Raw genomic sequence first — 569,155 nt, 5'->3', positions numbered from 1 at the left:
AGATACCACTGTATTTTTTACTCTCGGAACATCCCAAAAGGCATGTCAACAGTGAGTACTGCATAAGAATCGAGATGATGAGAGACGTTACCTGGTTTTCCATGCAGGTAAGTACAGTGGGACGCGGGTGGCGCTGTGGGTTAAAGCCTCAGCGCCTAGGGCTTGCCAATCGAAAGGTCGGCGGTTCGAATCCCTGCGGCGGGGTGCGCTCCCGTCGTTCAGTCCCAGCGCCTGCCAACCTAGCAGTTCGAAAGCACTCTCGGGTGCAAGTAGATAAATAGGAACCGCTTACTAGCGGGAAGGTAAACGGCGTTTCCGTGTGCGGCTCTGGCTCGCCAGGGCAGCGATGTCACGCTGGCCACGTGACCCGGAAGTGTCTCCGGACAGCGCTGGCCCTTGGCCTCTTTGAGTGAGATGGGCGCACAACCCTAGAGTCTGGCAAGACTGGCCCGTACGGGCAGGGGTACCTTTACCTTTACTTTTTAAGTACAGTGGACGCTCAGGTTGCGAACGTGATCCGTGCGGGGTGTACGTTCGCAACCCGCATCTGCGCATGCGCGGGTTGCAATTTGGCACTTCTGCGCATGCGCGACCGACGAAACCCGGAAGTAACCCAATCCGGTACTTCGGGGTTTGGCAGTCCATTACCCGAAAAAACAAAACCTGAAGCATCTGTAACCCGAGGTATGACTGTAAAAGGAATAATAACAATAACAATATCAATTTATTTATACCCCGGGAAGAAGAGCGAGATAAATCAATCAATAAATAAACAAACACCCCCCCTTTTAGGAGTGCACCAATATCTTCTTTCTTAAAGTTACTTGGGTTGCACTTTCCATGACGTTCCGTGGCACGCCAGAGAACTTGCTCACCGCTCCCTTCAAAGTGAAATGCCTGGAGTATTCAGTTTTCTTTTGGAGCATCAAGTGGGTAAAAGAAAAAAGAAGAAGCTCTCCATTCATACTAATGGGTCAACTCGGAGGCTGGAGACCTTGCAGGGACCCTGTTTGAGACCCCAGACCACTACGCCCTTGGTAGTAGAAAACTCTAAACGGTCTGAAGGAAATCTAAGCAGCGTACAAGCATACAGTCTACGTTGCGTCACCTGCTTGTGGGGGTCTGTGTGGAAGTTTTGGCCTCCCCAGCTGATCAAATGAATGACCCTCAGCTGATGGGCTTCCTGGTAAAAGGTCCCAGATAATACCGTATTTTCCGCTCCATAAGGCACACTTTTTTCTTCCTAAAAAGTAAGGGGAAATGTCTGTGTGTCTTATGGACTGAACGCGTGGGCCCTGGAGCTGAATCGCCCAGGGGCAAAAAGCAGATCGTGCTTTTTTTGTTTAGAAAGAGGGAAGGGGGTGTTGAAAGGAAGCCGCTGAGCAGCTGATCTGCAAGCGATCAGGAGGGAGATAAGGGACTCTAGAGATAAAGGAGGCTGCCTGGGAGTGGGGAGGAAAAAGCCCATGGATCCTCAGGATTTTTGCATTGGGTCACCCCAAATTCACCGTCAGATCACATGGCATGTCCATGGCTACAGCCTGCACCAAAAAAACCACGCATCCGCTGTTGCGTGGGGCCACAATGGTGCAAAAATGTGGTTACAAAGCACAGATCCACATGGATCCTCAGGATTTTTGCATTGGGTCACCCCAAATTCACCATCAGCTCACATGTCTGTGGCCACAGCATGAACCACAAAAATCATACATCCACTGTTTCGTTCAGAATATTTTCCCCCCTTGTTTTCCTCCTCTAAAAACTAGGTGCGTCTTATGGTCAGGTGCGTCTTATGGAGCGAAAAATACGGTAGTAATAATTTATAATAATAATTTTATTATTTATACCCGCCCCCCCCCATCTGGCTGGGTTTCCCCAGCCGCTCTGGGCAGCTCCCAAAAGGAGGGGAGGGCTCTGTTTTGCCAGGACGAATTAGAATCATAGAATCATAGAGTGGGAAGAGACCCCAAGGGCCATCGAGTCCAACCCCCTGCCAAGCAGGAAACACCATCAGAGCACTCCTGACATATGGTTGTCAAGCCTCTGCTTAAAGACCTCCAAAGAAGGAGACTCCACCACACGCCTTGGCAGCAAATTCCACTGTTGAACAGCTCTTACTGTCAGGAAGTTCTTCCTAATGTTTAGGTGGAATCTTCTTTCTTGTAGTTTGGATCCATTGCTCTGTGTCAGCTTCTCTGGAGCAGCAGAAAACAACCTTTCTCCCTCCTCTATGTGACATCCTTTTATATATTTGAACATGGCTATCATATCCCCCCTTAACCTCCTCTTCTCCAGGCTAAACATGCCCAGCTCCCTTAGCCGTTCCTCATAAGGCATCGTTTCCAGGCCTTTGACCATTTTGGTTGCCCTCCTCCTCCACTTCTCTATTTCACCCCCCCTCCTAACCCCACCCCCCACCTCTCCTTCCCTCTCAGGATCCGTGACCCAGTCAAGGCAACCTGTCGTCACCCTGATAAGCCTCTAAGCCGCCTGCTGGCTTCCCGCTGCTCATTAGGAGACAGGCCTGTCAAAGGAAGCAGGTTAAGCTGAACAACACACACACACACACACACACGGCCCCCATCTCTTATGCAACCAGGAATTAGGGCAATTAGGTGGGTGGGGGACAGGGAACGCAAAACTGCAGCACAAAGTTGAACTGTGGAACTCACTTCCGCTCTTGCGTTCGAATCCTGCTTGTTGGGTCTAGTTGGACCTTGCAAAAGCAGGATGCTGGACTTAGGTGGGCCAATGGATTGATCCAGAAATAATAATAATAATTTATTATTTATACCCCGCCCATCTGGCTGAGTTTCTGCAGCCACTCTGGGCGGCTCCCAATCAAGTATTAGAAACAATACAGAGTTGAATATTAAAAACTTCCCTGAACAGGGCTGCCTTCAGATGTATTTTAAAAATAGGATAGCTGCTTATTTCCTTCACATCTGAAGGGAGGGTGTTCTACAGGGCGGGTGCCACTACCGAGAAGGCCCTCTGCCTGATTCCCTGTAACATGGCTGCTCGCAGTGAGGGAACCACCAGAAGACCCTCGGAGCTGGATCTCAGTGTCCGGGCTGAACAATGGGGGTGGAGATGCTTTTTCAGGGATACAGGACCGAGGCCGTTTAGGGCTTTCAAGGTCAGCACCAACACTGAATTGTGCTCGGAAATGTACTGGGAGCCAATGCAGGTCTTTCAGGACTGGTGTTATGTGGTTTCGGCGGCCGCTCCCAGTCACCAGTCTAGCTGCTGCATTCTGGATTAATTGCAGTTTCTGGGTCACCTTCAAATGTAGCCACACGTAGAGCACATTGCAGTAGTCCAAGCAGGAGATAACTAGAGCATGCACCACTCTGGCAAGACAGTCTGCGGGCAGGGAGGGTCTCATCCTGCGTACCAGATGGAGCGGGTAGACAGCTGCCCTGGACACAGAATTGACCTGCGCCTCCATGGACAGCTGTTAGTCCAGAATGACTCCCGGTCTGCACACCTGGTCCTTCAGGGGCACAGATACCCCATTCAGGACCAGGGAATCCTCCACACCTGCCCGCCTCCTGTCCCCCCAAAACAGTACTTCTGTCTTGTCAGGATTCAACCTCAATCTGTTAGCCACCATCCATCCTTCAACCTCCATCCATCCTCCAGAAAGGTTTGTTCTTCTGCTCTCAAGACGTGCATCTTTCCCCTCACTGAGTTCTGCCACCATTATCTCAGCATTGCTAAAGAAATGAGGATTCGTAGTGAAAGAAGAAACCATCGCCTCTGTCTGGATCTGAAGGGTTAGAACCAAAAGGAAGTCTTTCCTTTGGAGGTCAGGAGAAAAAGTCCTTGAGGAGACGGATGTCCCTGAGTTGTCCCACTTCTGTAACTGTGATAGTGAATCAAGGCCAGATTTAGGTTTGATGATGCCCTAAGCTACTGAAGGTCATGGGGCCCTTGATATGTCCAGCTGTCCTTTGTCAACAACAAATGGTCACTTTTTTGTGTGTTGAATATGTGCAATGTGGTAATTTATGGACCTAATGGATATCTAAAGCTATTTGCACATAAAATACTTTATCAAAGTAATATCTATTTTATCTTATATTTTGGAAATGTACATCCAGTTTTTTCCCTTTAATTTTTTTGCCCCAGCTCCAAGAGAGTGGGGCCCTAAGCTATAGCTTGTTTTAGCTTACACGTAAATCCAGCACTGTAGTGAATAATACAGACCACAAACATTCTTGAACACACTTTGTTTTATTTTCACTTGCAATGGGAGCCTTTCTGTGTGTGTGTGTGTGTGTGTGTGTGTGTGTGTGTGTGTGTGTAGAGGGGAACCCATATCAGTGAAAGTCAAGGCCCGAGATGCAAAGCCGTGGGGCCAGAGACTAGCTATGCTGTGCTGTGCCGTACATTGGGACTCTTATACAGTGGTACCTCAGGTTAAGAACTTAATTCGTTCTGGAGGTCTGTTCTTAACCTGAAACTGTTCTTAACCTGAAGCAGCACTTTTTAGCTAATGGAGCCTCCTGCTGCCGCTGCACCGCCGGAGCAAGATTTCTGTTCTCATCCTGAAGCAAAGTTCTTAACCCGAGGTACTATTTCTGGGTTAGCGGAGTCTGTAACCTGGAGTGTCTGTAACCTGAAGCATCTGTAACCCGAGGTACCACTGTATTTCCTATATTCCGTCTGTGCAAAACTGAAGAAGAAGAAGAAGAGGAGGAGGAGGAGGAGGAGGAGTTTGGATTTGATATCCTGCTTTATCACTACCCGAAGGAGTCTCAAGGCAGCTCACATTCTCCTTTCCCTTCCTCCCCCACAACAAACACTCTGTGAGGTGAGTGGGGCTGAGAGACTTCAGAGAAGTGTGACTGGCCCAAGGTCACCCAGCAGCTGCATGTGGAGGAGCGGAGACGCGAACCCGGTTCCCCAGATTACGAGTCCACCGCTCTTAACCACTACACCACGCTGAGGTTTGCATCTCTCCATCCTCCAAGCACAAAAGCAAGACTCGTGATTATCACAGTTCAAAGACACAATGACAGCAGCTATAAAATGTAAACACTATTTCTTGATGCAGCCAACGATAAGCATTCTGGTGTTTGTTCACACTAGAAAACAAACGTTTTCCTTTTTGGTTTTTTGATGAACGGAAACACACATTTTACCTGACATCTGGGCACAGGTGGAGCGTGGGCACCATCTATTGGCTGACTGGAAGACTGCCCGCCCCTTGGAGGGCACAGGAGCCTTCGAGGGATGCCCAAGGGACCCACGTTGTCCAGGGTTGGGAACCTGAGGCCTGGCAGCCCAACCCAGGCTTCTAAGCCTTTCCATGCAGACTTTGGTATCCTCCTTAGGTTCTGCCAGCCTGGAAACCCCCTCCCCAGGCCCATAGCTGTCAAGCGTCCCTTATTTGGCGGGAAACTCCCTTATCCCAGCACCGTGTCCCGCTGCTGTCCCTTACTGATGATGTCCCTTAAATTTCCCGGGTTTCATGCTCGCCCGGCTCGGGAGGGAAGCAGCGGCTCGGGGTCCTCCGCCGCGTGAGAGAGCGCGCACTGGCACCGTCGTCCTGGCGCGAGGAGTTCCATCGGCCCTTCCCCGCCCGAGAGGGGTGGGGAGGTAGAGAGACTCTCGCCCACGCCGCCCGTGAGCCCGGAGGCGGCAGCGGTGGTGGCAGCTGAGGAGGCGGCCTGAGGGACGAGGAAGAGGAAGGGATGGGGAGGGATGCAGAAGGGTGGCGCTTCAGTGGCGCCACAACCGCCTCATGCCGGATTGACAGCATCTGTCAATCCTACCAATGCATGTACAATATTTTGGCTGCTGATCCCTTATTTTCGAGGCTGCTAGTACCTTATTTTCAAATCTGTAAGTTGACAGCTATGCCCAGGCTGCGGGCAATAACCAGCCAGGCCACAGTCTCTCCAAGGCCCAACCCACCCACATTGTGCACCAGGCTCTGTTTGCCAGACTTCAGGGTTCTTGGTTGGATTTTTTTAATGCACTCCTGCAAGCTTTAAATCTCCATCTTCCAGACGTTGACAACCTAATTGGTCAGCTGGCAGCGAAGACTGCTGTGGTGAGAGAGAGGCACCTTGTGGTGGTGAGAAGCAATTGCTTCCAAGGATCTGCACGCCCCAAGAAATCAGTATAAGGCAGAAACACAGGAAAGCTGCCTTATACAGTCAGACCATTGGTCCATCTAGCCCAGGACTGCCTACACTGACTGGCAGCAGCTCTCCAGGGGTCCAGGTAGGATCCCCTGACCTGGAGATGCCAGAAATTGAATGGGATGTTCTTTTAAAAAAAAAAAAAAAAAAAATTATTCCAGTTTTCACAAATACAAAAAAAATGTGAAAAAGACAAAATACAGTAGATTAAGAAGAGAGAGAGAAAAAAAACAAAAATAAAAATCTAAAAATACATAAAAACACCACCCCTCCACCCCACAAACCAAAAAAAGGAAACAAAAAACAAAAACGTTTAAAAAGAAAACACTTCCATTTTTCAAATTTCATGGAATTGAATGGGAAGTTCTACTTGCAAGGCAGACACTCTTGTCACTGAGTTACGGCAGTCCTTTACTGTATACTCTTTTCAACAGCTGTGGGTGGTGCTGTGGGTTAAACCACAGCACCTAGGACTTGCCAATCAGAAGGTTGGTGGTTCGAATCCCCACGATGGGGTGAGCTCCCGTTGCTCGGTCCCTGCTCCTGCCAACCTAGCCGTTCGAAAGCACGTCAAAGTGCAAGTAGATCAATAGGTACCTCTCCGGCAGGAAGGTAAACGGCGTTTCCATGCGCTGCTCTGGTTCGCCAGAAGTGGCTTAGTCATGCTGGCCACATGACCCGGAAGCTGTACGCCGGCTCCCTTGGCCAATAAAGCGAGATGAGCGCCACAACCCCAGAGTCAGCCACGACTGGACCTAATGGTCAGGGGCCCCTTTACCTTTTCAACAGCTGCTAAAAACATCTTTGCTTGGACAAACCTTCCCAGACATTGAGAACACTGATGTGTGCTTTAATCTGTTTTCAGTTTATTGCTGATTGGAATTTTTAGAATGCTTTAGCCCTTTTTGCTGATAAATTGTTCTCTTCCTTTTGCAAACTGCTTTGGGGGTTTCCACGCAGTGTATAAATTTGACAAAAGGAGGAAATAAAATGAAAATGAGGTGCAACCCCCCGCATTTAGGAGTTTCACCTCCCCCTGGGGGGCTCACCTGGTGCCCACGCCAATGTTGTTACAGCACCAGGCAAAAGTCTTTAATCCCCCCCCCCCCCCCGCCGAGCTGGTCTGTTTATTGCTGCGTTTCAGTCTGCTGTTTTGATAGTTTCTGCTTGAAGATTTGGCAGCAAACCCCCCTCATTTGTGCCTGCTCCAGGTTAGGGATTTAAGACACTTGTGCTTCTTACATGGATAAAAGGTAAAGGGACCCCTGGCCATTAGGTCCAGTCGTGGCCGACTCTGGGGTTGCGCGCTTATTTCGCTTTATTGGCCGAGGGAGCCGGCGTACAGCTTCCGGGTCATGTGGCCAGCATGTCTAAGCCGCTTCTGGCGAACCAGAGCAGCGCACGGAAACGCCGTTTACCTTCCCGCCGGCGGGTACCTATTTATCTACTTGCACTTTGACGTGCTTTTGAACTGCTAGGTTGGCAGGAGCAGGGACCGAGCAACGGGAGCTCACCCCGTCGTGGGGATTTGAACCGCCGACCTTCTGATTGGCAAGCCCTTGGCTCTGTGGTTTAACCCACAGCACCGCCCGCATCTCTGCCTTCCGCTGTAAATGTATTTCCACCTTGCTTGGTCAAGCAAGTTCAAAGACTGGTAACACAGCTGCCCTGTAAAGTCCAACAACTCCATCCTGTAACATGCTGGACTTCTTCCTCCCAATTGGGTGACTCTCCCTGACCCCAGTGACGGATTTACGTATAAGCGAAACAAGCTATAGCTTAGGGCCCCACTCTCTTGGGGGCCCTCAAAAAGTTTAAAGGAACAAAAACTGGATGTACATTTCCAAAATATAAGATAACAACAAATAAAATAAAACCTACATACAGCAACCGTGTTTTGTTTTGTGTAGGCTCCTATGATGTACATCATGGGCCCCGCCTGCTAGCCTGCTCCCTAAAATATCACTGCTTTGCTCATTTCTATATATAGGGTGCCTACATAAAATATGTATTTTATGATAAAATACATATTTTGTTATGTGCAAATGGCTTTAGATACCTATTAGGTCCATAAATCACCATATTGTTGGCAAAGGAGCTGGACATATAAAGGGCCCCATTACCTTCAGTAGCTGAGGGCTCATCAAACCGAAATCCGGCCCTGCCTCACCCTGACACCTTTTAAGATCCTGACCTGTAAGGGTGACTCATCTGTTGCCTTCCAGAGTTGAGGGTCCCATCAGCCCCAGGTAGCATGGTGAATTATTATGGGAGTTGTGACTCTCCTGATGTAGAGGGACTACAATTCAGCCATCTCAGGGCTCTGCTAATGCCAAATGGCAAGATTTAGAAGACTTGTCTTTAATAATAACAATAATAACAATAATAATAATAATAATAATAATAATAATAATAATAATAATAATAATAATTTTATTTATATCCCGCCCATCTGGCTGGGTTTCCCCAGCCACTCTGGGCAGCTTCCAACAAAATATTAAAAATACAATAAAACATCAGACACTAAAAGCTTCCCTAAACAGGGCCGCCTTCAGATGTCTTCTAAAAGTCAGATAGTTGTTTATTTCCTTGACTTCTGACAAAGGGTGTTCCACAGGGCAGGCGCCACCACCGAGAAGGCCCTCGGAGCTGGACCTCAGTGTCCCGGCTGAACAAAGGGGGTGGAGACGCTCTTTCAGGTATACTGGACCGAGGCCGTTTAGGGCTTTAAAGGTCAGCACCAACACTCTGTATTGTGCTCGGAAACATATTGGGAGCCAATGTAGGTATTTCAGGACTGGTGTTATGTGGTCTCGGCGGCCGCTCCCAGTCACCAGTCTAGCTGCCACATTCTGGATTAGTTGCAGTTTCCGAGTCACCTTCAAAGGTAGCCCCACATAGAGCGCATTGCAGTACTCCAAGCGGGAGATAACCAGAGCATGCACCACTCTGGTGAGACAGTCTGCGGGAAGATAGGGTCTCAGCCTGTGTACCAGATGGAGCTGGTAAACAGCTGCCCTGGACACAGAACTGACCTGCGCCTCCATGGACAGCTATGAGTCCAAAATGACTCCCAGGCTGCGCCCCTGGTCCTTCAGGGGCACAGTTGCCCCATTCAGGACACCCAGAAGACCCCACTTAGCAACCCTTCACCTTCAGCACAAGTTCTCAGGCAGCTGGCAATGGCAGAGACTTCTTTCTTCCCGAGGCCCAGGACAGCTGCTGCCAGACAACATGAGGCTGGATGGGACAAGCAGCCTGATCACATGTAAGTCATCTTCCTGTGCTCCTTCCTGGGGTCGTGCCTCTTCAGGCAGGTGGCGCAAGATCTAAGAACATGCGCAGAGCCAAAAACAACAGAGAAGTCCAGCGCTCTGCTCTTCCAGGAGGAAGGAAAGTTCTCTGCAGAAAACACAGCTGCTCTTGAAAGAAGGTACATGTCTCCTGCGATCGAAGCCTAAGGAGTGTGAAGGCAGGAGGACTGAGTATTTGAAAAAGCAAACCAACCAGAAGGGACGGCAGGTGTGGCTTCAAATGGTCATTCAAACCTAATGCCATCCAGATTATTTTAGATTGCAACCAATCCGGGTCTTGCTGTACTAGCTGCCAGTGAGTTTCCAGCCCCAGTTCAAAATGCTGGTTTGGATCTCTAAAGTCCTGTGTGGGTCAGGATCCCCGTACCCCAGGGATTGCCTCTCCACACAGGAACCAACCCAGATCCTGCCATTGTCATCAGAGGCCTCTAGGAGGTGACTTGGCAAGAACAGACCTTCTCGGTGGTGGCTCCGAGCTTATGGAATGCCTTCCCCCAAGGGAGACTGGGATGGTTCCATCAATGCACATCTTAGGCACAAGGCAAACACTATATTCATCAGGCCTTTTGGCTTTTAACTGAGGCTTTTTTGCACGGGCAGGATGTTTTTTACGCATTTTTAAAATTTGCCTTTTAGATATTTTTTATGGTGGTTTAATGTGTGTATGAGGGACGCGGGTGGCGCTGTGGGTAAAAGCCTCAGTGCCTAGGGCTTGCCGATCGAAAGGTCGGTGGTTCGAATCCCCGCGGCGGGGTGCGCTCCCGTTGCTCGGTCCCAGCGCCTGCCAACCTAGCAGTTCGAAAGCACCCTTAAGTGCAAGTAGATAAATAGGGACCGCTTACTAGCGGGAAGGTAAACGGCGTTTCCGTGTGCGGCTCTGGCTCACCAGAGCAGCGATGTCACGCTGGCCACGTGACCCGGAAGTGTCTGCGGACAGCGCTGGCCCCTGGCCTCTTAAGTGAGATGGGCGCACAACCCTAGAGTCTGTCAAGACTGGCCCGTATGGGTAGGGGTACCTTTACCTTTAATGTGTGTATGTAAGTTGCTTTGAGTTACCATGACAAAAAACAATTTTTTTTTGTTAATCAACAATGACAACAACCCACATCAGCCCAGGCCAGCAAAGCGGATGTTGAACTGCTGTTCATATGATTTTGAGTTATCGTTTTGTTGAGCACTGGGCTAGCTCAACTCTTAAGATCACATTCACCCAGTGCTATACCAGCTGCACTGGCTCCCGGTGGGGTACAGGATCAGGTTTAAGGTGCTGGTTTTAACCTTTAAAGCCCTATGCGGCCTAGGACCCTCGCACCTACAGGACAGCCTTTCCTGGTAAGTCCCACAGAGGAACTTACGGTCTTCAAACAAAAACATCTTGGAGGTCCCAGGCCACAGGGAGGTTAGGCTGGCCTCAACCAGAGCCAGGGCCTTTTCGGCCGTGGCCCCGATCTGGTGGAACGCTCTGTCACAAGAGACCAGGGCCCTGCGGGACTTGACATCTTTTCGCAGGGCCTGCAAGACAGAGCTGTTCCACCAGGCCTTTGGTCAGGGCACAGCCTGACTCCTTCCTTTGGCAATCTTCACAGAACTTTAGCCTAATGGTTGCCATCAATTTGAGTTGAATTAATTTTAATGAAATGATTTTAGAATGTTGTATAATTTTATTGTTGTTAGCCGCCCTGAGCCCGGCTTCGGCTGGGGAGGGCGGGATATAAATAAAATTCATTATTATTATTATTAAGAATTCCAGCATTGCAATTTTCCCACATCATCCCCTGAGCTTGCGCCCTGCCAGTTCCCATCTGTGACCGTAACAAGTAACAATTTGTTGTTGCTTTTTAAGTGGTCACTTACATATTGGGCTGGGATAGTTCTGTCTGTAAAGCATGAGACTCTTATCTCAGGGACATCGGTTCAAACCCCACGTTGGGCAAAAGATTCCTGCGAACCTTGTTGGCCTCTTTCAACTCTGCAGTTCTAGGATTCTACATTCTTCAAAAGAAAAAAACCCCAAAAAACAGTGGGGGGCAATGAAAGTTCTGTGCTGGCAACTTGGGAATCGATATACAAAAATCCATTCATTGTCTTCACCATCCCATTTCCCCAAACCGTTTCCTCCACATTCCCTCCTGCCTCCTTTTGTAAGGTCACAGACAGAGCCGGCGCAAATGTGGATTTGTCACAAAAAGTACACCCAACCCACCGATTGGGACCTCATTTTAGGGGATGCGTATATCAGTACAGTGGTGCCCCGCAAGACGAATGCCTCGCAAGACGGAAAACCCACTAGATGAAAGGGTTTTCCGTTTTTCAATGCGCTTCGCAGGACGAATTTCTCTATGGGCTTGCTTCGCAAGACGAAAATGTCTTGCAATTCTTGCGATTTTTTCCGCTCCCCACCCCCTTTTTCTAAGCCGCTAAACCGCTAATAGCCTTTTAGCAGCTAATCCGCTAATCCCTTAAGCCTTTAATAGCCGCTAATAGCCGCTAAACCGCTAATAGAGCTAATCCGCTAATAGGGTTGCTTCGCAAGACGAAAAAACCGCTAGACGAAGAGACTCGCAGAACGGATTCTTTTCGTCTTGCGAGGCACCACTGTACTGTATATCGAGTTAGGAGATAATAGATGCTACAGAATCAGAAAGTGGTTTTGGGGGGGGGGGGAGAGGGAGAGATGCAATTTATTCCAAATTTTTAAAAGCCCTACGAAGCGTCGGCAGCAGCAGCAGTGACCCACACCCCCAGTATATATATATATATCTCTCTCTCCTGGGGCAATTACCAGTCGAGGGGCCAAGGTATATACATATTTTATTTTTTAAAAAAGTTTACAGTTTCTTTAATTATACACAACTATTTTGAGAGGTTATAATTCTTAGAAGAGGCAATTGCCGTGGCGCCAGGCATGCCCACTAACATCATCACAATGCAAAGAGGATGGGGGGGGCAGGGGGTATAAGAGAGGAAGCGGAAACGAAAACGGGGGGGGGGGGAGGGGGGAAACAAACCAGCCAAAAAAAAAAAAAAACCCCGAAGGAAAAAAAAAGCAAGGACTCGAATGGAAGGGGCCGGAGGCCCAGCTTTACCTCTTCAAGTATTCACACAATATGTACCAAACACAGTCAGTAAAAGAAAAAGGAGGGAAGGGAGATGGCCATTTCTCATGCGGCAAGAGACTTCTGGCTCCAAGGTGCCACAGCAACTCAGACGAGCAAAAGGAAGCGAGCGAGCAAATATTATATATATATTTATATAAAACCAGCGCACGCTCAGATCACAGGAGTCGCCTTCGGACACTCCACATGTTTAACTACTTTATCTGTTCCAGATCTAGCTAGCATGGACCCTTCCCCAAGAGGATAAAAGCTTTACCCCCTCCCCTAATAACCCCCTTTTCTTTGTGGGAGTTCCCACCCGCTGCCCCAAATGTAGGAAAATACCAACCGACCACACAAGCCGGGGAGCTTTGGGGTTTTGCTACAAGCTGACCTAGCCAACGAAAAGCTCCAGGGCCATTTGCTTTCTCCACCAGCCGTCACCTGGGTAAAACCCTGCGCCACTCTGATCCATGCTGCTCTCTGCCCCTGTTTCCCAGGTCCCCTCTCTCTTATATCAAGCACAAGATGGTGTAGCAAGAACAACTAACCAAAGGTCGACAGGTGGAATTGGGAGACTGGCACGGCGGGCAGAGTGGGACAAAAACTGTGCTTCGGCAGTACGTCTCCGTGGGTGATTTAAGAGGCGTTTTGAGGAAGGGGAGCAGATCAAACGCCAAGGTCGATGTGGGAGGTTTCGTCTACCGGTGCCGAAACACTCAAAAAGCACAACGGACTTTTACGGGTGGGGAGGGAGAAGGGCGCAAGCACTTCGAGATCCCATCAGAGTGTGTTCACGTTAACAAGGCAACTCACAACACACACACACAGCTTTGCAGCTTCCCAGGGGCGGCTGCGTTGGGAGTCGGGTCTGAAGCCTGAAAGGTGGTTTTCAAAAGGAACGCGGGCACTTCGGAAGGGATGGCAAGGGGGCTGGCGGCTGGAAGTGGCCTTTCGGTCTGGTCTGGCTGACAGCGGAGAAGCTCTGCGAGCAAAGGGGATCTGGGCAGGCTGACAAAAGAGAGAGGGGGACAAGAAGGAACTGCGCTTAGATCAGTGGTACCAGAGGGGAAGGGAGCCCGGTCTAGTTAACTCATAAGGTCGGTCCTCACAAACTCATCTTTCCAGGTGGATCCCATTCCACTAAGGGCGTTTTGCCAGCCTTCCCTGACGCCCGGAAAGTAAATGCAGAAGAAGAGATCTTTGCAACTGCAACGCACAAACAAGGGGCCCGATCAAACAGGAATTGCGAAAATGGGTCTTTTGCACCCCAGGGGCAAAGTGCGTGGATGTTGGGAGTGGGTAGAGAGGAGAGTCGGTGCTGCCTTTTCTTGGGGGGTGGGTGGGATTCCATTGAACACGGACCATGTCTGCATTTGGAACCGCTTCCGTGCGTTTAATTTAAAAGCCAGGACTGTTGAAATCAAGAACGGGTGTTTGCTTAGGAGAAAAGAGCTGTGTACGTCAGAGCTGTTCAAAACTGCGCACCAGGATTGAGATTCTTTTTCCCCCCCCCCCAAGGAAAAAGTGACCTGCGTAAAGTAAAGGGAATTAGAACACTAATATTTGTATATACAATATTGAAAAAATACAATTTATTTTGTTTAAATTGGTACCACCATCACCACTGCCACCTCAGCACTCAAAATCTAGACCTAAATAGCACCTAAGAGGCCACCACACAAGCAGAGGGCATCTCTAAGGCCAGCTTCGCCAACTTTGTGCCCTCCGCAGGTTGCTGGGCCTACAACTCCCATGAGCCTCAGCCAACACGCTGGCGGGGGCTGATGGGAATTGTAGTCCATCGACCTCTGGAAGGCACGAGGTTGGTGAAGGCTGGTCTCAGGAGCCCTGCAGCAGTAACAGAGCTCTCCCCACGCTCCTCCAGAGTCAAGGAAATGGCACAGAGTTACATGTTCCATATTAATACTAACCTGCCCCCCCCCCAACAAGCCATACTTGCTTAAAGGAGAGAACTTCAGCTCAGCTACTATAACCACATTACTGTTTTGTTTTTTTAATTTAGAGAGAAAGAAAGAAAATAAAAGGTTCTTGGTTGTTGTTGGTTTTTTTTTCTTCATGCCCGTAATTCAACTTCTTGGTATGCTTTTGCTTTATTAAAGGAAAATGATCATGCCAAAGTTAAATTCTACTTTACATAAGATCTTTTCAAAAGGGGTGGGGGGAAAGCAAACTGATTAGGCTTTAAGATTGTACTCTCTCGGCGCATTTTCCCCTCGCACCCCAGAACAATCCGCAAAATTCTGACGGCGTTTCGGGGGAATCTGGGGAGGAAATACAACGGACTGGGCTTGGCTTGATATTCAGAATTCTGCTCACGTCACCCGAGTTCAAATTCCGTTTACTGCCCCCCCACCCCACCCACAGACATTGCACCAAAACTGCCCTCCCCACATCCTATCCAAAAAGAAAAAGGAAAAAAAAAACTCTTTACAAATACATCAGAGGTAATGTCCAGATTGCAAAATCCACATCTTGCCGGGCGTTTTTCCTTGCCGTTATCCATGTTCAAGTAACATCAGCATCCCAGGTAGGCATTCAATGTATGGGGGGGGGGTTCTCTTACCATTCCATTTTTTTGGGAGGGGGGACGTGGTGGGGGGGAAGAGAGAAGGAACATTTGTGTGTTCAAAAAACGCCCAAGAAATGAAAAGGGAGGAAGAATCTAATTCGGAAAAAAAAAAATCTCTGAAACCAGCACTCTTATTATCAATTCCTCTTCCAAAACAACAAAAAACCACTTCCCAAGCCCATTATACTGGATTTTCCTAGATTGTCTGGCCTGCTTTATAGAAGGGCCACAAGTAAGCAAAAGGAAGGAACTAGCAAACTTGGGAGACCACTGATGGAGTCGTGATCAGCGGCAACTCAGGTGGGGTAGGGGGCAACGAAACTGTCCATGGGCTTGCAGCGCTCTTGACAAATCCGACCTGTAAGAAGACCTCTGCGCAGGAGGTCGTGGGCACAGTGCTTGAAGAGACATCAATGAGTGGAAGAATTACAACTGCCAGTGGTTTTAACAGCGGGGCCAAAATGGGTGTGACGCGCTCCAGGAAAGCTAAGCCAAAGTTGGACTCCGCTTGCTTTCTGTCCCTTAAGAGTAGTAACAGCGACAGAGGCAGACGGACGCCGGGGATCCAGACCAGTAAAGTTGACTTTGGACTGTCCAGTCGCAGGTTTTCAAAAGGTCCCCCGAGCAAACCGGACCAATCGCCAGTCTCTAGCGGCAGGGCAGGAAATCCGCGCAAAATGTTCTTTAAGCCAAAGAAAGGCGCCTTTGTCAGAACCACTTCGAAGAAGTCGGCGTATTCTGGCGACGGTGTTTCGTTTCTTAAAAATGCAACTCCGTTTAAAGTGTAAAGCGGCCGAGCTGAATCGAAAGAGGACCTTTCCGACTTCACTGCCTCTTGCGTTTATCCCCCGATATTTCTCTCCGACGGTCTGCAAGCGCTGCTCGGCTTTTGCATCTGAGGGTGTCCTGCCATCTTTGGAACCATTAATAATAATAATAATAAAAGTGGGGGGCAGGGAGGAAAAAAAGGGAACATCCAGACCCTCTCCCTAGCAAAGCAGCTGGGGTTTTTTGTGTGTTTTGTTTTTTAGGTTGACAGTTCAGTAGCCCACAAGTTGCCCTTGCTCAAATGGAATTATAAACGGAGGCCTCGCATGCATCTGGGCTGCATATTGCTACCAAGTGGAATGTGGGAAATGCGCTACGATGCACTTTTGGGCTCTGAGAAATGACCAAAAGAAATCAAGATCTAAAGGGTGATATATATATATGTATATATATCTCAATGCTATTATTCATAAAAACCTTGTTTAGTAATAAAAAATTGCTTTGTTTAAATATGAATATTATAGTCTGCTTCTCAGCGCGGGGTTAGGAAGTCAGTCTCTCTGAAAAGCAGGGTGCTGCTTCTACTACAACTCCATATCCTGGGCCTCGTCCTCTGAAAAGTCAGACATGGAGCTCTCCGAAGAGCTGTCCCCAGTGCCTTCTTCCTGCTCTTTTAGCGCTTCCTCTGTTGCATATTTCTGAATGTATTCTGGATGGGGTGAAAGAGAAAGGTGGGGGGTGGGGCAGGGGAAGAAAAAGAGGGACGATCAACATACACGCTAAAGGAACACCCTGAGGTCCCTCAAAACAAACATAGCTAAGCAGACCACAAACTGCTTCTCGACACCCTAATGTGCTTTTTCGACGTCCCTGCAACATGCCCGCCCACCAAAATGACCCCCAGATTTCAGCAAGGACAACCCCTTGCTCAAACATTAGTACCTTTCTGAAAAATCTTAAAAAGCAAGATTTAATAATAATAATAATAATAAACAGTCAACATTTGCACCTGTGATAATCTTGCCCATTTTTCTGTGCTTTTGTGCCTTCCAGTGTATTTATTTATTTACTGCAGTTATAACCCCACCTTCCTCTCCAAAGAGATCCTGTAACCGGCTCTCCCCCTCCTTATTTGACCCCCAACCACAATCCTATGAGGTAGGGTTAGGGCCCAGCGGTTCTCAACCTGTGGGTCCTCAGATGTTGTTGGACTACAACTCCCATCATCCCTGAGCTCTGGCCTTGCTAGCTAGAGATGATGGGAATTGTAGTTCAACAGCATCCGGGGACCCACAGGTTGAGAAAGGCTGGGTTAGGCTTAAGGGCAGTGCCTGGCCCCTGCAAGGTCACCGAGCGAGCTTTGGGGCAGAGTGGGGATGTCAACCCTGGTCTCTCAGGTCCTGGTCCGATGCCCTAACCAGTACAACACCACTGGCGTGAGACAGCTGGGACTCGCATGATGTGCTCGGCTTGGGAACGCATCTCTGTGCAAAACACAGAAAAGTCCTGAAACTGAAGAGGGTGGGGAGAGCGAGGAAGGGCTCAGCAGCAGTGGCGTAGCGTGGGGGGTGCAGGGGGGGCCGGGCGCACCGGGCGCAACATCTGGGGGGGGGCGCTTGCACTCACAGCTCTCTGCCCCTACCTGGCTCACTCACTCTTTCTCACTGCAGTGCTGGCTGTGCGAATCCGATCGGAGCCGCCGGGTCGCCGCCCACTGTGGAGGGGAGGGTGCCAGGCGTGCGGTGCGGTGCGGAGCGGAGAGAGAGCGAGGGACTATCTGGGGGAGGGACAGTGCAGCGGGGGGGGGGGCAAATTACTTGCCTTGCCCCGGGTTAGGGGGCGCAAATTACTTGCCTTGCCCCGGGTGCTGACAACCCACGCTACGCCACTGCTCAGCAGAGCACACCGTAAATGAATAGAGAGGGTAGAAACCTTCAAAACTGTAGGGAGGTGCAGAAACACGTTTCTGAATTATTTCTAAACGTGTTCTGGGTGCTGGACATCCAACAGGACAGAAGGCAGAGATTGCAAGGCTGAGGGGAGGGGCCTAAGACAGACCAAGAGACACAAGGACTGGGGAGAGGAGGGGGGCAGAAGAGATAGTGGAATGAGACCAGTTAGCGGGAAAACGACAGAGTCAAGACGTGAGTTTTTAAAGCCTGGTGTCTAACTATAAAAATGGGAGGATATATTCCAGGACGTAAGGAAAACCAACGGTGGGGGAGCAGCAGGACAGGTGGGGGGCAGTCAGGGGAGCTGGCAGAATATCAGTATTCTGTGTTTTGTTTTACATAGGAGAGCATTCAGAAAAGTGGCACGCACCCTCCTCCTGAGCTCTGAAGTGGTACAGTCTACTGGTTCCCTTTGTGTCAATGTAATCTAGCAAGGCTCTCTGCATGTTCTCAATGCGCTGGGTGATGCTCAGAACTAGCCACTGGGTGCAAATCTCCTAGGACAGCTCCATTCATCGCCTCAGACTCTCAAATATGCATTTTGGTGTGTGTCAGAACAACCCACAGCCCGTATCCTTTCTTAAAAAAAGCCATTCAGCAAGAAAGGGCTTCCAGTTTCAGGAAGGTGAACCAATTACTATATAGCCCAGGAAGGATGTGTGTTACGAAGCTACATGTTAAGAAAAGATGCTCAGCAGCCTGTGGATGTCATATCTACGCAAATGAGGCCTAAATCTCACAGCCTGCCTCTCAGGGCCGGTGGGACAAGAGCTCATTCTGCGCCCGAGAGAGATCTGGGAGGAGGAACGGCTACAAAAGATTGCTGCTTGCTTCTCCACAATGTGGCCCAGCTGTCTCAGAGTCCTTCTGAGCAGGCCTAAGTACAAGGGCCACACTCTAGAGAACTGGAGAAGGCAATCGTCACAGAAGTACCGTATTTTTCGCTCTATAACACGCACCCGACCATAACACGCACCTAGTTTTTAGAGGAGGAAAACAAGGAAAAAAAATATTCTAAACGAAACAGTGGATGTATGATTTTTGTGGTTCATGCTGTGGCCACAGACATGGGATCTGACGGTGAGTTTGGGGTAGCCCAATGCAAAAATCCTGAGGATCCATGTGGATCCATGCTTTGTAACCACGTTTTAGCACCACTGCAGCCCCAGGCAACAGTGGGTGCGTGATTTTTTTGGTGCAAGCTGTAGCCATGGACATGCTATGTGATCTGATGGTGAATTTGGGGTGACCCAGTGCAAAAATCCTGAGGATCCATGTGGATCCGTGCTTTGTAACCACGTTTTAAGTGGGGAGGGAAGGAAAAGCACTCAAGGGACAAGGAGCACGCGTGGGGTGTGTGGAGAAGGATGCTGCTAATAATGCAGAAGAGGGGTTTAAGGGAAGAAGAAGCATGCGTGGGGTGTGTGGAGATGGATGCTGCTAATAATGAAGAGGAGGGGTATAAGGGGAGAAGGCTCCTCTCCTCTCCCGCTTTGCTCCTTTAAAGCAAGCAGGCTCTCTGTCCCTCTCTCCTCCCCACTCAGCGGCTCTTCTCCCGCTTTGCTGTTTCAAAGCGAGCCACGGAGGAGGGAAGGAAGGGGAGCCATGGATCCTCTGCTCACGACTGCAGCAGATCCCCCCGCCATCCATAGGCATTCGCTCCATAACACGCACAGACATTTTCCCTTACTTTCTAGGAGGAAAAAAGTGAGTGTTATGGTGCAAAAAATATGGTACTTGCCGCTGGCCATCTACTGCTGCGACCAGTTAAGAGGCCGGTTTCCTGAATTCTAGCTCCAACACATTGTGGGCTGATTCCTCTTAAGGCAACGGGGCCTTGCAGTCCCTCCCCCCAGGGTTACTTTTACGGCTCCATCAGTTAAAAAGGGAAGACGAGATAAATTATGCATTTACAGAACCTTGTCTCCCAGCGCAGAGGAGCTGCTGCAACTCAAGGCACCGGCAGGGAGGCTATTTTTAAGCGCCGCTGTCGCCAGAAAGCTCTTTGCATCATCTCAGTGCCTGAGCAACTCCCAACGTGTAGCTGCCTGCCTGTCACGCAACTGGGGTGTGTGGGGAGAGGTGTGGCAGGGCATCCCAGGTCTACCAGCCAATGTCATGCATAGCAAAGCTAAAACAAGGGATATTTTCATAGTCCCAGATTGATTTTGATGTTGCATACTCAGTGGTGTAGCAGGGAAAAGGACACAGCTGTCCATTAGTTCCTTCTCTCACCAGTCTTACACACATCTTGGGCTGGGGGCAAATCTTCTCTCTCCCCTAGCTAGTGTAGTGGAAGTTATAGCACCTGCTTTTGATAGCCTACAACCTGTAAAAGGTAAACGGAAAGGACCCCTGACCATTAGGTCCAGTCGTGGCCGACTCTGGGGTTGCGGCGCTCATCTTGCTTTACTGGCCGAGGGAGCCGGTGTACAGCTTCCGAGTCATGTGGCCAGCAGGACTAAGCCGCTTCTTGCGAAACCAGAGCAGCGTACGGAAACGCTGTTTACCTTCCCGCCAGAGCAGTACCTATTTATCTACTTGTACTTTTGAACTGCTAGGTTGGCAGGAGCAGGGACTGAGCAACGGGAGCTCACCCCGTTGCAGGGATTCAAACCGCCGACCTTCTGATCGGCAAGCCCAAGGCTCAGTGGTTTACACCACAGTGCCACCCGCGTCCCACAACCCACAACCTGTAAAAACCATCAAAGGGAGTGTGAAAAGATATCCTTGGAAAAATCTGCTTGTTCATGTTCTATTACGAATGTGTCAAGAAGGTTTGTGCGGGGAAACCCCAGCCTTGAGCTAGCTTGAGATAAAGCAGGCTCCCTGTTATTCGCACTGAGCTGAGCATTCAGCTCAATCCAGGCCTACTCTGCCTCTGAGATTGTGACCTACCGTATTTTTCGCTCTATAAGACGCACTTTCCCCCTCCTAAAAAGTAAGGGGAAATGTGTGTGCATCTTATGGAGCGAATGCAGGTGGGAGGCTCTGCTCAGCGCTCCGTTTAAAGAGCCGTGTGGAGTGTGTGTGCGGCTCTTGGGGGCTTTTCCCTGAGGAGGGAGAAGGGCAGTTCTCCTCCCTCATCGGGGAAAAGCCCCCAAGGGCTGCACACATGCTCTGCGCACTCTTTAAAGGGAGTGCGGCTCTTGGGGGAGCCTTAGCCTCACGCAGCCTCTCCTGGGTAGGGGATGAAGGCCCCCCTTGCCCAGGAGAGGCTGCGCGCGGCTATCCCACAAGCCAGGACATCCAGCGGGATCGCTGCGCAGTGATCCCGCTTGCTGTCCTGACTTCTGGTATTCAGAATTCTCCCCCCGCCTCCGGTTTTCCTCTTCCAAAAACTAGGTGCGTCTTATGGTTTGGTGCGTCTTATAGAGCGAAATTTACGGTAGTTCCTACACACGTGCAAAGCTAAGGTTCTATAAGCCCATGCAATTTATAGGCCTGTTGTTGGCATCTGTCTGTCTCGAGAGACAAAGGAGTGCGCCTCTGGGGATGAAGTCAAACCGCTGCATCAGCAGCACTGAAGTGACCTCTCCCGGGAGCAAGCCTGGGCAGCGTGTGCGGAGGTCTTGGGCTGCCCAGACGACAAGGCCAGCCCCCCACCCTCACTGATGTGATCCAAAGGAAAGCAGAGCAGGACATTTGGCACCAGCTGGGCTAAAGGATTTGCTGGAAGGAGGTGTGCTGGGATCTCTGCTTTTGTGGGTTCTCCAGCGGCCACTGCTATTTATTTATTGAATTTAATTTATTTATTTGCTACGAGCAAATAAAGTTGCTTTAAACATCACTGTGGTGTGGTTACACAAGAAATCCACCACGCTAGACACTGGTTCACCAGTTCTGGGCACCACAGTTCAAGAAGGACACTGACAAACTGGAACGTGTCCAGAGGAGGGCAACCAAAATGGTCAAAGGCCTGGAAACGATGCCTTATGAGGAACGGCTAAGGGAGCTGGGCATGCTTAGCCTGGAGAAGAGGAGGTTAAGGGGTGATATGATAGCCATGTTCAAATATATAAAAGAATGTCACATAGAGGAGAGAGAAAGGTTGTTTTCTGCTGCTCCAGAGAAGCGGACACGGAGCAATGGATCCAAACTACAAGAAAGAAGATTCCACCTAAACATTAGGAAGAACTTCCTGACAGTAAGAGCTGTTCGACAGTGGAATTTGCTGCCAAGGAGTGTGGTGGAGTCTCCTTCTTTGGAGGTCTTTAAGCAGAGGCTTGACAACCATATATCAGGAGTGCTCTGGTGGTGTTTCCTGCTTGGCAGGGGGTTGGACTCGATGGCCCCGGTGGTCTCTTCCAACTCTATGATTCTATGAAACCGAAGCTTGTTGCCCTGTTTTGCTTGTTTCATAACCGAGCAAGCCTCCTTTCCCCAAAATAAGGCCTGGTGATTCCCCCCTTTCAAGGCTAGCTGGCCTCTCCCAAGTGAGATGGACACCTCAGTTAGACGTTGCTTCCCTTCACCTGCGAGGTTAGCAACTGGCTTGCCAAAGCGGCAGCATAAGCAAGATGATGGTGAGTTCTTCAGACCCAAATGCTCTCCGCGACCAAGTTCCAAGACAGGCTGCTAATGGTTTCTCGCGCTTCCAAAGCCCTTACCTTTAATTTTCTGTTTGTATTCTTCTGGTCGGTGAAGGTACATGGCCGCCGCGTCACCATTAAGGGGATCTATGGGGTTGGGATACGCCAGCAACTGGGGCAGGAACGACTCAAATATATTGGTAAGATCTGAAAATCATCAACACAAAAAGAATTTGACATGTAACGCCCGAAGCTGGCCTTCGAGATAGCCATTTGCCATGATCTCTACTACCACTACAACATCTATTTGGCGAAAGTGGCTGTGCCCCCTCCTCACAGGACTTACCATTCCAGTAAGATGGAACCAGTAAGATGGCACTGCTCACTCGGACGCCCGGCTAGCTAATCTTATCCATCAATCAATCTATTATATCCTGCCTTCCTTTCAAGGAGCTCAGTGCGGTGTACATGTGTCTCCATATTATCCTCACACAACAACCCTGTGAGGTAGGTTAGGCTGAGAGTTAGTGACCGGCCACCCAAAGTACCGTATTTTTCGCCCTATAGGACGCACTTTTTCCCCTCCAAAAATGAAGGGGAAATGTGTGTGCGTCCTATGGGGCGAATGCAGGCTTCGCGGCCCTCTCCGCAAGCAGCGGGAGCGCTCCCGCTGCTGGCGGAGAGTTGCCTGCATGCTGAAGCCTGCGCACGCTGAGCTCAGCGCGTCCAGGCTTCGCGGACCTCTCCGTAAGCAGCGGGAGCGCTCCCGCTGCTGGCGGAGAGTTGCCTGCATGCTGAAGCCTGCGCGCGCTGAGCTCAGCGCGTCCAGGCTTCGCGGACCTCTCCGCAAGCAGCGGGAGCGCTCCCGCTGCTGGCGGAGAGTTGCCTGCATGCTGAAGCCTGCGCGCGCTGAGCTCAGCGTGTCCACGCTTCGCGGACCTCTCCGCAAGCAGCGGGAGCGCTCCCGCTGCTGGCGGAGAGTTGCCTGCATGCTGAAGCCTGCGCGCGCTGAGCTCAGCGCGTCCACGCTTCGCGGACCTCTCCGCCAGCAGCGGGAGTGCTCCCGCTGCTGGCGGAGAGTTGCCTGCATGCTGAAGCCTGCGCGCGCTGAGCTCAGCGCGTCCACGCTTCGCGGACCTCTCAGCAAGCAGCGGGAGCCAGCACTGGGCTCCCACGGCTTGCAGAGAGCTGCCTGTTTGGGGGCTGGGGTCGGGGGAAGCTCGGGCTTCCCCAAACCCGTGCCTGGGGGGGAAATAATTTTTTTCCTTTATTTCCCCCCAAAAAAACTAGGTGCGCCTTATGGGACGGTGCGTCCTATAGGGCGAAAAATACGGTAACTGAGTGGGGATTTGCTAACTTTTTAAAAACTATCCTGTTGCTAGAGTCCTGCTTGTGAAGGTCTGCATGTCAGCTGAATTTGTTTAACACAATTTTAATGAATATGCTAGCTCCCTTTTGTTTTTGTTTTTTTAAATTTCAACATATTACAAAAATAAGAAAAAGAATAAAAAGAAAAAGAAAATACAAAGTAAAAACAGTTAAAAACAGATCAGTCTTTCCATATCTTATCTTTCATTTGCTTGTTTCCCTGACCTCCTCACACCTCCCTTTCTTGTATTCCAGTTCAATTGGTTAGTTCAGCAAATCCTTTCCCTCTTTGATTTTATCTTAATCTTTTATCTTAATATATTATAGCTTTAGATTATCACCTGTTAACAATCCATTTTTACATATTCCTTTATAACATTGCTGCTAAAAACCACTTAACTTCAATCCAACATCATTCTAACATTCCTTAATTTTGCAGTATTTCTGTAAATAGTCTTTAAATTTCTTCCAATCTTCTTCCACCGACTCTTCTCCCTGGTCTCGGATTCTGCCGGTCATTTCCGCCAATTCCATATATATGCTAGCTCCCTTTTACTACTACAGAAGTAACTGAAGTAATCTTTGTTGTCCTTGAGAGCATTAACCCCTGGGATGCCAAATTCTAGAGTGTCCTATGTTCAAGGTGAAAGAGTTCCCAAAATGGGTGCCAGCGTTGCAAGGGGGAGACTCTTGCAATCTGCACACTTCAAAGCACATGTGAAGACTGTGCAAGGCTGTGCTCTCAGACAGCAAGCTAAAATATGTGCGTCTACACCTTGCGTAGTACAAAACCACCGATGCCATACATTTCTTAACTCACCATAGAGAGCTGTCCAAGTCTGATTAATTACATCTAGACATACAGTTCCTGACCTGAAAGAGAGAAACAAGGGTTGACTTCCATTTGCAGTTAGGCAGTGCTAGTCTGGTACAGTAGCTACACGAGTTCAGATCTTCCCTTCCCTAATAACACCCAATACGTTTCACGAAAGCGGGCAAAAAAGGCAGACTGGAAAATACAGGAAGACCTTTGGGAGACTGGAAAGGTTTATGGCACCCAATGGTTTACCTAGTTCCCTTCCCCTTAAATTAAGTTGCTGAAACACAGAAAGGTGTGTGTGTGTGTGAGAGAGAGAGAGAGAGAGAGAGGGACAGAGACAGACAGACAGACAAGAAGAAAAGAAAAAAGAAAGATGCAGGACTTGAAATATGAGCAACAGCGTTAATTATTAAGATAAATATCGTATTTTTCGCTCTATAAGACGCACTTTCCCCCTCCTAAAAAGTAAGGGGAAATATGTGTGCGTCTTATGGAGAGAGTGCAGGCGGGAGGTTCTGCTCAGCGCTCCCTTTAAAGAGGCTCCCCTTGCCCGAGAGAGGCTGCGTGTGGCGATCCCATAAGCCAGGACAGCAAGCGGGATCGCTGCGCAGAGATCCCGCTTGCTGTCCTGGCTTATGGGATTCAGAATTTTTCTTCTTCTTGTTTTCCTCTTCCAAAAACTAGGTGCGTCTTATGGTCTGGTGTGTCTTATAGAGCAAAAATACGGTAGGTTAAAATGGATGTATTGAATAGTTTACGTGAAATTACGCAGCCTTCAAGGGTCAATATGGGAACCATGTAAGGGGAGGATGGGAAGACAATGGATAAAGTAATTTATGGTCTATGTTAAAATCTGTAAAGGGGTTTTTTTTGGGGGGGGGGTGAAAAATCAAGTAAGAGGAAGGAAGGGAGGGAGGAAGGAAGGAATGAAGGAAGGAAGATTCAGGAGCAGATTTTTTGTGTAAAAAGACAGCTCACTTCTGGTACTGAAAAAAGTCCCAGGACTGAGCATGTGCTGTTATTGCCTGTGGCTCCAGTTGGTAGACTTTGATCCTGCAAGCTGGAAGTCTGCCCACAGATAGGCTAGAGCATTTGACCTAGTCTTAACCAAGAGGGCCCCAAAGCCACAGTTTACATGGGTTACATATAAATGCCTATCCACACAGACTGATAAATCCGGACAATATGAACTTGGGTTACCATTTTGAGCCATAGCGCTTAATCTTCCACTTAGCCCTGCAGGGCACAGGGTTAATAATAATAATAATAATAATAATAATAATTTATTATTTATACCCCGCCCATCTGGCTGGGTTTCCCCAGCCACTCTGGGCGGCTTCAAACAAAACACTAAAATACAATAACCTATTAAAGATTAAAAGCTTCCCTAAACAGGGCTGCCTTCAGATGTCTTCTAAAAGTCTGGTAGTAGTTGTTCTCTTTGACATCTGGTGGGAGGGCGTTCCACAGGGCGGGCGCCACCACCGAGAAGGCCCTCTGCCTGGTTCCCTGCAACTTGGCTTTTCGCAGCAAGGGAACCGCCAGAAGGCCCTCAGTGCTGGACCTCAGTGTCCGGGCTGAACGATGGGGGTGGAGATGCTCTTATCCAAAGCTGTGCCCGGACTGAGCAACCTGCCTGATGCTGGAACCCTAAACTGAGTCTTAAGAATCTTCTAAAACATTAAGGAGCTCCCCAGTAGAGAACAGAAAATGGAAAGGGTTCTCTAAGGGCAGGGTGTTTGAAAACTTGCGTAAGCCCCTGACTTCTTGCCTTGTGCTCAACAGAGAGGGTGAATAAATTGGTCTTCACAATCTTTCCACCTTTTTTAAAAAAAAAATCTTAACTCATCACATATCCATTCTCTTCCTCTTCCTGAATTAGAAAAGAAGCTACGCACAGAGGTTAAGAGACAACCCTCCCCCTAAACAATTTTTAGTACAAAACAACTTCAATCACTTACGCTTCGTCAATATTGGGATGGAAAATTTTATTCATGAATCCTGCAATGGAGACAAACAAAGGAGATGTTAGCCACCTTTATCACCGTTACCTTTTATTTACTTAAGAAAACTTATATATGATTGTAGTGAAGCCTCTAAGTGGTTTACAAGAAATATTAAAATGATCAATAAAAAAAGTTGAAAACACTGAGAAGTAATTAAAATTAACTGTAAAAAAAAAAAGAGATCAAAACAAATCAACATCTACATTTCCGGAGAGGCTTGCCTAAATGAAAGTATTTTAAGGAATGTTCTTGCGCTGAACAACTAAAAAAAATGGCATGCGTGTCCCTAGTTTTGTTCTGGTGAAAGCCACGGGTCCCTAAAGCACAATGTGTTGCTCCGCTCCTGAATTCTGTCATTAGCGCATGGAAAGGGAGGGTGGGGGATCCAAAACTACAGTTTCCCATTTGAAGATGAGCAAAACCTATTGTCAGCCAAGCACCACCAAAGCAGATGGGGGCTGGCTCTGGAGACATCGCCGCTGCCGCAGAATAGAGGCGCTCAAGAACTCAGAAATCACCGCGTTATGTTCACTGCATCTCATGAAGCCCATCTTAACACATTTCCCGAGATGTAAATGGTTGGGAGTTCCCAAGGCTTATTAAGAGAGACACAATTCACTGATTTGCGCTTCCCAGAACCTTAGTAGCTGCCCCTGTCTGAAGCCCAAAAATGGCTGCAGGCGTACAGAAGCCCAAAAATGGCTGAAGGAGCCGGCGTACAGCTTCCAGGTCATGTGGCCAGCATGACTAAGCCACTTCTGGCAAACCAGAGCAGCCCACGGAAACGCCGTTTACCTTCCCACCGGAGCGGTACCTATTTATCTACTTGCACTTTGATGTGCTTTCGAACTGCTAGGTTGGCAGGAGCAGGGACCAAGCAACGGGAGCTCACCCCGTCGCGGGGATTCGAACCGCCGACCTTCTGATCGGCAAGTCCTAGGCTCTGTGGTTTAACCCACAGCACCACCTGCGTCCCTTGAAAACCATTAGCCAGTGACTGAATACAGGTGGGCCTGCTCTATGAACTTAACTCTCCTGGGCTGCATATTTACTATGGCTATGTGCTAATCTGATGCTGATTTAACGAGAAGCCGACAGGCAGGGTCAAAACATGCAAGACTCAACACTTGTGCCACTGAAAGGTGCATTTGTTGCTCTGTTTTTGGAAAACTCAACCCTAAGTGTCGCTTCCAAATCACGGGAGCTGCCGCCGCCAAACTCTAGAATTCCTGGCTCACAAACACAGGAAAGCACCCGGGGTTTCAGAATTCTTGTCCACCTTGAACCCATGGCCTGAGGGTTATCAGACAGGGGCCATTGCCAAATCGACCACATTCCAGGCCATTTGGCAGGTGCAGAGCTTTACGTAGCAACAGAAAGCAAAAGAGCAGGATGCAGGCATCACAGGCTAGTAACCTCCCTTTAGATGGGAGGAGGAGACTCCAGTAGCATTGTAAGAGATGTAAACCTTCAAGAGCAGAGGACTTGACTGCCACATCTTCGTTCCAGTCCTCCATCGTCTTTTAGGTAAAGGTAAAGGGACCCCTGACCATTAGCTCCAGTCGTGGCCGACTCTGGGGTTGCGGCGCTGATCTCGCTTTACTGGCCGAGGGAGCCGGTGTACAGCTTCCGGGTCATGTGGCCGGCATGACTAAGCCGCTTCTGGCGAACCAGAGCAGCGCACGGAAATGCCGTTTACCTTCCCGCAGGAGCGGTACCTATTTATCTACTTGCGCTTTGTGCTTTCGAACTGCTAGGTGGGCAGGAGCAGGGACCGAGCAACGGGAGCTCACCCCATCACGGGGATTCGAACCACTGACCTTCTGATCAGCAAGCCCTAGGCTCTGTGGTTTAACCCACAGCGCCACACGCATCCTCTTTTACCAACTCCCAATTAAGGTCGGCCTGCGACTGGCTTGCCCCTTGGGCTCTGTCCAACTCGAGTCACTATTTAGGTGAGATGTGCACACCAGCTCCCAGAATCTTTGCTTGGTCACCTAGGACCCAGGGCCAAGAGGATACTGCTTGAAGGCCTTGCAATTGGGACTTCCTGGCCTGACCTGCAACTGCCATGGGACGAGTGGGGGGGGGGGGCAAGTGTCCAGCTGACTGGGTGAGCCAGAGGCAGCTGCTATACACCTCTTGGGAGCTGAAGGTCAAGTTCTTCCCTGCACTGGGTTTTTTGTTTTGGTTTGACGTCCCCTCAATCCCCATCCAGAACAGAATTCGCGAGCAATGGAACAGGGTGGAGGACATACGTCCTCGCGTGGAATTGTGTCGGCATTTTGCCTTGTGCTTTTGACAAGCAGGAAGACACTTTTCGGGAGTGCTGGACACGTTCTCGCCAGCCCATTCCAAAAGCACAGCAAGCACGGCCGTTAATGTTCCAACAGCCTCATCAGATGATCAGGAGTACTGGCTGGCTGCCCTGTGACCTGCTATGAGCATCCAAGCAGCTCTGCTTGCACATATTATACTCTATCTTCTCCTCCCTCCACCCCAGACAGTGTTTCTGTCTCCCCACCCTACCCCCACAGATGTTGAGAGATTCTCACAGGTAGAAGACTACCCGGGCCAAAATCTAGCATGCCCCTTCCACAGCAAGGCACATCCAATTTCCAATTCACCAGCTTCCAGCTGCAAGGCAAGATCCTGCCTCTAGTTAAAGGAAGCTAACAGCCTTGCAAGGGACACAGGTGGCGCTGTGGTCTAAACCACAGAGCCTAGGGCGTGCCGATCAGAAGGTCAGTGGTTCGAATCCCCGCAACGGGATGAGCTCCCGTTGCTCGGTCCCTGATCCTGCCCACCTAGCAGTTCGAAAGCACATCAAGTGCAAGTAGATAAATAGGTACCACTCCAGCGGGAAGGTAAACAGTGTTTCCGTGTGCTGCTCTGGTTCGCCAGAAGCAGCTTAGTCATGCTGGCCACATGACCTGGAAGCTGTCTGCGGACAAACGCCGGCTCCCTCGGCCAATAAAGCGAGATGAGCGCCGCAACCCCAGAGTCGGCCACGACTGGACCTAATGAACAGGGGTCCCTTTACCTTTACCTTTACCTTTACCAGCCTTGCAAAACTCAACCCATCCACCGAAAGCTTCTCATATTCCAAACTTGGATCAAGAAGATGAGACAGCCTTAGCAGGAACACTGTAGAAGCAAATTCGGTGGAAAGGTAGCCATTTTTTTATTTTAATTTTTTTTAGCGCATGAAAAGAGTGACTGAAACTCTTGAACTGGCACAACAGGGCACAATTGCCAGGTTGGAGGTGAGGGTGTGCTCAGGGCTTCAGGATCAGGCCCGTCTCCTTCCAGCCCTGAACTGGGTTCTTTTACTTCCTGCCTTACAAGCAAGAAGGGCTGACATCCAGCCCTATGGGGAAAGGCTCTACAGCACTACAGAGGTCAACCTTCCCACTGCCACTGTTGGCAGTCCCCTCCAATTCAGATGCACCAGATGGAGAGAGCAGTTATTATTGCAGTATTATTATTATTCTTGCAGGCCCTATACGGCCTAGGACCCTCATACCCATGGGACCGCCTCTCCTGGTATGCCCCACAGAGGAACTTATGGTCTTCAAATAAAAACATCTTGAAGGTCCCAGGCCACAGGGAGGTTAGGCTGGCCTCAACCAGAGCCAGGGCTTTTTCAGCTGTGGCTCCGATCTGGTGGAACGCTCTGTCACAAGAGACCAGGGCCCTGCGGGACTTGACATCTTTCCGCAGGGCCTGCAAGACGGAGCTGTTCCACCAGGCCTTTGGCCAGGGCACAGCCTGACTCCCTCCTTGGCAATCTTCACAGAACTCTGGCCCAATGGTTGCCATCAATTTGATTTGAATTAATTTTATAATGAAATGTTTTTGGAATGTTGTACTATCTTATTGTTGTTAGCTGCCCTGAGCCCGGCTTCGGCTGGGGAGGGTGGGATATAAATAAAAATTATTATTATTATTATTATTATTATGGAACTCGCTTCTAGCTGAGGTCACAGTGAGGGCTCCCTCCCTGTTGAACTTCCGCCATTTATTCAAGACTTAAAAAATAAATAAAAAAATAAGAAGGCTTTTAAAACTGATTTTTGTAGAATGCTCACCCCAGGTAGACTTGCCTGGTGCCTTCGTTACAAATCATTAGGTGCCAGGCAAAAACAACTGGCCTTTTCAACTGGGAGGAGGTTACTGCTTGTGAACATGATGTGTATTTTTGTGTTTTTATATTGCAAATTGCCACGTGATCATGGGATGAAGGGCGACAGAGAAATTTAGTAAGCAAAAACAACAAGTATTCATTTTCAGTCTTGGTGCCTCAGGTCTCCTGCACACCCCTTAGAGAAGACGGATTAAGTGGTATACAAATTGTTGAAATAAACAAATAATAAACAGAATTGCTAGCCAGCCACCAGCTGGCAGAAAAACAGCCTGGAGGCAGGGCACATTTTTCTCGTCTTCTCATTGAAAATAATAATCATGAGGAACAACAGACCACCCACATCTTGTGGACATATTAGCCAGCCTTCTGACGTCAGTATTATAACCATTATCACCACCAATTGCCAACCACAAACAATAAAAAGAAGCTGGGTTTTGTGGCGAAGCCTGGTGGGATTATACAATTATAACTAAGTGAATATTAGAATTAAATATTTCTATTTTCACTCGCTGCTGCTGGCTGACAGGGTACCCAGCAAACAGACTTCGGCACCTGCCTTCTGCAATACGCTATGAGCATCGTTAACTAAGGTTTATAATCCAAGTACAAACCTTGGCGGAGAAGCAATCTTTAACCACGGCCCATGAACAATGGTTAAGTTGCTGGGCTCCATTCGCACATAACACCGAGCCATGGTTTAGCACATCATCCACAGTTTACACAACATACTCCTATTCTTTTCTATACGGGGTAATTCACAGAGTGTCCTCCTATTACAAACCTATTACAAAAAAATAAAATGTAAAAAGCAGCAGAAAGGCACTCTTTATAATTAATGTTTATATCAAGCATCCGGACATGTGAATCTGGTTCTGTAAGCCACACTGAGAGCTTTTAAAGTCCAAAGGTGGGGTATAAATCCCTTGATTTATAGGCATATATATTTATATGCATTTATACGCATTTATATCCCTTGGTTGACACTGGTGGCGCTGTGGGGTAAACCACAGAGCGTAGGACTTGCCGATCAGGAGGTCGGCGGTTCGAATCCCCGTGATGGGGTGAGCTCCCGTTGCTCGGTCCCTGCTCCTGCCAACCTAGCAGTTCGAAAGCACGTCAAAGTGCAAGTAGATAAATAGGCACCGCTCCGGCGGGAAGGTAAATGGCGTTTCCGTGCGCTGCTCTGGTTCGCCAGAAGCGGCTTCGTCATGCTGGCCACATGACCCGGAAGCTGTCTGCGAACAAACGCCGTCTCCCTCTGCCAATAAAGCGAGATGAGCGCCGCAAGCCCAGAGTCGGCCACGACTGGACCTAATGGTCAGGGGTCCCTTTACCTTTATATCCCTTGGTTACGCAGAGTGACCAAGGAGAAAAAGGTTCAGTCTTCAAGGGCTGGGATCAATCAGGGAAGGTAGCCCCCCATCCCAGGAATTCCATGGGGTGGCTGCCAAGGGGACTGCTTCCCTTGGGGGGGCGCTGTTGTGCCAAGGTCAAAACCAGCCCTCCAGTACCAACTAGATGCTGGATCTGTGCCCACACAGAACCTGTGAAGTGTGTATGGGGTGGGAGAATGTGCATTTCTGCAGAGGTGCACTGCACTGCCAAAGCTCTCAATGGACACCTCCGCTTGACAAGATGCCCATCACAATGACAGGCATTTGCAGCGCAAACAGTAATTAGCAGCAGCAATGCCTGGGAAGCAATTAGCATCTCGTCACCACGGAGACCTGCCACCTTTTTCTGCCCGATTACCTTGGGTTCCCTCGCTGAAAAGCTGGTGGCGCCTCTCTTAATGAGGTACTGAGCAGCGCGGGCTGGTTCAGGGAGTCTAGACAGAGCCTCACGCCGCCGCCGTCCCTCTTCCCGGCCACCAGCCTCCCAACCTCCTCCGTTATCAGAGCTCTTTTGAAAAATAAATAAAAGGATCTTTTTATAGAATCCGTATGGAGGGAGAGAGAGGCTCTGGGAGGCAGGCAGGCGACTCTGCCGAGTCTCTGAGAGGTGCAAGCAGAGGCACAAAGCCAAACTTGCAGAAGGGCAAGCCGTCCTGGCAGCGAGGCTGGAGCCAGAGGCAGTCCTGCATGGAGGCCAGTTAAGAGGCAATGGCTTCAGGCAACGAATGTGTCACACTATTGAAGGCGGTGAAGATAAGAGGGGGAGACACCTGAGCTGTGGGGGCCACAATTCCCCAAGAAAGTTCTTCTACGTCACAAGGCCCCTCCGTCACCACCTGCCTTTCTGCAAAGAAGGGTGGCAACCCTGCCGCTTATATCAAAATTTCTCAAACTTGGGTATCTGACTGTTTTTTCAGACTACAGTTCCCATCATCCCTGACCACTGGTTTTGCTCATTAGGGATGATGGGAGTTGTAGTCCAAAAAACCCAGCCGGAAACCCAAGTTTGGCTTGACTACCCTACGTTCTCCTACAAATGGACCTTGAGCTTGTTTTGGAAGTTCTAGCAGGGGAGCACAGCTATCGTATACCCTTGACCGAAGGACGGTACACTCCTTCTGTCTGGGATGGTCGTCCTCTTCCACCGAGCGAGCAGCTTCGGGAGGGATGGACATGGAGTGGTGAGGGAGGAAGGGGACACCCGCCTAGCCAGCCCGATCAGCCAAATCAACCCTGGAGATCAATGGGGTGACAGATGTCGCAGCCAGATCGCCCTCACATCCAAAAACATTCCAAATTTAAGGATGTCCAGGATAATTCACCACACCTGTAAGAAGCGGTGGCAGAAACTTTTTAATCTATTATCATCTCCTGCCACAACTGGAACAAATAAAGCCAACTCACGAGGAGTTAAAGAGACATGCTAAGCAGTGGCGTAGCGTGGGTTGTCAGCACCCGGGGCAAGGCAAGTAATTTGCGCCCCCTAACCCAGGGCAAGGCAAGCAATTTGCGCCCCCCCCCGCTGCACTGTCCCTCCCCCAGATAGTCCCTCACTCTCTCTCCGCACCACACCGCACGCCTGGCACCCTCCCCTCCACAGTGGGTGGCGACCTGGTGGCTCGGATCGGATTCGCACAGCCAGCACTGCAGTGAGAGAGAGTGAGTGAGCCAGGTAGGGGCAGAGAGCTGCGAGTGCGAGCGCCCCCCCCCCCAGATGTTGCGCCCGGTGCGGCCGGCCCCCCCTGCACCCCCACGCTACGCCACTGCATCTAAGACAAAATCTAAGCGTCTATCTGAGAAAACAACTCCAAGGGTGATCAAAGAAACTATGCCATCCACGGCCGTACCCCATCAGAGCCCTTCCAGGGCATCTCCAAAAACCGCAGATAGAAGCGAGTCGGTGACCCTAAATACTGATTTGAATTCACCGCAGGATCGGCTAGCTTTGTGTCCAAAAAAAGGATGGAACTTGGTTCTAATTCCTCAAAAGCTCATTTTGGCCAATTATCCGAAATCGTTGGGCCCATGTGCTGGGATGGATCGCATGAAGCACCTTCTGTCCATTTTAAATGGTATTTTATCAGGGGTGGTAAAAACATCTGACACAGTTGCCACAGGGTACCTATATCAAGACAGTCACTCGGTACGAGCTCTGATCACGTTTCTAGATCATAACCTGGCAAATTTTATTTTTAGAGCAAGAAATCTATTCAAACACAAAAGGATAGAGCTACTAAGAATTTTTGAAAACAGAGCACCAACAGCTCCCCTCGTGACTCCCAGGGGTGATAGAGGAGGGCAACCAAAATGGTCAAAGGCCTGGAAACGATGCCTTATGAGGAACGGCTAAGGGAGCTGGGCATGTTTAGCCTGGAGAAGAGGAGGTTAAGGGGTGATATGATAGCCATGTTCAAATATATAAAAGGATGTCACATAGAGGAGAGAGAAAGGTTGTTTTCTGCTGCTCCAGAGAAGCGGACACGGAGCAATGGATCCAAACTACAAGAAAGAAGATTCCACCTAAACATTAGGAAGAACTTCCTGACAGTAAGAGCTGTTCAACAGTGGAATTTGCTGCCAAGGAGTGTGGTGGAGTCTCCTTCTTTGGAGGTCTTTAAGCAGAGGCTTGACAACCATATGTCAGGAGTGCTCTGATGGTGTTTCCTGCTTGGCAGGGGGTTGGACTCGATGGCCCTTGTGGTCTCTTCCAACTCTAGGATTCTATGATTCTATGATCTATTCAAACACGAAAGGATAGAGCTACTAAGAATTTTTGAAAACAGTACCAACAGCTCCCCTCGTGACTCCCAGGGGTGATAGGATGCTCGGAACAGAGGATCAAAAAGAAAAAACCCAATTTGGGAAACGCTGGTTTATAGGCATCAACCAGGGCTGGGGACTCTGCAGCCCCACTCGATGTTAGGACTCCAAAGCCCATCAGCCACAGCAGCAAGCATGGCCGAGGATGATGGGAGTTGTAGTCACCCGTAGCTTTTGCCCTCTCCTCCTCAGGCACTGAATCTTGCCTGCAGCCATCGCTGCTCGGCGTCCCTCCCTTCTCTTATGAAACCCTCCAACAGGAATCCTGCACCCTTGCTCCGCATTGCCACCTCTTCCTCCTCTTGGCTGCAACACATCTGGGACCACTTCCCTGGCCTTGCCACTCTGGAGGTTCTTGGCTCTTCTCTCTCGTCCCTAACATCTACGAGCCACAATCTCTATGTTCTACCATCACTTAGGGTGGCAAGAAGCCTCTGGACGCCAGCTGCTGGGCATCACAAATAGAAGGGGTGCAGATGTGCTCAACTTCTGCTTGTGTTGTTTGGGCTATGAGAATAGGATGCTGTACTAGATGAGTCACTGGCCTTAACCCAGCAAGGCTGTTCTTACTACAGTGGTGCCTCGCAAGACGAATGCCTCGCAAGACGGAAAACCTGCAAGACGAAAGGGTTTTCCGTTTGCAGAGGCGCTTCGCAGGACGAATTTCCCTATGGGCTTGCTTCGCAAGATGAAAATTGACGAAAAAAATTGAATTTTTTTTTTGCTCCAACACCCCTTATTCTGAATCGCTAAGCTGCTAAAAGCATTTTAGCAGCAAAACCGCTAATCCCCCCCCTTAAAAAGCCGTTTTTAGCCCTTTTTTAGCCAATAGCGCTAATAGCGCTAATCCGCTAATGGGCTTGCTTTGCAAGACAAAAAAAAACGCAAGACGAAAAGACTCCCGGAACGGATTCTTTTCGTCTTGCGAGGCACCACTGTATCTTATTCTCTGGCCTAGCTGAACCCTCTGGCAGCTTCTCTTAACACAGGCTTTCGGCGCCAGCTGTTGCTCTGTCGCTACTTCTCAGTGCTTCCACACAGGCTTTGCTGCTTCACACAGAGCTGCTCTCACATTAATTTTTTTTTTTTTTTAATGTATCGTATAGTATTTATTTTTTTGCACAACATGGATAGATCTTTTCAAAATGAGAGCAGGAGCATCAAGTGATACTGAGGACAATCCTAGTTGAGATCTTCTACTTGTTGTTTTTTAGGTAAAAGGGACCCCTGACCATTAGGTCCAGTCGTGGCCGACTCTGGGATTGCGGCGCTCATCTCGCTTTATTGGCCGAGGGAGCCAGCATACAGCTTCTGGGTCATGTGGCCAGAATGACTAAGCCGCTACTTCTACAGGTATGTTTTTGGAAAGCAAGAAAAGCCAAGACTACAGGTTCTTTAAAAAGCCAGACCTAACCCTAACCACGAATGCTCTCCCTTGGGCAATTTCTGTACTTAAACCCTGGGTAGGCAAACTAAGGCCCGGGGGCAGGATCCAGCCCAATCGCCGTCTAAATCCAGTCCGTCGAAGGTCCGGGAATCAGCATGTTTTTACATGAGTAGAATGTGTGCTTTTATTTAAAATGCATCTCTGGGTTATTTGTGGGGTCTGCCTGGTGTTTTTACATGAGTAGAATGTGTGCTTTTATTTAAAATGCACCTCTGGGTTATTTGTGGGGTCTGCCTGGTGTTTTTACATGAGTAGAATGTGTCCTTTTATTTAAAATGCGTCTCTGGGTTATTTGTGGGGTCTGCCTGGTGTTTTTACATGAGTAGAATGTGTGCTTTTATTTAAAATGCATCTCTGGGTTATTTGTGGGGCCTGCCTGGTGTTTTTACATGAGTAGAATGTGTGCTTTGATTTAAAATGCATCTCTGGGTTATTTGTGGGGTCTGCCTGGTGTTTTTACATGAGTAGAATGTGTGCTTTGATTTAAAATGCATCTCTGGGTTATTTGTGGGGTCTGCCTGGTGTTTTTACATGAGTAGAATGTGTGCTTTGATTTAAAATGCATCTCTGGGTTATTTGTGGGGCCTGCCTGGTGTTTTTACATGAGTAGAATGTGTGCTTTGATTTAAAATGCATCTCTGGGTTATTTGTGGGGCCTGCCTGGTGTTTTTACATGAGTAGAATGTGTGCTTTGATTTAAAATGCATCTCTGGGTTATTTGTGGGGTCTGCCTGGTGTTTTTACATGAGTAGAATGTGTGCTTTGATTTAAAATGCATCTCTGGGTTATTTGTGGGGTCTGCCTGGTGTTTTTACATGAGTAGAATGTGTGCTTTGATTTAAAATGCATCTCTGGGTTATTTGTGGGGTCTGCCTGGTGTTTTTACATGAGTAGAATGTGTGCTTTGATTTAAAATGCATCTCTGGGTTATTTGTGGGGCCTGCCTGGTGTTTTTACATGAGTAGAATGTGTGCTTTGATTTAAAATGCATCTCTGGGTTATTTGTGGGGCCTGCCTGGTGTTTTTACATGAGTAGAATGTGTGCTTTGATTTAAAATGCATCTCTGGGTTATTTGTGGGGCCTGCCTGGTGTTTTTACATGAGTAGAATGTGTGCTTTGATTTAAAATGCATCTCTGGGTTATTTGTGGGGCCTGCCTGGTGTTTTTACATGAGTAGAATGTGTGCTTTTATTTAAAATGCATCTCTGAGTTATTTGTGGGGTCTGCCTGGTGTTTTTACATGAGCAGAATGTGTGCTTTGATTTAAAATGCTCCTCTGGGTTATTTGTGGGGTCTGCCTGGTGTTTTTACATGAGCAGAATGTGTGCTTTGATTTAAAATGCACCTCTGGGTTATTTGTGGGGCATAGGAATTTGTTCTCCCCCCCCCTCAAAATATAGTCTTATTTCAAGATAAGGTCTGAGGGACAGTGAACCGACCCCCTGCTGAAAAAGTTTGCTGACCCCTGAAAACCCACCTAAAAAGAGCAAACTGACAGTTACACACATCAATTGGTTCCCTAGCCTGCGTTTGCTAAAGTTGGTAGGGAAGCAATCCCAAAGACAATGGAATTCCAAAAGAGGGTAACTGTGCGGGCTGCCCTTACTACAGAGCGATGTGAATCACCTCTCCATTTAGGTTGTCGAACTACCATTTGTGTTTGTTGAGAAGAACGTGGCAAGAATACTGAGATGCAGGTTCTGTCAGCAGCTAAAGGCTTGGGGACATCCTTTAGTCTCCTGCAGATGTGCGAGACATACTGAGCGGTAGGTGCCAACAACTCAGAAACTGGATGCGAGATGGGGACAGCTGAGTGGAAAATTCCCAAGATTCTGCAGAGTCACCCCTGTAAAGTGCCTGCTTCACGTGTACAAAACGGCAAACATTTGAGGGAAAAGAAGAAGTTGCCCTCACTCTTGTCCAAATATTTCAAGGCTCGGATGCCCAGCTTGTTTCTAAGTGAAGTCTAGCGTCCAGATCAAGGGAAATAATAAAAGGTAAAGGGACCCCTGACCATTAGGTCCAGTCGTGACCAAGTCTGAGGTTGCGGCACTCATCTTGTTTTATTGGCTGAGGGAGCCGGCGTATAGCTTCCGGGTCATGTGGCCAGCATGACTAAGCCGCTTCTGGCGAACCAGAGCAGCGCACAGAAACGCCGTTTACCTTCCCGCCGGAGCGGTACCTACTTATCTACTTGCACTTTGACGTGCTTTCAAACTGCTAGGTTGGCAGGAGCAGGGACCGAGCAACGGGAGCTCACCCCATCACGGGGATTTGAACCGCCAACCTTCTGATCGGCAAGCCTTAGGCTCAGTGGTTTAACCCACAGCGCCACCCTTAAGGGAAGTAATAGACCCACTCTATTTTGCCTTGGTCAGACCACACCTGGAATACTGTGTCCAATTCTGGGCACCACAGTTTATGAAGGATGTTGAGAAGCTGGATGATCAGGGGTCTGGAAACCAAGCCTAACGAGAAACAGCTGAGGGAGCTGGGGATATTTAGCCTGGAAAAGAGAAGGCTGAGAGGAGCTATGGAAGCTATCTTCAAATATCCAAAGGGTTGCCACATGGAGGATGGAGCAAGCTTGTTTTCTCCTGCTTCAGAGAGCAGGACTCGAATCAATGGCCTCAAGTTACAAGAACGGAGATTCTAACTCAACATCAGGAGGACCTTTCTGACAGTAAGAGCTGTTTGACAGTGGAACGGACTCCCTTGGGATGTGGTGGAATCTCCTTCCTTGGAGGTTTTTAAGCAGAGTTTGGATGGCCATCTGTCATGGACGCTTTAGCTGAGATTCCTGCATTGCGGAGGGTTGGACTAGATGTTCCTGGGGTCCCTTCCAACTCTACAATTCTATGATTCTATCTACTTGAGAGGTTAGTTCCGAGTGCTACTAAAAATCTGGCATCTGTACACATTTCCTTTCAACAAATGCAGCGCTGGGTTTCTTAACAGGCAGATGTAGGGCCAGCTTTCCTGTAGCTGCACAAACTCAGCTCCACCCTAGGTGGGTTTTTCTCCCAAGTGGCGACACTTGAGTTGGCTGAGGACGCAAGCCTGGGCCCGCCCTAGAGAACGCTGTGTGTTAAGTGGGCTGACAGTAGTTGAAAAGCAAATTAGGGAAGAAGCAAAGCACCCTGAAAATAGAATGCAGATACACTATGCAAAGGTCTATTTTAAGTCATGAAAACAGCCACGGCCTGCTGACTCAAAGCAGGATGTTAGGCTGTAAGAGGAGGCCGCCTGTCTCGTCCAAGCATCTTGAAGAGACGCATGACGTCTCCACACCGCTTCTCCCTCAAGCTTCTCCTGTTCCCTAGATGGAAGAGTCCTCATAAGCACCTCTGTGGCTTGACATATAAACCTGCCCTTAAGTGGAAATGCACAGTCACTGCTGAGTTAGCAACCTCCCTTTTCAAAACTCCAGGAAAAGCATGCCGAGACTTGCCGCAATTCACTGCGGCCCCCAAGTTCATGCTTTAAAACTGTTTAGCAACAAAAACCACTGCTTGGAAACTGTAAACATGGGTTTGTCCCATACTCAAAGTTGCATCTGCTAAGAAAACAATGAAAGCAAGTCCCAGTGCTCTGCCATGCTCTGATGCAGGCATCCCCAACCTTCGGCCCTCCAGATGTTTTGGACTACAATTCCCATCATCCCTGACCACTGGCCCTGTTAGCTAGGGATCATGGGAGTTGTAGGCCGAAACATCTGGAGGGCCACAGGTTGGGGGTGCCTGCTCTAATGGGACCGACCAAGTCACAGAACCCAGGGTGAGAATTCGTAGATGCTCAGGTGCTGTGTCACTGTGGACTGAGAGAAGATTTAAACTGTGCCCCCCTTGTGTCCTTAGATGAACTCCTTTACTTTCAATACGGCGAGGAGGGTGAGCCTTCTCACTGGCTGATCACCCCGGCTTCCAATCTGTTGTGCCCTCCTGTCCTGTAGGTGGCACCCACATATCATCATATTGCCTTCTCCCACTCAAGTACGCAAGAGCTGATGACTCATACAGGAGGTCTGGCAGTGGGGGGCACCAAGGAGGGTGGAGGAAAGCTCTCTCCCAAGTGATGGGGGGTGGGCGGAGAGAAACAACCACACTGTGCCCTGCCCTGAATTCTACGGGCTCTCCTTTTGGTCACAAGGAGGAGAATTTTGTAAGGAAGAATAAACACCCTTTGGGGAGAGTGAGACAAACACCATACACTTTTAACACCTGTATCATTTACCGCAAGGAAGCAACCCCATCCTCAGCAGGCATAGAGCCACTGAGCTTTCAACTTTGGCAATACTTAAGAGAGCCTGGTTGGGATCTGGGTGGCGCTGTGGGTTAAACCACAGAGCCTAGGACTTGCCAATCAGAAGGTCGGCGGTTCGAATCCCCGCAACGGGGTGAGCTCCCGTTGCTCGGTCCCAGCTCCTGCCAACCTAGCAATTCGAAAACACGTCAAAGTGCAAGTAGACAAGTAGGTACCACTCTGGTGGGAAGGTAAACGGCGTTTCCGTGCGCTGCTCTGGTTTGCCAGAAGCGGCTTAGTCCTGCTGGCCACATGACCCGGAAGCTGTACACCGGCTCCCTCGGCCAATAAAGCGAGATGAGCGCCGCAATCCCAGAGTTGCTCGCGACTGGACCTAACGGTCAGGGGTTCCTTTACCTTTAAGAGAGCCTGGTTAGTCAGGGAGACAGTATCTTCTGCATCCATTTGGAGAAAAAGGCATGGTTCCTAGAAATACAAGCTTCTAGATCTCAGGCCTACAGAAGAGCTTTCCCCTCTCACTGGACAATGCCATGTTCACTGCAGAAAGCCAGCTGTGCAGACTGCACATGGACTGACTGTGCTGCTCAGATGCATGGACCAGTCAACACACCTGTGCCCAGTTCTGATGGGTGTGTGGGTGTGTGTTGCGGGGACTAGTAGTGCTAAATACCACTTCCAATTTCTTAGTCCAGAGCTTCCTGGTGCTGCTCTAATGCAGAGAGGCAGGGGTGAGTAGAAGGAGTGTAGAGAGAAGATCAAAGATCAGGGCACATCAGCTACATATATGAAGCTTGTAGTCTAGAGACCCGAGGTTCAATCTCTCAGCTCCTGGGTGGGTCCAAGCTCTGGAACATCTGACCATTGTTCAGACATTGTTATCTCACCTCTTTACTTAAACAACAACAACCTTGGCAGAGTGTTATGGATAATTTGTGAGTTTCCTCTAGGAGTTAAACAAGCAAGAAAAATGGTAAACATTTGAATCCGTTACCTATAGATGGGGATTTGAAGGGGTATTTGTCAGGAAGGTCCACTCTGACTTTCCACACGCCACCCTCGTACGGTGCTGCAATCAGGGAAGGAAAACGGTGTTAGCTGCACAAACGCAAACCGAACAAATATCTTCAAGCATGGTTTGCATTCTTAACCATAAAGGCACATAAAGGACTGAATGATAACCCATTTGCTTCCAATGGGGCTTTTGCAGGAGACCTTCCCAATGGCATTGTGCCTTCAGCTTTTTGGACTACCCTATATTTAATGGCCACACACACAAATACTTGGCTTTTCCAAGGGGCCTGGGTAAAAACCTAATCCAGAGCCTTGTGAATTTCTGTATTTACACAGGGTCCTCCCAAAACTCACCATCAAATGAAAGCTTACAGTGATGGACTACACAACAAAGAGCAGTTCTGGTGCTTGCTAGCGTCATAAAAATATTCACCCACAGCATGGATTCTCATGATTTTGACAAAGGATTGTGAAAGCCCAACCACCAGATCACAGAACACAACCGTGTATGCACAGGTGACCTACGATTTGATGGTGCTTTTGAGGGAATCACTTATGATAATCCATAAGGATCGGTGCCCCAGATCCATGATTCTTACGGTTTGGTCAGTAGAGATAGAGGTGACCTGTGATGTGATGGGAGGTGGCAGCAGGGAACCTCTAGGGGAAAACAGTATGCCATTTTAAGAGGATCCATTCTACTTGGTCCAAAGTGTGTGCATTTGCCCCTTCTCGCTTTCATCCAATTTTCTCTCCCTTCCTCAACTGTTTCCCTTTCCTCTTCCACCTAAAGTCCCAGTTTCCTTCCCTTCCCAGCATCTGCCCGGACGCTGAGGTCCAGCTCCGAGGGCCTTCTGGCAGTTCCCTCATTGAGAGAAGCAAAGCTACAGGGAACCAGGCAGAGGGCCTTCTCGGTGGTGGCACCCGCCCTGTGGAACGCCCTCCCAGCAGATGTCAAAGAGATAAACAACTACCTGACATTCAGAAGACATCTTAAGGCAGCCCTGTTCAGGGAAGTTTTTAATGTATGACATATTAGTGTATTTTTGGTCTTTGTGGAAGCTGCCCAGAGTGGCTGGGGAAACCCAGCCAGATGGGCAGGGTACAAATAAATTATTATTATTATTATTATTATTATTATTATTATTATTCCCTGCCATCTTCTTGGTCACTCTGCCTTCCATCCAACAGCTCTAGTGCTGACCTGAGCTTTGAAAAGTGGGGAAAAGGGGTAACTCTTTCAGCTTCCTCTTCCGGTTCTGTGTACAGTGGTGCCTCGCAAGACGAAATTAATTCGTTCCACGAGTTTTTTCGTAGAGCGAGTTTTTTCGTCTTGCAAAGCACCACGGCGGGGAGGGGTGGGGAGATGCAGGGCAGCTGCCGCAGCCGGTCCTTGGACTCACCCGCGCCTTGTGGACACCGCGCGACGCGGCTGCTGGAGGGCGGCGGGGCTCAGGAGCGCGACTCCGGCTGCAACGCTGGCTGCTGGCGGCAACGGCTCCTGAGGGGAGCGCGCGAGGGCGGTGGGCAGCGGCGCAAGGCAGCCGGAAGGTCGGCCGGAAGGTGGGAGGGAGCCGGAGGAGCAGGGAAGCGAGCGTGCGTGCGTGCAGTGACCGTCGCCATGACACGAGAGGCAGGGCTGTTTTGTCTAGTGAAGCAATCCCTTAGAAAAATCCGTCTTGCGAAGCACCTCAGAAAACGAAAAACCCTTTTGTCTAGCGAGTTTTTCGTCTTCCGAGGCATTCGTCTTGCGGGGTACCACTGTACTTTTCTAAGGTGGTTGGGGAGTAAACCATCCTTGCCACCTCATGGTGACCAGGGGAGTGAGCAGGAGGCATGGGAACCTGGAGGCTTTTGTAGGTGCCAGGCAAAGTCTGGAAGGGCACCACTGCACTCGCAGGTGCCAAAGTGTTAGCCCCAGCCTCACAGTAAGACAGGACATGTTTCATGAGAGGCACAGGGGATGGGCATTTTTGTAAAAAAAAGGAACAGGGAAAAACCCCCAAAACCCACCCAAACCCCTTCCTTTCTTCTCAGTGGATTTCCTGGCAAATCAACAAATTACGTAGTAAGTGCTTAAAAAAACCAACAGCTTAAGTATCACAAATGGTGGGGAATATTTGCATACTTACTTCCTTGTGGTCCATAGAACTTCACTACAAATTCGTTGAGTCCTCCTAGGATGGTGACTTCATGTTTACTTTCAATACTAAATGCACGCAAGTCAAGGAAACGTCTGTCATGTGCGTGAGGCTTATCAAACTCTTGAGAACCCTAGCACCCCAGGAACAGCGGATTGTTAGAATTCCTTCACTGGCAAATCTGAAATAATCCTCTCATAAAGGAAGCCCGTTCAAAATACGTCTGAGGCCGTTTGCCGTGGTTTAAGCAGACCCAAAGTACCTGGCCAGACAACACAGGTGAAACAGAGTTCAGGACAGAAAGGCTTGAAACCTGTAAATGACTTCAGGTTACAGATTCTAGCATTGGCTTCATTTCTGTATTGAGAGCTTTAAGATCGGAGTCGTCTGCCGGATCAGGCCAGTGGCCCGTCTAGTCCAGAATCCTGTCCTCATAGTGGCCAACCAGACGCCTGTGGGAAACTCGCAAGTAGGACCCCAGGCACAAGAGAAACTCTCCCCTCCTGTCATTTCCAACAACTGGTCTGAAGATCTGCTGCCTCAAATCGTGGAGGCCAACAGAGCCATCACGGCTAGCAGCCGTCATTAGCCCTCTCCATGAATCCGTCCAATCCTCTTTTCAAGCCATCCCAAGTTGCTGGCCATCACTGTCACCCACATGAGCAAATCCCAGAGTTTTAACTATGCGCTGTGTGAACCAGCACTTTATTTTTTATATGTCCTGAATCTTCCAACATTCAACTTCTCTGGGTGGCCACGAGTTCCCGGTGCTACGAAAGAGCGGGGGAGAAGCTTTTCTCTACAGTGGTATCTCAGGTTACAGACGCTTCAGGTTACAGACTCCACTAACCCAGAAATAGTACCTCGGGTTAAGAACTTTGCTTCAGGATGAGAACAGAAATCGTGCTCTGGCGGTGAGGCGGCAGCAGGAGGCCCCATTAACTAAAGTGGTGCTTCAGGTTAAGAACACTTTCGGGTTAAGATCGGACCTCCAGAACGAATTAAGTTATTAAGCCGAGATACCACTGTATTCAGGGATGCAGGTGGCGCTGTGGGTTAAACCACAGTGCCTAGGACTTGCTGATCAGAAGGTTGGTGGTTCGAATCCCCACGACGGGGTGAGCTCCCGTTGCTCGGTCCCTGCTCCTGCCAACCTAGCAGTTCGAAAGCACCTCAAAGTGCAAGTAGATAAATAGGTACCGCTCTGGCGGGAAGGTAAATGGTGTTTCCGTGTGCTGCTCTGGTTCGCCAGAAGCGGCTTAGTCATGCTGGCCACATGACCCGGAAGCTGTACGCCAGCTCCCTTGGCCAGTAAAGCGAGATGAGCGCCACAACCCCAGAGTCGGCCACGACTGGACCTAATGGTCAGGGGTCCCTTTACCTTTTTACCACTGTATTCACTTTCTCCATGCTGTGAATATTTTTACAAGATTCTATCGTGTCACCTCTTACTCATATTTTCTCTAAAGAATCTCCTATGCTGCAAGCTTTCTTTGCGGAGGAGTCATTTGGTTGTCTCTTTTCCGAACCTTTTTCAAGAAGCTGACCAGAACTGCACACAGTATTCCAAATGGGATTTGTATTCCAACAGATCTGTGTAATGGCATTACAGTACCTGTAGGTATCCTTCCTGATGATCCCCATTATGGAATTTCCCCTTTTGACAGCTGCCACACACTGGGCCTACAACTTCATCAAACTCTCCACTATGATCCCTGGTCAATCACCACCAGTGAAATAAAGATTCATTCATTTATTTATTGCCCCAGCATGCATCGCCTTACTCCTGTTCACAATAAATTATATTTGCCATTTTACTGCCCATTCATTCATGGGAAAGGCGGGTGGAATTTGAAGGAAGAGACCACATTATGCTATCTCTCTTGATGTGCAGGTGTATCTGAGCTTTCTGCAGAAAGGCAATAAAAGGAAATGCTTTAAATGCAAATACCAAAAGTCACCTTTGGCAACACACTGTTTAGCCAAGAAATCCTGAACACCCAAAACACGCCATACAACTTTCAGCGCACTGAAAGAAAACCAACTATCCAGTCATCCTTTGCATCTGATGCTTGTACACGTTACTTAAAAAAATTAATATTGTGCTTTAATGATTAGAATAATAATAGTAATAAAATGCCTACTGCCCTGAGTCTTGAGAAACAACTGGCTACAGCATAAGCAAGCCTTAAACAAATAATCAAAGCTGGTAGGCCACAACAATTCTCACCAGCCTGCCTGCCCATACCTAAGTTATTAATTGATATTCTTTACTTTCTTGGGCTCCATGATCACTGCAGATGGTGACAGCAGCCACGAAATTAAGAGACGCCTGCTTCTTGGGAGAAAAGCAATGACCAACCTAGACAGCATCTTAAAAAGTAGAGACATCACCTTGCCAACAAAGGTCCGTATAGTAAAAGCTATGGTTTTCCCAGTAGTGATGTATGGAAGTGAGAGCTGGACCATAAAGAAGACTGATCGCCGAAGAATGGATGCTTTTGAATTCTGGCGCTGGAGGAGACTCTTGAGAGTCCCATGGACTGCAAGAAGATCAAACCTCCCCATTCTGAAGGAAATCAGCCCTGAGTGCTCACTGGAAGGACAGATCCTGAAGCTGAGGCTCCAAGACTTTGGCCACCTCATGAGAAGAGAAGACTCCCTGGAAAAGACCCTGATGTTGGGAATGATGGAGGGCACAAGGAGAAGGGGACGACAGAGGATGAGATGGTGGGATAGTGTTCTCGAAGAGACCAGCATGAGTTTGACCCAACTGCGGGAGGCAGTGGAAGACAGGAGTGCCTGGCGTGCTCTGGTCCAGGGGGTCACGAAGAGGCGGACACGACTAAACGACTAAACAACAACAACCTGAGGGATCGCTTGAACCTTTATATCCTAGCTCATTCATTGAGATCATCTGCAGAAGCGTCTCCCCACAGACCTGCCTCTCTTGCTTTTCCGCCCAGCTATCTCTAGGCCCCTTTGGTAAATCAGCTTGCTTGTCCATCTGAATCCAGTAGCCAAATCTGAACGGAAGGGAGTCAGCCCTGAGATAGGCTGTAGGGCAAAGACTCCATTCCCCTGCCAGTCAGATGGAGGGGAGGGGATGAGTAAGGGCATTCTGCCCTCCCCCCCATATCCTATTTATCTCCTAAGATCTTAACATGGTTGTATAGGGAGGTGAGCCATGCGTCTGGCCCAGATTTCCCTGAGTGCTCACTGGAAGGACAGATCCTGAAGCTGAGGCTCCAAGACTTTGGCCACCTCATGAGAAGAGAAGACTCCCTGGAAAAGACCCTGATGTTGGGAAAGATGGAGGGTGCAAGGAGAAGGGGATGACAGAGGACGAGATGGTGGGACAGTGTTCTCGAAGAGACCAGCATGAGTTTCACCAAACTGCGGGAGGCAGTGGAAGACAGGAGTGCCTGGCGTGCTCTGGTCCAGGGGGTCACGAAGAGGCGGACACAACTAAACGACTAAACAACAACAACAATTCTTAAAAGGGGGAGGAGGGGAAGATAGTCAAATGTTGCACAGCTTCTCTGTGTGATCTCTTACTTGCTGCAGGAGCTTGAAATAAAACCACAAGCTGGTTCTGGGCCAGGTTGGGGGGAGCGACTTCAGTTCTGCCCCAACTCCTCCTAAAAGGTGTCCCATTTGCCAGAAAGGGAACTGGATGTGCAACTTTCAAGAACAAAGTTGTGTATCCTGGCCCCCCCACCCTTCCCCCCCACCCATTTGGTCCGCTTAAGAAAGCAATACTCAAATCTGGAGAAAGTGGAAATTCAGACACAAGTCAAATGTCCCAAGAAAAACCAACAGACTGATCAGAGTGCAGATTTACTCCAATCTCAGAGCTTTAGAGAATAATAATAATAATTTATTTATTTGCTGCCCACCTGACTAGGTTGCTTCAGCCACTTGGGGGAAAAGTGCTCGTACGAGAAGGAGAAGAAGAAGAAGAGGAGTTTGGATTTGATATCCCGCCTTTCACTCCCTTTAAGGAGTCTCAAAGCGGCTAACATTCTCCTTTCCCTTCCTCCCCCACAACAAACACTCTGTGAGGTGAGTGGGGCTGAGAGACTTCAAGAAGCGTGACTGGCCCAAGGTCACCCAGCAGCTGCATGTGGAGGAGCGGGGAAGCGAACCCGGTTCACCAGATTACGAGTCCACCGCTCTTAACCACTACACCACACTGGCTCAAGGTGTGCAGCCTTGGTGCACACACCTCTGTGGCGTTGCTCGACTCTCCCACCCAAACCTGTTCTAGCTCTCCACACCACCTCTGCCAAACATCATTCCAAGAAATGTGTCTGCACAACGTAACAGAGCCAGGATTCTGATGCCGTCGGAAGGATGCAGAAAAGCCTGTGTAAATATTTGCCGGCAGGAGAAGATCTACGTACGGCTCTTGGAATGAGAAGCAAAGAAGAGACGCCAGATGAATTCTGACTAGGTTGTAAGCCAATCTTGACCTTGGGAAACGCTTTGCTCTGCTGTGGACGAGGGGCAAGAGATACCAGGCCCAGCACAACTGCAAGCCGGATGTCATAACTATGGCTCAAAACATGCTTGTGCGAGTAGAAGCTAAACTTATGCATGGATGTGTGTGTTCATGCATGTGTGTGTGAAACTCTGATATTCCCCTATTGCAGCTGCAGTCCTCTGTGCCACATGGAATGTTGTTCCAATGAACCCTTTTTCTTTTTCTTTTTGAGATGAGGGTTAGATGAGGGACTGCCAGTGAGAAGCAAACCCCAACCCCCCCCCCCCAATGAGAAGCATTTTACACTTTTGATCAAAGTCCGTATTTACAATGCACTGCAGGAACATAAACACCCAAGAACATTATCCCTTGCAAAATATCTAATATACAGTCATACCTGTGTTACGTTTGCTTCATGTTACGTTCTTTCAGGTTACGTCCCGCGGTGACCCGGAAGTACCGGAAAGGGTTACTTCCGGGTTTCGCTGCTCGCGCATGCACAGAAGAGCAAAATGACGTCACATGCATGTGCAGAAGCGGCGAATCACAGCCCGCGCATGTGCAGATGCACCGCTGCAGGCTGCGCTCTATTCATGTTGCAAACGGGCCTCCGGAACAGATCCCGTTCACAACCAGAGATACCACCGTATTACATTTCTATCATTGCCGGAGTCACCATTCAAACGACAGTCCTTTCCTTTTATCCTGACCCAGGTCAACCCCGTTTGCCTTTGGCTCCCAGTACGCTTCCGAGCACAATTCAAAGTGTTGGTGCTGACCTTTAAAGCCCTAAACGGCCTCGGACCAGGATATCTGAAGGAGCGTCTCCACCCCCATCGTCCAGCCCGGACACTGAGGTCCAGCGCCGAGGGCCTTCTGGCAGTTCCCTCCCTGCAAGAAGCGAGGTTACAGGGAACCAGGCAGAGGGCCTTCTCAGTGGTGGCACCCGCCTTGTGGAACGCCCTCCTATCAGATGTCAAAGAGAACAACAACTACCAGACTTTTAGAAGACATCTGAAGGCAGCCCTGTTCAGGGAAGCTTTTAATGTTTGATGCATTACTGTATTTCAATATTGTGTTGGAAACCGCCCAGAGTGGCTGGGGAAGCCCAGCCAGAGGGGTGGGGTATAAATACATCATCATCATCATCATCATCATTCAGCTGCAGCCTCTCCCCAGCCAGTTCCAGGAGCAGCAGGTTTGCTGAGTTTCCCAGGGGGTCCAAAGGATGGAAAACCCCCCTGCTCGACTCACATCTCTTTCTTCTCCTACTCCTTCAGCTCCACCCTGGGGGGTTTTGTCACCTCGCATCAACAGGGAACTTCTATACGTGGACTGGCTACTGGCTGGCCTTGTTTACACATAATGCTAAGCCAAACTGAGGCTTAGCACAAATAGCAAGCACAGTAAGAAAACTGTGGCCGCTTTGTTTAAGAGAGTCTGTAAAATAAAACCTATAAGCTTTGCTCCTCTCGCCCACTCCTGCAGCGCTACCAGAAGATAAGCCACAGTATGGCTTAGCAGGGGGACGCGGGTGGCGCTGTGGGTAAAAGCCTCAGCGCCTAGGGCTTGCCGATCGAAAGGTCGGCGGTTCGAATCCCCGCGGCGGGGTGCGCTCCTGTTGCTCGGTCCCAGCGCCTGCCAACCTAGCAGTTCAAAAGCACTCTCGGGTGCAAGTAGATAAATAGGGACCGCTTACTAGTGGGAAGGTAAACGGCGTTTCCGTGTGTGGCTCTGGCTCGCCAGAGCAGCGATGTCACGCTGGCCACATGACCCGGAAGTGTCTTCGGACAGCGCTGGCCCCCGGCCTCTTTGAGTGAGATGGGCGCACAACCCTAGAGTCTGTCAAGACTGGCCCGTACGGGCAGGGGTACCTTTACCTTTACCTTTATGGCTTAGCAGCAGGGGCTCAGCAAACTTTTTCTGCAGGGGGCCGGTCCACTGTCCCTCAGACCTTGTTGGGGGCCGGACTATATATTTTTTTGGGGGGGGGGAATGAACGAATTCCTATGCCCCACAAATAACCCAGAGATGCACTTTAAATAAAAGCACACATTCTACTCATGTAAAAACACCAGGCAGGCCCCACAAATAACCCAGAGATCCATTTTAAATAAAAGGACACATTTTACTCATGTAAAAACATGCTGATTCCCGGACCGTCCGTGGGCCGGATTTAGAAGGAGATCGGGCCAGATCCGGCCCCCAGGCCTTAGTTTGCCTACCCATGCTTAGCAGTACAGTGGTACCTTGGGTTAAGAACTTAATTCGTTTCGGAGGTCCATTCTTAACCTGAAACTGTTTTCAACCTGAAGCACCACGTCAGCTAATGGGGCCTCCCGCTGCCGCCAGAGCACGATTTCTGTTCTCATCCTGAAGCAAAGTTCTTAACCCGAGGTACTCTTTCTGGGTTAGCGGAGTCTGTAACCTGAAGCGTATGTAACCCGAGGTACAGTGGTACCTCGCAAGACAAATGCCTCGCAAGACGAAAGAGTTTTTTGTTTTCTGAGTTGCTTCGCAAGACGAATTTCCCTATGGTCTTGCGCCTTTATCTTAAAACCGTCAATGCATTCCTACGGGAAACCGTGCTTCGCAAGACGAAAAATTCACAAGACGAAAAAACTCGCAGAACGAATTAATTTCGTCTTGCGAGGAACCACTGTAACACTGTATAAGTGAACCCAGGCTCAGGGCTTTTCTTCCTAACAAACAATGCATGGCAAGGCAAACCACGGTTACAGCTTGCAATGCGCATGGGGCGAGACAAACCACAAGCCCAACAAACCACAAGATGCAACCAAGTTCTACAATCTGGGCTCCATGCTCCACACGGCTCCTCGACCATTTGCAGATGCAACTCAGATAGGATTTTCACCCACAAAGCCTTGCAAGGACCCATGAAGAAAATATGCTTTGCTCTTTTCCCAGGCTGGGAAGACGCACTGCATGGCTGCCCCCCACTGCATTCCCAAGCGGCTAGAGGAGGGAGCAGGAAAAGGGCCTGTGTCATCCTTCCTCCGATCTAGAAAGAAGAGGGCCAAGGAGGAAGGTGCTCAAAGCGAGGAAAGCACGATGAGGCTGCTGTGTACATTGTTCCCTCTTCGGATTGCAAGACATGACTTCTACATTACGTTAAGCAAATGCACTTCATCCGCCTGCTGAGATTTCTACCAGAGACCTATCAAAATCCCCAGAGACGCCCCCCCCCCCGGCAACCTGAGCCCTTAACACGCAAAGAAAAAAATGAGAAGTACACAGCTCCCCTCACCCCACGCGTACAGGGTCTGCAGGAGAAAGCAACAGTTAAGCTAGGAAGAATTAAGCTTGCAAGTCTAAGAAATTCCTTTGCCCTCAAATAACCTGTTGAAAGAGACTTTTCCGAAAGTACAGATCATGCCAAATCTGAAGCAATCCATGAGACAATAGGCGTCTTATTTTCAGAGAAGGCAGCTGCTGATTTCAGTTTCTTTGAGATGATCCCCCCCCCTTTTTTTATATTGTGGGGGGGTGGGGTGGAGAGAGAATGCAAAAGTGCATTTCGCAGAAGTGCTGTAAGACTTGACACAGGCTGGCTTCCAGTAGCTGAAGCAAAGGCAACTAAGGAGGAAGCCCAGAGCTCTGTATTTTTGTGCATTCCCAAGTGGGGGGGGAGGCTGCGGGTGGCGCTGTGGGTTAAACCACAGAGCCTAGGACTTGCCGATCAGAAGGTTGCCGGTTCGAATCCTCACGACGGGTCCCATTGCTCAGTCCCTGCTCCTGCCAACCTAGCAGTTCGAAAGCACATCAAAGTGCAAGTAGATAAATAGGTACCACTCTGGCGGGAAGGTAAACCGCGTTTCCATGCACTACTCTGGTTCGCCAGAAGCGGCTTAGTCCTGCTGGCCACATGACCCGGAAGCTGCATGCTGGCTCCCTCGGCCGATAAAGCGAGATGAGCGCCGCAACCCCAGAGTCGGTCATGCCTGGACCTAATGGTCAGGGGCCCCTTTATCTTTTTAAGGGGGGGAGAGCCCTGTGCCCTGCTCTATGTTCCTGGAGCTAGCGCCCTCAAAAGCCCAGCACATGTACTTAGCGCCCAAAGGACCCCTGTACCCCAACATATTTTGAACAGAACCCCATGAAACTGACGCGTAACTTAAAATGAAACCACAAGCCTCCTCGCCCTAGTTCTCACAACACCCTATTATACCCTATTATACTAAGCACTCAGCTCCTATGTCACAGAGCCTTACTTAGGGTCGCTGACCCTACCCTCGTACTTAGGGTCGCTGACCCAAGCTTGCATCTATGGAGCCGTGGGTTCAAATCCCATTTTCATCATGCTGGAGCCAGCACAAGACTCAACCTTAGGGGAGGAGCCACAGTTCAGTGGGAGTGCATAACCTATGCATATGTGAAAAAGGTAAAGGACCTGACCATTAGGTCCAGTCGTGGCCGACTCTGGGGTTGCGGCGCTCATATCGCTTTACTGGCCAAGGGAGTTGGCGTACAGCTTCCGGGTCATGTGGCCAGCATGACTAAGGCGCTTCTGGCAAACCAGAGCAGCGCATGGAAACGCCGTTTACCTTCCCGCCGGAGCGGGACCTATTTATCTACTTTGACGTGCTTTCACACTGCTAGCTGGGCAGGAGCAGGGACCGAGCAACGGGAGCTCACCCTATCGTGCGGATTCGAACCACTGATCTTCTGATCGGCAAGTCCTCGGCATCCCGTATGCATCTGTGGTACCTGCAGTTTTAAAGTTCTCAGGTAGCAGAGTTGAGAATTTTATTTTTATTTTTTTGCTGAAGGCCATAGAGTGCCACTGCATGTCAGAGAAGTGGGCTAGATGGCTCAATAGTCCAATTCGATACAAGGCGTGTTCATACTGGCTCCAGACTGCCCAACTCCCAAAAGCTCAGAAACTGAAACTAAGTTGGGTTTGCTGGATCAGATCATGGGATCATCAAGCCCTGCAGCCGGGGAAGCAGGGAAAAAAGAATAAATGACACAAAAACGTCCGAGCACCGGGCGAGGGTGTGGAGACAGACAGGCAGTGGCAAATTGCAGAGCGCTGGGCACTGAAGCCAGGGCACCCGTCTTACCAGCAGCAATAAGGTGGCTCCCCCAAGTGGTCGCTGGGCCACATACAAACTGTGGGTGTGATGGCAGCCCTAAAGAAGGGGTCAGGGAGGGAAGCTAAGGATTGAGTCTGTGCAGCCATAAAGGTTTCCCACCCACGATCTATGTGGAATTATATTAATGGTCATACCAGCAGTCTTCCCTAGCCCTGCTCACAAATCTCTTTCAATTTGTCTGAGATTCCTGGATTCTCAGCATGCAAAGTACCGTATTTTTCGCTCTATAAGACGCACCAGACCACAAGACGCACCTAGTTTTTGGAGGAGGACAACAAGAAAAAAAATATTCTGAATCTCAGAAGCCAGAACAGCAAGAGGGATCGCTGCGCAGTGAAAGCAGTGATCCCTCTTGCTGTTCTGGCTTCTGGGATAGCTGTGCAGCCTGCATTCGCTCCATAAGACGCACACACATTTCTCCTTACTTTTTGGGAGGGGAAAAGTGAGTCTTATAGAGCAAAAAATACGGTAAGTGAAGTGTCAATGAGCTATGGCCACTTCCCCACTGAAGGGAGTAGCTTTCACTGACAAGAGGTTTGACACAGCAAATAATTTATACTGCCATGGCAGATCCCACCCAAGTCCTTGCTACGAGCAGACGTCCTAGGGGTGTGGGCCTCTGAATGACTCTCTCTCTCTGACCGACACACACCAAAAACTTACAGCAAACTGCATTTTACTCTCTTCCACCACACTGTACCAGCGAGGGCAGTACAAAGCTCTCCTTCTCTATTTATAAACTGTCTTTCCATAAGGGCCCGTCACGGCAGTCCACAGGCAACCATGGTAATAACACAACATACAAAAAATGGCAAATCTGATTGCGCACAGCACTATCTGACTGAGCCAACGTGATTCTGTTCCCTTCGCTACCCGAACTCACGAGGAAAGTCGAAACCAGCGTGCCAAAAACCAGCAGTTCAAACATTCTAAGGCTTAAATTCATCCAAGTGAGAGTCCTAAGTGCAGGTTTGAAGGCATAAAACCAGAACTGGAAAAATCCCAGATACCTAGCTGCTAAGAAATGTAATGGATTCTGAAATATTTGTTCAGCTCTGTCAAGTGCTGGAAGATTAGGAGTCGATTCATTCTGCCAGCCTTGGTTAAAAATAATAAAAAAACCAGCATTAAAGACATTTCATGCCACTGTATCTTAAGCGCTAAACAGGAGATTTGTACAATTAAGACTAGGTTTCCTGCAAGCTTTTAGGAGACTGTTTTCCATTCTGAATTTAGACCTGGACGTTGTCCTAATCCTGGAGAACTGGTGCCTTTCTGGTCCTGAGCAACAGCTCCAGGGGAGTTGGTTCAGCCTTGTAATATGCCACTTGCTTGCTCATCCAGAGAACAGTGCCAATGGCCTCAGGGCAACTGTATACATCCCACTTCCAACACTTTCTTGGACAAGGGACAGCTTCAGTGGGAGCAGCAGGATATTCTGGGCATTTTTCCCTTTTGCAAAAACTGACCAACTCAGAGGCATTTCCTCATTCTTAGCAGGTAGGAGAATCCCAATAGTGAAAGAACTGGCACAACCGCATGCATGCACAAATAGTTTTTTAAGGAAACATCAGGGAGAAAAGCGTGTGTGTGTGTTTGTGTGTGTGATCCCAGGGGAGCTGAACTTCTGCAGGCTCGAAACAAAAGTACATTTTGTCCAAGGTAGGAGATATCACAAAAAGACCGAATCTGCATACTGAATTCCCCAGTAACATTCTTTTGCTCCATTAGCTGTTGCCGTTTGCCGAGGAAAGAGATCGCTGAAATTCTTAGCAATATGCAATGCAATACCAGGAGAGTCACTGTCCTCAAATTCCTCTGTTTACAACAGCCTCCCCCAACTTGGTGCCTGCCGTCCAGATGTTTTGGATGAAACTTCCATTATTATTATTATTATTGGTTGCTCTGGCTGAGGCTGATGTAGCCCCAAAACATCTGGGGGACAACTGCAAGTTGGAAAAGGCTGGCAGAGGCAGTCCCAGTTCAACCACGTAGGAAGCTACACCGCACCCCCACAAGAAATGTCTCCTGATAAAATCCAGAACCTCTCAAGTGTTCCACAACGTCCACCACATACGGGAGTGTTTCCCAAACCTGGGTCTCCAGCTGTTGTTGGACTACAACTCCCATCACCCATGACCACCGGTCCCGTTAGCTAGGGACGATGGGAGTTGTAGTCCAACAACAACTGGAAACCTAGGTTTGAGAAAACCAGTCTAGCCACTATGTTAAGAAAACCTTAAAAGGTAAAGGGACCCCTGACCATTAGGTCCAGTCGTGACCGACTCTGGGGTTGCGGCGCTCATCTCGCTTTATTGGCCGAGGGAGCCAGTGTACAGCTTCCGGTTCATGTGGCCAGCATGACTAAGCCGCTTCTGGCGAACCAGAGCAGCGCACGGAAACGCCATTTTACTTTCCCGCCAGAGCGGTATGTATTTATCTACTTGCACTTTGAAGTGCTTTCGAACTGCTAGGTTGGCCGGAGCTGGGACGAGCAATGGGAGCTCACCCCGTCGCGGGGATTTGAACCACCGACCTTCTGATCGGCAAGCCCTAGGCTCTGTGGTTTAACCCACAGCGCCACCCGCGTCCTTAAGAAAACCTTAGGTGCTGCTTAGGTGTCCTCATTTCCCAGGGACAACCTTCACTTTACACCCCCCCCCCTTCCCGCCTGGTTCTTGCTCTCATTGATTTGCCTCCCAACTCTGCCCGATGGCGGCTGGATAACATTCTGGCGGCTGTTGTGAAATGTCTGCGGACACCTCGAGTTAACCAGCTGGTGCGTCTTATAGCAGAATATTGTGCTGCGTATTCTGAGCAGAATGTTTTCGATCTAACATGTTTGCAGATGTTCTTAAACAGTTTCGAATGCCGCGAGTACGTTTTCGTTTCTAATTGCACTGTTTTCGCTGCTTTGTTTTTTTGCCGCCCTGGGCTCCTTTGGGAGGAAGGAGGGAGGGATGCGAAACTTAATAAACGGTAATAACACAAATACCCCTCCATGGAGACCTGCGGGAAATGTCCACAGATTCTAGCTGAGCAGGGGAGCAGCTGCTTCTTAGCAGCCTGTGAGGCGAGGCTTTCTCATTTCCTGCGCTCCAGAGCAGAAGTACAGTTGAAGGACGGCATGCAGTCGCCCTATATCTTTAAAATCTGAAATGCAGCTTGGGGGTGGTGGGACTGCAAATTTGATCAGGGTAGTAGAGAATGGTGGGGAGGGAGCCTTTCCTAATGGGGCATTTTCTCTCTCTAATTAAAACTGCCCTTCCCATGCTGCTTCCCCATCTATGGAGGGTGGGGTGAAATGCACCCAGCTTCATTTTGATCTACAGAAAACTGGCCAGATGGGAAGAATTAAACTGCCCCACCTCCCGTCACTGCTCTGACGACACCTGAAGCTGCCCACGGTTATGATTTCAGTATCAAATGGTAAAGGCTCAGGAGATCGCCCCCATCTCGTGCCCAGTTTGACCCTGGTACCCACCACCCAGTGACAAGGGTTCACATAGGATGTGGGGTTTTGTAGCAGCAGAGTCTCTTCGCCCCACCCACGGGGGACACTGGTGCTGAATCCAAGCTGACAGCATTTGGAACAAGGTCACTCTGCGCCTCTGTTCTCCCAGCTTTTCAAGATTTCTTAAATCCTGCCAGCCAGTGTCTCAGAGCCTTTCCCCCTACTAAAAGGTAAAGGGACCCCTGAGCATTGGGTCCAGTCGTGGTCGACTCTGGGGTTGCGGCGCTCATCTCACTTTATTGGTCGAGGGAGCCGGCGTACGGCATACATGTGGCCAGCATGACTAAGCCGCTTCTGGCGAACCAGAGCAGCGCATGGAAATGCCGTTTACCTTCCCGCCGGAGCGGTGCCTATTTATCTACTTGCACTTTGACGTCCTTTCGAACTGCTAGGTTGGCAGGAGCAGGGACCGAGCAACGGGAGCTCACCCCGTTGCGGGGATTCGAACCGCCGACCTTCTGATCGGCAAGTCCTAGGCTCTGTGGTTTAACCCACAGCGCCACCCGTGTCCCTTTCCCCCTACTAGTCAGGATTAAATGTGCAGTTTCAGCTCTCTACTGTATCTGTAGAGCCCACCTCCAGATAAAGATGGCAGCCCTGGTGAACACCCGGTTCTTTCATGGAAACCCAACAGGTGCTCATGCAAGAATGATGCATTCTTCCCGAAAGCTATCATGGGAAGCAAATGATTTGTTTCCCCAAAGAGTTATTTGGAGGTAGTGTTTTTCAGACACTGTTTTCCATGGTGTGCACACTCATCGCTTTTGTCTCTGGTCAAACAGGTCTTACAAGCTTTCAAATCCCTATTGGGGAAGAGCTTGCAAAACCTGCTTAGCCTACGACAACAATGGGACAGGAAAAATATCTGCACACGAGATATGGCTCTAGCAAACCAACTCCAAATATATCACCTGCCTCCATATTTAATAGAAACTCCAAAATGAAGGATCTGAGGGGAGGAGATCAAAGTAGTTTGCTTCCAGTTGCTCCTCGTTTTAAGGTCCAATAAATTAATGGCTGCCTTCTCATTCCCCCTTTGGTCCACAAGGAGTGGAGTGCCTTTCAGACCGCAGAGCTTTTTGAGCAGTAGATGCGATCTCCCGTAAAATGGGCCAGCCTGGGAAACCTGAAGAGCAGCTCTGATAAACATATTAATGCCTGAAGTGGCCCTGAATAACCCTCTGGTCACGGAAAAAGGCAGATTGAAGAGAATTAAGGCGGCATTATCTCAGGACAACTATGTAAACAGGCGCAGAAGTGAGGCTAGAACGAAGCAGAGAGAGACAAGCAGAAGGAGAGAGCCCCTGGGTCCCACAGTGGCCAGTTTGGTGCTTCTGGGAAGCTCACAAGCAGAGGCCTAATCCCACCACACATTTTTGCCCCTTACGCAACTGGGATTCAGGGGTATACATCTCCTGCAGATGGAGGCTCCACTGAGTTACCATGCTGATAGTTGATGATCGGCCTATTCTCTATGGACAGATATAATCCCCTTTTGCCCAAGACCTCTGTGGAGCTGTTCCACTGAAGAAGAAGAAGAAGAAGAGTTTGGATTTGATATCCCGCCTTTCACTCCCTTTAAGGAGTCTCAAAGCGGCTAACATTCTCCTTTCCCTTCCTCCCCCACAACAAACACTCTGTGAGGTGAGTGGGGCTGAGAGACTTCAGAGAAGTGTGACTGGCCCAAGGTCACCCAGCAGCTGCAGGTGGAGGAGCGGAGACGCGAACCCGGTTCCCCAGATTACGAATCTACCGCTCTTAACCACTACACCACACTGGCTCTCCAGTGCCATTTTCCACTGGAAAATGTAGGCTTCCCCCCAGATTGTATGGACTTTCAGGGCACCTGCCAAGCAGACTGAACTCACTGTTTGGAGGCAGGAAGTTGGCACAACATGAGAAAAACACACATAGAGACACATTCTTCTCCTGACCAGCATCCTAAAAAGAATAGCTATTGAACTTCCAAGGTCAGAGTGAACTCTGGCATCACATCGCCTCCCTTCCTTCCTCTTTGGAAGAGCTGTTGACAAGAAAAGGAATGTTTTTCAATATGCTACTGATCCTTTTTTTAAAAAAACACAAGACCCAGTAAGCTCAAGAGGAGAGGTGTGTAGGCATTTATGGCTCAGGCCAAGCAGTTGCAAGATGGCCTTCAAGCATTTGCTCTAATAGCTGGGCAGCAAACGCCCAATGTAGGCTGATCACCAACATTATTCATTCCCAAACAGTGGGGCAACAGAGGACATGCTTTGTCTCCCTGCCCTCCTCCATACAGTGGTGCCCCGCAAGACGAATGCCTCGCAAGACGGAAAACCCGCAAGACAAAAGGGTTTTCCGTTTGCAGAGGCGCTTCGCAAGACGAATTTCCCTATGGGCTTGCTTCGCAAGACGAAAATTGACGAAAATTTTCGGGGGGGGGGTTCTGCTCCAAAACCCCTTTTTCTGAAGCGCTAAGCTGCTAAAAGCATTTTAGCAGCAAAACCGCTAATCCCTTAAGCCTTAAAAAGCCGTTTTTAGCCCGTAAACTGCCAATAGCGCTAATAGCGCTACTCCGCTAATGGGCTTGCTTCACAAGACGAAAAAACCGCAAGACGAAAAGACTCGCGGAACGGATTCTTTTCGTCTTGCGAGGCACCACTGTATATACCCTGGACAGGCCTGCCAATAAGACACACGAGTTTATTTTTATTTATTGCATGAATACCCCACCTTGGCATGAGGGTGGTGCTGTGGGTTAAACCACAGAGCCTTGGGCTTGCCGATCAGAAGGTCGGCGATTCGAATCCCCGCGACGGGGTGAGCTCCCATTGCTCGGTCCCTGCTCCTGCCAACCTAGCAGTTCGAAAGCATGCCAGTGCAAGTAGATAAATAGGTACCGCTCCGGCGGGAAGGTAAACGGCGTTTCCGTGCGCTGCTCTGGTTCGCCAGAAGCGGCTTAGTCGTGCTGGCCACATGACCCGGAAGCTGTACGCTGGCTCCCTCGGCCAGTAAAGGGAGATGAGCGCCGCAACCCCAGAGTTGGTCACAACTGGACCTAATGGTCAGGGGTCCCTTTACCTTTACCCCACCTTACCTCCAAAGAGCTCAAGGTGGCACACAGGTCCCCTCCCTCCCCATTTTATCTTCACAGCAATCCTGCGAGGGAGTTCAGGCTGAGAGACTGCAACGGGCGCAAGGTCACCTCATAGAATCATAGAGTTGGAAGAGACCACAAGGGCCATCGAGTCCAACCCCCTGCCAAGCAGGAAACACCATCAGAACACTCCTGACATATGGTTGTCAAGCCTCTGCTTAAAGACCTCCAAAGAAGGAGACTCCACCACACTCCTTGGCAGCAAATTCCACTGTCGAACAGCTCTTACTGTCAGGAAGTTCTTCCTAATGTTTAGGTGGAATCTTCTTTCTTGTAGTTTGGATCCATTGCTCTGTGTCCGCTTCTCTGGAGCAGCAGAAAACAACCTTTCTCCCTCCTCTAGGTGACATCCTTTTATATATTTGAACATGGCTATCATATCACCCCTTAACCTCCTCTTCTCCAGGCTAAACATGCCCAGCTCCCTTAGCCGTTCCTCATAAGGAACCTAATGAGCTACATAGCCAAGTGGAGGTTTGAACCCTCCCAGGTCCTAGTCCACCATTCTACACCACACCTGCATAAGCCCAGTAGATGTGACCAGCTTACACAAGCACCGCTCAAGAAAAACTGTGTGAATGGCGGGCAAGGAGCCCCCATGGCGAGGCGACAGTTCTGTCAAAATCAGACTTGCCTCCGAGTGCTGCTCAGCACACTCCGGAAGCATTAGTAGGGAGGCTGCCGAGCCAAGCCAAATAAAACGCAGCATATAGTTGCAAGACACGGGATTCCACAGGAGGGTCTGCGCCACACCTGCCCACAACAATCTGGCCCGGGAGGGTACTTTGCAATGAGCCTTGTAGCTGTGCTGGGAACTGGAAAATACACAACGCCTTCAGACAGCACAGGGTTTGACAGGACTTTCCAGAGATTGGGAATTGCAACAGGACCCCCAAGCATGAGCTCTAGGAACATGCTATTTTTAAAAACGAAAGCCGAGAGCCTTCCGCCCTAGCCAGTTCCATACCGAGCGCCAGAAGGGGTGTGGGGCAAGTACAGCTTTTTCTATAAGGATTTCGGCTCTTGCTGTCAGATACACAGTTGTGCTCTTGCTTGTTCTTTATACTTCCCTGCCCCCCCACCCTTTGCCAGTACACAGCGTGTGATTTGCCAAATCTAAAGCTGATGAATAGTTTTGGAAACACACACCCCACCCCACACGCTTCCAGGTGGGAAATGTTAAGGTTACAGCAATCAAAGCCAAAATACTGTACTATTGAATTCCAGCTCAGCTCAAAAACAAGTATGGCTCCTTTTCAATTCATCCCCATGGGGGGGAGAAACCCATTTACCTTTCTAGCAGCAAGGAACCCTGGTATTGTAGCTTGGTATCCATTGGCAAGGGTCCTTGGGCTGGGTACCAGTCATGCTTTAGGACCTGATGAAGGTTTAAGGAGCAGTCACTGCGGCCCTTCCCAACCGCTGCTACAAGAAGATATGTTTTACGGAAGTGGAAGAAGGCCTGCAAAAACGGGGGTGGGGGGGCACACACAAATGGCCACAGACCTGGTAATTTGGAAAATGACACCCCTGGGAACACAGCAAGGTCTGGAGTTCAGAATGGGGCAAGCTTTAAAATGAGCCGATTCGGCCCCAACCTGAATTAAGCTCAAGGTATCTTGTTCTTAAAAGGGACGCAGGTGGTGCTGTGGGTTAAACCACAGAGCCCAGGACTTGCCGATCAGAAGGTCGGCGGTTCGAATCCCCGCGACGGGGTGAGCTCCCATTGCTCGGTCCCTGCTCCTGCCAACCTAGCAGTTCGAAAGCACGTCAAAGTGCAAGTAGATAAATAGGTACCACTCCGGCGGGAAGGTAAACAGTGTTTCCGTGCACTGCTCTGGTTCACCAGAAGCGGCTTAGTCATGCTAGCCACGTGACCCGGAAGCTGTACGCCGGCTCCCTCATCCAATAAAGCGAGATGAGCGCCGCGACCCCAGAGTCGGTCACGACTGGACCTAATGGTCAGGGGTCCCTTCTCCCTTCTTGGGAGAACTCATCCCAAACTGAGACAAGGCAAACTCACTGCTAAGTTTATCCCAAACATTGGTATGACTTTTATAGCGCAATCCATTACAAATACTTGCAGCTAAACTTCCTTACATGACAACAGAGGGAAATTCAGTGTTCTCAAGGGACCACATAGCAGGGACAGGAGAGGCCGCTCTGGCTGAGAGCAGCACCGACCATTCTTGGTCAGAACTGCTCTGACAAAGTAAGTGCTCTTTTGTTCACCAGGCCTAGGTGCTTAATGCTGTGATTTGCAGAACAGGAACCACCACTGCTGTTTTGCTGTTTAACTCTGTGTATATCTCTGGAACTATAACTCCTTATAATAGCAAACTCTGCCGGGTGAGTACCCCCAGGATTGCCGCCAAGGACAGGGCTGTCAAGAAACAAGAGGGAGGCGTCGGCACGCTTGGAGGAAGTATAAAAAACATGGAATATACCTGAGGGGGAGCTAAAAACCAAACAAAGCTACAAACAACGCAATGAGGACCAATCATGCCCACCAGGCCATGTGACAAATGGAAAAGGAAAAACAGACCCGGGGGTGCTTGCTGGAATACTGAACAGGAGCTCTCTTTTCAGGATGGAGGACAAACTGCAACACTTTGTTGCAGGCCCCACTTGTGTAATACATGTCTAGCTTTGTAATTTGTTAGGTTTTCAGCTGCACACCATTTTGCAAGCTGATTTGTAGAAGGCAGTCTATAAAATTTAAGGGCTGCAGAACATTGCAGCTTTAGTTAGGTAAGAGGAAGACAAGACAGCTTCCAGGTTTTGCAGAAGATAAACCATTAAAGAAGTGCCAATCTGCAATATAAGAACAAACACACCTATTTCTAAGGCTACTGTTAGAAACTTCTACAAGGGCTACTACATTAACGGCCATTCCTCGTTACAGAAAGGCCAAGTTGGCTTTGCCACTGAGAGTACATTTAAGAGGTTGGGAAGTTTTTTTTGGCCACCGCTTCAGGTTTGCAGCTGACGTCCGACTACCATTACTTCCAAGGGGGTCTTCACAGAGTTAACACTAAGCTGGTGCTTGTCAAATGCCTTGCCTTTCAAGGAGCCTGAGAAAGTGGCACAAGACGACCCTGAGCCGAGTTCAGGTCTGTGCATTCTTGAACAAGAGGCAGTTCCATGCCTGGTTCAACTGGATATATATATATATATATATATATATATATGCAGGTTTTGGTGTCCTCGGGTGTCTTCCCGTGTAAAAGTTGGGGTGTCTAGGCGACGTTTCGACGAGGTCTCACTCGTCATCTTCAGGCTGGTGCTTTCGGCTTCTTGTTACTGGAACAGAGCAGGATCTCAGTGTTTGAGTTCCTATAAATACTGTTGAGGAGGTGTGGTGTATAGCCTCCAATGTTCTGGGCAGAGAGGAGGTTCCCAGGCTAGTGTGCCTTTTCTTCTTTTGTTCCTTAATTACTTGAGGGATATCTTGAGTGATTTCTTGAGTGATTTCCTGAATCCCACTTAGGTGGGTCATTAGGTGTGGATTAGTTGCTAAAGCCTTCGTGTCTTGAACTCTTGAACTTTGTGAAGAGTTTTTCTGAGAAGATGGCTGTACTGCACTTGGTTGTGCTCTGGCTTGGCTTCGTGTATAGGGGCGAGCTGTGGTTTTGTGGCCTGTGCCAGCCAGATCTGTGTAGGGATTGCAGGGGGGTGCAGCATCCGGAGGTGCCACCCTGGTTTGGCTACTGGATGGTGTCTGTAATTTATCTGTGGAGAGGGTCTGGGTTTGGGTCCAAACCCAGACCCTCTCCACAGATAAATTACAGACACCATCCAGTAGCCAAACCAGGGTGGCACCTCCGGATGCTGCACCCCCCTGCAATCCCTACACAGATCTGGCTGGCACAGGCCACAAAACCACAGCTCGCCCCTATACACGAAGCCAAGCCAGAGCACAACCAAGTGCAGTACAGCCATCTTCTCAGAAAAACTCTTCACAAAGTTCAAGAGTTCAAGACACGAAGGCTTTAGCAACTAATCCACACCTAATGACCCACCTAAGTGGGATTCAGGAAATCACTCAAGAAATCACTCAAGATATCCCTCAAGTAATTAAGGAACAAAAGAAGAAAAGGCACACTAGCCTGGGAACCTCCTCTCTGCCCAGAACATTGGAGGCTATACACCACACCTCCTCAACAGTATTTATAGGAACTCAAACACTGAGATCCTGCTCTGTTCCAGTAACAAGAAGCCGAAAGCACCAGCCTGAAGATGACGAGTGAGACCTCGTCGAAACGTCGCCTAGACACCCCAACTTTTACACGGGAAGACACCCGAGGACACCAAAACCTGCATTCCTGTACCCGTGAAAATCTACGAAAGCAAATATATATATATATATATATATATAGTCCAGTAGCACCTTAGAGACCAGTTAAATTTGTTCTTGGTATGAGCTTTCATGTGCATGCACACTTCTTCAGATACCAAGAACAAGATACTAAGAACAAACTTAGCTGGCCTCTAAGGTGCTACTGTGGGGACGCAGGTGGGGACGCGGGTGACGCTGTGGGTAAAACCTCAGTGCCTAGGACTTGCTGATCGCAAGGTCGGCGGTTCAAATCCCCGCGGCGGGGTGAGCTCCCGTCGTTCGGTCCCTGCGCCTGCCCACCTAGCAGTTCAAAAGCACCCTTAAGTGCAAGTAGATAAATAGGTACCGCTTTATAGCGGGAAGGTAAACGGCGTTTTCGTGTGCCGTGCTGGTGCTGGCTCGCCAGAGCAGCTTCGTCACGCTGGCCACATGACCCGGAAGTGTCTCCGGACAGTGCTGGCCCCCCGGCCTCTTGAGCGAGATGAGCGCGCAACCCTAGAGTCGGACACGACTGGCCCGTATGAGCAGGGATACCTTTACCTTTTTAAGGTGCTACTGGACAAATTTTTAAAGCTGTATTTCTACTGCATCAGACCAACACGGCTACCTACCTGAATCTGGTTCAACTGGGGCAGCCTTCTTCAGACACAAATTCACCAGGCTGGCTTTTCACAACGTCCCACAGATGAAGGTCACAAGCAGCAATGCCTGAAGGCGAATGGCCACCAGGTCCCAGAGACTCTTAAACAAGGCTTCCACAACCTGGTGCCTTCCAGATGTTTTGGAGCACATCTGGAGAAAACCAGGTCGGAGAAGGTTGCACTCAAAGGGCAGCTCATCCCAAACATGGAATCTGGCATCAGTACCTGGAGACAGTTAGGTCGTGCATCCGCAGCAGTGGCCATAGAATCATAGAGTTGGAAGAGACCACAAGGGCCATCGAGTCCAACCCCCTGCCAAGCAGGAAACACCATCAGAGCACTCCTGACATACGGTTGTCAAGCCTCTGCTTAAAGACTTCCAAAGAAAGAGACTCCACCACACTCCTTGGCAGCAAATTCCACTGTCGAACAGCTCTTACTGTCAGGAAGTTCTTCCTAATGTTTAGGTGGAATCTTCTTTCTTGTAGTTTGGATCCAGAAGAGGAATGGCCGCTGGGAGGAATACACAGAGAAGAAACGCCATGGTGCATCCGCATTAGCACAACTGGACACCTTCAAGTGCCCTAGCTGCAAAAAAACATGTCTCCTCCGTATTGGTCTGTACAGACACAACAGATGCTGCAACTCTCCAGTCATCTGACTTCACCCCCCAAAGGCTTCACCTCCACTGTTTCTCGAGACAGATGGATGCCGGGCTAAGCTATTAGTCTGCAATAGTTACAGAGGAAGACAGCACAGCAGCACTTTAATAAGCCTTGTAAACATCCAAAGAAATTGCTCCCATTTCAGTTCAGGGATATCCAGATGATTTTGTCCTGGATTCAAAGGGGGGGGGGGGAGAGAATTAGGTGCCGCACACATACCAGACAGAACGGGATTAAGTAAATAATTAGAGTGGAATGGCAAGCCCCTCTGCAGTCTAAAGGTTCTTGGTCGTATGTTAGCAAACATTATCTTTTCGATGCAGATTATCTCCTGAAGCGGCAACACAACTGTGTGTGTGTGTGTGTGTGTGTGTGTGTGTGTGTCAGGAGCCCGTGAGGTTCAGGCACCTAATTTCATACTCCCCGGGCCACTGTTCCGTTGCACTGCGGTCAGTTCAAGCCAGGACACCATGAATCATGTGATCCAAGGAAGGCAGACCACCTGCTGTCGAGCTGCTAGATTCGCCACTATGCCAGCATACAACAAAGAGTGCTGCAAATGTCCCCTAGAGAAGGGGAGGCCCTGCCCTGCTGTGAACAATGCAGCTCAATTCTGACAAATATTTCCAGGAAATGTGGGGGAAAGGGCTTTTGGGTCAAGACTATCAATGTAATCTAATGGTGTGTTCCCTGCTCCAGTAGTTTGGGTGCTGCAGATGTACTTGCACGTTAAAAACATGGAGCATTTATAGGGCGTGTTTTCAAGTATCCGAATGTCAAAATAAATCAAGACGGTAAGGCAAATGTTGTCCAGATATTATAATAATAATTTATACCCCGCCCATCTGGCTGGGCTTCCCCAGCCACTCTGGGCGGCTTCCAACAAAATATTAAAATACAGTAATGCATCAAACATTAAAAGCTTCCCTAAACACAGCTGCCTTCAGATGTCTTCTAAAAGTCTGGTAGTTGTTTTTCTCTTTGACATCTGGTGGGAGGGCGTTCCACAGGGCGGGTGCCACTACCAAGAAGGCCCTCTGCCTGGTTCCCTGTAACTTGGCTTCTCGCAGCGAGGGAACCGCCAGAATTCACAAATTATTTTTTTTAAATTGGGGGGGGGGGGGGGATTGGAAAGTTTGACATTTGGCTGAATTGATTCTGCAGTTCAATCAAGATTTGAACTCTGAAGCTACCATAGTTGGTACCCTTCATTTTCCTTGGAAATGAGACAAGCTAAAGCGGCGTCATCTCTCGTTTCATTTAGCTTCTCATAGCTACATGAGCTGCCCCTAGTCACACAGGTTGTCCTACGCCACTTGCTCCCTGCTGCTACACCACCCACAGATAACCTTTCATGCAAATATAGAAGCAAACCCAGAGGCGCCTATTCCGAGAGCGCCTCTGATCTGGACAGATCCTTAGCCCAAGACATTAGCTAAGCAAAGAGGCTGCCAAGACATTGTATGGCTTAATCCTCTCCTTGCCGCTTCATGTAATCAATACCTGGCAGGTGTAATCTTTGGCATGGCCAGGTTTGAAGGTTTTCGGAAAGGTCAGCAAGACTGCATTCCCGCCCCCCACAGATCCACACCTTCCCCAAGCATGGGTTTAAAAAGGAGACCGGTTAAGCGGTGAAAGTCATGAACGAAATACAAGAGAGATGAGAGCCAAAATCCGGAGCTCACAAACACCTGATTGGAAGGTGTTTGTGGAAGAGTCGTGGTTTTAGCTGTAAGAATCCCAACAGCCAAAAATGGAAAGGAGGAAGGGGGGAAGGCCAAACCAGGTTCTAATCTCACGTCAGCAGTGAATTTGCTGGTAATTATGGAACCACTGGGTCCCTAACGTCATAGAATCGTAGAGTTCAAAGGGACCCCACGGGTCATCTAGTCCAACCCCCTGCAATGCAGAAATCTTAATTAGAGCATCCATGACAGATGGCCATCCATCTCTCATTAGCTCCAAAATTCATGGGTAACCCATAGCATGCACACAAGCCTCCGTCACCAGAGTTTAATTGTTTCTTGCATTTATACTCCACTCTTCTTCCAAGCATATATGGGCTTTATTCTGTTCTATTTAATTTATATGCCGCTTTTCAGGCAGACCTCACAAAGTAGCCTACATGAGATTGCTGCAATGATAAGCGCTGCCTAAGAAAAAGAAGAAGTTACAATAAAATGGGTAAGACAACTTGTTTAGAAAAGGCCGTTCCCAAGCTGTCACTCACACTGGAAATAAGATAGGCCGAATGAGCGTTCTTTGAGACTCAAGTCTGCAAATATGTCACCTGCATTCCTGGCCCGGCATAAACAGAGTGGGATGTGCTCATGCAGCTAGATGGTGAGTTTGCATACTTCTCTTTTCCAATTTATCGAAGGATAAACTTCCCCAGAATATTGGAGATGTGCACCTGCTGCATATGGCCTCCTTTTGTGGCCCTGGACTAGGCACTCTTCGTGCCTCAGTGCACCGCCTGTATAATGGGAGTACTGACGTACTTCACATAGTCATTGCAAAGGACCACAAAATAAAGACTGCGAAGCAAATCTGCACAGCAGAAGTCCTGCAATTAATGATGACTAGTAAAAGGGACCCCTGACCATTAGGTCCAGTCGTGACCGACTCTGGGGTTGCGGCACTCATCTCGCTTTACTGGCCGATGGAGCCGGCGTACAGCTTCTGGGTCATGTGGCCAGCATGACTAAGCCGCTTCTGGCGAACCAGAGCAGCACACAGAAACGCCGTTTACCTTCCCGCCGGAGCGGTACCTATTTATCTACTTGCACTTTGAGGTGCTTTCGAACTGCTAGGTTGGCAGGAGCAGGGACCGAGCAACGGGAGCTCACCCCGTCACGGGGATTCGAACCGCCAACCATTGGCAAGCCCTAGGCTCTGTGGTTTAACCCACAGCGCCACCCACGTCCCTAATGATGACTAGTAGCATCTCACAATTCTTCCTACTTCCACCTCAGCTTAGAGCATTTCCAATTAAATTTCCCCTTGTTTGCAAAGCAAATGAAAGAGCCACGCTGACCTGAGCACAGCTTAGTACTACAGTACTGCTGAAGCTAAGCAGGTGTTGACCTGATCAAGGCTTGGATGGGAGACGACTGCTGGACACCTGTCATACAAGCACAGATCCGAAGCAATAATTAAGCAAGTCAATGTCCGTATCATAATAGCTCCTTGGTGCTCCAATGATTTTCAGGTCATGCAACCCTTTCTAACTAGTAGCATTTAAAAGCAGACGAAATTATTAAAATTAATTAAACAACTTCTTCTGGAACAAGGCCAGGCTCAATGAAGCTGTTTGTCTGATTTCCGATGCTACCTGAATCTTTACGAGACTCAGAAAGAGGGCATTTTCTTACAACCTCTGCACCTACTTCATTAAAACATTCCAGCAGCATTTTGAAGTAGCTAAAAGCCAAACTCACAAGTGTTTATGCACTTACTCCCAACTCATGACAGTTCTGCAATTTAAACTGATTCTACAAGCAGAAGTCACAAGAAAATGGGGGCTTATTTTCCTTTGCAAATAGGCTGCTAGAGGCTTCGGGGAAGCTGCTCTGAGCTTCACAGAGAAGGAACGGAATATAAATACAATGCAAGCATACCTTTGACTTTAAAAAAAATGAACCTTTTTCGCATTTATCTAGAGAACTGGATGTCTTGCTGGAATTCTGAATTCCACACCTGGAAAACTACCTATATCAAGGAATCAAAGAATTGTAGAGCCTTGTACAACTCCCTGCAATGCATGAATCTCAACTAAAGCATCCATGGACCAACCAAAATGTCACAAACCCAGCTTTCGGGTTCTCCAGCACTCTGCATCAGGCAGTGCCAGTTACAAAAAGCAGGGGGTTGATGAGGAAAAACAGAACAAGTGCAGAAATTATGACGGGTGCTGTAGCCATGAGCTCAGGCTGCAGATTCAGTTCCAAGATGGAGATTGTAGCATAACATGTCCCTCTCAGGTGCTGCACCAAGGATTCTGGGGCAAAGAAGCTTTTGACAGCACAACTTGCTAGTAACCTGGATCTGTTCCAAACTATAAATGAGAAACACAGGTTCCTGGGTAGACACAGTGGTGAAGAAGACAAACACAGCAAAACCAGGAATGAATTTGGTTGTGTAGCAGTAGGCTGAGGCAAAGATGTTACACAATGCAGGAAATGAGTGGACATGGAAAATTTTTAGAAAGTACAAAATGTTAAGCTGCGTGTTGTAGCCATGAGGTTATCTTGCCTGTTATCTTGAGCTCTAAAGAACTCAAAAGCTTGCCACAGCATTGTGAAATTTTGCTTTGTCTTAAAAAGATATCGTCTGGTGGTGGGTTTTGGATTTTTATCTGATGGACCAAGATGGCTGCCTTTGATAATTTTTACTGGAAGGTTGCGTTAGATACCTTGCTGCAAGGGGTAGGAGTGGACTGGGTGATCCTTCTAGAATTGCAGTTCTGTGATCCACTCAAGAGATCCTAGACCTATTGCTCTATCCAGAATGTATAGACTAAAAAAAGTGCAAGTTGCACAGAAGGCACGCTGGGACTCAGCACCTCAGCCAAGACACAAGTGACTGGTGACATCAATAGCGCATCAGACACAAATTAATCTGAATTTGATCTTGAAGTTCAGCAACAATGAGGACCCAAGTTATCCTTGCTGAAATGCACAGGAGCCCTACAAATCGGAATATTTACATTTAGAGCAATATTTACAATTAGAGCAAATGGCTTGCTCTATGACAAGGTCTGGGGTAAATAAATCAAACAGTCTCGGCTAGACGGAAAATCGGTGGCGTGACAGCACTGAAGAATTTCAGGTATCAGAGCCAAGAAAAAAACTGGCAGAAGTTGTGGCTGCACCATCTCGGGCACATCCTATGAAACAGCAGCATCTATTCGGCTGTGGGACAGGTTCTCAGAGGCACACGGAAGACGACCGTCACCCTGAGCATTTTCTGATTTCAAGTACTCTGCTAGGATCGGTCAAACAACCTAACAGAAGCAGTAAAAAGGAAAGAATTAGTTGCGCACGCGAGAGACACCCGAGTGAGTGCTTTGTGTCCTTGTTGTATACCGAGAGTCCACAAGAAAACAAGAGACAATAGCAGCAGGGGGGTTGCACACAGACAATAAAGGTATACAATGTCCTGGTAAAACACACACACACACACACACACACACACACTATACAGCCATATCCAGTCTTCACAAGCAATTCAGTAAACAGTGCCTTTTCATCTTTCTTGCCAAGACAATGGGCAGAAGTCCAGGAAATTAAGAGAGAAAACAGCCTACTCGGCTCTAAACAGTTTCTCCTCTTCTCACCCCATATTCTCAGATACACCTCTGGACCCCCAAGAAAGGGAAAACCCACTGGGTAGGTTCAAAAGGGCTTCACTGTTTGCCCTGTGTACAAGTTGCAAACACGGGACGCCTTTTGTTTAAGCCCCCTTTAATTATGACGTGTGGTCAAGCGCGATTTCAGGAGAGCACAAAGATTAACAGGTGCAAAGAATGCAGTTACTTAGCAACAGGCGGCCACTGCCCCACGGCCAGCCCAGAGCCTCCCGTTTCGATATCAGGAGGGCCCCTCCTCCAATTGCCAGTTTCCATTGTTTTTGCAAAGTTGAATGAAAATGAAGCCGGGTCTGGAAAAGAAATCAGCTGGAGGGCTTCCGAGTCGTTCAGCCAGTCTAGTCGGGTGGATACAGAGCCAGATTTGAACCTGCGAGACCTGGGCTTTCAAGTTCGGATTTAAAAAAAAATATTAATTAAATCAAAGCATGGCTATGATCAATATACTCCCGGTGGTAGCTATAAATGTAGCATCCATATGTAGGGTATGTGCCCCTTCCATTTTCCCCTACAATGTTTGGAAAGAACAAGAAGTGGTTGTGAACTTCCCGGGAGCAACTGGCTAGTAGGATGCTGAACTAAGTGGACTTTCATCTGGTCCAGTCCAGGAAGATTAACTACCATATTTTTCGCACCAAAGGATGCACCTTGTTTTAGAGGGGGGAGAACAAGGAAAAAAAATTCTCCCCCTCTCTGCCCAGCACCCCTTCAGCGAAGCGGCAGGAGGCGCTGCGCAGAGAGAGGGAGAATTTTCCTCCTCTTGTTTCCCCCCTCTAAAACAGGGTGCCGTTTAAGGTGCGTTCAGTCGCCTTCAGGCGGCTGCCTTGGAAGCCTGGAGAGCAAGAGGGGTCGGTGCGCACTGACCCCTCTCGCTCTCCAGGCTTCAAGTTCCTTTCGACCTGCTCTTTGGGGCTGGCGGGGGGAAGCCCACCACCAGCCCCAAAGAGCAGGTCAGGGAGCAGCGCAAAGGCGCAGCGGAGAGGCTCCTGCCATAGCCACGCGTCACCTCTCCAGCTGGGAGAGGGTCGCGGGGCTATGGCATCTTTGCTCCATAGGACGCACACACATTTCCCCTTCATTTTTGAAGGGCGAAAAATGCGTCCTATAGAGCGACCACATTCTGCCACCACATTCCCTGTCTATCAGATGAGAACATGGGCTGCCTCACAGAGCACAGCTGGCAAGTGTCCCTTATTTGGCGGGACAGTCCCTTTATCCCAGCGCCATGTCCCGCTGCTGTCCCTTATTGATGAGGTTTCATTTGGCTGCTGGCTGGGCTTTCTGCCTTTGGCTCAGAGGGGCTCAGAAGTTGAACATACCTGTGCGCCAGAAAGTCCCTTATTTTGGCTACTGATCCCTTATTTTCGAGCCTGCTGGTCCCTTATTTTCAAATCTGTAAGTTGACAGCTACGTCACAGAGTTATTGAGAAGGTGCAATAAAAGACTACAGATTGCAAATGTTGGGGTTGGGGAGGAGTTATTGGGTTTGGAGAGGGATGGTTCTTGTTTTTATTATGAGTTTTGTATTTTTATACTGTAAACTGTCCTGAGATATATGGATGAAGGGCGGCATAAAACTAAAATATAAAATAAAATAAGTAAATAGAAGGCAGCAGTAATAATTGTCTTGTTCAGTAGCCAATAAGGGCCACAGAGCAACAATTTTCAGAAGTGTGCGTCACACTGGTTCAAGGTTAATCTGGTTCCTTCTGTACAGAGCCTTTTCAGCCACAGCCTTCAGTATTCTTCCATCACAGAAGCTTTGCAGGAAGAAATGAAGAATTCACCCTGAGCACCTGAGAAAGTACCGTATTTTTTGCACCACAACACTTTTTTCATCCTAGAAAGTAAGGGGAAATGTCTGTGCGTGTTATGGAGCGAATGACTGCGGGTGGCGGGGATCTGCTGCAGTCGTGAGCAGAGGATCCATGGTTCCCCTTCCTTCCCTCCGTGGTTACAAAGCACGGATCCACATGGATCCTCAGGATTTTTGCATTGGGCTACTCCAAACTCACTGTCAGATCACATGTCTGTGGCCACAGCATGAACCACAAAAATCATATATCCACTATTTCGTTTGGAATATTTTTTTTCTTCTTTTCCTCCTCTAAAAACTATGTGCGTGTTATGGTCTGGTGAGTGTTATAGAGCGAAAAATACGGTAATCTAAACATACACCCCCAAGCAAAGGCTACAGGAAGCACAAAACCTGAGTCCTCAGCTTTGATTTTCTAGCAACGTGGGGAAACCTTGTGGGAATTTTGCTACAGATAGGCGCTCTTGAGACTTCGCTTGGCAGCAAGTCCACAGAGCTCTTCAGAGGAAATGGGTCGACTTGCTTCCGAGATGATGCAACGTGAGTGGGGGCTGCCTGCCCAAGTCACCCCATCACACAGAGACACCCTGGAACCTTGGTCTTCCCCCCACCCAATGCTGTTTCGGAGGAGAAATGAGTACCGTAACCCAGCTTTCTGACTCAAGTTATTATCGCTACTCGCAAGCAGTACCTGGGGTTTTAAGGGTTGCAACACTCCCCGTTTCTTTATCGTGAACTTGCACAAAGCTTAATAATCTGTCATCATTTATTCTGTATTTAAGCAAGGGCAATTGACGACCCAAAATCTCCAGCTCTTGAGGCTACTGGGCGTTTTTACAAGCCAAACCATTTGCATTCGGTTCACTACCTTAGATTATCAAATACCGTACTGGCCCGAATATAAGACGTACCCGCAAATAAGCCGCATCTTTAAAATTCAAGGCTTATTTGGGGGTGCGGCCCATCTCCCGGCTCTACCGCCCTGACGGGGGGCCGGCACTGGCTTCCGAGTGTGCTGCACAATCGCCTTCTAACACTACCGCCTGCCAGCACTCCCTCCACAAGCCGGTGTCGGGGGAGGCTTGAGAGCGGCCGGCGGACTGCCGCCATCACCCCACACTCTGGGCTGTTTCCTTTTGGGGGGGGGGAGACATGCCGCCTTCCCGGCAGCGTAAGATTGCAAATATAAGCCGCACTTTAACTTTTCACTGTCAGAATTGGGGGGGGGGGAGTGCGGCTTATATTCGGGCCAATATGGTATATTAGTATCTCTAGCTACATGGGGGGTGGGGTGGCGCTTTGGGTTACACCACAGAGCCTAGGACTTGCCGATCAGAAGGTTGGCGGTTCAAATCCCCGCAACGGGGTGAGCTCCCGTTGTTCGGTCCCAGCGCCTGCCAACCTAGCAGTTCGAAAGCACGTCAAGGTGCAAGTAGATAAATAGGTACCACTCTGGCAGGAAGGTAAACGGCGTTTCCGTGTGCTGCTCTGGTTCGCGGCTTAGTCATGCTGGCCACAAGACCCGGAAGTTGTACGCCGGTTCCCGCAGCCCAATAAAGCGAGATGAGCACTGCAACCCCAGAGTCGGCCACGACTGGACCTAATGGTCAGGGGTCCCTTTACCTTTACCTACATGGGAAGTACATTTTAATTAAGCAGTCACCATCTTTCAATCTCGCCTGATGAACAAAATATGTATATAGCTTGAAAACCTGCACACTCCCGAAAAAGGACCATTTAAAAACAACACACACATACAAATGCAATTTCATTTCACCTTGTTACTGCTCCCTTGTTCTCTAGATCAACTGTGACAATATCACATTAAGATCTGCTGTGGGCACAGCCCTGCCTAGAATCCTCCCACCCCCACCCCATAATTAATGAGAGCCAAGGGCACACAGCACTTGAAAAAAGTGCAGTTTTGGCACCCAGGCCTTCAGATTAATGATCAACTTGGGGCCCCCCAATTACCACTGGTAGAACAATGGTTCAGCTTATAAGCTCTGGCAGACGCAGCCCTATCTTATTGGGTACCCACAATGACGGGAGTCTAAACTACTCTTTTCTAGAAATCTCTCCCCCCTAAAAACCCTCTAGTGCTTCAAAAACCTTACCATATTGTTGACCAAAGGTCACCACACTGTGACCGTGCCCCGACTATTGGCGCTGGGGCTGGCAAAGCCGTTTGACATCCGCAGCCTGAGAGCAAGAGAGCGTCTTAGCAAAACCACTCCAGCGTCATTATGCGAGGCATGGGAAAAGCCGCCATAATAGCAACAGGGCAAGGACACAGAAAACTTCAAGGCCTCACTTTCATGAATAGGCCTTTCAGGAGTCTCTCTTTAGTGAGCTCAGCTATTCCCCCCTCTCTTGTCTCACCCGCCCCCCATTTCCCCCCACCTTAACACAGCTACATTAGCAATAACAGAAGCCAAGCCGCTGAGCTTTGCAATCAGGTTCCGGGACTTAAAGATGGTACCTCTGAAGTTTCACAGGCAATGAAACGCAATCCAGAGACCCTAAGGAAATGCAAGACAAATACTTCCATGGAGTGGGTCATTCCAACCAGTATTAAACTGTTTTTTAAATAATTCCCACCACTGCTCCAGAACAACTCGTGTTTATACACAGGCAAGGTAGTGAGTGGGACGCGGGTGGCGCTGTGGGTTAAACCATAGAGCCTAGGACTTGCTGATCAGAAGGTCGGCGGTTCGAATCCCTGCGACGGGGTGAGCTCCTGTTGCTCGGTCCCTGCTCCTGCCAACCTAGAGGTTCGAAAGCATGAAGTGCAAGTAGATAAATAGGTACCGCTCCGGCGGGAAGGTAAACGGCGTTTCCGTGCACTGCTCTGGTTGGCCAGAAGCAGCTTAGTCATGTTGGCCACATGACCCGGAAGCTGTACGCCGGCTCCCTTGGCCAATAAAGCGAGATGAGCGCCCCAACTCCAGAGTCTGTCACAACTGGACCTAATGGTCAGGGGTCCCTTTACCTTTAAGGTAGTGAGTGCCCTCTTAAGGAGCAGCGGCTCCCCAAATCACTAGGTCCATCAGGAGAGGGCAGTTTGATTGAGCTGCAAAGTCATCGACACAGCCAACTTCAAATGCTTTACAAAAGGCATGTCCAAAGTCCGTTTTGGGGGCCTGATCCGGCCCGCTGGTCAATTTAATCGTGTGGCAGTATATGTCCTGGGGTGAAATCCTTAAAAAAGCCCCACAACTTTGGTTGGCCCTCACGCATGTTCACTTCATCAAATGTGGCCCTCGTTGGAAAAAGTTTGGGCATCCCTGCTTTATAAGCTTAGAGGCAGATTTCGCATCGTAACCAGAGCCTAACTGGTATAAGGGCTCTGAGCAGCACAAACGCCTACGCTTTTTAAAAAATGTGTAATTGATTGATTGATTTTTTTAATGGTAAGGCAACAGTGCACTTGATCTGTTTAATCAATGAGACTTGGGCTTAACTGTCTCCATTCCAAGCTATTTAATTCCAGTTCGGTCTTTCCTAGTTTTCAGGAGCCATACAGGTAATACCAGAACAAAACAAATCTCCACTTCACCCACTGCTCTCAGGCTAAGCCACGAGTCCAAACTTTTCTGCTTGTTCTTATCAGCACTACTCGCTTCTCTGTGGCATCCATGTTTGTGAGCTCTGCAGAATGGAACAACTCCCTTCCCCCAGGGATTCACCCTCGTCCTCAGTTTGATAAAGGAATGGCTACACCACGGAATAATCCAAATTCTAGCTCACCGGCAATAGGCCACTGCATGGACAACAAGTCTCTCTTTCGGAGAAGTTTCCTGACTTAAGTGACCTCGCTAACACAACCCAACAAGCTTCCAAATTGTTCCTTGGAAGACGCCTGACCACCACTTGCTTAGAGAAGAAAACATCAAGGGATGGATCTACAGACAGCTTCTGGCCCCAGTAAATGCAAACAGAAAATGGCAGGCATTCTTCACATCTCTGCTTACCAAGAGACAGGAGTCTGATGTTGCCACCACATCTTGCATGTGAGCCTCTCAAAGTCATCATCTGCCAACAAGCCAGTGAGTGGTTAGACCCTGCATGTTAATTCTTAATGCATAAGAATAAGACAACAGGGTAAAAATACTGTGTGGTCAAGCCAGCTTTCAACCCATCCACTAGAAAGAATATTAGGATATTAGCGGTCATGTATTTTGAGTCCAATCTGCAATTACTTGTTATTATGATGATTATTATTGTTATTAATTAAATTTGTATACTGCCTTTCATCTGTAGATTTCAGGCTGGTTCACAGCAAACATCGTTCAACTTGAGCTGTGCAACTCTTTTGGTGAGTAACGGCTTAGCTAGGGAGCCTTCAATTCCAACTGGTTTACAAAACCCCCACAAAAAAACCAACAGATTTCATATCTCTGAAATCTGCTTAATGCATTAATTGCACCAACTCAATTCTTGCTTTCAGCTCTACTGGTTAATTAAGTTGAATCCACACAAACAAGCCCTTATTATAAGACAGACCAGAATGAAAAGCTTGCTAAGGCCTTGTATTGCAAGCTGTTCTAAGCCAATTCATATTAGGCAGCTCCAGCACCACATAACCATTTTAATGATATTATAAGTAGATGCAGCACTCTTTCAAGTCTGAGTTACAAGACTAAGCTTCAATGGGCTATGCAATCAAACTGACAAAGCAACAATGAGACAGTGAATTTAAAATCAAAGCCCTGTGCCTTCCACACAAGCAAGGAACTCAGCACAGCCTAGTAAGTTTATTTCTGAAAGCAACAAGGTAAGATCTTGGAAAGCTATCGTTTATGCACAGCGGATATCACATAAGCAATTAATCAACATGCTCAGGCAACTCATTAATTGCAGATTAAAAATATGAATTTTTAATCACAGCTGTCCCTCTGTGAAATGGTGTTCAATGCTTATGATATTGTTGTAAACAACGACTCAGATAATACAGTTAAGATTTGCCACGTTATATGTGATTCGCCTGTGTCTGGCCAAGAAAAAATGGATTTAAATGACTTAAATTAAAACCACCAAAACAAATCCTTACTTGGGCTGTTCCATGAAACAAACTATAAGCTTTTAAAATTGCCTGGTATATATAACCTATGCAAATTGCAGTTCATTTAAACATCGGTATTTTCAAAATGAGATATGGAGGCTCCAGTGTTTATGGAAGGTATTCATAACCAGCATTCTGAATACTTTGGGGTTTTCTGCAGCTACAGAGTGACATGGTTATTTTCCTGGATAAAATAAAAATAAAGACCGGATTGCAAAGTGTGACTCACTCAAAACTGTGAGTTAAGAGGGGTATCTTGTGTCACCACAATCAACTATAGCACCACACAAGGGTGGGAGGTGGGGGGAATCTGAACATTAATTCTGAACACCTCAACTGTGACGAAGCCTTCAAAGGATGTTTCACACATATGACTCCCCCCCCCAATCTTTCCCTTCCCCAGCTTTGCATATGTTCATAAAAGGAGACCCAACACAACAAAACAAGCATTCCACCAAGTTTCTAACTTTGCATTCTGAATCAGGAGATTTCCAGAGCTGACTACCCTATAACAACCAGGATAAGTTATTTTTTCAGTAAACTGCTTCCTGTTCCATGGCTTCTTTGTTCATCCGAAAACTTCAGCATAACACCGCCTTTGAAGCCAGACAGTTTGTTTGCTTTAAATGCCATGGATGTACCCTGAGAGCTTTGAAAGCCAAAACGAATCGAAGTCTGTACATACCGAAGACCTTGTTGTCTGGGCAGGAATTTAACAGCTGTTAAATGCAGGGGCTACGCAGGTATGGGGTTATTTTTTTGGGGGGTGTATTTTATATTCATCCTATATATAATCCAGCATGGGTTAAAAATTAATACGCAAAAAAAGATTTCACTTCATTTAATATGGGTCCCAATTTTAGTGTCATAGACTGGGACCAGCGAGATCTGGCATGGGTTGGTCACCATCTTTCAGCTTAACCTAGGATAAGATGGGCATGTTTAGCCTGGAGAAGAGGAGGTTAAGGGGTGATATGATAGCCATGTTCAAATATATAAAAGGATGTCACATAGAGGAGGGAGAAAGGTTGTTTTCTGCTGCTCCAGAGAAGCGGACACGCAGCAATGGATCCAAACTACAAGAAAGAAGATTCCACCTAAACATTAGGAAGAACTTCCTGACAGTAAGAGCTGTTCGACAGTGGAATTTGCTGCCAAGGAGTGTGGTGGAGTCTCCTTCTTTGGAGGTCTTTAAGCAGAGGCTTGACAACCATATGTCAGGAGTGCTCTGGTGGTGTTTCCTGCTTGGCAGGGGGTTGGACTCGATGGCCCTTGTGGTCTCTTCCAACTCTATGATTCTAAGATTAGGAAGATCTTGTATGCAACTTGGAGGAAAGGGAAGAGATGAGTATAACAAACCTGGGCAATGCAGCAGCAACCATGCTACAGCCTAGTCTAGGTTCTCACCAGGGCAATAAACGTGTGCCTGGGTTGCATTTCGTACCATTTCAGATGGGGACTCACATGACTGAACCACTCTCTGTTCAAGAGATTCCCTTCACAAAGAAACGACCATATCAGGTAGAAGAATTGTAGTCTACCTTCTCCCCGCAACCAGTAGTTTTCTATGTGAAGGGGTTTTTGTTTGTACTGAGCAGCCTCAAACCATTTCTGGTCTGAAATATACCACTCAGACACATATTTAGCATCTCACAGAGAACGAGGCCTCGCTGTTTTAGAGAACTGTGAAGTTCAGATATGACAGAGCCATCCACCCCACCCAAAATATTTCACACACGCTTCCTTAGAAATCTAAGTCCCCTGAAGGGGGAAGGGGGCTTCCTCTGCTGCTAACTGATTGAGATACTTCCAAGCAGAGAAGCGAAGGATTAGGCTGCACAACCACAAACCGTGTTTTAAGTATATATTATAGCTAATCCAACACGCTGACCTGCCGCAAGTGTCTAAATGCCAAGTGAAATTAGCACCAGCGTTTTAGATTACAGGAAAAGGCAGCTAAGAGACTTGCCCAAGGTTATCAAGCAAGTCTGTGGCAAACACACAGTCTGAATTCAGGTTTCTCTAGTCCACCCAAGCTCAACACAAGCACACAATTTATGGAGTGTCGTGTTTCCTGGGTTCTCTTTTCAAGGCTGTAGGTATTTTTTCTGGACCATTTGTACAGCCTTTCGGATTCACTGCTTGTAATTTATTCAATCCTTTAGATTCCCAGAGCACATTTCAACCTTGCAAAAACTGTGTGTTCGCTCTCACCCGTTTTACAGAGGGGGTTACCAAGACCAAGAAACTGTGTCTTGTCCAAAACTACCCCAGAGCTGAGACATGAGCCTCCAGCTCCCATAATCCACATCCAATCTCTCTATTCATAGGCTTTGACATGGCCACTCTTCTGGAATTTGGTTCTCTATAGCCAACACAGCATAATTCTGCAAGCAGCGATACATTCCCAGCTGCCAATGTGAGCTCCCCTCCCCATTTCCATACCCAAGGCCAGTTCAAGAGTGTGGAGTTACTTCCACACCTCTCCATTTCATCGCATGTGGCGCGGCTTCTTTGCCACAGAAGCGCTAGCCCTATTCCGAGGCAGGCTAGGTGCCCCATTTTCAAGCTCGCAAAAACAAATCCAGTACTTTGCACCAACTTTCCATTTGTTGTGGAACTCTCTGACCGTTTTGATTCCTCTGCAAGTGACCAAGTCAATGAGGCCCAATATATATACAGTGGTACCTCGGGTTACAGACGCTTCAGGTTACAGACTCCGCTAACCCAGAAATAGTACCTCAGGTTAAGAACTTTGCTTCAGGATGAGAACAAAAATCGTGCTCTGCGGCGCGGCAGCAGTGGGAGGCCCCATTAGCTAAAGTGCTGCTTCAGGTTAAGAACAGTTTCAGGTTAAGAACGGACCTCCGGAACGAATTAAGTTCTTAAACCGAGGTACCACTGTACAGTATATATTTAAAGACCAGCCTGAGCCACCAGGAGGGCAAAAACAAACTAAATAAACCGTGTCTTGGTGCTGGTTCAGCCTGGGGAAGTTAAAGGCACACTACTGCTGTGATCCAGAGGTATTTTAGATTGTTCAGAGTAAACTGCTGAACTGTCATTCAGTCCAAACTTTAGACTGCCTCAAAAACCATTGCAGACCTGGGGGCGGTGGAGAAACCAAACCCTGTCCCACCCCTGGCAGCCAGTCATGTCCCTCGGATTAACATGAGTTTGGATTAACAGCGACCTCCTTTTGCTTGCAGGGCACTTTTCTTCCTTTCCTGCGCCAAGCAACCCCTTGACCCGGCACAGATTGTCCCGCTCTCTCTCTCCTCTCCAACGCCTTCCAGCCCAGGCCTCCCCCTTCCCAGCCCCCACGCTCCTGAATATAAACACACTCTTGTCACACACTCCATCAGCTGTTTGGGTTGCTCCGCCCAAGCCTCAGTTTCCGGGTAGTAACAGAACAGCCAATCGGCTGACTCGCAGGCTCTGTCCGGAGGCCTTTTGCCTGCAAACACTTTTCCAAAACAAGCAGTCCCCGGGTTCTTCCGGAGCAAGAAGGGAAGCTAAGAACCATAAAAAAATAAAAATAAGGGGGGTGCTAGAAAGAGTAGAGAGGTATCCCTCCAGATTTGGAACTTTAAAAGATCACACACTAAGGTCACTGATGCCAGTTCTTGGAGATTTAGGAAAGGCACCCTAGCCAGGACTAGAAAGGTGTTGAGAGTTGTCGTTTTTTATATAAAAAAACCCAACACATTCTATTAGTAACTCTGCAAGGCAAGAGAGGAACTCAACAACAAGTCAGCAAAGACAAAAAAAAAAGTCCAGAGCTGCGATTCCCCGCACAAGGTTGAAATGCAACACACACAAGCTTCTCATTTCTTTCAAAGGTTTGCACAATGTTTAGAGAAGCGTCCAAAAAAGCAACCGAGTGACTCAGAGTTTCAGATCACCGTCATGCAATTACCAAGAGGAGGTTCGTTTCTTTTTAGCTAGGCATGCTAACAACTCACCCATGTAATACAGGACATTGGCCAACCAACCTCTCCCTCTCTGGGTTGCACAGATGTGAGTACACAAGGCCAAAACAGGGGTGGGGGAATGACAGCAGCACCACCACCCCACCAAACCTGTCAGAGCAGTTAAGTCGACAGCTCCAGACACTTTCTGTGGGGCCATGCCTTCGCTCCCCACCCTATATCCCCAAGTTAGTCAGAGGCTGCAAATCAAGATGAGAGGCAAAGAGGTACTTTGAAGGCAGAAGAGGCAGTCCTACAAGCAGCGGCAGAATACAAGGGACACAAGTTGAGGAAAGAGGCATCTCCTCTACTGGAAGCCACCAGACGGTGCGCTGGGCTCCCCTATGCCTCTAGATTCCAGTGAGCAAACTTCATACATAAATTAAGGCTGCTCTCCTAAGCACAAAATGACTTGGGAGTAACCCCCCCAATGAAAGCAACACGACTTCCAAGTAAACAGCGAGGACTAGGCTGGGTCACAGTTGCTGTGGCCTGCATACCCAAAACACTGACTGTACAGATGCCGAAGGAAAGCCACAGGAAACAAAAAGACCTATTTGTTCATCACACTCACAGGACACAGCGAGTCCACATCACTTAAAATACTAGGAATGATAATAAGAACTCTGGTCTGAGGTCTTTTTTTAGCTGTTTAGTTTGTTTCTTTTGTCAAACAGAAGGATCGGCAGCTAACCATGAACCGGAGAGGAATGCCAGGCTATTTGCTTTTCTCCTATCCACCATCAAATTAAACAGCAACCACAGTACCAATAAGCCAAATGAAGTCATTTTTTTAGAAAAAAGAGAGAAAAACAACCCCTGCTCTTTGTCTCCTAAAATGCTATGATCTTTCAACATGCCAGCTACCAAGTGAACAGAAAGTGGGGGTGGGGGCAGCGAAAAAGGATACACTACCAGGAGGTCATAGTGGGCCTCATCGCTCCATAATCCGGCTGCCTTTTCAAAATTTATATATAATGAGAATCTCTTCTCTTTTTTTTTGTCACTGAACAGCTGGAGTTCTATCTAGCCTCCCCTCAAACCAGTAAAAATTAACCATCGAATGAAGTTTGTATCCGAGGAAGGATATGTCATGCATATGCAACTAAAGCAGAGGATAAAAATAGCTTTGATTCCACAGCAATCACAAGCCACTTCCTATTTATTAAAAACAACCTTTTTAAAGGGGGAATCTATAGACAGTTATCAAACACAGGCTTTGTGCTTTTAAAAATGTACAGACAGACAGTTGAGCAAGAGACTGGGAAAGTCGCTGTGCAGCGTCAACAATTGACTATAATAATTTCACCCCAGCAGGCCTAATCTAAACAAGTTTGTTTATCTCTGGAAACTAAATGCTATTTGTAACCCTCTCACCCTTCTACATAGTTAATTCCTTCCCGATTAAATTCTCCTGGGGGAGGTTAACACATTCAATAAACATATCTGAATGCATTTCAGTCGGCTATGTCAACGCCAGCCCATCTTCCCTTCCCTCCCCACCACCTGATAAACAGAACTATTAATAAACCTATTCTATACGCAAATTCACTGCACTATTTCAGAAGCTTCACAATCTTCAAATATGCACACAGGGACAAGGTAACATTCTACTGAGAGGCAAGAACAAAACATAATTTGGAAAACAAAAACAGATCCTTTACGAAGGGATAAAAGGAAATCTTCACCGAACTGAAGTGTTACATAAACAAAACCAGCAGCACAAAAAAGGAAAAATGGGTGATGGATTTCTACGGCATTTCGATTCTTTTTCTCCACTATTACTACTTCAGTGTTGTTCTCCAGGTGCTCCCACCCGCATTAACTGCCCCCCCCCCCAGCTGCCACCAGAAGCTTCCCGAACAGCAGACTAAAACTGGATTGAGTAAATAGTAACACACCACCAGAAGCTGATCACTGGATTGCTAACTGTCAACAACTACCCTCCCTCCTCTCCCCAGCTAAATCTGGCCCATTGCCCCCCACCCCACAAAGCATGTATTAATTCTGGTTGGGGAGGGGGAAAGAGAGCACATCTGAATCAGTGTGTGTAGAGGGAGTTGTATTATTATTCAAGCATTGTCACAATACCTGAAAGGGGGGAGCACTGACTCTGGTCACAATCATTAGTGAGGCAGACAGAGAATAAGTGCTCCCCCCCACACACTGCCTATATTGTTTCCCTACGAAAATATTTTGGGATTCCTCTCCCAAGACAAAGGGGATTTATTTATGGAAGGCAACAAGGGGTCCTGATCACCCCAAGAGAGTCTGGCTTTAGACACAGGCCTCTACAAACCAGAGAGCAGCCCCCCCCCCATCCGCCAAAAGAACCAGTTTCTTTGGGGAGAGAGAAGAAAGAACGGATTTGAAGAGGTCTGTATTTGGGGGGCAAGGAAGAGGGGGGTAGGGAATGAGTTCCTGAACCCCCCCATAAAAAAATACTAGAATGAACAGTCCTCAACTGTGTTCTCATTTCTCAAAGGGGGGTGTCTGAAGGCCTCATTTTACCTAAAAATGAGATATCCCTTCAATGGTATGATGGCATTGTTGGGGTTTTTGGGGGGAGGGAAGAAAAGGTTTTGCTCTGTCTATACCTGGGGTGCCTCATCTCTCCCCCCCCCCCATTCCCTAGAGTCCAACTAGAACAAAAAAAAATCACCTGGAGCTGCTAGAATTTACTACTCTCCAGGAGTTGCAAGTCTCTTCCCCTCCCCTAAGATTATTGGGGTGCCCTCACTCTCCAACCCTATTCTAAACATTTTACTCTGGAGAAGGCTGCTTTCTTCTAATGGTGGTGGTGAGAATAATTGTATTCTCCTGCTGGCGAAAAGGAGAGGGAAGGGCTTTTCCTCCCGAACCCCCATATTCCAGGAAAGCCTTTGTACACTCCTCAGTTCTAAGGGGGCCGTGATTCTGCACCCCTCACCTGGAACTGGAGGCAGAGAAAGGGAGAGAAGCAAAGCAGAACAGAAACAATAACCGTTCATCTATTCTCTGCAATGGAATAGGCATTCATCTTCAGCAAGTGGAGGGCACTGCCCCCCACCCACCCCCAAAAAGTACCTGCTTTCTCCCCATCATTCCTTGGCCTTGTGGAGGAAGGAAACCTATTCTCGAGACCCCCACCCACCAATATGAAGTTCTATTTAAGACACCCAGTCCTGTTTTTTTGAGGGGGGCCCCCTGTCTCTTCCTGCCCCCCCCCAACCATTCCAACAAAGTCTTCATTTATCTCCTTATTCCTGCCTCTCACTAACTGCCCCTCAAGTGTGTGGTGGGGGGGATGTCTGTATCTTGCTCCCCAATCCATTCCAGAATGGGGGGCTGCCCCCCATTTTACCTGCCTTTGCCGCCCCCCCCTCACAACGCCCCCCCCCCCACTCTCCAGGTAAGGATACAGCTTGACCACGTCGGTGTCCATCCGCCTCTTGCCCGGGCTGGGGGAGGACATGGTGGCCCCCCGGCCGGCGGCCCCTCCCGGGCGGAGTCTGGAGCTGCCTCTCTTGTCCTGTCAGGACCCCTTTTCCGCTGGGGGAGGTGGGGGGGCGCTTCAGGAGGTGGGGGTCCGAGCCCCGCTCTGCGCCTGCGCGGAGGCCTCTCTCTCTCTCCCCCCCCCCCCGAGCCCTTCTCGCCTCCGCGGCCCCTCCCTTCACGAGCCGGCTCTTCCTGCCCCGCGGGCTTCCCCCCTCCTCCGCGTCTCTCCTCAGCCTCAGCTTCCTGACCCCCCTCACAGCTTCCTGCGCCCTCCCGCTCCCGGATTGCTGCTCCTGCTCCGGCCGCTGCCTCGGCTCTGCCGAAGCCTCTCTCTGGACCCCTGACGTCACCCACAGTGACCTCACCGAACAGCCCGCTCCGGATTGGGCCAGGCCCCGCGTGACGCGGAGAGACGCGCCGGGCCCCGCCCCGCTCGCCCGCCTCCTTCGCCGCTCGGCATGCCGGGAGGTGTAGTCCGCCGGGCCTGAGGCGAAGTCGGGCAGCTGAGGCGAAGGAGAAGCTGCCCGACGCGTTGTTAGGCCCGCCGACTGGTTCGGCCGGTCGAGGGTTCGAGCCCCCGCTTCCCACCCCAAGGCCTGGCTTTTTAAATTAGGCCCACATAACCATTTCTCCCGGCGGAGGTTCATGTCTGAATACCGTTCTCTGGGCACCAAGGCTCGGCCCTGAATGTGAGGGCATCTGAGCATGTGCAGAGCGCTTTGCAGGGTGGCACTCCACAAATGGCAGGCTTGAGGCCCGGAGCCTGTTTTCATTAAATGAGAGCCAGTGGTGGTTGGAGTGAGCGACCAGGACCTGGGAGAGAATCATAGAGTTGGAAGAGACCACAAGGGCCATGGAGTCCAACCCCCTGCCAAGCAGGAAACACCATCAGAGCACTCCTGACATATGGTTGCCAAGCCTCTGCTTAAAGACCTCCAAAGAAGGAGACTCCACCACACTCCTTGGCAGCAAATTCCACTGTCAAACAGCTCTTACTGTCAGGAAGTTCTTCCTAATGCTTAGGTGGAATCTTCTTTCTTGTAGTTTGGATCCATTGCTCCGTGTCCGCTTCTCTGGAGCAGCAGAAAACAACCTTTCTCCCTCCTCCATATGACATCCTTTTATATATTTGAACATGGCTATCATATCACCCCTTAACCTCCTCTTCTCCAGGCTAAACATGCCCAGCTCCCTTAGCCGTTCCTCATAAGGCATCGTTTCCAGGCCTTTGACCATTTTGGTTGCCCTCCTCTGGACACGTTCCAGTTTGTCAGTGTCCTTCTTGAACTGTGGTGCCCAGAACTGGACACAGTACTCCAGGTGAGGTCTGACCAGAGCAGAATACAGTGGCACTATTACTTCCCTTGATCTAGATGCTATACTCCTATTGATGCAGCCCAGAATTGCATTGGCTTTTTTAGCTGCCGGGAGAGGTCTGCGTTCGAATCCCCACCACTAGGCCGTGAAGCTGATGGATGGTCACAGCCTGTCAGCCTGATCTATCGCACAGGGTTGTCGTGCTCTACCAACTGAGCCAGGCAGAGGCAAATCCCATGATCCCTAGCTAACAGGACCAGTGGTCAGGGATGATGGGAGGCGCAGGTCAATTCTGTGTCCAGGGCGGCTGTCTACCAGCTCCATCTGGTACGCAGGATGAGACCCTCCCTGCCCGTGGACTGTCTGGCCAGAGTGGTGCATGCTCTGGTTATCTCCCACTTGGACTGCTGCAATGTGCTCTACGTGGGGTTACCTTTGAAGGTGACCCGGAAACTACAACTAATCCAGAATGCGGCAGCTAGACTGGTGACTGGGAGCGGCCGCCGAGACCACATAATACCAGTCCTGAAAAACCTACATTGGCTCCCAGTATGTTTCCGAGCACAATTCAAAGTGTTGGTGCTGACCTTTAAAGCCCTAAACGGCCTTGGCCCAGTAGACCTGAAGGAGCGGTGAAGGTCCTGTGTGAGCATCTGGAGGCGGTTGGAGGATGGATGGCAGCTAACAGATTGAGGTTGAATCCTGACAAGACAGAAGTACTGTTCTTGGGGGACGGGGTGGGCTGGTGTGGAGGACTCCCTGGTCCTGAATGGGGTAACTGTGCCCCTGAAGGACCAGGTATACAGCCTGGGAGTCATGCCGGACTCACAGCTGTCCATGGCGGTGCAGGTCAATTCTGTGTCCAGGGCAGCCATCTACCAGCTCCATCTGGTACGCAGGATGAGACCCTCCCTGCCCACAGACCGTCTGGCCAGAGTGGTGCATGCTCTTGTTATCTCCTGCTTGGACTACTGCAATGCGCTATATACGGGGCTACCTTTGAAGGTGACCCGGAAACTACAACTAATCCAGAATGCAGCAGCTAGACTGGTGATTGGGAGCGGCCGCCAAGACCACATAACACCCGTCTTGAAAGACCTACACTGGCTCCCAGGACGTTTCCAAGCACAATTCAAAGTGTTGGTGCTGACCTTGAAAGCCCTAAAAGGCCATGGCCCAGTATACCTGAAGGAGCATCTCCACCCCCATCGTCCAGCCTGGACGCTGTGGTCCAGCTCCGAGGGCCTTCTGGCGGTTCCCTCCCTGCAAGAAGCCAAGTTACAAGGAACCAGGCAGAGGGCCTTCTCAGTGGTGGCACCCGCCCTGTGGAACACCCTCCCACCAGATGTCAAAGAGAAGAACTACCACCAGATTTTTAGAAGACATCTGAAGGCAGCCCTCTTTAGGGAAGCTTTTAATGTTTGATAGACTACTGTATTTTAATATTCTGTTGGAAGCCGCCCAGAGTGGCTGGGGAAACCCAGCCAGATGGGCAGGATATAAATAATAAATTCTATTCTAAGGGAATTGTAGGCCCAAAACATCTGGAGGGCCGAGTGTGCCTATGCCTGAACTAAGTCCTCACAAGACTCTTTTAATATCTCATGGTTGTGGGTTCGAGCTCCATGCTGGGAAAAAGTTTCCTGCATGGCAGGGGGTTGGACTAGATGACCCTCAGGACCCTTTTCAACTATGATTCTAGGAGAGAGGGAGAACGATGAACCCCACCTTGAGTTCCTTGGAGAAAAAGGCAGTGATATAAATGCAGTAAATAAATAAATAGCAGAGTGATCTAATTCCTCCCTACGTCTCCTGATTGATTGGCAAAAAGAGGGTCACTGAGCACATGTCGTCTGTCCCTGAACCTGGGTCTAGGATAAGAAAGTAGAGTTTCCTTCTTTTTCTGAAGGTCTCGTTTTGGAAAACTAGGCCTCTTGCAAGTGTGCTTCAAAATTCATTGGAGGCGAGTCAGTGAAATAAAGTATTACTCTTATTTATTAAATGTGTATACCACTCTTCATCCAAAGATCCGAGTGGCTCATAACAGAAAAATGCAAAATGATAATACAAAATACAGTGGTACCTCGGGTTAAGTACTTAATTCGTTCCGGAGGTCCATACTTAACCTGAAACTGTTCTTAACCTGAAGCACCACTTTAGCTAATGGAGCCTCCTGCTGCTCTATTCTCATCTTCAAGCAAAGTTCTTAACCCGAGGTACAATTTCTGGGTTAGTGGAGTCTGTAACCTGAAGCGTCTGTATCCTGAAGCGTATGTAACCCGAGGTACCACTGTACATAATGTAAAAGCAAATCAATAACACACACACACACACACACACGGCCTCCTACAAACACATTTTAAAAGCATAAAATAAAATACTATATCAGTTTGGGAAGAACTGCTACTGACTCGGAGCAGAAAGCAAAGTCTTAAATGCATTGTTTTAAAGTCGCGATTTTAAGAGACCCTTTTGATGAGTTACAGCCTGGCCATTTGAGGTCCAGGCCAGCTGCCCAACCTAAATGCTGGTAAAAGTAAGCTACTGCCATCATAACACTGATCAGCTGTTGGGCAGGAGCGGGGATGGAATCATAGAATTGTAAAGTGAGAAGGGATCCGCAAAGGTCATCTAGTCCAACCCCCGTGCGACACAGGAATCAGCAGCTGGAGAATCCATGACTGATGACTATCCAACCTCTGCTCAGAAACCTCCAACAAAGTACAGTCCACCACCTTCCGAGGGACCCAGTCCTGCTGTCAAGCAGCTCTTACCATCAGGAAGGTCAGTCTGAATTTCCTTGTAATTTGAATCCATTGGGTCGAGTTCTCCCTTCTGGAACAGCAGAAAACAAGGCCACTCCACGTGGAAATGTGGCAGCCCTTCTGGTGGGAATAACTCTCGGGAACTGAGTTTGGGACCCCTCCCCTTTATCCCTAACATTTGTTTGTTTGTTTCCCCCCCAAAAAAAATTGGTTTTCTCTTATAACACATAGACATAAACACAAAAGAAAAACATTACACTTAACGCAACATAAAAACACAACAATAAAAACAAAAAAACAAAAGAAGAATTATTTCTTCTTGTTTCCTGGTATATTTACATGGCTAAAAGACTTCCTCAACACCCTCCAATCTGAATTTCATCATATTACATATTTAGCAGTTCCCAATTTCATATTTATAACACCAATATCTTTTTTTCAAATACAAATTTCTTATCTTCCTGTTGTAATCCATAATATTCACTATTATTAATCTTTTTCTATCCCTCAGCCTAATCTGTTACTTCTAGGAATTTCTTAATTTCTTATATATAATAATATAATCTTATATATATATAATATAAGATATTAATATATTATATTAAATTTCTTCCAATCTTCTTGTGTTTCCTCCTCTTTCTGATCGCGGATTCTTCCAGTCAGGTCAGCCAGCTCCAAAATGTTTATCCCTAACATTTGACTAAGCTATAACTCGGGAGACCGCTTCCCCTTCTAGAACCCCACATTTTCTTTTACTGTGAGGATCGATAAGGGCGTTAAGAACAGGGCCTTCTCGGTGGTTGCCCCATAGCCAGGGAACTGGAAGAAGTTTGGTGATGTTTCTCTTCATTAGCCTTCTGAAGGCAATAAGGCTCTCCTTTTGAAACCCAGCTTCAGGCGCTAAGGATAACTTGCCGGCCTCTTTTTTTGTGTGTTTAGGGAGGTATTCCTGGCTTGTTGAAACTGGAGGCACCCAGAGCCGAAGGCAGTGTACACACACATTTCTGTTTTGCCACTCTTGCCTCTGATAAGCAAGTTTTGCAGGGTTTTTTAAGCACCAAAACCCCCTACAAAACCTGTTTTCCAGACATGCCATGGAGGTTAAATACATGCACCCTGATCTGGCTGTCTTGTCTGTCTCTCTGGCAGTGGCGTAGCGTGGGTTGTCAGCACCCGGGGCAAGGCAAGTAATTTGCGCCCCCTAACCCAGGGCAAGGCAAGTAATTTGCGCCCCCCCCCCCGCTGCACTGTCCCTCCCCCAGATAGTCCCCCGCTCTCTCTACGCACCGCACCACACGCCTGGCACCCTCCCATCCACAGTGGGCGGCGACCCGGCGGCTCGGATCAGATTCGCACAGCCAGCACTGCAGTGAGAGAGAGTGAGTGAGCCAGGTAGGGGCAGAGAGCTGCGAGTGCGAGCGCGCCCCCCCCCAGATGTTGCGCCTGGTGCGGCCGGGCCCCCCTGCACCCCCCACGCTACGCCACTGCTCTCTGGGCCAAGCTAAGAGATGCCAGATGGGGCACCTGCGATCACATCTCCTGCTGTGTTTGTCTTACAGGAAATGCAGTGGTGGAAAGGCCCTGATTCGGAAGAGGAGCAATTTCTTTCCCTTGTATGATTTCATGTTTTAACTTATCCCCCCCCCCCCCAGCTGCTATTAGCAGCATAGGACAGGGGGAAAACAGGTACAATACAGGTGTGTGTCTGTCTCCCCTCTTTCACAGCTACAGTGGACTATTTAAGGTGGCAAAATGGGGGACGAGGTCCTGATCCAAGTCTTTCTCTCACACTCTCACACACCACAACAGCTTTTAGGGGGAAAATAAAAATGAAGATGTCGAGACAGAGAGGTATCAATTTATTTTCAAGTTTTCCACCTCGCCATTCATTGTAAAAACAAGATCTAACTCTCTGAAACATAAAGCAGCCGATACCATTACTCTTCCTGTTTTCCGTTTTATTCACACCACAACCGTGTGAGGTAGGTTAAGCTGATTGCCTCAAAATCACTCAGGAACATATATATTAGGAAGACGGGTGGCTTTTGAAAGCTTTTATGGTTGCCTGTTTGCTATTTAGAACTTATTTAACAAGAAAGATATACCATGTTTTAATCATCTTGCTTTATGCTTCTGTAGATTTCTTTTATTAGCAGAGTGCTTTTAAGGAAAGCAAATTTAAAGGAATGTAATAATAACTAAATATGTAGATAACAGTCATTATTATGGGTCTGTAAGAGACACCACCTTGCCAACAAAGGTCCGTATAGTTAAAGCTATGGTTTTCCCAGTAGTGATGTATGGAAGTGAGAGCTGGACCATAAAGAAAGTTGATCGCCGAAGAATTAATGCTTTTGAGTTCTGGTGCTGGAGGAGACTCTTGAGAGTCCCATGGACTGCAAGAAGATCCAACCTCTCCATTCTGAAGGAAATCAGCCCTGAGTGCTCACTGGAAGGACAGATCCTGAAGCTGAGGCTCCAAGACTTCGGCCACCCATGAGAAGAGAAGACTCCCTGGAAAAGACCCTGATGTTGGGAAAGATGGAGGGCACAAGGAGAAGGGGACGATAGAGGACGAGATGGTTGGATAGTGTTCTCGAAGCTACCAGCATGAGTTTGACTAAACTGCGGGAGGCAGTGGAAGACAGAAGTGCCTGGCGTGCTCTGGTCCATGGAGTCACGAAGAGTCAGACACGACTAAACGACTAAACAACAATGTCTGTCTGGCCAGTTGAATGAATGGAGATCTTCCAGTGGTCTGTGTTTTGGGGGAGCCCAAACACGACACATCACTGGCCTTGCCACCTCTGCCACCTAGTCCAATAATAATGTTAATTTATACCCCGCCCATCTGGCTGGGTTTCCTCAGCCACTCTGGGCGGCTCCCAACAGAAAATTAAAAACATGACAAAACATCAAACAATCAAAACTTCCCTAAACAGGGTTGCCTTTAGATGTCTTCTAAAAGTCGGATAGTTGTTTATTTCCTTGACATCTGATGGGAGGGCATTCCACAGGGAGGGCGCCACCACCGAGAAGGCCCTCATCCTAGAGATGAGTGTAGCTGTCAGTCATCATGGCTGCCACTCCTGAAGTGATGCAAGTGAGTGGAGCCTGTTCCGTAGCTTGCCACTTCCAATTCCTTTCTAAGTACTTCCTGCAACGTATTAAGTCGCGTGGCTCCTAGATGAGTCTCCCTCCTGCCCTCCTCTCTGCCTGCTCCTCTGCCACATAAAGATGGCACTTCCCCACATCCATCAACAGCCGGGCGTTTGTGACACACTTGCATCGCGTCAGGCTGGCACCAGCTGCTCAAATTCCATTGGCAGCTGGGCCTGCAGTGATGTGTCAAATGTGGGTCACATCCACACCATGCATTTAAAGGACTTTTACGCTGCTTTATGAGTCATGATGCCTCCACACCCAAATAATCATGGAAACTGTAGTTTAAAGGGTGCCGACCTCACACAGCTACAGTTCTCTGCACCCTTAACAAACTAAAGTTCTCAGAGTTCTCAGTGACTGTTAAAAGTGGTATAACAGGAATCTAAATGTATGGTGTACTAAAACTGGGGTGTGGTTTTGGCTAGATGAAATATACTCAGAGTCGCAAAGTGATTTCATGCTCTTTATTCAGCTCATAGTGGTGAGGAGGAATGAATGAAAGTCCCCTCAAAGTATCTGCTTTATATACATTATTTACACAATGGGCTGCACATGATTGGCTAATTCCGTAATTCTACTGTAAGCCAATCAGGTTGTGGATTCACTTCTATCTGGAGCATGATTGGGTGGTTCCTGCCAACCAATCATACTGCTGCATTGGTCTAGGACCAATCAGACTGCTGCATTCTGAATCCTATTGTTCTAGGACCAATCAGACTGCTGCAGTTTGGATCCTATTCAACTCAGTACATAACACTAGATGTACTAGGAGTTTGTTCTTCAGCTCAGAGTCCAGAACATCAGCAGTTTTTGCTGGAGTCTAGAATACAGTGGTACCTCGGGTTATATACACTTCAGGTTACATACGCTTCAGGTTACAGACTCTGCTAACCCAGAAATATTGCTTCAGGTTAAGAACTTTGCTTCAGGATGAGAACAGAAATTGTGCTCCGGCAGCACGGCAGCAGCAGGAGGCCCCATTAGCTAAAGTGGTGCTTCAGGTTAAGAACAGTTTCAGGTTAAGTACGGACCTCTGGAACGAATTAAGTACTTAACCTGAGGTACCACTGTACAGCAAGTGGGAAGTGACTGTTCCCCTTGACCAGACAACAACAGATGATCTGCTTGCAGAAATCATGCTAGGTATAAGCCTTTGTTTCACCTTCCAATTGCAATGGATGATGTTGCATTTCCCAATTCTCCTCTGCTTCTGAAAAACAGCCTTATCACACGTAGTTTTCAGTAGCTCACCAGTCTACCTCACCTCCTTCAGACCTGAAGAATCTCAGTCTGAGTCCCCGAGACATGAACTGTAAATAACTTTTTTGTGTGTTCTTGGGCTCCCCGCCTCTCTGACTTACATCCTGGGAATGTGCAGGCCGTTGTGGCCAAGAAGAATGCTTTCAATTAACTCTAGATATATGTTTTTGGCATGTCAAAACAAACAACTCTTTTTTCCTTTTTAGAAAAAGCATTCGTGGCAGTGCTATGACCTCAGAAATATTTTCTTGGAAGCACAACACAAACAGACAGCAGGTGAGCGCTGTCCTGTAGAACAGGTAAGCGCTGAGAGTCCCTGTGTGCAGAGGAAACAGGTGTACAGCCTCGGGTGACCTTTGAGAGTTGCATTCTGGGAAACGGTACTTCTCAGCTTTGCTTTCAAAGAAGTTGTTATGTCCAGAGCACATTGCCACCTGCCCAGTTTTAAACCCACCTGGGCGCCCTTCCTCCCTTAATAGCCTTGATTAACTCACAGTACTCCCAAAGGCTCTGGAGGCTTGCTGTAGCGTAGTTCACCTTGAGTCCCCTGTTTTGAGGACCAGCCAAACAAATGTCCATTTTACAGGCTTTGTCTGGTTCGCCAACTACAACCATTCCTGGATAGAGATAGCCTGACCACTGTATCCCATGCTTTGGTAACCTCAAGGCTGGATTACTGTAATGCACTCTATGTGGGGCTGCCCTTGGCGCTGCTTCAGAAGCTACAGCTGGTGCAGAATGCTGCAGCCAAATTGCTGACAGGAGCTTCCAGTTGAGAACATGTGACACCGTGGTTGAAGCATGTGCATTTGCTGCCCATCTACTACCAAGCCAGGTTCAAGGTTCTTGTATTAATTTACAAGGCTCTGAACAACTTAGGTCTAGGCTACCTTAGGGATCCATCACCTCCTGGCGAATAGAAGGGGAAGAAATGGAGGCAGTGAGAGATTTTACTTCCTTGGGCTCCAGGATCACTGCAGATGGTGACAGCAGTCCCGAAATTAAAAAAACGCCTGCTTCTTGAGAGAAAAGCAATGACAAACCTAGACAGCATCTTAAAAAGCAGAGACATCACCTTGCCAACAAAGGTCCGTAGAGTTAAAGCTATGGTTTTCCCAGTAGTGATGTATGGAAGTGAGAGCTGGACCATAAAGAAGGCTGATCGCCGAAGAATTGATGCTTTTGAATTGTGGTGCTGGAGGAGACTCTTGAGAGTCCCATGGACTGCAAGAAGATCAAACCTCTCCATTCTGAAGGAAATCAGCCCTGAGTGCTCACTGGAAGGACAGATCCTGAAGCGGAGGCTCCAAGACTTTGGCCACCTCATGAGAAGAGAAGACTCCCTGGAAAAGACCCTGATGTTGGGAAAGATGGAGGGCACAAGGAGAAGGGGACGACAGAGGATGAGATGGTTGGACAGTGTTCTCGAAGCTACCGGCATGAGTTTGACCCAACTGCGGGAGGCGGTGGAAGACAGGAAGGCCTGGCGTGCTCTGGTCCAGGGGTCACGAAGAGTCGGACACAACTAAACGACTAAACAACAAAAACCTTAGGGATCGCTTGAACCTTTATATCGTAGCTCATTCATTGAGATCATCTGCAGAAGCATCTCCCCACAGACCTGCCTCTCTTGCTTTTCCGCCCAGCTGAGAGACAGCTATCTCTAGGCCCCTTTCGTAAATCAGCTTGCTTGTCCATCTGAATCCAGTAGCCAAATCTGAACGGAAGGGAGTCAGCCCTGAGATGGGCTGTAGGGCAAAGACTCCATTCCCCTGCCAGTCATATGGAGGGGAGGGGATGAGTAAGGGCATTCTGCCCTCCCCCCACATCCTATTTATCTCCTAAGATCTTAACATGGTTGTATAGGGAGGTGAGCCACGTGTATGGCCCAGATTTCCCTTTGTGCTGAGCGAGGCTGGAGGTGGAGGAGGCTGCCCAGGCTTTCCCTAACATGAGAGGGAACAAGCAACCAGGGGGTCTCTCTAGGCCACTCCAGGCTCCCTTAATGAGAAGGAGGGCTTCATTAAGCACTGTTTATACAGATGAGCCTCGGAGAGGAGTTTGCTGCTGCTGGTGGTGTGTTTTTTCCAGATTGACTTCCTTTTCATCTTGTGAGCTCACAGCCATCTTCCTTTCCTCTTCCGTCTCAACGAGCTCCTTCTTTCTCTCTGTCTTTCTCTCTCACACACACATGACCATAAGAAGAGCCAGCAGGATCAGGCCCATGGCCCATCTTGCCCAGCAGCCTGTTCTTCTCACAGCGGCCGACTGTGGGAAACCAGAAGCAGGAATCGAGCGCAAGAGCAACTCTCCCTTCCTGTCGTTTCCAGCAACCGGTACAGTGGTACCTTGGTTCTCAAACTTAATCCGTTCTGGGTGTCCGTTCTGAAACCAAAGCGTTCCAAAACCAAGGCACACTTTCCCACGGAAAGTAAGGCAAAACGAAATAATCCGTTCCAGACTTTTAAAAACAACCCCTAAAACAGCAGTTTAAGATGAATTTTACTTTCTAACGAGACCATTGATCCATAAAATAAAAGCAATAATCAATGTAAAGGTAAAGGGACCCCTGACCGTTAGGTCCAGTCGTGGCCGACTCTGGGGTTGCTGCGCTCATCTCGCTATATTGGCCAAGGGAGCCGGCGTACAGCTTCCGGGTCATGTGGCCAGCATGACTAAGCTGCTTCTGGCGAGCCAGAGCAGCGCACGGAAACGCCGTTTACCTTCCCTCCGGAGCGATACCTATTTATCTACTTGCACTTTGACGTGCTTTCGAACTGCTAGGTTGGCAGGAGCAGGGACCGAGGAACGGGAGCTCACCCCGTCGCGGGGATGCGAACTGCCGACCTTCTGATCTGCAAGCCCTAGGCTCTGTGGTTTAACCCACAGTGCCACCCGCGTCCCTACTTCTGAGTAGATACGTCTAAAACTGCACTGTAAACCTCACCTCTGCCGCAAAATCACTAGCCAAGCCACTCTATCTCTCACACATGCGCCTTGCCACAAAGGATTAACAAAGGTGGGTGTGGTCAGCTGCACAAGTAAAGAACAGAATATATATTTGATTACGCGGGCCTGCAGTTCTGAAATCTAGGACGGTATACTTTTTTTAATGTACCGTCTGTGACACTGGTTTGCTGCCTTGTGTACTTGCTTTGAATAGCAGGCTAAAAAGGCTGCAAGGAGATACACAAACAAACTTCTGTGACTTCTGTGGCGAGGCTGCCTTAAGAAGGCTGCCCACATTGCCCAGGGAACAGGGAGCCACACTGGATTTCATGATGATAAAAGAGCCACACATCCCAAAGCGTCCTGGATTAGGGATGTTGCTCAGAGGCACGGTGGTGAGTCACAAGAAAAAAACAAAGCAAGGACACCCATTCCCTTGAAGAGGAGGGCGATGGAGAAAAGAGGCACATGCTCCACCGGAAAGGCCACCAAAACAACCTCTTTGTAGCCGCATCCTGCTGTTGTTGCGCTGGAGGGCATTTTCCATGTCATCACTGGTTGCCACACTTCCTTGCGGCTGACTCAAGCAGATTCCAGGTCACGCAAGACATTTCTCTTCAATGCCGGCGAAAAACACCTGCTTCCATTCCTTTAGGACTCCTGGAAGCTGTCCAGGCAGTGGCGTAGCATGGGGGGTGCAGGGGGGGGCAGACACACACCTGTATTGTACCTGTTTTTCCCCTATCCTATGCTGCTAATAGCAGCTTGGGGGGGGGGATAAGTTAAAACATGAATTCGTACAAGGGAAAGAAATTGCTCCTCTTCCGAATCAGGGCCTTTCCACCCAGTGGCGTAGCGTGGGGGGTGCAGGGGGGGCCGGCCGCACCGGGCGCAACATCTGGGGGGGGGCGCTCGCACTCGCAGCTCTCTGCCCCTACCTGGCTCACTCACTCTCTCTAACTGCAGTGCTGGCTGTGCAAATCCGATCCGAGCCGCCGGGTCGCTGCCCACTGTGTGTGTGTGGGGGGGTGCCAGGCATGCGGTGCAGTGCGGAGAGAGAGCCGAGGGACTATCTGGGGGAGGGACAGTGCAGCGGGGGGCGCAAATTACTTGCCTTGCCCCGGGTGCTGACAACCCACGCTACACCACTGTGTCCAGGCACTGACTGTGTACAGACTAGTCAATAAATCACATGACTTCCCCCAAAGAGGCCGGGAACCATAGTTGGCGTGGGCGCTGGGAACCATAGTTCTGTAAGGGGTAAATTACAATTACTAGGATCCTTTCGGGGGGGGGGAGCCCTGTGCTTTGAATGCATTCTGGGCACGCAGCCTAATGTTGCAAAAAACAGCAACACCCCACAACAATTAAGGTGCAAGGTTATGGCTAGGATTAGGAGTTCAGGTGCAACACAGAGGAAGGAGATCTCTGTCATAATTGACGGGTGCTTAACAATGCCCCGAGGGAGGGAGCGTACACACACCTGCTTGGCACACCGCTGTGATGAGTTTGCAAAGGAAGAGGCGAGAGTTTGGACAGGAGGAATCGGTGGCCTGAGCCGCCCAGGAAGCAGTGTGGGCGAGGCATATCCTGGCCAGTGTTAGAAACCGAGATAGCAAAGCTAGGAGCCTAAAGGGCGCCTTAAACCTAGGTTAGGGGCGCAACAACGGAATGTCTAGGCAGGCTTTTTTTATAAGAAGAATACAAAGCTGAAAATGAATGAACTGCAGCTAAAATATTATGTTCCTTTTTCACATGGTCTAGTCCAGGGGTCAGCAACCCGTGGCTCCGGAGCCGCATGTGGCTCTTTTACACCTTTGCTCCGGGGCGGATACTAGCAAGGAGAGGAGGCGCATTGTGCGCCCCGACACTCCCCACTGTGGTGGGCGCTGTACTGGCTGTGACGTCGCATGGGGGTGGTGCGTGCGTTAGTCACGCACCGTCCCGACATCACCTTCCCGCCCGCTGTCAGATCGCGGCTCCGGAGATATATTTGTTTTAAATGTCGCAATGGTTTTGCGGCTCCCAGTTTTTTTTCCTTCAGAAACGGGTCCAAGTGGCTCTTTTTGTCTTAAAGGTTGCAGACCTCTGGTCTAGTCCTTCCCCTGTTCACGCCCCCGCCCCCATATTCTTAAGAGGGTCTCTTCTCCAGTCTTCAGAGAGTACAGTGGTGCCCCGCAAGACGAAATTAATTCGTTCTGCGAGTTTTTTCGTTCTACAAGTTTTTTAGTCTTGCGAAGCACCAATGTGTATTGACGGTTTCCCATAGGAATGCATTGGCAGTTTTAAAAAAAAAGGCGCAAGACGTTTTCATCTTGCAAAGCAAGCCCATAGGGAAATTCGTCTTGCGAAGCAACCCAGAAAACGGAAAACCCTTTCGTCTAGCGAGTTTTTCGTCTTGCGAGGCATTCGTCTTGCGGGGTACCACTGTAGCTGGAAGTGAGCAGGTAGGGGAAAAAGGCCCTCCTTTCCTTCCACTCTGCAGTTTCAGTCTGAAATCTTAGGCGCAGTACTGCACCCAGAGCTCAGAAACTGCTTGCGTTAATGAAATCCCATCACAAAATTCGCCTGGAACAATGGGAGTTTTGAACGCTGGTCCTGCCTACCTGGCCTGGAGAAGAGAGGCAGAGATTGTGTCCATGAAAAATCCCTCCCTTAATTTATTTGTCGTATTTATAAGATTTATTTTTTAATTCACATATACGCTCATGGAGTCTGAACTGTTGGCATCAGACCAGAAATGAGAGCTTGGGGTCATATTGCTGACCTAGTGTGTGACGCCGTAAAAAAAAGGCAAATTCTGTACTAGAGATCAGTAGGAACAGATCTGGAAATATATGATCGAAGGCACACAATGGCTCCTCTATGAAGAAAGGGTTGCAAAGTCTGGGACTATTTAGTTCAGAGAGTAAGTAAGACGCGGGTGGCGCTGTGGGTAAAAGCCTCAGTGCCTAGGGCTTGCCGATCGAAAGGTCAGCGGTTCGAATCCCCGTGGCGGGGTGCGGTCCCAGCGCCTGCCAACCTAGCAGTTCGAAAGCACCCCCGGGGGCAAGTAGATAAATAGGGACCGCTTACAGCAGGAAGGTAAACGGCGTTCTGTGTGCGGTTCTGGCTCGCCAGAGCAGTGATGTCACGCTGGCCACGTGACCCGGAAGTGTCTCCGGACAGCGCTGGCTCCTGGCCTATAGAGTGAGATGAGCACACAACCCTAGAGTCTGTCAAGACTGGCCCGTATGGGCAGGGGTACCTTTACCTTTACTTTAAGACGCATGGCAAGGAGAAAGTGGATAGGAAAAAAGGGACGCAGGTGGCGCTGTGGTCTAAACCACAGAGCTTAGGACTTGCCAATCAGAAGGTTGGCGGTTCGAATCCCCGCGACGGGGTGAGCTGTATGCCGGCTCCCTCCCTCCCTTCTGTGAACCTCAAGAGCGCTTTTTCTGTGAACTGCCCTGAGACCTCCGGGCATAGGGTGGTATATAAACTCAATTAATAATAACAATAATAGCCGACCGTCAGCTGATTGTGCCACAGACAAGCACTAACGATTAACTATTAGTGTACTGCTTGGATCAGTTTGTCTACAAGATCTCCTAAAATGCCCGCTCAACTGCTTTGAACAGTGGAATTGGCACCGTCACAAGTGTCTCATTGTAACCATTCTGCATTTGTAAGATCTCAATGTTTTAGCATGGCAGTACCTGTGGCGCTGTGGGTTAAACCACAGAGCCTAGGACTTGCCGATCAGAAGGTCGGTGGTTCAAATCCCCACGACGGGGTGAGCTCCCGTTGCTCAGTCCCTGCTCCTGCCAACCTAGCAATTCGAAAGCACACGAGCGCAAGTAGATAAGTAGGTGCCGCTCCGGCGGGAAGGTTTCCGTGCGCTGCTCTGGTTCGCCAGAAGCGGCTTAGTCATGTTGGCCACATGACCCAGATGCTGTACGCCAGCTCCCTCGGCCAGTAAAGCGAGATGAGCGCCGCAACCCCAGAGTTGGTCACGACTGGACCTAATAGACCCCTTTACCTAAACTTCAGAACTCCAAGCCTATTGACATCTTTTTGGTGTTCCTTTTATTTGGGCAAGCTGACCCATATGTTTAAAAAGTTGATGCACGTTTCAAACTGTCAGCATCGCCCTTGAGCCAGTGCCACCAACTGGACTCATCCACTGCAGCCCCGACTGGGCTAGGCGAGCTGGGTAGCACTTCCAGAGACCACCTTCTGCACAGGAACAGGTCAAAGTGCTGTGGACTCACAGCTTAGAGTTCTGAGCACCGGATTAACTTCCACAAGTAGACAGTCGTCACACAGCAGAGTATAGCAGAGTCTAGCGGAGTATATATACAACTCGGAGAGCAGCTCTGTAGAATATTCTCTTTATTCTATCTACAACTATAATACAACTATATACAGAGCTAAATGAGCCTAAGCATAAATGAATGCTAAACCGCACTGAGTGTCTGCAGCTGCTCTTAGCAGCAACCTTATCTATACACACGATCTCTAACACTCAGTCTCTCTCTCCGACACACTGACTGACTGACCAACTCACTCACTCACTGACCGACTCTTTGATGTGGTGCTGGAGCAGAATAAGTAGAGAGCAGAACACGCCTCCTCCTCTCTGCAGAATCAGCAGACTCCTCAGGAGATTCTTGGATATGGGAGGGGTGAAATCTCCTCACAACCTAGTTTTAGTTTATTGTTATCCCGGTAACATTATTGACTGCTGTTGAAACCAGAAGTCGGGCATTTAATGTTGCCGGTCTTAGAACCACAGAATTGTAAAGGACCCCAAGGGCCATCTAGTCCAACCCCCTTCAATGCAGAATTCACAGCTGAGAGATGGCCACCCAACCTCTGCTTAAATACCTCCAACAAAAGAGAGTCCACTACCTTCTGAGGGCATTCATTCCACTGTCAAACAACTCTTGCCCTCAGAAAGTTCTTCCTAACATTTATTTAGAATCTCCTTTCTTTGTAATTTGGTTTGGGTCCTACCCTCTGGAGCGGCAGAAAACAAGCTTGCTCCATCTTCCATGTGACAGCCCTTCAGATATTTGTATATACCTAAAAAGTGGTTCTAGCTAACAATGTTCTAGCCATACTAGAAGTCATGATTTAGGCCCAAGGAGCCAGGAAGAGATCGTTTACCTATGCACACACCATTTCTCAATCATTCATTTCCATCATTCTAATGTCATTTCTGCAAAACCACTTTCTTCATTTAAGTTGTTGTTGTTGCTTACATACAGAGTTTCCTCATGTGCTTGGGTAGTGCACTCTGTACATTAATTTTATTAGTAAATTAATTGTGGCATTTGTTGTTGTTTAGTCGTTTAGACGTGTCCGACTCTTCGTGACTCCATGGACCAGAGAACGCCAGGCCCTCCTGTCTTCCACTGCCTCCCACAGTTTTGTCAAACTCATGCTGGTAGCTTCGAGAACACTGTCCCACCATCTCGTCCTCTGTCGTCCCCTTCTCCTTGTGCCCTCCATCTTTCCCAACATCAGGGTCTTTTCCAGGGAGTCTTCTCTTCTCTTGAGGTGGCCAAAATATTGGAGCCTTAGCTTCAGGATCTGTCCTTCCAGTGAGCACTCAGGGCTCCATTTCCTTCAGAATGGAGAGGTTTGATCTTCTTGCAGTCCATGGGACTCTCAAGAGTCTCCTCCAGCGCCAGAATTCAAAAGCATCAATTCTTTGGTGATCAACCTTCGAAGAAAATGACTGATTAAAAAAACATGCGACTAAAACGAGAAAGTAGCACAGTCGCCTAATTATGGTTTGTTTCATGGCCCAAAGCCCTGGCTTATTGCTGGTTTAAGAACCTTGGCTTGCCTTAACTGTGGCTCAGTCTTTACTTAACTATGGTTTGTTTGACCACTCAGCCCCAAACACTCACCAAACAGGAAAACACACCAAATTTTGGAGAAGCAACCTATGGTTTGTGTAATCATCTGTGGGCCAACTTGTGGTTTGTTAAGCAATCTATTATGAGTGGACCAGGCCGGTGTTGTGCAGCTGCCCCGTAAACAGGGTGTGAACATTGTTAAGTTGTGGGTGAACATTTCAGACGACACAGCGATTCTTCAAACAGCTCTTGTTTATTCACAGGCCAGAACAGAACTGAAATGAAGGGTTCAGCCAGCCTGCTTATATAGAACTCCACTACAACGCAACTGTAACAACTTTCTGTAACTATCCAATCACTGAACGTCACTTTCGATCCCTTATTTGCATATGTGGACCTGAACTATCTACAGTATCCCCCTGCTGGCCCAGGGTGAGAACTTCAGTACATAACAAACATGGTGTGGCTCTTCCACTGCAAATGCTGAATGCGGAAGCACGCTTGGCCCCGGGTCCTGTGATGGTACTTGTCGTAACGGGGAAAGGCCATATGATGTCTCCCTTGGGCAGAGGCGAGAAACGGGCCCAGAGCAAAGAGGCACACCAGGAGCTCAACACAAGCCAGGGAGCTCGCTTCATATTTGCACATTTCTATGAGTTTAATTGGGAAGTGTGACAATTAACATATTGTGAAGAGCGCTGAGTCTCCCTCCTGCCAGCTGAGTCTCCGAGCCAAGTGGGACAACTGTGAGGAAATACCAAATGCTGACAGATAATGAGCGCAGATCCCATCAAACCCCCTTTCACCCCAGCAGGACTTGAAAGGCATGTGATGAAATCTCTCTCCGCGCCCCTTTCCTTCCAATTTGTGTTTCTGCCAACGATATCCCCAAATATCACAGCTGATTAGAAATATATTAAAGGATAAGCTAATAATAATAGTAATAATAATAATAATTTATTATTTATACCCCGCCCATCTGGCTGGATTTCCCCAGCCACTCTGGGCAGCTTCCAACAAAATATTAAAAATACAATAAAAATAAGACTTTTGTAACAGTGTCTAAAGGAAAAGGGCATTAATGGCAGGCATGTCTTCTTAGGGAGACAAAACTGATGAATTTAAAAAGAAAAGAAAAAGTCAGCCTTGATGCCAGCATTACTGTCTGTGTAGAAAAAAACAGTACCTATTAAATAATTCCCAATTTGCCGCCCACCCCAAACTAGCTGCCTAAGGGTGGCTGCCTCAATTTGCCTAATGGGAGCCCCCCCCCCGCTCTGTCACCCCTTTTAATCTCTCTGATACCCCCTTATCTCTCTCTCTCTGACAGCTGCCTTTTCTTTTTCTGCTACCCCACCATTTCCCAGTTTCCCCTCTCCCCCTTCAGCTTCTGTCTCTAATTCCGGACTTCTGTCTGCCACAGACTCCCCTCGCTCACTAAGCCCTGTTACCTCTTCCCAGTCTTCTTCTTCTCTGACCACTCATTGTTGTCCCACCACCACCACCACCCACCAGGCTCTAAGCCTTCTTCCCTCGGTGCTTTCCCCAGCTGCTTCCTCCCACCATTCCTCTGCGTCCAGCCAGCCCATGATACCTACCTGGAGATGCAGACGGTTGAACCATAGCTGTCGACCTTCCCTTTTTTCGCGGGAAATTCCCTTATTCCAGCGCTGTTTCCCGCTGCTTCCCGCTGCTATCCCAGATTGTTAGATATCCCATAGTCTGTCCCCGGGACAGGTGAGGCTGCTGATCCCTTATTTTCAAATCTGAAAGTTGACAGCTATGGATTGAGCCCCGGCCCTTCTGCATGAAAGGCACGTGTCCTGTCACTGAGCTAAGGCCCTTCCCCAAGTGTTAGGGTTCTAGGGATTGCTTGTGCGTAAATTGCCTTTACTCGTGGCTGTCTTGCATGGTTGAACCCTTTCTGACAGAGCAGCCTCTATCTCGTGGCTGCCTCAGTCGCTGGCAGAATCCGTCAATGGGCGTTTCTTAAACCGCTTCCAACATAAAAGCTGCTTGACGCCCAGTCTCCTCCCCCGTTGCCTGCGCGCAAGCTTTTTGCGCGCTGTGGGCGTGGGCAACGGAGCACTTGTCCCCTCTCCGCTTGTCTCCTGTGAAGAGTCCTGGAGCCAACTCTCCGCTTCCTCTATCTCCTCCCCTTCTCCACTGGTGTTACACTGATTACCTTCCCCAGCGGATGGGCTATCCCTCCTCCTACTGGTACCCTCTCCACCATCGTCCGAGAGCCCTCTCACCTCCTCCTGCTCCGATGGCAGTTCCCTGACACCAAGGGATGGTGGAACCCAAAACACAAACATTCTGGATTCACTAATCTGGAATGAAGACCACTATGTTTCAATTTTCACTATTGCTATGCCAGACTCGAATTCCCAAGCCTATGCAGGTCTTCTTGGAAGCAAGGCACTCCAAGTTTAGTGGGGTTACTCTTAAATGAGCATACGAAGAGTTTTCTTTTCCTTTTCGTAGTCCAACTCAACTATAGTGGTACCTTGGCTCTCAAATGCCTTGGTACTCAAATGCCTTTGTTCTCAAACACCGAAAACCCAGAAGTAAGTGTTCCGGTTTTCGAACGTTTTTCGGAAGCTGAACGTCCAACGCGGTTGTCGGCTATTGTTTCTGGGGCACCTGTACCAGTCAGAAGTTGCGCCTCAGTTTTTGAACATTTCAGAAGTCAAGCAGACTTCCAAAACAGATTAAGTTTGGCATTCTTTTGTTTTTGCTATTTATTTTGCATTTTTGAGGCTTTTTCGGTTAATTTGTTTTTGTGACTGTGTGGAACCCAGTTCAGCTACCAATTGATTGCGTGACTGTGGAAATGGATAAAAGCCCACTATCCAAACAATGACTATCATCAGTGATGGTAGGGGGGGAAAATATTTTAATTTTTGTCATCTACAATACTGTCTTATTTATTTTATAGTACAGTCCATTGATTATTGCTTTCATTTTATGGATCCATGGTCTCGTTAGATAGTAAAATTCATGTTAAATAGCTGTTTTAAAGGTTTTTAAAAGTCTGGAATAGATTAATCTGTTTTGCATTACTTTCTATGGGAAAGAGTATCTTGGTTTTGGAATGGTTTGGTTTTGGAAAGGACTTCTGGAACGGATTTAGTTTGGGAACCAAGGTACCACTTTACTGTTAAGGAACAATTCCATTCTGGCTTTAGTGTGCCGAACAAAGCCATGGCAGAAATCTACAGATTTGTTCAGCTGGGGAGGGGGAGAAACTTGTTTTCCACAAGCCATAAAGCTAAGGAAAAACTGGGGGTGCTTATTTATCTTTTATCTAATAAAAAGCTAGGGATGCGGGTGGCGCTGTGGGTCCACAGAGCCTAGGACTTGACAATCAGAAGGTTGGCGGTTCGAATCCCTGCGACAGGGTGAGCTCCCGTTGCTCTGTCCCTGCTCCTGCCAACCTAGCAGTTTGAAAGCACGTCAGAGTGCAAGTAGATAAATAGGTACCACTCCGGCGGGAAGGTAAACGGCGTTTCCATGTGCTGCTCTGGTTCCCCAGAAGCGGCTTAGTCATGCTGGCCACATGACCCGGAAGCTGTACGCCGGCTCCCTCAGCCAATAAAGCGAGATGAGCGCCGCAACCCCAGAGTCGGCCATGACTGGACCTAATGGTCAGGGGTCCCTTTACCTAATAAGCAGCTACCCCTTCAAATTGTTCTGAAACCAAATGGGGTAGCCAGCCACGTAAAACCGTGGAATGAGGAGGAGGTGAACAGGAAGAAGCACCGATGAGATAAAAAAAATTCAGCAGATTTAGGAGGCCTCGGGGACTACATAAAACAGGGGCCAGCAACATTTTTCAGTAGGGGGCTGGTCCACTGTCCCTCAGACCTTGTGGGGGGCCGGACTATATTTTGAAGAAAAAAATATGAATGAATTCCTATGCCCCACAAATAACCCAGAGATGCATTTTAAATAGAAACACACGTTCTACTCATGTAAAAACACCAGGCAGGCCCCACAAATAACCCAGAGATGCATTTTACATAAAAGGACCCATTCTACTCATGTAAAAACACCAGGCAGGCCCCACAAATAACCCAGAGATGCATTTGAAATAAAAGGACACATTCTACTCATGTAAAAACACATTGATTCCCGGACCATCCGCGGGACGGATTTAGAAGGCGATTGGGCCGGATCCAGCCCCCGGGCCTTAGTTTGCCTACCCATGACAGAAAATGAGGCTGGGGTCCACTTGCAGCTCCTCAGCCACAGGCTGCCCACCTGGGGTACTAAATGCATAGAAATAAACACATCCACCCCTCAGCTACTGGATCCGTCCCTAGCCTGCATTTTTTTCCTTGCTAGCATTCAGCGCTGAGCGCCTGGTACTTCCCAGGGAATCAACAAATGACGGGGAGCGTTCCTCAGCAGATGTTTGAGAGGACTGATAAAACCTTGCAACGTCAGCAGCGGCGTCTTATGAAACCGGCTGAGGTCTGGAAACCAAACAGCTGTTTTTCCTTGACAACTGTGCATCCACCGAAAACCCCCACACTAAGCCCCTCCCAATAAACTATCTACCAAAATGCAGCCAGCCCAGCTATGGCATGGGACCGCTTCAGATAACAGACCAGCAAAGTCCCCCACCCACCTTACGTCCAGATGGCTTTTCCGGAAAAGGCTCGCGCTCTCTGCTCCCGGCCAACAGATCAGGACAGGGCTCCCCAACGTGGTGCCCTCCGGAGGCAGATGCGAGTTGCAGTGCAAAACATCTGGAGGGCAGCAGACTGTTTTAGACACCGATTTAAAATACAATTTTTAAAAAACACAGATAGATTTCCATTCTGTCCTGCTTTTACAGTGGTACCTCAGGTTACATACGCTTCAGGTTACAGACTCCATTAACCCAGAAATAGTGCTTCAGGTTAAGAACTTTGCTTCAGGATGAGAACAGAAATCGTGCTCCGGCGGCAGCAGGAGGCCCCATTAGCTAAAGTGGTGCTTCAGGTTAAGAACAGTTTCAGGTTAAGAACAGACCTCCAGAACGAATTGAGTTCTTAACCTGAGGTACCACTGTATATACCTGATATACCTCTCCTACAGGATGTTAAAAGCTGCCTTACACCAAGTCTAACCAATAATAATAATAATAATAATAATAATAATAATAATATCATTATTTATACCCTGCCCATCTGGCTGGGTTTCCCCAGCCACTCTGGGCGGCTTCCAACAAAGTATTAAAATACAGTAATGCATCAAACATTAAAAGCTTCCCTAACAGGGCTGCCTTCAGATGTCTTCCAAAAGTCTGGTAGTTGTTTTTCTCTTTGACATCTGGTGGGAGGGCGTTCCACAGGGTGGGTGCCACTCCCAAGAAGGCCCTCTGCCTGGTTCCCTGTAACTTTAAATGACCAAAAACCTGTACAGTGGTACCTCGGGTTAAGTACTTAATTCTAGCTGCCGCATTCTGGATTAGTTGTAGTTTGGAATGCTGTGTAAATTTCTGGTCGCCTCACCTCGAAGAGGCTATTGTTGGAAAGGATTGTAGAACTGGAAGGGATCCCCAAGGGTCATCTAGTCCAGCCCCGAAATGCAGGAATCCCACCCACAGCCATCCTTCAGTGGACTTGAACCACCAACCTTCTGGTTTATAGCCACATGCACTAATCAATTGCTCCCCAGCCGTGGGGTTAACGGGCAAGCAAAATGATCAAGGGGATAGAACAGCATTGGGTGATTTTTAGTTTAGAGGAAAGGAGAGCAAGAGGCAACATGATGGAAGTATGTAAAAAATAAGGCAGAGAAAAAGGATAGAGGAAAGTTTTCCTCCCTCTCTCTTAACATCAGAACTTGTGGACAGCCAGTGAAGCAGACTCTTTGGGACAGATCTTGGCACAGTGTATAGTTAATCTGCGGAACTCCCTCCCACAAGGTGGCAGCAATGGCCAGCAACTTGGATGGATTTAAAAGAGAAATACAGTACCGTGTTTTTTGCTCTATAAGACTCACTTTTTCCCTCCTAAAAAGTAAGGGGAAATGTGTGTGCGTCTTATGGAGCGAATTCAGGCTGCGCAGCTATCCCAGAAGCCAGAACAGCAAGAGGGATTGCTGCTTTCACTGTGCAGCGATCCCTCTTGCTGTTCTGGCTTCTGATATTCAGAATCTTTTTTTTCTTGTTTTCCTCCTCCAAAAACTAGGTGCGTCTTGTGGTCTGGTGTGTCTTATAGAGCGAAAAATACGGTAATTGTTATCAATGTCTGTGCTCTGCCAACACTTGGCAGCAATGCTTTTTGAACCCCAGCTGCTGCAAACCACAGGAGGGGAGTTTTGCTCTTGAGATCTGCTAGCCATGAGGGTTATGTTCTGCTTCCATGGTTGCAGGTGACAATACTTCTGAATACTGTATTTGGTGCTTTTGGTTTTGCTATTTATTTTGCGCTTTGGTTTTTGAGGCCTTTTCGGTTAATTTGTTTTTGTGACTGTGTGGAACCCAGTTCAGCTACTGATTGATTGTGTGACTGCGGAAATGGATAAAAGCCCCCCATCCAAACAATGACTATCATCAGTGCAGGTAAGGGGAAAAAATAATTTTAATTTTTATCATCTTCAATACTGTATTATTTATTTTATAGTACAGTACATTATTGTTTTTATTTTACGGATCAATGGTCTCGTTAAAGAGTAAAATTCATCTTAAATTGCTGTTTTTACAAGTCTGGAACGGATTAATCTGTTTTGCATTACATTCTATGGGAAAGCGTGCCTTGGTTTTGGAACGCTTTGGTTTTGGAACGGACTTCTGGAACGGATTAAGTTTGAGAACCAAGGTACCACTGTACCGGTTGCTGGAAACGGCAGAAAGGGAGAGTTGCCCTTGCGCTCGAATCCTGCTCCTGGGTCTCCCACACAGGCATTTGGTCGGCCGCTGTGAGAAGAACAGGATGCTGGACTAGATGGGCCATGGGCCTGATCCTGCAGGCTACATCTAGCTCAGTATTGTCTCCTCTTGACTTAACAGCAACTCTCTGGAGTTTTAGGGGGGTCGAATGTGGGATGTTTCTGCACGTAAAGCATATGGCTCTCCCACTGAAAGATGCCTTTACCCTTCTGCACTGTGTGTCAAGCAGCGCCCCCCCCCCCCGCAAGCGACGGCTGCAATATAGTACAGTGGTGCCTCGCAAGACGAAAAGAATCCGTTCCGCGAGTCTTTTCATCTTGCGGTTTCTTCGTTTTGCGAAGCAAGCCCATTAGCGGATTAGCGCTATCGACAGTTTAAGGGCTATTAACGCCTATTAAAGGCTTAAGGGATTAGCGGTTTTGCTGCTAAAATGCTTTTAGCAGCTTAGCGCTTCAGAAAAAGGGGTTTTGGAGCGAAAAAAAATCGCAAGAATTTTCGTCTTGCGAAGCAAGCCCATAGGGAAATTCGTCCTGCGAAGCGCCTCTGCAAACGGAAAACCCTTTCGTCTTGCGGGTTTTCCGTCTTGCGAGGCATTCGTCTTGTGGGGCACCACTGTATTAGGCAAGTCGAGCACCAAATGCCCTCAATCTTCACGGTGAATTCTGTCTCCAAGGTTCGGGTTTTCAGAAAATCTGGAACTTTTTAAAGCAAGGAACAAGACAGCCGAGTGTCAAACTGGGTAGCACATGGAGATGAATGCAGTTGGACGGTGAGGGCAGATCCTGCACTTTGTGTAAGGAGAAGGGAATTAAAAAATCAGCACACTGCAAATTCAAAACAGGATTCTGCAATCCAGTTAAAGACACAAAACAAATTTGCATATTTGTTAGAGGCGTTGCTTATGTTTATTATTACCAGGCTTCCTTGGAAGATTTTAGGCAGAGGTTCGGTGGCCACCTCTCATGGATTCTTTTAACCCTCCAATTCTGTGATCGGCAAGACCAAATTCCCGACTTCCTGTTGAAGCCGATCACGCCTCTGTAACACAGGAGAGCAGCTAAGAACACTCCTCTGAATGATCTCAGTGATCAGGCTGGGATATAAGGGCTCAGGTATCTTGGATAGGGATGCGGGTGGCACTGTGGGTTAAGCCTAGGGCTTGCCGATCAGAAGGTCGATGGTTCGAATCCCCACGACAGGGTGAGCTCCTGTTGTTTGGTCCCTGCTCCTGCCAACCTAGAAGTTCGAAAGCATATCAAAGTGCAAGTAGATAAATAGGTACCGCTCTGGCGGGAAGGTAAACGGCGTTTCCATGCGCTGCTCTGGTTCGCCAGAAGTGGTTTCGTCATGCTGGCCACATGACGTGGAAGCTGTACACTGACTCCCTTGGCCAATAAAGCGAGATGAGCGCCGCAAGCCCAGAGTTGGTCACGAATGGACCTAATGGTCAGGGGTCCCTTTACCTTTACTATCAACCAGTCAACACAGTTTTGCAAGGCAATTTCCCCATATACAACAGACCTTTGCATGTTACTTTTGCAGATGTTAGCATTTTAAAATACACTGTGGTCTAAACCACTGAGCCTTGGGCTTGCCGATCGGAAGGTCGGCGGTTCGAATCCCCGCGGCGGGGTGAGCTCCCGTTGCTCAGTCCCTGCTCCTGCCAACCTAGCAGTTCAAAAGCATATCAAAGTGCAAGTAGATAAATAGGTACCGCTCTGGCGGGAAGGTAAACGGCGTTTCCGTGCGCTGCTCTGGTTCGCCAGAAGCGGCCTAGTCCTGCTGACCACATGACCCGGAAGCTGTACGCCGGCTCCCTCAGCCAGTAAAGCGAGATGAGCGCCGCAACCCCAGAGTCGGTCACGACTCGACCTAATGGTCAGGGGTCCCTTTACCTTTACCTATTCTGGATCCAAGTTGCTCAGGGCTTTGGGGATATCAGGTGTAGGCGACACGGTTGCCAATGCACAATTGGGAGCCTGGTGACTGTGTTGACAAGAGAAACCAGGCTTTGGCGGTAGAACCAAAGCCTTCTGGCTCAGCTGTTTGAGGGAGATAAAAATCTGGCCCATGTAGCCAAGCTGAGTTCCTCACCCTTACTAGACAGGAACGCATGATCTTCATAAATGCATCCCACTCCAAGTCAATTCTTTGGCCGTCCAGATTGTACAATTTAGGCTGATAAGGAACAAAAAGCTATTTGGTAGAGAATGCCTATGGCTCCTGGCAGTCTCACACGCAAATGGAAATCTGAGCAAAGTTACGATCATAAAAAAAAGACAGCAAAATGTTTTATTAATGTCAAGTTCTCCAGACCTCAGCCTGGGTACAAAACTCAACACGAGAGCCACATCGACGTTGCAAACTTAAGCTGGTTTTAAAGTCACTTAAATAGCATGGCTCCCCCCCCCCCCCCCAAAAAAAAAAAAGATGGCAGGAAGTTGTAGTTTTTGTGCAGGGGCTGAGAATGGTTGGTCGGATAGCCCTAAGCCCCTTGCAGAACTACAGTTCCCAGGATCCCTTGCAGCAGGAGGGCAGTGAGCCTCAACTGCAAAACCAATTGAATTCTGTAGCTGAGATGTACCCAAATCTGCCACATGCAAAGTGGGCCATCTCACCCATCTTCTCTCAGTTCAATTCAAGCCAGGGGCACATCAGGGAAATTCAGCTCCACCTGAGATGGAGAATCGCCCTAGGCAGTTGGGAACCAGTGCAAAGGATTCAGAAAACCATCATGTAAACCCTAAGAAGGCATAGAAAAAGATGGCTCCCCGTGGCTGCAATTGACATGTCTTCTTCTCATTGTTAGCTGGTTGCTGCCCTTGAGGATTACTCCGGGTTACAAGTTTGGAGCCAAGGCAGGTTTTGCCGGGACAGCATTGCCACCAGTGCAAATAATAAGTCTTTCCCCATTGATAACAAACAGAGAGAGAGAGAATTCTATCCATTATGCTTAGCAGGTTCCTTTCCACAATGCTGTCAAAGGCCGGAAGTTCTCAGGAGGAACAGGGAGCTTCCCATTGCCGGAAAATCCGGAAGACCTTGCGGGATTTCACAGAGAGGTTCTGTAGCAGGAAGGAGAGACAAACTTAAGCATTCACATAATTGCAGGCAAAAACATGCAGTGTTATCTCTGGAGGCAGCAGTGTGATGTTGCAGCAAAAATGGCCAATGCAATTTCAGGCTGCATTACTAGTAGTTTCCACAGGTGGGATTTGCCTGAACAAACCCTGTCAGCAAAAGCCCTGGAGCAATGAGGCTTTCCCTTACCCCCCAAATTAGATCTTGGGGGTGTGCGTCAGGAGAACCCCCAGAATGGTAAGCAGGGGGCGTTTGGGATGAATCGTTCCATCTCGCAGGCAGAAACTACAGCTCCCGGCAGTCTCAACCACCACAGCTGGGAGTTGTAGCCCGAAAACCAGGTTGGCGGAGGCTCTTGTAGACAACTTTGCATGAGTTCAGAAGATGATGATAAAGATTGGCTGGGGTGTGGGGAACAACTCAAAGGAGGGAAGGATGTAGGAACGGACTACAGTGGTACCTCGGGTTACATACGCTTCAGGTTACAGAATCCGCTAACCCAGAAATAGTGCCTCAGGTTAAGAACTTTGCTTCAGGAGGAGAACAGAAATTGTGCTCCAGTGGCACGGTGGCAGCAGGAGGCCCCATTAGCTAAAGTAGGGCTTCAGGTTAAAAACAGTTTCAGGTTAAGTACGGACCTCTGGAACGAATTAAATACTTAACCCGAGGTACCACTGTACAATAATTCATCAAATTTTAAAAACTTCCCTAAACAGGGCTGCCTTCAGGTGTCTTATAGAAGTCAGATACAGTGGTACCTTGGGTTACAGACGCTTCAGGTTACAGACGCTTCAGATTACAGACTCCGCTAACCCAGAAATAGTACCTCGGGTTAAGAACTTTGCTTCAGGATGAGAACAGAAATCGCACTGCAGGAGCAGCAGGAGCAGCAGGAGGCCCCATTAGCTAAAGTGGTGCTTCAGGTTAAGAACAGTTTCAGGTTAAGAACGGACCTCCGGAACGAATTAAGTACTTAACCCGAGGTACCACTGTACATTTCACCGGAAGGCTGAGGTGTGTTGGGGACGGATGGACACATGAAACCTTCCTCAAATCCCTGCAGAAAGAACAGGGCAAAGACTTTGTTCTCTGCCGCCCCACAGGGCAAAGGACCAGATCTCACGGGCTGAAGTTCCAGGAGGACAGATTCTGGGTGAACACCGAGAGAAACTCAATGGTCAGAGCAGTTCCACTATGGAACCAGTCCCCAGGGTTTCTCAAAGAGGTAGATACTGACCCCTACCAAGGTTGATGGGGCTCTACAGGGGTGGAAAAGATTATGAGGGGCAGTGCATAAATTTAATTTGGAACGATAGGCCTCAGAAATCAAAGGCATGGCCATGAAGCTCATTGGGTGGCCTTGGGCCAGTCACTGCTTCTCAGCCTAACCTACCCCACAGGGTTGTTGTAGGGATTAAATGAGCTCCACCTTGAGCTCCTTGGAGGAAAAGGCAGGATATAAATGCCACAATTAACTAATAAAATAAATGTACAGAGTGCACTACACAAGCACATGAGGAACCTCTGCATGTAAGAAGCTGTTTTCAGAGAACGGTATTCCTTTTTCTTCTTCTTTTTTACATTTTATGATTCCTAGTAAAGTAAAGGTAAAGGGATCCCTGACCATTAGGTCCAGTTGTGACCGACTCTGGGGTTGAGGTGCTCATCTCGCTCTACTGGCCGAGGGAGCCGGCGTTTGTCCGCAGACAGCTTCTGGGTCATGTGGCCAGCATGACTAAGCCGCTTCTGGCAAACCAGAACTGCACACGGAAACGCCGTTTACCTTCCCGCCGGAGCGGTCCCTATTTATCTACTTGCACTTTGACGTGCTTTCGAACTGCTAGGTTGGCAGGAGCTGGGACCGAGCAGCGGGAGCTCAACCCGTCGTAGGGTTTTGAACCGCCGACCTTCTGCCCAAGAGACTCTGTGGTTTAGACCACAGCGCCACCCGCGTCCCTTTTTATGATTCCTGGTAATGATGGATCAATGCTGATCATATACAGTGGTACCTCTGGTTGTGAACGGGATCCGTTCCAGAGCCCCATTCGCAACATGAGCAGAACGCAACCCGCATCTGCGCGCGTCGTGATTTGCCGCTTATACGCAATGCGGGTGACGTCATTTTGAGCGTCTCTGCATGCGCAAGCGGTGAAACCCGGAAGTAACACTTTCCAGTACTTCCGGGTCGCCGCGGGATGCAACCTGAAAAGACTTAACCGGAAGCAAACGTTAACAAGAGGTATGACTGTATATCAGCTATTTCCTGATTTTATTTCATTTGCATTCCTATGCATTCTAGCTAGGGGGCGACGACGACGTTATGAGCTCATCCGGGATCAGTGAACTTCCCCAACCCAGAAAAGGGAGGGAAACATCCTGTCCCCTGTTGGATGACATCAAGCAGAAAAATGGGAGGGGGTACCGTTTAGGGCTGCTTTGGATTCCTTGCATCAATAGCCGAGAGTGAGACTTGATCTTGATCGCTGACAAGACCCAGCAGGGACTTTTATGGGCTATTCAGACACATGTGCCTTACACTGGGAATGGGCACCAGTGGCGTAGCGTGGGTTGTCAGCACCCGGGGCAAGGCAAGTAATTTGCACCCCCTAACCCGGGGCAAGGCAAGTAATTTGCGCTCCCCCCCCCGCTGCACTGTCCCTCCCCCAGATAGTCCCTCGCTCTCTCTCCGCACTGCACCGCACGCCTGGCACCCTCCCCTCCACAGTGGGCGGCGACCCGGCGGCTCGGATCGGATTCGCACAGCCAGCACTGCAGTGAGAGAGAGTGAGTGAGCCAGGTAGGGGCAGAGAGCTGCGAGTGCGAGCGCCCCCCCCCAGATGTTGTGCCCGGTGCGGCCGGCCCCCCCTGCACCCCCCACGCTACGCTACTGATGGGCACACCAGCTAGTGCTAGCAAAGGCTGCTGGGAATTGTAGTCCAACAGCGCCAAAGGCCCCAGGGTGGAGGAAGGATGGGACCTCCAACAGCCACACATGTACTTCATAAGAAGAGCCTGCTGGATCCGGCTAATAATAATAATAATAATAATAATAATAATAATTTATTATTTATACCCCACTCATCTGGCTGGGTTTCCCCAGCCACTCTGGGCGGCTTCCAGCAGAATATTACCTCTCCTTACCTCTCTTGCCCTGATCTGGCCACTGTGATCCACGCGACGGTCACCTCCAGGCTTGATTATTGTAACTCACACTGCGTGGGGCTGCCCTTGAGACTGACCCAGAAACTCCAGCGGGTGCAGAATGCCACAGCGAGGGTCCTTAAGGGGTCTTCGCTACGAGATCACATTCACCCGGTGCTATACCAGTTGCACTGGCTCCCAGTGGAGTATAGGGTCAGGTTTAAGGTGCTGGTTTAAACCTTTAAAGCCCTATACAGCCTAGGACCCTCGTTCCTACGGGACCGCCTCTCCTGGTATGCCCCACGGAGGACCTTAAGGTGCACAAATGACAACACTTTGGAGGTCCCAAGCTGCAAGGTGGTTAGGTTGGTCTCAACTAGGGCCAGGGCCTTTTCAGTTCTGGCCCCAACTTGGTGGAACGCTCTGTCCCAAGAGACTAGGGCCCTGCGGGACTTGACATCTTTCCGCAGGGCCTGCAAGACAGAGCTGTTCCGCCAGGCCTTTGGCCAAGGCACAGTCTGACCCTCTCCTTCGGTAATCCTCACAGATCTCTAGCCTGCCTCCTGTGTTAGGGAGTTCCACAGGTCAACCACACGCTGTACGTACAGCGCCTAGCACGCCACGGGCACTGGGAGGCCGGGTCTCACCTCTGACTCTACATCCACAGGCCGGTCGGACTGCCTAGAAGCCAGGAGGGCCTTCAGGGTGACCTGCCAGCCAAGGTCTTCCTTCTCCTCCTGTTGGGTCCCTCCAGAGCTCACAGGATCCTTCATCACGTTGACCCACGGGCACCAGTCCCGGTGCTGGGAAATGGGGTCAAAGAAGCTCCGGATAGATGAATCCTGAGAAAGAGAGAGGAGTTGGGAATTTATTATTATTATTTTATATACCGTATTTTTCGCTCTATAAGACGCACCAGACCACAAGACGCACCTAGTTTTTGGAGGATGAAAACAAGAAAAAAAATATTCTGGATCTCAGAAGCCAGAACAGCAAGAGGGATCGCTGCGCAGTGAAAGCAGCAATCCCTCTTGCTGTTCTGGCTTCTGGGATAGCTGCGCAGCCTGCATTTGCTCCATAAGACGGACACACATTTCCCCTTACTTTTTAGGAGGGGTAAAGTGAGTCTTATAGAGCAAAAAATACGGTATATACATTTTAATTAATTTTTAAACATATCAGTTCCAACAGTCATACAACATATCTTATACAATATTTTTGACTTCCGTCAACACCTCTGATGATTTTCCGTTCTTTATCACTTAATCTGCACTTCTCCATTCCCTATTACATTTAATTATCCTTGACTAATAATTTTTCCCCTTAGTCTTTCTTACAATATTTTGAATAGTCCACCTTACAAAACTTCTTGCAGTCCAACTAGCACAATCTGTTCACCGCAATTACTTCTCAAATACCGTATTTTTCGCTCTATAAGGCGCACCAGACCATAAGGCGCACCTAGTTTTTAGAGGGGGAAATCAAGAAAAAAACATCCTGTCTTTTTTAATACAGTGGTACCTCGGGTTAAGTACTTAATTCGTTCCAGAGGTCCGTTCTTAACCTGAAACTGTCCTTAACCTGAAGCACCACTTTAGCTAATGGGGCCTCCCGCTGCTGCCGGAGCACCATTTCTGTTCTCATCCTGAAGCAAAGTTCTTAACCTGAGGCGCTATTTCTGGGTTAGCGGAGTCTGTAACCTGAAGCGTCTGTAACCCGAAGCATCTGTAACCCGAGGTACCACTGTAGTCCGGCCCCCCACAAGGTCTGAGGGACAGTGGACCGGCCCCCTGCTGAAAAAGTTTGCTGACCCCGTTCTAGTTTATGTTTTCTCCTTCCTGAAATCTCCTGTCTCTCGAAAGGTTGGCTTATTCTTCCTCCTCCTTCTCCATTCCCCCTGCCAAGCACTCACCGAGCTGCTGGTGGAGCACAGTCGCGCCCGCTTGGTCCTCCGGTGAGGGCTGCAGGAGACCTCTGCCCCCAGGCTGCCATCGCTTTGCCCCATGCTGCGGGTGACGGGACGGCTGCGGGTGGTGGGGCTCGCTGCTTCCGCCTCGGCTCGTTCGCTGGAGCTGTCCGAGCTACGCATGCGGCTGATCACAGGGGACGGGCTCTTCTCGTGCTGTGCAAGGGAAGGAGGGATTAGCTGGGTGTGCCGTCCCCCTGCATTAAAGCAAGGAGTAGGACTCAGAAGGGGCTCCAGAGGGGCAGGAACTATTCTCCCTCCATCCCACTCCTACACAGAGGCAGCAAGTGACAGAGAGAGGTGAAGACAGAGACAATGAAGACAGAGATGAAGACAGAGACAACGAAGACAGAGATAAAGACAGATACAACGAAGACAGAGACAACAGACGAAGACCAAGTTAAAAAAAGACACAGGGTCAGTAGATTTGCAGTAAGGGAAATGAAAAGATGAGAGCAGTAGAAATAAGCCCATACTGCCAGAATATTCCCACCTTGCCTAATTTATATGGATCACAGATTTCCTTTATGGGTTACTTTAGCATGCAGCATTTTTTTGTTAAAGGTAGCGGAATCTCCTTCATTGGAGGTATTTAAACAGAGGCCAGATGGCCGTCTGTTAGGAATTTTTCAGCTGTGCTTCTTGCATGGCAGCGGGTTCAACTGGACAACCCTTGTACAGCGGTACCTTGGTTTGTGTACGTCTTGGTTTGCATTCGTTTTGGATTACAAACATGTCAAACCCGGAAGTGCCTGTCCTAGTTTGCAACCTTTTTTTTTTAAATTACTACCCATTTTTGGGGGGATTACAAACAACTTTTTTTGGAGGTCCCATTGGCGAAAGCACGCCTTGGGTTACAATCTGTTTTGGTTTACAAACGGACCTCCAGAACGGATTATGGTTGTAAAGCAAGGTACCACTGTAGTGCCTTCCAACTCTACGATAGGGGAAACATACCCTTACGATACGATAATCCTTATTGTCATTGTCCCATACAGAACAACAAAATTGAAAAAATCTACATCAGACATTCAAAAACCAACAAGCCTGCTGTCCCAGCTATCCCAGCCTGGTTAGCCCCCTAAAAACTCTAATACCCCATAATTAATATAATATACTCCCATAGAAACTACCTTACACTGCATTTAAAACCAAAATCGCATTTGAATAGAAACTGTTTCTCAGGCGGCTAGTCCTAGTCTTTATAACCCTGTAACTTCTTCCAGAAGCCAGAAGCTGAAAGAGATCATTTCCGGGGTGTGCACTATCCTGTGCTATCTCTACAGCTTTCTCATGGCATCTTAGGTAAAGTAAAGGGACCCCTGACCATTAGGTCCAGTCGTAGCTGACTCTGCGGTTGTGGCACTCATCTCGCTTTATTGGCCGAGGGAGCCGGCGTACAGCTTCCAGGTTATGTGGCCAGCAGGACTAAGCCACTTCTGGCGAACCAGAGCAGCGCACAGAAACACCATTTACCTTCCCGCTGGAGCGGTACCTATTTATCTACTTGCACTTTGATGTGCTTTCGAACTGCTAGGTTGGCAGGAGCAGGGACCGAGCAACGGGAGCTCACCCCGTCCCGGGGATTCGAACCGCCGACCTTCTGATCAGCAAGTCCTAGGCTCTGTGGTTTAACCCACAGCGCCACCCACGTCCCTTATTACACTCAAGAGGAGATCCAGAAAATCTGAACAGAGCCCAAGAATGCAAATGAAGATTTTTGCTGGTGATACAAATGCAAGCAGAGCAGAGATTCGCAAGAGGAGTCCCTGCCCCCATGTGAAAGGAAGCCCCTTCCAGCTTAGACCTGTAACTTGCCCCCCCCCCAAGACTGACCTGCTCAAAGCCCAGAGGGAAGCTCGTGTCCCTGCTACGGGTCATCATCCGGCGTGGGGACGTGGGCACCACGGGGACTCTGTCCGTGCGCCCGTCCGAAAAGGGGAGAGGAGTGCTGGTGAGGCTGGAGGGAGGCTCCATCTCAGGCATGGCCGACTCGATCTGGTGGAAACCCCATAGGCCCACCTTCCTCATGCAGCGACAGCAGGTGATCAAGGGGAGATGGACGGATCCAGAGGAAGGGCTGGGGGAAGACACAAAAATTAAAATCAGGGGATAAAGGAAATGTGATCCATACCAATACATCAGCTTAGCCCTAGCTGCAAAGCCCTGGGGTTTCCAAGTCCGCCTAGGCTCACCTTTCCCAAGCTAGTGCCCTCCAGATGTTTGGAAGCACAGCAACATCTGGAGAGCCACAGGCTCTGCATCCCTGCGACAGATGTTGACAAGGGCAGCTGTGGGACGACTTGCCCAGGACAGAAGGAGCAGGGGAGACGGGACTGGAATGTGGGAATGTCTGAATGTGCCTGACATCTTTCCAAAAAAAATTCAGAGAACGGAGACTATTCAAAGAATATATAAGGTTATATTATAATAATGATGCTATCCTAGCAGAACTGAATGATACCTGTATATAATGAACAAATGGAATAAATATACTAGATGTATATGCAGGAAAACTTATAAAACAAACTGCGTGATAAAATTAAGACAATAGAAAAAGTACAACGAGAACAACTGAAAGTTTCTTTCAGAAGACTTTACAGTGGTACCTCGGGTTACAGACACTTCAGGTTACAGACGCTTCAGGTTACAGACTCCGCTAACCCAGAAATAGTACCTCCGGTTAAGAACTTTGCTTCAGGATGAGAACAGAAATCGTGCTCCGGCGGTGCAGCAGCAGCAGGAGGCCCCATTAGCTAAAGTGGTGCTTCAGGTTAAGAACAGTTTCTGGTTAAGGACGGACCTCTGGAACAAATTAAGTACTTAACCCGAGGTACCACTGTATTAAAAAAGACAGGATGTTATAACCAATATTAATTTCTTATTGTTAATTCTTTTTTGCTTTTTATTTTTATTTCCTTTATCTTCTCTCTATTATAGTTTTGTGTTTAATTTTGATGTAACTATTTGTAATATATAAGATGTATAAGATATATAATATATAAGATGTATATAAGATATATAAGATATAATATATAATATATAAGATGATATTTTAAATTAATAAAAAGGTAAAGGTACCCCTGCCCGTACGGGCCAGTCTTGACAGACTCTAGGGTTGTGCGCCCATCTCACTCAAGAGGCCGGGGGCCAGCGCTGTCCGGAGACACTTCCGGGTCACATGGCCAGCGTGACATCGCTGCTCTGGCGAGCCAGAGCCGCACACGGAAACGCCGTTTACCTTCCCGCTAGTAAGCGGTACCTATTTATCTACTTGCACCCGGAGGTGCTTTCGAACTGCTAGGTTGGCAGGCGCTGGGACCGAACAACGGGAGCGCACCCCGCCGCAGGGATTCGAACCGCCGACCTTTCAGTCAGCAAGCCCTAGGCGCTGAGGCTTTTACCCACAGCGCCACCCGCGTCCCACTTTAAATTAATAAAGACAATTTTTTTTTAAAAAAAGACATCTTTCGATTGGGTATGTTTAGCCTGCAGAAAAGAAGACTCAGCGATGGTATGATAGCCATCTTCATATATGTGAGGGGCTGTCACGTGAAAGGTGGAGCAAGCTTGTTTTCTGCTGGATTCAAATTACAAGACAGTAGATTCCGACTAAACACCAGGGAGAACCTTCTGGTGGTAAGAGCTGTTTGACAGTGGAATGTCACTTCATTGGAGGTTTTTAAACAAGAGATTAGGCATTTCTTTAGCTGTGCTTCCTGCACTGCAGGCGGTCGGGTTAGCTGACTCTCTCAGTCTCCTTCCAATTCTACAATTTCATGATTCTGGTTGTCTACATACCTACTAGTCCATCCACAGAGGGCCAAGATGCAGGCTGGGACATGGATCTGAAGGTCTGAGGCACGTTTGACTGGCGTCTTCTCACTCTCTGTTTTGCAGTCGGCTTCCTCCTCGATCAGCTGCAGGACGTGGCTGATCTTCTCTTCTGTCAAGCCCTGGGAAGCCAAACGAACCACGTCAACACACTCCCTACAGGCAGATGCCTGCCTTCTCCGTTTGGTTACCTAGAAAACTTGGGATTCTGTACCTGAAAAGCTCCCATTCTTCCCTGAGGTGTTCCCAAAGTAAAGGAAGGATTGAACTCTGATTAATAAGAATACACACAGAGGGTTGAACCAGCAAGACTCTGGGAACGGTGCGTATAATCATCTCTGCCTGTGTTTCCCTCTAGCCCTTTGCCCAGGTCGTTTTATTCACAAAAGAACTTTTTACAGAATGTTCGTAAGAACCAATCAGATTTCTTCTGAGCATTTCCACAAACCCCACCTGGGGAAAAGTTAAACTACCAAAACTAATTAAGCACACATATTTCTGGGGTAAACAAAGAACAGAACTACAAAGGAGAGCATTTGGTGATAAACAAGCAATATACATGATAAGAAGGATGACAGCGATCTATCACCTTCATGTGAGATCTGTTTCCTGGCCCTAAGATTAACATCCTGGGATTAACATATCAGAAAGGCTACTTCAAAGAAACTTGCCCACTATCTTTATGGCCCAGGATGCCTGCCGTGACTGGTGAAGAAAGAGAAATGGAACAGGGATGCAGAGGTGTAGATTGATCAAGAATCATATCAAAATAGTTTAAACCCAGTCAACGCAATGCTTTCATTGCTGACACAGATGGCTTACTCTATATTTATTATAATTCCTCATAGCAATCCTACCTGATCACTACACTTCCCAAAGTGAACTGGGGAGCAGAGATCTCTCCAGTTTCATGCAGGAGCTCCAGAAAGGAAGGAAGAGAAAAGGCCAACAGGCCTTCATGGAAAAGAACGGCTAAGGGAGCTGGGCATGTTTAGCCTGGAGAAGAGGAGGTTAAGGGGTGATATGATAGCCATGTTCAAATATATAAAAGGATGTCACATAGAGGAGGGAGAAAGGTTGTTTTCTGCTGCTCCAGAGAAGCGGACACGGAGCAATGGATCCAAACTACAAGAAAGAAGATTCCACCTCAACATTAGGAAGAACTTCCTGACAGTAAGAGCTGTTCGACAGTGGAATTTGCTGCCAAGGAGTGTGGTGGAGTCTCCTTCTTTGGAGGTCTTTAAGCAGAGGCTTGACAACCATATGTCAGGAGTGCTCTGATGGTGTTTCCTGCTTGGCAGGGGGTTGGACTCGATGGCCCTTGTGGTCTCTTCCAACTCTATGATTCTATGAGGTTGGGTCAGAGAGACGTCACTCTCCTTTAGTCCCCAGTGGCAGCCTCTCTCTCCCCAGGTGGAAAATCCAAGGCGGGGAGAGTTGGACCTGGTAGAAGGCAGTTTTCAGTGTTCCATAAGATTTTGAGACCTTGGGTGGCACCCATCTAAGACCCAAGTGCAAGGTTTTCCATTCGCACATGGAACTTGCCTGCAACTTGCACTCTTCCCAAATCTGCTACAGAAGGTTAGATGACCCCCCCCCCCCCAGATTTAGTAGGTGTGCAAGTTTCATTGCATAGGTGGAAATCCTTGCACAAATGGAATGTGTTCCTTGGCACTATGTTGGATATAACCCCTTCAGCCTAGGGATGGGGAAGTTGCAGCCCTGCAGTTCTGCCTCTCTGCTTTCAAGTAAGTAAAGGTAAAGGTACCCCTGCCCGTACGGAGCAGTCTTGCCAGACTCCAGGGTTGTGTGCTCATCTCACTCTAGAGGCCGGGGGCCAGCGCTGTCCGAAGACACTTCCGGGTCACGTGGCCAGCGTGACATCGCTGCTCTGGCGAGCCAGCACCACACACGGAACACCGTTTACCTTCCCGCCAGTAAGCGGGCCCTATTTATCTACTTGCACCCGGGAGTGCTTTCGAACTGCTAGGTTGGCAGGCGCTGGGACCGAACAACGGGAGCGCATCCCGTCGCGGGGATTCGAACCACCGACCTTTCGATCGGCAAGCCCTAGGCGCTGAGGCTTTTACCCACAGCGCCACCCGCGTCCCGCTTTCAAGTAAGTGAAGGGAAATATAAGCCATGATGGTTTCATTGCAAGCAATTACAATAGGATCCAGAAAACAACAGCAACAAATCAATGTGGGGACCTCTGATAATCTAAGCTCGCCCTCCACCTCTTTGGGAGGGACGAGGGATCGAGAACTTGGGTTCCCTCCATCAGGACTCGCTCCCAGAGCCCTGCTTGGCTCCAGCTGACTTGGCAATGAATCACAGGACACCCCATTTGCCTTTGGCTCCCAGTACGTTTCCGAGCACAATTCAAAGTGTTGGTGCTGACCTTTAAAGCCCTAAACGGCCTCAGTCCAGTATATCTGAAGGAGCGTCTCCACCCCCATCCTTCTACCTGGACACTGAGGTCCAGCTCCGAGGGCCTTCTGGCGGTTCCCTCACTGCAAGAAGCCAAGTTACAGGCAACCAGGCAGAGGGCCTTCTCAGTAGTGGCACCCGCCCTGTGGAACGCCCTCCCACCAGATGTCAAAGAGAAAAACAACTACCAGACTTTTAGAAGACATCTGAAGGCAGCCCTGTTTAGGGAAGCTTTTAATGTTTGACGCATTACTGTATTTTAATATTTTGTTGAAAGCCGCCCAGAGTGGCTGGGGAAACCCAGCCAGATGGACGGGGTATAAATAATAAATTATTTATTATTATTATTATTATTATTATTATTATTATTATTATTATTATTATTCCCCAACCTGCTGCCTCCCAGATGTTGCGGACCACTAACTCCCAGCAGCCCCGCACAGCATCACCAATGAAAGTGTGCTAGCAGGGCAGTGGCGGACCTTGGTGCCTCAAATTTCAGTGGCGCCCTGTACAATGGCAAAATCTGGTGCCCCCTCACCAAACGGGTTGCGCTCCCCTATATCCACCTTTGATCGGGGCACATGGCGCTTCCTCAGAAGGCAAGTTTTTTACATGTAGAGGCAAGTGCTGGGGCTCAAACCAAACCACAAGTCCTCTTTCTGCCTTGCCTCTATTCCAAGCACCATGGCTTATTTAGTTATCGTATTTTTCGCTCTATAAGACGCACCAGACCACAAGACGCACCTAGTTTTTGGAGGAGGAAAGCAAGAAAAAAAATATCCTGAATCTCAGAAGCCAGAACAGCAAGAGGGATCGCTGCGCAGTGAAAGCAGCAATCCCTCTTGCTGTTCTGGCTTCTGGCATAGCTGCGCAGCCTGCATTCGCTCCATAAGACGCACACACATTTCCCTATACTTTTTAGGAGGGGGAAAGCGAGTCTTATAGAGAAAAAAATACGGTACTCGGTGGAAAGGGAAAGGCACCTTCAGATGCTCAGTGAGATTTTAATATTGCTACTCATGCTTCCTGGACTGAGCTCAGACATTCCAGGCATGGCTACATCTTGGCTTCTTTTTAAAACCCCGTCTGAGGGTTGCAAGCTGGAATTTTGTTAGATCACCTCCAGCTGGTGAGTTACAGGTCAAGCATCCCTCATTTAAAAATTCAGATTGAAGCTTGAGTCCCATGGACTCTCCCCTCCGCTTGGCCGGCAGGGTCGCAGGCCGCTCGAGAACTCTTACCATGCTTTTGAGATCTTCTGATTTCAGAGTGGGCAGCTGAAGTTCTAACTGGCAGAGGCTCTGAAAGCGCTCCAGGAAGTCGCTGAAAAGGGCAAGGGGCTCGTCGACCAGCAAGACAGAAAAGCGATCTAATCAAAAGGCAGAAGAAATAGCAGTCTTAAGACCAGTTGGCCAACAAACAGTGGGCCAGGCAGAGCAGTCAACAGAAATGCTTGCCGGTGGCGACTCATTTAATCAAGTTTCAGATCAGACGCCACCCTTCTTCTCTCATGACTTCTTCCAGCATGCTCAAAAGCCATGGGGAAATCTTTGGCCATTTCCCCTTGACTCCCTTTCAGGCTTTCAGTCATGCCACACATAAGGTAAAGGGACCCCTGACTATTAGGTCCAGTCGTGGCCGACTCTGGGGTTGCAGCGCTCATCTCGCTTTACTGGCCGAGGGAGCCGGCGTACAGCTTCAGGAACATGTGGCCAGCATGACTAAGCCGCTTCTGGCAAACCAGAGCAGCGCATGGAAACACCGTTTACCTTCCCGCCGGAGTGGTACCTATTTATCTACTTGCACTTTGACGTGCTTTCGAACTGCTAGGTTGGCAGGAGCAGGGACCGAGTGGCTTAGTCATGCCGGCCACATGACCCAGAAGCTGTACGCCGGCTCCCTCGGCCAGTAAAGCGAGATGAGCGCCACAACCCCAGAGTCGGCCATGACTGGACCTAATGGTCAGGGGTCCCTTTACCTTTACCAGCTTAAGACAGAACACCAAAAAGCATCCCCCCAAATGCAGACCATTATTGATGGTCCAAATGTCTGGGAGAATAAACACGTTTTCGCCTGTTAGCATGATCTAGCTCCTTTTTCCCACCATCAGCAAAGCGTCTCGCTGCTTACCTGGACAGGGGCTGTCAGGCCAGAAGCAGAACTTCTCGTGAGCCGCTGACAAAGCCTTCCTCAGCTCCACGCACCTCTCTTTGTCTGGAAAGCAAACAGACCTCCTGAATGCCAGGTCTCCCGAGGAAAGGAGCCACTTTGAAAAATCCTTTCAAACCGGTTAAGTGACAAAGGTCGGGGACAGAGGGTGGCGCTTGGGGGGGAACTGTCATCGCGCCACACCTTGGTGTGTGGAGTGCCTCAGGGTGCGATTCTCTCCCCGATGCTTTTCAACAACTTTATGCGCCCCCTCGCCCAGCTTGTCTGGAGTTTTGGGCTGGGTTGCCATCATTATGCCGATGACACCCAACTCTATCTGTTGATGGATGGCCATCCTGACTCAGCCCCAGACACACTGACCAGATGTCTGGAAGCTGTGGCTGGATGGTTACGTGGGAGCCGGTTGAAGCTAAATCCTTCGAAGACAGAGGTCCTCTGGCTGGGACGGGACGATATGGGATTGAGGGGGCAACTCCCATCTCTAGCGGGGGCCCAATTAGTGCCAGCACCGTCCGTTAAGATTTTGGGTGTAATCTTCGATACCTCCCTCTCTATGGAGGCGCAGATTACAGCTATAACAAAGCCGGCATTTTTCCATCTCCGCCAAGCTAAGCAGTTGGCCCCTTACCTCTCTCGCCCTGACCTAGCCACTGTGATCCACGCGACGGTCACCTCCAGACTGGATTACTGTAACTCGCTCTACGTGGGGCTGCCCTTGAGACTGACCCGGAAACTCCAGCGGGAGCAGAATGCCGCAGCGAGACTCCTTACTGGGTCCTCGCTGAGGGATCACATTCACCCGGTGCTATACCAGCTGCACTGCAGCTGTAGGGTGCAGGATCAGGTTTAAGGTGCTGGTTTTAACCTTTAAAGCCCTATACGGCCTAGGACCATTGTACCTACGGGACCGCCTCTCCTGGTATGCCCCACAGAGGAACTTACGGTCTTCAGATAAAAACATCCTGAAAGTCCCAGGCCACAGAGAGGTTAGGCTGGCCTCAACTAGAGCCAGGGCTTGTTCGCCGTGGTCCCGACCTGGTGGAACGCTCTGTCCCAAGAGACCAGGGCCCTGCGGGACTTGACATCTTTCCGCAGGGCCTGCAAGACAGAGCTGTTCCACCAGGCCTGAGGTCTGGACTCAGTCTGACCCCCTCCTTCTGTAATCCACATAGAACTTTAGCCTAACGGTTGCCATCAATTTGAGTTGAATTAATATTATAATGAAATGATTTTAGAACGTTTTATCATTTTACTGTTGTTAGCCGCTCTGAACCCGGCTTCGGCTGGGGAGGGTGGGATATAAATAAAATATTATTATTATTATTAAAGTAACCATGCCCATTCAATAGCTGCCCCCAGTCTGGCACCTCCCCAACGGTTTCAGATGGCAGCTCACATCAGGCAAACTCAAGTGTTTTGATCAAATGCTTTTTATAATGATAACCTGCTCTTACATGGGACTCTCTCTGAGGGCTTGACCAAGTCCATACTCACTCAGCAGGTGCTTCCAGACTAATCCCTTCCCTCCCCCTCCTCTTTTTATGAAGATTACCCGCTCTGGGATCCCACAGCTAATTCTCCCCTGGTCTCCTTGCTAGCCCAAATAGGACTAATTTAGCCAGCTAGCCCTGGTGATCATCTAATGTTTATTGGATGGATTTCCCCCGCTAAATTGATTTTTGAATTCTGAATTTATTGTTATTCACGCTTTATACTGTATTTTATGCTCTTTTTTTGTTGCATCAATTATGTGTTTTAAATTTGTTGCTAGCCGCCCTGAGCCTGGTTTTCTGAACCGGGAAGGGCGGGGTATGAATAAAAATTTATTGTTATTATTATTTGCTAGGGACAAACAGGAACTGGTGCACAGTGGTGGCTGGGAAGTCCTCTAATTCAAATTTTGCCCACATCATGAACTCACTAGGGACCCCAACTATCACCTAGCTGAAGCCATTCCAACAGGGCGGAGCAAAATGAGAGGCGCAGGGGTAAAGAAAATGCTATACCGTATTTTTCGCTCCATTGGACGCACCGGACCATAGGAGGGGGAGAACAGGGAAAATTTTTTTTTCTTGTTCTCCCCCTCTAAAACAAGGTGTGTTCAAGGTACATTCACCAGAGCTTGTGGGGTGGGGGGAAGCGCTGCTTTCCCCCACCGCCAGCCTCAAAGATCCCGGAAGCCTTTGGAGCGCAGCGCCCCGCTGCCCTGGAGAGGCTGTGCACACAGCCATCCCCAAGCTAGAACAGTGAGACAGAGCCCTCCGTCTCGCTGTTCTGGCTTGGGAACAGCCTTGCTAGCCTCTGTAGAACAGCAGGGCGAAGGCACCCCGCTGCCCTGGAGATGCTTTGTGCGCAGCCATCCCCAAGGTAGAACAGCGAGACGGAGCGCTCCGCAGTGCTCCGTCTTCCTGTTCTGGCTTTGGGCTTAGCGGCGCAGCCTGCATTCGCTCTATAGGACGCACACGCATTTCCCCTTAATTTCTGGAGGGGAAAATGTGCGTCCTATAGAACGAAAAATACGGTAAATCACAGACTGGGAACCTTTGGACTTCCAGATGTTGTTGCACTATAGCTCCAATCATCTCTGATCATTAACCATGCTGTTTAAGACTGATGGGAGTTCTTAAACATAAGAAGAACACAATGGATCAGGTTGATGGTTCATCTAATCCAGCATCATGTTCTAAGAGCAGCCAACGAGATGCTGGTAGGAGACTTTTCATCCAGTTTCCAGCAACTGGTATTCAGAAGCATTCCGGTCCCTCATCATGGAAGCAATGTGTGCCCCTCCCCAGAATTCATTTCCTAATGATCTCTAGCATTGAATTTGCCTTTTTTCACAGCTGTCCCCATTCCACAGTTGCCCAAGAAAATCACAGATTGTGCAAATTGTTACATAGGGTTGCCTTTGGATTTTAACAGACTGGGCCCTGTAAGGATTTGAGGCTCTGCGGCACTTACACTTGCTGAAGTCGAAAGCCAGCTGCAGACTGGCACAGAGGTAGGCCTGGCAGCTGGCACACTTCAACATATCGCACTCGATATTGGTCCATCCATACTTGGCACAAATCAGAGGAGACAACTCGTGGGGTTTGCCTGCCCACTTAAGGGAGTGCTTGCGTTAAGGAGCTCAACTTCTTATGCTTAGGATAAAAGTTTCCTCTTCCGAGGGCCTACCATGAAATTTAAAACTTTGTCCAACTTTCTCAGCTGTCTAAAGCACCTCCAGGTCCTTTTCCTTCTGTGATGGAACCCCTATTTGGGGACTTCCCTGGCTTTTCTGGCCCACGTAGGACCAGTCTGGATAGTTGGCCTTGGTGAAGATTTGACGTTATCTGCCTGCAAACAGTTTTTGATCTGGGCTTCCACTGAAATGAGGCTACATTTTAAGCAGTATTTTAATCTTGCTTTTAAGTTGTATTTTAATCTATTGTTTTTATACCTGATGTTAGCCGCCCTGAGCCCGGTCTTAAGGTAAAGGTACCCCTGCCCGTATGGGCCAGTCTTGACAGACTCTAGGGTTGTGCGCCCATTTCACTCTATAGGCCGTGGGCCAGCGCTGTCCGCAGACACTTCCGGGTCACGTGGCCAGCGTGACGAAGCTGCTCTGGCGAGCCAGCGCAGCACACGGAACGCCGTTTACCTTCCCGCTGGTAAGCGGTCCCTATTTATCTACTTGCACCCGGGGGTGCTTTCGAACTGCTAGGTTGACAGGCGCTGGGACCGAACGACGGGAGCGCACCCCGCCGCGGGGATTCGAACCGCCGACCATGCGATCGGCAAGTCCTAGGCGCTGAGGTTTTACCCACAGCGCCACCCGCGTCCCACTGAGCCCGGTCTTAGTCGGGGATAAATTAAATAAATAAAATTGTCTGCAAGACAGAAGAACCAATCTACATAAGCTATTTTTTTCAGCTGGGACCAATCCCAGTTCATCTATGAGTATGAAATGCCAGCACTTCCCCACTAGAAGTATGTTTCCCAGCCCCGGCTCCGCCTTTCTGTGCCCAATTCTCACCCTACTGCTGAACGGCCTTCTTACTTAGACCTTCACTCGCCTAACCTCCAGAACATGCCCAATTTTGACTTGTTATGAATCCCCACTATTTGGCAGTTTCCAAATTACAAAACGGGGAAATTCCCAGTGGCTGATATTGCTCTTGACTACAGTGGTGCCTCGCAAAACGAAAAGAATCCGTTCCGCGAGTCTCTTCGTCTAGCGGTTTTTTCGTCTTGCGAAGCAACCCCATTAGCGGATTAGCGCTATTAGCGGTTTAGCGGCTATTAGCGGCTATTAAAGGCTTAAGGGATTAGCGGATTAGCTGCTAAAAGGCTATTAGCAGCTTAGTGCCTTAGAAAAAGGGGGTGGGGAGCGAAAAAAAATCGCAAGAATCGCAAGACATTTTCGTCTTGCGAAGCAAGCCCATAGAGAAATTCGTCCTGCGAAGCACCTCCAAAACGGAAAACCCTTTCGTCTAGCGGGTTTTCCGTCTTGCGAGGCATTCGTCTTGCGGGGTACCACTGTACTGGGGAGTTGCTTGATATAGTTGTCTCAGAAACAAGGGGAAAAGGATATGGTAAATGTTTCCACTCTGCTGAAGTAGGCTTCTTTACTGGTGGCCTCCAAAGGCAGCTCGTCGATCTGGGGAGATCCATTTGCTACTTCAGGGAAAGCAGACGAATCCTTTCTGAAATGTAGGGAAGAGGTAATAAAGTAAGACAATTTTCTGTTCATGGTGGCAGCAAGAACCGATTTCACTCCTGTCTTTCATCAGCTCAAATAAGTCTCCACCCAGACCAAAATAAAGCTTCGACAACTGAACAGTTGAAGACCAGTAATCTTGGCCCACTGAACCCATATACAGTGGTACCTTGGTTTACAACCATAATCCGTTCCGGAGGTCTGTTTGTAAACCAAAACAGATTGTAACCCAAGGCGCACTTTCGCCAATGAGGCCTCCCAAAAAAGTTTGTTCGTAATAAAAAAAAAAAGGTTGTAATCCAAAATAAGTTTGCAAACCTGGGCACGCACTTCCGGGTTTCACATGTTTGTTATCCAAAACGTGTGCAAACCAAGACATATGCAAACCAAGGTACCACTGTACCTCAATGGCAGTGCAAAGCACAGGATCAAATGTGTTAAAACCATTCAATCTTCACAGTCAGTACTCAGAATAGCTTTCAATTTCCATACAAACATACCAAATGGCACATGATTAACATGGTCATGCACAGGGTTCTTTTTAAAAAAATAAAAAATTATTCCCATTTATTTCCTCACACTTATGACAGTAGTGTATATTAGCATGAGCAGAAGTCGGAAGCAGTTGGGAACTGAGGCAAGGTAGCATTGTAGCAGCTTGCAACACTGCTTTTACGGGCAGCTGCTGCATTGGTGACAACTGCTGGAACAAGCATCCACGCCAGCACACCTGGCCTAGAAGGGAATGCTGCCCTCAGGCTGAAAAAGGTTCCCCGCCCTATACAAACTAAAGCATTATCATCCGCATGTTAAGTCCACAGCTGTCCTGGGAGCAGAAAACCGGGGGCACCTGCCCTGCTCTGCGGGCATCCCCTAAGCTAGCAGCTGGAAACAGAAGAATGCCCAGGATGTTCCTGTTTTCCCTTTGCTAAAGCGGGGCAGTTCCTCCCAGTGAATTCCAGGGCTGAGGGCCTTCTGGTGGTTCCCTCCCTGCGAGAAGCCAAGTTACAGGGAACCAGGCAGAGGGCCTTCTTGGTGGTAGCGCCCGTTCTGTGGAACGCCCTCCCACCAGATGTCAAAGAGAAGAACAACTACCAGACTTTTAGAAGACATCTGAAGGCAGCCCTGTTTAGGGAAGCTTTTAATGTTTGATGTATTACAGTATTTTAATATCTTGCTGGAAGCCGACCAGAGTGGCTGGGTATAAATAATAAATTATTATATTATTATTATCCCCACAAGACGGTTCATCTTTAACCCCGCTTCACAGAATTGTTGCAAGGATAAAAATGGGGAGGAAGAAGGAAGGGACCATGGAGGAAAGGGGGTGAAGGAAGGTGAGGACAGGTGACCTCACCTAGGCCCGAAGTCACCCCCCACCAAAGCAGGCTCAAAGCTTCTCAAAATCATTTTCTCAGCAGCTAAGCATCAGAAACATTCCGCTCTGCTGTAACAAAAGGTAGAGAACAGTCCATTGTTTCTCAGGCCTTTCTCATACCTTCTGGCCTTGCTAAAGAACCACATTGCAACTTGCTTTCTGTCCGGGAACCATGCCAAAGCACAAGAATGAAACAACTGAAACACACTGAAACCCCCTCACCCCCTTTCCTGCCAAGAGTCCACAATAGTCCCAAGACAGCTTTCTGTACATGCTCAGGGGAACACATCATGGGGCAGGACTCCTGAGGGAGGAGAAAGGAGGAGGGAACTGGAAAGGGATATATACGTTTGTGCACATGACTGTGAAATTCGTGCGTGTTTTTTGTGGACTATCACACTTGCTCCTTCTACCAGTTCATGGATGGTAGAAATAAAACCTTTTTCTCTGAAACTATTCTTTGAGTGTCTGTTGACTCCCACTTCCCTTTCCCAGGCGCAATGTTTTTCCCACCCGAGGGCAAAGCCTCATAAGGCTACATTTCCTACAGGGGCAGGATTGATAAATGCACTGAACAAATCCAGGTTTCTATATTCTGTGCAATCCCAAACCCCTTCCTTCTCCTCAGCCCTGGGATCCCGCTTGCCCGTCGCCGTCTGGCCTTACAGCACCAAGGGGAAGGCGAGGACCTCCGGCACGAAAACCGCCTCGGATGCCGCGCAGGCCGTTTCTACGTGCGGATGGTGCCGTCGGGCTTCGGCTGCTCCTCTCCCCTCCCCGCTCACCCTTCCGGGCTGCTTTCCTCCGGAGCGATCCCCTCGTCGATCAGCTCCCGTATCTTCTGCGGCGTGATGGCCGGAGACTTCGTCTTGCCCCCCGAATCGCCATCCTCGTTCTCCGGGGCAGCAGCAGCAGCTGCCGTAGCGCTGGGCGCCGCCATCTTGGTCCCTCGGTATAAACCTTCCGCCGCGCCTCCTCACCAAAGCAACATTGGTTCCGGGGAAATTCGGTTCCGCGCCCGTCGCTACCCGCAAGGCTGATCTCTCTCTCTCTCTCTTTTTATTTATGCTTTTCAGGTTTATACATTTCACTGATTTTACAGTCATTTTAACGTTTCAACAATTCGAACTTCCTTCCCCCTCTTTTCTGCTGTTCCTTAAGTTTATTGTTAATATCTTCTGCATATCCAAATGAACTTAAGTAAAGGTAAAGGTACCCCTGCCCGTACGGGCCAGTCTTGACAGACTCTAGGGTTGTGCGCCCATCTCACTTAAGAGGCCGGGGGCCAGCGCTGTCTGCAGACACTTCCAGGTCACGTGGCCAGCGTGACATCGCTGCTCTGGCGAGCCAGAGCCGCACACGGAAATGCCGTTTACCTTCCCACTAGTAAGCGGTCCCTATTTATCTACTTGCACCCGGGAGTGCTTTTGAACTGCTAGGTTGGCAGGCGCTGGGACCGAACAGCGGGAGCGCACCCCGCCGCGGGGATTCGAACCGCCGACCTTTCGATCGGCAAGCCCTAGGCACTGAGGCTTTTACCCACAGCACCACCCGTTAGCTTGTTCATTTATTCATCTACTTTAAATCTATACTCTTAGAAAACTGCAGGTTATTACAATAATCCTGGTAATGTTTTTATCTGTTGACAATTACTCAATAAACCATTTCCATCCTTTTATAAAAAGATTACTATCTTGAGTTCTCATTCTTCCGGGACATTTCGTCATTTCTGCATACTGTATTCCATAGGTTTTTGTATCCATACTTCCTTTGCTGGGACTTCTGCGCAAGTCTCGTCTCGAAGGGAGTGGAACGGCCAAGCAAACGGCAGCAATCACCTTCTCCCCTGGTTAGCAGCCACCCTCCGCCGAGAAAGCGCAGCAGGACAAAAAAATGGGGTTTAATAATAATAATAATAATAATAATAATAAATGGGGGCATGGGTGGCGCTGTGGGTTAAACCACAGAGCCTAGGGCTTGCTGATCAGAAGGTCGGCGGTTTGAATCCCCGCGACGGGGTGAGCTCCCGTTGCTCGGTCCCTGCTCCTGCAAACCCAGCAGTTCAACAGCACTTCAAAGTGCAAGTAGATAAATAGGCACCACTCCGGCAGGAAGGTAAACAGCGTTTCCATGTGCTGCTCTGGTTCACCAGAAGCGGCTTAGTCATGCCGGCCACATGACCCGGAAGCTGTGCGCCGGCTCCCTTGGCCAATAAAGCGAGGTGAGCACCGCAACCCCAGAGTCGGCCACGACTGGACCTAATGGTCAGGGGTCCCTTTACCTTTAGTAATAAAAATATTTTCTTTATATCCCTCCCTCCCCAGCCGAAGCCAGGCTCAGAGCAGCTAACAACAGTAAAATGATACAGCATTCTAAATGGGACACAGGGAACCTGCAGCCCTTCAGATGTTGATGGACTCCAACTCCCATCAGGCCCAGCGCAGCCCATCCTAGAATCATAGAGTTGGAAGGGACCCCAAAGGTCATCTAGCCCAACCCACTTCAATACAGGAATCTCAGCTAAAGCATCCATGGTAGCTGGCCACCCAACCTCTGCTTAAAAACCTCCAAGGAAGGAGTGTCCACCACCTCCAGAGGGAGACCGTTCCACTGTCGGACAGCTCTTGCTGTCAGAAAAGGCACCTTCCTGTGCTGCAAGGCAGTGTGGTGTAGTGGTTAGAGTGTTAAGCTAAGCAGGGGGAACCTGCTTAGTTCAAGTTGTCACTTGACCAGGAGTTTCCTTGGCTGAGCTTTAGCGCAGACACTGTCCAGCCCGCCTAGCCTACCTCACAGGGTTGTTGTGAGGCCAAAACGGCGGCCGAGAGGAGACCCATGTATGGCTGCCTTTATTTCCTCGAAGGAAAGGCAGGGAGTATGCAAAAGTACAGCAGTGTTTTCCCTCCCTAATTTTGGTTCCTCTCGTTTCATTTTTGTCGCTTAAAGGTTCGGTTGGGGTTGGCGGTTACTTTGATTTGGGTCTAACTATGAACTGTTTATTCTTGCTCTTGTTACTGCTTTTCACTGATTTATTGGTTTATATGTTGCTTGTATAGGATATCTTGTTTTTTGTAATGTTTGGTGCTTTGTTGTGTTTTATATGTTGTAAGCCGCCCAGCGTGGCTAGGGAAACCCAGCCAGATGGGCAGAATATGATATTATTATTATTATTATTATTATTATTATCATCATCATCATCATCATTACTAATAACATTCATTTTGTATCTCTTCTGCAGCCCTTTAAACAGCCGCGGCCTCCTCAGAACTCCTGGGAACTGTAGTTTTCGCGCTAGCGCCCAGGACCCCTCCCTTGCGGGACTACAACTCCCAAGATTCCTGGCGAAGAAGACCCGTCTCTTTCGCCTGTCGATCCGCTATTTCCTATTTCGATTGCTCCTGCCTTCCCCGCCATTCCCCGTTCTGTGCGGAAAAGCCTTAACCTTGCGAGCGATTGCTCTGGCCTGGCTGCCTCCGCCTCCCCCCTCCTTTCCATGATGACGTCGCCCACCCCTTTCGCCTCTCCTCCTTCTCCTCCAAGCCGACCCAACAACCGCGCCTCCGATTGGCCGGCGCTGTGCAAGTCCGGCGCCTATTGGCTGTGGTAGCGGGAAAACTCTTGCTCCCCCCACCGCTCCTCGCGCAGGCACGCACAAGCCCCTCCCCCAGCCCCTCACGTCGCGCTCCGATTGGCCGGCGCTGTGCAAGGCCGGCGCCTATTGGCTATGGCAGCGGGAAACTCTTGTTTCCTCCCCCCCGCCTTTCGCGTAGCACGCACAAGCTGCTCCTCCAACAACCGCGCCTCCGATTGGCCGGCGCTGTGCAAGGCCGGCGCCTATTGGTTGCGGCAGCGGGAAACTCTTGTTTGCCCCCCCTCCTCCAGCCCCTCACGTCGCGCTCCGTTTGGGCGACTGTGAGGGAGCCGAGAAGAGGAAGGAGGGCCAAGATGTCGGCGGGGAACGGAGAGGGCTGGGACGGCAACCGGCAGCGCGGCGCCGGCGGCGGGAACGGGCCCGCGGCTCAAGCCCCGCGCGGGGGGCTCCTCAACCGCTTCGTCAGGCTCCCGCCGGGCCCGGGCCGAGGCGGTGAGTGGGGGGGGGGGGTAAGGAGGGAGCGTCTGCGCCTGCGCCGCCGCCACAGCCAAAGCTCCGCTGCCCGCCCCGAATGGTTGTCGTTTAGTCGTGTCCGCCTCTTCGTGACCCCCTGGACCAGAGCACGCCAGGCCCGCCTGTCTGTTGAAACCAGACGTCGGGCATTTAATGTTGCCGGTCTTAGAACCACAGAATTGTAAAGGACCCCAAGGGCCATCTAGTCCAACCCCCTTCAACGCAGAATTCACAGCTGAGAAATGGCCACCCAACCTCTGCTTAAATACCTCCGACAAAAGAGAGTCCACTACAGTGGTACCTCGGGTTACATATGCTTCAGGTTGCATTTGCTTCAGGTTACAGACTCCACTAACCCAGAAATAGTGCTTCAGGTTAAAAACTTTGCCCCGGGATGAGGACAGAAATCGTGCTCCAGCAGCGTGGCGGCAGCAGGAGGCCCTGTTAGCTAAAGTGGTGCTTCAGGTTAAGAACAGTTTCAGGCTAAGAACGGACCTCCGGAACGAATTAAGTACTTAACCCGAGGTACCACTGAGGGCATTCATTCCACTGTCTAACAACTCTTGCCCTCAGAAAGTTCTTCCTAACTGTTATTTAGAATCACCTTTCTTTGTAATTTGGTTCGGGTCCTACCCTCTGGAGCGGCAGATAACAAGCTTGCTCCATCTTCCATGTGACAGCCCTTCAGGTATTTGTATATACCTAAAAAGTGGTTATAGCTAACAATGTTCTAGCCATACTAGAAGTCATGATTTAGGCCCAAGGAGCCAGGAAGAGATCATTGCACACAGTATTTCTCAATCATTCATTTCCATCATTCTAATGTCATTTCTGCAAAACCACTTTCTTCATTTAAGTTGTTGTTGTTTAGTTGTTTAGTCGTGTCTGCCTCTTCGTTACCCCATGGACCAGAGCACGCCAGGCACTCCTGTCTTCCACTGCCTCCCGCAGTTTGGTCAGACTCATGCTGGTAGCTTCGAGAACACTGTCCCACCATCTCATCCTCTGTCGTCCCCTTCTCCTTGTGCCCTCCATCTTTCCGTACATCAGGGTCTTTTCCAGGGAGTCTTCTCTTCTCATGAGGTGGCCAAAGTCTTGGAGCCTAAGCTTCAGGATCTGTCCTTCCAGTGAGCACTCATGGCTGATTTCCTTCAGAATGGAAAGGTTTGATCTTCTTGCAGTCCATGGGACTCTCAAGAGTTTCCTCCAGCACCAGAATTCAAAAGCATCAATTCTTCAGCGATCAGCCTTCTTTATGGTCCAGCTCTCACTTCCATACATCACTACTGGGAAAACCATAGCTTGAACTATACGGACCTTTGTTGGCAAGGTGATGTCTCTGCTTTGTAAGATGCTGTCTAGGTTTGTCCTTGCTTTTCTCCCAAGAAGCAGGCGTCTTTTAATTTCGTGGCTGCTGTCGCTATCTGCAGTGATCATGGAGCCCAAGGAAGTAAAATCTCTCACTGCCTCCATTTCTTCCCCTTCTATTTGCCAGGAGGTGATGGGACCAGTGGCCATGATCTACGTTTTTTTTGATGTTGAGCTTCTGACCATATTTTGCTTTCTCCCCGAATATATATATGGAGAAGGGGCTGCTGAATCTGAATGTCTTGTGCTTGACTGGGGGCTTCCGGCTGACCGCCGTTGGAAGCAGCTCGCTGGGGCCACGTTGGTCTGATCCGCTTATAAGGGCTTTACGGAGGGGTGTTTGGGGAGCCTCCTCAGGTGACATTCGCCCTGCGCGTGCACAATGCAGGAAGCCCCTTGTGTAAATCCCGAACAGCAGCCCTGCAAGGTCGCCTGATGCTGCAGTCACTGCCTTGGGGTGAGCTTCGTGTGTGTGTGTATACAGTGGCACCTTGGTTCTCAAAAGCCTTGGTACTCAAACAACTTGGAACCCAAACACTGCAAACCCAGAAGTAAGTGTTCCAGTTTGCGAACATTTTTCGGAAGTCAAACGTGTTGCGTTTCGAGTGTTACGCTTCCGATGTGAGTGCCACACTTCCGTTTTGAGTGTTACGCTGAGGTCTATTTTTGCTTTTTATTTCGCGTTTTTGCAGCTCTTTTTGTTTTGTTTTTCTGACTGTGTGGAACCCAGTTCAGCCGCTGATGGATTGATTGTGTGACTGCAGTACATTGTTTATTGCTTTCATTTTATGGATCAATGGTCTTGTTAGATAGTAAAGTCCTTGTTAAATTGCTGTTTTAGGGGTTGTTTTTAAAAGTCGGGAATGGATTAATCCATTTTGCATTACTTTCTATGGGAATGCGTGCCTTGGTTTTGGAACGCTTTGGTTTTGGAACGGACTTCAGGAACGGATTAAATTTGAGAATCAAGGTACCACTGTACAGTACGTTGCAACTTGTGTACAGCACCTTGGCCGAACCTGAACAGCAAGGTAGCCTGCCGTTGTTGCTTCTGCAGTTTGCTGGTGTGGGGTGAAGGGAGAGGTCAAGCAGCTTGCTTAAGGCCCCCTAATGAGTTCCTGACAGAGGCGAGACCAGGACTTCCTAACTCATAACTTTAGCCACTATGCCACACAAGCTTTTGGCACCTTTCCCTTCATTCGTTACTAATTCCACCCCATAAAACAGTGCCAAGTTCATTAAATTGGAAGCGTGCTGTTTGATCCCTTGCGTGCTTATTGGATATAAATCCCATGGTGCTCACTGGTATTTACCCCAAGAATGCATAGAGTTGCACTTTCGGTTACTAAAATGTTTATATACTTCCTGTTTCCTGCTTTCATTAACTTTCAAAAGCGCAACTAAAACTTTTGAAAGAATCAGGTGCAATATATAAGGGGGAAATGTAAAGAAAGTTGGACATTGACCAGCTTGCTGATACCGCCAGTTTTTCAGGTGCTGTTGAAACACAGCCAGGATAGGAAGTCCCGTAATATGTGTGCCATAGAGAATGCTTTCCCTTCATGTTCCACTACCAACCAGTCTTCTGCTGGTGGAATGCCCAGGGCAATCTGTTAGTATCACCTGGGTGGACATGTGAACTCACCTTGGAGGAGACAGTCTTTTAAGGATCAGAGTTGCACAGTGCTTTAAAAATGGTACTCAGCACTTTGGGTTGGGTCTGGAAAGAAATCAGAAAATTGGTGCAGGTGGTATGGCAGTGGAGCAAGACACTTCAGGAACTTGTTGCTGGTCAGAACTCTTGACTCTTACTTCCTGCATCAACTGAACACGCTTAGAGTCCTGCTATTCCAAATATCCTTCAAAGAGAGTCTGATGCCAGACTCGTTACTGTAATGCAAGTCCAGGTGTAACAAGGACATTACCACAGCTGGATCTGCTCTCTCTAGGTTTGGTTGCGTGTGTAATGGTTCTAGGGATTGCTTGTGCGTAAGTTGCCTTTACTCATGACTAGCTTGCATGATTGAACCCTTTCTGACAGAGCAGCCTCTATCTCGTGGCTGCCTCAGTCGCTGGCAGAATCCGTCAGTGGGCGTTTCTTAAACCGCTTCCAACATAAAAGCTGCTTCACGCCCAGTCTCCTCCCCCGTTGCCTGCGTGAAAGCTTTTTGCGCAAGGTGGGTGTGGGCAACGGAGCACTTGTCCCCTCTCCGCTCGTCTCCTGCGAAGAGTCCTGGAGCCACCTCTCCGCTTCCTCTATCTCCTCCCCTTCTCCACTGGTGTTACGCTGATTTCCTTCCCCAGCTTATGGGCTATCCCTCCTCCTACTGGGACCCTCTCCACCATCGTCCGAGAGCCCTCCCACCTCCTCCTGCTCCGATGGCAGTTCCCTGACAGCGTGTTAGTTTAAGATGTGTAAAAGTGCTCCTTACTGGAAACAGTTATCCCTTGTACTGGCTATCTAGGAGCACAGTCACACCATAAACAACCTTATTGGCTCCCAGTATTATTATTATTATTATTATTATTATTATGACTATTATGACTGGGCTGTGCCTACATCCCTGCGTCGTTGGTCCTCTTGACCAGCAGCACATCTAACTCTTTGTTAATGTTCTTTGTTAGTGAGGCCACACTTTTTTTTGTTAATGTGACAGGGTGCCCGAATAATAATAATAATAATAATAATAATTTATTATTTATACCCACCCATCTGGCTGGGCTTCCCCAGCCACTCTGGGCTGCTTCCAAAAAATATTAAAATACTGTAACACATCAAACATTAAAAGCTTCCCTAAACAGGCTGCCTTCAGATGTCTTCTAAAAGTGGTACAGTGGTGCCTCGCAAGACGAAATTAATTCGTTCTGCGAGTTTTTTTGTCTTGCGAAACACCACTGTGTATTGACGGTTTCCCATAGGAATGCATTGGCGGTTTTTAAAAAAAGGCGCAAGACGTTTCATCTTGCGAAGCAAGCCCATAGGGAAATCCGTCTTGCGAAGCAACTCAGAAAACGAAAAACTCTTTCGTCTTGCGAGTTTTTTGTCTTCCGAGGCATTCGTCTTGCGAGGTACCACTGTAGTTGTTGTTCTCTTTGACATCTGGTGGGAGGCTGTTCCACAGGGCGGGTGCCACTACCGAGAAGGCCCTCTGCCTGGTTCCCTGTAACTTGGCTTCTCGCAGTGAGGGAACCGCCAGAAGGCCCTTGGTGCTGGACCTCAGCGTCCGGGCAGAATGATGGGGGTGAAGACACTCCTTCAGGTATACTGGACCAAGGCTGTTTAGGGCTTTAAAGGTCAGCACCAACACTTTGAATTGTGCTTGGAAACGTCCTGGGAGCCAATGTAGGTCTTTCAAGACTGGTGTTACGTGAATGCATACTGGTTTATGGGCATGTAGCTAAACCACATCCGAACAAGGTACTTCAACCCCATTTCATGTTACTGCTGGGTGCTGGATGTCTAGGGAGTGCACGGAGACCATGAAACAGGCCAGCTAGTGTGATCTTGTCCCCCTGCCACAGGGTTCATCGAACTGGGCAAGGATGCATCTGAAAAGGGTTCCAGTTCCATCAAGGTTTAGTGTTTTCACCCGTAATGATGCAGTCGCTTATCAAGCTCAGGCATTAATTCAGCGCCACTGCAGCCTTTCTGGAGTTGGGATGAAAAGTGAGGAGAGGCGGTGTTATTTCTGTACCGATGGCACTGTACCTTGTATGTGCAGATGACCTCTCCCAGCATTTTCATATTTCAGCTTAAGGGCTGAAATAGAACCCCAGATGGAAAAAAATGTTGAGCAGGCGACCTCTACCACCAACGTTTGGTAAACCAACTTCTAGGAGGGACTGAAACCACAGAAAAAAAACCCTCCCAGATAATGTTGAGAGTTCATAAGAGCCTCCTGGATCAAGCTAATAATCCGTCCAGTCCTGTTCTCACAGTGGCCAACCAGATACATATGAGAAGCCCACAAACCAATACTGTATGACTGAAAGCCAGAAATGTTTGGAAGATCAACTGTGATCAACTGAGAGCCAGTGTGGTGTAGTGGTTAAGAGCAGTAGTCTCGTAATCTGGGGAACCGGGTTCGCGTCTCCGCTCCTCCACATGCAGCTGCTGGGTGACCTTGGGCCAGTCACACTTCTCTGACGTCTCTCAGCCCCACTCACCTCACAGAGTGTTTGTTGTGGGGGAGGAAGGGAAAGGAGAATGTTAGCCGCTTTGAGACTCCTTAAAGGGAGTGAAAGGCGGGATATCAAATTCAAACTCTTCTTCTTCTTCTTCTGTAACCATCCACAACACCACATCTCCTTGTGTAGCTTTATACCCAAACAGTTTGCACACACCTTTCATGACTTACCTGCTCCCATGCCCAACAATGAAAACGGGTTCACGGGAATTTGTCCAAGATGGAACTGGAGCAATGTCCTTTCTTGGTGCTGAGACTTTATCCGTTGTGATGCCCACCTCTCTCCCTCCTTTGTCATCTTTCTATGCTGCTCCACCCAGCCTTGCAAAATATATTCTGTCCCGTCTTAGTTTATGAAAATCTTTTGTCTCTCTGCTTTAGGCCACAGAGTCCCACCAGCCCGAAGCGGCCACCGTTGTGTGGCAGACAATGCCAACTTGTACGTGTTCGGCGGATACAATCCTGACTATGATGAGTCCGGAGGGCCAGAGAATGAAGACTACCCACTCTTCAGGGAGCTTTGGCGATACAACTTTGCTACCGGCACCTGGCATCAAATGGGCACAGAGGGTTACATGCCTCGAGAGTTAGCATCTATGTCACGTGAGTGGAGGAGAATGAATTACTGCGGTAGTAAAGCATAAATGTAACTCTTCGCCTTAATAGCATTCATGTTGTGAACTGCCCTGAGATCTAGGCACGAAGGGTGGTATACAAATTTAATAATAATCATCTGTCCCTTCTGCATAAGGGCAGTAATTGAGTAAGATTAGAGTGAGCTATTTTGAGATCCGTTTTGTAACTCCTGTACTTAAAATAGGGTCTTATAAAAGTCCAGGCTTAGATGCCAAGAAGGACTTGGCTTCGTATTGTTGCTGGCCAGATCTGCACTGTGGATAAATTCATGTTCCACAGTTGTGGCTACCAAGAGTCTTAAGAGGTGTGGCACTACCGCCACCATCACCCCAGCAGCGGCCCTAGGGTTGGTTTTTGTGGGGCTTCCTCCCATCCCTGCTACAGCTTGGGACGCTGGGGATGCTGAATGCTGGAGCTCTGTCCTTTCTCTTTACTTCTCCCCCCCCCCCCCTGAAAGTCTTCATGGTAAATGTACTTTGCATGATTCATCCACAGCTCTGCAGGCAGGTTTTTTTCCATTAGTGCAGTCCGCTGTCTGTTGTGAAATTCAGGTCTGCAGGGAAGTGTCAGCGACTTTTGTTGCCTTTTGCTGCTGTGTGAGTGCTTGACGGAAAAGCAATATAAGTTACTTGGGTTCCAGTGTGGTGTAGTGGTTAAGAGCGGTAGTCTCGTAATCTGGGTAACCAGGTTCGCGTCTCCGCTCCTCCACATGCAGCTGCTGGGTGACCTTGGGCCAGTCACACTTCTCTGAAGTCTCTCAGCCTCACTCACCTCACAGAGTGTTTGTTGTGGGGGAGGAAGGGAAAGGAGAATGTTAGCCGCTTTGAGACTCCTTAAAGGGGAGTGAAAGGCGGGATATCAAATCCAAACTCCTCTTCTTCTTCCTTTAGTATGCTTTGTCTGTTCATTTGCATGCCCATTCATACCTCTTGCACATGAACCCGTCTGCTGCTCACGCTCTACCTGCACAGGCCCCATTTACCCAGCACTAACGCGGGTGGCGCTGTGGGTTAAACCACAGAGCCTAGGACTTGCCAATCAGAAGGTCGGCGGTTCGAATCCCTGCCATGGGGTGAGCTCCCGTTGCTCGGTCCCTGCTCCTGCCAACCTAGCAGTTCAAAAGCACATCAAAGTGCAAGTAGATAAATAGGGAAGGTAAACGGTGTTTTCATGCGCTGCTCTGGTTCGCCAGAAGCGGCTTAGTCCTGCTGGCCACATAACCCAGAAGCTGTACCAATAAAGCGAGATGAGCGCCGCAACCCCAGAGTCGGCCACGACTGGACCTAATGGTCAGGGGTCCCTTTACGCTTTACCTTTAACTTGTTAGTTCTGTGTCACTGGCAAGAGGGCTCTCTCCATCCCTTTGCTAGACTTTTGGTTACTGGTGAGCAGCTCAGCAGAGAAGACGATTGTTCCAAGCTGCTGTTGAAGGCTACCAAATCCGCATGTCAAAGGTTTTGTTCTGCGTTCTTGTTTTCTGCCAGTTGTGTTGCATGGGAATAACCTCTTGGTCTTTGGCGGCACCGGGATCCCCTTTGGCGAGAGCAATGGCAATGACGTGCACGTCTGCAACGTCAAGTACAAGCGCTGGGCCCTCTTCAACTGTCGAGGGAAGAAGCCCAACCGCATCTATGGACAGGTACGGGGGGGGGTCATCCACTGCACCCCCTATTCTACTGCACAGGGAAGTTTTTAATGGTTGATGTTTTATTGTGTTTTTAATATTTTGTTGGGAGGCACCCAGAGTGGCTGGGGCAACCCTATTGAGATGGTCAGGATGTAATTATTATTATTATTATTATTATTATTATTATTATTATTATTATCATTATCAGACTATTGAAGGACAGAGAGTGGTTCCATATTCCTGAGAGGCTTGTGCTCTTAATTCAGGTCTCGCTTATCTCCTCGGGTCTAAGAATGGGGAGCAGTTCGCAAGTTCCTGAGCATGAAGTATACTGAAATACCTTTGGGGGATTGCATAGTACGAAGTCAGATAGATAAGCATTTAATTTCAGCCCAAGGTCTTGATGGCTTAGCCCTATCAAAGAGAAAAATAGAATATGCTGGAGCATGTACAGTCATACCTCGGGTCACAGATGCTTCAGGTTGCGTTTTTTTGGGTTACAGACCGCCAAAACCCGGAAGTACTGGAATAGGTTACTTTCAGGTTTCAACGGTCGCTATGCACATGCGCAGAAGCGCCGAATCGCAATGTGCGCAGATGTGCCGCTGCGGGTTGCGGATGCTGCGGGTTGCGAACGTGCATTCCGCACAGATCACGTTCGCAACCTGAGCGTCCACTGTACAGAGTGCTTTTCAATTTTAGGTACCACAACCATCTTCCATACATCCAAGGCTAGAGGCCGTTCCCTTACCCCACCCTGTGTCTGTACACATTGCAGTGTTTCAGTACAGTGGTGCCTTGCAAGACGAAAAGAATCCGTTCCGCGAGTCTCTTCTTCTTGCGGTTTTTTTCGTCTTGCGAAGCAAGCCCATTAGCGGATTAGCGCTATTAGTGCTATTAGCGGTTTAGCGGCTATTAAAGGCTTCAGGGATTAGCGGATTAGCTGCTAAAAGGCTATTAGCGGCTTAGATCAGGTGATAAGCGGCTTAGATCAGCTGTTAAGCGGCTTAGCAATCAGCTGTTAAGCGGCTTAGCGAACAGCTGTTAAGCGGCTTAGGGGCTTGGGGAAAAGGGGGGGAGGGGAAAAAAAACCCAGGAATCGCAAGGCATTTTCGTCTTGCGAAGCAAGCCCATAGCAAATTCGTCCTGCGAAGCACCTCCAAAACGGAAAACCCTTTCGTCTAGCGGGTTTTCCGTCTTGCGACGCATTCGTCTTGCGGGGCACCACTGTACCACATTTCAACCATAAGCTCAAATCAGTTCACGGAAATGAGATCGGACTTACAGGCAGATTTAATTGCCCTGGCAATACCAAGGGCTGTCCGTGGCACACTGTCACTCCTGGCTCCGCTCCCTTGAAAGTGGTGTGACAAAGGGGATCCAGGGAAGGGGGAGATGGATGCTCTTCAGAGGATGCCTGCCTTTCGGCTGCCTTCCTATGGTGCCCCTTCAGTTCCCCTGCAGCTCTTCCCTCTTCTCCCTTACCAGGCGATGGCGATCATAAATGGCTCCTTGTACGTATTTGGAGGCACGACAGGATACATTTACAGCACAGACCTGCACAAGCTGGACCTGAACACCAGGGAGTGGACCCAGCTAAAGCCAAACAACATGCACTGTGACATGCCGGAGGAAAGGTGAGCTTGGCCTCTTGCTCAGGGGCGCCTGCTGCGTAAAACTGGCTGCAAGGTGACCAGCCTCAAGTCTTCCTCATTCAAAATGACAGTCTCACGATAGACAAGTTCTTATTAAAATGTCATTTCCAATTCAAAAAATTTTGGCTGTCTCTTCAGCCACCTCACCCTGCCCTCCAGATGTTGGTAGGGCTTGTGTGGTTTAGTTGGGATGCCTAAATATGGAAACATTTGCTATGAAAATTCTAGCATGTCTGGCGGACTGTCTCGCCAGAGTGGTGCATGCTCTGGTTACCGTATTTTTCGCTCTTTAAGACGCACCAGACCACAAGACGCACCTAGATTTTGGAGGAGGAAAACAAGAAAAAAAATATTCTGAATCTCAGAAGCCAGAACAGCAAGAGGGATCGCTATGCAGTGAAAGCAGCGATCCCTCTTGCTGTTCTGGCTTCTGGGATAGCTGCACAGCCTGCATTCGCTCCATAAGACGCACACACATTTCCCCTTACTTTTTAGGAGGGAAAAAGTGAGTCTTATAGAGCAAAAAATACGGTAACTCTCGCTTGGACTACTGCCATGCACTCTTTGTGGGGCTACCTTTGAAGGTGACCCAGAAACTACAACTAATCCAGAATGTGGCAGCTAGACTGGTGACTGGGACCGCATAACACCGGTCTTGAAAGACCTACATTGGCTCCCGGTACATTTCTGAGCACAATTCAAAGTGTTGGTGCTGACCTTTAAAGCCCTAAATGGCCTCGGCCGAGTATATCTGAAGGAGTGGCTCCACCCCCATCGTTCTACCCGGACACTGAGATCCAGCACCGAGGGCCTTCTGGCGGTTCCCTCACTGCGAGAAGCCAAGTTATACAGGAAACCAGGCAGAAGGCCTTCTCAGTGGTGGCACCCGCTCTGTGGAACGCCCTCCACCAGATGTCAAAGAGAACAACAACTACCAGAGTTTTAGCAGACATCTGAAGGCAGCCCTGTTTAGGGAAGCTTTTAATGTTTGATGTATTATTGTATTTTAATATTTGGTTGGAAGCCACCCAGAGTGGCTGGGGAGGCCCGGCCAGAAGGGCGGGGTATAAATAATATTTTATTTTTATTCTTATTCTTATTCATACATAGCATGGCATTCTTGGCTGACAGACTGAGAAAACTGAATGCACCACGGGCTAGAAACTTGTGCATGCACACACACACCCACACCCATATAAATGAGCAGGCAGATGAAGCTACAAATAATTTTGACTTTGTCTTTCCAGATACAGACATGAAATTGCACATGACGGGCAGAGGATTTACATCTTAGGAGGAGGAACTTCTTGGACAGCCTATTCCTTGGACAAGGTAATAGGATCAACCACCAAAATACTTTTTATTAGTTTGATTTCTCGCTAGCGAGATCAGAAAGTAAGCCCATGACCAGAGCTGGTGAATTTTAATAGCAGAATGTTGAGGTCTTGAGTATTTGGCACATAATGCAGATTGGTGAGTGATCTAGTGAATGGAACTGGGTTTGGTTTGGGAGAACTGGGTTCCAGTCACTGCTCTGATCGATTGTGTGGCAGGTCACCCTTTTTTCCATCTCAGAACATTGCTCTTGCAAGGGGGAACATCCACCAGAGTGCCATGAAGACAAAATTTGCAAAGATTTGCACACAAGGAATCCTAACATGTTTCACCTGTATCTCTAATAGGGCACAACCTGGGATGAATTTATCCTGTGTAAGCCCCCTTTGGCATACATAGCCACACTTTTGCACAGTTCCTGTTGAGTTAATTGAAATAATAATAATAATAATAATAATAATAATAATAATAATAATAATAATAAATTATTTATATCCTGCCCTCCCCAGCCGAAGCCGGGCTCAGAGCAGCTAACAACAATAAAATTAACACAGTTTACATAAAATCACAATCAATTGAAATCAATTAATTCTAAAATCAATTCAGAATCAAATTAATGGCAACCACTGGGCTAGAGTTCTATGAGGCTTACAGAAGGAGGGGGTCAGGCTGTGTAGCTCTGTCTTGCAGGCCCTGCGGAAAGATTTCAAGGTGCTGGTCTTGACCTTTAAAGCCCTTTGTGGCTTAGGGACTATCCTCCACCAGGGCCAGGGCCTTTTCAGTAATGGCTCCGACCTGGTGGAATACTCTGTCCCATGAGACTAGGGCCCTTCAGGATTTAACCTCCTTCCGCCGGGCCTGCAAGACAGAGCTATTCTACCTGGCCTTTAATTTGAATTCAGCCTGATCTTTTATTTCCCTTCCCTTCTCTTCCCTCCCCTCCCCTTTTATGAAGATCACCCGCTCTGAGACCCCACAGCTAATTCTCCCCTGGTCTCCTCGCTGGCCCAAGTAGGACCAATTCAGCCAGCTAGCCTTGGGGATTATCTAATGCTCATTTCCCCTAAATTGATTTTTGATTTTTGAATTTTATTGCTATTCATGTTTTTATACTGTATTTTATGCTGCTTTATAATTAAGTGTTTTAAATTCGTTGTTAGTTGCCCTGAGCCCGGTTTTTGAACCGGGAAGGGCAGGGTATAAATAATATTATTATTATTACTGAAGTTACAAGAAATCAGATTTTGACTTAAAACACCAGGAAGAACTTTCTGACAGTAAGAGCCATTTGACAGGTTGCCAAGACGCACAGAATTATAACGGCTCAAGTTTCCCTTCGGCAGCAGGCAGATGACATGGCAATTTTTCTGCAAACCCAACAATCCATATCCCCCGATATCATGAATCAAGTGTCAGCCTCTTGCCTAATTTCCAGCGCTTAGCTATTTAACTTGGAAATCTCTTGTGGGGTGAATTTGCTGGCAGAGGCCTTGAGTTCAGCCATTGCCTTGTTCCATTTCTGTCATTAAAAATATATATATATAATTGTATTATTTCTGTTGCTTCAGATCCACGCCTACAACCTTGAAACAAACACCTGGGAGGAAATTGCAACAAAGCCTCATAAGAAAAAAGGTAGGCTTTTGAAAAATAGCATATATTGGCAGGGGTTGAAAAGACAAAACTATTTGTAGCCAGAAATAAAATGTTGGTGGGGGGCCCCAGGGAGAGATTCAAAGGAAGTTTGCAAACAAGTCAGTCTTCTCAAAACCTTTGTACTTTACTCTTTGTTAAAAATCCAAACTAAACCCATAGATTGATCTGAAATATACACCAAAAATGTTGCATAATTCCAGGTCTCGTGTATAGTAGCTGGTTCCAGATTATTTTTTTTAATTACTAGATACAGTGGTATCTTGGGTTACAGGTGCTTCAGGTTACGGACACTTCAGGTTACATGCGCTTCAGGTTACAGGTGCTTCAGGTTACAGACTCCGCTAACCCAGAAATAGTACCTTGGGTTAAGAACTTTGCTTCAGGATGAGAACAGAAATCACATGGTGGCGGCAACGGCGGCAGCGGGAGGCCCCATTAGCTAAAATAGTATCTCAGGTTAAGAACAGTTTCAGGTTAAGAACGGACCTCCAGAACGAATTAAGGTCTTAACCCAAGGTACCACAGTATTTCTCTTTGGATTCTGGTGCCTTGTGGAAATCTGACATCTCAGAAACACTTTTTAAAATGTACAGTAAACTTTCAAGAAGGGTTATGTTCCAGAAATCATGCCTAAAACCAAAATCGCATATAGTCAAAACACCGTGGGTTCTGTGGTGGGTGGGATTGCCAGTGACTTTCCCCCCAGATGCCTGTCCTCTAATTATCTATTTAGCCAAGCACTTAAATGCACACAAATTATATGCACATACGTTGTGTGTTTACTGTATTCATGTAGAGCTCAGATTTAGTGATTCCACTTGACTTGGGCTCTAATCAACGCCCATAGTTAGGCTTTTGTAACCTTTCTTGATATAAAGGCTCCTTGCGCCAGGTGGCCTTTCAACATACTTCAGTTCAGATTATTTTCCCCTGGTCATTTTAATTGGTTTGCTCTCACAACCCTCTCTTCAGTGGGCATTGCAGAGCGCTTGTAAAGCGAGCGCAAACTGTTCTTAGGCTTCAGATAGGTAGCCATGTTGGTCTGACGCAGTCGAAATCAAAAATAAAAAAATAGTCCAGTAGCATCTTAGAGACCAATTAAATTTGTTCTACGTATAAGCTTTCATGTGCATGCACACTTCTTCAGATACACGCTGAAGATACACACTGAAGTGTGTATTTGAAGAAGTGTGCATGCACACAAAATCTGATACCAAGAACAAACTTAGTTGGTCTCTAAGGTGCTACTGCACTATTTTTTTGTTCTTGGGCTTTTCATCTTTATCCTCACACAAGCTAAAATATGCTTTAGGAGTAGGCAGTTTCCTCCCTCGCTGTTTCGACTTCACCTCTTCATATGGATTAAACTGAAGGATGGCTAAAGGTCAGTTGGTATTGAATGATCTTATGAGTGCTTCACAGCCAGGCACAAGGAGAATTCTTTGCAATTCATGTTAAGCCCCTTTTCAGGCTGGCCGGCCCCTTCCCAATAATGAGAAACCCACCTTCACTGAACAGTCATCTCTTCAGTTTCACTCGCTCACCCTCAGGTTTTTGTTCCGCAGATTTCCCGGCGGCCAGGAGATGTCACAGTTGTGTACAGATAAAAAATGGTAAGAATCACTGGCTCACTTTGGCACGTTCAGCTGCAGAGGCTCCTGTTTGTGGCATGTGAAATCCCAACTGGGATGAAGCGTTTGAGCCTACTTCTGTATGCACACAACAGTCCATCTTTGAGGTGCTGCGGTGCCTCAGCATGTTCAGAAACATTCTAACAGCAGAGGGTGGAAGGGTCAGCCATATTGTTGGAAAGCTTGTCACAAGAGAAATGGGAGGCTGGTTTGACTCGAGGGGAGAAACAGCGTAACCCCGGGGCCACTTCCTCCGAATGGACTCTGGTTTGTCAAATGTCCATGTCACTTCCCACTTTAAAAAAAAAAAAGAGTATCCCAGTCCCTTAAAAAAAGGGAAATTCCCTTATTCCGAATAGGATTCCTCGCAAGAAAAGGGAAGAGTTGACAGCTATGCTGGGCCCCAGTGCCATTTACAACCAAAGTGAAAAATAATAATAAAATCACATAAACTTGGTTAAAAATGGATTTAACGTTACAGTGTATTGTTGGTGGTGCCCCAATGCATGGAGAAACAAAAACTTATTTGTCTGGCAGTGCCAAGGGGGCATTCCTGGGAAGAGTGTTCCATAAATAGGGTGAGTGGGCAGGAAGGAAGGAAGTGGGTGGATGTGGGAAAATTCAGAATTTTGCTTATTACTTAGTTATTTAACTATTAAAAAGGTAAAGGTACCCCTGCCCGTACGGGCCAGTCGTGTCCGACTCTAGGGTTGTGCGCCCATCTCGCTTAAGAGGCCGGGGGCCAGCGCTGTCCGGAGACACTTCCGGGTCACGTGGTCAGCGTGACGAAGCTGCTCTGGCGAACCTGCACCAGCACAGCACACGGAAACGCCGTTTACCTTCCCGCTATAAAGCGGTACCTATTTATCTACTTGCACTTAAGGGTGCATTCGAACTGCTAGGTGGGCAGGAGCTGGGACCGAACGACGGGAGCTCACCCCGTCACGGGGATTCGAACCGCCGACCATGTGATCGGCAAGCCCTAGGCACTGAGGTTTTACCCACAGCGCCACCCGCGTCCCTATTTAACTATTACTTGAGCCCAAATTGCTCAGGGAAGCATACATATTACACCCCCCCCCCCAACAATTCATCCTCTCAACAGCCCTCTAAGGTAGGCTAAAATGGTTGAGGGAAGACTTGAACCCGGTCCTTCCTTGTATACACTGGGTTATTATTAAAATTTGTATCCTGCCCTTCATCTGAAGATCCCGGGGCATTTTACAACGGAAAAACACAAAATAAGAATGCAAGATACATAATAAATCACAGACAAAAACAAACGCCTCCCACAAACACATTTTAAAAGCCACAGGGTGTTTCTCAACGCAACACCTGGTTGAAGAGAAACTTTTTCGCCTGGCACCTAAATATATGTAATAAAGGTGTTGATGGGGGGGGGGTACTGTTCCTAGTTTCCCAGGCAAGATTAAATGTTACTGTACTTTCCCATGTAGAAGATGTTTTTTTTCCTTTAAAAATCATGCTGAAAAGTGGGGGTCATCTTATACATGGGTAGTGTATAGGGTGGACGTTTGATTGGTTGCCACTGTGGCTGTTGTGCGTGTTATTGGTTGCCGCATCAATGGGTGGTGTTGATCGGCTGGCGCTCCAGCAGTTGGGCGGGCGATTGGCAGCTTCTGCCGCCAATGGGACAGACGGGAGGCGGATTTTGTGACTCGGGCGGGCGAGTGATTTTTGGCAATCCTCTGCAAAAAAAAAAGCTCAGCGACTCTGTGCCATCTCCCCCCATTTTCTTTGAGTCCCCCAAAATAGGGGTAGTCTTATACACGGGGATGTCTTATAGACGGAAAAGTACGGTTATTTCCTTGAAAAGATAGAGGTGGGGGAGCGTACCCTGTTTCCCCGAAAGTAAGACTTAGCGCATCTTTGGGAGCAAAAATGAATATAAGACACTGTTTTATTTTCGGGAAAACAGGGTATTAATCTCAGCGGAAGTCTGGCGAGAGAAACCGTTGTGGAAACCGCAGTTCCTCTCTGCACCAGCTGAATAACTGAGCAAACCCTCCTTTATGGTGGGAAAACAACGCCTAATGCCCTGTGCCCTTTGTCGATTCAGATGTCTTCGTCTGCGGAGGATACAACGGAGAAGTGATCCTGGGAGACATCTGGAAATTGAGCTTGCAGACCTTCCAGTGGGTGAAACTCCCGGCCGTGATGCCAGAGCCAGTTTATTTCCACTGCGCTGCTGTGACTCCGGTAAGCGGCTGCCAGCGCCCAGCCTCTCCGCAAGGTCCTACGTGGCACAGAAATGGCCAGCAAGAAGGTGGGGAGGGGGTGTGAATTAACCAGTTGAGGGAGGTATTTCAAAATACTGGAGTTCTGTCAACCCAGACCGTCATTAGGTAAAGGGACCCCTGACCATTAGGTCCAGTCGTGACCGACTCTGGGGTTGCGGCGCTCATCTCGCTCTACTGGCCGAGGGAGCCGGCGTACAGCTTCTGGGTCATGTGGCCAGCATGACTAAGCCGCTTCTGGCGAATCAGAGCAGTGCACGGAAACGCCGTTTACCTTCCCGCCGGAGCGGTACCTACTTATCTACTTGCACTTTGACGTGCTTTTGAACTGCTAGGTTGGCAGGAGCAGGGACCGAGCAACGGGAGCTCACCCCCTCGCGGGGATTCGAACCGCCGACCAGGCCCTAGGCTCTGGGGTTTAACCCACAGCGCCACCCACATCCCTAAGACCGTCATTGGTGAGGTGGGAAATGGCCCTGGAACAGCCACCTTCAGGTGCTGGAGATGAAATCCTGCTGCTGGGAACACAAACGCAGGATTAGACCAGCGATTAGACCAGCAGGATTAGGGGCAGAGGGTGGGGGCAAAGGGCCTTTCTCTGCAGTTTGGCTCTCTGCAAGCACGTCAGGCCCATCGGCTGTTGCCCAGGACAAATAATAAATTATTATTTTTATTATTATTATTATTATTATTAATTTATTTCTATTGCGCCCTCCCCAGCTCAGAGCAGCTAACAACAATAAAAGTAACACAGCATTCTAAAATCAATTCATTCTAAAATCAGTTCAAAATCAAAATTCTAAATCAAATTAATGGCAACCATTGGGCTAGAGTGCTATGAGGATTGCCGAAGGAGGGGGTCAGGCTGTGCCTTGGCCAAAGGCCTGGTGGAACAGCTCTGTCTTGCAGGCCCTGCGGAAAGATGTCAAGTCCCGCAAGGCCCTAGTCTCTTGTGACAGAGCGTTCCACCAGATCGGGGCCACTGCCAAAAAAGCCCTGGCTCTGGTTGAGGCCAGCCTAACCTCCCTGTGGCCCAGGACCTCCAGGATGTTTTTGTTTGAAGACCGTGAGGTCCTCCGTGGGACATACCAGGAGAGACGGTCCTGTAGGTACGAGGGTCCCAGGTTGTATAGGGCTTTAAAGGTTAAAACCAGCACCTTGAACTTGAACCTGTACTCCACCGGGAGCCAGTGCAGCTGGAAAAGCACCGGGTGAATGTGATCCTGCAGCGAGGACCCCGTAAGGAGTCTCGCCGTGGCATTCTGCACCTGCTGGAGTTGCTGGGTGAGTCTCAAGGGCAGCCCCACGTAGAGAGAGTTACAAAATGAGTTGTCCATGAGGATCTTGAGATCATTAAGCACCGGGCAACCTGGCTGGCAGGCTTGTAGCACCCACTGCCCTCTTGCTTCGCGTGGTTGCAAACAGAATGCCGCCTCGATGTCCAGCTGATCACAGATATTTGGGGCCGGATGGCATCTCTCCTTCGCAGGCAGTCCAGATGCTTGCCGTTCCGCTTAAAAGAAAACCCAGCAGTGATCTTCCTTTCCCCCCTTGTTTCCACGCAGGCCGGCTGCATGTACGTCCACGGAGGCGTGGTGGACATCCAGAGGAACAAACGGACTGGCTCTCTCTTTAAGATGTGGCTGGTAGTCCCCAGCCTCTTGGAACTGTCTTGGGAGAAGCTCCTGGGGTTTTTCCCCCACTTAGCAAACCTCACCAGATCGCAGCTTTTGCACCTTGGACTCACACAGGGACTCATCGAGCGCTTGAAATGAGAAAGCACCTGTTCTTCAAACACTACTTTTAAAAAAGCGACTCCTCTCCCCCCTCTTTTCTCTCTCCCTCTCTCTCTCTCTCTCTTTCTCCCTCTCGTTTTCTCTCTCTATTTATGAGCACTGCGGAGGATTGCTGCTAGGAGATGGGACGACGCCCGACTCCAAAGCCTTACTCGGCAAATATACATCAGATGCCTTTTTTTTTTCTTCTGTGAATTTTTATTTTAAAGTTTATGGAAGTCAAGCTTTTTTTTTTGTTTGTTTTTAATTTATGGATACCTATAAATACATCATGAACGAAAGACGCTGTCGCTCAGCTGATTTGTACTGCTTTTACTGCATGCTTTGTAGTCGCAGGAAGGCAAGGCGGACGGCGTGACACGGTTTCTCCTAGCTACTGTTCTGTAAGATGGCCTTGTAACTTGCAGCAGTTTCGAAAGGGGAAGGCTGGCTGCTCACTCACTCGGGAACCCATCGTAGCAGCTTTTGCCACATCCCCTGCCTCTCTAAAAAAAGAAAAGGCCTAAATGCGAGCTGGCTTTCTCTGATCTGTCTTCTTACAGATGCTACAGTTTGGAAAGACTGGCGCCTTGTGTTGTGACTTTCTGAAACGTGTGTCATTTCTTGCCTTTTCATATTGAACTGCCCAGTCCAAGACTGGTTTACTTCCATGTGGCTGGCTGGCTTCAGCACAAGAGTTTATCCTGAATGGCGGCAGGAAAGGGATATAGAGAGCTGCCCAAGTACCATTTCTGTTATGCCTGACAATGAAGGAGTTAACGGAGAAAGAACTGTGAATAAGCCGATGCTATTTTTTCTTTCTCCTGTCGCAAGTGTGTGTATGTGTGTTTGTGTGCATGAGAGAGTGTGTAAGTGAAGGAGGATTTGGAAATTCATGCTCTGTGCAATAGCTGTTATTATCCGCTAGTTTTTCTTACGTAGATAGGGGGCTTGGCTCTGCTGGCCTCCCCAGTTCTTGCTTCCACCCCCTGCAAGTTGGTTTGTTTTAAAACCCCATTCTATGGCCTGTCGTCTTCCTCCGAAACAAAAACCTTCGTATTAACTGCTCCTTCATTTGCAGGAAATGCCATGTTGTCACCGCTGCATTTCTGTTCTTCTTCTTTAGCATAGGCAAAATGCCTGACATTTTGCTGTGGACAGTATTTGCCTTTTAAAAAAGAATGCTGGAAAAGGAAACCATCTCTGTGTCTTAACTGTTGTGTTCCAAATGGCTGCGGAAATGTCCTGTAGAATGTATACCAAAACAGCCGTCAACCAAGCGTCATACCTAGCCTGAGAAACTGGCTTTTTAATTTTTGGTTTTTTAAAAAAAACAACTGTACATGAAATATTATTGGTAGTCCTTGTCAAGTTGTCTTCTTTAAAATTCTGGTGGAAGTATCACAGCTTTCTTTGGAAGTGGATAGGAGCTCCATGCAGTACAGCAGGGGTCGACAAGCTTTCCGTATTTTTCGCTCTATAAGACGCACCAGACCACAAGACGCACCTAGTTTTTGGAGGAGGAAAACAAGAGAAAAAATATTCTGAATCTCAGAAGCCAGAACAGCAAGAGGGATCGCTGCGCAGCGAAAGCAGCAATCCCTCTTGCTGTTCTGGCTTCTGGGATAGCTTCACAGCCTGCATTTGCTCCATAAGACGCACACACATTTCCGCTTACTTTTTAGGAGGGGAAAAGTGAGTCTTATAGAGCAAAAAATACGGTAATTTGCCTGGGCTGGATCGGTCCCGTAGAGATTCCTCCGTGGGCTGGATTGCGTGTGCGGCTGAAATTTCCGGCGTCTGCGCAGACACAATTTCCAGCATCTGTGCCTGCACAGACACGATTTCCGGCACCGCAAAAGCGAGTCCCCATGCCTTGCTGCTCCAGTTTAGTGCAGCGCGCCGGGACTCGCCAAGCGGGCGTCAGTTCTGGGGTGGCTCGTGGGCCGTTTAAACGGCCTCTGTGGGCCGCAGGTTGGCAATCCCTGCTGTACAGTAGCATCAAACCATGGATCTCATTCCCTGTCCCCCCTCCTCATGATCCAGGATTTCCAATTCTGATTTAGCAGCAAGCTTTCATTGTGTCTCAACATTTGAGTAGCCGGGACCATGGTTTGCCATTCCTGCCAAACCATCGTTTTCTAGGTTAGCAAATGTAAGCCATTCTTGGCTGTTGGGACACTGAGGCAGACCAGCTCCCTGATTGAACAGGATTGTCAAGTCCTGGATTGTGGAATGCAAGGGGTCTATAGCTGGTGTGGAAGCTCCCCTTTCCTCGAGCACGTGGCACTAAGCCATGGTTTGTTAAGCAGGTGAGCTCAGTCCATATCTCATGTCCCTCTGCCTTCCTGTCTTCTGTATCTGAAGTCATTCACCCCTCCTGTGGCTTGCATTGCCTCTTCTTGAAGCACACCTGAGGCCTGGTTCATGGAAGCAACAGAATCATGCCCGTTCCATGCGTTCCTGAGTGGCGTGGGGCTCTGTTATCTATTAAATTTATATACTGTCCTCCCATCCAAAGATCTCAGGGTGGTTCAGAGAATAAAATACAGGGCAAAAGCAAGTAAATAATGAAAACAAAACTGTGTAACAGCTGGATAACGGTTCCATCATTCATGATCATGCTGCCTAGGATTTATGAGAGATTGGTTCCAGCGATGTCTGGATAGCCACTGGTTTTCCAAACCATGCCTGACATGTTTGAATAGTCCTCTGTGATCAAGGCAAATAGCCTTGTGTTCTTTATGCTGGAGTATTCAAGTGTGGAACCCCCTTCCTCCTGCCTGAAGGGGGCAGGAAGTTTTCCTGTGACTCTACTGCCTCTGTCAAATGGCTGTGTCCTGGCGTCATTTAGACATGCAGGATGCACTTAATCTTAGCCAAAAGGCCGAGAAGCGACTCTGGAGAAATGGAGAATGAAGCTAACGGATTATGCAGAACTGGATAAGTTAACTGGGAAAATTAGATATCAACGAGATCACAAGTTCATTGAGGACTGGGGAAAAATTTCGGAGTATTTGAAGAGTGTATGTGATGAACAAACAACGCTAGTGGGTTTTAAAGAAGCTTTGTGAAAAAATAAGGAATATTGCAAAAATGCAAATAAAATTATTAAGACATTAAGATAAAAAAAAAGGTGATACTAAATTTGAGGAATGCGTAGACTAAATTTTAAATACGGATGATTGTCAGAGAAGTTGAGGGAAGTTCTAAAACTGAAGATATGTTACTTGGGAATTTGTATGATTGGAGATATTTGTGCAAAACTTAATAAAAAATTATTAAAAAGAAAAAAGGCATGCAGGATGCAAGCTCAGCTGAGAAGCAGCATGGCTTTCAACCTGTACTTCCTCAGGTGCAGAGAGAGAGAAACCCTAGCTAGAGGAAGTCTAACCCAGTGGCAGGGGAAAGGTTTTTTATTTTATTTTACTGTCTTACCTTCCTGGCAGGACCCACAGGTGAAATTCTGATGAATATATGCTCTTAAGTACTGTGGGCCCCCCGTTTTTCAAAAGCCAAGCCGTAGATCCCCTGCTTTTGAGAACATTGACACCTCTGTGGCAGTTTTCGTCTTGCGAACGGTGCCACCGTACCCTCCAACTTGTCCCAGCACAAAAATGGGGGGCACATCTTCAGCGCCGCACTCCGACACCAGTCATGTGACCTTTGTGGGAGCACAGCCCCCCGAAATGTGAAGTCTGGGACAGCTGATGAGTATGTGTCACAGACCTCCTGGGTGGGTTACACAGAGCCCCAAGTGGTCCACGAACCACCCAATGGGAGCCGCTAACAAGTAACGTAAGCCAGTCATTCAGATCCAGAGAGGCGTGCCTGTCTCCATCATTACTAACATTTAGGAGGAGTTTGAACACATTCCTGTTTAGCCAGGCAATTGGGTCTCTGAAAAATACATTTCCTGGCAGCCCTGAGATCACTGAATGGGATAATGCTCTCTTAACAGCTTCTAGAATGCTTTAATCCACTTCAAAATGTTTTTGCTTTCTTTTCTGTTGTTATATTGCCTATCCGTTTGCTACATTGGGCTCCTTGGGGAAGAAAGAGGGATATACAGTGGTGCCTCGCAAGACGAAAAGAATCCGTTCTGCGAGTCTCTTCGTCTAGCGGTTTTTTCGTCTTGCGAAGCAAGCCCATTAGCGGATTAGCGCTATTAGCGGTTTAGCGGCTATTAAAGGCTTAAGGGATTAGCGGATTAGCTGCTAAAAGGCTATAGCAGCTTAGTGCCTTAGAAAAAGGGGGTGGGGAGCGAAAAAAATCGCAGGAACTCGCAAGACATTTTCGTCTTGCGAAGCAAGCCCATAGGAAATTCGTTCTGCGAAGCACCTCCAAAACGGAAAACCCTTTCGTCTAGCGGGTTTTCCGTCTTGCGAGGCATTCGTCTTGCGGGGCACCACTGTAAATAAAACAAATACCGTATTGGCCCGAATATAAGCTGCACCCACACATAACCCGCACCTTTAAAATTCAAGGGGGGTGGGAGACAACACCCGAATACAAGCCGCTCCCTTAAAATTCTGCAGGCACTCACACCTGTTCCATTTTACTGTATGTCTGTTTCAGCAGTGATACTGTAAAAGCCAATTTTTGTAAGGTTGTAAATTTAAGCCGCACTTCTCACGGTCGGAATTTGGAAAAAAGAAGTGTGGCTTATATTCGGGCCAATACGGTAAAAAACAAACTCATATGCAGTTAGGGCTGCAAATGTCCGAAATCCTGCAAGCCAATGTCAAGTAACGGCGGACAAGATTGATGAACAAAGCGGCTGCCCAGTGGTTGTTTCTGATGGTCCTGTTATTAAGTTTGGGAAACTGCACTAGACTTGCCATGATCATTCACAAAACACGCCCCCCCCCAAAAAAAAAAACCACCACACCACACAACTTTTCCCCTCTCTCAGAGGTTGGGTGGACCAGCCGAGGGGGGAAAAGGTATCATAAGACCTTTTCGCTCCAAAAGACGCACCTGACCATAAGACGCACCTAGTTTTTAGAGGAGGAAAACAAGAACAAAATATTCTGAATGAAACAGTGGATGTATGATTTTTGTGGTTCATGCTGTGGCCACAGACATATGTGATTTGACGGTGAGTTTGGGGTAGCCCAATGCAAAAATCCTAAGGATCCATGTGGATCTGTGCTTTGTAACCACGTTTTTGCGCCATTGCGGCCCCATGAAACAGTGGATGTGTGTTTTTGGGGGGCCGGCTGTAGCCATGGACATGCTATGTGATCTGATGGAGAATTTGAGGTGACCCAATGCAAAAATCCTGAGGATCCATGAGCTTTTACCTCCTCCCTCCCAGGCAGCCTTCTTTATTGCGTCCCTTATCTCCCTCCCAATCACTTGCCGATCAGCTGCTTCCTTTCAACACTCCCTTCCCTCTTGTTTGCCTTAGTGTCTTTTCCTTAGCTGGAGCAAATTTTTGCTCCTCCTTTTCTTCTAATTTCTCTCCTCATTGCTTGTTTTAGTCTTCCTGTCTCCTCTCCTTGCAAGTTCGCTGTCTTTACCTCCTCCCTCCCAGGCAGCCTCCTTTATCGCTAGAGTCCCTTATCCCCCTCCCGATCGCTTGCCGATCAGCTGCTCAGCGGTTTTGTTTCAACACCCCCTTCCCTCTTTCAAAAAAAGAAAGCACAATCTGCTTTTCGCCCCTGGGCAATTTGGCTCCAGGGACCACACATTCGCTCCATAAGACACACAGACATTTCCCCTTACTTTTTAGGAGGAAAAAAGTGCGTCTTATGGAGCGAAAAATACGGTATTTCATGACCACACAGCCTCCCTATTGAGATAAAACGGCGACTCAGAGCTACTGAAAAGAAGTTCAAGGGTCAACTGGGAGACGTATTCAGAAGAGGCATCTTTTATTGTGCTTGGAGTCAAGGCCAGAGGCAGCTTTGCTTGGGAGCACCCTGCCATCATCACCTCGACCACCGCCACCGGGACACGAGGTAGCTAGCCGTTTTGAGCAAACAGAACCCCAGAAAGTCACGAACACGGCGAGAGCCTTCGAGAAAACAGCAGACGGAGCTGTCGGGAATCTCGGACAGTTTTTTGGAGCGTGGAAAGGAGCAAGGAGCTTGCTTGCTTGCTCCCGTCCATCCAACTTCCGACAACATCCTTCTGCTGTTCCCAGCTCAGCCTCTTCAATTTAAAAACACCCAACGTGTCGGGGAACAAGCTTTGAAGCTGGCAGGAATCGGAGAGGCTTCCCACCACCACCGCCTTGACAAGACGCAGCAGGAAATCTTCCTTGGTAGTGGTGGCGGTTTTTAAAGTCCCTGAGCGAAAGGCACATTCCGCGGCAGGAGGATGGGGTCCAGCGCGGTGCGAGGCATCAGCACCCGGCGGGAGAAGGAGCAAAGAAGTACACTGCGAGGAGAATGAAGTAAACCATCACCAGCACAGTGCCTGCGGGGGGAGAGAGCAGATCAGCATGGAAAGATTGGCGGGTCTAATAATAATAATAATAATAATAATAATAATGATGATGATGATTTATTATTTATACCCCGCCCATCTGGCTGAGTTTCCCCAGCCACTCTGGGCAGCTCCCAATCGAGTGTTAAAAACAATACAGCATAAAATATTAAAAACTTCCCTAAATAGGGCTGCCTTCAGATGTCTTTTAAAGATAGGATAAGCTGCTTATTTCCTTCACATCTGAAGGGAGGGCGTTCCTGTGAGGATAGTTTGAGCTGTAAATAAAGTGCTTTTAGTTTTAGTAACTCTGCGTGAGGGCTTGGTTTATGCACACCGACGCACAGAAGATAGAAGGCTTTATTTCTGACAGCTGTGAGACTCTGCTTTTGGAATGCTCGGAGCTTTATCTCTCTGAGCAATAAATTATCTCAGAGTTCCACAGGGTGAACACCCAGCCCAAACCCCCAGCGGCTTCATATAGATATTAAAAAGCATGGGGGAGAGGACGGAGCCCTGAGGCACCCCACAAGTGAGAGCCCAGGGGTCTGAACACTCATCCCCCAACACCACTTTCTGAACACGGCCCAGAAGGAAGGAGCGGAACCACTGTATGACAGTGCCCCCAGCTCCCAGCCCCACTAGACGGTCCAGAAGGATGTTATGGTCGATGGTGTCAAAAGCCGCTGAGAGATCCAGCAGAACTAGGAAACAGCTCTCACCTTTGTCCCTAGCCCGCCGGAGATCATCAACCAGTGAGACAGAGTCATCATTTGCATGAGACAACTTTTTTTGGCAATCTGAAGGCTGTCCCAGTTCACCGGGAGATAAACTTTGCACACCTTGGTTTTTTTTTACTTTTTTCTTCTTACTGATACAGTGGTGCTTCGCAAGACGAAAAGAATCCGTTCCGCGAGTCTCTTCGTCTTGCGGTTTTTTTCGTCTTGCGAAGCAAGCCCATTAGCGGATTAGCGCTATTAGCGGCTTAGCGGATCAGCTGATAAGCGGCTTAGCGGCTTGGGAAAAGGGGGGGGGAGGAAAAAAACCCCGCAGGAACTCGCAAGACATTTTCGTCTTGCGAAGCAAGCCCATAGCAAATTCGTTTTGCGAAGCACCTCCAAAACGGAAAACCCTTTCGTCTAGCGGGTTTTCCGTCTTGTGAGGCATTCGTCTTGTGGGGCACGACTGTACTTATCAAAAGTCCATACCCAATGCAAAGTATGTATCTTTTTATCACACACCAGAAAAAAGTAAATATTTTAAAAATCCAAAACGAGAGAAAATTAGAAAAAGATAAAAACGACTTCTGATTCTCTGCCAGCTAAACGTCGTAACTTAGTCAAAGTATTCACTCATCCAGCTATTCTACAGCCGTCCCTCGGAAGTCGAACGGAATCCATACGGCTTCCAAAACATTCGGAAACCAAAGCGCGGCTTCTGATTGGCTGCAGGGAGCTCCTGCAGCCAATACGAAGCCCCGTTGGACGTTCGGTTTCCAGAAACAGTTCGCAAACCAGAACACTCACTTCTGGCTCTGTGGTGTTCAGGAGCCAAAATGTTCGAGAACTAAGCTGTTCAAAAACCAAGGTATGACTGTATTTTAGGGCAACCAAAATGGTCAAAGGCCTGGAAACGATGCCTTATGAGGAACGGCTAAGGGAGCTGGGCATGTTTAGCCTGGAGAAGAGGAGGTTAAGGGGTGATATGATAGCCATGTTCAAATATATGAAGGGATGTCACATGGAGGAGGGAGAAAGGTTGTTTTCTGCTGCTCCAGAGAAGCGGACACGGAGCAATGGATCCAAACTACAAGAAAGAAGATTCCACCTAAACATTAGGAAGAACTTCCTGACAGTAAGAGCTGTTCGACAGTGGAATTTGCTGCCAAGGAGTGTGGTGGAGTCTCCTTCTTTGGAGGTCTTTAAGCAGAGGCTTGACAACCATATGTCAGGAGTGCTCCGGTGGTGTTTCCTGCTTGGCAGGGGGTTGGACTCGATGGCCCTTGTGGTCTCTTCCAACTCTATGATTCTATGATTCTATAAGCCAATATGTAGCCCAAGATGGTTTTAACTGTTTTTAATTCTGGATTGCACTTTCTTGTAACTTAGGATCTGCTCTTAGGCAATAAATTCAACAATAATGCTTATTCTACATCCAGTGTGCTCCCACTGCTAGATTTTTTTTAAAGCCACACGCATGATGCACGGCCCACAATCTATACCGATTGTGCTGTTTCTGAACAAATCCTGCTGTTGGATGTATTCCACCCCCCCCCCAAAAAAAACCCCAGCTTCAATCCAACTAGAAAACTTAAGCCATATTCACTTTGCACTGTGTGAACATTTGAGACGGCCGCTGCGCATGCGCAGATGAACACATCTGCGCAGATGACAGGTTCATGGCCAGAGGAAACCCAAAAGGTTCTGTGCATTGGCGAAGGAATCCCTTGGGAGGCGAAAAACTTCGCACTCGGGAGGCGAAAAACTCAGTGCAAAACTGGCTTGAAACGACTTCGCTGCGTTTAAAGCTGCTGATGTGAACACACCCTTAGATTGCTTAAATCTACAATTCCCAGCACCCGAAGACGGGTGGGGTGGAGATTACGTTTTGAATGCCCTTTAAAGGTTCCAGCAAGTACCGTATTTTTCGCCCTATAGGACGCACTTTTTCCCCTCCAAAAATGAAGGGGAAATGTGTGTGCGTCCTATGGGGCGAATGCAGGCTTTCGCTGAAGCATGGAGAGCCAGAGGGGTCGGTGCACCCCGACCCCTCGCTCTCCAGGCCTCAGGAAGCTATCCGCAAGCCTTGCAAGCCCGGCGGCAGGTCCCGCGGGCTCGCAAGGCTTGCGGGCAGCAGCCTGCAGGCCATAAGCTCGGGGGACAGTGGGGAGGCGCAGCGCCGCCACCCCGCTATTCCCCAACCTGATCTGGAGGCTGGCGGGGGGGGGGGGGAAGCAAGCTTGCTTCTTCCCACCCCCCCCGCCAGCCCCACAAGCTCAGGGGACAGCGGGGCAAGCCGCTGCCCTACGGAGGCTAGAGAGGCTGTCCATGAAGGCAGAAGAGGGAGACGGAGCGCTCCGTCTCCCTCTTCTAGCTTGGGGATGGCTGCGCAAACCTGGGGGGGAAATAAAAATTTTCCCCTTGATTTCCCCCCCAAAAAACTAGCTGTGTCCTATGGGCCGGTGTGTCCTATAGGGCGAAAAATAGGGTACACAGCCCAAGTTAGCTCAGAGGCGGTGGTCTTCTGGGTCTGAGTAGCGCCCCAGCAGGCAGAACTGGAACTCGCAGCTCGAAAGCCACCTTTACCTTGGAAGTAGTCGCATTTTCCGTCCATAAAGATGTAATTCATCAGGACCACGCTGAACATGCTTGCATAGACATGAAGGTCACTGAAGACCAGGATGAAGTCCGTGGGCTGGGAAGAAGAAGAAGAAGAAGAAGAAGAAGAAGAAGAAGAAGAAGAAGAAGAAGAAGAAGAAGAAGAAGAAGAAGAAGAAGAAGTTTTATTTATATTTATTTATTTATTATACCTGGCCCTCCCCAGCCAAGACCGGGCTCAGGGCAGCTAACACCAAATATAAAAACAATTAATTGAAATACAGCTTAAAAACAAGATTAAAATACAACATTAAAACAATAAAATGCAGCCTCATTTCAGTGGAAACTCAATCAAAAACTATTTTGGGGATGAAAACGTCAAGTCTTCACCAAGGCTAACTATCCAGACTGGTCCTATGTGGGCCAGAAAAAAGCCAGGGAAGTCCCCAAATAGGATTCCATCACAGAAGGAAAAAGGAAAGAGGGGGAAGGGATCAAGTTGATTCCAAGCCAAAAGCCAGGTGGAACAACTCGTGTCTTACAGGACCTGCAGAAAGAAATCAGATCCTGCAGAGCCCTGGTCTCATGAGACAGAGCACCAAGTCGGGGCCAGTGCTGAAAAGGCCCTGGTTTGCTCATTTCTATATACAGGGTGCCTACATTCTGCATGGACTGGTTGCATGGCAACATGTGCAAATGGCTTGAGATACCTATGAGGTCCATAAATTACCATATAGCATATATTCCACACAAAAAACAGCGACCAATTGTTGTTGACAAAGGACAGCTGGACATAGAAAGGGCCCCATTACCTTCAGTAGCTGAGGGCCTCATCATTTAATGTATTTTTAATGGGTGGGGTATAAATAATAAATTATTATTAACCTAAATCCGGCCCTGCTTGGGGGTCCCTTTCAACGCCATGATATGACGATACTGTTGGAAATCAAGCCTTTATCAGGAGAAACTGGCAACTCTCCCAGGCACCCGGCTTGGTCTCCTGTTGACCTCCCTGTCTGCTTTCCCGGCAAGATCCAGGCAGAGGTCACGATAGGCGATCCTTCTCAGCGTGAGAAGAACACACCACTCTTTCCTGCCCCCCTGGCAGGGGAAAGAGATAAGACAGAAACGTATTTACATGGCTTTATTCCTGTCTTTGCAGCGTTACAAAAAACATGACTGCTCTCTCTTCAAACTCCAGCAGTCGAGAGAACAAACACTTCCTGTGCAGCTCATATTACACTCTGAGCTAATTCCGGTGCCCTCTGTTTCCCACAGACACTCCCAACATCATGTGATGTTGTTTTCAAGCAATCAGCTCGCAGCAGCATTGCTTCTATATTGTAACAGATACAAGGTGGCTGGGGAGCCCAGGACTTACATAGAAGACTGTGAAAAGCACCAGGATGGGTATTTGCAGCATGCAGACCTGAACTGCGATGCAGTTCCCAATCTCAATGCTAGAAGAGAGAAAGAGACAGGAGGGAGGGCAGGTGAATGCAGCTGTCAATCAATCAATTTCCTTTATTCGACCGATAGTCAGAAATAAAACATTACACAATAAATATAATTTATAACATCATGGGGTTACATAAATAAAGTAGGGCCACAGTACTAGACCTCTCACAGGTAACCCACATCAAGGCATTCAATTATACGCTTCCGACACTTGAGTGCCAGGAAAAGGAATTTAGCCACTGACAAAGTTGTTTTCCCAGAAGACTTACTTAGCAGATACGCTGTCTGCTTCCCTCTTTGTTGGGAACTGAGCTGGGGTAAATATGGAGTTACAAGATACTGTCTTAAATCGTTGTAGATGGGACAGCTCAGTAAAATGTGCTCTGTGGATTCTACCTCACCCAATGCAGTGGCATAATCTCTGGCCATATGGGACTCCTCCATATCTTTCCTTCAGAACCGCCGAGTCAAGAACATTCAGCCGCAGTAAATAGTCTGCGGTATTCCACGTAGTGGATATCCGCCAGGTAGCGAGCTGGAGCAGCCCGATACAACTGCTCCCCCAGAAACAACCCAGGTTTCACACGGGCTATGTCCTCCTGGAATGCAGCTGTCAAAAGTCCCCTCCCCAGATACATAAGGACCCCCCCCCCGCCTTGTTGTTTCCCGCTACCCGGTTAGAAATCGCCTCCTGTAGCATGGAGTTCCAAAGGCCCCTCTCTGACAGGATGGCAAGGGCACCTGCCACAACGCAGGAGGCGGTCATGTCTACATCGCACAATCCCCACACGCTTCCAGGGTACCTCAGGGATCACCTAAGCCTTTATCCTTTCCTAGCTGGGTCGCCAAAATCATCTGCAGGAGTGTTGCTGGTCACACACACACCAAGTTGGCAAAAGCTCATTCGACAACGAAAAGCTGATGTCGTCGGAACAGTCCTGTGGAACTCTATGCCACTGGAGATTCAGCTTTCAAATGCCTCCTGAAAGCTTTCCCGCTCCACTGGGAGTCAACTCAAGACAACAACATCCTTCCCAAATGGTTAATTCAGGCATAGGCAAACTCGGCCCTCCAGATGTTTTGGGACTACAACTCCCATCATCCCTAGCTAACAGGACCAGTGGTCAGGGATGATGGGACCTGTAGTCCCAAAAACATCTGGAGGGTCGAGTTTGCCTACGCCTGACATAGATGGTGCCATTGGCTTTAGCGCCCTCTACTGTCAGCCTCCGAGTTTTCTGCCCTATCAATGTAGTTTCAGCTGACAATGGGTGTCTGCTTTTAACCTTTTAAATGGTCTTTGTTGCATGCTTTTATTGCTGCAAACTGTTTTGAGATTTATATATATTGGGCTGAAAAAAGGGTTTTCCTTCTTCACATCCGCTGCGACCTGCACCCCGGTCTAAAGAGGTGGGGCACAGGGGGAGGGCATATTTAAGGAATATTTCTTGGGAGACCCTCCAGGATAGGCTTCCAAGGACCCACCTGAGGCTGAGGTTGTTCTGCAGGGCAAACTGGATCCCGTTGACGATCTCGGGGAGCTCTGGCACCATGGCAAGGATGGTCACGCCAATGAAGTGCTGAGGGAAGGAGAGGCGGCCTGGTTATTTGGTTCTTTAGCCGAATTATAAGCTGCTCGCTCTGAGCAGTGCAGAGCTTCAATAGGGGAGAATGTCATGAGGCTATGAAGAAATACCGTATTTTTTGCTCTATAAGACTCACTTTTTCCCTCCTAAAAAGTAAGGGGAAATGTGTGTGCGTCTTATGGAGCGAATGCAGGCTGCGCAGCTATCCCAGAAGCCAGAACAGCAAGAGGGATTGCTGCTTTCGCTGCGCAGCGATCCCGCTTGCTGTTCTGGCTTCTGAGATTCAGAATATTTTTTTCTTGTTTTCCTCCTCCAAAAACTAGGTGTGTCTTGTGGTCTGGTGCGTCTTATAGAGCGAAAAAAAAAAAGGTAATCCTAAAAACTAAAAATCCTATTGAAAGGCTTGGGAGAACAGAGAGGCTTAAGAGATGCTCCTGTGACGGCCAGGAGAGCCTCTCTGGACACAGCAAGCCATGGTTGGGGTGCCACCACCGAAAAGGCCCCAGTAGAAATCACCTCCTTAGATGGGGTGGGGGACATGGAGAAGGAGCCCAGGTCTTCACGCCCAGGATGGCATCGCTCCGCTACGGACCCCACCTGCGCCAGCCCTGGCCCTGCCTCCTGCTCACCTGAGACACCGCCGAGTTATTCAAGATGGGGCTGATGTGCTCCGTGGCCAGGTCTGCGCAGGCGGACATGCCCAGAGTGGCGACCAGCAAGATGAGCAAAGCTCTCCAGCGAGACCAGTGGACCACCGCGCTGTGATGGTGACCGGGCACTAGAGAACAGGAGAGACACATACATCTGTAAGCGGGTGGTGTAGAAGCAGCAGCCGGGGAGGGTGGGAGTCAGGAATCGATAAGGATGATCATAATTGATTACTTGTTTAGAATAGATTTATGAAAGATTTAGAAAACTTATTGATTAGAATATTTGTGCGAGATTGTATGGGGAAGTGCAGTGTAAGTTATGGAAGTCAATCAATGAATTATTATTATTACTTTCATATTGAGGAATTTGTAGAATAAACTTGGAACAAATTCTTCCAACTTTTCTTCTTTTCTCGTTCCTTTTGTTCCTTTTTTCATATACAGTGGTACCTCGGGTTACATACGCTTCAGGTTACAGATGCTTCAGGTTACACATTCCGCTAACCCAGAAATAGTGCTTCAGGTTAAGAATAGAAATCAGGCTGCAGCAGCACGGCGGCAGCAGGAGGCCCCATTAGATGAAGTGGTGCTTCAGGTTAAGAACAATTTCAGGTTAAGAACAGACCTCCGGAACAAATTAAGTACTTAACCCGAGGTACCACTGTAGATGTGCTTATTTGAAATATATATGTATGCATGTATTTGCAATATTTTGCTTATATTTTGTAACAATTATGTTAAATAATTTTTTTTAAAAATTGAAAAAATATATATTGCTTGCACTCCTCTGCCCATCCACCTGCTTTGTCCCAGCCACTCTGGGCGGCTTCCAACAGAATATAAAAGAACGCAGCAAAACGCCCAGCAACATTACCATAGTTGTTATTTATTAAATTTATCCCCCCCCCCCCTTTTTGCAGGTAACTATAATTATTTTATTTTTTATTTATTTATTTGGTTTTTCAACAGAAATCATAAGAACAAGATTCCAATGAATCTCCTGGACGCCCATCCTCCCCTTTGTGGGCCCTATTATTAATCATTTCCTCCTGGTGACGATGATCCAAATCTTTCACATCTCCATTGCGCCCAGAATTCACCCTTAAACTACAAGGGGTGTTTATTTGTTATTTATTAAATTTCTATGCAGCCAAAGATTACAGGGCGGTTTTATATATACAGTCATACCTCGGGTTACAGACGCTTCAGGTTGCGCGTTTTCGGGTTATGGACGCGCCGAAACCCGGAAGTACCGGAACGGGTTACTTTCGGGTTTTGCGCATGCGCAGAAGCACTAAATCACACTTTGCACATGCGCAGAAGCGCTGAATGACAACCTGCACGTGCGCAGACGAGCCGCTGCGGGTTGCGGATGCTGCAGGTTGCGAACATGCATCCCACATGGATCACGTTCAAAACCTGAACGTCCACTGTATATATATGTATATATATATTAGGTAAAAAGGTAAAGGACCCCTGGATGGTTAAGTCCAGTCAAAGGCGATGGGGGCTGCAGTGCTCATCTCGCTTCAGGCCAAGGGAGTTGGCATTTGTCCACAGACAGTTTTCCGGGTCATGTGGCCAGCATGACTAAGACGCTTCTGGCGAACCAGAGCAGCGCACAGAAACGCCATTTACCTTCCCGCCGGAGCGGTACCTATTTATCTACTTGCACTTTGACGTGCTTTCGAACTGCAAGGTTGGCAGGAGCAGGGACCGAGCAACGGGAGCTCACCCCGTCGTGGGGATTTGAACCGCCAACCTTCTGATTGGCAAGCCCAAGAGGCTCAGTGTACTGGCTCCCTCGGCCAGTAAAGCGAGATGAGCGCCACAACCCCAGAGTCGGCCACGACTGGACCTAATCGTCAGGGGTCCCTTTACCTTTATGAGCACAATTCAAAGTGTTGGTGCTGACCCTGAAAGCCCTAAACGGCCTCAGCCCAGAATACATGAAGGAGCGTCTCCACCCCCATCGTTCTGCCCGGACACTGAGATCCAGTGCCGAGGGCTTTCTGGCGGTTCCCTCCCTGCGAGAAGTGAGGTTTCAGGGAACCAGGCACAGGGCCTTCTCGGTGGTGGCACCCTCCCACCAGATGTCAAGGAAATAAACAACTATCTGACTTTTTGTTGACATTTCAAGGCAGCCCTGTTTAGGGAAGCTTTTAATATTTGCTGAATTATTGTATTTTAATATTTTGCTGGAAGCCGCCTAGAGTGGCTGGGGAAACCCAGCCAGATGGGTGGGGGTATAAATAATAAATTATTCCCTACCTGCCAAGAACAAAGCTCAGGAAGGTACTTACTGTGGCAGTCGCTGACATGGATGTCGTAGATGTGCGAGTGAGTCTTCAGGGTGAAGAGCAGGCCGATGATGTACGCCGCAGGGAGCAACAGGGACACCGTATACACCAGGGGCCTGCCACACACAAAGGGTTAAAATATGCAGGAGGGGTTTCTACCCTTTATGCCTGGCCCACATGCCAGGGCAGCCCAGGACCAAACCTTAAGAGGCAGAGGTGAGCGCAGAGAAGCTGATCTATGCATGCAGTGCACTTAAAGAAAATGGGATGAAAATGATGTATAGATGGTATTTTACACCATCAAAATGTGCTGAAATGTGTAACACAAGATCTTCGAGTGCTGGAAATGTAAAGAAAAGGAAGGTATCTTTTATGTGGTGGACCTGTAAAGAGGTAAAGGCTTTCTGGGAAACGGTATATAATGAGTTAAAGAAAATGTTTAAAAACACCTTTGTTAAAAAACCAGAAGCCTTCTTACTGGGTATACTGGGCGAAGAGATACGAGGTATGATTAACAGAAAGAATCAAATGCAAATGAATGCAGGACGCATGGTCATCATCACTCAGCCTCCCCACAAACAAATCAGAGCAAAAGCTCATTAAAGTCCAGATACCGTTTAACCTCTCCGTAAGCTTTGTGCAAGCGAATCAGGATAAACGCTGGTTTCTGAAGAAGTGTGCATGCACACAAAAACTTCTACCAAGAACAAACTTAATTGGTCTCTAAGGTGCTACTGGACAATTTTTAAAAAAATTTTTTATATACGGTAGCTCAATAAACAGGTTTCTTTGAGAAGCTCCTTTGAGTTGCAGGAGTCACTTCCCCAAGCCTCACGCAGCGTTTATTATTATTATTTTCAGCAGCTACCAGGGAACTGGTGATCCGATCAGATGATGAGCGACTCATGCATGGGGCTGCCTTAGAAAAATCGATCTGCCACAGTCAAGGACGAGGAAGACAGAGAGCATGTTATGTGCCTTTGCACATGACAGAATGGAATTTTGTGGCTCACAGCAGCGCCAGCCAGCGAGGTTTCCCATGACCAGAAGCAGTTCTGTCTGACAGGCGAATTAAAAGGATGAACGATAAGGTACTTACTCAACATGGCTGTAGTAAAGGGTCCCATTGTTCTCCATCTACCAAGAGAGAATAGAATTATCAGACCCCGCAGTGCCAGAAGTGATCCATTTGCAAACATTGTTATTCATGGGGCTGCCTTTGAAGATGGTTCGGAAACTTCGGCCGGTGCAGAATTTGGCAACCAGTTTGCTCACTGAGGCAAAGCTGTCTTTAGCACATACCGTATTTTTCACTCTATAGGACACACTTTTTCCCCTCCAAAATAATAATAATAATAATAATAATAATTTATTATTTGTACCCCGCCCATCTGGCTGGGTTTCCCCAGCCACTCTGGGCGGCTTCCATAGAAACAAAAAATACAGTAAAATATCACAGATTAAAAACTTCCCTGAACAGGGCTGCCTTCAGATGTCTTCTGAATGTCAGGTAGTTGTTTATCGCTTTGACATCTGATGGGAGGGCGTTCCACAGGGCGGGCGCCACTACCGAGAAGGCCCTCCGCCTGGTTCCCTGTAGCTTTGCTTCTCGCAATGAGGGAACCGCCAGAAGGCCCTCAGCGCTGGACCTCAGCGTCCAGGCAGAACGATGGGGGTGGAGACGCTCCTTCAGGTATACTGGGCCAAGGCCGTTTAGGGCTTTAAAGGTCAACACCAGCACTTTGAATTGTGCTCGGAAACGTACTGGGAGCCAATGTAGGTCTTTCAAGACTGGTGTTATGTGGAATTAAGTGGAAATGTGTGTGCATCCTATGGAGTGAAAGCAGGCTCCTTGGCTTCAGCGATAGCAACGCGAAGCCTCCAAACCCTGCGCTCCCCCCACCGCCAGCCCCACAACCTTGGTCGAAAAGCCCGCAGGAGCCGCGCGCTCTTTAAAGGGTGCACGGCTCCTGTGGGCTTTTGCGGGAGATGGGGGAATTCGCCCACCTCCCGCAATAGCTGGGAGAAGGTCTGCGTGCAGCCTGTCCACTGCTCCCAGAGCGGGGAAGGGATCATATTTTTTCCCTTGATTTCCCCCTCTGAAAACTAGGTGTGCCCTATGGTCAGGTGAGCCCTATAGAGCGAAAAATACGGTAACACCAATCCTGGCTCAACTGCTCAACAGGCTGCTGCTTAGTTTCTGGGCCCAATTCAAAGAGCTGGGTTTGACCTATAAAGTCTCAAGGACAGACTCTCCCCATATGAACTGAAATAATAATAATAATAATAATAATAATAATAATAATAATAATAATAATAGCTGCTCAGGGCAGCTAACGCCAGTAAAATTACAGAAAAAACATAATAGGGCGGCGGGGGGAGGGGGGGACACGACGACCAATTTAAAATACAAGTTAAAATGCAATTTAAAATGCAGCCTCATTTTAAAAGTAGCCCATAGATCATAAGGGGAGGGCAACATAAGGGTCAGACTCAGTCCAAACCAAAGGCCAGGCGGAACAGCTCTGTCTTGCAGGCCCTGCGGAAAGATGTCAAGTCCCGCAGGGCCCTGGTCTCTTGGGACAGAGCGTTCCACCAAGTCGGGGCCAGTACTGAAAAGGCCCTGGCCCTAGTTGAGACCAATCTAACGACCTTGTGACCTGGGACCTCCAAAATGTTGTCATTTGTGGACTTCTCTGTGGGGCATACCAGGAGAGGCGGTCCCGTAGGTACGAGGGTCATAGGCCGCATAAGGTTTTAAAGGTCAAAACCAGCACCTTAAACCTGACCCTGTACTCCACCAGACCCTGAGATCATCTTTGTGGGATGTCCAGATGGTGGCAAAACGAGGACGGGGACTTTTCTGCATTGGCTCCCTGTTTGTGGAATGCTTGCCCGATGCCTTCATTTAAACTTCCTCTTTAACAAGGCTGATTGAACCATCTATAACCTTTTAGAGCAGATGGGTTGTTTCAATATATGTTGTTCTTTTATTGTAAGTTGCGAAGCTGCTTTGAGTTGCCATTGCAAAAAAAAAAAAAAGAGCAACTAATAATTTTAATGAATAAATAATAATAATTTAATTAGGGGTATTTACATTATGACCCCTGCGCAATTTTTCCCCTGCTGCCTTTTTGCTCTTATGTTATCTGTTTTGCGATTAAAGCTGTAATCTGCCCCGAGGTCTCTTCATGAAGGGCAGTATAGAAATGTTAATTGATAATAAAAGCAACTGTTTTTATACTTGGTAAACAGCTCAGCGAGTTATTTGGACTACTGCAAAAATGCGCTCTATGTGGGGCTACCTTTGAAGGTGACCTGGAAACTACAACTAATCCAGAATGCGGCAGCTAGACTGGTGACTGGGAGCGGCCGCCAAGACCATATAACACCAGTCCTGAAAGATCTTCATTGTCTCCCAGTACGTTTCCGAGCACAATTCAAAGTGTTGGTGCTGACCTTGAAAGCCCTAAACGGTCCAGTATACCTGAAGGAGCGTCTCCATCGTTCTGCCCGGACACTGAGGTCCAGCTCCGAGGGCCTTCTGGCAGTTCCCTCCCTGCGAGAAGCCAAGTTACAGGGAACCAGGTAGAGGGCCTTCTCGGTAGCGGCACCCACCCTGTGGAACTCCCTCCCACCAGATGATAAACAGCTACCTGACATTTAGAAGACATCTGAAGGCAGCCCTGCTCAGGGAAGTTTTTAATGTGTGACATTAAATGTATTTTTAATCTTTGTTGGAATCCGCCCTGAGTGGCTGGGGAAACCCAGCCAGATGGGCGGGGTACAAATAATAAATTATTATTATTATTATTATTATTATTATTATTATGGCTTTAAGCGGCATAGAAGTTTAATCGTCGACAACTCAGAACCTTAAGAAGCCAAAATCCCCTGTGGCGTCTGAAGAAACCAGCAACTCAGAATGCAGCTGGGCTGGTTTTCGCTGCTGATATCCACTGCAGAGCAGCAAAGAGATTATGCCTGATTTATAGCCAACGCGGCTGGGGCTGGTGGGTGAAATCCCAGCCCCATGTGGGGCCCAGAAGCTGCTGCTCACCAAGTCGAAGTAGCAGCTCTGACAGACGTAGTGCCCTGGTGGCTCTTGGGTGACGTTCTGGCATTCCCCGCAGACCAGCCTCCCGTAGACTTTAGAGAAGAGAGTTGGAGCAAACACACCTGGGGGGAAAGGAGAGCGAGAGGAGATCAGCCCCATCACCTCCCAGGATCCATCCAGCCCACATCTTTCCCCCTGACCCAGTGGAGAGGTGACGGTGGTTTCCCTTGCTGCATCCCCTTGGCCGGGTTGCTGCGCTGTGGGAACCACCGCTTGAGGCTTTGTTTGGCTGCTGGCCAGGCTTTCTGCCTTTGGCTTGGAGGGGCTCAGAAGTTGAACATACCTGCGCTCCTTGGAAAATCCCTTATTTTGGCTGCTGATACCTTATTTCCAAGGCTGCTGGCCCCTTATTTTCAAATCTGTAAGTTGGCAGCTATGCCCTCCTACCTACCTACCTCTGCAACTTACCTCCCACAGAGAGGAAGAGGAGGGCAGAGCTGACCCCGGCTGACCTGCTGTTAAATCTCTGCTCTTGGTGCCGAATGCCGCCAATCACCATGCACAGCCCCTAGAAGGAGAGAGAGAGAGACAGATAGTGGCTTTATCCCTGCGTCCGCCAGCCTGGCTTTGGAAGAGGCAGCGAGCAAGCAGGAAGACCTAGCTCTGCATTCTCCAAACTGCCTGTTATGCACTGAAGTTCTCACCCTGGGCCAGCAGGGGGATACTGTAGATAGTTATGCAAATAAGGGATTGAAAGTGACACTCAGTGATTGGATAGTTTTAGAAAGTTGTTACAGTTACGTTGTTCTGGAGCTCTATATAAGCAGGCTGGCTGAACCCTTCAGTTCAGTTCTGTTCTGGCCTGTGAATAAACAAGAGCTGTTTGAAGAATCGCTTTGTCGTCTGATATGTTCACCCACAACTTAACACTGCCCACCCCCGAGAGATGGTACATTACCCCTGAAAAAAATGGCAAAAATGTATAGGACAAGCTCCAATAAGTGTTGTAAATGCAAAGAGAAGAAGGGCCTATTTAGGGAAGCTTTTAATATTTGATGCATTACTGTATTTTAATATTTTGTTGGAAGCTGCCCAGAGTGGCTGGGGAAGCCCAGCCAGATGGGCGGGGTATTTTATTATTATTATTATTATTATTATTATTATTATTATTATTATTAGTGGTAGGATTGCAAAATAACTAAAAGTTATTGGGGAATGATTTACAATGAAATGAACAGAATGTTTAAGGCATCTTTTGTTAAAAGACCAGAAGCTTTTCTGTTAGGTTGGCCAAATTCTGTGCAACTGCCATAAAACTTAGTCATTATCATAGCTGTCAACTTTTCCCTTTTCTTGCAAGGAATCCTATTCAGAATAAGGGAATTTCCCCTTCAAAAAGGGAGACGTTGACAGCTATATGGTAGCACAGCTTGTTCCCTAAGGCCTTGAATGACAATTTCAGGTTGTATTTTAGTGATTTAAATTATATATTTCTAATTGCTGCTGTCAGAGCTGGCTCCGGGTCCCAGCTCACCAAGGACCAACGCTAGCCGATAGTACAGAATCAAAGTCTTTATTGAAGAATAGTCTCCATTTACAAGTCTCAGCGTCCCAGCTCTACGTCTGGACTTTAGACCGGCGAAGCTCTGTCTGGGTCTCCGCCCCCTGTGCACCAGTTTAAGACTCTAATCTTACTCCACCTCTTCCTTCTCTCTCTCTTCCTCTGGGTCTTACTACCCCCCGGGGTCTCATTCCTCCTGGACTCTTCTGACGCAGAGCTTGACCCCTCTGACTCCTCCCCCTCTCTTCGGCGGGCTTTAGGACCTGGCTCCCTACCCGGGCTGCCCACTTTGCCGCCCTCCTGTACATTTGAACTTGGCGCGCGCGCGCGTTTAACTTTCCGGATGACCGTTTCCTCGCTCCCTGACGAGGGTGTGGTCACTCCTGCCTCACGTTCTCCCTCTGCCTGCGCGCTCCCTGATCCCGATGCCTTGGACTCCTCCCCCCTACTGCACTCTGGGGGGGACGCTGGTCCGGATTTCCAGCTGCTACTCTCTGAGTCCCCTCTGGCCCCTTCTTCCCAAGGTGTCCCCCTGGGCACTCCCCTTGCCCTGACCATGGGGGCCCCTTTCTGTGAATCCTCCGAGTCACTGGAGAGACTCAGAGACCTCGGACTACTGTCGTCGCTGACATTTCCTTCAGACTCCTCCCCCTCGCTCTCCGTTTCCTCCCTCTCCTGTGACTCTGCTCCTGAACCCCTGACATCCATCCCCCCCTCGAAGCCCCCCCTTCCCCCCTCCCCTTCCTCCGGCGGGGGTGCTGGGTGCTCCGTCGTTGTGGGGGTGAATGGTGGATACAGTTCGTCCCCCGTGGCGTGCATCCAGTTAGAGAAATCCGGCTCGTCCTCCGTGTCTTCGCCGACCTCGTTCTCCTCTGCTTCCATCTCCGTGCCGCCATGCTCGAACCCAACGTCCTCCCCCATCACGTCCATGTCCCTCTCACCCTCGTTCCCCTTTGGGTCCGTTGCCTGCCAAGGGCCCCTCAGCCACCTCTCCTCTCCTCGATTGTCCCACCAAAACGAGCGGTCTGAGGCAAACCCCGAGGGCGAGCCCTCCGGTGAACGTGTTTCTAATGCTGGTTCTTCGTCCGAGGTGAATCCCTGGAACGTGCTGGTAGAAAGCGTGGGTGTGAAAAGCCAGTCGTCGAAATACTCGGCTGGCATGGGCCTGTGTGGGAACAAGGCATGAAACTCCTCTTTGAGGAGAGGCTCGTCCAGGGCATAGTCCGGCACCCAACTGTTGGCGCTGGCCGGGGTACCTTCCCTTGCGAGAAAATATTCTACTCCCTCTTCCCCCCATCTCGAGTCCAAAATCTCTGTGACCTGGTTGATGGGTTCCCTTCTTGGCGACTCCCTCCTTGGGGGGATCTCCCTATACTGGTCTGGTGCCGTGCCCTGCGCCTGAAATCGGTGAGGTGCTTTGTAGGGCGTGAGCACCGACCTATGGAATACTGGGTGCATTCTGGATCCTTCCGGAAGTGTCAACCGGAAGGCCACCGGATTGATCTGTGCCTCAACTAGGTAAGGTCCTAGCTGCTTATGTCCGAGTTTCTTCTTAGCTAAGGATCTGGTCGGCACTGCGTGGGCCGCTAACCACACCCAGTCTCCCACCTGTATGTCTTCACCAACCCTCCTGTGCTTGTCAGCCTGCAATTTGTATGCGTGCTTTGCAAGCTCTAACTGCCTCCTAAGCTGCTCGTGGACTTCCTGCAATTCCGCCGCCAAGACTTCCGCTGCCTGTGGCTCCCCCTCCCCCAGTCTCTCTAATCCCGGGAAGGTTCTGGGATGCCTCCCGTTGTTGGCGAAGAACGGCGTCACCCCTGTGGACACGTGCTTCGTGTTGTTGTAAGCGAACTCAGCGAGCGGCAGGTAGTCCACCCATGTCGTCGGCTGTTGATTTGCATAGCATCTCAGGTACTGCTGCATGATGGCGTTGACGCGCTCCGCTTGTCCGTTGGTCTGCGGGTGTCTCGCCGACGCTAGGTTGATCTTGACGTTCAGGAAACCCATCAGCTTCTGCCAGAAGCTCGAAATGAACTGGCGCCCCCTGTCGGACAAGATAGACCGTGGCAGTCCGTGCACCCTGAAGACGTGGTCTATGAACAGTTTGGCGGTCTGTTCTGCCGTGGCCACCTTCGCGCACGGAATGAAGTGGGCCATTTTAGTGAACATGTCCACCACCACTAGCACTGCCGTTTTACCCCTTGAGCTGGGTAAATCCGTGACAAAGTCCAGGGCCACCCTCTCCCACGGTTCGCTCGGGGTCTGCAGCGGTTCGAGCAGTCCCGCCGGAGGTTTGTGCACTGACTTGGCCCTTTGGCAGGTGTCGCACCTCGAGACGTACTCCGCGACTTCCCCCCGCATCTTGGGCCACCAAAAATCTCTGGCAACTAGTTCTGCCGTCTTCTCCTTGCCAAAGTGCCCGGCGGTGGGTGCGTCGTGTAACTGCTGCAGTACTTTCGCCCGGAGGTCGTCTCCCGGTACATAGAGTGCTCCTCTGCGGATGAGCAATCCGTCTCGTACTTGGAACTCGTCGTCCTTCACCGTGCCCTTGTGCACCTCCTCCATCTTGGCTTGTGCGAAGGGGTCCTCCTGCAGTGCTCGACGGACCGCCTCCAAGTCCACGGTTGCTGAAGCGCACGCCCACGCTTTCGGAGCGAAAATGTGCTTGGCCGCTGCTGGTGCCGCCTCTTCGAGGTATTGTGGCTTTCTGGACAGTGCATCCGCCATGATGTTGTTGTCGCCTGGGATGTATTCTATCCTGAAGTCGAAATCCGCAAAAAATTCCGCCCATCTGATGTGCCGCTGGTTCAGGAACCTTGCCGTGCGCCAATACTCCAGGTTCTTATGATCCGTGCGAACCTGCACTGTGTGTTTGGCCCCGACGAGGAAGTGCCGCCACGCCTTGAATGCTGCATGAATGGCCAGCAACTCCCTGTCCCAGATGGTGTAGTTCTGCTCCGACTTGCTGAGCTTCCTAGAGTAGAAGGCACACGGTCTCCAGTCCCCATGCGGGTCCTCCTGCAATAGTACGGCGCCCACGGCTCTGTCTGAGGCGTCTGTTTCAACCCTCATCGGTTTGCTGGGATTCACATGCAGTAGCTGCCCTTCGGACGAGAAGAGACGCTTAAGGTTCTGAAAGGACTGCTCCGCTTGCTCCGTCCAGATGAACTTCTTCTTAGAGCTGAGCGTGTCGGTAATGGCCGCCGTCTGCATCGCGAACCCCTTGATGAACTTGCGGTAAAAGTTGGCGAACCCCACAAACCGCTGGACCTCCTTCCGATTGCGCGGGCTCTTCCAGTCCAACACTGCGCGAACCTTGGCGCTGTCCATGGCAAGCCCCTTGTCCGACAGCTTGTAGCCCAGGAAATCCACCTCCTTCCTGTCGAACTGGCACTTCTCCAGCTTGGCATACAGCCGATGCTCCTGCAGTCTCTGCAGAACTTCCTTGACGTCACCTTCGTGGGTCTCCTCAGATTCTGAGAATATCAGGATGTCGTCCAAGAAGCAGACGCATGTCTTGTAGAGGAGACCCGCCAGGACGTGATGCATGAAGGCTTGAAAACAGTGGGCGCCATTTTGTAAACCGAAGGGCATAACTCTGTATTCATATGTGCCCAGGGGCGTGAACATGGCAGTCTTCCACTCGTCTCCTTCCCGTATGCGAATCAGGTTGTACGCCCCTCGCAGATCCAATTTTGTAAAAACGCGTCCTTTCCTCACCGTTGCCAGCAGGTCATCTATCTTGGGCATGGGAAAGGCCGTGGGCTTGGTCTTGGCATTTAAGAGCCTGAAATCAACTACAAGCCTCTTTTGGGGCGTGTCCCTTTTCTTCACAAAGAATACAGGACTGCCCCCCGCTGCCTTCGACTCCCGGATGAAACCGCGCTTCAAGTTGAGGTCTATGAACTCCTTGAGCTCCTGCAGCTCGTCCTCAGACATGGAATACAGTTTCCCGGCTGGCAGCGTCGCTCCTGGCAGGAGGTCAATCTTGCAGTCATAGGACCTGTGGGGAGGCAGCTTGTCCGCTTCCTTCTCGCAGAAAACCTCCAAAAACGCTGCGTACTTGCGCGGCACTGCTTGCAGCGTGCCTAATTGTAGCTGCGGGTCGTCCCCTCCTTCTTCCGGGCTAGGAAGGATGCAATGTTCCGCGCAATAGGAGGAGCCGAAGGTCAGTTGGCGCTGGTACCACGCCAATGCTGGGCTGTGCCTGTGCAGCCAACTCATGCCCAGGACTACAGGCGTGTCCGACAGGTGGGTGACATTAAAGCTGATGACTTCTCGGTGATTTCCAATCCGCATCACCATTGGTTGCGTTTGTTGCACCACCTGCCCCCCTAACAAGTCTCTGCCATCCACCGTGACAACGTTCAGGGGCAGTGTGGCTGGTAGCAGTGGTATATTGTGCTGCTGAATGAATTCCAGTCCTATAAAGTCAGCGTTACTGCCGGAGTCAATGGTGATCGGCACCTCCACAGTGCGTCCATTGGGCAGTTGGAGAGACGCTGTAAGCTGCACCACTGGTTTGGGTGGGAGGGGGTCTGTGGGTTGCAAAAGTGCTGGGGATTGTTTCATTGACTTGTCTGGCTGGACCCCAGTGCCTCTTCCTCCAGCCAGACTCCGTCGTTTAACTGTTGCTGCGTTTTCAATTGAGCTGCTTCTGCGACTGTTGCCGAGGCTGCAGTGTGCTTGTGGAGCCTCTGGGGACACTCTTTCGCCATGTGTTGAGCACTGTCGCAGATGTAGCACTTCCTGTTCCCTCTAGGAGGCTTCGTTTTGGCTGCTCCCGGTGTTAGGGCTCTGTTAGCTGACTGAGCCCTGGCACCTCCGATCTCCATCGGCTCTTCTCCCCCTCCCTGCGAGGGTGTGGAGTGCGCACGCGCTGCTTCTCTGGGAAAGAAGGGAGGTGCTCTGGCTGGTGCCCTTCCCCAACGCCCTTCTTCCCTGTTCCAAGGACGTTCTTCCAGATGCACCCCGATTTCCAGAGCCCTCTGGACTACTTGCTGGGTGCTCCTTGGTCTCTCCCCCCTTCCAATCTCTGCTTTTACATCTGCATTCAACCCCTCCCAAAAGAGGTCTCTGACTGGCGCAGAATCTTTTTCCCACCCCAGGGCATGAACCAATCCGAAAAAGCGTGTATGGTACTGCCTCACGCTGGCTTTGCCTTGTTTAAGTCCATGTATGTCCCTCCTGGCAATATCGACGTCTACCTTTGATAAAAAACATGAGTCCATTGCTTTAATAAAAGCCTTCGCATCTTGGAGCGCTGGATCATTGTCCCTCCATAGATTCCTCAGCCACGTTTTGGCTTCCCCATGCAAATGGGACAAGATAAACCCCACTTTCTCTCTCTCATCTCTAAAGTCTTTGTCAAGTAGATCCAGCGCAAACAGCAGGTCTGCTCTGAAGTTGGGGTACTGCTGCAAACTCCCGTCGAAATGCGATACAAGGCTGCCTCCCCTTCTCCCCAAGCCAATGCCTTCTGCCTTGGATCCCGTTTGCCCCTGTTTAGAAAGCACGTCCAACCTGACCTGGAGATCCCGGCAGGAGGTAACCATTTCCTCCTCTCTCTTCCTGGATGCAATTACCTCCGTGCTGAGTTGTGTCACCGCTTCTTGCAGGGCTTTTATCTGCTCTTCCGTCGTCATCTTGCCTGAGTTTTGTGAGCTCTGTAAGCACCCCTCCTCTGCCCTCGCTGCGTCGACTCACGTGGCGAGGTTCTTGGTGCCAAAACTTTAAAAAGGAGACAGAGCTTACTGTCGGAGCTGGCTCCGGGTCCCAGCTCACCAAGGACCAACGCTAGCCGATAGTACAGAATCAAAGTCTTTATTGAAGAATAGTCTCCATTTACAAGTCTCAGCGTCCCAGCTCTACGTCTGGACTTTAGACCGGCGAAGCTCTGTCTGGGTCTCCGCCCCCTGTGCACCAGTTTAAGACTCTAATCTTACTCCACCTCTTCCTTCTCTCTCTCTTCCTCTGGGTCTTACTACCCCCCGGGGTCTCATTCCTCCTGGACTCTTCTGACGCAGAGCTTGACCCCTCTGACTCCTCCCCCTCTCTTCGGCGGGCTTTAGGACCTGGCTCCCTACCCGGGCTGCCCACTTTGCCGCCCTCCTGTACATTTGAACTTGGCGCGCGCGCGCGTTTAACTTTCCGGATGACCGTTTCCTCGCTCCCTGACGAGGGTGTGGTCACTCCTGCCTCACGTTCTCCCTCTGCCTGCGCGCTCCCTGATCCCGATGCCTTGGACTCCTCCCCCCTACTGCACTCTGGGGGGGACGCTGGTCCGGATTTCCAGCTGCTACTCTCTGAGTCCCCTCTGGCCCCTTCTTCCCGAGGTGTCCCCCTGGGCACTCCCCTTGCCCTGACCATGGGGGCCCCTTTCTGTGAATCCTCCGAGTCACTGGAGAGACTCAGAGACCTCGGACTACTGTCGTCGCTGACATTTCCTTCAGACTCCTCCCCCTCGCTCTCCGTTTCCTCCCTCTCCTGTGACTCTGCTCCTGAACCCCTGACAGCTGCTATATCTGTATTGTCCCTGTTATACCCAACTGTAAATTCAAATGTATTCCTATCATGTTTTATGACTTCCCTGATATTGTATGTGAGCTGAAACTGGTCTGTAACCGAAATAATAAAAATATTATTATTATTATTTCTGTTAGGTATTGCAGGGCAAGACTTGCCAAAAGGATGTAAAAAACTATTTATGTATGCCACAATGGCGGCTAGGATGTTAGATGGAAGGACAACAAGATACCAACGAAAGAAGAAAGGCAAGAAAAGCTGATGGAATATGCTGGAGTGGCGAAACTAACTGGAAAACTAAGAGACAAGGCCAATAAAGATTTTAAGAAGGACTGGGAACCGTTTATGTTATATCTAAAGAATTATTGTAAAGAAGTGGACTTACTAGCACTTCTTTAAACACTTACAATTAAGAAAAAGTGTAAAAAATTAAGATGTAATAATGGGAAAATAACAAAGGTTAAGATGCAATGTGGAGATATGGTATAAAATTGTTTGTTATTGTTATAATTGATCAGACTATAATTATAATTATTATTATTTTATATATTAGATTCTTCTTCTTCTTCTTCTTCTTCTTCTTCTTCTTCTTCTTCTTCTTCTTCTTCTTTTAAAAGCCAGGCAGTGTCTGCGGGTCTCAAACCGCTGGAAGCGATTAGGGGATCTAAGCAATTGCTTTGGTCGATGGAACCGCTGGGCTGAGCTGGCTCATAAAAAATATTTTTTAAGTAAAACAAACAAACTGCCCACCCCCAGCAAAAAAAATGTTTCTGGGAGTCCCAAATGCCACCATCCCCGGTCTGCGTTGCCAATGAACTTGGCCCCGTAGCCGTGCAGATCTCTGAGCAGAGGCGTCACATGCTGAGAAGGCCTCATTACTGTCAGCAATCGGGTTGCAGCATTCTGCACTCAATGCAGCCTGTGGATCAAGCGCAAGGGAAGCCCCGTGTAGAGCACATTGCAGTAACGCAGCAGAACTCGGCGCAACGGCAGAGCACCTCCCCTCCGATATTTCATTGTGCGACTTCGCCGCAAGTCTGTTGCTGTTTTGCAGATCCGTTATGGTCGGGGAATAACATGTCACGAGGTCGGGGACGGGACCACTGCGGAACCAGGCTGGGAACTCCATTTGGCGTGCAGAAAAAGGGAGCCTTATCAGTGGCGTAGCGTGGGTTGTCAGCACCCGGGGCAAGGCAAGTAATTTGCGCCCCCCCCGCTGCACTGTCCCTCCCCCAGATAGTCCCTCGCTCTCTCTCCGCACCGCACCGCACGCCTGGCACCCTCCCCTCCACAGTGGGCGGCGACCCAGCGGCTCGGATTGGATTCACACAGCCAGCACTGCAGTGAGAGAGAGAGAGTGAGCCAGGTAGGGGCAGAGAGCTGCGAGTGCGAGCGCGCCCCTCCCAGATGTTGCGCCCGGTGCAGCAGGCCCCCCCTGCACCCCCCACGCTACGCCACTGAGCCTTATTCCAGTACAGCCTTCCCCAAGCTAATGTGGCGAGAGGAGGAGTCTAGTAAATTCACCAATTAATTAATTACAGTCATATCTTGGGATGAATACGCTTCAGGTTGAACGTTTTCGGGTTGCGCTCCGCAGCGACCCGGAAGTAACGGAACGCGTTACTTCTGGGTTTTGCTGCTTGCGCAGACGCTCAAAATGATGTCACACACATGCCCGGAAGTAGCGAAACACGACCCGCGCACGCGCAGTCATGTCTTACGTTCCTTTCAGGACGCGAACGGGGCTCCGGAACGGATCCCGTTCGCATCCAGAGGTACCACTGTAAATCAAAGGGGCATGCAAATGTTACGAAACAAACAAACAAAAAAAATCCCTTCCCGCAGCCGAAAGCTCCCCTGTTCTGCTTGCAGATTTCAGTTGCAGAATTCAGAATTTCAGGCCAGAAGGAACAGTCCCGACAGATACGAGGGGATTGGGAAGCAGGGGACGGGACAGAGAAGCCACAAATTCCAAGAGGGAAGATGATAGATGATAGATTGATAGATAGATAGATAGATAGATAGATGATAGATAGATAAATAATTGTTATTGTTATTGATTGATTGATTGATTTATACCCCGCCCATCTGGCTGGGTTTCCCCAGCTACTCTGGGTGGCTCCCAATAGAACATTCAAAACATGATATATACATCAAACATTAAAAACTTCCCTAAACAGGGCTGCCTTCAGATGTTTTCTAAAAGTCAGGTAGTTATTTATTTCGAGTCTTTGTATGGCCACTCGAGGGCTGGACTCACCGGGATGAAAAGGACACAGCCCAGCAGGGTCCCGGTCAAGGCGGACTTGACAATTTCCTCGTAGCACTTGTTCTTTTCTCGGGCGCCTTTGATGAGGGCCGTGATGTAGAACGTGAGCTCCGTGATGGAGCCGAATGTGGCGTTGACTACGGCCCCCACCGCAAAGTTGCTCTGGGCTGAGATGCTGCAGGAGAAACGGAGAAGGTCTACGAGGTGAAGTCGCCGGCCCTTAGCATCATCAGAAGAGCCTTGGGGTCCCTCACAACTCAGCCATTCTACAAGGTGTGACCGGAAAGTTCGGTGAATGGCCCATAGCTGTCAACTGTCCCTTATTTGGCGGGAAACTCCCTTATCCCAGCGCCGTGTCCCACTGCTGTGCCTTATCGATGATGTCCCTTAAATTTCCCGGGTTTCAAAGGAAGCAGCTCATCTCCCCCCCTCCCTGCCGGCCAGGGAGGAGGGAGGCTCCAACTGGGTTGCTTGGCTGCGTTGCTCACCCAATATGGAGTCTAAGAACGACTGGGGGGGTGGAGCTTGCATGCCTTGTGCCGATCAAATCGGCCGCGTTGCCTGGGGACTCGCCTTTGCTCAGCGCTTCCCAGTGGAGAGGTGACGGTGGTTTCCCTTGCTGCATCCCCTTTGCCGGGTTGCTGTGCTGGGGGAACCACCGCTTGAGGCTTCGTTTGGCTGCTGGCTGGGCTTTCTGCCCTTGGGTCGGAGGGGCTCAGAAGTTGAACCTACCTGTGCTCTGAAAATCCCTTATTTTGGCTGCTGATCCCTTATTTTCAAGGCTGCTGGTCCCTTATTTTCAAGTTGACAGATATGGAATGGTCACAGAAATCGGACAGCGAGAAATACAGTCATACCTCGGGTTACAGACGCTTCAGGTTGCGTTTTTTCAGGTTATGGACGCTCCGAAACCCGGAAGTACCGGAACGGGTTACTTCCGGGTTTCAGAGGTCGCGCATGCGCAGAAGCGCTATATTGCGCTTCGCGCATGCGCAGAAGCACCGAATCACAATCCGCACATGCGCAGACACGCCACTGTGGGTTGTGAACATGCATCCTGCACGGATCATGTCGCAACCCGAGCGTCCAGTGTATTCGAACACACAATCGGCATCAGAAACGCACAAAATGTTCACAATTGTGTACAGAGATGAAGCTGTAACTCGAAAGACAGTGTGCGAGTGATTGAAGCGGTTTTGTGAAGGGCGGCAAACCATCGAAGATGACCCTCAGTCTGGCAGACCGTCGGTGAGCAGAACAGCAGCAAATGTCGATACGAAATTGTGAGTTTTTGATGAGGGATTGGTGTTTATCCGTCCAAATGATAGCAGAAGAATTGCATATTCCGTGTGAAATCGTTACTGAGTTGTCCCACCCTCCGTATTCTCCCAATCTGGCCCCACCGGATTTCTTTCTTTTTCCAAAACTGAATTCTGCACAGAAAGGGCACAGATTTCCCAACAATTCACACGTCCAAGCTGCTGTGATGAGGGAACTGAAAGCCGTACGAAAAGAGGACTTCTCCAGAAGTTTTCCAACGAACGTTGTCAACGGCGTGTTGTATCAGAGGGGTCTACTTTGAAGGCCTGTAAGGTTGTACGTTCGACTTGTTTCCCGCTTACCGATTTCTGTGGCCGTTCACCGAACTTTCCAGTCACGCCTTGTATGATCCCATGATTCTAGATCTCACGGTTAATTCTTTCTGAACGCCTCTTACCTGGCAATTGCCATGCCTATGTAGTATGAGAGGGGCATGATGGACAGCAGCGCCAAGGTGAACTTAACCACAGAGCTGGTGTAATGGTTGTGCTTATCCGCGTAGCCCAGAACTAGAGTCACAATAACCAAAGGGAGCAGATCTGACGAGAGGTATTGAAAGGAAAAAACACATGTGCGTATTTTCTTTTGAGCGGCATCAACGGCGCAGGAGGTTTCGCTGAGAAACAGCTGCCCAGAGTGGCAGGGAAACCCAGCCAGATGGGCGAGGTACAAATAATAAATTTATTATTATTATTATTATTATTACTATTCCTCCTGGGAAGATGAAGCTAAGGAGGTGCTAGGAATACAATGACCGTCTGAGGCTGAGCTTCAGTGTGCAAGCGTTGAATTAGACAGCGGAGCCAGAGTTTTGACACTCTCCCTATCAACGCTCCTGCTTTCACCAAAACAGGTTTCTAGGCCTTATGGAGGACATTAAAACTTCAAAACGTTGGGGCTGCACCTGGGGCCTGATCTGAGCCAAGGCTCCTCTGGAGGCCCGTTGCAAAGTCAAGAGTTCTCTTAAGCATGTGCAGAGTGTGCAACCTCTTTGTTTAAAGATGGGCAAGGAGGTTTTTCAGAACGGTTGACACGCTACGATCATCTTTATTGCCATTGTCCCATACAGAACAACGAAATTGAAAAAATCTACACCAGGCATTCAAAACCCAACTAGCCTGCTATCCCAGCTATCCCAACCTGGTTAGCACCTAAAAACTCTGATACCCCATAATTAAATACAATATACTCCCACAGAGACTACCTTACACTGCGTTTAAAACCAAAATCGCATTTGGGTAGAAACTGTTTCTCAGGCGGCTAGTCCTAATCTTGATAACCCTGGACCTTCTTCCAGAAGGCAGAAGCTGAAAGAGATCATTTCCGGGGTGCGCACTATCCTGCGCTATCTCTGCAGCTTTCTTATGGCACCTGGGAGCATAGATTTAATCCAAGGTGGGAAGAGTGCGCCCAATTATTCTCTCCGCAGTCTTCACAACCCTGGACAAGCAGCTGTGTTCAGCTCTGTCCAGGTTTTGCTCCTCAGCTCTCGCTACATCTGCAGAAGCCACTCCGCGCAGAAAACCCATCTGTTTTGCTTAAAAGATTCAGTCTGCTCAATTTTATTTTACTTTTTTTAAATGCAATGCAATTGAGGTTTATAAGTCAAGGAGGGGCACCACTGCATTCAAGAGATCCTACTCTGCTAAGAGAGACCCAGATCCACAGCTCTCGCACAAACCCCACTCCCAAGGAGGCAAAGCCCAAAGCAACAACACCGAAAGGATACTGACGGCAAATACATTGATCCCATCCACGGCGTATTTGTAGTAATAAGCGTTCACAGCCCGGTAGCAGCAAAGGAGCACTTCAGCGTCGAGGGGAACTTCTGTCTGCAGACGACAGAGCCAAGAGACCATCAGTTATAATAAATAAATAAATAAATAATAATAATAATAATAATAATAATAATTTATTATTTGTACCCCGCCCATCTGGCTGGGTTTCCCCAGACACTCTGGGTGGCTTCCACAGAGACCAAAAATACACTAAAATGTCACACATTAAAAACCTCCCTGAACAGGGCTGCCTTAAGATGTCTTCTGAATGTCAGGTAGTTTATCTCTTTGACATCTGACAGAAGGGCGTTCCACAGGGTGGGTGCCACTACCGAGAAGGCCCTCTGCATGGTTCCCTGTAGCTTTGCTTCTCGCAATGAGGGAACCGCCAGAAGGTCCTCGGAGCTGGACCTCAGTGTCCGGGCGGAACGATGGGGGTGGAGACGCTCCTTCAGGTCTACTGGACCGAGGCCTTTTAGGGCTTTAAAGGTCAACACCAACACTTTGAATTGAGCTCAGAAACGTACTTGGAGCCAGTGTAGGTCTTTCAGGACCGGTGTTATGTGGTCTTGGCGGCTGCTCCCAGTCACCAGTCTAGCTGCCGCATTCTGGATTAGTTGTAGTTTCTGGGTCACCTTCAAAGGTAGCCCTACGTAGAGCACATTGCAGTAGTCCAAGTGGGAGATAACCAGAGCATGCACCACTCTGGCAAGACAGTCAGTGGGCAGGGAGGGTCTCATCCTGCGTACTAGATGGAACTGGCAGATAGCTGCCCTGGACACAGAATTGATGCCAGTCAATGCACATTGCTGCTAAAATGGGTCAGCATCCTAAGGCCCATGGGCCACAGGCGGCCCATGGTGGTCGTTTAACCGGCGCATGGACCCCCACTGCCAGCTCAGTCAGCTCCCGTGCGCCGTGCTAAAGCAGGGCGGAGCAGAGCAGGGACTGCCTTCTGCGACGCTAGCCAGCTTCCCATTGGCTGCGGGAAGCTCCTGCAGCCCATGAGAAGCTGCGCACGCCTCCTCTGCGTCGAAAATAGCATTTGTGCATGCGTGCGCACACACGCCGGTCCACAGCGGCGTCTGCAGGAACGTGAACCGGCCCAAGCCACAAAAACGTTGCCGACACCTGTGCTAAAGCTTCAGTTCAGGGGTAGGGACTGTGTGAATTGTGTGTGTTTGCCCTGGGATGTTATAACATAAAAAGATAAAGGGACCCCTGACCATTAGGTCCAGTTGCGGACGACTCTGGGGTTGCGGCGCTCATCTCACTTTACTGGCCGAGGGAGCCGGTGTACAGCTTCCGGGTCATGTGGCCAGCATGAGTAAGCCGCTTCTAGCGAACCAGAGCAGCGCACAGAAATGCCGTTTACCTTCCTGCCAGAGTGGTACCTACTTATCTACTTGCACTTTGACGTGCTTTCGAACTGCTAGGTTGGCAGGAGCAGGGACCGAGCAACGGGAGCTCAGCCCGTTGCGGGGATTCGAACCGCTGACCTTCTGATCGGCAAGTCCTAGGCTCTGTGGTTTAACCCACAGCGCCACCCGCTTTACAACATAAGCACAAACACAAAAAAGGCAGCTGGATCAGAGCAATAGCCCATACAGTCCAGCATCCTGTTCTCACAGGGGCCGAACCGAAGGGAAATAAGCAACAGGATCCAACTCTCTTCTTCTGGGGTTTCCTATAAGTGGGATCAAAAAGCATTGCCCTCTCCTCATCTGTGATCCTCTTTTAAATCCATCCCAGCTGGTGGTCATGCCTGTCTCCTGTGGCAGGGAGTTCTGCAGGTTAACAACGAACCGTGTGACGAAATATCTTTGTTTATTTGCTCGGATAATTCTCCAAAGTTCTACCCTTGCTCGCTTGACTTTGCGCTAAAAAGCCACAAGCCTTTCTCCACGGGGGGCCCGGCCCACTGCAACGTCCGCAGCCCCTGCCCTGCCAACACCTTTACCTTCCGCAGCCGCTGGACGTGGACCTGCTCCGGGGGCAAGAGGAGGACCTTGGTGACGGTGCGGCCGTTCATCTTGGCCACGGGGATGATGAAGACGAGGAGCCAGCAGACAAAGCAGATCAGCCCGTGGGCGAGAGAGAGGAGCGGGTAGCCCAAAAGGAGCCAGACGTAGGTGCTGGGACGCCGCTGGGGGAGAAATGGGGAATGGGACGGATCAGTCAGGGGGGAGAGCTTCCCCACGGCAGATCAAAAACACACAGGGGCCGAACCACAGAACTGTAGAGGTGAAAGGGACGCCAAGAGCCATCTAGTTCAGCCCTCACACATGACGGGAATCACAGCTAAAGACTCCTTGGCAGATGGGCACCAACCTCTGTTTCATTTTTTAAAATATAATTCTATTAAATTTTCCGTTTTACAATTTAGAATGCTCACCTAAACATCCTTAAAATATCAACGACGTCCCGTCTTCTCTTTCCACGGTTCATTTTACATATCATAAATCCCTGCATATTTTAGGTAAATTAAACCATTCAGCACAGTGGTACCTCGGGTTACAGACGCTTCAGGTTACAGACTCTGCTAACCCAGAAATAGCACCTTGGGTTAATAACTTTGCTTCAGGATGAGAACAGAAATAGCGTGGCGGCAGTGGGAGGCCCCATTAGCTAAAGTGGTGCTTCAGGTTGAGAACAGTTTCAGGTTAAGAACGGACCTCTGGAATGAATTAAGTTCTTAACCCGAGGTACCACTGTATTCCATTACTACATCCATCCAAACTTGTTTACACTGTTAAATTTAACTTAACGCTGCCAACGTTTTCAAATGTACAGTAGACCCTCAGGTTACGTTACTCTCGAGTCATATAAACTTTGGGTTGCGAAAGTGGCAAACCCAGAAGTATTTTTCTGGGTTTCCCCACTTGCAAAGAAACGCTCTATTGCGCCGCGCACGTGCGCAAAAGCGGCGCCTCTGGATAAGGATTTTTCAGGGTGCGCACGGACCCCCGGAACGAATTAAATTCATATCCAGAGGCTCCACTTTAAACAATCCCCCCCCCCATATATTCAACAAACGTTTTCCAATCTTCTTTAAACGTACGTTCTTCTTGTTCTCTTATTCTATACGTTAAGTCTGCAAGCTGTGAATATTCCGTCAGCTTCAGTTGCCATTCTTCTTTAATTGGGACCTCGCTCGTTTTCTCCAACCTCTGTTTTAAAACCTCCAGTGGGCCAGTGGGGGGGAGTCTGCCCCCTCTCCTTTAAGGATTCTTGAGCTGTGATTCCTACATTCCAGGGGGCTGAAATAGATGGCCTTTGGGGGTCCCTTCAAACTCTACAATTCTAGGAAGGCAGCACCCTACCTTACCCAGTGCGCTGCACTGTCCTCGCAAGCCGACTCCTGCCGGGAGACGAGGGGAGTGGTCTCCTTCACCTCGTTCACTTCTGCGATGGCGTCGTATTTGCTGAACTTCATGTTGCAGTTCCGGTGGTAAGTTTTCGTCTGCGAGATGCAGGGGTTGAGAAAGAAGTCAGGGGAGGGAAAGAGCGCTTCCCAAATCAAAGCCCAAGACATTATTTTTACTGCCGGAACCGGTTTGCAAAAAATGTGTACATTAGGCAAAATATTATAATAATAAAATAACAACGACAACAATAGATTATGAATCACCTTTCACCTTACAGTCATACCTCGGGTTACAGACGCTTCAGGTTGTGTTTTTTCGGGTTACGGATGCGCTGAAACCCAGAAGTACCAGAATGGGTTACTTCCGGGTTTTGAGGTTGCACATGCGCAGAAGCACTAAATCACACTTTGCGGCTGCCAGCTTCTGTTCGGGTCTCCTACCTTTTGAATGACTTTCCCAAACGGCCAGAGGAAATATCCCGCAAGTTTCCAACACAGCTTACCTGTGGAGGGGAGAAAGACAGGTGAGGTCCCGGAGCAAAGAAGGTAGGTGGGATAGGGCAAAGCGTTGAGCTGCCCCTTTCTGTAGGCTGGGGCAAGATCCATTAGGCAAATGGGGCACTGCCCCACCAACCTCGGTCCTCTGCCTTCAGCCAGCCCCCCCAAGCCCCCCCCACTTTCCTTTTTAATTTAAACCAGCTCAGGGGGTGGTTCTTGTTGCCATCTTCCTCTTCTCCTTAAATCTCAGGGCTGCCCCTTGCAGAATGCGTCAAGGAAGAGGACAGGGACAAAAATCAGAATTTGCTGGGGGGCCCTGGAGCTCCAACTGTCATGACCCGCCCCCCTTTCTCAACCAGCAATGTGGTCTCGGTAACCCTTTGACATTCTTCACTGGGGTTGCCCCACAAGGGATCAGCACATTTATTTTTCAAAAAAATTAACAACTACATCTCAGATTTTGATTAAAATGGCTGTACAGTCATACCTTGGGTTACAGACGCTTTGGGTTGCGCGATTTCGGGTTGCACAAGGCACCAAACCCGGAAGTACTGGAACAGGTTACTTCCCGGTTTTGGCGCTTGCGCATAAGCGCTAAATCATGCTTTGTGCATGCGCAGAAGCGCTGAATCGCAACCCATGCGTGCGCTGCGGGTTGCGAACGTGCCTCCCGCACGGATCACGTTCGCAACCTGAGGATCCACTGTACTGAATTATCTCATGTGCCGAAGTCACTGGGTTGAATAAAAACGTCCTGTGTTTTATAGTTTTTGAGTTATGGGGTGGGATGAAAATGTGGGGAATGTTCTAGACATGCAGGATGCATCCTAGAATGATGAAATGAAACTGAGAAAAGACCACAGTCGATAGAATCTTTCAGCTGAAACACCTACTACGCGAAGCACATTTTACAAAAAATTCCGACAATCTCAAACTCCGGGACTGTCGGAATTTATACCACCAAAAATTAATCTGTTTGAGTCGTGTGATTCAAATTGGGTCGACCAGGCAGTTCAGCTTGATTTGTTTCACGGCAGATCTTAAAAAGCAGAGACATCACCTTGCCAACAAAGGTCCGTACAGTTCAAGCTCTGGTTTCCCCAGTAGTGATGTATGGAAGTGAGAGCTGGACCATAAAGAAGGCTGATCGCCAAAGAATGGATGCTTTTGAATTCTGGTGCTGGAGGAGACTCTTGAGAGTCCCATGGACTGCAAGAAGATCAAACCTCTCCATTCTGAAGGAAATCAGCCCTGAGTGCTCACTGGAAGGACAGATCCTGAAGCTGAGGCTCCAAGACTTTGGCCACCTCATGAGAAGAGAAGACTCCCTGGAAAAGACCCTGATGTTAGAAAGATGGAGGGCACAAGGAGAAGGGGACGACGGAGGACGAGATGGTGGGACAGTGTTCTCGAAGAGACCAGCATGAGTTTGACCAAACTGCGGGAGGCAGTGGAAGACAGGAGTGCCTGGCGTGCCCTGGTCCAGGGGGTCACGAAGAGTCGGACACAACTAAACAACAAGATCTGTCCCTGACCGGGTGCTCTGCCTTCCATACTACAACTCCCAACAGCCACTAGCCGCCACTGGCAAGATCCCATCTGGGATAATGGGTGTGGTGTGTATGCGAGCCTCAGTCCTTTCTTCGCAGCAAGAAAATCAGCTACATCACATTAGGTTAGCCTGACTATTCCCAGCCACTAAGGCGAAAATTAGGCTACTAGTCACATTAGCTCTGGCTTTCTGGGGCAGATTTCCTTTTTTAAAAAATTACCTATTTCATAAAATGTATGTACTTCTTGATAGATATTTTTTAAATTAAAAAAAAAAACCTCGAAGCTGTTTAGAAAAAGAATAAAAGAATACAGTCATGCCTCGTGTTGCGTTAGGTTCATGTTGCGTCTTTTCGGCTTGCGAACACAGCTAACCCAGAAGTGTATAATTCCGGATTTCGCCTTGCGCACACGCACAGAAGCGTTCTTTGCGCTTTGCACATGCGCAGAAGCGCTCAATCGCGCTCCGTGCTTGCGCAGAAGCGCCGCTCTAGTTGCAGTCTTTCCAGGGTGCGAACGGCACCCCAGAACAGATCGTGTCCGCAACGAGAGGTACCACTGTACAATCATTGGCCAAAATGTTAAAATATTCAAACCGGTTAAAACAGACATCAACATCCAACGTATGTGCCTGCTTTGTATCAATTGGCAGGTAGTTCCAAAGTCCAAACGCTTCCCCTCTAGACAACTGAGATCTTACAAACATACCTGTCCTGAATTTTCCACTCATCCATTGCTTTTGCCTCTTCAGTCCCTCCTTCCTCCCCGAAACTGAATCTTGAACATGAGCGCAGCCGCAACTGCTTTTCGTATGCTCTGAGATTCCTGGGGTTGGACTAGATGACCCTGGGGTCCCAATTCTACAATTCTGTGCTAAGGCCCCTGTACTCACCGTAGGGCACCCCCACGATGGTGAGGAACATCAGTATGGAGACCAGGACGTAGAGCAAGGACAGCCACCATCCGAAACAGAGGAGGTAGAAAAGATTCCCACATGTCAGCATAGAGCCTAGGTAGAAGATTCGTTTTTTAAAACACACAAAGTCTATCCCAGACTCGGATTTCCCACGTCCCCTTCCTTCAGACACAGAGGACTTTGGAAGGTAAGGCATCAAGGACGCCCAGGAGAGAGGAGGGGGCCTTAAACAAAAAGTCTTTTTATCCAACTTAAATCGCTAGTCGTAAATGAGAAAACCGCTGGAAACGATAACCTTCCACCGTTAACTTTCCCCTTGTTTTAATTTTACAACCTTCTTGACTCCACTCTAATAACTCTTGATAATTTAGCGGTTTCTCTTTGCCAACCTCCTCTTCTCTACGAAAAGCTTCTTGTGGCAAAATCCATTCGGGTGTCTTTGGACATAATCTAGGTTCATATCTGTTCCAAATTCTTAATCAGATGGTTTTGGAAATCCACATCAGCTTTGACTTTACCGCTCCACAAATATCCACACCATTCAAACCTTAAATCATGTGCTTCTGAGTTCTGGAGTCTCTTATTTCTCAGTGTCACCCCCCCCCCCTTCATCCACACCAAACAAGAAGCCAAAAAATACAATTTCAGGTCAGGTAAATCCAACCCTCCCCTTTCCTTTGAACCCTGCAATTTTGACTCTCGGTCACCCCCCCCCCACCCGCCATAGAATTTTAGATAAATATTTTTGCCATTGTTGAAACGGTGAATCATTAGTTGAAATAGGTATTATTTGAAACAAAAACACCATTCTAGACAGAACATTCATCTTTATCACTGAGATTCTACCCAACAACGATAATTTTAGAATCTGCCATCTTGACGTTTCTTTTTTTGATTTCGGCCCGTGTCTTAACATAGCTATTTTGAAACAACATACAATTCGCACCTATCATAGTAATACCCAAGTATTTTAATTCTTTTTGATTTGGAAACCCTGCTATCTCCATCAAAACCTTCTGATCTTCTGTTGTCATGTTCTTTGTTAATATTTTTGTTTTCTGGTCATTAACCTTAAAGCCTGCTAACATACCAAAATCATTTACTTTGTTCATAAGAATCTCCCTGCAGCAAATTTCCCAGAACTGATATCAGCAAAGGCCCATAACTTTTTTTTTCCAATCTTTATTCCCATAATTCTCACATTTTGTCTAATGTCTCTAAGCAAGACTTCCAAGACCAGAATGAAAGCTAATGGGGTCAAAGGACATTTTTGCTTTGTCCCCTTCGGTTATCTCACAGGGTTTGGTCAATTTCCCATTAACAAATATCTGGGCTGTCTGTGATTTGTAAATCATTTTTACCCATTTTAATAAAGTTATCTCCAAAGTTCGTTTCTTGCAGTGCTTTAAACAAAAATACCCAATTCACCTTGTCAAAGGCTTTTTCTGCATCCAAAAAAATCAAAGCAGCTCGTTTCTTGTGGCAATTCAGATATTCCAAAGCATCCAATATATTTCTGACATTATCTCTTAACTGTCTTTTAGGCAGGAATCCACAGTGATCATGATGAATTGAATCTTTTTTAACCTTTCTGACAAAATCGATGTAAGTAACTTATAATAATTGTTCAGTAAAGAAATCAGTCGATGGTTTTTCATCAGAGTCGAGTCCTGAGCCTCCTTCGTTTATAAGTGTAATGTTGGTCTCTCTCTGACTATCGGGAAACTTACCGCTCTGTAAAATATTGTTCATTGTCCATTGAAAGGGTTGTAAAAGTACATCTTCAAAAGACTTATGGTAAGAAGCCAACAGTCCTTCTGGCCCAGTACCTTTCCTTTCTGAATTTTTTTGATGGCATCGCACAATTCTTGAACAGTTAAAGGGTTACAGGATCATTCATTATTTGTCTTTGAGAGTCTGAATCTTTGGTAAATGCTGTCTCTGTAAGTATTCATCTGGTTTTTTTTTAAGAAAAAAGAGATTACTTGACCTTTAATCAACTTAGAATAATACAGTGGTACCTCTGGTTAAGTACTTAATTCGTTCTGGAGGTCTGTACTTAACCTGAAACAGTTCTTAACCTGAAACACCACTCTAGCTAATGGGGCCTCCTGCTGCTGCTGCGCCGCCGCTGCACGATTTCTGTTCTCATCCTGAAGCAAACTTCTTAACCTGAAGCACAACTTCTGGGTTAGCAGAGTCTGTAACCTGAAGTGTATGTAACCTGAAGCGTATGTAACCCGAGGTACCACTCTACTGGTGAAATGCTTCTTTCATATTTGGCTTATCTGTTATTACAGCAATTGTAATTCTGGGGGCAGAATAGGGTCTTCAAGGCAACTCTCAGCACGAACAGTTCCCAGGGTTCTTTGGGGGAAACCACGACTATTTAAAGTTGAAGGATACTACTTTTAACTATATGATGCAGGCAGAGATCTTTTTGGGTTGATGCAGGTCAGTGGAATTTTCCAGTGCTGGCCCTCAAATAATTAAAACCCTCCAGATAACATTTGCCTGGTGCCTAACTCATGTTTGAGGATTTCAACTAAGCACTAGGAAGAGCTTCGTAGCAGTTTGGCGGAAGAGGTTGCCTTGGAACGAGGTGGACTCTTCATCAGTCAAGGTTTTGAAGAAGGCTGGACGGCCAGCCTATGAGGGTAGCTGTAGCTGTGGATTCTCTGCATTGGCAGAGGGGCAGAGTGGATGATATTTGGACTAACAGCTGTCCATGGCGGCACAGGTCAATTCTGTGTCCAGGGCAGCTGTCTACCAGCTCCATCTGGTACGCAGGCTGAGACCCTTCCTGCCCACAGACCGTCTCGCCAGAGTGGTGCATGCTCTAGTTATCTCCTGCTTGGATTACTGCAATGAGCTCTCCATCTGGCTACCTTTGAAGGTGACCCGGAAACTACAATTAATCCAGAATGCGGCAGCTAGACCGGTGACTGGAAGCGGCCGCTGAGATCACATAACACCATTCCTGAAAGACCTACATTGGCTCCCAGTACGTTTGCAAGCACAATTCAAAGTGTTGGCGCTGATCTTGAAAGGCCTAAACAGCCTCGGTCCGGTATACCTGAAGAAGCGTCTCCACCCCCATCGTTCTGTCCGGACACTGAGGTCCAGCTCCGAGGGCCTTCTGGTGGTTCCCTCAGTGCGAGAAGCCAAGTTACAGGGAACCAGGCAGAGGGCCTTCTTGGTGGTGGCACCCGCCCTGTGGAACGCCCTCCCACCAGATGTCAAAGAGAACAACTACCACCAGACTTTTAGAAGACATCTGAAGGCAGCCCTGTTTAGGGAAGCTTTTAATGTTTGATGCATTACTGTATTTTAATATTTTGTTGAAAGCCACCCAGAGTGGCTGGGGAAGCCCAGCCAGATGGGCGGGGTATAAATATTGTTGTTGTTGTTGTTGCACCTTCACAATTCTTCTAGTATTTGACATCTTTCAATAGAGTTTTATATGCACTTTTTTCCACTTATTTTTAAATGGGGTCGTTTAATGGATAAAGTGGGGTAAAGGTTTCATCAAACAAGTCTGCCCTTCAGCAAGATACAGGAGGTTTGGTCTCTTAAAAAGAACAACAGTAGGAAACTAACCGTGTATTTATTTATATTTTTTACCTGCAGGGCTTTTAATTATGTTCAGGTCAGAGTACAGCTCCTTGACGATTTCCGAGCGGTCTTCCCAGGGCCTGGCTGTCACGTGGCTCTTCCATTTCTTAAAGCCAAACTGCAAGAGGGAGAAAGAGGTCGTCGGTTACCGGGGCATCTATTAAAGCTACTTAAAGCTCCGTTAGGGAGGCGGGTGGCGCTGTGGGTTAAACCACAGAGCCTAGGACTTGCCGGTCAGAAGGTTGGCGGTTCGAATCCCCACGACGGGGTGAGCTCCCGTTGCTCGGTCCCTGCTCCTGCCAACCTAGCAGTTCGAAAGCACACCAGCGCAAGTAGATAAATAGATACCACTTCGGCGGGAAGGTAAACGTCGTTTCCGTGCGCTGCTCTGGTTCTCCAGAAGCGGCTTAGTCATGCTGGCCACATGAGCCGGAAGCTGTACGCCAGCTGCCTCGGTCAGTAAAGCGAGATGAGCGCTGCAACCCCAGAGTCGTCCGCAACTGGACCTAATGTTCAGGGGTCCCTTTACCTTTACCTTTTATAGCTACGTTGCATCACCAAGCCATTTCTGGGAACCAAAGTTCTAGGAGAGAGATTCTAGGTTCTCAAACTACAATTTTGGGGACTCTTGAGCGGGGAAGCCATGGCTGGTTCCCATAAATGTCTGCAGGAAGGAAAAGGGAGATACTGCCCAGTGCCCCGGTTGATGAATCGTGATCTCGAGAACCCTGGCTTAATTTTTTTCAAATAAAGAGTTACGTTTCTAGCATTTGTAGAAGCCAAGATATGAGGCAAGCGAGGGAAACTAACCTGCTCCACCCCCCGAAACTCATTTATTTATTTATTTAAAAATATTTATGCACCACTGTATCACAGAAATATATCACCATTGTTTACAACAGCGTAAAAGATTAAAAACAAGTTAAAAGCAAAAGCAAAAGCAAACAGCAGTAAGACCACTGTGGGGTGTGCAGTCTTAACTGCCTATGTAGGCCTTGAGAAACAGAAAAGGTTTCAGCGGGCGTTTAAAAGTTGGCACAGACGGCGTCTGCTGAATCTCCAGTGGCAGAGAGTTCCACAGGACCGGGCCAGAGACGCTAAAGGCCCAGATTCTTGTTGTTGTTGTTGTTGTCAAACGAGCCTCACCAATGTAGGGGAGACAATTCCTGCAGATAATCAGGCTAGGATATAAGGTTTCTGGCGGTCTCTGAATTAATACATGAAACTTGAATCCAGCTGGGTAGCAGATGGTCAGTCAATGCAGCTGTTTTAACAATCATGTCAGCTGTTCTCAACAAGAAGCTCCCGTCAGCAATTTGGACGCAGCATTCTGCACCAGCTGGAGCGTCTGAACCAGACCCAAGGGCAGCCCCACATAGAGTGCATTGCAGTAATCCAGCCTCAAAGTTACCAGGTGCCTGAGCTGAGAGTTCCCCACTGCTAACCTACAGAATCCAAAAACTCAATTATCTGGGTCTCTGGTCCCTCTCAGTTTTCGCCTTACTTAAACTGCACCCCATTGTTCTCAATGTACTCAAACTGGCCCCTGGACCACTCAGCAGACTTGGGTGGGGCCTGCAGGAAAGAGCAGAAAACCAAAAACCTACCCCACTGTGCAGAAAAGTGAGGTCATTTTAGTCCATGTTTGTATCTTAGTCCATGTTTGTCCAGCAGATCCATGTGGTAAGCAGGCTGAGACCCCACCTGTCTCGCCAGAGTGGTGCATGCTATGGTTACCTCCCGCTTGGACCACTGCAATGCTCTCTACGTGAGGCTACCTTTGAAGGTGACTCAGAAACTACAACTAATCCAGAATGTGGCAGCTAGACTGGTGACTGGGAGTGGCAGCCGAGACCATATAACACCGGTCCCGAAAGACCTACATTGGCTCCCAGTACGTTTCTGAGCTCAATTCAAAGTGTTGGTGCTGACCTTTAAAGCCCTAAACGGCCTCGGCCCAGTAGACCTGAAGGAGCGTCTCCACCCCCATCATTCAGCTAAGCAATTTTTTAAACAGCAGTACAGAATTCGGAGAAGTGAACATCATTTCAAATGGCCTTGGTCCTGTATACCTGAAGGAGCGTCTCCACCCCCATCGTTCTGCCCGGACACTGAGGTCCAGCTCCGAGGGTCTTCTGGCGGTTCCCTCACTGCGAGAAGCCAAGCTACAGGGAACCAGGCACAGGGCCTTCTCGGTGGTGGCACCCGCCCTGTGGAACGCCCTCCCACCAGATGTCAAGGGAAAAAACAACTACAGTCAGACTTCGGGTTGAATGTGCTTCAGGTTGAGCGTTTTCAAGTTATGCTCCGTGGCATAACGGAGTGCGTTACTTCCAGGTTTCGCCACTCATGCAGACGCTCAAAATGACGTCGCACGCATGCGCGGAAGTGGCAAAATGTGGCCTGCAGACGTGTCTTACGTTCTATTCAGGATGCGAACGGGGCTCCGGAACGGATTCTGTTCACATCCTGAGGTACCACTGTCTTTGACTTTTAGTAGACATCTGAAGGCAGCCCTGTATTGGGAAGTATTTAATGTCTAATTGGGAAGTTTTAGCATTTTTTATATGTGCTGTAAGATGGGCAGGGGTATGAATAATAAAATTATTATTATTATTATTATTATTATTATTATTATTATTATGCTGTTGCCATTTCCCCTCAACCTTCCTGCTTGATCATTATGCAAACCACCTTGAGGATTGCTGCTGCTGTTGCTGTTTGCAACAAAGCGGTGTATATATTTTGAGAAATAAATTAATAAGAAGAGCTTGGGGGATCGTACGGCGACAATGGCAACAATGGCAGCCCTGTTTAGGGAAGCTTTTAATGTTTGATGTATCACAGTATTTTAATATTCTTTTGGAAGCCGCCCAGAGTGGCTGGGGAAGCCCAGCCAGATGGGCGGGGTATAAATAATAAATTATTATTATTATTATTATTATTATTATTATTATTATTGACATTTTGCCGCTGGAGGCGAAACAAAAAATGCCACCCCCCTCAACTTCTCCTCTTTTTCTGCAGCCCTCCCCCCCCCCATGCAAGCTGAAGGCGACAGAGGGAGAAAAAGGAGGCTAGAGAGAAGGGGGGAACCAGCAGTGTGGTCCCTGGACACTGGATCTGCCGCCTGAGGCAACTGCCAAACCTCACCTCGCGGTTGTGCCGGCTCTACGATACGATCATCTTTATTGCCATTGTCCCATACAGAACAACAAAATTGAAAAATCTACCTAAGACATTCAAAACCCAACTAGCCTGCTATCCCAGCCTGGTTAACCCCCTAAGAAACTCTGATACATCATAATTAAATACAATATACTCCCACAGAGACTACCTTACACTGCGTTTAAAACCAAAATCGCATTTGGGTAGAAACTGTTTCTCAGGCGGCTAGTCCTAGTCTTTATAACCCTGGACCTTCTTCCAGAAGGCAGAAGCTGAAAGAGATCATTTCCGGGGTGCGCACTATCCTGCACTATCTCTGCAGCTTTCTTATGGCACCTGGAAGCATAGATTTGATCCAAGCTGGGAAGAATGCACCCAGTTATTCTCTCCACAGTCTTGACAACCCTGGACAGCATTGTTTTTCCCAAACCACACACAGAGAACGTAAGTTAATATGCTCTCCACAGTACAATGGTAAAATGCCATCAACAGGTCCTTTGAGAGATTGTTTTCCCGGAGGATTCTCAGAAATTATAACCTCTGCTGTGCTCTCTTCATTGGGTCTTTGTGGTTTGAGGACCCGATCCCCACGTAGTGGAATGAAAACACAAGGACACGTGATATAAGGTTAATGGGCAAGAAAAGGCCACAACTTTATTGATTACAGCAAGTGAAAAGGTATTGGCTTAGGCATTGGATTACGTCAGCTGACTCAGAGAGGGGTGAGTCTAAAACAAGGGGGGTTTATTCACCAGTAGGTGGAGCCTGTTGATGCTAATCCAACTATAGGCTCTCCCCTGATGTCACCGAGGGTCTGCCATGGCCTCCCGCCAAGCAGGCATCGGACAGAATACACGACCGCCGGATTCCTTTAACGCAATACCCAAAATTGAAGGCGCAGGCGATGGCAACACCTAGCCCTTCGACACACCACAACACATTATTCCAATGCCTAACCGCCACCCGAGCCCAAAAGGCTCGCCGCCAATACCCTCACAGCTGTAACCAATCCCTGATGCTGATGCTGATGCTATTTAACCAATACTATTTAACCAATGCTATTCAACCAACTCGCGACGGGACGACAAAAAGTGAGGCCGGAAGGCTGGTGCCACAGCAATTTAGGCTGCTAAACACGCCCCCTCGCAGGCACCTGGTTGGGTGTCTCCCCAGGTTAGGGCGTCTCTCAACTCCATTCCCAGGAATCGGAATGGGCACACCGGGCTCCGTTCCTCTCTGCCCTTTGCCATCGCCCGCCCTCCTCTCCCTGCCAGGAACTCACCTTGTAATTGTTGGAGAGCTTGTGAGCCTCCACCTCGTTCTCTGCGGTGAGGGTGGTCTTGACCAGGCAGCCATCGCATGTCGGGACTTCCTCGGAGTGGTGGGGGCAGCAGGAAGGGTTCGAAAACACTAGGGAGGGAGGAAGACAGCGGACAGAGGCGTCAGGAGACGTCACGGGTATTGTTATGTACTGAGTTGAATAGGATCCAGAATGCAGCAGTCTGATTGGTCCTAGAACAATAGGATCCAGAATGCAGCAGTCTGATTGGTCCTAGAACAATAGGATCCAGAATGCAGCAGTCTGGTTGGTCCTAGAACAATAGGATCCAGAATGCAGCAGTCTGATTGGTCCTAGAACAATAGGATCCAGAATGCAGCAGTCTGGTTGGTCCTAGAACAATAGGATCCAGAATGCAGCAGTCTGGTTGGTCCTAGAACAATAGGATCCAGAATGCAGCAGTCTGATTGGTCCTAGAACAATAGGATCCAGAATGCAGCAGTCTGGTTGGTCCGAGAACTAAAGGATCCAGAATGCAGCAGTCTGGTTGGTCCTAGAACAATAGGATCCAGAATGCAGCAGTCTGGTTGGTCCTAGAACAATAGGATCCAGAATGCAGCAGTCTGGTTGGTCCTAGAACAATAGGATCCAGAATGCCGCAGTCTGGTTGGTCCTAGAACAATAGGATCCAGAATGCAGCAGTCTGGTTGGTCCTAGAACAATAGGATCCAAAATGCAGCAGTCTGGTTGGTCCTAGAACAAAAGGATCCAGAATGCAGCAGTCTGGTTGGTCCTAGAAAAATAGGATCCAGAATGCAGCAGTCTGGTTGGTCCGAGAACTAAAGGATCCAGAATGCAGCAGTCTGGTTGGTCCGAGAACAAAATGATCCAGAATGCAGCAGCCTGATTGGTCCACAGGAGCCACCCAATCCAACTCCGGGTGGAAGTGAATCCGCAGCCTGATTGGCCTACGGGAGAATCCCAGAATTAGCCAACCACGTGGGGCCCATTGTGTAAACAATGTATATAAAGCAGACATTTTGGGGAAACTTTCATTCCTCACTACGATGAGCTGAATAAAGAGCATGAAATCCACAACAGAGCCCAGGGCTTGCCGATCAGAAGGTTGGCGGTTCGAATCCCCGCGACGGGGTGAGCTCCCGCTCGGTCCCTGCTCCTGCCAACCTAGCAGTTCGAAAGCACCTCAAAGTGCAAGTAGATAAATAGGTACCAATCTGGCAGGAAGGTAAACGGCGTTTTCGTGCGCTGCTCTGGTTCGCCAGAAGCGGCTTAGTCCTGCTGGCCACATGACCCGGAAGCTGTATGCCGGCTCCCTCGGCCAGTAAAGCGAGATGAGCGCCACAACCCCAGAGTCGGCCACGACTGAACCTAATGGTCAGGGGTCCCTTTACCTTTTACAATAGAAGCTCCCCGATTCCACACCCACACCTTACCTGGCAGTATCCTGGGGGTCAGGATGCCATGCATGAGTTGGTGTGACCCCGAATGGAGGTCCCCCACGTCCCCATGGGTGTTGTTGACGGCAGCGCAGTGCCGGTCGCAGAGAGACCCCCTCCGATGTGGGTCAGCCTTGGGCTCCAGTTCTTTGGGGAAGTCTGGAAGGGGAGACAGAATGGCTGTCAGATAAATGCTGGAAGTTACCGTATTTTCCCATCTATAAGACGCCCCCTATTTTGGGGGGACTCCGGTTTAAGAAAATGGGGGGGGGGGTATGACCTCCATGTATAAGACGCCCCCACATTTTTGACATTATTTTTAAGGGGCAAAAACCTAGTCTTATACACAGAAAAATACAATACGATTCGATAATCTTTATTGTCACTGTCATGATGAAAAGAAAGGAAGTTAGTAATTTGAACTAGTTAATTATATTAGAAAATGAATATTGGAAAATTGCTAAAATGAGATTTAATGAAAATCAGTTAGGAAGGATTTGAGGAAGTCACTTAACAATGGAAATTAGCTTGGATTTTGATTGGAAGAAATTTTCTATGTTTGTTTTTCATATGTTTTGTTTTATGTGTTATGTTGTAGTTGTTAAAAATTTGGAAATTAATTAAAAAATTGGTTGGAAAAGATAATCTTTATTATCATTGTCCCATACAGAACAACGAAACTGGGGGGAAAAAAATCTACATAAGGCCTTCAAAACCAACAAGCCTGCTATCCCAGCTATCCCAACCTGGCTAGCCCCCTAAAAACTCTGATATTTTAAAAATACAATATACTCCTATAGAAACTCCTTACATTGCATTTAAAACCAAAATCGCATTTCGATTCTCAGGCGGTTAATCCTTGTCTTTATAACCCTGTACTGGTAACTCAGCCTTGAAAGTGGCCCACAACTCTTGGGGGGGGGATTAAAAATCTGCTAATATGGTGAGCCCCTAGGAATTTGACACCACTCTGCTATGTACAGAACATTCCTCCAAAGGGATCAGAATAGCTCCACAGATGTTTCTCTGCACTGCTGTGTGTACACAAGAACAGGGAGCTTTGGGAAATCGCAGTTTCCCAGATTGCAGAAGGACTGGCCCTGTCCTTTAAAAAGATACCTTTCGGACGTTAGATATACAGTGGTACCTTGGTTCTCAAACTTAATCCATTCCAGAAGTCGGTTCCAAAACCAAAGCGCTCCAAAACCAAGGCACGCTTTCCCATAGAAAGCAATGCAAATTGGATTTATCCGTTCCAGACTTTTAAAAACAACCCCTAAAACAGCAATTTAACATGAATTTTACTATCTAACGAGACTGATCCATAAAATGATAGCAATAAACAATGTACTGCAGTCACACAATCAATCGGTAGCTGAACTGGGTTCCACACAGTCACAAAAACAAATTAACCGATAAAGCCTCGAAAACAAAAACGCCTTTTAGGGCTTTCAAGGTCAGCATCAACACTTTGAATTGTGCTCGGAAATGTACTGGGAGCCAATGTAGGTCTTTCAGGACTGGTGTTATATGGTCTCAGCGGCCGCTCCCAGTCACCAGTCTAGCTGCCGCATTCTGGATTAGTTGTAGTTTCCAGGTCACCTTCAAAGGTAGCCCCACATAGAGCGCATTGCGGTAGTGCAAGCGGGAGATAACCAGAGCATGCACCACTCTGGCGAGACAGTTTGTAGGCAGGGAGGGTCTCATCCTGAATTCCAGATTGAGCTGGTAGACAGCTGCCCTGGACACAGAATTGACCTGCGCCTCCATGGACAGCTGTGAGTCCAAAATGACTCCCAGGCTGCGCACCTGGTCCTTCAGGGGCACAGTTGCCCCATTCAGGACCAGGGAGTTGTAAGGCTTGTAGAGAGCAAAATGCCTGCGGCGCCGTGAAATCACAGCCCCACGGAAAGCCAACGGACTTGCCACCTGACACCAAGGGACTGGCGCAAGCATCAGATGATGGCGAGGAGAATTATGCGCAGCCCGTGGGGTGCGGGGCTCACATGATGCGCACCAAGGCAATCAATTAGACACCACTGAGAGATTAAGGGCAGCTTAACCGTCTCAGAGCCTTAAGAGGTCTTGGGATGAACATCAACAAAGGAAGGAGGGAGGAGAGAGGGAATCATCACCCCCCCACACAGGGAAACCAAGGGACGCGATGCGTTAGCTCAGGGGTCAGCAGACTTTTTAAGCAGGGGGCCGGTCCACTGTCCCTCAGGCCTTGGGGGGGGGGCGGACTCTAATTCTGGGGTGGAAATGAACCAATTCCTATGCCCCACAAATAATCCAGAGATGCATTTGAAATAAAAGGACACATTCTACTCATGTAAAAACACTCTGATTCCCAGACTATCTGCAGGACAGATTTAGAAGGCCTTAGTTTGACACAACATTGATGGCAGAAAGTGAGGAGGAATTAAAGAACCTCTTAATGAGGGTGAAAGAGGAAAGCGCAAAATATGGTCTGAAGCTCAACATCAAAAAACCGAAGATCATGGCCACTGGTCCCATCACCTCCTGGTAAATAGAAGGGGAAGAAATGGAGGCAGTGAGAGATTTTACTTTCTTGGGCTCCGTGATCACTGCAGATGGTGACAGCAGTCACGAAATTAAAAGACAGGCCAGATTTAGAAGGCCTTAGTTTGCCTACCTAAACAGCATCTTAAAAAGCAGAGACATCACCTTGCCAACAAAGGTCCGTATAGTTAAAGGTATGGTTTTCCCAGTAGTGATGTATGGAAGTGAGAGCTGGACCATAAAGAAGGCTGATCGCCGAAGAATGGATGCTTTTGAATTCTGGTGCTGGAGGAGACTCTGGAGAGTCCCATGGACTGCAAGAAGATCCAACCTCTCCATTCGGAAGGAAATCAGCCCTGAGTGCTCACTGGAAGGACAGATCCTGAAGGTGAGGCTCCAAGACTTTGGCCACCTCATGAGAAGAGAAGACTCCCTGGAAAAGACCCTGATGTTGGGAAAGATGGAAGGCACAAGGAGAAGGGGACAACAGAGGACGAGATGGTTGGACAGTGTTCTTGAAGCTCCCAGCATGAGTTTGACCAAACTGCGGGAGGCAGTGGAAGACAGGAGGGCCTGGCGTGCTCTGGTCCAGGGGGTCACGAAGAGTCGGACACGACTAAACAACAAGTTTGCCTATCCATGCATTAGCTCCCTGCCCCGAAGCCTAGAGCAGCAACTATCCCAACTTCACACCCTCCAGAAGTTGTTGCACTACAGCTCACAGCATCCTTGTCCATCGGCCGTGTGAAATGAGGATGCTGTGAGTTGCGAGTCCCACAGCAACCTGGAAGGCCTTATCCCTGGTCTGCAGCAGGGGTGGGGCTCGCTCCTGACCCAGATTGTGTGCCCCACATGCAGATGGCCCCAGCTTCAGGTAGCTCTGGGAGAGAGACCTTCATCTGGAACCCAGGACAGCTGCTGCCAGCCAGTGCAAAGAATAAAAAAACACATCCCAGGAACAGAAATGAAAACATCAGGTCATATTCAACTAAGTTTCACTAGGAGTAAGGTAAAGGCAAAGGGACCCCTGACCATTAGGTCCAGTTGTGTCCGACTCTGGGGTTGCGGCGCTCATCTCGCTTTATTGGCCAAGGGAGCCGGCATACAGCTTCCGGGTCATGTGGCCAGCATGACTAAGCCTCTTCTGGCGAACCAGAGCAGTGCACGGAAATGCCGTTTACCTTCCCGCCAGAGTGGTACCTACTTATCTACTTGCGCTGGTGTGCTTTCGAACTGCTAGGTTGGCAGGAGCAGGGACTGAGCAACAGGAGCTCACCCCGTCGCGGGGATTCAAACCACCGACCTTCTGATCGGCAAGCCCTAGGCTCTGTGGTTTAACCCACAGTGCCACCCGCGTCCCTTTTTCACTAGGAGTAGGTGCGCTGAAATGAATGAACACAACTAAGGCCCCATCTGAACCATACATTGAAAGAATCACTCCATCACTGCCATGGCTTCTCCCAAGGAATCCTGGGAGCTGTAGTTTGTTAAAAAGCTGCCAAGCGTTAACACAAGACCCCTGCTCCCTTCGCAGAACTACAATTCCCAGAGCGCCCTGGGAAGAAGGATTGGTTGCTAAAGCACTCTGGAAATCTCAGCTCTGCTAAGAGGGAGAAAATGGGTTCTCCTAACCACTCTTAGAAAACTACCGTTCCCAGAATGCTTGCAGGGAGAGCCATAGCTGTTTAAAGTGGTAAGATGCTACTTTCAATGCACGACATAGATCAGGCATAGGCAAACTCAGCCCTCCAGACGTTTTGGGACTACAACTCCCATCATCCCTAGCTAACAGGACCAGTGATCAGGGATGATGGGAGTTGTAGTCCCAAAAAACCTCTGGAGGGCCGAGTTTGCCTACGCCTGACGTAGATGGTGCTATTGGCTTTAGCGCCCCCTACTGTCAGCCTCCGAGTTTTCTGCCCAATGAGTTGTAGTTTCAGCTTGAAATGGGTGGGAACTTGCTTCCCCCGCAAGGTGAGGGTTTGAGGCAGAGACGTGCAAAGCCCCACACAATCGCAGCGCAAACACGATCTTATCCACCAAGGCCGTGAAAGAGGCCCTGTTGGTGACCCAGAATTTTCTTTTTAAGGAGGTGCAGGAGGAGACAAGACAATGGAAGAATTTAGGGTCAAAGACTATCAAGATAAAACCTGATTTTATCTGGCAACTCCGGAAGATGGGGAAAAACGAGTGCTTTCGGCTCCAAGAGCTTGGGCTCTGTTGTGAAGCAATGAATGCAACTTCTTCCTTAATTCCCTGTGGCGTCTGGCTTCTAGAAGCAGGATACAGAATCGCAGAATGGTAGACGGGGCCACGAGGGTCATCTAGCCCAACCCCCTGCGACGCAGGAATCTTTCGCCCAATGTGGGATTCGAACCCACAACCCGCAAGTTAAGAGTCTCGTGCTCTGTCGACAGAGCTAAACCTCATGGATGCTCTGCTTTAAATAAGAACAGAAGAAGAATCCTACAAGCTGGATCAGGCCTGTCTAGGCCAGCATCCTGTTCTCACAGCGGCCAACCAGATGCCTCAATGGGCAGGATCTGACCGCAACAGCTCGCTTTCCCCACTAGGAATTCCCAGCAAATAGTATTTTTCAGAGCTGTACCGCCTGTGGCCAGTAGCCACAGTGATAGCGTTACCCTCCCTCCATTTATCTCGCCCTTTTGAAATGCCAAGGTCCGCTAATCCCCAAGAATTCAGGGTGATTGGCTGGATCAATGGGCAGCAGAGTGATCTCATCTTTCCAGCATTTCAAATCTGAAATCTTAATTACCCTTCAATCCTCTGGACCACTACGGACAGAAAGAGCAGCAGGTGAGGGACTTTGTACAAAATGCCTTAAGACAGGGCTCAGCAAACTTTTTCAGCAGGGGCACAGTCCACTGTCCCTCAGACCTTGTGGGGGGCCGGACTATATTTTTGGGGAAAATATGAATGAATTCCTGTGCCCCACAAATAACCCAGAGATGCATTTTAAATAAAAGGACACAATTCTACTCATGTAAAAACACCAGGCAGGCCCCACAAATAACCCAGAGATGCATTTGAAATAAAGGACACATTCTACTCATGCAAAAACACACTGATTCCCGGACTGTCCACGGGCCGGATTTAAAAGGCGATTGGGCCGCATCCAGCCCCCGGGCCTTAGTTTGCATACCCATCTCTTAAGACAGGCTTCCTCAACCTCGGCCTTCCAGATGTTTTGGGCCTACAAATCCCATGCTCCCTCGCTAGCAGGACCAGTGGTCAGGGATGATGGGAATTGTAGTCCAAAACATCTGGAGGGCCGAGGTTGAGGAAGCCTGCCTTAAGAGGACCCTCGCTCTCCAGCCTGACGAGCATCGTTTGACACTCGCATGCCCCATTTGGGATAAAGGCAGGGCCGGATTTCGGTTTTATGAGGCCCTCAGCTCCAAAAGGCAGTGTGAAGTCTTGCTTCCCAGCTGAGGGTTCCCTGCCCCCTCCTGCTTGCACGAAAGTAGGAATGGGATTGGGGCTGCTCCGATGGGAAGGGAGGCATCGCGCTGCCCGAGCCTCGCCACAGCCGCCGCTCTCGGCCCTCCTTCTCCGCCTTCTGTGCCTGACCCACTGCGAACCGCTTCCCCACCACCACCGCCGAAGAACCCACAACTCAGGGGCTGCTCAGGCTCATGGAAAAAGGTGATAGAAGCCTCGGAGGAAGGGGGAACATGGCGGTTGAGGTCAAGGCGATGGCCACCCCTCTGCCACCACCATATGGCTGCAGCATCAACGTCCCGAACTATCTATCTATCTATCTATCTATTTAAAGTGTCCCCGGATTCATAGAAAAATATCTGGTACCCTTACAAGGGTCATCCAGTCCAAACTCTCGGCTAAAGCATCCATGACAGGTTGCCATCCAAATTCTACTTTAAAACCAGCAAGGAAGGAGAGTCCGCAATCTCCAGAGGCAGCCCGTTCTAGCTTCACAATGCAAATTTATTTTAAAAGCTGCATTTAGAATTGTTACACTACTCTCTTCCAAACTTAAAAACGGAAAGCGTAATGCTGGTGGTCAACATAGAGGTTTAAAGACTGTCTCAAGGCAAATCTAAAAAAATGTAGTATAAACACCAACAATTGAGAAACACTGGCCTGCGAGTGCTCCAGTTGGAGAACAGCCTTGACCAAAGGTGTCATGGCTTTGAAGACACTCGAACTCAGGACGCAAGGGAGAAACGTGCTAAGAGGAAGGCACGCTTGGCAAATCCACACCGTGATCAGCTCCCGCCCAGTAACCAATGTCCCCACTGTGGAAGGACGTGTGGGTCCAGAATTGGCCTCCACAGTCACTTACGGACCCACTGTTAAAACCGTGTTTATGGAAGACAATCTTACTCGGCTACGAGGGATCGCCGAAGAAGAATTTAAAAATATTTTTATGCCACCTTTAAAGCTAAACACCTTCTCAAGGTGCTTTGCGAAACCTAAACCAGCAATATAGACGTACACACGTGCACAATATTAATCTCAGGGTTGTGGGATCAAGCCCGACTTTGGGCAAATGATTCCTGCGTCGCAGGGGGTTGGACTAGATGACCCTCGGAGTTCCTTCCAATTCTACATTATCCGCTCGAGGGCCAACGCTCCAGCAGTATGCAACCCCTTGCTTTGCATGCCAAAGGTCGCCAGTTCGATCCCCGGGTGGGGCTAGAAAAAAGACCTCTCCAAAAAAGCGCATGAAAATCTGGAGAGCTGTTTCTCCTCCTCCTCTAGGGGAGATGCTCCGGCCCGGACCCTACTTCGCCCCCTTCCCCGCGGAAGATAAGCGACCCCTCACCGCAGTTGTCGTGCGTGTGCCTCCGCCTGCGCGCGTGATCCGCGTCCGCCGACATCGCCGCGCAAACCGGCTCCGGGTTCGCCACCGCCTCCAGCGCTGCGCTCCGGCGCGCAACTGACCGCGGGCGCCTCTCCAAGCTCCGCTTCCCCGGGCGAGTCCAGCACGTGCCGGGGGTGGGTCTGGGTCCAGCCCCAAGGAGGAGGTGGGGCTGGGGGTCGGGGGGTCGGGAGGGGCAGCAAGGCAGGCAGGCAGGCAGGCAGGCAGGCAGGCAGGCGGCGCGGTGGGGCAGCGAGCGCCGCCTCTCCTTTCTCTCGCTGCGCAAAGCGTGCGCTCTCCTAGGCGCGCGCTTGGCTTTTTAAAGGCGCCAGTCCTCAGGGCGACTCTTCCGCGCGGGAGCGAGCTCCGCCGCCGAGACCTGGCCGAAGGGGCTGCGAAGCTTCCCTGGGAGGAGAAAGTCGCTGCAAAGGAGCGGAGCGCGGTGGGTTGCGCGCGCAAAGGGACCCGTGTACGGGGAACGTGTGAATGGGGCCAAACGCAGCAGGCGTGCGTATGTGGGTGCTTTTAGGGCGCAGTTGTTTTGGAGTGAGGGTTACTCTGAAAGGTCCCCAAAACTAACATTTTTACACGTAATACTGTATTTTTCAGGGAAGTTTTCAATGTGTGACATTTTAATGTATTTTTAATCTTTGTTGGAAGCCGCGCAGACTGGCTGGGGAAACCCAGCCAGATGGGCGGGGTACAAATAATAAATTATTATTATTATTATTACTATTACTCTTATTATTATTTTGCAATGTTTTGTTAAAGTTGTCTGTTGTCGCTTCAGTTCTCTTTGCACCTCTTAAGAGATATTTTTAACATTTTAAGCGGTATAGAAATTAAGTAATCTATAATCAGGTTAAGGAAAGGCAAGAATTAACTCTGTCCTAGTGAGGAGGGGAATGCATTCTGCACATGGCCATAAACACTGTTGTTTCTCAACCGGCAGTGGTGAGGAACTTCAGGCACAGAGGCCATAGGCGGCCCCCTAGGCCTCCCTTGGTGGCCCTTGGGAACCTTCCCCTAGGCCACACCTCCTCTCTCAGGCCACACCCCTCGCTGGCTGTGCTCCGCCCCCTTCTCAAGTGCTTTAGGGAGGCTACAAAGAAACCTCAAATTGTGATATAGCTTCTCTTGCTTGCCTGAATGAAGGATGGAGAGGTAGGTGGGTGCAGGAACACTCGTCTCTTGATCCAGTGGCATAGTGAAGGGGGGTGGGGTGGGGCCGGCCGCACCGGGCGCAACATCGGGGGGGGGAGGCTCGCTCGCACTCGCAGCTCTCTGCCCCTACCTGGCTCACTCACTCTCTCTCACTGCAGTGCTGGCTGTGCGCATCCGATCCGAGCCGCCGGGTCGCCGCCCACTGTGGAGGGGAGGGTGCCAGGCGTGCGGTGCGGTGCAGAGAGAGAGCGAGGGACTATCTGGGGGAGGGACAGTGCAGCGGGGGGGGGGGCGCAAATTACTTGCCTTGCCCCGGGTGCTGACAACCCATGCTACGCCACTGGCAGGAACACTCGTCTCTTGACCTGACAGGGTCATTGTGGGGGCTAGATGAGGAGTGGGGAGAACCATGTACCCCACCTTGAGCTCCTGGGAGAAAAAAAAGGGGATCATAGAATCTTAAGAGTTGGAAGGGACCCTGAGGGTCATCTAGTCCAACCCCCTGCAATGCAGGAATATGCACCTGTCCCGTACGAGGATCGAACCTGCAACCTTTGCATCAATAGGAGTATAGCATCTAGATCAAGGGAAGTAATAGTGCCACTGTATTCTGCTCTGGTCAGACCTCACCTGGAGTACTGTGTCCAGTTCTGGGCACCACAGTTCAAGAAGGACACTGACAAACTGGAACGTGTCCAGAGGAGGGCAACCAAAATGGTCAAAGGCCTGGAAACGATGCCTTATGAGCTTATGGGCTAAGGGAGCTGGGTATGTTTAGCCTGGAGAAGAGGAGGTTAAGGGGGGATATGATAGCCATGTTCAAATACATAAAAGGATGTCACATAGAGGAGGGAGAAAGGTTGTTTTCTGCTGCTCCAGAGAAGTGGACACGGAGCAATGGATCCAAACTACAAGAAAGAAGATTCCACCTAAACATTAGGAAGAACTTCCTGACAGTAAGAGCTGTTTGACAGTGGAATTTGCTGCCAAGGAGTGTGGTGGAGTCTCCTTCTTTGGAGGTCTTTAAGCAGAGGCTTGACAACCATTTGTCAGGAGTGCTCTGATGGTGTTTCCTGCTTGGCAGGGGGTTGGACTCGATGGCCCTTGTGGTCTCTTCCAACTCTATGATTCTATGATTCTATGATTCTTTGCGTTCTGCAACCTTGGCGTTATGAGCACCATGGTCTCACCAACTGAGCTATCCATGATAGAACTGCAATAAAATAAAAACTCGGTTTGATTTTTGCATGGCTAGAATGCAACTAATGGTACATAGGTGCATTGTTCCCCTGCCCACTTCATCTGCAGAGATATATGTGTATGCAGATTTTATCCTTTTTTTTATCTTGTAAACAGCCCTGAGATCTTCAGTTGATTGGCACTATATAAATGTAATAGATAATAATAATAACATATCCCCATTCCTTCTCTCTAGTCCTGGTCTGATATCCTAAGCCCATTTCTTTTACTGGCATTTATTTATGAATTTCCTGGGCAATATGCCTGGTCTAAGGGATGCGGGTGGCGCTGTGGGTTAAACCACTGAGCTTAGGGCTTGCCGATCAGAAGGTTGGCGGTTCGAATCCCTGCGACGGGGTGAGCTCCCGTTGCTTGGTCCCTGCTCCTGCCAACCTAGCCGTTCAAAAGCATGTCAAAGTGCAAGTAGATAAATAGGTACAGCTCTGGCGGGAAGATAAACGGCATTTCCGTGCGCTGTTCTGGTTTGCCAGAAGCGGCTTAGTCCTGCTGGCCACATGACCCGGAAGCTGTACACCGGCTCCCTCGGCCAATAAAGCGAGATGAGCGCCGCAACCCCAGAGTCGGCCACGACTGGACCTAATGGGCAGGGGTCCCTTTAACTTTTTAAGGAATGGCAGCATTCTGCATGGCATTAAATAGCAACAATGGCACAAACAAGGTTTCCTTCCTGTAGGCTATGGGGTGTGCAGATTTCAGGCATACAGGATCCACTTTTGGTCATTTATTTTACTAGGTTCCCAATATTCCCAACTATTGTTGTTGTTGTTTAGTCGTGTCCGACTCTTGGTGACCCCCTGGACCAGAGCACGCCAGGCACTCCTGTCTTCCACTGCCTCCCACAGTTTGGTCAAACTCATGTTAGTAGCTTCGAGAACACTGTCCAACCATCTTGTCCTCTGTCGTCCCCTTCTCCTTGTGCCCTCCATCTTTCCCAACATCCCCAACTATAGTAAAGGTAAAGGGACCCCTTACCATTAGGTCCAGTGGTGGCCGACTCTGGGGTTGCGGCGCTCATCTTGCTTTCAGGCCGAGGGAGCCGGCGTACAGCTTCCGGGTCATGTGGCCAGCATGACTAAGCCACTTCTGGCGAACCAGAGCAGCGCATGGAAACGCCGTTTACCTTCCCATCGGGGTGGTACCTATTTATCTACTTGCACTTTGACTTGCTTTTGAACTGCTAGGTGGGCAGGAGCAGGGACCGAGCAACGAGAGGTCACCCCATTGCAGGGATTTGAACCGCCGACCTTCTGATCAGCAAATCCTATGCTCTGTGGTTTAACCCACAGTGCCACTCGCATCCCAACTATAACCAGGTGCAAAAAAGTGCCCCAGGTAGAACTACAAGCAGATCCCAGAGATCTATAAGCAGATCCCAAACTGCTCCTTCTGCAGCGGATACGATCTTTGGCAGCAATCCCGTTTACCTTAATGGGACTTACTCTTGAGCAAACATGCTTGGTATCCTGCTGCTTCCAAGCCTGTTTCAATTCCAAGGATGCTCTGACATTTATATTTTCATTCTTATTCTCCAACCCCCGCTGTGATATGTTATAGGGGTTCCGCTCCATTTCGTAACAGATGAATTTTGTTTTGTTTTGTTTTTTGTTCACCAGAAATGATCAAGGGAAGTAATAGTGCCACTGTATTCTGCTCTGGTCAGACCTCACCTGGAGTACTGTGTCCAGTTCTGGGCACCACAGTTCAAGAAGGACACTGACAAACTGGAACGTGTCCAGAGGAGGGCAACCAAAATGGTCAAAGGCCTGGAAACGATGCCTTATGAGGAACGGCTAAGGGAGCTGGGCATGTTTAGCCTGGAGAAGAGGAGGTTAAGGGGTGATATGATAGCCATGTTCAAATATATAAAAGGATGTCACATAGAGGAGGGAGAAAGGTTGTTTTCTGCTGCTCCAGAGAAGCGGACACGGAGCAATGGATCCAAACTACAAGAAAGAAGATTCCACCTAAACATTAGGAAGAACGTCTTGACAGTAAGAGCTGTTCAACAGTGGAATTTGCTGCCAAGGAGTGTGGTGGAGTCTCCTTCTTTGGAGGTCTTTAAGCAGAGGCTTGACAACCATATGTCAGGAGTGCTCTGATGGTGTTTCCTGCTTGGCAGGGGGTTGGACTCAATGGCCCTTGTGGTCTCTTCCAACTCTATGATTCTATGATCTTGTCAGTGCTGTGGTTATTTTATTGTTTACTTCTGCAATAGTTCAATTCAAGCTGCAATAGTTAACTCTCAAGAACTAGGCCTAGGTTAGGTTTGTAGCAAAGAGATAATTCTGAACTGATTAGCCAGTAGTGCAAATCCAATTGACGGCGAATGATTTATTGAATCTGATTAGGTCTGGCAAGATATGCTGTACTGGATAAGGGAACCAGCTATTTATGTTCTCGCTTTATACCTTTGACTGTTGGTGGGGCTTTAGAGTTCTGTGTAGCAATGATGCCAGGATAGCAAGCCGGAGCGTTCTGCTGCTAACACGAAAGTCACAGTTCTTCCACAAAGGGAGACTCCAGCATGCAATCAAGTGTATCAGCAAGTCTGATGCTATATCCAGTTAGGGCTCCCTCTCTCCAGACTGTGATTTTCTCTCCTGCTAAAGGCGCAGTTAGGGCTGCAAAGCTAGGAAGGTTGCATTAATCACCCAGTTATTCTCAATGGTCACAACTGACCTGGCATTGTCACAGACTGCACACCACCCATTTCATACCACTGTTCACCATGTGGTTTTTTTTAAAAAATGTATGTATATCTGTGCTTCAGGGATAACATTTCACGCAGCTGATGAAATGTGGACTAATCAACTAAAGCTTATCTCCTTTTAAATCCGTTAAGTCTCTACAAGGCTCTCTTTTATACTTCCTACAGAGACACCCGGAGCCCCTGCAAGCGTTGCAAGAAAATTTTCCGCTGTGAACATGCTTCTCCTCGCTAATGCTAAGCTTCAAAATGGGGAGTGATGTTTCAGCTGGGTTTTGGGTAGGGTATTGTGTGTTGTTTTATACTGTCAACTATGACGACCCCTTTGGCTGAAGCTAGCACTGTGGGCAAAAACCATGTTATCAAGTCACCCCACACCTCCATAGGGCTGGGGCACATTTCGGCTTTGGGGAACTCATAAAACGAGAGTTCAAAAACCACAGCAGAGTAGAATTTTTTTTTTTATTAGGGTTGGCTGAGGTGCCAGAAAATAGCAAGCAAGCTTTCAAGTTCCCCACAAACTGGGGAGACCCATCTCCTCTGGTTCTATCAGCAATTCCTTTTGGGATAATATAAGGGTTTCCCATAACCCACAAACTGAACCCTGATACGTGTTGGACATTCATACACACGGGAAGAGTAATAAGCAATGAAAGTTGGTCAAAACCATATGAGTAAATAAACGTTTATGTTGTCAATATCGTCACTTTGTGGGCATCTCTGCTGTGTTGGCATAAGCCACAGGTCTTCTGCTAGTTCAGGTTTTGAGCTCACATTAATTTAGGGAAATGAAGTATCACCACACTTTTACAGGTGTGAATCTCTTACTGAGCTTACTGATTCCTGTTAGATGGAATCTCACACCTGGGCAATCAAAATGGATCTGGCTCACAGCAGTGGTCACCAAAAATCTTGTACAGACACGATCAGTGAACCAAAGACCTCCCCACTCTGTGCAAACTCAAGAGGTACTGAGGCCAACAAATAATCTACCAGTATGTGGGCCCTGCTATACAGACGCTTTCGACCTCAATGTGTTTTCTGCTTCTGTAGTTTTCCAATTTCCGTATTTGTCCAAACTCATACACCTATCTCCCATTTTGGTTGTTGCTGCTACATGTAGGTCTCGCTAACATGTTCTAAATCTTAAGTTGACGTGAAAAATCATCAAAATAGAATACGTTCCAAGAGCTCACCATTGACATAATTCCTTCTTCTGTATAGCCAGCAAGACAGCATCTGCCAGGGGCTGAGTTTTCAAGGGCTCACAACCCTGTACAAATCTGTACCGGGATACCAAAACAGTGAGACAAAAGACTCTGGCAGCCAGAATGAATGGTCATTTTTCTCTGCAGTTCCCAAAGAGGAAGTCTGGATGATTTTCAAAAGGTTTGCGGACAGGTAAAAAGGTAAAGGTAAAGGTACCCCTGCCCGTACGGGCCAGTCTTGACAGACTCTAGGGTTGTGTGCCCATCTCACTCAAGAGGCCGGGGGCCAGCGCTGTCCGGAGACACTTCCGGGTCACGTGGCCAGCGTGACATCGCTGCTCTGGCGAGCCAGAGCCGCACACGGAAACGCTGTTTACCTTCCTGCTAGTAAACGGTCCCTATTTATCTACTTGCACCCGGGAGTGCTTTCGAACTGCTAGGTTGGCAGGCGCTGGGACCGAACAACGGGAGCACACCCCGCCACGGGGATTCGAACCGCCAACCTTTCGATCGGCAAGCCCTAGGCACTGAGGCTTTTACCCAAAGCGCCACCCGCGTCCCTTGCGGACAGGTAGCAGCCTTTAAAAAAGCAGCAGGTAATGTATTGAAGCAGGAAAAGGCAGGGGGAATATTTGTTTTAAGCCGGAGAGGAGACCCTTAATTTTTCTCTTAAGGGTCAGTCAGCCCACTCTGGGGTTCATTTTTACCAAGATCGAGGCTGGCAAATTACGCCGAGAAAGGCTGCACTTTACAAAGGGTTTCTATACTGCAATTATTATTATTATTATTATTATTATTATTATTATTATTATTTAAGAAGTCTCTAATCAACCCTTGAAATATCTTCATAGGTGTATATGAAGAGCATTCAAATTTAGCTTTCAGCCTCTCAGAACATCTGTCATATTGTAAAACTACTGGCCCAAAGGAACTGGGCAGCCACTAGGAGGGACCAAGAACCACAGAGGTCCCTGTCAAAGCCATCTGCCTAGGGACTACTCAGTTGGTGGGCATATCATGTGGGCTGCTGGCTGCCTTTACGGTCTAGACAAGCTGTGCTTGAGGAGGCTGAAGTTAACAGTCGTCTTCTCAGAATACAGTGGTAACTTGGTTCTCAAACTTAATCCGTTCCGGCAGTCAGTTCCAAAACCAACATGCACGTTCCCATAGAAAGTAATGCAAAATGGATTGATCAGTTCCAGACTTTTAAAAACAACCCCTAAAACAGGAATTTAACATGAATTTTACTATCTAACGAGACCAGTGATCCACAAAATGAAAGCGATAAACAATGTACTGCAGTCACAGAATCAATCAGTAGCTGAACTGGGTTCCCCAGTCACAAAAACAAAACAAAAAGAGCCACCAAAACGCAAAATAAATAGCAAAAACAGACTCAAAATGGAAGCGTGGCACTCAAATCGGAACTGTAACACTCAAAACGGAGCATGTTCGGCTTCCAAAAAAGGTTCACAAACTGGAACACTTACTTCCGGGTTTGCAGTGTTTGGGTTCCAAGTTGTTTGAGTACCAAGGCGTTTGAGAACCAAGGAACCACTGTACAGTAAAACAGAGCTGGTAGTTGTCCAGTCAACCCTGCAGCTAGCGACTTTGTGTAGGGCTCAGAAGGAACTCTGGAGTTTATTCCCACAAGAGGCAGTGACGACCACCAGCTAAATGAGCCTTTGATCCCACAGGGCTCTTGCGTTCTTAATGGCTGTGCAATAGATATAAACTGCTTAGTAACACGGAATTATGCAGAAAGACAGAATGATGGGAGACTGATAGCTAGCTAGCTAGCTAGCTGAAGGCTGTAAAAGGATTCCCTTGATACCTTACAGGTGAAACTTGGAAAATTAGAATATAGTGGAAAAGTTCATTTATTTCAGTAATTCAATTACTGCCTCAATGCGGCGTGGCATGGATGCTATCAGCCTGTGGCATTGCTGAGGTGTTATGGAAGACCAGGATGCTTCAATAGCCGCTTTCAGCTCTTCTGCATTGCTCAGTCTCATGTCTCTCATCTTTCTCTTGCCATTGCCCCATAGATTCTCTATGGGGTTCAGGTCAGGTGGATTTGCTGGCCAATCAAGCACAGTAATCCCATGGGCATTGAACCAGGTTTTGGTACTTTTGGCAGTGTAGGCAGGTGCCAAAGTCCTGCTGGAAAATGAAGTCAGCATCGCCATAAAGCTCATCTGCGGAAGGAAGCATGAAGGGCTCCAAAATCTCCTGGTAGATGGCTGTGTTGACCCTGGACTTCATGAAGCACAGTGGACCAACACCAGCTGATGACATGGCTCCCCAAATCAACACAGACTGTGGAAACTTCACACTGGACTTCAAGCATCTGGCATTGTGTGCCTCCCCATTCTTCCTCCAGACTCTGGGTCCTTGGTTTCCAAATGAGATGCAAAAGCTGCTCTCATCAGAAAAGAGATTTGGGGATGATTATCACAATTATAACATATAAAGGCTTGACATATCTCGCTTTGCATGTCACGAGTCTATCTCATATATTAGTTTCACCTTTTAAGTTGAATTACTGAAATAAATAAACTTTTCCACGATATTCTAATTTTCTGAGTTTCACCTGTAAATAGAATGGCTTCCTAAGAAGCTAAAGGTATAAGGCAGGAATGGGATTCCTGTGATGCAGCTGCCATCTGCTCTGGCCAGCACTGCCAATGGTCAGCGTGATGATGGGAACTGTACTACAACATTATCCGAAGGATCACAGGTTTTGTGATGTGAGGAGAGGCAAAAAAGAGGGAAGAGAAACGACCCAGAAAAGAGTCACACACAGACAAATCAAAACAGACGTTTTAATGGCAGCACCAAGACAGGTGTCAACAAAGGTTTCAGCTCCCTGAGGAAAGCATGACTCGGATCAGAAAAACGTAACACACAAGCTGCTGTCACAGCAATAGGTCTTAAGACCAGTGTCTATGGAAGCAGAAGCTGCCGCCCCCTGCCATCTCACCAGCCTGTTTACTCCTGCAAAATCCAGTACAAACACACTTTGTCAAGGCAACAAAAGAAGCTTTGCTTACAAAATATGCTGCTCTGGGTCACAACAAGATCTGTTGATATGTTGAGGGTTTCACAGAACTGAATTAAGAGATGCAGGGCTGCAGACCTCTAGCGGTAAATTAATTAAATTAGACCTACAAATTGTCCTGCGTGCTGTGGCTGCAAGGCAAATGAATTCTATTTTATGCTGAGAGTTTGTTTTGGAACACGCTATTCTTTAAAAGAGGGTGCAGTTTTCTGAAATAGCTTTGTTTGTCAAATGCCTGGGCACCAAGATGTACATGCTAAGGTTGGGGAGCTTTTCGCAGGGGAAGCCTAATTTTAAAAAGGTGTGGCGATTGTTCCAGCCGCTACTTCCTTTCCAAAACCACAGAGCAGCAAAATTGTTCCCTTGCAGACTGGAAAGGCCCCAGTGATATGACTGGAAGCAGAATTCGTTCATTAAAATACATATATATACCAAATTATCTAAAGACATGTGACGTCCAATCCATGCCAATCCTTTTCCCGCCCACCACACAGTCTTAACCTGGGAAGAAAAATAAACTACAGTGGTACCTCTAGTTGTGGACGGGATCCATTCCTGAGCTCCGGTTGGATCCTGAGGTTTTCGCAACCGAAGGTGCCTGTTCTGCGCATGCGCGCGGTAGAGCACTTCTGCGCATGCGGCGAAACCCAGAAAAATACTTCTGGGTTTGCTGCATGCGTATCCCGAAGGATACGTAACCAGAGGTGCTTGTAACTAGAGGTACCACTGTACTGGTTTATTTGGCAACAGGACTCATAGGGCAGTTTTGCTGCAATGGCAGTGTGATGTTCCACTCTTGTAGTTCTCTGCTTATCGGACTGCGTTGTGGAAGAAAGGCAGCTGCACGTCTATGCCATGGACTATTGGAAACCCCTACGCTTTAGATGCAGTTCACTTCGCAGAATCCCGTAGAAACATGAAATTTGAACCCCGACCAACCCAAAATACTACATCTCCCAAGGGCCCTGAGAAAAGGCCGTGTCAAAATGAAGTTTGCCTGCTGTTCTGCGCTGTTGGTAGAGGAGCTTGGAGTACTGTCACTTCAAAAAAGAAAAAAGGCAACGTAGATCATACAAAGTCATTTGTGCTCTAGAGATGAAAGGCACATACCTTTGTAACCAAGACTCAAAAGAAACCTGATTTGATGTATTTCTGTGGTTTGGGGCCTTGTACTTAAGATACACTGATGTGACCTTTTTTCTGACGTGGCAAAATGGAAGCAGCCTCCAAGAATACACAGCCTCACTTGAATAGTTTGGATCCAATTCAGCAATGCATTATCGACTTGGTGTCATGCTTATATGAATCTCCGGAGGCAGATGGTTTGTGTGGCAAACAGGCCTCCTGTTGTCGTCTAAAAGCAGCAGTCGCATTCAACAGAATGATATCCAAAAAGGTAATTCAGTCCATCTAGAAATGCTGTAACTTTCCCACTGTGATCCTCAAGTCAAGTCATTCACAGAAACCATTTGGTTTTGATGCTGAAAGTTTTTCATTATGATTCCAAATACAGTTTTTAAAAAACAAAGTCTTGCTTTATATATCCAAACCATGCTTTCAAGGTAGTAAGTTCAGCAAGCTGCTGAGTTCTCTTCCCAAACACAAGTCGGGGTGTTTATCCCCACGTGTCCTGCGACAGGGACTGGCAGCTAGTCTCCAAAAATCCACAAAACGTTCACACCAGATAAGCCAAGATTGACCCGCCTGCAAAAAATAGTTGATGCATTTCATATCAAGACATGCAAGTTATACCATTCATCATTAAATAAGAAATTTAAAATGTTAAAGTCTCATTTGAAGCTGGTGCACCAGGAGCGGGGTTAAGCTAAACCCCTCCATTCGATAACTGCATTCAGGACTCTCTATAGAAATATTGCTACTGATACACAGAAGCCAATTCTAATGTCCGTATTTATTTGATTAACTGGGCTTCATTCTCCTACTCCCACTTACCATATTTTTCGCTCTATAAGACGCACTTTTCCCCTCCAAAAAAGTAAGGGGAAATGTGTGTGCGTCTTCTGGAGCGAATGCAGGCGGGAGGCTCTGCTCAGAGCTCCTTTAAAGAGCCACATGGAGCGTGTGTGCAGCTCTTGGGGGCTTTTCCCCACACACTCCACGCACTTTTTAAAGGGAGCGTGGCTCTTGGGGGAGCCTTAGCTGCACGCAGCCTCTCCCAGGCAGGGGATGAAGGCTCCCCTTGCCCGGGAGAGGCTGCGCACGGCAAAACCAGAACAGCCAGCGGGATCACAGCACAGCGCAGCATTGCTGCGCAGCAATTCTGCTGCCTTTCCTGGCTTCTGGCTTAGCTGCGCAGCCTCTCCCGGGCAGGGGATGAAGGCTCTCCTTGCCCACGAGAGGCTGCGCACAGCTATCCCATAAGCCAGGACAGCCAGTGGGATCGCTTCTGGGATTCAGAATCCCCCCCCCCCCCGTTTTCCTCTTCCAAAAACTAGGTGCGTGTTATGGTCTGGTGCGTCTTATAGAGCGAAAAATACGGTAAAATAGGGAGTTTTGTTCGTCAAGCCTCCACCCCAATACATGCACATGCCAGCAATAATAAATGGGGGCCACTCCAGCTCATTTTCAGTCCTTCTTGCTAAATATTTCCACCTGCCATCCCTCCCCACTCTATTGGCTAGTATCTGTTCTCTTCCACCACTCTCCCCCTCCACCCTCAATGTGATGTGATAAGCTCTCTTCTGGGCAGGGAGCAGTTCACTTCTCCTTGTTTAGGGACACAGGAAGATGCCTTATGCAATTGCTGCCAGACTGTCGGGTTCCTCTATCTTGGTACTGTCCACACTGACCGAGAGAAGCTATTCAGTGGACAGTCCCAGCCCAGTGTTGGGTTCAGCAATACGCAGAAGGCCATACCTACCCAAGCATCCCAGATTCTTTAGTCTTGATGATGTACAGGAACATGAGCAAGGTGTGGAACAAGTTGTTTCTGCCCTAAATTGAAAGACAAAAGGGGTCCGAGTGAGCAGGAGGGGAGTCACGTGACAAAGACTTAGACTAAGCATGAGGGGCTCTTGCCCTTTGTATATTGTCGGATTGCAATACAGTGGTGCCTCGCAAGACGAAATTAATTAGTTCCGCGAGTTTTTTCGTTGTGCGAGTTTTTTCGTCTTGCGAAACACCACGGCGGGGAGGGGAGAAGCAGGGCAGCTGCCGCAGCCAGTCCTTGGACTCACCCATGCCTTGTGGACACCGCGCGACGCGGCTGCTAGAGGGCGGCGGGGCTCAGGAGCGCGACTCCAGCTGCAACGCTGGCTGCTGGCGGCAGCGGCTCTCTCAGAGGAGCGCGCGAGGGCGGTGGGCAGCGGCGCGAGGCAGCCGGAAGGTCGGCCGGAAGGTGGGAGGGAGCCGGAGGAGCGGGGAAGCGAGCATGCGTGCGTGCAGTGACCGTCGCCATGACAGGAGAGGCAGGGCCGTTTCGTCTAGCGAAGCAAGCCCTTAGGAAAATCCGTCTTGCGAAGCACCTCAGAAAACGAAAAACCCTTTCGTCTAGCGAGTTTTTCGTCTTCCGAGGCATTCTTCTTGTGGGGCACCACTGTACTGGAATTGCTTGCACCTCTGTAAGACCACTATGCACACACCTGGTTGGGCCAACTGAGAATCTAGCGCACGATACCGCATCTCCCAGACTCGAAAGCAGCTATACTTTTGGATAGCTCAAGCGTGAACTGTTTCTTCCCCCTTGTAGCTTCCTAAGTATCCTATACATTAAATGTGAGCTCATTCCCAGGACTGTGGGCCCTTATGCAGTTGAGGCTGCACCACCCACACCCAAGAGGGAGGGGTCAGCAGGTTCCCTCAGGGAAGCCCCCAGGGCTGCCGAAGTAACCAAAATATATTCAGGGCGAAACCACCTCTAAAACGCCAAAAAGCTGAAAACAGACCGATGAGGCTGAAAACACACCAATGGGGACTAAGCAAACTCAGTGACTGCATGCTGGTTGACAATTAGGGGAAAGAAGCAGCAAATTCAGGAGGGGAGCGGAAAATGTCATGTAGAAGCTTAGAAAAGGGAATTCTGAACAGCAGTACTCCATACCACAACATTTTGTTGCAGGGATTGTCGCTTATAAGGAAGGGTAACTGGCAAGCCTCGTTAATGGAGACGACCAGTACAGTGGTACCTCGGATTACATACGCTTCAGGTTACAGACTCCACTAACCCAGAAATAGTGCTTCAGATTAAGAACTTTGCTTCAGGATAAGAACACAAATTGGGCTCCGGCGGCACGGCAGCAGCAGGAGGCCCCATTAGCTAAAGTGGTACTTCAGGTTAAGAACAATTTCAGGTTAAGAACGGACCTCCGGAACGAATTAAGTACTTAACCTGAGTTACCACTGTACTTTGCTCCCTTCTCCCAGCCACAGATGCATCACCATGGTGCGAGGAAGACAGGTGACAGCTCAACAGGTGTGTGGAGACCGATGCCACGGAAATATCCTGTACAGCAGGCGGCTCATATCCCCTCCCACTGGACGCCTCCCTAGCAGTTTTGGAACACCACCCAATTTCTTCTGTGCTGATCTGCTGTCCTGGAGGCACCAATGGGAAGTTGCTACATTCCTACCTTTGGTAGACTGTAGACTTGTCGCTGGTAAATAAGTTCATAGTGGGGAGGGTTGACGCTACTCTGGTAGATGCAAAACAAGTTCTCGTTGGAGACGTCTGTGAACAACAAGTTCAGATTTTGCCTTGATTAACGGAGTTATTTGGCTGATGACAAGTGGTAAAAGGTAAAGGGACCCCTGACCATTAGGTCCAGTCGTGGCCGACTCTGGGGTTGCAGCACTCATCTCGCTTTACTGGCCGAGGGATCCGGCGTACAGCTTCCGGGTCATGTGGCCAGCAGGACTAAGCTGCTTCTGGCGAACCAGAGCAGCGCACGGAAACGCCGTTTACCTTCCCGCCGGAGCGGTACCTATTTATCTACTTGCACTTTGACGTGCTTTCGAACTGCTAGGTTGGCAGGAGCAGGGACCAAGCAACGGGAGCTCATCCCGTGGCGGGGATTCGAACCGCCGACCTTCTGATCGGCAAGTCCTAGGCTCTGTGGTTTAACCCACAGAGGCACCAGCGTCCCTTGATGACAAGTGGTAGAGGGAGGGAAATAATATCCAGCCATTTCCCCTCCCCCCCCCGAAACAACTCTGCAAAACCTCAGGAGCAGATGGGGATAGGCTTGGGGGGGGGGGGGAGAATGGCTGAAAATGACTTCTCTCCCTGGTCCACTGATAGAGGCCTTACTGTCAGCTGAGCAGCACCACTGGATACAACCCTGTGTGTTTGTTTATATAAAGTAAGATAATGCTACTCAACCCACAGCTTGTGGGAGACTGCTGGATGTATCTAAAGGCCATACTCAAAAAGTTTTATGAGGCTCCAATATGCATACAGAGCTCCATGTACACAAAGGCATTCCTGCTTGTGTGGAGCTTCCTCTGCTCTCGTGATCAACCATCATCAATGAGTGAGGGCAAAACACCGCCCCACCCAGCTCATAAAATGCTATAAGAGCCCCATTACCTGGTTTATCAGGCATTTGGATGAAATGTTGGGAGGTGAATGTTTTGCCATCGGGATATTTTGGATGAGGTGGCAGCCTGGAGTCAAGGTACGTGCAGAACACGTGCATGATAATCTGAAGAAAGAGAAAGAAATGCATTTTCCTCACCATCATTGGCAAGAAAATATCCCCAGAATAAGCCATAAATTCACTCTTCTTCTTAATACAAAACACAACCCTGTTCCCAGGCAACTGAATAAAGAATGACATGAATATGACCCTTACTAGCAAATACTTATATAGAAGCAAAAGTATACTAAGCAATTACCATATTTTTCACTCTATAAGATGCACCAGACCACAAGATGCACCTAGTTTTTGGAGGAGGAAAACAAGAAAAAAAATATCCTGAATCTCAGAAGCCAGAACAGCAAGAGGGATCGCTGCGCAGTCAAAGCAGCAATCCCTCTTGCTGTTCTGGCTTCTGGGATAGCTGCGCAGCCTGCATTTGCTCCATAAGACACACACACATTTCCCCTTACTTTTGGGGAGGGAAAAAGTGAGTCTTATAGACCAAAAAATACGGTAAGTGCATCTCTCTCTCTCTCTCTCTCAGCTTGCCGGGGTGCACTGAAGGAGGCGGAGGGAAATGAAATCCACATTCAACCAAGCTGGGACAGAGCCAAACAAACTCCTTAATGTCTGCTAACGACTTACTGTGTTTGCGTCACTTCAAAACAATTTTATTCTAGTGCTTTGAGAAAGTGTAGAGCTAGTTAAAAAATTTCAAGGTCAGTCCAGTACAGGCAACCTAGCAATCAGCTCAGATCCAAACAGAAAAGTTCGTACAAATGTGATACGTTTCATGTAACCTCGTTTAAGCACAAGAGGACTAAAATTAATGGTATATAACCCCTGCTTCCGAGTACTGCAATCTACATTCCCATCTAATTCTTACCGCTGCTGCTGAGCCGCGGAACCTTAATGGAATATATTCAGGGCAGACAACACACAAGACTTACTGCAGAGTCTGTGGGCAAATCAGTATCCCATTTCCGTGCTTTGAAGTCTCCGCCCCGATTCCACCGGAAAGAGCTCATGCACCCTCCTTGAGAAAGCTCTGTGGGTTGGCAGAATTGTACAGGGCGTTATTTGGGGGCGGAACTGGAGGAAGGTTTAACGAAAGAGATTCTGTTCCTGGAGCTTCAGTACCATTCAGTGACTGAAAGGGATAGTTCTAAAAGAGGGCTGTTCCCTTCAACACCTGTTTGACCAGACTTCATCAATCTGGTGCCCTCCAGATGTTTTGGACGATGGTGCTGACGGGAGTTGTAGGGAGCCAAGTTGGCAAAAGCTGGTTTAGAAGGATATACCTGAAGGAGCATCTCCACCCTCATCATTCTGCCCGGACACTGAGGTCCAGTGCCGAGGGCCTTCTGGGGGTTCCCTTGCTGCGAGAAGCCAAGTTACAGGGAACCAGGCAGAGGGCCTTCTTGGTGGTGGCACCACCCTGTGGAACACCCTCCCACCAGATGTGAAATAGAAAAACAACTACCAGACTTTTAGAAGACATCTGAAGGCAGCCCTGTTTAGGGAAGCTTTTAATGTTTAATAGGTTTTTGTATTTTAATATTCTGTTGGAAGCCGCCCAGAGTGGCTGGGGAAACCCAGCCAGATGAGCGGGGTATTAATAATAATAATAATAATAATAATAATAATAATAATAATAATAATTACTTCCATGTGACAGCCCTTGATTTATTTGAAGACATCTGAAGGCAGCCATGTTCAGGGAAGCTTTTACTGTTTAAAAACTGCAATTAATCCAGAATGCGGCAGCTAGACTGGTGACTGGGAGTGGACACCAAGACCATATAACACTGGTCTTGAAAGACCTACATTGGCTCCCAGTACGTTTCCGAGCACAATTCAAAGTGTTGGTGCTGACCTTTAAAGCCCTAAACAGTCTCAGCCCAGGAAACCTGAAGGAATGTCCAGCGCCAAGGGCCTTATGGTGGTTCCCTCCCTGCGAAAAGCCAAGTTACAGGGAACCAGGCAGAGGGCCTTCTCGGTGGTGGCACCCACCCTGTGGAACGCCCTCCCACCAGATGTGAAATAGAAAAACAACTACCAGACTTTTAGAAGACATCTGAAGGCAGCCCTGTTTAGGGAAGCTTTTAATGTTTAATAGGTTTTTGTATTTTAATATTCTGTTGGAAGCCGCCCAGAGTGGCTGGGGAAACCCAGCCAGATGGGCGGGGTATAAATAATAATAATTATTATTATTACTTCCATGTGACAGCCCTTGATTTATTTGAAGACATCTGAAGGCAGCTATGTTCAGGGAAGCTTTTAATGTTTAATAGACTATTGTATTTTAATATTCGGTTGGAAGCCGCCCAGAGTGGCTGGGGAAACCCAGCCAAATGGGTGGGGTATAAATAATAAATACTTATTATTATTATTATTATTATTATTATTATTATTATTATTATTATTATTTCATTTGATTTCAGCCTGTGGAAAACTTCATCGGGATCACCATTAAGTGCTATACTGCCAATCTGTAATATTGTTGTTTTAAACTCAAGACCCTCCCTTCTACTACCACACCTCTGCCTTAGCAGAGGCCAAAGTGCAGAGGCCTGGCTGATGCAATAGCAGCTTGCTGAAAACCAATGCTATTTATACCGAGCGTAAAAAAGCCCCAAAATGCACACCAGCGCCTTGACTCTTTACCTTTGATCCTTTCAACCAAATATTCCTGGTTTGGTGTAAGGTCCAGATACTGCACTATTGTGTTCAGTGTGGGAATGAGTGGAGCTTTAACCAGGGCTGCTTGCTTCAGACTGCTGATGCTGGCATCTGCAAAAACAAAAGGCCATGAGCCCGCCAGACAGGAAAAGCCCCAAAAGTTCTAAGATAAGTCATGATAAGGGCTGCTCACTTCCTTTTATTTAATCTACAAGGTTATGTTCTGCTACCCACAAACATGCAAATATATCTGTACAGTGTCCCAGTAGATCACAACAACCTGACCCGACTCTGCCTCTAAAAATAAACAAATGTGGCGTCCAAAGGGTGTTCCCAGATATTACCAAGTGGTAAAAATAGTGGGCTATTTCCCCTATTTCACCTTCAACAGGAGATAACAGGCCACAAGTTTTATGGAAGTCAACGTACCTCCAATTTGCAACTCTGGGCACCCCATTCTCCGCATCTGAGTGCTCACGGACTCAATCTCCTGAACGAGGGGCACTAAAATTGTTTCATTGATCCACTAAATGGCAGAAAGAAAGAAAGAAAGAAAGAAAGAAAGAAAGAAAGAAAGAAAGAAAGGTAAGCTGATCTGCATCTTGGGCTTTCAAGCCATTTCAGTTTGTCCCACACAGCAATCTGTCAGCCATCCCTCCTTAGCTTAATTTGACTATTTATCCCCCAAATCAAACAAGAAGTCACCTGTTTGATTTCAAAGGCCAGCGGCAGAACTCACGTTTCTGAATTTAGCAGTCCAGGAGTCCATGTGATCCAGAAGTTGCCTACTCATTGACACTCTTGCCCAAACCTGAATGAGAAAACAAGATGGTCTCAGTATGTCAACTCAGTCCAGTCATTGTATGATTATTATTATTTACATCCTCCTATCTTCTTGAAACATAGTAAGCAAGTTATAAAGTCGCAAGTCTTTTAAACTTTTATTTTATCTATACCCCGCCCATTTAAAAACAAAATAAACCATCTGTCAGAGCTGGCTCCGGGTCCCAGCTCACCAAGGACCAACGCTAGCCGATCGTACAGTATCAAAGTCTTTATTGAAGAATAGTCTCCATTTACAAGTCTCAGCGTCCCAGCCCTACGTCTGGACTTTAGACCGGCGAAGCTCTGTCTGGATCTCCACCCCCTGTGCACCAGCTTAAGACTCTAATCTTACTCCACCTCTTCCTTCTCTCTCTCTTCCTCTGGGTCTTACTACCCCCCGGGGTCTCATTCCTCCTGGACTCTTCCGACGCAGAGCTTGACCCCTCTGACTCCTCCCCCTCTCTTCGGCGGGCTTTAGGACCTGGCTCCCTACCCGGGCTGCCCACCTTGCCGCCCTCCTGTACATTTGAACTTGGCGCGCGCGCGCGTTTTACTTTCCGGATGACCGTTTCCTCGCTCCCTGACGAGGGTGTGGTCATTCCTGCCTCACGTTCTCCCTCTGCCTGCGCGCTCCCTGATCCCGATGCCTTGGACTCCTCCCCCTTACTGCACTCTGGGGGGGACGCTGGTCCGGATTTCCAGCTGCTACTCTCTGAGTCCCCTCTGGCCCCTTCTTCCCGAGGTGTCCCCCTGGGCACTCCCCTTGCCCTGACCATGGGGGCCCCTTTCTGTGAATCCTCCGAGTCACTGGAGAGACTCAGAGACCTCGGACTACTGTCGCCGCTGACATTTCCTTCCGACTCCTCCCCCTCGCTCTCCGTTTCTTCCCTCTCCTGTGACTCTGCTCCTGAACCCCTGACACCATCAAACAATAATAACAACCAGATCAAATACAAAAAAGTCACAATCACTTTAAAATAAACAACTTACCGTATTTTTTGCTCTATAAGACTCACTTTTTCCCTCCTAAAAAGTAAGGGGAAATGTGTGTGCATTTTATGGAGCGAGTGCAGGCTGCACAGCTATCCCAGAAGCCAGAACAGCAAGAGGGATTGCTGCTTTCACTGCGCAGCGATCCCTCTTCCTGTTCTGGCTTCTGAGATTCAGAATATTTTTTTTTCTTGTTTTCCTCCTCCAAAAACTAGGTGCGTCTTGTGGTCTGGTGCATCTTATAGAGCGAAAAATACGGTATATCAAACAAAGCAGTATCAATAACCCATTAGAGTCTAATAGTAAACAACTATTACTACTCCCAAATGCACGCTCCAATGCAATTTTACTCTGAATTCAGTCTTCCAGTTCACTATTAAGTACATGCACTTGTAGTGATTTGCCACCAACATGTACAGTGGTACCTCGGGTTACATACGCTTCAGGTTACATACGCTTCAGGTTACAGACTCCGCTAACCCAGAAATAGTATTTTGCTTCAGGATGCGAACAGAAATTATGCAGCGGCGGTGCAGTGGCAGCAGCGGGAGTCCCCATTAGCTAAAGTGGTGCTTCAGGTTAAGAACAGTTTCAGGTTAAGAATGGACCTCCGGAACGAATTAAGTACTTAACCCGAGGTACCACTGTAATGACTCTAGAGCACTGGTCTTCAGCTGGTGGGTTGGGACCTGAACTAAGGTGAATAGCACTAAAGGTAAAGGGACCCCTGACCATTAGGTCCAGTCGTGGCCGACTCTGGGGTTGCGGCGCTCATCTCACTTTATTGGCCAAGGGAGCCGGCGTACAGCTTCCTTCCGAGTGGCCAGCATGACTAAGCCGCTTCTGGCAAACCAGAGCAGTGCACTGAAACGCCGTTTATCTTCCCGCCGGAGTGGTACCTATTTATCTACTTGCACTTTGACATGCTTTTGAACTGCTAGGTTGGCAGGAGCAGGGACCGAGCAACGGGAGCTCACCACATCGCGGGGATTCGAACTGCCGACCTTCTGATCAACAAGTCCTAGGCTCTGTGGTTTAACCCACAGCGCCACCCGCATAGCAGTAACACCATATAAATATATTGGGGGAAGTAGGGGGGTCCCCAAAAGCATGTTTGGGTTAAATGTGGGCCTGGATGTGAAAAGGTTGAAGACTGATGTTCTGGAGGTGCCATTCAGAAGGAAACAATTCCCTACTGCCCTGATGCCAATTTCCGTTTACCTCTTCAGCGACCTGCTTGGAGCTCAACTCAGCTTCATCTTTGTGGGCCGATGGGGCTTGGGACCTGCAGGCAGGTTGGTACTGGAATTTCCTGAGCATCTGGGCATAGTCTGCCATGGACCGGCTGTAGTTCCAAAAGGTTGGGCTGCTAGAAGGAGAACTGGAATCTGTGCTCCCTGTAAAAGGTAAAGGACCCCTGGACAGTTAATTCAGTCAAAGGCAACTATGGGGTTGCGGCGCTCATCTGGCTTTCAGGCTGAGGGAGCCAGCGTTTGTCCACAGACAGCTTTCCGGGTCATGTGGCCAGCATGACTAAACCTCTTCTGGTGCAATGGAACCCCGTGACAGAAACCAGACCACACAGAAATGCCGTTTTTACCTTCCTGCTGGAGCGGTACCTCTTTATCTACTTGCACTGGTGTGCTTTTGAACTGCTAGGTTGGCAGAAGCTGGGACAGAGCAACAGAAGCTCACTCCGTCACGGGGATTCGAACCACCAACCTTCTGATCAGCAAGCCCAAGAGGCTCAGTGGTTTAGACCACAGCGCCACCGTGTGCTCCCTGTAATTATCCAACCACAAGCATGCAAAAGAAATTATGGGAAGAAGAAGAGGAGTTTGGATTTGATATCCCGCTTTATCACTACCCAAAGGAGTCTCAAAGCGGCTCACATTCTCCTTTCCCTTCCTCCCCCACAACAAACACTCTGTGAGGTAAGTGGGGCTGAGAGGCTTCAGAGAAGTGTGACTGGCCCAAGGTCACCCAGCAGCTGCATGTGGAGGAGCGGGGAAGCAAACTCAGTTCACCAGATTACAAATCTACTGGCTACGGGAATCTACAAATCTATGGGAACTGGCTGGCAAGGCTTTCATAGCTATGGACATATACGAATACTCTATCAGGTGGGGCGGAAGACATCATTTATGTGGAGAATTGCTTACCCAACTGAACTCTGTGCAGCTTCTCCTCCTCGCTTCGAAGGAAGTTGTCCAGAGACCTGAGGTCTGTCATATAGTCTTCCTTGCCAGTCGGGGAATTGTATACAGTTGGCGAAGAGCGATACCGTGACCTTATTCCACTGCTATCCATTGGGCCGATGCTGGTGGGGTATGGTGAAGTGCTTGGGGAAGGGCTAAAAGGGGGGACCTGGGCAAAACAAAATGGAATATACTAATAGATAGATAGATAGATAGATAGATAGATAGACAGACAAGTAGATAGATAGATAGATAGATAGATAGATAGATAGATAGATACAGTGGTACCCCGCAAGACGAATGCCTCGCAAGACGGAAAACCCGCTAGACGAAAGGGTTTTCCGTTTTTCGATGCGCTTCGCAGGACGAATTTCCCTATGGGCTTGCTTCGCAAGACGAAAATGTCTTGCGAGTCTTGAGATTTTTTTTCGCTCCCCACCCCCTTTTTCTAAGCCGCTAAACCGCTAATAGCCTTTTAGCAGCTAATCCGCTAATCCCTTAAACCTTTAATAGCCGCTAATAGCCGCTAAACCGCTAATAGCGGTAATCCGCTAAGCCACTAATAGGGTTGCTTCGCAAGACAAAAAGACCGCTAGACGAAGAGACTCGCAGAACGAATTAATTTCGTCTTGCGAGGCACCACTGTAGATAGATAGATAATTTATTACGGTCAGAGACCAGCTTATAAAACACACTTGGGGGTACAGTCCCAGAAGGAAAAACAAACAAACAAAACAATGTACAACAATAAATTTAAAATCTATAAATGCGATAAGCGTACAGACACTTAAAACTTTAAGATAAACTACCGCAGAGAGCTGACCCAGAGTTACCCATGGAACAAGGTTTGGGGATTTTCGAACTAGTTTGAGTCGGGAGATGGTCTGCGCCTACAGATCTGTACACAGAATCTGGTGACCATCCGGGTCGTCTTCTGATCTTTGCCAAACACAGAAGGATTTAAGTATAAATAGATTAAATAGAATTTTAAAGGTAAAATAAGGTTAGAATGTGTTAAGATGATTGTAGGATAGATAACAGAGGAAGATGGAAAGGAATTGCTGAAACATTTGACAGAAGTGGAATACAAAAAGGGAGGTGCAAGGAGGTAGGTGAAATAAGTGAATGAAAGATAAGATATTGAAATGGTTTGTGTGTTTTAAATTGTTATTTGTTTGGTATTGTTAGTTAGTTTAATGTGTTAGTGTATTGCATTGTTAGTTTAATGTGTTAGTGTATTTGTATTGTATTGTTTCCTTTTTTTTTGTTTTTTGTTTTTCCCCCCTTCTTGTTTTGTAGTGTTTAAATTGTTTAAAAAGCAATAAATATTATATGATCTATGCCAAACAGGAAAAGGTCAATTTTTTGCTTTTCTGGGAGGTCAGCAAGCCTCACCAGTAGGGGTTCAATGGTCTTACTACGTGCCTATTCATAAAAGGGACATCTAAAGAACAAGTGCTCTGGGCTTCCTATCTCCCTGGAATATACTGGGAATCCCAACATGTGGATGAGTGATCTCTCCCCGTTTATTTTCCATCAGAGAGCTGCAAAGTTTTTTTTGGTTTTTTTAAAGAAACACTAACTTTTATTCATGCCTCTGGCACTTGGCCCAAAGGGGGTACAAAAAGGTGGGAAAATCTGGAAAGAATTCCACCTCTGCGTTGCAACAGCATAAGCTCATGTCATCTGAGGCGGTTGAAATCAAAGCCATGTTGGAGCAGGGAAGCGGTCAAGGGTGCAAGTCTTAAACACACAGACCTCATCAGTCAATAAACCCACACTTCCAGCCTCAGCCTCCCTATCCACAACTGTAAAATGGGGAGAGGCAGTGTGGTGTAGTGGTTAGTGCTGAACTGGAAGAGACCAGAGTTCAAATCCCCACTCAGCATGAAACACACTGGGCCAGTCGCTGCCTCTCAGTTCAACCCACCTTACAGGGTTGTTGTCAGGCCCATGCAGGGAATGGGGTAGCCAATGTACACTTGCTCTGGGCCATGGAGGGCTAAGCCAGCTGGGGACCCCCACCAGGGGCCTGCTGGACTTAACACTATCATGCCAAGAATACAATGTTCTGGACTTCCATCAACCGCATCTGAAGATTTTTCAGTCTTTATCACTTAGTCTACATTTCTTAATTTCCCTATTACTTTTAATTGTCCTTAACTAATAACTCTCTTCATAATCTTCTCTGCAATATTTTGCATAATCATCCTTACAAAACTTCTTGCAGTCCTACTAGCATAACCTGTTTATTACAATTGCTTTTCAAATAGTTCAAATAATTACTCAAGTCCTCTGAGAATCTCTGGTTCCGCAGGTTTCTGATCCTTCCTGTCATCTTATCTAATTCTGCATAGTCCATTAATTTTGTCTGCCATTCTTCTTTCATCAGTAATTCTTCTTGTTTCCATTTCTGCGCCAATAATACTCTTGGGGCTGTTGTTGCATATAAAAACAATTTACTATCCTGTCTATTAATATCCTCCCCTACAATGCCAAGTAAAAATGCTTCTGGTTTCTTAATAAATGTATATTTCAACATATTTTTCATACATTCCCACCACATGTGATAAAAATATTCTTCTTTTTCTTTACATTTCCAACATTTATTACTTGTTTTATACATTTTGGCTAATTTGTTGTGAGCATTTTAATGAGGAGTGAGGAGAGCCATGCTCTTCACCTTGAGCTGCTTGGAGGAAAAAATATAAATGCAGCAAAATAACTGCAACATGCATGTGTGCATGAGTGCCCACACAGAGTGCTTTGAGCACTAAATGAAAAAACATTTTTATAAATACTTGTTGGTATTATATCAACAACCTCAGATATGCAGATGACACAACTTTGATGGCAGAAAGTGAGGAGGAATTAAAGAACCTCTTAATGAGGGTGAAAGAGGAAAGCGCAAAATATGGCCTGAAGCTCAACATCAAAAAACCGAAGATCATGGCCACTGGGCCCATCACCTCCTGGCAAATAGAAGGGGAAGAAATGGAGGCAGTGAGAGATTTTACTTTCTTGGGCTCTATGATCACTGCAGATGGTGACAGCAGTCACAAAATTAAAAGACCCCTGATTCTTGGAATAAAAGTGATGACAAACCTAGACAGCATCTAAAAAAGCAGAGACACCACCTTGCCAACAAAGGTCCATATAGTTAAAGTTATGGTTTTCCCAGTAGTGATGTATGGAAGTGAGAGCTGGACCATAAAGAAGGCTGATCGCCGAAGAATTGACGCTTTTGAATTCTGGTGCTGGAGGAGACTTGACAGTCCCATGGACTGCAAGAAGATCAAACCTCTCCATTCTGAAGGAAATCAGCCCTGAGTGCTCACTGGAAGGACAGATCCTGAAGCTGAGGCTCCAAGACTTTGGCCACCTCATGAGAAGAGAAGACTCCCTGGAAAAGACCCTGATGTTGGGAAAGATGGAGGGCACAAGGAGAAGGGGACGACAGAGGACGAGATGGTTGGACAGGGTTCTCGAAGCTACCAGCATGAGTTTGTCCAAAATGCAGGAGGCAGTTGAAGACAGGAGTGCCTGGTGTGCTCTGGTCCATGGGGTCATGAAGAGTCGGACACGACTAAACGACTAAACAACAACAAAAGTATTATATGAGGAAAGACTAATGAGAAAGCTCTGTACCTTACTGTAGCAGCTGCTTGGGGAGTAGCTCATAGCAGCACTGTAAGAACCAGAGCTGCTGCCCGACAGAGCCTGGAGCTGAGGGCTGTAGCCAGACATGCAGCTGGAGGCAAATTTTGGGCTGGCACTAGGCGAGCGGGAAGGGCTGTAGCTCAGCACACTCTGCCCCTGGATGGGAGGAGAAGGCGTCGAAGGAGGAGTTTTCTTTGGCGTCAGCTCACGGGGTGGAGTAGTCTGGACAGCTGAAATTGAAATTTTTAAATATATATATATATTTAAGCTTTAGAAAGTTTCTGCAACTTTATCCCTTACACAGCCCAACAGGAAAACAACAAGAATCCCCCGACAGCATACGAATCAATCTGGCTAACCTGATTCAAAAATACACACGCACACCCCGCTCACACACAAATACAATTCTCACTACAGCCAACCAAAGACAACCAACCACACTCTAAGCCGTACCCAACCTCTCTCACCACCAAGGAAATACAACAAGTGAATAGTAAGAGAACCCATACAAGTACAGTGGTGCCCCGCAAGACGAATGCCTCGCAAGACGGAAAACCCGCTAGACGAAAGGGTTTTCCATTTTTCAATGCGCTTTGCAGGACGAATTTCTCTATGGGCTTGTTTCGCAAGACGAAAATGTCTTGCGAGTCTTGAGATTTTTTTTTGCTCCTCACCCCCTTTTTCTAAGGCGCTAAACCGCTAATAGCCTTTTAGCAGCTAATCCGCTAATCCCTTAAGCCTTTAATAGCCGCTAATAGCCGCTAAACTGCTAATAGCGCTAATCCGCTAATAGGGTTGATTCGCAAGACGAAAAAACCGCTAGACGAAGAGACTCACAGAACGGATTCTTTTTGTCTTGCAAGGCACCACTGTAACGCTGACACAACCCCTCACAGACACTAAATAAAATAATAGAAGGATAACCACCCCACGCCCCCTCTTCCCTTCCTTCTTCTTCCTAATTATTTAAACCAATTCATAAACCAAGAACTGATACAGTCACCACTAATAACGAAATATATGTTGTAGATATTTTCCCACATTTGTTATGCTATTTTTGTGATATACAAATAACATGAGAAAACTTGGTATATTTATTTGTATAACATTATTCTTATTTATAAAACCTAATAAAGAAGAAAAGAAGGTTTCTGCACATCCCACAGGATCGTATATATGTCAAGGAACTCAGCCATTTTATTTCCTTTTTAAATTTTCTGCTGTTTCTGGTGTGCTTTGCAGAGAAAGCTTGGCGGGCGACAACAGGCTGCTGGGGGCACACCAAGCACAGCTACATTTAAGATCAGGTAAAAAGGTAAAGGGACCCCTGACCATTAGGTCCAGTCGTGGCCGACTCTGGGGTTGCGGCGCTCATCTCGCTTTATTGGCCGAGGGAGCCGGCATACAGCTTCTGGGTCATGTGGCCAGCATGACTGAGCCGCTTCTGGCAAACCAGAGCAGCGCACGGAAATGCCATTTACCTTCCCGCCGCAGCGGTCCCTATTTATCTACTTGCACTTTGACGTGCTTTTGAACTGCTAGGTTGGCAGGAGCAGGGACCAAACAACGGGTGCTCACCCCGTCGCGGGGATTCGAACTGCCGACCTTCTGATCGGCAAGTCCTAGGCTCTGTGGTTTAACCCACAGCGCCACCCGCATCCCGTAAGATTAGGTGCTCCCACCCTATTGCCTTGCCCTTGCCCTCCTCAACAAGATGATCTGTCAAATACATGACTTTCCCCATACAAAATATCAACTACACACCACTTCCATTGTGTTAGTATTTGCATGGGTGCTCCAAATGTTTTGAATAAGTTACTTCAATTGCAGAGTTGTTGTTTTTTTAATCTGCATTTTAATCTGCATTCCTACCTGCATTCTGCAACCCCAGGAGGGTCTGCTGTCCAGGACTCATAACCAAGCTGGTTGGAGCCATAGTATATTTAAAATACCTCCAGAAGTCAAATAAGGCATTAAGGCTGAACAAAGACGCAAATGCAAGTTCTAGAACAAAACAGAAGATTACAGTAAGAGTTTGTGAACGGAATGAGATAGGTAACAATTTAAACAGCCAGCCACTCATCGGTTTTATCGTACGAAAGATGCTGGTTTCACCAGGTAATCGGGATTATCAAAATATTTGAACAATCAAGAAATTTAGTATGGAAAGTGTTGGTCCGTAGCAGAAAAGGGGGGTGGGTAGAATTCAGACAATTCTTAATCGACTTACGGCAAGCCACAGGTACATGGAAATTCCAGTCTCACTGAATTTATGCAGTTGCCTGGCAACCAGAGCAGTCAAGAGCAATTAATACTTTATAATTTGTCACATATATATGCACTTACAGGGACGCGGGTGGCGCTGTGGGTAAAAGCCTCAGCACCTAGGACTTGCTGATCGAAAGGCCGGCGGTTCGAATCCCTGCGGCGGGGTGCGCTCCCATCACTCAGTCCCAGCGCCTGCCAACCTAGCAGTTCGAAAGCACCCCCGGGTGCAAGTAGATAAATAGGGACCGCTTACTGGCGGGAAGGTAAACGGCGTTCCGTGTGCTGCGCTGGCTCGCCAGATGCAGCTTTGTCACGCTGGCCACGTGACCCGGAAGTGTCTGCGGACAGCGCTGGCTCCTGGCCTCTAGAGTGAGATGAGCGCACAACCCTAGAGTTTGTCAAGACTGGCCCGTACGGGCAGGGGTACCTTTACCTATATGCACTTAGCAACTCACAGAAATGGTCTAACCAGAGGTAGCACCAGTCACAGATGATGGCACTTGTAATGCTGAACTATTTTTAAGGGAACGAAAGGGAGGAAATTTGCACCACCGAGGTGGGGGGGGGGAGGCTGGAGGGAGGAGAGGTGCAGCCCTGAAACTAACTCCTGAAACACAGACCAGAGTTTGCAGGAAGCTAGTGTTGTGTCCGCACCTGATCATGTTTACCTAATATGGATGGAACCTAGACGGAGGGATAAGCAAGCATGGGGACAGCAAGGTGGCATTAAACCCTACAATATGGCTTTATACCCTTATGAAGAATGGTTGAGGGAGCTGGGCATGTTTAGCTTGGAGAAGAGAAGAGTGAGAGGTAATAGAACCCCATCTTTATCTGCAGGGATGTCAAATGGAGCAAGCTTTTCTCCTGCTCCAGAGAGGAGGACTCAAACCAGAAGGACACAAACTACAAGAAAGGTTTCAGCTGAACATTAGGAAAAACTTTTCAATATCTACATGCAGCCGCTGGGAGAGATCATCAGGGGGTTTGGGCTGGGTGTCCATCAATATGCAGATGATACTCAGCTCTACCTTTCTTTCAAATCAGAACCAGTGAAGGCGGTGAAGGTCCTGTGTGAGTGTCTGGAGGCGGTTGGAGGATGGATGGCGGCTAACAGATTGAGGTTGTATCCTGACAAGACAGAAGTACTGTTTTTGGGGGACAGGGGGTGGGCAGGTATGGGGGATCCCTGGTCCTGAATGGGGTAACTGTGCCCCTGAAGGACCAACTGCGCAGCTTGGGAGTCATTTTGGACTCACAACTGTCCATGAAGGCGCAGGTCAATTCTGTGTCCAGGGCAGCTGTCTACCAGCTCCATCTGGTGCACAGGATGAGACCCTCCCTGCCGGCAGACTGACTTGACAGAGTGGTGCATGCTCTGGTTATCTCTCGCTTGGACTACTGCAATGTGCTCTATGTGGGGCTACCTTTGAAAGTGACCCAGAAAGTACAACTAATCCAGAATGTGGCAGCTAGACTGGGGACTGGAAGTGGCTGCTGAGACCACATAACACCAGTCTTGAAAGACCTACATTGGCTCCCAGTACATTTCCAAGCACAATTCAAAGTTTTGGTGCTGACCTTTAAAGCCCTAAACGGCCTCAGTCTAGTATACCTGAAGGAGCATCTCCACCTCCATCGTTCTGCCCAAGCACTGAGGTCCAGCGCCGAGGGCCTTCTGGCGGTTCCCTCACTGAGAGAAGTAAAGCTACAGGGAACCAGGCAGAGGGCCTTTTCGGTAGTGGCACCCGCCCTGTGGAATGCCCTCGTATCAGATGTCAAAGAGAAGAACAACTACCAGACCTTTAGAAGACATCTGAAGGCAGCCCTGTTTAGGGAAGCTTTTAATGTTTGATGCATTACGGTATTTTAATATTTTGATGGAAGGCACCCAGAGTGGCTGGGGAAGCCCAGCCAGATGGGCGGGGTATAAATAAATTATTATTATTATTATTATTATTATTATTATTATTATTATTATTAAATCTTTCAGATAGTAAAAGTTGTTCAACAGTGGAATGGACTCCCTCGGAAGGTGGGGGAGTCTCCTTCTTTATGAGGTTTTCAAAAAGAGGTTGAATGGCCATCTGCCAGGGATTCTTTAGCTGTGATGACAACACTGTAGAGGGTTGGGCTAGATGACCCTTGGGTTGCCCTTCAAACTCTACAATTCTATGAAAAACCAAAACCCAGAGGATCACCTCCTCACTTCCTTTTTTTCTCCCTAAAGGCATAAATGCAGAGACATCCCCAGTCCATTCAACCAACTTCTACATTCTTCTGGGGTTTCAAAGTACTTACCAACATACCACAGTAACCAGCACGAAATGTTATAATAGGAACTGATTAGTTTTCCAGACCTGGGGGGGGGGGGGGGGGGAGAGAAGGAGACAAAGGTCATTCATAGCCCCACAGCATGGAAGCACCAACTACTTTTCAGTGATTCACAATAAATAGCTCACTCCTCACGATGAAGATACAACAATTTCCCCCAGCATGAACTTTATGGCTGGATTTCCAGCACCTCACAGTGGCCTCCCCGATTCTCTCCTCCAAATCTGGGCTATGAGAGATTGGTGTCTTCCACCCAACAGTCATCTGCCAAAGCAGAGCAGACACGTTTACTCATTAATAACACCTTTAAAATTTAATAGCATTTTAGAGCATCAGAAAGCACTTCCACAAACATTCTCTCTGTCATTTTTAAAACAGCCAGATACAGCCATCCCCTATATGGCTGACACCAAGAGAACGTGACTTGAAATCCTTCATGAATTCATGGGAGGATAAGAACAGAAATTGTGCTCTGGAGGTGCGGCAGCAGCAGGAGGCCCCATTAGCTAAAGTGTGCTTCAGATTAAGAACAGTTTCAGGTTAAGAACGGACCTCCGTAACGAATTAAGTACTTAACCCGAGGTACCACTGTATATATCATCCGAACGGGAGCTCACCCCGTCGCGGGAATTCGAACCGCCAATTCATAGTCACTGATGACTATGGGCCACAAGAAACCATCAGCAAGGATGCAGAATGAAGTTGGAGGGTTTGCCTCTCTTACATTTCAGTATAAATCATGCCAGCCATGGACAAGTTCAGAAGTCCCCATGCCAAGACCACTTTTTTTGCTTCAGTTTCTTTCCTCATCTCGATGGTCCTGTCAATGAGGGAAGCAGCTGGACCTTGTTCCCCCTTCATTGTCTGGAAAGAGCAGAGGGACAGTTAGTTGTAATAATAATAATAATAATAATAATAATAATAATAATAATAAATAAATAAAAAATTATTTATATCCTGCCCTCCCCAGCCGAAGCCGGGCTCAGGGCGGCTAACAACAATCAAATAATCAAACAATCAAATAATCCAACATTCTAAAAACATTTCATTATAAAAATTAATTAAAATCAAATTAATGGCAACCGTTAAGCAAAATTCTGTGCAGGTTGCCAGAGGAGGGAGTCAGGCTGGGCCCTGACCAAAGGCCTGGTGGAACAGCTCTGTCTTGCAGGCCCTGCAGAAAGATGTCAGGTCCCGCAGGGCCCTAGTCTCTTGTGACAGAGCGTTCCACCAGATTGGAGCCGCGGCCGAGAAAGCCCTGGCTCTAGTTGAGGCCAGCCTAACCTCTCTGAGGCCTGGGACCTTCAGGATGTTTTTATTTGCAGACCGTAGGTTCCTCTGTGGGGCATACCAGGAGAGGCGGTCCCGTAGGTACGAGGGTCCTAGGCCGTATAGGGCTTTAAAGGTTATATGAGAACATTTACTTAACGTTCAAAGAAATTAATATTTCAGTGCTAATTCAAGTGCACCTTCTCCTGTTTACCCCGGGTGTTGCCCAAAGCTGTGCGACCAGATGTCCCCTTCTTCCCTCGAAATCTTCTCAAGATGGTCTCTCAGCCTTCTACAGCAGATGGGGGGAGCCAATGGGGGCTGCTGGGAGAGGAAAGGGAAGTGCCACTATACAGGAGGAATTCCTTTCATAGAATTGTAGAGTTGGAAAGGACCAACCCCTTGCAATGCAGAAATCACAGTGATTACACTTGCAGATGGGCACTGTGGGATATCAGTTGTGCTTCCTTTAAAAGGTAAAGGGACCCCTGACAGTTAAGTCCAATCGCGGATGACTCTGGGGTTGCGGCGCTCATCTCGCTTTACTGGCCGAGGGAGCCGGTGTACAGCTTCCGGGTCATGTGGCCAGCAGGACTAAGCCGCTTCTGGCGAAACCAGAGCAGCGCACGGAAACACCATTTACCTTCCCGCTGGAGTGGTACCTATTTATCTACTTGCACTTTGATGTGCTTTCAAACTGCTAGGTTGGCAGGAGCAGGGACCAAGCAACAGGAGCTCACCCCGTCACGGGGATTCAAACAGTCGACCTTCTGATCGCCAAGCCCTAGGCTCTGTGGTTTAGACCACAGCGCCACCAGCATCCTTTACCTTTAGCCAAATTTTATATTGCAAGCTCCTCTCCTTGCATTCTGCACACTGATGAAGCCATATAAATAAGTAGTAAAGAGAACACACTGAACTAAATATAAAGCTCCTTTTTACAGTAAGCAAACATTATAGGTGCACTTCAGTTGTTTGACGTCAGGGGCTTAAAAGGGCCTTAGCCCACCAGTGACTTCCCTTTGGGCCGCATAGCTGCAAAGCAATTTTTTCCAGCAACATTACAAGGGCCTCTGCTCTGCCCCCAGTGTTAATTTTGTACCTTTGTCTTATTCCAATTGTCTTAATGCCATTTATAGAAATGCATTCATGGATTAAATTTTGTTTCTATTGAACACCACACCGCCCTGCGATCTTCAGACGAAGGGTGGCATGCAAATTTAGTAAACAACAATAGCAACATTAAGTTATTGGGCAGCTAATGAACACATTAAGTATTATTATAATTATTAGTTGCTTTACAGAAGGGAAAAAGCATTGAAACACCAGGGAACAGTAAAAAATACAAGCAATTTAAAACCAGGAGAGTTTTAAAAGAGAGAAAGAGGCTTTCAACTGGAATCTTGGGGCACAGGTCCATGTAAATCATACACTCTTGTGATCATTATATCGTTATTTATACTCTTCTCTCCCCCCCCCCCCAGGAAATTTACAGATGAGAACAGCTAAAAACATGGGGGGGGGGGCAATAATTAAAATACAATTAAACACATACACAAGTTCTATTAAAACATAGCTGAGTTGGTCAGAGCGTGGTGCTGATAGCACCAAGGTTGCGGGTTCAGTCCTCGTATGGGATAGCTGCCCATTCCTGCATTGCAGGGGGTTGGACTAGATGACCCCAGCGTCCCTTCCAACTCTACAATTCCACAATTCAAATAATTACAATAAAAACAGCATGCCGCCAGTCCCCTCATTAAAACAGTCGGGTCCCAAAAGAACGTTGGAACGGGAAGATCTCCTCCACCTGCAAAGCGGAGGGAGGACAAGGAGGGAGCCAGGCTGGCTTCTCGTGGCAGGGAGTTCCACAGCTGCCTGGGAGAAGCCACCACCGAGAAGGCCCTCTCCCGCGTGCCCACTGAACGTGCCTGGGAGGGTGGCAGGATTGGGACCAGGGCCTCCCCTGGGCAGATTCCCATGAGGGGAACAGGGTCCCTCAGGCAGCCTATGCCTCATTAGCCCAAGCTGCCTCATAATGTTAGGGGGCCAGCCGGGCCCACACTTCCTGGTCCAGCTACAAGGAGGTGGCCAGGGACTGATCCTGACACCGGCTGCTCCGCCCCACAGCGAGAAATGGGGCGCCCCACGCGCTCCCCCTTGGGCAGGGGCAGCCTGAGGCCCTCCAGGCGCTGCTGGACCACAACTCCCATCATGCCTAGCTACTGGCCGTGCTGGCTGAGGCTCATGGGAGTTGGAGTCCGGCAGCCTCTAGGGCCACAGGGCTCCCCGTCCCAGCCTCTGGGGCCCAACGGTAAACACGAGACGGGGCCCCTGGGAGCTGCCCCCCCAATTCAAAGGCAGGCAGACCAACCGCCTCGTCTCCCTTCACTCACCCCGGCAGCTCCTCACGCGGCTTCGTTTTTAAAGCGCGCATGCGCAGCGAGGCAGGCTCGGTTTTTGATTTTTTTTAAAAAAGCCAAACCTCTGACGACAGCAGAATTGGCTCGCACCAATTGGAGGAGGGAGAAGACAGCGGAGGCGGGAGCTGTCGCCGGGGCGACGGAAGGGTGAAGGCGGCGGTTGGTGGTTGCTCTCGCGCTCGGCTCCGATTGGGTCGCATCTGTTTCCCTCCCCTCCCCGCCCCCTTTCTCGTCACGACGTGGCCCCTCCCCTCCCTCTATTAAGCCGGTCGGTCGCTATCAAGTTTTGGCGGGAGAAACCGCTGAGGCGGAGCAAAGTTCTCTCTAGACGCCTCACGTTATATTATTATCACTTTTTTAAAAAATAATCTTTATTAATTTAAATGGCACACGTATACAAAGAATTTACAATCTCATACTGCAAAAAGGAAAAAAATTAAGAAATAGAGAAGAAAATACAGAAAAAAGAAGAAAAAGCAGATTTACATGCATAAAAAAAACCTAATTAATACTTAAATAAACACTTAAATAAAAAAGACCTCTGACAAAACGAGTCTTCCAATCATTCTCATTGTACTGTTTATACTGTCCTTTTTTCCGCAGTTTTGTATTCTTTAATATTGTTCCCGTCTACTCCACAAACAGTATTTTTTGGGTTTACAAGTATCACTCAAGTTCTGCTAATATGGTGTGTGGTTGGTACAATGTGATCTTATAGAATCCTTAAATATTCTCCATTCTCCAAATATTTTCTGGTTCAATACTCCTCTAACTCTTTCCGTCAGTTTTGCTAGTTGTAAATATTCTATCACATATTTATACAGCACTTGTTTCCCTGATAAGGACCCTTATTAGCCAGAATTAGCCAATCATGTGCAGCCCATTGTGTAAATAATGTATATAAAGCAGATACTTTGAGGGGACTTTCATTCATTCCTCCTCACCACTATGAGCTGAATAAAGAGCATGAAATCACTTTGAGACTCTGAGTATATTTCAGATGCCCTCTCGCATCTCTGCCTCCCAAAGGCTTGTACAGTGGATGCTCGGGTTGCGAACATGATCCGTGCGGGATGCACGTTTGCAAACAGCAGCGTCCACAACCCGCAGCGGCGCACCTGCGCATGTTGCGATTCGGTGCTTCTGCGCATGCGCATGCACAAAGCACAGTTTAGCACTTCTGTGCATGTGCTGCTGCTGGAACCCAAAAAAACGTAACCTGAAGCGTCTGTAACCTGAGGTATGACTGTACGGCTGTTTATTGCAGCAGCCCTAGCTACAAGATCCGCAGGCGAATGGTGCCCCTGGGGGGCACCTCTCTTTGCGGCAGGGAAGGGGGCAGCTCAGCAATCAGGCATGGACGGCTGCCCAGAGTGTAGGGATCAGTTGGGATTACCATGAGGAATTATAAAATATACATCAAGCCATCGTGTCCATGATGAAAGCATTGTGTTGACTGGGTTTGATATATTGACGATAATTTCTGATTAAATCCCATAAGATTCTACAGTCCTTTCCATGCCCTTTTGCTTCTGCTGTCCATTTCTCTTGTCACGTACACAGCCCAGTTGCTTACACAGGCAGGCGTCCTGGGTCATCAAAGATAGTGGGCAAGTTTATTTGATGTAGGATGTTAATCTTAGGGCCAGGAAACAGATCTCACATTGCGGGGATAATGGTCACTGTCCTCCTGGCCATCCTTCTTATCATGTGTACTGATTGTTTATAACCTCGGGGTTGCCAGATGCTCTTCTTTGTAGTTCTCAACATATTTACCCCAAAATATATGCATGCTAATTAGTGTTGTAGTGTAACTTTCTCCCCATGTGGGTTTGATGAAATGCTCAGAGGAAATATGATTGGTTCTTACGAGCACTGTGTAAAAGATTCTTTTGCTAATAAAATGGCCTGGCGAGGGGTGTGGTGGACGCACTTTCTCTGAGAGCCTTGCTGGTCAAAGCCTCGTGTCTTGCTTTTAATCAGGGTCCAATCCTTCCTTTACTTTGCGAATGCAACATAGAGGACCCCCAAGGAGTGGGGAGAGGAGAGGAGGCAGCGGGAGCACTCCACAAGGGTGGGTGTTCGGAAAAGGGTGAGGGGCTGCCGGCTCTGCAAGCAACGGGTGAGATTACTGGGGTCCTGAGCGCCCCCAGGGGTGCCGCAGAAAGAAGGTAGTTGATCAAGGGAGCCATGAACTCAAAAAGGTTGGAAGCCTATGCCGTAAGGTGATTATTAGTGGTTACCAGTCTGCTTTGTGCAGTGCTTTTCATTTATTTTATTTATATATAGTGGTACCTCTGGTTGCGAACGGGATCCGTTCTGGAGGCCCGTTCGCAACATGAAGAGAGAGCATCATCAAAACCCCTCATATGACATGTTCCATAATCACCTGTGTTGTGCTGCTGTTTTGCTATTCATTGCTATTTGTTGTATATTGCCCTCTGAATATCTTCACAAACTGCCCTGGGAATGCAAATGGCGTTGAAGGGGAAGGCAGACCTGTGGCCGCCAAATGTTGCAGAATCATAGCATCACAGAATTGTAGAGCTGGACTGGACCACAAAGATCTTCTAGCCGAACCCCCTGAAAATGCAGGAATCTTTTGTGGCAGCTCCCATCATTTTATTATTATTATTAAATATTTTTATTAACCAATTTCAGTGTAACAATTTATCAATCCTCATAATCAGTTACATTATTCCCCCCCCTTATTACTCCCCCCTCAACCCTCCCTCTCCCCCCCCAGGACTTACCTCAGCTCCCCTCCCTGATTTTTTTTACATATCTTGTTCTCTGCCTGTTATAAAATGGTACATATCCCTGCTTTATCTATCATATGTTCAACTAATCAATTTGTGAATGTTTATTCAAAACCTGCCAAAGAGCCCAGTTCATTTTGTTGTCTTTTGAGATCGTTTACAAAAAGTTCCCATTCTTCCTTGAAGTCACAGTTGTGCTTTTCACACAGTTTGTATATCAATTTGGCCAGTCCTGCATAACTCATCAATTTTTCTTGCCGCTGTTCTTTCGTTGGAGTTTCCTCATTCTTCCATCCTTGTGCTAACAAGACTCTTGCCGCTGTTGTAGCAAACATAAATAAGCTCTTTATTTTTCTTGGCAGGTCTTGTCCTACAATCCCTAGCAAAAATGCTTCTGGTTTTTTTTTTTTACATATGTCAATTTAAACATTTTTTTCAATTCATTATATATCATTTTCGAATTTTTAAAAACTTCTCTACATTCCCACCACATATGGTAAAAAGGTTCCCATCATTCTTAACAGCTTGCCATGCTGGGACTTGGGGCGGGCAGGTGAGTGCCTGTGAGTGCCTGGAGGCGGTTGGAGGATGGATGGCGGCTAACAGATTGAGGTTGAATCCTGACAAGACAGAAGTACTGTTTTGGGGGGACAGGGGGCGGGCAGGTGTGGGGGACTCCCTGGTCCTGAATGGGGTAACTGTGCCCCTGAAGGACCAGGTGTGCAGCCTGGGAGTCATTTTGGACTGACAGTTGTCCATGGAGGCGCAGGTCAATTCTGTGTCCAGGGCAGCTGTCTACCAGCTCCATCTGGTACGCAGGATGAGACCCTATCTGCCCGCAGACTGTCTCGCCAGAGTGGTGCATGCTCTGGTTATCTCCCGCTTGGACTACTGCAATGCGCTCTACGTGGGGCTACCTTTGAAGGTGACCCAGAAACTACAACTAATCCAGAATGCGGCACCCAGACTGGTGACTGGGAGCAGATGCCGAAACCACATAACACCGGCCTTGAAAGACCTACACTGGCTCCCACTATGTTTCCGAGCACAATTCCAAGTGTTGGTGCTGACCTTTAAAGCCCTAAACGGCCTCGGCTCAGTATCCCTGAAGGAGTACCTCCACCCCCATCGTTCTGCCCGGACACTGAGGTCCAGCTCCGAGGGCCTTCTGGTGGTTCCCTCCCTGTGAGAAGTGAGGTTACAGGGAACCAGGCAGAGGGCCTTCTTGGTGGTGGCGCCCTCCCTTCAGATGTGAAGGAAATAAGCAGCTATCTTGTCTTTAAAAGAGATCTGAAACTGCTTAGGGAAGTTTTTAATACTTAATGCTGTATTGTTTTTAACACTCGATTGGGAGCTAGCCAGAGTGGCTGGGGAAACTCAGCCAGATGGGCGGGGTATAAATAATAAATTATTATTATTAATTATTATTATTATTATTATTAAATAAATGTGACAGACAAGCAAGCGTTCTCGATGACGTGCCAACAGCAATGGTCCAAATGAGTGTTTCTCTGAGCAGCGGCACCCTTCTCCCATTTCCTATCGCCACGGTTCTGAGAATGATGCGAGAAAAAGGTTCTGTTGGGTCCTGGCCCACGGCTTGTGAGGCAAACTCTGGTCAACAATCAGTTGCCAGGGTGCCATGTTGCCGCTGGCTCTTCAAACTCTTCACTTCCTCACCTGACATTTTGGCCCTTCGTGGTCCATGGCATTCCCCTTCCCCTTCCTGTGGTGGATTTATTCACGTACCAGAGACCCCGTCGACACCGGCTCCCTGGAGGAATTTGAGTGCGAAGAGGAGGTGCCCGAGGAAGACGATGTCTGCTGGGCCCTGGGAGAAATTCTGCTTTATTACTGCCTGGCTGTGGCTGCTATAAGGATCATCTACATTGGTGCAGACTGGGTAAGAAGTCTTTTATTAGCCGTATTCCTCTTGTGTGCGGCTGGAGGACAGAAGGGGAGCCCAAAGCGCTGTCTTGTTGAGCCTTTGGCTTCCAAGAGTGGCCAGCTGGATGTCCAGAACTTTTATTTCCCTTCTCTTCCCTTCCCCTCCCCTTTTTATGAAGATCACCCACTCTGAGCTAAAAGGTAAAGGGACCCCTGACCATTAGGTCCAGTCGTGGCCGACTCTAGGGTTGCGGCGCTCATCTCGCTTTACTGGCTGAGGGAGCCGGCGTACAGCTTCTGGGTCATGTGGCCAGCAGGACTAAGCCACTTCTGGCAAACCAGAGCAGTGCATGGAAACGTTGTTTACCTTCCCGCCGGAGTGGTACCTATTTATCTACTTGCACTTGACGTGCTTTCGAACTGCTAGGTTGACAGGAGCAGGGACTGAGCAACGGGAGCTCACCCCGTCGCAGGGATTTGAACCGCCGACCTTCTGATCTGCAAGTCCTAGGCTCTGTGGTTTAACTCACAGCGCCACCCGCGCCCCAATTAGTAGGACCAATTCAGCCAGCTAGCCCTGGGGATTATCTGATTGATTTTCGAGTGTGAGTATCTGGAGGCGGTTGGAGGATGGATTGAGGTTGAATCCTGACAAGGTTCAAGAAGTATTGTTTTGGGGGGACAGGAGGCAGGCGGGTGTGGAGGACTCCCTGGTCCTGAATGCCTCCCACACGGATCACGTTCGCAACCTGATCATCCACTGTGCAACGTATCAATAATGGAGGATAGTTCTGTCAATGGTTCCTAAATTATGCTAGCCAGGTGGAACCTCCATATCCAGGGACAGTGCATCTCAGGATACAAGTTGCAGAGTAGCAACAATTTGAGCGCCGGTGGTGACGAGACACCTAATAATAATAATAATAATAATAATTTTTTATTTATACCCCACCCTTCCTGATTCAAAAACCAGGCTCAGGGCAGCTAACAACAAATTTAAAACACTTTAAAACACTTAATTATAAGAGTAGCATAAAATATGGTATAAAAACATGAATAACAATAAAATCCCATATTTTCCGAGAACAGATCGTCCCGAAATGCGGTGGTGGAATTCAGCCATGCAAGAAGGTTAGATATACAAAAGGTAAATTTTAATTTATTTGCTGCAAAAAAAACACACACAAAAAAACATTTCTTATTAAGCAAAAGTCAAGGAGTAACTGGAAGTTTAAAAACAACCTGCTGTTTGCTTTGGAGGAGACAATTGCCACATACCCAACTGTCCTGTTTTAAGCAGGACATCCCGGAATCACAGAATCCTATCTTGAATGTTCAAAATAATTCTTTTAACCCGTTATTGCTTTGTTCTTTTGTAAACTGCTTTGAGGGTTGTTTTTTTACCATCAAATGGTGTGTAAGCTGTAAGAAATATACGAAATAAGAATAGATCAAGTTGTGAGGCAATGACCGAGAGCGTGTCGCTCTTCACTGTCACCCAGTGAGTTTATAGTAGGCTGGGGATCAAGTACAAAACAGTGATCTATTTAATAGGTGGATTAAACTAGGGTTGCCATATCCAGACAGAAAAGTTGTTGAACTTTTTTGGGGGCAAAGCTGTTCCAATTTGTTTTTAATTTTTTTGCCAAAATTCTATACCTTTTTTTTTAGTTTAGGCCAAAGTTGTTTGACGTTTTTGAGTTATTTTAGGGATGTCCAACCGGTCGATTGATTGAACCAGTTTCTGATTTGATCCCAGAATGTCCCCTGCTGGGGCGTCCCTGTTTTCACTGGAGAAATGGTGGAGGGCACGGAATAGGATATCCCTCTTTTCATTGGAGATACGTTGGAGGGTATGGTGGCGATGCTCTTTGAGAACCACTGAACTCAGGCGAAAGTGGATGGCAGCCTTGCTATTTCTTCACCGCAAAATTAACCCCCTCACCTCTCTCTCTCTCTCACCTGATGCCTGCTAGTGTTGTAAACAAAAATTGCCCTTTTTCCCTTATGGGGTATCCAAGAGCCCATACAGAGTCCTTACATAGGTTCCCTATTGGTAGGAGAAGATAACAGAGGCCAACCAGAGAATATTGAGAAGCAAAGCAGCTAGTAAGCCTGATCTTTATTGAACTGTTGCAACAGGGTGCTCCCCTCATCTGCAGGAGAGAGGAACCCAGAAAAATGGTGTGCAAGGCCTTATAAAGACTTTTGAAATTGCCACCCTGTAGATCAAGACCACCCCCAGAAACCTCATACATACATCACAGAAGGGATGTAACCTAAGACCACCCCTCAGGTACATCACACCTACATCACAGAAAAGGCGGTCTAAACAGAAAATTTGAATGTTGTTTTTCTCCTGTCGTTGTTTATCTCCTGTCTGGCAGGTTACTTGATTGGATTGCCCGGGGAGCCTGGCCAGTCTTTTGTAATTATACATACTTAGTTCCTGGGCCAGGTCACAGACTCACACCCTATTCAAAGACAGACATACCCTTAAGACAGGATTTGTGAAGGGAAAGACAATGGGGAGGCTTTTCCATTTTGACCGTGCAGAGAAAACATTTGGTCAGTTTAGGAATCAAAATGGTTCCAGGTTGGCCTTCCTGTGCTCAATCTATGTATGTGTTTGGTTGGTACACTTATGAACATTATCATATATCTAAGCGACGGCAGGCGCTGGGAGGAGGCTCACAGCACAAAGTAACCTCTGGGCATATCAAGAGTGCAAGAAACTTTGTTTTGCAGTCTAAGAAGCTAGGTTGCTGTTCCTTTTTAACTGGTCCAAAAGCCAGAAAGTGGGCAAGGCAGATCTATGACCCTAGAGCTCAGAAAACATTTGCTCAGTTTAGGAATCAAAATGGCTTCAGGTTGGTCTTCCTATGTACGTGTGGTTATGAACGTTACCATATATCTAAGACCTCAACATTTCTTTCACAATATCCCCCCTTTGGGGCTAGAATTTTTCTTTAAAAAATTTGCCCCACAAATAATAACATGGTATGTTGTAAATGGATGCCTTTGTGTAAATATATAGGATGTCCCTCTTTTCATTGACGATAGGTTGGAGGGCATGGCAGCATGGTCGCAATGCTCTTTGAGAACCACTGAGCTCAGGTGAAAGTGGATGGCAGCCTTGCTATTTCTCCACCGCAAAAATAACCCCCTCGTGTCTTTCTCTCTCTCTCACCTGATGCCTGCTAGGTTGCCAGGACCCCACCGACAGGTGTCAAGACAGCGCGTGCGGCATCCTGGGGTGCCTGAGGAAGCTATTTACAGGAGAGTGTGACAGGGACGTTGCAGAGGACGAGGCGTCCCCCAGTTCTCCTCCTCCCAGGAAGGAGACGAAGGAGCGCCTCTCCAAGCTCAGCCAGCAAACCTTCTGTGACAGCGACTCCGTGGGCACCTCGGAATCGCAGGTGTCCTCATGGAAAGGCAGCCAGACGGGCGATACGGACGGCAGCGCCTCCAGCACGAAAGGGAGGAAGATGGCGGTAAGGCAGAGGAGCCCCAGGCGAGTGCCCTGGATGCCTGAGGAACCATGTCCCCGTTGCAAAGCCAAGAGGACAAGAGAATGGCTGGCTCAACACTTCTTTGACCCAGAGTGGTGTTCTCCAGGGAAGCGCAACTGATCCTGAGGGGAGTCCCTTCCGGGGAAGGGAGACAATGTCCACACACAACCCGCATTTGCCTGGGCTTCCTTCAAGGGTTGTTGGCCTGGGCGAGGAGGGTGAGATGGGCGACTCACACCTCTGAGAGGTGGCTGAGGGCTGAGTCGTGTCAATAAAGCTCCTATACCACATATGCCTGTTGTCTTTGTCCATGGAGTTTTCTTGGCAGGGATACTGGAGTGGCTTGCCGGTTCCTGCTCCAGGTGGATCACGTTTGGTCAAAACTCTCCACTATGACCTGTCCATCTTGGGTGGCCCTGCATAGCATAGCTCATAGCTTCTCTGAGTTATTCAAGCCCCTTCACCACGACAAGGCAGTGATCCATGAAGGAGAATTATGAATAATTATGATGCTTTTGTATTCTGGTGCTGGAGTAGACTCTTGAGAGTCCCATGGACTGCAAGATCAAACCTCTTCATTCTGAAGGAAATCAGCCCTGAGTGCTCCCTGGAAGGACAGATCCTGAAGCTGAGGCTCCAAGACTTTGGCCACCTCATGAGAAGAGAAGACTCCCTGGAAAAGACCCTGATGTTGGGAAAGATGGAGGGCACAAGGAGAAGGGGACCACAGAGGACGAGATGGTTGGACAGTGTTCTCAAAGCTACCAGCATGAGTTTGACCAAACTGCGGGAGGCAGTGGAAGACGAGAGTGCCTGGCGTGCTCTGGTCCAGGGGGTCACAAAGAGTCGGACACGACTAAATGACTAAACAACAACAACATACCACATAACGTTCTCCTCTTTGCAACGTGCTACGAAGGCGGCCGGCTTGTTGAAACACCGTTTGCCAACTGAATGGTGCCATCTGTGAGAAACCACACTGTCAGGCATGGAGAGTCCTCCCCTTGCTTCGGTAACTTCACAGACAAGAATTAACGAGCGGTTTATATTTTATAGTTGTCAGGTGCTGGTGGTGGTTGCTCGTGAGTAACCAGGCAGTACTCCGACCTGTCTTTAACAGCTTTTATTTGGTGCAAACTATTTACAGTGCAGAACCACAAAGTTCATGTCTGTCTCAGTCACTTGCAGATTCTGGGATTGGCCCCTTCCGGTTTCTCCCCCAACATAAGAACTTAGACACCCCAAATCTCCTTACGTTTCACCCCTCTGCGTAAGCTGGGTGACGGATACAGCGTGTCTGCCTCCTGGCCAGCCTGGCTAGGTGAGGCACTTGGGCTTTCAGTAGCATCTTCGAGCCCGCCCCTCGCTTGGCTGCCCCCTTCCCCCTCTGCTCCCCTGGTGGTGTGGCTTTCACCACCGCTGGACTAGACGCTGCTCCTCAGAAGCGTCAGAGGCTCTCTGTATCCCCCGGCCTCCTGTCAGGATCTGCGTTTGACCGAGCTGATAAAGCTCATCTTCCTCCGGCCTCCGAGTCCTTTGGAATCGCCCCCGACGAGATTGACGACCTGAGCCTCTGATAAGGCTCCAGGCACATCCCATTCAGCAGAGAATCCAAAACAGCAGGCGGAAGTGATGAGATTTATGGATACATTGCTATGCTTTATTACTAAGCTACACAGACAAAAAACTACACCCTCTCCCTGCGAGAGCAGAGAGCAACTGAAAGAAAGGAACAAAGAACAGGAAACCAGTACGTCACATCTGTCTCCCGTCTCCTGTGAGACTTCCAACAGCCTGGACTGTCTCTGGAATGTAAACAGAGTCTTGTGACTCCAAAGCACTGCACACTGGCAAACAGAAACTAACACCTCCCTCCCCTGTTCTGATGGCAGTTCCCTGACAATAGTCTTTTTGATTCAGTCATCTGGTTGCAAGCAAAAATCGACATCTCTCCACATTTAGAGTTGGCTATTCTAAATCCTCCCCCTTCTGTCTCCAGCAACATCCTGGGCGCCAAAGGGAAGTTCCTTCTCCTCTCTGCGTTCTTTGTTCTCTAATACAGATGGATCTCCTGGTTCTTGGGGAGGGAGGTATTATGTTGTGGGTGAACATGTCAGACGACACAGCGATTCTTCAGACAGCTCTTCTTTATTCAGATGCCAGAACAGAACGGAACTGAAGGCCTCAGTCAGCCTGCTTATATAGAGCTCCAGTACCTTATTACTGTAACAACTTTCTAAATCTATCCAATCACTGAACGTCACTTTCGATCCTTCATTTGCATACTAACTATCCAATCACTGAACGTCACTTTCGATCCTTCATTTGCATACTAACTATCCAATCACTGAACGTCACTTTCGATCCTTCATTTGCATACTAACTATCCAATCACTGAACGTCACTTTCGATCCTTCATTTGCATACTAACTATCCAATCACTGAACGTCACTTTCGATCCTTCATTTGCATACTAACTATCCAATCACTGAACGTCACTTTCGATCCTTCATTTGCATACTAACTATCCAATCACTGAACGTCACTTTCGATCCTTCATTTGCATAACTATCTACAGTATCCCCCTGCTGGCCCAGGGTGAGAACTTCAGTACATAACAGGAGGGTCTCCTCAGGGGCATCTTACCCATAGAGGCTAGTGGCGCCGGCCGCCAAGTGTGCTGGTCCCGGGGGTTAATCAAGAGGCAAGGTCCAAGTCCAGTCTGTGGTCGATGAAGCAATATGATGGAAGTCCGTAAATGTCGAAGCTGGGTGCAGGGCAGGGTTCAGGCAGAGACTGACAACCACCAACGTTGCTCCTGCAGCTTGGAACTGGGGCTGGCCGGCTTTTATCTGCCCCAAGGCATAGGGCGGCCCCGATTCTCAGTGACTCACCTCTCCTGGCCTGGAGGCGAGCGCTCCTCCTGCGGGAACATAGTTCCCTCCGCCTCTCTGCCCTGAGCCTCTGGAGCTCAGGAGAGGCTGGAGGGTTACCGGACCCAGAGGCAACCTCAGCTTCCTCTGACGGGGCTGAGAGTGGAGCACCTGCAGGCAATGGGTCCTCCATCACCTCAGGAGCCAGAGCAGACTCAGCTGATGCCTGCACCTGAGGATCCAGCACAGGTGAGGACCCTTCAGGCTCAGGCCCCAGCCCCGGCTCAGCTGGTTCTGGAGGCAGGGACTCCTGTGCAGGCTGGGACTCCTCAGGTTCAGCATCTGAATCCGAATCCCAGGCCATCACACCAAGTTCTGGAGGGCGTCTGGCAGAATAAGGACAACTGCCCCACCGTCCTGAGAAAACCCCTTAATTCCGATTTTATTTTATTCTTTGGTAGATTTACAGAAAGGTAAACGCACACCAATAATAAATTTTAGATAGGAGGAAGACTAGACATGGGTGCACAAAGCATCACTATTTTGAATGCAGAAGGTCCTGGGTTCAAAACCCTGGCATTGCCAGGTAGGGCTGGTACAGATTCCTGCCCAAAGCCCCAGATATCTGCTGCCAGTCAGTGTAGACAATTTGGAGCTACCTCTGTGTGGGGAACCTCCAGAGGTTGCAGAACTACAACTCCCATCAGCCCCAATAATGACCACTGGCTAGGGATGATGGGTGTTGTATTATTATTATTATTTATTTATTTATTTATTTATTTATTTATTTATACCCGGCCCATGTGGCTGGGTTACCCCAGCAACTCCGGGCAGCTTCCAACAAAGATTAAAAATACATTAAAATGTCACACATTAAAAACTTCCCTGAACAGGGCTGCCTTCAGATGTCTTCTAAAAGTTTGGTAGTTACAGTATTTTTCTCTTTGACATCTGGTGGGAGGGCGTTCCACAGGGCGGGTGCCACCACCGAGAAGGCCCTCTGTCTGGTTCCCTGTAGTTTTGCTTCTCACAGTGAGGGAACTGCCAGAAGGCCCTCGGCGCTGGGCCTCAGTGTCCCGGCTGAACGATGGGGGTGGAGGCACTCCTTCAGGTATACTGGACCGAGGCCGTTTAGGGCTTGAAAGGCCAGCACCAACACTTTGAATTGTGCCTGGAAACGTACTGGGAGCCAATGTAGGTCTTTCAAGACCGGTGTTATGTGGTCTCGGCGGCCGCTCCCAGTCACCAGTCTAGAATATCTGGGCCACATCCAGTCGCTTGGACAATCCTGCAATTTTGCTGTTTACTACCGTGCCCCGAGGGCTCCTGCGTCCCAGCCTTGCTGATCAAGGTCCACCCATTAATTATACGATTACATCAAGGCAAGCAAGACTTTCCGAGGGAAAGATACTCCCTTATCTGCCAAGGTGCTTTGAACCTTTCGGACGGGACATGGGAATTTAGACACATGCAGCCTCTTTGGAAAGGCTTGGAGGCAGCTTAAATACAGCCTCGCCGAATCGTCGGTTCTTCCGCTTCTGAACAACTTTCCAAATATGAGGTTGTTTCTGCTTCTTGCGGCCCTTGTTGGGGCTTCCCAGGGACTGCAGACATTTGCTGGGTGAGTTGTGCTTTGCTCCCCACTATTTCTGAAACACTTTTTTTGCTGCTTTCGTATCCTCCAACCGCCCCTATTTTCCCAGGAAATTCTTGGAACCACAGAAGCCATCCCAGCTTCTGATCTGATCCTGCGATGTCCTGAGATGAGCCAGCGTTGGCTCTGGTGCTTGCAAAAGACGCGTGTCTTTTGGTCACACTCTTCCGTGCAAGCCAGCTGACTTGCGCAGCGCCAAAAGGTGTGCCTCCCAGTTTTCATCAGAGGAACGTTGGAGGGTATGTGGTTCTCAAACGCTGCAACACCAGCAGACTTCGGGGCTCAGGCTTCCCCTGCTGGCTGATGGCAGTTTTGTAGTTCGTCTAGAGATTGGGGTGTGTTTGTGTTTGGGCAACCTCAAAATACCTTCCTATGCCCTCAGGAAGATTGCTTCTTAGTTCGGCAAGCGTCCGTCCTGATCCGTTTACAGGGACGACTTAGCAAATATCATCTCGCACTTTCCGGTGTATTTCCCCAACACTCGCAAAAAAAGGAGGGGGTGCAGGTTTGTTGTGCGAAAGCTCGGAATCAACTCTAGTTGCACAATCTGAATCGCGCAACTCCCCCAAAATAATAATATTTATTATTACAGTGGTGCTTCGCAAGACGAAATTAATTCGTTCTGCGAGTTTTTTCGTCTTGTGAATTTTTTCATCTTGCGAAGCACCACTGTGTATTGACGGTTTCCCATAGGAATGCATTGGCGGTTTTTTAAAAAAGGCGCAAGACGTTTTCGTCTTGCGAAGCAAGCCCATAGGGAAATTCGTCTTGCGAAGCAACTCAGAAAACAAAAAACTCTTTCGTCTTGCGAGTTTTTCGTCTTGTGAGGTATTCGTCTTGCGAGGTACCACTGTATTATTATTATTATTATTATTAGTATTATTATGCATATGTGGCTCCGGGGTGCAAAGATCTGCCCGCGCCCCCTCCCCAGGTTGCCCAGTCCCAGGTGCGCAGGAGGCCAGAGCTGGCCGGCCGCCTCAGCGTCTTGCTGGCTCGGTCGCCCCTGAACTCACGGCAGCAGAAGAGCGGTGCTCCGACCGACAGGCAAGCTCTTCCCCGGACTCAACTCTCGGGCCCCGGACTCTCGGCCTGGCATCCCTGAGAGCCCGGCGCCCAGGTGCCCCGCACCCCTAGTGCCTATGGGTAAGAGGGCACTGCATCTTTGTATGGAGTTCTGTGCTGCCGTGTGATAGCCAAAACCACATGTGGGAGGCATTGTTCCTGACACACACCTGAGGTGGTAGACAATTTTGTCTCCCTGGGTTCCACCATAGTTTAGACATGGGTGTCAGGCAAAAATGACCCAGGGTGCTTCCCCAGGGAGATTCAAGTTTCTCTGTGAGAAAAAGGAGTCTTACACCAAAGATCAGGCATAACCAGATTTATTGTCAAACAGCGATGTACGAGATACCTGTCCCAACCCAGTAGGCATTCCAGTTTACATTACATATAATTTATATCCTACCTAGTCCAAAATTCCTTCCTACAATCTCCTATTGGTCCGGAAACTGCAGTTACAGACTTTTCCGACACGCCTCCTTCACATTTTCTACTTGATATGTGCCCCCAACCGTTATGCACATCCCATGTCCATCTACATACATCGCATGTTCATGCTAATTAACTTTATCTTCTTCAAGGGCCGTCTTGCCAATATTCATAAGCCTTTTAAGCCTGCGCTAGCCCTCTAACCAGGGACGCGGGTGGCGCTGTGGGTTAAACCACAGAGCCTAGGGCTTGCCAATCAGAAGGTCGGAGGTTCGAATCCCCACGACGGGGTGAGCTCCCGTTGCTCGGTCCCTGCTCCTGTCAACCTAGAAGTTCGAAAGCGTCAAAGTGCAAGTAGATAAATAGGTACCGCTCCGGCGGGAAGGTAAACAACGTTTCCATGCGCTGCTCTGGTTCGCCAGAAATGGCTTAGTCATGCTGGCCGCATGACCCGGAAGCTGTACGCCGGCTCCCTTGGCCTATAGAGCGAGCTGAGCTCCGCAACCCCAGAGTCGGCCATGACTGGACCTAATTGTCAGGGGTCCCTTTACCTTTAGCCCTCTAACCTGTCTCTGCCATTTCTGGTTATAGCTAGAAACTATAAATCTGCCAATTTTCCAGAGTCACAAACCACTTCTAACACACTGTTCCTAGTCTAAATTGCACCACTAACAAAGAGAGGAATTTCTAAGGCGTATCTTTACTTCTTGCAGCATCCTTCTGTGTCAGGCATTTGTCCCTTACTTACAACAAAGAGTTTTACTATTTGTGAACCTTTGAGCCATAAGGTTTCTCAGTTTCTCAAGGCAAGACATGGTCGTTCCTGCTCTTATTTATTCATTCGTTATTCGTTTATCCCACAATGGGGCAGGTTTAATAATGCTTATCTTTACACTGCTCTAATGTGCATCACTGACATTGCTGCTGAAATAAAAAAATTAAGGTTATATACACACACACACACACACACACATATATACCGGCATACACACACACACACCTGTATAAAAGATAAATGTTCATAACTGAATATATAGACCACATGTCTGAAACCCCACAGAAAAAGTCCTGAAACCATTTTATCCCTCCCAAATTGACCTCAAATATTTCTCTGCAAGGTCGAAGGAAAATGGAAAAGCCTCCCCATTGTCTTTTCATTCACAAAACCTGTCTAATGGTATGTCTGTGTTTGAATAGGGTGAGCCTGTGACCTGGCTCAGGAAATAAGTATTTGTCATTACAAAAGACTAGAAAGGCTCCCCAGGGTATCCAATCAAGTGACCATTAACAGGTAACCTGCCAGACAGGAGATAAACAACGCACTCAGATTTCTGTTGTAGACCGCCTTTTCTGTGATGTAGATATGATGTATCGGGGGGGGGTCTTGAGCTACACCCCTTCTGTGATGTAGGTATGATGTTTCTGGGGGCAGTCTTGGACTGCAGGGCGGGCAATTTAAAATGTCTATATAAGGGTGGGCACACCTTGGTTCGGGGTCCTCCTCCTTTCCTGCGTGTGAGGGGAGCACCCTGTTGCAACAGTTCAATAAAGTTCAGGCTTACGAGCTGCTTTGCTTCTCAATATTCTCTGGTTGGCCTCTGTTATTTTCTCCGACTGATGGAGAACCTGCGAAGGACTCTATAAGGGCTCTTGTGTCCCCCATAAGGGAATAAGGGCAGATTTTTGTTTATTACACTGCCAACTTAGACGAACCATATCAATTCGGTGAGGATGGTTGTTGTCCTATTTTGCCAACAGGAAATTAAGGGGCAAAGAGAGCAGCTGGTTTTGGCAGAGCAATCCTACCACATCTGGAGCAGGTGTTGGTGGGGCAGCGGAACCGGTCCAAAGACCGGTGGAAAGACAACTCCCCGCCCCCTCTTTTCCTCCTATCTCCAGCACTTTCATAAACACACAAACAAAATAATTAAGAGATTTTCCTTCCCCTGGCCAGTGCACAGTTTACCAACCACTCTTGTTGGGCGTAAAAGGATCAGGAGGGTTAGGGATCCAAAGCTGCCTCTGATATTTATTTTCTAAGGTTTATACACAGCTCGATTTCAGCAAACGAATCTCAAAACGAGAAAAATCATCGATGAGAAGAATGAGCAGCCTTTCAAAAAGCTAAGATAGCAAGAGAATGAAAAAGGAATAGAACTCGCATCAGCTTTGTAAACTCCTGAGTAGGCCTGTCTAAAAAAAAAAAAGGTTTAGCAAGCTCTGAAAAGAGCACAGCGAAGGTGCCTGTCTGGTTTTCAAGTGGCAGGGAGTTCCAAAGTGCAGGTGCCACCATACCAAAATACTGTATTTTTCGCTCTATAGGAAGCACCGGACCACAGGACGCACCTAGTTTTTAGAGGGGGAAATCAAGAAAAAAAATATATTATTCCACCCCCCAGCCCCGAAGAGTAAAGAGCATTTCTCCCAGAGCTTCTCGGGGCTACGGGGAAGCCCGGGTCCCCCCCCCCAGCCCCAAAGAGCAAAGAAGCCAAGCCAGCGAGCGGGATCTATCCCTGACTGACCGGCTGCGTCAGTCCCTTCTCCCTCCTGGGGAAAAGCCCCCAAGAGCCGCGCAAAGCTTGTGTGAGGTTCTTGGGGGCTTTTCCTGCCTGCCTCCCCCCTGCATTCACTCCATAGGATACACAGACTTCCCCCCTTAGTTTTTAAGAGGGAAAAAGTGCGTCCTATGGAGCGAAAAATACGGTAGTTCTTACAAATGTGGCACAGGGGTTATGCACCTGTAGCGGTGCCAGTTCCGCCAAATGAAGTGGTGAAGTGGGCGATCTCATGGGTAAACGTCCGAGGGCAGATCTCCCCCCCTCTCTCTTTCTCTCTGAGGGAGGATCTCCTGCTCTGTCTGCTTGAAAACCAGCAAAAAAGCATTCCAGTTTGCAGGTTGTTTTTTGACAAGGCCCCATGGAAATCGGTCAGCGTCTTTCCATGCATTTCTCCTAAAACACAAAACGTTTAGACGAAGGTTCCCTAATATAATGCATTTATCTGTGTGATTTTCTCTACCACACACATATTTCAGCACACCACACAACCGGGCTTTTTTCCAGCCAAAACTCAAAAGAGCTCAGTTCAGGCACCTCTCAGGTGTCATTATAAGAGAACAAGGCTATGACATAGGCTATGAGATTAACCCCACTCAGTGGACCGGAATGTGGTCTAAACCCCCCTTTAAATCCATATCAACGAAAAGAAAAGAACTCACTTCGAAACTCACCTACAGGTGGTACCTAACACCAAGAAAACTAGCGCTAATACGCCCAGGAACCTCACCAAAATGCTGGAGAGGGTGCACCTCCACAGGCATAGAATCATAGAATCATAGAGTTGGAAGAGACCACAAGGGTCATCGAGTCCAACCCCCTGCCAAGCAGGGTGAGAGTGCCCCAAACTCTGGAAAACAGTCACGCAAGAAATATGTAAAATAACTAAGCAAGTATTAGACATCACCCCAGAATTGGCCCTACTAAACATCTTCCAAGACAACAATGCCCATTTACACCACAAAGAACTCATAACCCACCTACTTTCAGCAGGCAGAAACACCATAACCAGACACTGGAGAGACCTGTCAGGAGTAAGCATGGACCAATGGTACCAAATAGTATGGGAAACAGCCCTACTAGAAAAATTAACTAATAAACTGAAACTGACACGGGGACAAATAGAAGAAGATGCCTTCACCCCAGTATGGCTCCCCTTTATCACACACACAGCCCAACAAGGCAATGACAATAATCCACCAACTGCATACAAATCAATATGGCTAACCTGATCCAAAACACCCACCCACATCACTCACACACGAAAACAAAGATCACCACAGCCAATCACAAGCAAACAATCACACCCTAGGCCAACCCCAACCTCTCTCACCACCAAAGGAACACAAGTGAACAGAACAAGCAGCGCTGACACCAAACCCTACATACATTAAGCATAACAGAAACATCGCCACCCAACCCAACACCCACCCATCTTCCCTCCCTCCACCCCCCCTTTTTTTGCCTCCCCCTAATGTCTCAACAAATGAAACGGATTTGTAAAAATGTTACATGGAAAAAATATGAGAGACATTACACTTATTTCTGTAAAACAAGAAAATCTTTAATAAAAGAGAGAGAGAGAGAGAGAGAGAGAGAGAGAACAAGGTAGGTGTTCACACTGAGTTCCGGCACCCTCGTTTTCTAGAAAAATAGCACAGGAACACAGACATTTTTGTACATGTTGTCTGGTCAGGGAAGTGCACCGCAAAATTCAGAGAACTGCAAATTTTGGGAGAGATATTTTGGTCCAGGTCTGTTTTGAGAATACAGTGGTACCACAGGTTAAGAACTTAATTTGTTCCAGAGGTCCGTTCTTAACCTGAAACTGTTCTTAACCTGAAGCACCACTTTAGCTAATGGGGCCTCCCGCTGCTGCCGGAGCACGATTTCTGTTCTCATCCTGAAGCAAAGTTCTTAACCCGAGGTAATATTTCTGGGTTAGCGGAGTCTGTAACCTGAAGAGTCTGTAACCTGAGGTACCACTGTATCGGACTTGGTAGGTTCACCTCAAAATGTCTCCTCCCGTCCCAAAGCTCACATTGGCTTCCCTGTGCGGTAAATCTACCTTGGAGAAAATTGCAGTGCAGCAAAGAGCTGAGCTAAGTACCATTTTCAAAATTTTGTAGGGATCAAGTTCTTCGGCTGGAGCCAAGCAACGATGAACAGGTTCGCCTTCTGAAACAGCTTGAAGCTATGGAACCGCTCCAGGTGTGTGGTTTTTCCTCTTGGGGGTGTTGGCTAATTATGGGTCCTGAATGTGAATGGTTGAGGGTGACAGCTGAATTGAATTTTATTATTACGGTCACAGACCAGTTCCAGCTCACTTACAATATCAGAAAAATCATAAAACACAACAGGAACACATTGAATTGCACTTGGGTATAACAGACAATTCAGATATAGCGGCAGTTAAAAATATATATTAAATCTTGATCACTAGAAGGGAGGAGAACAACAGGAAGATTTAAAGAAGGAACTATTGGAAACTCAAGGCAGTAGAAACATAAGACGATTAGAGCCCTACTGGACTTGAAGCATGGGAAGCCCCAACAAAAATTTATAATTTGGCAGAATATTTGGACTATATGATATGTATTTGTATAATTTGGAGTATTTAATGTGATTGGATTGGATGATTAAAATGGAAAATTAAAAATTATATATATCTATTTGTCTTGATCACTAAAATATAACCTAAAATTGTCATTTAAAACCTTAATCAGTTTGGTAGTACAGCTTATTCCCCAGGTTTTATGGCAGCTGCACAGAATTTGGCCACCCTTGGCGTGATCTCTAGATCCTTGTCCTCTACCAGGAGTTTTAGACATTGAAGTTCGGACCCCTTTGGAGACAGCTTGTTCGGAGACTGACAGAGCTTCTGGAAAAAAAATATCCTGGAAGCTCAGCTCAGAAGCCCAGGCTACGCCTTGCATAACTTCAGTTCCTTAAAAGTTGCACACGTAATAATGCCTATAATTGCACCGGCTTCCAAAAGAGCATCTGTTTTTTCCTTTGCTTGTTATACTTCATTTCCAGCTTGGGCTGCCTCTCCAAGGCATTCACAAGCTCCACGCAAAGAGGGAGGCTGTAATTAGGGAGATGCTTAGGTGTGTACGGCAGTCCCAATCGCCCGGTTCCTACTCAGAGTCCTGATTATACTGGATCTGAAATCAGCATGAAATTAAAAAATAAACAAATAAGGTCTTATATACCGTATTTTTTGCTTTATAAGACTCATTTTTTCCCTCCTAAAAAGTAAGGGGAAATATGTGTGCGTCTTATGGAGCAAATGCAGGCTGCGCAGCTATCCCAGAAGCCAGAACAGCAAGAGGGATCGCTGCTTTCACTGCACAGCAATCCCTCTTGCTCTTCTGGCTTCTGAGATTCAGAATATTTTTTTGGTTGTTTTCCTCTTCCAAAAACTAGGTGCGTCTTGTGGTCTGGTGCGTCTTATAGAGCGAAAAATACGGTATATAAAATAAATGTTCATAAATGTACCAAGCAAACACGTACATAAATATATAAACCACATGTCTGAAGCAGCACAGGAGAACAGCCATGAAACCATTTTGACTCCTAAACTGACCAAATGTTTTCTCTGCAAGGTTGAAGGAAATAGAAAAGCCTCCCCGTTGCCTTTTCCTTCACAAATCCTGTCTTAAGGGTATGTCTGTGTATGAATAGGGCGAGCCTGTGACCTGGCTCAGGAACCAAGTGTTTATCATTACAAAAGACTGGCCAGGCTCCCCAGGGTATCCAATCAAGTAAGCATTAACAGGTAACCTGCCAGACAGGAGGTAAACAACGCACTCAGATTTCTGTTGTAGACCGCCCTTCCTGTGATGTAGGTATGATGTGTCTGGGCTTGGACTCCAGGGTTGGCAATTTAAAATGTCTATATAAGGGCGGACACAGCTTGGTTCGGGGTCCTCCTCCTTCTCCTGCGTGTGAGGGGAGCACCCTGTTGCAACAGTTCAATAAAGATCAGGCTTACTGGCTGCTTTGCTTCTCAATATTCTCTGGTTGGCCTCTGTTCTTTTCTCCGACCAATAGAGAACCTGCAAAGGACTCTATAAGGGCTCTTGTGTCCCCCATAAGCGAATAAGGGCAGCTTTTCGTTTATTACAAGCAGGTACACACTCCCTGCAGGTCCAAATGTCCCTCCCATGTTGGGTTCGACATGCCTGGCTTCTCTGACTCCCAGGAGTGGGGGCAAAGGAGCCAACTCTCTCCCTGCTCCCCCATGCTTCCCCATCATCATGACACTGTTTCTGGCTAGCGTACCTCAACAAAGATGGGGATTTGAGACTGTTACGGCAAAATCTGGGTGCGAGGCTGCTCTGCCACCCAGCTCATCGGACTAAGTCCGCGGGTCCCTGCGGAGGAAAATGAGTTCAGCCAGAGAGGAGCAAACTGCAGAAGATCCAAGTTTATTGCGCAACAAGGTTCAAGGTGAGATTGAACCGCGAGAAAGTGGTGACATGAACTTTTGAAACTTCCCTCCATGTCCCAGAATACAGTGCAAAATACATCCCAGTTACATCATGAATACATTAAGAAGAGGTTGGGTTACACAGGATTAACATATGGAGGAGGGAGGGGGGAATATGCAGAGCTGGAGATATGCGTAGATAAGCACATCCTGAGTCCAGGTGATGAGAAGACAATGGTCCATGTATGCATAGTCTGCCACCTGGCATTGCCATGGGAAGGCTTGGCAGAGTGATTTAACAGGATTAGGGTCTTGACACCTTGCTTGAGGGATTATGGAGGACAGGGGAGGCGTCATGGAGTCCTAGAGAAATTGAGCAAATTGGCACGTTGATTTTCTATGAATTTTATAGATTTTAGTCCCTTTTGACATTGACAATTGGAAATAAATGGATATATTGTAGCGCAGAAGGAGGTGAAGAAGACATGCCCCCCCCCCTTCCGTATCAAGACTCTCTGTGGCCGTGAGAAGCTGCAATGGCTTCAGGGTTTTGCGACGGTCCCGGCATTTTCAGGGGCGTCAGAGCCTATGCTGTTTCTTTCAACGATTCATTAACTCACTTTTTTTGCTTGTCTTTGTTCGTCAGCTGGATTTCTGGCGTTTCCCTTCATATCCTGGTCGCCCGGCGGATGTCCAAGTCCCCTTTGTCTGCCTGCAAGAGGTCAAAGCCTTCCTGGAATCCCATCAAATCAAGTACTCCATCCTGATTGAGGATGTCCAGGTAGAAAAAGGGGGGGGGAGAGGGGGGAGGAAATCTACCATGAAGCCTTATGTCTGTTACGTCTGTTGAGAATGCTTTAAAAGTATGGTGTGGATTTGACCTTAAAAAAAAAAGGTAAAGGACCGCTGACAGTTAAATCCAGTCGCGAATGACGCTGGGGTTGCGGCACTCATCTCGCTTTACTGGCCAAGGGAGCTGGCGTTTGTCCGCTCTGCAGACAGTTTCTGGGTCATGTGGCCAGCATGACTAAGCTGCTTCTGGCAAAACCAGAGCAGCGCACGGAAACGCCGTTTACCTTCCCGCTGGAGTGGTACCTATTTATCTACTTGCATTTTGACGTGCTTTCGAACTGTTAGGTTGGCAGGAGCAGGGACCGAGCAACGGGAGCTCACTCTGTTGCGGGGATTCGAACCACCGACCTTCTGATCGGCAAGTCCTAGGCTCGGTGGTTTAGACCACAGCGCCACCCGCGTCCCTGGATTTGACCTTATCAGCATTATATTTCATGCGAAGAAGTGCCATATACTTAATGTTTAAACACCAAAGAGGGGTGGCTGCTCCCCAGTTTTTTAACTCCCTCCCACGACTCGAGAATCTTTGATGTCCAAGGCTATAACGTACAAGGCTGGGCACCGTTAATAAATAATAATAAATTAGTAGCAGCAGTAATGTTGCAGCATGGAGTTCCACGGTTCAGGATTCCAGTGACTCCACTCCACTCCTTTATGTCTCTTCTGCAGGGAAGGAGAGAGGTGCCATCCTGTAACTTTGTCAACAACAAATTGTTTTTGAGTTGAATATATGCTATATGGTAATTTACAGACCTAATAGGTCCATAAAGGTAAAGGTAAAGGGACCCCTGACCGCTAGGTCCAGTCGTGACCGACTCTGGGGTTGTGGCGCTCATCTCGCTTTATTGGCCAAGGGAGCCAGTGTATAGCTTCCGGGTCATGTGGCCAGCATGACCAAGCTGCTTCTGGCGAACCAGAGCAGCGCACAGAAACACCATTTACCTTCCCGCTGGAGCGGTACCTATTTATCTACTTGCACTTAGGCATGCTTTCGAACTGCTAGGTTTGCAGGAGCAGGGACCAAGCAACGGGAGCTCACTCCGTCGCGGGGATTCAGCCCGCTGACCTTCTGATCGGCAAGTCCTAGGCTCTGTGGTTTAACCCACAGCGCCACAGGATCCTAGGTCCATACACCACACAAAACACTGTTGCTGTATGTAGGTTTTATTTAGGTTTAATGAGGCCCTAAGCTACTGAAGGTAATGGGGCCCTTGATATGTCCAGCTGTCCTTTGTCAACAACAAATTGTCCCTGTTTTTCGTGTTGAATATATGCTATATGGTAATTTATGGACCTAATGGGTCCATACACAACACAAAACACTGTTGCTGTATGTAGGTTTTATTTTATTTGTTTTTTATCTTACATTTTGGAAATGTTCATCCAGTCTTGTTTCCTTTAAATTTTTGGGGGGCCCCCAAGAGAGTGGGGCCCTAAGCTGTAACTTGTTTAGCTTATACAGTGGTACCTCGGGTTACATACGCTTCAGGTTACATACGCTTCAGGTTACATACGCTTCAGGTTACAGACTCCGCTAACCCAGAAATAGTGCTTCAGGTTAAGAACTTTGCTTCAGGTTGAGAACAGAAATCGTGCTCTGGCGGTGCGGCGGCAGCGGGAGGCTCCATTAGCTAAAGTGGTGCTTCAGGTTAAGAACAGTTTCAGGTTAAGTACGAATTAAGTACTTAACCCGAGGTACCACTGTACATAAATCTGGCACTGGTTCTTGTCCTAGGCTATTGTGGATGAAGAAGCCCGAGAGATGAACCTCAACGAGCGGAGGGAGCGTGGAAGCGACAGTTTCAACTACGCTGCATATCACCCCTTGGAATCCGTAAGAGGGATAAATATTTGCACACCTCCTCTAACCCGCCGCTTTTGTCTTTCTCTTCAAACTCAAGAAGGAGATGGTGGAGGCGCAGGGAGCTGTGGACCTGCTCTTGCCCCAAATGCCCATTTCAAGTGCAGGTAGTTGATCCTGGCATTCAGGTGGCCTCAGAGAGCCAGTCTTGGGCCCTGCCCTGACGTGCCAAATCTGCCGCACTGTTACAGCGAGGGCGACGTGCTGTCACTCATCTGTAAGATGAAGAGACCTTAGGAAGATGCCTCATGCTGAGCCAGATGTTGTTGGCCCGCCTAAGTCAGTATTTGTGGGGAATTAAATAATAATAATTTATTATTTATACCCCGCCCATCTGGCCGGGCCTCCCCAGCCACTCTGGGCGGCTTCCAAAAAAATATTAAAATACATCAAACATTAAAAGCTTCCCTAAACAGGGCTGCCTTCAGATGTCTTCTAAAAGTCTGGTAGTTGTTGTTCTCTTTGACAACTGATGGGAGGGAGTTCCACAGGGTGGGTGCAACCACCAAGAAGGCCCTGTGTCTGGTTGCCTGTAACTTGGCTTCTCGCAGTGAGGGAACTGCCAGAAGGCCCTCGGCACTGAATGATGGGCTAAATGATGGGGGTGGAGACGCTCCTTCAGGTATACTGGACCAAGGCCAATAATTGAATGGACTCATGTGGGTGGACGGACAGCAAAAAAGAAACGGCTGGGCACCTGGATTCGAAAGGGCTAGCACACAGAGCCTCCCAGTAGTGGAGAATTAAACTCATAAAAGTTGCCCAACAGTGTAGCGTTAGGAATACACCATATTTTTCACTCTATAAGACGCACTTTTTCCCTCCTAAAAAGTAAGGGGAAATGTGTGTGCGTCTAATGGAGCGAATGCAGGCTGCGCAGCTATCCCAGAAGCCAGAACAGCAAGAGGGATTGCTGCGCAGACTGCATTCGCTCCATAAGATGCACACACATTTCCCCTTACTTTTTAGGAGGGAAAAGGTGCCTCTTGCTGTTCTAGCTTCTGGCTTAGCCCCTCAGTCCCTTCCCTCACCTCCTGGAAAAGCCCCCAAGAGCCACACTCCCTTTAAAGAGCCGCGCGGAGCGTGTGTGCTCTTGGGGGCTTTTCCCCGAGGACGAAGAAGGACAGCCTGTCACTGGCAGAAAAGCCTGCAAGCGCCGCACACACGTTCCACATGGCTCATGAAAGGGACGCTGAGCAGAGCTTGGGATGCATACAGACTCTGATCAGCGCTCCCTTTAAAGAATATTTTTTTTCTTGCATTCCCCCTCTAAAAACTAGGCGCTTCTTATGGTCGGGTGCGTCTTATGGAGCGAAAAATACGGTAGTTTGTTAGACCTTTCTTATCCCATTACAACACTCCCCTCTTTTTCAAGGAACAGACCACATACTGCTAAGTAAGTTAAACACGCTTTACTTACAGATTCAAGGTCTCAGTAATGCATTGTTCCATGCAGCAGCAGGAATAACACAGGCAAAATAGTTACTGCAAGCGTCGCTTTTCACCCAACACTTGTCCCCAGATACAACATTCTCTCTCTCTCTCTCTCTCTCTCTCTCTCTCTCTCTCTCTCTCATAAACATTCCTCTCTCTGACGGAGGTACAAAACACACAATGTTGTATTTTAGATTTACAGTGCTATGGATGATATTGTGGCTGAATACCCCCAGCTTGTGAGCAAACATCAGATTGGGGAGTCTTATGAAAAACAACCCCTCTTCGTTCTCAAGGTACGCCAATTTCATGTTAACTACCACATCATTAGCTAACTGCAAATGGGGCAATTTCTCCCCCAGCTAGCTGCTTCTTGCCTATTTATGTTAGGATGTAGTTCCGTTCCACCTTAAAAGGGAACATGTGTGTCACATGCCTGTTTACTTCCAGCACAGATCTGCTGGGAACTTCCGTTTGTATATAGCTTTTGTGTTACTGCTGTTTTGCTGGAAACGAAGGGAAGCAGACATGTTTTCCTTTGTTCCTGAACTATACTGAATAAAATGCTGTACATTATGCTTGCACATCTCTCTGTCCGCCTCTTCTGCTGTGAGAAGATTTGCACACTCTGCTGATAGAGCGTGCACAAGTCTTTAAATGTATCAGAGGCTTGTGTCGCTGATTGATGCTGTTCCAAGGGAGACTGGCTGCCGGCCAGTGGCTGGAGCCAGCTGGGGGCCTGCCTGATGCCTGCCTGATGCCTCCAGTATCCCAACAATTTAATCAGCCTGCTGCCATGTTTCTGTTAGGATATTTCCTAACAGAATGCTCTGTCATTTTCACTCATGGATTGTGAATGGTTGATGCAACTGTTTCAGGACATCAGAGTTTCTGTGAAGTGTCCTATACAAGTGTATCAAGACAATAGATCCTGTTTGGCTTTGCTGGACTCAGAGAGTTGCAAGCAAAGAACCAAGTACTTGCACATTAAGCTACATCGTGCAAGAGAGTGTATTCAGAAAGGACTAATTCAGGTGTCCTACATGCCAGGAAATGAAATTCCTGCTGATCTGTTGTCTAAGGTTGTTACCAGAGAACAACTTAAGGTTTATGTACAGAGGTTGCAATTGGGTTGAACCACAGGTACTACAGGTTACACGGAAAGGGGGAGGATGTTAGGATATTTCCGTTCCTCCTTAAAAAGGGAGCGGGCTGTTGTGTGTCACAAGCCTGCGTACTTCCTGCTCATAGGATGCTTCCGTTTTGTATATAGCTTTTGTTTCTCATAGAATCATAGAGCTGGAAGAGACCACAAGGGCCATTGAGTCCAACCCCCTGCAAAGCAGGAAACACTATCAGAGCACTCCTGACATATGGTTGTCAAGCCTCTGCTTAAAGACCTCCAAAGAAGGAGACTCCACCACACTCCTTGGCAGCAAATTCCACTGTCAAACAGCTCTTACTGTCAGGAAGTTCTTCCTAATGTTTAGGTGGAATCTTCTTTCTTGTAGTTTGGATCCATTGCTCCGTGTCCGCTTCTCTGGAGCAGCAGAAAACAACCTTTCTCCCTCCTCTATGTGACAACCTTTTATATATTTGAACATGGCTATCATATCACCCCTTAACCTCCTCTTCTCCAGGCTAAACATGCCCAGCTCCCTTAGCCGTTCCTCATAAGGCATCGTTTCCAGGCCTTTGACCATTTTGGTTGCCCTCCTCTGGACACGTTCCAGTTTGTCAGTGTCCTTCTTGAACTGGGGTGCCCAGAACTGGACACAGTACTCCAGGTGAGGTCTGACCAGAGCAGAATACAGTGGCACTATTACTTCCCTTGATCTAGATGCTATACTCCTATTGATGCAGCCCAGAATTGCAGCCCAGAATTGTTTCTGTCTCTGTGCCTGAGACACCGAAGCAGGCAGTCATGTTTTTCCTTTGTTCTGACCAACGCTGAATAATGTTGTAAATATGCTCTTCTGGGTGCATCTTCTGTTGCGGAGTCTGCTGCAAGGGCGTGCATGAGTCCTGGAATGTGTCTGAGGATTGTGTCGCTAACTGACTGATGTTGTTCTACGGGAGACCGATGGATCGTTGGGAGATGACTGTCTCTCTGGCCAGTGGCGTAGCGTGGGGGGTGCAGGGGGGGCCGGCAGCACCGGGCGCAACATCTGGGGGGGGTGCTCTCGCACTCGCAGCTCTTTGCCCCTACCTGGCTCACTCACTCTCTCTCACTGCAGTGCTGGCTGTGCGAATCCGATCCAAGCCGCCGGGTCGCCGCCCACTGTGGAGGGGAGGGTGCCAGGCGTGCGGTGCGGTGCGAAGATAGAGCGAGGGACTATCTGGGGGAGGGACAGTGCAGCGGGGGGCGGGGCGCAAATTACTTGCCTTGCCCCGGGTGCTGACAACCCACGCTATGCCACTGTCCCTGGCAGTATCCCAACAGTTTCGATGGTTGTATTTTGCTCCTGTTAGCCACCCTGCACACATTTTGGTGGGAAGGCAGGGTGCAGACTCAGCATGTAAACATCCCTTTCCGCCCAATAGTTCAGCACCGGAGGAAGGGGCCGCCCTGCGATCTGGATCGATGCCGGCATCCACGCTCGAGAATGGGTCACCCAAGCTACTGCCCTTTGGACTGCGAAGAAGGTTGGCTGTTCTTTCCGACTGAACTATGGCTAATCCCTTTTCGCCTAAGGGCCGCATTGAGCCTTCGGCGTGCCTCTGAGGGCCACAAGCCAGCAGTGAGCATGGCCAAAATGTGGGGGACCCATGCTCATAAACATACCGCTGACGAATAAAAGGGAGCAGAACTATTTCTGGGAAGGAGGTTCCACTGCAGCCCTTTTTGCCTGGAGTTCCACCAAAACTCAGGTCCCACTCAAGCTGGCCATCTGTAGGTGAAGAGGATTACCAGCTGAAAACACAGAATGGCTGTTTTCCCTCCTCCCAAAGCCATAGCAGTCAACTCTTCCCCTTTTTTTTAAGGGCAATTCCCTTATTCCGAATAGGATTCCTCGCAAGAAAAGGGGAAAGTTGACAGCTATGCTCAAAGCTGGTTTGGGGGGGAAATTCATCTAAGTGAAGTTTTCCCTAAGAATCATAGAATTGCAAAGTTGGAAGGGAACCCAAGGGTCATCTAGTCCAACCCCCTGAAATGCAGGAATCCGTCACCCAATGTGAGACTCGAACTCATGACCCTGAGATTGAGTCTCGTGCTCTACCGACTGAGCTAGCCCTTGGGTTAGGTACAACACGAGAGAGACAGGATAAATATGGGTTGTGGCTAACACTGTGTCTGCATCACTTCCCACACCAGCCGTGAGAGTGTGCTGCATGCAGAGTAAATAGGAGTATGTGCACACACTATAAAGGCTTAAATGGTTCAGGGCCACGATACCCCCAGGACCACCGCTCTCCATATGAACCGACAGAACTGGACCCTGTGATCATTATCTGAGGCCCTTCTTTGTGTGCCTCCTCCCATGAGATATACAGAGGGCAGCAACATGAAAGCAGGGCCTTTTCTGTGGTGGCTCCCCGCTTGTGGCATGCTCTCCCCAGGGAGGTTTGCCTGGCACCTTCATTATACATCGTTACTCAGCAGGGTAAAAACGTTCCTCTTCACCAGGGGTCCCCAAACTAAGGTCCGTGGGCCATCCAGCCCGCGATGACCCCCGCTGCTCACTGCCACCACCCGCTTTTACCAGCGCTGTGCTGCTTGGCTGCCCACTTCCAGGAGGAGCACCGGAAATAGCCTGTGCACACGCGGAAGCGTTATTTCTAGTGCACATCCGGGCATAGCTATTTGGCAGGAAAGTCCCTTATCCCAATGCCGTGACCCGCTGCTGTCCCTTATTGATGATGTCCCTTAAATTTCCCAGGTTTCAAAGGAAGCAGCTCCTCTCCCTCCCTCCCTGCCGGCCAGGGAGGAGGGAGATTCCAACTGTGTTGCTTGGCTGCGTTGCTCACCGAGTAAGGAGTCTAAGAACGACTGGGGGGTGGAGCTTGCATGCCTTGTGCCGATCAAATCAGCCACGTTGCCTGGGGACTTGTCTTTGCTCAGCGCTTCCCAGCAGAGAGGTGACAGTGGTTTTCCTTGCTGCATCCCCTTTGCTGGGTTGCTGCACTGTGGGAACCACCGCTGGAGGCTTCGTTTGGCTGCTGGGCTGTCTGGGCTTTCTGCCTTTGGCTCAAGAGCGGGTTGGCTAAAATCCCTTATTTTGGCTGCTGGTCCCTTATTTTCAAGGCCGCTGGTCCCTTATTTTCAAATCTGTAAGTTGACAGCTATGCATCCGGGTCGGAAGATGCCCATACACATGCGCACAAGCTATTTCCGGTGATCCTCTGACCCGGAGGCACGCGCTCCCCCGTCCTTTGGCCTGCCTCGCGATTGGCGCTGGAGACACCGGCCCAAGGCGTGGTAAGTTTGCTAACCCCTGGTCTTCCCCTAGGCCTTTGCGTGAACGACATCCGATGCCCTTTTGAATGTGTTGTGGGAGGCGGCGATTATGGGTTTGCTGTTCTTATGTTCTGAACTGCCCTGAGATCTGTGTGAATGACGGGTGGTATACAAAAAATAATAATAATAGTAATAGTAATAATAATAATAATAACAATAATAATAATAATAATATACAGATTGAGACAAAAATAGCCCTAAGACCTCTTCTGCCCTCTGCAGATTGCCAGTGACTATGGGAACGATCCATCAGTAACTTCCCTGTTAAACACAATGGATGTTTTTCTGATGCCTGTTGCAAATCCAGATGGATACGTCTTCTCCCAAACCAAAGTGAGTCCTTGAAAACCTACCATCCTGTCTTCTCATTCAAACTGGGAAGCTTTTCAGCCATTGCGGTCCTTTATCCACCTTTCTCGCTGCTCTCTGTTGGCTTTTTGCAGTCTGGTAACGCTGCAGAGAGCTTGCTGGGGAGACCATGCATTAAAAAGGGACTCAAAAATAACTTAAACAAGGTTTTAATTACAAAAACAAAAACTCCTTTTACACTAAATACATCAACAAACACGACCCAACCACCAACCCATCCCCCAGGGTAATGGCAGAGCTAGGTGCTGCTCCTTATATACTACACCCAATTCCTGACACAGCTTAATCAATGCAACTCAGCAGCACCTGCTATGTTTCACAGCTGTAAAGCTAGATCTCATTATTTTGCTCTGGCTCCTTACAGATATACACATCGGGTGAAACAATGATGAACCTTTACATTTAAAGAAACAATTCAACACTCTCCTGGTGTTTTGTGGAGGGTTGCCCCCCCCCCCCCGTTTTTCTTTTTTAAAATATTTTTATCAAGCAATTTTAACAAAACAAATTATATAACCATATAACCAATTACATTTCCCCCCTTCCCCCCCCCATCCCTCCTTCTCCCACCTCGAAGGACTTCCGTCAGCTCCCCTCTCTGATTTGTTTGCACATATTATTCTCTGCATGTTATAAAATTGTACATATCCTTGCCTTACCTATCATATATTCAACAAATAAATTTGTGGATGTTTATTCAAAACCTGCCAAAGAGTCCAGATCATTTTGTTGCCTTTTTGAATAGTTTGTAAAAAGTTCTCAATCTTCCTTGAAGTCACAGTTGTCCTTATCACACAGTTTGTATGTCAACTTTGCCAACTCCGCATAGTTCATCAATTTTTTTTGCCGCTGTTCTTTCTTTGGGGTTTCCTCATTCTTCCATTCTTCTGCTATCAAGACTCTTGCCGCTGTTGTAGCATACATAAATAAGTTCTTTATTTTTTTTGGCAGGTCTTATCCTACAATTCCTAATAAGAATGCTTCTGGGTTGTTGTTTTTTACAAAAGTCACTTTAAACATTTTTTTCCAATTCATTATACAGTGGTACCTCAGGTTAAGTACAGTGGTGCCCCGCAAGACGAATGCCTCGCAAGATGGAAAACCCGCAAGACGAAAGGGTTTTCCGTTTGCAGAGGCGCTTCGCAAGACGAATTTCCCTATGGGCTTGCTTCGCAAGACGAAAATTGACGAAAATTCTTGCGATTTTTTTTCGCTCCAAAACCCCTTTTTCTGAAGCACTAAGCTGCTAAAAGCATTTTAGCAGCAAAACCGCTAATCCCTTAAGCCTTAAAAAGCCGTTTTTAGCCCTTAAAATGTCAATAGCGCTAATAACGCTAATCCGTCAATGGGCTTGCTTCGCAAGACGAAAAAAACGCAAGACGAAAAGACTCACGGAACGGATTCTTTTCGTCTTGTGAGGCACCACTGTACTTAATTCGTTCTGGAGATCCATTCTTAACCTGAAACTGTTCTTAACCTGAAGCACCACTTTAGCTAATGGGGCCTCCTGCTGCTGCTGTGCCGCCGGAGCGCGATTTCTGTTCTCATCCTGAAGCAAAGTTCTTAACCCAAGGTAATATTTCTGGGTCAGCGGAGTCTGTAACCTGAAGCGTATGTAACCTGAAGCATATGTAACCTGAGGTACCACTGTATAGCATTTCCCAAAATTTTTAAACTTCTGTACATTCCCACCACATATGATAAAAAGTACTCCCCATCACCTTTTTCCAACGACGCCATTCTTTTTTCTGACTTTCAGAATCGTATGTGGAGGAAAACCCGCTCCAAGATTCCTGGCAGCTTATGTTTTGGGGCTGATCCAAACAGGAACTGGGACGCCGGCTTTGGAGGTAGGTAGGTGGAGGGATTTAATATTGGGCTCACGCAACAGGGCGTGATGCTTTGCTCGACTGATTCCATTTATGAATCACCCTCCATAAAATATCTTGAAACCATTGCACAGGGCAAAACATCGACAGTTTAAAAATGAAATATGAATAATAATGATAGCTGTAAAAATCCGTATTTAGAAACAAACAAGGACAAACCCCACATACAAAAATTAAAAATAAAATTCTAATCCAATACAAACAGAAAGAAACATCTCCTAAAAGGCTTATTGAAATAGTCCTCGATAGTCCACGAAGATGGTGTCTGTTTGATGTGCAAATCTGTTAAGTTGTGGGTGAACATATCAGAAGACACAGCGATTCTTCAAACAGCTCTTGTTTATTCACAGGCCAGAACAGAACTAAACTGAAGGGTTCAGCCAGCCTGCTTATATAGAGCTCCACTCCAACGCAACTGTAACAACTTTCTAATAATATCCAATCACTGAATGTCACTTTCAATCCCTTATTTGCATGTGTGGACCTGAGTGAAAACTATCTACAGTATCCCCCTGCTGGCCCAGGGTGAGAACTTCAGTACATAACAAAATCCCTTTCAAAATTCCCAAAGGATTCTGCTCTTATTTATCCTCCATGAGACCATCAGTTTGGCTCCCAGCCCTTTCCCACAGTAGCGCCAGGATTCTAGTTCTCATTAATACTACTAATAGCAATTTTATTATTTAGACCCCACCCACCTGGCTGGGTTTCCCCAGTCACTCTGGGCGGCTTACAGAGCATATAAAACATATTAAAACTGTTGCTTTCAGCCCTAACCACTAGGCCACTGGCAGCTGTCGTGGGAGCAAGGAGAGGCCTTAAGTGCAGCATATACCCTCCGACATTTCTCTGATGAAAACAGGGACGTCTTATTCCATAACCATCATCATATTTTTATTATTTATACCCCACCCATCACACTGGGTTGCCCCAGCCCCTCTGGGTGGCTTCCAACATGTATAAAAGCACAATAAAACGTTGAACATTAAACAGCTTACATATCTGCACACATAGTTGCTTTCAGAGCCTAGGACTCGCCGATCAGAAGGTCGGCGGTTCGAATCCCCGCGACGGGGTGAGCTCCCGTTGCTCGGTCCCTGTTGCTGCCAACCTAGAAGTTCGAAAGCGTCAAAATGCAAGTAGATAAATAGGTACCGCTCTGGTGGGAAGGTAAACGGCGTTTCTGTGCGCTGCTCTGGTTCGCCAGAAGCGGCTTAGTCATGCTGGCCACATGACCCGGAAGCTGTATGCCAGCTCCCTCGGCCAGCGAAGCGAGATGAGCGCCGCAACCCCAGAGTCGTCCACGACTGGACCTAATGGTCAGGGGTCCCTTTGCCTTTACTTTTACCATACCTCCAACATTTCTCCAACAAAAATAGGGACGTCCTAAGGAAAAGCGGGACATTCCGGGATCAATTCAGAAACTGGGATTTTCCGGGACTGTCCCTGGAAAATAGGGACCCTCGGAGGGCCTGCAATCCCAGCCTCGTGGTGAGCTTTCATTTTGACCTTGTTCCTTGGGCTTCCCACTTTTGCAGGACCCGGAGCCAGCAACAACCCCTGCTCAGACTCCTACCACGGCCCCAGCGCCAACTCCGAGGTGGAAGTGAGGTCCGTCGTGGATTTCGTGAGGAGCCACGGAAACCTCAAGGCTTTCATCAGCATCCACAGCTACTCCCAACTCCTGATGTTCCCCTACGGCTACAATTGCACCGCCGCCATCAAGGATTACGAAGAACTGGTAAGGCCCCAGGCTGGAGTTGGCTGTCCTGGCAGAGACGCCTGTTATGTACCGAAGTTCTCACCCTGGGCCAGCAGAGGGAATACTGTAGATAGTTTTCACTCAGGTCCGCATATGCAAATAAGGAATTGAAAGTGACGTTCAGTGATTGGATAGTTACAGAAAGTTGTTACTGTTGCTTTGTAGTGGAGCTCTATAGAAGCAGGTTGGCTGAACCCTTCAGTTCAGTTCTGTTCTGGCCTGTGAATAAACAAGAGCTGTCTGAAGAGTCTGATATCTTCACCCACAACTTAACAACGCCCGCTGCCTGGCCGGCTGCTCGATGACAGCGGCGAAGGTGGAACTCCCGGGCACAGGACAGCCACCGACTTGGATGGCTTAAAAAAAAAAAAAGGAATAGGTGAAAATCACGGAGGAGATGGCTCCCAGCCTTTGCAGTGTTTGCTTCCGCTGGTGGAGACAATTGTGCCATTGTATACCAGTTGCTGCGAACCACAAGTCTGGAATGGTCTTCCACTTGCACCCAGGTCCTGCTTTGTGTTTCCATAAGTATCTGGTTGGCCACAGTGAGAAAAAGATGCTGGACCTGCAGCTCAGAGATAAGCACTGCCAGACTCCTCTTAGGTCCCAATTTATTTCTCCAGTAGCACCTTAGAGACCAACTAAGTTTGTTCTTGGTATGAGCTTTTGTGTGCATGCACGAAATATCTGAAGAAGTGTGCATGCACACAAAAGCTCATACCAAGAACAAACCTACCATATTGTTTGCTCTATAAGACTCACTTTTCCCTCCTAAAAAGTAAGGGGAAATGTGTGTGCGTCTTATGGAGCGAATGCAGGCTGCGCAGCTATCCCAGAAGCCAGAACAGCAAGAGGGATTGCTGCTTTCACTGCGCAGCGATCCCTCTTGCTGTTCTGGCTTCTGAGATTCAGAATTCCCCCCCCCCCCTTGTTTTCCTCCTCCAAAAACTAGGTGCGTCTTGTGGTCTGGTGCATCTTATAGAGTGAAAAATATGGTAGTTGGTCTCTAAGGTGCTACTGGACTTTTTTTATTTTTTATTTATATATTTCTACTGCATCGCGGCTACCTACCTGAATTTATTTATCATATTCTTTATTTGTTTTAAGAATCCATTCATTTTAATACTTTACTCACCCGGTTAATTTCATCGTTTCTGAGCAATGGACAAAGGAATCTGTCATAGATCTGTAGAAAGTCAAGGCGATTTGAAACTGTTTTAGCATATGACCTTTGCATGTTTTGTTTTGTTTTTTCGAAATCCTTTTGATTTGATTTTACAAATATAAGCTTATCACCAAACCAAATACACATCCATATATTACTCTGAATCTCAAGACTTCCCCTCACCCTCATCCCCTCGATGGATCCTATTGTCAACATTTTCAACCGCATATTGTTTCGTAATCTATATTTTATATCAATCCATATTGCCCATAGCATTTGTTACATTACGGGTGAGATTAAAACCCTGCTAATGTTTTCATCTGCTTACAGTGGTCTTCTAAATAAATTATAAACTTTTCCCATTCTTTCTCCCTTTCGTATGTTTTAAAGTAGTATTGTAAATCTGTCTTGATTTTCCTGTTTTTATTTTTGCCAAATTGCTGCGAGGTTGTTGTTGTTGTTGTTTTACCATCCAGCGATGCATAGAATAAACCCAATCAACCAACCACACCTCTAGCTTTGTTTTATCCATCCTTTGGTAGGAGATGTTCCAGGAATCATAGAATCATAGAGTAGGAAGAGACCACAAGGGCCATCGAGTCCAACCCCCTGCCAAGCAGGAAACACCATCAGAGCACTCCTGACATATGGTTGTCAAGCCTCTGCTTAAAGACCTCCAAAGAAGGAGACTCCACCACACTCCTTGGCAGCAAATTCCACTGTCGAACAGCTCTTACTGTCAGGAAGTTCTTCCTAATGTTGAGGTGGAATCTTCTTTCTTGTAGTTTGGATCCATTGCTCCGTGTCCGCTTCTCTGGAGCAGCAGAAAACAACCTTTCTCCCTCCTCTGTGTGACATCCTTTTATATATTTGAACATGGCTATCATATCACCCCTTAACCTCCTCTTTTCCAGGCTAAACATGCCCAGCTCCCTTAGCCGTTCCTCATAAGGCATCGTTTCCAGGCCTTTGACCATTTTGGTTGCCCTCCTCTGGACACGTTCCAGTTTGTCCGTGTCCTTCTTGAGCTGTGGTGCCCAGAACTGGACACAGTACTCCAGGTGAGGTCTGACCAGAACAGAATACAGTGGCACTATTACTTCCCTTGATCTAGATGCTATACTCCTATTGATGCAGCCCAGAATTGCATTGGCTTTTTTAGCTGCCGCGTCACACTGTTGGCTCAAAGGTTGTTTTGTGATTCTCCTCGACTGACTTTTGATTTCCTTCTAGGATGCGCTAGGAAAAAAGGCGGCCGATGCTCTTGCTTCTCTCTACGGCACCGTATATAAAGTTGGCCCCATTTGCAACATCATCTGTGAGTATATATGCCTGATATTGTGGTCATCAGAGGTCTTCCTCAGCTCAGGATGGGGACGGCTTTTCAGCCCGAGGTGAAAGAGGGCGGAGCCACAGAGGCCACACCCACCTTAATTGCTTTCTGTAGTTGCACTACCAAGGTCCATATAGTTAAAGCTAAGGTCCGTATAGTTCAAGCTATGGTTTTCCCAGTAGTGATGTATGGAAGTGAGAGCTGGACCATAAAGAAGGCTGATCGCCGAAGAATTGATGCTTTTGAATTATGGTGCTGGAAGAGACTCTTGAGAGTCCCATGGACTGCCAGAAGATCAAACCTCTCCATTCTGAAGGAAATCAGCCCTGAGTGCTCCCTGGAACGACAGATCCTGAAGCTGAGGCTCCAAGACTTTGGCCACTTCATGAGAAGAGAAGACTCCCTGGAAAAGACCCTGATGTTGGGAAAGATGGAGGGCACAAGGAGAAGGGGACGACAGAGGACGAGATGGTGGGACAGTGTTCTCGAAGAGACCAGCATGAGTTTGACCAAACTGCGGGAGGCAGTGGAAGACAGGAGTGCCTGGCGTGCTCTGGTCCAGGGGGTCATGAAGAGTCGGACACGACTAAACAACAACAACAACAACAACAACGTTTTGCTACCAGCACTGATAAATATTTCAGTTTTTCGGTTGCACAATAAACTGCTTGCATGTTTAGCAATATTATTTGACACCTTAACACGACAAATATTAAATACTTTGTGGAATATGCCAGAGCTCAGGGATGATGGGAGTTGTAGTCCAACAACATCTGGGGACCCACAGGTTGAGAACTGCTGATCTATGGGCTATTATTAAAATTAGGCTGCATTTTAAATTGTATTTTTAACCTGTATTTTAATAATCCCCCCCCTTATTCCCCCCCTGTTTCCCCCCCATTATGTTTTTATTGTAATTTTACTGGTGTCAGCCGCCCTGAGCCTAGCTCTGGCCGGGGAGGGCGTGGTATAAATAAAAATAAATTATTATTATTATTATTATTATTATTCGTACAGATTGTCAAGCCAGAGCTCCATCCTGAGCATTTTTCTTCCTTCCAGATCAAGCCAGTGGAGGCAGCATTGACTGGACTTACGACCAAGGCATCAAATACTCCTTTGGTCTTGAACTGAGAGACACCGGCCGGTACGGATTCCTCTTGCCCGCTGACCAGATTATTCCGACAGCCCAAGAGACCTGGCTGGCTCTGAAAACCATCATGGAGCACGTGAGGGACCATCCATACTGAGAGGAGGGATTTTGGAGCCTAGAGGGACAGGGAGAGAAATCAGCCACACGCTTCCGTTTAAAGATGAATAAAGACATCTTCCAAAAAACCAAAAACCAAAGGAGCTGTGTTTTCTCATATGAAAAAGGGTACAGTGGGGAAAAGCTAAACGCCATGGTTGGGAGATATTTTTAAAATGGGACCGGCTTGAAATACCAGAAAATAGCAAGGGAACTTTCATGTTTTCCAGATCGTTTCAATAGGAAACATTTTACACAGAACTGCTGCCCCAAATTTAGACTGGATATGAATTACAGTGGTACCTGGGTTCTCAAACTTAATCCGTTCTGGAAGTCCGTTCCAAAACCAAAGCATTCCAAAACCAAGGCGCGCTCTCCCATAGAAGGTAATGCAAAACGAATTAATCTGTTCCGGACTTTTAAAAACAACCCCTAGAAGCGCCAAACTGAATCCGTTCCGTAAGTCTGTTTGACTTCTGAAATGTTTGAAAACCAAGGCGCAGCTTCTGATTGGTGCAGGTGCCGCGGAAACAATAGCCAACAGCCCCATCGGACTTTCGGCTTCCGAAAAACGTTCAAAAACCGGAACACTTACTTCCAGGTTTTTGGCATTTGGGAACCAAGGCATTTGAGAACCAAGGTACCACTGTGTATTTATTTCAGCCATTTATTTCAGCCATTTATCATCGCCTTAGGTTCCTTTGGGAGAAAGGATGGGATAAATGAGTGAATAATAAAAGTTCAACAACACACCATACATTTAAAGCACTCCTCTGCCCACCCAGAACTCTTGAAATTACAGTTTAGCCCTTCAAACTAGAGTTCCCAGTACCCTTAACAAATGACAGTTCCGAAGATTCCTTGGGAGCAGGGGCGTGCTTTAAATAGGTGTTATGTACTGAGCTGAACCCTAGAACAATAGGATCCAGAATGCAGCAGTCTGATTGGTCTGTAGGAGCCACCCAATCCAGCTCCAGGTGGAAGTGAATCAGCAACCTGATTGGCCTGCAGGTGCAGCCAATCAGGCTTCTGGAAGAGGTGAATCTGCAACCTGATTGGCCTACAGGAGCAGCCCGGAATTAGCCAATCATGCGGGGCCCATTGTGTAAATAATGTATATATAGCTAGACGTTTTGGGGAAAAGATTCATTCATTGCTACTATAAGCTGAATAAAGAGCATGAAATTCACACTTGACTCCAAATATATTTTAATAGGTGTGTACACAGCCACAGTTTCTAAGCAGGGTACAGTTAAGTTACGATAGACAGAAACAAAATAGTTAACCACATCATCAGAAAGCTTTTTAAAATGCCTGTTGAATGAAAAAGAAGCGAGTATTGCAGGTTCAAGAGGGAGTGGGACTGCTTGTCTGGTCTCAAGTGGGAGGGAGTTCCACAGAACTGGGCACCCAGTACTGAATGAATGGCTTCTGTGCAACTGGGCTGTGGGGGATCTTTAACAGTGACACCCCCCCCCCAGTCCTCAGGAATATAAGGAAGCAGACGTTTCTTAAAGTATCCTGGACCCCAGCTGTTAAGGGACTTGTAAATTAATGCAGTGAATGCAATATTATGGGCACTGAGGTCTGAATTTGGACTCAAATGCAATATTTGATTTGATTAGTAATTATATTTCTATGCTGCTTTTCATTCAGCTGAATAACTCATAATAATAATATGATAGAACATAATGGATCATCACAGCCTAGAGAATAATTAACAAATCACCAGTGAAACAATTACAATCTGTAAAACATTGTTAGCAAAACAATAAATAAAAAATTAGCTAAACTGCACAATCACAGCAAAAATCCTATTATATGATTAACAAATCAGTATGTTTATAATCTGTAAAACAATACAGTGGTACCTTGGGTTACAGACGCTTCAGGTTACATATGCTTCAGGTTACAGACTCTGCTAACCCATAAATAGTACCTCAGGTTAAGAACTTTGCTTCAGGATGAGAACAGAAATTGTGCTCCGGCGGCGCGGCAGCAGCAGGAGGCCCCATTAGCTAAAGTGGGGTTCAGGTTAAGAACAGTTTCAGGTTAAGAACGGACCTCCGGAACGAATTAAGTACTTAAACCCGAGGTACCACTGTATGAGCAAAATAGGAACCAAATAATATACTAAGCACACTCACTCTCCACCCCCATGACTCAAAATCCTTCACTCTGTTCATTACTAAGGACAGTCACATGGCATATTTAATAATAAAGCAACAAATAGAATTATAATGCATTCAAATCAGAAGAATACGCAGAAAACAAACTGCGTTGCTCCACAACTTGCTCCCAGGGCCCCACAAAGCATGGAGCCATGCCAGATTTTAGGGTCTATCTTGTCTCTCAAAAGCAGTGCAAGTTTTGTGGTGTCTCACAAACATCCAGTGTCTGAAGCTTTTGGTCTAGTGCAGCCTTTCACAACCTGTGGGTCCCCAGATGTTGTTGAACTACAACTCCCATCACCCCTAGCTAGCAAGGCCAGAGCTCAGGGATGATGGGAGTTGTAGTCCAACAACACCTGGGGACCCACAGGTTGAGAACCGCTGGTCTAGTGCATGGGTAGGCAAACTAAGACCCGCGGGCCGGATCCGGCCCAATCATCTTCTCAATCCGGCCCGCGGACAGTCCGGGAATCAGCATGTTTTCACATTAGCAGAATGTGCCCTTTTATTTAAAATGCATCTCTGGGGTATTTGTGGGGCATAGGAATTTGTTCATATTTTTTTCCAAAATATAGTCCGGCCCCCCACAAGGTCTGAGGGACAGTGGACCGGCCCCCTGCTGAAAGAGTTTGCTGACCCCTGGTCTAGTGCAAAGATGTGGGACCCCTGCGGTCGGGGCCAGCTCAATATAAGCCTTGTGGGGAGCTGCTTCTCTCCCGCCCCACTCCCAAATATAATGCAGATAACTACCGTATTTTTTCGCTCTATAAGACGCACCAGACCACAAGACACACCTAGTTTTTGGAGGAGGAAAACAAGAAAATAAATATCCTGAATCTCAGAAGCCAGAACAGCAAGAGGGATCGCTGCGCAGTGAAAGCAGCAATCCCTCTTCCTGTTCTGGCTTCTGGGATAGCTGCGCAGCCTGCATTTGCTTCATAAGGCACACACACATTTCCCCTTGCTTTTTAGGAGGGAAAAAGTGAGTCTTATAGAGCAAAAAATACGGTATATTCAGAATAGGGGCTTCTGGGCTGCACTGACACAAAAGCCGTGCCCTGCTTTGCTGTTCCTTGGGAGCAGAATGAAAAGAGGCAGCGAGGAGAAAAAGGAAAGGAAAGAAGTGAAGGGTGGAGAAAGAGAGAGGGGAGTTTTCCCGATTACTAAAAAGGCAGAGTAGACACCGGTTTATTGGGCCCCACAACTTTAGGGGCCCCGCGACAACGGATCAAAACAATATTGATTTGATCTTGAAAGAACATGACAACCAAGCTTTATTTGTCCAGTGCTTTGTGTAATAAAATTGGTTTATTAAAACGGTTTGTTGGTAAAATTAAAAAATGTATTGGGAGATAATTTCAGAGGTGAGCCCCCATCCCGATTTTGACTGCCTAGGGGGCAGATTAAATACGGGAGATTAAATACGGGAGATACGGGACAAACTGCGTCCTGTATTGTATCAATACAGGTCACAGCATTTTACACTCAAATAAGGGACAACCCTGCTCAGTGGTACTTTGGTTCTCAAACTAAATCCGTTCCGTGGGTGGCGCTGTGGGTTAAACCACAGAGCCTAGGGCTTGCCGATCAGAAGGTTAGCGGTTTGAATCCCTGCGACGGGGTGAGCTCCCGTTGCTCGGTCCCTGCTCCTGCCAACCTAGCAGTTTGAAAGCATGTCAAAGTGCAAGTAGATCAATAGGTACCGCTCCGGCGGGAAGGTAAACGGCGTTTCCATGCGCTGCTCTGGTTCGCCAGAAGCGGTTTAGTCATGCTGGCCACATGACCCGGAAGCTGTACGCCGGCTCCCTCGGCCAGTAAAGTGAGATGAGCGCCGCAACCCCAGAGTCAGTCACGACTGGACCTAATGGTCAGGAGTCCCTTTACCTTTTAAGGGACAACCCTGTTCAGTGGTACTTTAGTTCTCAAACTAAATCCGTTGTGGAAGTCCATTTGACTCCCAAAACTGTTCAAAAACCAAGGCATGGCTTCTCATTGGCTGCAGGAGCTTCCTGCACTCAATCGGAATCTGCAAAAGCTGTGTCGGACTTTTTGGCTTCTGAAAAACGTTTGCAAACCGGAACACTCACTTCCAGGTTTGCGGTGTTTGGGAGCCGATTTGTTCGGGAACCAAGGTACCACTGTATTATGCAAGACGGGTGGCAACCCAAGGTGCCAGTCTCTGCCCCCTAAAGCAGTCTGTCACTCTGCCTCGTGGCAGGGCTAATATAGATGCTGCAGGATTATGGGAAGTGTAGTCCAGCAGCCTCGAGAAGGCCACAAATCCCTCACCGCTGGCTGGACCAAAAGTACAATTCTCGTGCATGATTCTGCTTCCAGCAGTGACTAGCCAGATGCCACAAAGCAAGGCAAGAAGGCAATCGATTCCATGGAATGGGGCCGAACTCTGGAAACTTTTGTCCTCCAGTTTTTGCATGTTCACCACACAGACTTGTGGCAAAGGGTTGCAATCGCCTTTGTCTCTAGAGCGTGGGGGGCTGCCGTTGGTCCCAGCTCTGAGCTCCGCAGGCCTCTGTATCAGCGTACAAAGTCCGTGGTCTCCTGGGGTACCTGACAACCAAGACTGAGGGTTGGCCACACACCACAGCCTTCTGGTGAGGCTCAGATGCTTGTGGGCTAGCTGCTTTGATAATCCACATTAAAAAGCCGTAGCTTTTTCTAGGATGGAGATACAGCACCGGGAAAAGTGTCGGCTGCAAAATGATTGTCTTTAAGAGAGGGTCCAAGGCAGGCTACTCAAAGGAAAATAGCTCAGGACATTTATTAATTATTATTATTATTATTATTATTATTAGGTAAAGGGTAAAGGTAAAGGGACCCCTGACCATTAGGTCCAGTCATGGCCGACTCTGGGGTTGCAGCGCTCATCTCGCTTTACTGGCCAAGGGAGTCGGCGTACAGCTTCCGGGTCATGTGGCCAGCATGACTAAGCCGCTTCTGGCGAACCAGAGCAGCGCATGGTAACGCCGTTTACCTTCCTGCCGGAGCGGTACCTATTTATCTACTTGCACTTTGACGTGCTTTCGAACCACTAGGTTGGCAGGAGCAGGGACCGAGCAACGGGAGCTCACCCCGTCGCGGGGATTCGAACCACCGACCTTCTGATCAGCAAGCCCAAGAGGCTCTGTGGTTTAGACCACAGCGCCACCCACGTCCCAGTGATTATTATTATTACTTTCTCTCAAAGGAGTCCAAGGTGGTATATATGATCTAATCCCGAAGGTTAACATTTCTTCTGGCACAGTGACAAAAATAGCTTTAGTGGCTAATCTCTCTATGTCCTTCCCTGGTTGCAACAGCTGCTGAGTTACTCACTAGAACATGAAAAACATAATCTGTGGAGGACATCAGATATTCACTTTGACCCAAGAGATTATTAAAATCCCAACGAAAACAGACTGGCTTATGAAGATGATGGAATATGCTGTGAGGGCAAGACTAAATTACAGGACAAAATGAGAAAAACGTTCTTGAAGAATGGAATTACCTGGTGGAATTCCCCCCTGACTTTTCCTGTATTTTGCCCAACCAAAGGTGCATACCCACCAAACTTTTTCAGCAGGGGGCTGGTCCACTGTCCCTCAGACCTTGTGGTGTGCTAGACTATATTTTGGAAAAAAATTATTAATGAACGAATTCCTATGCCCAGAAATGCATTTTAAATAAAATAACAAATAAATAATAATAATAATAATAATAATTTATTTATACCCCGCCCATCTGGCTGAGCTTTCCCAGCCACTCTGGGCGGCATCCAATCGAATGTTAAAAACAATACAGCATTAAATATTAAAAACTTCCCTAAACAGGGCTGCCTTCAGATTTCTTTTAAGAATAAGATAGCTGCTAATTTCCTTGAGATCTGATGGGAGGGCGTTCCACAGGGCGGGCGCCACCACTGAGAAGGCCCTCTGTCTGGTTCCCCGTAACCTCACTTCTCGCAATGAGGAAACCGCCAGAAAGCCCTCGGTGCCGGACCTCAGTGTCCGGGCTGGACGATGGGGGTGGAGACGCTCCTTCAGGTATACTGGACCGAGGCCGTTTAGGGCTTTTAAGGTCAGCACCAACACTTTGAAGTGTGCTCAGAAATGTACTGGGAGCCAATGCAGATCTCTCAGAACCAGTGTTTTGTGGTCCCGGCGGCCACTCCCAGTCACCAGTCAAGCTGCCGCATTCTGGATTAATTGTAGTTTCCGGACCACTTTCAAAGATAGTCCCACGTAGAGCAGTAGTCCAAGCAGGAGATAACCAGAGCATGCACCACTCTGGCAAGACAGTCCGCGGGCAGGTAGGGTCTCATCCTGCGTACCAGGTGGAGCTGGTAGACAGCCGCCCTGGACACAGAATTAACCTGCGCCTCCACGGACAGCTGTCAGTCCAAAATGACTCCCAGGCTGCGCACCTGGTCCTTCAGGGGCACAGTTGCCCCATTCAGGACCAGGGAGTCCCCCACACCTGTCTACCCCATGTCCCCCATAAACAATACTTCTGTCTTGTCAGGATTCAACCTCAATCTGTTAGCCGCCATCCATCCTCCAACCGCCTCCAGGCACTCACACAGGACCTTCACCGCCTTCACTAGTCTGGGAGAGCAAGATTTAAAAGAGAGGTGGAACTGGGTATCATCCGCACATTGATGGACATCCAGCCCAAACCCCCTGATGATCTCTCCCAGCGGCTGCATTTAGATGTTGAAAAGCAGGGGGGAGAGGACAGAACCCTGAGGCACCCCACAAGTGAGAGCCCAGGGGTCTGAACACTCATCCCCCACCACCACTTTCTGGACACGGCCCAGGAGGAAAAACCCGCTGATTCCTGGGCCAGATTTGGAAGGCGATTGGGCCGGATCCGGCCCCTGGGCCTTAGTTTACCTACCCATGATTTATACGCAGAAAGAGCACCCTAGCCCGTCTAGGAGCACCTTCAACTACAGGTGTGTGTGTGTCGGGGGGGGGGGTTAATTTGGGTCAGAACCCCTGGCATGGATCTGAAGCCCTCTGCTCTGTTTGAGGTCTGTGGGGCGGATGATTCAACAACCCTTTCTCATTGCACGAAAGCTTGGCAGAGACAAAAGGAAACTTTGTGGGTCTCCGACCTCCTCGCTTATCAAGGCAGGTGCCACGTTCCCCAGAGCATCAATCACGAAAAGGGGCTGGAAGTGTCAGCCCTTTTCCCGACGGAGCTGTGGGAAGGAGGGCGGCTGGCGGAAGGCTGGTCCCTGTAGCCGCCGGCCACGCTCCAGCCAGCGTTTACACTGTGGATGGAATATAAGAGGCCTTGGGGAGGCACCTCAGTTCCTAGTGGCTGTCCCGTCTTGGCCAAAATGAGGAGTCTCCTGTGGTTTGGTGCCCTCGTGGCTGTTGCGTTCGGCACCGAGACCTTTGTGGGGTACGTAGACACAAGATCGGGGGGTCCGCGTCGTCATTTACCTAGCTCCACTTTCCATCTCCAGGTAGCAGAGAGAGAGACAGACAGACAGACAGACAGAGAGAGACAGAAAGACAGAAAGACAGAAAGACAGAAAGACAGAAAGACAGAAAGAAAGAAAGAAAGGAAGAAAGGAAGATGGAATAGTCCAGGGAAATGGAAAAGCATGACTTGTTTTTCTGTGTGTGGTTTTTTTTTTACTTGAACCAACCTGCAGCTGGTTCTGCATTTTATTTTATAGGTTTTGTTTTCCACATTTCATTTCATTTTTTGTTTATTTTTTGTTTCTTATGTTAACTTTTAACATTTTGATTGCCCCAAATTGCTCAAACCTACTCAAAGAATTCAATATCTTCTCAAACCAATCCTCCTATTAAGATTTTTCTAATTATAACTTAAATATCCACAAAGTCTCCTGCAGACATTAGTCGAACAAGTCCAGGTGCGTATTTTTGGGCACTGTTTTGTGAAGTATACTCCACATTTTCCCCATGCTTTTTGAAACTCTTGTCTAGTGTGATCTCTAATTGCCTCTGTTAATCTAGACAGTTTCATAGAATCATAGAATCATAGAGTTGGAAGAGACCACAAGGGCCATCGAGTCCAACCCCCTGCCAAGCAGGAAACACCATCAGAGCACTCCTGACATATGGTTGTCAAGCCTCTGCTTAAAGACCTCCAAAGAAGGAGACTCCACCACACACCTTGGCAGCAAATTCCACTGTCAAACAGCTCTTACTGTCAGGAAGTTCTTCCTAATGTTTAGGTGGAATCTTCTTTCTTGTAGTTTAGATCCATTGCTCCGTGTCCGCTTCTCTGGAGCAGCAGAAAACAACCTTTCTCCCTCCTCTAGGTGACATCCTTTTCTATATTTGAACATGGCTATCATATCACCCCTTAACCTCCTCTTCTCCAGGCTAAACATGCCCAGCTCCCTTAGCCGTTCCTCATAAGGCATCGTTTCCAGGCCTTTGACCATTTTGGTTGCCCTCCTCTGGACACGTTCCAGTTTGTCAGTGTCCTTCTTGAACTGTTTGATATACAGTGGTACCTCAGGTTAAGAACTTAATTCGTTCCAGAGCTCTGTTCTTAACCTGAAACTGTTCTTAACCTGAAGCACCACTTTAGCTAATGGGACCTCCCGCTGCCACCGCACGATTTCTGTTCTCATCCTGAAGCAAAGTTCTTAACCTGATGTACTATTTCTGGGTTAGCAGAGTCTGTAACCTGAAGTGTCTGTAACCCGAGGTACCACTGTAATATAATATAATATTATTATAATCTTTAAAGTGCTAAGGGCCTCTAAAGGTCTTAATCTGGCTCTGCTTGCACCCTTTCATAAGTAATAACTGAAGGAGCAGCTATGTTGCAGGCATTTATTTGATATCTGGTGCTCTACACAGCAAGGAAACCTCTGGTCTGCTGCTTGAGGTGAATTCCTTTTTGCATCTGCTGAAGAAAGAAGCACTACAGTGGCACCTAGTGATGGAACACAAGTATTACAGCTCTAATTTAGATCACCAGCTAAACCAGGCATGGCCAAACTTTCGCCCTCCAGATGTTTTGGAACTACAATTCCCATCATCCCTGACCACTGTTCCTGTTAGCTAGGGATGATGGGAGTTGTAGTCCCAAAAACATCTGGGGGGCCAACTTTGGCTATGCTTGAACTAACGCAGGTATATTGGGCATTGGGGAGGTGGGGCGTGGAGACACACCTTCCTCTGTCCCATTCTACCAGTGCTGCCTGACTAGACAACCAGCAAGCACAGAAGCCCGTGGGGGGAATTCAGCTAGCCAGCCACAGAATGACAACCATGTTTATGCTTCACGAAAGCCCATCGTCAAGCGTGCTATTTGATGGCGGCAAAGGCTCACCTAACTTGTCTCTGCAGTCACCAGGTGCTGAGGATCTTTGCTGCAGATGAGTTCCAAGTGGAGAAGGTGAAGGAGCTGGAGGCTCTTGAGCATCTTCAGGTAATGCCTTGGAGCAGAGATGCAGGTGGGGTTGTTTATCTCTGTTCGATGTAACACCCCGTCATGGACTGGTTGAATGCAGGGTGTGCTGGACCCGGGGGTAGCCTGAGCCACACGTCCCAGGTCCGGTCACGAAACCAAGGGTTCCACGAGGAGTCAGTCTGACAGGGCCAGGGCAGGACACGAGGCAGGAAACCAGGCAAGGACAGGCACAGGATCACAGGCAGGTTCTGGCAAACAGCAACGTTGCTCCCGCAACCTGGGGCAAGGTCCGACAGCCTTTTATCTCTGTCGGGGTAACAGCCGGTCCTGATCCCTCGGCGACTTACCTCCCTGTTTTGCCCGAAGGCGAGCACTCCTCCTGCGAGTACTCAGGTCTCTCCTTCTCTCAGACCTGAGTCTCTGCAGCTCGGGAGACGTCGGTGGGTTACTAGACCCAGGGGCCGCCTCAGCCTCTCCTGACCCTACCAGCAGTGGAGCAGCTGTAAGTGATGGCCCAGCTGAAGGCAACGAGGTCATCCCCGCACCTGGAGCCAGGGCAGGCTCAGGCCCCTGACTCGGCCCAGCTGGTGTTTGTTGCAGGGGAACCTGTGCTGACTGGGGCTCTTCAGAATCAGGCCCCAGACAAGGTTCAGATGCCGCCTGAGGCAAAGGATCCGGTGCAGATTGAGAGTCCTCTGGCTCCGAGTCTGAGCCTGAGTCCCAGGCCATCACAGAGGGGAGCGGTGGAAGACATCAGTTGGGGAACCCCAAGGGAAGAAGGCCTAGAGCCTGGGGAATGGTGGTGGAACGACCATGAGTGGTCAGGGGGAGAAGAGGGAGAAGACTGGGAGAAGGAGGTGTCAGAAGCTGAAGAGGCAACAGGGCTTAGTGAGCTAGGAGAGGCTGTGGCAGAGAGCAGTCTAGAATCAGCGGTAGAATCAGAGGTGGGAGAGGAGGAGGGCTGAGAGGCAGAGATGAGTCAGGCTGGTGAAAAAGACAGGGCGTCTCCCCTCCTGCTGCAACCAGCTCCCCTACCTCTGGTCTCCCAGAACCAGGAGAGGGGTGAAGTAAGGGGAGCAAAGGCAGGCATGCTGGCATAGTCTCAAATTGTTTGGGAACAACCTGGAAGAGGAGGAGACTTAGGCTATGGTTACCAGATTTTTTTTCAATGAATCCGGGGACACTTTTTTTCCCTTTTTTCTTTTTTTGAAGCTGAGTAGCAACAGGGAGCCAGTAGTGGGAACGTGTGAGGCAAAAGACCCTGGGCCCAAGCACACATGCATATTGTAGGCAAAGCCCTTCTTTCGCACCCTGTGAAACATAAATGTTTTTTAAAAAACTGGGCAATGGCACACCGCCCACCCGTGACTCCTGAGCCTCCTCCAATCTCCTTCCCCCTTTGTTTTGACAGATCGGGGGAGACTTGGGAGTTGCAGGCGGGCGGCTGTTGCCGGGGGGGGGGGGGCACACGATTTCTCTGCCAGGCAAGGTGCAAAGCCTTCTTTCATACCCTGTGAAACAGAAATGTGCAGAGTTTTTAAAAAACTGGGCAACGGCTGGCCGCTCGCGACTCCCGATCTGTACCACCAGACGTCCCCAGTTCCCCTTCGGCAGTGGCAGTTAGCAGCCCGGAGCCAGCCTGGTAGCGCAGTTGGCTCTGGCTGGCTTCAGGAGCTGCTCGCTGAGTGGCGCCCGCCATTTTTCCTCTACAGAAGTCCCTATATGATGTGTTGCACACAAGACACATCATATGGGGACTTCTGTAGAGGAAAAATGGCGGGTGCCACTCAGCGAGCAGCTCCTGAAGCCAGCCAGAGCCAACTGCGCTACCAGGCTGGCTCTGGGCTGCTGAGGCTGCCGCTGTCACGTTTCCTGGGGACAGATTTGCAAATCTGGGGACATTCCGGGGACAGAATTTGACCAGGGACAGCTTTGCAAATCCGGGGACTGTCCCCGGGAACTGGGGATGTCTGGTAACCCTAACCTAGGCAGCTGTGGGAAGGAGGGGACCTTCAGTCCCCACAACTGCCCCATGGAGCGAGATCTACTGGGACGAGTTGCTGTGCTCACTAGGCCTGGCCTCCTGAGCATAGCTGTCAACTTACAGATTTGAAAATAAGGGACCAGCAGCCTCAAAAATAAGGGATCAGCAGCCAAAATAAGGGATTTTCAGAGCACAGGTATGTTCGACTTCTGAGCCCCTCCGAGCCAAAGGCAGAACGCCCAGCCAGCAGCCAAACGAAGCCTCAAGCGGTGGTTCCCACAGCGCAGCAACCCGGGAAAGGGGATGCAGCAAAGAAAACCACCGTCACCTCTCCGCTGGGAAGCGCTGAGCAAAGGCGAGTCCCCAGGCAACGCGGCCGGGCACAAGGCATGCAAGCTCCACCCCCCAGTCGTTCTTAGACTCTTTATTGGGTGAGCAACGCAGCCAAGCAACCCAGTTGGAGCCTCCCTCCTCCCTGGCCGGCAGGGAGGGAGGGAGAGGAACTGCTTCCTTTGAAACCCGGGAAATTTAAGGGACATCATCAATAAGGGACAGCACTGGGACATGGCGCTGGGATAGGGGAGTTTCCCGCCAAATAAGGGACGGTTGACAGCTATGCTCCTGAGTCGACCTTGTGTTCAGGAATAAAGACTTGGCTTCACTGGTGCCGTGTGATTTATTGCCTGGCTCCTGCCCCTGACACCCACCCTGGGACCTTACAGCGAATGGCAGCTGAATGGAGGTATGGAAGGATAGGCAGAGAGATACCATATTGGCCTGAATATAAGCCGCAAATAAGCAGCACCTTTGAAATTCAGGGGGGGGGGGATAAAAAAAGACAATACCCAAATATAAGCTGCTCCCTTAAAATTGGGTTACAGGCTGAAAATCGCTGCGGTTAGTAGAATCGTAACTCTGAGCCAATTTAAGCCTTTGATCTTGCAAGCCCGCAAAAATTACTGTACAACGGCTAAAATCGCAAATCACTATTGCTACAATTCGGCAGGCACTCACACCTGCAAATGGCAAATGAAAAGTCTCAAGCTTGCAAATCGGCAATGAAACATTTTTCGGTTCCGATTTACCGTATGCCTGTTTCAGCAGCGATATTGTAAAAGCCATTTTTTGTAAGGTGGCGAACTTAAGCCGTACTTTAACTTTTCACTGTCGGAATTTAGGGGGGGGGGAGTAGATAAGGGCTGTAACTCAGTGAGCAGAACATCTGCTTGCATGCAAAAGGTCCCATGTTCAGCAGAAGGTCACAGGTTCAGTACCATCTCCACGAAGGGCTAGGAATGTCCCGCCTGAAACCCTGGGCAGCTGCTGCCAGTCAGTGTCAGACAATACTAAACTAGATGGAACAATGTCTGACTCAATATAAGCCAGCTCCCCAGGTTCCACAGCCAGCAAGGCAATTCTTACATTATTGTACCACAGGAGAGATCATAAATCTTACGCCCTGCACATATATTAAACTAATACTTCTCTTCTCCAGCTGGATTTCTGGCGCCACCCAGTTCACTCCGAGTTCCCCATAGACGTGCGTGTCCCATTCGAGAGCCTCCAAGGAGTCAAGGTGTTCCTGGAATCCAACCGCATCCGTTATTCCATCATGATCCAGGACCTTCAGGTCAGTGGCCTGCACAGATGACAAGGGAAACGGGCGCAGGTGTGTGTGGCCTGCAAAGCAAGGCCTGGCCCAGTTCTGACCTTCAAGACTTCACTTCTACCACTGTCTAATGGTAGGGTTGACCCTGCTGTATAAACGTGTGTGTTGTCAGCCCTGAGACCTGACACCAGGGCCGGCTGCAGGTTCTTGAGGGACCTCAGGCAAGCCTCCCCTCACAGGCTCTGACTGAGTCTACCTTCTCACCGCCACTATCATGCTGGAGACAAACCTCTGTAACCTAGGCTGTGTACACACTACAATGAATCCTGAGCATGGTAGTTTATCTATCACGTAGTTACAATTCCCAGCGAAGCTTAACAAACTATGGTGCCCAGAATTTTTTGAGGGGGGAAATGTGTTTCAAGTGTGCTTTAAAAGTATTATGTGTATGCTGTCCAAATCATTGACACCTCAGATATATGCTGTGTACACACTCCCCTTTTCACTGGCAGAGTTCAAAGGCTTTATTCATGCAGGAGCAGGAACTATTTGAAGGTTATAAGAGAGAACCACAAAATGGCTCAGCTTTTAGGGGCAGAGTTAACTTAGAGATTTCACAAGTAAGTGCGGGCTAGGTTGCTAGACAAGCCGTGGTTTAAAGTAACATGTGCATTAGCTACAAACTCAAGAAAAGGGAGTGTGCTTTTCTCCAACAACCCCCACTCCTCCCTGACTCTTCCCATTGTCCCTTCCAGTCACTGGTGGATGAGGAGAAGCTTTTCATGTCCCGCCAACATTTTATGCCCCGGTCGATTGAGACATTTAACTATGCTTCTTACCACAATCTGGATGAGGTGAGTGAAATAAATGCATACTTGTTGTAACTGCAAATATCCCATTTCAATGTGATTATTTTGTATGGGGAGCAAAGACATGGGTTTAGGAGAGAAGGTAAAAATATTTTCCAGCTAATGCTCTGATAGCAGAAATACTTATCACTTTTTTTTGCTGCTCTAGGTACACTTCACCTCTCCTGTTTATTGCTTCCTGAACTTGTAATATCATTGGATGGGATGGGATGATGTCATGACTATGCTAGGCAACCGAAGGCCTGGGGGCTGGATGTGGCCCAATCGCCTTCTCAATCTGGCCCACGGACAGTCCGGGAATCAGCGTGTTTTTACATGAGTAGAATGTGTCCTTTTATTTAAAATGCATCTCTGGGTTATTTGTGGGGCATAGGAATTTGTTCATTCCCCAAAAAAAATATAGTCCGGCCCACCACATGGTCTGAGGGATGGTGGACCAGCCCACGGTTGAAAATGGTTGCTGACCCCTGTGCTACTGTATATAGTCAAACAGGTTTGCCAATGTGGGGACAATACTGAGGGTTAACCAAGCCACTTGGGAGTGAGGGCATTCTGGGCTCATCACTTCACCAATCCAAGCCAATCAGAGACCACGCAGTGAATAGGATGTGTAAATAGCCAATCAGGGGTGGTTATGTCGTGACATCACCTTGGGCAAAGTCAACTGAAAGAGCAAGCGAGCGAGGGCAATGGTAGTGGATAGGTGGACATTTTTGCAAGTGTTATTAAAATGTCATCAAACATGGGGGATGCTTTTCAAGCTGCGGAGGATAGTCCAGAGGGAAAGTGTGCAGAACTGGCTCACCCACCTGGAACTCATTGAAAGATAAAAGTGGTATATAAATGGGAAGGTAAAGGGACCCCTGACCATTAGGTCCAGTCATGGCCGACTCTGGGGTTGCGGTGCTCATCTCGCTTTATTGGCCAAGGGAGCCGGCATACAGCTTCCGGGTCATGCGGCCAGCATGACTAAGCTGCTTCTGGTGAACCAGAGCAGCGCACGGAAACACCGTTTACCTTCCCACCAGAGCAGTACCTATTTATCTACTTGCACTTTGATGTGCTTTCGAACTGCTAGGTTGGCAGGAGCAGGGACCGAGCAATGGGAGCTCACCCCGTCACGGGGATTCGAACCGCCGGCCTTTTGATCAGCAAGTCCTAGGCTCTGTGGTTTAACCCACAGCGCCACCCGCGTCCCTATAAATGGTATATAAATGTAATAAATAAGAAGAGATAGCAGCTGTCATCATTGGGGTGGTGTGTGTATAGTAATGGTCTCTCTACTCCACGGTACATGGTATGTGCAAGTCAGGTGATTTAGCCCACCCCGCAATTTAATTGACTAACATTGCCATGTAGAACACAATGTGTTATGTACTGAGTTGAATAGGATCCAAAAGGCAGCAGTCTGATTGGTCATAGAACAATAGGATTCAGAATGCAGCAGCCTGATTGGTCCTAGAACAATAGGACCCAGAATGCAACAGTCTGACTGGTCCACAGGAGCCACCCAATCCAGCTCCAGGTGGAAGTGAACCCGCAACCTGATTGGCCCACAGGTGAATCCTGGAATTAGCCAATCATGTGGGGCCCATTGTGCAAATAATGTACATAAAGCAGACATTCTGGGGGAACTTCGATTCCTCCTCACCACTATGAGCTGAATAAAGAGCATGAAATCCACTCTTGACTCTGAGTATATTTCACAATGGAAAATAAAGCCTTATTTCAGGGACCCCTGGAGTCTTGACGTTTGCTTTCTTGAGGCAGAATTTCAGAACACAGACTCTTACAGAGACACACTTCACTCCAGCCCTCTCTCTCTCTCCTCTAGATCTACGATTTCATGGACCTCCTGGTGGGTGAAAACCCCAAACTGGTCAGTAAAATCCAGATTGGGAAGAGTTACGAGGGCCGACCAATCAACATCTTGAAGGTAATTTGGACAAACAAACATCAATTTCCACTCCTGAACTTCCACATCTCTAACACATACGGATATAATGTGTTAATATTTCGGCCTTTAAATATTGGGTCTCCAACATGGCACCTGTGGGCACCCCGACTTCTTCAAATACTTCCTTCTGGCATTCAACGGGACCCTTGTCCCTCCTAATTTTTATGTTTTGAGAAATTGTTTTCTGGGAAGTTGGTTTTGCGGTGTGTGTTTCAAGCACTACCAATTCTCCTTCTGTGAAATGGGCATTTTGTGGCATCCATAAAATTTCCTTAGATTTTTCAAATGTGCCCCCAGGCTCCAAAGAACTTGCTTTAGGGAATTTAACAAAGTGCTCAGATTTATGGGCCTGGATGCTAAGATGCCACTTTCAGTACCCGGCATTCATAGGGAGCTTGCAGGCCCATCAGACTTGGAGACAGCCTTGCGGAGGAGAAGGCAGAAATTCAGATCTCTCTTTCTCCTCTTTCCGCACAGTTCAGCACCGGGGGAAGCAACCGGCCAGCAATCTGGATTGACACCGGCATCCACTCCCGAGAATGGGTCACTCAAGCCAGTGGAGTCTACTTTGCAAAGAAGGTAAGGTAAAGGTAAAGGGACCCCTGACCATTAGGTCCAGTCGTGGCCGACTCTGGGGTTGCGGCGCTCATCTCGCTTTATTGGCCGAGGGAGCCGGCGTACAGCTTCCGGGTCATGTGGCCAGCATGACTAAGCCGCTTCTGGCGAACCAGAGCAGAACACGGAAACGCCATTTACCTTCCCGCCAGAGTGGTACCTATTTATCTACTTGCACTTTGATGTGCTTTCGAACTGTTAGGTTGGCAGGAGCAGGGACCGAGCAACGGGAGCTCACCCTGTCGCGGGGATTCGAACCGCCGACCTTCTGATCGGCAAGTCCTAGGCTCTGTGGTTTAGCCCACAGCGCCACCCGCGTCCTTTGCAAAGAAGGTATTGGCTGCAATTTAGTCTCAGAGGCACACATTTCATATGGAGGAAGAAGGGCTCAGAGCTCCATTGGCAACCGCCGTCCAAGAATGAACCGCCCATGTTCAGAGATGCCAATGCTGTAAGGATTTCACAACTTCGTGGCTGCATATTCACCACTGAAAGCACCCTTCCCAAAGAATCATGGGAACCGTAGTCTCCTGCTTAGAGCTACAATTCCTGGCACCATCGTGAACTACACTTCCCAAGATTCTTGGGTGTGGGTGGGTTTTAAATGGTGTGCATGCACCCAAATGTGTCCATGTACTAGGGGCACAGAACCCAACATCTTCAGAATGTCATTGTTTATTTTCTGCTAGAAGTTTCTAGTCTTCAAGGCTGCTGAGCAGTGGCGTAGCGTGGGTTGTCAGCACCCGGGGCAAGGCAAGTAATTTGCGCCCCCTAACCCGGGGCAAGGCAAGTAATTTGCGCCCCCTAACCTGGGGCAAGGCAAGTAATTTGCGCCCCCCCCCGCTGCACTGTCCCTCCCCCAGATAGTCCCTCGCTCTCTCTCCGCACCGCACGCCTGGCACCCTCCCCTCCACAGTGGGCGGCGACCCGGCGGCTCGGATCGGATTCGCACAGCCAGCACTGCAGTGAGAGAGAGTGAGTGAGCCAGGTAGGGGCAGAGAGCTGCGAGTGCGAGTGCGCACCCCCCCCAGATGTTGCGCCCGGTGCGGCCGGCCCCCCTGCACCCCCCACGCTACGCCACTGCTGCTGAGATAGACTTGGTGTGGCATCTCAGAGGGGGGCACCAGGATTCTGAGAGAGGAGTGCAGCTTCCATGTCTTGCATTGCCTTGGTCCCTTCCCATGGAAATCCAGAGTGAAGCTGGCTATCCAAAAGTGCAAATACATCCTGGTTGGTTTATATTTATGCCAATCACAGGATTCAAGGCTTCCAGACCTGTTTGATCTCTGATAAATTATTAGTTGTATTTATTTATTTCTTAATTCATTCAGATTATATCCCTTTCTTCCTCCTTAATGAGCCCAGGACAGCAACTGACATACATAGGCAACATATAACAAAAATAGTATTATCTGTTTGTATTGAAATACTTGAACAGTTTGGTTTGATTTACTTGGATGCTGTGGTGTTTATTGATAGGATTATATTTATGGGAATGCTGATTGCTAATTTTAACACCTTCTTATAATTCTGAGCTCCCTTGAGCTCAGTGGTGCTATCACAAAAGCCGTATCCAAATAATAAATCAAATCAAAGGTCTTCTGGAGAAATTGATCTCATCTGCAGTTGTGTTTTCCTTCTCCTAACTATAACAAACACATTTCTCGTCTAGAGTAGATGCTCGCTACTTAGCAAACACAGACTAAATTGAAAAATATATTATTTATTATTATAGTTATTATAATTACCGCATTTATTACCTGCTGTTCACCATCGGGTCCCAGGGTGGGTCGCAAGAATCTAAAATTCAGAATTAAAAACAGCCCCAGAACAGTCGCAAGAATAGGGTGGGTCCTGAAAATACACCTGTCAGGTGTCAAGGGCCAGTGTGGTGTAATGGTTAGAGCACTGGCCTTGGACCTGGGTTCAAATCCTCCCACTTGGCTATGTTGCTCACTGGATGACCTTGGGCCAGTTGCTGCCTGTGGCGATCACACACAGGGCCCCCGGACGTTTGACAGTCTATTGACCCTGTGCCGCCTCTGCAATTGCTTTTACCGCTGCCACCACCCCGTATCTCACAGTCAGTTGTTCACAAAAAGAAATAATCAAGTTTATTTTTAAATGCAGGAACAAGCTTATGGTTTCAGTTAATTTTTCTCTTGTCAGTTTCTTATTCTTAGTTCCTAACAACTCCAAACTGATTATTCCAACTATCTATCTGACTCCACCTAACAATTCCTCTCACTATCTCACAATACAACTCTACCAACCCACACCTAAACCTCCCTCTTCCTTCTTCAACTCCCAAACCTCAACTGTCTACTTCACCTGACTTTCAAAACCTCCCACTCTAACTTTTATTCCCCCCTTGCATTCTCACTGGCCAATCACATCACACCTATTTTAACCCTTTCCTTATGACCCATCCTAGGAGGCAAACGCCACACTGCCTCTCAGCCTAACCAACCTCACAGGGCTGTTGTTGGGATTAAATGAGATGTTGGGGAACCATTTCTGCCACCTTGAGCTCCTTGGAGGAAAAAATGGTGGGTCATTAAGGAAATAAAGGAAAGATGGATGGAAGGCTGGAAACGAAAAGTGTCTTTGTCTTTGTCTGAAGAAGCCAGACACAACTCTGCCTACGAATGATGATGGACTCTAAGGCTCTGTCCCATAGCTCTTCTCTTTCGTCCCATTCAGATCCTTGATGGCTACGGCAAGGATGCCTCCCTGACCTCCATCCTGGACAACTTCGACATCTTCCTAGAAATTGTCACAAACCCAGACGGGTTTGCCTTCACCCACTCCAAGGTATTTCTTTCCCTTTCAAGACTCTGTGTTCAGAATGAAGCTGGTAGATTGAATTACTCATTCAGCTTCAGAAGCAGCTCTGAAAGTTCTGAACTTTGTTGATGGGCCTTTCCTGGCTGTTGCAGAATCGCATGTGGAGAAAGACAAGGTCTAAGAACAGCGGGTCAACCTGCATCGGAGTAGACCCCAACAGGAATTGGGATGCAGGATTTGGAGGTAAAGGGTTTTGCTTCCTCATCCCCCACCCTGATGGGGGGGGTGAACTTTTGTGAGGCCGAGCGGAATATGATTGTTTAGCCTGGAGAAGAGGAGGTTAAGGGGTGATATGATAGCCATGTTCAAATATATAAAAGGATGTCATATAGAGGAGGGAGAAAGGTTGTTTTCCGCTGCTCCAGAGAAGCGGACACGGAGCAATAGATCCAAACTACAAGAAAGAAGATTCCACCTCAACATTAGGAAGAACTTCCTGACAGTAAGAGCTGTTCGACAGTGGAATTTGCTGCCAAGGAGTTTGGTGGAGTCTCCTTCTTTGGAGGTCTTTAAGCAGAGGCTTGACAACCATATGTCAGGAGTGCTCTGATGGTGTTTCCTGCTTGGCAGGGGGTTGGACTCGATGGCCCTTGTGGTCTCTTCCTACTCTATGATTCTATGATTGTCTGAAGGGATCCAATGCGCCATGGCGCAGGATTTGTTGTTGTTTAGTCGTGTCCGACTCTTCGTGACCCCCTGGACCAGAGCACGCCAGACACTCCCATCTTCCACTGCCTCCCACAGTTTGGTCAAACTCATGCTGGTAGCTTCGAGAACACTGTCCAACCATCTCGTCCTCTGTCGTCCCCTTCTCCTTATGCCCTCCATCTTTCCCAACATCAGGGTCTCTTCCAGGGAGTCTTCTCTTCTCATGAGGTGGCCAAAGTCTTGGAACCTTAGCTTCAGGATCTGTCCTTCCAGTGAGCACTCAGGGTTGATTTCCTTCAGAATGGAGAGGTTTGATCTTCTTGCAGTCCATGGGACTCTCCAGAGTCTCCTCCAGCACCATAATTCAAAAGCATCAATTCTTCGGCGATCGGCCTTCTTTATGGTCCAGCTCTCACTTCCATACATCATTACATGTACCTAATTGGGGGTGTTGATGTAGGGTGGAGCACTATCACTTGGAGGTAGAACACACAAAGGTCATTGTTTCAATTCCAGCCTCCAGTTAAGAACACAGGAAGCGTTTGTTGGATCAGGCCAAGGGCCCACCTAGTCCAGCACCCTGTTCTCATGGAAGCCACTGAGATGCCTGCTGGAAAACCTCAAGCAGGACCCAACACCATTGGGGATTCCCCACTTGGTTCCTTCCACCATTCTTCTGTGTCCAACCATTCATCATTCCTGTCAACTCATTATGGCAAAATGCAAAACCTCCAGCCCCAGACTCCTAGACTGGAGCTAGAGTTCTCCAGTTTGGGTGGCCATCTGTCATGGAGGTTTCAGTTGAGATTCCTGCATTGCAGTAGGTTGGACTAGATGACCCTCAGGGTCCCTCCAAACTCTGCAGTTCTACGATTCTCTACCAAAAATTGAGGTGTGCGTGTGTGATTGCAGGGGATCCAGTGCTTTTTTTCTGGGGGTATGGATACCCCTAAACCAGAAGTTCTCAACTTGTGGGTCCCCAGATGTTGTTGGACTACAACTCCCATCATCCCAGAGCTCTGGCCTTGCTAGCTAGGGGTGATGGGAGTTGTAGTTCAACAACATCTGGGGACCCACAGGTTGCGAAAGGCTGCCCTAAACATTTTGTGAATCTTTGTACTTTTGTCCATTTACTGCATTTATTTCTCCCGATTTGAACTATAAAATGGTGGTTTTCTTGAGTGAAAATGAGAGTACCCCTAAACATTTTTTTTTAAAAAAAGCACTTGAGGGGATGAGTCTCAAACCAACATTTAACTTTATCGCGTAGACCTGCCCTTATCAATTCATGGGTTGTTGTTTTTTTAAAAATAATATTTATTAGAAGTTTCAAAGTTACACAAAAAAGAAAGAAGAATTAATGAATGTTAGGAAATGTTGGAATGAAATTACATGACTCTAGTAGAAATATTATAAGGAGTTAAGTATAAATAAATTTTAAGGTTTTGATGGTAAGATAAGGTTAAAATAAATTCAGATAATTAAATGATAGAAAGCAGTGAAAGACGGAAAGGACTTGCTGATATAATTAACAACTGGAATACAAAAATGGGAGGTGTGAGGAGGTCGAGGAAATAAGTTAATGAAAGATAAGGATAAATATTGGAGGTGTTTTTAATTGTTTTTGTTTTTTTTTGTTTTGATGTATTGTGTTTTTGGTTTTTTTTGCTTTCTTTTAATGTAATTTTTTACTCTTTTCTTTTTTTCTCTTTTCAATTCATGGGTTTTTAATGTCCAAACCAGCGGGTTATGGAAGGGTTGCATCACCAAATTGCCTTATCTGAATTGTTCCTGATCTACAGCAACCACTGAAACAGTGCTTTTTTGTGTGCATTACAGAGGCTGGATCCAGCGGGAATCCTTGCACCGAGACCTACCGTGGCCCCTACCCTAACTCTGAGCCCGAAGTGAAAGCCATTGTGGACTTTGTGAAGAGTCACGGCAACATCAAAGCCTTCGTCTCCATCCACAGCTACTCTCAGCTTCTCCTTTATCCTTATGGCTACACCAGCAAGAAAGCAGCTGATCAGGCAGAGCTGGTAGGACTCCATGGCTCAGTCCCCTCCCTTAGGGACGCGGTATCCGTGTGTAATGAACCAGCAGTAGACCCCCGGAGGGGACAACTTGTGCCGCTCCTGCTGAATCCCCATTTCAGCTAACTCCACACCCCAACCCAAAAGGCTTTGTAAGATCAAATCACTCCTCCACCTCACCACTCAACTGGAGGTGTTCTCCAATGGACTTCCCGTTCCAAAAGCTGGAGAAGGAATCCCAAGCTATCAGGGAACCGTCTCCCATCACTTATAAAACCTCAGCTGGCCATTCTGAACTACAGTGGTGCCCCACAAGACGAATGCCTTGCAAGACGGAAAACCCGCTAGACGAAAGGGTTTTCCGTTTTGGAGGTGCTTCGCAAAACGAATTTCCTATGGGCTTGCTTCGCAAGACAAAAATGTCTTGCGAGTTCCTGCGGGGGGTTTTTCCTCCCCCCCCCTTTTTCCCAAGCCGCTAAGCCGCTTAACAGCTGATCCGCTAATCCGCTAATAGCGCTAATCCTCTAATGGGCTTGCTTAGCAAGACAAAAAAAAGTGCAAGACGAAGAGACTCGCGGAACGGATTCTTTTCGTCTTGCGAGGCACCACTGTACAGTGGTACCTTGGGTTAAGTACTTAATTCGTTCTGGAGGTCCGTACTTAACCTGAAACTGTTCTTAACCTGAAGCACCACTTTAGCTAACGGGGCCTCCTGCTGCTGCCGCGCCGCCGGAGCACGATTTCTGTTCTCATCCTGAAGCAAAGTTCTTAACCTGAAGCACTATTTCTGGGTTAGCGGAGTCTGTAACTTGAAGCGTATGTAACCTGAAGTGTATGTAACCCAGGTACCACTGTACTAAAAAGCTGTCACTTCTGACAGCAGCTGAATGAAAGCCAAAGTGATGGGGCTGTCTCTACTGTGACCTCTTTAGAACAAGAGGGGTAAGAAGAAAAAGAAGCACACCTGGGAGACACCTTATAAGGTGTGTTTTTTCTTGTGAAGTACCACCAAAACAGGAGGACATACAAAGATTGGGACCCCAAGCATGAAAACATTTCCTGTAGGGAAAGAGGAGCTGGCCTAGCACAGAAAGGAGAAAACTGTGTAAGGAAAAAGTGCAGAAATTAAAATACAGTGGTACCTCGGGTTAAGAACTTAATTCGTTCTGGAGGTCCGCTCTTAACCTGAAACTGTTCTTAACCTGAGCTAATGGGTCCTCCCGCTGCCACCGTGCCACCACCGCACGATTTCTGTTCTCATCCTGAAGCAAAGTTCTTAACCCGAGGTATTATTTCTGGGTTAGCGGAGTCTGTAACCTGAAGCGTCTGTAACCTGAAGCGTATGTAAACTGAGGTACCGCTGTAAAGGTAAAGGGACCCCTGACCATTAGGTCCAGTCGCAGAGTACTCTGGGGTTGCGGTGCTCATCTCGCTTTATTGGCCATGGGAGGCGGCGTACAGCTTCCGGGTCATGCGGCCAGCATGACTAAGCTGCTTCTGGCAAACCAGATCAGCACATGGAAACGCCGTTTGCCTTCCCGCCAGAGCAGTACCTATTTATCTACTTGCACTGGTGTGCTTTCGAACTGCTAGGTTGGCAGGAGCAGGGACCGAGCAACAGGAACTCACCTCACTGCGGGGATTTGAACCGCCGACCTTCTGATCGGCAAGCCCTAGGCTCTGTGGTTTTAGACCACAGCGCCGCCCGCTGAAGGGGGTAAATTCTCCCCCCACAAGCCTGCATCTCTTAGGTCACCTTTGTTATGTAGCAGTTCTCATCCCATGCGTTTGACCTTTCTCGATCTCACTTTTTCTTCCTCTCCTTCTGCCCCTTGTTCCCTTCCAGGACGCTCTTGCTCAGAAGGCAGTTGAAGCCCTTACTTCTCTCCATGGAACCAAATACAGATATGGTAGCATCATCACCACCATCTGTAAGTGACCAAACTTGTGAAAACAAATGTGGTCCTCCAAGCCGCCAGGGGGCAGTCAAGTACTTTGAATTGAACTCTACCTTCTCAAAGAGTATAATTTTCTATGGAGGTTGCAGTACTGGAGATGCTCCAATGCACATCATAGAATCATAGAATTGGAAGGGACCCTGAGAATTATCTCGTTCAACCCCCTGCAATGCAGGAATAGGCAGCTGTCCCTTAGGGGAATCGAACCTGCGACCTTGCCGTTAGCAGCACCATGCTCTAACCAACTGAGCTATCCAGGTGATATACCATCGAACCCATAATATGCTGTGCTACTTGAAGACTGGCAGGGCCAGTTGTAGATGCAGCAGTTGCTGAGCATGGATGGGCAGGAATTAGGACAGAACTGGTATTTACAGTACACAGTACAGTCTATTCACAAAATATGGCTTTCCTGGGCATAAGTCTTTTCTACAATTTTTTTTAGGCCAAATGCAACAGCATTCATTTAGGCTACGCCTGCAAGATTCATGTGGCTGCTCTGTACGGGTGAAAAACTAGAGATTCCTGTGTAACGCTTAATTTGCTGACATTTTGCTAGGAGAAAAGAGGTTAGAAGGAGTGTGTGGAGGGGAATTGGTTGGGGAGAGATGGATTATAGAAGACCCAAGAGAGAAATTCCCATCCTCTGGATACCAGAAACATCTGAGTTTCTCTGGCTTTGAAAAGCTTCTCTTAAAAGTCTCTCCTACACAATCCAGGTTTGATTCATAACCATGAAGACTAGAAACCCACTTGCTTTTTAGAATGTTGAATGTGCTTCTTAAGGCATCACACTTTTATTATTTCTGAAGTCAAATGTATTCCTAGATGAGATAGCAAACAACCCAGAGTCCCCCCTCTAAGCAGGTGTGTTGAACTGGGTCCAAGCCTTATGTCAGCTGAGAACTGCTTGGATGCCAAGCTATTAAAGAGGATTAACAGAGTCTACCCTTTACTTTCAACCAGAACCCTAATGCTGAGTTTCAAAGCATGCACAGGACAGAAATTAAACTTTTCCAGACGGGAAGAGTAGCAAGAGTTGTATAGAAGAGATGTGATGCGGTTGCTTTCTTTTGTGTACCCATTTCCTTGATCTAGACCAAGCAAGTGGTGGAACCATCGACTGGACCTACGAACAAGGCATCAAGTACTCGTATACCTTTGAGCTGCGAGACACGGGCCGTTACGGGTTCATGCTCCCTGCCAGCCAAATCATCCCCACCGCTGAGGAGACATGGCTGGCCCTGATGGTCATCATGGAACACACACGAGACCACCCCTATTAGAACCAAAAGTAGGAGGCAGTCATCTCAGGAGACAACTTTGCAACCAACACACAGGAGCCTCCTTGGTAATAATAAACACTTGGAATGAGTACAGAAGTAGCTTTTCCATTGCCTTGTTGTTGTTGTTTAGTCATTTAGTCGTGTCCAACTCCTCGTGACCCCATGGACCAGAGCACGCCAGGCACTCCTGTCTTCCACTGCCTCCCTCATGCTGGTAGCTTTGACAACACTGTCCAACCATCTCGTCCTCTGTCATCCCCTTCTCCTTGTGCCCTCCATCTTTCCCAACATCAGGGTCTTTTCCAGGGAGTCTTCTCTTCTCATGAGGTGGCCAAAGTCTTGGAGCCTCAGCTTCAGGATCTGTCCTTCCAGTGAGCACTCAGGGCTGATTTCCTTCAGAATGGAGAGGTTTGATCTTCTTGCAGTCCATGGGATCCTCAAGAGTCTCCTCCAGCACCAGAATTCAAAAGCATCCATTCTACGGCGATCAGCCTTCTCTCACAAATAATTGCCTTACTCTCACAAATAATCCCTTCCAATTTACACACATGTCCTGAACGCTCACTTTTCTCAAACAAAAGAATTCGAGTGATCGTAGAATTGTAGACCTGGAAGGGACCCACTGTCATTTAGTTCAACCCCCTACAACGCAGAAATCATAGCCAAGAAAGGAATGTCCTTTTGAATATTTCCATGAAAGAGTTTCCTTGCTATTGTGCTAGCAAGCAAAGCTCCTCACGCAGAGCAGCCTTAGATAACGCCAAAGAATGTTTCACTTCAGGCTAGTGGCTCAGGAGTCCTTTACATGACTACCTATGTGTGGTCATAGAATCATAGAATCATAGAGTTGGAAGAGACCACAAGGGCCATCGAGTCCAACCCCCTGCCAAGCAGGAAACACCATCAGAGCACTCCTGACATATGGTTGTCAAGCCTCTGCTTAAAGACCTCCAAAGAAGGAGACTCCACCACACTCCTTGGCAGCAAATTCCACTGTCAAACAGCTCTTACTGTCAGGAAGTTCTTCCTAATGTTTAGGTGGAATCTTCTTTCTTGTAGTTTGGATCCATTGCTCCGTGTCCGCTTCTCTGGAGCAGCAGAAAACAACCTTTCTCCCTCCTCTATGTGACATCCTTTTATATATTTGAACATGGCTATCCTATCCCCCCTTAACCTCCTCTTCTCCAGGCTAAACATGCCCAGCTCCCTTAGCCGTTCCTCATAAGGCATCGTTTCCAGGCCTTTGACCATTTTGGTTGCCCTCCTCTGGACACGTTCCAGTTTGTCAGTGTCCTTCTTGAACTGTGGTGCCCAGAACTGGACACTGGTCACTGTTGGGAAAACCCAGAACTGGACACTGGTCACTGTTGGGAAAACTTGCAAATTGGGCTGTGTGTGTTTCCTGTCTGCAAACACTCAACACTTAGGCACCATTTTGTTATCAGCTTATGTAAGAGTGGATGTCATTCAAAGAGGACCCCTATCGCTATTTTACCAAACACAAGGTAGGTAGCCATGTTGGTCTGATGCAGTTGAAATATATAAAAAAATAAAAAAATTGTCCAGAAGCACCTTAGAGACCAACTAAGTTTGTTCTTGGTACAGTGGTACCTCAGATTACAGACACTTCAGGTTACAGACTCCGCTAACCCAGAAATAGTACCTCGGGTTAAGAACTTTGCTTCAGGATGAGAACAGAAATCGTGGCGCGGCAGCAGCGGGAGGCCCCACTAGCTAAAGTGGTGCTTCAGGTTAAGAACAGTTTCAGGTTAAGTACGGACCTCCAGAACGAATTAAGTTCTTTACCCGAGGTACCACTGTATAAGCTTTTGTGTGCATGCACACCTCTTCAGATCTGAAGAAGTGTGCATGCACACGAAAGCTATGAACAAACTTGGTTGGTCTCCAAGGTGCTACTGGACAATTTTTAATTTTTTTAATATATATTACCAAACACAAATGCATCTCAAGAGATATTTTGGACCACATCAGCGAAATCGAGGGTGGGGTCTTGTCATCTGGGCAGCCCAGGACCTCCATACACACTGCCTAGGCTTGCGCCCTGGAAAGTTCAGTTTGGTGTTGCTAGCATAGTGGTTTGACTTCACTCCTGGAGGCACACACTTCATTGTCTCTCGAGACAGCTGCCAAAAACTACAACAACTCAAATGATTTCTGCAGTTAATCTCCTGCAGTGACTTGACTGGTAGCCCATGCAAGAATCTTGTAGATATGGTGGACGGTTCTTATTTTATTGAGCTGAAAACAAAGTAAGAGGCAAAACTATACACAGAAATATCTGATCCACCCGTCATAAAAAGCAGGGCTGGCCAAACCGTTTGACATAATTAACCTAATGAGCAAAATATACAAAATCCACAAAGCCAATAAGAGGATCAAAGCAATGTCGAGCTGCTCTTCTTCCAGTGCCATGGATTAAGAGAGGCTCTTCTTCAGACTGCGGGATTCAGAATGCGATTGCCTTTCTGATACACAAGATGGCATTTGGAAGTCCAGGCCAGAAAGCTCAAGTCTTGGGGGAACGGAAACGAAACTGGGACAAAAAGACACACAAGCATCCAACACTTCATCAAGCATCTGCTTGATGAAACTGAGGTTCTGATCTAATGCTCAGTGGAAATGGGGAATCATGTAGTTTGTTGACTAAACAGACTCTTGATGCAGCTGCACAAAATGGTATTTGGGTTTAAGAAAAAGGACGTAGTACCTGAATTTCTAGTAAAAACACTTACTTGGTCTCAAACCAGTTTGCCTTCCTGCGTTTCCTCAAGGAATCCTGAACATTGCACTTTGGCAAAGGTTTACTAGAAAATCTTAGCTCACTTGTACCATTTCCAGAATTCCTTAGGCAGCTGGCAGTGTCCATAGGCTCCAGGTTTTTGTGTTTTTAAAAAAGGACTAAGAACTGCCAGCCAATAAAAAAGCAGGTGGAAAGGGAAAACACTACAAAGCTCAATCAGTCTACTGTGTAAAAAAAGACGATCACCGCAGACCAAGAGGGAGCGACACATATGCCCAGGGCAAACGTCAACCAACCACCAGTCTCGCCATTTATAATAAATACATGATATTTAAATACAACTCATTTCAAATGGTCAGGAAATCACTGGCAGGCGAGGCAAGGTTCAGGATAAATATGGGGAAGAGGAAGCGCAGAAGACTTCTGTGACTTGGTTACGTAAGGCAAACGAGCTTCGATGAAGGGCTTTGCCCACGCTGCAGACTGACCCAGACGCCAGACAGAATACTCACCCCCAATTCTTGGACCCCACCCTATTTAATAGCAGCTGCCCTTCGACAATCAGTTTTACAAGTGCTCAAGATGATCATGCAAATGAACAAAAATCAAATGGGAGAACTGCTCAGCAAGATGTCCACAAGAGCTTAAGGATATTGCAGATGACGTCCAACAAACAGCTGAGGAGTGAAACGCTCTCATGCCTATCTTAACATCCCCCAGTCTACAGAGGAGGCGCAATTCCAGCCTAATGTTAAAGCTAAGGGAAGGAACAAGCGAAGGCAGGAAAAAACCCAAAGAGAGCCAGGTGGCTGATGAATGCCCAACTCTTTAGTTGCTACGGGGGTTGGTGGTCACTTTTTGTAACCATGCAGAATTTGTTTCATATAAAAATAGAGCTCTTTAAAAAATTCTGTAGAAAAAGAAAAGCCCCAAAGGGTAGCTTTTCAAATTGGTGAAGAAAAATGAGTGTGACTGGAACCCATGTGTGCCACATGGAAGCCCTAGCGAGATCATTGCTTCTAAGATTTGAGATCCCTTGTACGGGGCGAAACTGAGATGCTGTAGTGTTGCTTCCAGGGGCTTATGAATGCAGACAGGGGTTAAAACGCCACCAGGGGTACAACTAGCTTGTAGAGTTAATGGCTGCAGTCACAACTTGAGAAGAAATAGATCCTGACGTTACCCAAATGTTCTGGGACTTTCTGCTCCCATCAGCCCCAGCTGACTTGGCCAGTGGCCAGGGATGATGGGAGCTCTGGTTCCAAAACATCTGGAGGGAACAGGTTGGGGGAGACTGCTCCAGGGCTATTTTATGACAGTGCCATATGGGGAAAGTTGAAGGACGGAAACAAGGCCAAAGTGTCAAATTAAGGACAGCAACCCTCGCCTGCATGAGGAACCACACACAGCCATATCCGTATGGGGTCAACAAAGGCAACTGATGTGGCAGAGACCAGTCTACAATTTAGTGCTTTAAATGGTAGGGATGGAGAGTGTCCAGGGAAGACTGGGCCTCCGAGGACATCTAAGGGAATCATCTTCGTCCGTGGAAAAAGCTTGTGGGATGATCTGGAAAACAGCATACTGGAAATCTGGGCAGATTTTCTCCTAGGAAAGGCCTGCAAAACGGGAGGCAGCTGGAATCTTGGATCTTTGCTCAAAGCGGATTGTACATTTATGGTCCCCACATGGATTCTTTCAAGCGAATATTTCCAGCACTAACCTTCCTTCTGTATGTAACGAGCGGGAACAGGAAAAGGGAAGCTCTCTCTTCCTGGGACCAACATGGGATACCATTGATTGTGGCTTTTACAGACCCCCAGTTGGTTCACATCGCAGAAACAGAGGTGACCCAGCTCCTCCTTTGGGGTCAGGAGAGGAAAACAAAGGGGCTTAGGAGGAGAAGGCTGTAAGCTCCGACGCTGCTAAGCAGGATCAGAGTTGCAGCAGTAAGCTGCCCATGACCTCTGGAGCGGAGATGTCCATGCCACAGACCCATTGGCACCATAGCTTAGGACTGCGAGCCAAAAGATAATTGCTCCAGTTTCTATTTGACACCGACAAGAAACCAGCTTGTCCTAAGAGCCAAGGCTGGGGAACACTAAGACCTCTCTGCCTCCTGCAAGGTGAACCACAGGTGGAAGGGAGAACTGATCTGACACTGATGCCACTCTGAGCTGTTCGGACCACAGCGGAGGTGAAGGCATTTTCTCCTGCGCAGCCAGCCGACTGCGCAAACTGTAAAAGAGAACGGCTGGCAGAGAGACAGAGTGCCACTGGCCTGCTAGTCGATGTGCCATTAATCTCAGGTGTCCTAGCAAGAGAAATGCCACAGGGGAAGGGAGAGAGAGGAGAGAAAAGGGGTCAAAAGGACTCCCCTTTCTGCCAACGCAACAAGCCAAGCAAATTTGCCAGAAGCTATCTGTATGTGAAACGCTGCCCTTTTGAGGTATGAGCGGCCTCAAAACTACCAGGGGTGGAATTACACCGCTCCATTGTGATGCTCAGCACCACCCTCGGAGGCAAACAAACAATGGAATTACGAAGTGGGACGGATACGCTCTCCCTCCACCACAACTTCTGCTACTCTCCCAAAATCAGGACGTTTTATTGAGAAGAGATTTCATCTAGGCTTTGCCTTCTATCCCTTGCATCTTATTTCCAGCATCTTTCACGATCTGGTCCCCAAAGTTATCCTTCAACATTAGGGGAGGGAAATTTCCCTCTGTGCTGCCCACATATTCACAATCATAGCCTGGAACGGCCACAGCAGGAAAAACAGCCGGCCAAGGTTTATGGCTCTGAAAATCCAGGAAGCGGAGGAGTTACGTTCTTTTCCCCTGCTGTTCTTAAGAGTATTTTTGGGACGACGACAAAGAACTCTGGGCAGAAGGCCACAAATTAAACACTCAAATCACCCATTCATCCCCTGGTTGTACCACAAACGTCTAGTTATTAAAACTCAAGCACTTAGAACTAACTTTGCTCACTACTAATTTTGCTCATTTTGCTCCATTTCTGTTCAAAGTCCAGTCACCTTTTTGGATTGCTCTGGTTTACATGTTCTCACGTACCAGCAGTTAGGAAATCCCATTACCTTTAGGGGTGGGGGGAGGCAATGACAAACACCAACCAGAGTCTTAGCCGGGAGGTTTAGATAAGGTTAGCCTGTTTCCTTCCCACCCTGGGCTTCTTTTCCGCTCCAGAGGTCCTTGGCCTGCGGCGTTTCCCCCTCTCCTGTCCCATACCTTGCCCACATTTGCTCCTCTGCCCCTCTCTGTCCCGTGCGCACCACCTTCCTAAAAGCGAAAGACTGGCTGTAGTGATCAAAGGGCCCCAGGAGAGGGGCTCTCTTTTATTGAGTGGGAAAGGACACCGTCTATCTCCAGGGCCTGCTTTGCAGGCTGCTGCTGCTGAGGGAGCGGGTGGAGAGGGCCACCGCTGTGTTGGTGCTGGGCAGGTTCTGGCTGCTCCGCACGGCGGTGGCTTTGGAGTCTCGAGCTGAAGAACCGCGGCTAAGACGGGCTGGAAGAGAGGAAGAAGAACAGGAGGGGGAGTGAGGCAAGCTGCCCTCTGGCTAAGCAACCCAGGCCTACTGCCACCGACAAGGCACAGCTTGGGACACATCCAGGCCTGGGACTTTTCCCCTCTTTTGCCCTGAACCTCTTTGCTCCACTCAATGTTAAAACTTAGGCTGTAAGCTTCTCAGGGCCGGAATCTGTCTTTGGGGGCTTATGTTCATCCTGTAACCTAAATAATAACTTACCTGTGATGATATATATATTGAATTGCTGCATGCGGCAGCTAGACTGGTGACTGGGAGCAGCCACCAAGACCATATAACACCAGTCTTGAAAGACCTACATTGGCTCCCAGTACGTTTCCGAGCACAATTCAAAGTGTTGGTGCTGACCTTGAAAGCCCTAAACGGCCTCGGCCCAGTATACCCGAAGGAGCGTCTCCACCCCCATTGTCCAGCCCGGACACCGAGGTCCAGCTCCGAGGGCTTTCTGGCGGTTCCCTCCCTGTGAGAAGTGAGGTTACAGGGAACCAGGCAGAGGACCTTCTCGGTAGTGGCGCCTGCCCTGTGGAACACCCTCCCAGCAGATGTCAAAGAGAAAAATAACTACCAAACTTTCAGAAGACATCTGAAGGCAGCCGTTTAGGGAAGCTTTTAATGTTTAATAGGTTATTGTATTGGCTGGGGAAACCCAGCCAGATGGGTGGGGTAGAAATTATTATTATTATTATTATTATTATTATTATTATTATTATTATTATTATTATTATGTTGGTTTTAACAGATGTTCTTAGCTTGTATGTTCTACTGACTGCAAGTTTTTTCGAGTGTTTTAAAAAACACCAGAGCAGTAATTCAGAAGTTTTACATTTACCATTCTTTCTGACTGACAGAAATTCAGCAGGTGGGGAGGAAGTGAGTCATTGAAATTAATATGCATTGCTAACCTAGGCCCGTAAATTTCATTTGGTCTATTGTATGACTAGCATTGGAAACAACCCATTATAATGGATTGCTCTGAAGTCATTTCTGCACCAGGGAGAGTAATTTTAGCCCCCCATCTCCCCCCCCCCGGACTTGTCCCATATTTTGCCTGACCAAAGGTGATAACCCCGGCTGTAGGAGACAGACAGCTAAGTCTTACTGGCGGAATCTGTCGGAAGTTGCTCCTCTTCTAGATAGTACTGTATCTTTTGTAGATCCTCTGCTGTAAATCTCCATTTATTCTCAGCGGGCGGGGGGAGGGGCTGCCTGGGAGTGGCTCTTTTCCGGGCGGTCCCAGGCTGGCTGGCCGAGAGGCAAGAGGAAGGGAATGTGCCAGTTACGAGACCTTCAGGGATCTTCTGAGCAACGACTCTGAGACCTGGCAGGCAAGAAAGGAAGAGATTCTGACAACGCAGTCCGGCTCGACACCTTCCGATGTTACTCTGAACGTGCTAAAGGCTGGTTTAGAATGAAGCCTCTGCCTATATCGGCATGGTCCGTTGCACATTTAGCACTGGAAATGGAGGCAGTGCACATATCACTCTCTCTTTGCCCTGCTGGGTGAGGGAATATGGCGGAAAAAAATACAGCTGCCTGTTCATTGAAACACTGAGGAAGCAGGGACGAAATGAGGTTTCTGTGTTCAGGGCTAATGTGCTATGCTCAGCTCTTTTAAAAGAGAAACCCAGATATACGCAAAGTGTGCTTTCTGATTTGCATAACCAGACAGGTCACAAAAGCAGGATTTGGGGCAACTTTGGCATGGGGTTTTGACCTAATTAGCCGAGCCTATTAAACTGGTTTGATCTTTCCAGAAATTTAGCTCTTTAGGCATGTTCGTGTGCAAGCATAGCCACCAGGGCACATCACTGTACTATATGCAATGCACGTCAGTTCTCTAGAGATCACATTGCAAAGTGGCCTCTGTGTGTGAGGGCTGGAGGGGAGGGAGAAGGGATTTGATGCCTGAAACTAGCAGGTAATTAGCAGGGAAATTCCAGGTCTTCCTACCTCCAGAGAGCATGAACAAGTTTTCAAAACCCCTTTCACACATGGTGGTAGCAGCTTGGCTCGCTACTCTCTCGTCGTCGTCGTACAGAATGATGATCTTTCCATGAGCGTTTTTCTGGCGGGTGGAGGTGCTAAGGCTTGTAGAATCAACGGAAGTGGGAAGAGAACAAGATGGTGGCAAAGTCCCGCCCCTGACCCCAGCCTCAAGCGTTTGGGAAGGTCAAAGTAACAGTGCCTGACAGCTCACTCCAATGGCAGATGAGGGGCACCTAGGCTTTGAGAAGTGAGATTTGGACACAAGCGTCAACACTTTCTCTCAAGGGAAACCAAGGTCAGTAGCCTCAACATTCGGTTTCTGTCAAAGACGGGCAAGCAACAGCTCTCGACTCCATCAAAACAAATTAAAACTCAAATTCTGTCTTTGGAAGTGAGCTAAATTAGGTAACATCCCTGGGCATTTTAAATGAGGAGAGATATTCTGTGTCTCCTTTTAGTCCCGGGGGTAAGGAATAGGATTGGGAGGAAAGAAGATGGATAGTTTATTATAAGGTAAAGGGACCCCTGACCGTTAGGTCCAGTCGTGACCGACTCTGGGGTTGCGGCGCTCATCTCGCTTTATTGGCCGAGGGAGCCGGCGTACAGCTTCCGGGTCATGTGGTCAGCATGACTAAGCCGCTTCTGGCGAACCAGAGCAGCGCACGGAAACACCGTTTACCTTCCCACCGGAGTGATAGCTATTTATCTACTTGCAGTGACGTGCTTTCGAACTGCTAGGTTGGCAGGAGCAGGGACTGAGCAACGGGAGCTCACCCCTTCGCGGAGATTTGAACCGTCGACCTTCTGATTGGCAAGTCCTAGGCTCTGTGGTTTAACCCATAGCGCCACCCGCATCTCCTCTCCTTAATGGTGTGAGAGGGTGCATGTCAGGGGATGTTGTGAAGAGGAAGGATCATAGACTGGTAAGTAGGAGGAGGTGGGGGCAGCAAAAGCTCCACATATTGGACGTTGGCTTATGCACCCCAGGCAGGTATCCTGGAGCCCCAATGCTTCATCTCTCTCCACCCTTCAGATCCCTGAAGTTTTCCCCATTTGCTTTGATCCCCATGGGGTTCCAGACCCACATATGCAAAGGAAACATGGATCTGGAAGACATACTGTGGGGAAAGCAGCGAAATATGATGATCAAGTGGATCTGAGCACAGAAGTGAGCTTTCCTCAAAGGGAACGTTAAGGGACTGTGAGCTTCGCTTCCTGTGGAGTCAGGGCTCCTGATCAAGCTGTGCATTGGAAGAAGAAATAGCGGCAGAACACCCAGATGCTTCTTTGCATGAAGGATACGTATTCCAAAATGTTATTCGTATAGGGATTCATGGTTCTGGATAGCGTGGCGATTGGGTAGGAGTAAGCTGCAAAGGGAAGAGAAAAGCAAGCTTAGAACAGAAGAGAGAAACTAAGCAGGCCTGTTCTCATTTTCTACAGCTGAGAAAACACACACACACACAAAATCATATTGGAATCGTGAGCATCCATTTGGAGGTGGGAGGATGGTTCTCTAGCTCTTCAGATAGGACAATGCTGGAGAAAAGAAGCCAGAGCAGAGGCTTAGGGGTCCATCCACTTCCAAGCAAGAGCAGCAGTGCCAGGCGAAGAACCCCAGTGTGAGAAGACACCTTGACCATTTTTGCCTCTTTCAGTTCACTAGCTAAGACAGGGAATAATAATACAGTGGTGCCTCACAAGACGAAAAGAATCCGTTCCGCGAGTCTTTTCGTCTTGCGGTTTTTTCGTCTTGTGAAGCAAGCCCATTAGCGGATTAGCGCTATTAGCGCTATTGACAGTTTAAGGGCTATTAACGGCTATTAAAGGCTTAAGGGATTAGCGGTTTTGCTGCTAAAAGGCTTTTAGCAGCTTAGCGCTTCAGAAAAAGGGGTTTGGGAGCGGAAAAAAACCTCAAAAATTTTCGTCAATTTTCGTCTTGCGAAGCAAGCCCATAGGGAAATTCGTCTTGCGAAGCACCTCTGAAAACAGAAAACCCTTTCGTCTTGCGGGTTTTCCGTCTTGCGAGGCATTCGTCTTGCGGGGCACCACTGTAATAATAATAATAATAATAATAATAATAATAATAATAATAATAATAATAATTTATTTATACCCTACCCATCTGGCTGGGTTTCCCCAGCCACTCTGGGCGGCTACCAACAAAACACTAAAATACAACAACCTATTAAACATTAAAAGCTTCCCTAAACAGGGCTGCCTTCAGATGTCGTCTAAATGCCTGGTAGTTGTTTTTCTCTTTGACATCTGATGGGAGGGCATTCCACAAGGCGGGTGCCACTACCGAGAAGGCCCTCTGCCTGGTTCCCTGTAACTTGGCTTCTTGCAGCAAGGGAACTGCCAGAAGGCCCTCGGAGCTGGACCACAGTGTCCGGGCAGAAAGATGGAGTCGCTCCTTCGGGTATACTGTATCGAGGCCGTTTAGGGCTTTCCAGGTCAGCACCAACACTTTGAATTGTGCTTGGAAAGGGGAAAGGGGAGGGAAAGAGAAAAGGCTGATCACACTATTGAATTTCTTTTTCTTCCTAAAGCTCAGCAGAAGCCCTGTTTTCTTTCTCTCACTGGGACTTAAACTGGGAGGGTGGAACTCCAACATATGTGTGCCAATTGTACAGATCTGCTGCTGAAGCAGATGGGCCAAAATACCTAGAATCATAGAATAGAATCATAGAATCATAGAGTTGGAAGAGACCACAAGGGCCATCGAGTCCAACCCCCTGCCATGCAGGAAACACCATCAGAGCACTCCTGACATATGGTTGTCAAGCCTCTGTTTAAAGACCTCCAAAGAAGGAGACTCCACCACACTCCTTGGCAGCAAATCCCACTGTCAAACAGCTCTTACTGTCAGGAAGTTCTTCCTAATGTTTAGGTGGAATCTTCTTTCTTGTAGTTTGGATCCATTGCTCCGTGTCCGCTTCTCTGGAGCAGCAGAAAACAACCTTTCTCCCTCCTCTATGTGACATCCTTTTATATATTTGAACATGGCTATCATATCACCCCTTAACCTCCTCTTCTCCAGGCTAAACATGCCCAGCTCCCTTAGCCGTTCCTCATAAGGCATCGTTTCCAGGATGCCTTCTCCTACTGAGGGAGGAGGCTAAGCATAGGAGACAGACTTGCAGCTTGGACTGCATTTGTAAACTGCTCCCCCCCCCGCCCTTTCCTGATGTGGTCACCTCTGGTACCAAGGAGTGCGGTAGGACCCCCTGTCTTACAGAGTTGCTTCTAAGCAGGCTCAGTGTCTGCAGATAGCAAACCCCAGAGGAGGAAGCCTGTTACTTGTGGACAACACCAATGACTCAGAATCCCGTGGCATTTTGTTAATCTTCCAACAGCATTTTGTGATTTTAAAAAGACATCTGAAGGCAGCCCTGCTCAAGTAAGTTTTTAGTGTCAGCTGTCTTATTATGTTTTTACTGTTGGGAGCTGCCCAGAGTGGCAGGGCAACTGAATCGGATGGGGAGCATATGAATGAATGAATGAATGAATGTTATCGTTATGCTTTGTGGGCCAGAGTCCACTTTGTCAGGTGCACAAAATTATCACCTAAGCAAGTAGGCGTGGTGACTGCTCTGAGATCTGTGGATATATAAATAAAATAGTGTATTATCACTTTGGTGAGCACTTTAGAGACTGAATTCATGCAGTGGTGATTGGGGAGTCAGTTGCTCATTGCCGTCTCCTGAGCTAGAAAACAGCCTGCAGTTCTTGGAGCTCTTTTTAAGAAGCCAGGTGTCAGGGGACTGCCATTTGAACAGGGGAGGGAGACGGGGGGCCGTTGGGATACAGAGAGCCTCCAAAACTCCTGAGGAGCAGTTCCTCTTCCAGCGGTGGGAAAAGCCACACCTCCAGTGGGGAAGAGAGGGAAGGGGCTCGAGGATGTTGCTGAGAGCCCCAGCGCCTCACCTAGCCAGGCTGGCCAGGAGGAACGCACGCCACTTCCGTCGCCCAGCTTGTGCAGGGGGGTGAAATGCAAGGAGGGGAGGAGGAGGCTTGGGGTGGGGAGAAGCCGGAAGGGGCCACTCCCGGATTCTGCAAGTGACCAAGATGGACATAAGCTTGGTAGATCTGCACTGTAAATAGTTTGCACAATACAGTGCTGCCTCGCAAGACGAAAAGAATCCGTTCTGTGAGTCTCTTCGTCTAGCATTTTTTTCATCTTGCGAAGCAAGCCCATTAGCGGATTAGCAGATTAGCACTATTAGCGGTTTAGCGGCTATTAGCGGCTATTAAAGGCTTAAGGGATTAGCTGCTAAAAGGCTATTAGCAGCTTAGTGCCTTAGATAAAGGGGGTGGGGAGCGGAAAAAACCCCCAGGAATCGCAAGACATTTTTGTCTTGCGAAGCAAGCCCATAGAGAAATTCGTCCTGCGAAGCACCTCCAAAACGGAAAACCCTTTCGTCTAGCGGGTTTTCCGTCTTGCGAGGCATTCGTCTTGCGGGGCACCACTGTAAAACCTGTAAAAGCCAGGTCGGAGTCCTGCCTGGTTACTCACAAGCAACCACCACCACCACCTGACACCAGGGGGAGTCAAAAGGCATCGGCAGACGTAAGTTGGAATACTGGAAGCAGCTCTTGTCTTCAGGGCAAGCTGGACACCTCCACAACCTTCTCTGCAGTTGAGAGGCTGTTTTGTCCATTCTGGTTTTCTCTAAAGGTGATTAGCCTCTGCAAGGGGGGGGGATGTTTATGGTGCACCCCCACGCACGCAACCCTTGGGGGGACGCTCTGGCTGCCTCACCTCCCACTATGTGGCACTGCTCAAACGCATCCCGCTCTCGCACGTCCAGCAGCAGGTAGGGGCAGTCGGGGTAAGGTCTGTCTTTTGCAAAGTTTTCCGTTTTCTTCGGGGCATCTCTCCCCAGGTCCAGCTCACCCACGCCGCTGATGACACTGGGAGAAAGAGGAGCCGTTAACTTCAGGATAAAGGCACAATAAGGACCGCCGTCAGCCTGTCAGGTCAAAATAGTATGTTTCTGTGGTTATCAGTGCCAGGCGGAAGCTGACCAAACGAGCCAGCAACTCAGTGACAGACAGACACTGCCCTCTGAGTTCAGAACAGACAGCAATCCAGCCAGTTTCCTAGGTGATGAATCCTGTAACCCCTTAAGATCACAGGGGGGGGGGGGTTCTGCTCCTGCTGCCGATGACTAAGAGCATCTGAAGATACCCTAACCTACTCTGCAGGGTTCTTGCAAAGATAAAATGGGAGAGCAAAGACATAGAATGATTCCTTGAACTTAATGGGAAAAGGTGAGGTTAAATATAAGGACAGAGACGTGGGTGCGCTGTGGGTTAAACCACAGAGCCTAGGACTTTGCTGATCAGAAGGTCGGTGGTTTGAATCTCCGTGACGGGCTGAGCTCCCATTGCTCAGTCCCTGCTCCTGCCAACCTAGCAGTTTGAAAGCACATCAAAGTGCAAGTAGATAAATAGGTACCACTCCGGCGGGAAGGTAAACGGCGTTTCCATGCGCTGCTCTGGTTCGCCGGAAGCGGCTTAGTCATGCTGGCCACATGACCCAGAAGCTGTACGCCGGCTCCCTCGGCCAGTAAAGCGAGAGCGCCGCAGCCCCAGAGTCGGCCACGACTGGACCTAATGGTCAGGGGTCCCTTTACCTTTAAATATAAGGACAAAAGCCCAGCTAGCCCAGGGGTGGGGAACATCTGGCCCCTGGGCCAAATGTGACCCACTAGGCTTCCCAACTTCGCCCACTGAACACTCCCCAATGCTTGTGAGAAGTTCACAAGCAGGGCATGAAAGCAGTAGCCCTCCTCCTGCTATTTGTCCCCAGCAGCTGGTATGAAGGTATGCTGCTTCTTGAGATTCCATTTAGCTGATGGCTAACGGTCATTGATAGAAAAGGACCCGGGTGCCCAGCTAGGACAAGGAGGGAGGCATCTATGATCACAGTTCTTTGCTTTCCAACTCCTTTCTCGTGGACGCTTGTCTCATCCAACTTTTTGGAAAGGCTATCAAACACGCCAAGAGCCCAATGGACCTGCTTTAGCATTTTAAGCCAAGCTAAGCAATGGTTTGGAATACCATGTGTTGCTTTTGGAGTCTCATCTATTAGTATTAGCGGACTTCATCAAATTGCATCACTGATTTTCCCCCAAACCCATCTTTGCAGGGAGCAAAGGGAATCATGGCAGGTGGAAGGAAGGAAGCCCGAGCACAGAGACAGACTCTTGGATACCTCTGTAGGGTGGAACGATGCGACTCCCCGGCTCCGGTGTTGTTTATGAACAGGATGGGACTGGCTGGTTTGTCACCAGGGCTGCTTTTGCCATTGGTCTCTGCCGCCATGTCAGGGCTGTTATCTGCAGGAGCAGCATCGCCTTCTGAAACAGGGGTGGGGAGAAGGCAGATATTTCACTGAAAAAGAAATTTATCTAAAAGCATTTCTGAATCTCTTACGACCTTTAAATCTCTCAGTGGTGTACAAAATGAGGAAAATAATACAGACAGAAATTTGGTAATAACAGGGTTTAGTCTGAGGAGGCAGGGTAAGTGCAGGGATAAGGCTGGAATTCTGCTGTAGACGATGAGATAGAGGCTATTTCCAAAGCCTCTAGACTGTATGGACAATAAGCTTTCCAGAGACGCAGAAGTGCTCTTCTCCTCTTGTAGCACATGATTATATTTGCATTCATTCGCTCACAGGAAACCAAATTTTCAGGACTTGTCTGTAATGTTTCAAGCGGCACTTGCCAAATCCCAAAGCCTCCTGCTAGGAACAGAACCAGCACTCACTGGACAGTGTTTGTGACATCGCTGATGACAAGACACAATGCCCACCATAGCCACTTCTGGCACGCATCTATCTCTGGGACAATCTTTTAACTTTTAACAAGTGCTTACTTTGTCACATGAGAACCTAAACAGTTCCTTAAATAAGGAAAAAAAAGAGTAAGCAGACCTCTGTGTAGGGAAAGGCCATAGCCCAGCGGCAGAGGACATGCTTTATATAAGCAGCACATCCCAGGTTTGATACTAAAACAGGATCTCAGGTCATAGGTTGGGGGAAACCAAGCAGCCAGCGCCAGACAAAATGGACCACTGGCACAAAGTTACAAGGCAGGACTTTATGCCTACACTTCTACCATTTCCAAGAACCTTAAAAAAAGTAATTTCTTAGAAGCCCCGGACCTTACCATCAAACTTTTGAATTTCCTCACATGGTACTTCTGAGTTTTCTTCAGCTAGGGAAGCAACCTGGGTCACCTGTGGATTGAGGCAAGGACATGATCAAAAGCAGCTCAGTAAAAGGGTCGTTCTGGGACTCAGGAAGCAGCACCAGTCCAGAGCAAGGCCAACCCTAGTGTGAGTTTTCATGGAATCACAGAACTGCAGAGCATGAAGGGACCCTGAGGGTTATATCGCGGCATCTTTATTTCTGCTTCACATATTATAGTTTAATATCAGGGTTGACACCTGACGGGCCCAAGAACCCTTGAATCCTGCTGGGTGTCCAGGATATTAAATGATGGAAGTCTCATTTGCAGAAGTATGGCGAGCTCACAGATATGATCGTCTGTTATACAAGAGCTGGGGTGGGAGCAGGGGACAATAGGAGCTTATGAGAAGCATTCAAACTACAGTGGTACCTCGCAAGACGAATGCCTTGGGAGACGAAAAACTCGCAAGACGAAAGAGTTTTTCATTTTCTGAGTTGCTTCGCAAGACGGATTTCCCTATGGGCTTGCTTTGCAAGACGAAACATCTTGCGCCTTTTTTTTTAACCGCCAATGCATTCCTACGGGAAACCGTTAATACACAGTGGTGCTTCGCAAGACGAAAAAACTGGTAGAACGAAAAAACTCGCAGAACGAATTAATTTTGTCTTGCGAGGCACCACTGTACTGTGAATACAGTGGGACACTTCAGGAAAAATACAGTTTAAGGACAGAACATACCAGCTGGGCAAAAGTAGTCACTTTCAGTCTCTTGAAGAGCTCATCTTTCTTGTATCTGTAATCTGGAAAACAGTGAAGAGGTGTAATCTATGAGAAAACTTTGGCAGCACCATTGCATTAGTTCCACGTATTATACTTGCATTCCGCTCTTCTTCAAAGGAGGTACGAAAACTTATGAACCTTAGAAAAAGGTTACCAGGCATTCCCGTTTCCCAGGGACAGTCCCCAGATTTACAAATCATTCCTGTGACAAAACCCATCTATTTAGTAGGAAGTTGAAAAGTGTCCCCAGATTCATTGAAAAAAATCTGGTAACCTTATCTTAGAACGAAATCTAATCTCACTCCCTACCACCTTGAACGGGATTGTGCAGGGAACAGAGCCCAAACCCCTCAGATCTATCCAACTAAAGATTCACCCAATTCCCAGGCCAATTCCCTCTCTCAAGGGTGGGGAAATCTGTGGCCTGCCATATACATTATCGGACCCCCTTCATATCCCTGATCACTAGCCATGCTGGCTGGGTCTGGTGGGAGTTGCATGCCATCATCACCATCTGGAGGGTGACAGCTTCCTCAGCCCTGCACTATCTACTGCTGCCTTCACAGAGGGTTGGAGGTGGGATCCAAAAGGTCACCTAAGATAAGACCTCCTTCTAACCAAAGAAAGCCCTTTCTCAAATCAGCAGCACCAATTACTTCATGCAACCGAGCCCACACTGAGCTAACAAGCAGAGGACTGAGCACACTGAAGCACAAGCCGACATACAACTCTGAATGACGCGAGAAAGCAAGACAAGGGTCACAACCACTCCATGGATATTCATCAGGTCACCATATACAAGATGCTGCTAAACTGAGCATGACTGAACTTTGCTTTTTAGCTACCAACACCTTAAATGAAACAATCTTAGCACCACCTGCCATGGAGTAAATATTTATTTATTATTTTCCCTGCCAGGCCTGGTCCAGGGGCATTATAAAAATGATGGATATGGATATCCAACAATTTGCTGTCCTTAAGAAGAGGAGTTTGGATTTGCTATCCCACTTTATCACTACCCGAAGGAGTCTCAAAGCGGCTAACATTCTCCTCTCCCTTCCTCCCCCACAACAAACACTCTGTTTGTTGCATGTGGAGGAGCAGGGAAGCGAACCCGGTTCCCCAGATTACGAGTCCACCGCTCTTAACCACTACACCACACTGGCTCTCCTTAAGGGAAGACAAGAAAATCTACAGCTCCCATCAGCACCAGCCAGTAGGGAGCTGTGGCCCAAAGCAGTTAGGGGCATCAGATAGAAGAGAAAATTAACAGAGCCACTTTGTCCCACAAAATCAGCATAACATACCTGGAGCTAATTCAGAAGGTCCCTTTAAGGTTCCAGACATCTTGAAGCAAAGATTCAGAGACAACCAAAGTACGACTGTTCAGAAGAGTCTAGAACTCCTCAGGAGCAGCAAAACAAGATTTACAATGAGAAGAAAACTAGGTGGTTTGTTTCTCACCCGTGTCCACTAGATAGGCAAATGAGGACTACACCTGCTGGCTTCTCAGTTTTGATTTTCTAGCCTCGCAGCTCTTTTTCTCAAGTTACAGAAGAGACAGAGGCAACACTGTACCAGGCATTTAAGCCTGTGTCCAACTGGTGTCGTCTATCCATGAGAAATCAAAGATGGTTAGCAAATTATCTGAACCACACAAGGTGCTATTCACCACTGGCCCAGTGAGAGGGTACCTGCATCTAAGCTTCTTGAAGTGGGATTTATAGAGAAAAAAAGAGTCTGACACAAAAGAGGCAATCGGGATTGCACAACAGGGAGTGCAGAGGAAGAAAGGGACAGAAACACAACAAGTTTTGTAGCCGTGATACAACGAGACCGCTGCTAAGATTTCAGTACTCAAAAGCAATCTCTGAACAAAAGAATGTTGTGGAACAAAGTAACTTCATTTCTAGTTGACCAAAGCAATTGCAACTAAAAAAAAGGAGTGCAGAGTGAGGAAAAGCCAAAACAGTTTTGTTTTTGAAAAATACACCTGAAATCCCTTTGTATTCTAAGTATGTAATGTGACTTGCTACTTGAACTGTACAAAGCTTAAAAAGGCAGTTCTCAGAATTAATTAAGCTGACAATCTTAGCATTCGTTTTGGAAAGCTTCCAGTCCCCATTTTAGCACAATGATGTTCTGAAAATGCACGCGGTGACATAGGCACACTTTGGTGAAGATTAATCCCTGAACGTGACTTTCCCTGAACAGAGATGCTTTGAATTTGGGTTGCGGGAGATCTCAGAATCATAGAATTGTAGAGTTGTAAGGGACCCTTAAAAGCAGAGACATCACCTTGCCAACAAAGGCCTGTATAGTTATAGCTATGGTTTTTCCAGTAGTGATGTATGGAAGTGAGAGCTGGACCGTAAAGAAGGCTGATCGCCGAAGAATGGATGCTTTTGAATTCTGGTGGTGGTGGAGACTCTTGAGAGTCCCATGGACTGCAAGAAGATCAAACCTCTCCATTCTGAAGGAAATCAGCCCTGAGTGCTCACTGGAAGGACAGATCCTGAAGCTGAGGCTCCAAGACTTTGGCCACCTCATGAGAAGAGAAGACTCCCTGGAAAAGACCCTGATGTTGGGAAAGATGGAGGGCCCAAGGAGAAGGGGACGACAGAGGACGAGATGGTGGACCAGTGTTCTCGAAGCTACCAGCATAAGTTTGACCAAACTGCGGGAGGCAGTGGAAGACAGGAGGGCCTGGTGTGCTCTGGTCCAGGGGGTCACGAAGAGTTGGACACGACTAAACGACTAAACACCACCAACAAGGGACCCTGAGGGTCATCTAACCCAACTCCCTGCAATGTAGGAATCTCAGCCAGATCATACATGACAGCAATTGCAAAGATGCCAACAACGCGTTAATTCCAGGACCCCTGCCCCCTGCTTGGGTGGGAACAATCCCAAGTCACATGGCAGAGCCTCAAAGTGCTAAACCCACTACAACAAGTTATCCTGCATTGCCCCCCCCCAAGCTCGATCTGTGGGTCTGAGTGAGTGGATTACAGGAGTCTAAGTGGTGGTTGTGATGTTACTCACTTCTTTTGATCTCTTCCAGTTTTTCAGTGTATTTGGTCATACTGCTACCTACAAGAGAACATACACCCAATGATGCATCCTTTCCCACCGAAGATGTGCGATTAATTCATTCTACAGCAATAGAAATGTTGGGGAAATGTTGGGAGAAATCTTAACTGTTACCAAGGCCTCACCTCACCTGTTTATTCTAAGTTAATCCTATGCTCATAATCCTTAATGTGGATTAGTAGGGCTGGAAAATCATAGGCATCCAAAAATAGTTAATGCTAGGTCTGTGAGGCTTGAAATATGTATTTTATTTATTGCATTTTAGTCCTGCTCTTCTTCCAAAGAGCTCAGGGTGGCAAACGTGTTTTCACCTGTCCCATCTGACTCTTGCAACAATCCTTTTAAATAAGTAGGGCTGAAATGAAATAAAGAACCGACTTTTCTAATACTTCCACTCCTGATTGCCCCATGGCAATTCTTATTCATCATAGGTGACCAAATACTTATGTTTACAAGCCTTCTCTAACACGATTATCAAATGTGCTGACTTTCTAATAGCTTGTACTAAGTTTACTCTGAGATCTAAGTCACAAAAGCACATTGTTACCTCATGATCTGACATCACAGCCCACAACCCTTGAAAGGTAACAACCTCCAGGATATAGGGGGAAAATTCCACAGATTGGACGTAGCAAGGTTTCTGTCTCACTTTTCTCTGATTAATACATTTCTATCCAAGCAGAGAGATGTTCACTTACCTGTGTCAAGGCGAGTTTTTACATGCTGGTATTTAGGATTCTGTGGGATCCTTTTGGTCAAAAACTGTTGTGTTTTTGAAAGAAAAAAAGGAAAGAGAGAAACCTTCAGTATACACAACAGGTATCCCAAGTACGGAGTGAAGAACTGGAATGCCAGATGAGATGTGCACATAATTGTTGAAACAAGAGTGCAGAAAGAAAATTTGGGCAGTAGTGGTCCTAAACCCAAGAGCCAATATACTAAGATATGCAAAGAGGCAAATGGCATAAGACCACATTTTATCACAACACAAACTTTATTTCTTCCTCCAGCCTCTACCAACGCTACACATTTATTACCCCTACTCTAACAGCTTTACTTCCATTTCATTCGCTGAGTTTAACCAAGGGGATCCCTTTTATTTATTTACAGTGGTACCTTGGGTTACATACACTTCAGGTTACAGACACTTCAGGTTACAGACTCCGCTAACCCAGAAAAAGTACCTCGGGTTAAGAACTTTGCTTCAGGATGAGAACAGAAATTGTGCTCCGGTGGCGCGGTGGCAGCAGGAGGCCCCATTAGCTAAAGTGGTGATTCAGGTTAAGAACAGTTTCAGGTTAAGAATAGACCTCCAGAACGGATTAAGTACTTAACCCGAGGTACCACTGTACTAAATATGCCATCCATCCTTACTATATTAAGCTGGTCCTTTCTCCTCCCCTTGGTCTGGGAGAAAGGAAAAACAAGTCTTATTATTGTAGGCCCACTCCACAATGTCCATGCGCCATGCAGGACTACAGGTCACAGTGATCCAATGTGACCCCCGAGACTCCCAGTGCGCCTCAGGGAAATTAGGATGAGGAGATGATCTAACAACCCAGCTGTCCTGTTGCTTCCAGTAATGCCAGACTGACACAGGGTAGTGGTTTTAACAGGCCCTCAGGTACAGCAGGGCCTTGTCTTCATGCTGTGCACTGGGGAGTTAGAAAGTCTACTTGCTTGAAGACCGCTGATCCTGGCTAGGTGGTGTTCAAACTACCACTCAGTCAGAGCAGCACTGGAAGGACCAGAGTGGCTGAGTTATTTGATCTCCTGGTTCCAAATGGACTCACGGCCTGCTAGGGAAAATAGATATCAGCACAGAACTGTAGACTGCCAGACAGCACACAGATATTGTGGCTTGAGCTCAGGCAATTACATGCCCTGGAAATGATTCTCTTCCGTTTGATTCCTATCAACTTTCAGCAAAAGTGTAGGGCTGAAAAAATAACCCAGATTCCTAGGAGCTAGCATAAAAGTTATTGGTTGCCTGTACAAAGAGGCACCCAGTAGCTTTGCAGCCTTGTTCACTTGTCCAACTGGCAATGCTGCATTATATACAACTGCCTCAAAGGTCCATTCACACGATCCTGTTAAAATGGCAATTATTGAATCAAATAAATTGTTTTAAACTACTCTCTCTCCTCCTCACAATGAGGAGGGTTGGCAAAGTATTTGTGTCATTGCTTCTCTCTTTCATGCACACACACACCACACCATATCACCACAGGTTCCTACCCAAAACTCTGCAGCAGCACAGAGAAGCAAGAATTCTGATATACATTCACAACAGAGTTTTCCCCAGGCCTGCTTGGAGCTACTAGAGATTGAACCAGTGATATTCTGCATTCAAAGCATCATGTGCTCCACCAACGAGCTGCAGCCTCCCTTCTGAACAGAGTGTCACAACCAATCATTAATTTAGTTATGTCCGACAACATAACGAATGAAAGCAGTTGTTTGGGTAGAACAATATTTCAGCAGGACTTTGCCACCAGCCCACTGCCATCTCAGTCCTGACCCTCCAAAGTCACTGCAGAGTCCGGGAACCTGTGGCTTTCTCCCATCAGCCCCAGCCAGTCTGGCCAATCAGTGGCCAGGGATGGAGGGAGCAACATCTGGAGGGCCACAGGTTTCCCACCCAGAGTCACATGTCACTCATAAAGCAATTTCAACATCCGTCCATTAAATCACCAATATGAGGTGGAGAGAGCGCTCATTACAGAAACCATGCAGGGCAAAGGGAAAGCCAAGACAAGAGCTCAGTTAAAAGGATGCAGCAATCATGTACTATGCGCTATGACTACCTACCCACCAACATGGTCAACCTAGTAAGCCTCCATCAATCACAGTGAGTTACAAGTATGATGTTTCTAGCCAGAGAAAATGACAGAGAAAATTCTTCCCCAGATCCTCGGCTGGAACTCAAATCCAGTCTCCCATATCCCACTGGCTCTCACATTCAGTTGGCATCACCAGAGTAACAGCAGGAAATTTAAACAGTACAACGATTTGGTACCTGCCTTCCACATCAGCGGAAGCAGGAAGCATCAATATGAGAAAGCCAGAGCTTTCTTTCCGAAACCTGTTTTTTAAAAAGTCAGAATGAGGGTGGCAGCAGCAGCAGCTCTGAATGTGCACCTCAGGCACCTCAGACAAGATATTACAGCAGCCCTGCTGGATACAACAGGTCTAGCATCCTCCTTCCTGTACCTGCCAATAGGATGCTTCTGAGAAGCTCACAAGTTTGTCTCCTAGCAACTGCTCCTGGAAGGTATACTGCTCCTGACTGTGGAAGTTCCATGCAGCCAGAGTGGCTAATGGCTACAAGAAGACCTCTCCCCTTCCACAAATGTCTCTAGTCCCCTTTGGGAAGCCTGGGTTGAGGGAAAGAACACCCCACCCCCCAAAAAAAAACCATTTTTATTTTATCTTAGGTATTAAATTCGTATACCACTTTTCATCCGAAGCACGAAGGCGGATTCACAGCATAAAAACACAACATAGAAACACAGAACAAAAAGGCGAACAGGACAATAATAGCCCACCTCCCGCAATGAAAGAGTCTATGGTAGGGGCTCCCTAGGGACTCAAAGCCAGGGCTTATTGGGAACCCTCAATAAAGAAAGAGTGAGGAAATATTTGCCCCACCCCTTGCCCCCAAAAATGTGTGTGGGGGGAGAGCAGCCTCTTTGAGGAGCCCCCCCCCCAAATTACAAAATCCAAGATCGGCAGGTGACATTAATATGTGTGTGAGAGAGAGAGAGAGAAAGAGAAAGAAAGGCTATTCTTCTTTTTCTTATGCAGGTCCAGTGTTGCTTGAGATATTATTATTATTAATAATAATAATAATAATTTTTTATTTATACCCTGCCCTCCCCAGCCAAGGCCGGGCTCAGGGCAGCCAACAAGTAACAATTAAAACAAGTCGAATGAATACAACCTAAAAACAAGATTAAAATACATCATCATCATTATTATTTTTAGTAGGTTGGTATTATAACGTTTATTAAATTAATGCTATGGGTTAATAGAAACAACAAAGAATTAAAATGCAAGCTAGGTAAAAACCCAACTAAAACCCATCATTAAAACACAGAGGGGACCCCGCCTAAAATGAGGACCACAATCCCCCCCCCCCAAAAAAGAGGGATAAGGTGCTGTTTGAGGGAGAGGCCCCCACAAAGGAGGGAGAAAAGGCGCCATAGCTGGGATATTGGGGGGTGTCGTCGGTGGGGGACCCCAAAAACGAAGGGCGACCCCCCCCATACACAACACCCCGTTTTGGCTTCGTGAGGGGGGGTAAGCAGAGGGGCGCCGGGGTCTCCCGGGGCTCCCCGCAGGGGCCGAGCCCTCACCTCCGGGTCCCCGATGCGCCTCCTCGCCGACATCCTGCCCAACTGTCAGCGTCGCCTTCCCACCGCCCCGCCCCCTCCCCCGGCGCCCGCCCCCGCGCCCCCCTCGACCAATCCCCGCCTCTCCGGCCGGCGTGCCGACGCCCCGATTGGCCCGCCTCTCGCCGCGCAGAGAGCCAATCAGCGCTCTCCCGCGCGCTCTCCCTCGTAAAATCCTTTGTGAGGGGTTTTCGGCGTGCCTTTAAAGTCCCGGCGCGGAGGCGAGGAGGCGCCGCGCGTGCGCACCGTAAAAAAAAGAGGCGTCTGTGGTTACCGCGGCAACGCCAGGACGCCTCCGCGTGAGGTGCGATTGTGACGTCATGCGCCTGCCGCTGGTGTCCTTCCGCCGGAGGCTCTTAGATGAAAGAAGAGGGTCCTTTAGAAAAGTAGTGCCGGGGGATTTTGGGAGGCGGCCGGGCGAGGGGGGCTTCTGGCGCCTTGTGTCCGGCCGTGGGCTTCCAGCTGGGCTACTGGGTTGCATCTGCCAGGATGTTAATCTACATAGATTTCTGGAGATATAACAAATGAGATCTGTTGCACCATCAATATGTAACGTGTCAGTTTTATCATTTGTGTACTGTATTTATTACATTTATATACCAAGGCACCCAAGGTTAGTTACAATTTTAAGTTACTGTATGGTGAGATAAGGCCAAAATAAATTAAGATAATTAAAGGACAGAATATAGTGAAAGATGGAAAGGATTTGCTGAGATAATTAATAATGTTGCCGGAAAAATCCGAGGGCTCCCTTGGACAAAAAGTAAAGACACCAACCAGAGTAAATTGGAGCAAATCAGCAGCCTGTAGGCTTGGCCTTTATTGAACTGTTGCAACAGGGTGTTCCCCTCACTCGCAGGAGAGAGGAAAGACACAGAAAATGGTGTGCAAGACCTTATAAAATTCCCCTCCTCTAGGTCAAGCCCACCCCCAGAAACATCATGCATACATTACAGAAAGGAGGGGTTGAGGGAGGAGTTGTGGAGGTAACCTGAGTGTCTTGTCACCTGGCTGGTTCCTCCTTTCCCCCTCCCCATGAGTACTTTCCAGGTGACAAAGGGGAGCTTGCAGTTTCCTGCCCCCTGAGGGGAAATCCAATCACTGTTCTTTTGTTATAGTCCAGGTTGAATCCACTCGTGTATGCAGGGTTGATGGTCTTCTGTCTGAGACCATCAGGGTTGGCATAGCAACTGGGCAGGGCTCCTGTGGATGTGCTGGTATGGTGAAGGGATTATGGCGCCCTGTATCAAACCTTCCCCATTTTGTAGTCCTTCCTTCATGGAGTAAAATAAAAGTGGAACAGTGCAAATCTGATGTATGGTTGATTTTCTATGAATTTATAACAGAAGTGTAGCGTATGTAGTGTGTGAGTGTGAGTGTGTGTGAAGTCTGTACAAACTGAATGATGGGGGGGGGGTTTCCTGCTACAATAATTAGGATACAAAAGAGGGAGGTGTGAGGAGGTCAAGGAAATAAGTTAACGAAGATAAGAATATGGAATTATTGGATTTGTTTTTAAATTTATTCTTTTGTTTTTGTTTTTGATGTTGGTGTATTGTATTCTCTTTTTTATCTTTTTATTATTGATTTGTATTGTTAATTCTGCTCTTTCGCTTTTCTTGTTTTTCTTTCTTTCTTTTCTCTTGTAACTTTAAATTTTCAATAAATATTATTTAAAATAAAATAAAATACAATTTTAAGTTACTGAAACAAATAGATTGTATAAAATATGGGCACCACAGCTTTTGCCTTCCATCAGGGCGTGCAGGTCTTAAGTCACTTCAGGGGTGGTGGGATACAGGCTGCCTTATCAGCAATCTCAGGCTGTTGATGAAAACATGTATGTTTTTCTTGATGTTACCGGAAAAATCCGAGGGCTCCCTTGGACAAAAAGTAAAGACACCAACCAGAGTAAATTGGAGCAAATCAGCAGCCTGTAGGCTTGGCCTTTCTTGTACTGTTGCAGCAGGGTGTTCCCCTCACTCGCAGGAGAGAGGAAAGACCCAGAACAATGGTGTGCAAGACCTTATAAAAACTTTTGAAATTCCCCTCCTCTAGGTCAAGCCCACCCCCAGAAACATCATGCATACATTACAGAAAGGAGGGGTTGAGGGAGGAGTTGTGGTGGTAACCTGAGTGTCCTGTCACCTGGCTGGTTCCCCTCTTTCCCCCCTCCCATGAGTCATTTTCTGAAGACAAAAGGTAGTCGCTGTTTCCTGCCCCCTGAGGGGAAATCCAATCACTGTTCTTTTGTTATAGTCCGTGTTGAATCCACTCGTGTATGCAGTCTGTTGTGTAGTTGATGGTCTTCTGTCTGAGACCATCAGGGTTGGCATAGCAACTGGGCAGGGCTCCTGTGGATGTGCTGCTATGCGCAAGGGATTATGGTGGCCTGTATCAAACCTTCCCCATTTTGTAGTCTTGATCTAGAGGATGGGAGTAAAATAAAAGTGGAACAGTGCAAATCCGATGTATGGTTGATTATCTATGAATTTATAACAGAAGTGTAGCGTATGTAGAGTGTGAGTGTGTGTGAAGTTTGTACAAACTGAATGATGGGGGGGGGGTGTTTCCTGCTACATTGACATAGGTATCCTGGGTTCTGCCTTCCCTCAGGTCACAGAGGTCTTACGTATCCCCAGGGAAGGTGCCGCACTGGAGAATTCTGGGTCCTTTTTAATGGTAAATTTCGATACAAAGCCAAATCCTGAAACCAGAGGGAGGTTCTTCTGCTACCTTTGAAGGTGACCTGGAAACTGCAACTAATCCAGAATGCGGCAGCTAGACTGGGGACTGGGAGCTGTTGTAAATAAAAATATGCCTTTTTCCCTAATGGGGTACCCAAGAGCCCATATAGAGTCCTTACATAGGTTCCCTATTGGTAGGAGAAGATAACAGAGGCCAACCAGAGAATATTGAGAAGCAAAGCAACTAGTTAGCCTGATCTTTACTGAATTGTTGCAACAGGGAGCTCCCCTCACACGCAGGAGAGGAAGAGGACCCCCAAAAATGCTGTGCAAGGGCTTATAAAGAGTTTTGAAATTCCCATCCTCTAGATCAAGACCACCCCCAGAAATATTATGCATACATCACAGAAGGGGTGTAACCTAAGACCACCCCTCAGATACATCCCACCTACATCAGAGAAATTTAAATGTTGTTTTTCTCCTGTCACAGTTTATCTCCTGTCTGGCAAGTTACTTGATTGGATTTCCTGGGGAGCCTGGCCAGTCTTTTGTAGTGGTAAAATACTTATTTCCTGGGCCAGGTCACAGGCTCACACCTTATTCATATCTTAAATGTGTCCTTAAGACAGGATTTGTGAGGAAAGAGACAATGGGGAGACTTTTCCAGTTTGACCTTGCAAACTGACCTTGCAAAATTTGGCCAGTTTGGGAATCAAAATGGTTCCAGGTTGGTCTTCCTGTGTTGATCTATGTATGTGCGGTTATAAACATTGGCATATATCTAAGACCATAAAATTCCTATCACAGAGCGGACACCGAGACCATATAACACTGGTCTTGAAAGACCTACATTGGCTCCCAGTACGTTTCCGAGCACAATTCAAAGTGTTGGCGCTGACCTTGAAAGCCCTAAACGGCCTCAGCCAAGTATACCCAAAGGAGCATCTCCACCCCCATCATTCTGCCCGGACACTGAGGTCCAGCTCCGAGGGCCTTCTGGCGGTTCCCTCCCTGCGAGAAGCCAAGTTACAGGGAACCAGGCAGAGGGCCTTCTCGGTAGTGGCACCCGCCCTGTGGAACGCCCTCCCACCAGATGTCAAAGAGATAAACAACTACCTGACATTCAGAAGACATCTTAAGGCAGCCCTGTTTAGCAAACTTTTTAATGTATGACATATTAGTGTATTTTTGGTCTTTGTGGAAGCCGCCCAGAGTGGCTGGGGAAACCCAGCCAGATGAGCAGGGTACAAATAATAAATTATAAATTATTATTATTATTATTATTATTATTATTATTATTATTATTATTATTATTATCTGCCTCAAACTTGGTCAAACTACAACATTAGTAGCTCCCCCCAAGCTGTGAACATTCACTGATACCATTCTAAAGGATCGGGACCCCTTTTAATTGAGACAGAAGCCTTTTCAATGTTTTATATTTGCTGTTAGCCACCCTGAGCCCGGTTTTTAAACTGGGAAGGGCGGGGTATAAATAAATTATTATTATTATTATTATTATTGGAAATACTACCCTCCCAGCTCGAGGGCCGCATTCCCCTCTGTGACAGCTTCTAGGGGCCACATGCGAGTGGTTCTGTTGCTCTCCTATTATGAAATTGCTTCTGTAGCGCTTATTTGAAAGGCATCCCTATTTCTTTGATGGAAGCGGCTTTGAGCGTGATTTTTGTGTGTGTCGAAAAGGAGCATGCAAACAAAATATATGCATATTATTATTATTATTTAATAAATGAATAAATTTATTGTTTACTAAGGGGGGCAGAGAAGCTAATGCACATAAACCTTTGGTTCTGAAAGGTTGTGGCCGGAGAGCAGGGCCGTGTGTCAGGTAGATTCAAGGACAATCACTACAGTATCAAAATATATTTATATTTGCAGCATATGGATAGATAGCTTTTTAAAAATGAGAGCAAGAGCAAAAAGCAATTTGTTGTTGTTAGTTGTTTAGTCGTGTCAGCCTCTTCGTGACCCCCTGGACCAGAGCACACCAGGCACTTCTGTCTTCCACTGCCTCCCGCAGTTTGGTCAGACTCATGTTTGTAGCTTCGAAGACACTGTCCCACCATATTGTCCTCTGTCGTCCCCTTCTCCTTGTGCCCTCCATCTTTCCCAATATCAGGGTCTTTTCCAGGGAGTCTTCTCTTCTCATGAGGTGGCCAAAGTATTGGAGCCTCAGCTTCGGGATCTGTCCTTCCAGTGAGCACTCAGGGCTGATTTCCTTCAGAAAAGATAGGTTTGATCTTCTTGCAGTCCATGGGACTGTCAAGAGTCTCCTCCAGCACCAGAATTCAAAAGCATCAGTTCTTCGGCGATCAGCTTTCTTTATGGTCCAGCTCTCACTTCCATACATTGCTACTGGGAAAACCATAGCTTTAACTATACGGACTTTTGTTGGCAAGGTGATGTCTCTACTTTTTAAGATGCTGTCTAGGTTTGTCATTGCTTTTCTCCCAAGAAGCAGGCGTCTTTTAATTTCGTGACTGCTGTCACCATCTGCAGTGATCATGGAGCCCAAGGAAGTAAAACCTCACACATGATTTTTTCATTTACTTCTTTATTCTTTCTTTGTTTTTTTCCCCTTTTTCTGATATCTTATCTTTCATTTCACTGTGTCATCATGAATAGCATTTTATAGAGGTATAAATAACTGTAAATATGAAAAGAGACAAAATATTCTCTAATTCTTTTTCCTTGGTTAGATGCATTTTCTTTTGTTGTGAATGTGTATGTTTTTTAATTTGTACTGAATAAAAATCTATAAAAAAAAGAAAGTAAAACCTCTCACTGCCTCCATTTCTTCCCCTTCTATTTGCAACCCCCCAAAAAACCCCCCAACTAATAAAAACTTTGGGCGACTTAGCCGCGTCCCCAACGCAGCAAACCCGCTTCTCCCTGCGGGCTGCAGTACCGCCTGCCCTCGCCAGGGGGCGCGGAAGGGTAAGCCTTCCCAGCCGCTCCAACGCAAGGGGCGTTTTGCCCAATAATAGCCGGTTTTTCGAGGAGGGGGCGTGGCAATCGAGGAGCTGACCAGGGCGCGCATGCGCTTTGGCCCTCCCCCGGCTCCAGAAGCCTTTTTCTTCCCGCGGGAGCGGCATGGGACGCGCCTGCCCGCAGCCCGGAGCGCAGGTGAGCGGAGAGCGCATGCGCGCCCTCTCTGGGACCAGGAAGAGGGGCGGTGACCCCCACTTATTCTTTTGGGGGGGTCTGGGTTTGGGGGCAGCAGGAGCAATTGCTGGGTTTCCCCCTTCTTTGGAGCCCTGGGGCTCTTTTGGATGGAAATTTGGGAGAAAAGCAGGAGGGGGGTGTTTTATGGGTGCAGAATTGCTTGTTTATTTGCTTATTTATTGCATTTAGAAGAAGGCAGCCCTGTTTTAGGGAAGCTTTTAATATTGCATTTTAATATATATTTTTCAAATAATATATTATTTTCAGTAAACAGACATAGTAAAGAAAGAAAAGATTAACAATAATAAAGACAAGCAAAAAAGAAAAGAAGAAGCAAAAAGATACATACCACATATTACCACTTAATTAATTAAAATTAAGTACCATCCATCTTCATAAACATATTTGACTTCCTCGAATCGCTTCCATCCGAATTTCTTAGTAATTATATGTAGCAGTTTCCAATGTCGGGGTTTCAAAAGACCATATCATAGTCCAAATCATATTACATAACTTTCCTTATCGTACGTTTTCTTATTGATAAATTTAATTCCGTTTTACTCCTAGGCCTAATTGTTTCTTTCAAGTGATTACCTATCTTTAATATTACAATGCTTATTCAAATAGTCTTTAAATTTCTTCTAGTCTTCTTGATGTTCCTCTTCTTTCTGGTCGTGGCGAGATCAGCCAGCTCCATAAATTCCATCATCTTGCATTTTAATATTTTTGCTGGAAGCCGCCCAATGTGGCTGGGGAAACCCAACCAGATGGTTAGAGCATAAATTATTTATTTATTTATTTATTTATTTATATCTGCCACCTTTTCCTGCCAGGAGCTCAAGGGAGTGTTGCCCATGTTTAGTGCTGAGCTTTCAAAACACAACGTTTTTAAACCAAGCACTGCAAAGTTTTGCACCAGCAAGCGGCATTAATTTTCTTGAGATTGCATGCCTACTCTTATCCCAGAATTGTTTTAGCACAGCAGTGCTGGGTGCTGCTCCCTGTCAGGGGCCTGGGACGGGTCCAGGCATAGCTTGGCCCCCACATCTGGAGAGGGGGCAGTGGTCAAACAGACCACTTTGAACGCAGAAGGCCTCAGGTTCAAACTCTGCCCTCTCCCGGTTTGCAGAAATGTTTGGAAAGCCACTGTGTGGATTATGCTGAATTAGATAATAATTATAATAATAATAAGGGACCCAGGTGGCGCTGTGGGTTAAACCACAGAGCTTAGGACTTGCCGATCAGAAGGTCGGCGGTTCAAATCCCTGCGACGGGGTGAGCTCCTCTTGCTCGGTCCCAGCTCCTGCCAACCTAGCAGTTCGAAAGCACGTCAAAGTGCAAGTAGATAAGCAGGTACCGCTCCAGCGGGAAGGTGAACGGTGTTTCCGTGCGCTGCTCTGGTTCGCCAGAAGCAGCTTAGTCATGCTGGCCACATGACCCAGAAGCTGTATGCCGGCTCCCTCGGCCAATAAAGCGAGATGAGCGCCGCAACCCCAGAGTCGGTCATGACTGGACCTAATGGTCAGGGGTCCCTTTACCTTTACCTTATAATAATAATAAATGATTTTATTTATACCCCGTCCTCCCCGGGCTCAGGGCGGCTAACAACCAATAATAAAAACATGTTGATTAAAATACAACTTTAAAAACAAGATTAAAATACAACATTAAAACATAGACCCAGATAAAAGATAGACCCAGAGTTTGGCATTGGTGACGTTCCTGTGCTCCGAAGCAAGAGGTTACTCATCGGCTCTGGATCCATTCCAGTCCGGCTTCCGCGCTGGTCATGGGACCGAGACGGCTCTGGTCGCCCTAACAGATGATCTCCGCAGGCAGCTGGATCAAGGCGGGTCGGGGCTGCTGATTCTTCTAGACCTGTCAGCAGCCTTCGACATGGTCGATCACGAACTCCTGGACCACCGCCTTGCCGACGTGGGGATCCAGGGCACAGTCCTTCAATGGCTGCGCTCGTTTCTCTCCGGTCGGGGACAGAGGGTGGCGCTTGGGGGGGAATTGTCATCCCGCCACTCCTTGGTGTGTGGAGTGCCCCAGGGTGCGATACTCTCCCCGATGCTTTTCAACATCTTTATGTGCCCCCTCGCCCAGCTTGTCCGGAGTTTTGGGCTGGGCTGCCATCAGTATGCTGATGACACCCAACTCTATCTGTTGATGGATGGCCACCCTGACTCGGCCCCAGACACACTGACCAGATGCTTGGAAGCTGTGGCTGGATGGTTACGTGGGAGCCGGTTGAAGTTAAATCCTTCGAAGACAGAGGTCCTCTGGCTGGGACGGGACGATATGGGATTGAGGGGGCAACTCCCATCTCTAGCGGGGGTGCAATTAGTGCCAGCACCGTTCGTTAAGAGTTTGGGTGTAATCTTCGACACCTCCCTCTCCATGGAGGCGCAGATTGCAGCTATAACAAAGGCGGCATTTTTTCATCTCCGCCAAGCTAAGCAGTTGGCTCCTTACCTCTCTCGCCCTGACCTAGCCACTGTGATCCATGCGACGGTCACCTCCAGACTGGATTATTGTAACTCGCTCTACGTGGGGCTGCCCTTGAGACTGACCCAGAAACTGCAGCGGGTGCAGAATGCCATGGTGAGACTCCTTATGGGGTCTTCGCTGCGAGATCACATTCACCCGGTGCTATACCAGCTGCACTGGCTCCCGGTGGAGTACAGGATCAGGTTTAAGGTGCTGGTTTTAACCTTTAAAGCCCTATACGGCCTAGGACCCTCGTACCTACGGGACCGCCTCTCCTGGTATGCCCCACAGAGAAACCTACGCTCGTCAAATAAAAACATCCTGAAGGTCCCAGGCCTCAGAGAGGTTAGGCTGGCCTCAACTAGAGCCAGGGCTTTCTCGGCTGCGGCTCCAATCTGGTGGAACGCTCTGTCACAAGAGACTAGGGCCCTGCGGGACTTGACATCTTTCCGCAGAGCCTGCAAGACAGAGTTGTTCCACCAGGCCTTTGGTCAGGGCCCAGCCTGACTCCCTCCTCTGGCAACCTGCACAGAATTTTGCTCAACGGTTGCCATTAATTTGACTTTAATTAATTTTTATAATGGAATGTTTTTAGAATGTTTGATTATTTGATTGTTTGATTATTTAATTGTTGTTAGCCGCCCTGAGCCCGGCTTCGGCTGGGGAGGGCGGGATATAAATAAAATTTATTATTATTATTATTATTATTATTATTATTATTATTATTATTACTCAGTCCCAGTGCAGAAGACCTTGGAGATACTGATCAGGTCGTGACATGAGATTGCATCTCTGTGGGATCCCCTGATACCCAAGAAAATTCCTGGGGTTGGACTAGATGACCCCTGGGTCCCCTTCCAACTCTACAATTCTTTGATTCTATGAAAAGGAAAATTGTGGGCTTTAATATGTCCCGACTTGAGCTGCCTGCAGTCCTCCCTCCACTGGGCTGAGCAGCATGGGGTTAGTTCCTGGTTCTACCCTCTCCTCTCATTCTGCAATTCCTTATTAACATTTCCTTGCCCACACAAGCCCTCATAAAAAACTTGGGGGACAGGAGGCAGGTCAAAGACTGGAACTGAGGGAAGTCAGGTTTCTGTGGGGGGAGGGAGGAAAAATGGGGGGGGGGGAATAAGGATTATATGTTTCTGGATAATATGTTTTTTAATTTTGAATAAAAAAGTAATAATAATAAAAAAAGATAAATGTGTGCATGCCCGGTTTTCGAACTCTGAACCTTGGAGCGTGGAGCAAAGTCCAGCGTTGTGAAATAGGACTGCACTGTTCTCTCGCTCTCTCCCCCCGTGTAAACACTAAATTTCTCTTCTTTCTCTTCCCAGAATGAAAGAGTGGTGGCTTCAGGTGGGGCTTCTAACCGTGCCCCTCATTGCTGTCTACCTGCACATCCCGCCCCCCAAGTTATCGCCGGCTCTGCAGTTATGGAGGTCGTCGGGAAGCTATTTCACCTTCCAGAACCAGAATATCTTCTACAGAGGTTTCCTCTCCTGTGTTTTGCGTCCTTGTTTCCGAAATGCCTGGCCGAGTTTTCTGCGAAATGCTCTGTGCGGCTTGCAGTAAAAGACGGCCTTGAAAATAGCCGTGAGGTTGTTCTGTGACTGCTTTTTAAAAAAGAGACAGACAGACAGACAGACGCAAAAGGTGGCAGACAAATCAAAGGAAGCTCATTGACCTAAAAGCGGCCATTTTTAAAAGCGGCCGACGTGCAATGAGAAATCTTAAGACTATGCTAACGAAAAGGGAAGCAAGGAAGGTAGATATCTAGCTAGCAGGTTTATTGATCGGTGCAAAGATTTGCATTGCACAATATTGGAAAAATAGAACCCTGCCTCCGTTGACAGGGGACGGACGGACCGTTAATTGATCAGTAATAAGGATGACATAAAGGGACGCGGGTAGCGCTGTGGGTAAAAGCCTCAGCGCCTAGGACTTGCCGATCGAAAGGTCGGCGGTTCGAATCCCCGCGGCGGGGTGCGCTCCTGCTGTTCGGTCCCAGCGCCTGCCAACCTAGCAGTTCGAAAGCACTCTCGGGTGCAAGTAGATAAATAGGGACCGCTTACTAGCGGGAAGGTAAACGGCGTTTCCGTGTGCGGCTCTGGCTCACCAGAGCAGCGATGTCACGCTGGCCACGTGACCCGGAAGTGTCTGCGGACAGCGCTGGCCCCCGGCCTCTTGAGTGAGATGGGCGCACAACCCTAGAGTCTGGCAAGACTGGACCGTACGGGCAGGGGTACCTTTACCTTTACCTTAAGGATGACATGCAATCCACGGGAAGGGAAATTTATAGAAAGATGGAACTGGGAAAAGGTTGTGAACGGCTACTTGGCCGTAATTCCTGCTTGCCATAACGATATGCTTTTTGCTGGTTAATAAGAGTTAAAACTTAAGTGGCATTTTATTTTTGTCGTTAGATTTATTGCTTGCTTTTTTGGTGTGTGTGGCCACAAGCAACCCAAAATGACTTACACACACACACACACACACACACATTAAAACCAGAAAAGAAAAGAAGATGTTTAAAAATCCCACCTCCTCTAAAAGGTCCAAGATCATTAAAAGCCTAAGGCTTGATAGTTTTTACCTGGTGCCTGAAGATCTATGTATTAAGTTTATAAACGCCCCCAAGTTTAAAAAGTCGTACAGTGGCCTCTCAGGTTGTGAACGTGATCCGTGCGGGATGCATGTTCGCAACCCACAGTGTTCACACCCCGCGTCTGCGCACGCTTGGGTTGCAATTTGGCACTTCTGCGCATGTGCAAAGCGTGATTTAGCGCTTCTGCGCATGCGCAGCTGCCAAAACCGTCCTGGTACTTCCGGGTTTCGGCGGTCTGTAACCTGAAAAAACTCAACCTGAAGCGGCTGTAACCCAAGGTATGACTGTAGATGGTTTTAACAGCCAAAGGCCTGGTTGAAGAGGAAAGTTTTTGCCTATTGCCTAAAGATACATAGTGAAGGTGCTGGGCGAGTCTCCCTGGGGAGAGCATTCCACAAATGGGGAGCCACCCCAGAAAAGGCCCTGTTTTTGTGTTGCCGCCCTCATGGAGGAGGCTCACGAAGGAGGGCCTCAGATGATGATCACAGAGTCCAGGACAGTCCTTGATAGACAAGGATGGCACCCACGAGAACCTCCCTGGAGAGAAAGTGCTTTGGGGATTGAATTCTGACAAGATAGAAGTACTGTTTTTGGGGGCCGGGGGGCAGGCAGGTGTGGGGGACTCCCTGGTCCTGAACAGGGTAACTGTGCCCCTGAAGGACCAGGTGCGCAGCCTGGGAGTCATTTGGGACTCACAGCTGTCCATGGAGGCACAGTCAGTTCTGTGTCCAGGCCAGCTGTCTACCAGCTCCATCTGGTACGCAGGATGAGACCCTCCCTGCCCAAAGACAGTCTCGCCAGAGTGGTGCATGCTCTGGTTATCTCCCGCTTGGACTACTGCAATGCACTCTATGTGGGGCGACCTTTGAAGGTGACCCAGAAACTACAACTAATCCAGAATGTGGCAGCTAGACTGGTGACTGGGAGCGGCCACCAAGACTGTACAACACCGATCTTGAAAGATCTACACTGGCTCCCAGTACGTTTCTGAGCCCAATTCAAAGTGTTGGTGCTGACCTTGAAAGCCCTAGATGGCCTCGGTCCTGTTTACCTGAAGGAGCGCCTCCACCCCCATTGTTCTGCCCGGACACTGAGGTCCAGTGCTGAAGGCCTAGTGGTTCCCTCCCTGCAAGAAGCCAAGTTACAGGGAACCAGGCAGAGGACCTTCTTGGTAGTGGCACCCGCCCTGTGGAACGCCCTCCCACCAGATGTCAAAGAGAAGAACAACTACCAGACTTTTAGAAGACATCTTAAGGCAGCCCTGTTTAGGGAAGCTTTTAATGTTTAACAGAGCACTGTATTTTAATACTTTGTTGGAAGCCGCCCAGAGTGGCTGGGGAGGCCTGGCAGGATGGGCAGGGTATAAATAATAAATTATTATTATTATTATTAGGGTGGGCCAGTGCTATAACGGATGTTCTGTTCTCTGCAGACGCCTCGGGCGCCGTTGGCAGTTCGGACATTGTGGTCCTCTTGCATGGCTTTCCAACCTCCAGCTACGACTGGTGCAAGGTGAGGCAGGCCCTGAGAGGCGTTGAAATTTTGGAGACCGGTTATAAAGGGAGCTCCCTGTTAAGAGGGAGAGAGAGAGATACCTCCTGGTTTTCTTTTTTTAAATAATGTTGTTGTTGTTGTTGGTTAGTCGTTTAGTCATGTCTGACTCTGCGTGACCCCTGGACTAGAGCACGGCAGGCAATCCTGTCTTCCACTGCCTCCCGCAGTTTGGTCAAACTCATGCTGGTAGCTTCAAGAACATTGTCCAACCATCTCGTCCTCTGTCGTCCCCTTCTCCTTGTGCCCTCCATCTTTCCCAACATCAGGGTCTTTTCCAGGGAGTCTTCTCTTCTCATGAGGTGGCCAAAGTATTGGAGCCTCAGCCTCAGGATCTGTCCTTCCAGTGAGCACTCAGGGCTGATTTCCTTCAGAATGGAGAGGTTTGATCTTCTTGCAGTCCATGGGACTCTCAAGAGTCTCCTCCGGCACCATAATTCAAAAGCATCCATTCTTTGGCGATCAGCCTTCTTTACGGTCCAGCTCTCACTTCCATACATCACTACTGGGAAAACCATAGCTTGAACTATACAGACCTTTGTTGGCAAGGTGATGTGTCTGCTTTTTAAGATGCTGTCTAGGTTTTTAAATAATATTTTTAGGTTTTTTCTAGGTTTTTCAATAATATTTTTTATTAATTTTACATATAATCACAATACGTAACCTTGTATCCTCTTACTAAATCTCTTGGCTCAGCTGAGCCTAAATGATTTCCCTCCCACCCACCGAATGGCTTCCAAAATTAAATTTTGCATTTTTGCATTTCACTTCCTGTCCCATTCTTGTTATATCATTACTTAAAATATTAAAATTACTCTACATGAATAGGTAACTAATTCATCTCACAAATCTTCAGATAACCCTGCTAATGATGTTAATTGCTTACAGTTGTCTTTCAAATATAATATAAATTTGCTCCAGTCTTTTTTTTTGGAATACTTGATCTCCCTCGTTCCGGATTCTTCCTGTCAGTTTCGCCAGTTCTGCAGAGACGCCTCCTGATTTTCACCTCTTCTCTCCCCTGCTGCAGATTTGGGAAGGGCTGACGCAGCGATTTAACCGAGTGATCGCCCTGGATTTTGTGGGGTTTGGCTTCAGCGACAAACCGGTAAGCAATCTCGGCGCAAGGGCTTCCGATAAGTGAGTGGAACGACCTGCCCGTCACTCGTGCGACACAATAAGGATGTTCTGTGTTTGCCCCCTCAAAAAAACATTAAGCATTATCTGCTTGTAATATTAAGCATTATCTGCTTGTAATATCAGGGGTCAGCAAAGTTTTTCAGCAGGGGGCCAGTCCACTGTCCCTCAGACATTGGAGGGGGGGGGCGGAATATATTTTGAAAAATAATAATGAACAAATTCCTATGCCCCACAAATAACCCAGAGATGCATTTTAAATAAAAGGACACATTCTCCTCATGTAAAAACATGCTGATTCCCGGACTGTCCGCAGGTTGGATTGAGAAGGTGATTAGGCTGGATCCGGCCCCCGGGCCTTAGTTTGCCTACCCACGGCTTGTATGAACGGAGAAGTGTGTTTTGGAAGCATTCCAGTCTGCCTGCCTGCAGCTGGGCTCTCCCTTTACAGTCATAGCTCGGGTTACTGACGCTTCAGGTTGCGTTTTTTTGGGGTAAAGGTAAAGGGACCCCTGACCATTAGGTCCAGTCGTGGCCGACTCTGGGGTTGCGGCGCTCATCTCGCTTTACTGGCCGAGGGAGCCGGCGTACAGCTTCCGGGTCATGTGGCCAGCAGGACTAAGCCGCTTCTGGCGAACCAGAGCAGCGCACGGAAACGCTGTTTACCTTCCCGCTGGAGCGGTACCTATTTATCTACTTGCACTTGACGTGCTTTCGAACTGCTAGGTTGGCAGGAGCAGGGACTGAGCAAGAGGAGCTCACCCCGTCGCGGGGATTCAAACCGCCCACCTTCTGATCGGCAAGTCCTAGGCTCTGTGGTTTAACCCACAGCGCCAGAGTGCTGAAACCCGGAAGTACCGGAATGGGTTACCTCCGGGTTTCGGCGGTCGCACATGTGCAGAAGCACTAAATCACGCTTTGCACATGCGCAGAAGCGCCGAATCGCAACCTGCGCATGCGCAGACGTGCTGCTGCGGGTTGCGAATGTGCATCCCACACGGATCACGTTCGCAACTCGAGCGTCTGCTGTATTTCCCAAACAGAGGCCACATCAGTACTCCATCTTTGAGCAAGCCAGCATCGTGGAAGGGCTTCTGGACCACTTGGGCCTTTTGAACCAGCGGGTCAACCTCCTCTCGCACGACTACGGGGACACTGTTGCGCAGGAGCTTCTTCACAGGTGAGTGGAAGCCGCGACGCTTCTGCGTTTTCACCGGCGCCCTTTAACGGCTTGCTTCGTTATTTCCTTGCATTCACCGTATTTTTGCTCTATAAGACGCGCCCGACCATAAGACGCACCTAGTTTTAGAGGAGAACAAGGAAAAAAATATTCTCTCCCTCTCTGCGCAGCGCCCCTTCAGCGAACCGGCAGGAGAAACGGAGCCCCTTCCATTTCTCCTCCCGCTTCGCTAAAGGGGCGCTGCGCAGAGAGGGAAAGCTGCGCAGCGCCTCTCCAGCAAAGCAAAGTTAAAACAGCAAGATGGATCGCTGATTCTGGGGTTGCGGCGCTCATCTTGCTTTATTGGCCAAGGGAGCCACCGTACAGCTTCCGGGTCATGTGGCCAGCAGGACTAAGCCGCTTCTGGCGAACCAGAGCAGCGCACGGAAATGCCCTTTACCTTCCCGCCGGAGCGGTACCTAGCGTATTTTTCGCTCTATAATATGCACCAGACCATAAGACGTACCTAGTTTCTGCAGGAGGAAAACAGGAAAAAAAATATTCTGAATCCCAGAAGCCAGAACAGCAAGAGGGATCGCTGCGCAGTGAAAGCAGCAATCCCTCTTGCTGTTCTGGCTTCTGGGATAGCTGCGCAGCCTGCATTCGCTCCATAAGACGCACACACATTTCCCCTTACTTTTTAGGAGGGAAGAAGTGAGTTATAGAGCGAAAAATACGGTATATGTCTGCCCTTTGAGGCTCCCAGAGCCGCTTTCAGAATTCATTTCTACCCCAGAGAGGATAGTCTGGTTCTCTCCATCTGCCGACGGGCAAATATCTTCCTAGGAAACTTGCGCTCAGGTGTAGTTTTGACCGCTGGGCTACTGCCAGGGCAAACTCTTAATTGCTGGTTCTGCGTGTGCTTGGATGTATTTTAATTACTGTTTCTAATGTGTTTGTTTTCGTATTTTGTGTCGTCATTCTTAAATGCCACGAGCTGCCTTGGAATTCCTGGGGAGAAAGGTGTGGCATAAAGACGTTAACTTTTCATAACATGAACATTAACTTTTCTCTTCACCCACCCAGTTTTATTTTTATTTAATTTTTTTATCCGTTTTTCTTTTTCCTTCATTACACACATCTCAAATTCTTAACATTTACTCTATATTCCTCCCTGCCCTCCTAGGCTTCCCCCAACTTCCATTTCTGGTTTGTTTCTATTTTCACCCATTTTGCTATCTCTCAGCAGAAAAAGTTATTAATAACATAGCATTAAGCCCAAAAACATAAAAGTAACAGTAATTACACCATCATATTTCACTATCTTCTAAACATTTAAAGCAGATTATATTTGCAGAAACAAAGAAATGCCAATAATAATAATAATAATAATAATAATAATAATTTTTATTTATACCCCACCCTCCCCAGCCAAGGCCGGGCTCAGAGCGGCTTACAAGCAATAATAAAAACAAGATGAATGATTACAACTTAAAAACAAAAATAAAATACAACATTAAAATAATGGAACATTAAAATATTAAAATGTAGCCTCATTGCAGGAGGAGAAGGAAAAGAAAAAAGAAAGAGAGGGAGGGAGGGAATCAAATTGGCTCCAAGCCAAAGGCCAGGCGGAACAACTCTGTCTTACAGGCCCTGCGGAAAGAAATCAGGGCCCTGGTCTCATGAGGCAGAGCGTTCCACCAAGTCGGGGCCAGTGTTGAAAAGGCCCTGGCTCTGGTTGAAACCAAACTAACTTCCTTAGGGCCTGGGACCACTAGGGTGTTGCTATTTATGGACCTTGAGGCTCTCCGTGGGGCATACCGAGAGAGGTGGTCCCGTAGGTATGAGGGTCCTTGCCCGTGAAGGGCTTTAAAGGTCAAAAGCAGCACCTTGAACCTGACCCTGTACTCCACCGGGAGCCAGTGCAGCTGGAAAAGCCCTGGATGAATATGCTCCCATGGCAGAGACCCCGTGAGGAGCCTTGCTGCAGCATTCTGCACCCGCTGGAGTTTCTGGGACAGCTTCAAGGGCAGCCCCGCATAGAGCGAATAGACTTGATCGCAGGATTTAAATAAACATTCACATTACTAGCATTAGAAAATGAACCCACACAGTTTTAGCAGTCTTCCCTGCACCTGTCTGATGTAGCTGTTTGCAAAGAAGAGGCTCGTGGTTTGGGGTGGAGTTGTTGGCGCCATTGAACCTGCCCCCAGGTGCAGAGATCAGCCCACTATTTACAGCCCACTATTGAGGTTGAATCCTGACAAGACAGAAGTACTGTTCTTGGGGGACAGGAGGCGGGCAGGTGTGGAGGACTCCCTGGCCCTGAATGGGGCAACTGTGCCCCTGAAGGACCAGGTGCGCAGCCTGGGAGTCATTTTGGACTCACAGCTGTCCATGGAGGCACAGGTCAGTTCTGTGTCCAGGGCAGCTGTCTACCAGCTCCATCTGGTACGCAGGATGAGACCCTCCCTGCCCGCAGACTGTCTTGCCAGAGTGGTGCATGCTCTGCTTATCTCCCGCTTGGACTACTGCAATGCGATCTACGTGGGGCTATCTTTGAAGGTGACCCAGAAACTACAATTAATCCAGAATGCGGCAGCTAGACTGGTGATTGGGAGCGGCCGCCAAGACCACATAACACCGGTCCTGAAAGACCTGCATTGGCTCCCAGTACGTTTCCTAGCACAATTCAAAGTGTTGGTGCTGACCGTTAAAGCCCTAAACGGCCATGGCCCAGTATACCTGAAGGAGCGTCTCCACCCCCATCGTTCTGCCCGGACACTGAGATCCAGCGCCGAGGGCCTTTTGGCGGTTCCCTCATTGCGAGAAGTGAGGTTACAGGGAACTAGGCAGAGGGCCTTCTCGGTAGTGGCACCCGCCCTGTGGAACGCCCTCCCTTCGGATGTGAAGGAAATAAAGACATCTGAAGGCAGCCCTGTCTAGGGAAGTTTTTAATATTTAATGCTGTATTGTTTTTAACACTCGATTGGGAGCCGCCCAGAGTGGTGGGGGAAACTCAGCCAGATGGGTGGGGTATAAATAATAAATTATTATTATTATTAGTAGTAGTAAGCTATTCCTACAGAGGCATCTGTGAAATAATACCTTTGAGGGCTTGCCTGAAAGTGTCTTGTTACTTACTGCATTCTAGTCCACCTTTTTCTCCTGTCAGTCCTCACAACAACCTTGTGAGGTTAGGCTGAGACGTGGTGACTGCCCCAAGGCCACCCAGTGAGCAGAGGTTTGAACCCCAGGCCCTAGTCCAGCGCTCTAACCATTGCACCGCACTGCCACAAGAAGAGGTGTGGCTCTGCCCTGACTCCGCTCTCCTCTTCTTTGTCCTCAGGTATGAGCACAATACGACGGGAAGTGTCCTCATCAACAGCCTGTGCCTGTCAAATGGAGGTAAGGTTTTCATTGCAAAGAACGTCCTCCATATTCTTATTGTGATTACAGTACCCTGGTTCTCAAACGCCTTGGCACTCTAACAACTTAGAACCCAAACACTGCAAACCCGGAAGTACCGTATTTTTTGCTCCGTAAGACACACCTGACCATAAGACGCACCTAGTTTTTAGAGGAGGAAAACAAAAAAAAAAATATTTTGAATGAAACAGTGGATGTATGATTTTTGTGGTTCATGTTGTGGCCACAGACATGTGATTTTACGGTGAGTTTGGGGTAGCCCAATGCAAAAATCCTGAGGATCCATGTGGATCCGTGCTTTGTAACCACGTTTTTGCGCCATTGCGGCCCCAGGAAACGGCGGGTTCGTGATTTTTTTTTTTTTGGTGCAGGCTGTAACCATGGACATGCTATGTGATCTGATGATGGTGAATTTGGGGTGACCCAATGCAAAAACCCTGAGGATCCATGGGCTTTTACCTCCCCCCTCCCAGGCAGCCTCCTTTATCGCTAGAGTCCGTTATCTCCCTCTCGATCGCTTGCCGATCAGCTGCTTCCTTTCAACAGATTAGAGAACTGGGCAAAAACAAACAAGATGAATTTTAACAGGGAGAAATTAAAGTATTGCACTTGGGCAAAAAAAAGGAGAGGCACAAATACAAGATGGGTGACACCTGGCTTGAGAGCAGTACATGTGAAAAGGATCTAGGAGTCTTGGTTGACCACAAACTTGACATGAGCCAACAGTGTGACGCAGCAGCTAAAAAAGCCAATGCAATGCTGGGCTGCATCAATAGGAGTATAGCATCTAGATCAAGGGAAGTAATAGTGCCACTGTATTCTGCTCTGGTCAGACCTCACCTGGAGTACTGTGTCCAGTTCTGGGCACCACAGTTCAAGAAGGACACTGAGAAACTGGAACGTGTCCAGAGGAGGGCAACCAAAATGGTCAAAGGCCTGGAAACGATGCCTTATGAGGAACGGCTAAGGGAGCTGGGCATGTTTAGCCTGGAGAAGAGGAGGTTAAGGGGTGATATGATAGCCATGTTCAAATATATCAAAGGATGTCGCATAGAGGAGGGAGAAAGGTTGTTTTCTGCTGCTCCAGAGAAGCGGACACGGAGCAATGGATCCAAACTACAAGAAAGAAGATTCCACCTAAACATTAGGAAGAACTTCCTGACAGTAAGAGCTGTTTGACAGTGGAATTTGCTGCCAAGGAGTGTGGTGGAGTCTCCTTCTTTGGAGGTCTTTAAGCAGAGGCTTGACAACCATATGTCAGGAGTGCTCTGATGGTGTTTCCTGCTTGGCAGGGGGTTGGACTCGATGGCCCTTGTGGTCTCTTCCAACTCTATGATTCTATGATTCTATTCTATGTAAATTATGAAAACTGAAGCCAGGAATGAAAGGAAGTCCAGGTGCGAAAGGGCGCAGGGTAAATAAGAAGATACAAAAATGTTGAATCTAAAAGATGATGTTTTATTTAATTTTGTTTTCTTTTTGAAAATCAATAAAAAGCATTATTTTAAAAAAAGAAAATAGAACAAGAATTCGATTTGAGTGTGAGAGCAACTCTTCCCTCCTGTTTCCTGCAGGTATTTTCCCAGAAACTCATCACCCCAGATTAATCCAAATGGTAAGGACCTTTGCTCTTGCAGAAAAACACAGCTTCTATGAATAGAATTGTTCCATTATTCACTTAATATATTTCTATACTCCCCTTCATCCGAGGATCACGGGGCGGTTCACAATATAAAAGCACAAAAATACACACAGTACCAACAAACAAAAGCAACCCGTCTCCCTTTTGAAAAGGCCATAGATTTAATTTGCCAAAGGCCTAGTTAAAGTGGAATGTTTCTGCCTAAAGATGTATAATGAAGGCGCCAGTTAAACCTCCCTGGGGAGAGCATTCCAGAAACATTATCATTATTGTTATTATTTACTAAACTTAATTAAGTTCATTTAATTAACCAAAGGCCTGGGAGGGGAGGGATATATTTGCTCGGCACCTAAAGATATGCAATGAAGGCTCCAGGCGAGCCTCCGTGAGGAGAGCCAATTCCACAAATGGGGAGCCACCACAGAAAAGGCCCCGTTCTTGTGTTCCCGCCCTATGGACTTCATGGAGGACACTATATACCCGCCCATCTGGCTGGGACCTGAACGAGGACCTCAGATGATGAGCACAGAGTCTGTCTCAGTTCATATGGGAAGAGGCGATCCTTGAGGCATTGCAGTCCTGAGCCGTTTAAGGCTTTATAGGTCAAAACCAGCACTATTGAATTGGGCCCTTTCTGGGGCTGTTGGATTTGTAGTTCTCAACCAATTAAACAGTGATTAATTTTTTCTTTTCCTTCAAAGATTCTCAAAGATGGCGGCCTGATTTCACCCATTATCACCCGATTATCAAATTACTTCTTCTTTGCCAGAGGGTGAGTTGGTATTCTGAATCCTTGGATTCTTGTCCTTATTCCTGCCCTCTCTGAGAAGAGGGAAAGAGAACGTACTTGTTGCTCAAAGGATGTTGGACGGTTTTGGAAACCTCTTCTGGAGGGTGTTTAGATTCTCTTCCTTAATAGTCCACCCCCTTCTTCTTTCAAATCTTCCAGACTTGCGACTGTCTTTGGCCCATATACCCAGCCGTCCGACGCTGAATACTGGGACATGTGGGCAGCAGTCCGAACAAACGACGGCAACCTTGTGATTGATAGGTAAGGCCACCACGGGGGAAAAAACAGAACGGTAGTGGACACAGAGTTGCTTTTGGGGTCTGCTGTGGAGCCAGGCAAGCTGTAAGCGAGAAGTGGACATTATAGTCCATGAATCAGCTGCCGTCTCTGAAATAGGGCCGGTTTATTTTTTATTTCAGTTTTTAACAAATTACCATATTCTACATTAAGAGAGAGACAGCGCGCAAAGGGTGTGAAAAGAAGGGAGATGTAATGAATGTTAGAATGACGTTGGATTGAGGTTAAGGGGTTTTTAGTAACAACAGTACGAAGGAATATGCAAAAACGGAATGTTAACAGGTGAAAATTTAAAGGCATAATATATTAAGATCAAGATAAGGATAAAGTAAAGAGGGAAAGGATTTGCTGAATAAATAAATTGAACTGGAATACAAAGAGGGGAGGTGTGGGGAGGTCCGGGAAACAAGCAAATGCAAGATATGTTATGAAAAATTGAATTCTTTTTAATTGTTTTTCTTTATTATTTTTGTATTTTTCTTTTTACTTTCTGTAACGTTATGGAAACCTTAATAAAATATTATTTTAAAAAAAGGAAAAGAAAAGAAAAGAAGGGAGATGTAAAAGTAAAGCTTGACTGTGCAAATATTCGCCTTCTTGACTGCTGGACCCACAATTAGTCACGTCCACATGAAGGGAAACTCCTAACACTGGAGATAGATTTCGAGAGCGTTTCAAAACCGCCCGTCGCCTGCAGAGATGAGGCATTTATACTGCTTTGTCGTTAGATATTCCTGCTTTATGAGGGAGCACATTCTGTAGAGCCATCCTTATGCCGGACAATTGTGATATATCGGTATATTGCTTGTAGATTTCGGGAGGAAAAAGTTCTTCCTTTGCAGCTAACAGCTCACTCCTACCCAGAGGTTAAGTCCCAGTGAGTTGACTTTGGAAGTTGCAGGCTTCGGACTGTGGTTGCCAAACTTGGCTCTCCAGCTGTTTTTGGACTACAACTCCCATCATCCTTAGCTAACAGGACCAGTGGTCAGGGGTGATGGGAATTGTAGTCCCAAAACAGCTGGAGGACCAAGTTAGGGAAGCTTTTAATGTTTAATAGGTTATTGTATTTTAGTGTTTTGTTGGAAGCCGCCCAGAGTGGCTGGGGAAGCCCAGCCAGATGGGCGTGGTATAAATAATAAATTATTATTATTATTATGGCTACTGCTGCCTTAGGTCGCCATTTGCCAACCTAGTGCCATCCAGAGGTTTTGGACTACATCTCCTGTGGGCACCAGGTTGGCAAAGAGCTTTTTGTTAAGGTGCTTTTGAGACCGAGAGAATTTAACACTTGCCGTGCCGTCGGTGGGGCTCAATATTGCCCCTTGCAATCGACGTGGAGCCCTGTTTACCTAGCCGTGTTGGGGAAAACAGGATCCATTCTTCCTGGCGCAATTAAAGCATCCTGAGTCTCATGTTTACCTGGCGGAGACTCAGCTTCCTCTCGACTCCAAACATCCTTTCAGGGCCTCACAGGAGGTTTGGCACCTGGGCTATCCTGTTTCAGCGCCTGGGCCGCTGCTTTGTGTTGGATGAGCAAGCTTGCTGGGTTAGGGTTACCGTCACCTGAATTAACCTGGAGCGTTGAGCTCAAGGTTCAGGTGAAGAGCCTGCTGAGGAGTTCTCCCAAGTCCCGCCACCCCTGAAATATGGGGCACCCCCCAGCATAGTCGCCCAGGATGCCCACTTAGCCCGCTCCAAACCTGCGCATGTTGTACGCTCTAAGATCACTGCTCCTTGCTGAGATTTCTGTTCACAGCTCTGCATTCAAGGCAGAAATCTTAGCTTGGTATGCTGTACCTTCACGTCAGGTTGGGTGCCTGAGATCGGGGGGAGCCGATCATCTAAACCAGGGGTCAGCAAATGTTTTCCGCTGGGGGCCAGCCCACTGTCCCTCAGACCTTGTGGGGGGCCGGACTATACAGTGGGCGCTCAGGTTGCGGTACCTATTTATCTACTTGCACTTTGAGGTGCTTTTGAACTGCTAGGTTGGCAGGAGCAGGGACCGAGCAACGGGAGCTCACCCCGTTGCGGGGATTCGAACCGCCGACCTTCTGATCGGCAAGTCCTAGGGCTCTGTGGTTTAACCCACAGCGCCACCCGCGTCCCTAAATCTGAGTGTTCGTATCCTGCAAAACACCCGTTTAATAAAAGATTAAAGTTTTTAATATTTGATGCTGTATTGTTTGTAACACTTGATTGGGAGCCGCCCAGAGTGGCTGGGGAGACTCAGCCAGATGGGCGGGGTATAAATAATAAATTATTATTATTATTATTATTATTATTCACTTGTATAAGGTGATATTATGACTAGGGCTGGGCGATGCCTGGTTTTCAGCATTGCAATTTATCAGCAGCTAAGCACTGGGATATACCGATATATCACGATGTCTGGCATAAGGATGGTTCCACGGTTTTTCCTGCAACTTGATGATTGCAGGTGCCTGCTCTTGGGATTTGCTCCCCCAAGACCTGAGCAGCAGTGGCGTAGCGTGGGGGGTGCAGGGAGGGCCGGCCGCACCGGGCGCAACATCTGGGGGTTAAGGTTAGGGGGCGCAAATCCACGGGTTAGGGGGCGCAAATTACTTGCCTTGCCCTGGGTGCTGACAACCCACGCTACACCACTGCTGAGCAGGCAGAGTTTACAGGGATTGTAGGAATCGAGAGGAGCCTTGGCTGGTTTCACTGTTTCCCCCACATTGAGATTTTTGAATAAACACATGCCAAAATCCCGATTTGCAGTATCACGGATATGGACTCCAAACTGGTTTTGGACGATTTATCGCCCAGCTCTAATTATGACAAAGCCTTATGGAACCTCAGCTGAAAAATCAGCCTCAGAACTGCCTGCTTTGGGGGCTCATCGCAGAGATGGCTCTGTCTTAGAAAAGTGCTTTACACAAAGCCAGGCTGTTCAGCCCAGTATTCGCAGCACTGACAAAACCTTTAGGATTTTGATGGGGGAGCCCTAAGTGGAGATCTTTTTGGGGATTGAACCGGGGAGGTGCTCAACTAAAGAGCTTCAGACTTTCCCCCAAACGGACAGCGGCTGCCTCTGAGCGACCTGAGGCTCCTGCCAAGTGCTTGGAATCGGTCTCCATGGATGAATTTTGTTCTTCAGCCTTTTGCAGTACATCAACCAACGGAAAAAGCACAGGAACCGCTGGGTAGGAGCTCTGCAATCCACGTCTGTTCCCCGTGAGTAGGAAACGGCAAAGGCCGCAATTGTGTCTTGGACCGTACGGAAGAGCCAATATTAATTCTTCTGCTTTTGGGTTGGTGGGGTGGCCTGTATCCTGGAAGTTGACAAAGAAGCTGTTCTTCCTCTCTTGCAGTACATCTGATTTATGGGCCTCTGGACCCGGTGAATCCACACCCAGAGTTCCTTCAGCTCTACAAGTAAGCTTATTGTGAGGGGCCACAGTTGTACCATGTAATGGCTTGGGGCTATTTCATCAAGATATCGGTCTGAAACAAAATGAAGCCTTTGAGCACCAGCGAGGATTTCCAAATATCGTATTTTTCGCCCCATAGGGTGCACCTAGTTTTTTTGGGGGGGGAATAAAGGGGGGGAAATTATTTCCCCCCCAGCCCCCAGAACAGGCTGATATCCGCAAGCCTTGGGAGCCCGTGGGAACTCCTGCCGGGCTCCCCAGGCTTGCGGATATCTGCCCGAAGCCCGGGGCATGCTCCGCTGCGCTCCCCGGGTTTCGGGCTGCAGGCTGCTGTCTGCAAGCCTTGGGAGCCCGGCGGGAAGTCGCGTCGGGCTCCCAAGGCTTTCAGATAGCTTCCTGAAGCCTGGAGAGCGAGAGGGGTCGGTGCGCACCAACCCCCCTTGCTCTCCAGGCTTCAGCAAAAGCCTGCATTCACCCCATAGGACGCACACACATTTCCCCTTCATTTTTGGAGGGGAAAATGTGCGTCCTATAGAGCAAAAAAATACGGTACATACTGGAGATTGCCGCCTTTTCTCTCCAAGGCCCTCTTTACATTTTAACCAGGGCATAAGGCAGAAGTTCAACAGCTGCGTCTTCCCCCTGCATTGCCTGCTGGGGAAAGCAGCCCCTGTTGAATGCCTGTTAAGGACATTGTTTATTTGCTTGTTTGATTGATTTCCTTTTTTAATATTTCTATGTCTCTTCACTCAAATCAATCCCTGCTTACAGTGCTCTCCTAAGTAAATTATAAATTTCCCCCATTCTTTTCTAAAGTTTTTCTCCTCTTGGTTCCTGAGCTTCCCAGTCAGCTTTGCCATTTTAGTGTAACCCAACACCTTGGTTTGCTATTCCTTCCTGGTAGGGACTCTTCTTTCCATTTCTGGGCCAATAGCATCCGTGCAGCTTTTGTCACTGTAATGGTTCTAGGGGTTGCTCGTGTGTAAGTCGCCGCCACTGGTTGAACCCTTTCTGTCTGGACAGCCTCAAGTTCCGTGGCTGCCTCAGTCGCTGGCAGAATCCGTCCGTGGGCGTTTCTTGAACCTTTTCCAGCATAAAAGCTGTTTGACGCCCAGTCTCCTCCTACTCTCCCTGCGCGGAAGTCTTCTGCGCAGGGAGGGTGTGGGCAGCGGAGTACCCGTGCCCTCTCCGCTGGTCTCCGGCGAGGAGTCCTGGAGCCACCTCTCCGATTCCCCCATCTGCCCCCCTTCTCCACTGGTGTTACGCTGATTTCCTTCCCCAGCGGATGGGCTGCCTCTCTCCCTACTGGGACCCTCTCCGCCATCCCTCTGGAGCCTCCTCTCCGCCTCCAGCTCCGATGGCAGTTCCCTGACAGTCACATACATAAAAAGTCTTTTCTGCTCCTTTGGAATGTCGGTACCTACAATTCCTAATAAAAAAACCTGTTTTTTTAAAAACAAAAGTTGTTTTAAACATTTTTTTCAGTTCAATACATATCATCTCCCAGAAAGCTTTTATTACCTTACACGGCCACCCCAAATGATAAACGGAACCTTCTTTCTCTTTACCTATCCAGCAGGTATTTGTACTTTGTTCTATACATTTTTGATAACTCGTCAAAAAAAGAAAACACTTTTTAAACCCGGCTTGACATCCTAGGAAGCTGCCTTATACAGATCAGGAGAGAAGCTTCACCGCGAACCTTAATTCCGCTTTCTTCCTTTGTTCCCTGTAGCAGTTACGGGGTTTTCTAAAGAGCCCTTTCTCGCTACTTCCCCCCACAGGCAAGTGCTCCCCATGTCGACGGTTTCTGTGCTAGACGACCACATCAGCCATTACCCACAGCTGGAGGACCCTCTCGGCTTCCTGAACTCCTACCTGAACTTCATCAACTCCTTCTGAGCCGGAAGAGCGGGAGAGCCGATTCTCCGCTCTCAAGAGGCGTTCCTCCGTTCAAGAGGGCTAAATCGTGGGCTCGGGGCTCTCTGCCTCCGTACAAAGGGCAGGAAACCGGTTTCTCCCTTGGCGACGGAAGCAATAAGACTCCTGGTTAGTCACCGGTGGCTGGCATGGAGAGACAAAAGCGATTTCCTTGTACGCTCAGCTGCTGGTCTATCCTCTGTGTTGCTTAAGGAGAGAAGGAATGGCGCCGAGGGGCTAGACTGAGCCATACAAACTGGTGTATAATTTCTCTGCATCCGTGTCTTGCTTCTTTTGAAGATGGCAGGGACGTTCACCGGGTTCTGGAAGGGGGAGAGGTCCTGTTTCTTGCACGGCTTGTTTACTTCCTTGCTGGGAGGCGAGCAGAGAGGAAGGGTGGACTGAATCGTGCCTACGGTCACAGCCACGCCGTGCATCTAAAGCACATGGCTTCCTCCCAAGGATTCTGGGAACTGTAGTTCAGCCCTCGCAGAGATGTTCACATCGCCCTTAAACTATGGTGCGGTGATCACACAGTTGTTAAAAGTGAACCCAAAAAAGTTTATTTTACAAACATTAACAACAACAACAACAACAACAACAACAACAATTTATTATTTGTATCCCGCCCATCTGGCTGGGTTTCCCCAGCCACTCTGGGCGGCTTCCAACAAAGATGAAAAATACACTAAAATGTCACATATTAAAACTTCCCTGAACAGGGCTGCCTTCAGATGTCTTCTGAATGTCAGGTAGTTGTTTATCACTTTGACATCTGACGGGAGGGCGTTCCACAGGGCGGGCGCCACTACCGAGAAGGCCCTCTGCCTGGTTCCCTGTAACTTGGCCTCTCGCAGTGAGGGAACCGCCAGAAGGCCCTTGGAGCTGGACCTCAGTGTCCGGGCAGAATGATGTGGGCGGAGATGCTCCTTCAGATATACTGGACCGAGGCCGTTTAGGGTTCCCAAGTTTATGGTTCTCAGATAATATTCCTGTCAGCATCTTAACTTTAGTTTCTTTACTGGCCTATACCTTCTGACTGATTTTCTCGACTGTTTGACTGACTCCTTTTAACAAATTCTCTCCCTCTCTCACACCAGACTAGCCCAACACACAGACTTCTCTTCTCTGTCTCTTCTAACTCCAGACTGTCTTCTTAGCAACACTAACTCCCTAAAAACCTCTGTGCTTAAACCTTATACACAGTTAACTCTCCCCCTTGGGTTACCATTGGTTAGTCATTTTACAATTTGTTAACCCTTTCCTTGTGAACCCAGTACAGTGGTACCTCAGGTTACAGACGCTTCCGGTTACATACGCTTCAGGTTACAGACTCCGCTAACCCAGAAACAGTACCTCGGGTTAAGAACTTCGCTTCAGGATGAGAACAGAAATCGTGCTCCGGCGGTGCAGCGGCAGTGGGAGGCCCCATTAGCTAAAGTGGTGCTTCAGGTTAAGAACAGTTTCAGGTTAAGAACGGACCTCCGGAACGAATTAAGTACTTAACCCGAGGTACCAATGTATGTCACGCACCTAGGAGGGCAAACGCCACATATGGTCCACAGTATTCTTTGAGGTGTGGTCTTATATGGCTTCTTGTGAGGGATAGTTCTACTGTTTTGTTCATGGTCCACCGGGGGGGGGGGTCACTTAAGGGATTCTGGGTTGTTTCCGGTCTTCTGCCCGTAATCCTTTCCATGTCCAACATGGAAAATAGACCTCTTGCTAATAGTGGGGAGGAAGGACTCTGAGGGTTCATCTCACTCTATAAGCTCAACCTTGGCATGGGAGAGATGGGTTGCGAAGTGTTTAAGCTCCACTGGGAGATGTTTTTAGGACACAGCAGGGGCCAGATAGATCAGGCCAATGGCTCATCTAAGAAGAAGAAGAGGAGTTTGGATTTGATATCCCGCCTTTCACTCCCTTTAAGGAGTCTCAAAGCGGCTAACATTCTCCTTTCCCTTCCTCCCCCACAACAAACACTCTGTGAGGTGAGTGGGGCTGAGAGACTTCAGAGAAGTGTGACTGGCCCAAGGTCACCCAGCAGCTGCATGTGGAGGAGCGGAGACGCGAACCCGGTTCCCCAGATTACGAGTCCACCGCTCTTAACCACTACACCACACTGGCTCTCTAGTCTAGTATCCTCTTCTCACAGCGGCCAACCTGTGGGAAACATGCAAGGAGGACCCGAGCGCAAGAGCAACTCCCCGTGATTTCCAGCAACTGGTATTCAAACTGGTATTCAGGACTCCCTGGTCCTGAATGGGATAATTGTGCCCCTGAAGGACCAGGTGTGCAGCCTGGGAGTCATTTTGGACTCACAGCTGTCTGTGGAGGAGCAGGGCAATTCTGTGTCCAGGGCAGCTGTCTACCAGTTCCATCTGGTGCGCAGGATGAGACCCTCCCTGCCCACGGACTGTCTCGCCAGAGTAGTGCATGCTCTAGTTATCTCCAGCTTGGACTACTGCAATGCGCTCTGTGGGACTACCTTTGAAGGTGACCCGGAAACTACAACTAATCCAGAATGCGGCAGCTAGACTGGTGGCTGGGAGCGGCCACCGTGACCACATAACACCAGTCTTGAAAGACCTACATTGGCTCCCAGTCCTTTTCTGAGCACAATTCAAAGTGTTGGTGCTAACCTTTAAAGCCCTAAACGGCCTCTGCCCAGTATATCTGAAGGAGCGTCTCCACCCCCATCATTCTGCCCGGACACTGAGGTTCAACAACGAGGGCCTTCTGGCGGTTCTCTCCCTGCGAGAAGTGGTTACAGGGAACCAGGCAGAGGGCCTTCTCGGTGGTGGCGCCCTAAAGAGAACAACTACCACCAGACTTTTAGTAGACATCTGAAGACAGCCCTCTTTAGGGAAGCTTTTAATACTGGATTGCATTTTAATATTCTGCTGGAAGCTGCCCAGAGTGGCTGGGGAAGCCCAGCCAGATGGGTGGGGTATAAATAATAAATTATTATTATTATTATTAAAAGCATATCGGTGTCTAACTGAGGTGGTACAGGAGAGCCATGCTGCCTAGGAGCCATCGATAACCCTGTCCTCCATTAATTTGTCCACTTCTCTTAAAGCCATCTAGGTTGATGACCATCACCACCTCCATAGTTTAACAAATGTGCTGTGTGAAAGACTTTCCTTTTTTCGGTTAAGTCACTGATTAAATGCCTGTGGGCTGACAGAAGAAGGGGTGCAGTGAAGTGCTTGAGTTTCATCTTCGGCCCGCCTGCTCAAAGTGTGGCGGCAGCATCCAATTTCTATAAAATGTTTGCAGCGCCGGCTTGGGTATCATTGATGTGCAATCTCTCGTCTGGTTGACTCATGCCCACTTGGTGACCGCGAATCCTGTTTTTAGTTCATTAGTGGGGAAAATATTGCACAGGAAGATGCCCAAATTAATCCATCTTAAAGTTTATTTGCTATGCAGAGTTGCCAGGCTGAAAACGGATTGTTAAAGGAATGCTTGGTGCTCTGAAGTTGCAAAAAACAAGAACTAAAGCTGCAATCCTGAAGTTGCAAAAAACAAGAACTAAAGCTGCAATCCTAACCTCACTTACCTTGAAGTAAGTCCTATTGAATTCAGTAGGATTCACTTCTGAGTAGTCATGGTTTGATAGTGCTGACATCTCTTACAGAAAAGGGGGCAGAAATTAAGTAGGAAGAGGCACATAAAGGATTTGGTCTGTTGCTAATAGGCCATCCCAAACTCTTCCACTGATATTTGGTGTCCGCTTCTAGGCTCCCGTCCTCTACCAGGGTACAGCTTTGTGAAGTAGTTGCAGTAACACAGCAGCTGAAAGGAACAGCTTTTTACACCCAGATGGCTTTAAACTGGCATTTCTGCTTCAGACGTATTTTCCTTCTCAAAAAGGTCCAGTTGAAAGGGAATCCAGACAGCTGGAGGCAGCTCTAGAACCTCATTTGCAGAGCGAGTCTAGCAACTTGAACCTGGGCCAAGAGGGAGATTTCATTCATACGGCCTTTAAGGCAGAGGGTACACATGCCCAGTGTAGCTTCAAACCATTGTTTACCTTATGAGGATGCCTTATGAGGAACGGCTAAGGGAGCTGGACATGTTTAGCCTGGAGAAGAGGAGGTTAAGGGGTGATATGATAGCCATGTTCAAATATATAAAAGGATGTCACCTAGAGGAGGGAGAAAGGTTGTTTTCTGCTGCTCCAGAGAAGCGGACACGGAGCAATGGATCCAAACTACAAGAAAGAAGATTCCACCTAAACATTAGGAAGAACTTCCTGACAGTAAGAGCTGTTCGACAGTGGAATTTGCTGCCAAGGAGTGTGGTGGAGTCTCCTTCTTTGGAGGTCTTTAAGCAGAGGCTTGACAACCATATGTCAGGAGTGCTCTGATGGTGTTTCCTGCTTGGCAGGGGGTTGGACTCGATGGCCCTTGTGGTCTCTTCCAACTCTATGATTCTATGAAACTCACCGGGTTGCCAACCTTTTCAGGCCCTGGAGCAGGTTTGGATTTTGAAGCAAGTGACCGTGGGCACCACTGCCTGTGGTCACTTCTTGACCTCCTCCCTCTGAAAGAGGAAAGGCCTGTACACATTTTGGTTCTCCCGGGGGTATAAGTCAGGACTTCCGGTGCTTTCTGCCATAATGGAGGCAGATCCCACACTAGCGGATCCCAACTGCGGACCATAAACAAGGACAAATGGGGGTAATTGTCCTTGCAACCCCCACTCCCTGGGTCAGGGGGGAGGGCAAGTTCCACTCGCAGATCGTCTGATACCTGGCTCTCGTCCCGATATGAAGGACGGAAGGTAGGAGGCGCTGAGTGTAAAGCAATTTCCTTATCAGCAACCCTCCAATGCAGCCATTGTGAGCAGACGTTCTGTATTTTTAGAAAGAAATTGGATCTAATTTACAGATGTGTGTTGGACTAAAGAGACAAGATATTCTGAATAGAGTGGTTCCTCGGGTTAAGAACTTACCGTATTTTTCGCTCTATAAGACATACTTTTTCCCTCCTAAAAAATAGGGGGAAATGTGTGCGCGTCTTATAGAGCGAATGCAGGCTACGCAGCGATCCCTCTTGCTGGTCTGGCTTCTGGGATTCAGAATATTTTTTTTCTTGTTTTCCTCCTCCAAAAACTAGGTGCGTCTTATAGAGCGAAAAATTAGGTAATTCGTTCTGGAGGTCCACTCTTAACCTGAAGCACCACTTTAGCTAATGGGGCCTCCCACTGCTGCACGATTTCTGTTTTCATCCTGAAGCAAAGTTCTCAACCCGAGGTACTATTTCTGGGTTAGCGGAGTCTGTAACTTGAAACGTATGTAACCTGAAGCGAATGTAACCCGAGGTACTACTGTAATCAGAATTTCTCTGCACCTTGAAAAGTACAGAGTGCTGAAAGAACTGTCGCCTTTTCCAACTTCATCTTTGAGCTCTGTGTACTTTAAAGGAGAAAGAAGTCAGCAGCCCATGACTAAGGGGGCAGTGATGTGGGGCTCAGAGGCTTCTTGGGTGCCAGGGGAAGACGGCGAAGGTACCAACTGCTCCAGGAGTGCCACGCTGGCTCCCCCTGCACTACAGCACTGGGAAATTATCATGGCATATAATTTACCATAAAGGGACGCGGGTGGCGCTGCGGGTTAAAGCCTCAGCGCCTAGGGCTTGCCGATTGAAAGGTCGGCGGTTCGAATCCCCGCGGCGGGGTGCGCTCCCGTCGTTCGGTCCCAGCGCCTGCCAACCTAGCAGTTCGAAAGCACTCTCGGGTGCAAGTAGATAAATAGGGACCGCTTACTGGCGGGAAGGTAAACGGCGTTTCTGTGTGCGGCTCTGGCTCGCCAGAGCAGCGATGTCACGCTGGCCACGTGACCCGGAAGTGTCTTCGGACAGCGCTGGCCCCCGGCCTCTTTGAGTGAGATGGGCGCACAACCCTAGAGTCTGTCAAGACTGGCCCATACGGGCAGGGGTACCTTTACCTTTATAATTTACCATCCTGCGCACAGAACCAACCATGTGGGAAACTAGTTATCTACAGTGTCCTGCCAAGAAGGGAGCAGAGCTTTTTCCTTACCCACCTCGAAATCTGGCAAGCGATAAAAGGCATGGCAGACGGCCATCTGCACTTGGCCTGCCCTACATCACAGGGTTGGTGTGAAGCTGATATACTGCTCTGAGCACACTGGGCAGAAGGTTAGCAGGACAAGAGTAAGCCTAGTTGCCTGCCACTCCCTCCTTTCTGGTAAAGCTGAGATCTGAAGCACCTCTCAAAAGGCCCTTGCAATCCGGGGTTTGCCATCCCTTGCAAGCTGCTCTGTGAAAGGGGCACATGAAAAACGACAGTATTTGGCAGACAGTTACTACAGAATGTATTTTATTAAACAGCACAAGTTGGGGGAAAAAGATGCATCAATGTTGGGATAGCCCATGTTTATTTTCTGTTAATAAAAGTCCATTCAAGAAAAGTTGATTTTCTTCTTCTTTTTTTAAAAAAAGGATCTTCTAACAGCTTTTCTGCCTCTACGGGCAGCACAGAAAGAGAATAATTTATTACAGGAATGCAGAGGTGGAGCTGGGGGCGTTTGCGGGCGAGGGGGCTGAACGCCCAGCTCCGGTTGCGTGGAAGAAAAGAAGCAGGGTGGGCTGCCGGGCCCCCAGTTGCCACAGAAGACCGCTGACCGAGAGGAGGGGAAACGAAAGAGGCATGCAGGACTGGAGGTCCCGGGAGTGCCTTTGAGGCAGGAGGTGGCGAGAGGGTGAGTTGACTCACGGAATGAGCTGCCGAGACTCTTAGCCGACGGAAGCCAAGATGACGTCCACCGGAGTTTCCTCTGTGCTCCGGACAGTCACCTGCATAGTCACGCCATCTCCCAGAGCGAGCCGGGACCTCACCAGCACATCCGAGCCGCCTCTGTACACACCTGGAGGCAGACAAGGAGAGTCACTGTTGGAAATCCAAGCCTTTATCAGGAGAAACTGGCAACTCTCCCAGGCACACGGCTTGGTCCCCTGTTGACCGCCCGGTCTGCTTTCCCGGCAAGTTCCAGGCAGAGGTCGCAATAGGCGATCCTTCTCAGCGTGAGAAGAACACACACCCTCTTCCTGCCCCCCCCCCGGTAGGGGAAAGAGATAGACAGAAATGTATTTACATGCCTTTATTTCTGTCTTTGCAGCGTTACAAAAAACATGACTGCTCTCTCCAAACTCCAGCAGTCGACTGAACAAAAACACTTCCTGTACAGCTCATATTACACTCTGAGCTAATTCCGGTGCCGTCTGTTTCCCACAGACACTCCCAACATCATGTGATGTTGTTTTCAAGCAATCAGCTCGCAGCAGCATTGCTTCTATATTGTAACAGTCACTGCGGTGGCACTCGGCCGCACCGGCTCAGGGCTGCTCATATCCTTTCTTGCAGAAATGCTACCAAGTTGCAATCGTCCAGGCAAGGAAGGAAGGGGATGTTGTGGGGGTGATTCAGAGCAGGGGTGGGGAACTTCTTGCCTTCCAGAAATGCCTGGTCTCGCATCTGCCCCAGGCCAGCGGGGCCAGTGGGGGTTGGGAATCCAGTTACATTGGATGGCCAAAGATGTCTTATCTCCTTTACAGTCCCTGCCCGTAAGCTCAGACTTATCTTTTGAAAAGGAGTAAGGAAGTGTGGGGAAAGAAGCAAATTCTGATGCCGACTCTTAAAAGTTGCACACTTCTTCTAGACAGCTGCCGAGAACATGGCAGTTTCCTATGCCGCACTGTGTAACTACGACCAGATTCTGAGACCTGGTTCTGCATTTAAAGTAAACATTTCTTCTGCGCCTACAAAAACCAAGGCAATTGACTCACAACCCACAGCCAAAAATACTTAACAAAGCGCTTCTCTAATAGCTATGCTAACTAGTTATATAACCCTTGGGTTGTTGGTTCTGAATGCCTTTAAAGAGCAGCCAATAATGATGATGATGATGATGATGATGATTTTATTTATACCCTACCCTTCCTGGTTCAGGAAACCAGGCTCAGGGCAGCTAACAATAAATTTAAAACACTTAACTGATGCAACAAAAAACAGCATAAAATACAGTATAAAATGTGAATAACAATAAACTCAGAATTTAAAAAATCAATCAATTTAAGGGGGGAAATCCATCCAATAAACATTAGATGATCACCAGGGCTAGTTGGCTAAGTTAGTCCTATTTGGGCCAGCAAGGAGACCAGGGGAGAATTAGCTGTGGGATCCCAGAGCGGGTAATCTTCATAAAAAGAGGAGGGGGAGGGAAGGAAGGGGAATAAAAGATCAGACTAAGATCAAATTGAAAGCCAGGCGGAATAGCTCCGTCTTACAGGCCCTGTGGAAGGAAGTTAAATCCTGCAGGGCCCTGGTCTCATGGGACAGAGCATTCTACCAGGTCGGAGCCATCACTGAGAAGGCCCTGGTGGAGGATAATCTGACTTCCTCGTGGACTTTAAGGTCCTTTGCAGGGCATACCAGGAGAGGTGGTTCCATAAATACGAGGGCCCTCAGCCACAAAGGGCTTTAAAGGTCAAAACCAGCACCTTAAACCTGACCTGATACTCCACCGGGAGCCAGTGCCAACTAGACAAGCGTTTGGGCAGAAGTGATCTCAAGAGGGGAGCAGCAGCTTTTAAAGCCGCTCCCAGCTCTACGCTGAGTGATGCTTATCGCTGGATGAGAATGAATGCTGTTCCTAAGAGAAGTGCTTCACAGAAGGTCCCTGCTGCTGTTCTTGGGACGGGACAACTCCAGTGCCATTAATTCTCTCGGGGTGACACCATTTCAGCCACAGGATGCCCAGACACCACTGAACCGCGCCCCCCTCCGGCTGATTCTTACCGGCCAGGTAGAGCGTGTGCGAATTCTTGTTCTCGGGCACTTTGTCGGATCTCTCGCACGGCTGCATGCCTAGGAACTTCACAATGTTGCTGACAGCTTCTGCATTCAGAGGAGGTTTCAAGAAGACCTGGGGTTAGCCCTGCGTTGTCTCGGCTGTGTGGTCAGATCCAAAGGGGATCTTTCAAAGTAGCAAGCTAGCCACCCCAGGATCCTAGGAAGCCGACTTAGACAAGAGTCAGGCAATTGTCCATCTAGCTCACCACTGTCTACACCAGGATTTCCCAATCTTGGGTCTCCAGCTGCTTTTGGACTACAATTCCCATCATCCCTGGCCACTGGTCCTGCTCGCTAGGGATGATGGGAGTTGTAGTCCAAAAACTGCTGGAAACCCAAGTTTGGGAAACCCTGCTCTATACTGACTGGCTCCAGCTCTCCAGGACTTCAGACATGGGTATCACCCAGCCCTGGCTGGAGAGACGGGGGATTGAACCAGGGATCTTTTTCATACAAGGCAGGTGCTCAGCCATTGAGTTAGACCTCTTGCCTCTAGCTATCTTGTTAAGTGGGGAAGTCAGAGTTGCTTCTGACAACTGGAGATCTAGAACAGGCTTCCTCAACCTCGGCCCTCCAGATGTTTTTGGCCTACAACTCCCATGATCCCTAGCTAGCAGGACCAGTGGTCAGGGATGATGGGAACTGTACAGTGGTACCTCGGGTTAATGGGACGCGGGTGGCGCTGTGGATTAAACCGCAGAGCCTAGGACTTGCCGATCGGAAGGTCGCGGTTCGAATCCCCACGACGGGGTGAGCTCCCGTTGCTCGGTCCCTGCTCCTGCCAACCTCGCAGTTCAAAAGCACGTCAAAGTGCAAGTAGATAAATAGGTACCGCTCCGATGGGAAGGTAAGCGGCATTTCCGTGTGCTGCTCTGGTTCGCCAGAAGCGCCTTAGTTATGCTGGCCACATGACCCGGAAGCTGTACGCCGGCTCCCTCGGCCAGTAAAGCGAGATGAGTGCCACAACCCCAGAGTCGGTCATGATTGGACCTAATGGTTACCTTTACCTTGGGTTAAGTACTTAATTCATTCCGGAGGTCCGTTCTTAACCTGAAACTGTTCTTAACCTGAGGTACCACTTTAGCTAATGGGGCCTCTCGCTGCCGCGTGATTTCTGTTCTCATCCTGTTCTTAACCCGAGGTACTACTTCCAGATTAGTGGAGTCTGTAACCTGAAGCGTCTGTAACCCGAGGTACCACTGTAGTCTCAAAACATCTGGAGGGCTGAGGTTTAGGAAGCCTGATCAAGAATAACCCTTCTTGTTCTCTCAACTAAAAGAACAGCCTTGCATTTTCTTGAATCTTACATACTAGGACCATATACCCTGTTCTTGGAGCAGAAGCTAAAAAGTTGTCTTATTTAGAAGTCACTCAGAATGATTTTTTTCTAAAATTGGTTTTAACATGCAATCTTAGATCTCAGGTCTTCTGTGGGGAAAAGCTGCCGTATCTCACCGTCCAGGGTTTTGATAGTGCTGAGAGCGAAGGTCTCTTCTTTCTCATAGTCATCCCCAACTTCCTCCCAGGCAGCTGCAAAATTGGGCTTCAAGACCTTCTGGAGGTGGTCGGAGAGAGTCAGCTCCAGGTCTTCTAGCTGGCAGACAAAAGGAGGTTAGTCCTCAGGGTGGGGAAACGCCCTCAAGATGCAAAAGAATGCAAGCTCACCCCCGTCGGCGTGTTGCAAAGATTGATACAGCACTTGGCCTCTGTGTGATCCGCTGGCAGCCTTCAGGCCGAATAATAATAATAATAATAATAATTGTCAGGGGTTCAGGAGCAGAGTCACAGGAGAGGGAGGAAATGGAGAGCGAGGAGGAGGAGTCTGAAGGAAATGTCAGCGAAGACAGCAGTCCAAGGTCTCTGAGTCTCTCCAGTGACTCGGAAGATTCACAGAAAGGGGCCCCCATGGTCAGGGCAAGGGGAGTGCCCAGGGGGGCACCTCAGGAAGAAGGGGCCAGAGGGGACTCAGAGAGTAGCAGCTGGAAATCCGGACCAGCGTCCCCCCCAGAGGGCAGTAGGGGGGAGGAGTCCCAAGCATCGGGATCAGGTGGCGCGCGGGCAGCGGGAGAACGTGAGGCAGGAGCAACCACACCCTCGGCAGGGAGCGAGGAAACGGTCATCAGGAAAGTTAAACGCGCGCGCGCGCCAAGTTCAAATGTACAGGAAGGCGGCAAGGTGGGCAGCCCGGGTAGGGAGCCAGGTCCTAAAGCCCGCCGAAGAGAGGGGGAAGAGTCAGAGGGCTCAACATCTGCTTCAGAAGAGTCCAGGAGGGAGGAGACACCGGGGGGTAGTAGGACCCAGAGGAAGAGAGAGAGAAGGAAGAGGTGGAGTAAGATTAGAGTGTTAAACTGGTGCGCAGGGGGGGAAGACTCAGATGGAGCTTCGCCGGTCTAAAGTTCAGACGTAGAGCTGGGACGCTGAGGCTTTGAAATGGAAACTATTCTTCAATAAAGACTTTGATAATATACTATCGGCTAGCGTTGGTCCTTGGTGAGCTGGGACCCGGAGCCAGCCCTGACAGTAAGCTCCATCTCCTAAAAAAGTTTTGGCACCAGGAACCTCGCCACGTGAGTCGACGCAGCGAGGGAAGAAGAGGGGTGCTTCCAGAGCTCACAACACTCAGGCAAGATGACTACGGAAGAGCAAATAAAAGCCCTGCAAGAAGCGGTGACACAACTCAGCACAGAGGCACTTGCATCCAGGAAGAGAGAGGAGGAAATGGTTACCGCCTGCCGGGATCTCCAGGTCAGGTTGGACGTGCTTTCTAAACAGGGGCAAACGGGATCCAAGGCAGAAGGCATTGGCTTGGGGAGAAGGGGAGGCAGCCTTGTATCGCATTTCGACGGGAGTTTGCAGCAGTACCCCAACTTCAGAGCAGACCTGCTGTTTGCGCTGGATCTACTTGACAAAGACTTTAGAGATGAGAGAGAGAAAGTGGGGTTTATCTTGTCCCATTTGCATGGGGAAGCCAAAACGTGGCTGAGGAATCTATGGAGAGACAATGATCCAGCGCTCCAAGATGCGAAGGCTTTTATTAAAGCAATGGACTCATGTTTTTTATCAAAGGTAGACGTCGATATTGCCAGGAGGGACATACATGGACTTAAACAAGGCAAAGCCAGCGTGAGGCAGTACCATACACGCTTTTTCGGATTGGTTCATGCCCTGGGGTGGGAAAAAGATTCTGCGCCAGTCAGAGACCTCTTTTGGGAGGGGTTGAATGCAGATGTAAAAGCGGAGATTGGAAGGGGGGAGAGACCAAGGAGCACCCAGCAAGTAGTCCAGAGGGCTCTGGAAATCGGGGTGCATCTGGAGGAACGTCCTTGGAACAGGGAAGAAGGGCGTTGGGGAAGGGCACCAGCCAGAGCACCTCCCTTCTTTCCCAGAGAAGCAGCGCGTGCGCACTCCACACCCTCGCAGGGAGGGGGAGAAGAGCCGATGGAGATCGGAGGTGCCAGGGCTCAGTCAGCTAACAGAGCCCTAACACCGGGAGCAGACAAAACGAAGCCTCCTAGAGGGAACAGGAAGTGCTACATCTGCGACAGTGCTCAACACATGGCGAAAGAGTGTCCCCAGAGGCTCCACAAGCACACTGCAGCCTCGGCAACAGTCGCAGAAGCAGCTCAATTGAAAACGCAGCAACAGTTAAACGACGGAGTCTGGCTGGAGGAAGAGGCACTGGGGTCCAGCCAGACAAGTCAATGAAACAATCCCCAGCACTTTTGCAACCCACAGACCCCCTCCCACCCAAACCAGTGGTGCAGCTTACAGCGTCTCTCCAACTGCCCAATGGACGCACTCTGGAGGTGCCGATCACCATTGACTCCGGCAGTAACGCTGACTTTATAGGACTGGAATTCATTCAGCAGCACAATATACCACTGCTACCAGCCACACTGCCCCTGAAAGTTGTCACCGTGGATGGCAGAGACTTGTTAGGGGGGCAGGTGGTGCAACAAACGCAACCAATGGTGATGCGGATTGGAAATCACCGAGAAGTCATCAGCTTTAATGTCACCCACCTGTCGGACACGCCTGTAGTCCTGGGCATGAGTTGGCTGCACAGGCACAGCCCAGCATTGGCGTGGTACCAGCGCCAACTGACCTTCGGCTCCTCCTATTGCGCGGAACATTGCATCCTTCCTAGCCCGGAAGAAGGGGGGGACGACCCGCAGCTACAATTAGGCACGCTGCAAGCAGTGCCGCGCAAGTACGCAGCGTTTTTGGAGGTTTTCTGCGAGAAGGAAGCGGACAAGCTGCCTCCCCACAGGCCCTATGACTGCAAGATTGACCTCCTGCCAGGAGCGACGCTGCCAGCCGGGAAACTGTATTCCATGTCTGAGGACGAGCTGCAGGAGCTCAAGGAGTTCATAGACCTCAACTTGAAGCGCGGTTTCATCCGGGAGTCGAAGGCAGCGGGGGGCAGTCCTGTATTCTTTGTGAAGAAAAGGGACACGCCCCAAAAGAGGCTTGTAGTTGATTTCAGGCTCTTAAATGCCAAGACCAAGCCCACGGCCTTTCCCATGCCCAAGATAGATGACCTGCTGGCAACGGTGAGGAAAGGACGCGTTTTTACAAAATTGGATCTGCGAGGGGCGTACAACCTGATTCGCATACGGGAAGGAGACGAGTGGAAGACTGCCATGTTCACGCCCCTGGGCACATATGAATACAGAGTTATGCCCTTCGGTTTACAAAATGGCGCCCACTGTTTTCAAGCCTTCATGCATCACGTCCTGGCGGGTCTCCTCTACAAGACATGCGTCTGCTTCTTGGACGACATCCTGATATTCTCAGAATCTGAGGAGACCCACGAAGGTGACGTCAAGGAAGTTCTGCAGAGACTGCAGGAGCATCGGCTGTATGCCAAGCTGGAGAAGTGCCAGTTCGACAGGAAGGAGGTGGATTTCCTGGGCTACAAGCTGTCGGACAAGGGGCTTGCCATGGACAGCGCCAAGGTTCGCGCAGTGTTGGACTGGAAGAGCCCGCGCAATCGGAAGGAGGTCCAGCGGTTTGTGGGGTTCGCCAACTTTTACCGCAAGTTCATCAAGGGGTTCGCGATGCAGACGGCGGCCATTACCGACACGCTCAGCTCTAAGAAGAAGAAGTTCATCTGGACGGAGCAAGCGGAGCAGTCCTTTCAGAACCTTAAGCGTCTCTTCTCGTCCGAAGGGCAGCTACTGCATGTGAATCCCAGCAAACCGATGAGGGTTGAAACAGACGCCTCAGACAGAGCCGTGGGCGCCGTACTGTTGCAGGAGGACCCGCATGGGGACTGGAGACCGTGTGCCTTCTACTCTAGGAAGCTCAGCAAGTCGGAGCAGAACTACACCATCTGGGACAGGGAGTTGCTGGCCATTCATGCAGCATTCAAGGCGTGGCGGCACTTCCTCGTCAGGGCCAAACACACAGTGCAGGTTCGCACGGATCATAAGAACCTGGAGTACTGGCGCACGGCAAGGTTCCTGAACCAGCGGCACATCAGATGGGCGAAATTTTTTGCGGATTTCGACTTCAGGATAGAATACATCCCAGGCGACAACAACATCATGGCGGATGCACTGTCCAGAAAGCCGCAATACCTCGAAGAGGCGGCACCAGCAGCGGCCAAGCACATTTTCGCTCCGAAAGCGTGGGCGTGCGCTTCAGCAACCGTGGACTTGGAGGCGGTCCGTCGAGCACTGCAGGAGGACCCCTTCGCACAAGCCAAGATGGAGGAGGTGCACAAGGGCACGGTGAAGGACGACGAGTTCCAAGTACGAGACGGATTGCTCATCCGCAGAGGAGCACTCTATGTACCGGGAGACGACCTCCGGGCGAAAGTACTGCAGCAGTTACACGACGCACCCACCGCCGGGCACTTTGGCAAGGAGAAGACGGCAGAACTAGTTGCCAGAGATTTTTGGTGGCCCAAGATGCGGGGGGAAGTCGCGGAGTACGTCTCGAGGTGCGACACCTGCCAAAGGGCCAAGTCAGTGCACAAACCTCCGGCGGGACTGCTCGAACCGCTGCAGACCCCGAGCGAACCGTGGGAGAGGGTGGCCCTGGACTTTGTCACGGATTTACCCAGCTCAAGGGGTAAAACGGCAGTGCTAGTGGTGGTGGACATGTTCACTAAAATGGCCCACTTCATTCCATGCGCGAAGGTGGCCACGGCAGAACAGACCGCCAAACTGTTCATAGACCACGTCTTCAGGGTGCACGGTCTGCCACGGTCTATCTTGTCCGACAGGGGGCGCCAGTTCATTTCGAACTTCTGGCAGAAACTGATGGGTTTCCTGAACGTCAAGATCAACTTAGCGTCGGCGAGACACCCGCAGACCAACGGCCAAGCGGAGCGCGTCAACGCCATCATGCAGCAGTACCTGAGATGCTATGCAAATCAGCAGCCGACAACATGGGTGGACTACCTGCCGCTCGCTGAGTTCGCCTACAACAACACGAAGCACGTGTCAACGGGGGTGACACCGTTCTTCGCCAACAACGGGAGGCATCCCAGAACCTTCCCGGGATTAGGGAGACTGGGGGAGGGAGAGCCACAGGCAGCGGAAGTCTTGGCGGCAGAATTGCAGGAGGTTCACGAACAGCTTAGGAGGCAGTTAGAGCTTGCAAAGCACGCATACAAACTGCAGGCTGACAAGCACAGAAGGGTTGGGGAGGACATAAAGGTGGGAGACTGGGTATGGTTAGCGGCACACGCAGTGCCGACCAGATCACTAGCTAAGAAGAAACTCGGACATAAGCAGCTAGGACCTTACCAAGTTGAAGCACGGATCAATCCGGTGGCTTTCCGGTTGACACTTCCGGAGGGATCCAGAATGCACCCAGTATTCCATAGGTCGGTGCTCACGCCCTACAAAGCACCTCACCGATTTCAGGCGCAGGACACGGCACCAGACCCATATGGGGAGACCCCCCCAAGGAGGGAGTCGCCAGGAAGGGAGCCCATCAACCAGGTCACAGAGATTTTAGACTCGAGATGGGGGGAAGAGGGAGTAGAATACTTGCTCGCCAGTGAAGGTACCCCGGCCAGCGCCAACCGTTGGGTGCCGGACTATGCCCTGAACGAGCCTCTTCTCAAGGAGGAGTTTCATGCCTTGTTCCCACACAGGCCCATGCCAGCCGAGTATTTCGACGACTGGCTTTTCACACCCACGCTTTCAACCAGCACCTTCCAGGGGTTCACCTCGGACGAGGAACCAGCAACGGAAACACGTTCCCCGGAGGGCTCGCCCTCGGGGTTTGCCTCAGACCGCTCGTTTTGGTGGGACGATCGAGGAGAGGAGCGGTGGAGCAGGAGGTGGCTGAGGGGTCCTTGGCGGGCAACGGACCCAGAGGACACCGAGGGTGAGATGGACATGGACAGGCTGGGGGAGGACGTTGGGTTCGAGCATGGCGGCACGGAGATGGAAGCAGAGGAGATCGAGGTCGGCGAAGACAAGGAGGACGAGCCGGACTTATCCGGATGGATGCACGCCACGGGGGACGAACTGTATCCGCCATTCACCCCCACAACGACGGAGCACCCAGCACCCCCGCCGGAGGAGGGGGAGGGGGGAACGGGGGGCTTCGAGGGGGGGATGGATGTCAGGGGTTCAGGAGCAGAGTCACAGGAGAGGGAGGAAATGGAGAGCGAGGAGGAGGAGTCTGAAGGAAATGTCAGCGAAGACAGCAGTCCAAGGTCTCTGAGTCTCTCCAGTGACTCGGAAGATTCACAGAAAGGGGCCCCCATGGTCAGGGCAAGGGGAGTGCCCAGGGGGGCACCTCAGGAAGAAGGGGCCAGAGGGGACTCAGAGAGTAGCAGCTGGAAATCCGGACCAGCGTCCCCCCCAGAGGGCAGTAGGGGGGAGGAGTCCCAAGCATCGGGATCAGGTGGCGCGCGGGCAGCGGGAGAACGTGAGGCAGGAGCAACCACACCCTCGGCAGGGAGCGAGGAAACGGTCATCAGGAAAGTTAAACGCGTGCGCGCGCCAAGTTCAAATGTACAGGAAGGCGGCAAGGTGGGCAGCCCGGGTAGGGAGCCAGGTCCTAAAGCCCGCCGAAGAGAGGGGGAAGAGTCAGAGGGCTCAACATCTGCTTCAGAAGAGTCCAGGAGGGAGGAGACACCGGGGGGTAGTAGGACCCAGAGGAAGAGAGAGAGAAGGAAGAGGTGGAGTAAGATTAGAGTGTTAAACTGGTGCGCAGGGGGGGAAGACTCAGATGGAGCTTCGCCGGTCTAAAGTTCAGACGTAGAGCTGGGACGCTGAGGCTTTGAAATGGAAACTATTCTTCAATAAAGACTTTGATAATATACTGTCGGCTAGCGTTGGTCCTTGGTGAGCTGGGACCCGGAGCCAGCCCTGACAATAATAATAATAATTATACCCTGGTTCATACCCTGGTAATTTTAAATTTTTTTGGTTCGAAAACAGGGATCAGGGCGGCTAACAACAAATTTAAAACGATTATAAAAGCAGCATAAAATACAGTATAAAAACATGAATAACAATAAAATTCAAAAGTCAATTTAGGGGAAATAAGCATTAGATAATCCTCAGGGCTAGCTGGCTGAATTGATCCTACTTGGGCCAGCGAGGAGGCCAGGGGAGAATTAGCTGTGGGATCTCAGAGCAGGTGATCTTCATAAAAGGGGAGGGGGAGGGGGAGGGAAGGAAGGGGAATAAAAGATCAGGCTAAGTTCAAATTGAAAGCCAGGCGGAATAGCTCTGTCTTACAGGCCTGACGGAAGGAGGTTAAATCCTGAAGGGCCCTAGTCTCATGGGACAGAGCATTCCACCAGGTCGGAGCCATCACTGAAAAGGTCCTGGCCCTGGTGGAGGACAGTCTGACTTCCTTAGGGCCCGGGACCTCTAAACTATGGTTATTCATGGACTTTTGTGGGGCAGACCAGGAGAGGCGGTCCCGTAGATACGAGGGCCCTAAGCCACAAAGGGCCTTAAAGGTCAAGACCAGCACCTTGAACCTGACTCTATACTCCACCGGGAACCAGTGCAACTGGTAAAGCACTGGGTGAATATGCTCCCATGGCAGGGACCCCGTGAGGAGTCTCGCTACAGCATTCTGTACCCGCTGGAGTTTATGGGACAGTTTCAAGGGCAGCCCCATGCAGAGCGAATTACAGTAGTCAAGCCTGGAGGTGACTGTCGCATGGATCACTGTGGCCAGGTCAGGGCGGGAAAGGTTAGTGTCAGCAACCCCAAGTCGCCAAAGAAGGGGCTCCTTACACCGCTGCCCCACGCGTTCCTCCTCCCCTCTCCCACCACTGGCATGAAATCTGCTTCCTCTGGAAACGAGGAAGCCACACGATGGTTGGCCAAGGTGGGAGCAAGGCTGGCAGGGATGAGCCCAAAGAGACCTCTTTGACACTGACCTCCATATGTGTTCAATGGCCACAGATGGAGGTTATCCAGAATGACAGGATTTCGACAGAAAAGATAAAATCCCAATGTGCTCTCAAACTGCGGTGCTGATTAATATTCTACAGCCAGTGCGAAATGGGGGTTATTGTTCTGCTGTTTTAATTATTTGTGTTTTTATCTTGTATCTTATTTTGCGATACAAGATCCGCCCAAGATCGTATGATGAAGGGCATAATCATCATCAACATCAGTGCTTTTTTCTGGGGGAACACAGGGGTACACATACCCCTAAACATTTTGTGAATCTTTGCATTTTTGTCCATTGGCTGTATTGTTCCCGATTTGAACTATAAAATGGTGATTTTCTTGAGAGTACCCCTAAACATTTTTTAAGAAAAAAAGCACCAATAATGATGATGATTTTTATACACTTTTCTGCACTGCTGAGTGAAAGCAGCGTGCAATTATACACTTAAAAATCAGTATAAAATGCTTCCAGCTAAGATAGATAAGAACAACAGGAAATGAGTAGCACAATGAAGTGTGCTCATCTCCCATAGGTGAAAAAGTCTTTCCTTATTTACGGAACAAAGGAGACAAAGGAACATCTCACTAGAAGGTGTTCCGGGGGTACAGCTGATGATTTGAAGCAAGGCCTCCCAGTGGCTGATCTTAAACTTTGGGATGGGTCATGTGGGAGGAGGGAAACCAGTTTCCACAACTCTCAGACTTCGAAGGAAGTAGCCTGGTTAGGTCTGTGAAGTTAGCTGAGGATTTGAGTCTATCGAATAAGTTTCCCCCACAACCATTTCTGGCAGAATGTGAATACAGTGGTGCCTCGCAAGACGAAAAGAATCCGTTCCGCGAGTCTCTTCGTCTTGCGTTTTTTTTCGTCTTGCGAAGCAAGCCCATTAGCGGATTAGCGCTATTAGCAGTTTAGCGGCTATTAGCGGCTATTAAAGGCTTAAGGGATTAGCGGATTAGCTGCTAAAAGGCTATTAGCGGCTATTAAAGGCTTAAGGGATTAGCGGATTAGCTGCTAAAAGGCTATTAGCGGCTTAGATCAGCTGATAAGCGGCTTAGATCAGCTGTTAGGCGGCTTAGCCATCAGCTGTCAAGCGGCTTAGCGAACAGCTGTTAAGCGGCTTAGGGGCTTGGGAAAAAGGGGGGGAGGGGAAAAAAACCCCAGGAATCGCAAGACATTTTCATCTTGCGAAGCAAGCCCATAGCAAATTCGTTTTGCGAAGCACCTCCAAAATGGAAAACCCTTTCGTCTAGCGGGTTTTCCGTCTTGCGAGGCATTCGTCTTGCGGGGCACCACTGTAGTATATAGACCAGACTACTATTGTGTGTGTGTGTGTGTTTCTTACTTTACAAACAGTCGGGGGCATCAACGACTGATTTTTATGCAAATCTCCAGGGTGGAACTGAACCTGTTCCTCCTCCTGTTCAGCTCTTTGCCTTGGGCTCGCTTACCACATATTCGTCGTCGTAGCCGTCCTCGTCCGGCACTCCAGTGTGAGGGTCGCAGTCTCGCACGGTGAACTTCATAGTGCAGCTAAAAGTGCAGGCGACTGGGGCGAGGGAGAAAGGAGTCCACGTTAAGGGGGAGAGCTGCTCCGAGCAAAACCCGAAGCCGGGAAGGAAAACAGCCCGGCCTCCGAGTGGCAAATGCCGAGGACAGACAGCCGAGGAATTAAAACCCAGGCACATCCCCAGCAGGGCGGCCTCGAAATCGCTTTACACGTTACGACAACTCCATGCGGAAGTGGCCGCATGCCAGGTCGCAACTCGGACGTATGGATCTGGACCCAAACACGGAGCTACGGCTCTCAAGGTTTGATTCGGGGCTTGTCGCTCACACTACGACAAGCGCCCTTGGCGCCAGGAGCTTTGATCCCTTCAACCAGCCACTTGGAATGATAGAATTGCAGAGCTGTGCTGTGGGTTAAACCACAGAGCCTAGGACTTGCTGATCAGCGGTTCGAATCCCCACGACGGGGTGAGCTCCCGTTGCTCGGTCCCTGCTCCTGCCCACCTAGCAGTTCGAAAGCACGTCAAAGTGCAAGTAGATAAATAGGTACCACTCCAACGGTTTCCGTGCGCTGCTCTGGTTCGCCAGAAGCGGCTTAGTCATGCTGGCCACATGACCTGGAAGCTGTACACCGGCTCCCTCGGCCAATAAAGCGAGATGAGCGCCGCAACCCCAGAGTCGGTCACGACTGGACCTAATGGTCAGGGGTCCCTTTACCTTATAATAAACTATCCATCTTCTTTCCTCCCAATCCTATTCCTTACCCCCAGGACTAAAAGGAGACACAGACTATCTCTCCTCATTTAAAATGTCCAGGGATGTTACCTAACTTAGCTCACAACTGGACCTAATGGTCAGGGGTCCCTTTACCTTTTAAGGGACCCTCAAGGGTCATCTAGTCCAACCCATTGCAATGCAGGAATCACAGCGGAAGAATCCCTGTCAGACGGCCATCCAAGCTCTGCTTTAAAAATCTCCCACTTGCCTTGCATGTATTGAAAAGCAAACCGATGGGCACAAAGGAGGAGAAAACAAGGGAGGAGAAAGTTGTTCCGCTTGGCCTTTGGCTTGGAATCAACTGGATCCCCTCTTTCCTTTTTCCTTTCTCCTTCTGTGATGGAACTCCTATTTGGGGACTTCCCTGGCTTTTTTCCGGCCCACGTAGGACTAGTCTGGATAGTTAGCCTTGGTGAAGATTTGACGTTTTCAACCCCGAAAGTTTTTGATTTGAGTTTCTACTGAAATGAGGCTGCATTTTAACGTTTATTTTAATCTTGTTTTTAAGTTGTATTTTAATCAATTGTTTTTATACATGGTGTTAGCTGCCCTGAGCCCGGTCTTGGCTGGGGAGGGCGGAGTATAAATAAAATTATTTATTACTGTTATTATTACTATTATTATTATTATTATTATTATTATTATTATTACCACTGGAAGCCCAGTGGGTGCCTTAAGCACTCAGGGCAGCTGCTCCACAAGGTGGCTAAACCATTACTAGCAAGAGCCAATCTATGCTACATGTCAGGATCATCGAAGAACACACAAGCAGCCATACAGGATCAGGCCACTGGCCTGTCCAGGCCAGCATCCTGCCCTCACTGTGGCCGACCAGATGCCTCAGAGGGAAGCCTGCAAGATGGACCTGGTGGAAGTTTTAGTGCTGGACACACCCAGAATGACGCTTTGTGATTATTTATTTCAGGCATTTTTATACTGCTTAATTATTATACCGCTTCAAGTTACATGAAAGGAGATTCGGACTCAGCATCAGGAAGACCGTTCTGACAATAAGTGCTACTTGACATTGGAACAGATTTCCTCGGGAGGTGGTGGACCAGGCACAGGCAAACACAGCCCCTCCAGATGTTTTGAGACTACAATTCCCATCATCCCTGACCACTGGTCCTGTTAGCTAGGGATGATGGGAGTTGTAGTCCCAAAACAGCTGGAGGACCGAGTTTGCCTATGCCTGTTGTGGACTCTCCTTCCTTGGAGGCTTTTAAGCAGAGGTGGGATGGCCATCTGTCCTGGATGCTTTAGTTGAGATTCCTGCATTGCAGGGGGTTGGACTGGATGACCCTCGCGGTACCTCCCAACTCTATGATTCTATGATTAACATTTCTATTTATATAAATATATATATATAAATTCCAACAATCATTTAACATAACTTCTTATCTTATATAATATTTTAGACTTCCGGCAACAACCTCTGAAGATTTTCCGTTCTTTATCACTTGTTCTGCATTTCTTAATTTCTCTATTACTTTTAACTGTCCTTAGCTAATAATTCTTTTCAAAGTCTTCCTTGCAATATTTCACAAAGTCCTCCTTACAGAACTTCTTGCAGTCCTCCTTGCTTATCACAGTTGCTTTTCAAATAGTTCAAATATTTACTCCAGTCCTGTAAGAATCTCTGATCCCGCAGGTTCCGAATCCTTCCTGTTAATTTATCTAATTCTGCATAGTCCATTAATTTCATTTGCCATTATTCTTTCATCTGCAATTCTTCTTGCTTCGATTTTTGTGCCAAAAATATTCTTGCTGTTGTTGTTGCATATAAAAACAATTTATAATCCTGTCTGTTGATATCCTCCTCTACAACGCCAAGTAAAAATGCTTCTGGTTTCTTAGTAAATGTATATTTCAACATCTTTTTCATCTCATTATATATCATTTCCCAGAAGTTTTTTACTTTCTTACATTCCCACCACAAGTGATGAAAAGTTCCTTCTTTATGATTAACATTTCTAAGTGATGTTCATAAAATTACCCACAGACTAAAAATAAACCATGCAAAGAATAAGAACCATTTAAAAATCTATCATGAAGTTGATATCTAGAGGGAGACATCTTTTGTTCCCAGAGAGTTTCTGTTTGGATTTGGTCAACTGAAAAAGCAGCCTACCTGCTGTGGGGTCGTCCAGGGGCAGCCGGACAAGGGTGTAGCACATGCCTGGCTGGTTGTAGGAGAGGATGGGGGCAGGGATGCAGCGGAGCACATCGTAGGCGTCGGAAGGCTCCATCTGCACCGTCACCTTCTCCAGTAGCTGGTCGTTGAGGGTGTTTGTGCAGTCGAACTAGAGAGAGAGGGGAGAAGCAAACTGAGGGCTGTTTGCGGCCTGGATTTCTCTTCTGCTGCCCTTTCTCCAGGGCTCATGCAAAGCACACGCCGCCAACCTTCTCCAATCTGGTGCCCGCCAGATGTTTCAGCCCCAGCAAGCATGGCCACAGGGCTCGTCAGAAGTGTGGACCAAAACATCTGGGAAAGGCAGATGTTTTAATAATAATAGTAATAATTTTTAATTTATATCCCGCCCTCTCCAGCCAAAGCCGGGCTAACAACAGTAAAAGTAACACAGTTTACATAAAATCACAATCTATTAATTGAAATACATTCTAAAATCAATTCATTCTAAAATTAATAGCAACCAATGGGCTGGAGTTCTATGAGGATTACCAAAGGAGGGGGTCAGACTGTGCCTCGGCCAAAGGCCTGGTGGAACAGCTCTGTCTTGCAGGCCCTGCCAAAAGATGTCAAGTCCCACACTTGCTGAAAACACTTGCTGAAAACTTCTTGAAGAGAGGGCCCAAACTTCTGTTCTGCCAGGCCTGCGCAGGCAACTAAGATTCCTACATGGAAGAGGGTTGAACTAGATGGCCCTTAGGATCCCTTCCAACTCGACAATTCTAGGGTTCTATAAAAGTACATCCCACCCACCCACAATGGTCTATTGAGGTTTGCTTTTAATTTCATTTTGCGTTTAACTTTTTGTGATTTTATCGCCTGCATTTTTATATTGTTATAAACTGCTGTGATGTGTATTTTTGTGATAAATGTTTTTCTAAATCAACACTGGCTGACAGCTGCTTTTGAGTATTTTGGGCAGGGGTTCTGTCTCAGCCCTGCTGGGAAAATGCATTCAGAAGAGCCCTGGCCCTTCTCCACTGCGGACACAGTGGTCAAAAGGCATGAAGTGATAACTTCTGGGGTCAGCAGCCTAAGGCCCATGGGCCGGTAGCAGGCCCATGAGGCTTGTCTAATCGGCCCATGGCGCTCCCTGCCGCCCGCCTCTTACTTGTGCGGCGCGGGGAGCGACTTCTGGGTTGATGGCGCCTGTGCGCATGTGCACGGCCACTCCTCCAACCCAGATGTGCGCCGGAAATAGCGTGCTTGCACATGTACGGGATGGAGAAGCTCCCGTGCGCATGTGCACACACTATTTCTTGCACACTTCCGGGACGGAGGAGCACCGGAAATAGCGTGTTCCGACCTGGAAGCGCGCACATGCACACACGCTCTGACCGACGGAGCGTCGACCGTCCCATCCTCAGATAAGGTTGCTGACCTCTGTAATAACTACTCCAGAGTCAGGGATCTTTTGTCACCTCAGACTGAAGTGCATCCTCATTGTCGTCATAATCCCAATCGTGTTTTCCTCTGTAAAAGTAACATCATTTTTTAAAAACCCCGTGAGGTACATTACGGTGAGAGCGCATGACTGCCCAAAGCCTGCCAGAAAGAGCTTCAAGCTGAGCAAGGAAGTGACTGAAGGTCTTCTGAATCAGAGTTCAGCACTCCTACTACAGTGGCCTACAAAAGGTTGAGACTACAAAGAAGCACCAAAAATTCCTTTCCAGGGCATGTGGCAATGGAAGGGGTTTAACTTGCACCTAACATCCTCTGTGGCCTCTGCCAACAACGCTGAGGCTTCTTGTACCTGGAAGACGATGTGATTTGAGAAGACGTGCTTGATGCAGCGGACAAAATACTCCGTCTCGGCCTCGGTCAGCTGCACTGGATCGGATGACTTGAAGAGAGGGCCCAAATTCTTGAACTCTGGAATGGCAGCCAGTTGTTCTAAAGGGGAAGAAACAGACTCAGCTTACAGGGAGACGTGTTCTCTCCCTCCAGCCACCTTGCAAACTGCCATGGCAAATGCAGTTAAAACACAACCTTCTGTAGCTCTCCAAGTTTTAAGAGCGCGGCTCTGGGGTCTTTTATTACCTTGGAATATGTCCTGCCGTGAAGGAGCGATTTTCTCGGGCTTGTTGGCCACCAGGGCAATCTCTGAAATGAGAAACGAACATTAAAATTTCCAGCCAAGATGCCCAAGACAAATCCATAACACAAGGGGTGAACACGTGGGCATGACTGCAGACCAGAAAAATTGTCCTGATGCGGGTGGCGCTGTGGGATAAACCATAGAGCCTAGGACTTGCCGATCAGAAGGTCGGCAGTTAGAATCCCCACGATGGGGTGAGCTCCTCTTGCTTGGTCCCTGCTCCTGCCAACCTAGCAGTTCGAAAGCACGTCAAAGTGCAAGTAAATAAATAGGTACCACTTCAGCAGGAAGGTAAACAGCGTTTCCGTGTGCTGCTCTGGTTCGCCAGAAGCGGCTTAGTCCTGCTGGCCACATGACCTGGAAGCTGTACGCCGGCTCCCTCGGCCAATAAAGCGAGATGAGTGCCGCCACCCCAGAGTCGTCCGTGACTGAACCTAATGGTCAGGGGTCCCTTTACCTTTACCTATCACACACACTACAGCTTATTTTACTATGCACCAGGGAAGGCCTTTTGCAGGCTCATGTGGGCGTCTGGGAGCCACTCTGGTGACTCCAGGCACAACATGCAAAAAATCCACCCGAGACCCATGGCATGTACAAAGTTCCAAACTGTGCCTGCTCCAGGCTCCAGGCAGGGATTGGGTTAAAATTGCTTAAAACACATGGTGTTTTAACACGGGATAGCTTTCTCCAAAAGAACATGGAAAATATATTGTATGTATCCATTGTGACTGGATACAGCTCTGGTGGAGAGCCCTCCAGACTCATTCCTGCTTCTGTCTGCCACGTCAGAGGCCATAAAGAGGGGAGGAAGCAGCCGTGCCAACATGCTAAAAAATAGCTTCTATCCGTGAGCTGTTGAACGAAAAATAACAGCGAAATTGACTTGCGCGGTGGTGTGTTGTTTGATAAGAGATTGAGGGGGGGAGGGAGGTTCGTTTAATTTCATTGTACACAGGTTGTACAATGAAAATAAAGGTATTATTATTTATTATTATTATTATTATTATTACTATTATTATTATTATTAGTTAGGCAACCCTCCATCCTGCCTGGAGATGAGCTGCAACAGAGAGTCTTTGCTGTGTGCATGAAGCTCCATTTGTACAAAAAACTACCTTTCATAAGCTGCTTTGGGATGGCTTGGCCTTGAAAGGCAGTACATAAGTACTTAACAGAACAGAACAGAATATTATCATCAGAACCTGTACAGACCGTTACAGTGGTAACTTGGTTCCCGAACGGCTTAGTTGATGAACAAATCAGCTCCTGAACATCACAAACGCGGAAGTAAGTGTTTTTCAGAAGCCGAACATCCGTTTTGACTGTTGGCATTGTTTCAGGGGCCAATCAGAAGCCGCGCCTTGGTTTGTGAACGTTTTGAAAGCTGAACAGACTTCCAGAATGGATCGAGTTCGAGAACCAAGGTACCACTGTATTCTGCAAGATTAACCGTGGTCAGATTATGTATCTACATATACCAAACTTCTGGCCGTGCACCCAATAAACACTCAAGATGTGGAAAGCTCACAGCATCTCTCAAGGATGCTGTTCTTGGGTGTCCCCATCACGCCACTTGGCACCCAGGTGGGCATTGCAAGCAGTTAAGGCAGTGGTTAGCAGAGTTTGTAACCTGAAGCATCTGTAACCCGAGGTACCACTGTATAGTTAAAGATATTGTTTTCCCAGTAGTGATGTATGGAAGTGAGAGCTGGACCATAAAGAAGGCTGATGGCCGAAGAACGGATGCTTTTGAATTCTGGTGCTGGAGGAGACTCTTGAGAGTCCCATGGACTGCAAGAAGATCAAACCTCTCCATTCTGAAGGAAATCAGCCCTGAGTGCTCACTGGAAGGACAGATCCTGAAGCTGAGGCTCCAAGACTTTGGCCACCTCATGAGAAGAGAAGACTCCCTGGAAAAGACCCTGATGTTGGGAAAGATGGAGGGCACAAGGAGAAGGGGACGACGGAGGACGAGATGGTTGGACAGTGTTCTCGAAGCTACCAGCATGAGTTTGACCAAACTGAGGGAGGCAGTGGAAGACAGGAGGGCCTGGCATGGTCTGGTCCAGGGGGTCACGAAGAGTCGGACACGACTAAATGATTAAACAACAACAACAAAAGGCAGTGGGGTTCCACATCTGGAGGAGAAGACCTCCCTCCTTAAGCCTGTTTTTGCCCCATTACCTGCTTTCTGCTCAAAGGTGGGGGCAGTGGCCAGAGGCACGGACCTCATGTCAAAAGGCTTCTCCGTGGGCTCCAGGGTGTATTGGTGCAGGGCCTTTTCCATGCCGGGAATGGAGACGGTCAGGCCTGCAAAGAGGGAAGGGTGAAAGGTGTTCAAGGAAGGATCGCATGGGGCTCAGAGGCCCAGTTTGCTGGCAGGAGCATCAAGGGTGGGGAAGGGCCCATAGACATGCCCAACACCAGAGCTTTATCCATTGTCAAGAGTGGCCCCAAGAGGTGTGGCAATTCCCTGGATATCCTGCAAAGGTCTCCAGTTCTTAACCAATGGCCCCTGCCCCCCCCCCCATTCTTTTAGGACTCGCAGGTGCAGATCCGCCCTTCCCAGCTGGCACCAACCGTTAAAGATGTACGCAGCGTTCAGAGCCAGCTGCCTCTGCTGCAGCACGTTCAGGTAGAAGGTTGCTCGGTCGCGGACCTCGTCGTCGCTGTCCATCATGCACCTGCATGGCAAAGGAGGAGAGAAAGCTCTTGAAGGGGGGATGGCCACTGCCCAGACATTAGGAATTACAAGACAGAGAAACCAGTAGGAGAACACTTCAATGTCCCAGGACATTCTATACAAGATCTCAAAGCAGCTGTCTTATTACAAAAGAATTTCAGAAATAGACTGGAAAGAGAAGTTGCTGAATTGCAACTTATTACCAAACTGAAAGGGACGCGGGTGGCGCTGTGGGTTGAAACACAGAGCCTAGGACTTGCCGATCAGAAGGTTGGCAGTTCAAATCCCCGCGACAGGGTGAGCTCCCGTTGCTTGGTCCCTGCTCCTGCCAACCTAGCAGTTCGAAACCACAAAGTGCAAGTAGATAAATAGGTACTGCTCCAGCGGGAAGGTAAATGGTATTTCCATGCACTGCTCTGGTTCGCCAGAAGCGGCTTAGTCATGCTGGCCACATGACCCAGAAGCTGTGCGCCGGCTCCCTCGGCCAGTAAAGCGAGATGAGCGCCACAACCCCAGAGTCATCCACGACTGGACCTAATGGTCAGGGGTCCCTTTACCTTTACTTTTACCAAACTTAGAACCATGGAGAGACCTGGTCTGAATAGAGACATTGGATTCTTATCTCATTATACACAATAAAGCTATTTTAGCCATCTCACCCCCTGCTTTTTCCTGTAAGACCAACAGCAGTCGTTAACAGTCATCGACATTTACCACACCTATCAGCCAATCAACCATTCCCACCAACCTTCTGAGTAATACCCCTCCCCACCCTCTCACTATACATAAGGGTCTGGTGACTTCTGTTTCAGTGTATCTGAAGAAGTGTGCATGCACACGAAAGCTCATACCAATAACAAACTTAGCTGGTCTCTAAGGTGCTACTGGAAGGAATTTTTTTATTTTGTTTTAAGTGTGTGTTCTCAGATGCTGAGGTAGCCCTTGTTTCCAAAAGAGAGAGGGGCCGGGGCCCAGGTCCACATGCAGAGCCCTGAGAACCCTGCTCCTTAGTTAAGAGTCATAGGACTGTAGAGTTGGAAGGGACCCCCAAAGCCCATTTAGTCCAGCCCCTTGCAATTCAGGAATCACAGCTGCATTACAGGTTCTAAGAGAGTGGGAAGGCAAGCTTTGGTGGTCGAGAGCTCAACTCCCTTTTTCTACTTTGTAGTTTTGAAGAAAGGGCGTGGTGAAGGCTGGAGGAGTGGCTTGCTAAGTGGGTGTGGCTACTAAACTTCTGGCAAGAATCCTACACCCTTTTTCTACACCTATACATGAAAGTTTTCTCCTCCCTTTTCTTACCAGCTTTTCGAATTTCCAGCTAGAGCAGGATATAGTTTTGCAATATTACAGCAACACTAAATTTATCTTTATTGCAGCTGATTTTAAAAAAAATAAATCAAAAAAGAATTAAAGGTGAATTAAGATGCCTGCTATCTACCGCCGTTCAGCTCAGCCCTGATGGATGCCCAAGAGGGCAAACAGCCCCTTATATGGCTGTTTCCAAGATGCCACAACGGAGCCCAACGCTCAAGGGACAGGAAAGAACCTGCTTTGAAAGTCTCTTCCCTGGCTTTGAACTCACCTCTGCAAGAGCACCAAGACACTGGGAAGGAGGTTCTCATTCTGGGCCCCAAACTTTGCCAATGCACTGACAGCAGCTGCAGAAGAAAACAGAGTCTGTAGATAAAGGGAGTCTGTAGATAAAGGGAAGTTATCGCTTGCTTGGATTACTGCCATGTGCTCTATGTGGGGCTACCTTTGAAGGTGACCCGGAAACTACAACTAATCCAGAATGCGGCAGCTAGACTGGGGACTGGGAGCGGCCGCTGAGACCACATAACACCGGTTTTGAAAGACCTACATTGGCTCCCAGTACGTTTCCGAGCACAACTCAAAGTGTTGGTGCTGACCTTGAAAGCCCAAAACAGCCTCAGTCCTGTATACTTGAAGGAGCGTCTCCACCCCCATCATTCTGCCCGGACATTGAGGTCCAGCTCCAAGGGCCTTCTGGCAGTTCCCTCACTGTGAGAAGCCAAGTTACAGAGAACCACGCAGAGGGCCTTCTCGGTAGTGGCACCCGCCCTGTGGAATGCCCTCCCACCAGGTGTCAAAGAGAAAAACAACTACCAGACTTTTAGAAGACATCTGAAGGCAGCCCTCTTTAGGGAAGCTTTTAATGTTTAACAGTATTTTAATACTTTGTTGGAAGCCGCCCAGAGTGGCTGGGGAAACCCAGCCAGATGGGCGGGGTATAAATAATAAATTTTTATTATTATTATAAAGTGGGGAAGAGTCGTGGCTCTGAAAGAGGGCACCTGCTTTTCCTGCAGAAGGTCCCAGGTTCAATCCTTGGCACATGCAGGTAGGGCTGGGAGAGACTCTCATCTAAAATGCTGGACAGTCACTGCTGACAGTATGGAGGTAGATGGATTTGGTATAAGGCAGCACCCACTATTCCTGTCTATTTAAAGCAAGCTTGGACCAGGTTGCCTCCAAGACCTCTCTCATTTGTATAAGAACAAAAGAAGAGCATGCTGGATCAGGCCAATGGCCCACCGAGTCCCGCATCCTCTTCTCACAGTGGCCGAATACCCCAAAGAACCTAGTAACCCAGATAAGATTGCCTATTCACTGGGAGTTTGCATAGGAACGTAAGAACAGCCTGGTTGCTGGATGAGGCCAACGGCCTGTCTAGTCCAGCACCACAAGCAGGATTTGAGGACAAGAGCATTCTCTTCTCCTGTGGTTTCCAGCAACCGGTATTTAGAAAGATTGCTGATTTCGTCTTCCTCAAATTCTTGCTGATACTTATCTGGATCAGTAAGTTATTATCCTGTGGTTGCTTTAGGTCTCTCTACACAGGCTTGCACACTTAATACCTTGAGGACAGCCTTTCCTCAAATAAACCAATTTGGACTCTGTGTTCATCATCTAAGGCCCTTCTTCATGTGCCTCCTTCTGGAAAGGTCCAGAGGGTGGCAACATGAGAACAGGGCCTTTTCTGCTGCGGCTCCCCATTTGTGGGATGCTCTCCGCAGGACTGCTCGCCTGCCACTTTCATTACATATCTTCAGGCGACAGGCTGTTGTTTTGTTGCTTTTGTTTTAACTATTTATTGTGTTTTTATCTTGTGAACCGCCCTGAGGTCTTTTGATGAAGGATGGTACAGTTGTAAAGGTAAAGGGACCCCTGACCATTAGGTCCAGTTGTGGCCGACTCTGGGGTTGCGGCACTCATCTTGCTTTACTGGCCGAGGGAGCCGGAGTACAGCTTCCGGGTCATGTGGCCAGCATGACTAAGCCGCTTCTGGCGAACCAGAGCAGCGCACTGAAACGCTGTTTACCTTCCTGCCAGAGCGGTACCTATTTATCTACTTGCACTTTGACGTGCTTTCGAACTGCTAGGTGGGCAGGAGCAGGGATCGAGCAACGGGAGCTCACCCCTTCACGGGGATTCCAACCGCCGACCTTCTGATCGGCAAGCCCTAGGCTCTGTGGTTTAACCCACAGCGCCACCCGCATCATACCTCAGGTTGAGCGCTTTCGGGTTGTGCTCCGCAGCAACCCGGAAGTAGCAGAGTGCATTACTTCTGGGTTTCGCTGCTTGCGCGTGTGCAGACAGTCAAAATGATGCCACGTGCATGTGCAGAAGCGGCGAAACGCAACCGCGCACGTGCAGACGCGTCTTACTTTCTGTTCGGGATGCGAACGGGGCTCCGGAACAGATCCAGTTCGCATCCCGAGGTACCACTATATATAAATCTAATAAAAGACAGCAACAACTCCTCACCTTTAAAATTCACGACTGAAGCTTGGCATCTTGCTCCCTTAGCCTTCCCAACAAAAAGCTAAGCTTATCTTTACACAGCAGTACCTGGGCCTCCTACAGTCTTGCTAAGCTAAAGGATCTGGGGCACGTATTCAACTCTGGGATGACGCCAGGTGGACCCAAAGGCCCCATTCACGGCAGCATCCCCCAGGGAAGACCTGCTCCCTTCCCCTTCTTGGCTACGTAGCAAAGACAGGTCTGGAGTCTGCCAACTCACCGGCCCTCACAGCTTCGTTTTCCAGCACCACCCTGTTGAAAATGAATCGGATGTACTTGGAAGGGGAGGGAGTCCTGGGCCCTTCCTTGCCAAGCAGGTGGAGGATCTTGGTGGCCAGCACCGTGTGCTCGCAGTCTTCAATGAACTCGCAGAGGTGGGCCAAGCCGGATTCCTTGCTCTCTGGGTTCTCCTCGATGATGCTGATGATGCAGTCGACGATGGCTCGCTTGTACTCAAAGCCACCCTGCGGAGGGGGAGGAAAAGCAGGAGTCAAAGGGGGCTTGGAAGACCAGCCTAGCCCAGACATCCATCCATCCTGCTTAGATCCTATTCCCAAATGCATGGGTCAAAGGGGGCTTGGAAGACCAGCCTAGCCCAGACATCCATCCATCCTGCTTAGATCCTATTCCCAAATGCATGAGTCAAAGGGGGCTTGGAAGACCAGCCTAGCCCAGACATCCATCCATCCTGCTTAGATCCTATTCCCAAATGCATGAGTCAAAGGGGGCTTGGAAGACCAGCCTAGCCCAGACATCCATCCATCCTGCTTAGATCCTATTCCCAAATGCATGAGTCAAAGGGGGCTTGGAAAACCAGCCTAGCTCAGACATCCATCAAGCTTAGATCCTATTCCCAAATGCACTTAATCAACTGAGGAACACACTTTATGGACACCATCTTAGGGACTTCCACATTGCAAGCACAAGAGCAACTTGCTGTTCGCAATGGGGTTTTTTAAAAAATGGAAACATGGGGGCAAGAATCAAACAAAAAGAGCAGAGAAATTCTTGCCCTAACAAATAAGAAAATAATGACAAAAACGAATGAGAAGGAAGGAGGCAAAACTAAATTCATTGTTGGTTTTTTTTTAAAAAAAAAACTTCATTTTTTGTCCATGTGCCAAACCAACGAGGTGACCAAAATTTGTCAAGTGTTGTTTGGCCGATTCTAAGTCATAGAAACGAGTCCCAAAGCAGGAACAGGGAAAATTGGTATGTGAGCCAACCGTGACCAGCCACAAGTGCCACAGGAAGGGACTAGGAAGAGGGATGGTCTGGAACGGCCTCTGAAAGCCCAGTTCCCACCATCACATTTATCACAAGTAAAAATGCCAGAATGCAACGTTTACCCATCATTTCTGCATTAAACACGCTCCCAAAGGGAAAGATCTGAGGTTTACTAGCACAGAATATTTTTCTTTGCCAGCTACTTGCAGGCTCTGAATGCTGAGTTTCCGCTGTGCTAACAACAATGATTCACACACACAGAGCGTGCAAGAGAGAGAAAGAGGGAGGGAGGCTTCATGGACTTTTAGCTGTCCGTGGTGAAACAGTATCTAAATTCCTTTGTTCTTGTGCAGCAGATAATCTAGTGTAACAGATAACCAGGAAAAACGAAACTTTACAGGGACTAAAAGGAACATCCTTGATTTTCAGATTGTTCAAAGGCTAGTATGTTTGCTCTGGCCACAAGCCCTACTTAGTAAACTCCACCATGACCTTCCCGTCCTAGGCTTATACCAAAAGCAGGAGGTCTCAAGCATGTGAGGTTCCTCCAACCTGACCTCTTTGGGAAAAGATACATGATAAAGAAATACTGGATCAACGTCACACTGTGGCAACTTCACATCAAGAGCAAACTTTTAGTATGCATCAGTGGCGTAGCATGGGTGGTGCAGGGGGGGCCGGCCACACCGGGCGCAACATCTGGGGGTTAGGGTTAGGGGGCGCAAATCCACGGGTTAGGGGGCGCAAATTACTTGCCTTGCCCCGGGTGCTGACAACCCACGCTACGACACTGGTATGCATGAAAATATATACTGGATACATTAACTGTATTTCACCAAAATATGAGTGGGATGCCGATATGGTTTGCCAGTTGCCCGACACAAGGCAGGCAACACAACCTACGTCATCCCGGAGCATGTTGGAGAGGAAGGTCATCATGACGCTGTGTTTCCGCGGGTACTTCTGGCACAGGGCACTGATGGCTTGGACCACCACCACCTGTTAAGGCAAGAGGAGCACAAGGTTTGAGTGAAGGGCATCAGTACCTGCATTCCAGCAAAGATCTCTACAGGCCCTGGACAGCCTTGATTCCACTTTGCCCCACTTGGGCCTTGCGAGGGCTGAATGGCAGGAAATAAATGATTTCATACAACAAAAACAATACAGCCGTACCTTGGAAGTCGAACGGAATCCGTTCCAGAAGTCCATTCGACTTCCAAAATGTTCAACTTCCAAGGCGCGGCTTCCGATTGGCTGCAGGAGCGTCCAATCAGCCAATCAGAAGTTGCGGAAGACGTACAGGTTCCAAAAATCATTTGAAAACCAGAACAATCACTTCTGGTTTTTGATCGTTCAGGAGCCAAAATGTTTGAGTTTGCAGGCATTCGGCTTCCGAGGTTCCACTGTATTCTGGTTCCCAAACGATCCTTGGTTTTGTTTAGACTGGTACTTCGGGTTACATACCCTTCAGGTTACATACGCTTCAGGTTACAGACTCCGCTAACCCAAAAATTGTACCTCGGGTTAAGAACTTTGCTTCAGGATGAGAACAGAAATCGTGCTCCAGCAGCGCGGCGGCAGCAGGAGGCCCCATTAGCTAAAGTGGTGCTTCAGGTTAAGAACAGTTTCAGGTTAAGAACGGACCTCCGGAACGAATTAAGTATTTAACCCGAGGTACCACTGTAATGCTGAATTTTGGCTGGGCTCACCAACTACAAGTGTTCTCTTATTGTAGATTCTGAAAAGCTTTGATTCCTGTCCTCACCTAGCCCAGGACCGCTGACCAACCCCAGGGAGACGAAGGTTGCCCTGCCATCTAGGAACTCCTTCCGCCTAAGAACTCTGCAGGCGGAAGGGCAGATGGGAAATCGCCTCACCTTAAACTCGTCCGAGATCTCGGACACAAAGGACGAGATCTGCTTCATGAGCCTGTCCACGCTGCTCTCGCTCCCCGTCTTCAGGAGGGTGGTGATGGCCAGGGTGGCAATGCTGCGGTTCGAATCCGTGATCAGGTTTTCCAGGTCCAAATTGCAGGCGGTTACTGCTGACGGGTGCTTCATCGCCACCTGGAAGGGCAGTCGGACGTTGGCAACCCACAACAACTTACAGAATGGAAGAATCGTACGGCAGCGGTTCAGGGGTCCAGTGAATAGGAAGGTGAGACACCCGCTGCTGAGACCAGCTTCTCTTGATTCTTAAGAATTGCACCCCTCTGTGTTCTGTTTTGAAACTGCTGGATTTTACATAGTATTTTGGCTTGCATAAGCAGCATACCGTATTTTTTGCTCCATAAGGAGAACCGGACCATAGGGAACACCTAGTTTTTAGCGGGGGAAATCAAGGGAAAAAATCTTATTCCCCCCCCCCCCAGCCCACAAAGACCAGCGACAGGCCCACTGCCCCCTTCTCACCTTGCAGGGAGGGGGAGGAAAACAGTAAAAACCTACTGGAGCAGTCTGACAAGTCACCTGTTTCGGATAATTCTAGGATGTGCAAAGTGCCTTGGAAATGCTTACCTTATTGAGGGTCCTGACTGCGGCGTATCTCAGGACAGGCTTGGGAGAACTACAGAAAAGCTGGAGCACTGAAACAAAAAGGAATTCACGTGTGGGGGCACAATCCCAGGAACTTTTACCGCTCTGTGCGCCCAGGTCCTAGGACAGCCTTTCTCAACCTGTGGGTCCCCAAGATGTTGTTGAACTACAACTCCCATCACCCCTAGCTAGCAAGGCCAGAGCTCAGGGGTGATGGGAGTTGTAGTCCAACAACATCTGGGGACCCACAGGTTGAGAACCGCCTATGGCCAGTCCCTGACAACTGCTGAATAGGAGTGCAAGCCAGAGCAGCCAGCACTAGGACAGAGGGAACAATAATCTCAGCCCCTTCCAACTTTAGGTGGATGAGAGCAAGCTGAAAGACACTTGAGATTCATTCTCCCCGGTAGCCAGCAGCCATATCTGCCCTTTGGAAATACTTGCCATATCAGCCTCTCCCGATCTTCCAATGTTTTGGACTACAACTCCCATCAGCCCCTGCTAGGCTGATGGGAGTTGTAGTCCAAAACATCTGGAGGCACCAGGATGGGGGAAACTGCTCTCAGTGAAGGTCATGCCTTCCTGAAGCTCACCTGAGACAGCTGGTGCCAGTTCCCTGGCTGTACAGTTTGGGAGATGGATGATGGCGGAGGCAGCCTCGTAAATGACCATCTCGTGTTTGTTCCGCAGGCAGCTTTCAATGAAATCAAACAGCGGGTTGTCATGCCTGCCAGAGAGAAAGGAAATTGCCTTTATGGATTTGTCAGAATTGAGAGCTGCTGCTCTCCGAAATTGCAGCTACAATCCCAGGTTGCCGTGTCCTCAAATGCAGCCCTGAGCACAACACAACCCAGCAGCTTCAATATCTCCTGAGGACCTTGAAGCCATAGAGAGAAAGTCTGAAATGGACTCTATTTGCACCTTTACGGTGCTGCAGGGATTGAGTACGGCTGTTCTGCTAAAAGCCCTGGCAAACAAACAGGCTTACCCCTCCTCAGATTCTTTCAGCAGCCGGCTGGCAATCCGAATCAGCATGCAGTATGCAAACTGGGATTTCAGCCCAGATTTAGTGAATTTATTCAGCATCTTGGAAACACCGAGGCGGTCGTTCTTCCGAAGGTGGTAGAGCAGCCCTAAGGCATGGTACTGGCAGGTCAGGGGGGAAATAATGGGGGGGGGGGGAGCAAATAAATCCATGATTACTGTTGTGCTAAATATAACTAAATATGATTGCTTTTTCAAATGAAGCTACTCTGAAGTACTTATACAAATAGGCTCAATCCACAAAAGCTTATGCTATCATAAAATGTGTTATACTCTTTAAGGTGCCGCAGGAATACAGTCATACCTTGGAATCTGTTGCGGAAGTCCGTTTGACTTCCAAAATGTTCGGAAACCAAAACGCGCCTTCTGATTGGCTGCAGGAAGCCCCTGAAGCCAATGGGAAGCCCTGTTGGATGTTCGGCTTCCAAAAATAGTTCACAAACCGCAACAGTCACTTCTGGGTTTGCGCATTTGGAAGCCAAAACGTCAGAGCACCAAGGCGTTCTAAAACCAAGATACGGCTGTATTTGCTGCAGCAGACTAATGCACAGACTCCTCTGGAAAGGGGGGGGGGGGAGTTATTTAACCACATCATGTATTACAACTGCACAAAGCCAATTCAAACCACCTGCAGTGCCAAAAGCATGTATTCAAGGAAGGCGGAAGCATCGTACCTGCACCATGATGTTGTCACTGGAAGCAGCCTCCTGGGCTTCATTGATCCACCGTTTGACCACATCATAGTTGATCTTCATCATGTGCTGGAAATAATGGCCGAGAATCAATAACACTAGCCCTGCTCCTATCCTGGCACCAACCAAGTTTAGCGGGTACCAACCTGTTTAGCAGGTAGTTTAAACCCAGTAGCATATTACTGTGGCTGAAGAGATCAGAAGGACAATGATTACACTTTAGGAAGGCTTTTCTGGAGTAGGTCACCTGAGTGCTGCCGTCCCAAAAGTAGGGGATGCACCAGACCTTCAAAAAGCACATAGAGCTGAAAGAGGAAGTGTGGAAAAACGCTCCTCTTTCAAGTTCCTTTTTCATCTTTATGGGGAGGGTGGAGAGGCAGAGAGCCTTCTCAGCAGTGGCACCCTCCCATCAGATGTCAAGGAGATGAAGAACTACACAACTTTTAGAAGACAGCTGAAGGCAGCCCTGTACTGGAAAGTTTTTAAATTACGTTTTTATATATGTTGGAAGCCGCCCAGAGTAGCTGGTGCAAGCCAGCCATATGGGCAGGATAAAAATAATAAAATTATTATTCATACAGTGGCACCTCTGGTTGCAAATGGGATCCATTTTGGAGGACCGTTCGCAACATGAAAAGAGTGCAACCCCCAGCGGTGAGTCTGCGCATGCGCGGGTTGCGAATTGCCGCTTCTGCGCATGACGTCATTTTGCACGTCTGCGCATGCGCGAGCGGCGAAACTCGGAAGTAACCCTTTCCAGTACTTCCGGGTCGCCGCAGGATGTAACCTGAAAGAACGTAACATGAAGCAAACGTAACATGAGGCGTGACTGTAATAATATGGGGCCAGTTCAGAGGCTTCATAGACACCAGGGCAATTCTAGGCATCACTCTAGCAAACCCAAGATTAGGGAATGCCAGAGCTGTAGCTCAGCAGTAGAGCATCTGCTTAGGATGCAGAAGGTGCCAGGTTCAATTCCTGGCATCTCCAGGTAGGCCTGGGAAGGTCCTCCACCTGAAACCCTGGAGAGGTGCTGCCAGTCAGTGTAGGAAGAACTGAGCTAGATGGACCAAGGGCCTAACTCAGCATAAGGCAGCTTCATGTGTAAACTGTGGAGAAGGAGGTTTAGCAACTAGTCGGCAACGTTTTCTTTTGGGGTTTGCTTAATTCTGTGTCCAGGACGGCTGTCTGCCAGCTCCATCTGGTACGCAGGCTCAGACCCTACTTGCCTGCGGACTGTCTTGCCAGAGTGGTGCATGCTCTAGTTATCTCCCGCTTGGACTACTGCAATGCGCTCTACGTGGGGCTACCTTTGAAGGTCTCGGAAACTGCAATTAATCCAGAATGCGGCAGCTAGACTGGTGACTGGGAGCGGCCGCCGGGACCACATAACACCGGTCCTGAGAGATTTGCATTGGCTCCCTCTACGTTTCTGAGCACAATTCAAAGTGTTGGTGCTGACCTTGAAAGCCCTAAATGGCCTCGGTCCTGTTTACCTGAAGGAGCGTCTCCACCCCTATCGTTCAGCCCAAACACTGAGGTCCAGCTCCGAGGGCCTTCTGGCGGTTCCCTCATTGCAAGAATTGAGGTTACAGGGAACCAGGCAGAGGGCCTTCGCGGTAGCGGCGCCCGCCCTGTGGAACGCCCTCCCTTCAGATGTGAAGGAAATAAGCAGCTATCTTCTTTTTAAAAGACATCTGAAGGCAGCCCTGTTTAGGGAAGTTTTTAATATTTAATGCTCTATTGTTTTTAACACTTGATCGGAAGCCGCCCAGAGTGGCTGGGGAAACTCAGCCAGATGGGTGGGGTATAAATAATAAATTATTATTATGATGATTATTTCTCGTATTTTAAAATCCTGCAAAGCTGGGGCAGCAAGGGGGAATTGGAATTACTGCCGGAGCAAGGGAGGAGGACGGTGGCAGGAACCCCAGCCAGGCATTGAGAATGTCAGTGGTTCCCAGCAAAGCACTTTGCTGCAAAATTGGACAGGGCAGGAAGGACCCAGAAAGCAGAAGACAGTGCGCAACATGACCAAGTCAATAAAGAGGCAGAAGGTGGCCTGGCTACCAAGATATCGACAAGTCGGAGCTGCTCGGGTCTGCCCAGTCCCTGAATGTAATCGGATGACAGCAAAGAGATTCCTTCACTTACTAAGGAGGACACCAGCGCTGAACTGGAGACACTGGGGACTTTGTCCACAATGGCTTGCTTCATGTACCTCTCAATGGCCTGCAGCATGGTGCCCTGGGAATCCAGAGAGAGAGAGAACAAGAGGTACCAACACAGAGAGACTCCAGAGATACCAACACAGAGAATGTTATCTTCTTGAGATTGTTCTCCCAAGTTCAGGCAGAACCTGATACCTGGTATCGATTCCTAACTAGCTCACTTTCCGTTTTAAAATAAAAGCTTCTAGACCTCATGCATGGAAACAGTGTCTGCAAAAAGCTCCAGCGTTCAATAGGTCAAGATTCTGGGCTCTGCACTTTCTTCCATCACTCTTTTCACAGCCTCCCACTATTCTTCCTGAAACACCCCCTGGCCCTTTCTTACCATTTATTGTTTAAAAATAACACCAGGCAGTGGTAACAGCAACAGCAACAACATATTATTTATACCCTGGCTGGTTTTAATAAGTTTTAACTTTTAGGAAAAACATTCCTTAAAAAGCAAAATTGTAGTACTACGTTAAGTAGGCAACACGGGCTAATGTGCCAAGCTTAGTATGTACAGATATTTGTGTGGGTGAGAAAACCCATTAGAATCCCATTCATAAAACTGCTCTCTCCTGTTTCTGTCTGTGCACAGCTGTAGGGGAAGCGGAACAGCCAATGAAAGCTCAGATAACCAGGTTACCATCAGGATAATGGTAATCATCACATTATTATTCAACTCTTGCTGGAAAACAGACAGCACTAAACTTAAACAAATGGGTATAGCAAGACCCCTTTCATGGCTGAAGAATTTGATACTTACATCCGTGATTCTACAGAGGGCTCTGATAGCAGGGCCTCGGTACACATCCTCTTTCCCAGTCATGTCTTTGGTCAGGCTAGAAGAGTTAAGACAAGCTTCTGTTAACACAGACCTTTTGCAGAAAACAGGTGGACTTGGCTTCAATTCTGGGGCAGCCCCTGAAGAAAGCTTGGAGGCTTCAATTGGTTCAAAATGGGGCAACCACACTTTTGTCTGGCACTAGCAGGTCAGTTTAAATGTGAGACACTTCCTACCCCTACAGCAGCTTATGTTCACCTATATTTTTAGAAACACCCCCCCTGAGGCTGTAAACGCACATATAAAAATGTAAAGTCTACATTTGACCAAGATGCAATTGCAAATATCAAGGAAGTGAAACCTGCACCATTCTAGCTGTTATTGTAGTGCAACTCCCATTATCTCTGGCCACGCTAGGTGGGGCTGATGGGATTTGGAGTCCCTCAATGTCTGGAGGGACTGCATCTGGCGTATATTGTACCAGTCAGTCAACTCATCAGGAAGCAAACACAAGGGGCACTCAGTGTTTTTGCAAGGTGTATGAAACGGTGGTTAGAGGTGGCACAACAGAGTTCACACCATAACATGATAGGAGGGACTTAAGTCTTACTGACTGGAGCCAGATCCTCCACACCCAACCAAATGCCCGGGGAAAGACTCGAGAGTCACCATTCACTGAAACAAGAACATCAGTACCTGCTAGTGACAATGATGACATCCTCCGAAATGTTGGCCATCTCTTTGATGGTAAGGTAACACATTCTCCTTAATGTTTGCTGTGGAAAGGGCAAGATAACAGTAAGTGTCACCCCCCAGGAAGTTAGCCATGGGAACACCAACTTTCATCAAAGGTATGAGGATACCCAGCTCTACCTCTCGTTTAAATCAGAACCAGTGAAGGCGGTGAAGGTCCTGGGTGAGTGTCTGGAGGCGGTTGGAGGATGGATGGCGGCTAATAGATTGAGGTTGAATCCTGACAACACAGAAGTACTGTTTCTGGGGGACAGGGGGCGGGTGGGTGTGGAGGACTCCCTGGTCCTGAATGGGGTAACTGTGCCCCTGAAGGACCAGGTGCGCAGCCTGGGAGTCATTTTGGACTCACAGCTGTCCATGGAGGTGCAGGTTAATTCTGTGTCAAGGGCAGCTGTCTACCAGCTTCATTTGGTATGCAGGCTGTGAACCTGGCCTGCTTGCGCACTGTCTCACCAGAGTGGTTTATGTCTTGGTTATCTCCTGCTTGGACTACTGCAATGTGTTCTATGTGGAGCTACCTTTGAAGGTGACTCGGAAACTATAGCTAATCCAGAAACGGCAGCTAGACTGGTGACTGGGAGCGGCCACCAAGACCACATAACACTGGTCCCAAAGGATCTACATTGGATCCCAGCACAAGAAAAAAGAAGCAAATTCCCACCACCACCTAATCTGTACTGCTGCCTTTTACATTTTTCTGCAAAATTCAGAAATGTTCTGTCATGAAGCTGCTTTGCATCCCACACAATAATATATATATTTTTAAATCCTCTACAGCCCATTATGCAACCAGAGACACAGGCAGAGGGGAAACCCCTTTCTTGGAGCATTGGGAACTTACATCATTTGACTGAAACAATCTTGTCATTGCAAAGAAGGCCTCTGTGGCTTCTGTTGTTCCAAAATGTTCACCCTAGAGAGAAGCGAATTAATATGTGACAAAAATTAAGCCAGCGTATATGAAAAGCTGACAATGTTCCACTAAGACCTGCTTTTAGCTCCAGAGATCACTTTCAGCCATGCTCATCACAGGTGATCCCAGGACGATTTAATGCTTGCCTCTTGAGTGGGATTCTCTGCCATGTGACCCTGATTCTCATCTGCCAATGCAGGGAAGCCCCAGCCTTGACCTCCCCATCCACCACCCATTAACCTTTCCGAACTCTTCTTAATTAGCAAGTTTGTTTTATAAACTGTGCAGTTTTATGTGTGATATACAGTGCTGTTTTCTCTTTACCTAGTTTTTAGGAAATGATTTATGTTCTGGTTCGTATTTGTTCTTGTTCTCATGTGAACTGCTTAAGAGAGCATTACTATATCAAGCGTTAAAGGTAAAGGGACCCCTGACAGTTAGGTCTTTCATTCGGGAGCTTCAAAAGCTTTCTTCTGCCTGAACGTCACAGCGACCGATGCCAACAGACATCGGCACACTTAGGGATCCGCAGAGTTTGCGCAGCTTGCATAACAGACCTCAGCAACTCAGCTTTTTGGCTAATCTACTTTATTTACCGTATTTTTCGCCCCATAGGACGCACCGGCCCATAGGACGCACCAAGTTTTTTGGGAGGTAATAAAGAAAAAAAAATTTATTTCCCCCCCAGGCGCTTGTGGGGCCGGCAGTGGAGAGAAGCGCTCTTCTCCCCACCGCCCGCCTGCAGACCAGGTCTGGGGACAGTGGGAAGACGCGCTGCGCCTCCCCGCTGTCCCCGGAGCTTGCGGGGCAGGCAGCGGGGAGAAGCATGCATCTGCCCGCCGTCAGCCTCCAAACCACATCAGGAGACAATGGGATGGCAGCGTTCCGCCTCCCCGCTGTCCCCCGACCTTGTGGGGCTGGTGCTGCGGCTCTCCTGAAGCCTGGAGAGCGAGAGGGGTTGGTGCGCACCGACCCCTCTCGCTCTCCAGGCTTCAGCGAAAGCCTGCATTCGCCCCATAGGACGCACACACATTTCCCCTTCATTTTTGGAGGGGAAAAAGTGCGTCCTATAGGGCGAAAAATACGGTACATATAAACACACATGGAGCACTGCAACATGGCTCCCTCTTTTTCTAGCATCAGACAGCAAAGAGAAAAAGAAGAAAGGACAATAGTCCCACTTCACGGAACACAGTAACACAAACATCCTGTCTCTGTCACTTCCCACTCTGTGGAGTCAAAACATACAACATCATGTGACAGACAAAAATCCCATGACTGCAATCATGGAGCAGGAATTCTAACAGTTTCCTCATTAGCCAAAGGCTGCAGCTCAATTGCACAAAAGCAGCTGCACTTACCTGGTTCAGCAAGTAGAGGATCTTGGTAAGTATATGCAGGCATCTTCTTGGATTTATGGGCGTCTCGTTAAAGATACGCGCCTATGCAAAAGGAACAGGAATTGTGCAGTCAACAAAGACGGATATTAGGAATTTTCATTCTGAAGTTTCCTAAAATTCCTTTTCAACAAAATGGGGGGCGGGAACCAATATGCAGCAAGGACCTCTGGCTGCACAAAATAACCTCTCCCTCTTTTCCTTTACCTGAATCTGTTCGGGGGGGGGGGGGGGGGGCTCTCAATCTTCTGGAGCAGATTTGGTGCAAGAGGAGAGGGAAGGGAAATTGCACAAAGATAAACCCTTGTACTAATGGTATTATTTTGTTGGATACAACCCACTATTTCCTTCTGGCTCTAATCACAGATAAACCCAGAAAGCTTCACTTGGCAAGGTCTTGCTTCTACTTTTGGGAAGAGCCCTCAGAGCATCTCTGCTCAGCGGCCAATGCAAGGTTATAACCCAAGACCCAAAGTCTCCACACACAAGGGTATCTTTTTATATTAAGGATTCAGTTTCTAGAGTCTCCAAGAAAGGGGAGGTTTCTTGCACCACACATCACTTATCCCTGTTCCAAGATATTTTAGAAACTATGCAGGCAGGCAACACCCCAATTGTATAGAGATGCCCAAGGTGCAATAAGACAAGGCTGACACCCATATAGCACCCCTATGGCTGATGATCCCACGGCATACTCATTGTTGTGGTTCACATGTCCAAGCCCGAGATGCATATAAATTAGTTCACGCCCTCTTATCCATCCCATGTACCCATTTCTCCAGCTCAGGCTGCCATCTTTCTTTAAGGAAACATGGTGGTTGGGGTTGAGACGCCAGCTGCTTCCAGACATACCAAAGGAAGGTGCAGCAACATCTTGGGCAGCCACAGAAAGGGAAGTTGCAGAGACTCAGTAGACCTACAGCGGCCCCCCAAAGAATCAGAGCCCTAGACATCCACAGACTCTAGCCTGCAAATCCCAAACTTGATTTCAAAAAAGAGAGCTCTTATAGGGCAGGGTTTCTCAAACTTGGATCTCCAGCTGTTTTTGGACTACAACTCCCATCATCCCTAGCTAGCAGGACCAGTGGTCAGGGATGATGGGAACTGTAGTCCAAAAACAGCTGGAGACCCAAGTTTGGGAAATCCTGGAATGGGGAATTTATAGAAAGGTGTAGTCATACCTCCTGGAGGACAGAACTCTTTTCCAAATGCTGGAAGGGGTTGGAGCCGCTACCTGAAAAACAAAACACAATGTTGGCAGGGGACCAGATGCCAGCCACAAAATACATTGATGACAATTCTGTATGTCGTTTTTAAACTGTGTTCGGAGGAACTCAGGGCTTCCCTAGAAACTTACCTTCCTGAGAAGGTCAGTAATAGTGGACGAATACCCCTGAAAAATACTTTGCCTCATCACAAGTGATCTTTCTCTGAACTGTACAACTCCACAGGAGTGTTGAGGGAAGAAGCCAATGATACAGAACCTGTTGCCCTGATATTGTAGGACTCCAACTCCGATCCGCCCCAGCCAACATTACTATTACCGTATTGGCCTGAATATAAGCCTCACTTTGCCCCCCAAATTCCAACTGTGAAAAGTTAAAGTGCGGCTTATATTTGCGACCTTACGGTATGCAGCCAGGAGCATGGGGCAAACAATGCCAGGAGCATGTAGTTCCCCGTCCTCTTCCCTATGGCCGGAAAAGGAAAGAGCGAGGAAAAGGAAAGGCCTCTGACTCCACCCCCACGCAGTACGCAGCCAGAAGCAGCAAGGCTCCAATACTTTGGCCACCTCATGAGAAGATTCCCTGGAAAAGACCCTGATGTTGGGAAAGATGGAGGGCACAAGGAGAAGGGGACGACAGAGGACGAGATGGTGGGACAGTGTTCTTGAAGAGACCAGCATGAGTTTGACCAAACTGCGGGAGGCAGTGGAAGACAGGAGTGCCTGGCGTGTTCTGGTCCAGGGGGTCATGAAAAGTTGGACACGACTAAACAACAACAATAACATATTCAGGTATTTTTTCTTCCCCCCATCAATTTTAAAGGTGCGGCTTATATTCAGTATTAGTACCACAATTCATTACCTGCCCTTCACCCTACATTCCCAGGGTGGGTTACAACAATTCAATCAATGTTCAAAACAATTTAAAGCAACTTAATGCATGGCCACTGGCAAGGGATGATGGGAGTTGTAGTCCAGCAACGAAAAAGCAAGTATGGTGTGCAAGGAACGTGAGAAGAGCTCTGCAGCTGGATGAGGCCCAAGGCTCAACTCAAGACCAGCATCCTGTCCTCACCCTGGCCAGCCAAGATGCCACTTTCGAGAAGCCCACACAAGCAGGGCCTGAGTGCCACAGAATTTCCCCACCTGTGATTTCCAACAACAGGAAATCAGAAGCATGCTGAGCCCGACAGGGAAAGCCGAGAATACCTGCCTCCTTACCTGCCATGGCTTATTTATTTATTTCATAAAACTTACACATCGCTTGAGGGTAAAAGAAAAACCTCAAAGCGGTTTACAAAAGGTAAAACAGTAAAACCAAGAAAGGTTCACAATCCTACTAAAACAGATTAAAATTACCTGAATTTTCTAAGCATCTGAGTAGGCTTGTCTGAACAGGAATGTTTTTGCAGGAGCTGATAAGAGTACAGTGAAGGCAACCTGCCTGAATGCAAAATGCAGGGATTGCCAAAGTGTGGGCAACTGCCATACTAAACTTATAAGAAACTGCTGCTTGCCCGCCTCCCTGGAAGTCACAAATTTATGGATGTACCTTATTTCTTTGACAGATTTACAGGACTTGTATTTTTTTTTTTTTTGCAAGGAAGTGACCTGTGCTGTAATTCTTTCCATCCTTTCCCCCTTCTCTTCAAACTCCTGAATGCAAATTGTCAGCCACTGTAAACGGGAAACTCTATTCCCCCCTCCCTGTTTCCGTGTTCCTTTTTTCTTAAGTTACATATGTTTGCTTGTATACCTATTTAATAAACATGCAGGCGATTAACAGCACACCCACCCACCCACGTCGGTCTGCTGTTGTCTGTCTTTGATTTACAGAATCACAGAATCTTAAGAGTTGGAAGGGACCACAAGGGAACGCAGGAATCGTTATGTCACTGTCTGGTTTTAATGTTTCCAATATTGTTTGTTAACTGCTGTGATACATCTTTACGGACACAGAGGTGGCAAAATTAAACAAACAACAATAATTTATTACTACTATTTTATTATTATTTTAAAAATAGCTGCTTATGTGTTAGGCTTGGAGCACTGGGAGACTGTTACTTGTTTTATTTAAATAAATATTTACAAAGCGCACATCGTGTGGGGTTCACAGTACAAAAACCACAAAAACACACAATGTAATGGCAAACCTCTCATGCAGCCCCTGCTTGGGTGACCATTGGGCAAGGCTGGCTACAAACCGCTGTGATATAAAATACAGTGGTACCTTGGTTCTCAAATGCTTTGGTTCTCAAACTCTGAAAACCCGGAAGTGTTCTGGTTTTCGAATGTTTTTCGGAAGCCGCACATCCGATGCAGCTGTCGGCTATTGTTTCCAGGGCACCTGCACCAATCAGAAGCTGTGCCTTGGTTTTCGAACATTTTGGAAGTCAAAAGGACTTCTGGAATGGATTAAGTTTGGCGCTTTTGTTTTTGCTGTTTATTTTGCATTTTTGTTTTTGGGGCTTTTTCAGTTAATTAGTTTTTGTGATTGTGTGGAACCCAGTTCAGCTACCAATTGATTGCGTGACTGTGGAAATGGATAAAAGCCCCCCATCCAAACAATGACTATCATCCGCGCAGGTAAGAAAATATTAGTAATTTTAATTTTTATCATCTACAATACTGTCTTATTTATTTTATAGTACAGTACATTGATTATTGCTTTCATTTTATGGATCAATGATCTCATTACATAGTAAATTTCATGTTAAATGGCTGTTTTAGGGGTTGAAGGAAAGTCTCCACCCCGATCGTTCTGCCCGGACACTGAGGTCCATCTCCAAGGGCCTTCTGGAGGTTCCCTCCCTGCGAGAAGCCAAGTTACAGGGAACCAGGCAGAGGGCCTTCTCGGTAGTGGCGCCCGCCCTGTGGAACGCCCTCCCACCATATGTTAAAAAGAAAAACAACTATCAGACTTTTAGAAGACATCTGAAGGCAGCCCTGTTTAGGGAAGCTTTTAATGTTTAATAGACTATTGTATTTTAATATTCTGTTGAAAGCCGCCCAGAGTGGCTGGGGAAACCCATCCAGAAGGACAGGCTATAATTAATATATTATTAATTATAATAATTAATAAAGGCTATAATTAATATATTATTATTATTCTGTTGGAAGCCGCCCAGAGTGGCTGGGAAAACCCAGCCAGATGGGTGGGGTATAAATAATAAATTATTACTATTGTTGTTGTTTTTAAAAGTCGGATTAGTTCATTTTGCATTACTTTCTGCGGGAAAGCGTGCCTTAGTTTTGAAACGCTTTGGTTTTGGAACAGACTTCTGGAACGGATTAAGTTTAAGAACCAAGGTACCACTGTAATACACATAATAATAACAATAATAATAATAATAATAATTTGTACCCCGCCCATCTGACTGGGTTTGCAACTCTCTCCTGGTGTATTGATAACTATTATTATTATTACTACCATTATTATTATTTATTTGTACCCTGCCCATCTGGCTGGGTTTCCCCAGCCACTCTGGCCAGCTTCCACAAAGACCAAAATTATACTAAGATGTTACACATTCAAAACCTCCCTGAACAGGAAACAAACACATAAAATCAATAAAACCATTGTTATTTTGTTGTTGTTATTATTATTATTGGAAGAAATAGCCGCTTGTGTATTGGACGCGGGGCCGGGGGAGCATTATTTGTTCTGTTTTAAATAACTTTCCACAGGGCGCCCTCCATCCAAGTCCGTAAAAGGTTGGATTTGTGAAGAATTAAGTTTGTTGATATTGTTTATCTGTTTATTGTTCCCTCCCCCCCCTTTCTTTTTCTGTTTTTTGTGTATCATTTTGCTTTGTGGTCTGTGTTATCACTGTGGAAAATCTAATTAAAAAAATATTTTTTAAAAAAAGACGACCAAAATTACACTAAGATGTCACAAATGAAAAACGTCCCTGAACAGGAAACAAACACCTAAAATCAATAAAACATTGTTATTTTGTTGTTGTGGTTATTATTATTATTGGAAGAAAGAGCCGCTTGTGTATTGGACGCGGGGCCGGGAGACCATTATTTGTTCTGTTTTAAATAACTTTCCACAGGGCGCCCTTCATCCAAGCCCGCAGCCTAATGGCCAAAATTCCCCTCAGGCGCCCTCACCTACCTCGCGGGGTTGTTGTGAGGAGAAAATGGGGCATGGGAGGAACCATAGGCGCCACCTCGGAGGGGGGTGCCAGGGGGAAAACCTGGAAAGGCCCACCCCTGAAAAAGGCCTTTGGTACGATCCAGAAGGGCCTCTTCACACTACCATCTCCACCCCCCTTTCCCTCGTCCTGAAGTGGTAGCGCCCGCGCCCCCCCCCCTTTTAAACCGTTTTAAACCGTCCCGAGCCAGTGGGCGGGGCAAGCGCCCTCCGGCGCCGCTACGGGGCTTCCGGCCCACCTGCGGAAGGGGCAGCCTACCCTGCCTAGCAACGGGGCCTAGCTTGAGGGTCGGCGCCCGACCACCCTTCACCGGGGCTTTCTTACCCGACTCCTCATCCTTCTTGTCGAACTTCTTGATCATGGCGGCGGCGGCGGCCGGGTAAGCTCCTCTCCTGCCGCTTTACCTCAGCCTACACGCTCGCGGCCCTGGGGAGGAAGTCCCGCCCGCGAGGCCTTACTTCTCTGCGGCGCCATTGGCTGGCGGGGCCGCCGGTCAAAGGTGGGCGGGGCCACGCCCGCTCTTCTCCCTCAGACAGCTGACGGGCGACGCCGGCCGTCGAGAGGAGGAAGTACGGGTCCTCATTTGCATAGGGCACGCCCAGCTGTAGCCACGCCCCCTTATACAGCTGATGGGAGGGGCAGCGAGCGAGCGAGCAGCGCGCTGCTTAAAGAGACAGCGGCCCTAATAAGAGGGAAGTTGCTTTTTGCAGCTGCGGGTGGGATTTTAAACGTGGGATGACGTCATACCCTCCAACCACTAAATAATATTAAACCCTTTGGCTTCCAGTAGCTCTTTACTTTTGCCAACATACTTTTGCCGTATAGTTAATTTTCCCAGTAGTGATGTATGGAAGTGAGAGCTGGACCATCAAGAAGGCTGATCGCCGAAGAACTGATGCTTTTGAATTCTGGTGCTGGAGGAGACTCTTGAGAGTCCCATGGACTGCAAGAAGATCAAACCTCTCCATTCTGAAGGAAATCAGCCCTGAGTGCTCACTGGAAGGACAGATCCTGAAGCTGAGGCTCCAAGACTTTGGCCACCTCATGAGAAGACTCCCTGGAAAAGACCCTGATGTTGGGAAAGATGGAGGGCACAAGGAGAAGGGGACAACAGAGGACGAGATGGTTGGATGGTGTTCTCGAAGCTACCAGCATGAGTTTGACCAAACTGCGAGAGGCAGTGGAAGACAGGAGTGCCTGGTGTGCTCTGGTCCAGGGGGTCACGAAGAGGTGGACACGACTAAACGACTAAACAACAACGAGCTCTTTACTTAAAACTTTGCTCATAATTCTTGTTCCTTTTTCTTTTTTTACATTTAAATTCGGCTTACAGCTGGAGACAGACCTTGTGGGGCTGCTGTTTTCAAAAAACTATTGAAAGTAACATATTCGTGTTTCAATGATCAGTCACGACCAGGCATAGGCAAACTCGGCCCTCCAGATGTTTTTGGGACTACAACTCCCATCATCCCTAGCTAACAGGACCAGTGGTCAGGGATGATGGGAGTTGTAGTCCCAAAACATCTGGAGGGCCGTTTGCCTATGCCTGGTCGTGACTGTTTCTTCATCCAAGCCCTCTTCCGCTCAACCTGAAATCTGATCTCAGCAGAGGCTCATCGGGTTCGTATCTGCAGCTGCAGACTTTGTGGCTTTAATAATAATAATAATAATAATAATAATAATAATTTATTATTTATACCCCACCCATCTGGCAAGACCTACCATGCGGTATCCACAAAAGATCTTCAGCAGCCCCCGGGGATCCCTACCTCTTTCTGAAATTAGACTCAAAATAAGCATTTAGATTTCTCAAACATGGGAGCCACTTACCTGATACTTTGGAGCATATTTTCTTGTACTGCAAGAATTCGCCTTGGGGCGAATTTTTGGCAAAACACTGATTCTCTCTTATTTAATAGTGGGGGAAATCCCAGTGAGCTCAGGAGTGCACAGATGGGGGGCACCCCATTTGACCCCCACAAAAAGCCTGACGGGGACATGATTATCCCACTTAAAATGTTTCATCCGCCTAATACGTTACAGTAAGCACTGCACCGATTTTTATTCCTGAATCGGCCAGGGAAAAAAGCATAAGATGGTAACCAACTCCCTTCCCCTACTGTAAAAGGTAAAGGGACCCCTGACAGTTAAGTCCAGTCACGAACAACTCTGGGATTGCAGCGCGCATCTTGCTTTACAGGCTGAGGGAGCCGGCGTTTGTCCGCAGACAATTTTTCCGGGTCATGTGGCCAGCATGACTGGTGAAACCAGAGCAGTGCACGGAAATGCCATTTACATTCCCGCTGGAGTGGTACCTATTTATCTACTTGCACTGCGTGCTTTCGAACTGCTAGGTTGGTAGGAGCTAGGACTGAACAACGGAAGCTCACCCCGTCGCGGGGATTCGAACCGCCAACCTTCCAATTGGCAAGCCCTAGGCTCAGTGGTTCAGACAACAGCGCCACCCGTGTCCTTCCAGAACTGAGAATCACCTAAATTCATTATTTCCCCTGCATACATCAAGATTTAGGAACAAAAGAATGTCCTCCAGAAACCTTTCCCTAATAATTGCACCTTTAATAATGTAGAGTATAAAAAGCTATAGTGCTTTGTATGCACTGTACTTCCTCTTCCCTTAAGACCCCTCTCCAGATAAATTGCAGCTAACAAGGATTTTTGGCACATCTCCCATCTAGAGACACCGAATACATTGCTTGAAAGGCATAATTATTCTAGGTTAAGTGATACAGGGCAAGTGCTTTTCTTAAAGCGTGTAGATATGTCTTGCGGGGCCAGGCAGAGATCCAGTACTGTACTCTTTCCAAGAATCCCAGTAATCGCCATGGAAAATTGACCAACGGTCTGTCTCCTCTTGTCACAATTGAGGGTTCCTGCCATCAAGCCATCTAAACGAAAACAGTGCTACAAACGGCTAGAAAAAGCCAAGCCCCAAAGGTAATGTTTTTAGAAGGTTTCCATTGAAATGAAAAATTAACAAATTCTAGGCACCCTTACTAAGCAGTAAATCCCATTGAACACAATGGGATTTACAGGTTAACCTGCTTGGTTAACCTCTTGCACGTCCGCACCAAGTGCATTTTTGTGGTTTTTTTAAAAGAGAAATGGCTTCTGAGTAGGGTAGTGACAATTTTTGAGTTTCAACGTCAGTGGCAGCCTCAAGGTTCTCAGACACTCTAAACTCACAGTGAGTGGCAATCCTCAGGTAAGGAGGGTGTTATGTACTGAGTTGAATAGGATCCAAAATGCAGCAGTCTGATTGGTCCTAGAATAATAGGATTCAGAATGCAGCAGTCTGATTGGTCCACAGGAGCCACCCAATCCAGCTCCAGGTGGAAGTGAATCCGCAACCTGATTGGCCTACAGGAGAATCCCGGAATTAGCCAATCACGTGGGGCCCATTGTGTAAATAATGTAGGTAAAGCAAACATTCTGGGGGAACTTCCATTCCTCCTCACCACTATGAGCTGAATAAAGAGCATGAAATCCACTCTCGACTCCGAGTATATTTCAGAGGGGGTGCAGAGTAAGAGAGCTTCCACATATGGCTCCTCAGGACACTAGGCACAGGAGTGAGAGGTCAACTTGAATTCCTTACAAGTCGTGAAAAGACATAAGGCAGGTCTGAAAAGCAGGAGTGATACTTTTACAATTTGTCACCACCTGGGGCGATGACTGGCCTGCGCCAAGTGTGCCATTCCAACACAGAATTTGGCTTTCATTACAAGTACCTAGTCCTCATGATTGCACAGAAATGCAGGGAAGTGCAGGACACTAATGCAGTGTTTTCCAGAGTGTGCTGCACACATCCCAGCAGGGATGCGAAAGGATTTCAAAGGGTAAATGGCAGAATTTCTTTATCATAACATAACTTATAGTGTGTGTGTGTGTGTGTGTGTGTGTGAGAGAGAGAGAGAGAGAGAGAGAGAGAGATTGTATTTGAACTAGTCGAGACAAAGTATTGCGGAAGAACAATGTCAATCAACATCTGATGATTTCCTTCTGCCGGTCCACAATATAAAGTGTCCTTTCATACTGCATCACAGTGTGGTACACTGGTTTGACATCAACTGATAGGAAGCGCCCACAGAGGGTGGTGAATACAGCACAAGATATTATGGGCCGTCCCGTGAATCCACTGGATGAAACAGCGGAAGAACGTTGCCTCAGGAGAGTGAGGAAAATCCTCAGGGATGATTCACACCCTGGCCGGCACTTTCTTGATCTCCTACCCTCAGGCAGAAGATATAGAAGCATGATTAGTCGCGCCAACAGGGTAAAGAACAGCTTCTATCCATGGGCTGTTAGGCTGCCCAATGAAAAGATAACAACAGGGCAACTGACTTTTGGGTTTGGTGGGTGTGCATCAGTAAACGAGGGGAATTAAGACTAAGAGCGCTGAGTGGGGGGTGCTCGTGCAATCTCACTGTATACAAGTTGTACAAGTGAGAATAAAGTATTTCAATTTCAAAATAGTATTATTAGAACTACTCCCAAATCACCAGCATTCAATAAGGGGTATACTGGTAAGACTAAACTCCCAAAAAGGAATATGCAATTACTGTATGTTTGGGGAACACTGTGTTAATGAATATAAGAGCCAAACTAGACGCAACAGCACAACTTGGTTTTTAAAAAATCAAGCACAGCAGCCTCAATTTGGACCCAGGCATTGTGGAGGGGGCGGGTTAAGGGGTTTAAACACTCCCCCCACCCACTGCTGGTGTGATCCCAAACCAGATTAGGTCCTCATGCCTGCTCATCTCCCGGTATGCCCCACAGAGAGCCTCAAGGTCCATAAATAACAACACCCTAGTGATCCCGGGCCCTAAGGAAGTTAGATTAGCTTCAACCAGAGCCAGGGCCTTTTCAACACTGGCCCCGACTTGGTGGAACACTGTCTCATGAGACCAGGGCCCTGCAGGATCTGATTTCTTTCCGCAGGGCCTGTAAGACAGAGTTGGTCCGCCTGGCCTTTGGCTTGGAGCCAATTTGATTCCCTCCCTCCCTCTCTTTCTTTTTCCTTTTTCCTCCTGTGATGAGGCTGCATTTTAATATTTTACTGTTTCACTATTTTAATGTTGTATTTTAAGTTGTATTCATTCAACTTGTTTTTATTATTGCTTGTTAGCCACCCTGAGCCAGGCCTTGGCTGGGGAGGGCGGGGTATAAATAAAAATTATTATTATGATTATTATTATTTGCACCGGAAAGGAAGCTCCCATACTAGAGTTGTTCCACTTTTTTATTATTAAAGTACAAAGAAGCAGATCACAGCGTCTTCTAATAATAAAGGGTACTCCCCCCCCCTTTACCCATTCTCGAGTGCGCAGAAGTGATACAGGACAGCCAAGCCTCTCCTGCACCCGCCCCCCCCCGAAGATCCGCACTCAGAAGAGTTAATTCCACATAATTCTAAGATAGGAAGTAAAGATTCAAAAAGCTACAAGGAAGTGCCTTCTAAACAAAGTACAATGTGTTAAAGAGTCCTTACGCTACACAAGTCTTGTAAGAGATACAGTAATGTTTATTATGGGGTGTTGGTTTTTTTTTATTTTTAAAGAAAGAGTCAAGAGGTTTGGTTCACCTCCCCATCTTAGCCCAGTTGCATGCAGGATTGGCCCATACGGACGCATGGCCTTGGGTTTAATATTCTTCCTCAGCATCCTCTTCCTCCCCGTCCGCAGAATCCCTCCCAACTTCCTCGTAATCCTTCTCCAGGGCAGCCAGGTCCTCCCGGGCTTCAGAGAACTCCCCCTCCTCCATGCCCTCCCCAACGTACCAGTGGACAAAGGCCCTCTTGGCGTACATCAGGTCAAACTTGTGGTCCAGCCGGGCCCAGGCCTCCGCGATGGCGGTGGTGTTGCTCAGCATACAGACAGCCCGCTGCACCTTTGCCAGGTCCCCCCCGGGCACCACCGTGGGCGGCTGGTAGTTGATGCCCACCTTGAAGCCGGTGGGACACCAGTCCACAAACTGGATGGACCGCCTGGTCTTGATGGCCGCGATGGCCGCGTTGACATCCTTGGGCACCACGTCCCCCCGGTACAGCAGGCAGCAAGCCATGTATTTGCCCCGGCGCGGGTCACACTTCACCATCTGGTTGGAGAACTCGAAGCAGGCGTTGGTGATCTCTGGCACGGAGAGCTGCTCGTGGTAGGCCTTCTCGGCCGAGATGATGGGGGCGTAGGTAGTCAACGGGAAGTGGATCCTGGGATAGGGCACCAGGTTGGTCTGGAATTCTATCAGGTCGACGTTCAAGGCGCCGTTGAACCTCAAGGAGGCCGTCACGGACGAGACGATCTGCCCGATCAACCTGTTGAGGTTGGTGTAGGTGGGGCGCTCGATGTCAAGGTTGCGGTTGCAGATGTCATAGATGGCTTCATTGTCCACCATGAACGAGCAGTCGGAGTGCTCCAGGGTGGTGTGGGTGGTCAGGATAGAGTTGTAGGGCTCCACGACGGCCGTGGAGACCTGTGGGGCAGGATACACGGAGAACTCCAGTTTGGACTTCTTGCTGTACTCCACCGAGAGTCGCTCCATCAGAAGCGAAGTGAAGCCCGACCCTGTTCCTCCGCCGAAGCTGTGGAAGACCAAGAAACCTTGGAGGCCGCTGCATTGGTCAGCCTGCATCAGGAAGAGAAATTTGGTTATTAGAGACGGCTGTTGGCAATATAACAGCTCGATTAGTAAGAACGTTCCTCAACAGCTATGTGATAGTGTACATATGCACAAAGTGGGACCAGGTTTAGGTGCTAACCATGGTTTGCCCAATTGGGGTATCACAGCAAACTGTGATGGGAGAAAACCAGGAAGTGGAGGAAACCCACGGCACACTCCCAAGTTGCCAAACCGTGGTTTGAAGGACTGGGTTTGTGGCACCTGAACGTAGCCCACCTTAAAGCAGTAGGGGATTTGAGAGAAAACACTCAGTGATCCCAAGAGTCAAGGAGTACCTCTTCTAAGTCAGAGCTCCATTTAACCATTACTCCTAAAAGCAAACCATTTGAGATGGTGACACCTGGCTTGAGAGCAGTACATGTGAAAAGGATCTAGGAGTCTTGGTTGACCACAAACTTGACATGAGCCAACAGTGTGACGCGGCAGCTAAAAAAGCCAATGCAATTCTGGGCTGCATCAATAGGAGTATAGCATCTAGATCAAGGGAAGTAATAGTGCCACTGTATTCTGCTCTGGTCAGACCTCACCTGGAGTACTGTGTCCAGTTCTGGGCACCACAGTTCAAGGAGGACACTGACAAACTGGAACGTGTCCAGAGGAGGGCAACCAAAATGGTCAAAGGCCTGGAAACGATGCCTTATGAGGAACGGCTAAGGGAGCTGGGCATGTTTAGCCTGGAGAAGAGGAGGTTAAGGGGTGATATGATAGCCATGTTCAAATATATCAAAGGATGTCACATAGAGGAGGGAGAAAGGTTGTTTTCTGCTGCTCCAGAGAAGCGGACACGGAGCAATGGATCCAAACTACAAGAAAGAAGATTCCACCTAAACATTAGGAAGAACTTCCTGACAGTAAGAGCTGTTCGACAGTGGAATTTGCTGCCAAGGAGTGTGGTGGAGTCTCCTTCTTTGGAGGTCTTTAAGCAGAGGCTTGACAACCATATGTCAGGAGTGCTCTGATGGTGTTTCCTGCTTGGCAGGGGGTTGGACTCGATGGCCCTTGTGGTCTCTTCCAACTCTATGATTCTATGATTCTATGAGATGTTAGAAACACCTCTAGGTACATAATCACTGATCTTCTGGATGTTAGAAGGAGCCCAGAGTGGTGCAATGCAAAGCAGACCTGGACACAGAGTCAGAGGCTGCAGGGCACAAGATGTGGAGCAGGGTCTGGGGTCAGGACCCAGAGCTGACTGCTGAAGATAGGGTGGCCATCACACGTGAGGCAGCTGGACAAGAACTTCCAGTGGAAATGATATATAATGAGATGAAAAAGATGTTGAAATATACATTTATTTTAAAAAAAAAAACCCCAGAAGCATTTTTACTTGGCATTGTAAGTGAGGACATTAATAGACAGGACAATAAACTGTTTTTATATGCAACAACAGCAGCAAGAGTATTGTTGGCACAGAACGGAAACAAGAAGAACTACCGACGAAAGAATAGCAGACAAAATTAATGGACTGTGCAGAATTGGATAAGGTGACAGGAAGGATTCGAAACCTGCGGGATCAGAGATTGAGAATCTCAGAGAATCTCTAAGAGGACTGGATTAAATATATGAACTGTTTGAGAAGCAATTGTAATCAACAGATTACGCTAGTAGGCTTGCAAGAAGTTTTGTAAGGAGGACTATGCGAAACATTGCAGAGAAAACTATGATAAGAATTATTAGTGAAGGAGTATTAAATGTACAGTGGTACCTCGCAAGACGAATGCCTTGCAAGACGAAAAACTCGCAAGACGAAATAGTTTTTTGTTTTTTGAGTTGCTTCGCAAGGCGAATTTCCCTATGGGCTTGCTTCGCAAGACGAAAACGTCTTGCGCCTTTTTCTTAAAACCGTCAGTGCATTCCTATGGGAAACCGTCAATGCATTTCCTATGGGAAACCGTGCTTCACAAGATGAAAAATTCACAAGACGAAAAAACTCGCAGAACGAATTAATTTCGTCTTGCGAGGCACCACTGTAATACTGAAAATAATGAAATGCAGATTAAGTGATAAAGACTGGAAAATCTTCAGATGCGGTTGATGGAAGTCCAAAACATTGTATAAGATAAGAAAGTATGTTATATGATTTTTGGAAATTATTTGTAAAAATCATTAAAAAATATTTTTTTAAAAAAGAACTTCCAGTGGAACGTCCCAGACCACCAAGGCTTCTTGGACCAGAGCCCGGATGCCTTGCACCACTCAGCACCCATCCAGCAGCACACTAGGAGGGAGGCTGGAGGAGTGGCCACCACCTTTAAGGCTCTGAAGCTCTCTCAAGGGGGAGGAGCCTGGATACAGAGGCATAAAAGTGTCAGTACAGTGGTACTTCGGGTTACAGACGCTTCAAGTTACAGACACTTCAGGTTACAGACTCCGCTAACCCAGAAATAGTACCTCAGGTTAAGAACTTTGCTTCAGGATGAGAACAGAAATCGCGCGGCGGCAGTGGGAGGCCCCATTAGCTAAAGTGGTGCTTCAGGTTAAGAACAGTTTCAGGTTAAGAACGGACCTCCGGAACGAATTGAGTTCTTAACCCGAGGTACCACTGTATCAGTGGCGTAGCGTGGGGGGTGCAGGGGGGCCGGCCGCACCAGGCGCAACATCTGGGGGTTAGGGTTAGGGGGCGCAAATCCACGGGTTAGGGGGCGCAAATTACTTGCCTTGCCCCGGGTGCTGACAACCCACGCTACGCCACTGCACTGTATGCCTTTCAACCGATGTCAGCGACTGGGCTCAATCACTGGTTCTGCCCCGACTGGGCTGGGCGACTGGAGCACTTTCAGAGACCTTCCAAAAACAGGTCCCAGTACACTGGACCCACAACTGTGCATTGCGAGCACCAGACTCAGCGGAGTATAAATAACGCAGAAGCTAGCTGTGAAGCCTAACTCCTTTTATTTCTAATAGCTACTACAAACTAAGGGACGCGGGTGGCGCCGTGGGTAAAAGCCTCAGCGCCTAGGGCTTGCCGATCAAAAGGTCGGCAGTTCAAATCCCCGCGGCGGGGTGCGCTCCCGTCGTTCGGTCCCAGCGCCTGCCAACCTAGCAGTTCAAAAGCACTCCCGGGTGCAAGTAGATAAATAGGGACCGCTTACTAGCGGGAAGGTATACGGCGTTTCCGTGTGCGGCTCTGGCTCGCCAGAGCAGCGATGTCACGCTGGCCACGTGACCCAGAAGCGTCTCCGGACAGCGCTGGCCCCCGGCCTCTTTGAGTGAGATGGGCGCACAACCCTAGAGTCTGTCAAGACTGGCCCGTATGGGCAGGGGTACCTTTACCTTTTTACTACAAACTAAAGAACTACAGTGGTACCTCGGGTTACATACACTTCAGGTTACAGACTCTGCTAACCCAGAAATAGTGCTCCAGGTTAAGAATTTTGTTTCAGGCTAAGGACAGAAATCATGCTCCGGCGGCAGCGGGAGGCCCCATTAGCTAAAGTGGTGCTTCAGGTTAAGAACAGTTTCAGGTTAAGAACGGACCTCCGGAACGAATTAAGTACTTAACCCGAGGTACCACTGTACTGGCTTGCATGAGTGTTACAGTTCCCACTCAGCTACATAGATAAGACTCTCTCCACACTCAGGGTCAGGCAGGAGTGGAAGAAGAGAAGAGCCGTTTCTTCCCCCTCCTTTCTCAAAACATCAGATCGGGAGAGTCTTGCAATGGGAGGGGGTAAAAATATCAAGCAAAAGGCCCCTATCTGCTCACTCGGAGCTGCCTGTGCTCCAGCATGTTTGAACCAGCCTCGCCACTTTCCCCACCAGACCAGTTCACAACACTGTGCACCAAAACCCATCCCATGTGCCTCCAGTTAAGAGAGCAGGTGATGGGAAGGACCTCTGAGCAAGGCGCCGTGCCAGCCAAAAAAAGTAGACAACTCTGGGATGGGTGGACAAGATGGCCTGACTTTTTATTAAGGCAGTTTCCTGTGTTTGGCTCCAGCCTGGCTATGAACATTTGTGAATTAATAATAATAATAAATAATAATAATAATAAAATTATTTATATCCCGCCCTCCCCAGCCGAAGCCGGGCTCAGGGCGGCTAACAACAATCAAATAATCCAACAATCAAATAATCCAACATTCTAAAAACATTTCATTATAAAAATTATTTAAAATCAAATTAATGGCAACCGTTAAGCAAAATTCTGTGCAGGTTGCCAGAGGAGGGAGTAAGGCTGCGCCCTGACCAAAGGCCTGGTGGAACAGCTCTGTCTTGCAGGCCCTGTGGAAAGATGTCACGTCCCGCAGGGCCCTAGTCTCTTGGGACAGAGTGTTCCACCAGATTGGGGCTGCAGCCGAAAAAGCCCTGGCTCTAGTTGAGGCCAGCCTAACCTCTCTGTGGCCTGGGACCTTCAGGATGTTTTTATTTGAAGACCGTAGGTTCCTCTGTGGGGCATACCAGGAGAGGCGGTCCCGTAGGTACGAGGGTCCTAGGCTGTATAGGGCTTTAAAGGTTAAAACCAGCACCTTAAACCTGATCCTGTACTCCACCGGGAGCCAGTGCAGCTTTTATAGCACCGGGTGAATGTGATCTCGCAGCGAAGACCCCATAAGGAGTCTTGCCGCGGCATTCTGCACCCGCTGGAGTTTCTGGGTCAGTCTCAAGGGCAGCCCCACGTAGAGCGAGTTACAATAATCCAGCCTGGAGGTGACCGTCGTGTGGATCACAGTGGCTAGGTCAGGGCGAGAGAGGTAAGGAGCCAACTGCTTAGCTTGGCGGAGATGAAAAAATGCCGCCTTTGTTGTAGCTGCAATCTGCGCCTCCATAGAGAGGGAGGTATCGAAGATTACACCCAAACTCTTAACGGACGGTGCTGGCACTAATTGGGCCCCCGCAAGAGATGGGAGTTGCCCCCCCAATCTAGATCTAGATTTAATTAAGCTTTTATTCCATCCTGTGGTGTAGACGTTGGCATGTGGGGGGGGGGGGACTTAACCATTTTGCGAATCCTGCCGAGGACTGTGTCAATGATCTCCTTCCCGATGGTGTAGTGGCCTCGGGCGTAGTTGTTGGCTGCATCTTCTTTGCCGCTGATCAGTTGTTCGGGATGGAAGAGGGAGTGATAAGGCCCTGTGCGGATTTCATCTGTAACGAGAGAGATAAAAGCAGGGGTCAGTAAACTTTTTCCACAGGGGGCCGGTCCACTGTCCCTCAGACCTTGTGGGGGGCCAGACTAAGTTGGGGGGTGTTACAGTAAAATCTGGGTGCGAGGCTGGTCTGCTACCCAGCTCGTCGGACTAAGTCCGCTGGTCCCTGCGGAGGAAAATGAGTTCAGCCGGAGACAGGAGCAAGCTGCAGAAGATCCATGTTTATTGCGCAATAAGGTTCAAGGCGAGATTGAACCGCGAGAAAGGGGTGACATGAACTTTTGAAACTTCCCTCCATGTCCCAGAATACAGTGCAAAATACATCCAAGTTACATCATGAATACATTAAGAAGAGGTTGGGTTACACAGGATTAACATATGGAGGGGGGAGGGGGGAATATGCAGAGCTGGAGATATGCGCAGATAAGCACATCCTGAGTACCGGTGATGAGAAGACAATGGTCCATGTATGCATGGTCTGCCACCTGGCATTGCCCGTGGGAAGGCTTGACAGAGTGATTTGACAGGATTAGGGTCTTGACACCTTGCCTGAGGGATTATGGAGGACAGGGGAGGTGTCATGGAGTCCTAGAGAAATTGAGCAAATTGGCACATTGATGTTCTATGAATTTTATAGATTTTAGTCCCTTTGACATTGACAATTGGAAATAAATGGATATATTGTAGCGAAGAAGGAGGTGAAGAAGACATGCCCCCCCTCTTCCGTATCAGGAGGGAAATCCCCCCCCCCCGACTGTCCCCTCCGTTCTCCACAGCACCAAACGAGCCCCGGTGGCTGCTTACCTGTGCCTTGCGAGCGGTAGGGGCTGGCGATGGCGGCGATGGGATGATGATGATGATAATAACAATAATAATAATGTTTTATTTATACCCCGCCCATCTGGCTGAGTTTCCCCAGCCACTCTGGGCGGCTCCCAATCGAGTGTTAAAAACAATACAGCATTAAATATTAAAAACTTCCCTAAACAGGGCTGCCTTCAGAAGTCTTTTAAAGATAGGATAGCTGCTTATTTCCTTCACACTTGAAGAGAGGGTGTTCTACAGGGCAGGTGCCACCACCGAGAAGGCCCTCTGTCTGGTTCCCTGCAACCTCTTTTCTCGCAATGAGGAAACCACCAGAAGGCCCTCGGCGCTGGATCTCAGTGTCCAGGCAGAACGATGGGGGTGGAGATGCTCCTTCAGGTATACTGGGCTGAGGCCGTTTAGGGCTTTCAAGGTCTGCACCAACACTTTGAATTGTGCTCGGAAACGCACTGGGAGCCAATGCAGATGTCTCATGACCGGTGTTATGTGGTCCCGCCGGCCGCTCCCAGTCACCAGTCTAGCTGCCACATTCTGGATTAATTGCAGTTTCCGGGTCACCTTCAAAGGTAGCCCCACAGAGAGCGCATTGCGGCACGAAAGGGCTGGCTCCAGAGAGGGGCTGCTCTGCTTTAAATGGCGCTCAGCCAACCACAGCTCCTGTGCCTTGCGAGTGGCAGGGGCTGGGAGCGGTGGCGGAGGGACGATGAGCGGCGCGAAAGTGCTGGCTCCGGAGAGGGGCTGCTTAAAATGGCGCTCAGCCAATCGTGGCTCAACAAAGCCCAGGCCCCTCCCTCCTCTAGGCAGGGCAGGGAGAAGCCAGGAGGAGGGAGGGAGTGAGGGAGGAGGTGCCACAGCGGTGTTGGGGGGGGATGGTGCAGCCCAAATGATCAGAATCCCCACGTCGATCCATGTGTCTATTCCCAGACCATCCGTGGGCTGGATCCAGAAGGCAATTGGGCCGGATGCGGCCCCTGGGCCTTAGTTTGCCGACCCATGGATAAGAGGGAGTCCACAGCCACAATAAATAGGAAAATGCCCTTTGTTACTCTAATATGGAGTACCCTCCCTTGCCATTGGCCCTGTTGGGTGGAGTTGTTGGGAGTTTGAGTCCTCAACATGGCAGGGCGCCATGTTTGTCTTGCCTCTAACTGTTTGCCTACTTTCACGAAAATCCAAAGGAAGTGATGTTGTTTGCTTCTACAGTCATAACTCGGGTTGAAGTACTGTATTTTTTGCTCTATAAGACTCACTTTTTCCCTCCTAAAAAGTAAGGGGAAATGTGTGTGCGTCTTATGGAGCGAATTCAGGTTGCGCAGCTATCCCAGAAGCCAGAACACAGCAAGAGGGATCGCTGCTTTCACTGCGTAGCAATCCCTCTTGCTGTTCTGGCTTCTGAGATTCAGAATATTTCTTTTCTTGTTCTCCTCCTCCAAAAACTAGGTGCGTCTTGTGGTCTGGTGCGTCTTATAGAGAGAAAAATACGGTAGCTTCAAGTTAAGTATTTTTGGGTTGTGCTCCGCGGCGACCCGGAAGTAACAGAGTGCGTTACTTCCGGGTTTCGCCGCTTGCACATGCGCAGTCGCTCAAAAATGATGTCACGTGCATGCGTGCAAGCAGCGAACGCGACCCGCGCAGTCTCACCTTACGTTTACTTCAGGATGCAAACGGAGCTGCCGTTCGTATCCAGAGGTACCACTGTACATTAGACTCACCCCCGGAATTGTAACCCATCATTTCAGGGGCAAACCTAGACTTTACTTCACCCGGGTCAAAGACCCAGTTTGGCACTCACCACCCCTCACACACATTGGAGTACACACACAGAAGCTTGGAGCCTCAATAGCACCCCTCTGGAGGCTTCCCCCCAGGGCAAAAAACTCAAGTAGTCTCCCCGTAGCTACGGCCCTGCCTTATTTAATCATATGCTGCAACTTTGTCAAATCATAGCAAGAGCACACAATGCAAGGAAAGTAGTTTACAGTCGTACCTCAGAAGTCAAATGGAATCTGTTCCAGAAGTCCATTCAACTTCCTAAACGTTCGGAAACCAAAGCGCAGCTTCTGATTGCCTCAAGAAGCTCCCGCAGCCAATTGGAAGCCGTGGATTGTCCCCATCGGACATTCAGGTTCAGTGGCGTAGCGTGGGGGTGCAGGGGGGGCCGGCCGCACCGGGTGCAACATCGGGGGGGGGGGCGCGCTCGCACTCGCAGCTCTCTGCCCCTACCTGGCTCACTCACTCTCTCTCACTGCAGTGCTGGCTGTGCGAATCCGATCCGAGCCGCCGGGTCGCCACCCACTGTGGAGGGGAGGGTGCCAGGTGTGCGGTGCGGTGCGGAGAGAGAGCGAGGGACTATCTGGGGGAGGGACAGTGCAGCAGGGGGGGGCACAAATTACTTGCCTTTCCCCGGGTTAGGGGGCGCAAATTACTTGCCTTGCCCCGGGTGCTGACAACCCACGCTACGCCACTGTTCAGGTTCCAAAGAACGTATGCAAACTGGAACACTCACTTCCGGGTTCACGATGTTCGGGAGCCAAAACATCCTAGTACCAAGGCGTTCAGGATCCAAGGCACAACTGTACTTGAAGTCTCCAAACATGAAAATAGCTGGACAACTTACATTCCCTCCAATAATACAGATTTCAAAGGCACAGCAGCCTTGCCAGCAAAAGTGGCAAGGACGGTACTGCGGTACCTCTGGTTGCGAACAGGATCTGTTCTGGAGGCCTGTTCGCAACCTGAAAAGAACGCAACCTGCGTCTGTGCGTGCACGGGTCGCGATTCGCCACTTCTGCGCATGCGCGTGATGCCATTTTGCACGCCTGCGCATGCGCGAGCGGCGAATCCCGGAAGTAACCCTTTCCGGTACTTCCAAGTCGCCGCAGGATGCAACCTGAAAATGCGCAACCTGAAACAAACGTAACATGAGGTATGACTAGCAGCCTAGTGGCACTGTACATACCGTATTTTTCGCTCTATAGGACACAGTTTTCCCCCTCCAAAAATGATGGGGAAATGTGTGTGCATCCTATGGAGCGAATGCAGGCTCCTTGGCTTCAGCGATAGCAACGCGATGCCTCCGAAGCGCAGAGGAAGAGCTCCCCCCGCTCTCCGGAGGCTTCGCGTTGCTTTCGCTGAAGCCGTCTAAAGCCCCCGGAGCGCAGGGAACTCCCGCTGCGCTCCGGGGGCTTCAGGCAGCTATCTGCAAGCCTTCGGAGCGCAGCAGGAGTTCCCGCCACACTCCGAAGGCTTGCGGATGGCCGCCTGAAGCCTGGAGAGCGAGAGGGGTTGGTGCACACCGATCCCTCTTGCTCTCAAGGCTTCGCTTCGCTGGAGAGGCGCTGCACAGTTTTCCCTCTCTGCACAGCGCCCCTTCAGTGAAGCGGGAGGAGAAATAGAAGGGGCTCCGTTTCTCCTGCCGCTTCGCTGAAGGGGCGCTGAGCAGAGAGGGGGAGAATTTTTTCCCCCCTGTTCTCCCCCTCCTATGGTCCGGTGCATCCTATAGAGCGAAAAACACAGTACTTCCCATGCAAAAGGTTCCTGGATCTAGCCCCTGCATGTATTGGTAGAACTGGAAAACACTCGTGCCTGAAAACCCGCTCTTTAATGCTGAAGTGGAAGAAACAGCAATTTGGATTGCTGTTTGCTCCATTTGCTGCTAAAGAGTCTGTATTCCCAGGGAGTGCTTGGACGCAGTGCTTGAAAGCCCAGACCTGTTCCTGGAAACAAAGAAGTTTGGGTGAGCCTTAACGCAGCTCTCTTGTATCTTGCGCCTAGCACTCACTACTGGACATCGTCCCAGAGGTCGTTTTCATCCCAATGGATCTCTGCAGATGATATTACCTATGACAGTCGGTTCCAAGTCAATGAAGACTGCCCTGGGCACGTGCTTCCCTGACGCAGTCTCGCAGAAGAACGTCTCGAAAGAAGCGTCCACCTGCTCTGTCTCTGGCAGGATTTTGGGAGCTGCCTGGTTCCCGGCGATGGTGCCGTCTGTCTGAATCCCATGTTCCAGGCAGTAGAGCTCCCAGCAGGCATTGCCCATTTGAACTCCAGCTTGGCCAATGTGGATCGACAGGCACTCCCTCTGGAATGGAAGGGGACAGAGAGAAAGATGCTTTAACACGCTTCACCAGCAAGAATAATAATAATAATAATAATAATAATTTATTATTTATTCCCCAGCCACTCTGGGCGGCTTTCAACAAAATATTAAAATACAATAGTCTATTAAACATTAAAAGCTTCACTAAACAGGGCTGCCTTCAGATGTCTTCTAAAAGTCTGATAGTTGTTGTTCTCTTTGACATCTGGTGGGAGGGCATTCCACAGGGCAGGTGCCACCACCGAGAAGGCCCTCTGCCTGGTTCCCTGTAACTTGGCTTCTCGCAGTGAGGGAACCACCAGAAGGCCCTCAGAGCTGGACCTCAGTGTCCGGGCAGAACAATGGAGGTGGAGACGCTCCTTCAGGTATACTGGACCGAGGCCGTTTAGGGCTTTAAAGGTCAGCACCAACACTTTGAATTGTACTTGGAAACGTAAATAGACCAGAAGGGGCTAGTTGCTGGATCAGGCTGAATAGATCTAGCCCAGCATCCCCTTCTCATCCCCCAGGTGTCACAAGGGGAAGCCTGTAGCCAGCATGACTAAGCCGCTTCTGGCGAACCAGAGCAGCGCACGGAAACACCATTTACCTTCCCGCCAGAGTGGTACCTATTTACTTGCACTTTGACGTGCTTTCGAACTGCTAGGTTGGCAGGAGCAGGGACTGAGCAACGGGAGCTCACCCCGTCGCGGGGATTCGAACCGCCAACCTTCCGAGGCTCAGTGGTTTAGACCACAGTGCCACCCACGTCCTTATACAGTGGTACCTCAGGTTAAGTACCGTATTTTTTGCACCACAACACTCACTTTTTTCCTCCTAAAAAGTAAGGGGAAATGTCTGTGCGTGTTATGGAGGGAATGCCTACGGGTGGCATGCCTACGGATTTTCCTCCTCTAAAAACTATGTGCGTGTTATGGTCGGGTGCGTGTTATAGAGCGAAAAATACGGTACTTAATTCATTCCAGAGGTCCATACTTAACTGAAACTGTTCTTAACCTGAAGCACCACTTTAGCTAACGGGGCCTCCTGCTGCTGCCGCGCCACCGGAGCACGGTTTCTGTTCTCATCCTGAAGCAAAGTACTTAACCCGAGGTAATATTTCTGGGTTAGCGGAGTCTGCAACCTGAAGCGTATGTAACCTGAGGTACCACTGTATTCAGGTGTATCCTAGAGCAAAAGATACACCAGGAGGCTTCGTTTGGTCAGAACGAGGGTGCAAACTTCCATTGTTAATGCTAAATACATTCATCCTGGTAAATGAGCCACCATAGTCGCTAGAGGGCCATGAAAATTTGTATCTCAGGCTTTTTAGACTCGTCTACCTGTGTCCTGGGACGCGGGTGGCGCTGTGGGTAAAACCTCAGTGCCTAGGACTTGCCGATCGCATGGTCGGCGGTTCAAATCCCCGCGGCGGGGTGCGCTCCCATTGTTCGGTCCCAGCGCCTGCCAACCTAGCAGTTCGAAAGCACCCCTGGGTGCAAGTAGATAAATAGGGACCGCTTACCAGCAGGAAGGTAAACGGCGTTCCCTGTGCTGCGCTGGCTCGCCAGATGCAGCTTGTCACGCTGGCCACGTGACCTGGAAGTGTCTGCGGACAGCGCTGGCCCCCGGCCTATAGAGTGAGATGGGCGCACAACCCTAAAGTCTGGCAAGACTGGCCTGAACGGGCAGGGGTACCTTTACCTGTGTCCTATCTGAAACCAAAGGGGCACATTGGTTGCCAGATGTGATTCCCCCCCCCCCAGCTCGGCTGATAAACCCTTGGTCTTATGATAGCCACGTGTTTTAAACAACCCCATTATTCCTAAAGAGATTCCATCCTTATCTTTTGTGGCCAGCGATCAATAATAGACCTTAACTGCAATAAAAATCCATGCTGCAGTGTGCTATGCCAGAGACTCTTTGTGGCTGGAGCCTCCAGCCTGGATTGGATGAGCTTCTGTGATGTCACAGAGGGACAGGGCAGCCAGGAGAGAGAGGGATGGGAAAATGTGCTTCGCTACTTTGGCTTTTCATTTTTCCCGATCCTCATTTCTACACCAGTTTGTGAATTTTTTTTTTTTTTAAGTCTTCGGGATAATTTGTCAGCATTTCATGTGACTTTCTCCTACTATACACATTTTTCGATGCAATTTTGCCTACTATTCGCATTTTTGCAAAGTGAATCAAAGCACTTTGACGTGCTTTCGAACTGCTAGGTTGTATTCTGCTCTGGTCAGACCTCACCTGGAGTACTGTGTCCAGTTCTGGGGACCACAGTTCAAGAAGGACACTGACAAACTGGAACGTGTCCAGAGGAGGGCAACCAAAATGGTCAAAGGCCTGGAAACGATGCTTTATGAGGAACGGCTAAGGGAGCTGGGCATGTTTAGCCTGGAGAAGAGGAGGTTAAGGGGTGATATGATAGCCATGTTCAAATATATAAAAGGATGTCACATAGAGGAGGGAGAAAGGTTGTTTTCTGCTGCTCCAGATAAGCGGACACGGAGCAATGGATCCAAACTACAAGAAAGAAGATTCCACCTAAACGTTAGGAAGAACTTCCTGACAGTAAGAGCTGTTTGACAGTGGAATTTGCTGCCAAGGAGTGTGGTGGAGTCTCCTTCTTTGGAGGTCTTTAAGCAGAGGCTTGACAACCATATGTCAGGAGTGCTCTGATGGTGTTTCCTGCTTGGCAGGGGGTTGGGCTCGATGGCCCTTGTGGTCTCTTCCAACTCTATGATTCTATGATTCTATGAATGCTGATTCAGCAAGCCTGCCTTTAAATGTGAATGGAATCAAATTTATCCCCCCTCCCTGGCAGAAACTTAACTACTGTTGCCTGCGCTGCTCAAATCAGAGAGTCTAAAAAAGGAGGAGGCAGGAGTCTGGGGCAGAAGGCCAAAGATGAGTTGTATTTTGTGGTGATGGTGAGGAGGACTAATGCATCCAGAAGACAACATAATCCAGAGAAGGAGGAGAGAAGATTGCCAGAGACACAGACAGAAACACATGCACACACATGTGTGGAATCAGGTGTTGCTGAGCAAAATTCAAATATTATTACCGTACTTTCCCGTCTATAAGACGCCCCCATGTATAAGACGACCCCTATTTTGGGGACTCAAATTTAAGAAAATGGGGGAAGATGCCACAGAGTTGTTGAGCTTTTTAGGGGAAATTACCCAAGGTGGATTTCAGGGGGGATTGCCAAAAACTGCTCACCCGCACACGTCGCTAAATCCGCCTCCCGTCTGTCCCATCGCCGGCAGAAGCTGCCAATCGCACGCCCAACTGCCGAAGCGTCAGCCAGTCAACACCACCCATTGACATGGCAACCAATACAGTGGTACCTCGCAAGACGAATGCCTCGCAAGATGAAAAACTCGCAAGACGAACGAGTTTTTCGTTTTTTGAGTTGCTTCGCAAGACAAATTTCCCTATGGGCTTGCTTCGCAAGACGAAAACGTCTTGCGCCTTTTTCTTAAAACCGTCAATGCATTCCTATGGGAAACCGTCAATGCATTTCCTATGGGAAACCATGCTTCGCAAGACGAAAAATTCACAAGACGAAAAAACTCGCAGAACGAATTAATTTCGTCTTGCGAGGCACCACTGTAACGCGCACAATAGCCGCTGACAGCCTCTGCAGCAACCAATCAAACGTCTACCCTATGCACTACCTGTGCATAAGATGACCCCCATTTTTTAGCATTAATTTTTTACAGAAAAAAACCATAGTCTTATACACAGAAAAGTACGGTATTTATTAAATCTATATAGCGCCCTTCATCTAAACATCATAGGGTGGCTCACAACTGAAAAATACAAAATGAGGACATGAAATATGTAATAAAACAAACCAGTAATCTCTCCCACATCCGTCTCCGCAGCCTCAGCAGGTGCTGCAACCTTCCTACATCTTGATTTCAGCCCCCAGAGGTGCACTGTATTGTCTCCCGATACAGATGGATGCCATAGAATGTTAATCAACCAAAAAGCTTAGTTACAGAGCAGCCTTTCTCAACCTGTGAGTCCCCAGATGTTGTTGAACTACACCTCCCATCACCCCTAGCTAGCAAGGCCAGAGCTCAAGGATGATGGGAGTTGTAGTCCAACAGCATCTGGGGACCCACAGGCTGAAAACAGCTGTTATAGAGAAACATTTTTGCCTGGTGCCTAAAGATATTTAAGGAAGGCGCCAGGCAAGCCTGGCTGGGGAGAGCATTCCACAACCAGGGAGCCACCGTTGAAAAGGCCCTGTTCTCGTGCTGGCACCCTCCAAACGCCTCAAAGAGGAGCCACACAAAGAAGGGCCTCAGGGGATCGCAGGGTCCAGGTCATTTCATAGCCAGCAACATTAACCATTTGCTTTAAATCATTGTTAAAAGGTGTATTTTAAATTGTTGTAACCCACACTGGGTTGTAATTGTAAATTGTTGTAACCCACCCTAGACAGCATCTAGAAAAGCAGAGACATCACCTTGCCAACAAAGGTCTGTATAGTTAAAGCTATGGTTTTCCCAGTAGTGATGTATGGAAGTGAGAGCTGAACCATAAAGAAGGCTGATCACCGAAGAATGGATGCTTTTGAATTCTGGTGCTGGAGGAGACTCTTGAGAGTCCCATGGACTGCAAGAAGATCAAACCTAGCCATTCTGAAGGAAATCAGCCCTGAGTGCTCACTAGAAGGACAGATCCTGAAGCTGAGGTTCCAAGACTTTGGCCACCTCATAAGAAGAGAAGAAGAAGAGTTTGGATTTGATATCCCGCTTTATCACTACCCTAGGGAGTCTCAAAGTGTCTAACATTCTCCTTTCCCTTCCTCCCTCACAACAAACACTTTGTGAGGTGAGTGAGGCTGAGAGACTTCAAAGAAGTGTGACTAGCCCAAGGACACCCAGCAGCTGCATGTGGAGGAGTGGAGACGCGAACCCAGTTCACCAGATTATGAGTCCACCGCTCTTAACCACTACACCACACCACAAGAGAAGACTCCCTGGAAAAGACCCTGATGTTGGGAAAGATGGAGGGCACAAGGAGAAGGGGATGACAGAGGACGAGATGGCGGGACAGTGTTCTTGAAGAGACCAGCATGAGTCTGACCAAACTGTGGGGGGCAGTGGAAGACAGGAGGGCCTGGCGTGCTCTGGTCCATGGGGTCACGAAGAGTCAGACACGACTAAACGACTAAACAACAACAACAACCCACCCTTGGGATCTCAGGGTGAAGAGCAGATAATAAACATTTGGCTGAAGAGCTCTGTGTTTTTCAGACTAAGGGCACTTCACTTACAGATGTCTCTGTTACATTGAGCATTCATCCTGATTCGTTTGCAAGGAGATTGGATAACATTGGCTATTCGGTGTGCATTCGTTCTGGCTTGTTTGCAGTGGGAGGCCAGATGATGTTGCATCAAAGCAAGCACATGTTCCTGACATTTTCCTTCTTGCAAAAAACCCCAAGCTTTTGGCAAAGCAGGTTTGTGGCTCGAGTTCTCGGATCGACTATAATTGCGCCACCTGGATTGGCCGCAATGCAGTGGAATCCTACCCCGAACTAGGAACATCCTGGAAGCTCCCCAAACTGAGGGAAGCAGGCCAATCATCCTGGTTGACCATAAATGCAGTACCGCTTCCATTCAGCTGTCCTGAACTCCCGCAGTTACTTTCAATGACTCCACATAGCGCCTTCCCTTTTGGTTTTGTTTTTTTTTAAGAGGGGGTTGTGGCAAGACTTTGGTTCAGAGCCCAGAAATGGCCCGAGAGACAAGAGCGCCTCAATAACAGGTGTAAAACCCAGCGAAATCTGTTCGGCATATTTGAGATGCCACGACCATGACACATGCGTGCTTTTTGGGCGGAGAAAGAAAGCAGAAGCAGCATTAATTTTTTTAAAAAATGCTTTATCCCAGTGAGATGACTACGGCCAGCCACAGCCTGATCTGCGTTCTTCCCACTGCGGCGAGATTATGAGTCATGTGTCAAGAACACAACGCGAAGGATCAGAGGAGAGTTCATCTAGTCCTTCGCTCCCTGCCTCCCGCATCCTACAACGGTCAGCCCCAGGAAGCCTACAGGCGATCAAAATGCGAGATGACCACACCAGCTTCAGCTCATCAGATCTGACAGCTGCTTTTCACGCCGCCCTCCGCAACATGCCACAGTCCCCGTCCATCTATCTGTGATGGGAGTTCTAATTGTAGCTCTTCTGTCCCAATTTGCTGGAGTCACTCAGGGGACATTCCTTGCGGCTAGCAAAGAAGAGAGGTCCCCACTCCCCTTTTTCCTCTCTCTCAACAGTTTGCCAAGTGGTAGCACCTGCTTCCTATGCAACCACAGAGCAAGGAAGCCAGTCTGGAATTGCAGAAGATATCCTCAGCCGGAGACAGCCGCCTCTTGGCTTCCACGTGCAACTGTTAAAGCATACCACCCCCCAACTTAAAAAAAGTAAAATATTTTAAAAAAGCTTAATCCATTTCTGCTCCAGGACCATACAAGATCAAAATTGTACAGGGTTTTTTTTCTCCCCTCCAGGAATTCCAACTCAACCCTGTTGGACTGGCAGGTTTTCCTAGTTAAACTTCCATGCAAATACTCAACTGGGCAACTTGATAACATGAGAACAATAGGTCTTTCAATCCAAATTTTTGCTGGGTTAAGGAGTGAAGTCACAGCTCAGAAATTCAGCTCATGCAATATAGACTTCCAGGACTGCCCTGTCAGTGGACCTGGGCCTACTCATGAGTAAAGACCAACAATGGATCTCCTTTTTGGGATAAAGCACTCTAGATTTTTGGACTCCCCACACCCCCCCCCCAGCAGCTATCTTAATTAAAATCCATTAAGATTAGCATAAATAAATGAAATGCAAGCAGCAGTCCTTTGGAAGAGCTTCCCAGAAGTTTCAGTTAAACTTTTTTTTAGGTTGTCTAAGAGTCTATAGTTTTGAAACATTCACAAATAACATATATAATTTTTCTTTTTCTGGAAAGGGGGAGCGACTCTATTCTTTTAGCATATCAGCCCTTGGGATTACAGTAGACAAAGGCAATATGGCAGTTTCCTCTTATACAGGGGAGGGGAATAAGGGGAAGAAATCTGCAAAAGTACAGTAATCTCCCACCTAAACCATGCTCATAACTGAAGTGTGAAATAATGTAGGGGAAAGGGCAGGAGGAAAGGGGAGGTGGAAAAAGGAGAGCGGGATTTTATACGGCAGAAGAACACATTTTATGCCTCTAAAGATCCAGGGGGAAAAGAGAGCTCAGCTGTCAGAGACCCACAACTTTGCAAGAAGATCAGCTAAGCCACCGAACAGAGAAAAACTAAGGGGAGGGGTGTGCGGAAAAGACCCCCCTCCTTCTAAACCTCCCTTTTGCTACAGCCTAGCTTTTACCTTATAAGGAGCAAACACCAGCCCAAATGAGCTTAAAGTATTCATCAATAACCCTTCCAGAAAAGTTAACTGAAAGTTATCAGAAAGATCCACAGCCCAGATCAAATCAATACATACAGCACTCAAGCGACAGTTTCAAATCCAAACGAGAAACTACAATGCCATCAGCTTACCATACTGGTTCTATACGCTTGCTAAGATTCCAGCCAAAAAACAACAACCAGCTGCTTTCTCTGCTCCCAGCAAATTTATAACCCAGCAAGAATTGACTCCACCTGAAGATGAAGTCCTCTCCTCATTTAAAGCAACAGAGGCGCTTTTTCAAAAAATGCCAGGAAAAGGCTGGAATCGGCCGCAATAGTTTGCTACTGGCTTATGCCTCTGCTTGCTGTCAGGTTCGGAGTGAAACGGCTGCTGAGAAATCCTCACATCCTTTCTGAGAGCATCCCTCAGAAAACAGGGGGAGGAATGACTACTATGTCCCGACCCCCCCGGGAAGGATCCTGCACTGTGCACACTTTTGGTGATGGTGGGGAACCCACAGGTGTCGGTTTTCCAATACTGCCAATGTGGTGATATTATTATTATTATTATTATTATTATTATTATTATTATTATTTATATCCCGCCCATCTGGCTGGGTTTCCCCAGCCACTCAGGGCAGCTTCCAACTGAATATTAAAAACAATACAGCATCAGACATTAAAAGCTTCCCTAAACAGGGCCGTCTTCAGTTGTCTTTTAAAAGTGAAATAGTTGTTTATTGCCTTGACATCTGGCGGGAGGGCGTTCCACAGGGCAGGTGCCACCACCGAGAAGGCCCTCTGCCTGGTTCCCTGTAACCTCACTTCTCGCAGGGAGGGAACCGCCAGAAGGCCCTCGGCGCTGGACCTCAGTGTCCGGGCAGGACGATGGGGGTGGAGACGCTCCTTCAGGTATACAGGACTGAGGCCGTTTAGGGCTTTCAATGTCAGCACCAACACTTTGAATTGTGCTCGGAAACGTACCAGGAGCCAATGTAGGTCTTTTCAGACCGGTGTTATGTGGTCTTGGCGGCCGCCCCCAGTCACCAGTCTAGCTGCCGCATTCTGGATTAATTGCAGTTTCTGGGTCATCTTCAAAGGTAGCCCCACGTAGAGCGCATTGCAGTAGTCCAAGCGAGAGATAACCAGAGCATGCACCACTCTGGTCAGACAGTCTGCAGGCAGGTAGGGTCTCATCCTGAGTGCCAGATTGAGCTGGTAGACACCTGCCCTGGACACAGAATTGACCTGCGCCTCCATGGACAGCTGTGAGTCCAAAATGACTCCCAGGCTGCGCACCTGGTCCTTCAGGGGCACAGCTACCCCATTCAGGACCAGGGAGTCCTCCTCACCTGCCCGCCCCCTGTCCCCCCAAAACAGTATTTCTGTCTTGTCGGGACAGGGAAAACTTTTTGTTTCTTTTACAGCTAGGAACATATTGAACTTCCTGCCTTCTTGCTCTTAGCTTAGCTACAGTATGCTATGCAGGCATTGGCTACCATGAGACTGGGTTACTGCAATGCTCTCTGTGCAGGGCTGCCCTTGGTTTGGAAGCTGCAGCTATGGTTTGCCCCAGGTTGGCGGCTGGGGGGCAAGAACCCTCCCACAAGCAAGACGCTTGCCTCCCCCAATTGTTGGACTATAGCAGCAGATCGTGAACACGGAACACCAGGGGCGAACGAAGGCGTCGTGACACCCAGGGCGGGGCATCGCTACACACGATGCATGCACCATACGTAGAAATGCCGCACATGCACTGTTTGCCGGCGCTCCAGTGCCGTATGAACGGTGCAGGGATCCTCTGCTTGCAGCTGCAGCCGCGAACGGAGGATCCTCTACATGCGGCTGTAGCAGCAATGGAGGGATCCCACTGCCATCTGTACGGTGCTTGAGGGGCGTGGCGGCAAACCATCATGTACAGCGCATGTGCGTGTCGCTACATACAGCGCATGCATGCGACGGTGCACATACACTGTACACAGCGGTTTGCCGACAGCGCCGGGATCCTCTGCTCACGGCTAGAGCTGCGAATGGAGGATCCTCCACATGCCTCAGTCCTGTACAAAGTGTGATTTAGCGCATCTGCGCATGTGCGACCGCCGAAACCCGGAAGTAACCCGTTCTGGTACTTCCGGGTTTCGGCAGTCCGCAACCCGAAAAAACGCAACCTGAAGCAGCTGTAACCCAAAGTGTGACTGTAAATCTTAGAATCATAGAATCATAGAATCATAGAGTTGGAAGAGACCACAAGGGCCATCGAGTCCAACCCCCTGCCAAGCAGGAAACACCATCAGAGCACTCCTGACATATGGTTGTCAAGCCTCTGCTTAAAGACCTCCAAAGAAGGAGACTCCACCATACTCCTTGGCATCAAATTCCACTGTCGAACAGCTCTTACTGCCAGGAAGTTCTTCCTAATGTTTAGGAGTAATCTTCTTTCTTGTAGTTTGGATCCATTGCTCCGTGTCCGCTTCTCTGGAGCAGCAGAAAACAACCTTTCTCCCTCCTCTAGGTGACATCCTTTTATATATTTGAACATGGCTATCATATCACCCCTTAACCTCCTCTTCTCCAGGCTAAACATGCCCAGCTCCCTTAGCCGTTCCTCATAAGGCATCTTTTCCAGGCCTTTGACCATTTTGGTTGCCCTCCTCTGGACACGTTCCAGTTTGTCAGTGTCCTTCTTGAACTGTGGTGCCCAGAACTGGACACAGTACTCCAGGTGAGGTCTGACCAGAGCAGAATCTTGTCGTGCCTTAAGCTGCCTTGAGCATTGTTTTCACTATGGAAAGGTGGCCTACAAATAAAATGATGATGATGATGATGATGATGAGGCAGTTGTAGGGACTGAAGTTCCCCACCTTCCAACAGTTGTCTAAGTCTCCTCCTCCTCTGGGTTGTTCCCAAGCAATTTGAGACTACGCCAGCATGCCTGCCTTTGCTCCTCTCTCTTCACATCTCTTCTGGTTCCGGCAGACCAGAAAAGAGGGGAGCTGGTTGCAGCAGGAGGGGGAGACACCCTGGCTTCTTCACCTGCCTCATCTCTGCCTCTGGATTCCCTCAGTCCTCTCCATTCTCCACCTCTGCCTCCGATTCTGGACTTCTCTGCCGCAGCCTCTTCCTGTGCGCTAAACCCTGTTACCTCTTCGGCTTCTGACACCTCCTTCTCCTCCTCTCAGTCTGCTCCCTCTGACCACTCATCGTCGCCCCACCACCAACCCCCAAGCTCTGAACCTTCTTCCTCAGTTGCTTCCTCCCACCATTCCTCTGCATCCAGCAGGTCTATTAATTTTTTTTCAAATTTTTTTATTCATTTTATAACACAAATAAAGGACACAAACAGAAAAACAAACAATGCCAACAGATTCTTGTCTTATCTTTATTTTTCTAGGTGGGCTTCCCCACGTCCCACCTATCTGATTTTCATTTTACAGTGGTACCTCAGGTTATATATGCTTCAGGTTACATACGCTTCAGGTTACAGACTCCGCTAACCCAGAAATAGTGCTTCAGGTTAAGAACTTTGTGTGATGGCCTGGGATTCCGATTCGGAGGATGAAACAGAGGAATCCCGGCCTGCACAGGAGTCCCCGCCTCCAGGGCCGGCTGAACGGGGGCAAGGCCTAGATGCTGAAGAGCCTGCACCTGTGGCAGTGCATCAGGAGCTGGCCCCAGGTGAAGCCCTTCTGGCCCCAGAGAGGCTTGACGACTCAGTGGCCACAGGTGAGCCTCCTCCAGGGCCCAGTAACCCTTCGGCCTCTCCTGATCTGCAGAGGTTTAGAGCAGAGAGGCGAAGGGAACTGGTTGCCCCCAGGAGGAGTGCTCGCCTTAAGGCCAGAGGAGGCGGGGCTCCTGGGGGCCGGGACCGCCCCTGGCCTTAGAAGAGGATAAAAGCCCAGTCAGCCCGGCCCCAGGTTGCGGGAGCAACGTCGTTGTTGGCTTCGGACCTTCCTGCGTTCCTGATCCCTGCTCGGCCTCCTGTTCCTGACTATCCGGTACTCCTGTTCCCTGCTCGGCCTCCTGTCCCCGACCATCCGGTGTTCCTGTTCCCTGCACAGCCTCCTGTTCCAGCGTTCCTGTTCACCGCCCGGCACTCTGCCTCGGACCTTGCCCCTCTTCGTGTGGACTCTGCTACACCCAAGGTACCTTACCCCCGGGACCAGCACAGTTTGCTCCCGCCACCTCCCGCACTCCCCCTTTGTAGGGGTGCGTTCGGGAAGAGCCAGAGGCCATGGCTGAACAGGCGGCTGCACTGGTGGCTTTGGCCCAGGAGAATCAGGCCTTGTCTCACACCGTGCAGCAGCTCAGTGCCGCGGTTGAGGCACTTCAGCAACGCTTGGAAGCCCTACCGGCTCCTGGGGCCGACGCCCCGGCTCCGGGCAAGTACCCAGTGGCTTTGCCTGAGAAATTTGATGGAGCCCCGGCCAGCTTTCCCATGTTCCTGGCCCAGGCCAAACTGTATATTCAGGGGCGAGCCCGGAACTTTCCTGACGACCGTACCAAGGTGCACTTTTTGATTAGCTTGTTAAAGGACCAGGCGGCCAAGTGGGCGTTGCCGCTACTCAGGCAAGACTCCCCCTTGCTGGCAGACTATACGGGGTTTTGCAATCGTTTGGAGGCCGCGTTCGGCAACCCCCAGAAAGAGAGTCAAGCCAACCGGGCGATTCGGCATTTGAAACAGGGCAAGTCCACGGTGGCCACATATACCACGGAGTTTCGGCTGTTGGCACAGGACTTGACCTGGAATGACTCGGCACTGCGGGACCAGTATCTCGAAGGGCTTTCGGACGAGGTACTGGACCAGTTGGCCACAATGGAACGCCCCACCACGCTGGACACTCTCATTCAACGGAGTCTACAAATAGACGACCGGTTGGAGGATCGTCGTCAGGCCCGGGGTCGCCGACACTTCCAGTTCACGGCACCAGCTTTTTCCGGCAGCCCCACGGTCACAACTGATTTAACGGAGGAGCCTATGCAGCTCGGGGCAGTGCGGCCACGCCTTTCCCCCGCAGAGAAGGCGCGGCGTCGGGATGGAAATCTCTGTCTTTACTGTGGCGGAAGTGGACACTTCGCTCGGTCCTGCCCTGAGAAACGCCAGCCGCAGGGAAACCGCCAACCCCAGTAGCTGATGGCCCTAGCTACCGGGGGTCCCAAACCGTACAGAATGGGCCCGCACCAATGGACTTGCAACATCTTATGGTTTCGGTACGTTTATACCCTCCAGGTGGGCCCTGGATCCTCACCCATGCTTTGGTAGATTCAGGGGCAACCCGCTCCTATATGGACGCTGCTTTTGCCGCCCATCATCAGGTGCCACTTCGGAACAAGCCAGTACCGGTCCAGGTGGAAGCGATTGACGGACGACTTCTGCGGTCAGGTGCCGTTACTCAGGAGACCCAGCCTCTGGTCCTGTGTCTCCAGCAGCACCGGGAGTTGCGAACTTTGGACATTGCCTCTATGCCCCGCTTCCCCCTGGTGCTAGGGATGGACTGGCTGGAAGCCCACAACGTTCAGATTGACTGGGTCAAACGGACCGTGCACTTCCCAGTCCCATGTTCCCATGCTCAATCCGGAACGCTGGCGTCCGCGCCCTCAGAGGAGGCAGCACCCACGCTCCCAGCCGTGTACCAGGACTACCAGGACGTGTTCGAGGAACGGGGGGCAGACCAGCTGCCGCCGCATCGGCCTTTTGACTGCGGCATAGACCTCCAACCCGGAGCGCCTTTACCAGTGAGTCGCTTATATTCCCTAACAGAGCCAGAGCGCGAGGCTTTGCAGGACTTCTTGCGCAAGAACCTGGAGCGTGGGTTCATTAGGCCTTCCACCTCGCCCACCGCGGCACCGGTGCTTTTTGTTAAGAAGAAATGTGGGGAACTCCGCCCTTGCCATGATTACCGAGCCCTGAACAAAATTACCGTCCCAGACCGGTACCCCTTGCCCCTTATCTCGGAGCTGCTGGAGCGGGTGCAAGGGGCACAGGTGTTCACCAAGCTGGACCTCCGGGGGGCCTACAACTTGATTCGGATCCGAGCCGGGGATGAGTGGAAGACAGCGTTTGGGACCCGGTACGGGCAGTTCGAATATTTGGTTATGCCTTTCGGTTTGTGCAACGCGCCTGCTGTGTTTCAACGCTACATCAACCACGTGTTTCAGGACTTGTTAGACAAGTACGTGGTGGTGTATTTGGATGACATACTGATTTACTCCCGTGACCCGGCCCGCCATGAGGGACATGTCCGGACCGTGCTGCAGCGCTTGCGTGAGCACCGTTTGTACGCAAAGCTCAGCAAGTGCGAGTTCCATCAGCGGACTGTGGACTTCCTTGGTCACCGGCTCTCTCCAGATGGGGTGCAAATGGACCCGGGGAAGGTGACAGCGGTTCAAGAATGGGCGGCACCCCGGAACCGCAAGGACCTACAGCGTTTCCTGGGGTTCGCCAATTACTACCGGACCTTCATCGCTGATTATGCTCATCGCACCACCCCGTTGACCCGGCTACTGCGCCCAAAGACGCCGTTTTCCTGGGACAAGGAGGCAGAGGAGGCGTTTCAGGGGTTGAAGGCCTGTTTCCAGAGGGCACCAATCTTACAACATCCTGACCCCTCTCGACCCTTTGTGGTGGAGACCGACGCTTCCAGTACGGCTCTCGGTGCCGTCTTGTCTCAACAGATTGGTCCTGAAGCGCCACTCTTACCCTGTGCCTTCTATTCCCGCCAGCTCCTACCAGCGGAGCGTAACTATACTGTGTGGGAGCGGGAACTACTGGCCATCAAGGTAGCCTTTGAGGTCTGGCGCCACCATCTTGAGGGGGCACGACATCCGGTGGAGGTGAGAACCGACCACCGGAACCTGGAGTACCTCCAGACCACCCGCAAGCTGAACCAAAGACAGATCCGGTGGGCGTTGTTCTTTTCCCGGTTCCAGTTCCGGATCCGCTACATCCCTAGCTCTCAGAATCAGAAGGCGGATGCCCTGTCCCGGAAACCTGAAGACAACGCAGACACGGTACAGCAAGCAGAACCCACCACGATCCTACCTCCGGCTGCATTCCTGGCCACCCAGGAGGCGCAGCCACTGCAGGTTCGGGTGCGGGAACAGCAGCGGGTCGACGCTTGGGCCCAGGAACGACTCCGGGAGCTGGCTGAAGGGTCCAGCCCACAGTATCCGGGGCTGGTCCTGCATCAGGGCCTTCTGCTGCACCACGGTCGTCTGTACATCCCGCCAGGGCCACTACGGCTGGAGGTTCTCCGGATGGCCCATGATGCCCCAGCAGCGGGGCACTTTGGACGGTATCGGACCACCCATCTGGTCAGTCGAGAGTTTTGGTGGCCCCGCCTGAAGGCTGACGTGGCTCGCTACGTTGCTGGTTGTGATGTCTGCCGGCGCGCTAAGGGACCTACCGGGCGACCCCCCGGCCTACTTCAGCCATTGCCAGTTCCACCGCACCCTTGGCACACGGTTTCGTTGGACTTTGTAGTGGACTTACCCTCGTCTCGTGGCTGTACCTGCCTTCTGGTTTTCTCCGACCATTTCACCAAGATGGTGCACTGCGCTCCCTGTCCATCTGTACCCACAGCCAAGGAAACTGCTCAGCTGTACCTTCAGCATGTCTTCCGCCTGCACGGCCTACCTGAGCGCGTGGTGTCCGACCGGGGCGTTCAGTTCACATCCCGGTTCTGGCAAGCACTACACCAGACCCTCGGGACGGAGGTCTGCCTCTCGTCAGCCTATCACCCACAGACCGATGGCCAGACGGAACGGGCGAACGCGGTGCTGGAGCAGTACCTCCGGTGTTACTGCAGCTACCAGCAGGATGACTGGGTCGACCACCTGGCATTGGCGGAGTTCGCCTACAATAACGCGGTGAATGCGTCCACCCAGCAGACCCCGTTCCAGGCCAGTTATGGTTATCATCCACGGCTGTTTCCAGAGGTGCTGCCGACATCCGCAGTCCCGGCGGTGACGGAGTGGCTTCAAGAGCTCCAGTCCCAGCAACAGCTTTTGGTGGAGCAACTGCACCAGGCCAAGGAAGCGTACAAGGCCCAGGCCGACCGCCACCGCCAGGTGGGGCCGGAACTTCGCGTCGGTGACCTGGTTTGGCTCTCCACTCGCCACCTCCACCCCTCTCGACCTTCGCGGAAGTTGGACGCCCGCTTCACCGGCCCGTTCCCTATCGTAGACCAAGTCTCTCCTGTGGCATTTCGTCTCCGGTTACCCGCAACCCTGAAGGTTCACCCGGTCTTCCACAGGTCCCTTTTGAGTCCGGTGGCCCCACCCGACGAGTTCCACCCGAACCGTCCCCGACCGCAGCCAGTGTTGGTTCGGGGAGAGCCTGAGTACGAGGTGGAACGCATCCTGGACTCCCGATACCGCAGGGGAAAGCTGCAGTATCTCATTGACTGGAAGGGGTACGGACCGGAGGACCGTTCCTGGGAACCTGCGGCCAACGTCCACGCACCTGCCTGCCTCCGAGAGTTCCATGCGACGTACCCCGGCAAGCCGGGTCCGGACCCTCGGTTGAGGGGGGGGCCTGGGAGGGGGGATGGTGTGATGGCCTGGGATTCCGATTCGGAGGATGAAACAGAGGAATCCCGGCCTGCACAGGAGTCCCCGCCTCCAGGGCCGGCTGAACGGGGGCAAGGCCTAGATGCTGAAGAGCCTGCACCTGTGGCAGTGCATCAGGAGCTGGCCCCAGGTGAAGCCCTTCTGGCCCCAGAGAGGCTTGACGACTCAGTGGCCACAGGTGAGCCTCCTCCAGGGCCCAGTAACCCTTCGGCCTCTCCTGATCTGCAGAGGTTTAGAGCAGAGAGGCGAAGGGAACTGGTTGCCCCCAGGAGGAGTGCTCGCCTTAAGGCCAGAGGAGGCGGGGCTCCTGGGGGCCGGGACCGCCCCTGGCCTTAGAAGAGGATAAAAGCCCAGTCAGCCCGGCCCCAGGTTGCGGGAGCAACGTCGTTGTTGGCTTCGGACCTTCCTGCGTTCCTGATCCCTGCTCGGCCTCCTGTTCCTGACTATCCGGTACTCCTGTTCCCTGCTCGGCCTCCTGTCCCCGACCATCCGGTGTTCCTGTTCCCTGCACAGCCTCCTGTTCCAGCGTTCCTGTTCACCGCCCGGCACTCTGCCTCGGACCTTGCCCCTCTTCGTGTGGACTCTGCTACACCCAAGGTACCTTACCCCCGGGACCAGCACACTTTGCTTCAGGATGAGAACAGAAATCGTGCTCCGGCGGCGTGGCAGCAGCAGGAGGCCCCATTAGCTAAAGTGGTGCTTCAGGTTAAGAACAGTTTCAGGTTAAGAACGGACCTCCGGAACAAATTAAGTACTTAACCCGAGGTACCACTGTACTTCATCTTTAGCAGTTTACATATATCATAATTTCTAACCATTTTTTAAAATCACACTTACTTTAACCATAGAAAACTTCACATTTTATCACTAACAAATAATACTGTTTTAAAATACAGTGGTGCCCCGCAAGACGAATGCCTCGCAAGACGAAAAACTCGCTAGACGAAAGAGTTTTCCATTTTTTGAGTCGTTCCGCAGGACGAATTTCCCTACGGGCTTGCTTCGCAAGACGAAACGTCTTGCGAGTTTGTTTCCTTTTTCTTAAAGCCGCTAAGCCATTAATAGCCGCTAAGCCGTTAAGCCGCTAAGCCGCTAATAGCAGTGCTTCGCAAGATGAAAAAACCGCAAGACGAAGAGATTCGCGGAACGGATTAATTTCGTCTTGCGAGGCACCACTGTACGCTATCTTCTACTTCTAACCCTACAGCCTATATCCACTTCCAAAGCTATTCTAAGATTTAAATATTAACTGCATCCAGCCAGTCTAGGACACCATCCGACCTCTGCTTAAAAAGCTCCATTGAGGGAGAATCCACTACCATTCCACTCTCAAGCTGCTCTTATAGTCTAAGTGGTGTGCCATATAAAAGACAAAATATATCCTTAAAATATAAATATAGACCAGAACCAATAGAACAGCAGTATAAATTCTAATTAGAATGCAATCTAAATAAGAATTAAGAAAGGAATGGAAGTGTGGTCAAGAATATATGGTACAATATTAGTTCAATGGAAATCTTTGGGTAAGTACTGATTGAGTTCATTAAGCTAAGATGCAATGATTCTGGAACAGAGGATTGATTAATGTGATGAATAAATACAAGCACAGTGATATGATAGAGTTTTAATGTAGGAAGAAGGACATCATGGACGTGGGTGAGGGAAGTCACCTTGACAGATTAGAGAACTGGGCTAAAACAAACAAGATGAATTTTAACAGGGAGAAATGTAAAGTATTGCACTTGGGCAAAAAAAATGAGAGGCACAAATACAAGATGGGTGACACCTGGCTTGAGAGCAGTACATGTGAAAAGGATCTAGGAGTCTTGGTTGACCACAAACTTGACATGAGCCAACAGTGTCCAACAGTGTGACGCGGCAGCTAAAAAAGCCAATGCAATTCTGGGCTGCATCAATAGGAGTATAGCATCTAGATCAAGGGAAGTAATAGTGCCACTGTATTCTGCTCTGGTCAGACCTCACCTGGAGTACTGTGTCCAGTTCTGGGCACCACAGTTCAAGAAGGACACTGACAAACTGGAACGTGTCCAGAGGAGGGCAACCAAAATGGTCAAAGGCATGGAAACGATGCCTTATGAGGAACGGCTAAGGGAGCTGGGCAGGTTTAGCCTGGAGAAGAGGAGGTTAAGGGGTGATATGATAGCCATGTTCAAATATATAAAAGGATGTCACCTAGAGGAGGGAGAAAGGTTGTTTTCTGCTGCTCCAGAGAAGCGGACATGGAGCAATGGATCCAAACTACAAGAAAGAAGATTCCACCTAAACATGAGGAAGAACTTCCTGACAGTAAGAGCTGTTCGACAGTGGAATTTGCTGCCAAGGAGTGTGGTGGAGTCTCCTTCTTTGGAGGTCTTTAAGCAGAGGCTTGACAACCATATGTCAGGAGTGCTCTGATGGTGTTTCCTGCTTGGCAGGGGGTTGGACTCGATGGCCCTTGTGGTCTCTTCCAACTCTATGATTCTATGATTCTAAGTCATGTGTATTTGGGTAAATGGTGAATAGGGTATAGGGTTAGATGTGGGGAATCCGTATATTTAATATGATATGTACAAGGGACGCGGGTGGCGCTGTGGGTTAAACCCCTGAGCCTAGGGCTTGCCGATCAGAAGGTTGTTGGCTCGAATCCCCGTGATGGGGTGAGCTCCCATTGCTCGGTCCCTGCTCCTGCCAACCTAGCAGTTCGAAAGCACGTCAAAGTGCAAGTAGATAAATAGGTACCACTCTGGCGGGAAGGTGAACGGCGTTTCCGTGCGCTGCTCTGGTTCACCAGAAGCGGCTTAGTCATGCTGGCCACATGACCCGGAAGCTGTATGCCGGCTCCCTCGGCCTATAGAGCGAGATGAGCGCTGCAACCCCAGAGTCGGCCACGACTGGACCTAACGGTCAGGGGTCCCTTTACCTTTACCTATGTTATGTACAGTGCTGAAATTGTACAGTAACTAACGTGTAATATGAATTTAATAAGGGAGGAAGGGAAAGGAGAATGTTAGCCGCTTTGAGACTCCTTAAAGGGAGTGAAAGGCGGGATATCAAATCCAAACTCTTCTTCTTCTTCTTCAAAATAAAGGAAAGGGGGGGGGGGGAATTAAAAATAAAATTAAATTATTTTACACAGCAGAGAACAGCAGTATAAAAACATGTATTGCTCTTGTCTGATCCCACCTAGAGTCCTGTGCACCACAGTTTAAGAAGGATATTGATCCTTGCAGATCAAGGGTCTGGAAACCAAGTTGCATAAGGAACAGTTGAGGGAGTTGGGTATTTAACCTGGAGAACAGGAGACAGATGATATGATTGTTGTTGTTTAGTCGTGTCCGACTCTTCGTGACCCCCTGGACCAGAGCAGCCAGGCACTCCTGTCTTCCACTGCCTCCTGCAGTTTGGTCAAACTCATGCTGGTCTCTTCGAGAACACTGTCCCACCATCTCGTCCTCTGTCTTCCCCTTCTCCTTGTGCCCTCCATCTTTCCCAACATCAGGGTCTTTCCCAGGGAGTCTTCTCTTCTCATGAGGTGGCCAAAGTCTTGGAGCCTCAGCTTCAGGATCTGTCCTTCCAGTGAGCACTCGAGGCTGATTTCCTTCAGAATGGAGAGGTTGGATCTTCTTGCAGTCCATGGGACTCTCAAGAGTCTCCTCCAGCACCAGAATTCAAAAGCGATAGCCATCTTCTAATATCTGAAGGGTTGTCACATGGAAGATAGAGGAAGCTTGTTTTTCTACTGCTCTAGAGGGTGGGAGCCAATCCAACAGGTTGAAATAACAAGAAAGGAGATTCCAGAAGAACATTCCCAGGTGGTTACCATGAACCGTACGGCAAGAAACAGTTGACTCTTGAATGCAATAAGGGCTGCATACACCGAATACATTTAAAAGCACATTGCTTCCGGCGTTGGGTATATGAGCTTTCAGTGTGCTTCAAATGTATGCACCTGAGAAGTATGAAAGCTGCTTTTTGAAAAAGGTTGGGGTGGAATGTCCCACCCGGCAAGATTTGGGGCTGACTCCCGTCTGATGTAAGCATCTCAAACAGTTTGAAGATGTTGCGGTGGCCACCAACTTGGACAGCTCTAAAAGGACTAATAATAATTAATAATTAATAATTAATAATAATACAATAAAAATAAAAATAAAAATAAAAATAAAAATAAAATAAAATTTATTTATACCCAGAGCCTGGCTCAGGGCGGCTAACAGCAATAAAATTACAATAAAACATAATGGGGGGGACGACAGTTTTTAAAAATACGGATTAAAATACAATTTAAAATGCAGCCTCATTTTAAAAGTAGCCCATAAATCAATCATAAGGGGAGGGAAACATAAGGGTCAAACTGAGTCCAAGCCAAAGGCCAGGCGGAACAGTTCTGTCTTGCAGGCCCTGCGGAAAGATGTACCATCCATCTGAAACCCAAGAGACTCATTGGTTGCCAGATATGATATGCCAGTCCCTAGGGCCCTAGTCTCTTGCGACAGAGTGTTCCACCAAGTCGGGGCCAGTACTGAAAAGGCCCTGGCCCTAGTTGAGGCCAATCTAACCGTCTTGCGACTTGGGACCTCCAAAGTGTTGTCATTTGTGGACCTTAAGGTCCTCCGCGGGGCATACCAAGAGAGGCGATCCCATAGGTACGAGGGTCCTAGGCCGCATAGGGCTAGAGAAATTTATGGAGGCTCAAAAGGCTAGGAATGCGTCCCAATAATAATAATAATAATAATAATAATAATAATAATAATAATAATTTATTTGTACCCCGCCCATCTGGCTGGGTTTCCCCAGCCACTCTGGGCGGCTTCCAACAAAGATGAAAAATACACTAAAATGTCACATATTAAAAACTTCCCTGAACAGGGCTACCTTCAGATGTCTTCTGAATGTCAGGTAGTTGTTTATCGCTTTGACATCTGATGGGAGGGCGTTCCACAGGGCGGGCGCCACTACCGAGAAGGCCCTCTGCTGGTTCCCTGTAACTTGGCCTCTCACAGTTACAGGGCCCTCGGAGCTGGACCTCAGTGTCCAGGCAGAACGATGGGGGTGGAGACGCTCCTTCAGGTCTACTGGACCGAGGCCGTTTAGGGCTTTCAAGGTCAGCACCAACACTTTGAATTGTGCTAGGAAACGTACTGGGAGCCAATGTAGGTCTTTCAAGACCGGTGTTATATGGTCTCGGCGGCCGCTCCCAGTCCCCAGTCTAGCTGCTGCATTCTGGATTAGTTGTAGTTTCCGGGTCACCTTCAAAGGTTGCCCCACGTAGAGTGCATTGCAGTAGTCCCGTACCCTCCAAGTGTCCCTTTTCCCCAGAGATAGTCCTGGAATTACGGAAGCCATCCCAGATTCTGATTTGATCCCGGAATGTCCTCATTCCCCCCACAGGAGCACAAGGAGAAGGAGGAGCTGGCACTTGTCTTGAGCAACGGCGGTTGTGGCAGCTGCAATGGAGCCATCCCATTGCCTCCCCATGGCCTTCATTGCCAGCCTCCTCCCTTGGGCAGCTTGTAGTGGCTGCTGTGTCCCATTGGTGTAACGACGATGGAAATGCTCGGGGGGGGGCACCAAAAATGGATTGAGGAGGGTCAGTTGCGAGCAGTGGCGTAGCGTGGGGGTGCAGGGGGGCCGGCCGCACCGGCAGCAACATCTGGGGGTTAGGGTTAAGGGGCGCAAATCCACGGGTTAGGGGGCGCAAATTACTTGCCTTGCCCCGGGTGCTGACAACCCACGCTACGCCACTGGTTGCAAAGAGTGAGAAATGGCCCTATTTTCATCCGAGGAATGCTGGAGAGCAATGGGGTGCTAGCCTCAATGGCTAGATAGATAGATAGATAACTTATTACCGTCGGAGACCAGCTTATAAAACATACTTGGGGTACAATCCCAGAAGGAAAGCAAACATTTAAAACAATGTACAACAATAAATTTAAAAGTTATAAATGCGATAAGGGTATAGACACTTAAAACTTTAAGATCAGCTACCGCAGAGAGATGACCCAGGGTCGCCCATGGAACCGAGTTTGGGGATTTTCTTAACAAATTAGTTTGGGTCGGGGGGTGGTCTGCGCCTACAGATCTGTACACAGAATCTGGTGACCATCCGGGTCGTCTTTGGATCTTTGCCTAACAGGAAAAGGTTAATTTTTTGTTTTTCCAGGAGGTCAGCAAGTCTCACCAGCAGGGGATCAATGGTCTCACTATGTGCCTCTTCATAAAAGGGACATCTAAAGAACAAGTGCTCTGGGCTTCCTATCTCCCCCAATGAACAGGCGCAAAGTCTCTGAGCATATGGGACTTTTTAAAAGGATCCTTCCAAGACCGGCGAGGGCAGAGCTGAGCTTCTGGCGAGTGTAAAAGCCCTTCTTGCATTTTTGGATACGAAAAAGAAGAGATATGCTGCCGGTGCGGCTATATATCTCTCGATTTCTCCAATTTTATAGTTGGGGCACCTTGAGCAGTCCTGTTGTCTCTCGGTGTCTACAGGTTTTCAGGTCTTGCTTGCAGGTTTCCCAGAGACATTTGTCCACGCTGAGAACAGGGTGCTGGGCTAGATGGACCTCCTTTGGTCGGATCCTGCAGCCAGGCTCATAGGACGATGAGAACCTTTGTTCTGATCCAACAGAGATCTTCCTATGCCCCCTCTTGGATGCAGATGAAAGGCTGCGAATGTACAGATTCAGCAGAGCATCTATCAGAAAGAGGAGCACGGTCCTGGACAGCCTCTCAGGCAGTTGTTGTTGTCCTTCTGGCATGGACATTTCCTTCCTGCTCGCAGTTCTGCATTCCACCCCCCCCCCATGCAGCTTGGTCTCCTCCTGTTTGCAGCGACTTCCTGTGAAGAAACCACCTACTTCCTGTGTTACGCAAACAGCTGTTCTATAGCTAGCTCTCTCTCTCTCTTTGTATGTAGCTTTCACATAAGTTGCTGGAGAAGACTCTTGAGAGTCCCATGGACTGCAAGAAGATCAAATGCATCCATTCTGAAGGAAACCAGCCCTGAGTGCTCACTGGAAGGACAGATCCTGAAGCTGAGGCTCCAAGACTTTGGCCACCTCATGAGAAGAGAAGACTCCCTGGAAAAGACCCTGATGTTGGGAAAGATGGAGGGCACAAGGAGAAGGGGACGACAGAGGATGAGATGGTTGGATAGTGTTCTCGAAGCTACAAACATGAGTCTGACCAAACTGCGGGTGGCAGTGGAAGACAGGAGTGCCTGGCGCGCTCTGGTTCATGGGGTCACGAAGAGTCGGACACGACTGAACGACTAAACAACAACAACAATCACATAAGCAAGCAAGCAAGCTAGTTATTAGGTCTCCGCAAAGTGTACATTCATTAGCTTGTCAAGCAGAGACGGCCACTTGTTTAAATGGCATCAAAAGTGAATTGTTGTTGTTGTTGTTGTTGTTGTTTAGTCGTTTAGTCATGTCCGACTCTTCGTGACCCCCTGGACCAGAGCACGCCAGGAACTCCTGCTTTCCACTGCCTCCCGCAGTTGGGTCAAACTCATGCTGGTAGCTTTGAAAACACTGTCCAACCATCTCGTCCTCTGTCGTCCCCTTCTCCTTGTGCCCTCCATCTTTCCCAACATCAGGGTCTTTTCCAGGGAGTCTTCTCTTCTCATGAGGTGGCCAAAGTTTTGGAGCCTCAGCTTCACGATCTGTCCTTCCAGTGAGCACTCAGGGCTGATTTCCTTCAGAATGGAGAGGTTGGATCTTCTTGCAGTCCATGGGACTCTCAAGAGTCTCCTCCAGCACCATAATTCAAAAGCATCCATTCTTTGGTGATCAGCCTTCTTTATGGTCCAGCTCTCACTTCCATACATCACTACTGGGAAAACCATAGCTTTAACTATATGGACCTTTGTTGGCAAGGTGATGTCTCTGCTTTTTAGGATGCTGTCTAGGTTTGTCAAAAGTGAGTTACACAGAACTAAATAGTTCTGCCAACAGTGGTGGGGCGGGCAGAGCGCTGCCCCTTGCACTTCCGCTGCCTGAGGCAGGTGCTTCATGGATGGGGCGACTCTGCAACTATAGAGCCAGTGTGCTGTAGTGGTTAAGAGCGGTAGTCTCGTAATCTGGGGAACCGGATTCGCTTCCCCGCTCCTCCACATGCAGCTGCTGGGTGACCTTGGGCCAGTCACACTTCTCTGAAGTCTCTCAGCCTCACTCACCTCACAGAGTGTTTGTTGTGGGGGAGGAAGGGAAAGGAGAATGTGAGCCTCTTTGAGACTCCTTCGGGTAGTGATAAAGTGGGATATCAAATCCAAAACTCGTCTTCTCTTCTATACAATGAGATGAAAACCTTTTGGAGGGACTCTCTCTGAGGCAGCGCTGAGCCAAGATTTTCTAAAAATTTGGCTTTAGTTCTCAAGCCTGCCGTCGCTTGTACTGACACCTACACAAAGAACCCACCACAATAATCAGGCTGCATATATAAGACTGCAGTTCTCGGTACAATTACTTTCTTGGGAGTGAACCCCCCTCCCCGGATGTTGTGGGACTTATGGCGGGATCCCATAGGCACATAACCTAGGAGTGCATCCCATCAAACTCCGTGGCATTCCCTTCTGAGTAGACATGTATAGGAGTTTGCTGCTCGTGAGTAAGCATGCATAAGCGCAGAATGTATATAGTAAAAGGACTCTGATTACAAGTACTTATAAGGGAGTAATGGCTTTCCCAACTGAAAGATTATTTCGTATGAGTCAAAACCATTGAGCCAGCCCCCCCTGTTCTTGTCAATTTGAACGGCATCTAGCCAGAAAATTTCTTTCCAAGGATTAAGTTAAAACCATCTGTTTTGAAGCTTGGAAAGGCGCTGCCTTTTTGCAGGAAGGTTGAGCGGTGAATCAGGCAGCCCCCGGTCCTAACGCTGCCTTTATTGCCACAAGCTCATAGTGGGGGCTTTAGGTAAGACATTAAACTTTCCACCTTCTGCTCACATATCTGCCATCAAGGGATAATCTTCCTGGCTTCTTGCAAGGATCCTGAAGCTCTGCACACCCTGGATTTGTATAAATGCTAAATATTAAAGCACATCTTAAAAGAAACTCTCTTTTCCTTTTTTGTACTTTGATGCTCCTTTTTTTAAAAAAAGTTGCTTAAGAAGACACTGTCTGCAACTTGCCAGCTTCAGTCCTGCAGGAGCTGGGTGCAAATTACTGCACAGATTCTTCCCGTCACCCAATTAACACCATAGCTGTCAATTTACAGATTTGAAAATAAGGGACCAGCAGCCAAAATAAGGGATTTTCAGAGCACAGGTAGGTTCAACTTCTGAGACCCTCCGAACCAAGGGCAGAAAGCCCAGCCAGCAGCCAAATGAAGCCTCAAGCGGTGGTTCCCACAGCGCAGCAACCCGGCAAAGGGGATGCAGCAAGGAAAACCACTGGCACCTCTCCGCTGGGAAGCGCTGAGCAAAGGCGAGTCCCCAGGCAACGCGGCCGATTTGATTGGCACAAGGCATGCAAGCTGCACCCCCCAGTCGTTCTTAGACTCCTTATTGGGTGAGCAACGCAGCCAAGCAACACAGTTGGAGCCTCCCTCCTCCCTGGCTGGCAGCGAGGGAGGGAGAGGAGCTGCTTCCTTTGAAACCCGGGAAATTTAAGGGACATCATCAATCCGGGACAGCGGCGGGGCGCTGGGATAAGGGAGTTTCCCGCCAAATAAGGGACGGTTGACAGCTATGCCTTCCACATCACAGCTTGCTGGGCATGTTGTACAGGGCCGGATTTAGGTTTGATGAGGCCCTAAACTACTGAAGGTAATGGGGCCCTTGATATGTCCAGCTGTCCTTTGTCAACAACAAATTGCCGCTGTTTTTTTGTGCTGAATATATGCTATATGCTAATTGATGGACCAAATAGTTATCTCAAGCCATTTGCACATGTTGTCATGCAACCAGTCCATACAGAATGTAGGCGCCCTATATATATATAGAAAGGAGCAAAGCAGTGATATTTTAGGGAGCAGGATAGCGGGGGGGGGGGCATGACTTACATCATAGGAGCCTACACAACACAAAACACTGTTGCTGTATGTAGGTTTTATTTGTTTTTTATCTTATATTTTGGAAATGTACATCCAGGTTTTTTCCCTTTAATTTTTTTGGGTGGCCCCAATAGAGTGGGGCCCTAAGCTTATAGATTGTTTAGCTTAAACGTAAATCCTGCACTGATGTTGCGTCTCCCATGATGTATATTGGGCTCTAGGAGGCTTATTTGGTGAGAATCGGGTACACACTTCCAGAGTTAACACTAAATACATTAGTTCTGGTAAATGGGCCACCATAGCTGCAAGAGGGCCGTGAAAATTCGAGTCCCAGGCTTTTGGGACTCGTCTACCGATGTACCATCCATATGAAACCCAAGAGACGCATTGGTTGCCAGATATGAAATACTGTATTTTTTGCTGTATAAGACTCACTTTTTCCCTCCTAAAAAGTAAGGGGAAATGTGTGTGCATCTTATGGAGTGAATGCAGGCTGTGCAGCTATCCCAGAAGCCAGAACAGCAAGAGGGATCGCTGCTTTCACTGCACAGCAATCCCTCTTGCTGTTCTGGCTTCTGAGATTCAGAATATTTTTTTCTTGTTTTCCTCCTCCAAACACTAGGTGCGTCTTGTGGTCCGGTGCGTCTTATAGAGCGAAAAATACGGTATATTGGTATTCTTTTCAGATCTCCTACCCCAGTATCTCAGTTAGAGGCAGTGATGCTTCTGAATATCTGTTGCTCTTATGCTCAAATCCTGCTTTCGGGTTTTGGTTAGTCACTGTGAGGACAGGATGCTGGGCTAGATATCCCATTGGCCTGATCCAGCAGCCCTTCAGATGTTATTAGCGGTGAGTAAAATGGCTTGAGGTAAAGGTAAAGGGACCCCTGACCGCTAAGTCCAGTCGTGGCCGACTCTGGGGTTGCAGCGCTCATCTCGCTTTACTGGCCGAGGGAGCCGGCGTACAGCTTCCTGGTCATGTGGCCAGCATGACTAAGCTGCTTCTGGTGAACCAGAGCAGCGCACGGAAACACCGTTTATCTTCCTGCCAGAGCAGTACCTATTTATCTACTTGCATTTTGACGTGCTTTCGAACTGCTAGGTTGGCAGGAGCTGGGACCGAGCAACGGCAGCTCACCCGTCGCGGGGATTCGAACCGCTGACCTTCTGATCGGCAAGTCCTAGGCTCTGTGGTTTAACCCACAGCGCCACCCGCGTCCCTTTCGGATGTTATTAGCGGTGAGTAAAATGGCTTGAAGCAGAGGGTTAACGGGATCTTAATCTGGACGCCATAGCAGGGAGGAGGAGGGGGAGTTGAAAGTTTAGAGCTGTATCTGCAAGATTCCCGTGACTTTAACTTCCAATGCTTTTCCATTAAAGCAGAGCTGAAAAGGGCTTGGTGGTGCAGCGTGCAGCTAGAAGCATGCCCCAAATGCTATAATCTCTACTCCAAACAGCAGCAGAGTCTTAATGCGCTGTCTGAAAGGAGCTGAAACAGACTGTGCTTATGGTTTAGCTCAAGCCAGGGCTCGATTCTCACAACTTGCCTTGGTGCCAAGGCTGAATATGTCAAAGAAGCAGGCGCGCCAATGGCGCTATGTAAACAATAACTGCAGAATGTTTGAAGTTAGATCTCGGAGCACATTCTTCCCCCTTTGGACTGGGGGCTGTTACTCGTCATCCAGCAGTTGCCAGCATGCCTGTAGATTAAACCTCTTTTTCCCCTCCGTGGGCATTTAAAGCAGCATCAGACCATCCTGAAAATCGTGGGGCCAGATTAACCTGACCTTGGGGTGCCTTTGAGCCAGTGGATTTAGCTGCGATCGCTAAAAGAACCTGAGTTTTCAGAGGTAGTATACCTGAGTATCAGGTGCAGCAAGAGAGAACGAGAAAAGACTAGAACTTTTATATCTGTGCTATGAGTGTCCAAAGAGCTTCTGGTTAGTCGGTCCTGAGCTGGTTGGGTCGTTGAGTTCTGATCCATCCAGAGTATGTATTCCTTGTGTGTTGAGTAGATTTGTAGATTGGGGAGGGAGTCAGATTTGTTTTTCTCAGACAAAGTGTTATTCAAGAGGTATCAGAGAGCAATGTTTTAAGAGTGATTAATGATTACTTTGCTGTTGTTGTTGTTTAGTCGTTTAGTCGTGTCCGACTCTTCGTGACCCAATGGACCAGAGCACGCCAAGCACTCCTGTCTTCCACTGCCTCCCGCAGTTGGGTCAAACTCATGCTGGTAGCTTCGAGAACACTGTTCAACCATCTCGTCCTCTCTCATCCCCTTCTCCTTGTGCCCTCCATCTTTCCCAACATCAGGGTCTTTTCCAGGGAGTCTTCTCTTCTCATGAGGTGGCCAAAGTCTTGGAGCCTCAGATTCAGGATCTGTCCTTCCAGTGAGCACTCAGGGCTGATTTCCTTCAGAATGGAGAGGTTTGATCTTCTTGCAGTCCACGGGACTCTCAAGAGTCTCTTCCAGCACCAGAATTCAAAAGCATCCATTCTTTGGTGATCAGCCTTCTTTATGGCCCAGCTCTCACTTCTATATATCACTACTGGGAAAACCATAGCTTGAACTATACGGCCCTTTGTCAGCAAGGTGATGCCTCTGCTTTTTAAGGTACTGTCTAGGTTTGTCACTGCTTTTCTCCTAAGAAGCAGGCGTCTCAAAGGGTACCATTGTCTGACAAACCACAGTGCCATACTCAATTTGTCTTTTTGAAATGGTACACCTCTGTAGCCACCAACACAGGAGTTCTGTTTAGTTAACGGAAGAAGGGGACGACAGAGGAGAAGATGGTTGGACAGTGTTCTCAAATCTACCAGCATGAGTTTGACCAAACTGCGGGAGGCAGTGGAAGACAGGAGTGCCTGGCGTGCTCTGGTCCAGGGGGTCACGAAGAGTCGGACACGACTAAGCAACTAAACAACAACAAGGGACCGGGGAAGATGGAGACCAACAGAAGGTGAAGCCAGAGCCAACAGCAGGCAAAGCCACTCCCTGTCTATTAAAAATGGAAGCAGGCAAGTGAGGGCAGACTGTTGGTAGGAACAGCGTCCAATTTGCCCTAATGGACCAGCTTCCACCCTCATCAGATGAAGTCATCTCTGCATGTTTCTTGCTGCTGGCCCTCGGGCATCTGAATAGTTTGAGCAGCACTACCTTCTGAAAGCAACTTATGAAAACACCACCAGAGATTTTAAAATGCTACGAATGTCTAAGCTGTCCCACATCTATCCTCCAAAGTTCTCCGAATGAGCTTTAAGTGACAAAAGAACTTGTCTCCCAGCACAAAAGAAGTGGAGGGAAGAACGCTAACCGACTTGATCCGAGGAAGAGCAAAATCATATATTCGTAGAATTGGAAGGGACCCTAAGGGTCATCAAGTCCAACCCCCTGCAATGACGCAATCTCAACTAAAGCATCCATGACAGATGGCCATCCAACCGCTGCTTGAAAACCTCCAAGGAAGGAAGACTCATCACCTCCCAAGGGAGACCATCCCACTGTTGAACAGCTCTTACCGTCAGAAAGTTCTTTCTGATATTTAGTCAACAGTGTTCCAGATTCATGCCCTCCACATTATCACAAATCTCCAGAGCTCGGAAGGAAAATGATTCTGCAAACTCCCAGCTATTTCTGAAGGGTTGAGTGAGATTAAATTACTTGCAGTCGGCCTTCACTAATATTTGAAAGGAGTTCTGAATCAGGCTAATAAGTATGATCCTTGGAAGAAATGAAAGGAAAGGAACCTGGATGTCTCAGATTAGGAGATATTGTTCCTTAAGGACCTAAGATGAACCATGTTAGATCAAGTGGAGGACTGTAGCTCAGTGGTAGAGTATTTGCTTTGCATGCAGATACACTCAGGTTCAATTCTTGGCCTCTCCAGGAAAGGCTGGGAGAGTTGTCTGTCCTGAAACCCTGGAAAGCTGGCTCAGTATTTGTTTCCTAATTCTTGTACACATCCAGCAATACTTTCAACAGTGCAGACAAATATGAGCTACAGACATCACTTTTGGGGCTCCTTGAGGCTGCAGATGCAAAATGTTTACAGTGGGAAAATGGGAAATATTAGCCGGTGAGAGGGTAAGTCAGCCAAACATGCCACCCCAGTACAAGATTGCAATGGAGTTTCTTTGCAGAAATGTGTTCTGAGTATTTAGAATGGCCCTGTGTGCATGCCAAGCAATAAACAAAACTCATTAGCATTGGTACAGAGATTTTAAACTGTACACTTTGGCTTAAAATAACTGAACCAGTCAAAACTGCTTTGCACCAGATGACATTCATTTATTGCTTCCCCCCTCCGCTCCTTGCCCTTTTGTGGAGAAATGAAACCAGAGTCAGGTGGTTCTTTGCCAAGGCTGTTCACTCCAGCAAGAGAGATTTGCTCGGGTACCTGAAAGGAGCCTTCAGACTTTGGCCAGACATGTAACACATGGGGGTGGAGTAGGCGAAAATGCAGAAACGGAGCATGAGGCAGTTCTAACGACCACCTTACCAGCTCTCCTCCAAAGAAAGGGGTATTCTGTACCAACTGCAGACCCGACACAGGCCTGCATCACAGGCGATGGGGTGGGGGTGGGGGCAGATCATAGCTCCATAGTGAGACAGGGATGTGGGAGAAAATTGATTCAGTTCACACTTGAACCTATCTAATTTGCACTTTCTTAAGCAATGTGCAAGAGGGGACGCGGGTGGCGCTGTGGGTTAAACCACAGAGCCCTAGGACTTGCCGATCAGAAGGTCGGTGGTTCGAACCCCCGCGACGGGGTGAGCTCCCGTTGCTCGGTCCCTGCTCCTACCAACCTAGCAGTTCGAAAGCACGTCAAAGTGCAAGTAGATAAATAGGTACCGCTCCGGCGGGAAGGTCAACGGCGTTTCCGTGCGCTGCTCTGGTTCGCCAGAAGCGGCTTAGTCATGCTGGTCGCATGACCCGGAAGCTGTACGCCAGCTCCCTCGGCCAGTAAAGTGAGATGAGCACTGCAACCCAAGAGTGGGTCACAACTGGACCTAATGGTCAGGGGTCCCTTTACCTTTACGCAATGTGCAAACCGCAACACAGCCATCCTCTAAAATTCACACATTTTGGCAGTTCTCCAGCCAAGTCATGTGTACTAAGATGAACACAGAAGGGTAAAGTGCGAGTATAAATGCAATATGTTAGGGGAAATTGCTTGGCAAAAAAAAAATGTTAGGCAAAACTGGATATTAGGACTTAAAAAATAAATAAATCTCCAACTGGTGTGCAGATGTGGAAAACTGAATCTAAGCAGTACCAGTTCTGCAGATCCAAGTGGTCAGATGGGCATGTTATGGGCTAAGGCGAACTTGCAGGTAAACTGGTCCAAAATAGTAACACCTTGAACACTGCACATCTCCGAGCACTGGTTATATGCTGACAATAGATGCAATATATAATACTGCATGCAACAGGAGACCACCATACACCACCTTGCTCTCCTTGGAGTAGAGGTGAAATATAAATGCATTAATCAACTAAGAGAATAAACTTGTCAGCAGGTTTATCCTAACAAAGGTTTCCCCGGACCAGCATTCATTTCTTAGCTTTGAGTAATTCTGTATCTTTTAGGCAGTGCTGTATAGAGAAGCTTTTTAAGGTTTAATGTTATAGTAAAACATTTTTTAATATATGCTGGAAGCTGCCTGGAGTGGCTGGGGTAACACAGTCAGATGGGTGGGGTACAAATAAAATATTATTATTATTAGAGTAAACTGGACGCTAGTGGAGGAGATGGAAACCATGGCTGCTGCCATAATGGGAGCTGAATTCTCAAATGAGTTATTTTATGGAAAAAAATTAATGCACACACAAAATATGTGTGTGTGTATTATATTATACTATATTATATTATAGTATTTTTCTTATGATTTTAGCTGTGTTCTGGTCTTTTATCTGTAAGCCGCCTGACGTGCCAGAACGTGCACAAATAACTACATAATACACCATACTCAGGAGTAGACCCACTGAAACCCGTAGGAAGCCTCTCCGTTCATTTCTGGAGCCTAATCCTACTCCTTCCACGTACCCCGAGACGAGGCGATACGAGGAAGGGGGAAAACAACCCAGCCTCATTCTTTTGAAAAATAAATAATCCCCAAAGCGAAGAAGGCCTCAGGCCTGGCAGCTAGGCCTCTCTCCCCCTCGCACCGTCTCCTAGCAACCGGCCGTCGGCGTCGCTGATTGGCCGGCGCAGCTCCCGCCGCCATTTTCAAACGGCTTTTTTTGTGCCGCGGCGGCCGGGCGGCCCTCCTCCCTCAGCCGCCGCCATTAACCATTCTCGTCCCGGGCTTCAGCGGAGGCGAGTCTGGTCTCGCCCGGCATGGAGAGCGGCCCCTTGGCTGAGAAGCCCCCTCTGAGGAGGAAGGGGAGGCGGCGGCAGCAGCAGCAGCAAGCGGCGAGGCCCGGCGCCGCCGCCACCGCCGCGGGGGGAGCGCCTGTGAGGAGAAGCGACGGAGGAGCGCCTCTCCTCGAGACCCCCGGAGGGGCCCGGCAGGCCGCCTCCTCCTCCTCCTCCTCCTCCTCCTCCTCAGCCTCCTCCTCAGCTTCCTGCGGGCGGTAAGTGCCCCCCCACAACCCCGAAGAAGTTAACGGTAAAAAGGAATAATAGTAATCGACGGGGGGGGGCGGTATGAGGTGCTGGGGGGTGTTGACCCCCCCTCCCCAGTATTATTCGCTTCGAAAGGTGGGTGGGGGGCGTAAGAGCCTTCAGCCCCCTCCCCGTCACAGGGACGATCCGATTGCATCATCATCACCATTATTGATTACTATTGTACTATTGAACCCCAGGCCCAGTTTTCTCTCTGAAAAGGGGAGGGGGTGGTCTGAGATAAAGCTGAGAACCTGCAGAGGGGTCCCCCTCCCCCACAGCACACCTGTTAAGGGGATGAGTCCAGTACAATCTGATTCGCATTGCTGTATGGAAGACAATCTCACTCAGCTACGAGTGATCGCCAAAGAAGATTACCATTATTATTATTAATTATTATTATTATTATTATTATTATTATTATTATTACTGATGCCCAGCCCCAGCTTTCTACCTGAAAGGGGAATGGAGGGGGTCTGAGATAAAGCTGAGAACATGCAGGGGGGTCACCCATCCTCCACGACACACCTGTTAAAGGGATGAGTCCAGTACAATCTTATTCACATTGCTGTATGCCATTATTATTATTATTAGTCGTAGTATTAGTGTTATTGATGCCCAGCCCCAGCTTTCTACCCGAAAAGGGGATAGAGGGGGGTCTGAGATGAAGCTGAGAACCTGCAGAGGGGTCCCCCCTCCCCCACGGCACACCTGTTAAAGGGATGGGTCCAGTACAATCTTATTCGCATTGCTGTATGCCATTATTATTATTATTAGTTGTAGTATTAGTGTTATTGATGCCCAGCCCCAGCTTTCTACCCGAAAAGGGGATAGAGGGGGGTCTGAGATGAAGCTGAGAACCTGCAGAGGGGTCCCCCCTCCCCCCACGACACACCTGTTAAAGGGATGAGTCCAGTACAATTTATTCTCATTGCTGTATGGAAGACAATCTTACTCAGCTACGAGTGATCGCCAAAGAAGATTACCATTATTATTATTATTAGTAGTAGTAGTAGCAGTAGTAGTAGTATGTGTTATTGATGCCCAGACTCAGCTTTCTACCTGAAAAGGGGACGGAGAGGGTCTGACATGAAGCGTGAGAACCTGCAGGGTCCCCCCACCTGTTAAAGGGATGAGCCCCTATTTGTATTATATCCTTGTATCGTCATGAGTTGAGTGCAAACTATTCGTATTGTATTGTTGTATCATTATTATCACACACACACACACCCCTGCCCTCATCTAAAAGGATTTCGAGCCGCCACTGCACTCAAATAAAAGAAAATGAATGGCGGGTGAAGAAGCAGAGCAAATGCGACAGTCCCCTATTGCACCACCCATAGCAGTATGGCAAAAATCCTAAAATCAGAGTGACGTAGCCAGCCAGCTCTTTTGTATATTTCATCCGGATCTTTGAAGTGGGCCCTTGATATGTGATGTGTGTGGTTTAAAAAAAACAATGACACAGCAGGCATCCGTAAGAACACAAGAGCGCTGCTGGATTACAGCAGAAATCCATCTCATTCTGCATCCTGTCACCCACAAAAGCCAGCCAGATCTGTCCCACCCCACCCCTGGGAAGGTCAGAAAGAGGGCATAAACTCAATTGCATTGGTCCCCAGCAACTGGCAAAACTGCATGTTTTAGATTAATGCCTAAGGGACCTTTCCCGATGACACAGAAGCTGTTTATGCAGTGTGTTCAGGGTGCAAGTCTTTTCCCTTCCCCTCAAGATGTGTGCCCAGTGAGGGGTAGTTAATGCTGCAGAAGACAGAATCGGGATTCAAGATGACCGTAACAGATTGCAGAACTGGGCCCAAGCTAACAAGATGAATTTCAATAGGGACAAATGTAAGGCTCTACACTTAAGCAGGAAGAACCAGCTGCACAAATATAAGATAAGGGACACCTGGCTTACCAGTACTATTGTTGTTACTACTATTAATTCAATTTATATACCACCCTTTATCAAAAGATCAGGGTGGTGTACAACATTAGAAACATATTACACAATATCAATGATAAAATCATAATAAAAGTAAAATAATAATAACGAGAATCCTATCCCCAACACTTTTGCAGGCCATAGATTTTTTAATAACCATAGGCCTGGGTAAAGAAGAATGCTTTTGCCTGGTGTCTGAAGACATGTAATGATGCACCAGCCGAGCCTCTCTGGGGAGAGCATTCCACAGATGGTGAGCCATCACAGAAAAGACCTGTTTTCTTGTTGCCATCCTCTGAATCTCTCTGGGAGAGGGGACATGCAGGGTCTGGGTCGGTTTGTATGGGGAGAGGCAGTCCTTAAGGTATTGAGGTCCTGAGCTGTGTAAGTACAGTGGTACCTCAGGTTAAGTACTTAATTCGTTCTGGAGGTCCGTACTTAACCTGAAACTGTTCTTAACCTGAAGCACCACTTTAGCTAATGGGGCCTCCTGCTGCTGCCGCGCCGCCAGAGCACGATTTCTGTTCTCATCCTGAAGCAAAGTTCTTAACCCAAGGTAATATTTTCCTTTCTCCTTTCTTGTCATCTGAAGCCATTGGTTTGAGTTGCCGCCAGAGCACGATTTCTGTTCTCATCCTGAAGCAAAGTTCTTAACCTGAAGCACTGTTTCTGGGTTAGCAAAGTCTGTAACCTGAAGCGTATGTAACCCGAGGTACCACTGTACCATGGAAGGGTTAGCGAAGTCTGTAACCTGAAGCGTGTGTGTAGGTACCACTGTACATTTATATGTGAAAAGGATCTGGGGATCTTAGTGGACCATAAGCTTAATGCGAGTCAACAGGGTCATGCAGCATCCCAAAAAGTGAATGCTATTCTAGGCTGCATCGACAGAAGTACACTGTCCAGATCAAGGGAAGTCATAGTACCACTCTATTCTGCCTTGGTCAGACCACACTTGGAATACTGTGTCCAGTTCTGGGTGCCGCAATTTAAGAAGGATATTGACAAGCTGGAATGTGTGCAGAGGAGGGCGATCAAGATGATCAATGGTCTGGAAACCAAGCCTTATGAGGAGGAGGAGTTGGGTGTATTTAGCCTGAAAAAGAAGAGTCAGAGGTGACATGAGAGCCATCTTCAGATTATCTGAAGGGCTGTCACGTGGAAGATGGAGTGAAGTTGTTTTCAGCTGCTCCAGAGTGTAGAACTCAAACCAATGGATTCAGATGACAAGAAAGGATATTCTGACAACCATCAGGAAGAACTTTCTGACAGTAAGAGCTATTTGACAGTGGAACGGACTACCATGGAAGGCTGTGGACTCTCTTTTCTTGGAGGTTTTTAAATGGAGGTTGGTTAGCCTTCTGTCAGGGATTCCTTAGCTGTGATTCCTGCATTGCAGAGGGTTGGACTAGATAACCTTTGGGGGTCTCTTCCATCTCTGCAATTCTGTGATTCTATCAATGACCCAGGCAAGCGTCACTCACATTCCATTCAAAACAGTTCATTATTCATTTTTTGGATTTATATACTGCTTTTCTGCCCAGGTAGTTTTCAAGTTTAGCACTAAAATGGCTGCATTATATAAAATGAAGTTTGACATATTTCTCTCATGCTAACTGGGAACTGATAGAATTTGCGCTTGCTGCCCTAGGCTCCTCTTGTCAGTTTAGGGAAGCTAATTGTGTGGAACGATGCACGGGATAAGTTTTTCTTGTAGACCTGATATTATGTCTAAATCTGACCTTAGGTCTGGTCTACCCATGCAGCAGAATGAGGTGGCAGAATCATGGTAGGATAAAATAGACTGTGTAATTGCAGATGAGGAGTAATCAAGTAACAAGCAAACACACTAGCACACTAAGGAGAAAAGTTCTAACCCAGCCTTCTCTCTGCTGTTGTGTTAGTTGTCTGTTAGTGGGGTGGAGTTTTTTTATTTTTAAAACCAGGTCGCATTCAAAATCTGACAATCTCCCCCTCCCCACAGCCTAAAGTTGTGCAGCGCATTCTACCACTGCTAACCTTGACCTCATAATGTTGCAACATGCAGATGAAGCCTTCAACATGCAACATTTCTTTTATTGCTAGATGGCCTTCTACTAGCCTTTTATTGTAACTCCAATTAAAATTCAGCAGCCAGCAACATACTTTTACTTATTTCAAGTAGGTCAAGTTTTCTTGAGGCATACAAGGACAAACAGGGTTGTTTTAAAGCATTTCTGCCCTGGCCAAGATTGCTCCCATTGCACAGTACTTTATACCAACAGCTGGCTTAATGGAGGGGGAAAATTGAATTGATAGAGTTGGTTTCCATTATTGGAGCCAGTGATGGGTATGACATCCTCTCTCTTGAATTCTTACATACCTTTTCAGAGGTCCTGGGAAATTTTAAATCATGTCCATTGATTGGAAAGTGAGGAGAGCAGATGTTCTCTAGGAGTTTAAGTGCAATGCTGGCTTCCCCTTAAATACAGAATGTGTGAGAGACAGGTAGAGAGTTCAGGTGCTGCCTCTTAAGGTGAAGGAAGGTGCCCTCACTCCTGCCATTCCTATTGAACGATTCCATGATGTAATAATAAAGGTTAGCTGCCATTATGCCAGGGTATTCTCAACTTCACATAATATTTGGCCCCAAACAAATAGGCAGCCAGTTGACCAGCATCCCAGCTCTACTCTGTGGATGGAGTGCTAACTGGCTGTGTTGAAATGGGATGAAACGTTTGTTGTTACTAAAAGGTAGGTCAAAGCTGGTATAAAGTTATTTTACACAAATTCTGTATTAGCATTTATTGGTTGCAGTGCTTGTGTCCTCTTTGTGTAAGCTAGGAGAACATTGAAACCACTCATCCATTTTATAGCAGAACTATTCTAGGGTGAGAGAAAGTGACAAAACAGGTTTACCATTCTGCCAGCCACTTTTGGAGCAATCCTGTACAAGTTTACTAATGGCAGAATGTTTAAAGGTGGCTCAGATATGTGTACCACATGTGCTTTACTTTCTAAATACACAGTACTGGGATTTTGAGTATCAGTCTGTGGAACCCACAAAAACATGCATTCTTGAGTCTGCATCTTACCCATTTTTCTGAATCCCAGGTTTAAAGTGAGTCAATACTAAGTTTAAAATGAGGCTGGTTAGTTGGTTGTTGAAACATTGTAAGATGAAGCACTGTTCCAATGTCATATGGAAAAGAGTTGCCACTGCCGAGAACTCCACAATACAAATTTTATCATAATATTTCAGAGAGATTCAAACCAGTTGTAGGCCTCTTTGTAAATTCACTTTGGGTATAGGTTAAGAAATCAGCCCATCCCTTCAATTGCATTTTGAAATATCCAACTTGCTGCTTTCTTCTTCTTCTTCTTCTTCTTCTTCTTCTTCTTCTTCTTCTTCTTCTTCTTCTTCTGTTTGTCCCAACTGAATGTCTGTTGTAATGATGCAGAGATGTTTTTTATACACTCAGGCTCTCACATAGGGACACTCCTTAAAACCTCAAGCTCAAGGGCACAAAACTCCTTACAGAAATTAACAAGGCAAGGCAGGGTGAGTGGGTGCAGTTCTTCCCTTAAGGACATTTCATGCAACACAATACAAGGCATGCTTTAGTTGGAGGTATATCTCCCATTGGGGATTAGTCCCAGGAGCCTTAATTAGGGTGTAAAATTACAAAATATAGCTCTATTTAGCCCCTAAGTGCTCTGGATGATTGTTTCAGCATAACTGATTTTGTTTTTATAGTCTGGACTTCCTTAGCTATTCAGTCTCTCCTACCTAATGTAAAGGGATGTGGGTGGTGCTGTGGGTTAAACCACAGAGCCTAGGACTTGCCAATCAGAAAGTTGGCGGTTTGAATCCCTGCGACGGGGTGCGCTCCCGTTGCTCGGTCCCTGCTCCTGCCAACCTAGCAGTTCAAAAACACGTCAAAGTGCAAGTAGATAAATAGGTACCGCTCTAGCGGGAAGGTAAACGGCGTTTCCGTGTGCTGTTCTGGTTCGCCAGAAGCGGCTTAGTCATGCTTGCCACATGACCCAAAAGCTGTATGCTGGCTCCCTCGGCCAATAAAGCGAGATGAGCGCTGCAACCCTAGAGTTGGCCACGACTGGACCTAATGGTCAGGGGTCCCTTTACCTTTATCTAATGTAAGGTGTATGGTGTGAAAATGACTTCCAACAGGAAAGCATGGGGTGCAGGTTGTTCTTTTTAGACCTAGGAAGTGAGGTCTGACAAGCAGACCTATGCTTCATAGGCTTAGATTTAACTAATCTTTGATGACTCTGTAAATACAATTCTTGAGACACGTAACAGTGCCATCCTAGCTGTAGAGTGTTGACTGCAAGTCAGCTCCTGTCCACTAGATGCCAGTAGATGATAGTGATAATTATAGAGACAAGGCACTGTAAAAATTAGCTGTAATGTTAGCAGCCCCTGCCTGCAGTTTGCAGTGTAAACTAGGTAAGGCAGACACGGTTTGGGAAGGCTGGATGCAGAACAAAGCAGAATTGGGTGCCGAACTCCTAAAAGACGGGGAACTTGGGCCTTTTAAAAGGTTGTAGGATTCCCACGCCTGTCACCCCTTACTATTCACCATGCTTCCTAGGAATGAAGGAGTCCAGCAACACCTTGAGGGCCACAGGTTTCCCACCTCTTGGCTAGTAAAAGCAAAGGAGAGAAAATACACTAAAAACCACAAATTATTACAAGGAAAGTGTGTCTTCTGATATTAAGACTCCTGTGTACCTGTGGCCTGAACCACCAAGAACTATGCTTTTTTCCTTTAAAGTGTTGACAGCATTTCCCAGAAATGCAAGCTGTGATTTGAATGTCAAAGATTAGATGAGGGAAATACACTCAGCCCACGCACAGAGAATATTACTATTAACAAACAGGTGTTCACACATGTTTGTGGATTTCAAAGGGAAATTCTGCTCTTTCCCCTGGCTAGCAGTAGTAGTTTGGGGTGACCATCTGTCCTAGGTTCTTGCATGCTGTGGGTTGGACTGGATGACCCTCAGGATCCCTTCCAACTCTACAATTCCATGATTCTAACTGTGAGTACAACATAACTATATATTGGGTTTGGTGTTTCTTGGTATTCTTGAGGTTGAATGCTTCCCTCTACACAATAAAAAAATGATCCCTTCACTCTGGTTTTGGGCTGTAATGTGCTAGAGTGTCCTACCTCCTTTCTTGCTTTTTAAAGAAATTAAGTGTGAGCTTTCCCTCCAGGTCTCAAGGGAACATGTACAGATGAGAGAGAAAAGTAAACAGATAATTGGGAAAAGGCTGCAACTCAGAGGCAAAGTGCATACTTTGCTTATAAAAAGTGCCAGTTTCAATTTCTGGCATCTCTGGGGAGGACCGAGAGCAAGCTACCAATCCATGTAGACAGCACTGAGCTAGATGCACCAAGGTAGACTCTGAATCTGTACTATAGCAGATATTTTCCTTTCAGTTTCTCCTTTCTTTTTACTCTATGGTTCATAATACAGCATAACAATGAAACACAGGAACGGGTTGATTGGTGCTGGGAGCCAGGAGTAGAAAGTGAAAGGAAAAGCTTTGTCAGCGTGATTTGCAAGCCATCCAGAACAAGTGAAATTAACAAGGCTTCCCCGTATGGCTATGAAGGATGATGCAAGTGGGGAATGAAGAGCAAGCTCGATGCTTTCCAGGAAGCCATGTGGACTTCGTGAATACAAATGATGATTCCAAACAGTGCATCAGATTTTACCGTTGATGCTGATTTTGTAATGTTCCCCATCAGAGAATTCCACCCCCCTTGCTGCAAAAGCTCATCATTGCTAGAAAAGCCAACCATCCATTGCTTGGAGGCAAACTAGATAGTTGGTACCTCAGGTTACAAACGCTTCAGGTTACAGACTCCGCTAACACAGAAATAGTACCTCAGGTTAAGAACTTTGCTTCAGGATGAGAACAGAAATCGTGCGGCAGCTGGAGGCCCCATTAGCTAAAGTGTTACCTCAGGTTAAGAACAGTTTCAGGTTAAGAACGGACCTCCAGAATGAATTAAGTTCTTAACCAGAAATACCACTGTATTTGGTTCTATCTTGGTCTGAAAGGATGTGTTTTGTTGTTGCTGTTTCTTTCCCCCTGGCATTACTGGCATTAGAATTAATCGCTTAAACATATCATTTTATATTGCACATCTTTTCCCAGTTCTTAAAGAGAATGCCACTAAAGCTGATTATGGCATGTATCTTAACATGCTGTATATGCATGAGCACAAGATGGCGCAAATGATGCTGCTTTTGTATTTTGACCAATTTGGTCCTAGAATGGAGCTGCTTTTGGAGAGTGTTGTGGAAAACAGCATATTTTGTTCTGTATGGAAAGTCTTTCAGTTTTCAGTAGCTAGAACAATGTGAGTGTTTGCAAAGGTTGTTCTGTGTCTGGCTGTACAATATTTTTTCTTCCTGACCACAGGCCATTTCCCTTTTGAATAGAAAAGTGTGCATTCTTCCCTCCCCAGCTTCTCCCCTATAGTAAAAGTTTCTTGACATGTTATTCGGAAGCATTCTTGAAGCTTCAACCTAAGCTGCACCAAACAGGTTGTGTTGCAGCAATAGTTCTGCATCTGTTTCAGAACAGAAAAGTTTTTATAGTGCAATCTTATGTATGGTTAAAGGGACGCGGGTGGCACTGTGGGTTAAACTACAGAGCCTAGGACTTGCCGATCTGAAGGTCGGCGGTTCGAATCCCTGGGACGGGGTGAGCTCCCGTTGCTCGGTCCCTGCTCCTGCCAACCTAGCAGTTCGAAAGCACGTCAAAGTGCAAGTAGATAAATAGGTACCCCTCCAGCGGGAAGGTAAACGGCATTTCCATGCGCTGCTCTGGTTCGCCAGAAGCGGCTTAGTCATGCTGGCCACATGACCCGGAAGCTGTACGCCGGCTCCCTCGGCCAGTAAAGCAAGATCAGCGCCGCAACCCCAGAGTCGGCCACGACCGGACTTAACGGTCAGGGTTTCTTATGTATGGTTACCTGGAAATGAATCCCACTGTGTTGAGTGGTGATTATTCTCTGATAGTATGCTTGGGTTGCAGCCACGGAATACTTGAATTGTTCACTCTCACAACAATCTATTGTTGAGGACTGTTATTTTAGTAGACCTGCAAATAACATGAAAACAGTGAATTGTGCAGATGGTTGTGCTGTGGTTGTGTTTAACTGGATTGCGTTGGCTTAATAAACCTGGGGGTATGTGGGGGGGGGGGGAGCACCCTGAACTTTTAATGTATTGTAAAGCTGCAAGCTATTTTCTGTAATGTGTTCAGATTGAAATAAATGATCTTTTTCATTCTCTTCTAATCTCAAAGTGTTTAGAAGACACTTTGCACATCAACAGAACTCAGGATACTTCAGTTCATCTAAGAGTCATGGGTTTGAGCCCCATGTTGGGCAAAAGATTCCTATATTTCAGGGGGCTGGACTAGATGACCCTTGCAGTCCCTTCCGATTCTACAATTCTATGGTTCCAAGCGCATGGAAAACAGCTCCTTCACAACTGACTTAATAAGCAGCGTTCTTGCACACTACGGAATGTAGGTTCATCTTGTCCTTGATCCAAACACAGTGTAGAAACAGGGATTACTATTCCTTAGGAAGGCCACAGTACCATCAGCTTGGTGTTTACATGAAAATGCAGATTAACTCAAAACCGGAGGCCTGCTTTTACCATTTTTGTTGTCTTTAATTAATAAAATGCACACACAAACTTTTTTGCTTATGGCCATGCCAAAAAGCCACCACAATTCATAAATGGATACAATGTGACACCCAATGTATATGTGAATACGAAAGGGAATACTGTATGCTATAACTTTGACTTGAAACACTGTTGACCTGCATGTTGTTCTCTCCCCCTCCCCCCAGAACAACATAACTTCTTGGATGTACATCTAATATACTTCATATCAAATAGTAAAACAAACCTTTCTGAATGTGCACAATTACACCTGTACAACTATCCTTTCACCAGAGATTTTGATGTGAAGGAAGAGACTAAAATAGTCAGGGTTATGCAAGTTCAGAAACTACCCTTTTTTCTCACAGAAGGAAATTAGCAAGCTGGCTATGGTGAAAGGGTGTCTATGCCTCAAATCAGCTCTTAAAACCTTAAAGGGGAGAGGCTGCGGTAATGAAGCAGGATGGGTGGGACAATGGGATGTGGTTGCTAGCTTTTCAGTCATCTCATCTAGCTATGTGTTTTACAAGCAGGGTGATATGCAGGAATTAGCAGGAGGAGTTATGCATGGCAAAGTGACCTACATTATCACTTGCTAGGTGCTCCACTGTAAGCTGCATCTAAAGGCTTGCTTATTTATTTAGCAGAGAATTGACACCCTGCATTTCCTCATTTGGGTCCCAAAGTGGCCTGCAGTTGAGACAGGAACTGGAATAAGGGAAGACTATTACCAGCTCTTCATGCTATTCAATTTCAAAATGAGCTACTGGAGATGAGGCACAGAACTTCCTTATCTTCGGGCTTTGGCTGCTCCCTTTCAAACTTTTGTCTTCAAACAGACAAATTTAGTGTCTCATGCCACACTAGATCTTACAGCTCTGTTGCCCCAGGCATTTTAATTTTCCATTGTCTCTTATCACCATAAGCTGTAGTTTAACATTAAAGCCTCTTCATGGTCCTAATACAGTCGTTTGGAAAAAAGGAAAAATTATTTCTGACTCAACCTGTCAATGGCTGAGGAGGGTATCTGCACAAAGGCCAACGGCAAAATGCTAGGTATGAGAAAAGACTGTTGGGTAAGGGGAGAAATTAGGTGCTGAACATTTGGCTTTTTTACTGCTCCATTAAAAAAGATGTCTTGTTTGAAATTTGATAGCCAATTTAGCACACCTGTTTACTGATGCTGTATTGTTTTTAATATTCACTTGGAAGCCTCCCAGAGTGGCTGGGGAATCCCAGCCAGATGGGTGGGGTATGAATAATAAATTATTAGTAGTAAAGGTAAAGGGACCCCTGACCATTAGGTCCAGTCGTGACCCACTGGGGTTGCGGCACTCATCTTGCTTTATTGGCCGAGGGAGCCGGCGTACAGCATGACTAAGCTGCTTCTGGCAAACCAGAGCAGCACACGGAAATGCCGTTTACCTTCCCGCTGGAGTGATACCTACGAACTGCTAGGTTAGCAGACGCAGGGACCGAGCTCACCCCGTCACGGGGATTCGAACCGCTGACCTTCTGATAGGCAAGTCCTAGGCTCTGTGGTTTACCCACAGCACCACCCGCGTCCACTTAATTATTATTATTACTTGACCACAAATCCTTGTGCAGACCAAAAGTTGCGGGCTTTGTGTCTCTAGCAATTTGCAAACTACCTGGTTGTTGGTTAAGAAGAGAGGGTGGAGACATACAGTAGACATAAATATGGCTGTTTTATAAGCACTGTGAACCTTTAAAATGAAAGATCCGTGAACATAGCTTGGCCACCCCCACACAATGGTTTTTGGTTTTTTTAAGGTTTTGCTAAATGATATAGGCATTCCTCCTAGCAGACCCAGCCCAGTTGTGTTCATCCCCCAAGCTGCCTGTCTCTGCTGCCTCAGCCTTTTCCTGGAAGACTCCTTTTGCTCTTGCAGTTCCCACTTATCTCTGCTAAATGCCTAGTATTTGTCTTGCTCCTGCTTTTCTCCTCTGTCCCACTCAGATCTGAATACTTGTGAAATTATTTCTCTTCTCTGACCCGAAAGTTTATTTCTTGGCTATTCCAATATGCCAGTAAATGGTAAAAAGAGGTAAAGGACCCCTGGATGGTTAAGACCAGCCCAAGGCGACTATGGGATGCTTTAAAGGCTCGACCAGCTTCTATTTGCCCTCTTTCTTTCAGGCCTGTACATTCTGCAAACAAGATATATTTTAGGCTCATGTGCTTGAACTCATTGTCTACAGATCATCATCTGAGGCTTTTCTTCATGTGCCCCCCCCCCCAAGAGGTCTGGACAGTAGAAACATGAGAAAATGCATTTTCTGCGGTGGCTCCCCGTTTATGGACTGCTCTCCCCATGGAGGCTCACCTGGTGCCTTCATTACATATCTTTATGTGTTATATGAAAGTGTTTCTCTATAACTAGACCCTTTAGCTGATTAAAAGTTCTATGGCCTTTTAAATGTGTTTGGGGGGCTGCTATTGATTTTTTAAAAAAATTATTACGTATTTTGTGTTCTCATTCTGCATTTTTATGTTGTAAACCACCCTGTGATCTTCAGGGTGGTACTACTACTACTACTACTACTACTAATTAATTAATTAATTAATTTGCTCTCTGTTTCCAAGCTCTCAGTCTCCCCCTCTCTTCCACCTGCTTGCCCTGAGCACAAGCTCTTTCTGTTTCTCTGTGGGACTTTTCCCAGTCAAACACAACTGCCTCCTTTTAAGTACCGTATGTAAACTGGTTGTGACTAGCCTTTTGATGGTCAGCTTCCATCTCATCACTCCATAACTTTGCAGTGTCTAGAAAGGATTGGCAGTATGTTCCTGCCAACAGTGGACAAAGTTTAGCCTATTATGTATGGATTTATTTCCCAAAGATAAAAATATGGAAACTTGTTTACCGTACAGAATACAGTTGATCTCTTTGCATCCATCCCCTATATAGTGGTACCTCGGGTTAAGAACATAATTCATTCTGGAGGTCCGTTCTTAACCTGAAACTGTTCTTAACCTGAAGCACCACTTTAGCTAATGCAGCCTCCTGCTGCTACCGTGCTGCCGCTGCGTGATTTCTGTTCTCATCCTGAAGCAAAGTTCTTAACCCGAGGTTTTATTTCTGGGTTAGCGGAGTCTGTAACCTGAAGCGTCTGTTACCCGAGGTACCACTGTATATTCCAGTAACTAAACGTATAGCCAAAATCTTGCTACTATTCATTGCAAACACAGCTTGAAAATAAAGGAATACTTGTCTCATAAACAAGGTGATCGTCTAAAATAAGTAGCTAACGGAAAACAGTGTCTTAATCATGGGAAATGTGTTTTGTGACAAATCTCATGCCACAACTTCTGCTGATCCTAGTTGGGCATAATTTCCCACAAGAACTTAAAATGTCTCTTGAGCTTCACCCCCACCCCACAACTGGCAATTCTTTTGAGCTGGCATAATCTGCGAGTGGGGTTTCTGCTCATGGATTTGGCCCAGTGCCTTTAGTATTTGATCTTTGCTGTTCGTCTGTGGGAGCACTTGAAATAGGTAGGAAAAAATGTGCATCAAGTTCAGCTAGCCTTAGAATTGGCCTCGTGCCTGCTAACTGGAAACATGCTATTAGTCTGGAATTCTATTCTAGTCAACTGTATTAAGTAAGCTGGAAAGCTTACTTAAAAAGGAGGCAGAGCAAATCCCAAGGGGCTGGTGGGTGGCAGCAAGGAATCGTGGGCTGTGCCACGGTCCACGTGGAAGCAACGTGGTGTGCGTCTTTCTGCAGGAATGAGTACAGCACAATCTGCCCTTTCCCATCAACGCTGTTGTTTGCTGTTCTGCTTTGGAATTAGAGTTCACTTTTTTCCTTGAGCATTGGCCATATATAAATCCTATTTATTGCTGAGGCTGTAACTGCTGCTTAGTGCTAGGTCTTGGGTTTTGTTGGTCCTAACTGTCTACCTTCATTTTTCAGTTGCTTGCTTTTTTTTTTTTTAAGAGTAGGAGGCAAGAGATAACATGTCCTAACTGATAAGCCAGCACCAACAGAGTGTGTTGGACTTGGACCTGTGAAGTCTTGTGGTGTGTTCTGCTGTTGACTCACTAGATGTCTTTGATTCCGTTGCAGTTTCTCTGCTTCCCTGTTTGTAAAATGGGGATAACTGGGAGCAGAGCTGGGAGTGTTTTTGGACTCTTGGAGATTTGATGCAGGCTACAAAGTATTTGATATTTCTCCCAAACTTGGTTTGTTTTCCTATCTGGTCTAGAGGTATCACTGTGAGGGGTATTCAGTACAATCCTACTGAAGTTAATGGGCATGACAAACTTGATTTATTTAAATGGGTCTACTGAGAGTAGGGTGCAGTTAGATATAGCCCCATAGATTTGCAAGTCTGCTACCCATTCCAAAACCTGTACAGGAGGATTTCCCAAGTTTTTTTTTGGGGGGGGGGTGTTGGCACTGCCCTCATGCCACAATATTAATATTAATAATAATAATAATAATATATAATATATAATATATAATATATAATATATAATATATAATATATAATATATAATATATAATATATTATTTATACCTCACCCATCTGGCTGGGTTTCCCTAGCCACTCTGGGCGGCTTCCAGCTGAATATTAAAAACAATACAGTATCAGACATTAAAAACTTCCCTAAACAGTTGTCTTTTAAAAGTAAAATAGTTTTATTGCCTTGACATCTGCTGGGAGGGCGTTCCACAGGGCAGGTGCCACTACCGAGAAGGCCCTCTGCCTGGTTGCCTGTAACCTCACAGCGAGGGAACCGCCAGAAAGCCCTTGGTGCTGGACCTCAGTGTCTGGGCACAGTGTCTGGGCACCACACAGCTACTCATGTGTTCCACTTACTACTCATACCCATGTGCCACAATTAGGTTTGAATAAAGCTGCCTTCGGCTCAGATAGAAAGGTCCTTTGAAGTCTAATTTCAGTGCATGGGGTGGGTGCAGGTGGGAGACAGGATGGGACCCTGAAGAACCAGGGAAGTCCTCTGTGGATGTACTCAGCCATAACACTTTGCCCAGGATATCTTTTGAGTACATTTTGTGGTTTGAAATAGTATGCTGGACTCTGGCACTGTGAGAACCTTAAGCCACTGAAGCACACATCCCCCAGCAAGTGCCTGCTTACAGTTGTCTGAGCAGGACTGTAATATTGTGGCTCTGCAAATAAAGCCATAAGATGTAGGCTTTCCTACCTGTAGGTGGCTCATATTCTACCCAGAGATTCAAATGAGTGACTCTTTGCAAGCTTGGAATGTTGTCCAGAGTTAATTTCCTTTGCAGAGCAGCTTGGCCCGAACCTATTACAGGTTGCTAGGCAGTTGACTTGGACCAGAAGTCCCATGGGAAGAAAATCCGGAGAGAACATGAAAGGAAGGTTCTTTGCCAATATAGGAAGTCTGCTGTTGGGAGATAGTGGAGGAGTTAAATGGTGACTTCGGGGTTGATGCATGCATGCTGCCGTGATGATGTGGGAAGCATGCCAGATCACCACTGCCCATCATATAAATTACTCGTGGATAATGACACTTGGTTAATATTCTCTGATTAGCTCAGCTGTGTTGCTTCACCTTTTCAAGCTGGACAAAGAAGTTGAGGGCAAATGTTCTTAGAAGTCTGTCCCCCTGCGCCATGGGACTTGTTCAAAAGCTGGCGTGTTTATGATCACAGCCATTGTTTTCGCTATTTAAAAGGAGGTGGGGGAAGCACATGCACAGTATTGCTGAAACCTGTCTGAGGTGTCTAAAACCGCTTTCCCCAGAAACCCCAAAGGATATAAAAAGATCAAAGTAGTGGCTGCTGTAGACTGAAAAGTACAAGAAGTCCTGAAATCAACAGTAGCAGTCTGTGTCCGATCCACTTGGTTTCAGTGGTCAGATATTGTTTTGCACACAGACCCACCCACCAATTGCTATTTAACCTTTTCCACCCAGTTGTGCCACTTTCATGGTTTTGCTGCATTAGAAGCAGCCACTAGAATTGCTAATTGATTCAGAGTTGCAAATTGCCAAATAGTGGCTCAGCCAGAGTGTTTTGGGAGTTGCTTTTCTCGGAGGGTAGAATTTCCCCTTAGATTTGAGATTTCTACCTTTCCCACTCCTAAGGATTTAAGAATTTTAACATTATGTTTACTGTATGTGAAAAGCTATATACAGTATATATATATTTTAAGAAACAACAAAAGTACGTTAACAGTATAAGCTGTGTGCAGTGGGGCTTACTTTTTAGTAAACATGTAGAATTGTGGCCTTAAAAGATGTAAACTAGATACAAATACATTGGGCTGAAAGAACTCGCTTTCCAACCTAGGAGTTAAAAATGCTTACTCTGTTTCTGCCTTGTTTACAACTGTTAGTTAGAGGGTGCTGAAGGTTATTTCCTTGCTGTAATTGTAAATTGTCATTAGCATAATCTAGCTGCCTGAAAATGCATTATTCAATATGCATTTAAAATCATTGAATAGAGCTGTGCTCAGTGTTTTAAAACTGGAAAAACAAAGCTGGTTAGAAGCCAAGGAGGAAGGAAATAGAGAATTGCTACCCAATTTATTTTGGACATTGAAGAGTGTTTTAAGGTTAATAGGGCTACTAGATTAAACTCTCTGGACAAACCCTCAAACAGAACAGCTACCAAAGTTTGGTTGAATATGCTGATGGAAACTTTTGAGACTTGCAGTAATTTACTGCTACCTAAGGGTCTCTTGTCTAATAGTGTTGGGTATCTGGGCTGTAATGTTCAGGCTGAATGGACCAATGTGTGTTGCTCAAGCAGGGAATGAAGAAGAAAGCTTAGTTCTGTTGAATTATAAGGCATTCATATTTAGTTTTTAGAAATATGCAGATTTATTAAAATTGATCCATCTGTTTTAAAGGCAGATGACTGATTCGTAACTAAAAATGTTTTGAATACATGACAGCTCTGCTATTTATTTTTACCTCTCCGTCTTTTGGGACCTTCAAAGGGTCCTCTTATCTACATTTTGGGAAGAATCCAAGCTTATTGTTCTGTTTGATGTTCCCAGCATGCTTCCTCCACAACAATAGATTGACAAGATATGCATATAGTGGGGATGGGTAGCAGGCTTTCCTTCGGAGTTAAGCAGGCAGAACAGGAAACCTACCACAAGGGTCCAGTATATTTGGCTGAAGGGAAACACTCTTGTTTTTCCTTCTTCAGTTTACCTCCCTTGGTGCAGATTAATTCTGGAAGGGGAGAGGGTGGGGAAGGTTAAGCAAACAAGCTGAGCTTCCAGCCAGGCAGCCAAAAGGAACTTGCTGTCAAAGCATCTTTGGAGAGGCAAAGCAGAAATTAGAAAAAGAACCAGATGGCATAAACATTGAGATATGCTGGCCAGACTCCTGGCTGCCTGCAAAGCAAAGGCACCATCCAACCTCAACAGGAGAATATCCTGTTCTGTTCTGTCCAAGTGGATGGCGTGCACTGCTGCGCCATGACGGATTTGCCAATGACAGGATTCAGTTCGCTGCGTTACCCTACCCACCCATGGTCTGCTGGATGAGACGAAATGTGGATAAGGGAGACCTCATACCACTGCACTTGTGCAAGTTGTGACTATGGAGCAAGACACCCACAATTTATTAACATATTTATATTTATTTCAACAGCCTGTCTACCGCTTAATCACAGTTGTCTCTAAGTGATGTACAGGAGGCTAAAGATGAGTTAAAACACTAAAATCAGATCCCAATTAAAAGCTTGCTGGATTAAAGAAGTCTTCAGTAAGTGCCAGAAGTTCAACAGGGAAGGGGGGCTGTCTTACCTCAACTGGAAGTGAGTTCCATAAAATTGGGCCCACAATGGCTCTTGCTTGGAAATAAAAAAAATAAAAAAATAAAAGATTATTTATATCCCGCCCTCCCCAGCCGAAGCTGTGGCTAACAACAGTAAAATAATACAGCATTCTAAAATAAATTCATTACAAAATCAGTTCAAATCAAATTAATGGCAACCATTGGGCTAGAGTTCTGTGAAGAATTACCAAAGGGGGGGTCAGGCTGTGCCTTGGCCAACGGCCTGGTGGAACAGCTCAGTCTTGCAGGCCCTGTGGAAAGATGTCAAGTCCTGCAGGGCCCTAGTCTCTTGTGACGGAGCGTTCCACCAGATCAGAGTCACAGCCGAAAAAGCCCTGGCTCTGGTTGAGACCAGCCTAACCTCCCAGTGGCCCGGGACCTCCAAGATGTTTTTGTTTGAAGACCGTAAGGTCCTCCATGGGACATACCAGGAGAGGCGGTCCTGTAGGTACGAGGGTCCTAGGCCGTATAGAGCTTTAAAGGTTAAAGCCAGCACCTTAAACCTGATCCTGTGCTCCACAGGGAGCCAGTGCATCTGTACATCTGAGCCATAGGGGACCACTAACAGTGACTCCCCTGAAGACAGCTGGGATTGAGCACAGAACATAAGGGATCAGGTGTTCCATGAGGTGTCCTGGACCCAAGTTGGTTAAGAACCTTGGAGAGACACTTGGAAAGTAGTAGGGCTTCCTAGGCATGACCTAGACCTGGTATGTGTTTTGTATGCAAAATGTCCCAGCTGGTAGAGATCTCTGTGGAACCCTGGAGAGCTGCTACCAATCAATGTAAACAGTATTGAGCTAGGCGGAGCAATAACTCGGGAAGCTGCCTTGTATTATGTTCCTAGGGATGAAAACCTGTCTCGCCTCCAAATGGGAGGAGAGGCTGGGATGATGGTAACTGCAAATTATGGCTGTCTGAATAGTGTATTCCAGGACGGTCTTAAGAACAACTCGTCTGTGCAATTGAGAGATGTAAAAGTTATCTAGTTCCTCCACACCAGTTTGGAGGTCGGTGACTCCAACAATTTTTCTGCGGGGGGGGGGGGGAATGAGCAACTGACGAATTAGCATATTGATATAGACAAACGGAGAGGCTCAGAAGCTTCCTGTCAAATCCCAGAGCGACTGCAGCTATTTGCTGGAGGAAGTTGTGCCATTGTTCAGTCTTCCTCAAGTAAATATTTAAGACTTTCTAGTATGCTCAAATGGCTTGTCAAATAGCACCAAAGAGCTCTAAGCATCAGTAAATACAAAGGAACAGAACAATGCCCTGGCCCTCTGAATTCTACCCGGCAGAAGTAGCAAGAGAGGAGCCGGGTTCAGTAACTACCATCTTACTGGCCATGGTGGCTAGAACAAATATTTTCTTCTGCATTGTAGCAGCAACATCAGTGTACATGCTAAATGGTAGATGTTTTTGTCTTCTCAGAATCGTCTCCACATCCCCCACAGATCTCCCACCTATGACTTCTCTTCCCAGTTTTTAAAGATTGTACCTGCACAGGTTCCTGCATGTCTCCGGTGTAAATGATGTAGAACAGGCATGTGTTTCAGATTGATTCAGCAGAGCACTGGTTGAAGTTATACAGTTTACAGCATTCATAGGACTTCCACCCACCCAAATACTATGATGTAAAGTGAAGCACAGAGTGGAAACGTTATAGCCTGCTAGTTGTTGGAGCTTCATGTAATAAAAAATCCATTATTTGATCAAATTAGGTGTTGTCATTGGCCAATTATATAAAACCACTCTTCTGAGATATTAAAAATCTGAGTTTTGGATAAAAGCTACGGAGTCCAAAATAAATGAAAAGGTCTGTGCCTCAAGCTTATTAGACAGTGAAACTTGGAAGTGAACGTATTTGCTTAAGTCTGTTCTAGTCCTGGAGAATGACTTAAGGCACTGGATTTAACACCCTTAAAAGGTGTATGTCACACAACTGTGGTATTGTATGAAATACTCCCTGGCACTGTTCCATTCTCTGCAAGGCTGATTTGGCCACTGAAATACTGAGACAACCTTGCAGTTGGAATATTTGTCAGAAACATATGGCTTCTTCAGAACCTGCAATTTCCATGGAAGTCACTGACATGTGGCAGATGTTCAGAAGCACGGAAAGAATAACAATATTTATTTATTTTACCTTGTACCTTTATGAAAATTCAGGTACTGATCATGCAAAGAAATAAGAGCTTTTCCATTCTCTTGCACTGGAAAGCCAGAAACAGCTGTTCTGTTCTGATGAAAGCAAGCATGCAGAGACCTGAGCAGAGTCAGTTCTAATTTTGGAAACCAAGCACTGGTGCTGAGATGGAAGTTGTTAGGAATGGAGTGTTCCCTTCCCAGTTCTTGGCCTGGAATTACTTGTGAGGGCATTTTAGTGGGCTGCAGTTTCATGATATTATTACTATTATTTATTAAAATTTGTATACCATCCTTTATCTGAAGATCACAGGGCATTTTACAACATAAACATTCAAAATGAGAACACAGAATACATAATAAAACTAAAACAAACTAGTAACCCCCTTCCCACAAAATGCCATAGAATGTTAATTAGCCAAAGGCTAGGTTATAGAGAAACAATTATGTAACTTACTGGCCAGTTAGCTATCTCCCCTTCTTGAGTAAGGTTCTTGAGTGGGTGGTCAAGGACCAGATCCAGGTGTACTTGGAGGGAACTGACTTTACAGATTCATTTCAACCAGGTTTTAGGTCCGGTTTTGGAACAGAAAGTGCTTTGGTCACCCTGTATGATGACCTCTGTTGGGAAAGAGACAGAGAAAATGTGTCCCTGTTAATTCTCCTCAACCTCTCACTGGCCTTTGATACCATCAGTCATGGTATCCTTCTAGAGTGGCTGTCCGAGTTAGGGGTGGGTGGCCCCACTTTGCAGTGGTTCCTGACCTACTCGGATTTTCTTTTCCAGAGGGTGGTGCTTGGGGAGCCATCAGTGTGGAGTTTCCCAGGCTTCAATTTTATTCCCTATGCTGCTTAACATCTACATGCAACTGCTGAGTGGTATCATTTAGAGTTTTGGAGTAGGTTGCCAGAATATGCTGATGACACATAACTCTGCTTAGAAGCTCTCTGCCTTGCATGGGGTCAAGGCTCACTTGGCACACTGGCACATGCACACATGTGTATGTATATCTTGTGCTAAATGTTATTGATAGCAAAGTACCCTGGAACTCTGTAAGAGCTTTAGAGTTTTCCTTGTAACTGCTATCATAAACAAGAAAACATTTTCTGTCCACAGGTACTCTCTGCGGCGAGGAAGCTCATTCACATTTCTAACTCCTGGGCCACATTGGGATTTTACTCTGGTAAGTAAAGCAAAGAGCGTATTAATTCACAATTGGAATAATGAACAAAGAAACAGTTCATGTTCTTCCTCTCTCAACTAAAAGTTTGTTCTGTGCCCAGACAGACAGCTACAGTTTTTTCCTTTCTGTATACTGCTGGTGGTTGAACCAGCTTTGCTAGCTCTCAGATGGTAGTCAGTGTACCTGATCTGCCTTGTGAGACTTACATGATGTGCAGCAGTGTATTTCCATGTGCTAGAACAACGTCTGCCATTAATTTCTTCTTTTTGCATACTGTAACAGAATAATTTGACCAGCTGTGGATCGAGTAGAATTTAAACAAGACCTGCTGAAGTCAATGTGACATATACAGCATCTACAGTCAGGAACTGATTTCCAAAAAAATCATCCAGTAAAAAGATATTTCCCGTCTCAAAATGTGTGTGCCCATTGTGTCTTCATTTCCTTACATGTAGAAGCTACTTCCACTCCTGCGGCTCAGAAAAGCATATTGCTTTTAGCAGGGACACTGTGTGGCTAGACAGCTAAAGTAATTTTATCTTCTAATGGCACTTTCTGCTTACACATTTGTTTCTTGCCTGGGACTATTGGCATCATTGGAGAAAATAGTATTTTTTCCCCATCTTCCTTATTGGAGATGGTGCATTTCAAACTTAGAACACAGAAGGCATGTTCAGGCATTTGTCTGAGCATGTGAATGCTGTATCTGTGATGGGAGGCAGGGGCATACACACACGTCTTGCCCCAATGTCTCCATACATGTTATCCTTTATCAGTGTCCCCAGTCACATGGAGATTTATATTCATGTTCAAGCAATCACAAGAACAAGGCCTTACAGACGTACCCTGCTCATTAAGTGGAAGTTCATGCTGTTTATTCTAGGGGGAAATGTGCTTCTCAAGGGTGACTAACTATTATGATCTTAACTGTTGTCTCAGTTTTGATCCTGCGGTGACTAGCTAAGACTGGTCATTCCTTCAAGGGAACAACCAAAAAAGTGATTACAAAGCTATGCTCCTGCTCTGCCAACTTGAACCTCATCTCCCCACCACTTCTAACTCTTCATGAATTGCAGAAGCTAGATAGGGATGCTCAGGGTTATATATCCAGCAATCTTCTACTCAGGCAGCCATGTTCTACTCAAAGTAGACCCACTGAACTTAAGTGACACTAAGTTAGCCCATTGAGTTCAGTGGGTCTGCTCTGAGTAGGAGTAACTTTGGATACAATTCAAATTATTTTGGATCTCGTTGAATGGAGGCCTGTACAGAGCATTGACTGGATAACGAGCTGGATCACGCTCAAGTTCTTCTTGCTTTGAGGCATGGGGCAGTTGTCCACTGGGGCTTTAACAGCTCGTATTCACTTTTTTCAACCAAAGCAAATACTAGGAAACAGCTGTAGTGGTAGGACACGTGTGCATGCATAAGGTTCCAGATTCAATCCCTGATATCTTCACCCAAAAGGTCATGAGGTACCAAGGCTAGAAAAGACTGGAAAACCGCTGCCAATTAATAGAGTACTTGGTTGGATGGATTAGCGATCTGGCTGTCCCTGTGCAATGAAGCCACATAAGTTCAGTTTTAAGGTTGATTGCGGTACAAGAAAATGATGATAGTACAATAAGGCCATTATTTTTTATTGTCCTAAAAGCAAAGGAGTGAAAGTAGATAGGAATATGGGCAGCAATATTTATTTTAATCTGTGTTTTCCCTATTCACCTATAAACGGTATGTGCCTTTTTATCTTTTTATGTGAAAAAATGGTTGAGGCAGGAGAAAGCCTGCAGGCCTTACCCTAACTAATGTAAGTTAAGATGTGCCTCCAGCTCCCATGAGCTCCAGCCTGGGATAGCTAATGGTCAAGGATAATGGGAGTTGTGGGGACGTGGGTAGCGCTGTGGGTTAAACCACAGAGCCCAGGGCTTGCCGATCAGAAGGTCGGCGGTTCGAATCCCCGCGACGGGTTGAGCTCCCGTTGCTTGGTCCCAGCTCCTGCCAACCCAGCAGTTCGAAAGCACCTCAAAGTGCAAGTAGATAAATAGGTACCGCTCCGGCGGCAAGGTAAACGGCGTTTCCGTGCGCTGCTCTGGTTCGCCAGAAGCGGCTTAGTCATGCTGGCCACATGACCCGGAAGCTGTACGCCGGCTCCCTCGGCCAGTAAAGCGAGATGAGCACCACAACCTCAGAATCGTCCGCGACTGGACCTAATGGTCAGGGGTCCCTTTACTTTTACTCCCTTTACCTTTAATGGGAGTTGTAGTTCAGCAACTTCTGGAGTTCCATAGGTTAGCCACCTGTAGTCTAAGCCAGGCTTCCTCAACCTCGGCCCTCCAGATGTTTATGGCCTACAATTCCCATGATCCCTAGCTAGCAGGACCAGTGGTCAGGGATGATGGGAATTGTAGTCTCAAAACATCTGGAGGGCCGAGATTGAGGAAGCCTGGTCTAAGCAGTTTTCTCTCACTTCATGGTACTGGTCCCGACCTTGTGCCGTGTTTCAAATGCAGCTTGAGGTCATGGAAGAACCTGATTTCCCCCTGTTTTGAGCTGGTGAGGATTGTAAGCAAGATTTTTGAAACTTGATGAATGCATATCTGCATATGCACCCATGCAGAACACATAAAAAAGAAGTGCCAAGTCTCCCTTAAGTATGAAATCGAGAAGCAAAAGTTGGTGTCTGTCTGGTCTATTAAATTTTGCTGCTCAGTTTGCTTGTATGGAAGTGGATTAGTGGAAGTGACGGAAATTTGCCATAAGGTAAATGGAGTACACTGGCTCATCCCACACTTCTATGTATCAGAAAATCCACCTTGCCTTCAGGCTACTGATGCTGAATCAGAGTTAGAGCACCCCTAGCAGTAATAAGTGCTGTTTGACAGAAGTCTGTGTGCTATAAACCTAGAAATATGGCTGTAGAAATATTCCTTTGCTTTTAATTTCAGCCCCTTGGTAATAACTTCCGATAGGTGATACTTCTCAAAATGAGACTATTTCTCCACTCCTAATCTCTTGAGGAGCTGCTTTTGTATACTTTTTGCTCTGTTCATTATGTTACTAAGGCTTAGGGTAAGTAAATGTTTTTTTTAATAGAGGCTAGTTCCAGTAGCAGAGGATAACAAGATTAGATGCTATATATTACAAACTTGAAACTGTATTTATACAAGTTTAACAGACATGAATTGTCCCCAATGACATGAGGCTGCCAAGAATCCTGACCTCACCTGGGTAGTACAGCTCCTAGGGTTTCCTGATTTGGGAGATTAGGACAAGCTGATTTTAAGCTTGTAGCAAGATGAGCCTGTAAATCATAAAAGGGAGTGATTAACCTGACCTCGGCATCTCCTGGTTCCTGGATTTCTCAAGTGAGGGACTGTCAGACTTGGACCTGCGTTCAAATCCCTGCTCAACCGTGAAGCTCACTGGATGACCTTGGGCTAGACACCATTTTTCAGCCTACCTACCCCAAATTGTGAGGACAAAATGTGGCATGATATGTGCACACTTTTGAGTTCCAGAGAGGAGAGCCATGTTATAAAGGCTATTTTAAAATAAGATTTGGTGTGGAAATAAAAAGAAGCCAACCTCGCCCAAAGGACGTTTCTCTCCTTACAAATAAGAAGTCTCCTGTTATCTGATACAATCATTGAATCACCCATTTTAGAAAGATGGGTTTTCTTTCTAATTAAGGGTTTTTTTGTTTTATAAAAAGGCGATGAACACTTTTTGCTGAGTCTTTAGACATCCTGCTTTTTTCAGTCTGGTGCACTCTCAGAAGTAGTTTTCCACATGAACTGATCTCAGGAGGGTTTAAAAGGGTCATCCAGTCTGAGAAGAACGTATCAATCCGGATAGCCCTTTGTTTCTCTGAGCCATTCAAGTGCAGATTTTTTTTTTTAAGAGTCTGCATCTGATTTAGCAGATGTAAAACAGCTGGCTTTGCTGTCAAATGTCTGCTGCCTGTATGAATCGCAACTGGGCTGAGAAAAATGAAGGGCCCAGCCAAGGCAAGACCTATTAAAACTAGTCTAGCCAGTCTTAAAAACAAACCTCTGGACTTCCTTTAGAGTCTGGAGTTGGATGAGACTAAAACCTATAGGTTGGCTATAAGCAGGGAGTAAAGCTGAATTGCAGAAACTAGGGTTTCTGAGTAAAAAGCACAATCTGAAATTCTTGGTAGCGTTGCAAGATTAATAAAAAGAAAACAATTTTTAATGGTAGTCTGACCAAGTCTGTAAAGTTAATTTACAAATTGTTCCTTTGAATAATTTGCAGATATGTAGTACATATGGTTAGAAATACAGTGGTACCTCGGGTTAAGTACTTAATTCGTTCTGGAGGTCCGTACTTAACCTGAAACTGTTCATATCCTGAAGCAACGTTCTTAACCTGAAGCACTATTTCTGGGTTAGCGGAGTGTGTAACCTGAAGCGTATGTAACCTGAAGCATATGTAACCCGAGGTACCACTGTACTTTGAGGTGCAAAAACACTCATTTCCATGTTGTTCATAATATTGTGGTATTATAATTTTTTTGAATAATGTTGTAGGAAGTCATTTGGTGGAGAAAGGAGTCTCTTTCAAGTTGTTCTCCTTTGCTTCCCCTGCATGCTTCACTCCGTCCACCCCCCCCAACCCCAACCCCCAATGCATGCATGAACAGGAGACTCACATTTGATCTCCAGAGCATTATTCTGTCAGGGAGGGAAACAGTGCCACATACAACCTCTGCAACACAGTCCTGTGTTGTGGTGATAGGACTGTGGCTGCAACCACAATAACAAGTCTTGTCTTAAAGAGCGCTGTGCTACAGGGATCCCACATGAGGCTAAAATATTTTTAAGTTTAGAAGGGGGAATGAGAGCCATATATGTTGTTCTCAGAGTATGCTCCTTCATGAACACGGATCCAAACTACAAGAAAGAAGATTCCACCTAAACATTAGGAAGAACTTCCTGACAGTAAGAGCTGTTCGACAGTGGAATTTGCTGCCAAGGAGTGTGGTGGAGTCTCCTTTGGAGGTCTTTAAGCAGAGGCTTGACAACCATATGTCAGGAGTGCTCTGATGGTGTTTCCTGCTTGGCAGGGGGTTGGACTCGATGGCCCTTGTGGTCTCTTCCAACTCTATGATTCTATGATTCTAACACAAGGCCATGCTCTGGTGGTGGGACACACTCCTGTATTTCTCTGACAAAGGGGGCTTGCCTGGTCACTGGGAGGAAATTTTACTTGCCACTACCAGTGCTCTGGTCCAGGGGGTCACGAAGAGTCGTACATGACTAAACGACTAAACAACAACCAGAGGTGAACTGGTAAGGGCGTTATTATGGGATAGTTGTGATGTGTAGAACTTAGAAGTGGGAGATAGCACACATTGGCTCTTATATAATGGTAAGCATAACTGAGAACTGTGGAATCCAAACAGGTTTCTTCTTTCATTAAGTAAATTCTTGAAAGAATTCCAGGTGTCAGTAGCGACATTAATGCATGTTGCCCTCCTTCCTTTTGGATTTTCATTCTTCTCTTTTTAATCTGTTTCTCCTAGGAGCACAAAGGAGGCAATAACTTCTAGGCGAATTGCTTGTATGTCAAGACAAATGACGTTAATTGCCAGAATGAAATTCCTCCAGCTTGTTTACATCATACTTGTAAAAAGGAGGGCACCTTTGGGGCACGTAACACTTGGGGAAGCTGGTTCCTTTCAAGGAAATCAAAGCCAGGCACGTAACTCGTATAACCAGTGTTTTCTTTCCTTATAGAAGAGGAAGCGGAGAGAGAGAGATGATGATGTTGTCAGTATTTGTAGCCTCGATCTTAAGGTAATTAAAACATTTTTCGCATGATTGTACTGATAAGCAAAGGTGCTGCATTCATTGAGGTTTCTGGTCCACCTTACATTGAAGGCTTGTGGTGGGTTTTATTGCTTTCCTTCTTCTGTTGACCAACCATCCAAGGTCGTTGAGAGGATATTCCCGTTTCCATTTAATTGATGGGAAATGGGGACTGAGAGATTGCAACTTTCCAAAGGCTCCACCCACATAATCTCCAGCTAAACTGGCATTTGAACTTCAGTTGCCCAGCTTCAAGCTCAGCGCACCTACCTACTTGCCAGTGCTGACAAATCCAACACCCGAAAGAACCCCAAATTATCGTCTCTGATAATTGAGACCTCCAGACCTGGAGGGTGGTATCTTACTCTGTCCTCATAGTTGAAAGTGATGGACTTAAGTCCAGTGATTTCATTGAGTCTGCCCTTAGTATGGTGAGCATTGGATATCACCAGAGGCTATACCACCTGAAGATTTTTAGTTTATTTCCAAACCTATCTCTGTGACCATGAAACCTAGAATGTTGCTCCTTCGCTTTTTTATTACAGAATTCTAACTTTATTGAGCAATTACAAGAGGCAAGAATAAGAAACTGTGCTATAAAAATGGTTTTCCTTCAAGATACACAGTAAAATGGAAGATTCTCAATACCTGCTTTTTTGCATTCTTCTAGCAAAATGTCATAAAAGGGGGCAATTCTTCTGAATAATTATTTCTGTACCTTCCACAAAATATAATTTATCAACAGACATCCCACAGAGTATCCAACTGTCCTCCCTTCAAGCTTTTCCCTACCCATCAGCAACCAATTTCCCACTGCCTGGCATTGGGGAACAATATTACACTAAGTTCTGCTTGGTCTAGATGCACAGAAATTCATGGACCTAACCTAGTCATCTCCATCAATTTCAGTGGGTGTACTCTGAGTAAACTTAGTTGAATACCACCCTTTCCCCCCTGTTTTTCTAGCAGGGACTGTAAAATGCTATCTGTTTTCCTAGGATGGGCTTAATTTCTCCGGGCTTTTTAATGGCATCCATGCTGTAGAGCAGGTGTAGCCAACATGGTGCTCTCCAGATGTAGCTGAACTACAACTTCCATCAGCCCTGACCATTAGTTCTGCTGGTGAAGCTGACGGGAGTTGTAGTACCACATTGGCTATTCCTGCTGCAGAATAACGTTTCCCTGGGAAGACCCACCAGGCTCTTCCACTGTTTTTCCAGAAGATGAAGAGACTATTTTAAGACCGTGCTGCTCAAAATTGCTTCCTTTTGTTGGTTTTGTAGTCTTAATTCTAATGTGTGTGACAATATTTAAAAATATATACAGTGGTGCCTCGCAAGATGAAAAGAATCCGTTCCGTGAGTCTCTTCATCTAGCGGTTTTTTCGTCTTGCGAAGCAAGCCCATTAGCGGATTAGCGCTATTAGCGGTTTAGCAGCTAATAGCGGCTATTAAAGGCTTAAGGGATTAGCGGATTAGCTGCTAAAAGGCTATTAGCAGCTTAGTGCCTTAGAAAAAGGGGGTGGGAAGCGAAAAAAACACCCCAGGAATCGCAAGACATTTTCGTCTTGCGAAGGAAGCCCATAGAGAAATTCGTCCTGCGAAGCACCTCCAAAACGGAAAACCCTTTCGTCTAGCGGGTTTTCCGTCTTGCGAGGCATTCGTCTTGCGGGGCACCACTGTACTGGCAATTTGAAATGTATGCTGCATAGCATCCTGAGCACAAAATGGAAAGGTAACTTAGACATTTTATAAATGAAAGAACACCTCTCACTGCCAAAAGCAAGAACTTAGCAATGGTGAAAGGTTTGTAGTGGTGAAACCTTGCCATGCACTGTCCCTTGAGTGTAACTGGCATTAAGAGTATATGCAGTACTTTTCCTGTATGTAGCTTTATCTTTTCCTGAAGTAAACACTATGAGACTGAGACATGCTAATTCTGATTTATGGGATCCCCAGTCATTGCCTCCTTTGTTAATTAATGGTTCTATTGTTTGGTCTTTTTATCAGCCTCAATTTTATTATTTCTCAAAAGTGGATTCACTGACCTATGAATGGTCATGACTTTTTTTTTATCTAAGGTTCACATGTAGGTTCCTTCAGCTCAGAACAAGTGGGTATCAGAGCAGGCTCAGACAACACAATTGTTGCTCTCTTCAGTGATTGCTTCATATCGGATTGCACAAATCTCCCTGTTCATCGGGCTCCCCAAAACCTTGGAAGAAATGAGGCTTAGTATCAGCTCAGTAAATATACAAGTATCCAGAGATAACCACTGAAAGAAATACGTGCCTCTTCTCAGGTGGATAATAATCTACCACTTTTACCGCCTTCACCCATTGCTGCTGCTGTTGTACTTAGCACTCCAGCTAAAGTGTAGACACTTCAGCTAAAACTTCTGCACTGCCTGCCCTTACACCCCCAGGCTAGGTTCAAGGTTCTTGAATTGTTATACAAAGCTTTGCACAACCTGAGTCCAGGATGCATTAAGGATCACCTGAGCACTTACATCCTAGCTTGGTCACTGAGATAGTCCTGGGGAGCACTGTTAATTGTCCCTGTCTTTCAAAAGCCTGACTGGCTTCAGCCAGAAGTTGGCTGTTTAGTGTCATGGGTCCCATGCTGTAGAATATTCTTCAGTGGGGATTCAGCAGGCAGCCTTGCAACTAATTTTCAGATGTCTCTTAAAACCCTTTTATGCCAACAGGGCTATTCAGTTGTTTAAACTTATTCAATGTGAGCCAGTCATTTATTATTAGTTTGCATTTCATTTTTATGATTATTTTGCATTGTTTTAATTGCATTTGGTATTTTATTGCACTTATAAATGTTGTTTTCTGCCACCCTGATATTTTATATGCAGAGGGTGGTCTATAACTATGTTTGACAATAAAGAAATAAATATCCCCGCTCTCCTCATCAAAACTTTATCCTCCTGTCACTCTGAAGGCAACAATGCCTTTGCTGAATCAGCATATTCTCACTGTACCTATTTGCTAATTGGTACTTTTCTGGCTAAGAAATGGAGGCAGTGAGATACTTTACTTTCTTGGGTTCCATGATCACTGCAGATGGTGACAGCAGCCACAAAATTAAAAGACACCTGCTTCTTGGGAGAAAAGCAATGACAAACCTATACAGCATCTTAAAACACAGAGAAATCACCTTGCCAACAAAGGCCCGTATAGTTAAAGTTATGGTTTTCCCAGTAGTGATGTATGGAAGTGAGAGCTGGACCATAAAGAAGGCTGATTGCCGAAGAATGGATGCTTTTGAATTCTGGTGCTGGAGGAGACTCTTGAGAGCCCCGTGGACTGCAAGAAGATCAAACCTCTCCATTCTGAAGGAAATCAGCCCTGAGTGCTCACTGGAAGGACAAATCCTGAAGCTGAGGCTCCAATACTTTGGCCACCTCGTGAGAAGAGAAGACTCCCTGGAAAAGACCCTGATGTTGGGAAAGATGGAGGGCACAAGGAGAAGGGGACGACAGAGGACGAGATGGTTGGACAGTGTTCTCGAAGCTACCAGCATGAGTTTGACCAAATTGCGGGAGGCAGTGGAAGACAGGAGTGCCTGGCGTGCTCTGATCCATGGGGTCACGAAGAGTCGGACACAACTAAACAACAACAACAACTTCTCTGGCTTGTCCTGCTGCTGGTGGTCTCTGTCTTCTCACCTCTCCTGGCTTGTCCAACTGTTTCAAGGATGGGGAACCTGAGGCCCTGCAGGTGCTGTGGACTACAACTCACATCATCCCTAATAATTGGTTGAGCTGGCTGGGTCTGATGGGTGATGAGAGTCCAACAATATCTAAAGGACCCCCAGGTCTCCAGCCTTGGTCTAAGTGAAGCATTTGTATGTTCTGCATAAGGCTTAATGTAGTCTTGATACCAAAAGGGTGGACATCAGTATTAATTGGCTTGATAGCATCCAACAGAGTGTGCTTTTAATTCATTGAAATGGCTTTCTGTTCTGTCGCACACAGTTGAGTGCAATGGTACTACGAAACCAAATATATATGCTTAGTGGTTATAATTCAATATTTGTTTTGAAAAGGTGTGGCTGCCTACATTAAGATGGCATTGTTTCATTTTGACTCATTTAAGCAAAAGTGCTGCTATTTTCAGTAGCACGTAGCTCATGCACCCCACATTAACTGGGTTCCATCTCTCTTGCAGCTGGTACGAATTATTGCAAGGGTCTTGTCTGAATGACATTTGCTTCTGAACATGCACAACTGTTAACATTCAAAGCCAACAAGGTGGAAGGTTAGAAGGTTAGATCTTAGCTTTCAGCAGTTCAAGTTTGTCTTGCTGACGTCACTGTAGGATTGTAAAAATCCCTGACCTTCCTCCAGCATTCAAGCTGACACATTTGGAGAAAAAGAGAGAAACAAAGAGAGACGGAAACTATTTTTATTAGAGCATGAGGTTGGTGAAGGTCTGTGCCAACAAATGTTGATCGATGGCAAAATATCTTGTCTATTTTAAGCTGATGACAGCATCTTTCAAGTGTTTGCTCCCTTTGCCTTTAAGGTTAATGGGTGAAGGTTGCTTGGTGACCCATGATGGCCCTGTTGGTCTCACTACTTTTCCAGAAGCCTCATCCTGGTTGGAGCCAGTATCCAGATATGTTCTTCATAAATGCTGGTGAATGGCCAAACAGTGAAGGCCGAGAGCCTAGAATTCAATAAATGAGCGGCTATTCTGAGCGGTGAAGAGTGAGGCTGTGGAGACAGCTGCAGCACTGCAGGTAGATTGAAGGGACAAGAATGCATGGCCCTTTTAGATTCAGTTGACTTTGGAAGTTTTGAACTTCTTGTGGCGTTGCGAATTCTTCCTCAGATTGATAAAGGTGGTAAAGCATATTTGATGCAGACCCTGGTCTTGAAACTCTGAAAGGTTGGGGTACGTTTTTAGTGTGACACTTCACTCGACGGTTCTCTCTTTATTACTGAAACAGAGAAATACAGGCTGTCTGCTTCCTAATTCTCCCTTGCTTTCATAAGAGAACTTTCTACTGCTTGGTGAACTCCTTCTCAACTCATGGGGATCCCAGTCCACGCTATTTGACAAGCTTCAGTAGTCTGCCAAATTTGTAAGCATAGCTGTGCTTACAGCTGCACTGCGAAAGATAAATTGTATGGTTTAGATGCTTAGCTTTCTCTTAGGAAATGTAGTTATGTGAAGCTGGCAGGAATCTTTGCAAAACTGTGTACCTGAACCCATGCACCTGTATCTTTCCGCTGCATTCTCATTTCACTCTACTATACTTGCAGTAAAACTGCCTCTGATGTGCCATAGCTGGTCTTGCTAACGTTATGGTGATAGCCACCAACTTGGATGGCTTTAAAAGAGGATTACTCAAATACATGGAGGGCAAGGCTATCAGTGACTACTACCCGTGATGGCTCCATTCTGCTTCCATTGCTGGAGGCATTGTCCCTCCAGGTGCCAGTTTCTGGGACTCCCAAATGGGCAGGGTGCTGCTGTTCTCTTGTCCAACTTCCTGGCTTCCCACAGACATCTGACTGGTCATTGTGAGAACAGGATACTGGATTAGATGGGCTGTTGGCCTGATCCAGCAAGCTTGCCTTATCTTCTTATTGTGCACTGTCATAAAACTAGGCTTCCTCTGGTTTTTCGAGGGATCTCATGAATTAAGTGGACTGGCACTTATTAGCAACCCTATGACTTGGCATTCGATAAAGTCTTCATTGTGTATACTGTGCTACAATGCTCAGCTCTGCTATTATGTAAGCTGCAAACTAATGATTCATGCCAGGTGAAGCCTAAGGTGTGTGTATGTTCAGAAGGTGTGGGCCCAATGTTTATTAGCAACAAGATTGCGGGGGCCTCAATAGCCAGCGCTGAGTCGAAGAGAAGTACAGTGCAGCTTGCAAAGGGCATGATGAATCTATAGTTAGTAATCTCCAGTCTGGTCTGTGCTCTAGGTCCTCAAAAGCCTGGTAAGGAGTACTGTGAGAATTCGTTATGTGTAAGAAATAGGAATTCTGTGCCAAGAATATATGCGCGTGTTTTTTTAAAAAAAGAAGAAGTTTAGTGCACTAAATGTAGCAAACCACATAAAAAATGGCACTTGGAATTGAGATCACTGTTATAGGAAAATACAGTGGTACCTCGGGTTAAGTACTTAATTCGTTCCGGAGGTCCGTTCTTAACCTAAAACTGTTCTTAACCTGAAGCACCACTTTAGCTAATGGAGCCTCCTGCTGCTGCCACGCCACCGGAGCACGATTTCTGTTCTCATCCTGAAGCAAAGTTCTCAACCCGAGGTATTATTCTGGGTTAGCAGAGTCTGTAACCTGAAGCGTATGTAACCTGAAGCGTATGTAACCCTAGGTACCACTGTACTGCCTTTTACCATGGAAAGCCAGTTAGATAGCATGAGTAATAACTGGTTGACATCCTCTGTGAATTTGTCTAATCCTGCTTTAGAGCGACCTGAGCCAGTAGCCCTTGCCATAAACTATCCACTGTGTGAAGCTACATGTGCAACAGAATGCAGGACCCTTGGCACATGAAGGGCTGGAGCACCTTTATTACAACAGAAAGCGAAAGCATTGTGGCTTTTTGCGTTAGAATCAGGGTGAGGAACTGGATCTGCCAGTGGGCCGGATCCCTAATGCCCCCACCTTTTGTGGGCCTACTTTGATAGGATCACCTTCCTGTCAATCACTTGATGTCATAATGATGTCAAAGTTGAGTGGGAATCACTAGAAACCCCCAACCAGCTGCTCAACTGGTGACCTACTTTGAAGGTGCACTCCCAGCTCCAATCAGTTAATTGGTGCTGGAAGTGCATCTTCCAAGGGACACGCTCCATTTGCTTGAAGCACCATTTTAGCCAAGTGGTTTGAATGCAAACTACTTCAAGAAAACAGAGCAAGTCCATATAAAAGTATCAAAGGTATCAAAAGATCTTTCTCTGCTTCTAACAAAGTCCCCTTGGCTGCTCTAGAAGAACTCCTTAGTGCATCTGATCTCAGTGAGGATTCCTGTCAGCTGATGGGCACTGACGGGGGGCCTCACCTGTAAAGGAACAATTGAGAGCATCAGGCATGGGGCATATGGGCATAATTGATGGGGAACAGTCTCACAGGCCAAATTGGGCCTGTGCCATACCTAAATAGGTTTGCATACTAGAGAGTCCCCACCACTGCTTTAGAAAAAAGGCGACATAGGCGGAGACATGAGAAATGTACTAAAGTTAGACATTGTGTGGAGAAAGCCGGTTATGATTTTCTCCCTCCCTTGCCCACAGTTCTAGAACTTGGGGCCATTCAAATTGATGGGCTGTAGACCCAAGGATGACAGTATTTAATGCAGTACATAATTCATTATGGAATTTGCTGATCCAAGATGTGACTACCGCAAACGTAGGCGGTTGTTTAAACCATCTGAAAAGAGTTTAGACAAATTTATGGGCAGCGTCTCTTATCTATGGCTGTTAATCGTGATGGCCAAATGGGACCACAGTAGAGGGGCAATACCACCAAGCCCTGTGCCTAAACTTTCTGCAGACTTCTGTAGAAAATGAGGTGCTGGAGTAGGTGGACTTTTTTTGTTTAATTGAGCTGGGCCCTTTTTTATATTAAGATGACTCTAGATTTGTCCAGATAAAGTTACCGTATTTTTCGCTCTTTAGGACGCACTTTTTCCCCTTCAAAAATGAAGGGGAAATGTGTGTGCGTCCTATGGAGCGAAGACTCCGTAGCCCCGCGACCCTCTCCCGGCTGGAGAGGTGACACGCGGCTATGGCAGGAGCCTCTATAGCCGCGCATCACCTCTCCAGCCGGGAGAGCGCGCACGGGGCTAAAGAAGCACCCCGCGACCCTCTCCCGGCTGGAGAGTTGACGCGCGGCTATGGCAGGAGCCTCTTTAGCCGCGCGCCACCTCTTCAGCTGGGAGAGCGTGTGCGGGGCTAAAGAAGCCATAGCCCCGCGACCCTCTCCCAGCTGGAGAAGTGACGTGCGACTATGGCAGCAGCCTCTCCGCTGCGCCTTTCCGCTGCTCTCTGACCTGTTCTTTGGGGCTGGTGGTGGGCTTCCCCCCGCCAGCCCCAAAGAGCAGGTTGAAAGGAACCTGAAGCCTGGAGAAGGAGAGGGGTCGGTGTGCACCGACCCCTCTCGCTTTCCAGGCTTCCAAGGTAGCCGCCTGAACGCACCTTAAACGGCACCTTGTTTTAGAGGGGGAAAACAAGAGGGGGGAAATTCTCTCCCTCTCTGTGCAGCACCTCCTGCCGCTTCGCTGAAGGTGCGCTGGGCAGAGAGGGGGAGAATTTTTTTTTCTTGTTCTCCCCCCCTCTAAAACAAGTTGTGTCCTATTGTCCAGTGTGTCCTATGGTGCGAAAAATACGGTATATTGCATGGTAAACTAGCTTCTCGGCTGTTGCTGCTTTATGAAACTTGCAGTAGTCAAGCAAAATACAGGTAGCAACCATTTTGCACGGGAGTTCCATTCCTGGCCCCTGTGTGCATCAGTGGAGCACACATTAAGTCCACCCCATTCTGCCCCCACCCTTTCAGACCACTTCTAGGTTGGCAGAGACCAGAGTGTGCATGATTGTGCATCAATTGGACAAGTTTAAAATGGTCACTGTTAGTAGTAACATAAACCAGTCCTTGGGGAGTAAATGAACCTTTCATGGGGTTACAGCAGTGGTTCTCAAAGGGTGTGATGGGAAAGGATGGCAAATGTGGCAGGAAGATTCAAGGACAATCAAAGAAACATTTAAACAATTCATTGTAGTTTAATATAGTATAGTATCAAAGTAATTTATACACACACACAACCAGAAACAGTATCCACATCTCTCTTCAAGAGCATTGGCTATTTATTCTTCTACTATTCTCCACTGCATATAGTGAAAAACAGGGAATTGTCATATTTGTCAGTCAAAAATCCCTGATCACTGCATATAGCGAACAGGGATTTTTGACTCTGACAAATATGAGAGATCATAAAAGAGAAAGGTTTCTTTGTGTCAATGAGGAGATGAGAGTTTGTCTCATATCAGAACTAATATAAATAAGATTACCCCGCAAAAAAAGCAAGCTCACACCTCTCACTGAGTTTGTATACATACTTAAAGTACATGTGTAAGAGGCTCGTTTATAATTATATTTTGGGAATGATTCATGTTCTTATGCATCTGCATTGTTTTATACTGTATGGGTGTCCCATGATCATATTATAAAGTTGTTGTGTTCTGTGTTATAAATCAAGCACTGTTGGGAGGTGTTTCTTTTTGTTTTCCAATGTATTTCTTATCAATTAAAAAAAAAAGGTGTGGCCATGAACAGATTTTTTTTTCTGAAAGTGTAGCCAAGAGGAAAAAAAGTTTTAGAACTAGTGGGTTTTAGAGTATATGACTTTCTTTAAAGAATGGCCATTACTCTTATACCAGATAGATGCTGCTGTAAAAAATAGCATCCTTTCCTGTGTTGGGTACCACTTTCAGGGCCCACAATTATAGTAACCCTAGTCGGGCATGGCAGCCCAAACTCATGCATTTGTCTTGGCCAGCTCTGAAAGATAAATTATTAGTTGGAGATCAGCATTTAGGATGAACTGCCAACTGGACCACCCAAGTCATGAGGAGAAAATAACTATGAGTGTATGGTTAGCATATAAGTTTAAATAAAGAATATAAAGTAGTTTCAAACTTGTAGTGTGGTGGCTGCTTTTCTCTCTTCCTTTCATGTAAATCTTCGCTTGTTTTTACACCAGGAGCTTATTGCAAAGCTCTTGTATTAACACAGGCAGAATGTGAAAGAATAAAGAGAAGGCTTTATTTGATTTTCTGTGCTTTCATCCATCTTGAATGTTGATATTTGAACGGTACTAGTGATGGTCTATACCGCTGAATTTCAGTGGGGAAATGAATTGTAGAAAAAACACATCTGTGCTGCTGAGCTTTTTATTTATATAGTCCATCTTAACTGCAGAGACATCCCATCAGCCTAATAAAATGCTGTGTTCCAGACTGCATGTATACATTATAGGAGCCAAGCAACCCCTTCGTCTGCTTACAAGAACACAGCTTTACATTTTTGACAGGGACATAAATATCTGTTGCTGGAATGTTAAAAGCAGGTTATAGCCAAGAAGTAATGTGGTCAAGCAGGTCATATGGGCTGACTTCCTATAAGTACTAATTCGAACAAAGCTGTGTATTTTCCCAAAGAGCTAAAGCAAGCAGTAATTTTCTCAGTGTATGCATTCTGGTCATAGCATTTGATAGATGACACCTTTGAACAAGGCAGCGGCTTAAACTAGCTGTGGGCCCCCAAACCCTACTATGAGGAAATGTAAATTCTTAAAAGTTCTACCTAGAATAAGTAGATAATGAATAGAATGGCATTTTTTAAAGGACAGAAAGCAGAATAAAGTGGTAGAATCATGAAGTGTTTGACTAGGACCTGGGAGAGGTGTGTTCAAATTCAGCCATGAAGCTCAGTGGGTGACCTTGGGCCAGTCACCATCTCTTAGCCTAACCTACCTCACAGGATTGTTGTAAGAATGAAACGGGGAGGAAGAGAACCATGGACACTACCTTGAGATCCTTAGAAGGTGGTATAACTTTAATAACATTTAGAGTATGGTTACCAGATTTTTTTCAATGAATCCGGGGACCCCCCCCCCTTTTTTTGGAAGCTGAGTAGCAACAGGGAGTCAGTGGTGGGGTTGGAGAGGCAAAAGACCCTGGGCCCAAGCACACATGCATATCCCGAGCCTCCCCTGATGATCTGACCCCTTCCTCCTTTGTTTTGACAGATCGGGGGAGGCCCAGGAGTCTCGGGTGGGCAGGCGTTGCCCAGGAGGGGCGCAAGGTGCGGGGTTTCTCTGCCAGGCAAGGTGCAAAGCCCTTCTTTCGCACCCTGTGAAACATAAATGCGCAGAGTTTTTTTAAAATTGGGCAACGGCTGGCCACAACTACTGAGCCCCCGCCCCCCGATCAGTCAAAACAAAGGGAAGGGGGCAGGAGATCTGTACTGCCAGACGTCCCTGGTTCCCCTTCAGCAGTGGCAGCAGCAGTGGCAGTCAGCAGTCCGGAGCCAGCTTGGTAGCGCAGTTGGTTCTGGCTGGCTTCAGGAGCTGCTCGCTGCTGTGGCGCCTGACATATGATGTCATGGCACATCATATGGGCCTGGTCTTATTCAACATCTTTATCAACGACTTGGATGATGGACTCAAGATCAAATTTGCAGATGACACCAAACTGGGAGGGGTGGCTAACACCCCAGAGGACAGGATCACACTTCAAAACGACCTTGACAGATTAGAGAACTGGGCCAAAACAAACAAGATGAACTTTAACAGGGAGAAATGTAAAGTATTGCACTTGGGCAAAAAAAATGAGAGGCCCAAATACAAGATGGGTGACACCTGGCTTGAGAGCAGTACATGTGAAAAGGATCTAGGAGTCTTGGTTGGCCACAAACTTGACATGAGCCAACAGTGTGACGCGGCAGCTAAAAAAGCCAATGCAATTCTGGGCTGCATCAATAGGAGTATAGCATCTAGATCAAGGGAAGTAATAGTGCCACTGTATTCTGCTCTGGTCAGACCTCACCTGGAGTACTGTGTCCAGTTCTGGGCACCACAGTTCAAGAAGGACACTGACAAACTGGAACGTGTCCAGAGGAGGGCAACCAAAATGGTCAAAGGCCTGGAAACAATGCCTTATGAGGAACGGCTAAGGGAGCTGGGCATGTTTAGCCTGGAGAAGAGGAGGTTAAGGGGTGATATGATAGCCATGTTCAAATATATCAAAGGATGTCACATAGAGGAGGGAGAAAGGTTGTTTTCTGTTGCTCCAGAGAAGCGGACACGGAGCAATGGATCCAAACTACAAGAAAGAAGATTCCACCTAAACATTAGGAAGAACTTCCTGACAGTAAGAGCTGTTGACAGTGGAATTTGCTGCCAAGGAGTGTGGTGGAGTCTCCTTCTTTGGAGGTCTTTAAGCAGAGGCTTGACAACCATATGTCAGGAGTGCTCTGATGGTGTTTCCTGCTTGGCAGGGGGTTGGACTCGATGGCCCTTGTGGTCTCTTCCAGCTCTATGATTCTATGACATCATATGGGGACTTCCGGCGAGGAAAAATGGCAGGCGCCACAGCAGTGATCAGCTCCTGAAGCCAGCCAGAGCCAACTGCGCTACCAGGCTGACTCCGGGCTGCCACGTTTCCTGGGGACAGATTTGCAAATCTGGGGACTGTCCCCGGTAACTGGGGACGTCTGGTAACCCTACTTTAGAGTCAAATTACACAAACTACAAAATAATAATTAGGAATAAAAAAATAATAATTGGGGAGAACCTTCTAAAACCTGGTCACGACATGGATGCCCCAGTTCAGCAAGCCACCGGGTTTGCTGGCCAATGCTCCCCATGCAATTTGGATGCTGCTCTGCACAAACACTTATAATGTGAAGTTGTGCACCCACCCCTTAAGAGTTAACATTCTTTCTGAATTCCCAGGCATTTGGGTCAGAGAGTGGTGAGAAGCAAAGAGAAGTTTAGCATATGCTGTATGCCCGTAATGCATACCCTCCAACGATTCTCTGATGAAAATATGGACATCCCATTCCTTAGTGATACTTTTACTATTTATAACCCACACATCTTACTGGGTTGCCCCAGCACTCCGGGCAGCTTCCAACATATAAAGGTAAAGGTACCCCTGCCCGTACGGGCCAGTCTTGACAGACTCTAGGGTTGTGCGCCCATCTCACTCAAAGAGGCCGGGGGCCAGCGCTGTCCGAAGACACTTCCGGGTCACGTGGCCAGCGTGACATCGCTGCTCTGGCGAGCCAGAGCCGCACATGGAAACGCCGTTTACCTTCCCACTAGTAAGCGGTCCCTATTTATCTACTTGCACCCGAGAGTGCTTTCGAACTGCTAGGTTGGCAGGCGCTGGGACCGAACAACAGGAGCGCACCCCGCTGCGGGGATTCAAACCGCCGACCTTTCAATCGGCAAGTCCTAGGCGCTGAGGCTTTTACCCACAGCACCACCCGCGTCCCTTAGCTTCCAACATATATAAAAACATAATAAAACAATAAACATTAAAAAACTTCCCTATACAGGATTGCCTTAGCCTGCTCTGGGGTAGGAAAACGCCATACCCTCCAACATTTCTTGGATGGAAATAGGGACATTTGCTGACTTGCTTGTCTTCCATTTGATTGTTTGTCCTCTGTTTCTGAGTAAACAGGAGTCAGTGTGTGTAGTGGTTAAACTAGTGTTGGGAAATGTAGAGTCCAAAACCTACTTAAGTGATCTTGGGCTACTCAGCCTAATAATAATAATAATAATAATAATAATAATAATAATAATAATATCTTTATTGTCATTGCCCCCTTCGGGGACAACGAAATTACTAACCTACGCCATAAGTGGGGGTGGAGAGAACATGCATGCCATGCTGAACTCCTTGGGGGTACAGTAATTCAAAATGTAATAACTGCACATTGGAACCACAGCTAGGGAGGAACAATGCATTCCCCACCCCCACCATCATGCTTGCAAGAGCCTCTTATTGCTCATGCCTGGAGATTGTCCACATGTGATTAGTTCCATAAATGCCTTTGCAGAGAATCATCACATCCACTTACTTATACCTGCCTGTGTGTACCTTGCAGCATTAAATCATCACCTGCTGTCCCCTCCCAAGGCACTTCACAGGCTGCAAAGGATTTTTCAGCACCTCTTATACCTCCCAGGGGCAAAATATTGTGTCACAATAGATTAGGGCTCCTTTGCAGTTCAACTAACATTGATCATGTGCTAGTTTCATTTAAGTATGAGCTTGGAGCATTTGGGTAGGTGAAAGTTGGCCGGCATTGGCAAATCCCAGGTCAGGAACAGTTCTCCCATACCAAGGCCCTTGGTAACAAGAAAACACTTCACATCCACAAAATATGCCCAAGCTTACATAACCCATTGCCAAGCATGTTTCAGAGGCAGAACATCAGTTCATTGTATTAGGTAATTAACACTAATTACTTAATGACAAGTTCCTGTGTGACTCCATAGAGCTGCTCTTCTGCTAATAGCTCTGTCCTTTTCTTCACCACATTTACGTTGCTGTGCTAGCCTTTCTGTTGGCTAGATGTTTGTGCTGTGGATGTCTTTGGGACTCTCTTTAGAGACTAGATGTACAAATCTTGCGATGTGATGATCTCCTGCCCACCAGAGGATGTTTTGGCTGACGGGAAAATGTGGTGATTTCCTGAGCATCTGAAGAACCAGTACAATTAGAACAGTTCCTTGGTGATGTCTACCTGGTCCGTTGAAGTGAGTTTTTAAAGTCATATGCTTTTTTTAAAACTAGCAAATAGTTTGAGATGGGGTAAGGAAAATACATCGTATTTTATATAATAGAAAAAGACTCCAATACAAAGTATTCTACTGGTTTCCTGTACAACTGGGCCTGTTATGTGGGGCTGGGCTGGGGGGTAAGGATCTCGCAATAGGCTCAATTTAGACACCATGCTAGTTTGTTAAAAATGAACAGATAAGAACCTTAGTTTCATACACTCTTCGCTCCCCTTCTTTTTGATGTGATGGGAAGACGCCAGACTTGAACCATAGCGTATCATTTCGTCTTCATGAGGCAAGCCATAATTTTGTGTCAAAGCTATGGTTTGACACAAACTTACAAGAGTTTAACCTCCTCCCCTCATATAGAAAGGAATAATAATAATAATAATAATAATAATAATAATAATAATAATAATTTATTATTTGTACCCCGCCCATCTGGCTGGGCCTCCCCAGCCACTCTGGGTGGCTTCCATAGAAACAAAAAATACAGTAAAAGTATCACAGATTAAAAACTTCCCTAAACAGGAAGAAAGAAGTATGAGAGTCTAAGGCTCAGTTGTCTCACTCTCTCATCCCTATCACTAGATTGAAGTAGATAACTTGGAACAGGGATTTATGTGGGTGGGAGGGAAGCCTTAACAAAGAAGTGTAGTGAGAGTGATGCTGGAATGAATGCTGGGGCAGTAATTGTGTTTCAGAACTGGGAACCAAGTTTGATATGGTTCCTTTCCAAAATTATTGCATTTCCAAATCCACCTGAAACAATTTTCCTTTGAAAACTAAAGCAACACCAGCACATATAGTCAATACAAGTGCGCTGCGTCCAAAACCTATTTACTTAGCTTTTATATTGCATGTCTTGTGATTGTTTAGAGAATATACATTACTGAGAATATTTGTGACTGCCCTGTGAGGTTGTTTGATATTATCCCCTTATTATGTGTTCCTCCTAAGGGTTACCAAAGTGTGACCCTGAAGACGGGGGAAAGAACCTTATTCTTTAGGTAATGCCTTTTCTGAAGGATGTTGTTGTTGTTGTTGTTGTTGTTGTTGTTGTTGTTGATGATGATGATGATGATTTTAAGCTTTTACCTGCTCTATGCCAGAATGGCACAGATGAAAAGCTGAAATAAATGAAATTGAAATAACTCAAGAGAATGGGTGTGTTTTCTCTCATACATGTTGTCAAACTTTCATAGTAGAAGCTGAAATTTTCATACCTGTAATCTAGCTTCCTGAGAGCAAGAAAAAATCACATGGCACACTCTTAGAGAAAGAGAAATGGCACCTGTGAGACCCTGTGTCACTTGTGAAAGCTGTGCCATTCATCTGCCCCTTGATCTCATTGAAATAACTGCGAATACGATTGAAATGGGTTTATAGCCCCTAACACTTTGCAGCTATACAAACAATCTCAGGTTGCTCACTCCCTTTTTCAAAGCAATGGAGTCTGAGGGGTTGGCAAAGCCGAAAATGAAAAAGAAACTTAACTAAACTGGGGGCAAAATTGTGTATCGACTACATGCTCCTACACAAATAAATAACGGGATCTGTACTGCTGGTGTGCCAATAGGATAGCATGTGATGCTGGTATAAGTATATCCCACTATTCTTTGGTTTGAAGGTGCTCCCTTGCCTCTTTTGCTGTGGTGAAGCAGGAACAGCACAATAAGACCCAGCTTAAGGCTTCAATCCTGTGCCTATTTATTTAGATGCAAGCCCTGCTTTGTGGCTCTTGCCATCTTACTGCAGCGGACCACTGTCCTCTTGCCATCTTACTGCAGCGGCCCAGCACTGTCTACTCTGACTGGCAGTGGCTCTCCAAAGGCCACAGAGTTCTTTCCCATCCATAGTAGCTGAGATCCTTTCGGCTAAAAGGACCTCTACATCAGGGAAGGGCCATGGCTTAGTGGGAGAACATCTGCGTTACATGCAGAAGGTCCCAGGTTCAATCCATGGCATCTTCCATGGAGGCTGGGAGAGAGCCTTGTCTGAAATGCTGGGGAGCTGCTGCCAATGTAGATACCATATTTTTTGCTCTATAAGACTCAGTTTTCCCCTCCTAAAAAGTAAGGGGAAATGTGTGTGCGTCTTATGGAGCGAATGCAGGCTGTGCAGCTATCCCAGAAGCCAGAACAGCAAGAGGGATTGCTGCTTTCACTGCGCAGCGATCCCTCTTGCTGTTCTGGCTTCTGAGATTCAGAATATTTTTTTTCTTGTTTTCCTCTTCCAAAAACTAGGTGCGTCTTGTGGTCTGGTGCGTCTTATAGAGCGGAAAATACGGTAATACTGAGCGAGGTCAACTAATGGTCTAACTTGGTAGTGGGCAGCTTGCTATGTACTTTCCTGTGTCCTTACATTCTCTACAGTCCCTTCACATACAAATTCAGTGAAATTTACTTCTAGGCAAGTAGAGGGGCATAGGGGTGGGCTGCAAAGTCTAATCATGCTTCTGTCTAAATAATCCCTGAGAAAGCAATGGCGGTTTGCTTTTCTGTGATCGCATCAGGTGCTCCTTATTTTGACCATAATCTAAACCCTAGTTGTCCACCACCTTTTAATTAAGCTTTAATGTGAGTTTATTTACGCCTTGGAAGGGCTTGGCCTACATCTTCTCATTACTTTGGGGAAGGCCAAAAATTGAGAACCTTCATTAATTAAAAAAGAGCCCAGCTGGATGCTCAGGGTGTTTTCCCTGCCCCGCCCCTCTCAGTTTCACGAGAACTTCCTCCATCCTTTTAAAATATCTAAATATAGGACCAGTTCTTTGGCCCCGTTTGACACAGATTTTATTAGGCACTGAATGCACTGAAGATGGGATTGGGGGGTAGGGGCGGGGAGAATTACTGGAAAACAGATGAGCTGTTATTACAGCAATGCTTCTGTAATCTTGAGATGCAAAATGAGTAAAATAATACGTTCTTGAGCAGCCTTCCCCAGCTTGTGCCTTTTGGCTGTTTTTCTGTGCTGTCTGGAGTTGATGTACTCCAAAACATCTGGAGGTACCAGGTTGGAGGAGCCTGTTCTAGATCTTAGGAGGTGGAGGAGGAAGTTAGCATGTCTCATTAAACAGAATGAAGAGTTCTGCTTAATTCAAAAGCAGAAGTACTGCAAGAGTCACAGAGCAGTTCCGTGTAAGTGGTGTCCACCCGAAGGTTCAGGAAGTACAGTGGTACCTCGGGTTACATACGCTTCAGGTTACATACGCTTCAGGTTACAGACTCCGCTAACCCAGAAATAGTGCTTCAGGTTAAGAACTTTGCTTCAGGATAAGAACAGAAATTGTGCTCTGGCGGTGCGGCGGCAGCAGGAGTCCCCATTAGCTAAAGTGGTGCTTCAGGTTAAGAACAGTTTCAGGTTAAGAACGGACCTCCGGAACAAATTAAGTACTTAACCCGAGGTACCACTGTATCCCCTAAGTGTAGAAACAATATTCTCCCCTCTGATGGACCCATGCTTGCCCCAGGGAGCCACTAAGATAAGTTCCTTCAGTCCAGCATCAATCTAACTTCACAAGCCATGTGAAATATTTCAGGTACCACCATGGGCGTAGCCAAGAGGGTTCAGGGGGGCAGCTGCCCCTCCCAAATCAAGTAAATCAATAAAAACCCATAACTGAGGTTCTGCCCCCCAACATAAATCCTTGCTATGCCCATGTGTACCACTGAAACAGCTGCTTCATCTGAACTTTGCCCCCCTGCCTTGGGTTCCCTTTTAATGTTGCAGAGGGTGCTGAGGACCAGCCATGGGTCACTCAGCCCTAAACAATCTGAAAGATGCACATTGCCACACTCCTTAAAGCAAGCCAAATGTTTGGAGTTGACTCTTATTTTCAAGTAATGGAGCAATGTGGGGGAAAGTGCTTGAAATGTGGGCATCTGCATAGAATGGCTGTAATGTTTAGCACATATCCACAATAAGTGAATTTATTTCCTGCCTTGGACCATCCTGAGGTTTGGATTTTTGTAGGTTTTTTTTTAAATCCCTACAGCAGGCACAGTTGTTTACAGCAGAAAATAAAACAGAGGATGTTAACATATCCAGTTTGCTGGCTGGCTGGGGCTGCTTTGAGAACAAAGAAGGTGGAATGCAGGATATATTAATCAGGGGTTCCAGTTTCATTAAGAAAAACTGTAGCACATAGCAGCTTTGCCGCAAGAGAAAATGTCACAACGTCTTAGTTGGTTTTGCCCTCTTTCTTATTCCATGTGGGTTTTGCAAATCTTGAATATTTGAACACCTAAGGAAGCTGCCTAATCTAAAACAAATAACTGTTATCTAGTTTTGAGAGAAAAGCTGAAGGTTCTAGCAGCAGAGGATAATGTCCATACAAGAAAAATAATGTTGCAAGGCTGCAGTCTAATGCACACTCATGTGTGAATAAATCCCATAGATCCCCCTTGAATAATCATGCACAGGGGTGAGCTACATGTTGGTTGAATATTGTGAGCCCTGAGCATCTTTACTAGGCTACAAGTCCTGTTGAGACGTGAAGGGGGTTGCTTCACGTCTTTCATTTTAAGACCTGGGTGCATAATTACTCTGGCACTGTAGAAATGGGCCAAGGCATGAGATTGGGGTCAGAATCTGTTTAATCCAACAAATTGAGGATTGGGATATGATACTGCATATGTATTATGCTAGGGAAAGATTTGGCTACTGCCCTTCATCTCATGGGCAGTAAAACCAAAGCCTCTGGTGCCTTTGAAATCTGGGCAGTCAGAAGTCCTCAAGTTCAATTGCCTTATGTCAGGTGATGGCTCCACAAGGTTCAGATCTGATAAAGGTGTGGCCTGGAACCAAAAAGGTTCCCCCACCTGCTCTAGACACACACAGTTTGAAATCCTTGAACCACTTTCTCAGGAGTAAGCTCCGTTAACTCAAGTCACTAGAGTTGGGCTATTTAACTCTGTTTTAGCCATCACATCTGTACCTCGCCTTCCTCTAAGGTGGTTGGAGCATCACCATGCACATGATTCCCCCCCAGTCCGTCCCCCCAGTTTAATCCTCATAACAGCCCTGTTGGGTTAAGTTGGGCAATTGGCCACAGATCACATAGTGAACTTTGCGACATTAGCAGGGATTTGAACCCATGCCTTCTTGCTTGTCAAAGTCTAGCAACATCACACTGGCTCATAAACATATTTAAGGGCTGCTACATGCAAAAGATAAGGAATGCAGGTGGCGCTGTGGGTTAAACCACAGAGCCTAGGACTTGCCGATCAGAAGATCGGAGGTTCGAATCCCCGCGACGGGGTGAGCTCCTGTTGCTCGGTCCCTGCTCCTGCCAACCTAGCAGTTCGAAAGCACGTCAAAGTGCAAGTAGATCAATAGGCAGGAAGGTAAACGGCGTTTCCGTGCGCTGCTCTGGTTCGCCAGAAGCGGCTTAGTCATGCTGGCCGCATGACCCGGAAGCTGTACACCGGCTCCCTCGGCCAGTAAAGCGAGATGAGCGCCGCGACCCCAGAGTCGTCTACGACTGGACCTAATGGTCAGGGGTCCCTTTACCTTTAGCTTTTACATGCAAAGGAAGGTGGGGCTTGTCTCAAGGGTCAGGGTGGGGCAGAAGAGGCGATTGGTGCAGATGCAGCTGCCCTGCCCCCCCCCCCCAGGAGTGAGAAAAAAACCAATCACCTGCTAAAATTCCCACTTGGCCGTCACTATTAAAGATACAGGAAGAAGCCTTGTTGTCTTTAGCGTCTGATTATCTTTCAGCCCAGCCCTATACACCAGGGGTGGGCCACCTCAGACCTGGGAAGCAAATGTGGCCTCTTTGCCTGGTCCTTAAAAAACTCCCCAGACCACGTCCCTCTTTTCCCAGGCTAGGATGCCTCCTCAACTCTGATAATGCCTCTCGCCTGCCTGGGTAGACGACAGAGAGGGGTGTGTGCAGAAATCAGTCGCCTGGACAAAGGTAAAATTTACATTAGTTGCCTTGCCTGCTTTTGCTTCTAGTCCCACCCACCATTGGCATATGCCACACACCCCTAGTTTGCCCCCAAAGGAATGCAAACCTTGGTCTCAGCAAGGTTCCTTACTCCTGTTATACTACTCAGAAGCAGATTTGACCTGGAGTTGTTCCCCAGTAAGTGTTCCCAAAACTGCAGCCTCAAATTCCCCCTAAGCTGCCCAAGTGCTGTGCTTGAACTTCAGTTGCTTTGGAATTAGCACTGCTTGCAGAGCTCCTTGCTGCACTCTTAAGAATACTTGCACATACAGTAAATTAAAGCTCATTTTTATAGAGACGCTCTGGATTTCTAGCGAGTCCCCCCAAACAGTTCCGATAAAGCTGCATCAAACGTGCCACGCAGGGAAAATAGGAATAATCCAGGTGTGAAGGATGCAAAACGTTGTGTTAAAAGCAGGCATTTTAGCAGGTGTCACTTGTCGCGCAGAGGTGAGAAACCTGACGCCTCCACGAATTCCTCTTGCAAAGAGGGATTTGCGTAGCTAGTTCCGCCTCCCGCAAAGTGCCACGACGCTTGTTTACTTACTTGCGAAGTCTCATTGTTTAAGCAATAAATCTTTGACCTGAGCCTATGATTGTTTGCTCAGAAGCAAATCCCACAGCCACCGGTAGGGTTTACTTCCAGATACGTGCATCTGTGTAACTTGACTTTTGCTGGGGGGTGGGTCAGCGTGGTTTACTTTGAAGTAAACGTGTATCGGGTTGCCATCGTGCAACCCGATCGTATGCATGTTAACTCGGAAATTAACCCTCAAGTATGTGTGCAGGGACGCGGGTGGCATTGTGGGTAAAACCTCAGCTACTAGGACTTGCCGATCGTTAGGTCGGCGGTTCGAATCCCCGCAGGGGGGGGGTGCGCTCCCGTCGTTCGGTCCCAGCGCCTGCCAACCTAGCAGTTCGAAAGCACCCCGGGTGCAAGTAGATAAATAGGGACTGCTTACCAGCGGGAAGGCTTGTCACGCTGGCCACCTGACCCGGAAGTGTCTGCGGACAGCGCTGGCTCCCGGCCTCTAGAGTGAGATGAGCGCACAACCCTAGAGTCTGGCAAGACTGGCCCGTAGGGGCAGGGGTGCCTTTACCTTTATGTGTGCAGTACACCCTGTGAAACCTACTTTGGGAGTAAAGTGCGACGGATCTTGGCGGAACTTCTGCGAAAGCATGCACTGGATCGGGTTACCCGGCCGCGATCCCGTGCATTTATTTTGCCGGTTAGGTTGCAAACCTAATTCCGTTTTCTTGGAAGTAAGACCTCACTGGATTCAATAACTTACATATGAGTTGACACGGTTAGGCTCGCAGCCTTTGTTTTTGCGATTCACAAGTCAAGCCCGTTTACTTGCAAGTAAGCAAGCAAGCGAGGCACTTGCTGTTCGGTAAAACAAGCATGGGGTTTGCAAGCTTATTCCTCGGGATCGCGTCGACCAATTTTCGCGAGGGGCGGTTTTGCAAAGGTTTCTGATCTCAGCCTTTACAGTTTAGTTTCTTCCTACGTTTCCAGGGTGCGCGCGTGTTAATACTGACAGTTTGTTGCAAGTTAGGAGAACACGCTAGCCTCCCCTTGGCGTCCTCCTGTGCAAGGCAAACGTCTGAAGAGAGGGTGGGGGGAGGCTGTACACGCAAAGCCCGTCTCCCTTGGTGCTGCGACGGTTCAGGATACCTCCTACAGGGGGCTCCAGCCCAGTGGTCCAGCGCCGGTTCTCCCCTGCCGTGGGGAACCTGAGACGGCTGGGCGGGCCACTTAGCCGCGGGCTAGCCAATGGCTCCCGGGCGCCAGGAAGCCCCGCCCACCAGCCCGCTCTTAAGCTCCGCCCACTGCCTCTTGGGCTGCTCTCCTCGGAGCCGCTGGCTCAGATCTCGTCTGCGTGAGTCACCTGGAAGCGGGATGGAGCTGTTGCTGCAGCCGCAGCAGAGCTCAGAGCGCGGCGAGGGGCAGATCGTGCCCGAGTAACCGCCTGGCTCGCAGTCTCAGGGGGTGGGGAGGGCGGATTACAGTCAGCACAAACCACGAGGAAGCCTTGGAAAAGAAGAGGGGCTATGGTGGCGCACGATGACGCCGGGGGGCTGCTCCCCATTAAGAGGACTATTCGGGTGATAGATGCGCAGAACCAGTCTTTCAGGGAACAAGAGGTAAGGCGTGCGTAAAAAGCCTTCAGCAATCGGAAGAACGATAGAGGGTTTTTCTTAAGTGGCACGGTTCTGCATAGTTGCTCAAAGCGTTGCCCAAAGTCCGCTCTTTTCATAATCAAGGGATTACGCTGCACGTGTAAGAGCTGGAAGCGTTGGTTTGTTTGGCACCTTGCTCCTAAACGCGCCTGTTTAAAAATGACCGAAATGAAGTCACCTGTAGCAGGCAAACGTGGAAGTCCTGTAGAAATGCCGCCAGCTTGCTGGGAGCGGTGCAAAAGAGAGTGAAAACCGTCGGAGTGTTTGGGTTGCTCTCCGTAGCGTAAGGTGTGAGTCAGTGAGTAGAGAGTAGTACTATTTGTACTTTTGTGTCTTGCATACTTTATTTGAAGCTGCTAGCTAAGCATGACTTAACCCAGCCCTTTCAGGAAAAGCTGCTCTCACAGCTGGGCGCTGTTAAGGAAAGGTGTAATTGCGGCAGGCAGTTCTGAACTCCTTAATTAGGCTGCCAAGTGTGTGTCTCGTGCCTTTCCTGTTAAAAGGAAGCTGCTGGGGAGTGTTGAAACCCTTTGGGTATTTGTTGAGGTCTAGGCATTGACCCTGCTTTATTTATTAAGAGGGAGGGGCTGCTTATAGCAATGATGTTGAGGAGCCAGGAATGTATAGTCCTAAAATATTATGCATGTTATCTAAAGTTGCATGCTGACAAAGGCATGAACCATGGAAGGAGAAGAAGGGAAGCCTTTGGATATTCTAAAGTTTGTAAAAAGTTTGTTTTGAAATGTAAAATTGGAAACTTAATAAAAATGATTACAAAAAAGAGAAATAAGCTCCCCCCCCCTCCATCCGTTTACCATTTAAGGAACCTGAAGCAACTGAGCCATTTGTCAGTGGAATTTGGTTGCTCATTCTCTCCTCTCCCCCTAACCTTCTGAGTTTAGCATGGCTTGTTCCTCTTTTACATTAATTCCGCCCACCTCCCAATCTTGTGATGTTGTGTGTATGTATCCTGCAATGGAGTAAGCAGACACAAATGAGTTACAGTATTTCATTGACTGCCAGTAGGGTTACTTGTTTGGGTATGAGTTTTCAAGGGATCAAGCTCCACTGTGGGTGCTTAGTTGTACACTTTAATGGCATTTCCCTTACTGTTGAGTAAATTGGTCTCCAAGACATTCCTACAGGATTATTGCTTGTATGGACGGTGATATGAGGCATAATGAAAGTACTTTAATCCTGTTGAAATGCATACCTCAAGGTGTCTTCTGGTGGGATGGTGGGAATTATGAGAACTCAAAAGCCAAGACTGCTATAAGTGATGCCTTGTGACATATGACATCCTGTCCGGAAGCATTGTTGGTTTCTTTATGATTCAACAGTTCGGCTTTAATAAGGCAGAACTTGGAAGTTGAGTCTAAACATTCTGGTGCGACACACGCAAGGATTTTTGGCAGCTGTGGAGGTGAAATATACCAACTGAAAGCAAACTTCAGGATATTTCTCAGTAAGCTTGCCTTTATTTGTCTGTCTGGATGTTCCATGTACAGGAGACTTTATTAATTTAGGAGGACAGGGCAAAAAACCGTTTTTATGTTATCTGCCAACCTGAAGGTTCAGTACTGTGAGTCCTGACAGGTTATATAGGTCTTGAACGCAGCTTGGATGTAGTGCCTGAGATGGCCGAATTGAAAACAGGGTGTGTCTCTTTGCCATTTGTTAACCTGTCTTAATTTGGGATATTGCCATAACTTTCCTAAAGTGGATATTAATAGATGTAGTGAGCTGCTTCTCTTCTTGCCGAACAGATAATGCCATTAGAAATGTACACACAGGCGCTTAGGATTAACATCTTGACTTGATGAAAGAGACTCCATAAATTAGATGTCGGTGATGTTTTGAGGAGTGGAGGTTAAGTCAGATTCTTTATTGATTCACCAGTACGTTTATAGGGTTTATGTCTAAGTCATAAATTTGTGACAGAGAAGAGTTTTTGCTTCCAGAGAAACCTTGTAGTTTCTCTATTGGGTTCAGAGATGAACAGCTTCATAGTCCTAAATCCTTTGTTACCCTGGATATGGCAAAATGGTGGAGAGAAACGACTGTCACATGAGCACCTTTGGATGAGTGCTGAGGAACCACCTACGTGGTCTATTCCAATGGATATCTAACTACAAACAGAAGCATATTGTGGGATCAGACTTTAGTCTTAGAAGTGAATTTCCAGATGTGGCTATCAAGTGTCGGCTTCTTCTTCCAGGCAGCTGGTGTAAAACCTGTGCCCCTGAGCTCTTCAGCTCACATCTCATTTGGCATTAACTGAAAGCCTATGTTTCCCAGGTGTTCTCAGCATTTGGACTTGCTTGCCTGGGAGGCATTCAGGTTCAGTTCAAAGGTTTCATCTGAACGTGACTGATTTGTTTTCTGAAGCAAAAGAAGCCTCTGGAAGAATATTTTATATCTCTTCTTTGCTTGCTTCTGTGCTGAAGTGTGAAGGCTATTTTCTACACGAGAGCAGGCAAGGATGTCAGATAATACTCTCTTTAAAATTCACAACTTGAAAAACTGGTTCAGTCATGCTCTCCATTGCTGCAACTCCGAAACTCAAAGCTTGCCTCCCGATCTCCCATCAGGAACAATGAACAAATTGCTCAAAAGACAATTTTAAAATACTTGGTGAACTATTTCGGTGTGAGAACAGTGAACTCAAAATGTATGCAGTCTGCCTCTTCACAGAGGTTTCCAGAAGAGCAATAATTGTCCAAAAGGGGTGTTGTTCCTTTTTTAAGGCTAAAGAAAATTAGAAGAGGGGGGAAGCTGCTCTCCCCCCAATCTGAAGAAAACCAGTTTTGTTTCTGCCCAGTGTCTGTCTGATTTGGAATGAAATTGCCAAGATGTTGAGTGGTTGAGTGGGAGTGTGTGTGTGGAATCCTCTGTAAAAAAGGGATTTTTTTTTTGCCAGCCTTGCCACATTTTTGTGCTTCACATTGGCAGTGCTGTCCTATACAGGCATCTATGAAAACTTAATGTACACACCAACAGCATGGTTCTGTGATACATGCCTGTAACAGGCCCTTGAGAAAAGGAGCTCCCCTGCCAGTTCTCAGTTTTTCCTCTGCAGAGCTCTAGCTTCTGTGTTCTCCTCATCTACCTTATTTTACAGTGCTGAATTCAGCATATACCCATGTAAACCTTTTCCTTACTCTCCACTTGAAATATCATGTTGCAACACAGCTGTGGAATACATTGTAGTGCCTAAAGAATGTAGAAGCCACCATGAAAAACTCATTCTTCTTGGTTTTTTTATCATCACTTTTTGCTTATTTTTTAAAAGAATCAATGTCTAGTCTACCTTTTTAGGCTCACAAACTAAAGCACCCACCGTAATACATTCCACATTTTGCAAATGTGGGGGAATATGTCCTCTTTTTTAGTGCAAACTTAAGTTCGCTTCATCCACCTAAGTCATTAATATAGTGCTTTTTTATTTACAGAGGGCTTTTATATTGGCAGTACCCCCTTCAGATAGTTGTTGCACACAACATTTACCTGAGGAAGAGTGACTTGCCCAAGGCTATACAGTGAGGCAAATGGGGCACTCCCAGACCCAACCCCAACCTGCTGTTCTCTGGGCTAGACACGGTGGGAGGAGCTGGTCTTTAGGCTGTAGCTGAAATCTTGCATCTTGAGCAAAGTAAACAGGTTAGATTCACTGGCGAGTCTCTTGTCTCCCAAGCCTCTGTTCAACATATGTGAACTGGAAATAACAGCACCCTGCTTCACAGCTTTAACCGCAAGAACAAATAAAACAGGAAGCATGGTTATCTGTCATGAGTTTTGGTGACCTAGCAGGTCTGTATGAAAGGAGTTCTGCATACACCCATGGACATTAAAATGGCATACTTTTATTTTTATTTTTTTTTGTGTGTGCATTGCTTCCTATGAAACAACTCAAAGCGATTTAACAATAAAACCTATATAAAACAATTTCATATACTGTAGATTTTTGTGTGTGTTCATTCCCCCCCCTCCCCCAATGAGATACATTATGAAACTGCAAGCAAGCAGTGATGGGACTTTCCTCCGTCAGAAGGGCTGTCGATGTGCATGTTCCTTGCTTCACCTTGAAAGTGGAACCTGCACTCTGCCAACCCCCCCCCCCCCCGTGGAATTCATGACATCATTCCTCCGTGTTCATTGGTATCTTAATGGGAGAGCAAAGCATTGTTGCTCTCTGGGGCTGTGCTTTACTGACTCCAGCAGAGCTATTTCTGAATCGTCACTCCTGGACATGACAGTAAAGCCCGACCGACTCAGTCCTTCTCCTTTTTTAGTCCTACCACTTCCTCTGTGCAGCATGTGTAATCTCCCAACCCCAACAGCCATTACTATCTGTGCACCTAAGAATGAAGTCGGTCCCCCTTTTAATCCCCATGGCAATAGCTTCCACCTTTCTGGTTTCTCTAGGGAGAAATCTCCTGGATTGAAAACATCAAACGAACCTGACCCTTTTCTAGTGTGAAGTAGAGCCGGCTGACAACACAGTCTTGTGACGGGGTTGCCTTCTGCTCTGGCTTCTTATAAAATTACGGCGTCCTGTCAATTCCCCATTGAAAATAAAAGTGTAGAAGGCCACTGCGATTGTGGGTGCTGTACCAAAACTGGCAAAGCAACAGGATCCTGCCCAAGGGCTTGAAATCAATTGGGGAAGGGAAGCTGGGTTGGAATTGAGAGCCTAAATCAAAAGTACTGGGAGGGAAGTTTGATGAGATCACGATTGTATTTCCAAGGGAGGGGAAATCCCTGTCTTGCAACTTCAAAGTGCAGATGCTGTTTTGGGACAGACTTTGACAATGCCTTAAGACATTATCTCTTGAAAGTCAGCCCTAGCAATGACACAGACCTCAGCTATGCAGCCCTGAGGTATTTGAGCAGCCTATTTCTCTTTAGTTCAGGCCTTTGAACATCTCTCTCTCTCTCTCTCTCTCTCTCTCTCTCTCTCTCTCTCTCTGCACAGTTGTGCCTTGTTCTTGCTTTGGGAATCTGAGTGCCTCCAGCACACTGCCTGGCAGTGGTAGCAACACATCTGTAGTGATACACAGGAGATGACTGCCAGTGACACACAAACCTATGTGTGAGCAAGCTGCTAGCAAACTGGAGTCACCTTCCAGGGCAGAGACACTCTTCCTTCTTCCACACCTCTCATTAGACAGCTGGTCTCTTCCTTTATTAGTGTACTTTGCTGTGGTGGCCTGTCTTACTAAGACACTTCAAACTGTCATGCTAAATTTTGTTTTAACACCCAGCATAGATTTAGGGGCAGAGTCAGAAAAAAAACCTCACACCTCATTCTCCCTGGGGAACAGGCAAAAAAAAAAGTTGGCCCTGAAAACAACTTTGCTTGTTCAAGCTATAGTGGACTTTGTTATTCTTGCTTCTTGCTAACCTGAGCAATTGGTTTGTACTATGGTTACGACTTTAGTGTTTAAACAAAATATATTTGTCTTTTGATGGGGCTTGTGTGCTTTGGGATTGGGCGCCTTGATGCTCTGTGCAGCCCTTATCCCCTTCCTCCAAGAGAGTCTGGACACTGTCAGCGCACTAAGTCTTGATTAAACATTCAGTACAACTTGTTCTCTCATCTGTTTGCAGGAGCCTAGCAATAAGCGCGTCCGACCTCTGGCTCGGGTCACCTCCTTGGCAAACCTGATTTCTCCTGTGAGAAATGGTGCAGTGCGAAGATTTGGGCAGACAATACAGGTAAGAGAGCAGATAAGCATGTGGGGTTGATGTTGCAATTGTTGGGAGGGGGGCGACTATGGAGTAAGTATTACCCACAGTTCTGCTGAAGAAAGGATTGCTACAGCCTGCAGAACCGAGCCTCATATTCCTCTTTTTACTTTTTAAAATGAGCAAGTTTATAGTCCTCATGGGTCCAGAGGGGGGAAATGGAAGAGTTTCTTGGGTTTGATATCCCGCCGTTCACTCCCCTTCAGGAGTCTCAAAGCGGCTCACATTCTCCTTTCCCTTCCTCCCCCACAACAAACACTCTGTGAGGTGAGTGGGGCTGAGAGACTTCAGAGAAGTGTGACTGGCCCAAGGTCACCCAGCAGCTGCAGGTGGAGGAGCGGAGACGCGAACCCGGTTCCCCAGATTACGAGTCCACCGCTCTTAACCACTACACCACACTGGCTCCATTGAAGTGGATGTTTGAGGGCATGGATGGCTTCTTTGTCTTCCTTCTCTTCTCCAGTCTCCAAGCACCTCTAGTGAAGCCATAGGGTGAGGGGGGACATAGAAACGTGCTCAGTTCTTACAGGTGCAGAACTTGGATTTAGAATTTTTCCTCCCGACAAATATTTTAATTCAGTTTTTCCACATACCAACTGGCATTTTGTGTCCTAACTGCCTTGTAGTCCACATCTCTGCACAAACCTATAAGCAAGTCATTGGAACAAATGAACTTTGCATGCTTTTGGATGCAGAATTCTTTTCCCCCTGGTTACTTTTGCAGATAAGGTAATTGTGCAGAGATGGCCCAGTCAAGACCTTGGTGCAGTTTTATCAGGAGCAGCCTATAAACTGAGGCCAGTGTGCGGGGGGGGGGGGGGCATTAGATTGCCTCCTGTGCCAACACTTGATGGCTGCATGTGACATACTGCAGCATGTGCTGCAGTCTGAGTTTACCCGGCTGTTCATAATAGAAACGTGACCTCAGCAAAGCCTGCGATGTAAGATATACCATCCACCCCAACTGTGTAAATACTCCTTGCTCTGGATGCTAGTGCTGTTTCAAGCCACAAAGAACACAGCTCACATGGCTTGTTAATGTTACCAGAGCTGGGAGAGGTAGAATTACACTATTTATGTACTTGAAACCAGATTCTCAGCCAGCTTAACCCCAACCCTCTCCAGCTATCCAAAATCTGGAGTATGGGAAGGGGAGGGTTAAGCAAAAGAGGGCATTGGCAAATTAGATCTCTCAAGGTTTTGTGGTGCCAGGATTAGCTACACACACACCCTGGCTGCTGAAGCCATTAAGGGTGACGTTTCTTAAGGCAGGCCTGCACAATTTGAAATCCACCTCCAGGGCATGGCGTTCTGCTAGGTACTTGACAACTCACCTATTTGTCACTTCCCTAGCGTGCAGCAAAGCCGGGAGACTTGTTGCATCACAGTGGGCTGCCTTTGGCTCTGTGACAGATTATGTGGGCCTGATCTTAAGGATATTTCCACAGGCATTCTTCAAGAGGCTGTTGCATTGACCAGGACTTCGTTGTGTTGTTGTGTTTGTGCTTACGCACACATTTTGCTGGGCTGTGCCCTGGTTGGCATGAAATGCCTCGCGGCTGTTTTTCTGTACAGCGTCTGTTAAAATGCACCTAAGTTCCTAAGGTTCGTGACTGAATTCAAACCATCTCCTTCCCCCTCCCTGGTGTCCTACAGTCGTTCTCTCTTCGCGGCGAGAGCAAATCTCCAGGCAGCGCGCAGAAACTGTGCAGCCGGTCAGCTGCCCCCACGCCACCGAAAAGAAGAAACAGTGTGCTTTGGTCCGAGACGTTGGATGTCAACATGAAAGAGACGCTGAGCACCAAAGAAATCAAGCGCCAAGAGGTATGCCTCCAGTGCGGCAACCCCAACAGCCAGCCCCAGACGGATGGGGCTGTTAGAATTCAGCACAGAATTGGGATTTCTGAGCATCTTGGCTGCTGTTTGAGAGGGAAAAGAGCAATATGTTTTATAGTCCTCGTGGTCTCCGGAGGCATGTTAAGATGACCTGTCGGCAGTGTAAAGAGAAGCACCCAGTGTTCAGGAGGCAGCAATCATGTTTCCAGCTCCCCATTTATGACAGCTAACCTCCTGCCACTGCCATATCCCCAGATCTGCAGAAGGCATTACAGTGGTGCCCCGCAAGACGAATGCCTCGCAAGACGGAAAACCCGCTAGACGAAAGGGTTTTCCGTTTTGGAGGTGCTTCGCAGGACAAATTTCTCTATGGGCTTGCTTCGCAATACGAAAATGTCTTGCGATTCCTGGGGGTTTTTTTCCGCTCCCCACCCCCTTTTTCTAAGGCACTAAGCTGCTAATAGCCTTTTAGCAGCTAATCTGCTAATCCCTTAAGCCTTTAATAGCCGCTAATAGCCGCTAAACCGCTAATAGCGCTGATCCGCTAATGGGCTTGCTTCGCAAGACGAAAAAACCGCTAGACGAAGAGACACGCGGAACGGATTCTTTTCGTCTTGCGAGGCACCACTGTACTTTGCTCCCTGGAATAAGTCAAACTGGGCAAGTAGATACATGAGAAGAAGATTGCATAAATAGTGTGCTCTCTGGTTTTGCATTTCTATGATGCAGCTTGGCGGGGGGGGGGGGGACAGGAAAGGGAGAAAGCCTCAGTTGTTCAGTGTGTAGAAGATAGTGGCAGAAGAGTTTTGAAGAACTGCTCTCTTCTCCAAAACGAAGGTGCTTCTGTCCCGCCACATTCCTTAAAAAACAGATTAAATCCCCCTCTGAATCTTGACTGATAATATATTCCCCCTGGCCGAGGCCCCAACATGGGAGACAATATACTTCGTATTGGGCATAAAAAAATGATTAATTCTGAAACTCCATCTTTATGACTCACGCTAGCTGGTGATCCACACCAAAGTTATGCATTAATACAAATGACTGAAGCAGCAAACGAGAAATAAGAGGGCCAAAGTTCAACCCTCTGGGTGAGTTCAGCACTTCACACTGAAGTCTAACGCGTCCCGATGTTTGATTTGGCATGATCTGGCAGCTTCAAAGCCTCCTTTCATGACTAGGAGTTTACTTTTCTCAGCAATGATTCAAGCCATTCCCTTCCGTTTTGGCCCTTAAGCCCAGGTGGGCGGATGCAGCTCAACGGTTGAGCTTGCCCCCCTTTTGGCTGCAGAGCGGCTGGCTTCTTGATCAAAACGGTTTGGGCTAGACAGGTGGGGCTTGATTGGCTGTTGCTTTGCTTCTGCTTCAACAGAAGTGGCTAGTGGAATAGTCTGTGGTCAGCAAAACCGCCGAAACCCGGAAGTGGTACATTTTTGACTTCAGCAGCTCTTATTTCTAGGGCAATAAAATGGAGACAGTTCTGATATTTCCCCCACTTTTTGTTCACAGGCGATATACGAAATGTCTCGGGGTGAGCAGGATTTGATTGAGGACCTGAAGCTTGCCAGAAAGGTTAGTATCTTTCTCTGCTTTCTTTATATAGATGACACTGCAAATCAGTATATTTGTCAGTTCCCCACCCCACACTTTGCAATGGTTAAATGCACTGGATATACTGGATTAGGTCTCAGACTTTCGGGAGAGGAAAGGACTTTGCTTGTTCCATTAAAGGTCACTGGAGAAATTTATTTCTTGTCGAAGTAGTTGTGCTGGTTGCTTCTGTGCCAATTTCTGTTTTTCAGTGAAATAAGTCACATGGTAATTTTAATAATAATAATAATAATAAAAAATAATAATAATTAATATTTTCATTTCTATGCCACTTTATGTTTTTAAGAAAAAATCTCAAAGCAGCACCTTTGTGGCAGGATATACCATTAATGTGCAGCAAGCTGCTTTGAGATTTTTTCTTAAAATGGTTTAGAAATGGTCATCTAGTCCAACCCCCTGCAATGCAGGAATTGCAGCTATAGCACTTGGGAGGGGAGAAGGTGTAAGAGGAGAGAACTCAGCTATAGGCTCACCTGCCCTTCCCAGCCCGACAGTCAGCAAGTGCACCTGCCTTTTTTGTGGGCAGTGAATCCCGCAGCCACAAAGTGCTCTGGGAGCTCTTGCTTCAGCTGCCTGGAGGTCGCAATCCTGTTGGATGGAAAGTGCCATAGGAGGCTGCCCATATAACAAGCCAGACCCTCGGCCTTGTGTCCACTGATTGGCAGTGGCGCTCTGGTGTTTGAGTCTTTCCCTGATCTCCTTGGAGACCAGTGCTGGGGACTGGAAGCATCTGTGTGTGACGCATGTGCTCTACCACTGAGATACGGCTCGGTCACTACCCTTTCCCCCTTTTTTAAAAAAATGATATTTATTAAATGTTTAATAGTTACAAAAAGAGAAAAGAGAAAAAGAAACAATAAAAATTTAACAAACAATACATCAAAAAGAAAAAGAAAAAACAATACCACAAAACAACAAGAAAAAACTAAAACATTTAAAAACACATCCAAATTTCATTTCATTATCTTTCATATGCTTGTTTCCTCAACTTCCTCGCACCTCCCTTTTTTGTATTCTAGTTCAAATTAACTGGTTCAACAAATCCCTTCCCTCTTTCTCAATTTTTGTTCTATAATTTATCCTAACACAATTTAACTTTTAAATTTTCCACTTTAGCGCATGAACAATTAATATTCATATAGTTCTTAATAACACTTCTGCTAAAACCATGTAACCTCATTCCAATATACTTCTAACATTTGTCACTACCCTTTTCCCCACTCCAAACATTGCAGCTGCACTGCAATGCCATGTCAAGCTGTTTTTTATTTTTATTTTTTTGTAATTTCCCATCCTTTCTTGTTGACAGGCTTACCATGACCCCATGCTGAAGCTGTCCATCATGTCTGAAGAAGAGCTCACTCACATCTTTGGGGACTTGGATTCCTATATCCCTTTGCATGAAGGTGAGCTTCTCCACCCCTACCTCCAAAAACAACAACAAAAAAACCCCTCCAGCACTCATGAATTCATGTAAACGTGCCACATTCTCTGCCCGTCACATCAAAGTAGCTCAAAAAACCAGCCTATAAAGTGTTAAAACCATAACGCATCTACGACAAAATACTCACATAAAATTCCATGTGCCTATGGCAAAAGCTTTCTGAAAGCTTCAGGTTTTTAAAAGGTAAAGATAAAGGGACCCCTGACCATTAGGTCCAGTCGTGACCGACTCTGGGGTTGTGGCGCTCATCTCGCTTTATTGGCTGAGGGAGCCGGTGTACAGCTTCCGGGTCATGTGGCCAGCATGACTAAGCCATTTCTGGCGAACCAGAGCAGCGCACGGAAACGCTGTTTACCTTCCCGCCGGAGCGGTATCTGTTTATCTACTTGCACTTTGACGTGCTTTCAAACTGCTAGGTTGGCAGGAGCAGGGACCAAGCAACAGGAGCTTACCCCGCCGCGGGGATTCGAACCGCCAACCTTCTAGATCAGCAAGTCCTAAGCTCTGTGGTTTAACCCACAGTGCTACCTGTGTCCAGTCAGGTTTTTACCTGACTGTAAATTGTCCGTGGCGAGGGCACCCACCAGCAAAGTGCCGCTGAGTGCCACTGCAGAGAAGGGCTGGCCAGCTCCTCCAGCAGACCTCTTCTGCGATGTGCAGCAGGGTCTTTCTGCAGATCTAAAGCCACATGAGAAGAAGCATTCTCCGTGGTGCAGAGGGGGAAGGCTTTGAACGTCGTCCCCTGCACTTGTGTTGATTACTGTTTAAAATGTGATTTTTTAAAAAATGCGTATGTTGAGAAGAGTGTCCTGGTACCAATCCCCTTTGTGTTTATCTTGCAGACTTTCTGGCAAGGCTGGGGGAAGCGACAAGGCCAGATGGGACAGTGGAGCAAATTGGACCCATTCTTGTGAAATGGGTGAGTAACCCTCGGATCTCTCTCCTTCTGTTCCTTACGGGAGATCAGCCATCCAAGATTCATGGGAACATTGGCTTTGGAAAGTCATGAGTTCCTATAATTAAGCTGATGCGTGTTGCTCCGGATTTCATTTGCATAATGAACTTTTCAAGTCGAATTGACTTGCATTTCTGCCTGGTTGCTTGCCAGTTAATTTGAGATGAGCAGCGCCAATAACATCTGAGGCCTGCTTCTCACGTTATTCGCCTCCTCCCAGCCTCAGTTACTCATCTACAACATGAGAATGTTAGTAACCTAACTTACAGGGCTGTTGTGTAAGAGTTACTGAGATAACCTGTATGAAGTAACCTGGACACTTGAAATAAACCGTGCTAAAAGAAACTTTGTACACTGCAACTATGAACAAAGAGATGTGACAGGTATATTAGCACTCTAGTCTGAAAAAGTACGGTATATGATGGAGTTCATAAGTCCTCTCTTGAAGTTTTGCACTTTTGAAGATCTTCACAGGAGAGTAGACAGGCTTCACCTAACCAAAATTCAGCTATGAACTCCAGAGGAATTGGCTATGGAATGTGCCCATTGCTTTCTTCTCCCCCTGCTATATTCTTCACAGTGGGAGCTGCATAATTGGAATTCCTCACATTCATATAGAACGCTGTAGTGCACCTAGCAGACTGCCTGACTCATTCAAGTGGGGAGGGGGCGGCAGTTCTGAAGCAGCAGCTTATAAATGCCCCGGCATCGTCTTTTCCAGCTACCAGGACTGAATGCGTACAAGGCCTATTGCAGCAACCAGTTGGCAGCTAAAGCCCTCCTAGACCAGAAGAAGCAAGACCGCCGAGTCCAGGACTTCCTCCAGCGTTGCCTTGAATCTCCTTTCAGCCGCAAGCTGGACCTCTGGAGCTTTCTGGATATCCCCCGGAGTCGCTTGGTCAAGTACCCTCTCCTCCTGAAGGAAATCCTCAGGCATACACCCAACGATCACCCCGACGTTCAGATTCTGGAAGAAGCAGTAAGTGCCTGGGGATTCTCTGCACAGAGCTTCTAATATATTAATGATTGTCGAGTTGAAAGGGAACCCCAAGGGTCATCTAGTCCAGCCCCCCGCAATGCAGGAATCTCAGCTAAAGCATCCATGACATATGGCCATCCAACCTTTCCTTAAAACCCTCCGGTGAAGGAGAGTCCACCACCTTCCGAGTGAGTCCGTTCCACTGTCAAACAGCACTTACTGTCAGAAAGTTCTTCCTGATGTTTAATCGGAGTCTTCTTTCCATAGTAAAGTACCGTATTTTTTGCTCTATAAGACTCACTTTTTTCCCTCCTAAAAAGTAAGGGGAAATGTGTGTGAGTCTTATGGAGCGAATGCAGGCTGCACAGCTATCCCAGAAGCCAGAACAACAAGAGGGATCGCTGTTTTTGCTGCACAGCGATCCCGCTTGCTGTTCTGGCTTCTGGGATTCAGAATAATTTTTTTCTTGTTTTCCTCCTCCAAAAACTAGGTGCGTCTTATGGTCTGGTGCGTCTTATAGAGCGAAAAATACGGTACCTTTTTAAAACCAAGTCCCACCTTACAAACCGTCTCTTTCTTGCAATAAAAAGTAAATGCAGTTTGTTGAATGATGGATCAGATTAGGTGGAAATGGCCCCTCTCAATTAGGACTAGTTGACGTTCTTTTAAATACGTTGTTAAATGCGGCAGGCCCAACACCCGGCACAAAAGCAAAGGGAGAGGTCTGATTCGTGGGAGTTCCAGCTGCCAGGAAGTTCTCCTGCACAAGCCCCATTGAGATGGGTTGGGAGCTTTGCAAGCACAGAGCAGTGCTCTTCCAAGGGCTTCTGCTCACCGCGGTGCAGTTTTGTAGGAAACTGCTTTGTGTCTTGTACTCTACTTGCCAGTTGGAGTTTCTACCCCAGCCCCAAAACGTCTTGGGCAGTCCTGCTTGGCTCAAGGAATTGAACATTCCGTTTCTGTCTTGTGTTGTGGTAATCGTCACGGGTCCCTTTACCTTTACTCGGTTGAGTAAGGCCCTGTCCCATGTATCTTCTCGATCCATTGCCTGTATTGAGGCCTGTGCTCTCGCTGCCCGACTTCAGTTATCAAGCAGCATTAATTGGTGGACCCTTTGCTTTTAGATCTCCATAATCCAGGGAGTCCTCTCTGACATCAACTTGAAGAAAGGGGAGTCTGAATGTCAGTATTACATTGACAAGCTGGAGTACCTCGACGAGAAGCAGAGAGACCCACGAATCGAAACGAGCAAAGTGCTGCTTTGCCACGGGGAGCTGAAGAACAAGAACGGCCATGTAAGTACCTGATTTTACAGAGGTGATGCTACAGGTGCTTCCATCCTGCAGCCACAACACCTGCAGAGTGAAACGGCACCACCTTAAAGCAAAGGGTGGAATGGTCCAGAACTTGGCCTGTCTCAAATTCTTGATGGCGGTGCATCTTTTAACCCTCTAGAAATAAGTGCCCAGGATCTGCCACTTTTACCTCTCAATTTGTTCTCTCTTTTTTAAAAAGAGAAGACTATCTTGCTGTGACAGAATTGGCACCCTTTCCCCCCACTTTCTTTCCAGCCCTTGACTTTGGTTCCAGGTCATTAAAGAACCCATTAAGAGGCATCAGGCAACACCTAGACATCGAAAGCAGGGCTGGCATCTGCCCAGGTTGCAGATGGTTGTGAAATAATTAGCATAAAGTTACTACAGAAAGCACGGCATGCACTTTGCTGGGGGGGGGGTCAAGAGGTATTTCCTGCGGGCTCCCAGTGATGTAATGCATCCCTTAGATTCTTCCAAGTATGTAATCTTTTGGGCTTGAAGAAAACTGACGACAGCTTGGAGTCTAAAGCGGCTCTCTAAAAGCTTGGCCGGTGCTGCTTCTCAAAAATAGAAGCTGGAACCTGAAGGGCTTGCTTGGCCTTCCTCCCAGCTATGAGCAAAACGTCTTGTCATAGGTCAGCTCAACCTATTTTGTAGTCAAAACTATCTTGTGTCTCCCTGGCTGGCAGCCTATGGAGATGTGCTTATTTGGAGTTGTTCCGCTGACCCAGTTTGCTTGAGCATTTTCTCTGACTGCCAGCACAGTCTCCTGTGCCTTGGGCAGGTCTTTCAAGCAAGGGCCGCTTGGATCCTTTCAACTGGAGAAGTGCCTAATACCGTATTTTTCGCTGTATAAGACGCACCAGACCACAAGACACACCTAGTTTTTGGAGGAGGAAAACGAGAAAAAAAATATTCTGAATCTCAGAAGCCAGAACAGCAAGAGGGATTGCTGCGCAGTGAAAGCAGCAATCCCTCTTGCTGTTCTGGCTTCTGGGATAGCTGTGCAGCCTGCATTCGCTCCATAAGACGCACACAAGATTTCCCCTTACTTTTTAGGAGGGAAAAAGTGAATCTTATACAGCAAAAAATACGGTAATTCTGCATGTAGCATGTATATATATGTATTTTGTTCCAATTTAAGATCTTGACCAAAGCTTTTCCTCCCCCCTCCAGAAGCTGTACGTCTTCCTTTTCCAAGATATATTGGTTCTAACTCGGCCTGTGACCCGTAACGAGCGTCATTCTTACCAAGTGTACCGGCAGCCGATACCCGCTCAGGACCTGGTGCTCGAAGACTTGCAAGATGGCGACGTGAAAATGGGAGGATCCTTTCGAGGTGCCTTTGGCAATTCCGATAAAGGTATGAAGCAAATAGGCTCACATCCTTCAACAATTCTGTCCGAAGGCTGGCTTGTATGCAGCTGTCTTTGCTTTAATGGGAATTTGTCGGGATTAGTCTCCTTTCTCCTGGATTTTGGCATAAGCTTCCACACAAATCCAGATTGGGGCTTGCCAGGCTCTGAAAAAATATCAGCATTGGTCCTGAATGTGACTCATGATTTGGACATAGGTCAAACATTCGTGAAAACCTTTCAGCAAATGAAAACCGCTGGGTGGTGGGGAGCTGGGAGGGAGACTTTGGAGACTCAGGAATGTGTGTCAAAGTAGTTGGGCAAGCGAACCTCTATGACCATTGCTCAGTTAAAAAGGTAAAGGGACCCCTCACTGTTAAGTCCAGTTGCGGACGACTCTGGGGTTGCACGCTCATCTCGCTTTACTGGCCGAGGGAGCCGGCGTTTGTCCGCAGACAGCTTCCGGGTCATGTGGCCAGCATGACTAAGCCGCTTCTGGCGAACCAGAGCAGCGCATGGAAACGCCATTTACCTTCCCGCCAGAGTGGTACCTATTTATCTACTTGCACCTGACATGCTTATGAGCTGCTAGGTGGGCAGCAGCTGGGACCGAGCAACAGGAGCTCATCCCGTCGCGGGGATTCGAACCACCGACCTTCTGATCGGCAAGCCCTAGGCTCTGTGGTTTAGACCACAGCGCCACCCACATCCTTATTGCTCAGTTAACTCGTGTCCATCAGCATTCTTGAAGCTCCATTCTGATGACATCTCTCCTCCCCTTGTTTCCCCCCTCTGCAGCTAAGAACATCTTCCGGGTCCGCTTCCGAGACCCAGCTCCCGGCCAGTCCCACACGCTGCAGGCCAACGACATCTTCCACAAGCAGCAGTGGTTCAACTGCATCCGGGCGGCCATTGGGCCTTACCAGCTGAGCGCTGCCCCTTGCGAGCTCAAAGAGCTGCCGGAGCTCAGCGAAGAGGCAGAGGAGAACAACCCCTCTGTGCCCAGCGCCAAAATCAAGAGGAGGCCGTCCACCCTCTCCGGCAGCCTCCACATGGAGCTGGACGAGAATGGCGTGGAGTGCAGCTCAGTCACGGACATGGCGGCGGATGAGGCCAAGAACCCCAAGCCGTACCGGATGCACTCTGGGCTCCGGAGGACGAGAGCCCAGCTCAGTGGCAAGCGGAAAGAGACACTCGTTTGAAGGGTTCGGAAGCCCTTCTACCCCCCTGTTTATTTATAAATAAAAAGTGTACATTTTCTTTCCTGTAATGTGAGGATGGTTACTCCTTCTGAATATAAATGTCTGTGGTCTTTTTGTTTGTGTTTTTGTTCTCCTTTGATGGCAGCTACTGGTTTTCAGCAAACACTGTTGAACTGGAGTCTGGTTCTGAAAAGCAGGGACTCTGATTTTGGGGGTTACAAAGTGGGTTTTGAAAACGTCGCATCTGTGAGGAACGTTTTGGAGCAAGCTTCAGCTGTTGCCAAGGAGCTGTGAATTTTTGAGGCTTGATTCCCAAAGAATATAGAGCTTTAAAAGCGTGTTTTATTTCTCTCTCAGCAGTTCCACACGGAAAAATGCTCATGATTTAAAATTTGAGTTTTCTTTGGCTTGTGGAGTGATTCTGATTGATGCAGTTCCCCCTAGGCTGTTAAATCTGGTTTATTTCAGCCCATACTGTAGAAGGAAGGTGGTCTGAGACCTGCAACCCACATTTCTCAGAGAAACAGACTCCAAAGTTCAACAGGTTTCCATTTTACTGACTGGAATTCTGTACTTAATTTTTGTTTGTTCGTTGTACATTCCTTGTGTGAATTGACATGACCTGCCAAGTATTTAATCTTGTTTTATTATTATTATTATTTTTACCTGAATACATTTGTAGAGAATTTTTGTACTTTGATTTCATTGTATTTCTCAACATCCGAATTGGCCTTTTTCTTCCTTTTTTTTTTTTAAGTACTTGATGGGTGTGTGTGTGAGAGAAGAGAGCATGTGTTGGTATGTTATGTATATTTAAAAGCCAGTTCAGGACTTTTCAAGGTGAAACAAAGCCATATGTTCTTGAGCCATTGGGAAAATGGGAGAACGGAGTTTTTACCCCCATCCCCCAAACTGACCTGGGGTGCCTGTGCCTTTAAAACAGCTCTACTCCAGCAGAGAGAAGGTGCTGAGTAATCAGAATTCTGTATTTCCTTTCAAAGGTACAGGAGAACCTAGGTGGTCCGCAAGTTTGGCAATCTTACGGGGAGGGAAGATTTGAGGTCCGTTTTGATGTAGCATTTTGGGTTGGCCACAGGCCCGTAGAGTGCCTTGTGTACTCCGAACTACTGAAAGCAGATCGCAGTGGACGCAGAAGGCTTAGGGAATGTCGCAGAAGGTTTAGGTAAAGAGGAGATTATACTGCAGAGAGCACAAAAGGGATGAGGTCTTTAGAAGGGGAGCATCAGAAAGGTGCATTTGGAAGCAATAGGAGGCACAGTGTATGTAGCAAGACTTGGTAGGAGGTGGTGTTAGCGAGGAGAAGGAAGGAAACGGGTGAAGTCCTTACTTGCGGTTTTGAGGTGGTCCCCCCTCCTTAATTTCAAGGAAGGAGGGCAGTTTACCTTAGTGTAACGCAAACTAGCAGGAAGAAACATTGAGCGCTTCTAGTAATGCATCTGAAGCACTTCCAAAATTTAGCCGAGGTCTGCAAGTTTCTTTTTTCTTTTCGAGGGGGAATTTCTGGTGCAGAAGAACCATCAGGCTAGAAGCTAGAACGGGGATGAAATTCTGGAAACAAATGTAAATAATAAAACAACCAAAGCACAACGACTCTGTAAAAATGTGTGTGTTTTTGTACAGTGTTAAGTGTGGTGTACAATTAAAACTTCCTGCATATTTCCTTGTCTTTCATCTTTAATGTGAGAGTGGTTTATCAGGCACATCAATCGCCAGCTCTCCAGGTCAAGCAGAAAAAATATCACTGCCATCTTTTAACTCCAGCTGTGGTTCAGATACCTGGGTTCCTATCCCAATGGGAACATCTGACCCAAACCTGTTGGTGTGTATTGTACTATCCTTATCACTTTCATTTTTCCGGGAGGGTTCTTTTTCTGTATTTTGACAGTAAACACATAGAAAAGCAAATTGGCACTTGACGTGAGCTCTGTCACGCAGCTTTGAGGCTGCATCACCTGAAAACAGCACATAATATTTATCTTGTGAAACATACTCCCTTACAGTAGCCTAGATTATCAGTCTCTTTACTGAGCCCATTGGCCTCTTGTGGGTCCAAAGTAGGTAAGGTTCAGCTAGCTGACGGTTTTAGTTCAAAAAATATGTCCATACATAATTAAAAGTTGAGATGAGCTTGTTGGGAAAAGCTTATATGGGCTTTGCTGCTGGGAAATGAACCATAAAATTAGTTGGGAAAGGGACACAAGAATTACCCACTCTAGAAGAATGGCAGATGAAGGTGATGGACTACATGGAATTAGCAAAAATGACTGGCAGAATCAGAGACCAGGGAGAAGAGACGGTGGAAGAAGATTGGAAGAAATTTAAAGATTATTTACAGAAATATAAAATTAATGAATGTTAGAATGACATCAGATGGAGGTTAATAAGGTTATTAGTTAAAATGCGGTGAAGGAGTATGGAAAATTTGAAGGTTAAAAGATGCAGAATTAAAGGTTTAATACATTAAGATATTAAGATAAAGATTAAGATAAGATAGAGGGAAGGGATTTGCTGATTAAACATTTGAACTGGAATACAGTGAGGGGAGGTGTGGGGAAGTCTGGGAAATAAGCAAATGCAAGAAATACTATGAAAATGGAATTGTTTTTTATTTGTTCTTTTTATTTTTGTATTTATTTTTTCTTTTCTTTTTTTCTATGTAAAAGTCTTAATAAAATATTATTTTTTAAAAAAATTAGTTGTGAAAGGACCACAAGGGTCATTTAGTCCAAGTCACTTGCCAAGGCAGGAATCTTTTGCCCAGCGTGGGTCTCGAACCCAGAGCCCTAAGATTAAGAGTCTCATGCTCTACCCGACTGAGTGATCTGGATGTGGCAGCAATGCTTGTTGACAGTAAGGGAATGTGTGCATTCATAGGAGGCTGGCTTATGTGGAGTCAAACCAATAGTCCACCTTTGCAGTCCTACCTGAGGATTCTGGTAACTATCTCTGGGACCTTATACATACAAAGGATGAGTTCTACCATTGAACTACCGCCCTTCCCCAATTCCCAGCACAATAAGAAGCTAGCATTGCATACACAAGCAGTCCAAGAGAACCTGGCTGTAAATATTTCCTTTTTTAAAAATCCCTCTTGCTTGAAACGGATGGCATGACGCCTACATAATAACATTAAAGGCAAAAGGACCCCTGACCATTAGGTCCAGTCGTGTCTGGCTCTGGAGTTGCGGCGCTCATCTTGCTTTACTGGCCGAGGGAGCCGGTGTACAGCTTCCAGGTCATGTGGCCAGCAGGACTAAGCCGTTTCTGGCAAACCAGAGCAGCGCACGGAAATGCCATTTACCTTCCCGCCGGAGCGGTACCTATTTATCTACTTGCACTTTGACGTGCTTTCAAACTGCTAGGTTGGCAGGAACAGGGACCGAGCAACGGGAGCTCACCCAGTCGCGGGGATTCGAACCGCCGACCTTCTGATCGGCAAGTCCTAGGCTCTGTGGTTTAACCCACAGCACCACCCGCGCACAGCATTGCAAAAATGTCTCCGTCAGCTCCGCCGTGTGGGAATCTCTTGTAGACGACTGCAGTTGCCTGGAGACAGGCAGAAAGGTTGTGCAGTGACCAGAGGAGGAATGACCACTGGGAGGAGGGCAGAGAGAAGAAACGCTCTGGTGCATCCGCAGCAGCACAACCGGACGCCTTCCTCTGCCCCAGCTTCAACAAAACATGTCTCTCCTGTATCAGTCTGCCCTGCTTCCTAGAATCATAGAGTTGGAAGAGACCACAAGGGCCATCGAGTCCAACCCCCTGCCAAGCAAAAAAAACACCATCAGAGCACTCCTGACATATGGTTGTCAAGCCTCTGCTTAAAGACCTCCAAAGAAGGAGACTCCACCACACTCCTTGGCAGCAAATTCCACTCTCAAACAGCTCTTACTGTCAGGAAGTTCTTCCTAATGTTTAGGTGGAATCTTCTTTCTTGTAGTTTGGATCCATTGCTCCGTCTCCGCTTCTCTGGAGCAGCAGAAAACAACCTTTCTCCCTCCTCTATGTGACATCCTTTTATAGATTTGAACATGGCTATCATATCACCCCTCAACCTCCTCTTCTCCAGGCTAAACATGCCCAGCTCCCTTAGCCGTTCCTCATAAGGCATCGTTTCCAGGCCTTTGACCATTTTGGTTGCCCTCCTCTGGACACGTTCCTGACATCCCTAGAACACACCAGGTGGCTCAACCAATCTTGGAGTGATCTGGAGCTGTCCCCTGCATCCTGGCTGAAGCATGGCTTTCCCAAATAGGCCTGATTCAGTCTGGCTTTAGCTGAGTCCTGTACACAGCTCTCCCAACCACCCTCCAAAGAGAACTCTGTCCACTGGAAAGGTGGACATGCAGTCCCACTCCTTGACTCCACGCTGGTCTGGGTTGCCTGCACCAAGGGGAAGAGCGAGTCTACCGGAGCAAGAGAAAGCCTCCGGACTTCTCCATCCCCCAACCTTTTACACGTTCAGCTGAAATGAAAGCACACGAGGCTTTGCTTCTGTTCTAAAGTGCCCTCTGAACCCCAGAAAGCTGGCGCTTTTATTCCCTCTGCCCAAGTTGTAATCGGCACGCTCTGTTCAAAGCAGCGCCTGGCTTTGGTGTCTCGCTGTGCGTGATGTGCTTTTGGAAAACATCTGGTCCAGAAACGTTTTATTTAAAAGGGGGAGGGGGACACACAATTGAAGCCTAATTGTTTCCAGCTGCTGAGCCGCACGTCAGACGCCGAGCTGGTTTGTAATGAGGCTGCGGGTACCACTTGCGGTTTGTGCGCCGTTCCTCCTTGAAGCTTTTCCCCATCTCCCTTTGCATCTCCCAGCTGCATCAAACCCTAACCCCAGTCTGGTAACAGAGGGAAAATCCAGCACAAAACCACAGGTCACCCAACTAGCAATGATAGCTATTGTTCTCCCTCTCACATAACGCTGGGGCTTGTGGACATGCCATGAAGCTGAATGCTGGAAGATTTGGGACAGATACAAGAAGGTCCTTCACGCAGCATGTAATAATAATAATAATAATAATAATAATAATAATAATAATAATAATAAATTAAATTATTTATACCCCACCCTCCCCGGCCAGAGGACAGATCCTGAAACTGAGGCTCCAATACTTTGGCCACCTGATGAGAAGAGAAGACTCCCCGGGAAAAGCTGAGAAAGATGGAGGGCTCAAGGAGAAGGGGACGACAGAGGACGAGATGGTGGGACAGTGTTCTCGAAGCTACCAGCATGAGTTTGACCAAACTGCGGGAGGCAGTGGAAGGCAGGAGTGCCTGGCGTGCTCTGGTCCAGGGGGTCACGAAGAGTTGGACACAACTAAACAACAACAACAAAAACCTAGTTTTAATATGTGCTTGGATGTGACTTGACTGCTTATTTGTGTCGTTTTGCAAACCGCCCAGAGAGCTTTGTTGAGTGGGCAATGCTAAAACGCAGCCTAGAAATCAACATATATATTTAATTTATGCCTCTGAGCACTACTGCAGTTCCTAAACTGCAGTCACTAAGAGGTTCCTCGCTCCATGCCCCCGATGGTGCAAAACTGCAAACAACTGACCGTTTACTGGTAAATAATTTGGGGTCCTGGGAATCCACTGGGGTGGCACTTGAACCCAGTTCTTCTGTTCATGATGGCACTGAGTTCTAATCCCAACCCAGTGACTTCCACTCAAAAATCCCAAAATATCCAAGAATGGAATTGTTCCTCTATCATTATCGCAATTATATCATGTGCCAATGTATAAATGACATACCTGCTTGATGCTATTGTTTTTAAACAGGACACTACATACCATCTGCATGAGGTCCTGGGGATAATTGAACTATATCCTAATTAATCACATGGCTAATTAAAGCACCTGACCAGTAGCCGCAAGCAATTCATTGACTAACCCACAATTATTTATGACGTCTGTCTGTTTTCATCACCTGTCTTTCCTCTGCTCCCAAGTCTTCAATTCTCACCTTGCCCAGAAAATCAACAGCTAACCACCTCTCTTTCTTAGAGGCCATCTGGGATGTTGGGATAATACTCTTGACCTACCCTGCGGGGATATAAAATGATTCATTCTCATGATAGAATGGCATCTTCATTGGGAACATCCAGTGAAGCTGAAGATTGGAAGATTCAAGACAGACCAAAAAAAAAAAAAAAAGCCAAGTCTTATTCACACAGCCATTTTCCATTTTAAACCTTCATTAATACACATATAAAGGGTGGCGCTGTGGGTTAAACCACAGAGCCTAGGACTTGCCGATCAGAAGGTCAGCGGTTCGAATCCCCGCGACGGGGTGAGCTCCCGTTGCTCGGTCCCTGCTCCTGCCAACCTAGCAGTTCGAAAGCACATCAAAGTGCAAGTAGATAAATAGGTACAGCTCCGGCGGGAAGGTAAACAGCGTTTCCATGCGCTGCTCTGGTTCGCCAGAAGCGGCTTAGTCCTGCTGGCCGCATGACCCGGAAGTTGTACGCCGGCTCCCTCGGCCAATAAAGCGAGATGAGCGCCGCAACCCCAGAGTCGGCCACGACTGGACCTAATGGTCAGGGGTCCCTTTACCTTTAATACACATACATTTTCCATTTCTGTGTCAATTAAATCTACTATACTTAATATGGGTTCCCTTCCAACTCTGCCGTTCTAGGGTTCTTTGAAATGGCACAGCCAGTCTTTGTCCTAAATCCAGGGCACAGGGGGAGAAAGGTAGTGTGAGTTTCCCCAAACAAGGTGTAGTAGACAACTCAGAGTTGTTGTGGTTGGCATCCGTCTGTCTTGAGAGGTAATGGAGTGCACCTCTGGGGGGAAGTCAAACCGCTGCATCAGTGACCTCCCGGGGGCGCAAACCTGGGCAGTGTGTCTGGAGGTCCTGGGCTGCCCAGATGACATGACCCCCCATCTCGACCTGGCTGATGTGGTCCAAAGCATAGCAGAGCAAGACGTTTGGCACCAGCTGGGCTGCAGGAGTTGCTGGAAGGAGGCGTACAAGGCATCATCCAATCTTCTCAGGGACTCCAGATCTGTGTAGGGTTTGCTCCTTAGGTTAGGCTGAGAGGCAATGGCGGGTGCAAGGTCACCCAGTGAGGTAAAAGTAAAGTCAGTGGCGACTCTGGGGTTGCGGTGCTCATCTCATTTCAGGCCGAGGGAGCTGGCGTTTGTCCACAGACAGCTTTCCGGGTCATGTGGCCAGCAGGACTAAACCGCTTCTGGTGCAATGGAACACCGTGATGGAAACCAGAGCGCACGGAAAGGCCGTTTACCTTCCCGCTGCAGTGGAAACCTAGATAACATCTTATTAAGCGGAGACATCACCTTGCCGACAGAAGTCCATACTGTACAGTGGTGCCCCGCAAGACGAAATTAATTCATTCTGTGAGTTTTTTCGTTCTATGAGTTTTTTCGTCTTGCGAAGCACCAATGCGTATTGACGATTTCCCATAGGAATGCATTGGCGGTTTTAAAAAAAAAGGCGCAAGGCGTTTCGTCTTGCGAAGCAAGCCCATAGGGAAATCCGTCTTGCGAAGCACCTCAGAAAATGGAAAACTCTTTCGTCTTGCGAGTTTTTCGTCTTCCAAGGCATTCGTCTTGCGGGGCACCACTGTATAGTTAAAGCTATGGTTTTCCCAGTAGTGATGTATGGAAGTGAGAGCTGGACCATAAAGAAGGCTGATAATGTCTTATCTGATTGCATTTCCTGGTAGTCTGGCCATTCCTTTGAGATGGTGATTTCTCAATTCCTGAGACAATGGGAAGGTTCCCTCACCCCCTCCCTCCTTGCAGAGAAAACATTTGGTCAGTTTGGGAGTCAAAATGGTTTCAGGGCGGTCTTCCTGTGCTGCTCCAGACATGTGGTTTATATATTTATGTACGTGTTTGCTTGGTACATTTATGAACATTTATTACATATCCCAGACCTTAAAATTCTTATAACAGCTTGCATGAGCTTGACGGAGACCTCAGCGTCCTTGTCTCCAGCGACTGACTGGACACGGCACCAAAACGAAACGAAGAGCCTGAACCCGAAACCGAAGGCAAGGGTCACATCCTGTTTAGAAGTGAGTCATCTCCGTCCTCCGAGTGCCTCGGAACAGCGAGAAAAGAAGTGAAACTGAACAACCCAGGCGCTGCGTGCTTCATACTTCTGCATCAAGGCTTCACGGGGAAATAAAGGCGGATTCTTCCTGGGTTGTCAGCGACACAGACAACGGCTTGCTTTTGTTTCTTGAAAAAGAGACCTCTGGAGAATTGCGAGCGCAGTTCAGGCTCAAAAGACACAACGGAGAGAAATACTGTAGAACTGAGTAATAATGGAAAACAATAGCGCAGAGGCAGGGGGAATCCTGCTTGTATGTAAAGGCTTATATTGAGATCTTGAGCCACGGAAACTGGTCCGGTGCCAGGATCCGTTCCAGGAACATGTGAAGTCCTGTTGAAGCAGAGAGTTACAGGCCCAGCTCTGCCACGAGGGTGAGGGAGTCGACAGTGGTGTTTATCAGGAAGAGATCCATCACTGTTGCTTAAGTTGGGTGGAGAAACTCTATCAGAGGATTGTGTTCTCCCCCAGGCAATTTCCCAGGGGCGAGAGACACTTAACACCTGTGCTGTGAAATCCCTGTGCTGCGAAAGACGCAGCTGCTCAAGCTGATTTGAAAGTTGGCAACTGTCAGGGAACTGCCATCAGTGTCCGAGGGAGAGAGCAAGCTCCGAAGGGATCCCAGAGAGCGTCCCGGGAGTGGGAGAGGCAGCCCGTCTTCTGGGGGAGAGAATCAGCGTCGCTCCAGTGGAGAAGGGGGGGGGAGATGGGAGAATCGGCGAGGCGATCCCATGACTCCTTGCCGGGGACCAGCGGGGAGAGTACGGGTCCTCCGCTGCCAACGCCCTCCTTGCGCAGAAGGCTTCCGCGCAGGGAAAGTAGGCGGAGACTGGGCGTCAAAGAACTTCTTTGCTGGAAGAAGTTTAAGAAACGCCCACTGACGGATTCTGCCAGCGATTGAGACGGTCACAGGCGAGTGGCTGCCCAGACAGGAAAGGTTCACTCAGGCAACCCAGCCAGACGTTGGGACAAGCTTACGCATGAGTAACCCCTAGAACCATTACAGCAACCTTAGCCTGAACCTGGCTGATCCTCAGGAGTTGCTGATCTAAAACCTGTTAACGGAGAAATCTGAGGGCTCCCTTGGACAAAAAACAAGGACACCAGCCAGGAATACCAGAGCAAAACAGCAGCCAGTAGGCTTGATCTTTATTGAAGACTGTCGCGACAGGACTCCCACCTGCCAGAAGGTGGAACAAGATGGAAGCCCAGAACGAAAGAGAATCCCCATGTTACACCTCCCCTAAACTACATCACTAATACATCATGATTACGTCATGAAAGGGGAGGTCTGGTGGCAGGAATCTGAGCATCCTGGACCCTGCCCATGGTTCCCCTTGCCCTCCACCAGACACCCATCAAGTGTAACAAAAGAGATGTTTACATTTCCCTGTTTCCCAGGCAAGTGAATCACACCCTTTTGTCTTCATCTGGGTTTGTTATTTCTGGAATGGCTACCTGTCTGGCACTCAGGTATCAGGATGCCAGGGATTATCACTCAGGCAGAGGGGCTGCTGAGTAGCTGAGCTCACATGTCTATATGAATTTCTGACGTTTTCCCAGTGAGCCAGTACATAGAGACATTTATCAGTGAATTCTTACATTTGGTATCGTGCAGCAAAGGCCCTTTGAATAGATAGGAAGAAACTGTGATGAAGTGTTTTGTGGGGACAAATCACAAAAGTGATTGTGCTGGTTTTGGTAGTGGGCTGCATGTGCATGATATCTGCTGGAGGGGCAACCTCCGCCCAACCTATACAGTGGTGCCTCGCAAGACGAAATTAATCCGTTCCGTGAGTCTCTTCGTCTAGCGTTTTTTTCGTCTTGCGAAGCAACCCTATTAGCGGATTAGCGGATTAGCGCTATTAGCGATTAGCGGCTATTAAAGGCTTAAGGGATTAGCGGATTAGCTGCTAAAAGGCTATTAGCAGCTTAGTGCCTTAGAAAAAGGGGGTGGGGAGTGAAAAAAAATCTCAAGACTCGCAAGACATTTTCGTCTTGCGAAGCAAGCCCATAGAGAAATTCGTCCTGCGAAGCGCATTGAAAAACGGAAAACCCTTTCCTTTCGTCTAGCGGTTTTTCCGTCTTGCGAGGCATTCGTCTTGCGGGGCACCACTGTACATAAATTCCTGCAACAAACCCTTTGTAGCTTGCTTCAGAGATTTGCTCCTAGGTGGAAGGGTTGGGAAAGCAAACAGACAAACAAACAAAACACTGCGTCACAGGGGGGGTCTCGGCCCCTGGAAATTTCCACACAGCCCAAAGCATTTTCCTGTGTAACGGAGGGGTGGGGCGCTGGAATCATATGATGTGAAGCTGCTTTGTTTTCCTTCGGATGTTCCTCCTTGCCTCTTCCCACTCTGGACGGAGCAGCTCTCTTGCTTCGGGAAAACAGAATGTTTAAGTCATCAGAAGAGTAGCAGACAATTGGGGGGGCGGCGGGTTCCCATGTGAAATAAAAAAATTAAGGTATTATATATATAATAAATGTACCAAGCAAACATCTACATAAATATATAAACCACATGTCTGAAGCAGCACAGGAAAACAGCCCTGGAGCCGTTTTTGACTCCCAAACTGACCAAATGTTTGCAAAGTCAAATGGAAAAGCCTCCCCATTGTCTTTTCCTTCACAAATCCTGTCTTAAGGGTATGTCTGTGTATGAATAGGGTGAGCCTATGACCATAGTCATCGCGGTGGCGCTGTGGGTTAAAGCCTCAGCGCCTAGGACTTGCCGATCGCGTGGTCGGCGGTTCGAATCCCCGTGGCGGGGTGCGCTCCCATCGTTCGGTCCCAGCGCCTGCCAACCTAGCAGTTCGAAAGCACCTCCGGGTGCAAGTAGATAAATAGGGACCGCTTACCAGCGGGAAGGTAAACGGTGTTCCGTGTGCTGCGCTGGCTCGCCAGATGCAGCTTGTCACACTGGCCATGTGACCCGGAAGTGTCTGCGGACAGCACTGGCCCCCGGCCTCTTAAGTGAGATGGGCGCACAACCCTAGAGTCTGGCAAGACTGGCCCGAACGGGCAGGGGTACCTTTACCTTTACCTTTATGACCATAGTGCAAGTAGATAAATAGGTACCGCTCCGGCGGGAAGGTAAACGGCGTTTCCGTGCGCTGCTCTGGTTCTCCAGAAGCGGCTTAGCCATGCTGGCCACATGACCCGGAAGCTGTACGCCGACTCCCTCGGCCAGTAAAGCGAGATGAGCGCCGCAACCCCAGAGTCGGCCACGACTGGACCTAATGCTCAGGGGTCCCTTTACCTTTATGACCTGGCCCAGGAACTAAGTATTCATTATTACAAAAGACTGGCCAGGCTCCACAGGGTATCAAGTAAGCATTAACAGGTAGCTTGCCAGACAAGAGATAAACAACCCACTCAGATTTCTGCTGTAGACCACCTTTTCTGTGATGTAGCTTTGATGTTTCTGGGGGTGGTCTTGGACTCCAGGGCAGGCAATTTAAAATGTCTATATAAGGGCAGGCACACCTTTGTTCTGGGTTCTTCTTCCTTTCCTGCATGTGAGGGGAGCACTCTGTTGCAACAGTTCAATAAAGATCAGGCTTACTAGCTGCTTTGCTTCTTTGCCAATCTTATATGTAAGCAAATATAAATGCTGTAGAAAATATGCTCTGGATCAGTGCTCATATGATACTGCAAGATTGTCTTGTAAAGAAATAAAACTGCATCCTTCTCATATTACTTCTTACAAGTCTGGCTGGTGAAGAATAGATCAAGATAGGCTGATGAAGCATTGAGCGAAACAGATTGGTTATCTGGAAATTCTGTTCCGGCAATATTCGGTGACAGATTGCGTACATATTGAACTTTTGAATTATTCTACCGCGACTGGAGAAGAAGATTTAGAGACTTTGGTTGCAATTTCTGACCATTTGCATTAGTCTATAAATAGTGTTTAGTGCCATTGTTATTGGCCATCGTGTTGTGTTATATTGTTCAGCTTCGCCTCGGCCCAGTATACCTGAAGGAGCGTCTCTATCCCCATCGTTCTGCCCGGACACTGAGGTCCAGCGCTGAGGGCCTTCTGGTGGTTCCCTCATTGCGAGAAGCCTGGTTACAGGGAACCAGGCAGAGGGCCTTCTCAGTGGTGGCGCCCACCCTGTGGAACAGCCTCCCGTCAGATGTCAAAAAGATAAACAACTACCTGACATTCAGAAGACATCTGAAGGCAGCCCTGTTCAGGGAAGTTTTTAATGTGTGACATCTTAGTGTATTTGGGGTCTTTGTTGGAAGCTGCCCAGAGTGGCTGAGTAAACCCAGCCAGATGGGCGGGGTACAAATAAATTATTATTATTATTATTATTATTATTATTATTATTATTATTATTGAGATTCCTGCATTGCAAGGGCTTGGAATAGATGCCCTCAAGGGCTGTTCCAACTCTACAATTCTGTGATCCTAAAACTATGGCCAGTCACAGTAACTAACCGGTGCTTTTAGCTCAAAGGAGTCCCTCTTAGCCCTTCCTGGAGATGTCAGTGGGAACTGAACCTGACACCTTCTGCTTGCTAGGCAGATGATCTTCTCACTGAGCTATGGCCCCTCCCTGAGGAGCACCCTCCATCTCTGGCATCAGACCACGCCTGATGAGTCTATCTTCTCAGCAGGTTTCTCCAGAAAGGAGCAAGATCTGAAGCCAGGCCTTAGGCCACGAATGAGGGTGTGGGCTGACATCACTCAACGCCCCTACACCATGCTAGCTTTTCCTGTTTCGGCAGGGATCACAACTGAGAGAGAGATAGATAGAGAGAGAGAGAGGTTGCTTGTTGTGAGATTGGAGGCAGCAGCATGGCTCAGCGGCTCACGGAGGAGCAACTCACCGAGTACAAAGAGGCCTTCTCGCTCTTTGACAAAGATGGCGATGGCGCCATCACCACCAAGGAGCTGGGCACCGTCATGCGCTCCCTGGGCCACAACCCCACCGAAGCAGAGCTGCAGAGCATGATCGACCAGGTGGACGCCAACGGCAGCGGCACGGTGGACTTCGCAGAGTTCCTCTCGCTGATGGCCAAGCAGTCGAAGGATTCCGACAGTGAGGAGGAAATCCGGGAAGCCTTTCGGGTCTTCGACAAGGACGGGAACGGCTACATCAGCACGGCGGAGCTGCGCCACGTCATGACCAACCTGGGGGAGAAGCTGACGGACGAAGAAGTGGACGAGATGATCAAGGAGGCCGATGTGGACGGAGACGGGAGAGTCAACTATGAAGAGTTTGTGCGGGTGATGATGGAGAAGTGAAGGGCGTAGGTAACAAACCACCGCAATTTTATTTTTAAAATATTTTTTATTAGCTTTTTAACATATCATTTCTAACATTCATATAACATAACTGCTTTTCTTATACAATGTTTTTGACTTCCGTCAACACCTCTGATGATTTTCCGTTCTTCTGCATTTCTTAATTTCTCTATTACTCTTAATTATCACTAACTAATAATTCTCCTCATAATCTTACTTGTAATATTTTCAAATAGTCCTCATATATTTACTCCAGTCTTCTAAGAATGTCTGGTCCCGCAGGTTTCGAATCCTTCCTGTTAGTTTATCTAATTCTGCATAGTCCATCAATTTCGGTAGTTCTTCTTGCTTCCATTTTTGTGCCAATAATATTCTTGCTGCCGTCATTGCGTATAAAAACAACTTACAATCCTGTCTATTAATACCATCTCCTACAATGCCAAGTAAAAAGGCTTCTGGTTTCTTAATAAATGTATATTTCAACGTCTTTTTCATCTCGTTATATATCATTTCCCAGAAGCTTCGAACCATTGCAATTTTCACAGCGGTACATTGCTTTGCGGTGGGGTGGGGTGCAGAGGAAGTCCCCTGCCCCAAGGTGCCTACAGTCCCAAAACTCAATTGGAGAGAGAACGAAGGGAAAGGAGGAATAAGAAAAGCCAGGGTGAATTGGGAATTTTCTAAAACAGCATTTAGTATAATATTGCATAATTAAGGAATGTTGGGAGATGGTGGAATGAATTTGGTCAGGGCGCAGCCTGACCCCCTCCTCTGGCAATCTGTACAGAATCGTGCTTAATGGTTGCCATCAATTTGATTTTAATTAATTTTTATAATGAAAGGTTTTTAGAATGTTGGATTATTTTGATTGTTGTTAGCCGCCCTGAGCCCAGCTTTGGCTGGGGAGGGCGGGGTATAAATAAAATTAAATTTATTATTATTATTATTATTATTAATTGGACTTCAGTGGAATTATGATAAGGATTTGAGACATTAGGATTTAAGGGTATAAGACTTAAGGGTTTTCTCTTTTCTTTCTTTGTTAGATTGGAGTATAGATAATTTTCTAGATGGTTGATGGGAGGATAAGGTTTAAATGGATTAAGATAAATAAGTGAGTAAACAGTGAAAGATGGAAAGAATTTGCTGATTTAATTAATAATTGGAATACAAAAAGGGAGGTGGGAGGAGGTCGAGGAAATAAGTTACAGAAGGATGGAATTTTGAAAAATGGAAGTGTTTTCTTTTTTAAATGTCTTTGGTTTTTTTTGCTTTTTTCTTGTTGATGGGGTGGGGGGAGGCTTTCTATGTATTTTTTTTTAATTATTTTTGTCCCCCCCCTCTTATTCCATTGTACTTTGTCTTTTTCAATTTTTTTGTATTTGTGAAAAATGAAATAAATATTATTTAAAAAAGAAAAAAGAAAAGCCAGGGTGATACAGAGATGGGCATGAGCCGGTACTGGCACAGGCCTGTAGACTTCACTGTGGCCAACGATGACCACTAATTCATGGAGCTCCATGTTTAATTTGCAGGGAGCTCCGTGGAGCTCCGCAAATTGCTCTTTCCCTTAGTAGTCATTCGCTTCTGTCCTCTGTGCTCTCACTTTTTCTTTTGCCTGGCCAGAAGCCTTTCCTCCTGGGAAGGTTTGTGGTGTAGCAGGCAGGAGAAATTTGACAATTAAACTGGACAAAGCGCCGCCTGCACTCCATTGCTCTGCAACTCAGCAAATTTGAGACGCTTCTCAAACTGCTGGAGGCAGCAAGCAATGCTTCTAAATGCCAGTTCCTGGAGTCCACAGGAGGGGAGAGGGCTGTTTTTTATTTTATTTTTGAATCGGTTTTATTAAGATCTGGGGGAAAAGGAATACAAAGTTTATGACCAAATCTCTTTTTGTCGAAACTGGAAACCTAATCTAAGTAAAAACACAATCCTAAAAGAGAGAGAGAGGAAATAGGGAAACAGAGGAAGGAGAAAAGGAAAAAAGGAAAAAGAGAAAGCAAGAGGAAAAGAGGAAAAAAAGAGAACTTCCGATTCTTCATCTGTCAGTTGTATATACAAATTATTCAACACATCCAAACAGCCAGCAAAACTACTTTCTGTATGCCAACATTATCTTCAATCCTCAACCCGAAATATAACGACTGATTTTTCTTTCTTGTGCAAAACAATTAAGATTTTTTTTTCTATCTTTAGTAAATGTTGCCAACGGCTTTTCTCTGATTAGGCATGTCAGCTTTGCCATCTCAGCTCAATCGAGTAATCTAAACAAGCGTTGAAGAGGGATCTTGGGTTCGAATCCTGCTTGCGGGTTTCCCACGGGCGTCTGGTTGGCTGCTGCGTGAACAGGGTGCTGCACTGCCACGGGCCTGATCCTGCAGGTCTCCATAGCTTAGCGGCAGAGCATCTGCTTTGAGTGCAGAAGATCCCAGCTCCATTCCACCAGCATCACCAGGCGGGGGGGGGGGAGGACTGAGGCCTGAAACCCTGGAGAGCTGCTGCCAGGCAGTGTGGGGCAATATCAAGCTCAATGGGCTGATGGGCGGACTCAGTTGCCTTTGTTCCTGTGGTTTGTATCCATCTAAGTTGCATTCTAAGGCAGTGAGAGATTTTACTTTCTTGGGCTCCATGATCACTGCAGATGGTGACAGCAGCCACAAAATTAAAAGACGCCTGCTTCTTGGGAGAAAAGCAATGACAAACCTAGACAGCATCCTAAAAAGCAGAGACATCACCTTGCCAACAAAGGCCCGCATAGTTAAAACTATGGTTTTCCCAGTAGGGATGTATGGAAGTGAGAGCTGGACCATAAAGAAGGCTGATTGCCGAAGAATGGATGCTTTTGAATTCTGGAGCTGGAGGAGACTCTTGAGAGTCCCATGGACTGCAAGAAGATCAAACCTCTCCATTCTGAAGGAAATCAGCCCTGAGTGCTCACTGGAAGGACAGATCCTGAAGCTGAAGCTCTAAGACTTTGGCCGCCTCATGAGAAGAGAAGACTCCCAGGAAAAGACCCTGATGCTGGGAAAGATGGAGGGCACAAGGAGAAGGGGACAACAGAGGACGAGATGGTTGGACAGTGTTCTCGAAGAGACCAGCATGAGTTTGACCAAACTGCGGGAGGCAGTGGAAGACAGGAGTGCCTGGCATGCTCTGGTCCAGGGGGTCACAAAGAGTTGGACACAACTAAACGACTAAACAACAACAACAAGAAGTTGCATTCAGGGCAGACACACTTAAATTAATGGGAGACAGTTAGCCATGGGAAACTAGAATTGTAGTTGGATGGGCAGCTCCAATCCAGCCCCCTGCAATGCAGGAATCAAAGAATTTCAACAGGGCAAATCTGAGCAGGGCAAGCACTGGATACCACCCTGTGTCCTTGTTGCTCATTCACTTACTTCCAGAGGGCTGCTGCACTCAGGTGCCACTTGTGGCTGGCTGCTATAGGAATGGGATGCTAGAATAGAGGGGGCACTGGCTTGATGTAGCCACAGGGACATACCTGTCAACTGTCCCTTATTTGGCGGGAAAGTCCCTTATCCCAGCGCTGTGTCCCACTGCTGTCCCGGATTGATGATATCCCTTAAATTTCCCAGGTTTCAAAGGAAGCAGCTCCTCTTCCTCCCTCCCTCTCTCATGTCGCAACTTTCATCGCATTATCTGTCCGGTTTCATGACATCAGCACAAAGCCCTGAGGTCTCCCTAGTTGATTTTGTGTGTGTGATAAATGCACCATTTGCATAGGAACCATAGCTGTCAACTGTCCCTTATTTGGAGGGAAAGTCCCTTATTCCAGCGCTGTGTCTTATCCCAGTGCTGTCCCTTATTGATGATGTCACTTATATTTCCCAGGTTTCAAAGGAAGCAGCTCCTCTCCCTCCCTCCGTGCTGGCCAGGGAGGAGGGAGGCTACAACTGGGTTGCTTGGCTGCGTTGCTCACCCAGTAAGGGGTCTAAGAACGACTGGGGGGTGGAGCTTGCATGCCCTCAAAGCTGGACCTCCATGTCCGGGCTGAACGATGGGGGTGGAGACGCTCCTTCAGGTATAGCTTGCAGACTTAACATATAGAATAAGAGAACAAGAAGAACATACGTTTAGAGAAGATTGGAAAATGTTTATTGAATATATGGGAAATAACTGTGTACAGCTGAAAACACTGGCAGAATTAAGATAAATTCAATAGGATAAATAAGTTATGCTGGATGTAATAATGGAATACTGAATGGTATAGTTTCTGTAAAATATGCAGGGAATTATGATATGTAAAATGAACCATGGAAAGAGGAGGCAAGTCCCTGATATTTGAAGGGTGTAAAAATTAGTATCTTAAATTGCAAAACAGAAAATTTAATTAAAATTTTATACAAAAACAACAACACAAATTCTAAAAGGACTCAGATTATTGCAGACAGGAGGAGTGGCAATCTAAGTTGTCACCAGCGATATCCCTTTCCAATATGGGTCTAGGAGGGTTGATGAGATCAGCGCTTCACATTGTGGTCATAATAAGGATGCAATTATAAACGGCATAATAAGGAAATAATTATGTCTCCTTACAATAAGGACATAATTATAGAGGTCCATTGTTCTTCATCTCAGATGCTTCCTAGAATCTCAGGGTGTGAAAGAATGCATTCCATCAGTACCTGGCACTGCGAGGCACCCTGCCTCTGCACAAGGAGGCTAGTCATCAAATATAGGAACCATCAGTAGCCTAATCCTCCATGAATTTGCCCAATCCTTTTAAAAAAACCCCAAACACCTGATGTCAAGTCCATCACTAAACTGTGAGCGAAGGATCAGCAATAGCAATGGACTAACTAGAGAGGGAACTGTGTTTCCCCTGTCAGTAAAATGGTGCCTCTTGAGAGCTGAGAAAATGTGTTGCACCTGCAGCAGAATCACTATGTGGAGGATTAATATTTGGCCTACGTAGCTCAGTGACAGACTGCATTATTTCCGCACAAGGAAAGAATGCAATTCTGCGATTCTCTGAGACGAATACCGTCGGTTCGACTCCTAAGTTCCTATCATAGCTGTCAATTTATAGATTTGAAAATAAGGGACTAGCAGTCTCGAAAATAAGGGATCAGCAGCCAAAATAAGGGATTTTCCAGGCACAGGTATGTTCAACCTCTGAGCCCCTCCGAGCCAAAGGCAGAAAGCCCAGCCAGCCCAGCAGCCAAACGAAGCCTCAAGCGGTGGTTCCCACAGCGCAGCAACCCGGCAAAGGGGATGCAGCAAGGAAAATCACATCACCTCTCCGCTGGGAAGCGCTGAGCAAAGGCAAGTCCCCAGGCAACGCTGCCGATTTGATCGGCACAAGGCATGCAAGCTCCACCCCCCCCAGTCGTTCTTAGACCCCTTACTGGGTGAGCAACGCAGCCAAGCAACCCAATTGGAGCCTCCCTCCTCCCTGGCCGGCAGGGAGGGAGGGAGAGGAGCTGCTTCCTTTGAAACCCGGGAAATTTAAGGGACATCATCAATAAGGGACAGCACTGGGATAAGACACAGCGCTGGGATAAGGGTTATCCCGCCAAATAAGGGACAGTTGACAGCTATGGTTCCTATGCGAATGGTGCATTTATCACACACACACACACAAAATCAACTAGGGAGACCTCAGGGCTTTGTGCTGATGTCACGAAACTGGACGGATAATGCGATGAAAGTTGCGACGTGCGAGAGCTCCACCCGATTTGCATTCCTTGAAGTTGCAGAGATGATGGATGTTGATAGTGGAGCATCACCTGCTTCTGCCAACCCTATAAGAGCGCGACCTACACTGGGGTAAAGCTGTTCCTCTGACTGGTTTCACCACAAACAAGTAGATCCTTCTCCAGGCCAGGGTGTGGACCGAAGCAATTCATCATCTCCTCCTTCCGGCAGACGCTAGATTTTCCCATTTCAGCAGGGATAATGAGAGAGTGATTTCCTGGAGACGAGAGAGAGAGAGAGAGGTTGTGCTGGGCAGAGGACGGACACGCCATGGCTTACCGGTTCACAGAAGCAGAACTCGACGTGGTCAAAGAGGCCTTCACACATTTTGACACGGACGGCGACGGGGTGATCACTTCGTCGGAGCTGGGAGAAGTCATGCGCTCGCTTGAGCACGTGCTGGTCAACCTGAGGGAGACGTTCACGGACGAGAAGGTGGAGGAGATGATGAGACAGGTGGACGCCAACTCGGATGGGAAAGTCACCTACAAGGAGTTTGAGAAGCTGATGATGGCCAGAGACCCCCGTGGCCCTGCACTCTAAAAAGGTAAAGGTAAAGGTACCCCTGCCCGTACAGGCCAGTCTTGACAGACTCTAGGGTTGTGCGCCCATCTCACTCAAGAGGCCGGGGGCCAGCGCTGTCCGGAGACACTTCCGGGTCACGTGGCCAGCGTGACATCGCTGCTCTGGCGAGCCAGAGCCGCACACGGAAACGCTGTTTACCTTCCCGCTAGTAAGCGGTCCCTATTTATCTACTTGCACCCGGGAGTGCTTTCGAACTGCTAGGTTGGCAGGCGCTGGGACCGAACAACGGGAGCGCACCCTGCCGCGGGGATTCGAACCGCCGACCTTTCGATCGGCAAGCCCTAGGCGCTGAGGCTTTTACCCACAGCGCCACCCGTGTCCCCACCTGTGTCCGTGGCCCTGCACTCTAGGGACAGGTTAATCTCACATTATATGCACAGTTGCAGGAGAGTTCTCTGCCCTGAGGAGCTTCCAGTTCAAGAGTTTGGCAGTGATGTGTGGATGAAGGATGAGGGAAGAGGGGAGATGTGACCACAGGCAGGGAGCCATCTCTTAGGGACAGGGCAGGAATTCAATTCAATACGTACCATTCTTTGAAATTTGCGCTTCTCCAAATTTTGCGTTCTGTTTTTCTTGCCCCAAGCAAGCAGTGCAAACTCCTGAAAACGACAAGATGCAAAGATGCATTATATTAGAAGTTGCTTAGGAAAAAATGTCTATATTAGGCATATATCTGTCAGCACTTTATCATGGGTTTCTCTGAGAAAAAATGTGGAAATATGCTATATATCCCATTTTGGGATGAAAATTGGGCAGAATCAGAAATGTGTTTCTTGCCGGCCTTCTCTCTTGCTTCTTTCCTCTGCCTAATTCTCAGCTCTCAAACTACCTTTCATTTCAAGATATTTGAGATGCACAGAATAGCTTTTAAATAACGGCGAAAACCGAGGGTGAAATCAAAGCTCCTCTATTCCAACCCCCTGCAATGCAGGAATGTCAGCGAAAGCGTCTTGTAGCTGAAGTGGTCCCAAGTTGTTAACAGCCAGCCTACCCTGGCTGGGGCTGATGGGAGTTGGAGTCCTAAGGATCTGCTTGAGCAACACTCATCAGTAGAGGCTTCGGACAAGAGGAGGGGGGGTCAAGCTGCCGCCCTGTCTTGCTTGTGGGTTTACCTGGATCCCCCAGGTGGCTGGCCACAGCAGGCTGAGGGATGAACTCTGCCTAATAAGAGAGCCAGCGTAGTGTAGTGGTTAAGAGCGGTGGACTCGTAATCTGGGGAACCGGGTTCGCTTCCCCGCTCCTCCACCTACAGCTGCTGGGTGACCTTGGGCCAGTCACACTTCTCTGAAGTCTCTCAGCCCCACTCACTTCACAGGGTGTTTGTTGTGGGGGAGGAAGGGAAAGGAGAGTGTTAGCCGCTTTGAGACTCCTTAAGGGGAGTGAAAGGCGGGATATCAAATCCAAACTCTAATAATAATAATAATAATAATAATAATAATAATAATAATAATTTATTTATATCCCGCCCTCCCCAGCAGAAGCCGGGCTCAGAGCGGCTAACAACAGTAAAAGTAACACTGCATTCTAAAATCAATTCATTCTAAAATCAATTCAGAATCAAATTAATGGCAACCATTGGGCTGGAGTTCTGTGAGGATTACCAAAGGAGGGAGTCAGATTGCGCTTTGGCCAAAGGCCTGGTGGAACAGCTCTGTCTTGCAGGCCCTGAGGAAAGATGTCAATTCCCTCAGGGCCCTAGTCTCTTGGGACAGAGCGTTCCACCAGATCGGGGCCAGTACTGAAAAGGCCCTGGCTCTGGTTGAGGCCAGCCTAACCTCCCTGTGGCCTGCGATCTCCAAGATGTTTTTATTTGAAGACAGTAAGGTCCTCTGTGGGACATACCAGGAGAGGCGGTCCCGTAGGGCTGAGGCCCTGCAGACCTCTCCTCACGGCTCCAGCCTTACAAAAGGATTTACCAGGACGAAACCAGGCATGAGACGGAATGTGTCTTCTTCGCATTGGCACCCGATTGTGTGTGTGTCCTTACTGTGCAAATAGCAGCTTCAGAGGGGTCCTTTTCATCAGGATTGCAGCGGCGGAGAGGGAAGGAAAGGGTTAAACTCCCCCACTCCGCCTTCTGTGATTAAAATCATTATCTGCCCCTCCAGCGGCTTCTAGTTACACGTCTCTAACACGCATGTTAAAGGACATTTTTTAATATAACGTCCGATTCGGTAGTATCCTTCTCATAGGATGGGAACAACAGAAGAGGTGAGGTACAGGATCTGTCCTGGCGATTATGCTATGTGCTGCTGCTCTTTGGTGTTTTTCTATGTATATCCATGGACTCATGAAGTTGGAAGGGACCCGGGGCGGTCATCTAGTCCAACCCCCTGCTATGCAAGAGAACCTCTCTCTCTCTGTGTGTGTGTATAAAATACTGGATGAACACAGCTTTTTTGGATTTTGGACTCTCCTTGGGACTTTTGGCTATTGGCGTTGGCCTCACCACCAGGTGGCCCTGAGGCCCGAACAGATGATCTTTGGGTTCCCTGCAGTTCCGTTACTGTCTGCGGTGTGAAAGCTCTTGCTAGCTTTTTCTTGGACAGTAGGACAGCTATCAGACAGGGATCATAGAATCATAGAATTGGAAGAGACCACAAGGGCCATCGAGTCCAACCCCCTGCCAAGCAGGAAACACCATCAGAGCACTCCTGACATATGGTTGTCAAGCCTCTGCTTAAAGACCTCCAAAGAAGGAGACTCCACCACACTCCTTGGCAGCAAATTCCACTGTCAAACAGCTCTTACTGTCAGGAAGTTCTTCCTAATGTTTAGGTGGAATCTTCTTTCTTGTAGTTTGGATCCATTGCTCCGTGTCCGCTTCTCTGGAGCAGCAGAAAACAACCTTTCTCCCTCCTCTGTGTGACATCCTTTTATATATTTGAACATGGCTATCATATCACCCCTTAACCTCCTCTTCTCCAGGCTAAACATGCCCAGCTCCCTTAGCCGTTCCTCATAAGGCATCGTTTCCAGGCCTTTGACCATTTGGGTTGCCCTCCTCTGGACACGTTCCAGTTTGTCAGTGTCCTTCTTGAACTGTGGTGCCCAGAACTGGACACAGTACTCCAGGTGAGGTCTGACCAGAGCAGAATACAGTGGCACTATTACTTCCCTTGATCTAGATGCTATACTCCTATTGATGCAGCCCAGAATTGCATTGGCTTTTTTAGCTGCTGCGTCACACTGTTGGACACTGTTGGATGCTTCAGTTGAGATTCCTGCGTTGCGGGGGTTGGACTTGAGGACCCTTCTGACTCCATGATTCCTTACACGGCTCAGGACCGCAATATGTCAAGGACCGCCTCTTTCCATATGAACCCGAGATCATTCTCTGAGACCCTCCTTCGTGTGCCTCCTCCTCGAGAGGTCTGGAGAACAGGGCCTTCTCTGCAGTGGCTCCCCGCCTGTGGAATGCACTCCCCAGGGAAGTTCACCTGGCACCTTCATTATACCACTTTAGGCGCCAGGCAAAAACATTCCTTTTTAACCAGGCCTTTGACTGATCTGATTTGCATCCTATGTGGGGGTTTGGGGGGCTATTGGGTTGTTGTTTTTATTTTTATTTTGTGGTTTTATATCTTGATTTTTTTCTGTGAACCGCCCTGAGACCCCCAGGTATAGGGCGCTATGTAAATTCAATAAATAATAACAATAATAATAATGACTCCAAGTGGGTCGACGAATAGTCCTCACCATACAGTAGTACCTTGGGTTAAGAACTTAATTCGTTCTGGAGGTCCGTTCTTAACCTGAAACTGTTCTTAACCTGAGGTACCACTTTAGCTAATGGGGCCCCCTGCTGCCGCCAGAGCATGATTTCTATTCTCATCCTGAAGCAAAGTTCTTAACCCGAGGTACTATTTCTGGGTTAGCGGAGTCTGTAACCTGTAAGCGTCTGTAACCCGAGGTACCACTGTATAGTTCAAGCTATGGTTTTCCCAGTAGTGATGTATGGAAGTGAGAGCTGGACCATAAAGAAGGCTGATCGCCAAAGAATGGATGCTTTTGAATTCTGGTGCTGGAGGAGACTCTTGAGAGTCCCATGGACTGCAAAGTTCTTAACCCGAGGTACTATTTCTGGGTTAGCGGAGTCTGTCAACTGAAGCGTCTGTAACCTGAAGTGTCTGTAACCTGAGGTACCACTATATTCTCTATTTTACCATTTCTTTCTTCTCTCCTTTTCTCTTTGCAGCGGAGCTGAGACTTCGGTTTACCCACTGGCTGAAAATTGCAGAGAAATGCTCTACGTCTCACCACCATCCCCGTCGACGCTTAATACCCCGAACTGCAACCTGAGAACTGGAGGAGCTTGCAAAGGCACATTCTCAAGCGCCTTCCTCTTCGCAGCCAGGTTGAAGGAGACACGCCCGAAATAAAGATCTGGGGCAGATGTTGCAGATGTTGACAGTGCTGTCTCAGGCCCCAGGGGAAAATAAATCCATGGCACTCTTTTCAGTTGTGGAGTCTATTATTTGGCAGGGCCGCCTCCCCGGGAGAACACTTGGCAGTTCCATCTCTGGGCGCAATCCCCTGGCAGGTTGTCCCATTCAGTTCAGGGGAGCTTGTGCAGTAGACCTTCCCAGGGTTGGGTCCCATGTCTTTGTAAGCCAGGGCGAGCAGGTTCTGAGCTTTGATCCTCCCTTGCAATTGGGTTGGCCCTTTCGCCAGAAGACCTGACCATTCCAGTCCAAACTTGAGTCATAGGCAATTCACAGGCAATTTCATTTCCAGTTAAACTTAGGGCACGGACCCATCTCAACCAGGGAGAATCATTATTATGATTAATTAAATGTTTATACTGCCCTTCGGGACGCGGGTGGTGCTGTGGGTAAAAGCCTCAGCGCCTAGGGCTTGCTGACCGAAAGGTCGGCGGTTCGAATCCCCGTGGCGGGGTGCGCTCCCGTTGTTCGGTCCCAGCGCCTGCCAACCTAGCAGTTCGAAAGCACCCCTAAGTGCAAGTAGATAAATAGGGACCGCTTACTAGTGGGAAGGTAAACGGCGTTTCTGTGTGCGGCTCTGGCTCGCCAGAGCAGCGATGTCACGCTGGCCACGTGACCCGGAAGTGTCTTCGGACAGCGCTGGCCCCCGGCCTCTTTGAGTGAGATGGGCGCACAACCCTAGAGTCTGTCAAGACTGGCCCGTACGGGCAGGGGTACCTTTACCTTTACCTTACTGCCCTTCATCCGAAGATCCCAGGGTGGTTTAGAATCCAGTGGTACCTCTGGCTGCGAGCGGGATCCGTTCCGGAGGCCCGTTCGCAACATGAAAGGAACGCAGCCCGCAGTGGCGCATCTGCACACACGCCGGTTGCGATTTGCCGCTCCTGCGCATGCGCGTGACGTCAATTGCATGTCTGCGCATGCGCGAGGGACAGAACCTGGAAGTAACCCTTTCCGGTACTTCTGGGTCGCAGCGGGACGCAACCTGAAAGAACGTAACATGAAGCAAACGTAACATGAGGTATGACTGTATAAAAATACACACCATAAAGGTAAAGGACCCTGACAGTTAAGTCCAGCCGCGGACGACTCTGGGGTTGCGGCGCTCATCTCGCTTTACAGGCCGAGGGAGCCGGTGTTTGTCCGCAGGCAGTTTTTCCAGGTCAGCTTCTGGAGAAACCAGAGCAGCGCACGGAAATGCCATTTACCTTCCCGCCGGAGTGGTACCTATTTATCTACTTGCACTTTGACGTGCTTTCGAACTGCTAGGTTGGCAGGAGCAGGGACTGAACAACGGGAGCTCACCCCGTTGTGGGGATTCAAACTGCCGACCTTCTGATCGGCAAACCCTAGGCTCAATGGTTTAGACCACAGTGCCACCTGCATCCCAATACATACCATACCATACATACATACATACATACATACATACATACATACCATAGTAACCAACAAAAACCACAACCCAGAAGGCCAGAAGGTCAGAAGGCCATGTTTAATTAGCCAAAGGCCTGGGAGAAGAGGGATGTTTTTGCCTGGCAACTACAGATCTGTAGTGATGGCGCCAGGTGAATCTCCCTGGGGAGAACATTCCACAAATGGGGAGCCACCACAGAAAAGGCCCCGTTCCCAGGTTGCCGCTCTCCTGATCTCTTGTGAAAGATGGACTTGAAGTAAGGCCCCAGATGATGATCACAAGGTCTGGGACATATGTGGAGAGGCAGTGCTTAAGGTATTTTGCTTCAAGGCTCCACCCCTGAGTCTCGAGATGGTGGTTTCAGAGCACCGGAGAACCCCAAACAACTTGATTCTCCGACGCATGTGAAAAATGACCATCTCACAGTAGTTCTGAGACAAACACGCGTTCCCTGAGAAGGGAGGAGGAAAAGCAAATGGCTCGCGTTCTGTCAGGGGCCTTTGGGTTCCTACGGAAAATGACAGAGGGTGACAGATGATCCCATCTGGGGGCCAGAAACTAAAATGACAAATGGTAGTCAGATCAGAAGCACCACGCTGAGCCACCAGATCTTTTCTCCAGACAGCCTGCCGGGAAGTGAAGCAGGGAGGGAGGGAAGGAGGACATTAGAGCCAGAGAACAGGCAGGCTGCCTTGAGGGCCCAAGGGCCGCTTTCCCTGTTGGGCAGCCATCTAGGGGCCGCATGCTGGCGATGTGTAGGCCAGAGACAAAAGTCCATTGAGCAATGAATGCAAATTTAACCTCGATATACTAAGTTATGTTTTCAGCGGCAGCAGCTCATTAGCTGAAGAGGAAGCACTGGAAAACTGGTCTAGGTTTGACATTATCCTGGTGGTCAGTAGCATAATAATAATAATAATAATAATAATAATAATAATAATAATAAATTTTATTTATATCCCGCCCTCCCCAGCCGAAGCCGGGCTCAGGGCGGCTAACAACAATAAAATAGTGCAACATTCTAAAAACTTTTCATTATAAAAATTAATTGAAATCCAATTGATGGCAACCATTAAGCTTAAGTTCTGTAAAGATTGCCAAAGGAGGGAGTCAGGCTGCGCCTTGACTAAAGGCCTGGTGGAACAGCTCTGTCTTGCAGGCCCTGCGGAAAGATGTCAAATCCCACAGGGCCCTAGTCTATTGTGACAGAGCGTTCCACCAGATTGGAGCCGCAGCTGAAAAAGCCCTGGCTCTAGTTGAGGCCAGCCTAACCTCTCTGTGGCCTGGGACCTTCAGGATAGCATGGGTTATCAGTGCGGTCTAGGTTTGACATTATCCCAGTGGTCAGTGGCATAGCGTGGGTTGCCAGTGCAGTCTAGGTTTGACATTATCCCGGTGGTCAGTGGCATAGCGTGGGTTGCCAGTGCAGTCTAGGTTTGACGTTATCCCGGTGGTCAGTGGCATAGCGTGGGTTGCCAGAGCAGTCTAGGTTTGACATTATCCCGGTGGTCAGTGGCATTGCGTGGGTTGCCAGTGCAGTCTAGGTTTGACATTAGCCCGGTGGTCAGTGGCATAGCGTGGGTTGCCAGTGCAGTCTAGGTTTGACATTAGCCCAGTGGTCAGTGGCATAGTGTGGGTTGCCAATGTGGTCTAGGTTTGACATTAGCCCAGTGGTCAGTGGCATAGGCTGGGTTGCCAGTGCCCGGGGCTTTGTGGAGGGGATGGTGGGAGGGAGGGAAAGGGAGCGAGCACTGCCTCAGGGTTCCCGTGTCACCCAGGAGACCGAAACCACAGAGATAATAAAAAAAGAGTCATTCCATTGTCTGGAGAGGTTGCTTCCTGGTTTGCAACGGAGCCTTGCAGCTGTATTGAGGTAGCACCGGGTGTGGAAATTTTGCACCCCTAACAATTTTGTGCCTCTAGGGAAACCTCCAAGCATGATCTGAGTGCAAGAGCAACTCTCCCTCTCCTGAAGTTTCCATCAGCTGGAATTCAGAAACATCACTACTTCCATCTGTGGAGGCTGAGCATAGTCATCACAACCATTAAAGGTAAAGGTAAAGCGACCTCTGCCCATTAGGTCCAGTCATGGCCGACTCTGGGGTTACGGTGCTCATCACGGTTTATTGGCCAAGGGAGCCGGCATACAGCTTCGGGGTCATGTGGTCAGCATGACAAAGCTGCTTCTGGCGAACCAGAGCAGTGCACAGAAACGCCGTTTACCTTCCCGCCGGAGCAGTACCTATTTATCTACTTGCACTGGTGTGCTTTCGAACTGTTAGGTTGGCAGGAGCGGGGACCAAGCAAGGGGAGCTCACCCCGTTGCGGGGATTCGAACCGCCGACCTTCTGATCGGCAAGTCCTAGGCTCTGTGGTTTAACCCACTGCGCCACCCGCGTCCATCCATAAATTTGCCCAGTCCCTTTTTTACAGCCATCCATGTTGGTGGCCATGACAGTTTCCTGTGGGAGGGAGTTCCACAGTTTAACTCTGGGCTGTGTGAAGAAGGACTTTCTTCCTCTGTCCCGAATCTCCCAACATTCAGCTTCAGTGGATGCCTGCAAGTACTAGTGTTATGAGAATAATAATAATAAAAATACTAAAATAATATATTTTTATTTATACCCCGCCCTTCCCGGTTCATAAAACCGGGCTCAAGGCGGCTAACAACAAATTTAAAACACTTAATTGATGCAACAAAAAACAGCATAAAATATAGTATAAAACGTTAAAAAAACAATAAATTCAGAATTCAAAAATCATTTTGGGGGGAAATCCATCCAATAAACATTAGATTTTCACCAGGGCTAGCTGGCTAAATTAGTCCTATTTGGACCAGCGAGGAGACCAGGGGAGAATTAGCTGTGGGATCCCAGAGTGGGCGATCTTCATAAAAAGAGAAGATCTTTCTTTCTTTCTTTCTTTCTTTCTTTCTCCCTGTCCTTCTGTCTTTATTTCATAAAATGTATACACCTATTAATTGTTGTTGTTTTTTTTTAAAAAAGTGCCAGCGGTTTACAAAAAGATAAAACAGGAAAACCAGGAAAAATTCAAAACCATGCATTAAAACATACTGAAACAAGATTGAAATTATTCCAACTTTCTAAGCATGTGGGTAGACGTGTCTAAACAAGAATGTTTTTATCAGGTGCCAATGAGACTACAGTAGGGAGGCACACACTTTATCTCAATCGGCAGGGAGTTCCAACGAGAAACGATCTGTCCTGAATCTTCCAACATCCCGCGTCCTTGGATGTCCATAAATTCTAGAGTTATGACGGGGGAGGAATTGCTTTCTCCATCGATGCCATGACAAATGTTATAAACTCTTATTATGTCATCTCTTGGTGGGAAGGTGAATGGCGTTTCCATGCGCTCTGGCTTCCATCACGATGTCCTGTTGTGGCAGAAGCAGTTTAGTCCTGCTGGCCACAAAATAAAGAATAATAATAAAATTTTATTTATATCCCGCCCTCCCCAGCTGAAGCGGGGCTCAGAGTGGCTAACAACAGTAAAATAATAAAGGTAAAGATAAAGGGATCCCTGACCATTAGGTCCAGTCGTGGCCGACTCTGGGGTTGCGGCGTTCATCTCGCTTTACTGGCCGAGGGAGCCGGCGTACAGCTTCCGGGTCATGTGGCCAGCATGACTAAGCCGCTTCTGGAGAACCAGAGCAGCGCATGGAAACGCCGTTTACCTTCCTGCCAGAGCGGTACCTATTTATCTACTTGCACTTTGACGTGCTTTCGAACTGCTAGGTTGGCAGGAGCAGGGACCGAGCAACGGGAGCTCACCCCGTCGCGGGGATTCGAACCGCCAACCTTCCGATTGGCAAGTCCTAGGCTCTGTGGTTTAACCCACAGCGCCACCTGCGTCCCTATGAAAAATAATACAGCATTCTAAAATCAATTCATTCTAAAATCAGTTCAAATCAAATTGATGGCAACCACTGGTCTATAGTTCTGTGCAGAATTACCAAAGGAGGGGGTCAGGCTGTGCCTTGGCCAAAGGCCTGGTGGAACAGCTCTGTCTTGCAAGCCCTGTGGAAAGATGTCAAGTCCCACAGGGCCCTAGTCTCTTGGGACAGAGCGTTCCACCAGATCGGGGCCACGGCCGAAAAGGCCCTGGCTCTGGTTGAGGCCAGCCTAACCTCCCTGTGGCCTGGGACCTCCAAGATGTTTTTGGAGCCGGAAAGCTGTCTGTGGACAAACGCCGGCTCCCTCGGCCTGAAAACCAAGATGAGCGCTGCACCCCGTAGTCAAATTCGACTAGACTTAACCATCCAGGGGGTCCTTTACAATTTAACCCTTTTACCTCTAGCACCCCAAGATTCTGCAAACTTCTTTTGCCCACAAATGAAGGCCTTCCTATAAAACCACACTTCTAATTTCATGATTCCCCTTCCTCCAATTACATGGAATCCAAAATAAAATAAAATAATGTTCACTACCTTCTGGCCTCTTTCATTTGCTACCCAAACAGGTTGTGTAACTTAAAAGGGTGTGGATCTTTTACTTCCCCGTGATTCAGTTTGCTCCAACAGAAGCTCCACCTGGGTGTTGCCTAACCTTTCCCTAAATTGTGGCTTATCCCTGGGCCGAGGGCCAGAGAAGACACCCGCGGTTCTTGGCAACTCCCAAAAAAGGGAAGAGAAGAACTTCTTCATTGTGCCGGAGAACGCCAAGGCAGTCACAGGGCGAGCGTGGAAGTTGTCAGAAGCAAGGAGGAAGCCATGGCTGAACATCTCTCGGAAGATCAGATCGCTGAGTTCAAGGAGGCCTTCCTCATCTTCGACAAAGATGGAGATGGTGCCATCACCACAAACGAGCTGGGCACCGTCATGAGGTCTCTTGGGCAAAACCCAACAGAAGCCGAGCTCAAGGAAATGATCGATAAGCTGGACGCTGACGGGAATGGCACTGTGGACTTCCCAGAGTTCCTGTCGTTGATGGCCAGGAAGATCCAGAACTCTGATGGGGAGGAAGAAATCCGGAACGCCTTTCGGGTCTTCGATAAGGATGGGAACGGCTACGTCAGCGCTGCGGAGCTGCGCCACATCATGACCAAGCTTGGCGAGAAGTTGACGGACGAAGAGGTGGAGGACATGATCAAGGAGGCTGACGTGGACGGAGATGGGCAGGTGAACTACGAGGAATTCCTGCGGATCATGTCCGGCAAGTGAAGACCGCTCCTGAGGGACTTGGGTCTGCGTACCTGAGGACAGAGGGACTTCTGGCTATTTCAGTAAACATGTCTTCTTCTCCTTTCATGGTCTGGGTGAGGTGGTTTTTGCTTAGTGGCTGATCAAATATGATTAAATGGATAATGAGCGGTGGAGCATTAATTGGATGGAAGAATCCGGAGTTCCAATGCACTTTTCCCTTTCGCTTCCTCTGTGGCCCAGAGGGATTTGTGGCGCGGCAAATGGGATCACGTTGCGTTCTTGCTACGAAATGAATCGAGAGGAGGCTGTTAACCACAGCCTAGAACGGAGCCAACAGATGGAAGGTAGATTATGATCTACTGGGTGGACTGTAGAAGATTGGCGAGGGGGCAGCCCAGCCAGATGGAACGGGTACAAATAATAAAATGAATATTTCTGATGTCTGATAGTGTAACATCTGCAAGTGAAAATAAATTTTGCCGTGGCTGGTTTTGTTTTAATTGCTCAACCTCATCTGCAGAATACAAGTATTATTTATTGGTTGCTTTTGATCTGTTCTATCTCCACCCCACCCCCACCCCCCGATTCCAACACTGCTAACCAATATTAAGAGTTGGGGACCAGATTAACTGACGTGTCGTATGTCAAATACAGATTCGCACTTGTGGTAACTGGCTCCGCCCCTGAACCACCATTTTGCACCAGGCTCTGATAGGTGCACCTTGGAGTTTTTGTTAACCCCCCCCCCCCCCGCAATGAATTCTGATACCCTTGCTTCCTGTTTCTGTGAAATGGGCACAGCAAAGACTTGGAAAGTTTCGTAGGAAAGTGTTCTTACAAATGGGGAGTACCAGTCTAAGGGGCTGAGGGTTTCGTAAAACTCTTTTATTCCCCCTCCCCAAGTAGAGTAATGTAATGAGTTAAATTTTAATTGCTTAAATGAATAAATAAATAAATTTCCCTGCATGGGAAGGGATTGGAAGATTGGCGGTTGGCTTTTGAGCTCAGCTCCCAACTTTTCTGTCACGCTCTAAAGGGACCAAGAAACAGAGCTCAGAGTAGGTCTTTGTGAACAGATGGGATTCCTCGAGAGGTAGAGAGAGGAGCTGTCTTTATGGCCACCATCCCTCTGGCTTCTCTGGTCCGCAGGGTTTGAACAGCCAACGAAAACATCAGGTTCAGCGAGGCTATAAAAAGAGAGTTGTGACATGTATTCAGATGAAATACAATAGAAGGGCTGTGCTATTTATAGTGGCTTCCAAGCCTGCCGGCTTTTGTCCTTTGCGGTCTGCGCTGAACTCTGACGGCATCAGATATTAAACACTCGTTTGCTTGCTCAAGGAAGAATAAAAGGGAAAAGAAAGAAGGAGTGCGTCACACGGACATGTTTTCCAAGTATACATTGAAAACGCTGGTGATAAAGATCGCCGACTCTGGCTCCCAACCCGCAAGCGACGGGTGGGAAGTGAGTAAACCAGATTGGCTGAAATCTGGTGTCTTCTCTGACCGTATTTCCGTGGGCCCCCCAAATTCCTTGGAAACTTAGCAGGCAGAGAGTCATCATCACTCAGAAGATGTCCCTTGTGATACATCGATGTAGGAGAATCACAGAATTGTAGTCCAAACCGCTGCAGGAATACAGTGGTACCTCGGGTTACAGACGCTTCAGGTTACATACGCTTCAGGTTACAGACTCCGCTAACCCAGAAATAGTACCTCAGGTTAAGAACTTTGCTTCAGGTTGAGATGGGAGGCCCCATTAGCTAAAGTGGTGCTTCAGGTTAAGAACAGTTTCAGGTTAAGAACGGACCTCCGGAACGAATTAAGTTCTTAACCCGAGGTACCACTGTAATAATAATAATAATAATAATAATAATAATAATAATAATAATTTTTATTTATACCCCGCCCTCCCCAGCCAAGGCCGGGCTCAGGGCGGCTAACAAGCAATAATAAAAACAAGTTGAATGAATACAACTTAAAAACAATATTAAAATACAATATTAAAATATCGAAACATTAAAATATTAAAATGCAGCCTCATCACAGGAGGAGAAAGGAAAAAGAAAGAGGGGGAGGGAATCAAATTGGCTCCAAGCCAAAGGCCAGGCGGAACAACTCTGTCTTACAGGCCCTGCGGAAAGAAATCAGATCCTGCAGGGCCCTGGTCTCATGAGACAGAGCGTTCCACCAGGCCGGAGCCAGTGCTGAAAAGGCCCTGCCTCTGGTTGAGGCTAATCTAACTTCCTTAGGGCCCGGGACCTCTAAGGTGTTGCTATTTATGGGCCTTAAGGTCCTCCGTGGGGCATACCGGGAGAGGCGGTCCCGTAGGTACGAGGGTCCTAGGCCGTGAGGCACTGCAGGCAACTGTTCGAAATGTGGATCGAAGCTGTAACCTTGGCGTTATCAGCACCATGCTCTAACCAGCCTGGGTAGCCCAGCTGGTTTGAGTGCAGTGCTGATAACGCCAAGGTTGCAGGTAAAATCCCCGTATAGGACAACTGCGTATTCCTGCATTGTAGGGGTTGGACTAGATGATTCTCAGGGCCCCTTCCAACTCTGCAATTCTATGTTTCTATGAACTGAGCTATCCAAGGCAAAGTCCTCGGGGTGTTCAAAGGCAGCTCCAGGGGTTGCACCCTACCAAGGGACCCATTGCCAACACACCCGCCCCAAAGCCCTGACTTTGCTTCTCATTCATGGAATCCATGCTGCCCATTCATGGAATCCATGCAGATTTGTTGGCTGCAATAAGCCAATCAGCGCCAGAGGCTGCTCTGCCACTAGCGCCATACAATGTGGATGTCAGCTCACTCAGTGTCAGGGACCGGACTGAGGAGGAGCCATAAGAACATAGGAAGCTGCCGTATTCTGAGTCAGATCATTGCTCCATCTAGCTCAGTATGGCCTACACTGACTGGCAGCTGCTCTCAAGGGTTTCAGGCCGGGTTCCCTACAATACAATACAATACAATACAATACAATACAATACAATACAATACAATACAATACAATAATATTTATTGTCATTGTCCCATACAGAACAACGAAATCTACACCAGGCATTCAGAAACTAACAAGCCAGCTATCCCAGCCTGGTTAGCCTCCTAAAAACTCTGATACCCAGTAATTAAATACAATATACTCCCATAGAGACTACCTTACACTGCGTTTAAAACCAAAATCGCATTTGTTTAGAAACTGTTTCTCAGGCGGCTAGTCCTAGTCTTTATAACCCTGGACCTTCTTCCAGAAGGCAGAAGCTGAAAGAGATCATTTCTGGGGTGCGCACTATCCTGCGCTATCTCTGCAGCTTTCTTATGGCACCTGGAAGTGCAGATTTCATCCAAGGTGGGAAGAGTGCACCCAATTATTCTCTCCGCAGTCTTTACAACCCCGGACATCATTGTTTTTTGCCTGACCGTGCAGCTCCCAAACCACACACACAGACCAATAAGTTAATACACTCTCCACAGTACAATGGTAAAATGCCATCAACAGGTCCTTTGAGAGATTGTTTTTCCGGAGGATTCTCAGAAAATACAACCTCTGCTGTGCTCTCTTCATTGGGTCTTTGCTGTTTCCTCCCCAGGTTAGGGTGTCTCTCAACTCCATTCCCAGAAATCAAAATACCGAGACCTGTTCCACACACTTCCCCTCAAAGCTGCAGGATTTGAATCTGGAACCTACAAGTGAGCTATGGCCATAGCTGTCAACTTACAGATTTGAAAATAAGGGACCAGCAGCCTCGAAAATAAGGGATCAGCAGCCAAAATAAGGGATTTTTCAGGCACAGGTATGTTCAACTTCTGAGCCCCTCCCAGCCAAAGGCAGAAAGCCCAGCCAGCAGCCAAACCAAGCCTCAAGCGGTGGTTCCCACAGCGCAGCAACCCGGCAAAGGGGACGCAGCAAGGAAAACCACCGTCACCTCTCCGCTGGGAAGCGCTGAGCAAAGGCGAGTCCCCAGGCAACGCGGCCGATTTCATCGGCACAAGGCATGCAAGCTCCACCCCCCAGTCGTTCTGCGACTCCTTATTGGGTGAGCAATGCAGCCGAGCAACACAGTTGGAGCCCCCCTCCTCCCTGGCCGGCAGGGAGGGAGGGAGAGGAGTTGCTTCCTTTGAAACCTGGGAAATTTAAGGGACATCATCAATAAGGGACAGCAGCGGGACACGGCGCTGGGATAAGGGACTTTCCCGCCAAATAAGGGACGGTTGACAGCTATGGCTATGGCCTTTGTGGGCTCTGGATCCAGGTAACTCTCCAGGCATGAAGGCAAACTACCCCTATTCCTTCCTAGAATGGCCCCCTCCACCTGAACCCCCTCCCAGCCAAACACTCCCGCACAATGTATTGGGAACAAGAGCCAAAAGATTTCATCCCTTCCTGGCTCATCTCTTCCCTTTTCTTCCCCTTAAACCTTCGGCGATCTCCATGGAATGCGTGGCCTTTGCCATCTCGGCGTTGGTGTTTTCGGAGCTAAACAAATATCGCCGGCCTCCTCTTTTCGATCTGGATGCCACTGGCGGCCTAAAACGTTGGGCTCCTCCGGAGAGCCTCTCTTGCCCCAGGGATGGAAAAACATCAACCCCAAAACAGAAACAGATGCAGGGAAGAGGGAAGGAAAATTGGAGACAGTTCTTTTAAGAGAGCAGCTTGTTTCGCTGGGATCATCTGGAGCCATGCTTGCCGTGCAAGGATGCTGACGCAATGGCGCCTTAACCCCCGTGATCTGTGCCTGCTGCGCCTAGTTAATTGCTGCCTGGCATTTGTAGAGTCCGCCTTCGCCGCCAGTATTGTGTCCCTGTCGTAGGAAACCCCCCCTCAATCATTCAGTTTGTACAAACTTCGCACACACTCTCACACACACTACATACGCTACGCTTCTGTTATAAATTCATAGAAAATCAACCATACATCGGATCTGCACCATTCCACTTTTATTTTACTCCATGAAGGAAGGACTACAAAATGGGGATGGTTTGAGACAGGCCATAATCCCTTGAGCAGGCTGGGGGCACTGTTATACAGAGGTTCCGCTCCTTCCTCCTTGGCCGTGTCCAGAAAGTGGTGGGGGGGGATGAGTGTTCAGACCCCTGGGCTCTCACTTGTGGGGTGCCTCAGGGTTCTGTCCTCTCCCCCATGCTTTTTAACATCTACATGCAGCCGCTGGGAGAGATCATCAGGGGGTTTGGGTTGGGTGTCCATCAATATGCGGATGATACCCAGCTCTATCTCTCTTTCAAATCGGAACCAGTGAAGGTGGTGAAAATCCTGTGTGAGTGTCTGGAGGCGGTTGGAGGATGGATGGTGGCTAACAGATTGAGGTTGAATCCTGACAAGACAAAAGTACTGTTTTGGGGGGACAGGAGGCGGGCAGGTGTGGAGGATTCCCTGGTCCTGAATGGGGTAACTGTGCCCCTGAAGGACCAAGTGCACAGCCTGGGAGTCATTTTGAACTCACAGCTGTCCGTGGAGGCACAGGTCAATTTTGTGTCCAGGGCAGCTGTCTACCAGCTCCATCTGGTACGCAGGATGAGACCCTCCCTGCCCGCGGACTGTCTCGCCAGAGTGGTGCATGCTCTACTTATCTCTCGCTTGGACTACTGCAATGCGCTCTACGTGGGGCTACCTTTGAAGGTGACCCGGAAACTACAACTAATCCAGAATGCGGCAGCTAGACTGGTGCCTGGGGGCGGCCGCTGAGACCACATAACACCGGTCCTGAAAGACCTGCATTGGCTCCCAGTACGTTTCCGAGCACAATTCAAAGTCTTGGTGCTGACCGTTAAAGCCCTAAAAAGCCCAGTATACCCAGTCTCCACCCCCATCATTCAGCCCGGATGCTGAGGTCCAGCTCCAAGGGCCTTTTGGTGGTTCCCTCACTGCAGAAGCCAAGTTACAGGGAACCACGCAAAGGGCCTTCTCAGTAGTGGCACCCACCCTGTGGAACGCTCTCCCACCAGATGTCAAAGAGAAGAACAACTACCTGACTTTTAGAAGACATCTGAAGGCAGCCCCGTTTAGGGAAGCTTTTAATGTTTAACAGACCACTGTATTTTGTTACTTTGTTGGAAGTCACCCAGAGTGGCTGGGGAAACCCGGCCAGATGGGTGGGGAATAAATAATAAATTCTTCTTCTTCCTCCTCCTCCTCTTCTTCTTCTATGTATACCTCACCATTTTCCCTAGCAGGGACTCAAGCCAGCTTACAAATAAAAAGGTAACAGCTAAAAGCGTAGAAAACAACAACAGCATTATTTTAAAAACTGTGTAAGTAGCTTTAATTCTATTAATGTTCACTTTTTAATTATTGTCGTTATTTTCTGTGTTTCCAGCTGTTTCTGTTTCATATGCTAGCTGTAAGATCTATTATTCATCCATCCAATTCATTTTCCCATTTGTTCATTACATTTCTCATATTTTTATGCCACTTTCCATTGTGATTCATTCGTGAATCACGAAGCGGCTCACAAGCAGCGATAACAATAGAACATTGCGAACACAACATAAATCGTATGGAATGATTAACAAGTTCTCAGTGAAACAATTGCAAATCATCAGCAGAACAATGACATTCTGTAAAACAACAAGAAGAATAAGCTAAACAGAACAATTACAACAAAAGTCATATTGTAAGGGTCACAATGAGCCATGGCATTCATAATCAATATTAAACACATACAGATAATTACAATAAAAACAGTGCCAGCACTTTCATTATAAGCAGTCAGTTCCCGCAAGACTGTTGGAACAAGCAGGTCTTCTATCTATCTATCATCTATCTATCTATCCATCTATCTATCTATTTATTTATAATTTTTTATTAGTTTTTTTAACATACCATTTCCAACAGTAATTAAACATACTTTTACATCTTATTCAAATTTTTGACTTCCATCAATCCTGTCTGAAAAATTTTCAATCTAATCTCTTACTATGCATTTCTTATCTTCCCTATTACATTTCAAACTCATAACCAATATCTCTATCTTTTTCTACTTTGTAACACTTCGTATATTTCTCCTTACAAAACTTCTTGTAGTCCTACTAGCGTAATTTGTTGATTACAGTTGCTCTTCAAGTAATTCATATACTTCTTCCAATCTTCTGTAAATCCTGTCATTTTGTCCAATTCTGCATAGTCCATTAATTTCATCCGCCGTTCTTCTTTCGTCGGAATTTCTTCTTGCTTCCATTTCTGGGCTAACAATACTCTTGCCGCAGTTGTTGCATATAAAAACAATTTAACATCTTGCCTATTAATGTCCTGGCCTGTAATACCAAGTAAAAATGCTTCTGGTTTTTTAAAAAAATTACATTTCAACATCTTTTTCATCTCATTATATCTAATTTCCCAGAAGTTCTTTACTTTTTTACATTTCCACCACATATGATAAAATGTTCCTTCTTTTTCTTTACATTTCCAACATTTATTATGTGTCTTATACATTTTAGCTAGTTTCACTGGTGTAATATGCCATCTATACGTCATTTTCATCATATTCTATTTCAAAGCATTACAGGCTGTAAATGAACAAGCAGGTCTTAGGTCTTCTTCACCTGCCAAGGAGAAAGATAGCAAGGAGGGAGCCAGTCTGGATTCTCTAGGGCGGGAGTTCCAGAATTTTCCGGGAGGAGCCATCACCGAGAAGGCCTTCTCTTGCATCCCCACCAAGCATGCACATGAAGGTGGCAGGACCAAGAAAAGGGCATCCCCCCAAAATCTCAGAACCCAGGCAGGTATATATGGGGGGAAAACAGTCTTTCAGATAGCTTGGACCTACGTAAGTCATATTGGTTAGGTTAGGACTGCTAACATGAGCCAACAGTGTGACGTGGCAGCTAAAAAAGCCAATGCAATTCTGGGCTGCATCAATAGGAGTATAGCATCTAGATCAAGGGAAGTAATAGTGCCACTGTATTCTGCTCTGGTCAGACCTCACCTGGAGTACTGTGTCCAGTTCTGGGCACCACAGTTCAAGAAGGACACTGACAAACTGGAACGTGTCCAGAGGAGGGCAACCAAAATGGTCAAAGGCCTGGAAACGATGCCTTATGAGGAACGGCTAAGGGAGCTGGGCATGTTTAGCCTGGAGAAGAGGAGGTTAAGGGGGGATATGATAGCCATGTTCAAATATATAAAAGGATGTCACATAGAGGAGGGAGAAAGGTTGTTTTCTGCTGCTCCAGAGAAGCGGACACGGAACAATGGATCCAAACTACAAGAAAGAAGATTCCACCTCAACATTAGGAAGAACTTCCTGACAGTAAGAGCTGTTTGACAGTGGAATTTGCTGCCAAGGAGTGTGGTGGAGTCTCCTTCTTTGGAGGTCTTTAAGCAGAGGCTTGACAACCATATGTCAGGAGTGCTCTGATGGTGTTTCCTGCTTGGCAGGGGGTTGGACTCGATGGCCCTTGTGGTCTCTTCCAACTCTATGATTCTATGATTCCATGATTCTATGCTGACTGGCAGTGGCTCTTCAGGATCTCATCAGGCAGCAGGATTGAACCTAGAAGCCAGAAACCTGCCGTACATTGAGTCAGACTAGCATAGTACTACCCTGGCTGGCAGCATCTCTCCAGGGCACCCATCATAGTGACCTCCAGGTATTGAAACCCCATTTTCCACCATCCCTGACTATTGGATAATTGGGCAGGAACTGATGGGAGTTGGAGTCACCCCGTTACCTAACCCTGGCATTGTGAAGTGTGACGTGTTACAAGCCCTGACTGTACAATTTCAGACCATGGGTAGTTTTCAGGGCTGGTCCTACTCAGAGTAGACCAATTGAAATCAATGAGCCTGTTATCTATGGTGAGTCTGCTCTGAACAGGACACAACTCATAGTTCAGTTGTTCCTTTTGTTGTTGTTTAATCGTTTAGTCGTGTCCGACTCTTTGTGACCCCATGGACCAGAGCACGCCAGGCACTCCTGTCTTCCACTGCCTCCCGCAGTTTGGTCAAACTCATGCTGGTCTCTTCGAGAACACTGTCCCACCATCTCGTCCTCTGTCGTCCCCTTCTCCTTGTGCCCTCCTTCTTTCCCAACATCAGGGTCTTTTCCAGGGAGTCTTCTCTTCTCATGAGGTGGCCAAAGTCTTGGAGTCTCAGCTTCAGGATCTGTCCTTCCAGTGAGCACTCAGGGCTGATTTCCTTCAGAATGGAGAGGTTTGATCTTCTTGCAGTCCATGGGACTCTCAAGAGTCTCCTCCAGCACCAGAATTCAAAAGCATCCATTCTCCGGCGATCAGTCTTCTTTATGGTCCAGCTCTCAATTCCATACAGTTGTCCCTTAAAATTGTAAAGGGACCCCTGACCATTAGGTCCAGTCGTGGACGACTCTGGGGTTGTGGCGCTCATCTCACTTTACTGGCCGAGGGAGCCGGTGTACAGCTTCCGAGTCATGTGGCCAGCATGACTAAGCCACTTCTGGTGAACCAGAGCAGCACATGGAAATGCCGTTTACCTTCCCGCCGGAGCGGTACCTATTTATCTACTTGCACTGGCGTGCTTTCGAACTGCTTGGTTGGCAGGAGCTGGGACCGTGCAACGGGAGCTCACCCCATCGCGGGGATTCTAATCGCCGACCTTCTGATCAGCAAGCCCTAGGCTCTGTGGTTTAACCCACAGCACCACCCACGTCCCTAAGTTGCCTCTTACCCATGTGAAAAAAGCTGCCTATTCGCGGTAAGCTAGCACATCAGCCAGAAGCCTTTGCAAAACCTCGCACTCTCTCGTGCTAGATTTCTACATGCAAAGAGGAGGATTTGTGGGGGTTAAAAAAAAATAAATAAATATGGGAGGGCATTCAGAAATTCAAGCCCTACCTGCAGCCTGATGTAGTGCAGCGCTGCTACCCCGTCCTGCGAAACTTGCATAACAAGTCTCTGACTAGCTTGTGTAACATGTCTAAGAAATAAGAGTGCTTAGGAGATCAAAGAGGCTGAAAGATTTACTCTTTGGCCTCCCGCTTGGAGATGTTTGCAAGTCCCTTTGCTGATAAGATCTCTCACATCTCCTTGTTCTCAGAATCTGTATGCGAGGCACCCTCAGCCTTTGTTGAAGTTGCCTGGAGGAGTTGCAGTTTATTGTGACTTGAAGGCCTTGGCAGCATTATTTTTTTTTTGCAGTTTATTTGGAGAGAGAGAGAGATAAGGATGCGGAAGTTTTTTTTGGGGGGCCGCTGGTAGCTCCCCTACCTGTTCCTCCCAATTCCTCCAGTGACCCCGATACATTTTGGCTCCTGAGGTGAATGACAAAACGGCGCTTTCCTTCCCCACCAGGGGGAAAGCGGCGAGTGCAGATCTCAGGAACGAGTAGGGAATAGCGATCTACATCAGGATCTGCTGCCTCTCTAGATCCGGCCACCTGAGGCAATTGCCTCAGCTCGCCTCAAGGAAGAGAACCAAAGTGATCAAGGGTCTGTAAACCAAGCCTTATGAGGAACAGTTGAAGGAGCTAGGTGTGTTTAGCCAGAAAAGGAGAAGACAGGTTGCAACAGGGGTTGGCAAGCTTTACCTCACCTGGGCGGTTCACTCCAGCGGAGATCCCTCTGTGGGCCAGATCACTCGTGTGTGTGAGTGCCCGTGCCGGCAATTTCTGGGCTCTGCGTCTGCACAGACATGATTATCGGCGTCTACGCAGACACGATTCCCTGCGCCGCAGAAGCGAGTCCCCGCGCCACACCGGTTTAGCGCAGTATGCGGGGACTCGCTGAGCAGGCGGCTCGGGGAGCAGTTAAATGACCCCCGTGGGCTGCTTGTGCCCCATGGGCCTTAGGTTGCCTCAGGCAGCAAAATGTCTTGGGCTGGCCTCTCCTCAGGCAGCCATGTTTTGTAGGAACCCTGCAACCAGCATGACTGAAATATACTCGGAATCGAGAGTGGATTTCATGCTCTTTATTCAGCTCATAGTGGTGAGGAGGAATGAATGTTCTCCCAAAGTATCTGTTTTATATACATTATTTACACAATGGGCCCCACGTGATTGGCTAATTCCGGGATTCTCCTGTAGGCCAATCAGGTTGTGGATTCACTTCCATCTGGAGCTGGATTGGGTGGCTCCTGCGGACCAATCATACTGCTGCATTGTTCTAGGACCAATCAGACTGCTGCATTCTGAATCCTATTGTTCTAGGACCAATCAGACTGCTGCATTCTGAATCCTATTGTTCTAGGACCAATCAGACTGCTGCATTCTGAATCCTCTTGTTCTAGGACCAATCAGACTGCTGCATTCTGAATCCTATTGTTTTAGGACCAATCAGACTGCTGCATTTTGGATCCTATTCAACTCAGTACATAACAATGACGATTCAAGTCGATGAGAACGAAAGGGAGCCTTCGCTTGCCTCTCCTAGCCCTCCTTCAGAGACCTTGGGCTAATATTTCTCTCTTAATTCAGGCGAGCCGGTTCACAGCTGTTTGACTTCTTAATGGAAACCAGGTCTGAGGCCTGGTCTGTCGGGGCTCGTTTCTCGATCTCAGATGTGCCGGCGGGGAGACGGTTGCGTAGCTGGGAATGTTCTGGCTCCACATCAAAGGGGCTTTCAGAAAGCAGATCAGAGCCGGCTTGATCCGATCTCGCTTCCTCCTGCTCAGGTTGACTTCAAATGATCCCTGCTGCGTGCGATGGAGGACAGCTATGATCTGTTCCCGCCCCAGGCTCCTAACTGCTTCTCCCAAATCAACCTTGAGCTCGAAACATCTGCTCCGAGGGTCTCATAACCCCTGAAGCTTCAAGACTTAGAGCCTAAGGAGCAGATTCTCTCTGAAAACATACTTCTTGCGTATATTATTGTCATAACTCTACTGTTTTATATTGGAGGTGTTATTCCAGTCCTGCTAGTGTCTTAATATTTTGTTGTTCTCCTTTATATATTCAATAAATTTATTCCAATTGTTATTGTATCTCTGGTCCTCTTGGTCCCGGATCCTTCCTGTCAATTTGGCAAGTTCCGCAAAATCTATCATCTTCACCTGCCACTCCTGGATGGTTGGTAAATCTTGATACTGCATTTCTATCTTTTTTATTTTGTCGTTTAGTTGTTTAGTCGTGTCCGACTCTTCGTGACCCCCTGGACCAGAGCACGCCAGGCCCTCCTGTCTTCCACTGCCTCCCGCAGTTTGGTCAAACTCATGCTGGTAGCTTCGAGAACACTGTCCCACCATCTCGTCCTCTGGCATCCCCTTCTCCTTGTGCCCGCCATCTTATTCTAAGCAGAAGTTGGATGACCATTGGTCATGGACTCTTTACCTATGATTCCTGCAGGGCATTGCGCTAGATGACCCTTAGAGATGACCCTACAATTCTATGAATTTTCAGCAACTGGTTTTCAGAGGTCTAATGCCGCTGGGGCAGGGTACGATGGCAGCTGTTGCCCAGAACATCTGGAAGGCATCAGGTTGGCAAAGGGTGATATACAGCGTTATCAGTGTCTCAAAAAAAACAAAACAAATCTGTTCCCAAGGCTCACTTACGCTAGGTACCGTGGCAACCTGTGGCAAGGAGTTCCACATGCCATTCCCCCGCCCAGCCCTCACCGAATGAAGAATCGTTTGCCTTTCCTGAATCCATTAGGTAAGAAGAGTTGCTCGCCTTTGTTCCTAGGGTTTGAAACTTTGCTGTTGTTGTTGTTTAGTCGTTTAGTCATGTCCGACTCTTCGTGACCCCCTGGACCAGAGCACGCCAGGCCCTCCTGTCTTCCACTGCCTTCCGCAGTTTGGTCAAACTCATGCTGGTAGCTTCGAGAACACTGTCCCACCATCTCGTCCTCTGTCGCCCCCTTCTCCTTGTGCCCTCCATCTTTCCCAACATCAGGGTCTTTTCCAGGGAGTCTTCTCTTCTCATGAGGTGGCCAAAGTCTGTCCTTCCAGTGGGCTTCAGGATCTGTCCTTCCAGTGGGCACTCAGGGCTGATTTCCTTCAGAATGGAGAGGTTTGATCTTCTTGCAGTCCATGGGACTCTCAAGAGTCTCCTCCAGCACCAGAATTCAAAAGCATCAATTCTTCGGCGATCAGCCTTCTTTATGGTCCAGCTCTCACTTCCATACATCACTACTGGGAAAACATTAACTTGAACTATACAGACCTTTGTTGGCAAGGTGATGTCTCTGCTTTTTAAGATGCTTTCTAGGTTTGTCATTTCTTTCCTCCCAAGAAGCAGGCGTCTTTTAATTTTGTGACTGCTGTCACCATCTGCAGTGATCATGGAACCCAGGAAAGTCAAATCTCTCACTGCCTCCATTTCTTCCCCTTCTATTTGCTGGGAGGTGATGGGACCAGTGGCGAGGATCTTAGTTTTATTTTATACTTTTTATTACATTTTCTGTTTTTTAAAAATTATTATTAAAGCTTCATTGCAGAACAATTTACATACTACATAAAAAAAAACACAGACAAACAAATACCATACCACCATAACAACTGAACACTAACTAACAACATATCATTTGACATCTCACACACTTTTCACTTCCTATTCACCTCATTGTACGTTTTACACACTACTGGTCTATTCGCACTTCCTTATTTTTTAACTGTCACATATCAAAAGGAGATTTTTTGCTTTTATGATTTCCTTAGTATTCAAGGTTCAATCTAGACCTGTCAGGAGATTTGCATTACCGCACTTTTTAAGATATTCTTTGAATATTGCCCAATCTTTACTCACTTTTTGATTTGAGTTTCCTCTTAATCGCTCAGTCATTTTCGCAAATTCTAAATACAGCCCTACCTTGGGTTACAGACGCTTCAGGTTGCATTTTTTCGGGTTGTGGACCGCCAAAACCTAGAAGTACCGGAACGGGTTACCTCCGGGTTTTGGCGGTCGCACATGCGCAGAAGTGCTAAATCATGCTTTGTGCATGCGCAGATGCGCCAAATCGCAACCTGTGTGTGTGCAGACGCGCCACTGCAGGTTGCGGACGCTGCGGGTTGCGAACGTGCATCGCGCACGGATCACGTTCGCAGCCCGAGTGTCCACTGCATTCTATTATCTTTGCCTGCCAGTCAATTTTTGTGGTCACCTTTCCAATTTTTTGCTATTAAAATTCTGGCCTCTGTGGTTGCGTACATAAAAAAGGTTCTTTATTCTTTTTTTGGGTGGACATAATGCCTAACAGAAAGGCTTCTGGGTTTTTTTGAAGGAGAATTTAAAAACCTTTTTGAATTTGTTATATATTATGTCCCAGAATTCTCATATCTTCACACAGTCCCACCATTGATTTGCAATTTAGATTACTCATTTAAACATCCTTAAAAATATCAATGACTTCCCCTCTTCTCTTCCCATGCTTCATTTTGCATATCATAAATCCCCGAATATTTTACATAAACTAAACCATTCAGTCTTCGATTATTACATCCATCCAAACTTATTTACACTGCTGAATTTATCTTTATGCCGCCAACGTTTTCAGGTGTACACAATTTCCCCCCATGTATTCAATAAACATTTTCCAATCTTCTCTAAACCTATGTTCTTCTTGTTCTCTTATTCTATATGTTAAGTCTGCAAGCTGCGCATATTCCGTCAGCTTCAGTTGCCATTCTTCTTTAGTTGAGACCTCGCTCATTTTCCATTTGGGCTAACAAAACACGAGCCGCAGTAGTGGCATACATAAATAACCTTTTTTAACACCTGGGAATTTCCATCTGAATTATACCCAGCAAAAAGGATTCTGTTTTTTTAAACAAGCACTTTTAAACATTTTTTCAATTCATTATAGATTATTTCCCAATACTCTTTTACCCTTTTACAGGTCCGCCACATGTGAAAGAATGTTCCCATTTATTGTAACTTGAAACCATGAGTTCGGTTCCTTACCCTTTGGAGTAGGAGAAAACAAGCTTGCTCCATCCTCCGTGTGACATATTGAGATATTGGAAGATGACTCTCCTATCTCCTCTCAGTCTCATCTTTTCCAGGCTAATCAGCCCAGCTCCTTCAACCATTCCTCATCAGGCTTGGTTTCTAAACCCTTTATCATCTTTGTCGTCCTCCTCTGCACTCGTTCCAGCTTGTCAACATCCTTCTTAAATTGTGGTGTCCAGAACTGAACACAGGACACCAGATGTGGTCCATCCAAGACAGAATAGAGGGGTACATGAGCCCACAAATGGTCTCTGAAAGACCTAAAAACTTCCCTGGTGGGAGAAAGTCCTGGGTTTGCATCTGCGGCCACATTGTTCTTTCTTTCAAAATGATCAGACAACAGCAAAGGTTGCTAGGTTTATCGAGAGTGCAATGAGATTAAGGGCCACTATCTGAACGATTGAATTCTGGTGCTGGAGGAGACTCTTGAGAGTCCCATGGACTGCAAGAAGATCCAACCTCTCCATTCTGAAGGAAATCAGCCCTGAGTGCTCACTGGAAGGACAGATCCTGAAGCTGAGGCTCCAGTACTTTGGCCACCTCATGAGAAGAGAAGACTCCCTGGAAAAGACCCTGATGTTGGGAAAGATGGAGGGCACAAGGAGAAGGGGATGACAGAGGACGAGATGGTTGGACAGTGTTCTCGAAGCTACCAGCATGAGTTTGACCAAACTGCGGGAGGTAGTGGAAGACAGGAGTGCCTGGCGTGCTCTGGTCCAGGGGGTCAGGAAGAGTCGGACATGACTAAATGACTAAACAACAACAACAACATCTGAACGATAATCTTGGCCATTTGATTGCCCTTTTTACCTATTGTTGTCTTTTTATTTGTATATATTGCTTGTTTTATGTTGCCATGGCCGTTGGCTAATGCGAATAAAGATTATCTATCTATCTATCCTGGGTTTGCATACAAATACCAGCTATACCATCACAGCCATAGTGCTTTAGAAACATAGTGAATTCAGTAGATTTGCCTAAATGCAAATTCAACTCACACCCCCCCCCCGTTCAATTCCTATGGGGAGGGGGGGGCGACCACAAATTTCAGCCTTGATGATGTGAAATATTGTAAAATCAACATGGAAAACAAAACAAACCAACAACCTTGTTTTCAGGAGTGACAAATATCTAAATATAGAGTTTCCAAAAATATGGCATTTTTGCAGAAATTATCCGGAGGGGAAAAGGAGAGAAAAACAAGCTCCCTTTTATTTTTAGACCTCTTTTTCCAAGCTCCTGTTCTTTCTAATTTTGGGATGTTTTATTAGCAAAGCCTTTTTGACGTGGGTTCGAGTCGAATTCTTCTGAATACATCACCATGAATGGTTCCCGGTAAACGTTCGCTGCTTTCAATGTGGATAGCGAAAAGGGGTGGGGGTAAGTATTATGGACTGCATCCAGAAAGGACAACCTTGTTCCAAGAAATTGTTTCGTTTATTTTTGGTGGCATCAGTCCTTGTGAGTTTTGTTTGGGTGGCTGTCCTGGACAGATTAATCCCATGAGAAGTGGAGAAGCGGGAATGTGATTTAAGGGCCACCCAGAGGGATTTTTAATTTTTTTTTTGCGTCGCCTCCCTTGAGACTGCAATGCTGGTGCCAAAGAGCATTGTGGGAAGAGAACGGATTAAAACATTGCAGACTACAGCATCAGAAAAGCAAAATTATGGCACAGTGATTTCCAGGACCTGGCTAGAGCGCAAGGAGGACACGGCGATGCTGCCGGTTTGTGGTTTACAAAGGAATATTGGAAGCTGCCCTATATCAAAGCAGACCATTGGCCCATCCAACCCAGTATTTCCCACACTGATTGGCAGCAGCTCTTCAGAGTTTAGGCAGAGGACATTCCCAGCCTGACCGGCAGACAGAGCTGTCTTACCCATTGGGTCTACTGGTGCGTTACGCCAGGGCGCCGGCCTCTCAGGGGTGGCCCAGCGAGTGGTCGACAACTTTGGGAAACGGCGGTGGGACGGGGACGGACACACCGGAGGGATTTTTGCACCATAAGAGAAGCAGGCAGGTGGATTTAGGCCCCATCTGCAGTATACGTTTAAAGCGCCGTTATACCCCTTTATGGTCCAGTGAGAGCTGGACCATAAGGAAGGCTGATCGCCGAAGAGTGGATGCTTTTGAATTCTGGTGCTGGAGGAGACTCTTGAGAGTCCCATGGACTGCAAGAAGATCAAACCTCTCCATTCTGAAGGGAATCAGCCCTGAGTGCTCACTGGAAGGACAGATCCTGAAGCTGAGGCTCCAAGACTTTGGCCACCTCATGAGAAGAGAAGACTCCCTGGAAAAGACCCTGATGTTGGGAAAGATGGAGGGCACAAGGAGAAGGGGACAACAGAGGACGAGATGGTGGGACAGTGTTCTCGAAGCTACGAACATGAGTTTGACCAAACTGCGGGAGGCGGTGGAAGACAGGAGTGCCTGGCGTGCTCTGGTCCAGGGGGTCACGAAGAGTCGGACACGACTAAACAACAACAACAATACCCCTTTAAACAGCCATAGAGTCTCCCAGAGAATTATGGGAGCTGTAGTATGTGGAGCATGCTGAGAGTTGTTAGGGGAGACGCTCATTCCTCGCAAAAAGCTACAGTTCCCAGAGTTTCATGCGAAGATTGTTAAACCACTTTGAGAGACAGCATGGTGCAGTGGTTAGGGTGTCGAACTGGGACCAGGGTTCGAATCCCTGCTCGTCCACCAAGCTCACCGGATGACCTGGGGCCAATCGCTGCATCTCAACCTGACCTCCCTCACAAGGTTCTTGTGGGGATTTCATG

General features: G+C 48.0%; 17 protein-coding genes and 3 long non-coding RNA genes across 28 annotated transcripts; 12 read left to right on the top strand and 8 right to left on the bottom strand.

The window, feature by feature from the left end:
* The first annotated feature begins 10,770 nt into the window (after positions 1-10,770).
* Positions 10,771-12,461, top strand: LOC310659329. The gene is made up of 2 exons (XR_014502764.1): positions 10,771-11,699; positions 12,059-12,461. It is a non-coding gene; the product is annotated as an uncharacterized lncRNA (long non-coding RNA).
* On the bottom strand, positions 12,264-85,745 carry UBE2H (ubiquitin conjugating enzyme E2 H). Of its 2 annotated transcripts, none has more exons than XM_083402486.1 (7): positions 85,347-85,745; positions 43,819-43,895; positions 41,667-41,741; positions 26,559-26,598; positions 24,598-24,650; positions 22,488-22,616; positions 12,264-16,634 (listed from the first exon to the last, which is right to left on the bottom strand). In XM_083402486.1, exons 1-7 carry the CDS (start codon positions 85,397-85,399, stop codon positions 16,510-16,512), a joined length of 552 nt encoding a protein of 183 aa, XP_083258612.1. In that variant the 5' UTR covers positions 85,400-85,745; the 3' UTR covers positions 12,264-16,509. The 2 variants fall into 2 exon arrangements, with proteins under 2 accessions (XP_083258612.1, XP_083258613.1); XM_083402487.1 differs by lacking the exon at positions 85,347-85,745 and adding an exon at positions 82,856-83,860.
* A 26,141-nt stretch (positions 85,746-111,886) lies between these two features.
* ZC3HC1 (zinc finger C3HC-type containing 1) lies at positions 111,887-133,276 on the bottom strand. The gene is made up of 10 exons (XM_083402248.1): positions 133,103-133,276; positions 130,815-130,925; positions 129,199-129,350; positions 126,199-126,282; positions 125,310-125,437; positions 121,603-121,757; positions 119,638-119,881; positions 117,748-117,957; positions 116,483-116,677; positions 111,887-112,678 (listed from the first exon to the last, which is right to left on the bottom strand). The coding sequence occupies exons 1-10, from the start codon at positions 133,255-133,257 to the stop codon at positions 112,610-112,612; spliced, it is 1,503 nt and encodes a 500-aa protein (XP_083258374.1). The 5' UTR covers positions 133,258-133,276; the 3' UTR covers positions 111,887-112,609.
* A 2,905-nt stretch (positions 133,277-136,181) lies between these two features.
* On the top strand, positions 136,182-154,849 carry KLHDC10 (kelch domain containing 10). Its single transcript, XM_083402324.1, has 9 exons — positions 136,182-136,398; positions 142,356-142,577; positions 144,095-144,249; positions 145,726-145,874; positions 147,140-147,224; positions 148,796-148,862; positions 150,449-150,496; positions 152,595-152,734; positions 154,338-154,849. The coding sequence occupies exons 1-9, from the start codon at positions 136,260-136,262 to the stop codon at positions 154,545-154,547; spliced, it is 1,215 nt and encodes a 404-aa protein (XP_083258450.1). The 5' UTR covers positions 136,182-136,259; the 3' UTR covers positions 154,548-154,849.
* A 1,028-nt stretch (positions 154,850-155,877) lies between these two features.
* Positions 155,878-156,324, bottom strand: LOC310659330. The gene is made up of 2 exons (XR_014502765.1): positions 156,268-156,324; positions 155,878-156,006 (listed from the first exon to the last, which is right to left on the bottom strand). It is a non-coding gene; the product is annotated as an uncharacterized lncRNA (long non-coding RNA).
* Positions 156,325-160,409: 4,085 nt separating this feature from the next.
* LOC310659059 (uncharacterized protein) lies at positions 160,410-211,106 on the bottom strand. Its single transcript, XM_083402007.1, has 20 exons — positions 210,985-211,106; positions 203,652-203,813; positions 202,201-202,328; positions 197,760-197,868; positions 194,112-194,228; positions 191,612-191,673; positions 191,132-191,266; positions 189,764-189,949; positions 187,755-187,857; positions 186,423-186,564; positions 184,697-184,880; positions 174,819-174,918; positions 174,354-174,472; positions 171,393-171,430; positions 170,297-170,409; positions 167,973-168,121; positions 167,243-167,337; positions 165,681-165,759; positions 164,288-164,396; positions 160,410-160,973 (listed from the first exon to the last, which is right to left on the bottom strand). Exons 1-20 carry the CDS (start codon positions 211,037-211,039, stop codon positions 160,900-160,902), a joined length of 2,259 nt encoding a protein of 752 aa, XP_083258133.1. The 5' UTR covers positions 211,040-211,106; the 3' UTR covers positions 160,410-160,899.
* A 9,064-nt stretch (positions 211,107-220,170) lies between these two features.
* Positions 220,171-244,738, bottom strand: TMEM209 (transmembrane protein 209). 6 transcript variants are annotated; one of them, XM_083402177.1, is made up of 16 exons: positions 244,637-244,702; positions 242,444-242,567; positions 241,699-241,838; positions 240,942-241,000; positions 238,245-238,376; positions 236,361-236,602; positions 232,677-232,881; positions 231,736-231,911; positions 229,439-229,510; positions 229,129-229,225; positions 228,685-228,810; positions 226,968-227,065; positions 225,966-226,080; positions 225,010-225,107; positions 223,302-223,375; positions 220,171-222,124 (listed from the first exon to the last, which is right to left on the bottom strand). In XM_083402177.1, the coding sequence occupies exons 3-16, from the start codon at positions 241,833-241,835 to the stop codon at positions 222,070-222,072; spliced, it is 1,686 nt and encodes a 561-aa protein (XP_083258303.1). In that variant the 5' UTR covers positions 241,836-241,838; positions 242,444-242,567; positions 244,637-244,702; the 3' UTR covers positions 220,171-222,069. The 6 variants fall into 6 exon arrangements, with proteins under 6 accessions (XP_083258303.1, XP_083258307.1, XP_083258302.1 ...); XM_083402181.1 differs by having other exon boundaries at positions 242,458-242,567; XM_083402176.1 differs by having other exon boundaries at positions 242,444-242,564.
* Positions 244,739-248,432: 3,694 nt separating this feature from the next.
* On the top strand, positions 248,433-361,170 carry LOC310659319. The gene is made up of 2 exons (XR_014502754.1): positions 248,433-248,614; positions 360,426-361,170. It is a non-coding gene; the product is annotated as an uncharacterized lncRNA (long non-coding RNA).
* SSMEM1 (serine rich single-pass membrane protein 1) lies at positions 248,994-253,111 on the top strand. The gene is made up of 3 exons (XM_083402461.1): positions 248,994-249,325; positions 250,399-250,456; positions 252,514-253,111. Exons 1-3 carry the CDS (start codon positions 249,128-249,130, stop codon positions 252,939-252,941), a joined length of 684 nt encoding a protein of 227 aa, XP_083258587.1. The 5' UTR covers positions 248,994-249,127; the 3' UTR covers positions 252,942-253,111.
* CPA2 (carboxypeptidase A2) lies at positions 257,147-282,247 on the top strand. Its single transcript, XM_083402309.1, has 11 exons — positions 257,147-257,315; positions 263,524-263,605; positions 266,476-266,610; positions 268,417-268,515; positions 270,171-270,272; positions 272,521-272,622; positions 274,658-274,768; positions 276,564-276,654; positions 278,232-278,434; positions 280,854-280,938; positions 282,016-282,247. The coding sequence occupies exons 1-11, from the start codon at positions 257,251-257,253 to the stop codon at positions 282,201-282,203; spliced, it is 1,263 nt and encodes a 420-aa protein (XP_083258435.1). The 5' UTR covers positions 257,147-257,250; the 3' UTR covers positions 282,204-282,247.
* Positions 289,715-307,693, top strand: LOC310659144 (carboxypeptidase A1-like; the record flags this gene model as incomplete). The annotated part of the gene is made up of 11 exons (XM_083402310.1): positions 289,715-289,779; positions 291,714-291,795; positions 295,257-295,391; positions 296,126-296,224; positions 298,074-298,175; positions 298,674-298,775; positions 301,515-301,625; positions 301,751-301,841; positions 304,146-304,345; positions 306,186-306,270; positions 307,396-307,693. 11 exons carry the CDS (start codon positions 289,715-289,717, stop codon positions 307,581-307,583), a joined length of 1,260 nt encoding a protein of 419 aa, XP_083258436.1. The 3' UTR covers positions 307,584-307,693.
* On the bottom strand, positions 313,665-331,412 carry CEP41 (centrosomal protein 41). Its single transcript, XM_083402345.1, has 11 exons — positions 331,332-331,412; positions 327,672-327,735; positions 326,926-326,973; positions 323,839-323,900; positions 323,077-323,146; positions 322,119-322,263; positions 320,661-320,812; positions 317,198-317,265; positions 315,860-315,974; positions 315,009-315,227; positions 313,665-313,869 (listed from the first exon to the last, which is right to left on the bottom strand). Exons 1-11 carry the CDS (start codon positions 331,362-331,364, stop codon positions 313,724-313,726), a joined length of 1,122 nt encoding a protein of 373 aa, XP_083258471.1. The 5' UTR covers positions 331,365-331,412; the 3' UTR covers positions 313,665-313,723.
* On the top strand, positions 337,083-357,941 carry MEST (mesoderm specific transcript). Of its 2 annotated transcripts, XM_083402372.1 has the most exons (12): positions 337,083-337,201; positions 341,074-341,228; positions 343,777-343,856; positions 344,926-345,003; positions 346,076-346,212; positions 349,544-349,602; positions 351,198-351,238; positions 351,967-352,037; positions 352,215-352,316; positions 355,471-355,547; positions 355,685-355,748; positions 357,529-357,941. In XM_083402372.1, the coding sequence occupies exons 2-12, from the start codon at positions 341,075-341,077 to the stop codon at positions 357,644-357,646; spliced, it is 981 nt and encodes a 326-aa protein (XP_083258498.1). In that variant the 5' UTR covers positions 337,083-337,201; position 341,074; the 3' UTR covers positions 357,647-357,941. The 2 variants fall into 2 exon arrangements, with proteins under 2 accessions (XP_083258498.1, XP_083258499.1); XM_083402373.1 differs by lacking the exon at positions 352,215-352,316.
* A 2,828-nt stretch (positions 361,171-363,998) lies between the features above and the next one.
* COPG2 (COPI coat complex subunit gamma 2) lies at positions 363,999-406,543 on the bottom strand. 2 transcript variants are annotated; one of them, XM_083401919.1, is made up of 24 exons: positions 406,284-406,543; positions 401,756-401,808; positions 400,539-400,619; positions 399,106-399,177; positions 398,208-398,287; positions 397,494-397,569; positions 396,669-396,761; positions 394,497-394,583; positions 393,767-393,924; positions 393,372-393,505; positions 392,761-392,828; positions 392,122-392,310; positions 391,148-391,243; positions 389,238-389,481; positions 386,775-386,850; positions 385,090-385,193; positions 384,694-384,819; positions 382,449-382,511; positions 382,162-382,301; positions 380,349-380,520; positions 377,383-377,480; positions 368,003-368,141; positions 366,494-366,592; positions 363,999-364,562 (listed from the first exon to the last, which is right to left on the bottom strand). In XM_083401919.1, exons 1-24 carry the CDS (start codon positions 406,318-406,320, stop codon positions 364,432-364,434), a joined length of 2,616 nt encoding a protein of 871 aa, XP_083258045.1. In that variant the 5' UTR covers positions 406,321-406,543; the 3' UTR covers positions 363,999-364,431. The 2 variants fall into 2 exon arrangements, with proteins under 2 accessions (XP_083258045.1, XP_083258044.1); XM_083401918.1 differs by lacking the exon at positions 406,284-406,543 and adding an exon at positions 405,920-406,012.
* A 4,661-nt stretch (positions 406,544-411,204) lies between these two features.
* Positions 411,205-430,452, bottom strand: LOC310659131 (tubulin alpha-1A chain-like). The gene is made up of 4 exons (XM_083402274.1): positions 430,227-430,452; positions 422,414-422,657; positions 417,598-417,746; positions 411,205-412,604 (listed from the first exon to the last, which is right to left on the bottom strand). The coding sequence occupies exons 1-4, from the start codon at positions 430,227-430,229 to the stop codon at positions 411,624-411,626; spliced, it is 1,377 nt and encodes a 458-aa protein (XP_083258400.1). The 5' UTR covers positions 430,230-430,452; the 3' UTR covers positions 411,205-411,623.
* Positions 430,453-454,863: 24,411 nt separating this feature from the next.
* LOC310659259 (uncharacterized protein) lies at positions 454,864-476,454 on the top strand. The gene is made up of 3 exons (XM_083402547.1): positions 454,864-455,217; positions 475,971-476,037; positions 476,320-476,454. The coding sequence occupies exons 1-3, from the start codon at positions 454,982-454,984 to the stop codon at positions 476,353-476,355; spliced, it is 339 nt and encodes a 112-aa protein (XP_083258673.1). The 5' UTR covers positions 454,864-454,981; the 3' UTR covers positions 476,356-476,454.
* Positions 476,455-503,980: 27,526 nt separating this feature from the next.
* Positions 503,981-522,475, top strand: LOC310659109 (neuroepithelial cell-transforming gene 1 protein-like). Its single transcript, XM_083402199.1, has 10 exons — positions 503,981-504,316; positions 509,963-510,070; positions 511,757-511,924; positions 513,446-513,508; positions 514,857-514,953; positions 515,834-515,910; positions 516,668-516,925; positions 518,050-518,220; positions 519,418-519,604; positions 520,395-522,475. Exons 1-10 carry the CDS (start codon positions 504,224-504,226, stop codon positions 520,796-520,798), a joined length of 1,626 nt encoding a protein of 541 aa, XP_083258325.1. The 5' UTR covers positions 503,981-504,223; the 3' UTR covers positions 520,799-522,475.
* Positions 522,476-533,555: 11,080 nt separating this feature from the next.
* On the top strand, positions 533,556-544,930 carry LOC310659247 (neo-calmodulin). Its single transcript, XM_083402513.1, has 2 exons — positions 533,556-534,172; positions 544,668-544,930. Exon 1 carries the CDS (start codon positions 533,714-533,716, stop codon positions 534,161-534,163), a length of 450 nt encoding a protein of 149 aa, XP_083258639.1. The 5' UTR covers positions 533,556-533,713; the 3' UTR covers positions 534,164-534,172; positions 544,668-544,930.
* On the top strand, positions 539,807-544,930 carry LOC310659262 (uncharacterized protein). Its single transcript, XM_083402552.1, has 2 exons — positions 539,807-540,437; positions 544,678-544,930. Exon 1 carries the CDS (start codon positions 540,155-540,157, stop codon positions 540,425-540,427), a length of 273 nt encoding a protein of 90 aa, XP_083258678.1. The 5' UTR covers positions 539,807-540,154; the 3' UTR covers positions 540,428-540,437; positions 544,678-544,930.
* Positions 544,931-550,927: 5,997 nt separating this feature from the next.
* Positions 550,928-552,008, top strand: LOC310659248 (calmodulin-like). Its single transcript, XM_083402514.1, has one exon. It carries the CDS (start codon positions 551,064-551,066, stop codon positions 551,511-551,513), a length of 450 nt encoding a protein of 149 aa, XP_083258640.1. The 5' UTR covers positions 550,928-551,063; the 3' UTR covers positions 551,514-552,008.
* The last annotated feature ends 17,147 nt before the right edge of the window (positions 552,009-569,155 follow it).

The sequence above is a fragment of the Podarcis tiliguerta genome (assembly GCF_965153285.1).
Source record: "Podarcis tiliguerta genome assembly, chromosome: 10".
In the NCBI taxonomy this organism is placed as follows: Eukaryota; Metazoa; Chordata; class Lepidosauria; order Squamata; family Lacertidae; genus Podarcis; species Podarcis tiliguerta.
This window is presented reverse-complemented; position numbering and strand designations above follow the sequence as displayed.

Excerpts from the sequence above, each read along its gene's own strand:
- LOC310659259 (XM_083402547.1), top strand. The coding sequence starts at position 454,982 with ATGGAGAGCGGCCCCTTGGCTGAGAAGCCCCCTCTGAGGAGGAAGGGG. Across the intron at positions 455,218-475,970 it reads TCCTCAGCTTCCTGCGGGCG|GTACTCTCTGCGGCGAGGAA; the intron begins GTAAGTGCCCCC and ends TTCTGTCCACAG. Across the intron at positions 476,038-476,319 it reads CACATTGGGATTTTACTCTG|AATAATTTGACCAGCTGTGG; the intron begins GTAAGTAAAGCA and ends ATACTGTAACAG.
- ZC3HC1 (XM_083402248.1), bottom strand. The coding sequence starts at position 133,257 with ATGGCGGCGCCCAGCGCTACGGCAGCTGCTGCTGCTGCCCCGGAGAAC. Across the intron at positions 125,438-126,198 it reads GCCTGACAGCCCCTGTCCAG|ATCGCTTTTCTGTCTTGCTG; the intron begins GTAAGCAGCGAG and ends CCTTTTGATTAG. Across the intron at positions 117,958-119,637 it reads TCCCTCTGGGCTTTGAGCAG|CACGAGAAGAGCCCGTCCCC; the intron begins GTCAGTCTTGGG and ends TCCCTTGCACAG.
- CEP41 (XM_083402345.1), bottom strand. The coding sequence starts at position 331,364 with ATGTCGGCGAGGAGGCGCATCGGGGACCCGGAG. Across the intron at positions 315,975-317,197 it reads CGAATAACATTTTGGAATAC|AAAAACGCTCATGGAAAGAT; the intron begins GTATCCTTCATG and ends TCCACCCGCCAG. Across the intron at positions 313,870-315,008 it reads ACTTCCGACAGATTCCGCCA|CCCGTCTTAGCCGCGGTTCT; the intron begins GTAAGACTTAGC and ends CCTCTCTTCCAG.
- KLHDC10 (XM_083402324.1), top strand. The coding sequence starts at position 136,260 with ATGTCGGCGGGGAACGGAGAGGGCTGGGACGGCAACCGGCAGCGCGGC. Across the intron at positions 142,578-144,094 it reads AGAGTTAGCATCTATGTCAC|TTGTGTTGCATGGGAATAAC; the intron begins GTGAGTGGAGGA and ends GTTTTCTGCCAG. Across the intron at positions 150,497-152,594 it reads TTGTGTACAGATAAAAAATG|ATGTCTTCGTCTGCGGAGGA; the intron begins GTAAGAATCACT and ends TTGTCGATTCAG.
- LOC310659247 (XM_083402513.1), top strand. The coding sequence starts at position 533,714 with ATGGCTCAGCGGCTCACGGAGGAGCAACTCACCGAGTACAAAGAGGCC.
- LOC310659262 (XM_083402552.1), top strand. The coding sequence starts at position 540,155 with ATGGCTTACCGGTTCACAGAAGCAGAACTCGACGTGGTCAAAGAGGCC.
- COPG2 (XM_083401918.1), bottom strand. The coding sequence starts at position 405,965 with ATGGTTCCTCCCATGCCCCATTTTCTCCTCACAACAACCCCGCGAG. Across the intron at positions 398,288-399,105 it reads GATTGTTTCAGTCAAATGAT|CAAACATTAAGGAGAATGTG; the intron begins GTAAGTTCCCAA and ends CCCTTTCCACAG. Across the intron at positions 382,512-384,693 it reads CACCTTTGAGCAGAAAGCAG|AGATTGCCCTGGTGGCCAAC; the intron begins GTAATGGGGCAA and ends TTCTCATTTCAG.
- LOC310659131 (XM_083402274.1), bottom strand. Across the intron at positions 417,747-422,413 it reads CTTGGAACCGACTGTCATAG|ATGAAATCCGCACAGGGCCT; the intron begins GTAATATCATCT and ends CTCTCGTTACAG. Across the intron at positions 412,605-417,597 it reads TCGGCAGGATTCGCAAAATG|GCTGACCAATGCAGCGGCCT; the intron begins GTTAAGTCCCCC and ends TTCCTGATGCAG.
- MEST (XM_083402372.1), top strand. The coding sequence starts at position 341,075 with ATGAAAGAGTGGTGGCTTCAGGTGGGGCTTCTAACCGTGCCCCTCATT. Across the intron at positions 346,213-349,543 it reads GCGCAGGAGCTTCTTCACAG|GTATGAGCACAATACGACGG; the intron begins GTGAGTGGAAGC and ends CTTTGTCCTCAG. Across the intron at positions 349,603-351,197 it reads CCTGTGCCTGTCAAATGGAG|GTATTTTCCCAGAAACTCAT; the intron begins GTAAGGTTTTCA and ends TGTTTCCTGCAG.
- LOC310659248 (XM_083402514.1), top strand. The coding sequence starts at position 551,064 with ATGGCTGAACATCTCTCGGAAGATCAGATCGCTGAGTTCAAGGAGGCC.
- LOC310659059 (XM_083402007.1), bottom strand. The coding sequence starts at position 211,039 with ATGTCGGCGGACGCGGATCACGCGCGCAGGCGGAGGCACACGCACGAC. Across the intron at positions 184,881-186,422 it reads ATAGGCATGGCAATTGCCAG|CATCTCAGCCCAGAGCAACT; the intron begins GTAAGAGGCGTT and ends TTTCTCCTGCAG. Across the intron at positions 170,410-171,392 it reads CTTTACTACAGCCATGTTGA|GCCCCTGGTGTATACGGTGT; the intron begins GTAAGTACCTTA and ends TGTGTGTGGCAG.
- SSMEM1 (XM_083402461.1), top strand. The coding sequence starts at position 249,128 with ATGGCATTCCCCTTCCCCTTCCTGTGGTGGATTTATTCACGTACCAGA. Across the intron at positions 249,326-250,398 it reads TCTACATTGGTGCAGACTGG|ATCGTCCCGAAATGCGGTGG; the intron begins GTAAGAAGTCTT and ends TTCCGAGAACAG. Across the intron at positions 250,457-252,513 it reads GAAGGTTAGATATACAAAAG|GTTGCCAGGACCCCACCGAC; the intron begins GTAAATTTTAAT and ends GATGCCTGCTAG.
- TMEM209 (XM_083402179.1), bottom strand. The coding sequence starts at position 241,835 with ATGAAGGGGGAACAAGGTCCAGCTGCTTCCCTCATTGACAGGACCATC. Across the intron at positions 232,882-236,360 it reads CAAGCAGCTGCTACAGTAAG|GTCCCCCCTTTTAGCCCTTC; the intron begins GTACAGAGCTTT and ends TGTTTTGCCCAG. Across the intron at positions 228,811-229,128 it reads CCCAGAGTTGCAAATTGGAG|ATGCCAGCATCAGCAGTCTG; the intron begins GTACGTTGACTT and ends TTGTTTTTGCAG.
- LOC310659109 (XM_083402199.1), top strand. The coding sequence starts at position 504,224 with ATGGTGGCGCACGATGACGCCGGGGGGCTGCTCCCCATTAAGAGGACT. Across the intron at positions 511,925-513,445 it reads AAGAAATCAAGCGCCAAGAG|GCGATATACGAAATGTCTCG; the intron begins GTATGCCTCCAG and ends TTTTGTTCACAG. Across the intron at positions 514,954-515,833 it reads CTATATCCCTTTGCATGAAG|ACTTTCTGGCAAGGCTGGGG; the intron begins GTGAGCTTCTCC and ends TTTATCTTGCAG.
- UBE2H (XM_083402486.1), bottom strand. The coding sequence starts at position 85,399 with ATGTCCTCCCCCAGCCCGGGCAAGAGGCGGATGGACACCGACGTGGTC. Across the intron at positions 43,896-85,346 it reads GACACCGACGTGGTCAAGCT|TATTGAAAGTAAACATGAAG; the intron begins GTATCCTTACCT and ends GCGTGCATTTAG. Across the intron at positions 16,635-22,487 it reads ATACAAACAGAAAATTAAAG|AATACATTCAGAAATATGCA; the intron begins GTAAGGGCTTTG and ends CACCCCATCCAG.
- CPA2 (XM_083402309.1), top strand. The coding sequence starts at position 257,251 with ATGAGGTTGTTTCTGCTTCTTGCGGCCCTTGTTGGGGCTTCCCAGGGA. Across the intron at positions 266,611-268,416 it reads TCCTGATTGAGGATGTCCAG|GCTATTGTGGATGAAGAAGC; the intron begins GTAGAAAAAGGG and ends TTCTTGTCCTAG. Across the intron at positions 272,623-274,657 it reads CCCTTTGGACTGCGAAGAAG|ATTGCCAGTGACTATGGGAA; the intron begins GTTGGCTGTTCT and ends TGCCCTCTGCAG.